Source organism: Solea senegalensis, linkage group LG5 (genome assembly GCF_019176455.1).
Source record: "Solea senegalensis isolate Sse05_10M linkage group LG5, IFAPA_SoseM_1, whole genome shotgun sequence".
NCBI lineage: Eukaryota > Metazoa > Chordata > Actinopteri > Pleuronectiformes > Soleidae > Solea > Solea senegalensis.
This window is the reverse complement of record NC_058025.1, coordinates 8,923,073-9,474,467: the sequence shown is the minus strand read 5'-3', so window position 1 is coordinate 9,474,467 and position 551,395 is coordinate 8,923,073. Positions and strand designations below refer to the sequence as shown.

Here is a 551,395-nt window from a genome sequence, read left to right as displayed (position 1 = left end):
ATGTACTCATGACAAAGGTTTTTCTTAGTTTGTTCCACATGGGGTAAAGAGCACATGTTACATGTAGTTACAGAACACATTTAGAGGCTTGTAATCTCAACTGCTTTTCATCAGTCATAGATTTCCAATCAACTATTTTGCAGGCTTGCCGACAAACTAAATCCAAGCTAGCACTTTTAAAAATCTGTAGCATGTCAGCAACTATGTGGCTCTGCGCGTGTCTATAGTAAATGTGTGTGTGTGCAATATTATCAAAGAGGCTGTAGAAACAGAGGAAAACGGTGTAGACAGGCATTTGCCTGCCAAAACTATTTGCACTGATAATCGTTTGTGGTTTTCAATTAGACTTTTAAACACTACTTGATTTGTCTTCCTTTGTTCTCAGTAACGGTAGATTATTATTTTTTTTTCCAGAGCTTTAAATTAGTGCATTTTGTCTAATCTATGTCAGTTTTCGTTCTCTCCTGATTGATTGGATGTGGTGTGTAAATGGTAGACTTCTGTGCGTGTAGTATGTAAAGATGGAAATGCTCTAGTTTGCTCCGATTACTGGAAATGCTGTACTAATTTTTCTGTGTGGGAATGTCCTCAAATAAAACTGGCGTGTTTTTAAAACTCTCACGTCTCTTTAATATTATTCATTTGTGGTTTTAACACAGCTGCGTTACGGACAAACAGACTGTTAATGGTGTTGAGACAGTGTAGGCAAAGTGGGCACTTACCCAGGGCCCAATTCTGGGTAACGCACTGCTAAAAGCTTCTTAAAACTGACAAAATTAGAGACTACTTGGTGTAAGATGGGGTGTAAATGTAACACCACAAAAAACATGCAGAGTGTCAGTTCAGTGCTTACAGGTAGTTCTGTCAAAACGATTATATCTGCATGAAAAGCAGATATAATGGCCACTGCTTTGGTATTATGAGCTTGTGGGGCCCCCAAGTCCATTTTAACCACAATATAGACAGAAAATGATTAAAAGGGATCATTTTGTGTCTGTATTTTTTGAAGTAGAGGTTTATGTGGTTCTTACAGCTCTTGTTTGGAGAGGAGTGAGAAAATAAGAATATGATTTACTACAGTTGAAATTAAATCTTGTTTGCCATATTCTGAATATTTTCAGAGGTTATATGATATATATGTTATATGATATATAAGCACAACAATGCTGAAGCTGTGCTATGATATGGCATATCAACTTTTATTGACTGTAACTGTATTTACTTTAATACAGATGCCTGACAGTATTTCACATTCAACCAACTGGTATTGATTTTTTCATTTGGACTTTTATTTATGGGACAACAAAATGTTTACTCTACTATCTCCAGTCACAACCAAACAATGTGTAAATTGTTCTCTGGTCTCTGGTTTCTGTTGGCATGTATTTATGCACATTTTCAATTTGAACATAAAAAAAACTTAATGGAAAAAGAAAAAATCTTTTAATATTACATAAAGGTTTTACACACTTGAGGGAGATGGAAAAGCTGGTGTGTCAATAAAAGTTAAATGGGAAAAAGTGCAATGGAAAAAGTTTTTGCAAATAGCGAACGACATTTTGAAATCACAAATGAAATGTCACACCAGCTTCTGTATTTCATAGAAAACATTCAGAAATGGCAGACGAGAAGTGTATGTATCTTGTATCTGCCCTTCTTCTGTGGTGAGCCGAGTGATCTCGATATCTTGGTAAACTCATTTCCAATGTTTGCTGAAAGGTCCAGTGTCTTAGGAATTGGTGTATCTTATGGTGAGACTGCAGAAGTCTAGAAATGAAGGACTCCTTCACTCAATCCTTCCTTTCTCAATTGCGTCAGGTGACTACAGTGGCCTTCACATACCAGAAAGGGTGTTGTTGGTTGTGAGCTCCTGTGTTCTTCCCCCTATGTCATGTCTGGGGCTCCATACATTCTTCAGACACTGGTATAATGATGATTATTTCATTTATTATTATTATTTAGGTATTTGTTTAATTTTCTATGCACTCCGATCAAAATCCCTGTTATAGTAGAGTAGAACAGTATTTCTGATTTTCCTCACAGAGGAAGGTGGTGGTACACACACCACAGTTTGAGAACCCTGGCACTAGACCTTTAAATTGAAATGTATTAAACACATGTGAGTGAGAGGATGGTGAAAGCTATGCACCTGCTGAGGGATGCTGAGCTGTGAGAGGAGGAGGCGGAGGAGGAGGAGGAGAAGTCGCAGCGACGTCACGGCGCGGCCTGTCGATGCAACGCGGAAGAGACGAAGGAGGAAAAGAGTCTCCACGTCACTGAGGTGTAATATTACCGTCAGTGCCACAGAAGAGGTGCTACCTCAGCCACAGAAACCCTCGTGTGGGTGATAACAGCACGTATGACCACACACACCGGACATATTCAGCTGTCTCTGCCCTGAGCGGCGGCCTCGCTGCTGCTGGACGCGCTGGGATTCGTTGAAGGTAACGTGAACGTTGTTGTCGGACGGCGGTGTTCGTTAGCCTGCTCCCGGCTGGAGCTCAACCTCAGGTCTGCGGTGACCTCTGAGGCTCTCTCTCTCTCTCATAGCGATACATCGCATTGTAGAACCGGGAAAAATGTCGCAGTGGCCGCTGTAGCGCCGGGGTTTCCACGCAGTGTGAGAGTGTCAGTGTACGGATCAACAGCTAGCTAGGCTGCGTTCAGCTTCGCCGGGCTTCGAGGCTCTGCTCCTGTGTTTGACAGTTGTTGGTGTTCGTGTCCCGCTGCCGCCGCTGCTGCTGCTGCTGCTGCAGGCATTCACACCTCTTGCATTTCATCTCATTCAAACGTTATAACCTGACAACAAACTGTGGTTTACTTGTGCACACAATTGAACGCAGTCAGGCCGAGTGTTAACACTGCTGTTTGTACTATAACCACACAGTAACGTCACGCTAAGGCCCATTGTTTGTTGTGATTTTGATCGGTGATGATAGACAGGCAGACAGACAGGCAGACACTTTATTGATCCCCCATGGGTGAAATTCACATTGTCCAATTGCTCTTGACACCCAGACTGGTATAAAACAAAAAAAAAAAACCCAGATAAATATTTAGATGTTTAAGATTTCACCTTTTCATGTCTGACCATTCCATTCACTTATGCCAACAATTCAAAACTGTAGTGCAACTTCGATATAAATGAATGCAGGGCTGGGCAGTGATATAGTCATAATAGATATTGCACAATATAATGTCTTCAATATCAAGTACAACTCACTCACTCTTCTTCTACCGCTTTATCCTCCACATGAGGGTTGCGGGGGCCAGTTCATCAGAGGACCACATAGAGACAAACAACCACTCATGCTTACCTACAGTCAATTCAGAGTGTCCAATTTAGCAAATCTGCAAGTTTTTGGATTGTGAAAACCCACGCACACATGGGGAGAACATGCAAACTCCATGCAGAAAGGCCCTTGTCCCTTGGTCTTCTTGCTGCAAAGGCAAAAAGTGATAACCACTACTCCAACCCTGTGGCCCAGCAACATATTCATCAGTGCAAAAAATATGATCTTAAAACTGTAATGTGGGCTGTCCACGAGAAAACGAGTCTAGGTGAATCTGCCAAAGTTTTTTTGTATTCTCATATCAGCGTTTCATCCACACAGAAACTTTATTTTTTGTAATCTCAAAATGTCACCCTTGCATTTTGTGTAGACAACCAATAATACTTTAGGCAAACAATGTCACTGCTGCTGTCTTTATTGTTTATTGTTGCAGTCGTCACCCTCCTCTTTGGAGATTGGTCTGTTCGTTTTATGATCACTTTTATTCACTGTCCTTTATTTCCTTCTTTTTCCCTGGCTTGGTTCATTAACTCTTATGCTTCTGTGACTGTATACACTGCAATGTATACACGTTGGAATAAAGCTTTATTTAACAAAAAAAAGTGTGCACACAGCACACGTGTGGACATTCCCTGAAATCATGCTGTGTTTACGGAGAAGTTTTTGAAACAAAGAAAAAGATTGTTTACGTTTCGGCCCTAGTCTTAGGCATTTGTAATGCAAAGGTGCCGGCAGTGTAATTACTCAGTAAACTAATTACTTATTTTTTGTAGGGCAGCAACAGAAGGTCCAGATTGGAGCTGTAAATATGAATTTAAAAATGTCTTTAATAAACACACCCCTGCAAACCCAGACAGAAGGAGCGTCCTTTAGTGCAGGATTGTGGCTAGTGCTGTTAACAGCACTAGTAGCAGGTGTTTCTATTGGCACAGTTGTTTTCATTCCAGAAGTTGTTATTGATTGTTTGTCTCTATGTGGCTCTGTGATGGAATGGCGACCTGTCCAGGGTGTACCCCGCCTTTAGCTCTACGTCAGTTGGTATTGGCTCCAGCGCCCCCAGCGACCCATATGTGGAGGATAAAGCGGTAGAAGATGGATAGATGGATGGAAGTTGTATATGTCTGTATTTTAGACTCTCCTAAAGTTTGCATAAGTAGATGAAACTTGATGCAACTGGCCTTGTCCATAGATGATGGCTCCTATAAATAACTGTTGTATACAAAACAGGAAACACACAGGGCCCTTAGTTGACTGACAGCCCTCTATCCTCACTAAACATCAAGATGTGTTCAATGACCTTCAGGAAATGTCATTATAAGTGGAAACAAAAATAATACAGATTTAACACACTTGTGTATGTGCGCATGTGTACACTTGTATTTATATCTTTGTAAAAACCTATTTTCATTGGGACATTTTGTCTGTGCCCCACAACTTTAAAGTGCTTTTTCAGGGTTAAGACCTTTTTAGGTTTGGATTAGACTTGGGTTGAGGTTAGGGTAAGGGTTAAGGTTAGGCACTTAGTTGTGATGGTTTAGGTTAGGGTAAGGAGCTACATTATGTCAATGATGTGTGTACCCGTATTAACAAATGGCATAATTTTTTAAGTCTGTATTGTAACATGCTGTTTATGTTTGTTTTTCCTGAACTGGAAAACATTTCCCTTGATTTCTAAATGTTACAGGAGCAGTTTTGTTTTGGAATAATATCCACATTACCATTGTTTGTGCATACATTTCTAATTAAGTATTTTGACTAACAGTACATCTATGTCTCACTACAGAGGACACGTTGTTTTGATGACATTAGATCAGCGTTTCTCTGTGAAAATGCTCACCGTCTCAAAAGTCTTTTGATATATTGACAGTTCCTGGTTTTTAATGTAATCTCAAGAAACTGAATTTGCAACCAGGCGACTGTGGAAGCTTCAGTAAAGAAATCTGTTTTTATTATTTTAGTTTTCAGTTAGCAGTACAGTGTTGTTTTGTGGTTTGCTTCTTCTTCTTAAAAACGATTATGCTTTGTTTGCTTGTAATGAGTGGTTAATTTGGTAATAAATGCATGTCATAAGAACCAGTTTTATAGGAAACACCCAGTTATGCACACCGCACACACACCCTTTATCTTTTATCCTATCAAACTGACAGATTATCATGTATCAGTGTGAAGTTGCTCTGAGGCTGGACTCACACACTGACCCACTGGTATATTACTCTGTATAAATATTTTAGAATGCAGCTGTAGGGTGTGTGTATATGATAACAGAAACTACACAGCACTGCAGCAATAAAGGAACCCAAGCTATGCTGGTTTATTTGGCATATGGTGTGATCATTAGGAGCATGGCAGGGGGCTGCCTCTGAACTCCATAGAGCTATTGATTTCAAAACACAGCATTACCAGCATATTTTATGTTTTGTTTGTTTCGGGAATATCCATTACTTTCCTATTTTTAAACTAAAAAGTGGGGGTAGACAAATAGAATGGCACAGCACTATTTTGTGTTTCTGAAGGAAAGTCCTTTGTGTTATTTCTCAGACCATAAACCGCTGGTCTGCAAAGATGGATAAGCAGCTGAATTCTTTTAACGTGTCTTCATGACGGTTAAAATATTGCTGTACTGTAATTTTGCTGTACCCAGAAATACGATTTTACATATCCAATTGCAATTATTTTGACAGGCATCGCGACTGCGATATGATTCGCGATATCATAGGGAATTGTGATTTTTACATCATTATTCTCAATTATGTTTTTCATTCGAAAAACATATTTAAAATAATTACTGCAAGAAACAAAGATGTTCCATTGAGTCTGTAAGAAAAGAAATCCTGCAGTTTCCAAAAATAAAGCTAAACATCTTTATATGGTCCAATGTTTTATTTATTTATTCATTTATATGTTTATTTCTGTCATGTCAGTTAGATCACTTATTATCACACATCATCTTAGTGTAGTTCACACAATACACATAACCGAAAGGGAAAGCGGGAGAAGCAAAAGCTTATCTAGTCCCGCCCCCATTATCCACAGAATACATATTTTCATCATACAGTACATCATTGAGACTCGGTGAGAGAATGTGATGTTCACTAGAGGAACATAATCAACTTCAGTATGGATCAAATGGAAGAGGAACTGAGGTGAGGGTGAGCTTCTCTTGCAAATGCAGTTTTGCTTCATGTTCAGATAATGAGCTGAGAGCATGCAAACAACAGCTTTAGTGTTGCTCTTGTTTTAAGCTTTAGTCTGGACTGAGTACATGGGGAAGTAGCCTGTACTTTATACCTTAATGGATGTAGGATGGCATGTTTGCATTTGGCTGTTTGTACAGTTATTCACAAGATAATAATTGCTCAGTTAGAAAAATAAGAGTGTATAATGTTCTTGCATTTGCAGAACTCAGGACAGTCTGACACTGTTATGCTTTTGAAAGCGTTTCACTGGCCCAGGTTTATCAGGTTAGATAAATAGCAGTGGTGTTCTCAATCGGTTTTAATCTCTATTGAATTAGTTGGCTGATGATTGTACCGTCTGCATGAGCCAGATCAGAGAACCTTGACCTGGTGGAATGGCTGTGTTGTAGTGTGAAAAGTAAACAGCATTACTGCAGCTGGCTTGTCTTAAAAGCAAGTCTCACATGTGTTTTGCAAGGTTGTTCATGTGTACGTCATCGGGCTGTGCAGTGAATCGAAACTTGTGGGCTTTTATTCTGAAAATATTAATTATTTATGAGATTATTATTTTCAGCCCTAGTACGTCATTTTACGCAGTGATCCCGAAGAAACAGAGAATATTATAGCTGCACTCTGCATTGTGTGTTTTCTATGATACTACCATGAATGCTACTACCTTGCCCTGTCTTCGACTGAGGTAACTCGATATGAAAACAGGAAGTACATCACTGTGTATTGAGGACTTGATCAAATTTACTCTCAAGGAGGTGACACGCTCATAATCCACTTCAGTAAAGAGTGTTAATGTAAGCTTATTAGACAGAGATCAAAAGGCAGACTCTTCAGAAAGCCTCACAGAGGCGGCTTCGTCAGTATTACAAGGACCACACAGTCGCTCTAAGGCCTATTAATCTCAGAAAACAATGAAAACGTGAGTATTCATCAAAATGAATGTCTCCCTATGACCTGTGACTCAATGTGTGGAACTTTGGTCAACTCTGTGAGGCATTAACTCTGCAGTGCACTTACTGAGAAGCTTGCTTACTGTCAGAGTTTTGCTTCTGTGGCTTTGTTTATTTGATGTTTAGTAAAATTACTGAAGACACAAACCTGCTGCCTGTCAACGTAGACCATTCTCAAAGACGGACAGTGCAGGTTAGAGGGCAGCTTGTTAATATTGCTAATGCGGCTCAGCCACACCAGGAAATTAAGGCTCGACATGCCTCAGTGACTCTTGGACATCAGTGGTTCCCCTTAATTTTTCATTTTCATTCCATTGTAGTCTTTTAAAATGTGCGCCACTTGTGCATTCTTTTTCATTCAAAAAACCTATTTCACTAATAAACAGACACATGTTTAGGGCTGCAAGGATTATTCGATTCATCCGATTACTCAGTTAATCGTCAACTATTTTGATAATTGGTTATTTGGTTTAAGAGGTTTTGTTTAATAATTAGAACAAGCTTTCTGATTTCTCAGCTTCTTAAATTGGAATGTTTTCTACTTCCATTGCTCTATTTGACAGAGAGACATTAAAATGGAAACAATTTTGTTTGTGGGCAAACCGACATTGTTTTTCCACATTTTCTGGACCAATCAAACACTCGATTAATTGAGAAAATAATCGACAGATTTATCGATTCTGAAAAAAGAATCCCTAGTTGCAGCTCTCTGTTTTTCACAACATAGAGTAGAACTCTATCAGAGGCTGTCCTTCCTTACTGCACACTGTAACTCTGTTGCGGTGAGTCTGATTGACATTTCACTCTCTGTAACTCACTTTCATTTGCTCTCTCTGTTAGTCTCTCCCTGTGGGTCAGTTCTGTCTTCTTATGATTTAGCTGTCAGACAAAGGTGTAATTGTACAATGTGGCATGTGAAAGGGAAGTCTACCCTCCAGGCTTTAGAACTGCATTAATCACAGGTATGCACAATCTTCCTTTACATTAGAAATTGACTGAATTATGTATATGGTCATTATATATTAACTGTGTGTCATTGACAATGTTTTAGTCAAATATTAGCCAAGTGAACACATTCAGCTTGTTTCTCTCTCTCTCTGTCCACACATCTTATCATTCTTTCTTATCATGTATGGCTGGACCAGAACTGCACATCATCTTGGCTTCTTTATTATAAGAATTAATATAGGTTTTGGCTTTTTGTATATAAATATATATATTTTTAGGAGGTTGTTTTCTGAAAATCTTTGATCATGCAGACCTCACAGGGAGTCTCTCAGCAGCAGGGTGAACTGTTTTTGTTTACATGTGCATTAAAAGCATGCCATTGAAAGAGCTGCAGGCTTAAGATCCAGTTGTTGCTGCAGCTTTTGAAAACAAGTGAATAATTTAATTTGTTTATTTCAACAAAACGGTAACTTCTCTGTGGTTCCAGCCTCTTTAGTGTGATGATTGGCTAATTTTCACAATCCTTTCACTCTATAGGTCATATTTTTCAAAAAGCTTAATGGAAAAATAACTCAGATTATAATTGTGTGCCACACTCTTGCATGGCCAAAAACATGAATATCACAGTTATTAGATTACTACATGAAGCTACAATTTAATACTAATAAAGTTTTGTTTGTCTGTTTTAATTTCCATTTAAATAATATGTATGTCTGTTTTCCCTCAGAGTTCCCCACTGCCTGAAGCTTCTCAATGGGTGAATCCGGCTCCCGTCGCTCCACACTTGTGTCCCGCCTGCCAATCTTCCGCCGCAGCAGCAGCAAGAGGCAGGACTCTCTCCCCTCCTCTCCGTCTTCAGGCGGAGTAGGGAATGGCGTCCACACTTCTTCGCCCTCCAGCACAAACTCCAGTTCCGGCAGCACCGGGAAACGCCGGAGTCTGTTCCGCACTCCATCTCTCAGTTTCACAACTAAGCGAAACAGCGATCCGCGTGTCCAGCCAGTCAACTTAAACCTCACACCTTCCGTGACACAGGACACTGACGCTAATGGAAATAACCAGCAGACCATACCAGCGTCGGGGTCAACAGGGTTCAGTGACGGTGGCGGACGCTCCAAGTCTCGCCACTCGTTTGGGTTTGGCAGCCACAGGCAAAAGAAAATCTCTCGTTCCCAGACTGAGGATTTTGATAAAACTTCCTCTTCCACCTCCACAACCAATCGCAATGTGTTCATAAATTGCATCACTGGCTCGGGGGCAAATGAGGGTGATGACTCTGGGTTCCTTGATGACTACAGTGCTGGTACTAACAACAAGAAGTCCTCACGCCAAAAGAAGCAGCTGCTGCCGAAATCCTTCTCGGCTCACCACCGCTTCTCCCGCACTTCGGATCACCACAGACCTCCAGAGGTGAATCTGGAACCTCCGAGCTCCACCACCATCACACCGGGGGCTGGAGAGCTCACTCCCGGGTCATGGCCAGGTGAGCTGATAGGTGGTGGTGGTGAGAGCTCTCTCCAGTCCCCTTTGATATCAGAGGACCGAACTACGGCCATCACACCTTCAGAGTTCATACCCATCACGGAGGATTCTGTATCTGAGGCGGACGCTCTGCCAGCACCCAGCCCCAGATCTCCTGCTGCTCCTGAGTGTGAGTCTCAGCCTCTGCCAGGACCAACTACTGACATGGCTCCACCTGACCTTCCACCTGCTCCAGAGAACTGCAGCACAGTCATCTCTACCTCTCAGGTAGTGTTCCTATCTTTTTTACCCTTTTAGTTCGGTATGCTGAGTCAGCATTTTCAAAATGTTGTCTATGTGAATAATAAGGTGCTTTGAGGTTGCATAGGCCAGTCAGTGTAGATACATATACATTATATTTCAGACTAGAATACTTGATTTTATTCAGATTTTGATATATTTGTATAGTTCACAACCAAAAACGTTCTATATTATGTTGAATATACAAACTGAAAATTGTAATACTTGCCTTTCAGGGATAGACAAAATCACCTTTTAGATGTCAAGAACAAAAACCATAAAAAAAGAATATTTGTGACTGCTGTGGGGAATCTGTGAAATGTAGCATAAAAATTGAGTACTGAGCATGGAAGATCCTTTTATTGAAAAGACTTTACACGTGTCTGCACACTGCCCTCCATATTCTCCACCTTTGAGCTCAACTTTTCTACCGTCAAAGAATTGATTCTGTTTTATTTCCTAGTAGAGGAGGGAACTCTAGAAAGGAAAAATGGACTCAGTTTAACAGTTGCAAACAAACCTAGACTATTGAAGATTAAATGCAAAACTGTGCTGTTTAAACACAAATATACACCTATTTAATGAAATGAGCTGTCTTCCCTATTTGGCCCAAAAGAGGCTTTTTTTTCCAACTACTTAATAACTTGTTTTTGTTTCCTCAGATTTTTGTCGATCCAGCACAGTCTAGCAGTGAAAAACCCTTACTTCTCGACACCAGCACAGCCAACAACACAGATTATGAGACTGCCATTTCCCTCTCAGAGCCAGAGACAGCTGTAACCTGCCTACCTCTGCTGGAACAATCACTGGAAGAGAGGAAGGAGAGGGAGGAGGAGCGAAAGGAAGCAAAGGAAGAGGTGTCAGTAGCAGATGAGCGGAAGGAGGTGGTGAAGGAGAGCCTCGCAGAGACCACAAGTGAGAGCGAGGCATGTGTGGTACGCAGTGAGGGTTGTCACTCCAACCCAGAGCAACCGGACAGAAGGGCAAGAAAAACACTCTCCATGCAAGAAAGAGGAAGCTTCTGCGGCTGCCATGAACCCAGATCATCTCACTTAAGGAAACCACATGCAGGTATGACACTGAATGTAAACAAGTCTCAGACACTTGTGCCGAATTTATGCTGAATGGGTGTGCAGTGTGTTTCTGCTGCTGTGCTGCTTCTGCTATGTCTGACATGGAACATACTTGAAAATATTCTAAATACTCCTCTGTACTCAACTAAATACAGTACATAGTATGGCATGGCTCAACTCTACACGGGTTGGGTAATTTTCCATTACTACTGTACCTCCTCAATGCAAAGCTGCATGAAAATGATGTGACGTTGTTTTATATGCGACACAAACACAAACTAGTGACAAGCATTTCATTTCAGTGTACTGCATCATTAGAATCAGTTAATTAAAAAGATTAGTTCAGTACTTCCTGCATGACCGGAGCACAGACTCTTGTCTGACACGGCCACTGAATTAAAACACGGCAGAAGGGGTTGTGATGCGGCTCACGGTCGCCGGCTTTCGGCAGTGCTGTCGCTAAATACACCAGACTCCTCTGTTAAATATTAATATTTTAGAAATTTCCTTGCTAAATGTTTGGGATCTTTACCGATCTACAATTCGGCATTGTTTGGATCCTGTGATTCCTGTGTCGGGTGTCGTGCTCATCACTCTTCCTGTGGCCGGCAGTCTGTCAACATCACATTTAGTATCGGCTCAGCTTGCTTAGAACCTCACCAGAGCAGGTACTAAAAAAGTACCAGGTACTATTGCTAATAGAGTCGAGCTGTACCGTGCAAGTCCGTGCTATATGCTAAAAGCTTTGTTAATTAAGAATGGACTTAAATGAACTTAAATGTTCTGCTAGGTTGTGCTTTCCAACAAAACGCGTTGTGTTTATGACATATGTGACAGATGGAGGAAACTGTGGTGAAAGATCACTTTCACTGTCTATTTTTGCTGTGGGCTACGTTCAACTCACACTTGAAATATAGGTGCGGGTTCTTTTTCTAAAAAGAGAAAATAATCTCTCAAGACCCAGTGTGAACCCGGCCTTATGCACGTGTGCAGCAGGAGCCGTGGAACAGAAGCAGGCAGATGCTGCTTGATCACTGATACGCAGGCGGACATAAACTTGGCTTTCATACATGTCTGACGTTCCTTTTGTGATGACGGCTCCTTGAAAATGGCTGACCAGGTATTTTATCTCATCGGCGACACGGACTTGTCTTGCTGTGCAGTGGTGATGATGTGTCTGTGTGAATGCTTTTTTTATTCCATTTGCTTTTATCTTTATTTGCTCACTTATAAGAAACCACATGAGCACATTTATTCACATTTTGTGAACCACAGGACACAATGTTTTCTTGAGGGGTAACATCCAAGATTATGTAGTGAGTCAGTCAGTTTGGCCAACCGTGTTGCTTGTAAAAGTGCTTTATAAATAAAATTGGACTGGATAAATAAAGTGATTAATGTAAAAACATTAATAATGCATACAGTACAATGTCTTACATTAGGCCTGTAAAAAAACAAATGCAGTTTTATAATTTTGTGAGTATATAGAGTAATTAAACAAGAATAAAGAAAAGACAGTAGACATTCACATACTCGCACATATTCTGTAGTCTTGTCCTTAAATGTTCAGAGTCCTCAGTTTTGTTTCATTGCAATCGTGGTTTACAAAAGCATTATGCTTGAAAGGCTTCATAAAAGGTAAAGTGAATATCCTCGCATATGTTGTTTGAATAACAGCTGCTTTGCAAATGTGTTTTGTGAAAATAAAAAAAGTATATTCCTTGCAGGAAATAGAACCTATTGTTAATGTAATTAAATATTTTCATGTGTAAAAACATAACCTAATCGTTTCTCTTTTTTTTTTCTTTTGCACTCCAGCCTCTGTGTGTAGCAGTGTCAGTCCCTACCATGAGGTGATGCGGATGGAAAGGCGTCTTCGCTCCTCGTCTGAGGGGGCAGGTGGGCCTCGTATCCATGGAAACCACAGAGATGCCCCGGGCGTGGAGGGATGCAGTCTGCTCAAACACAGACACAACTCTTCGTCGTCTAAGCTGGGGAGTCTGGTACGTCTTGAGGTTGAAATTTTTTTGTGACTTTCGTGATTTATACATCCATTATTTGTACAGAATCTTTTCACACGGGCAAGTCCTCTAGACAGGGCAAATACGAATATGTTTCTGGGCAGCTTTGATCACCTCGAAGAGTTTTTTTTCACATACCTTGGACACCATTAAAACTTTACACACATGGCAGTTTGTGCTTGTAGGTGAGATGTGGGGCAGAATATCACAGGAATAATGAATTTGGCTTCTTGAGAAAGAAATGTAGCCACTTCAGTATTCTCGTATCTCTTCCTCTGGTGCTTGTCATTCTCAAAGATTGGTTGGGCAAAGAAACTTAATATGTGCTGCATTTTCCCATACCACCCATTTATGAGTGTGCTCATAAAAACACCTCCAAAACAACTGTATTTGGCTGCAAGTGTAACCGGTGGTGAACACACTGCCTTATCATATACATGATGATTAAGTATCCTTCCCAAACTCACCCAGTACACAATGTACTACACATCTCTGGCCATAAAACTACAATGATGATAGTTCCAGCAGGCTCTGAGCATAGTACACTGGACTATGCATTGCAGCTATCGCAAAAGTAGTGTCTGTATATTTCACTCACTGTGAATTAAATTAGTTGGTGTAAATTTAGGGTTCTCTGGCATCTCTTTAACAAATGTTATTCATTTATGCATGTAAAAGAGAACCAAATGAAATATGATTTGTGATGATTTAGACTGGCATAACTCAAGTTCCTTAAGTTTAAATGTGTAATTTTGTATATATGCTGCTATAAAGCCATCAAGTACTCTGAAAAACAGCTCCAGGCATTTGCAGCATTTAAATTGTATCCTGGCTGTAAGCTTCTTCTGCCTCACAAACACTGCATGTGCTGATCCTCTGTTGTTTCTGGAGGTAGGCTGCTGTGTGTGAGCTGCTTTTCTTACAACACAGACCACAAAGCTCAAGGGGAGGTTTGAGTCGATACCATTTTTAAAAACAAAACAAAAGCCTTTGACTGAGCGATTGCACTGAGCAAAGACATACATGGCGCATTTCTACATACTAAGAAAGACTTTATGTGCATGTGACATATTGTAGAAAAATGTAGAAAATTCTTTTTCAGGATTATTGATCGAAAGGCGGCCACCTAGGGGCTGTTCACATGCGGTGACACAAGTAGATTCAAATGGACTCAAGCATCAGACTATTTCAACTTCTTTGGTTGTAGCCAAAGAAGAGCTGAAACAATTACTCGATTAATCGATTACTAAGTTAATCATAAACTATTTTGATAATCGATTAATCGGTTTGAAGCTTTTTTCATGATTAAAACAAGATTTTCTGATTGTTTTCAGCTTAAATGTGAATGTTTTCTTCATTTCTCTGACATTTCTTTTAACATTTTCTGACATTTTATGGACCAAACGATTACTCGATTAATGAAGAAAATAATCAACAGAAGTTGCAGCTCTAGTAGCCAGTGCTTTCAGAGCATCTTATGACTTCTGGGACAAAGAAGTTGGTCAACCTGGTCTTTGTCCTCTCTGACATAAACTCTGAAACTCTGTCATCAAGATAAAGCTCCTGAATCAGTTGGTGAAAGATTCACCAAGACGCATGGAGCAGAAAAGCTGCTGGGGTAGGAAATGCAGTGCTGATTATCATTTGTCCCCGTTTTGATTCTATTCATTGTTTAATGGTTTAATTAATTCAGCGGCTTCAGTCATCAGCAGCTCCCAAGTTTTGGTTGCCTTGTATCGTTGGACACGATGGAAGTGCATCCCTAAGTGCACCCTGGTTAAAGACAAATCTGGCTTCTTCCACGTGTTTTTCCACGCTTAAGATGTTGCACGTGAATGGCCTCCATACAGAGCATATGAATTTATGAAGCTCCAAACTTCATGCTTGATAAAAGTTGGTTGGTTTTCAGAAGCCACTTTTACTTTATGAAAAAAGCAGCGTGACACTAAAACATTTGCTGTGGGCCTTACAATCCAATGCATACATCATATCATTTATCATGTATATGGAAGCACAACTAAAGTTACTGTGGGTACAAAAATACTGAACAGAACTTCATTGTTTCTGTGTATACAATGCGGGTGACTCCTGTGTGACAGGGCACCTGCACACAGCGACAGACACACAAAAGAACTCCAATGACAAACATTGTGCCGTTTGAATATGCTTCATTGTTGCCGTGTCATCACATCTGAGACAGATTTATAATTATCACAAGGCAATTACAGATTTGCTTTGCAAATACAAATAACTCATTTGCGCAATATGGACGACGAGGAATCTCCGTGAAGCCGTGAAGGCTGCCTTTGCTTGGGCTGTTCAGCGCAATTGTAATTGTTCCGTTTTAGAATCTCTTTTGAAGCTGTGAGACTTTTATTTTACCAGCATATTCAGTGATGGAACTCACAAGTCTCTCAATGACAGCTGTGTGATAATCGCGTGGCAGAGTGACGGTGATTATGTTCAGTAGCAAATGACAGAAACACTTTTTTGACTGGCCTACACGGCTAGTTGGTTAAACTTCATTCCACTTTACTTTACTTATGCGTATCAACAATTGAAGCGGGCTTCTGAGACACTTGTAATGTACAGTGCTTCTTCTTTTCATATTTTCCCCTTGTATCAGTCTTACAGAAGGGAAAAACATGAGGATATGACTCCTGACTGCCCACAGTGGCTGTAAAATATCATAAAAAAAAGAAGTAACTGTTATTATATTTTCATGAAATCAAATTGAGTTTAAAATTTAATTTTCTCTGAGGCTATGTTTCCTAATACATGGTCCAATTAACAGTGAGGGTTATAGTTGATGAAATTCTCATTTTAGCTTATGACTTATCTATTACTATTACTGTTGGCAATTGTGGCAAAATGAGGCAAAAATGGTGTCGAATAAAGAGCACCAATATTATTAAAAACAAGAATATTAATTTGTTACCTAGAAAAAACTAAGTACATTTAAATATGGCAAATAGTTCAAGGGGATGAGGTTAAGACTTCCAACTTGTTTGTTTTCCAAAGCACTAAGCAGTCTAGCTACAAGTAAAATAGTAATTGTACCTGGGAAGAATTGAGTTGATAGTCAATTAGTGGCTCTTTAGCAATCAGAGAGGAAAGAGTGTCTGTTGAACTCGTACCCTCCAGGAGGGATTGACTGTGTCTGCTGTAGAAACAAGGTTTGGTTTAATTTACTGGAACTTCTAATCACCCACAGTCACAAGGCTAAAAGCCACAATGACTGTCCTTGGATGTCTTAGGCCATGTTGGTTCATTCATGGAGTTGGAGTTTGTTCCTTAGTCTTTTTTTGAAATAATTTCAAGAGGTGGGTTTAAAATTAGGTCGCCTGGTACAATCATGATTTAATCAAGTGCCTTTTTTCTGATGTAATGATTTTGTTATTTTTTTCCCTGTCAAGCAATTTTCCAGTTTTTCAGAGATTATTAAAAGTATTGCTCTTACTTTGTTCGAGGTGTCTCTCAAACACAAAGAAATCCTCATTTTTGAGGAAAAGTCAGGCATTCTTGCTCATTTATGCTTGTGCACAAAATATTTAACTGGACAGTGTTTGTTGTGTACTTGAAAGTGTGTGCACTCTGCTTCAGTGTTTTTAATATCTTGTGCTGTCGCAGTCATTTATCTGCTGCCTGTCAACAATGACACAGAACAGCTATGAGTGTTTTTCATTAATTCTGACATACACACAGCCAGAAAGGACCCCCCTGAAACAGGTGTTACTCTACTATTATATATTATTTTTTTGTATTAATGGATTGCAAATAGGGGTTGGGTCCCAGAAGCCGACATCTTAGATAGATCCCTTTCATGTCAAGTCTAGATATGTGACATGTTGGAAGTGCCGATATCTCACTCTAACATATGACTGTAGTCATATTTTATGCCTCGGCAGCCTTTGCCACCTTACAATACGTGATATGAATCCTGTGCTGGATTATGTATCTCCAATTTATGGCCTTGGTGAATATATGACAAGTGACGAGCATTGAGATTTAGTATTTTTCTATTTTTCAATTATAAATGACGTTGCTTGTTGAACATGAAAGGAATGTTTGCTCGAAGATGAATGATTATTCTTGACTGATAAGAATAATAAACATTATCTGATTTTAATTGACCCTTTGCAGGTAAAAAAAAAAAAACCTTGATTTTATACAACAAACATGCAATACTTTGATTATGACTGACTGTTCAATTCTTTATTCCCTCAGGCTACAAAGTAAACACAACTGTCCATGAAGTGTTTGCTCAGACCGAATGAAAGCCATTTGTTAGTCCATATATTTTCCATCGCTTGAAGCAATAACATCGAGCTGCAAAGCAAAATCTCTCTCGCTTGATCTTAATGCATTTACCACCCCTAAGCACTGAATAAATGTAATTTTCATAGACTGTATGTGCAATTTTCATGCGTATGAACAGGAACAAGTCGCTTTTCGATTGTCTGAAATGTTTTCTTGTGCTTTCTGTGTCTTTTTTGCCTGGCATTTAATCCTCTATATGGAGCTATCATTTAATGAGACTCAAACCTGATATTATCTCTATTAACTCAAGAATTATTCTGACCGAAAACACATAAACGAGGTAAAAAGGTGACATCTTTGCGTTGTAAAATCATATGAGCACATTTCTTTGGTTAGAGGGGCACATTAAGATGGGTAATGTAGCCTTAAATGAAGTCTGGCTGCACTAGTATTATGAGTCTTCACTTCTTTTCCAAAGCCTTGTAGCTATTACCTTTTATACCTAAAAAAAAAAAAGGTCTTGTGTTCAGTTGCATTACCTTTAGAATCATCTCTGGTTTCTCTGTCTTATGTTTACTGCCCTGGGAACATTGTCATGGTGATAGTCATGTGATGCTACAGAATGCTTTATGTATTAAAATGCACCGTCTTCTGGCTTTTTTTGCAAAGTCAATGAGGAAGTAAAAATATACTGAATAGCCAGCAGGGGGCGACTCTGCTGGTTGCAAAAAGGGGCCTGACTTCTCACTTGATTTATAATGTGAGTAAACATATTCTTATCTCAATCGCTACTTTTGGTTCCTCTTGAATTTTACATGAGGACAATAGAACGGCACGTATGAGTGGACACCAGTGTGATTAACAGCTGGTATTGTCGATGCCTCTGAACTCCCTGTTCGTCAACACGGCACTGGCCAAATCCTACGGGTTGGCGTCACGACCAGTTGCCACTTGAATGTTATTTATCATGCAGTGGCTTCACAAAGACCATTAACCATTTGGAAACCATTCTCCCATTTCTCTAACACACCACTCTCGAACACACTCACTCAGGGACATGCATGAACTGAGATGTGGTTGAATAGTGAAACATTTCACTGAGAACCGAGGGAATCAATATGCGGTGGCCGTTAGGGTCTTCATGCTCTAACAACAGTGATGAGAACTGAATCGAGTTGGTGCCCAGATTTTTCCAGGCACCATTTTATACTTCACTTCAGATTTTTCATTTTCAGTGCACATTACATTCAGGATTCAAGTTCTTTAAATCAATGTTAAGAGCTGTAAAGGTAGCCCGTTGTCAGCACCACCCAGATTTTATTAAAGAAAAAGATTGTTTCATGTTAATTATTATTTTTTTCTTTCCTGAACTAGTTCTAAATACTTTCTGGAGTTTAAAATGACCTATTTGGACTTTTAGGGTGGGTTTAACAATTCAGTGTATTACAAAGAAACACTGTGGTGTTCATTTAATTTTTACCTTTTGTAATCACTTACCCATTGGTACACTGTGAAAATCGAATTCGCTAAGTTGTTAGCAAATATTATTTGCCACTTGCCTTGGGGATTAGAGTAATTGGAAAGCAACCTGCACAAAGCACTTTAACAGTAAAGCACATGTTGGCAATTGAGTTCTCAAACTTAACCTGTATTTGTGTACGTTGTGTGACATAGCAACAAAATTATTGATGGTCTTGCAAAGTATTTCTTACGTGTACTTTTGGCACAGCTGTATCATGTTTGTTTTTCTTTTTACAAATTAAGTTCAGTCATTTACACACACACAAACTTGTTTTTAATATCTTAGTGAGGACACATCATTGATGAAATGCATTCACTAGCTCCTTCCCCTAACCTTAACCATCACAATTAAATGCCTAACCTTAACCCTAACCTTTACCATGAACAGTTAAATGCCAAACCTTAACCAGAGCCTTATCCCTATCCTTTACCATAACCAGTCAATACCTTATCAACCTAACTACAGCTCAAATTTTAGCCCTAAACTTGACCAAATCCTCAGAAATTAGGTTCTGTCTCATTAGGAGCAGGTTTTGGGACTACTCTTCCTACCATGGTCAGTGTTAATACCAGAAAAGTCAAATAAATACCACACACACACCCACCCACACACACTCTAGCAGTAGTTAATCAACTGATTTGCAGATGTCTAGTTATTCCTGTGGAAACCCTTTTTTTTTCCTGCAGTGGTTTTTCCTCTTATCACCATCAGGTGGCAGCCATGACATTTGAAACACAGCTGAATTAAGAGGAGTCTCATCCTCCTGCATCATTACAATCTCATATTAATGAGAGAAAACACCAAAGCATTTATGGTTGCTTTCATTTCCTACCTCCACTGTGAATTCTCTGTTTGTTGCAGGTCGTGTTTAAAAGTCCGATGCAGTGATACACACAACGTTGTCTTTCAGGCCAGTTTGCAGGAAATCTTAATGCTTGATGACTCATTCAGGAAGTAATGGCCCACCCGAATTGCTTTGAAGTACATACTTTGATAATGTACTGTTATTGTCATATATTAACTATTATTTCAGATAGGACTGATTGGATCTTCAGAATAAAAAAAATCCCATGCATTAATTAAACAGAAATACACATTTTAAGCATATTGTGAGTTTATTAAAATTACTCCTTTTATTACATTTGTCTATGAATTATTCATTTTAATTATTCATTTTATTCATTTTCAGGATGTGTTAAACAACCTGGGATCCTCAGAGCTGGATGAAGATGATCTTATGCTAGACCTGGACCTCTCTGATGATCAGCATCAGCGACATCGACATGGTAACTCATACCGGTTAACACCTGCATCGCACTTATTACTTATTTTATTGTCTTTAATGTGTTTTATGTGGTTTATTTTTAAGATCAAATATCTTGTAGGTAAGTTTTTTTTTTGTTTGTAATGTGATTGTGCAGCACCTTGGCTGACAGTGCTGTTTTTAAAAATGCTTTATAAATCAAATTGGATTAGATCGGATCACTACACTGAGGTCTTTATGGCAAGTGTGTGGGTGAAGCATGCAGGAGGCTTTGAGAAACTACAGATGATGCACCAGCTCGCCCCTTTTAGCTGCATCCAGCCTGGCGATTTTTCTGTGTCTCCTTCAACATACTTACAGGACAATTCTGTGAACGGTTACCAACAATTTTCTTTAATTATCTTCTCAAAGTCTAAGATGTCTGCTCCTTAGGACCCATACAAACCTTCACCTTTATCTATCCCTCCCTCATTCAAGTGAATGTCTGCTCATATTTTGTGTCATTGTGACAGATTTTCTTTCTTCCTGGCTCTCCCCCTCATCCGGCCCCAGTCTTTCTCACCCTGCTTTTCTTCACACTCTCTTGTTTCCCCTTCTCCTCATTAGACCACCTCTATTCCATCACTTTAAATCATGAAACCAGTCCTCTCCCTGGTTCTTTCAACATGTGCCACGACTTTGATGTAGCTGCCTCATTTACAGCGATTTATCTCCTTTGTTATTTTGGCATTTCAGTCACACTCCTCCTGAAATGCCTCATGGTGGGAAAGTGACTGTCAGAGCAGAATTATTGCTCATGCTCTGCCACAGTGCAGCACAGAGTGCCAAAAACGGTAACCCCACATTCCTTTTATTTCACACATTAGAAAGCTGTGGGTGAGTGGCTGTTATCACGCGACATGTGTATGTGACAGAAGGGACTTAATAAACTCCTTCTGAAGACATGCCCATGTTAAATCTTGTAACATTTACTTTTTGGGAAAATAATTCACTGTTCCCCCCCACTGTGAAAAGATAAGTTTGTAAGTAAAGTAAAATTGAACTGATTTTAATTTTTAATTTTTTGTTAAATCATTGCTCACAGTAGCATTTCAACTATTAAGCAAACTATATGCTTTGCTAATAGTGTCAGTATTGATTATTTTGTTTCCTATGAATACATGTGTGTCTAACACGATGCACAATGCACACACTGACCTGGGCAGTTGGTGTTTTGCTGATGATGACACATGAATAAAATGATTAAGTGGGTGAACGTGACATTAAAGCTGAAATAGACAACTTTTCTGGCTTAATTTCACGGTGTAATGGTAATTGCAAAATGACACCATCTGTGTTCATTTTCCCACTCTATAATCGTGGGTTTCACTGTATTTAATTTGTGACTGGTTTTGGGTTTTCATGGAAAAATGACTGTATCCCAAAACAGTGACGAGAACATGTATTTCACCCACACTATGTTGTTTCACGACAGGGTTGCTTGACTCTGATGATGAAAAGTACCTTTACAGTCCTTGCAGAACTTACAGAAGTCATGTGATTGCTTCGTCTTTACGAAAGTGACCACACGGGAATCGCTAGGGACACAAAACATGTTTGGTTGCCCATTTTGTGGCCTTCCATTCTTGTGCTTTAGCCATCTACATAAAGGGAATGACAGAAAGGGCAGAAAACAAAAGATCAGTTGCTGAAATATCACGTTTACCCACTTAATCTTTTGAAGGAGAACACAACAGTGAGTTGTACAACAGATACAACAGAGCACAACAAGGAGTTCCAATAGTGTCGGAACAGAACACAACAATGAGTTCTGTCTATTAGAACAGAACACAATAATGAGTTTTAAAATCATTAGAATGCAACAGTGAGTTTTTATTGGTGTTGGTGGTCAATTATTGTTTAATAATCATTTGATTATTACTTACTTATGTAAGTTTACAAATGTTTGTTATCAGAAATGTAAATTGCTGTGAATATTTATAGTTTTTTTATTAAAAATATATGTCTACATTATTGCAGACACACAAAAAAGGCAGACTGGAGAGACAGACACCTGGCACCACCAGCTTTGATGGTTTTATGTCTGTCAAATTCTGTGATCGACTTAGATTTCGATTAGTATGACGTGACTGAAAGTTGGTCTTGAATCCAGTATTGGCAAGCTGTCAATGAGTTTAAACTCATACAACATGTGTATGTAATGCTCAAGCACGTCTCGAATAAACCTGGCGTAATAGACCTTTTTCCACAGCAGATATATCCGGATATGTAATAAGGCAAACCAGTAACATAAATTAGGTTAACGAGAAGCAGGGTTGTGTAGAGGTAGATCACACTAGATATTTGACAAGTTTGTTATTTTAAAACTGCATACATGTTTCCTGTATTTTCTGAATTGATGATGATGAGAAATAATGATACTGTATGGTCATCGCTGCTTATCATGCATGCCTCTTACTTATTAACACATTTGTAAATGTGAAGTTCATCTATATCTCTCAGTGACATCTAAATCCCAGATGGACTCGCAGAATATTACTGTTCCATCCAAATGAAGGCTAATGAAGGCAAATTAAGTCAAAGGGATGAAGGCTGCTACAGAAGCTTTAGCCCTAATAAACTGCAGTTCCTGTGCTCTCTCTCTCTCTCTCTCTCACACACACACACACACACCCCTAAAACCTCTCTCAGGGCACTGACTGATGCAGAGCTGAAGGAGGCACGTGCCCACTAAAACAGAAGCTCACATGCTTAGTCATTAGACCTAATGGTTTGCAGACAGTAGCATGAAATTAAAGGTTTGATAAATTGTTCCCATAAAGTCGAGGGACTGAGACTTTGTTCTGGCAATGAAAGAAAGAAGCTTCTCCACACACACTGAGATTAAAGGGGCTTGCATGACCCGAAAAAAACTCACATCCCTGGCCTGCACACGCATGCACTTGGGCAATATGCACAAAACAAACATTCGGAAATGTAGAGTGGGGTCACCGTACAAAACTGGACTCACACCGATCCTAGTACCCCGCACACCCACCCACCCACACACTCATTGGCACTCGTGTGTTTACCTCTCTCTCAGGTGGCTTGTTGAAGCCTTTATTAAAAAGCAAGCAATTTCACAGCAATTTATGGCCAACAGTGTTCGGCTGCAGGGCTCTGTGTTCCTACTACAATTGTGACTTGTGCCCTGTGGAATTGGACAGGGACAGAAACAGAGACATGGAGACCTTTCAGGAAAAAATGCCAAATCTTACCACCAACTTTTATTCCAGATTCTTCCACACTACCATGTCAGATGGGGGCCATTAAAAGTAGACATGTTTTTTTGTTTTGTTTTTTTAGACTGTGTCATCGTCGCTCAAGTCTATGACTGTATTTTGTGGTTTGACTATTTCCCTAATTCAGTTTGGGAGGAGAATTAATAAGAATATTAATTACTATTATAAAAAAGTGTGATAAACATATCGCAAACAATAGCAGTGTTCCTCCTTTCACTTTCACATGATCATTTAAAGGGCTGTCACCCATTTTTTTCCCACTTGGTCAAGTGAAGAATGAACTTAAAATCTTTATGAGGCTGCAGTGTTTGTTTAATTCACATTTTAATATAGAGTTGGATGATTAAATTTGACCAGTTTTTATTCAGTTTATTTGATATTTTCAGAACTTTTACTCATGGAATGTGTTATAATTGACCGAAACACGTGTAGAGCAGTGTAGGGCTTTTACTTTCTTTGAAGTAAGTGACTTTGGCATAGAAATTGTTGTCATGTTTTATTTCTTTCTTTCAATCCCCTCACCTTTCTCTGATGTTGTGGGAATGAGCCATATATCTCAGGTCCACTGTCTGATGATCAATTGACATTTATGTTTAGTTTAGTAAAAAATCACAGACACACACGTCACGGACAGACATGACAGGTAGAGTGAAAGTTACTAATTAAGTGGTGCATTAAATGCTTCTAAATGTAACCTTTGAAAAATTATAAGCATATTTTATACATTGTTGTTCATTTTCCAGGGTAGTGATAGGACAAACTTAAATCATTATAAATAAAACAATTCTTTTGATACTTGCTTGGCCAGGTCTTCAGCGGCTGCTCGTTTGCTGATCTCTCTGCCTTCAGTTTAGGCTTCAGTAACTGAAAAGCACGAGATCGGGTGACTGACTTGGTCACTGAAGAACATTCCCTTTCATTACCTTCCAGAATCTCTTGTGTTGCTTTTGCAGTATGTTATGGGTCATTATCCATCTGTAATGTGAACTGCAGTCCTATCAGTTCTGCAGAACGTGGCTGGATGTGAGCAGAGAGGATTATAATCCTGCACACTTCAGAAGTCACCCTGCTACTTCTATTATCAATAAACCACTCCGCCTCCTCCATATTTGACTGATGATGTGATACAGTTTGGATCATGAACGGTTCCTTTTCCCTCTCCACACTTTTCTCCTCCCATCATTCCGGTACAAGTTCATATTTGTTTCATCTGTCCAGAGAATCTTCTTTTCCAGAACTCTGCAGGCCTGTTTAGATATCTTCTAGCTTCCTGCTCTCTTGAGTGTTATCAGTGGTTTGCACCTTGTTGTAAACCCTCTGTATTTACATTCATGAAGCCGTCTCTTGATTGTAGACTTTGACAATGACACGCCTACCGCCTCAAGTGTGTTCTTGACCTGACTGGATGTTGTGAAGGGTTTTTTTTTTCACCATCAGAAGAACTCTGCGATCATCCACTTGACTTGTCTTCCGTGGTCTTCCAGGTTTTTGTTTTGCAGTTTTTGCCTCCACCGTTAATTTGGCCACTCCTGATGATTTTGCAATCTCTCTGATAGGTTTATCTTATTTTCTCAGCCCAATGAGGGCCTTCTTCACCTGCATTATTGCCGAGCCTCTGAAAATGAACGATAATGTATAAAATCCTTACAGTTTCTCAAAGGTTAAGGTTGTTCAAGCCCTCAAATTAAAGTTGAGACACTTTAATCACATCTTGATTGTTTCATTGTGATGGTGCAAAAATGACAACATGTGTGTTTTTTATTATTTTAGATTTGTTAATTTATCACAAATGATATCATTGCATTGTTGAACAATGCTATTGCATTTCGGACTGGCGAACTGTCCAGGGTGTACCCCGCCTATCGCCCGATGTAGCTGAGATTGGCACAGCACCCCCCGCGACCCTCTGGTGGAGGATAAAGCGGTAGATGATGACTGACTGACTGACCTAATATCATGCAGCCTTCGCTACTTTATGTTTGCTGGGTACAATTTGATGTGGTTTTGCTTGGACAAATTATCAGCTGAGATGAACTCACTAATTTGTGTGTGTGTGTGTGTGTGTGTGTGTGTGTGTGTACACAGTGTCCAGGGAAGACTCCAGCCAGTCTCTGGCCTCTTGTCTGAACCTGCTCCCCTCCCCCATGGACCAACCAGGAGATCGCATCCTGGGGAAAGAAAACAATCTGAGGTACATTTACATATTTTTGTACAAATGATATACTTTCTGTGCTCTCTCATGGAAAAAATATTGATAAACAAAGATATATATATATATACACATCTAGGCATTATAAAGCCTGGGTCATGGACTGAAAAGACAAATAAATGCATCTGGCTCTGGTTGAGTCGACTACAAATGGGAGCAGATGGATGGCTCATGGATCAGTTTTGGTTCACTTCCCCACTGGGGCATGTACAGAATATTCCCAGTACAAATTGTCTTCATTACATTATAGTAATGATTTAGTCTGTTATGCCACATGCCAAATTGCCACGTGATGCACAAAGAGATGAAGACAGAGGGAGGTTATTGCTGATCGTGAATGACGTGTTTTTATTGCGAACGCCCCCCTCCCCCCCCCAGAAGAGATGAAACAAGATTCTCGCCCAGAAAGATGGAGGGTACATCAATAAATGATGTCAGAATTAAATATGCAAGTTGTCTTTATCTTGTCCTTTCTGTAGGCGTTGGATGTCTCCACTTGATTTGGTCAATCCTTTTTCCTCTCTCCTCAGAAATCAGAGTAGACCTCCCAAGGCACACACACAGAAATGCATCCCCACACAGCAGCTCTCTGGTTAGGCCTTATTTGGTTTTATGGAGCCAGTGGGTAATAAAGGGGTTGTATTACCAGTGGTATCGTCTGGTGGTGTGTCTGACAAGCCAGCAGATGATCATTACTTTACCTTTCAGTGCTTTTTCTCTCCACTCCTTGGTTGAAGTAATTTTTTTTTCTGCTCACACCTATAAAGTATATCCGTCTATTCAAGTTTTCCCCTTGAACCAACTGCCGTTCTTCTCTGTTTCCTGAGACACTGCAGGTCAACTTGTGTGAGTAGGTTTGGAAGTAGAGGTGAAAGGATTCATACTACACTGTGAAGACAATGGACTTAGCCTTGGCTTTTTTTCCAACAATGTTTTTTTTTTACGCTTTTTCTTCTGACACTGTTTGAGTGTTTCATTGAATAGAGAAACATTTTCTATGTCTAGACAGTGGCGCTGGTGAATCATGCAAGTGTGGAGTCAACCTTTTCAGCCCTTTTTTAGACAGTTTTATTGGTTGTCTCATTTAAACTACTCCTACTTCTTCACTACACACGCACACACACACACACACCTAACTTATTTCTCTCCGTGTATAAGGTCAAGTCTAAAATCGTATTTATTTATTTTAATTGAGCTTTCCAGATCATATCTATCCATTCTACAACTTTAGCTCTGGCTAGTTTGTAGACACATTTTAAACAGGGTTAGTCTTCTGTCATGCCAGCAGCTGTAGGAGGGAGAGCATTAACCCTATTCCCATGTTAGTTGAGAATGAAAGCGTACCAATACAGCATTTGCTAATTTGTACTAAATGTAGTTGGAAGTGTCACGACTTTGCAGACGTTCAGTTTTAAACTACATCATTAGACAGATTATAACTTTGACCCTCAGTAATGAAGGCAGTAGATAAAATGTTATTTCTCACCGTGAGCAGGCGGGGCTGTGTAAACCAGCATCAAGGCAATCTCTTCAGTTCTTCTTGATAGATTTTTTTTGATAGTGCGGACAGAAATGATTTGTTGACTGGCATTTCTACCCCTACAGCAATGCTCTTTGCACAACCTAATCATGAACTTCACATTCATATCCTGGCATCCCCCTGTGATAACCTTATTAAGCCCCTCAACTGATTACATGCCCTCTTTAAACACAGCCCTGCAGTCTGCGGTAAAGTCTTAAAATAGGACTTAAGACTGATTTAAGCCTCCACAATTATAACACATTTAACTGTGTGTGTGCACTACTGACAGTTTGACAGTGACATGACAGAGTGGGCTTCAGGAGAAGTGCATGCATTTGTCCAGAGTGCAGAGCAGCAGAGTAACTCAGAGGCCTGGATCACACTCGAAGCACGTGCGTCGCTTCTGCGTCGCTTCTGCGTCGCTTCTGCGTCGCTTCTGCGTTGCTTCTTTCTGACTTTTTCTCTGACAGAAAACATAATGTGATTTTGTTTTGTTGACTCAGAAAGACAGAAAGTGAGCGATATAACGAGAGATGATCTGCCCATAACCTGATAAATAGATTCAGCCCAGACACTAAAACCAGGCCTAATTTACTTGGTTTCAAAGTGAACTTTGACTATATATATTATAATCTATAAGACATGCCCGTAAAACATGCTATACGATGGACCTGGGATTGACGTACATGCAGCTGCTGGCGGTGGCAGGTGTTCATTTCCTGTAATGACAGTCAAGGTTGTGATTTCCTCTTAAAGAACATTTTCACACTTATCGACAACAGACTGTCTAGTGTCTAAGTGAATGAACTCTGATTGGAGTGGGAAAAGGGAGCAAAGTGTGTTTGCCCAGGGCTTCCTCGCGGAATTTCCTCTCTCCCGTCGTCTTTCTTTTGCTTCATCTCGGGTGCCACGTTCCCTGGAGAGCGATATTGATTTGCTAGAGGCAAAGGAAGAGAACACAAACAAACAAACAAACAAACAAACAAACAATTATTTCTTATTTTCCTGGACTTACCCTAACTATTAACCGAAAATCTATCCGCTTTTTCTGTCACCAAAAGCAGCCCGTCACAAAAACACCCGGAGACAGATCAAACACGCGTACAAACACACCTACCTGTCAGTCATTCAGCCCACCCAGTGTCAGCAGGAAACTGGTGGTTATCTGACAGACTGCACAGAACATCTGCTCTTTACACACACACAGTAAACACAGCAGCACAGTCTTGTATGAATACCTCGTCTCTACTCTTTGGTGTTTGACACTTGGCTGATTTTGAAAGCAGGTTTTTAATTCTCTTTCTTTATGCCTTTTAAAAACATTGATGACACCGTAACAAATGAAGTCGTTAAACATGCATGTTGCATAGCTGCATTCATGTGTAGTGAAAGAGAATCTGAGATCTAAATAGATTCAGGAGAGAATGAAGGTGGGAATCGTAACAGTCCATTTTAAGTATTGTACATAATAAGGTGGCACACACTGTCCTCGTCTGCATTTACATGATGCACTGTGACTGTCAGACAAGGAAGTCAGATATAGACTCGGTAAATTGGGTGAGGTTTGAATGAAACTGGGCAGTATGAACTGCGTAGTAATAAGTTATTAGAAATAATGACGGGTACTATAATACTCACTCACTCACTCTACTGCTTCATCCACATATCATCCACATATACTATAATAATATTGGTAATAATAATAGTAATGATAATAATACATTTGCCAGAGTGTAAGTTGATATTTTTAACCAACAGTATAAGCTGAGAGTGGGAGAAATCACTCCAGTATCTAGAAAAAAAATCTTTTTTGCTTAGAATTGTCAAAATTGTTAAAAAGACAACTAATAAAATAGCTGACAGTTTCAGACATTTGAATATTGATTCATTTTCAGTGCTCAGTGCTTACACTACAGTGACTTTGCAGAGGTTTGAGAATAAATCAGACTTGCTTCTCATCATGTTTGGTGTTCTTCCACTAGATACCGAAAACACCAAATTACTGAATTACCACTTCCAATGCTGCTTATCCTTCAGGGGTAGCAGGTGAACTGGAGCCAGTCCCAGCTCTCAGCAGGTGAGATGCTGAGTAAATGATGGATAAGTCATAGTCTGATCACAGGGCCGACATCCAGTCATACTAAACTTCAGTGTGCCTGTGTTTTGGACTGTGGGAGGAAGAGCAAGCCATGCAGATACAATAACAAGCAGAAAAGCTGTGATTGCTCCAGTGCACCACCCTAATGACTGTAAATTCACCAAACCAAAAGACTTTTTTTAACTTCCGTGTCATGAGGACCATTTCGTTTTTTGTGCTTTGTTACATGAAGCCCTCTTCAGAGGCTTATCCACTTTTTCCCATTTTAATATAGCCTTCCTGCATATTAATAATGACTGCACCTTAGTGCCTTAGAGTTACGCATGTTAGACCAGTGACTACTCATTACTCGTTTGTGATGCATCTGTAATATTGTTTTTTTTATGAAGACTCCTCTGCCTCATCACTCCTATAGGAGCAGCCACAGAGGACATTACATTTTGACAGTAGAGATATGGCTTGCCTGTTGCTATGGTAACGGCAGTCTACATGTTGAGTGCCGCCCCTCCCTGCCTTCCTTTCCTCTTTTCTGTTCCTTTCTCGCCTTTCATTGCTGTTTATTACTATGCAGGAGACAGGTAGTCTGAGAGGAGGACATGCAAACACTCAGGGGTGTCCTTGTCGGCCAATCTGCCTTTCTCAATTCCCATATCTCCAGGATTACTTTGCAGCTAAAACATTCACATGCTCTTGGCACGATAAACCTTGTCAGAAAAATACAACATTTGTGGACAAGTACCAATTCTCCTCCTTGACAACTTCATTAAAATGACTTCGGAGTCAGTATTTCTTTTCCCGAAATGCACAAGGTTTGCTTTATGCCTACACAGTATCGGAACTCTCATTTACCAGCCCGCCAAGTCTATACTTGGGGAAAAAGAGAGCTCCCATCACATGCCTCTAGCTACACCGTAGCTGTCAGTCCGCCCTGATCCATCCTTGTTACCTTCATTTCCAGTTTGTGTTTTTCATGTGTTACTGTTTCTGTGTTTACTTTTCTTTTTGCCTGAATGTGTACTGTATATGAAAAGAGGAGCAAGTGGAACATATCCAGTGAAGTGCAGGTCCATTAAACCTGTCATACACAGCAAAATGTTGGAAACTGATCCTGAGATGAAATAAGGTATTCCTTTATTAGTCCCACTATGGAGGGCAATTTACAGCACTGCAGCAGTAAAGAGAACAGCAACAGAATCATCAGTTAAAAAGTGCTAAATAAGTAAACATGCAATATAAACATAGGTAAATGTAAAAAAAAAAATTCACGGGCAATATAAACACAGGGACGCATAAAAAGTAGGGTCGTTATAAACACTAGGGAGTATAAAAGTATTAATAATGTATACGGTGTAACACTTTGAATACAAGGTAGATTGTATACTTGAGTTAGTTTGGTACTAACACGGCACTGAGCAACAAATAAAAGAACATCCTCTCACATTTAAGTAGATATGATGCAGAGTCATAAACTCTCAGAAACACGTGATCCATGATTCTACAAAATATTTTACACACACACGAAACACAGGATAAACTTTGTGTCCATGTCCATAAACATCATTTCTAATCCCACTGGATTGCATATAGTCTGCATCTCCTTCAGCAGTAAATCATATGTTTACAGACATTCACTCAAATACACCCATGCACATTTATAAAAATAGACAACCATAAAAAAAATAAAAAAATCCAGCTGAACCTTACATTGGAACTGGGGACAGATGAAATGCACTGTGGCGTGACACACACACAGCATACAGTGGGATTTGACAGAAATGGTGTCGTTATTGGTCTAATTCAGACATTCCTGACACCTTCCTTTGCAAGGGATATTTATTTTTTTTAGTCACAGTCTGTGCTTAATGAAGCATCCGGTTCTTTCGAGGCCTCAGAACAAAAGTGGCATTTACATTTTCATACTAATGCATTAAATGTTAAAATGTCTAAGTGTTCGTTTGGCTTTCAGTAACATGTATTCTGTGCTTTGCTGTTGTAGTCTGCTAGGTTTACTACAGAGTCGATAGAGGAAGACTATTTGCTGTTGGATTTAGTTTTGTTTTTTGTTTTTTTCCCCTCGCTTTGAGTGGAAATGTGTGGTCCTGGTTTGTAAGGCAGACAAAAAACATTTGGGGTTAAATGGCTCAAGTAATGTTACTGTTTAAACAGCAGACACAGCAGACCTGGCCGTGTTTGCCAGTTTGTGTTGTTGTGTTGTGTTTTTTTTGTTTTTTAACCCACACTTACATCATTCAGGTGATGTTGTGGTCAGACTCCACTCTGAGCTGCACAGTGCCTTTATCTTATCCCCACTTAATTTAATGTCTTCCCACACTGCTGAGATCTGTGAACTAAAGCCAGGCGTTTACTGTAGGGAGTGAGACGTCATGTTCTGACCACACTTCTGACAAAAAAAGAGAGGAAAAAATTAGGCAGATACAAGAAAAATAAAAGAACATTTCTGGTTGTTCACCTTTTGCATTTTCTTCATTTAGACTTGGATGATAAGATCCTTCTCTATCTTCTGTATGGCGTATGGAGAAAAGTGTGACTGTGCACAGCATCCTGATGTTTTGTCATGGAAATAATGTTGCCAGGTTTGGTAATATTGTGCCTTTTCAGAGAACAAAAACCTGTGCTCAACCCATGCAATAGCTGGAAATTCTGCATGGAAGGGCTGTTGCTTTTGGGTGCGGAATAAACAAAACAAATACAGTGTGTAAGTGTTAAGTGTGTAAAAAAGTGTCAGCAGGTGTGTTGCTGAACTTGCCTCTACTGCAATTGACCTTATTTTGCTGAAGTTTAGCATTTCTTCTTTTTCCTTTTTTACTTTAAGAAAACCAGGGTGACTTGCTTTATACACAAAGATCTCATATTTTCATTTCCCGTTGTTGACCTGAGAAAGGGCACAAGAAGGCGTACACAGTTGATGTAAGATGTCGTTGCTGCCTTCTTGATGTGCATTAACTGATTAGACAGCAGTTTGAATAAGCATCATTTTACATGTTTATGTCTTACTTACCTTATACGTCTGCTTATACAAGTCAAGTCAAGTGGATTTCTTGTCATTTCAGCCATATACGAACACACAGTTGAGATGAAATTAAGTTTCCCCAGGACCTATTTGGTGCTACATCAAGACTTTAACAAGACAGTGAGACGAGACAAATCTATACACAGATCTATAAACTAAATATATACATTTTAGACATTAATGGGACACGAGGACAGGACAAGACCGCTAACAGCACTAGTTATTGTAGCAATAGTTCACAGTTGTTGAGTATATACAGGTTGTGTAAGCTTATATCGACAGCAGTGGTGATAAGTATTATATGCGGAGAATATACAATATATATAGGGTGTTTGTGAATATAAACATAGCAGCAGGGATATAAAACATACATGCATATAAAGCATAATGCAGCAGTGCCATGGAAACATTTTATGAAGAAATGTGAAGGAGGTGCTCTTCTCGGATTATATTATTTACCAATTTTGATTTCCTGGATCAGAACTTGTGTTGGTGATTGTAAAATGTTATTTGGTGTACAGCAACTCAAGTAAATAAGATTTAAAGGGACATTGTTTTATAAATGAATAATATCTGCCGAAAAGAATACGAGATATGAAGATTGTACTGTTTATGAACTTTTGTGGACAGAATCTGTGAGAAATGACAGCCACATGAGAGTCGCGGGGCTGGAGCCAGTCCATCACAGGGCCAACTATTCACACTTTAAGTTAATTAGTTTAAGTGTTAATCTCTGCATGTTTTTGAATTGTGGGAGGAAGCTGGAGCACCACAGAAAGGCCCTCGTCGAACCGGGATTTGAACCACTGACCTTCTTGCTGTGAGGCAACAGTGCTAGCCACTCTAACATGACAGAATCCCTGTTATATAAATCATTGCTCCTTGATAAGACTCTTATTTGTTGATTCTGTCCATTTTTTTTGCTGTTATTTGAAAACATCACTACTATGAAATGAAAACAAAGCCGAATTATGACTCATCTTAGACGATGTGTTTGGCTGTGTGATAGGAAATTAGGCTGCTTGACAGAGAGAAGAGGAAATGAGATGAGAAGGACAGAGACAGCGTTTTAATATATTTTGGTGTTGTTGTTATTGTTATAGAACATCATTATCGAACATTAGCGACATGCTGTTTTTGTCCACTTACAGAAAACATTTCCTGGAATGAGAATATGCAGCTTAGCAGTGTACAAATCCACCCCAGTGTTTTCTCCTCGCTGTTTATTACGGTAAACATCTGTTTCTTTTAACACTGTCAGTTCTTTATCATGCTATGGTTGTAATACAATTTGACCTGATAACTATGGCTACTTAATTTCAACTAATCTCACAAAAATTCTATTATTTTTGCAACTCACAACAGTATTTAAGGCCATCTTAACCTTACCAGTGTATCTTGATTCTAGATCAAATGAATGCAAAGAAAGTCACTTTGTGTACCAGACTTTTAGATTTATTTGAATAATTCAAATGAAAAGAAGTGCGAAAGGCCTGAGAACACTATTTATATTGCAGAAATGTCAATGCAACAGCATTTGCACTTTAACAGGAGTTCCAGTTTTGTTGGCCTTTCTCTTTGACACAGGTGCTGTGTTGGGGTTGGGCAGATGAACGAACTGGGGCTGCGGTATTAACATATCCAAACGATCTAAAGCGATAGAGGCAGAGTGATTCTGTGACACAGAACCAGCAGAATTATTTCTCACCTGCTGTTTTACAGTCGATTTATTCATATCACTTCCTGAATGATAGATCCATAGTCTTTCGCCTTAAAGTTTTTTTTTGTTAGTTGCACAATCGGCTGGTTCAAAATCTCTCTCCATCGCAGAGCCGAAAAACAATGAGTTCTGCGCTTAATTAACGGCGATTAAGTGTTCACGCTGACAGCTCTACTAAGACCATATTACATTATCACAGACTTTTATGGTGTAACTCTAATGTTCCCTTCGCTTATCTCGTCTGAGCGTTTGCACTTGTTGCAGTTGAAAAGCTGAGATTTCTGGAACAAACCAAATCCAAACGGCACGAGGCAATTGAAATTCCTTCATTATCAGGGTTTTAGAATCAGTTAAGATTGAAGTAATTAATAGAATAGATACACATTAATGAGCCCCTCTAAATTTGCATTTTTAATGTGGATTTGTTGATTTGATTTAATTAAAAAACAAAATTCTGCCTCAGTCAACCGTTGGTTGCTTTTGTGATCTGTTGTCAGTTGTCATTATTGAAAATGCCAGAGGAACAATCCCTGGTTTCATAGAACAAATGAAAAAAACTGCGGATTAAATCCAGAAATGCTCAGAAAGGTAAGGCGTCACAGATCTCTTGGTGGTTGACTTTGAATCTATGGTAGTGTTTTGAAGTGAGAGTGTTCTATTTTAGTCAAACAGCACTTTAATATACAGTAGTTTTTCAATTTGCATCAGCTGTTTGCAACTCTAGAAACCAATATTAAATGGTTTTCTCCTAGCAACAAGACATTTTCATTGTAATTAGGGCGGGTGATTCTAGTTATTTCCTACAGTTGGCCATCCCCACCCACAAAAAAAAACAATAGAGTGCTTTGTGTTACGTTTTGAATCAACATGGATACTCACAGATACCAAGCTACTGGACAGAGCGAGAGTCTTGGAGGTTTGCTGATACTAAAACGAGGACAGAGTTATAGTGAGTGAGAGGTACATAATAAAGGTTAAAGGAAAAGTATAGATTTATTGTGAAACGTCTTCAATCTCAGAGTGCAGATAGCAAAGAAAAGCAGAAAGGACAATCAGGTTAATCAGAAAGTTACCCCTGCCGTATTACATTCATTTTATACTCTCCCTCTTTCTGTGTCTGATGACTTGAATTCACCATTAGATTCACTGCCTGGAGCTTGGCTCGGGCTTACTCTTTAGTCACAGATGCACTTTATGTCGGAGATGAGTTTAATGGCAGCATTAAACATCCGTAGCCGCAGGTGCTGAATGCAAATGAGTACACTGTGCCTGTCAGGTGAAAAGACGGAGTGACAAATGGGGACAATCATTGTCCCCTAGCTGTGGTACAGTATACTATAGCACTTTACCCACCAGGTACTCGCGTGATGCACAGATGTCAACGTTACAACGGTACATACGTGCACACTCTAATGGACTTTCCCCTCTCAATATGTTATTAGTATAAATGTAATCAGGGTGAAATCGGTGTAGGGGACTGACTGCCTTTTTTTTATTATCATGTCTGTGTCTGTTAATGTTTTTATTATTACTCTTGAGACAATGCTCTCTTTATATTGCTGATTGACAAGGGTGCAGCCCACGTCTTCCTTCTCAAGAAAAGAATCGTAAAGATGATGCACTTCAGTCTCACAAGATATGTCATGCAGCCATTATTTTATACATCGCACACTGGACTGAACATTATATAAACCCACACGTATACTGTATAGGTAGGTGCATATAGGAATGTACTGTTCGCTGTGTGTGCACATTGTTTATTGCCTGTGTGGACATGCATCGTGTGTGTCCGTGCTATTGTATATCAGTGCTGGGAGCCAATAGTCCAGTATAACAGGCATATGAGCAGTAAAAATAATGCATGTCATAAAAAGGCATATAATTGGCATTTTCAGGCTGGTGAAATGGATCGCCTCTAATGCTGCTGTTGAGAAATGGCTTCAGAGAGGAGGGCAGTGCGTCACAAGGATGGAGAGCAAAGTGCGCATGGGGGGAAAGACAAAAGGTAGAGACAGTATGTTGAAATTAGAGGAACAGACACATAAAAGGATAACAATTAAGCTGGGGTAAAAGAAAGAAAGGAAGGAAGGAGAAGAGAATAAATGGAGAAATGTAATATGTAAACAAGAAAAAGGAAATCAATGCAAAGGAAGTGAGCATTCCCCCCACACACCCACACACACACACACGGACACTTTTTTTTGTAGAAAGCGAGAGTTTGCAAGCTGTAAAAAAAAATGAACGAGTGTGACTGTTGGGCTATTGAGTCATGACAATTATAAGATGGATGACCCTAGGTGTTCGAAAGGTCTCCCTGCATGTACAACATCTATCATCACAGAACAGACTTGTCTTCATCTGTACTGTGTGTTTCCTGTGTGTGTTTGCTTTGAGTTCTTTCGAGCTGATAATGATGGTGAGAATCAGGATTAGAGGATGAATTAGTGTGCTTTGCTTTTTTTCATCTTTTAATGTAATAGTGTGTCTGTACTTGGCAACAATACTGGCTGGACCAGTAGTGGGGTTGAAATGGGGTAACGAAAACCTGGTCCTGATGAGGCAGATCCTAATATCTGAGGATATAATATTATATATAAATTAATATAATATAATATAATATTAAGTTAGGGGCTAAGATTTGAATTGTGGTCAGGTTAAGGTTAGTTTTAGGCATTAGTAGGTTTGGTTAGAAGGCTGGTGGGGCCATGGCTCTAAAAACTCACAGCTGTGTTGTCAGAACAGCGCATCACCTGCGCTCTCTCTCTATCTCTCTCTCTCTCTCGTCACCTCTGTAACTTGCAGCAATATTTCGGCACGGCTGTGATGCGTTCACTGATGCTTGTAAAATCCGCTCGCTCTCCCCTCACTGTATTCGCACACACGTACACATCACCCTGTCTCTAATGTTGGTAGGTACAATCTGTCTTTCCCCGCAAACCTACACCCTTATGGTTAAGTATAGGGACAACACTTTGTTTAGGCTTTACAAATGTCAGGAAGTGAACAAAGCATTCTACGGTGAATGGCTGTGCAAGCCTGTGTGTCTGTGTGAGTATGTGCTCTTGCAGTTATGTTTGGGGTTATTACTTTGTGCTTAGGTAGGAAACAACTCTGTCTGTCCTGTAACTGCTATTAGAATAAATGCTTTGACACCTTTTTGACACCAAAGCACATTTCGAGACCTCCGCTTCATGAACCTAGAAATATTTTACCACAAAATATTCCACTTCCATTCTCCTGTAACAGAAAATACTTCTCCATAAGGCGCCACTATTATTGTTTCAGAGGAGGTGAGTGATGTTGAGCCCTGCTCCCACTCATTTTCTTGTTGCTCTGTAGATTTGATGGAAAAAGTCAAATCCATACCTTAACCCTGTTGAAAGCTGTATAGAGTAAGGAAGGCTTTGGTGTCAGACTCTGGTAAACACACACATGTAGAAAAAAACCCAACAACAACTGTGTATGTGTGAGGTAGAAGAAAAACGTTCTTGTACTTGACATAAGCTGTCAAAGCGAAGAGTGAATGATTGATCATATGTCATGTATTTATGCTTAATTTATGCCATTGAGATAGCAGCATGCAACAGAAAGAGATAAGTGGGGAAAGTTCATTCTAACCTGAGACGCCAGGCAAGAAGACGGGGACGACAGTTGAGAGGTTAAAAAGAGCAGCTATTGTTGCTTGACAGACAGAGCTCACCTGTCCTCAAACGACAGCAGATTTCATTGACATCTGTCTGAGGTGCTCGGCAGAATCTCCGCGGGGACACCTCGGGCTTTGATACCGCTACGGTTAAGTGTTGTCAGGCTGATCCGCAGAGAAAAGAGATGAAGGGGGCAAACTTAAGAGATGCAAGACGAGGCTCAAGCTAAAGGATAGGGTGGGGGCAGATGAAGTAAGGGCAAGCGAACAAAGAAAAGTAAGAGAGCTAGGGGATGATAGCGAAAAGAAGAAAGAACCAGTCAAGAAGAAAGTATGAGGGCAAACGAGGGAGCAATTCAGTACAACCTCTCCTGTGAGAAATCTTGTGTTGATCGATAATTTAGTGCTGTGGTCTTGTTTTTCCCAATGAACATTTTTCCTTTAATTCACTTTTTGAGGTAATGCTCCCCACCACTATTTACGTGGTTATTTTTTTCTGGGGGCATGAGACTAAAGGCACCTAATTTCGTCTCACCTCACTTCTAAAAGGCTATCAGTCAAAGCGAACATCGTCTCTTGATGATGAAGCACTCCTCAATTCTGTGATTATGTCTGCTTGTCTTCACTGCCATTCCTCCCTCTTCAGTGTTTCCTAATACGCAGACTGAAAGCTTGCTGGTTCCCTTTCTGGGTTTCAAACAAGAGGCTGGTTATTTCTACGCTCACCTTTTGAAAATGTCATAAAGAAGGTGTTATGCACAGTCACATTTTTTACGCACGTCTGTCAGAAAAACAAGGCAGGGAAATGCTAATGCAGTCTTTAAAGGAATACTTCACCGATTTGCATTTAGCCTTGTATTACTAGAATAGTAATAGTATACTAGTAATACTAGTAATAGTAATAGTATTTTTGAAAACTTATACTTCCCAACCTCAGCTGAGAAATATCTTCATTCTTTTCTTTGTTACATGCCCACCAGTGACACTAGGTCATGTTAGCATAACTGTTAGCAAAGATGGCGGACACTGTTTTCTGCATTCTGGGAATGAGCCTCCGTCCCCCTACAAGTGGAATGTGGAATTAGCTTTTCAGTTTCAAGCCTCGGACCAAGTGGCTTGAAACTAGTAATACAAAGCTAAATGCTAATCTGTGAAGTATTCCTTTGCGTGATTGAAAATTCAATTGAAGAGTCAATTGAAGGGTGATTTATGTTGTTTTTATAAATATATTCCTTTCTCCTTCTTACTGTAAAATGCGCTTTAATAACAACAACAACATGCACTTGTTTGCATGGGTGTATATTTTGTACCATGTGCTTCAAAGGTGTTTGCAGGAATGCTGTGCAACCAGCTCACGTTGAACATGACAAAATGTGGTCAAAATGTTTTTTCCTTGCCTGCTTGTGAGAAAGAAAACATTCATTATTATTATTATTATTATTATTATTATTATTATTATTATTATTATTATTATTAATAAATCTTTGAGAACAACATGGCCTTGAAACTGAGAATTTAACAGTCCGCAGGCTTGATACTTGGGAAATCTTTGGCCAAAGTAAGAGTCGTCCTCCACATTGATTGAAAGAGATGACTGCAGTTTGATTAAATTCACTTCAATTCACAAAGGTCAAGGTTTAGATTGTTTTTCTTAAATTCTATTGATTAATGGCACATTTGTTAATTTTTGAATGGAGAAAAAAATGTCATTGTCCTGATGCCTTTTTTTTTTAATGCAAGTCCGATCATGCATCGCAATAATTATTGCTGTGTAAAAAAAGAAGTGTTTAATGGAATTTACCCTTGTACAACTATTAACCTATGACAAATCATGAAATGAGAATGTCGAAATTATAAATGATAAAGCTCCTGAGTTTGTTTTCCTGCTACATTTGTCATTTTGTGTGAAGGCAAGGCAAGTAAATTAAATACTTCTGAAATCAGCTGAAACTGCACGGGGGGGAGAGTTTGATCTTTGCTTTGAGTCTGTTTATGTGTCCAGTGGAATGTCAAGTAGTCCTAAATCATCACGAGCCGTTAAAAATATGCTTTTGGTGAAACTTAAAATCTCAAATTGACAGAACAAGTAATGTGGGCTTGCAGCGATGAATGACTATGAAGACGACATTTTTATAGGTAAGGTCAATGTTGGTAGTCAAGCTTCGATTAAGTTTTAGTGGGGGCTGGAAGGCAGAGAAAGATGAGGGATGCTGTGACACTGATCAACCCCAACTCCTGTTGAAAGTACCTCGCAGTATGTGTCCTCTGCTGTGTAGGTGTCGATGCTGAGACGAGAACAGGGGCCATGCACCAGAGACCAAAGACTCCACCGCTCCAGAGGCCTGTTAAATGTTTAATGAACTGGGACAGTTAATTAAAACGGTGCTCTCGGTTAGGCTCCCCCTGTTGTTTGCGTTCATGTGTGTCTAGGTCTACGTCTAATGCCTCACCACTGCGACAGAGTCACGTGGTGGAGAGAGAGGGAGAACAAAAATTTGCATTGGTTCTTCTCAGGCCTGTTCGTAATCGCGCCTAAACAGTGGCTTGTAAACTTCTGGAGAGATTTTCATCTCTTCTGTTTGTCAAGAAGCCAGGCAGTCTGCAGTGAAAGCTTTGTTAATAAATAAAAAGGTGTTTGATATGCAGCACCCCAACAACAGACACACACACACACACACACACTAGCAATCATAAAATCAGCAGCATACATTAGCTCATAGACGGGGCTGTTTTTTGCCGAGGGATAATTGTGGACAAGGAGTAATACAAAACACTAAATTAAGAAGCCTTAGACAAATATGCAAAGGACACAGACAGGATCACACAGCTGTGATGGCCTATAATGACTCGAAGCTCTTGACAATGAAGTGTCCTTTTGAGCTGATAATGATGATGAGACACAGGATTAGAGGATGAACTTGTGTGCTTTGGCTACTTTCATCTTTTTAATGTAATTGTGTGTGTACACACAGCATTTGAATATGCTTGCGTAGTGTGTTTTAAATAATCTTAAAATGATTTGGAAATGTTGGGATATGTTGTTACCCTCTGTATTCTCTCTCACGCGCACATACAGTTTCGCATATTTACCACAGCATTGACTTCCATTCATGAATACAGCCTCGACAAAGTATTAACTCTAACCCTAACATAACTAGATAATGCTTAACCCCAGCCTTTAACCTAACCACAATTTGAAAGTTTAGACCTACATTTCACCGTGTTTTCTCGGAAACTTGCTTCTTCCACATTAGGACCAGGTTTTGGTCTCTGTAGGGACTACTGATCATAAAGAGGTCAGTGTTTATGCCAGAAAAGATCCTAAAAATGAAATCAGAAACTTATATAGTATATATAAGTATATATAGATATAGTATAATATAGTATAGTATAGTATAGTACAGTATACACATACATATGGCTTTATATAGTAAACACAATGGGTTTGAATTGCAAAGACCATGTCGTCTGTGTATTTTCCTCATATGTCACACTGTCTTTTTGTTTTTAGCACGCTCAACTGTCTGACACTAACCTTCAGTCTATTTATTCTACCTTTTCTATTGGCACTTTCACCACTGTGGTGCACCAGAGCTCCAACAAAACTGGCCACAGAGTGAGTTCTAGTTTTGATTCCATGTTTGTTGCCTGTGTGTGTGTGTGTATGTAGTGTGTTGTGCAGTTTAGCTGTTGGAAATTTTTTCAGGGATTATGCCTATTGGCTACACTGTCATATCAGTATTTGCTGCATTGCCAGATGCTGATTAAAGCTGGACACGCTGAAAGAGGCTGGCTAAGCATACAATGAGACAATCACTGGTTTAATCCCTGATCCTAGATGTGTGATTGTGTAGTCAGTCGCACATTATTCTGGGAAGTACTGCTATACTTAGCAGCATCTGATATCACTGACGTTACTCTGTAATAGAACGGCAAGAAGGAGCTTCAGCTGTGAGGACAGGTCAATATTCAAGTCTTCACACTGATTTATAACAACATTAAATCTCTTTTTTTTTGCTTTTCTCTTCTATCTGCCTCTCCTCCAGGGAACCCAGTCGGCCGACCAGCCTACTGCCTGCTGATTGGAACATGGGGCTGGGCTTTGGGAGGGAAGAGGAGTCCTTAACTCCAGGGCTGGAGGCCCTTCCACTCAGACTGATGCAGCAGGACTGTACTGCTGTCAAAACCCTGCTTTTAAGACTAAGACGGACACTGCAGGAGGTGGGTAGCCCGCATATACATGCACATAATGCATAATTTCCATAACGGGGTTCTATACTCGGATAAAGGCAGCAACACAGAAGATAAAGATTACATCAAAAGAGCACTATTCAGTTAAGTGGCCCACACTGAATTTGATTATCACAAAGACAATGAATAAAACATTGAAAAGCTTAAATGCATTCCTTTTTCACTTGGACTAAACTGACAGGCCATCCTCTGATCTAATTATAAATTCTGCTGTAAACCTATAAGTGTAAATGGTTTTTAAATATAAAGGAATTTCATCAGCACAGTATTCCCCTGACAATCTCTTCACCCCCAGTCTTAATCAGCTCTATTTAAGCGCCATCAGATAATCTCCAAGAGGATGCGTTTCCGCCTTTTTGATGGTCTCTGTAATCACTTCTTTTTTTTTTTTTAATTTAATCAGATTCCATATTTTGGATGAGGGAGCTGGACAGCCACCGTATTCGTCATACACCAATACACGGTCTCCACATTAGTCCCCCTATTTCAGAGTATCACCCTGGTCTTCATGTGCTATTCTCTGTTCAAGGCTTTCACCTCAGGCTATGAAGCCATCTTAGGGTAAATGGTGAGAAACCAGTAATATTAAGTCCACCCTGTTAAAGACGTTATTATCTGTAATGGTCACTTAGTAAAGCAGTGACACGTGGCAATAGCTTATTTAACATGTTTTACTCGAAGAATCAGGGAACCATATTGATCTGGTCTTTTTAACCGTGGGACTGCCTTTACACTCTAAATAGAAAGTAAGTATTTTATAACTTGATCATTGAGATTTTTTCTCTTTACAGAACATGGAATTGTACATTTACTTGGTTTATTTGGTGTAATTGTGATTTGCAGAGAGGTTGATTTAGGGCAGTTTTTCTAGTCATGATGAGAAAACAAACAATCAACTGCTGATTATGAATTATGATTTCACAGTGGCAGGCCATAACGATAATTACACTCTTTTGGAAAATGGCTGACACATAAGCAAAGTTTTTGTAAGCAAGGGTTCAATATGGTAGTTATTTGGGAACTGTTTGTTGGTATTTAATATATTTTATTTTGCTTTGTTTTGAAAGGAACATTTTCATATTTCCACAAAGAGCCTTTTTCACTCTGTTCTGAAAGTATAATACATGTATGCGCCAAAGAGTAATGGTAGTATTATCCTTTTTATTAGATTGTTATATTCTTGTCGTCTACATGTGTAACTGACCCACCACATGCACTCGTGTCATACAGGCACCCACACACAAATATAAATACACAAAAAGATGTAAAAGGCTGACCAGACCTGCCCCATCATCCCACCATTATTCCCTCCACACTAAGATCAAAGCTAGCTGTGAGGAGCTATCTGTGAATTACAGACCACAGAGGAGCATGTATGGCTCTCTCCCTGTCTCTTAGCGGTTCATCTTTTTGTTTTCCTCCAAGAACCACACTAGGAGAGACACGATGCATTAAAAGAAAATACATATATAATAGTTGTAAACAAGAATAGGGAGTACAAGAAAGATATTTGACATTAGGTAGCAGAACATAAAAATGGAAGAGGATAAACTTTGCCCTCTTAACTCACTCTGTTGTGTCATTAACTTGCAGATTTTATTATTCTGTTCAGCAGTTATCTATTCTGCAGCTTCTCTTCTCTTCTCTTTCAGATCTTATCATTTCCACATCACATTTGCCAAATTAGCATATTTTAGCCAGCTGTGGGTACTCCACCTACTCATGATTTCAGTCTCCTTCAGCAGTTTATCCTGTTGGTTACACAGAGAAACGTTTCTAAAATGCCACTGACCATGTGCGCATTAACACAGTGACCCCCATTTGTCAGTGTCTGCAATAGATTCTGGCAAAGCTGTTCTTATTTATTACAGCTTTTAGTCACAGTCTTTATAAGCATGGTTGTGTTGTACCCACACGTGCACCAGGGGACCCCGTTTGCTTGGGCCTCTGCAACTGTGCTGTCTGTCGTGGTGACTCTTTGCCTTGAGGCAGCTGCCCGACATGTGGCTGCTGCTGCTGCTGCTGCTGATGTGTTGTTACAAACATAGCTCTGGATATGATGAAATGAATAGGAAAATGTGAATATTCATATTTAAAGAGGTAGTGTGCTATCATCAACATCTGTAACACCTGCTGTACATCTTGGTTAGTAAGTTGTGCAGCTATGTTAACCACAACAAAACTCTATTGCACATACCGTACATATACTGTATTGAACATACTATAAATAAGTATATCAGACGTTGAAGATGTTTACATTACATGTCTCTTCTTTGCTTCAGACAAGTGGAAAAGTAATTCCCATAGTCCACAATCAGTGTTGCCAACTCTTCAGTAAGGAAAGTAGCTATTGGCTGTCCTACAAGTCGCTAGAAGTCACTAAGTGACGTCATAATTGGCCATGTGTAATTGTAATGGACGCAGCAGGACAATGTCGTGGGAGAGACAAAAAGTGAGTAAAAAAAACCCCACCTAAATAAGTTTAGAACTACATTACAAATAAACTTAGAAAAAACTTAAAAAAGTCACTACATTTGTTGCTAGTCACTTTTTTGAAAAACAGTCGCTAATTTGGCAACACTGTCAGCTGACAGGGGCTTTTTTTGATGAATCTCTGGCGAAAATGTGTAAGGGGCAAGGGGAAGTGGTTAAAATGAAAAAAATATGTCTGCCAGAGAACTCCCTAAATGCTATGACAGTATATAAGTAATGCTTCTGCCTTCCAATAAAAACCCAAATGTCAATGAGAGACAGAGTAGGCATGCACCTTAAGTTATTTGAACATTTTTATACCTTAATTTAACTGATGTGTGAATGTGATTAAAGAGGTGTATCAAACTACAAAACCTGCTTTCCTTTCTTAGGCCATTCATCATCTTCGGGGCATTTAGCTTCTGGATAGTGCAAGTCATTAAATCCGCAGCTCTTAGGCAGTTTCCCCCATTCTTAAATCTTGAAGGTTTATCACTGAAGCACGTCTAATTGTGGGGACAGTTGTTTGTTGAAGCCTGTGGGACAGAGGAGACCTTAAAGATGTGTTGGAGAGAGTGAAAGTGGTGCAGAGAGTCTGTGGCTATATTTGATTGTGCGGCTGTCTCTCTAAATACTGAGAGGCATTGATCACTAATGGCACATTGTGGGCCTGACATCACAGTGCACCTATAATTCTGATCTGCAGGCATACGTCTTCAAAAGGTCAGCCAAACCGATAAGCCATCAAGTTAATGCTTTGCAAAAAGAAAGCAATATTTAAAGCTGTAATGTGTAACTTTTCATGATGAACAAACGACCGGGGGAAAGAAGGCGGAAGCTAACGAGTAAGGTGAGATGGCAGGTTATGGAATTATCCCTGACTTGACTGAAACACATTATTAAAAGAGAACTTTAGGATAAGAAATTAACTCCTTAAACATGAGTGAGTTCACCTCATTCAATCGCACGGGTTTGGCAACGGAAGTAACACACCGGAGCTTTAAGAAATCTCTCTTTCCCTTTACTGCATTACGCTCCAACACTAAAAAACAATGGGGATTATAGTCTTGCATAATATTTTCAGGCCATCTTGCTTGTTAGTCATCTCTCAAACATGCATATTTGTCGAGCATATTAATCTACACGCAAGCAACAGATGGCAATAAGCATGTGCAAGTGTGTTAAACATGTAGTTTGACGTTTGCTGCATCAGAACATTTGTTCCATGTCCAGTTTTGGTCACGTATCTCATCATATTCCCGTTGCTATCATGTCTTTTCCATGTATCAGCAGTCCTGGCTAAAGACATGACCTTCTCTTCTCCTTCTTTCCCTGCTATCCCTTGATAAGCCATCACAAGACCTTTCAATCTGCCGCTATGCTTGCCGCTAAGATGTCTTCACCCTGTGTCACAGGAACGTATGCACTCGACTGTATGCAGACAGCTCTGCTTGTGTGTGTGCACTCTATGGTCAAAGAAAAAAAACAAAAAAGAAATTAACATGAAATTGCATTTGTACAGTAATGCCAAAAAAAAAACAAGTTTTAATACATTTTTGTTACGATCTAATCTGCTCAACCCGGCTAGAGGCGCCAAAAAACATCACTTGCAGATCCCTAAGAGCATTACCTGAATCTGATCCTGTAAAAATCATTCTGTGCACATTGTTATCTTAACACTAGCACTTACGGTGGGTATCACAGACCTAACCTTGTTATGTTCATTTTGTGTCTTTGCAGAGTGCAGAGACGAGCCCTGCCAGCAGCCTCCAGTCTCTACCCATCAGCCCTTGCAGTGAAAAATCCCTTCCATTTAAGGTAAAGCATCACAGATCATGTATCTGCACAGCATGGCACGAGCTGCATGATTCAGACTCATTTTGGCACCGGATTAGTCACCTCCACCTAATTTTAGCATGGAGGCTTTTGCGTTTTTGTTTTTTTTCCAAGGTTAATCATCAACATCTAATCAATCAGAATGAGTGTTGTTGACAATGTGACATTTAAAATACTTAAATCAAGCGATGCCACTTGGCTGGTGCCATGTTGAAGTTTTGTTAATGTTAATTCACAGATGTCACCTCCAACCAGGCTCCTGTTAGATGATACCTGTCATTAATGGGAGCCGTCAATCACGCTGGTGTTCTCTCTTATGCGCTGTGCTTTATCAGCACAGAAGCGCTGAAAATAGCAATTGAGACCATTAACGCTTCAGGAAAATGTTCACTGACGTCAACAAAGTGAGAAGTAAGCTCATTTCCCCATACACTTTCATTCAAGTCACCTACTTTTTGCAACCAGTTGGAGACAGACTGTGTCCACTTTTATATACAGTCTATGATTCAATTTAGCAAACACACACAGACCTTTGTTATATCTTTAAACTATCTGACAGATATAATAAAGGGTGTCCTGAAGTGGTGAAGTGGCAGCTTCTGAACCAAGCAGCCTCTTCTTCAGCGTTGGCTCTACTCAGGAATTTGCTTCGCTGTTAATGTGCAAAGGCCTTGAGGCAAAATTTCTGCCAAATCAATTGTTGTCTGACATGCGGTTGAATGGAGTTATAAAACGTAGCGACAAGTCAGCTTGTTTTAATGTTATTGCAGTAGTATTTTACATGTTGTGCCTAAAACTGTAGTCGAGAGACTGTCTGTGATTCAGAAACGAAACTTTGAACTTTTTCCAGCCATCATTTATCCGTCGTACTTTTTTGTTCGTTGTGAATTTGCCCAAAGGAACGCAGTTCCTATGCTTCTTTCATGGTACTGTACGGTCTTTAGACAATGTTCAATATTTGATTTCCTTGTAGTGACAAGTAAACCAGCTTGGTTTAATATTGTTGCAGTGGTATTTTTCATATTGTGTCTAAAAACTGTAGTCGTGAGACTGCTATGACATAAAACTGCAACTTTTTCCAGCAATTTGTGGGGCCACAATTTTTCCTTCCTTCTCACTCTTGGTTCATACTTAACTTGCACAAAGGAACACAGCCTTTCTCTCTTTTTGTCAACCCTGCTGGTGACACCATTGGCTTCTTTCAATAAACGACCCTGGCATGGTCTTTGGACAACGTTCAATATTAAATTTTCCTGCCACAGGCACCATATGATTGCTCATGTTCTCCAATGGGTCTCTGGGTCTCTAGCCTTAGGGCTTTCTCTCACAATCCACAAACACCACCTAGTGCCATCCAGTTCCATTAAAGCAACACAGCAGTCAGTGGTGGTCAGAAATATAAAACTGTGTTTCCCTTTGATCTGCGCATCTTCGCGCCTTTTCTCCCACGTCGGAGTCTAATGAGTCATAAAGAGATGAAATTAGAGAAAAGGGGAAAGAGCAGGGCAGGTGGTGAGGTGGGAAAAAAGGGACATATAAAAGAGATTAATAATGTGAAGCAAAAGACATGGGGCATTGAATGGGGGTGGAGGGAGTTGTGTGTTTTGCTCATGACGGACTCCAGACTCCTTCTGTCAGCCTAGTCCATCACAGCAGTGTGATCTAGATGAGATTTATCACTCTCTGCAGGGAGTTTGTGTGTGTGTGTGTGTGTGTGTGTGAGCGCGTGTCTGTGTGTGTGTCTCTCTGTGCAGGGTTTAAGTTTACCAGGAGAGGGCTTTTGTCAAGCCTTTCCCTGGAAATCACAAGTTCTTGTTAGCCTGTTTGGGGGTAAGAGGGGCAGTGAGGACCAGACACTTCAACTCTGTGAAACTCTCAAGTTTTTTAATGAATTGAAGCTTGAGTCTAAAATTTAGTCTAAATACAAACACAACCACAAACCAAGGGCTTGGTATGTCACACAGATGTCAAGTCTGAGTGTGAATGTGTTTTTGCACTCAAAGCTGCACATCGTTGTGTGTTAGCATGTTTGCCCTCTTTATTGACCTACATGGAGCATCAGTGGCAGCTGGACGATAACGAAAAAGTAAAAGATGCAAGCTGGGACATAGCATGGACGAATGTCAGGGAAATAGCACCAAACAAAAACATAAACACCTGGTTTCTAACCAGTTTAATCCAATAATAACATTAATAATGATAATATTAATAGAAATGGAGGTTGGAACTGTATGTCTGTGTATAAAGAAACACTATAGGTCCATCTTTTTGCTGCAGGTTATTGCAGTCACACATCAACTGGTTAGAAATTCAAAAAGCAAGCTTCATTTCACTTACTAAGTAAGTGAGCTTGTGTGGGAAGAAAGTGTGTGTTAAAAATAGTTTTTGTCACATATGAAGTGACTCATGCACTGGGTTTATTACCGTTTGTATCCCACAAGCAACAGCTGTCATCAAAATAAAATTGGTTCTCATAAACAGGGATTAAAAGCAGATCTCAAGGTTTCTGTTTCAAATGTGGGAATACAACTTTTTTAATTTTCTTTTACAAGTTTCCTCCTCACCTAATCAGAGAGAGATTTAAGAATGGCACAGCTAAGTTTCTGCGGGACTTTCAGATCAAAGACAAAATGGTGGTGGCTAATCAACCAGACAAAGTGGTCGTCGATAAACAGCAGAGGAAGGTAGTGGCGATTGATTTGCAAACCGCAAGCGACAGCGACATCAAGAAGAAGGAACACGAGAAGCTTGAGAAATACCAAGGGCTGAGAGAGGAGCCAGAGAGGATGTGGGGAGTAAAGGAAACTGTGGTTCCAGTGGTGATAGGAACTCCCAAAAGTGGGCGAGTGAGTCCAGCAGATATTAAGAACAACATCTAAGATCTCTGTCCAGAAGAGCGCAGTCTTAGGAACCACTACGATACTGATTTTGCACCCGAGCTTGGAGGGGAGACAAAGAAATCCAGAGTAGGGAAAAAATAAATATAGAGAGAAGGAAAATAAGTAAGTAGGTGGGAGGCAAAGGCTAACCTTTAGACAGAGCTGGAGGCGCGGAAAAGAAACGGGTTGATGGAGAGGGCATATTGCCTGAGGAGAAGCTGAGGACTTGGAAATAGGTGCCATGCTGTGAAAAGGACATTGTTCTAACTCGACGATAGATTTCCCCCCTCAAAGGGTGTGGGGGAAAGTGTCGAGGTGGAAGCGCATACAGGAGGAATGCATTTATTTTGATGACGTTAAATCACATGAGTCTGTAAAATAGGGGGAAATTAATTCATGACAGGAATGCTGGAGACAGAGGTGACAGAGTAAAAAATGAGGGAAGAGTTTGAGGAGGAGGGTGGTAGAAAAAGCGGAAGGGAGGGAAAGAAGAAAATGAGACTCGGAGGGTGGGGCAAGGAGGAGATGAGAATTTGTCCTGGCATACCAGAAAACGACTCGGTGGGTATAAAAATAATCCACGGTAGCCACCTGAGAGGCTGCAGAGTCACAGTGCGACCTAGTTTTAATTTAGACCCTGCACATGTGACATGATTTTACCCATATTGTCCCAGTTAAAGTGGTCTACTGTGTTTTGGAAGAGTGAGATGTAGAAAAACCTCACACCGCAGTTGTTGCGCGACATTTGTGCCTTTTTTAATTGACATTGTTGCACTCACCTTTGTTTCCACTGACACAAGGGGCTTCTTTTTACAGTGAAACATCTATCACTGTGTCATGTGCTACCTAATTAGAAATTAATATTGTATAATGATAATGACTCCAAATTTTTTCAGCCTCCAAAGTCAGGCGGCAATGCACATGGGAAACATGTGGATGAAAACACATAAACATTCAAGTTGCGAGTAGCCACGCTGCATCTCGTTGTACATGAATCAATATAGACATAAACAAAATATGATTTACAATGAAGTAGGACATCTCGTCCCTGTTTCCCTTCTTTGGTACGTCTAAGTTTGATAAAGTTTGATTTTCTTTAAACACTATCTCTGTGTTGTCTCAGCCGCACACAAACAGCCAGGATTCCCAAAATTAAGTGTGTTCAAGCTCCAGTGCCTGCCTCTTTATCACCTCTGGAAATGTGTTGTCATGAGATTAGATCAAATTCTTGGACCTAAAGATTTAATCTCAACAGTGGTAGTGAGCCAATAAACACACTGCATGCTGTTTGACTGGGATTTAATAGTGTTCATGATTGGCTGTGTCGAGGCGTGCAGGAAGTTAAGACCACAGACGAAGCTCATTCCCCAAAGGAGAAGAGGAAGAAATGGCTCCACCTGTGTGTGTGTGTGTGTGTGTGTGTGTGTGTGTGTGTGTGTGTGTGTGTGTGTGTGTGTGTGTGTGTGTGTGTGTGTGTGTGTGTGTGTGTGTGTGTGTGTGTGTGTGTGTCTGTGAGGCTGCTGCAGACTGCAATTCTTTTTTGTCAAACACTGTTATGAAAAAGTGTAAGAAATTTAAATAGGTGTTGAAAATTTAATACCAACGCCCTGCCACTGTATAATTCTGAGTAATTACTAAAACATTGCTGGAACCTCCACATTATATACACCAAGGTGATCTCGCACCACCCCAAGCTCGTTGCATTTATCAAAACTGCTCAACATCAGCTGTGTTTTTTTTTATATTTAGCACACTGCTGAATGTTCATCAGTGCTTTTTGGCATTATCAGAACGGAGACTTGATTGTTGGTTAGATCTGAGCCATAGTTAATGCCTCTCTTTGTGCATCCTGGTCCCCTAATACTGTATTTCATCTCTGGTATTAGAAAATGAATGTCTGTGAAGTACAAACGGCTTTATAGTAAGTCTTATGTTTAAAACTACAGTGCACCATATTAAAAGATGCTCTATGATGACTGCGAGAACTCGGTGGCGCTTGTTTCGGGATGTCAAGGCAGGTGACATCTCGCCTCTGTTTCATACAGCGTAAATATTGCACGATGGGTTTGACAGCTTCCCCAACTGTCTCTGTGTGACCTGTCAGCTTTGCTGCCTGTTGAACTTTGAGCAAATAAAGAACCTATAGAGTTCGTGCTGCTGCTCTCCACCAGGCACACCATGTCCTTCAGTATAAATATAAGCATTACAGTGTCAGTTTGTCATGTACAGGATGTGTCCATCCAGCTTCTCAGACAGCTATATTTTCAAATCTGCTCAATCATATAATGGCAGCGTCTTTAGATTCTACCGACAGCGGAGTTGGCTCACAAAGACAGGTGACAGAGGCCCCGGCTTTGTGTTGGACAGACTTGATGTGCAAATGACATATTTTTCTTCATCTACTCTTTCTTTTTTAACATTTTACAAGCTGCTTTTCTTTGCCCCTCCTGTCAGCGCACATTAATAGTATGCTATTAATGTCAGTCCGTGTGAGCAGGTCTGGGCATGTGTCTATGAGCTTCCCTATGTTTTTTTTTTCATGGATATGATGAGTCAAATGCTTTATGAGTGGGTATCCAAGCACACATAATAGATAACAAGTAATCACACAAAAGGACCAGCTTGTGCGATGTTTTTATGCAGCAATTTTCTTTTATCCAGCGTTCATGAAGCTTACATTGTGTTACTTTCTGTGCTCAGTTGATCTGTTTCCATGCATGACCACTTTGTACTTTTGAATTGAAGTTGTATTGCATAACTTTTAAATAGAAATGAATGTCCGTTACGTTCAAACCATTGTCAGATGAGTTCACACAGTGCTGAATTTGTCAGTGTTTTATTTTTGTGTTGCCCCCCCATCTACATTCCTGCACCGCACACAGAGTGATGTGTTTTATGGACGCTAGTAAAGTGAGGCGGCAGAAAACGGTTGGAATATGGACTGGAAAATGGGGAAAGACTGATATCACTGCCCGCTTCCTTGGCTATTTATTTATTTTTTAGATCAAGCACATATTCATGGCTTTGTTTGATTTTATTAAATGGGTTTAATAGTTATTTGGAGCAGATGTGTGTTCACAAAGGGTTCGCTGGTATTGTGCAGTGACTTATCAGGACATATATCATATACAGTCACAGACACTTGTTTCAAAAGTGCAAGGTTATGGTTAGATGTTTTGGTACATTGCCAGGAGAATGTATTTAACGTTGCTGTTATTTCTCACAATCCCCTCGTCCATTTTCAAGTAATTGGTAATTTCTTAAGCGTATTGAATTAACGCACACAGTAAACAACCCTCACATATCATCAAATGTGTCTTTCCATAAAAAAGTAAACAAATTGAATAGTTTTCGGGCTAACAAAGGGAATCTAATTCATCTCCATATCCTCCACAGCTGGCTGCTGCTAGCGTAGAGTGACCTCAGCCGCCATACGAAATCACCTGAAGCGGATGCACTTAGATGATTTTGATCAAATTTATCTCCACCGGGGCCATTCCAATCACATTAGAAATAAATTCACATGCCCCACTCTTCTTTCTCGGCCCTTTCCATTCAATTCTGCTTTGAAAAATTGGTTGGAATGCCACCTGATGGGCAACTTAATGCGTATTCTTGGCGCTCCTTGTAGCAAACCAAATCGGTTTTTCAATTTAGTTTTAGGGAAGGTAATGTCCCCCTCATTTTAAATGATTTTTGTATGTAATGCAAGGTAGGGCTGCTCATATCCATCTTGACTACAAAGTTAGTCCAGAGATCTTTTTTTTTCCACTCTTGTGTCATCACATTGAGGTTATATGAGGATTTCTCAGCTGCTTGACATTTTACTCAACTGGGTGACATTGAACATGGCCTGGGTAAAGTGCAATACCTATTTTTTGACTCATACCCATTTCTTATTTTTTTCCTCACTCGTACTTGCACTCAAGCCAAAAACAAACCGCGCGAGTGAATAAAATCTGTCGGGATTTATTCATAAGCCTGTTCGGAACATTTGAATTACAACTGTGGTGTCACACATGCACGGACAGGGCACAGCGGTGTACATGCCTTGCTGTTTTAGTTTCTTTGAAACAGCCCCAATCTGGGGTGAGATTAATTTTTAGTGGTTGACTAATGGAGCAATTTTCACAGCATGTTAATTTTTCAACCTCATTCAAATCTCATGTCAGTAGTGCGGTGCTTTCCACGTCCACCTGTGTGTACTGGAAGTAGAAAAGAATATTATTTTCTATAAATACAGTTCCCCTCCCCTCTAAAGCCAGGTAACAGTCCATTCTGATTTTGCACCACTGGATTTCTTTGTGTATATTGCTTTCTAGTTCCCAACAGGGGAAGATATTGTTTTTCAACGTTTTATCACCATGGGTGCATTGGCAAAAAGCTTTTAGCTTTATTATGCTATCAAATTTTTTTTTTCAATTTTTTTTTTATATACACACACATTGCATGTCTTTGGTTGTATTGCCCCTCACAATTCATGGAGATTTTGGCGCATGGCCAGAATCTCTGTATGTTTGCTATCGTGGTGAGTAAAGTAGAGCATATTCTTGCAGCCACTTAAGTGTTTAAGTCATTCCCCAATCAAATTTACTGTCAGGTGGTCAAAAAGGATCTGAACACCTTACCTACACACACACGCTTCTCACTTTTGATGTGAGTGAAGAAAGAATGATGGCTTACCTGTCTCCTTTTGCATCAGCTAGGTCATTTAAAGGACAGTGTTGTAAGTTTATGGTTCCCTGTGGTCTGTGGTCTCCTTCTGACTCTGTTTGCTTTTTAGCCAGATGGCTCCCCACAGTTTCAGACCATGACACTAAGCCTCAGGCTCTCTCTGTCCTTCTCCCACTCTCTATCACTGTCTCCCCTTTTCTCACGTTTCCCCCTCACTCTCTGTCAATTCATTAGCTCCCTCCTAGCCTCCCCCGTCTTCAACTCTCTCTAGTCTTTTTTTGTTTGTTTCCACTCTCTCCTTCTCCTTGAGTCTCGCCCTTGACTATATTAATTAAAACTGCCAAGTCTGTAGCCCAGATATTTTGGTGTAGCCCGAGATCCTGTGGCAACTGTGATGTTCCACAGTTCAGACAAAGTTATTTTAAACATGTGTGCAGTTTTTAAATAACTTCCATAGCTTTCACTAGTTAAAGTATCAACTCTTTAGTGTCAGCTTCCCTTACACTTGAAGAATAGCACAATCTCTCTCCAATACTCTGCAAAAGTCTCAGCTTTGTTGTACATAATGTCTGTCAGATTCTCGGTCTTATATATGAACAAGCTGTCAGAGTTCAACTCATATATGAGCATGTAACGCTCACGCTTGTCTTGAATAAACCTGCCGTAATAGACTTTTTTCACAGCAGAAATGTTTTGACGTGAAGTAATGGGACAAACGCAATCAATTAGGGGTTCTAGTCCAGGTTTAAGAGAGCCAGTGTCTTCAGTGTATGTCTAAGGGCACACTTAATATGACATGTTTCCCATATTTTCTGTATGTGGACCAATAAAGTGATGGAGAAATAACTGTTCTGCATCACTATACTTCACTGTATAATTGGTCATAATAGCATAGCTAAAACAACAAAAAACAACACTAAAGTACTGTATAAGACCAACTTTCAGTCCCATCATTCCAGTGCCCTGAGACTTTTGAAAATACTGTATTTTCTAATCATGATGATTTTTCTTTTTATTGTTATTTTTTTTAGCAACTGTGACACATAACGTTTTAATTCTCCTCTGAATAGCAACATTTTGGAGCCAGTGAATTCCTGCGGCTCTGCAGAAATTCCCCATAATGTGTTGGTTTTATCGTAATGAAATAATTGCAGTGCCCTTTGATTTGGACATTGCACTTCGTGATATTGCACTTTCTGTGTTGCCCGAGTTTGTGCAGTGGACACAAAATCAAAATGTCGACAAAGTTGTTAAGCACAAACCTAAATACACGTTTGCTGCTTCTGTTATTTTTAAAAGGTGCAATAACAATTGACTTACTTTTATGTGGATTATCATATTTCTCTCTCTTGTGTCTCCGCCACTTCTCTCCTTCTTGGCTACGTTAATGTCCCCTGACAACACAAGGTCATATGTAAGTGCTGTGTGCTCTGGGGTCCAGTCCTGCTGCTTACATCACATGATATAACTTCATTACATGATACACACACACACACACACACACACACACAGGTACATGTTGTTGTATGTTGGCATACCTCTTTTTTGTGGTAGTGTTGTTGTACCTCAGATAAATCACTACTGAAACGTATGACACATGCATGTCTTGTTTGTGTTTAGGATCCCAGCAGAGAGGAGGCCTTGTTGCAACAGCTGAGGGAGAAAGATGAGCTGATTCTCAGACTCCAGAATGAACTGGTAAGATCCCCTCGATCCCCACACATTTGGTTTCCAATGAAACTTAAGAGAACAAAGCAAATTTTACTTTGGTGAATTGTGGTATTCTGAGCTCTAAAATGGTGTTAAATTGTAAAATGAAATTGTTAAATCGTCGGTAATCACCTCATGAACATCTCCCATTAGAAAGCAAAATAGAAAAGACAGAAAAACAGATTTGAAGGATCAGTAAGATTGGAAGAACTAGACTATGATATATAATAATGACGTAAAAAGAAATGATTGACTGATGACATGGCGGTACAGGATTTGCAGTAATGGGAAATTTTAAGAAGCCCAATTAAGCAAAACGATTTCCAAAATTCTGCGATTTATAGTGCCAGACATTGAGAAATGGAGGCTCTGCTCATCTAATTTTATATCTCTCCAAGTTTTCCTCTCTTGGTCTTTGTTCTTCTACATGTTGAAATGAATAATTAAAGCAGCTTGAATATTCTTGAATTATTTGTTTTATGGATATAAATTAAAGTACTCAAAGTAAGGATCTTTTCTGAAAGGTTAAACATATACCAAAAACAAAGGTTTTACTTGTAATACTTTGAAGAAATGGTTTTAATTAGTTTTTATTCTTTCTTATGGCCCTCTGCTATAAGAGACTACATACAGGAAAGAGAGCGAAAATAAACGTTAGGATTGTTTTTTAGTTGGCTTGAAATCTCATTAGCATCACATGGCGTGGCACAAGCAAGATCAATGTAAATTACTTGTACCTGCTCATTTAATGTGATAGCAAAATGATAGGGAATCCAGTTAACGATTACTACTTCTCCTCCTCCTCCTCCTCCTCCTCCTCCTTCTTCCTAACATATATAGACAGACAGTATATGTGTTTAGATTGTATTGCCAGCGTTTGTTCCCATATTCCAGTTTTAGATACAAATTTGCAGGATCGTTTGCATAAAGGCTCCGTACAGCAACAATTTGCTTCGTTTGAAATCACATCACATCTTTAATGTGTCACCTGTTCTATCAAATTGATGAAATGCAGACATTATGCTCGGCCTTCGTGGGATAATGTGCCAGTGTTATGGAAGTATTTTGGGAGATGCCAATCTAATCCAATGACTTGAGTCTCATTTGGCATCTGTTCCTTTGATCACTTTCTGGCACTCCCATCTCATCTGTCTCAGTCTTCTCCTTTCTCTCCTTTCTTATTTTCCTCTCTCCCCTCCTCTTCGGCTGTATTCAGCACCCAATCTGCACGCGCTACCATAGTTGAGCACATTTGCATTCAGACCCCAGACTTATCTATGGACTCAGATGGCCACTTAGACTGCTACAGGTACATCGCCACCCCCAAATTACAGGCAAGTCTGGAATGACTCAATATTCAGACCTGGAGCTTTTTTTCCTCACTATAGCCTCTCAAGAAAGCAGCTGTTGTCAGTCGACTGCCACTGTTTAACAGTTCATGTAACAAAGCATTATCTTTCTCTGAAATTCATTTTCCAAAGTTAGTGCTGTACTTAACACTGAAACACCTTTTTATTCACAGTGAACGATTTCTTCCTGTTATTTCTATTGTCATCAAATACACACAGCCAGCAGTGTTTCCTGATATATTATAGGATTTGGCGATAATAAGGTAATACAGTATAGTGTTTCCCCCGGAATTAATTGTCTTTAGCAGCAGTGCCAGTGTCGAGTCAGAAAAGCTTTAAATTCAATGACCGTAGAATCATAGTAGATATATACTATTCTTCATATTGTTATGTTTCTAACTTTGAATTTAAGTTGATTAACATCAAAATAACCATATAAAATAACCACAACCCCCTGGAAATGACCCCACTCTGTATGGACATTGTTGCATTGTTTCCAAAAGAAACCTCTCATTACGCATTTGCATCACTTATTTGCTCATGCATGGTCACATGCTCCTTTCTCTTTCTAACAACCAAATCAGTGGACTCTTGTGAAAACTGAAATTTAACTTAATGATCAAGATGAACAGAACAAAATGTGAGTTTAGTCTAATCGTATGTACTAGCTCAGGGGGTCACCGACATTTTTGAGGCTGAGAGTGACCTCATTTCAATGATGAATATTATGCATTCAATTGCATACACAGTAATTCCAGTGCTTACTCATACAGACAACATACAGTTAACTATGAAAACAAAACATGCACAATTTTTGTCTTTCACACACACACAAACACACACCTACTCTGTCTCACTCAGGTCAAATCTTCATCTTAATGGCTTCATTCAGCCATTAAAACTGTGCAGGCACCACATTGGTGGCCTGTGGGCACCATGTTGGTGACCACTAGTGTAGCTGATGTGTTGTAATTTGGTACCCGAGGAGTTAAGCATACAGCATGCTATTTGACCATGATCTAACAGTGCTCATGGTTGACTGTCTTAAAGGACTACTTCACCAATTTGCATTTAGCTTTGTATTTCTAGAATAGGGGTAGTATTTTTGAAAAATGGTGCTTCCCAACCTCAGTTTCCCCTGATTCGAGGAATATCTTCATTCTTTTATTTTTGTTACGTGCCCACTTCGGGCTTCCATATGTCCGAAAGTGACTGACCGTAACGGAAAATAAGTCAGAACAGCCAATCAAAAGCCGGTCACACTCAAAGCTGGTGTCATGTTTGAGGCAACAACAGGAGAGGGTGGGAAGAGTGGAGGCAGCCGCAGCGAGCGCGGACACAGAGTGGCCAGAGAAACGGCGTGACTGTCATAAGGCGTATGTGCAAAACTGCAGTAAAAGTGTGGGTGTTAAAACACTGGGTGCGGCGCCCCCCGCAAGAAGTGCTAAAATGTGCAGAAAAATTGCATTTACTGTACATTTACAACCATATTGACAGTTTACTGTGAACTCTCTCCTGTGCTCCGCTTTCTCTCACCACTTCAGTAATACAACAGCTGGCGAGCACAAGCTTTATACATGCTGTTAATAGAAGTTGTTAATGTTAACACAAGAGAATAAAACTGGAACATGTATTGCACTTTGTCATTGTGTGAATAAAACAATAATGATGTATTTTGTTTAAACGGCTCAAAAGGCAAAAAAAAGAAAAAAAAAGAATGTAGCTTAAGGTGGAAAATCAGCAGGTATGCATCATTGGGATTGTTAAATCATCTGATAATAACCATATACTGTGAGAAATTAGGGGAAAGTTTTAGCATTATCAAAACTTGGCTATAGCCCAGTTCTAATATATAATGAATTTTACATTTAATTATCATTTCATTTCCCAAGGAGCTGGATTTTATTAAATAAAACACTTGATATGAAGTACTCCAGATGAGCAGATGAGAGTTTGGGTGCATATTTTCTTAAAGATGATAGTGCTTCATTGTGGCAGTCTGTGGCTAAGGATGATTGATTTGTCTGGAGGCTGCTCGAACTTATATTTTTAGCTGTACCAAAGGCTCAAGAGATTGTCAAAAGATTTTAGTGTCGTGATAAAGTACATTTCTAACCAGAAGTGATTTCACCTTACTGTCATTCAGAATGATGCATGCATGGCGCTCTAAATTACTGATGGAAAACACAAACAGCACTATAGCAAAATAAACGTGACATTTCTCAGTTTATTTGAGGGTTGTGAAAAATATCTCAAAACGTGTGCGTATACTTACTGGCTGAATAGAAAAAGGTGTCTTGGCTCTAGGGAGGAGTGTCGTCCGGTATAACACCACTGCTAACCCATCGCCTTCCTGACAGCGTCACAGAAGTCTAAATATTATTCATTTTCTTAGGTAAAGCTAAACTTTATGTCTGAACTACGCAGCCCCAAAGGTTCCCAAGGGTGATGTATTTCTGCCTTCGCACTGTCGTGTTGTTTTCTAGTGTCTTCTGTTCATCCCGCTCCAGTGAACACACAGTGAGGTGTTTTTTAAATATGGCACAAAGTCCAAGATCAAGGTCAATACAGTGGCCTCTGAAAACGATGTGACGAGATTGTTACAAAGCAGTTTCTTCAAACTGCAAAAATGTTGACTTAGGACTCTTAGGATTTTTTTCAGTTCATGGGATTCAGATTTTTTTCATGTTGTCCTTGATCAGATAATATATCTGATATGTAGCCATGCTACACAAATAAGAATGGTCATGTTGTTCTCTTCAAGCACCATTGGAGTGGAGAGTGTCATTCTCTACAGCTAAATCTCACCCACCAATTTTTCGATGAATTTCTTAACTTCGCCTGTTGGGGATCAATAGGGTTGCTAATACCGATTAGGCTCACATCTCAAATGTTTCTGTTGTTAAAACATGCAAAATTGTAGTAGTGTGCATGTGTGCTGTTGACTTGTCATGAACCTTCAAATCTAATCTAGAATGAATTAGGATTTCACCAGTATGACTGGTAATCTGAACACAGTGACGGACTAATTAGATTAGTTGATCAGAGGGCAAGGTCAGTGTGACCTCGATAATTGTATTTTTAGTCAAGAAATGATTTGGAAATAATGATTATGAAGTGCCTCATAAGATGAAACAATGGGAAGTGAAGACATAATATTGCAGTCATTTGCTGTGACAGAATAATGAACTGCAAAAATACTTTTCTGGTCAATAATTTCGACCGTAACAGAATGGCTGACAGATAATAGTGATGGCGGCCTAACTAGCTGGTGGAGGAATATGGCTGCAAGTAGATAACTCTAGTTTTTCTTTTGTGCACAGATGAAAGACATTACCTTTCAGCATTTACTGTAAAGTGACTCCTTGCTGAGCAGTAATATTAGGTTGCACTAAATCTACCAGGTGTACCTGGAAGTGTCCATTTAATGTACATCAACAGTACAAACATCACGTTGCAATGTTAAGTATAGCCATTGTAAGAAGAACCCTGCAGCTGTAGCATTGTGGGCGACGTGAGTGATGGCAGTAATTGCAACATTCTGCACAGACATTAGCTAAATTATGCTGTTTGCATTGCACAACATAATGGACACTGCGTACCTTACCTCATACAGCTTTTATTTCAACACTTGATCTCAGGCAGCAAATTTAAAATTATAATGTTCACATTCCATTTGTTTATTTTTTTCTAATACCAATCCCAAAGAAAACAACATCTGTCTGTGTGTCACGTAATAGTTTAAAAAGTTAGGAAAAGATTCAATTTGATTCAAAAAAAAAAAAAAAAAGAGCATTGGCCCAAAAAGGAACATGAATATGATACACATGATGACACTCATAAGACAGTGTGGCTCACTGGTGCGTTTTGTCTCATCAGATTTATCAGATATTGCATATCCTTGTAGGTGTGGTGGTCTCATCATGGGATTTGTTGATAAAATTGTGAATTTTATCTTTGAAGTTCAGTATACATTGTGGATTGATAGCCAACAGAATAGCCCTCTGTTGTTGGACAAGCTGTAGTGGCTTTTGAGTAATATAGGAATGTGAAAAAACTATTCTATTTGCCAATATTTGTTTTTTCTATTCTGGTCTACTGTTGACACAACATGGCAGATATTTTGTTTTAAGGAGATGAAAACACATCACTGCAGGTAATTACTAGGGATGCACCGAAATTAAAAATGTTGGCCCGCAACTGAAAATCACCGAAAGAAATTGTTATGCCAATTCTTTTTTTTTTTTTTCTTTTAATTTTGTTGTTATGGCTGGGAATGTCGCTGTGTGCTTCTCCGTCTCCTAGCGGGCTCTCCGTATCCAGCGCAGCCCGGTTGATTTCTCTACGCGCAGCTTTATCCCCACATCCAAGTATTGATCTTTATGTCGAGGATCGAGTACAGTCGCGAAAGAAGTGCAGGGGATCCGAACAGATCTTAGTAAAACGCGTCGAAGGACCATTAAGAGCGTACTTTTCATTGTTTTCACTCCATGATGCTGCAATTAATGGAATAACGTTTGCCACAGATGCATCAGATGAGCTGATCTCTTTAGTGAACTGCTCAAAGGGGGCGAGAAGAGAGAATGTTCTCCATTAAGATGTGTGACATTCACTGGTGTGAAGTGAATGTCACGGGGGGGGTTCATAATCTGCGGTGTACGCAGCCAAGTTTCGCTTTTGCGCAAAGAGACTTTCCAGAATTTAATACGTGCTGTTCCACCGTGTACCCACATCTCGTTGGAACCGCTTTATTGGTGTTCCAAACTAATCTTGGACAGACTCTAAGCAGGTATAGACAGGCCATGTTTCAGTGCATCTCTTGTAATTACAAAGCCATGTAAATTCTCCACACTGTACCTTTAAGTTTTCAGGTCTGGATGCAGCACAATATCCGAATCTGTTTATTTTATTGTGTGCATCTCTCCACTTTTCTTTCTTTTCGTCTAATTGCCTATCCCTGTCTCCAATCCAATGAAATAGTGAAGCCACACATTGATCCATCAAAAAGTCGTTAGGGCATTCAGTTGCTTGTGTGTGTGTGTGTGTGTGAGAGTGTGTCTGTCTGTCTGTCCATCTGTTTGTCACTTCTCTCTGACAGTGATGTTCTGGTTCCTCCTGCCAGCTGGATCACATTTTGTAGACATTTTTTTTAAAGCAGCACATGTCAGCATACATATATCTGCTTGTGTGTATATGAATAGATTGTCTATTACAGGGCTTAATCCTTTCTGCAGCCACAGCCAAACCTTCTTTTTATCTGCACCGTATGTCCTTGAAACAAAGGTCACTGTCAAAGATATGAAGTTGTTTTTTTTTTGGGTAGGGGGGGGACATGTTCTGCTTCAATGCATTGGCGAGGTTGTGCACAGTCTCTGTTCAAGTCTAAGAGGGAAAAACTTGCTTCCCACAGCGATGTTGAAGTGCAGCATTTTGAAGGAAAGGGCAGCTCATAGCCAGCGCTCTCGAGCTCTGCCTCCGTCTGTAAATCTGCCAGTGAAAACCTATTAATTATCTACTAGAAGGACCTGCTTTCTGGCTGGCCATCACTAGCTGTCACTTTTTATGAGATTTCTTTTCTCCCGGCTGGTGCATTTTGTGCGTGTGTGCTCCAACTGCAACATTTAACTGCGGAAAGCCGATCTTGCTTTTTGTGTAGTCATGGGCATGACTAATGAAAACAGATTTTTATCTCAATCTGTCACCTCATATGTGCCTGGATCTGAACAGGACAGTATATATTTGAGTTCCAAGCTGTATCATAAATTAACTTTCATTTCTTCCTAATTTGGATGATTAATTTTAATCAAGGTTAATGAATTTCTCAATATTTCATGGCCTCTGCAACTTTCAATCCGTTCTGTTCCTCATCCTGTGAGCAGCAGCGTAGGGTGAGTGTGTCAGAATGATTAGTGGCATCATCATAAAATGCTCCTCGTGGAAATAGTGCTGGGTTCTTCTTATTCAGGGGACTTGCAACCTGCTGCTTCAAAAATAATCACACAGGTAACACAGCAATTGGCACTTCCTTGGTCAAGGTAAAAGTGCTGTATTTTGAAGGGAAGGGCCAATGCTTTTCTCTCTCTACACCCCGGTGTGTAAATCTGCCAGAAGAACGCAATTAATTATCTCCTAGAAGGACCTTTCTAGGAGGCTGGCCAGCACTAGCTGTCACTTTTTATGAATTCTTCTCTACTAGTGCACTTTGAGGATGGCCCCTGCTCTTGTATTTGGCTGTAGAAAAGTTCTCCTGCAATTCGGCCCAGTTTATGACCTCTTGAATTTCCAGGAGGAAACGGATAAGGGGAAATTTTTATTTTTTTTTTCTTCTGATTTTCGAAGCATGGGAGGCACCTGTGCCTGGTGTTCCAAGAAGAGGCAAAGCATACATCTGCTGGGGGAGAATTCTGGGTTTTCTCATTTATTTTGCACTTGATGTTCTTTATAGTTGTGTTGAGTTTCCAGACAAAGTTGATGAGTGTGTGTTTGTTTTGTGTGCAGGAAAATGCCAAAGCTGCCCTCAAGATGAAAGACTGCCAAATGACTGACCGCGTAACACAGACAGAACACATGGGGCCAGAGGTGAGATACACACAGGCCGATCACACGCTCCTCCTTTTGCTTTCTTCCAAACTCAGCCTCACTGATGAAAGTGTGCACTGAATGTCTTTAGCATTAAATAAGACTTGTGATGATCCATAAATATCAATAGATGAGGTTCACTTGGAGCTCCGTCCTTCTCTTTTCTCCTGTTTTGTCTCAATATATTTTGCTCTTCTTTTCAATGTTTTGAAGAGTATAATTTCTCCATTAGCTAAAACTCTAATCAATCATGCTTTCTCTATAGTTTCATACTGCAGTAACTTTCATGTTTTCGACCACGTCTTGCTCCTCCGTCCCATTCACACGGCGCTTGGAGAGAATGCTGTGCTGCTTCCTACCTGCACCTATTCCTAACACCCTCAGTTGACATGTCCTCGTTGGGTTTACTCTGGGCTGTGACAGTATGGGAACACAGCAGACTTAATGGATGACTGTCTAAAAATGGCTCCTGTTGCAGGAACAGGAGCAGTTTTGTGGTCTGTTTCTTTTGACTAACTTCTCTCTCTCTCTCTTTTAAAACACTTTCCTCCATCTCCTGCACCAGGGGTTCTTTCATACCTCTATTCCTGTTGTATACACAGTTGGCACGAATCATCGTCGAAGGTGGAAAAGTTGTGTTTCACACAGTATCTGTGTGTGCCCACACGCAACACACAGATATTGTGTTGGCTACATAATTAACTTGCGCATCACAGAAATAGAACTTACTCTTGATTTCCACGCGTGTGCTGCGGAATGTAAACAAACTTTTTCACGACCGTCTACTTAACTTTCAGGTGTTAAATTCTATCCCATTTAAAGTCATTGAGTATGATTTAAGAACAAACCACCAGAGAGAGAGTGACAGATCTGAAGATCAAAGAACAAAGAGCAGTGGATTGCTCCACTTTTGGTCCTGTGTCTGTAGGAGTACATTAAATGATGGGTACACGTATTATTAGGGGATATATTGGTACCTATTACACTTACGGCCAGTCGCACACCTTCAATTTCTTTCCGACAGTGCTCTCTCCCAGTAATGGTTGTGCAATTGAATAGAACCCCCCCCACGGAGGAGTCGCACATACTGTAAGAGAAACTATACAGTCATTCATAATCCAGTGTTCCTCATTAAAGCCACAGGTACTGTGGAAGAAAACAAGGAGAATGTGTTCTCTCTGACATAAAGAGAACAAAATAGGCTTTGACTCTATGTATCTATGTAGGCTATGTATCACTACATAATCTTGCAGTCTGTAGAGATTTTGTGGTTATTTTGCAACGAGTGGTGGTGGGACAAGATCAGATGAATCAGCAGTGCAATTGCAGGGCCTTACCCGATTGTTCTTCCTTCATCGTTTTCTTCTTGCTGATCGTTGTTTTTTTTTTTTTTTACCTCTCCCACTCTTTGTTTCTTGCTTTTCTCTTGTACATGCACCCTCAAATGCAACCTTAGATATGACTGTGCTCCATTTGCCATCATTGACTAATGCATTGCTCTAAATGTGGCCTAATGGCCTCACACAGTTGTGTTGGTCCTGCAGGCTAAAAGAAACAAAGCTGTGGGTTTGGTTGTGTAGTATCATTTAGTTTAAATTTGTATTTGTTTCCTCTTTTTTGTTTTTTCCGTCTGAATGTCAAGTGCGTTTGTGCCTGTTTGTGTCTGTTTTGTGAACCAGCCGTTAGCTCTGGCCTTGCACAGTAAAGTCAATATAAATGCTCCTCAAAGTGTCAAAGTAACGTCATTCCTACAGCATTCATACCTCAAAGACCTCTCTAATTCTCTTATTACTGTGATTATGTGTTTTTCATTGTCATTTTCATGCACATAATTTCCACTTTTGTGTGATGATGTCCTCAACAGACCGTGTCCACTCACACTACTGTACTTTGTTTGCATAGTTGGTTACTCTATGGTTACTTTTTTTTCCCCCAGACAACCAAATTATGTAATGACAGATGACTTATTTTCTTAGTTTTTTGTTTACCTTAGTTCAATTTATTCTGAGTGATGTCAGTTCATTTAAAATGATTTGCCTCTCCAGGCGTGTGTGAGTAAGATTATTTCTTCATTCTTATGGTACATTGTGATGTTTGCTTTCATCTTTGAAGATTCACTCCGTTATATAACCCCTGAGGTGAAGTGGGTTGATAAACTGGCAGGTAATTACTTGAAGGAAAGTAGTGCCACTAAGTTAGTGGCATTAGCATTCCATAAATGTATTATGGCTGTGTGATGATAAGAAAAAAAAAGCATCCTATGATCATCTGTTTTCGTGTGTCACAAACCACTATGACAATATTTTTAATTATATGGATTCTTTTTCCACTCAGGGACTTTGCATGAAGGTGACACATACATGCGTGAACGTGACAGAGAGCGGGGTCATTTAAAGGACTCCCATTAGCAAAGCACAATGAGGAGAGGGGCTACATTTGTCACATCAGATGTGGTTTTGGTTGTGGATCTGACACATGACAGAAAACTGCACTTACCATCTATGTAACAGTCACGTTAAATAGTACAGAACGTTTCAATGGATTAGAGAAACAAAGTCCAAACTTTTTCTTCTGTCTTTTTTTTTTGCCAACGGCACACCATATGGCCAAAAAAAAAAATAATCATGACGATAAAAGGAGATAACAGCTGCCATCGCAACTTACATCTGCACAAGACTTGGCCCCAATTTAAAAAAGTTGAGGGAAGGTCCTGATTAGCAATATTTGTCATTAGCTGGATGTGATGTGACCTCTGGCTGCGTGTGGGATTTATCACATTCAGAAGGAGTAGTACAGTCAGCAGAAACCGCCCTCATCCCTGGCTTACTTTTTTAATACAGTAGGTTCAGCATTTGGAAATGTGGTCAGTACTCCACCGTCTGGCATTGCTATCTTGTTATAAGACCAGTACCTAGCAATCGAGTCCTCCATATGCTCAGGCCCCGTAAGTAGATGGGCTCTTAATGAGAGGAGCAGCTGGCTGCCCGCTAGCAAGCTAGGCTAGCAGCACAGGTGACTTAACTCAGCAGCAGCTCAAGGCACGTGCGCTCTGATTTTAGCCCCTGAACTCTGTGTGCATGCCTGTGTAAGTATGAAAGAGAGAGAGAGAGGCTGAGTGTGTTTTGGAGTGATTGGGAGACGCTGCAGCATGAAACTGGCCTATATAGGTTAGCTACCCCAGTGCATTGAGGACAGTCGGCGAGCAACAGAAAGTGTGTCTACAAGTGGGGCAGCTATTTCTACCGCTTCTGCCACTTGATTAGGTCGACCATCTTATTCATCCTCTCTCCTTTTCTGGAGCGCCTTCCTACTTTTCCTCACTCCCTTGTCCTCCTCCTTCACTTTCATATGCTCTCTTTTTGATGAAAGTGCAGAAAGTTAGCCCTCTCCCCTCCTCTCCTCTCCTCTCCCTCCCTCCTCTCCTCCCTCCTCTCCTCTCCCTCTCCTCTCCTCCTCTCCTCTCCCTCTCTCCCTCTCCTCCCTCCCTCCCCTCTCCTCTCCTCTCCTCTCCTCTCCTCTCTTCTCAGGTTTTCAGGGCTTCAGGAATCCATCAGGGATTCTCCTGCCCTGGTTTCCCCCACCATCGTACACTCTGTCCTATACGGACAGCTCATGGCCCTCACGCTCTGTTCCACGGGAATAAAACCTGAGGCCAACTTGCCTCAAAGTTACATCTTTTATCCTGTTGTAATAGGGCTACCTTCCGACTTCCTTGACTTTTAGGAAGGTCAAGAGAAGTAAAACTTATTTCGATTGGTGTGGTACACGTCTTGGCAAGTCAGGTGCTCCAACGTTTGTCTTTTTCACTGAGTGTTTTCTTAGTTTTCACAGCTGGGGAAGTTTACCATGTTGTTGAATCATACATACCTTTATTATCCCTTTCTATGACAGTTGATTTTGCACATCAACCAGATCAAATTCAGGAATGTGAAAAAAAAAAGTTACCATTTACTACCATTTCAACAATAATTTAAATTTTTAGTAGTAATTTGGTATGAAAGCTGAAAGTAGACCTCTTTAATGACTAATTTAAGACTGTAAATTTGATTTAGCTAAGATCCTGGTGTACAAATAAAAAAGACCTACACAGTAATATGTGCAACACTAAAGAGCCCTCTAAAGAGGATAATGTGCCCCAGTTTGTCGCGCTCTCTCTAGAGTCATATGTGTATGATAAGTCCAAAGCGGGAGTGACTGTCCATGTTGCAGTGGGCATATTGGTGTCCTGTCACTGGGCACGTTATGCCTTACTCTTAGAGACTGCTAAATATACAAGCATTGCACACTGCAGCCTTGGTCTTTGTGGTAACTTTTCCAGACACGTTAACTAAGGGAGGCTGAAGACCAGGAGCCTCATTTATGAAGCTTAACAAATCTCTTTCACACATAAACGGGATGAATAGCCAGAAACTGTCACCACTGTATAAAACAAGCTCAACTGTAACTGCTCACAACAAGATTTTGTTAGCATAACATGACATTATTTTTAATGGGGTAAACAAATACCCCCTGAAATCTACATTCACACCTAAAAATGTTCAAAATAAACACATGGTATTTCTGTTATTGCAAGATGACATTTGAAAGAAATTCAGTAATTATGAAACAAAACTTTTTTTGTTGTATGAAGCGCGTTCTCAGGGATAATAAGGTAAACAGGAGGAGAGATCACGTTTCCACAGATCCAGATTGTTGTGCTTACCGTATTGTTTTTCGAATGATGTTTTAATGTTTTGGTGTTTTGACTTAATCTTAAAGCATCATAAAAAATCATGATGAAGAATGTTACAACAGTGTTCAGATAAAGCGCTATGCAAATTAAATGTATAATTATTGTTATTATTGTCATCATTATGCGGAACATTGTGTCATTTACAATCAGTTTAAGTGCCACACCTGAAGCTGTTCAGATTCAATCAAATGGGGGAGGGTATAAAAAGAAATGTAATCACAATGTGCAAATGGCTCATTTGCCACTGCTAGAGGATGTGGCAAATGGAAGCCCGGAGAGGAAGAGGATTTTTCAGGAACCAGCAAGCTCTCCTGGCCAGTGATGTTAAATGGTTAGTTGGTTCCGACTTCCACCTGCCACACTGAGCCCAGCGCTGGAGAGAAGCACAGAAACAGAAATCAGACTTCTAGGTATGGTGAATACCATACGTACAAATCCAGTTTGACTAAAAACCCCCCTTACAATGTCTACACCCCATGGTTCTCTCACTGTGATATGGGTACTTCAGAAATACTGTTCTGCTGTACATATATATACCAGGGTATATGTGATCAGAGTGGAGCTGAGGAATTTTGACCTCAATAATAATAAGAAATTAAATAACAATAATGATAATTAGAGTCACCTTATCCTCCCGCTGCATCTTAATGTAATTTCTCTATACCAGTGTGTGAAGTATATGAGTGGCAGAGGAGGAGGAGGATGAGAGAGCAAATTATCTTACTGGGAATAAATCTGCCTCCTGTGAAAAGTCTGTAGCACGACCTATTTACGCCACGGTATTTTATCGTTGGCGATAATGGTGTTACTTCTGAGCTCAGTATTTCCTCAAGTGGTACTTGGCATAAAAAGTTTGAGAACCACTGGTCTAACCCATACCCTAACCTTGTAGGTGGAACTTAAATGTGCACCACAGCCACGTACGTGCTTTTGTGAAGCACACCTTTTTGGCGTTAGTGATGACGACACCACTGTGTCCAGCAAATTAAACTGTTTCCGCGTGCATCCATTTCCCCAACAAGTAGACTTCACATTGTGTGTCATTTTTCTACTTTCCTCCTCTCTCTCTGTCTCTGTGTTTGGCATGACTTTCCAGTCACTCCACATGAATGAATATTAATTGGTTTTATTTTTGGGCAACCATGGGCATTACCCGAAGCTGGCAAAAAAGCTCCGGGTGTGGGATTGTGATTTGTAAAGACAAACTGGCTTTCATGCGTACACCAACCTCTCAGATGGATCCTGTGCTCAGGTTTATAAATGAGGCCCCAGGTATCTTCCTGAAGCTGACCAGTGGCAGTGTAGCAGTAGAGCGAAACACTAATTGAAACATATGGACCGGCCCCCATTTTTCAATACTGCGCTTGAAGACCTATCCTTCTTTCTGTCACCACACAAATATAGCGATAGTGGGAAAGGTAAAATGGAAAACCGAGAGAGCAAGATAGAGAGGAATAAAGAAGAGGGTTAGAGAGAAAAGGCATGAAGCCGTTTTATATCCCGCAGAGACTCTTAAGAGCTGGAGGTATGAGAGCTGTTTTTTAGAGGGGATTTAATCGATTGAGACTGCTTTCTTTCAGCAAGCTAATTTCATGGCCATTCTCAAAAGGAACATTTATGGGGAGAATCAAAAGCTCCTGATGGTTCCCTCACTCTGGTTCCCTCTCTCTCTTGCTCTCGCTCTCTCCTCTGTCATTTTTTATTCTCTTCAGATTTGTGCAACTTTACTTTTTTTGCCTTATGTTTCTCTCTCTTTGTGTCCCTCAGCTTCAGATCCACCCCTCCCATTCAGTCTCCCCCAAGCAGCTTCTGAAAGGAATAAGATGAGTGGAGGGATAGAAGTGAATCATTTGTCTGTTTGTGAGCTATTATATTTGAATAGAGAAGCGTCTGAGCCAGTTGATCATTCAGCTTCTTCCCTCTTTTTTTTTTCTCTCACACCGTCTTCATCCCCTTCGTCTCCAAAGAAATAAACTGAAGTATTGTATGTAATGTATGAAGTATGTCATTTCATATGACTTAGAACAAAATGAGTCCATGTCTTTTTGTCTGCTCATGGAAAATCTCTGCCTCAGATCGTCCCTGACAAACCACTGATGTAAAATATAACATTACATTACATTACATGTCATTTATCCAAAGCGACTTACAATAAGTGCAAACACATAAAATGTGTTAAGATATTTGGGCCACATGGTGGTGTGGTGGTTAGCAATGTCACCTCAGCGAAAGAAGACCCCCGGTTAGAATTATGGTTGGATCGAGACCCTCTCTCTGTGGCGTGTGGGTTTCATCCTCCTACTATCCAAACACATGCAAATTGGGAATTGGTTAAACGGAGACTTCCATTTGACCATGGGTGTGAATGTGAGTGTGTTGCTGGTTGTTTGTCTCTCTATAATGGCCCTGCCATGGAAACCTGCCTCGAATCCCCTTTGCCAGCTGGGCTTGGCTTCACCTGCTTTTAACAGCGTGAATAAATGTGCAAATATAAGAAACTAGTAAAGTATAAGGTTGTAACAAGTTGTATTTATAGACACTGTTGGTGGGGGAAATAAAAGAGCAATATGACACATTATATTTACTCCTGTTTGAAAGAAGAAGAAAATTCAGCATTTGTTAAATATAGATTAAAAATGTAATCATATACAACGCGGATTTGTTCTAATATAATTAGGTTTGTTCTATAACTAAATGCAGCTTACACTGGTGATACAAGACGGTATAAATAGAAGAGTAATGATATGTGTGAGCTTACAACAGCATGAGGTTAAGATGTTAATCTTTTCATCTATATGTGCCAACAGTTATGTTGGGGGCCGCTCTTTATAGAGTTATCTCATAGGAAAAAAGAAGTTCTAGAGAAAACCAGCACATAGAGATGTTCCTGCAGTTTAAAATGGACTGTACCCAACATCAGTTAAAATCCCGACTTATCATTTTGTTTCATCTGAGGCAGCTGGCTCTGTACCACAGATGGGCTGTGTTTCCTTGCCTGTATCTTTCCAGTCAGTTTGCATGGTTAGTTTCCTCATCTGATATGTCCTCACCTGGAAAATAGACTCTTGGTTCTTCAACCATGTAGACCTGCTACATCTCAATTGATGCTCCCTAAATGCCGATGAAAGCTTTCCTAGTCGGTTTGAAGCGGTGTCACTTTCTAACTAATGTCACCTTTCAAGCCCTGTTAAAAACTATTCTCTCTGCGCTTGTACATGGAAAATCAGAACTGCCACAGCTTATTTTGCTGTGCTTTTCTCCCTTTTGAGGAGGTTTTTGTCTGAAATTATCGATCCACCACAGTCGAGGGAAAAAGAAGACTTTGGTTTACCAAACATGACAGATCATGGTCCACAGACCCCCTGTTGAGAGAGTGCTGCTCGTAAATGCCACCAGTTGGTGTCGAAGTGTCTTTCTGGAGCTGGGGATCCCTGAATCAATATGAGTGATGTCACAGATCATATGAATCTGCGTCATCCGCGCTTTGCATGTCTTTGCTAACGGGAGGATGAAGGGTCCAGTGCCGATTGTGACTATGTAGGTCTCCAGTGCCTATTCCTGTAAACTGGATCACTTTGTACAGTCATAGTCCTAACTAAGTAATGCTGCTGCTGGGGACAGAAATAACAAAGATGGAGGGAAGGGGAGGAGATATAGGGCACCAGAGAGGCCGTTTCTGCCCTACTTAGAGGTTTTATACGCTTTTTTTTTTTTAAAGTCCATCATTTGTGTCCTTCCATCTTTCTTCCTCGTCTCTTAATTCCATTTCTCTTCTCCACTGTGTCCTTCCATAAAAACGCCCTTGGTTTTTCTTCCCCCCACTGCATGCTCTGAACTCTCTCCATCTCCATATTGCTTCTCCTTTCTTTGTCCCTGCCCCTTACCACCTTGTCCCCCACTGTCCTCCCATCTTCATCTGCTACTTTCCCCATCATCTCTTATGCTTTTGTGTTGTGTTTCTTAAACATTTACCCTTTTTTTTTTGATTTCCTTTTTCCACATTTGTCCTCTCTCTTTTCTGTATATGTCCCTTCCGCATGTTTCTCATCCATTCCTTGATAACCCCTCACTCTGCCGTCCTGCACTCTCATCTTTGCGGTCTGCCATTACCTGTACGCATCACCGTTCACATTTCCTCCCTTCTCCCTCATCTCCTTTATCACTGTTACTCTTTCACCTTACCTTGCACCTCCCTGTCACCACTCATTTTCTATTACGTTGTCTCTCTCTTGTTCCAGTTTCTCTGAAGTGATGAAAGTTTACAATTTGAACATGGCATTTTGAACTAGAGAAAGTACGGTAGCTGTTTTTAGGGTTAATTAACCTAATATGATTCATAGTGTGTGTATAAACACTTTTATTTTTATTCCCCAAACACTCATGTACAGACATTTCATCTTAGCTTTAAATATGTTGTTACTTAAGTACCATTAACATTGAACTGAACTGTTTTTGTTCATGTGTAACAGATCAAAATATAGATCAGATCTGGATTACAATGATGTGAGGTCATAAAAGTGTGGCACTAATCCTACACACACACATACACACACACATGCTGAATAAAAAAGCTAATCATCCAGACCACTGGTATAAAAGAGCCGAATAGTTGTCACGACAACTGTATGATTATAGCTAAGCATTTCCGTCTGTGTAGTGTCTATTCTGAGTTGCCACCACACATGCAGAGGTTGTTCAGAAAAAAATAAATGGATTTCTGGTGTAAACGGCATCACAGAAATCAACTCTGAGAGCCATGCAGCGAAAAATTGTGCCACCTTTCACCCGATGAGCTGAATTTATTCTAGTAGAGGGAATTATCACAGAAAGAGGCTTCAGCTTCGACTACCCTGAATATCAGAGCAGAATCATAGTGATCCAGAATACCAAGCCTTTCTTTCATGACACTGTTTTTTAGCATGTATATGTAGATTCAATATTCATTTAGAAATGCAACTTTTCTTCTTAGTAATGAGCTTTTGAAATAAAATCATGGTCTTTCTCTTATTGTGTTAATATTGAAGGTCCACCATGTAATATTTAAAAGCACTATCCATACATTTGTTGGTATAGGGGTATATTCTTAAGGCTGCGCCACAAAGAACCAGCAAATGATTTGATGACATCTGTGAATTTTGATTTTCAGTGGTCGGTGGTCGGGCCGAAATACTGATTTATACTTCACTTCCCACTTAGCGGCTCTTTAGCAGACCATATAAATAAAGGCTACAGCTGGCGTATTTATCAGGAGTTGGCAAAATTCAGACCGCATTGAGTTCTTCAAAATGCAAAAGCACATTGTTGCAGAGTAGGTATAAAAAAATGTAGGTTTTGGCATGCAAATCATTGTGTGGACTGTGCATTTATATGTATGAGGATCAGATCGCCTGCTTTTAAAGACCTTGTATGTTGCTGTGGTGTCACCCTACAGCTCTGATTTCCTTTCCCTTTGTTCATTACAACTAGTGCCACTTATAGAAAGCACCTAAAGCGGTTCATTAGTATTACAGAAAAGAAAAGAGGGCAGTATGTTGTCTCTACAAATCCCCAGGGCTTTCAATAGGCGCAGGCAGACATATAGTGCAACATTTAATGAATTATTGAAATAATGAATGTATAAACTAACCCATTTGAATGAATTAGAATGCAAATTGCATTTGTAACATCATCGCTGAATGGACCACCTTGGATAAACTTTACACTTGTATTTGTTCAGTTTACAAACACCTGTTTACAATCATTCGCAAGTAATGACATGACATGTAAAGTAATGTAAAGAGGCAGTCGGCTACTGATGTAAACAGTTGCAGGGATTGCCAGAGGTTGGTTAATGACTGTGAAATCTACCAGAATTAAGCATCACTTCTCTCTTTAGCTTTAACACCAATTTATCCCTGTCTCTGCCACACTCTCCTTTTTTATTGGTTGCTTGTTGTGTCAACCTGTCTTCTGTTTCCAGGGCATCAAGGCGCATGGGAGCGCCACTTTGTCATCAAGGAGACCACTGAGTGAGTGTCTCTGTGATATCACCTTAGACGTGACTGTGTCTTGTAGTGGTCTACCTTAATTTACTGTGTTAGTTGGGAGAACAGGGGGTCTTGGTACTGAGGCTTGATTAATGTACATGGCTCCACAGGTTGATTAATCACTGATCCGCAGTCATGCTACTTCACAAATCAGCTTTTATAGTACCTCCACCATTTCTTTTCCACATCTTTTGACATTTTAAAGACCCTCAAGGTACGTGTCCACCGGTTCAGTGATTTCCATGCTTTCCATTCAATGTCCACGTATACAGCTGTGCAGTGTATTCTGCGTTGGCCATCACGTTGGCCGCTGCTCATTTGCATGACGTTGAAGCCCAGGCTACTTAATGCAAATCAGAGGCGTCAGGTGCAACTCGCTGCCTTGCAAAAACAATGGACGTTTGTTTTTACTCACTTCAGTCTTAATTAATTCATAGTTTAAGTGGGAATATACATTATATATTAAAATTAGCCCTATGTCAGCTGGGCGCCATTGCCCCCCACCCCCGCGACCCTCATGTGGAGGATAAAGCGGTAGAAGATGGATGGATGGATGGATGGAAGTCGCTATTTTAAAATGTGCTGATGAAATCAAATGGATGGAGTCCACTGCTGGTTATGTGAAGTAAAATGATGGTCGATAATATGTTAAATAAGCAAGTACTAAATATAAATCAAGTCCTCGTATGGAGACCTTCTGTGTAAGGAATGCCACCTGCACTGCCATTGTCCTGCAACATAGACAGGAATGCTGCCTTTTGTACTTGTCAGAACTACTGCTGTACCTAAAATGATGGTGACCCTAAAGGATCTCTGTTCAGGTTTCAGTCAGTCACAGCAGATCTGTCTGATGAAAGCTGATGTAGGGTGGAAAAAAAAACACGTACGACATTTCAGCTCAGACAGTGATACAAATCTGATACTGCAAGTCATTTTTTGTTGTAAGCTACCAAGTGGTTTCAGCTACTACACAATGTGAAATTCACTCCAGTCTACATATTCTAGAAGTTCAGAGCATTTAAGCATTTGAAATGCTAGTTGAAGCTTTTTATAATAGTTTTTAACCCAGTGTAGTACTTAAGTACTTTACTTTCAATGCGCTATTTATATTCTATAGTAAAAAGGGCATTTGAGATCCTAATAAGCCAGATTTATATGGTCACCATATAAGATGCACTTTATTTCATCCTTCTTAAGATGTTTTCACTTATGGAAATTGATTAACTACCCGCCAAGATTTTCCAAAAGCAGCAAAATTAACTGTTATTAACAAATGAGAGCTTTGAAATTAAGGGATGGCTTGTGATACTGTATCAGATGTTTGCATTTTTAAATACTGTATTGTGGAACACAGTGCAGCAAATATTATGATACAGTGGGGTCAATAATTTCCCAAAGTGAAAACACGTGGGAGAAAAACCAAACATAGTGTACGTGTTTTCATGTCTTTTCCCTGCTTTCCTACCTGCCCTTTATCGGATTGTGCTGCAGTGGAGCATGCTTTAAGATTCAGAGCACCTTTGTGCGAATGCTGTATTAAAGCCCCTTCTCTGTTCATGTGTAAACTTTGTACCTGCCTGTCATTACACAATGAATTTTAACCCCACCTGTCACAGGGTCACGAAACCTCTTTCTCACCTGTTTGCCCATGACCAAATCCAGACTGGCTTGACCCCCCTTTCCTCCCTCCACTCAACCACATATGCATACCAAACACAATACAAGCATAGCGCTCACACACACACAAAGACCAAAGTCCACTTTAACCACAAAGCATAAAGGACTGATGATTATTTTGTGCTCAGATTTGTGAGTATATGAGAGTGTGTGTATGCAGTAGAGTTCTCGGGTTCCTTTTTTTTCTGCTCATTAAACACGTTTCTTGCAGGTTGTAAACTATATGTTGTTTGTTGTGAATCATCTCTGTTCACGTGTGGTGAAGAGTAAGTCTGGCTGCCTGCTTGGTGTGAGGGGCAGACCTGACTCCGTTGCGACACTTTGTGCATGTTAGAGTCATTTTTGGAGCCCTTTTATGATGCTCAGTGTGAACTGAACTTGGGCCGGGTCGGGTTTGGGCGGACAATTCAGGCTGGTGTGTCGGGCCAGGTCGGGTTTGGTCTTAAAGACCCGCGGACGGGGTCGGGTCAGGTCAGGTCGAGTCGGGTTGTAATGTTCAGGCCCGTTGAGAACTCTAGTGTGCAGATATGTGCAGGTAATAATCCCAGTGTATGAAATTTACAGCGTAAGGAGACAATAAGAGCCATTAGAGCTTCATACGCTCCATTTGAGCAAGGGCACCTGTGCACTCTGGTGCATGTCTATGGCGCTGGTCTTTCATGTTATTTTTATAAAACATCCTCATATGCTGCTCGTGTGTGCACTTGTATTTGTTACCTCTTTAGGACCTTGTCTGGCGTACACACTGATTCTGTCAGGGCCAGTAGTCCACATATGCCGTGTTTCCATCTTGGTACGGTTCAGTTTGGTATAGATAAGGCTTTTATTTAGGCTGCGAATCAATGCACTGTCCCTAAAAACACAGCTGCACAAACCTGTGTGTGATAGTGTGTAAGTACTCAAAGACTGGCAGTAGTTCTGTGCTACGGTGTTATTAACTCTTAACTGACCCAAGTGAAACCAAGATGACGGATGAATGAATTATACTTTTTGAACATCAATTTGAAATAAGCTGAATAAGTTGCTTTGATGTTTACACTAGCACCCTCTAGAGTTATTGTTTTTTGATGCTTATTTATATATCATCGATCCCCAACTTTATGAGGGTTGAACACACAGAATGTAATTTGTCTCACTCGAAAATAATCATTTCATAATGTCAGGAGGCAGCGTGTGTGATCACAGAAATTGTTGTCTGGTCTCGTTTGGTTCCTGTGTGCATTTGCACTTTAAGGGGAAAGCTTCTCCGGTAGAAAGTGCAGGAAATGGCAGTGGAGAGTTGCAATCCATTAGTGATATAATCCACACACTGACTAACTTGTAGCACCGTATATATATTTTTCCTTTCACACTCTGACATTTCATAGGGAGTTTGCTGTATAAGTGAAGGTGAGGTAAAGTGGATGCTGTCATTAAAAGGCCACCAAAATGAAAAGGTCAGATTCCTTGATTAGAAGTATTTATATGTGTGTGTGTGTAGAAAACATTTTGGTTAATGTAAGTCATTGGTGGTCGCTAGTCTTTGAAACAGGCCAAGGTATTTATACATAAATGCTGCCCTCTGCTCTGCCCTCTGCTCCTCAATTGAAGCTGAGCCTCCATTGGTTTTGATGTGCTGTGCTGCCACAAGAATGTATGAGAAGAACATTTGTGTCAGGCGATCTGTGATTAATTTAGCAATGAAACGTAAACACAACAGTGCATATAACCATTTAATTTTTATGACCTTTTAGAGGAGCCTGTAGGAACCCACCTGTCAGAACAATCGCCTCTGATGTAAGTACTCCACTCACTATGCTGTTTAACATTAGTCTCATCGTTTTGAGGTGTTTTTATTGCATAAAAGGTCTTGTGGCAGTTTCAGTTAGTTCACCAAAGATTAGCTCCATTACGGCTCCACCACAGGTTTTTGTTCTCAAACAACAATGTGGTATACCACGGTAACTCCACAGACGAGGCATCCTAAAGAAGGAGGTTGCGTCACATACGCACCTGTTGTAAACAGTTACATTAAGGGTGAAGTGTTTCGCGTTGCCCTATAAAGGCCCGCCAGAAGAGGGTCCAGGTGGACCAGAGCTTTCTCAAGTTTTATGAGTTCATTTGAATTGTAAATACATCGACTCTTTGTGATTTAGACCCTTGTAAACATACATCTGCATTTGTTCGTTGACAAGCAATGCCGGTGCTTGTGTTTGTTTATGTGTGTGGTGCAGGTCTCCTGATATCGACATATTAGACAGAGGGAGCAGGTGGGGGAGAGGCAGAGTGTGTGTGAGTGTGTATGAAAGCTGCCCAATGGCAGTTGCGCTAAGATGAAAGATTCCCTTACCCAGGTGGAGGCTGCATGGCCAGGGAACGCACTCTGTGTGCGTGTGTTTTGCAAATGTTTTGTCCCTTTTTGGGATGAATGAGGACAAAAACAATATCCCTATTTCGAGTGTTGCAGTATGTGCATGCATGTATGGCTGTGTCACATCTTTGATCTCCTATTTTGGGTGCCAATTGTAGCTCCTCTTTTGCCAGCTCAGACAAGCAGACAAGAAAGTACAGGTGTGTGGGTTTGAGTGTGTGTGGTTTTAAGCTGGAGACAGATACTGCCAAGGTAAAACTGGATATATGCAACTAGCCCCTTGCCATCTGCTGGAACCACAGCGGTAGGAGCTGTCTGCGTGTACATGCATGAGACTAGCTCCAATGCTGGTTAGCTGCCAGAACACTTATCTAACTCTGATCCAAAGAGCTACTTGCTGTGACTCCTAATTATAGATGGAGCCACTCAAACAGACACATACACACATATTCTCTACATGCTCACTTGTGTACCTTTCACACTAATGAGGCACTCTTCCCAAGGAAGTGCCCAGACTCTCCTCCACTTCTTGATAGAGGCCACCAGGGCCACACAAACTGCCAGCCAGTGCGAAAGTAACACTCGAGATGAAGGCAGCACATTGGAATGTTAGGTTTACCTTAGTTTCAGACCTCAGGACACGGGAAGAGAGACAATATGCAGTTGAAGTTGTTTCATTAGAATTCAAGGTAAAGGCAAGGGCTCTTGCTGCTGAGGGATGTCGATGGTGTTGAATGACTGACAAGAGAGGATGGAGGTGGCTGGGCTGGGCCCGATTGGAGACATGAACTGGGATCATCACTGAAATGATGAGTTGCAGTCATTCAGGACACACATACAACCAGAGAGAGAGAGAGAGAGAAACTTAGGACAAACACACACAGGGAAGGGAGGTGGAAGCTGCCTAACCATAACAAAGAAGGGATTAAAGAAAGCTGCTGTGGAGAGTGGAGAAGATGAGTGAAACAAACTGCCAAGAAGTGAAGAAGTCAACAGATAAAGATCATGATGAAGGAATGGACGGCTGGGGGATTGTAATGATTTGAAGAGCTAAAAACAGAGGAGAAGAAATGGCGAATATTTTGCTCTGTTTACTTTGAGATCCCGGATGCCTGATCACAACCTCCCGCTGTTTTCTCTGCCTTCCTCTCTACCTTTCTTTCCTCCTTTATCTCTGCATTTCTTTTGCTCTCCCTCCTCCTTCCATCCCGTCCTCCTCTCACATATTACAACATGGTGAAATCCATCGGGTTTAGGGTAATTTCTTATAAGCATGTTTAACATTAAAGTGTAAAATCAAGAAAAACAAAACAAAATTTTTTAATTTTCTTTTTTAAAGACCGAGAACAAACTTTCTATAATTGTGTTCTTGTATGTTTTTGACTGACAAACCAGCGAGAATGAATGTTTTGTGTTTTAAAGCAAAAGATTTCTGGGATGCAAAGGCCCACATATTCCTAGTTCCTTTTGAGAGAAAGAGAGTGGTGAGAAGAGGATTGTTTTTTTTTTGAACAGTCTGCAGCCTCAATATTTGATGTCACTAAATCTCACCACTGGACCTTTAAGTGAAGGCGACGATTGTATTATTTTTTAATGTTCTGAAAAAGTAAAGGAAACTGCAGAGCATTTAACTTTTTGTACACATCCCTTACCATTTCACAAAACACTCCCATGCCTCATCTCATGTGCCTTCACTATGCTTTCTTCCTTTGTCCTCTAAATAACTTCTACTACTATCAAGGTAACACCACTCCTGTTAGCACTACCTTTCCCCTGTACGTGATGCTGACACAAGAGAACAAAGCAAACAGAACAGGACAGGACAGAAGGGACTGTGGTGGCTACTGCTGTGAGCCTCTCATCCCAGCTAACCCCACCTAGCCCCAGGGGCAGCACAGGGGAGAGAAGGGGACTGTCAACAGAAGGTGTGTGTGCGTATGTGGCTTTATGTGTCCAAGAAAGAAGAACAGAAAAAGAGAGTGTATAATATCTTTGTGTGGGAGTCTCTGATCTGTGCCCACATGTATGGCTCTGTCCCCTACGGGCAGGGCAGAACCTCACAGGGAGGCAGGCACCTAACTGGGCACAGATGGCAGCGACAGACAGACAGAGACATTGGCGACATAAACACATTAATAAATAATTATCCGAACAATGTCCCTGGTCACTCCAGAGTGGGGGGGGAGGTATGGGGAGGACGAGACTGGAAGGGAGGACAACAGGAAACCTGAAGGATGAGAAGAGGGTTTGAGAAGGATAAAGAGTGACATAGAGGGTAAAGGAACAAGGCAGGACAGGATGGATGTTTAAAGGGAGGTGTGTTGAGAAAGAGGAAGTTTAAAAAAAATGACAATAAACAGTCAAGGGCGAGGAAAATGAAGGACAAAATAAAAATAAAAGATTCTAAAGAAGACTCTAGGAATATAAACAAACAATAAACAACAGCTGTTAAAGTAACAGACACTTGAGAAAGTAAACAAAGACTCATAACCCATTCCCTGTGGTCAAAAAAACTGTTTAATCCTTGGTTTGTACATTTAATTTTTTATTTTTTTTATTTTTGGTACCAGTGGGGTTGTGTTTAATCGACATTCACTCCCAAGTGAAATGACTCGGGTGATCACGCTCAAGTTCCTTTTTCATTTCATGTTTGGCAGTATTACAAATTCCAGTCATTGGGAATAGGAACTGTGTTGGTCGCCTTCTTCGCAGGTTCATTCAGGGTCAAAAACTCTGGCTATACCCGCTGATTTTAGTGTGAAAGAGACTGATTTGTAAGAGTTCAGTGTCAGAAGTGTTTTTGTACCAGAGTTCAGGATCTACACCCTCAAACATTTGAGATCTTTTAGGCTTTTGAGTTAAAAAAGACTTGGCAGTGTTGTGGTGGTGAGCGGACTGTAGAGATCAAAAGGAAAGTAGGAAGGTAAAACGGGCGACGGCTGGGGAGGGAATTAAGTTCAGAATAAAAGAGGCGAGGCAAAAGACACATATTCAAAGAGACAGGGGAGGGGGAGAGTGTAAAGATGGGGTGTGGTGAAAATTCAGGAAAGCACAGTGAAGTGAGGGGAGCAAGTCAGTTACAGTCAGTGGTACGGAGAGGTGAAAGGCAGATGAAAGCAGTGCTCTGGTCATTCGAAAAGTTGTGGAGGGGTGTGTGTATGTGTGTGCACAACCACACTCATGTTCCCTCACAAGTGTGCTTCATGTTGCTGACCTATAACTGCTCTTATCAGTAATAAATGAAGAAAGGTCCTCTCTGTCTCTTGGCTCCCTTTCCTGTCCTTCTTAAATGCTCCATCTTTGCCCTCTGTCCATCTATTTTTAATCCGCCACCTGTTTCCTGTTTCCTTCTTTTTCTTTTTTTTTTCTATCGACACTGTAAGACTGTCTTTATCCCTCATCCTCCCCCAGCAGTTTTAGGACCGAGTTCCATGTCTGTGGTCACATATTAATTTATTTGAGTACCGGGTCAATTTAATTAGGGGCCCACAGTTTGACTGCGACAGGCGTGTGTGCGTGCGTGTGTGTGTGTGTGTGTGTGCGCGCCTGCTGGCACTCAGCCTCTTCACAGACAGTATGCGGTAAAAGGTCGAGACCGGATTAACATTTTAACTCGGTCATGAAGAAGCATGTCTTCTTTTCCATCTTACACTTTCTCACTCCTTTGTAAAAAAAAAAAAAAAGATTTTACCCACTGTGTCTCACTGGCACAAGAAGTCTCACTTAGCTCCTCAATAGTGTTTTTCTTAGCTAAACTCACACTGTTGCTCACTGTGTTGCAATTAATGGTATGCCATACATACATTAGTGCAAGTAAAATGAATTGGACATAGGTGTGAACGAATCCCCATAGTCACAGTGTGAGTCATTAGTCTGTATTCAGTGTGATTGTCATCTAAGTAATATTTCTTCTCAAAGAGGTAAAATATCTTTATGAGACAGAAGGCTAAAAAAAAAAGCACTATCACAACATATGCTGTGATAATGACTGTGATTAGAAGACCAACAAAATAAGCCACTTGAGTCATTGTGCATCTTTCTCACATGATGCTGGTTTTCACTGGATTAATCCAGCATAACTTTCCATATGACTCATTTTATCCCTGATATTTAATTGGTATAACGTTGCAAGTTACTTTGAGATTCCTTCCTTTTGGTACCTGCTCTGGTGAGGTTCCTCTAGTGAGCTGAGCCGTTACCAAAATGCTACGTCAATAGACTGCTGGCCACTGCATTGGTCAGAGAGTGCCGTCACTGGAAGAGCCATGAGCATGATGTCCGACACGAGAATCTAGATAGCTCCTGCCCACACTGAGGAATGAAGGAAAGGAAAATAACGTGCCTGATACCCAAACTGAGTAGAATCAAGTTGAGTCAAGGCGAGTAGTGCTAGAACTGTATGATGGAAAAGTGTCATTATCCATTTCTTTGAAGATTCTTTATCATCATAATAAAATGGCCAATTCATCCAGCCATAGCCTGTTTGAACAGCACTGTCAGTGATTTACAAGCTCTTTTATTTGTCTAGTTCAGAGATGCACATATTTTTTTTAAATATGTATTGAACTCAAGTTGTGATATACCACAAAACTTACTGTTATTAAAATCAAAAAAATCAGATCACACACCCAGTTTTCAGCCTTTAAAATGAGATCTGTTTGGTTATAATTCTTTGTGATTGTTGTTCAATGATAACTCCTTGTTTCAATAAACTCAATAATTGGCCTGATCTCTTGTTAAAGTGGGTATTAACATTAACTGGATATGTTTTGGGATTAATCCCAGCCTAGTGGTACATCAAATAATTCGATGTAATTAGCATATAGTGCCCATAGCTCTGATGGCACCAAAGCTAATATTGAAGTGGGCTTTAATTAGACTTCAGTGACTGTATCTGTATAAATTTGTGGCTTTACATCATTCTTTAAGTCTTTAATAAAGAAATGTCTTGGCTCATTTCCATATGACCAAACGATTATGCTGCTCGTACATTAAGTTGTTGGTAAGAGTACTCTAATAAGACATTAATGCTTCTGTTGTCAGTGTGTGCACAGAAAAGTCATTTTTTTCATAAAAGTTGTGGTCCAGGAGGCGATACGCATCAACTTTTGTCTGTTTTTAACAGTAGGCCTCTCTTAAAGTGATGCATCCACAAACGTTAAAACAATATGCATTTAACAGAGTTGTGTTTTTACATTGTTAGGTTGCAGGAGGATATGGAGCTAGTCGTGGCTAGTCGTAGGTTTTATCTCTCACTGTTAGAACGCTCTAAGGTGGTTTCATTTAAAAGCAGTATCACTCAAAGCCCTGTAGGGAGGACTCCATATTTGTGAGGTGGATTTATTCTGAAATTTTTTTTGGTTTTGTAAAAAGTCCAAGAGCAGGGCCACCAGGTTCAGAAAGTTTCACTTGAACAAATAAAAGCATCTGTTTCATAAGTAGCATTTTTCTTTGATTCCATGAGTTATTTTCAGTCGGACCAGCAGGTTTACATGTATTTTCAGAGTCTGGTTTTAGCGTAACTCAATAATCCTTTTTTTTTCCATGTTATGTAGTCACACTGACTGTTGCCCTACTTTTAAAATTGAAGCTCTGGTGTAAAAATGATCCATACATGGCACAGCAGCCCTATGTCAGCTAATTTAGGTTCTTTAATATGCTTGCTTCTTAATCCGCTGCTGGTTTGGTCTGTGATTCCCAATCAAAAGGGAGAATTCTTTGATGGAGAGGAGGGATAAGAATCTTGACATTAAGAATGACGAGGAACATTAATAACAGCTGCTACTGAGTCAGTGGTTGCACTGCACATGTGGGCAGTGTGTATCACCTTTGATGGAATCTGAAACCGCATGCAAATATTGATCATCCAAACCAATTATTTCCTTCAATTTAGCGACACGCACCAGCACTGATATTCCACAATGCCTCTACCAGTGTATTAGTTGTCAGAACTAATTAACAGCTACCTCATAAATTACGGTGTTATCTCACTCGCCTGCAAGCCACCTGCTTTAATATGAAATATTAATTTTTATGACTCCACCCCGCCCACTCTGCGGGTTAAGCCTGTGACATTGGGTAAAACTGCAGCCAACATTCAGTATGTCCCCTGAAGATACAGCACAGGCTGTGATCTGTGGTCTCTGCGTCTGTGCAACTTTCTTCATGTTCAACCTTGAATGATTAAGTCATGCTTGGTTAAAGGTCGAGTGTAACGTTAAGAGGCCTTATTGGCAGTCATCTTGTGCCAACGTGGGTTTTTGTTTTTTATTAAGAGCACCCCGAAAAGTGTTATGCATTTTGAAGCAGGAGCATAACATGCACACAATGGTGAATGGCTTCACTGGCCATGACCCTCAATGAATAACCAGAATAGATGAAGAATGGATGGGGAGAAGAGGTGTCAATAGGTGGACACCCTTTAATGCTTTTGACCACATGCTAAAAAAAAGTTTAATTTAATATAGACATCTTATCTTTGAAGTTGAATGCTTGAGTCTTCTTGGGGGACAGTAGCATTAGTCTGGTTGGCTTTACAGAAGTTGCTTCAAAATGTCCATAGTAGGGCTGAACGAGTTTGAATAAATATCTAATTGCGATTATTTTGACAGGATTTGCGATATCAGAGGGAATGGTCATTTTTGTGTCGTTATTCTAATTTTCATTCAAAAATGTTTTATTTAAAATCATTGTTGTGTGATATTTGTGCAGATCTGTGAGAAACAAAGATGTTCCCTTCACTCTGTAGAATATGATGTTTATGGGCCAAGACAATAATGAATCTAAAATTATATTTTGACACACATTTAGGCTGTAACGAATTAGTGCGCCTCCTTTCGATTAATTGTTCAGCCCTAGTCCTTAGATACCACTGCTGCCGTATAATCACACAATAGTCCAAACACTCAAAAACATACAACTGTATTCAATGTTTTTGACAGTGCTACCAACAGCAGATATACAGTTATTTGTGTGCTTGTCAAAATAATTTAATGTGTGAGGTTTTTATCTTAATTGGCATTAGGTTTTGATGTGAGTTTTGACAACTGAACATTTCTCACTAGTATTGGGCCATTTTCAAAAAATCCTGAAATGAACCGGCACCCCCACTGTTTATCCTGTCATCTTGGTCTTTGATCCTCCTCGCATCTGCCTCCATTTTTTTCCTCTATCCCCTTTCCAGACAAAGAAGTGTTGCCGTATATTATACGAGTGAACTAAATAGTAAACTAAGTTTGCACCAATCTGCCATTGATATGGGATAAAGATCTCACCTGCACCAACTGCAATCATGCTTTCAAGGTCTCCGTTTCTGCTAAAATTAAGCCTGCACATTTTTAGATGCAAATGGAGCCACCAGTGTTTTCAAAATTGAGTCTTGAAACCAGGGTAATGTGGATACGTAGCAGAATGTATGTGTTTTTTTTAACAAAAATGAAGTAATGTGGATGTAGCAGTGGGTTTGCACAATTGTTAATACTTGATGCAGCTGCATTTTCATTAAATTTTAAGATTTTATCACCAAATGCCAGTGCACACTCAAAAAATATTTTACTGACACATTGGAATTAAGCAAATGTGTCAACTTTTTGTTGCATTTTGTTCAACCCAATTAAACCTGACACGTGTGTTCATAATGGCTGCGCGTCTGCCGTGTTTCACTCGCGCTGCACCCCATCGTCTCCCCACATCGCCAATATAACTATGACTTAATTTTCCAATTTATCTCTGACAGAAAAGGTCACTTTATTTGTTTACTCATACTGAAAGAAAAAGAAGAACAAGTGAGGGAGAGAGAAGCTGCACAGCTGTTTAAATAGTTTTATATATTATTAGTTTTATGTAATCATGCTGGTACAATGTCAATATCATTATCAACAGACATTTTTCTCTGTCTATTTTTGTTGGGAATCGCCCGCGGCATGAGACGAAAAACAGGTGAGACGCTGAAACTCAGCAGTAGATTCAGAGTGAACACTCTAATGTGTTAACACAGGCACTGACATGGCAGCAGTGATGCATCAGTGTGAACCAGTGACCGGTCTGTACACATAGAAAAGAAAGATCCTACTTTACCCCACACACTGAGGCCCACAGCTTATGAATTATACACTGGTATCTGTGCTCAGTATGTGTCTCTGTGCATATAGGACACATGAACATATGGACACAAACATGAAACTGCATACTTTCACTAATGGCTCTCTCACCATCGCATGTAATATTGACTCTTCATATCGTGAACAAGTAGACAGGCACTTGGTCTCTTTCTCACTGGTGCGAATTAGAGCTGAAACAATTACTTGATTCATCGATTATTAATCAGTTACTAACTTGATCGTCAGCTATTTTGATAATCAAAGATTTCTGATCACTGATCAACATTTTCTAATGTTTTCTGACATGTTTTCAGATTTGTGATTCAAGGGAAATTGCTGTGCATCCATTTTATGGACCAAACTCGATTAGTCATGAAAATAATTGACAAATTAATCGCTTATGAAAATAATCGTCAGTTGCAGCTCCAGTGCGAATTAATAAATAATAAAATAATAATAACTTGGGTTATTCCCACAAACAAGACAAACAAAGAACAATACAGACAGAACCCTTAGTGATAATGTTACAGTGTTTAGAAAAAAAAGTCTTTTTACCTCAGTCAGTTGTCGAGATGATGGGATTGATGAAATGAATGATGTTGAGTGCTGTCTCAAGTTTAAAAAGTAAGCTACAAGATGAAAGTGTGTTGTAGCCCATCTCTGGCATAAATAGATTATGCGAAGAAGAAATCTTGTGCATTGCAAAGTCATGTGACCTGGGAGTGGTTGCCGACCAAAATGAAGCAGATTTTTTGACCACCTTAAGACGCATTAAACTTAAAAAATACTTACGTAGTACCAATTTCAAAAAAATGCTAAACTTTTCATCAATACTATTTGATGTCATTGTCAAATCCAATCTTCTCACTCCTGTTTTATTTAAGTTATATTCATGTGATGCGCTGGTCCGTGTATTTTTGTGACAGTAACCCGTATTGTCTCTCTCTTCCACTCTACAGCATATTTCCATGCTTTTGTGTACCTCCCTGTCTATGTTCATCCATGTCACTGTATTCATTAGTATGTAGTCCATGCTCATGTTCCATCTCACTCATCTCATTACACTGTCTTCTTTTTTTTTTTGTGTGTCTTCTCTTATGTTGTTTCCATCCATACATGTCTACCTCCATTTGTCCGGAAGCCGTAAGCAGCATGGTATGACGGAGGAATGAAGCAGGTACGGTTGTCTTGGTTGGGTCATATTACAAACCTGGGCCTAAAATTGCCTTCTCCCAATGGTATTTGATGTTATTGCAAATCTTATATCATACATCAAAGAAACAAGATACTTATTGAAAACCACATCAATGTCATTCACGTTATTTTGTAATTGGTTGATTGATTCTGGCAGGCCGTAGCTCAGGGGTGGGCATATGTACAGAATTGTTGAACTCATATCACGCACGATTCTCCTAAAGCGACGTCTGGAAACAAGGTCATGGCACCATGTTTTAAATGGATGTCTCTTATTTTTTGGTTTGGATGTTACAACCACAATAGTGGATTTTCGATAAGATAAAGAAATCTGCTCATGCCTGAAGTGAAAGCATGGGAGAAATCCATCGATTTCTTGCACTTGCCTATGTAGGCATTTATTGTTATTCTTGAAAATGTTATGCAATAATAAACAATATTTTTTGTTGCCATATTGCTTTTTAAACAATCCCTGCACTGGATAAGAAAATGCAACAATTGCTCTTGTCTTATCGTGCTATTTTTCGAGAGGCGATGACACCCAAGATTGGCCTTTTTCATCACTCTGAGCTCCTCGTGAAATAGCACACCAACGTGTCTTTTGCTTGATAAAAATAATAGTTTGCCAGTTGCTCTTGGAAAGCTTGACATCTACTACATCAGCTTCTCTTTAACAGTTGCCAAGATGTTTATTTGCACTGACACAGTTCCGTTCATGTTCAGCCTGACCTGAAAGTCGAACAGCTGAAAAAGACCACCCACCATGTTGTTTATTTTTTTTTATCTCGGAAAAAAAGAATGATTAAGTCATATTTCACAAATTTCCTCGCGGGCCTAGATCGCACTGTCTTGCGGGGCTGTGTATGTCCCAGACGCGGGACATTCCCCACCTCTGCCATTGCCAATGTAATATCCTTTTTGCCCTCTAGCAGGGATAAACTTGCAAGTGGCCCAGGTTTGTATGTGCCATCTGCCATCTATCCATCATTTATCTAAATGGTCCTTGCTAAGCCTGTTTCACTCTCCAATCAAGACAGCTGAACATTTGATTTACCTTCATTATGGTAAATGTGACCTCATGGGTGCATTCCAAAGCAATCTCCTCCTATGTAGGTCTCAGTGCTCTCAAGTGGCTCTCTCATCCCTGCCAACCCTCTCCTCTCCTCTCCTCTCCTCTTTCCTCCTCTCCACTCCTCTCCGAGATGAATATCAAACCCTATTTTAAACTATAACAACATGAAGGAGAAAAGAAAGAAGACAGTGATGCTACTTTATACTATTTAGACAATTTTCAGTATTCATTGGCTTGATCAATGATTTAAGCACGTATAGTTTCTATACGGCACAAAACAAGTCACTGATTTCATTTTATTCAGATTTTTAGTATGGAAAAAAAAATGGAAAATATTCCTTTCTGGCTTGAGGTTCAGTAACTTTGACACTAGCTTTCGTAGCTGGTGTCTCGTAATGGCATTTGACAATAGCGTGTTGATAATCCTAATATATTTAGTAAAAATGACCTCACAACAACCAAAATAGTCATCATTCATCATTACCTGCCCTTCTTCAATCATTATTCATTAGTTGTCCGTTGTACACAATTCACTTATGATTTATAGAACTCTTTTTTTTATTTTTACTCAGCGGTGATTTGCATGCTCTAACTTCCTGTCTGCAGGTAATTCATCCTGAGTGAAGCCACAGGTTGGCCATTTTGAATGATGGCAGCTTATTTGCATAGCTGTGATTACATTGCCCCGTTGGCAGAGTTAGGTGTCATATCTCATTTCAAGCCAAATTTGTCAGTGTATCTAAATCCAAATCTGTTGTTGAACTGCACTTAACACGTCACGCAGCTTTAATGTGTTTATCAGATGCACCCAAAGACGAGAATTAATGAAAAGAGTTATGTTTTGCTCCTCCAGGAGTGGACATAGACGTCTTCATTTTTCCTCCCAGTGTGACTCAGCTGTTGCATATTCTACTGTATTTATTGTCACTTGGGCCGCAGACGGAATAATGTAATTAAACAGCTTAACACGAATACATAGTCGTTGTCTGACTCGTTTAAGGCAACAGTTTGAGCTCACTTCACGGTGATATACTGTGTGTACAATATGTACAACGGCGACCTTTAGTGTCTCTGCTCTGACTCTGCTTTAGAGCAACACCAGAGAGTTACCACATGACAAGAGGGGAGACAACGAGACTAAAAAAAATATGATATATGTTAATTGTACACTAACAAACTACCAGAAAGAGGGAGCCAACATTGGCGTACCTTGGCTAAAATTCCCTGTGTTGCTTGAGAGTAAAATATCCCCAACAACAAGTCTGACACGTGCTGTTATCAACTTCCTGTCTGCTCCGATCAGCGACCTATATTTTAATCCATCTCCATTGTAGACCCTCGTTTTTCTCCTCCTCTGGTCGAGCCATTGAAAGGGGCATTGAGGCTTTTAAGGTCTGGTATCATTCAGTATTTCCAACACTAAACCACTAGCTGCTCTCTGCTGGCTCTCTTGTCATCCTGTGTGTTGGAGTGCAATGAGCTGCATTATTGGGTGGGTGGCAGAACACAACAGAACAGACCAAAACATAAACACAGTTTGCATCCGACAAAGTGAAAATGTATTTTGTGAATATGCTGGTGGTGCCATTTGTGATCAGGGAAATCATTATTTAAATTGAACACGTTTCCTTAATCTCTGGTGGTGACACGTCATGGCCATTGTGTGTCTTAATATAACAAAATATCACGTTTAATGCTCGCCGTCATCAGTAATTTGTCATATAGTACATATAGTAATGTTTTTTTATCAGCTCAGTCAGTAAGACAGATAACGTTGCCCACTCTGTACATCGGCTGATATTGGAGGAAATTGTCTGATTCTGTTTTCAAATTTGCCAGTAAAGACACAGAACAATGCTTGTCAAAGGATCTAATGAAGAGAAAGTGTGGGGGGATTGTTAGTAATAATCTATCTGGGGCTCCATGAAAAAAAAAAAGTATTTTACCATTAAGAGGAAGGCCATTTCACCCAGTTTGTCTTCACTGATCTGGACAGGATTGATGCTAACATAGAATAAAACCGATTTGCCTTCAGCTAATGATGTGGCATGTTTTTGCACTGCTGGTGATTAGATAAAAGATGTGCTGCTGAATAAATGTAATACATAACAAATAACAACAGAGCAGTGTGAGGCAGCAAACACGCACGCAGACAATGGCAGTCTGCTTTCAGACAACAACAAAGCCAGTAAGTGGGAGCATTTTGTTCTCTCCTTTTTAAAAAAATTAAAAAAATAATAATAATTCTGCCTCTGTTATTATTTATTGGAAGAGAATGTTTAGACTGGAATCACAGGACAGAGAGCGCAGTTGAGTTGAGGTGCAGCAAAGGGCATGGGCTGATTCCCACCTGCTGCAGTCAGGACTCAGTATTGATGTTTGGTACATGCTCCACTCCAGATGAGCGACCATCCAGAGGCATTAAGTCGACAGCACCATGACCTTCAAAGTCCTTTGTTTCCCCTGACTTTCCACCTCCATCTGACCCTGATGCTTTTGTTCACAGGGTGATTTATCTGCTCCGGCCACAAAAGACATACATCATTTACTGTAAAGCGTTAAAGAAATATTGATCGATCATACAAGTGGAGCACGGGGCCTCGAAATTCAAGGGCTGTTGTTGCAATCTGTGCACCGTTGTGTGCCGGTTTGTATTGGTGGCCACTTGAGAAGAATTTATGTTGGTTAGTGAGCAGTCAGCTATGTCTCAGCATGTTCTCCAGGGGGATGACATGAGATTATTGTTATAGCACATCAGGAAGCTACTTAAACTCTCCTTGAAACTAACCAAGAACCTCCTTTTATTTGAAATGCACTTTACTGGGCATGAGGGATTCATGCTGCACTTAAGCCTCAGCAGGTGCATGATGATGTATTTATTTATTTTTGTTTCGGTCTTACTCACTTTTGACATTCTCGTGAAGCTGTGCAGTAAGCATGGTATAGCACAACATCCCTACTTAGTCTTTTACTATCCCCTTTATGTTTAATTCACATTCGTCTACAGTAAATTACTTATCCTTTTAGAGTCTCACGGGTTAAGGTCGGCTGATATTTAGTTGGAAGACATGCTACGGCACGGACAGATCACCAGTTTATCTCAAAGCGACAGCATACTGTAAAGGCAAACAATCGTTGCTCCCGTTTAAACTTACGGGCAATTTAGTTTTGTAAACGGAAGTAAACCTGCGTGTCTTTATAGAGACACACAGATAACACCCTGCCGTGAGACAACAGAGTTAACCACTCTGCCACCACGCAGACCAGTTTAATTTAGAGGGTCTTGTAAATGCCTTGGCAGCGTTTATTAACAGCCAGTTCATACAAAAGAGGATGGGATAGAGTTCGAAACGCTCAGGTAATAGAGTGATTTGTTGCTGTTTCATTCGTCATGTGTCTGCATGTGCATTAGCGATATTGTGCAGTGTGTTCTGGTTGGTTGGTCGGTTCCATACCCCCACACACATGCTGCATATGTCAAATTATATCTTTTTGTAATCTTCATTTCCTCCGCTCTTGTACCTCTCTCTCTCTCTCTCTCTCTCTCCCTACCGTGGAAGAGCAGGTCTTTATTAATAAAAGGACATCCGTTTCATTAAAGCAGAAAGATGCCTGCAAGACGGAGGCACACGTGAAGAGCAGGAAGGATGAGTGGGTGTCTGCAAGGGGTTTGAGGCTGAGTGAAAGATAATAAAAGGTAAAATAAAAGAGAACAGACAGGCAAGTAAGACATGCTCGACCTTTGCTCATGAAGACTGATAAAGCGTAGAAATGGGCCCAGGTCTCTAACAGTTCTCTCACACACGTATATATCATCATAAAAATGCTCGCACAGAATGAATATTCTAACTAACACACAAAAGCGAGCTACTGAAGTAGTTAAAACATTTCATCAATCATCATTATGGCGAGGAGCACAAAGGATTAGTGAGACAACTGCCAACAAAATGGCCATTTTTAACGCACGCGAAGCATAGAATAGACAGTGCTGCAAAAGTGAATTAAAAATAAACGCCTGTGAGTATAAGAGATGTGGATGTAAAACCCTGTATGCTGTAAGTGTTATATTTGGCGCTCTCAAACAAACAACAGCCAAAACACTTTGTCCTGTGCCCAAGGACAACAGGCATGCATCTAGATTCAAGATTCAAGATTTCTTTTTTGTCACACCAACACACATTAGACATGAGGTCAGAATGAAAATCAGTCTCTCCAGAACCCGGTCGGCCCAGCAATAAAGAAGAATAATAAAAAGAAGAAAGAAGAACCAACAGTTTAACTTAACAAAATATAAATTAAAAGATTAAAACTTTAAAACCTCTGGAGGTAAGGTGCTGTGCAAAAAAAGAATTTGGTGCATGTGCAAAGTACAGTCCGTGGGGCGTGGGGGCAGCAGGGCTATGGGGGCTACAGAGAGTTCAGGAGTCTGACAGCTCCAGGGGGAGGGTAGAAGCTGTTTCTCAGTCTCGTAGTCCTGCTCTTGATGCTCCGTAGCCTCCTGCCTGAGGGGAGGGGGGTGAACAGTGTGTGTGCTGGGTGAGTGGGATCTCTCATGATGCAGGTGGCCCTTTTCCTGCATCTGGAGGTGAAGATGTCCGTGATGGTGGGGAGGCTGCTGCCCACGATTCTCTGTGCAGCTTTCACCACTCTCTGCAGAGCCTTCTTCTCTGCTGCAGAGTAGCTGCCGTGCCACACAGTGATGCAGGAGCACATGACACTCTCCACTACACATCTTTAGAAGGTGATAAGGGCTGACCTTCCTAGTCTAGTGCGTCTCAGCCTCCTGAGGAAGTAGAGGCGCCGGTGTGCCTTCCGGACCAGGCTGGAAGTGTTGCTGCTCCAGGTGAGGTCGTCCTTGAGATGCACGCCCAGGTACCTGAAGCTGGAGACCACTTCCACCGCTGTTCCTCCGATGTGCAGGGGAGAATGGGGGGGGATGTCTGCTCCTCCTGAAGTCCACGATCATCTCCTTTGTTTTCTTTGTGTTGATGCAGAGGTTGTTTACCCTGCACCAACCCTCCAGGTGTTCCACTTTCCGCCTGTTGCTGTGTCATCAGCAAACTTCACAATGTGACAGCTCGGATGTTTAGGTGAGCAGTCATGAGTGAGCAGGGTGAACAGAAGAGGGCTCAGCACGCAGCCCTGGGGTGAGCCAGTGCTGAGGGTTATGGAGGTGGAGGAGATGTCGTGGATCCTCACTGACTGCGGCCTAAGTGTGTATGGAGATGCAGTATTCCTGTGCTTTGTGCATCCAGTAGAATTTTATTTATAAGTATTGAAAAATGTGGAGTGGGATGATTGGTTAATATCCTCTCAGCCAGTCGCATTACTCTCGTACCGGTTCAATAGCTGCACTGAAAAAAGTGGCGAATGGGTAACACAGCTCACCAAATGAGTATGAAATACACATATTTCTCAATCAAATGTAGCGTTGTGGCCACTGATTTGCAGCCACAGGCCAAACTCTAAAGTTATAAATGGTTGTAAGACTAAAAATTAAAAAAAAAAACTAAAGCCCAGTTAGCAGCATCTCACCTTGTGCTTTCTCAATTTTTAAAGAAAGATTTCTTACCACTGGTCAGACACATATTATGGCTTACAAGAACAGAACAGTATTACGCACATGTCCACTGAATCAGGTATCCAGCAATTTCTTAACTAAAGAAAAAGCTATATTTACTGGAGATTTAAAGTCAGAGACGTAGAAATGAACTCTTAAGACTAACCTCATACTGAGTCTGTGAATGCATTTCAGCGTTGAGGTCACCCGTGGGCTCAGATATCGTGAACATGTGCACACTCTGTGGCCAAGGTCAGATAGTGTCACAGTAGGATCACAAGGTCCCTGCAGAGGAGCAGGTTATAACTGGCAGCTATAATTAGGCTAATTAGTGTAACAAAACCATCATCACAGTGGGTAATGACCTGGGCAGGCCTGCAAGGGTGATGGATGGATGGGTGGATGAAAGAGAGAGTGTGAAACAAACCAGGTAGACAAAGGGTATTAAGTAGGGTGAGGCTAAAGGGAATGATGGATGGATTAGTGTGAGAGGAAAAGGGGGAATGATGGGACAGGAGAGCATTTATGAGCAGGGTCATGGGGAGCAGAGCGATAGAGACACAGACAGGTCAGCTGACAGACATCTTTGCACTGTCAGTCGTTTAAATGCTTATAGGGCTGATACTAATCTGGGTTTATTTTTATTTGGCCCCTTGCTTTTTTCTGAACCCCTTATTCAAGCTTCTTAAATAGTAGTTTTCTTCATTTGTGTTTCCTTTATTTGAGGCACATGTTACTTGATTATATATATTATTCTACTGGTAGAATTTTGTGTCTTAACACCGTGTCTGAACCCACCTAAACTCCACAAGTTCATCATCTCATGTGAGCGCCAGTCACTCATGTCATATGAAATGAAATGAAATGTCTTGGAGTGACTGACAAGTGAAAGAATCACACACACAGACATGGACAAAAGGAACGAGTGAATAGAAATAATTATGAAATAGAGTGCAAGAGAAAGAGAGAGTGAAGAGATGATTACATACACTGGATTATGTACAGTACATCACTTACACTGTCGGGTGCCCCAGCAGACTTTTTTATTTATTTATTTTATTTATTGTTACTGTAAGGTCTTTTGTGGAGACTCCGTTTAAAGTAGGATTGACGTGAATTTGAAGTGGCTCCAAAGCAGATGGGATGTCAAAACCGATGAAATGATGGTGGAACAAAGTTGATGCAAATTTATTTTTTTTGTTTTTCATGTTGACAGCATTCTCTTTTTTTTATTCTCCTTAATGGTTTATTTTATCATTTACTCCCAGGCCAAATCTAAAGTGAGGGTAAAAAAGCACAGCTGTAAAGCGATCATCGAACAGGCTGTTGCTTTTGTTTAAAGAGCTGATGTCACACTGCTGTTTATCATCTCTGAAGATGAAACACAAGACTTGTAATGATTTTAATATTTGTATCTTACCCTTTCTTTCCGTCTGTTGGAGGTGGGGGCTTTTGGCGGGTCTAGATCAACCATGGCAAATTGGTCCAGCTCATGACAATTTCTTTTTCAGATATTACATGGCAATAGACCTAGGTGCAACATGTAGTGACATCGCAAGACAAAAACAGGTGTCGTTCACATAATGCTGGATTCTCTACAGATTTAGGCTGAAGGTATGAGACAGTTTTTAAACCGTGGTTGTTGTATCTAACAATATCTGTATCTGTGTCCAGAGGGCAGTAATGTAAAGTACTAGTGTGGGAGGGATGAGTGTGGTGTTGTATTATTGTGTTTGCGATGCGTGTAATGGCTTTGTGTAGACGTGGCGGTAGCGAAATAACATTTGGAGGAATCATCAGGAACGTATTGATTGTTTCATTACCCGGAAATCTCTCCACAGTCAAACTTCTGGTTTCAAGCAGAAGGAAGCCTCTCGTTTTGATGTCTTATTTGATGCAGAGTTGATTAACGGCAATTGGACAAGCTTGAGGTGAGTAGCACCCTGCTTTAAAATGTACAGTATCACCTCTTGGAGCATTTGAGAATATTTTAATTGCAAATTCAATCTTTTTTTTATGTATTTAATATTTACACATGGGCAAATGAGCAAATCCATAATCAACCATGCTACTGTAGTAGGTGTAAATGAGCCGATCGGCCTCGCACATTTTGATCTGCACCATTCCTGAAAATTTTATTCAGGTTTGAAATTGGCAACAGCTCTGTTTTTGTCGCGTGCAAATTGCACTGGACATACGCACACATTCTTTTGTTCATTTTTCAAGTAACTCTTTCAGTTGGCAGCAAAACAACAGACAAATCATCCAAGTATAAAATGATTGGATTCTGGTGGTCAAAGTCACTGTGACCTTCTAAAACTGGTTTTTGCCTCAAAGCTGAAGAAATACTGCACAATTTTCACACAACATTATGAAGTGGTCACATTCTTTATCCAGAGGCTTAAGTCCATTTGGATCATGGCATCATAATGTTCTGTAAAATACACTCAAGACTTTACGCCACACAGAGCGTGACTCCCAATTGCAACGTGAGAGGTTGGCACAGGCATAGAGCAGTAAGATGATAGTTCATGTTAGAACTATCATAAGAGCTGTGTAAGGTAATTTAGGACACAGGAAGGAAGGAAGAGAATTTAGGGCACGTATTTAGAAAGAACAGGAGAATTGGGACAGGGACTTAGAATCTCAGTGTTGCCATGGGCACCAATGGAAAGAGAACTCAAATCTCTTTAGTGTAAGCATACAACACTGCTGTTAAAATTCTCCAAGGCATTTAACCTGGAGGCCCAGGGAAACATTTTCTCTTGCAGGCACTGGAAGGTGCTATTTTATTGCAGGGAAGACAGTACTACAAATAATGGCATAATGTGTGATATTACTTTGCAGATCTCAAGCATTTGTTGTTGATTGGATGTGTTTTTATCACTTGAAACGTTGGCTTTTGTGCCTTCTAAATGGTCAGGAAATGTGTTTCCCTTTGTGTTATGATTATGAAATGACTTGTCCTCTGAAAGTCTTTTCCAACCTGTGTCACAGCGTTGAGCGGTAACAATGGTGAGGTCACACAGAAGCAGGGGCTTTAATTCCTCAGTGGCTTAAAGAGATTGAGTCTTTGTCGTGCCTCTGATAGAGCGCTGTCATCTTAAAGCTCCTTTTGTATGACATTAGTTTATGCTGGGGCTAGTGAGTGGCTAAGTAGTGCACATTTCCCAACAGCAGCAGGTCTAAAACTGAAACTTTTCTCAGCAGGGGCACTGTACAGAACACTGCAGGAAACTTAACGCTGCCAGAAACCATTAAGAGCAAAGCTGTGATCTAGCTTTCATTTTCACTCAGTTGACAAATTTCTGCATTGACTTTCTCTTTTTATAGTTGATTCTGTGCCGGCTTTTCTATAGGCACAAACTAAAGCCACGTTTTCAACACATTGTTCCAGGATCTTAAAGTACCGGGGTTTCTTGGAAGTAAATGGTTCCTGCAATACCACTGATGTCTGCATTTCAACCACAGCGAAAGACCAACAAGCATTATGCAAATTAGCTCGATAATGTGCAAACAAACCAGAGCTACAATTGGCTGTTCCACTCAGGTCCACGAGGTGGCAATAATTTAAAAGACTAAACAATATCAAAGACAGAGTGTTGACTTCTGTTCATTTGGACAGCCTAAACAAAGTGTTGTCCCATAATCAGTTCATCCCTAACCTTAACCTTACCACAATATATCAGCCCTATACTTAACCAGTTTCTCAGTGTTTTTGCCAGAAAAGGCTCTAAAGAGGTAACAAATACAAGTACACGTACACAGTCATGTGCACCCGACATACAGTAAAGCCGGGTGTGTCTGCCTGCTGATATACTGCAGCCACGTAACACTGACAGCAATAAATATAGAATTTATGTCAAGTTCTGTTTGTTTGAGGATGTTAAACCAATTGATGGATGTATTGAAGAGTCACAGACACACAGAGCGGGAGAGAGAGAGAGAGAGAGAGAGAGAGAGAGAGTATTGGAACTATCGTTAAGTTTGGGAACTGATCAGAACATGATTCATCTCTGTCGGGACACATGTACAATGCCAGGCTGCCACAGTCGTCATTCTAATTGCAAACAACAACAACACAATAACAACACAACAAAACAACACCAACAGTAATCATGTGGGCGATCCGAGTTGTGAGAAGATGCTGTGGCGATTGATCAGCCGAAGCACCAGGTATTTTCAGCACTGTAAAATTGCAACGGTTTGGTTTGCCGCTTCAGGTTTTGATGGAAATTGTGAGTAGAATAAAATGCATTTGCTCCATCTAATTAGATATCCACCTCGTGAACTATGAAAGAAAACGGCCCAAGACTGTTGTTTGTAGTTAGGCGCGATAGATCATTAGAGGTTAGAAACATCCCTATAGCAAAATCAGAACATGTGAAGTGTTGGATTTTTATTGAGACTAGATTTTACAAGCAGTTGTAGAGATTGCACACAGTTCCTGGTGAAGTCCCTAGTTCCTGGTACTAATCCCTACGGCGGAAACTCACCTTAAGTGTCAAATTCATGTTCAGTATTAAATCACTTGGATTGTGATTGGAGCAGGACTTCCCTGCACTTTAAATGAGCTGCGTGTTTTATTTGAATCTTTGTTTACCACGACAGTTGGAACAGCCAGTCTGTTTATTGAGCTGCTATGTTGAAAATGTCAGTGTGAACTGATATATTGGGAGAAAATACTGGTAGCGAGTTTTCTTGTGATTTGCATTTGTCATGTTACCTCTGTAAATTTTGGAAACAATAACAGAGAAAGAAGTTCAAAGGAGACGATTGATTACTTTTTATAGGCTCTGTTGTATGTGTACATGTACGAGAGTGCTTGTGGAGAACCTGAGATGAAAGGTAATTTGAAGACAGGCCTGTATCAGAGATCGACATTGCTCCACATACTGCTTGAAACCATGTTCCCTTTTTGTCATTTTTAATTTCTTTTTCTCTTCTTTTCTTCACCCTGACCTGATCTCACTTTCATATCTTCTGTCTTTGACATTTTTTTTTTACAGAATTCTTTTTCCACATCAATACTTTATGTCTTAGTCTGAAATGTCTACTACGCCTGTGCTAATGTTTTTGAGTTTGCTTTTTATTCCAGTTTCTGTAGGTCCATTAAGATCAGTAATGGGTTTTATTTTATTGCCCTAATGAGGTGCAACAACCCGAAAAACTATTCATATCATTATCCTCTTCATTCCACTCTACTACACAGACAATCCCAAGAGTTATATTCAATAATTTAGAAGAAATTAGAAGTGGGAAACCAAAATGATTCTTCCTCACTTCACTTTGTGGCAAGCAATTAAATAAATCAAGCAAATATCACAATGAGGCTTTACAGCAGCACTAATTATCATGTTGACTTAGAATAAACAAAATGAGAAAAACCACCAACTCCAGCAGCCTTTAACACAAGTTACTATAATCAAATAATTCATCAGCTTCACATTTCCCCACACATACAATCCAATACACACAGGGACACGCACTGGCGCACAATAAACCATGTTCTAAGCTATTAAAAAAGCAATTAGCTTGAGCTTCAGCTACAAGAATTGGAGAAAGGGCCATGGGAGTTACATATCAGTATTGGAAAGAGATGTATAGAGAAGCACAATAAAAAGGGAGAGGAGAGGAAAATAGCTTCCATACATTTGAATTGCTGTTACCGCATCAGTGTATGTGGAAAACAGAGGGTGATGATCAAAACAGGTGTTCTTGAGTTAGTGTATACAGCTGCTGGAGAGATGCAAGACATATATTTGTCCCACATCAAAAAACACAAATAAGACAAATTGCCAAAACCAGCTAAAGTCTGTTTCCATCCAGGGATAAAGTTAAACAAAGGTTGTTTTGTTCTTGTTTAATCCAATGTTAAGACACAGCAATTTAAATCCTATTTCTTCCTGTTACTAAACATTATCCCCCAAAGTACAGCATGGAGGTGTTATAAGGTTAATTCTGTGTCTGATGAAAGGTTGAGATGTTGATTAACCTCAGAGACTCACCACCCAGCATGCAGCATTCAAATCATTTAAAATGTAGTCATTCAAATAGTGAATTAAGATAACATTATTCATTTATGTCTCCTGATCTAACCCTCCCTGCGTACTGGGCCTTAACTAAAAGCGCGGTGGTTTAAAAATTCAATCCATCACTGAGTCATTTTTAAGGTTGGTATGCACCGAAGTTGCGCAGTTATGATTTTGTCTTTATCAAAAACATAAATACTTTTTACCTCCAAACACATAGATGATTAAACCAACAAATAACCAGAGTTAATGGAACAGTGGATATCTCTAGTTAGGCATAAACCGTCTCAGTAATTGTTGTTTTCTTTCTGTATTTTTTTCCTTTTTAATTAAAAAAACAAAACAAAAAAAACCAGACCATGAACAAAATATATAGAAGTCTTGTCAAAGTGAATTAAATGTTGACTTTGTTTATCAAATAACGTTGTAAACCAGGCCACTACCGCTCATTTCTCCCACTGCTCTTTACTTGCCATCTTGTTTCAATCGTGAGATTCAAACGTTCATTCTTCTCTCTGAGCTACGCGTCGCCATCTCCAACATAGAAGCCAATTACGTGAGTCTCATTAAGTCATAGTCATCGCCTTTGAACATGGTAAATCACGCTTGCAGCACCAAGAGGATAGAGATCAGGAAAGCGTGAACACTCGCATGTAGAAGCATGTCAAGGCGCTAGGGATTGTTTATTTTAAGGGATATGGAGCATGGCCTCATAAATGCTGACGGGAGATGGAACTTGGAAGCTGGTAGCTGTGGATGTATTATCACTTATATGCAGCAAAACCCTTCTCTCCTCATGAGTGTTGTTAGTTAGTGTTAGTGTACTGTCTGTGTGCATTTTTTTTGTTAGCGTTTTTATTTCCCTGGACATTTGATGAGTCTTCTCTTTTGGTTGGTGGGTGTGTACTTTTATATATGTCTTGAGACACATAGGAACTACATAGGAGGTGAGGACGTTTTGGCGTGGTCCTCGCAACCTTAGAGGAATACTTCACCAATTTGCATTTAGCTTTGTATTACTAGAATAGGGGTAGTATTTTTGAAAAATGATGTTTCCCAACCTCAATTTCCCCTGAGTCGAGAAATATCTTCATTGTTTTTTTTTTGTTACGTGCCCACCAGTGACACTTGGTCTGAGTCTTGAAACTGCAACGCTAATTAGAGATGTTCCAATACCAATTTTCCCTCCCGATACTGATTCCGATACTCATGCTGTTGGTATCGGCCGATACTCATGCTGTTGGTATCGGCCGATAGCAAGTACAGATACCGATACCGATACCAGTGTGTTAAAAAAAAGTTCATACTATGCCTGCGTGTGATACTGTGATATGATTATCATTGTGGTAAGGCCTTGCTCAGGTTAAACACTTTGTAAAACATGAATGAATACAGCAAATGGAAGCCATTTATTTTTATATTAGTTTTAAATAGAACAGTATAAAAAACAGTAGTGCAACAGCAACTTAAATACATATAGGAATAATTATAAAAAACAAATTAAAGTGCAGCCATTATGTACAAAAATAAAAAGGCATTTAAATCTTTAAATAGTGTAGTATTGTGGTATCGGATCGGTGCCGGGACTCCAGTACTCACCGATACTAGCATTTTCTGCAGTATCGGAGGCTTTTCCGATACTGGTATCGGAATTGGAACAACTCTAACGCTAATTCCGCACTTTTTAGACTCACAAGCTGGGGGATACGCTAACAGGAGTAAGTGTCACTGAAGGGCACGTAACAAAGAAAGCAATGACAATATTTCTCAACTCAGGGGAAACTGAGGTGAAGTTTTGTTAGGGTAAGGACTTGGTTCTGATTCAGGTTTAGGGTAAGCATTTAGTTTAGATGTATAAGGATAATAATGGAAAATGTAGGCTACTACATTCTCCCATAGTCCACGAATTTTCCATTAACGATAGTACCTGGTACCTGGTACTGTCCTGGTTCCAAGCGAGCTGAGTCGATACTATACGTGACGTCGTCAGACTGCCGGCCACGGATTGGTCAGATTGTCATCACTGGAAGAGGCATGAGCAAGACGTCAGACACAAGAGTCAAACCGAACAATGCTGAACTGTTCAGTTAAGTATTTAGCAAGGAGATGTCTAAAATCCCAACACTGACAAGAGGAGAATGGTGTTTTTAGCCACAGCACTGCCGAAAGTGGCGATCGTGAGCGGCAAGCCGCATCACAGCCCCGGCCACTGGGTTTCAGTTCAGTGACTGTGTCAGAGGGAGTCTGTTCTCCGGTCATGCTGGAAGTACAAATCTTTGTAATTAACTGATTCTAATGATCCAGTTACACCGAAAGCAACTGCTTTACAAGTCACATGTAAAACAGAGTCACGGCAGTTTAATGCTGCCGTGCTATGATGACTCCGCCCACATTGAGGAGGTACTGTAGTAATGGAAAACGAACCAAACCATGCATGGTTGAGCCGTGCCGTGCCAAGGCGAGGTGTACCGGGACTATGTAGTGGAAAAAACACACCATATGTTTGTGTGTGTTTTGGTCTCTAATTCAAAGGACAGTGTTGCAGGCAGGGCACGAGATCACTCACACGCAACTTCAACACACAGCAGAGTGCATATTTAATCAGTCACACTTCCAAAACACTCACCCAGACACCGATGACTACATCACACACACACACACACACACACACACACAGAGAGAACGAGCGTACATGGTGGTCTAACTGGGCCTCCGGTGTTACAGATTCAGGACATTTTGGGTTCATTAGTCAAGCCAAAGTAGGACAGATACCTTTAGAACTAAACTCTCCTCTCCTCTCATGTCCTCTCTTCTCCTCTCTTTATTCTCAAGACCTCCTCTTTTATTTGTCTAGCCTCTTCATCTTTATGATATGTTCCCTTCTTTTTTTTTCAGTCTCCTTTTCATCTGCTGGGGACATGAAGCCATCTGTAGCAGTTGTAGCCCTCTCCTCGTTCTCTCCATCTCCGTCTGATAATTCGCCCTCCCTCTCCCTCTCTCCCTGTCTCTCATTCTCACTAGCTTCCCCTCCCTCTCTCTGTGGAAGTGATACACAAGTGTGGACGCAGAAACAAGCTGTGATCTCAGATAATTTGCTGCAACATTAATGAAAGCATAAACCCACATGAATATGGATGAGCTATTGTTTTGGAATGCGCACATTCCGGATGGCCAAGAGGCAAAATAGTAGACCCATGTATGCGCTCAAGCACACACACACACACACACACACACACACACACACACACACACACACACCTAACATGAAGACGTGATATCTCGATGACAAATTTTGCAATTGAATATTCAGTGACTATATAAAATCAGATTTTTGATAAAGGTTTCTCATGTCTTCCTCCTCCTCAGCAAGAGGAAGATACACACACACACACTGGTTGTAGTGTTTGTCTTGATGTAGGCGCGCGTTTAGGTGTGCATTTTGTTAAAAAGGTAATAAAGCCTTAATTCATACTTTGATTGTCCACAGGGATGGTTTGATGATTTACTTAGTGGGTTTGTTTTGCTTGTAGTTAGATGTAAAGATCTAAACCACCTTCTTATCTGTCTGCTAAATATAGTGTATTTACTCTCAACAGCTGTTTGGAAGTGCAAGAAAATAGCTCTGTGCCAATGTAACGTACAGTAAATCTGCTAGTTAGAAACACTGAGGTGTGAAAATGGCCTTTTTTTTGTCTTTAGTTCTAAGTCTTGTACCATCCTCTTACACTTGTCTCACATGTCTCTGTACATGTGACCGTGTGAAAATACTCCCAGGAATAATCGGGCAAAAATGGCACTTGGATAATTTATTTGGGAAGTTTGCATGTGTGTGTGTCTTGAGTGTTTTCTGCCTTTGTGGGCATTTGTTTGCGCAGGGTTGTCAGTATAGGAAATTGTTTTTCTGTGCCAGGGGCTATTTTCCCCTCACATACCAAATGTGTGGAGTTGTATTTTATAGTCCAGGGCAGTCTCATCAAAAATCAAATGTGGCCCTAATTTGTTTTCACGAAAGATAACAAACCTCACACTGTGCCGTGCGTGGCGTTCCCTCACACAGAGTGTGCATTGAATAACCTCATAACCTGAGAGGTGGCCTACCTCGGCGGAATCACAGGCTGTGATTTGTCCGTTATTCTGGTCCCGTCCTCGACACTTAGATGAAATTTAATGAGCGTTCGTATTTCATATTAATGGTTTCTCATACAGCCTTTCTGCCTTTGTTTGATTGTGTAGTATGTACAGTTTGTGTATGTGAAAAGGTGTCTTATTCTTTTCCTCCATCCTCTTCTTGTTACGTCACTACTTTTGTATGACTCCCTTTTATATATTTCCTTGTCTTCTCTTTGTGTTCCCCCTTGTCTCTTTTGTCATTCTGTCTTATTTTTGCTGTTTGTCTTCCTGTTTTATGAATAAGGAGATACAGAAACAGACAGACAGGGAATTGCCAGATTCTGTGAGACACGGGTTGTGATATTTTCCCATATGTGCACCTACACTCACTGATGAGACACTCAAACCCACGTGTGCATGCATGTACAATACTGCACGGACGTGTCGTATGCACCAGGTGCATCCTGAACTCCAGGAGTGGCGGTAGACGGCACCAGCATCACAAATATTTTCTCCAACTGCTGATCTTTGCTTGATTAAGGTCTCGTTTGAGTCATTTTGACACAGCAATTAACTAGTCTAGGTCATTATTCCAAAACAAAGTGAAACAAAGGAAAATGATCGAAGGTCCCAGCACAAAGTAACCAAAGGTGGGTGGCGCCTGGACCCAGCACATCCACAGAGCCTAAACAAAAATAAATGAACCAACTTAATTGCTAAATTAAGAAAACCTTGACTTGTGCTCTTGCTGCCTCCTTTAATTTCACTTTCACAGCCTACTTTTAAACTTCCCTCCCCATGATGATGCCTCTCCTTCTCCACTCACAGCAGCAGGGATGAAGCGCAGATGAGTGGAGAGGAAGGAGAAAGGTGGAGAGAGACAGAAAAGGAGAGCCATATGTAACACGCACCATCTTCCTAACTTGGAGAAGGAGAGGACAAATAATGATTAATTATTAATTAATTAATTTCCAGAAATTAAATAATTTGTCCCTTGTTTTGCTGAGATGTTTTATTTGCAGCTGCTGTGCTTTGGCTCTCTGTAGATAGTCATCGCAGTGAGGTTGGCCAATCTGTGGCCACCGTACCTGCTACCCAACGGGCGACGATGTAAGTGCTGCCTTTTAATGTACGTGCCGATAACGAGGCTAAAAATGGGACGCGGTGCAGAAACAATGACAATGCCAATGGAGAATGTAGGCTAATGATCTCCATGGCTTTTATACGAGAAAAGAGATTCAATTATTCGGAAGAAAAATAGTCCATTAGAACATAATTGGAGCAAAATAACTTTTGCAAACTCATTTTCCATGTCCAACCTAATTTGGAAAAAATGATGTCTTTCTGGATTTTTTCCAGTATCTGTGTAACAGTATTTCTGCTCAGCTTAGTGTTTGTGGGAACACAAAATTCTAAATAAAAAAAAAAAACAGCAAACAAAATATGCTCTAATAATCTATTCTTTAATGGTGTGGTAGCTCTCATTGTCTTTTATAAATTGATTTTTATTGTGTACCAGTACTGAGCTTCTCTGAACTGCATTATGCCAATCTGTAACATCTCCTTATGCTTACTATAAACTTATACTACACTTACATACTTACATACACTTATACTATACTCTACTATAAAAATGCAAAAAGGGAGAATACTGTGCAAACTCATACTTTGCAAATTGAGATATCCGTCACAGCCAAGCATCATCTAAACCAAACAAAAAGTCAGCCGCACAGCTGGGTCACCTGTCAGTCGCTGACAGGTAATGAACTGCTCAGGCGTTTGTGTTTACACATGAGTATAGTGTGATAGACTGCTTATATAATGAAGGCGCACTCTTCATACTGCATGTGTTTGTTTGTGTGCACTGCAGCCACACAAAAAAAACATCTTTCAAGGATGAAAAAGACAGACTTATGGCACGTGTGTAAACTGTGTCCGGGTCAATCGCTACTTAAATCTCTAACACTGTGCTCTTATTGCATTATAATGGGTTTCACATTTGCCGCACATCAATAACTGTTTACAATGGACATGTTCGCTTAATTGCTCTCACGGTAAAAGAGTCACTCTCTCCAGTGGGAGAGATATGTCAAAATCAGGCTTTTATGTCAAAAACATAAATGGCAAGAAATTCAAGATTGAAGGCACATATTCAAGCCTTTTCTCTTGATGATAACAACACAATGCCTTCTTTTAAGTGCTTTGCACGTTAATGTGTCATTTATGTCCCTGTCGAAACTACTTACTATGGGTTTTATTAGCAAACGATTTTGTGACATGTCTACCAATCACTGATAAATGAGGTAAATTGAATTTCATTGTTGGTACTCGCAGCATGGAAGACAATATTATTTCCCAAAAAAATTCAAAGGCTGCATATGTTACCAGAGTGTCCCAGTAACTGGATTTCTACAGAGAGCTGCTCTCTTAAACTACTCTCTGTGGGGTGAAATGGTCTCCATGAAACTGTTGACATCGCCTTCTGTCTTTATTGTCTTTTCAAATAGTCACTTGTCTGGAGCTAACTGACCAAACAGGGCTCCTTTTTTTTTCCGTCTGAATCGAGGTGCAGGGCCCTGCTGTTGCACAAGCCCAATAAATGAGCTCGGAGGACAGACTCACTTTGCTGTGTCCATGACCTGAGGCCCAGTGCAAAGATGTGAAATGGGTAGAAATAGGAAAGAAGGCAGAAGGAGTTTTTTCAGCAACCTCACCACGTTTATTTGTTACCGCCACTGGTGTTTGATAGTGATCTGCACCTACACTGGTTACACCCGGGGGGACGTCCTGCAGGGTGGGCTTGGCTACTGTAATGGAAGGCCAAAATGGGAGTGCAATCGCATGAGCTCTTTTCCTCCATTGCACCGGTCAAAAGAGAGTCACATGATTGTGGATTATGTCCATGTGCGTTCACGTCATTTGCCACCGTCGAATTAAGAATGAATACAGATTGCATTGACGGGAATATCTCATCAGGCTTGAAACCGATCTGACGATCTGTCTGAATCCATGTGCCTTTTCCCTGCTTTTACACCTTCATGTCTGATTTGGAAGGAAAGGATCAGAATTGTGCCACTTGCATCATGCAGTGTAAAAGCAACTACTGTGTTCTTGTGAGGAGTGTAAGTGCACCGGGGCAGTCGGTTGATATCAGTGTGATGACACAGGTGGCAACTGCAACATTACCATCAGGCCTCCCAGACATCTGATGGGATGGGATATTTTTTCCTCTTCTCTTCTCCTCTCTTCCCTTCTCTTCTCCTTCACAGCACCTATTAGATTTCATGTAATGTCTCAGCTCTCCTGGGCTGTCACACAGAACAAGATGAGAAACCAGGGAAGCAGCTTATCAGTTGTGCCGACTGACAGAGGGGTAGTTTTGTGTGTGTGTGTGTGTGTTACTGAAACTTGGGTGAAGCTTGGTGTTGTGTGTGTATATATGTGTGTGTATGTACTTGCCGCAGTATGAGCTAATAACTGAGTAGCTGTGTACTCTCTGTAATAACTATAACTGTGTAGAGAAAAGGTAATCAGTCTGTGCACTGATGGTGGTGGAGTACATTTTTGTATACACAGTCGACTCGCTCACATCCCTCCCAAACAGTCTGGGGGCAAGGGATAGAAAGGTGACAAGAATTTAAACTAAACTTCAATATCTTTCAATCAGAAACCCCTAATCAGAGAGAAAGCGATTATTATTATTATTATTATTATTACCATCATTATTATTATTGAGGAGGATGGGCAGCGCAGCCATCGCGCACTATGGAAGCCAGGGTCCACTCATGCTGATGGGATTTAAAATACCTTATCAGAGCCAATTAATTGGTTGATGCAGACATAGAGACTGCTAAAAAGTTTTGGCTCACATTAGCATAATGCTCCAAAGCCCCATCCCTCTGTTTCTCTCTCCCTCATTCCATCCTTCTCAGCCCCGTATATTTAAATATGCATGTCTGCGTAAAGATGTTCACACTCACACACACACACACACACACACACACACAGGCACCACTGCTCCCGGAGCCCTCCTACACGATGTGACTCTCTGACAGTCTTTACCACACTGTCATAATGACAATCCTCATTGTTTTGCTAACTGTCACTCTGTCAGTCGATCTCCGTTGAACTCCGCTAATCAAGTCCTTTGGCTTTGCTGTTGTCTTTTTGGCATTTACACTAACACAACACTGATTATAACACAAAACCAGAAAGTAAACTCTAAAAGTAAAAAAAACAACAACAAAAAAAACAACAACAACAACAACAATTTTGCTCACACAAACATTTCACACAGTTGACTGGTCAGTTTTCCAATCTGCTTTGCATTCCAAAGAGGCTGTGGTTGCATTAATAGCAAATTTGACACAGCACCAAGTCTCAACACGTATACACAAAGAATATTGCATTTGGGAATTTGAGTGTTTTCATCATGCTTCAGTTCATCAAATCTAAATCTTCTAAGTCCTCATTACCTTGTAACACTTTTTTAATATCGAAGGACGACATGGTTTAGGTCGTCAGTGTAGAGTCTTCCCTTCAAAACCAGAAATAGTTTTCCAGACTGTCGTACAGTATGTGTGTGAGACAGAGAATGATAATGTTTTTGGGCTTTTGAACCAGTGTCAGGTGTAACTGAGAGCCGTGTGCTGTGTCCATGGGAAATAGTGTAAGTGGAAATTCAGGCAGGAGAGCTTTGGATGTGTTACACACTTCTTTGTAAGTTTTGCCAAAGGTCCAGGGAGGATTCTTGCCAGAAGAGAGAATAAACGTGCGGTCTTTGAGATGTTTTTTTCATGTGCAACTGGAAGGATAGTGCACTGTTGGATGGTCACAGTGAGTCTAAATAAAACACTAGGTCTAAATTTCTCCATCATAGCGTCTGCTGTATGACCACAGATGTGTAACCGATGGGCGTTGTATAATTCAATACTATACTACGTGATAGAAGATGGCAACAGCCAGTTTGAATAAATGAGTTCTCAGCTTTTTAAAGACTTCAACAGAGATAGCAGATCTCATGTCTGCAGGAAGGTTGCTCCTCAGTGTCAGCGTTCCTCAATCCTTAAGTTTTTAGTTGTGTGCAGAACAATCCCGGTAAACCCCGGTCTGAGGACCTAGATGATCCACTAGGGACAGCAGGTACAATTCATGTTCAGAAATGTACTCAGAACTCATAAGCCAGCGGTCGTCAAACCTAGTCTTTTGGTTTCCACCAGAATAAGCCTTTGGTAAAAAAACAATCCTGTCAACTGAGACAAGAAAGAAGATGACGTGCCACTTTTTACACTGGTGACATTTCTAAAACGTACATTGAGAATGGCAGCATAACTTAACATTGACGGAGCAGCATTTTGTGATCCAGACGAGTAGTTGTATGCACATGGTGAGCAATAGTGACAGTTTACAGCAACCCATTAGATAGAGAGTAATGCTGAGCATAGTTCACAGCTGCTGCAATAATGAAACAGCTCCTGTGTTGACACCTGGGGAAGCAGCCAGGTGCAACAATCAGTCCAGTTACACTTGAGCCGTGTTTCCATCGAGTGGAACGTTCGGTTTTGATACGGAGGAATAGCACCAGCCCCAGCCACTCCAGAGTAAAACGCTACAGTACAGTCAGCTGATTGGGCGACAGAAAAATGTCACTCCCTTGTGACCGGGGTTTCTTCAACGCCCGCAGTCTCTTCTCATACAAAAGCTTGACGTCTTGTTGAGACAAACAGCCACAAACCAAGCTGCTGGATGTCCTCAGTTGTGTTGTTGTCTGTGGCTGTGTCGAGTTCGTTGTTGTCTCACCGGTACAACGTCATGCTACGTATCTCGCTGACACAGCCACACCCAGCCTTTCCGAGTAAGAGTACTGTTCTCAGGGACTTACCGTTCCAAACTGTACCGGGATTGACGGGATTTTATTGTCAGGATGTCGTTACTGGCAGTTTTAGCTTGTATGAGCCTTGGGGGGAAACCCTTATCCAGCCCTACAGACATAATGAAAGTGTGTGACACTGTTCAGTGGTATGTTAACTGAAGGTAGACGGAAACATATCCTTTAAGTCCAACTGGTCGAGGCAGATGGTCGCCCACCATGACTCTGTTTCTTCTGGAGGTTTCTTCCTGTTAGAATAAGTTGGGGCGTTTTCTTGTCACCAAATGTGGAAGTATCCGATTTAACATTAATATTGTATTAAAATTGTATTATTGGTGATATACAAATACATATAAGACAAATAATATTTACAAATTATTGCACATTAGTTGTTCCTGCAGTATCTAACATGACCCCGACTCTCCACCATGTAGCTTCTGAAGCCACTGAAGTGTCTTCCTCTCCTGCCTTTTAGTGATGCTACCTCTTTTTTTTGTTTTTCTATATCCCACCTCTGGCTTTCTAATTATCTCTCTCTTTCATCTGCTGTGACTTGGGGTCCGTGCTGTGACCTTTTACCCTAACTTTGTCTGCTGTTGTTCCTGCCGCTATCTCTCTGCCCTCTTGTTCCCCTCTCCTGTCTCTTCCTTTGTTGTTTTACCTCATTGTGACCTGTGTGTCACCCTCTTCTCCTTATTTCTTTGACTCAATGTCACTTGTTTGGTAATTTGTCTCTTTCTTTCAGTCTATCGTCCCACTTTCTTTCACTCTTTTAATTTTTATTTTTACTTCTCCACCCTCTTTTTTGTGCTTATTTTAACCATAAAAGCACCAGAGAATGTCCTGTAACTAAGTGCTTTTGCCCATCTGGCAGTTATTTACAATTTCCTGCATGTTAAGATACTGATTTATCCGATTTTGCATATTAAATTTGAAAGGTGAACAGTGTAAAAGGTATTTACAATAACATTTGTTGAGTCTCTCTCACTGTACAAAACACAGGCCACAATGGTGACAAAGACGCTGATTCCCTGGTGTCCTGAAACAGTGCGGGTGAAATTACCGTAATAACCACATGTTCGCCTTCAGAAACCGTTTTTTCGATCACGTAACTACTGTAATGCCGAGTGCGCTTGTGCAAACATGTCGTCAGCGATGCGCTCGGTTTTAAAGGGTTTTAATTTACTTCATCCCTCTTCCTCCCTTCCTTCACCCTCTCTCATTTCTTTCCCCACATTTTTTCACTTTGCTTCTTTCCTCCCACTCACTTTTTGCTTGTGGTTTTGGGCAATACTTATCGAGCATATTGGCACAGGTTGGTGGTCGATGAGTTTCACCATGATTACACACACGCACACATGCCTACGTGCATGCACGCACAAACGTGGTCGATGAGTAATGCAGGCTCTCGGCATACATGGCCGTCAGAGCTGCTCAAGATTCCTCATTAGGCCTCCTGGCCACAGCACGGCACTGGCTCCAATACTTGCCAGCCTGCCATTTTCTCTCTGGAAAGATTTTTGAAGTCTTGGGGCAAAGTACTTCTCAACATCACCTACCAAGTATGTGACTTAAGTTCTCCTGCTCTGCTCTCAGAAGGTGATCATGCTGGATGCAATGAACGATGATGCTCTGGGTTCCTGCAGCTGTGAGCCCCATCTCACCGACATGTTTTATTTGTGACAGACGTGGCGCTATTGCTAGGCAGCGTGCGTTCACCTTTCAATTAGTTGTGTGTCAGCAGGAGACACACTAATGATCAACAAAAGCTTCAATCAGGCAGTCGACAATGAGAAAAACAAACAAATCTCAAATGGAGCTGCTTTTCGGAGTCTCTCTCGATGACGTTGATTTTGAGTAACAGCAAAATAACACAATAAGTAACATAATAACGTGTTCTTAGTAATCTTGTGGAAAACAGGAAACACTTGCGACTCTGAAAGTTAGTGGAGGTTAACTTGTTTTTTTCTCCACCCCAGAGTTGTGACATTCCTACAAGCTTGATGAAGAGAAACAGCTCAAAGTAGCAGTTGTAGATTTACCTCACAAAGTATTTGGAGGACCGTTAGTGTTATCTGCAATCCAGGATTTTGAATGTTCATCCGAAGGCTCACATCTGTGCTGTGTCCTGTTTTGAGAGGCTCTTCTTGGCCTGATTGTATTTATTTTTATTATTATTAGCAGGGGCTGTGAATGGCACGTACACGTTACATAGCATTGTCCTGTTTCATTTAGATAAATGTCAGACTTGGAGATAATTTATGACGTGTGTCATTCAGTTTTGGCTTAAGGAAGAAAAGAAAATCGCAAATATTGGGACTATCCAATTACAATACTTGTAGAATTGTAGAATGACATTAGAGAGGATTGTAGAGGGCATTAGACTTCATAGAATTTGTATTGTGAGTGTTTGCCACACTTGTCCTGCTCTCCCCAGGTGCTTGGCAAAGGTTTGGGCTACGTCCTGTGTATGAAATGTATGAATTCCTTATGTAAACTAAGAAACACAAAATACAAGCATGTTATTTTGTGTGGGGATTATCTGTTACTCGACAGAGCGTCGTGTTCTGATCAACTCAACAGGTTAAAAACAGTGTATGGGTGAAGTGCATGCGATGGCATATTTTTGTCAAAGTTTTTGCTTGAAATAAGTTTGTTTTGTTTGTTGTGAAAAAGGCAAAGAGATGATCCAGGCTCAGACACTGTAATGTATTCATGCCTTTAGCCACATTGATATGCGGTGGAGATGTCCTGACTGAGATATTGTAAGTCCAAATATTTATAGCGTTAGAGGCACAAACACAAACCTGTTATACTTGTGGGCTGCAGCAGGTGACTGTGCTTGGCTGTTGTTACTCAATTCAACATCAGCCTAATTTAGATTTCTTTTGTTTCCAGGAGTGAGTTCAGTGACAGAATTGAGGTTTGCTGGCACTGTGAGCCGATTAGCTGTGCGCTGCATCACATTAGTGTCCCGCCTCACAGTTCTTGCCTTCAGCGTGAAGGTCCAGGATGTGACATCCGAGCAGACAGTTTGCAGTTTGCTGCAGTGTGGGTCCGATTGACAGCTTTAGCAGCATAAGCTCAACTGTGGTCTTATCTTATTCTCTCGCTCCATCCTTCTTCATCAACTCAAGACCAACCCCACCCTATCCGTCTCAGCTGGAAAAAAGGGAAAAAAAAAAAACCTCCTCCCCCTCTTTTTCCCCTCTCTCCCTCTGTGTGGTCTGCAGTAGTGGTGTACCATCAATCCTCAGGCTGTCAGGGTCTATTCAGGCCTGCTTGCTGCCGGCATTCTTAAGCACCGAGTTACATAACTAAGAAAGAGCGATAACGGGAGGGTAGCAAGGACGTAATGGAGGAAAGGTACGAGATAAGAGGTCAAAAGGGAAGGAAGAGGGTAAGAGACAGAGAAGGGAACATGCTCATGCTTTCCGGACTTTTCAATATTTATCCTCCGGGGTCTTGAGCCAGGCGTTCAGAATCGACCTGCTGGCGGTCCATTCAAAAAAAAAACCTTACAGCATTTATCGTAGTACCATTAGCATTAATTAAAAGAATAAAATACTTCAGTGTATAAGGACCAAACACACAGTGGAACATTGACGTAACCTACTGAATCAGAACTAAATGAAAAGTCACAACTAATCCCTGTCCAGTTTTTGCCATTTTGCATGTCATCCATCGTTCAATCAACTGTAATTTAATACGTAGTAATTCGCTATAATTATCGTAAACATGGTGTCATTTACAATACTATTTTATGTCTCGTAATTTATGTCTTGTGTAGTATTTGAATATGAAATGTGTTCTCTAAAGTTGTTTACTTTTTTTTTAACTCTCCCTGTCCTCTGCTGTTCTTACCATGGCAGAATTACTCCTCTGATTTAAAGAAGATTTACTGCCAGTACTGTATTTTATTTAATTTTTTTGCATCGTAATGCGCTCCCTGTGCCATACATTGTAAGTTAAATTTCACATAAAAAAACCCAAAAGAAAAAGGTGAGGCGCAGAGTGAGGGTATAGCGGGAAGAAATTGGAAGAGTTGTGCAGGGCGGCAGGGAAGAGAGGGCAGATGAAGATGGAAGACTACAATAAAGAGTGATGAAGAGAGGAGGGGAGTAAGGATGTTGCTACAGGCTTTACAAGAGTCTCACTTCCGAAGGGAATTGTGTGCTGATGAAAACGAGTTTCAAGAAAAGATATGCTATGGCTTTGAGACACCAGACCCAGGCTGCAGTTTCACTCCTTGTTTGATTGTTTGCTGCCAATTTATCCAGCAAAGTATCTTCTGTTGATGTGGGAGACTGCGGTGCACACCTTGTCTGTAAATATTCAACGGTGCTCTCTGGGGGAAGAGCATAGGAAATGATAGATATTGCTTTGTGTGATGTAAGTGTCTTGTCTCAAATGCCAACGCGAACCAGAGTACAGTATAGCAACTGTGATGTATCGCGTACTGCCTCAGAGCTAAAACATCTGTCTTTTGACCGAACAATAAACAAGTTGTCAATTATTGTTGGAGAGATTAGATCAAGTTTTCGGCTCCGCTGTTGATGCACCTTTGCAACTCTCTATATATAGTATACAGGATAATGTAGAAGGATTTAGGCTTAGGCACACAGAAGGAAAAATGTGTAATTTAAATAGGATTTGGAGAACCACTTGTGTCAGTGTACTGTACTACTGTTATTCTAACTGTATTAAATACCCCAGCGTTTCAAACTTGATAATAATCACAGATTCTAAATAATTCACATTACAAACTTTAATTTTCTAATTTCACTGTTAAGACCAATGCATTGAGCCCCATAGGCGTCTGTAGAATTAGTAATGCAGGCTCAAGGAACGTAGAAGACTGCGTGTGTGATTGATGGCGGTCACAGTTGTAGGTGTTTGCTTACATTATAGGCTGCTGGTGAATTGAGCCACACGCTGTTTTGTTTTCCATAATTACTTACTTAGTGGTTTGTGTGAGGGAGAACAAAAAGTTGCCACATAAATATCCCTCCCTCGCTTTCCCCAGTGTAAAAAATGATTGTGACAGGTAAACAGCAAATGTACGGCTGCATGCTTTGGGGTTTTTAAGAAGCTGTTTTATGCAAACTTGCTGCATTCTTCACTGCCCAATAAAAACTAAGACTGCGGGAAAAAAAAATATCCCCCTTTTAAATCACTCTGACTTAGCTAGGTGTGTGTGTGTGTGTGTGTGTGTGTGTGTGTGTGTGTGTGCGTGTGGGTATTTATAGGACCATGTGTGTAAGAGACTCTCCAGAGTGTTTGCATACACTCTGGCTGTTCTGTCAGTGGTGATGAGGCAGCCTGCCTGCTGCAGAGTGTGTACTTGAGAAAGGACGCCTGAGTTTGTAAATCAGTCCTGCTCGCTTTTTCCTTTTTTTTTGTCTGTGGCCACCTGTCTGTTCCTCTGTTGTTGTCATTTTTCTTTATCTCTCTTTTCCAATCTCATTTTCACGAGTCTCCCATTCATTTACTCCCATCCTGTCGCCCTTTTTTTCCCCCCGTTACTCATCACTGTGCTTGACCTGATCCGTGTGTCTGCCTTTGTTGTGTACTCGCACATATGTCGCCCCAGTTTAACCCATTTTAGTTGCCTCCCTCTGTATTTGATTCTTTTTAATTCCACATTTTGTTTCTTCAAATTCTTGGCTCAGAAATGTCCCTTTGATATGGAGCATATGTCTCCACAAGCAACTCATTGTACTGTGCCGGGTAATTATTTCTTTCACCCTTGCCTGCCAAATTGTATGTTGTTGTTCCACCTTACCTTCTGTTGTTTTTTTTCAAGTGTCTGAGGGTGGAAAAGCACTACAGATTTTTTTTATGTAAGATTAACACTTTAGCCCTAATTAAGTCGTCCCACATAAACCTGCATGGCGAAACTGGATATTTACCACAGTAGTAATTCTCTCATCATTTTTCACAGTGCCCCATTTAGAAAATTTGGCTTCAGTGGAAATTCTGACTCTTCTTAATTAGATCAAGGAAACTGCAAGAAGTTTTGTAGTGTTTATCCAACCATTAGAGCCCATTAGAAAGCAGAGACACATTCCCTTAGCTCTTTAACTAAGCTGTATAGACAGCACACTGTTTGGCAGAACGCTGTTTGTGGGTTTTTGCTTTGTTTGTTTTTATAGTCGGTCATGAAATGAACACCCATTTTAATGTGTAAATGCTTCAGCTGCAATTCAGATTTTCTCAAAGCCATGACGAATGAGCACGTGGGAAGAGACTGTTTCCGTGTTTCTGTATGTTGTAGTTGTAGGTGTGCGATTACACGCGTCACAGACATGCAGCTTGTACAGATTCAGATACAGATATTTCTTAATTACCGGAAGTAAGTCTGTAAATGCTAGTCATGAAGATCAGTATCAAGAAAGGAAAAGTTGGCACCTTTTCTTAAAAATATTTGCTAAATAAATTACACTTTGGGTATCTGTTTGTAGTCGTGTGGCAGAATGAAGTATGATCCACATACTAAGATACTAAGTTGAACCACCTCTCCCTGCATTGGCACTTGTCCACTATACCAGTGTTTCCCAAACCCTGGTGCTCAGGGAACACTGCCCTGCTCCAACACACCTGATTCAAATGGCCAGCTCGTTATGGAGCTCTGCAGAAGCCTGCTAACGAGCTGTTCATCTAAATCAGGTGTGTTGGAGCCGTTTTCCGTTACTATAGCACCTCGTCAACGTCGGCCGAGTCATCGTGGCAGGGCTGCATGAAGCTGCCGTGACGTTCTTGGAGTCAAGCTGTGCCGAGCCAAGTCGTGCTGAAACTGTGTAGTGGAATGAGGTCTGGCAGGTTTGGCCTCTCTTTGTCTTGCATTAGTAATTTATCCCTTAGCCTCGGGTTTCACAGCATGCCCTGTGTTTGGATGCTGAATTTTGCTTTTTACCAACCTCCACTACATGTCTGCTCTCCCAGACTTGCTATCACAAATGGTGACGTTTACATACAGAAAATAACATCAAGGTTCAAACCTTCACATGTCCTTTTTTTTCTCCCCACTGCTCTCAGAATCTCGTTTACTAACATGTAGTCCATACTGCATTAGACTAAATTGGAGCTCAGCACAGTAAAAGCCAAATCCTCATAGAATCCTCTGCAAATGCATACTTTGAAATGCAAAAAAAGCGAGAAATAGCACCTCGCAGTCGGATATTAAAAGTCTGGTCGAGTTCAGGGCTTCGACATTTTCACAAACCGATGCACAGACAGAGTTTACAACCGCAGTATAATTAGCACTACATTCTTTAGTGCAGGGAAATTGCTACTTTATTAATATAATCTGTGCTGTAATCGGTTCTGTCTCGTTAGTCGTTAGTCATTAAACGTGTGCCTCATGTACAAAAAAAGTTTGAATACTTTTTCTTTTTTTATCTGCAGTCAATTTCTGTACCTAATATTCTTATATATGGAAAAAAAATAAACCCAAGAATGGGACACACAGATGATCAGGTGTACAACTCAGCCACGGCTCTTTGTCAGCACGGAGGCATAAAAAGCAACATCAAAAAGTGCCATGAATTGCAACACACACCGGCTGCGTTACATCATTTGATAAATGTAAATGGCCAGTCATAAAAAGAATTCAAATTGCAAGTGGCTAAGATGTTTCAGGAAGAGAATTCAATAACATTTCTGAAGCGTTGCACTTCAACACAGCTTTGTGTTCAGACAGTGACTAAGTATTTTAAAAGCTGTGTGTATGTGTGCTTGCAGAGAAGAAAACGATTGTCGTTTGCAGCCACAAAAAAACGAACTGGGAAACTGTTGGGGTGCAAATTGCTAACATTCCACATCACAACTTTTTTGTTGCTTTTTAAATCAGCATTGTCAACTATTGCGATGCAGAAAATGACCACATTTTGTTGTATATTCATAACTTTTTTAATTAGTTTTACCTTTATGCCTTTGACTGGATACATGGCTGTCAAATACACATTTGTAATACACCTCCTGTCTCATGGTAATCCTACACATTATGTCTGCCTTCCCTTCTTTAATTTGTCCCTTCTTTCATCTACTTTAAGACGGCAGTATTACAGTAGCTCTTCACTCTTACACTGTACTTTTTCATTGATTTTCATACACCGACATGTTGAAACGTGATCGTGTTTGTGCACGTGAAAGCACCTGCGTGCACAAATAATCACAATAACGGGCATGTTGGGCACACGGAGTATGTGTGCAGGCACATTTTTACTCAGACACATGCTCATCCGTATGCACGCCGCACACGGGGAAACACTCAGCCGTCGTCTCGAGCAAATGTCAATTCAGCTCATTCTCTCTTGAGTTTCAGTGTCAGAAGAGATTGTGTTACTGTCGTGAACAATACACACTCGGTCCCAGTGCAACTTCAGTGTTGCGCGCATGAGTGTGTGTGTGTGTCTGTGTGTGTGTGAGAGAAAGAGAGAGAGAGGGTGAGAAGTTTGGGAAGACCAAAGGGGGACAGCGATGAGATATGTTGCATAAGGCGGTGCAGTGGAGTGTGAAAGAGAACAGGTGGCTCTCATTTCTGCCATCCAGCTTCCTGCATCCTCACCAAAGTGTGTGTGTGTGTGTGAGTGTATGAGAGAGAGAGGGAGAGAGAGTGACAAACACACAGGCAGTAAGAGCCCATTGCTTGCTGAGTGGGATATTTTATACATCTTCAGTGGATATCTACATCCATGCAGATGTTACCTCCTGTTTGTCTCCTAATTTGTGTGCGTGTGCGTGTGTTGTCTTTAGTGTGCAGGGTTCCGGTTGGTTTAGAATCAATTAGAACAAGCTGCAGGAGCCCAGAGAGATCATTCTCCAAATGTCACCCAATTAACAATCTATACTGAACACACGACAGCCCTGATCCTGCCTGTCTTGCTATTCATTCATGTCTGTCTGTGTCCTCTTGTCTCGCTCCCTCTTGTTCCCTGGGATATGTTCAGTAATTTATTCTTGGGAAAGACAGCAGGTGCACTTCACACACTTGGACAGATAGAAATAAAGTAAATGACAAAGTCTCTGTAACATCTGTCTTTGTCTCTCTCTCTCTCTGTCTCTCTTAGACCACTCATCCAGGACGGTGGTCAGGACTAGGCAGCTGCAGCAGCCTGGCCCCAAGGGACCGAAGGGCAATGCGGGGTTTGGGGGCAGCACTCGGAGGGGACCTCTGTAACCAACACCTCCCCCATCACTATCCACCTCTGCACAGTCCATCCGAGATACTCACTGTCAGGGAGGAGCGCCACTGCCAGTGGGTCCTGGCACCGCTCTCAGCCCGAAACCCAGCTCCAAATCTGGCTCCAGGCTCCTCCACTCTGTCCTCTGCTATTTCTGCGGTGTCAGTCCAATCCTCACCTCACACTCCAGTCCAGCTTCAAGTGTCACACCCAGGCCTTAGTCCAAACCAATGCCCAAGCTCTGGTTCATCAGCTGCTAATCTCACTACAGGTCCATCTTTGTCCTCCCATCAGCCAGAGAAGGTGACTTCCTCTTCTGAGTCCTTAACTCCAGCAGGAGGAGGAGGAGGAGGAGGAGGTGGGGTGAGTTTATCATGCGGAGTAAGAAGAGGAGGTGGCGAGCACCATCCCCACAGCCATATTCCTCGTGCAATGGGGGCGAGCTCCTCGAGCCTCCATAGTCTCGCAAGCAGGGGAAGCCCCTCTCCGAGCATCTCACTGTCCGACCCAGCCTCCCCTTCACCTCCCTCGTCCTCCTCCGCCATATTCACAGGTCGTCTAGGACAGCCGCCTCGAGGCCCTCTGTCTCTGCACAGCTACAGTCGTAAAAATGTCTTCCTCCAACATTCCCTGCACAGTGCTGAATTGCAAGCTCTGACGCAGCGAGACAGTTGAAGGCCCACGGACATTTTTGCAACGTTTACCCCAAACATAAGCAGCCATATCACTGACTACGGTGTCAAAATGTGTGACTATATGTATATAAAAAATACTGCTGTTTGTGTTTTTACTGTCTCAGTCCCCATCATGAACCACACACGCTTACCGCCCTTGTTTCTCCTCACAATGCAAACCAACCCTTTGCTCACAGATTTGCTCGCTGCAACACACACACACACACACACACACAGGCTGTGAGTTTGTAAAAGGCACGTCTATCAGAACTCCTACGATGTGTCATGCTGACAATTTAGATGTGCTTACGCCCACGGACACACAAAATGCACACCGACTCACAACCTCGTGTCAGAACACACACACACACACACACACACTGTTGCTCACCCTCAGACAGAAACATCTTTTGTGATGTCCCAAATGACGTCTCTGCCTCACAACACCTCAGGACTAAGTCATGAGGTGTCTGGAATGATGCGTGTGTGTGTGTGTGTATTTTTCATGTTTTTGTTGATTTTTACTCGATTAAAAACGACATGCTGCTTAAGGAGTTATCGGACTGACTGTCATTTGCGCTTGTCTATTGTTCGTACGTTGCCAAAAAAAAAAAAAAACTCGACACGACAAAGCTCCACAATCCTTCCTGTCCACTCACGGGTGGGTTACGCCCACGTTCCCTTTTTTCTGCATGCTTTGTAAAAAAAGAGAATACTGGTGGTTCATTTTGTACTGCATCAAAAGTGTATTTGGGGATCTTTTAATAATGTTTCAGTATCAACTCTCGCCTCAGTGTTTCAAGAAGGGAATCAAACAGATTCCGTGTTCCTTTGAAGACACGGACCTGTTTGAAAAGTATTTTGGGGGAGGGGTCTGACTGTCTCTCCTGCCCACATAATGAAGGGATTTATATGCACTCTGAGCAAAACACTGGACCACTCTTTTATAGGAATACAACGTCGCAATATTATCCACATTATATACAGGAATCAGTGTGCAATGTCTGCAATGTTAGATTAGTGTCGCTCAAATGAAGAGTTTCATTCCAAAGTCAGATACTCACACAAACAACACAAACACTAAATGCACCTGTGTGTGTGTGTGTGTGTGTGTGTGCGTATTATCAGATATTGGAGTGAAGCTCTTTAAAACTTCTTTAGGGCTGGGTATTGAACAGGTGCTTTTACCAAAATGTCAATATCCATTTTTAGAAATATTCAAGGGAAAAAACTTCAGATAAAATAAAAGCATTACGGCTGCCTCACACATTTTATACGATCATTTTACCATGGGTATCAACTCAGAGGTGTCTAATTTTGTTAAGTGAAGCAGCAAATGACGGATAATTGATCAAACAAAGGAGGAGGAGAAAAAAAAAAACATGATCAGCACTGAGTTTTTCCACTGATACCCAGTCCCTATATTATGTGAGCTTTCTTATATCTCCCACACATCTCAGATGTGTTGCTTATCTTTTTTTTTGTTTTTACTGACCTAATGAGATGGCATTTTGGTATAATAAGGCTTGCAATTATTTTGTTTTTGGACAGTAGGACACATTTCTTTGTGTGATATTTACATATGCTGTAACTGCCATGACCTGCTCTGTTGTACATTATTCACACGTCGGGTGCGAAATGTGTTAAAATTTAATAAGTGAGAAAGAAAACCCAACTACTTTTTAAACCTGCGAAATATTGGGTTGCATAAATACCTCGGTGAGTCTGCCACCGTTGAATATACACTCACTAATCACTCTGCTGGGAGCACCGCGCTTGCCTCAGTTCCTCGTGTCGTGGATTCTCCTCCACGTAGTGGAAACGCGATCCTCTCCGACACCACGTCGTTTCTGCATTTCTGTCACGTGCACGGTCACACACGGCCAGTCTCCTGTTAAACCGTGCCTCATAAATGTTCTGTCTAGTCCTGAGATGATGCCCAAACTCACTTTCTCCACTGAGGAAACTTTTTACTTTGGGTGGACATGGCTCATGATTACACCATAATTAGCCATTAGGAGATGGGGAAATTGTGGCCATAAAAGGATGCACATGGCCACCAATAATACTCAGATCTGCCGTGGATATTAAACCATGAATGATTAGTGGTAAGAGATCCAGACTGTGCCCACACCATTACATCATCACAATGACTGTTGACACAAGGCAGACTGGGTCCATGGATTCAGACTGTTGATGCCAAATACTGACCCTACCATCTGCGTGTGCTATCAGAAACTAAAGATTTATCAGTGCTGCTACATTAGTACCTTCCTTAACTGTCCAGTTTTGCCACTGCAGCCTTAGATTTCTTATTTGGGCTGACAGGAGTCAAACCAAAAGTGTAAAGAGTGCTTATGTGAGTTTGTGTCAGCTTCTACCAGTCTTGTCTTCCTCTGATCCCATTCATCATGTCCACATTATGTCCACAGAACTGACAGATGGATATTTTTTTGTTTTCTGCAGCATTTTGCTTAATGTTATTCTGATAGCTACAACAACAAAAAACAAAACAGAACACCAGCAATCATCTGCTATCACTTTCTTTTCTCCCTTATTCTGAGAGTTACATCAGAGTCATATTATAGCCAATCACATGGGAGTACAGCTGCATGAAAAGCTGCTGTGGGGAGGGGTGAGTGTTTCTCGCACAGTGGCCGGTGAGTGTATTTGCTCTGGTGAATTGACTGGACTGTCTGAACGAAGCTTTTGTTTCCCCATAAGCTTTGGAACAAATCTCATAATGTCATCTGCTCTGCCGCTCAGCTCAGGCCAGAAGTTCATGGCTGTCAGCCTCCGCTGAAAACTAGAGATTTGGGAGAAGCTGTTGACCTTGTCTGTCTCCAAGCCCTACCTTGTCCATCTTTAGGAGGTACCTGGCTTTAGGGAAGCTTCATTAATTGTGTGTGTGTGTGTGTGAATGTACTGTAGATGTGTGAGCAGGTGGTGTTGTACTGCACACCTCGTGAGACATGGACCTGGTGAAGGTGAAGAAAAGCCTGAAGGAATAGCCTCTGTTCCCACTTGTGAAAGCTAAATCACTCCATCTGGTCTTCTTCACTGTTCCTTCAATTTTTTATCATCATTGTCTCTTTTTGTCTTTTTTTTTCTTCCTTTTCACAGTGTATTCTTTCTCCTTGTCCTCCCTCAGTCTCTCCCAGGTCTCTTCCTCCCTTTATCTTTTTCCCCTCCACTCAGCCTATTTACCCAGAGCCTGTATTGTCATACAGTGTCTGCTCCCCGTCCTGGTCACTGTGACCTGCGCTGCTGCAGATTTCCATCCAGTTTTCTAAATTAGGGGACTCATTTTACACCTGGTGAATACAATTAACTCAATACCCGGTCAAATAGACAGACAACAATAACGTGGCTCCCGGGGGACCTGGACCAAGTATTCCCTGCTAGGCTTGTTTGCAGGTGGAGGTTAATAATGCTTCTTCAGCGGCTCTGACCTCTAAAGATAGCTAAGTGCATCCCTCATCAATGCCTGTATCGCTGCTCACTCAGAGTTTACCTGTGCGTGACACAGCTGTGTGTGTGTGTGCGCGCTTCACCTGTGGTTACGAGGCAGGCTGCTCGCCATGTCGGATGTCATAAAAGCAAAAGGCCACTTCGGAAAAACCGCAGCTCTAATGTGGCACTGACATCTCTCACAGAGACACTCTCCCCATCTGTTTGTATAATGTAAATTGAATTTCACTGTTGGTAAACAAGGGTCTACATCATTAAGAGGGCACACCTCGCAAACCTCTCTTCATCTGACTCCACGGCACCATGTAAATGTATTAGTACATGTCACTTAATGGGATGTTATTTATTGTTTCCGCCCTTTATTTATATGGTTGACTGTCCTTAATGCATCTTGGCACGAGTGAACATCGCCACGACAATAATAATTACGGCAGCGGAATTAATATCATGTTATGAATTTAATGAATCTCTTTTATTGTAATTTTTTTTTTTTTTTTTTACTGTGAATATGATTTCTTTTTAATTTCGTAAACAAATAAGTTGTATAGTTGTATATAAATTATTAAAATCATGTACATATGTTGCTTATTAGCACTGAAGAGATAACAAAAAGTGTAAGATTTTAGGTTTTATTGACTAATGTCAAATGCAGTCAGAGGTCTGAGCTGTTATCAAAACATACCAGGCTTTATATACCAGAAAATCAACCTGGAAAACCGAATAAATGCTCCCCCTGTGTCAAATTTGACATGCAAGATAAGATAAGGTGACTCTGGTTTTGTAATCGCTGAATCAAGACCCCCTCCTTGAAATCCACGCCTTGCACTATGAAATGAATTCTGGGAGACACGACTTTCCAATCTTTTGCCGAATTGTGCCAGAAAAGTGGATCTTAAAGGACGATAATCTATTTTATTATATCTCTATCTATTGGGGCGACTCCTCGCGTTGGCCTCTGACCAGTGAGCTCATTAAATCATTGAGGATAATCAGTAATGGCTTATTAATGGTCGAAAAAAAAAAAAAAGATATTCCCACGATGTTTCTCTTCAGTTTGTGTCACTCTCACAGTTCTTTGTTCCCATGAGAAATGTTTCATCTTCAGATTTTTGTCCACTGTCTGCTTATTGTCAATATTTAATACGAATAAATACAATCGATGAAAAACGTGGAGTGGACTTTGTTCTTCAATTTAAATGTCTGCGGTGCTGAATATATGGAACCAAAGCTCCTTCTCTCGGGCTGCGTAGATTTGTCTAAACAAATCTGCAAAAAAGCATAAACAGAATCAGAGAGTGAAAGAATCTTCAGGGCGCCATCACTTGAAAAGTTGATGGAAAACATTGTTCTACCTGGGGAACGTTTGAGTGGACTTGAAAAGGTTGCAATTATACCTCATTTGACATTATCCTCGAGTCTAAACTAGCGAGTATTTTGAGTGAGTTTTTTATTTGGCAGTGGCCATAAAGTAGAGGGAGTGTTTAGAAAATAGTAGAGTCTGTGTGTGTGTGTGTGTGTGTGTGAATGCGAGTGCAGAGGATGTAGACTGTTTATCCCTGAGGGTGCACCTGTGCAGTTGTGGAATCTTTCAATTAGTGTTGGTGATGTTATGACTGCTGGACACACACACACACACAAACTCACTCTCATGGATACAACAGTAGGTCTCTATTTCCCAAAGCTTTGAATTTTAAAAGATCAAGTACCAGACAAGATGAAGTAAAATTAGTTTTTTTTTTAATTATTATTATTATTGTTCACTATGTAGTTCAAAATGCCTGTGGCTATGTTTGAAAAATTAATTATGTATTTTGAAGAACAGAGGGTCTTGTGTTCATGTTTAGTTAACGCAAAAAAGGGACAAGTATTGTGTTCATCATATAAATGTGTGCTAAATATAGTCACACCGGTACATTTTCTTTCTTTTTTTTATTTGAGTTTTGAACTGAAGGTCAGGTCTGTTTGTTAGTATTTTGGACTAAAATAGAATAAAATAAAATAAATAACCTTGGTCTCTTTTGAAAGAAGCAACTCTTTCATATGATATCTGATTATCGCAACCCAAACAAGGTCATCTTCTGACTACTACACAGCAGCAGAATTGGACAAGGTTTATTTTGTACTTACATTTCTTCAATTCATCAGTTATAGCAGTTAGTTCTGAGTCTGACTCAAGTAGAGGCCACATAACTTGTTTTTTTCACCATAGCCTTGTGATACATTGACAAAATACTTTATTAATAAAAGCTACACCAGTTTAACTCTACAGTGTCTTAATAATGCCCTCATCAACTGTCCTTGCTGTCCTTCCCAGCTGGAAACTGGACACACTCTCCCTGCACCAAAGTCCATAGAGAAAAATCAACAGTTTAAAATCATGGTACACGGGAGTTGAGGAGTTGTTCATCGGATTTACTTAAACGTGCCAGATGAAGCAGCAGTAGGCCCTGTGTCCCTGTGAGCTAAAAATGCTAATTTTCTCTATGGACATTGGTGCGGGAGAGTGAGACATTTTTTGGTCTTTCAGTTTCAAGCTTGAAAAGGTTGTTACTGAGACATCATTGACTTAAGGAAGAGAACATTTCATGGGGCGAGTCTGTTGTTAAAGGACTAAAAGGCGCTGGCAATCATGTTATCAGTGAGAATGGGTGTCCAAATCAAAGCCTATAGTCCACACATAGGTGGGTATTTATAAAAACACAGAAGAATTCAACACACAACAAACATTAAACATGTTTTAATATGTTATCGCTCAAGCAAAGTATCACTCACGGTTAAAAAAACCATGACATTAATACAATTTCTGATTTAAAAAGAGGAGAAAAACGTTCCACCCCTTGTCAGTAGGGGGTGCTGCAGCATCCTCAGCGACCCACTTCCCGCGCCCCCGCGCCATCTTGGAGCCCAGGTGTTCACCAGCTGCACCTAATCAACTGTCCAGGAGGTGAAGTGAAGCTGCGGCTGTTGTTTTCCCATGGAACGTAAACCATAAAGAACAACGGAGAGACTAAATATGTTGTTATTATTAGTAGTATTTCACAGTTTTATTGATTTGTTTGTTTATTTTTACAACAACAGCGAGTAAATTGAGTGAACGTTTAACGTGTTGGGAGGAATTAGGACATGAGGACCTGCACGTCTGTGGACTCTTCTCTGCTGGGGGACATTAACGTGGACACCATGCATGTTCTTCAGACAGCAGGTAAATCAAACACTCTTATTCATGTGGTGACTTTTTTGTGAGTTTTAGTGATTTTTTTCTTCCAAATATGGCAATTAATTACAGATAATGAACACTCTCACGTTTACACGTTACAAGTGCGGACAATTAGTCTCAAATCACCTGCGGAAAAAGCGACGTTATGTGATCATTGGTAATTCATGTCTGACTGGTTTTCAATAATGTGTGAGCCATGCATGAAAAACAACAACAACACAAACAGTTACTGAGAAATTGTCATCTTACACCGTGATCTAAATTATGTGTAGCATTTCTGCTGTGACGTGTATTTCTGCTTGCTGTCCTGGAAATGGTTCCATCCTTGCCTAAGCAATAATCAATAACTTCATTAACATATTTCATGCATTTTATTTAGGAGATTGGAGTAAGTCATGTATTTGATTCCAGGCATTTGTTTTTTTTCTTTTTTCATAATTGATGTCTCACGATGAGAAATGGAGTAATGTCTATGGATCTCATCACTATTGATTTACTGTCAAAATGAGACCATTACTAAGTGTTTTGTGGAAGACATGTCTCATTTGGCGTCTTTGTTTTTCCCACACACTGCTCTCCAATGGTCTGAATGTTAATATGTGATTTTATGAAATTTTTACGTCTTCTACCTAAACTCTCTTTGTTAGGATTTAAATGATATTATTATTATTATCTGAGGGAGAACAATAAGGGGAGCCACCAGATCCTTAATCGTAATCAAATTGGTCGCCAAACTACAAATGCATGAATACACTTAGGTTTTTGTGAATGGGTCTCCACTTTGTAAATCATAAATGTTGAAAGGAGACAGTAGTGGAGCAGCAGTGAAAGAGGTTAACTAGTCAACTCTTGTACTTTTCTCACTACAACTTGACTTCTAGACAATCAATACGTTTTTGAAGCGCTGCCAGACCACTCAGTCAGACTGTCGCTTCCGGCTGTTGGTTTAGTGTGCTGTGACAGACAAGATTCCCTTATGCCTGCAAGCCTGGGAGAAAAGCCTGTGTGTGTGTGTGTGTCTATTAGACTGAGGAACATTTTAGATTTAAACCTATATTTATGAGGACATTTTTGGCTTGTAATCAATTTGCCTCCCAAATCAGACTTCATTGGGCTTTTTTTAGGGCAGGGGTCTCAAACTCAAATGACCCTGGGGCCACTGAGTGTCTAGTCTGGCTAGTAAGGGGCCAGTCCAGTGGAAAAAAAACAGTCCAACATTTTGGGAAGAAGCAACTGTTTAGTAGGGGTGGGCAATACAATTCAAAAAACAGTATTTGTGACAATATTTCACAGCAATTTTTATTGTTTCAAATTATTTTATTGTCTTTATATGTATGTGATTGCCTTGTGTGAGCATGTACGGCTTTAATTTATTTATTATTCTGGACACCACTTTTTCTCCACTGCTGTTGTTTTAAAGTGCTTTAAGAGCATTCAGTTGGATTGGAGAAGTGTTTGTTTTAATATGCAACAATATTTGAATCAAAATATATATATGTATAAATATATATGTGTGTGTGAGAGAGAGAAATGGCTCATATATTCCCTACTTTAATCTCTAATCTTAAATAAGAGACCTAAAGTCAGACTCAGGACAGGCTAATGTAGGTGTTGATATTTCCACTTTTTTACAATTTAAAGTACAAACAGCAAAAATGTATACGCTCTTGGAGTGGAGTCTTTTGACTGAGGCTGCACATGTTGCAGTCAATGAGAGAATCTGGAGCAGATTTAGTGGCATTCGACAACACTGCTAAAAGTTGTGTGTTGAAGGATGTCGTGGAACTACAAATGATGGTGGTATACTGCTGAGGTGGTGGATTATAGATGCCTCTGAAAAGTCGGTTCTCTCTTGGTGCGAGTAGGTAATCGCGCAGTATGCAGTCTGCCTTTGGAACGTCCTGTTTTAATGGAATATGTGACAAGTTTAAACTGGGTTACTGTGACCCAACAGTGTTGTCAGCATGAGGGACGATAACTGCAGAGCCCTCTGTCATACACTACTATGCTCATGTTGGAACAGCAAAACAAATTCCTTTGCACCTTTTATACACTGAAAGACATTGGAGTTAAAGATTAAACATTGATATGTAAAACATTATGATAAAACAAAACATTTTGTCTCGTTTGATAGGAAGTGATGCTCTGACCCTTGTCTGTTTGCTCTTGGCTAAGTTTCAAGATTTGAACAAGATTCTTGCAAGATGATTTTTTCCCTTTCTTTTCCTTTATTTTTTAAAAAACAACAACGACTGTCTGTGTTAGACTGGGACGTGATTGCAGACCACATGAGTTGTCTCGGCTGTTTTTACAGTCTAACCCAAATCAGTCAATCAATCTGGTGGCTCAATCTAGTGAGTCAATCAAGCGAGACAAATAGCTGAGCGACACTGAGCCAACATCTCACTTGTGTGCCTGGCATACAATTTAGCTAAATTGAGGTCTAAATATTTAAATATAAAGGTGATTACCGAAGCTGTTTCCCTTTATTTCAGTTCTAATGTGGTGATGTCCAAGAAATTACTAGACAGATTGGCTCTGCTAATTATCTTAATACCTATAAATAAGTTGTTCAAGCAGTGAAAGCACAGAAAAATCTTTTTCAGTCACTGAGGTATTCTGGTGTGATACCCATTCACTCTGTGGGGGTAGCCTGTCTGAACTGAATAAACAAAATCAATCAGAAAACACCACGAACGGATATTGAAAATCTGCCTCTTCTACATGTAATTTGTGCCTGTGACAATGGCGTAACTGTAGCAGCAGGTGGGGCTCCACGGGCCTGGAATTTATAATTTATGCTTTGTCTTCCATATTGGGGTCACCTGTCAATGAAAATTGAACTCCATGAGTCCTGAGTTACAAGGGGACAAGAGACCAGGAGAAGATATAAACATTTGTGAGTGAATGTGACACTAACACTGGCTAGTTGCAACCAAGGGAAATGATTATGGTGGTGGACTGCCGTGCCTTGTGTGACAGGTTACCTTTTCAAGTCTAATTTGCATTAATTCATTGTTAGGTGTTGTTGAAGCGAGTTGATTCTGTTTATGACCTATACTATTTTTGGCAAAAATGAGGCCGTTCTCTGCAGTAAAATCAGCCTTTGATGTGATTTATGCAGATTATCTATCAGCTCACTATCCGATTGTTTGTCTATTTATCGAGTGGGAGTGCTGTTGTGAAGTTTCTGCACAAAAGATGCCTTGTTGTCACAGTCAGTGTTCATTTCAGCACTACGTGACATTAAACAGCTCTTCTGCTCTGGCTGACACATTGTTTTCCACCTCTCAGCACCAAGCCTCCCCAAGCGCTGTCCATGGTGCTGATCGCTTCCCCTTTGTCTTCTCTTCTCTACTTTCCCAATACAACAAAATGAAATTCACATTGTTCTTTAATATACTGTACTATAATATGTGATATAGTAACTTGTGTACTATGTTACACCCATGGATCAAATTGTCAAAGCTCCAACAAGATGTACCAAACTAGTGAGAAGCTAAGTGAGATAGAGCTTTAGTCACAAGCTGCAATAATAATAAAAAACTGCAATAAGTGTTAGAGTAGCAAGCTAAATAAAGCTAATAACAAGCCTCCAATTTACCACCTGCAGCTTAGCAAGAACTAGGTTGGACAATGGTTGTCTTTGTAGTCCTGCATTTGGCACTGGTATGTGATATAACTCTCAGCAGGCCTCACACTGCGTTTTTCGCTCGGTACAAATTGCTGAACAACAATGACACATCACTGCTGGCTGGATGATGCAAGTGTTAGCTGTGGTGAGAAAGTAAACTCTTCATTCTCGATATTACGTTAGCACCCAGCCCTAAACGTGTGGGGTGAAACTTAAAGGAAGATTCAAAATCAATTTATTATCACTTCAGAATGCACAAAACAAAAGTTTACAAAACATGAACACTCACAATAGACTCTTTCAGTGCATTTAAGTGATACACATGATAAGGAAACTCTTTAAACATAAAACGAGTGAGGACGGTAACTAAACCTGCATCACGTCCAGTGACAAGTGTGTGCATTGATGGATTGATGGATCCTCTGCTGAAAAGTAAGTTAATTTAAACGTCAAGTGTGTAAGAAGTAGCAATGTTAAGTCGGGAAACTGCAAAGTGCAATGCTCACCATATCCTTTTAGAAGTGTGTCAGGGAACTACAGAGGCATTTGCATACCAGAATAGATCTCCTTCTTCTTTGCATGTGTAGGAAGCCTCTGCTTCAAAATTTACTCTCTGCCAATAAAAAAACTTTTACATGTTACACTATGTACTTTTTAACATGCCCTGAATATACTTGTACATATATAATATACAATGGACTGCTAGTGCCAAAGCTTAAGAATGTCTCTCTTCACTGTAGGTTCAATTAAAATGAGAGAGAGAGAGAGCGAGCGCCGGTATGACATTAGAAGATTGACCTTTGGAGACATTTGCCCTAGACTAGTGTTGAGTATGTAACTGTTCAAATAGTTCTAGTCTGAAATGTATTTCTGGCAAACGCATGTCTCAAATTAATAATGTCCTGAAGCCATTTGTTTCCTTGTCTCCATGACATGACATTATACATTCAAATTTGCAAGGATCTACTTCTACTTCTGATTTCCACCAGGGTTATCATCACTTCTGACTTTCCCCTCTTCAAGTTTGATTCATTCGGGTGCCACCTGTTTCTCGACTCAAATGCTGGAATGAGGTGAAATGTTGTGCATACTTAATCCAACAACTAGGAATGTAATATTTACTAAAGCAAACCATGGGAGCTTTTTTCAGTGCCCCTGCATTTCACCATGCAGTGGGGAACAATATACTGCATGACATGGTTCATGCTATCCTATTCCAGACACCCATTTGCAGAGCAGCCCCAGCAATCCAGGTGGAGTCAGTAGTGCAGTGATATGACATGGCCTGTTATTGGCTTTCCATCTTAAAATACTGTCAACTATAGTTTGTTGAAACATAAATCTAGTCTGGAGGTAAAACTGCTGGAAACTGATCTGTAGTGGCTGGAACTAGGAGGAGTTGATCCCGAGCATTTCCACAGACATACTTTATTGATTTTGGCAAGATATTCACGACTGCATAATATATGCTTTTGATTTTTACAAACTTAACAATAAAAATACATTAAAGGATTTAACTGCATCCACAAAAATGATATTGCTGGAGGCTATATGTCTTGCCCAGGAGTGCTCACCCGCAGTGTAGCTTCCTCACCAGTCCTCCATCACCCTCAGCAGTTCAGTGTGCTTGTTTGCATCATCCACTTAATGGTGATTCACATTTGTTGGCCCTGCATAGCAGCCTGCAGTGTAGCCTTTCTCCCTGCACTCTCTCCGCATATCCCCGTGTGTGATGCCAGAGATTTCTCTAATACGGGCTGGTTCTTAACACAGAGGCGTTGTGAGACACTCTGCTGCTCTGCTGTCCTCCCAAATACAGAGGAACACAAAACAGATTTGGCCTGACATTTTTAGAAGAGCTTTTCTGTGCTTGAACCCAGCAGTTGGCGTAACAGTTGGCATAGTTTTATGTGAACGTACTCTCCGGTGCTCATGTTGCCCACTCACTGTCTTTCTGCTCTTTGCTACTGGACTACCACATGCACAACACACAAGACACATTTAGCCCGGGCTGTTACAGAAAGCAGATGGTAGGGTATTATGTTGACGATACTGTAATCCACTGTTGACTCCTTTAGTCGGCCCACTCTGCATCTCAGCCTTTTCCCTCCTCCACTGAGACTCCAAATATTAAGCATAAAGGACCATTTTTAGCTTGCAGGAGGAAACAGGGACAATGTAGAGCTTAGTTTTTCTACCATTTGATTTTTCAATTCTTGCTCTGGTCCTCTCCCCACTTTTCCATTTAATAAGTATGCACCCATAGCGAAACGCCACATCGAGAACACGTTAGTTTAGTTGAACTTGAAGAAGGAATTTATAAAGGGATGATTGTAAAAAATGTTTTTCTCTGTAGATAACAGGAAAATAACTGAACGTATAATGACTTAGCATTGGAGGTTTGTCTTCAAACACAGGTTGCCTTGATAGTCCACTAACACGTCTGCCTGAACCACATGTGCTCATTCGGGTACATGTACTGCAGTGCAGCATCCTGCCAGTGGAAGAGGGAGAGAGTGTGTGTGTGTGTTGCAAGCTGTTTGTGTCGTGCGTGTTTGTCTCCTGTGTGTGCATGAGCGGGGTGCTCTGCGGCTGCAGCAGTTCAGACAAGGGACCGCGGCAGTGACAGCAGGCTCATTTGCTGCATGATTATCGACAGGGTTGTTGCAACTGAGAGGAAAGGCCGCCTACGTTCGGCGTCATACACTTTCATTCAGATTCAAACAGACACTACACACGCTGCTTTCTTGTTTAAGCCAATAATGCAGGCCAGAAATCTGCCATATGGCTTCTGCCAGATCAGAATCTGTACTAGTGTAGATTGTGTGTGTTTGTGTCTGGATGATGTCATTATAACAAGTCAGTTCAAGCCTGAGGCCACAGTATTAAACAGTCCAGCGCTGACGAGACCGCTGTCTTAACAACACATATTTTTTATGGTTTTCCGTGTTGGTCATGTTTGTCATACACCGGTTTGTCACTGCTAAAAACAAAAGACTACTGTTTAAACCACAAGTTTAAATGTTGTTTTTTTGGGGATGTTATTTGGCATTTGGCCCCAGGTTAAATGTATCTGCATGCAGGTTTTATACCAGTATTCGATCATTTAAAAAAATGTCATCATGAGGAAAAATGGGAAACGCTGTCTTTATTCTGTTCCACTGGTTTTGGAAAGATCGCCACTGTCCAAATTATGGATCTGGAAACCAAGAAGAAAAAATAAGCTTGACTCTCAACAAGGGAAATCAAGCTAGTGAATAGATGGAGATGAAGCAGTTGCTCACTTGTGAAATTGTAGCTCGTCACTGTGTGACATTGCTTCATTTGGATAATTATGATTTTTGTCAGGTTGTACATATCTATTCCCTGCAGACGTGGACATGCAGTCGAAAACACTTTGACAACAAATAAGTTTGTCCCAATTGACAAACTTAAGTACCCGATTGAGAGCAAAGTAGAGAGAAAGTAGCACAATACAACTGGTAATATGTTTAATACAAAGAAGAGGGTTTTGTTCTTGGTAAAAGAGTGGGGGTCCTCTCCTGCACGATGGCTGTCACAGCGTAAAAAATGGAGCGAGATAAAATTTCACCCAAAACCACCACAAAAAACAGGATACCTGTTCCATCTTCGCTGCTGTGGTCCTGGTAATGTTTGTGCTCTAGGCAAGATCATGCAACTAAGCTCCCCCTTCACCCTAGCGTGCACACACACTGTTCCACAACTGCACCAAAGTGTGTGCAGGAGCGCAGCACACACTTTGCTGCGCTCTTATAATTTATGACTATGAGAAGTGAAATGTTTGCATGCTAAGATGAAGTTAATAGAATATAACAGCGTATTCTGTGCTTGGCTGAAGCAGCTGAAAATAAATTCAAGTTGAGTAGTATGCAGGCTTGTGCAAATAGACTATGAGGTGCTTTTATGTTTGGCTTCCCACTCATCTTAATATTACAAGCCAAAATGTTATATAACTGAGTAAAAATAATCACGACTTTTGTCTTCATCATCAAGCTCCTGCACTGGTATAGGTCTACCTTGTCACCTAAAAATCATTTCAGGTTTATGCATGTGAAAATTCTCCAAATGTAAATCAGCAAGAAATCTGTTATGCTGCTCTGTGTCCTTATGCATACTTTATCTTATTTATTGTGGTGACTGCAAGGCTTATTTTTGGTTTACACCATGCCTCGACTAGCTAATCAATTTAGTTGTGAAAGCTACAGAGACGTGTTTTAGTCGTATAATAGCCAAGGAAGGAAACAAACTCAAGTCCCTCACCAGATGTTTAATTTTTCCAGATATGTCCTGCTTTTTTTGTTAATGATCTTTTCATTTACATGCATTCTGAAACACTCCACATCTGCTAGGAGCAGCAGACTGAACCAATCACTGTTGCTTTGTAATAATACTACAAATACACTCAAAGTCACTTTACATTACAGATACAAACAATCTTGAAAAGGTGAGTTTTGAGGAGTGATTTAAATGAGGAGAGGTCAGAATAGTCATGGATGGCTTTGGGTAGCGAGTTCCAGAGGGAGGGGGCTGCAGCAGAGAAGGCTTTGTCTCCCCAGGTTTTGTGCTTGGTCCTGGGTGGTGGCTGTAGCAGGTTGTAGCCGGAGTTTGAGGACCGCAGGCTGCTGGATGGTGTGGAGAGGTAGAGCAGTTGTGTGAGGTAGGAGGGGGGCCTAGTTATGGAGGGCTTTGAAGGTGAAGAGGAGGACTTTGAACTGGATGCGTTGTGATTTATATGTAGATGCTCATTTGCTTTGACAAGCCTCTGTGATAGAATGCAAATATTAACATCTTTAGGCAAAAAACGCCACAAAAGTCCTTCGATGCGTCTGTGCTACACAATCTTTAGCACACACTACCACCCTCCATTTGCTTCAACTACCTCTCTGGCACCGGCTGCAATCAGCAGTGTAATCTTAGGTAGCTCGGGTATGGACATGGACCTGCCACTTTTCTATTGACCTAAAATGTCTCTACCCCCAGTGAAGGCTCACTTGCTGCCAAATGATGAGAGTAAATGCTACTGTGCCTTTGCCTGTTGCAACCACTTTCCCTAAACAAACCAAAAACAAAACAATAATTACTTGATGATGGTTAATAAATCTGCTGCTTATTAGCGGTGTGACAATTATTATGTTCCATTTTTTGAGTTTAAAGAAATAACAAAGTTTCAACATAACAAGACTAATGTATTTTTTTGACGTTCAGTGTTTTATATATAATCTGAATTTTGAGTAATGCCCTAAATAATACACTTTTAAATGCTCTAAATTCCCCCCTGTACTCAACAAAATGCTACGTTTCTTTTATATGAAACTGTGCATCCACTGGTCCTGTGAATATTTCACAATAAAAGCCCAATAAAAATGAATGGCAACAGGGAACAGAAACACTAGAGTGCTTTTACTTTGAAACGGGTAAAGGACCTGTTGTGTTTGTGACATAATGCAACAGATAATCCACCTGTTGTTCAGAGTGAGGTGTCTAATCAAGCTCTTCAGTTGCAAGACTATGAAGAGAGCATGAGGGAGCAATGGAGAGTCAGTTGATTGATGTCACAGATTTAAAAAAATTAAGTGGATAGTTGTGTGATGGATGCAACCCAAAAATGATCATTAGTGACTTTGTCTGGTTGCTTTTTTGCCTTTTCCTCTCCCGGCCATGTGCATTTACTGTATTGTCAACAGAGCCAAGAAACACAAGCTGTGGAGCCATGTCCATGCCGGTCGGCCTCCGCTTTGCATGCTTCTCGCCGTTCAGAAAAAAAAATCTGGTCTGATGTTTTACTCGCGTGTGTTCTCCTTGCTCGTTCAGGCAGCCATTTCCTCTTACTTGCTTCCTCTGACAATGGTTTTCTCTGCTTCTTTTCCACCAGCTGTTCCAAGATGAATATCTAAAATAACTTGATCTTTTGGCACCTGGTACCTGGCTAGTAGATGTGTGTGTGTGTTGTGCGCCATGAAGCAATACATGTTTCTTGCGATTATTCCATTTCTGTAGCCCTGATCTTGCAAGGCTGGTTTTACTGTGAACAGACTTTGAAGACAGCCCCCAATCTCGCAAAAAGGAGTCATTTAACCATCACAATAACTCTGAAGCTGTGAAGTAAGGGTAAAAATCTTGCATATCTAGAACTGAGCAGACCCATTATGCTCTACGTTTGTTATTGTTTTGTGGGAGAGATAAAGATCCTCTAGTCCTCTAGTGGCAGAATTTACATGTTGTGCATTTAAGTTGCTACATTTTGAACAAACTAGACCTCCTTATTTTTTTTTAATGGGCAATCTAGAAATTAAATCTTTATACAACTCATCCAGATATAATTATATAAACTGTTTTTTTTTTTCCCCTTAAATTGCAGTTTATGTCATTATTTCCAGTCTCGTTAAAATAATTGTGCAGGGCCTTTCCTTGGCTTTCAATTGAGTCATTACCTGCCATGACAGTAAACTGTATTATTTGGGAAATTACCCCTGAGGGGAACCACAGAACTGGTAACCATATTATCAACTTCTCAATAGTCATCCACAGTAAACTGTTTTATTACTTAAGGTTGCAGGTTTTTTTGTTGTCTGCCTTTGAAAAGAGATGATGCAGGTCAGGTTCTGCCCCAATTTCCAACACACTGCACAATTGAATGACTGGTGTAAAATTCACCTGCTGGGGCACAGACTGATAAATTGACTGTAAATAAATATTTTAGCACAAATATACAGTAGCCTACCTCAGTCTCTTTGGGGATTGGGTCACTTCAGCACTGAAGCACTCTCTGCTTCTCATGGCTCTAGTTGTGTGACTTGTTAACATGCAATCTCCTCACACCAGCTGTGTTGTACATGCATGGCACATCAACAAATAGCTGCCAGTGAAAATTCTCCTCATTACTCCCAGTGTCTTTTAGTAGTGGACACAGCAAATCTTAATCGAAGTTTTTGTCTTGGAGGGGAACAGTGCCAACCCATCCTTGGCAGCTGGCCATTCTACTGCATTTCATTTAAAACTCAAATGTCAATATTATAGTCCGGACGACGGACACGTCAAAAACAAATTCCTAAGGACATCTGCCTACTCTGACTTTCGCTGCACCTCATATTTGTTTTAACAAATCTTTAAAACCTCAGTAGCCAAAGTCTGAAGACGTGGAGGGATGTGACAGCGTTAGCCAAACCCTGAACACTCTGCATCTTGTGTGATTTGTATGCACCCCGGCAGACTCGACTGTCACAGACAACTTTTCTGCTGCTGTCAGTGATTGGGAAGATGCATCTTTTTTCCCCCCACATGTCCACCCAAAAAAAAATATCCACTACTCAAACTTTCTCACTTGATCACTCGGCTGTCTGTCTCTTTGCTTCACCTTTCTCCCTTTAGACCATCAGACTCTCTACTATTCTGAATCTGGAGAATATTTACTCTGACCTATTGTATGGCTCCCTTGACGCACTGTGGCTCAGAGAAGACATGTGTCTCGCTGATAATGAAAGGAGGAGGAAACAAAGGGAGAGGAAGATCAACAAGGCTATGGAGAAAGAGCGTGAGTGACTGAGTCATCTGTCTATTTATTTAATAATGAAGAGCTATTGCAGGTGTGTGTGTGTTTGTGTGGCAGGGGGAAAACATTTGATACACTCAGGACATTTTTTTGGTTCCTGCCTGCCTCAATTAAGTTCCTGCTGTTTGTGGGTTTACAGCCTGTGGCTTCACTCCTCTGATGTGTGTGACGGTGTGAGTAAATTATAGTTGTGTGTATCTGCCTGTGCGTGTGTGTGCGCGTGCGTGCGTGCGTGTGTGTGTGTGTGTAATCACCATACACCTAATATGAAAGAATACACAATAAACATGGCTCTTTGAAACACTAGTATAAATTTAAGTGATAAATGACAACAAGCAAAAACCTGTACAAATCTTATTTGTATAGGGCAGTCATGTCCTACAACATTGTCTCCTTGTGCAGCTGCGCGGAAATCTCGCAGGAAATCCCATTCTTACAGCTCTCAAGCACACTCTGTGATGTACGCTGAATCTAATCCACTTGTCAAAATGGTGACCCTTCACCAACAAATTGAATTTCCACACTTTACATTGTTCGCTCCAAATGGCCTCACTCACAACGCCTCGTAATATAAGACAAGCCTGTGAATGTGGAAATAAATGATAGTTCTCCATGTTGCACTGCTGATCTGATGAACCTTTTGTGTCTCAAAAAGTGCAAAGACCAATGCTTGGCCTTAACTTTAAGATATGTAGTATCAGTAGTGGGCACAAAATCTGCTGCCTGGTTACTAGGATAAAGTTACTAACCCTATCTACAGTGTGAGATTTAGCAACATTTATTGGTGTGTAGGAGAGCCTTCAGTTCAGCATAAAACCTCTAAAGATGTTTAGGCCCAATGCTGTTCTCTCACTCCATCTTGTAGGGGTCAGCTGGCCACACCAACAATCAGACCACTCCAGCCCTGTGTACATCAGTGGTGGATGCTTGTCTGACACTGATGAAATTGACAATTGAAACAAGTAAAAGGCAATAACACTGTGTTTATTTACAGAATGTAAAGGGAATATTTTAATCGCATCGAATCAAGGATTTGGGTGAATCGTGACACCCCTATCCAATTATCGTGCATCTGATACAGCTTTTCTGTGCCGTCTCATAGAGATCAGTTGATGCTGAGCCTCCACTGGTTTTAATGTGCCATGTTGATGCAGGAATGTGTGAGACGAAAATCACGTCAGACGATCTGTGATAAACAGCTGATTCTGAACTAGTCATAGTTGTTTTGACATACTTATAGCAATGAAATGTAAATACAACGGGACAAATTTCCCCATGTATTTTGTGGCATTTTGGAGAAAACAGCTTTCCTTGTTGTCGTAGAGCAACCGCCTCTTGTATACATAATGTATAATAATCCATGTGATGGAGGCAGTATTGACAAGGGCAGGTTATTTTCAGCCTTCAGTCGTCTAGTAATAGAGCAGCTGTGTATCTGTAAGCACGTAGCTTTGGTAACAACATGTAAAGATGATAAAATGAGATGTGAAAGATGAAAAGGTTGATAGAAAACCTAATGTATATGCCACATGCCCTTCTCACACTGATGTTTGCTGTGTTTTATATACACATTCACACATCTAAGTAGCTGCAGTGACTTCCCCTCACGTCCAGCAATCGTATGTTTTTCCTCTTCACTCCTCAACCTTAAACTTTGAAGAGCAAAGCTTATCACATCTGTAAGTAAAGAGCAAGAACAATAGCAGACTCAGCAATGTGCACAGCACATGTTTACAGTAAAACCGAGATTTAAATATTGGGATCAGGTTGCTGCGCTCTCTGCCTCGTGTATTCAAATATTTAATAGCTTACTTTCCTTGCAATTCTTCTCAAAAATGGAGGGAGTCGAGAAGGAAGGCATCAAGGGGAGGAAGAGATTTGGCTGTGTATGTGTGTGAGAGGTGCAGAATAGAGCTAGGAGCAAATTCAGCCCTTGAATTGCAAAACATAAGCAAATTATGGGTGCACAATTTCTTCCCCAATGCCAGTAGCTGGTGATTTGGTTTTGTTTGGGCTGGCTTGAATTTCCTTCCCTGCAATTAGTAACAAATGCCGAATAGCCAAACCTCCTCTGGCCTGGGGCTAAAAGACATAAAGGATGCGAAAGAAGACGGAAACTCTATCAAAATGAACACAAGATAAACATGAAATCTTAGCTGATTGATATTAAAATGTAATCCCTCTTTCTGAATTCCAGTCTTTTCAGTCTAATTTACGTTGTGTTACAGACACACATTTAAATTCAACCACAGTCGTTCCACCGTCACCTGCACGATCGTGAGGTAAGGAAACCTCATTAATCATGTCAAGCCAATGAGGAGACAGAAAGCATAGGAACATATTAGATGGGAAGTAGGTCTCTTCCCCTGGCTTGGTCAGACAATTGCATTTGTGAGTATGATAGAGTGTGTTTGCCTGCATGCACACTGGTTGAAAATAAGAGGTAGTCCCTGGTGTATCAGCACTTACAAAGTAGTAGCTACCCCAAATGTGTATGCCCTTGAAATAATAGCACGCTGAACATTAGTTGAGTGAAATTTTAATCAGAGGAAACCAATTTAGGATGTGCTATTGACTTTTGATAATGTTGCTAGAGGCTGAATGACAGTCTTTTTTTCCTTGAAAGAAATGTTGCTTTCATGGATGTTGAAATGTCTAGAAACAGAAAAAATAGTAGGGGATAGAACAGTAGGAGGGCACTTAAGTTCCACTCACTGTTGGAGAGCTATCAGAATCTATTGTGACTAATCATTCATAGCACTTTGGGTGACCACTTAATGTATAAACCTAAAAATAATCAAGAGAGGGACGAAACAGAAATCACTAACAGAATTTGACTAGAGCTGAAACAATTAATCGATTACTAAGTTAATCGACAACTATTTTTATAATCGATGAATCGGTTCGAGCTTTTTTCATGATTAAAACGAGATTTCCGATTGTTTAAGCTTCTTAAATGTGAGTATTTTCTTAATTTCTTTGCTCTGGGTAACAAAGGAATCATTAAAAGTTAATCATTTTCAACACCGATCAACGTTTTTTATGGTTTTCTGATATTTTATGACCAAACAATTAATCGAGAAAATAGTCGACAGATTAATCGATTATGAAAATAATCGTTATTTGCAGTTCTAAATTTGACTGTGTTTTACTGAAACTTCTTCACATGAGCAGTTTAAAAGCTGCATAATAATTTATTTTTATATGGGAACAGGACATATTGACTTTATTAAGACTGGATGGAATTTGATACATCATTTACAAATGAAGTATCTTTGTGCTGTCTTTGTGAGGATTTGGTAAACCTATTAAGTAGAAATGTTCTTTTTTTATGCCACTACATGAATAGAATTAGACGTCGGCGTTTTAGTTGGATGTACACATGTCATGCAAATTGCTGTGAAAGCCCACTCTTCAGATTTTGTTTTTTTTCTCCATCTAAGAAGCTTTTACTAATGCACCTGAAATCGTCATCTCTTAATTTGTTTAAGCTCAACTCTCTCTGAAGTAATAGGAAAAATATATATATAATGCTGAATTATGTTGTTTGGTAAAAAGCAAGCAATTGTGATGTGCTAGAAATGATTTATACTCGCTGTTTGGATTTAGGTGATACTTAACCCTTTAACACCTAAGTGTCAAAATGTCTGTCTGGCCTTTTTTCCTTATTGTTCCCATAAAAAGGGTCAGAAAATGTCCTGTGAGTAAGTGCTTTTGCCAATTTTTCCAGAATAACTGTCACTATCTGGCAATTATTTACAATTTAATGCATGTTAAAATAGTGTATTAACAATTGAAAATTAAGAAAAACAAAAAGTTTTATTGAGGACAAAAACACTGTAGTTGTACATTAACAACACATTTTGCATGTTAAGTTTGACATTTGAACAGTATAACACATATTTAAAATAAAATGTTGTGCAAAAGCTATGTACAGGCGTTTGTCCAACTCTTGACAAAGACGCTGATTCTCTGGCTTCCTGAAACAGCGCGAGTCAAGGAATGAGTCAAATTCCCGCAATTACCATTATGCAAAGTGCACTTGCGTGACATGTCGCCTGCTATATGCTCGGTGTTAAAATGTGCTAAAAAATGTGTTGGATTTTACTTTGAAACATTGTTTTACCCTCCATGTACTATAAATGAGGACAAAACCATTTAACTATAAGCTACAGTGCATAACATTTGGTGTTTTGTCTTCACAAGCACCTACATCACATTCTATCATTTGACTCTCAGAGCTGAAGAGAACCAGGCTGGCTGATGGTTGATGTGTGATATCCAAATATATTCGCCGTCATGTTGGATAGGTTGTAAAATTTTAAAAGTAATCATCATCCCTTTAGTGCTCTTTTAATGTGCCTTTGATAATGCATCGATTGTGCTATGTTATCGCTTGCATACAATAATCTATGTCCTCACATGAACAAACAATGTCCATACCTACTCCATTACTTACACTATACCTGCTGCATGCCATTCCAAAAGCAGCCTTCCTTGCAGGTCTTACATAGTTATTTTCAAATTCATCATCGGTTTCTATGGCTGTAGGGTGGGACAGCTGAGCTTCCTGCCTTGAAATTGCTGCATTGGCCAGAGGAGTTTGGAGAGTGATGCACAGATGGTAGAACAACTTACACTGTTTGAGGGCAAATTGTTTTTTTAAGCATATTTATTTCTGTAAATAAAAACAAGACATTGATTTTTATGTGCTTCTCGTGAAGTACCATGTACTTGTGTCCCACACACACACACATGCATGTGCACAGAAACATACACAGTTGTAATTTACCCACTGCTTGCCCTTGTCATACAATAGAAGTCACCTCAAAATGCATGGACATTAAAACAAGGTGTCAGCAGTTTTCTAACACCGTGTTATTGCTGGCAAAGAATTCCAAAGATTAAAGATACATCACTGGGCTATGTTATATGTGCAATAAATTGTACTTTTACAGCTCGCTTTTTGATGAAAGTGAACAAAAGTAAACATACATGCCAGATTAAATGTGCTGCCTTCCTTCTTCTCTAAGCCTCTTTCACTTTAAAACTAGCAGGTGTACACAGACTTTTTAAATTCAGGTGAAGTGGCTAAAAAAAAAGATATTGCCATCTGCTACATTGCTACTATTGCCAGTTGTTTTTCTGGAATGGAGGAAGAAAAAACACCACCACCATAGCCCTCATAGCTCTTGTTTTCACCTCAGGGGTGCGCTACAGATCACATGGGGAGGTTGTGTGGTTATTAAAAATGATATTTTTGCATATTAAATTGAGAAAATCCCAATCACATAATAATAATCAGAACACCGTATCACCCAAAATTAAAACCCATTTTTTGGTCGACCTTTCAATTTTATGAAACTATTTATTACCAACACCTCTGTGACTTCTCATCAGAGACTTCAGGCTATACTTGATCGCGTTCATGTTGTCTGTACAACAAAATATCCTGTTTCTCTTGGACACAAGCATGGGTGGGCTTCAAGGAAAAAAGGTTGAGAACCACTGGTTTAGATGATCCAATTGATGAAATAAAGGATATTCAGTGATTTGGTAATGATATTGTCAGGTCCCACTGACGCTGATAAAAATCTGCTTCCACTGCAGTCGTTTGACTGCAGTGAATAAAGCTTACCCTGGTTTACAAAAGTTTGTTGACCACACTGTTGGTGTCTGTCACACCTGTTAGATAGCGAGGACATTCAGCTTTTGAATACAGGTCACAATGATGAGTGTTGTCACTGTCGCCTGTAATAAATATATACACCATATACCATTCAGCCCTGAGAATGGTATATGGTGTCAAGTGGGTTTAGAGTTGGAGCTGATGCATGCCTGTATAGAATGTCTCAATAATCTAAAACTGACATAAAAGTTGCCTTATAAGTTTCTTCCTGCAATAAAGAGGAAAGGGTGATTTGTTTCTGTTAGTTAGTTAGTTAGTTAGTTTAGTTACCAGATTAGACACATGATGTCTGAAAGTAAGTTTGTCATCGATCCAAATTCCAAGATATTTGTATTTGGAGACTCTTTCAATAGTTGTAATTAGGGATGCACCGATATGACTATTTCCGCCGATACTGATATCCGATATTAACATTGCTGCTATGGCCGATAACCGATATCTACCGATATCAATATATGTTTTAAAAAAAAAAGTTTCTGAGATGATAAAAGTTTGTACAGAATGAATTTTTGAATATCTTCCTTTATTTTCAAAACATGTTTTACCTCCAAATAACAAGGTCACATAAGACACAAGTAACCAACTACAAGTAAAGGTTTTTAGAAACCTTTACCACTTGTAGCAAGTGTGTAACTAAATTAAAGTACAGTTTAACTCCCTCAACTCACTAAAGTCCTGTGAGAAAGTTTGGATCATAAATTACAAACATAAATAAAAATAATACCCTGCCAAAGTTACTGTAACCGAGATAAGGGCGTCTATACTGGGTACGTAAATAAAGTCAACAACCCTTCCTCCCGGCAACAACAACCGTGCCACTTCCCTTAACATTAAAACTACACAACAGATATGAGAAACAATACCTGACAAGCTCTACTAAGATAATAAAAAAACATGTTAAAATACTTTATCAAACTTGCCAGTATTCATGGCAACCAGATATTTATCAAATTGCAAAACATCGGAAAAGTAGCGCCGACTTGGCAGGTTGTTGCGGGGTTCAATATGCTCTATCAACCGTCGGAACCCTCGGCTGGTCGTCAAGAGCAATCATTTCCATTACCTTGATCGTTATTGCCCTGGCCACTGTCTTCCTTTGGTCGAGTCCCAGCTGCGCTGCTTTCTTTTTTGTCTGCTGCCTAATGTTACTAGCGTTAGCTTCCTGCCGTTGTTTGTGTACTTCTGGGTGGCGGTTTTTCAAATGACATAATCAAATTTGTGGTATTAATTGACTTGACGCGGAACCCTCCTCGCATTACCTCGACTTTGCAAGTGTTGCATAATGCTTTTCGCGTATCTTCTATCGACACCCTGAAAAAACGTCCACACCACTGACATTCTCTCTCCTCAACACACACACACACAATACCAATATTAATGCCGATATATCGTACATCCCTAGTTGTAATATTATTAGTGGAGATAATTTGATTATTGTAATTGATATTTTTTTGATTTAGTGAAGAGCATATATTTGGTTTTACCTGCATTAAAAACCAGTTTGTGATTATTGAGAGCAACTTGTAAGTCGTTGAAACAGTGCTGAAGAGTCAATACAAAACAGTGTCATCCGTGTAATGATAAACGTTACAGCCAGTGACGGAAGTAATAGTGTCATTGATGTACAATTATATTTCGACTTCTTGAGCAAACACATTGACTGTGATTCTTACATGCATCCAAACAGTCCAGGGAGCCTCAAACACAGCGCATGATGGCACAATGTGGTTGCTGCCCTTGTATACACCATTTTCCATTCATCTTAACACTGTCATGGTTCACTGGACCAATCCATTTATAGTCTTTCATTATAGTCACAGTGTCGCTGTAACCACGCATCATGTATTCTTAGTCTCAGCTTCACACAACGCAATGTACAGTGTAGTATATTATGTCAAAGATAAATAAAAGTAACGTTCAACGCATTATATCTTAGCAAATTATTTAAATGAAACCATTACTTATTTAAAGAAATGTGTTTACAGGCTTGTACAAAAAGCATAAAACATTATGTGTTCCTTGGATATATATCCAATATTATCTGATATTATTTGACTAAAGTCAACTTGCACTGATGGCACATGCCTTCCTACTCTCTTTTATATCGGAGCACATAGTGTACGTGTCTACCCGCCAAGTGCTGCCACAGATTCCTTTGATACTTTTTGCAATCTTTTCGCACGTTGCAGCCCAAACGAAGGAAAATGGATGGAATACGGGGATGTTTTATATAAGAAACCTTACAATTTTCTATTTTCTTAATGTTTGTCCTGTTAGATGGAAGCTCTGTGTTACTGGATGTGATGCTGTATTTTCATGAATGGCTTTCATGGAACCCATTATTTTATATTTAAATGATTGCAAGCTCTTCATAAAGTATAGATATAAGATTTTGACCCCACAAAGGCATTGCTTTTTATGCTGCGGTGTACTGCAGCATTTTGTCATAAGATGTTGATTCTATCTCCTGGTGTTTACTATTCTTGTGTCATTACTCTCTGTATGCAAGTCTTGTGAACTGAATTGCAGGCCTTAAGAAAAAAAAAATCTTTAGATGTCTAATCCTCACAATCCCAAAGAATGAAGGGATGGGGGCACAATACTGTCATGTTGGCTTTATATTGGCTTTGAAGAAGCTTTGCACTTCCTGTTTTCCTTGGGGTGTACTGTTTTGCACCCTCTTTTGTCAGCAGTATTCACATGGAGTGCTTACAGTCAGGCTAAAGGATTAGATAATATCACAGTTCCTCGTTCTTTTCTACTCCGTGATTAGTGTTTATCTTTCACCCAATACTTGTTTACAGGTGTTAATATTAGTCTGGCAGATAGTTTTTCTCCTGATGTCTTTCAAGTCACACTGTGAAGAGGAAAATGTATAATTGACTTGTGTTGAGGTGAAAGCAATAAGGTTTGCCCTTCACAGACTGTGCAAAGCTGCACTCCTCTCTCTTCATCTCCATACATCAACACTAAAATGGGTGTTTATGACCATAACCAAGGATATAAGTCCGAGGCATTGCAGGAACAGAGTCCTCTGCTGTTGGCTGAATGTACTACAGGTTACTGCAGATGCTTCTGTATGCTGCTTGTGACAGGACAACAGGTAAAACTTTCTCTCACACAGATGGAACAAAAAGTCCACTTGCTTTGCTATAGACTGAGGTCTTTCTGGGCTAGAGATCATATGATACAAAACAAGAGTTCAGATTTTCTTCTGTCATTGGCCTGTGGAGATCTGTTAGACATCCAAGGACACATTAAATTTACCTTTTCTTGTTAAATGGAAGTCAAATTTCATCAAACTACATTTTTTGGGGTCACTGTCACACTGCATAGTGTTCTTCTTGAGTAGTTTGGGTGCGTTTCTCCACGTATTGATGGATAAAATGTTTCTGTAGGCATTTGGATTCATTCTACTGCTGCAATGAAGACTTAGACCACCAATAAAGATTAATGAGCCTGTTTTAGAAGCAGCGATAACACTACTTCCACTGTGCATCACAATGGCTTTACCGTTGATTCAGAATGTTGACTCATCATTGCCATTCAGTGAAGAGAAAGATTATTGTGATTGGCTGATCAGTTTGTATAGATGACTGCCACCTGCTGGTGCGAGTGCAGAAGGTACGTGCTGGTTGCTTGTCAACTGATGACGGTGCGATGTGTGCCGTGCTCAACTTCGTACCTCGACACGTGCCAATCTGAGGCAGTATGTTGGTTAGTCTGTTGTCAACCATTGACCTACCACTTGGGGCAGTGTTTCCCAGGCCAGGAGAGAGTTGGTGAATTTTCTCTTGACATTGGTCACAAAGTTGCTTCTCATAGACGACAGCTCTTGTTATTTCACGTGCAATCTTCACAAGTGAAAAAATATAAATGGATTCAGATCCATAGCAACCATTTGAAAAACAACACCTGGACCACAAACAGCTGTCAGGTCAAGGTGAAAAATGAGTTCTGATTGGTGCACGTCATAGAGAGAGCCTCACAATCGTAGAGAGCAGACGGCTGTGACACACGTTATTAGAAATCCTTGAAAGATGTAGCAGGGAGGAAAGTATGAATACATCCCTTTCACTTGTTTGCAGAAGTCATTAGCTTTGCTTCCAAGCGGCTTCCAAGAAGTCAACAATGAACAATTCTGTGACTTGAAGACGATTGTATGTTGTTAACTGCTCAGTCATTATTCAGTGTAATTAGCCATGACTACAAGGCCACGGAATTTTTGTAATTACCTAATGCCAAATAAGATTTTCAACAGCATCAGTATTCGCTTAAATCTCTAAATTTAAATACAAGTACAAAGATTTCTCATGACATTTATGTTGTGTTGTAAATTTTAACACCATCCCACTTCCCTCATCTAGTTAAAAGTGGACAAATTGTACACTAAATGCAGGTGAAAATACAGGGACACTGATTGTTTTATGTCCTCCTCCTACCTCGTTTCTTGGCAGCTCTGATGGAACACAGTGAGTCACTGAGCTGTTTGTGCTTGCTTCCTCTTCTATCCCCCCCTCAGTCCAAAAGGCTTGGAGCATGGTCCATTAAATTATGACTGATATTGATATTTTTCCCCCTGTCTTTAGGACCAGCCTTACTCAAACCTATCACGTCACATTTTTTATTTTTTATTTAAGTTTTTCTAATTTTAACATGTGCATGCAGTATATGTTATTGTACAAAAGCAGTGCACATTTCTTCATTGATATCCGTTTAATATCAGGTTGCTCGACCCTGACACTGTAATAATAGCAGGAGAATCATCTATCATCTCATATCATGTTCAGTTTTGTGTTGCTGCATGTTGTCATTTCAGGCATGATTTTCTTTTGTGTGGTCACTATCACATCAGTGAGTTCACTCCTCGCCATTTGTAATAAAGCAAACAGTAAAAGTCTATTTGTCACAGCCCATTGTTGCAACATAGTTCAAAATCTCTGTTTTTGTGTGTCTGTAGCATCATTATATCAGCTTGCTATATTAACTATTGTCTATACAGTAGCTCTTTTTTTATTTCTTCCATAGCCTCATCTGAGAAAGCTTGTCTCATGACTACAATGCCGTCATCTAACGGCCAATGGATGAAAAAATGAGGTGGGATGGAGGATAGAAAATGGATGTGTGACTGAAACATGAAGGTGTGCCGCAGCCGAGCTAAAGCCCGTGCAGCCTGCTATTAGCGGTGTGCAACACTGTGGAGCAGGAAATACAATGAGCTCTTAAACCTGTATTCACTATTTGCTCCTCACAGTATATCATGTTGTTATCTTTGCTAAAGCAACACATTTATAACACAGAAATTTAAATAGTTTTGAATACATTACATATTTAAAGGAAACTTTCCCCATTACCAAGTCAAAGCTGACAATTTAAATGTAAGCCTTCACACCATAATTTATATGTTTGACAAAATGTTTTACAGTAGCACTTTCTAAATGGGTTGAAATTGATGACAATTACAACATTTTACTTTTGTTTCTTCGCTTGGCTACAACCATTTGTTTGCTACATTTTCCACTTCAAAATTTACCTAATTTTTCAGGAACTTTAAAATTACTAAATATCATGATTCAAAGTTTTTCCTGATTCGATGCAATTTTAGGGATCATGGTGATTAATTTTTTTTTTTTCTTCAGTCGGTTGACATCCAGTTAAGCCTTGGGCATTTAATGGAAAGCACGACGAGAGGTGAGGTGAAAATAAGAAGGCATTGAAGTCGCATTTTTCATTCGACTGGTGCCATGACAGTTATTGCAAGTGGAAATTCAGGGAATCACCTGCAACCACCTATTTGATGATAACAGCTCTCAGTCCCACTGATGTCCACTCATATGTGCCATGAATTATCACCTCTTGTCCTCTAAATGGGAAGACAATTTACAAAATTGACATGTGTTTTTGAAGGAGACCTCCTCTGGAAAATGTTTACTGGTGTTATAAATCAAGTGAAACGTAGGTTCATTCTCCCATACAATTTAATTCAAGTATTGTATTTTGCAATAGAGTCGCCCCCTGTTGTCTATTATTTTTTTACTTCAACTGCATTCAATCAATTAATGTTTTGACGTGATCTTCATCGTTGCTCTTGTCTATTGACTTTAAAGCCCATATTTGGTCAGCAGGATGTTAAATTCAAGGTATTGGTTTAAGCTAAAGTTGTAATAATTTCAGTGTATTTGCAAAGCACTAACTTGGCTCCTAATAATAGAGTTTTAATGTTGTGGCTGATTTGTGTTTGTCAGAAAGAGAGAGAGAGAAAATTCCAGAGCAGTAACACAGCCTGTGGGTGAAATGTATTTTTGACCACAGTTGCAATGTCTATATTTGTGGAATATGTCACAAACATGGCATTGTCTGGAACAGTTTCAAGTCCCTATACAGCTCTATAGCATTTAGATTCTCCTAATATATCTCTTTTTTTCTTTTTAATCAACAAGGCTTTCACTGTGAAACAGTTGCACTACCAGCAGTAGTGTGGCCTCTCAGTTAAGAGGCTTGACATTTCATTGAGTACATGAAACATATTTAAAAATATGTACATGACAGAGGTGTGCGAGAGGCAGCAGATGAGCAATGCAGCCGTCACATACACCCAGTGTGGTCCTGGTGTCTCGGAGACAAGGAGGCTGTAAAAGACGGGAAAAGCAGTTGCATGTTCTTGTAGGTTTATTTAGTAAAAACTGATACTTGGACCATTTCCCAAGGTTATAAGTAATTATTCCACAGTTCACAAGCTTCTGAAGGTTTGCAGTCAAATAGATTTCAACCTTTACTTTCAAAGGACTTTTGACACAGACACAGTCTGTGTCTGTGTGGGGACTTTGACAAGCTTGTCAAAATCTTTTTGGGTTTTGTTTTTAGTGTGCAACCTGTGGTAAAATACATTTTAGTGAGATGATTAATATTACTGGAATTAATAACAAATGGGAATACAGAATGAGCTGAAATTGACAATAGAAATAAACTCCCTGAATGTAATTACGAACGTACATAAATTATTTTAGAAATGCCTCAGCAATGAGAACCGGGCACCCAAAATTGAGTCTTTAAAATTCTATTAATGATCAAATACACTATGCCACTCAATGCTGGGTCACCATTGATGACTTGTGGTGCAGTAATTCTAGGTCAGTGTCATTCCCTATGTTCACTGGTCATGAAATCAGCTTTGTGTTAGTAAAGTCTGCTTAACTGAGTTCCATGTTCATATTTCAACATCATTTACACTGACGGCATGATCCACCCAATACTGTGGTTTCAGCACCATGGAATATTGCACATTATTTAGAGGGTACAGTATTTTTGATCAAAATCACATAACACTCTCCAGCTGTGATTACATTAAACTGAGGAAGCAGTTATATTTTAGTAAGCAGGGAGTTAGTGGAGCAACAGAAAGGTGAAATAGCAGGGCGTCCCCATTAAATCAATAAATACTTATCAGTGTGCTGTGTAACTTCATTGAAATTTGGAGTCTGCAACCGGTAACTGGTTTTAATGTTGTTACTGATTAGAGTATGTTGGTGCTTCATTAATTTTGATGTCAAACTGTTAAGCTTTTAACACGGCAAAATGATGTGTTTAGTCCTGAGCTCTAAGCATGTTTATTCTACTTGTCCAGTCACCAATTTTGCATTTAAAACAGTGGAATACATCCAAAAATGTGTTGTAGTTCTTGAGTACTGGAAGTTAGGACTTGTAATTAAACTCAAAATCCACAAGGCCTGGGAAGGTGGAAACAAGGAAGATTTCTGTAGTAGAATAACTTAAATAATTTAAATGCCTTATACACAAGCAATTAATGCAGCTGACTTTTATTCATTCGGTCTGCTGACTGAAGTGCTGCTGTTTCCGCTTCCTGTGCCACAGAGAATTGTGAGCTGCTCTACTTTTAACCTCTGTGAGACGATGCAAACTGAGCCTCTGACAGTGCGTATTTCTTTTTTGTAACCAAACCAAAGCAGATCCTGACACAGGTAGTTAAAGGGGCACTGAGTTTCCCCTGATGTGCACTGAAAGTCACTGTGCATCAGGGAAGCTCGTTATGTGCAGTGTAAATGAGCCTTAACACTGACACGGATATAAAATAAAAAGTCCAAGCTACAGAGTCCGTATCACAACCACAACTGTCTATCATCTCAAGATGTGTCCTGTTCCGCGTCGTGCACACCTAAGCACAGGGAGAGCCGGGGAAAAAAATTCACAGAAGAAAGGAAACAGAGCAGAGCTTAAACATAAAGGTGAGAATCATAGAGAAGACAGTCAGTGCAGAGGAACATCTGACATCTCAGTTGATTTGTCTGGAGCTGCTCTGCACACTGGCTGACTGTGCGTCACCAACCTATCAGCCACTCAGACAGTGTGACTCACAGAACACACCCGGACACAGGGAGAAAGTTCAAAGTTTTTAATGTAAAAGACCCTGCTCAGTACACGGGAGATCAGTATGAGTCAGGCGGAGGTATCAAATAGTCTAGGCTGTACTCGGGGTTCAAAAACAGGCAAGGATCACAAAGTGGAGAATTGTTGGAATGCTCACAAGTTGATCTCACACTAGGGATAATGAAAGCTCATCATTATACAAACAGGAAGGAAAAGACATTTTTTCTTCAGCATTGTATTTGTATCTCAGTTATTTAGATGTGCCACTCAACCTTAATGCCTTGGACTTGGGCTTGACTCATTCTCAGGCACTGAGGACTCACATACAGCTCAAGATCCAGCTGATAACTATGGAAATCGCGCAACCTATTTGCAGTTGTTGTTTCTTATTGTTTCTGCTGTTGACAGATGCTGTCTCTGGGTTTTATGCTGCATGAATTAACAACAGCATCCTCAAACATAACTGTTCCAGAGAAAAACTACTCTGTGAAACAGATAAATAGACGTATAATAAACCATTTATGTCAGTACTTCTACTTTCAAAAGCATTAAACCCTCCCTTGTTGCTCTCTATCATAGCTCCATGGCATTCAGTGGATTGTTGTATAGCACTATCTGGTCTAAAGCCCATTATTAATTCAAAAGTGCTTACTGCATAGGCGGAACCTACAGCGATAAAATACACAGTTGATATTTAAAATCCTTTTGCCTGCTCAATCAGTACCAAAGACAGAAAGTCAACATGTTAGTATACTGTACCGTACATGCAAAACAAAATGGACACAGCCTTGTCCTATACCATTTATTTGTTGTGCTAACATCCTGCAGTTCGGTTTTTGTTTGTTTTTTCCACGGCCTGCCTTATTGAATATGGAAAGCACCACGTAGTATCCTGGCACCGTGACTGTTCAAATTCAATGGGCTGTGGAAGCCAAGAGATCAGCAGATTTTGCTAAATGTAGTGTGATATTCAAACAGCTGAGGGTCCTAATTAATTCAAGAAGTCCACTGCATATCAACAGTTGTTCCCCAATTGAGTACGATGGACAGATGTTGCAGGGCATGTACATGGCAACACAGCTTCTCTTGTGCGAGTGAAGAGCGTCAGGACTGCAAACTGTGGCTTGTGCAGAAGACTAGATTGCCAAGTTCTGTTCTACTTGATATACAGGAGGAAACGCAGGGCCGTCTGTCTGTCGTTAATTTTTGCCTCATTGTGTTTAGTTTTATTCAGTGGGTGTCCTGCATGAACCACTTGAGGCAAGGTTTCACATTCAGCAATCCTGTAATGCATTGCTATTATGATTTAATGACTGTCACAAAGGGGTGTACATGTTTTCACTTAGCTATGCTTTGTATATGTCTGTTATATACATTAAGTATCAAGCAAAGCAAGCTTAAACTGAGCAGAAATCTCTGGAAACCCCTCTGAGGCTCCAGGATATTTTATTGCAGCTCTGTCTGCCGTGAGCTGCTGAAAGGTGGATCTACTCTTTCCACAACTGTCACCTCAGCTCTCAAAACACTGTCTGCCAGACTCTCTTATGTGTTGTAATATCATTTTAGTTCAGAGCTGTTCACTGTAGGTGCAAATAGGGAAAATCATTTTATACGTGAACACTTATACCTTTGCGCTTTTTTTTTCACAGCGAGTCCCATCACTGCCACATTGTGCAAACATTGTGTCCTGTGCTGTGGTTAACAACATAAATGCAAACAATCATTTACATATAAAGCACATTTATCACCATAGGAGTTTTTCACAATCCTGTACCCTTTCATACCCCCACCACCAACTGGTGTTTTTAAAGAAATAAGAATGTATTTTTTTTTCCCGTCTTTGCGTACCCCTTCATCATCACTTTCACATTTGAAAGAATAAGAATGTACAGTAGGCGTTCAATTCGCCCATAAAATAACAAAAAACTGTAAATGTTTCTAGTTTGTTTGCCAGGTTCTAATTCATTGTTAGTGTTGGCAGGACGACAAAGGTTTAAACATCTAATCCAGTTTCAGAGGATCTACCTCTGCAGGGTCACTGATGCTTAAAAAGATTCACACTGTAAGCCATTTAGCATAAAAACATCCACCGCACAACACATGGTAATGGCCTATATTACCATATTTGTGCTCCACTGAGTAAGTACAGCTCCCTATGTGGTTTTAGGTCTCAGTGGATGCGTATATACTGTATATGTGTACTTTTTTGAACCTCTTTCTTGCCAAATTCTCCATTAAATGGCAACAGAGGCACAGGTGTTTATGAAATACTCCAGAGTTGAATGTTGGTAAGCAAACTTCTTTTACTTTCTGGACATACCGAATGGATTCCTGACAACATCTAATGGACAATTTGTCTGATAGATGGCGTGCAGACAGTCTTCAAGTAGCTGTAACCCCCCACAGGCAAAGCAAGTCACTGATGCTCTTCAGCCTATGTGCTCATTCTCACTGGACACCATTTATAAAAATCTATGCACTTATGGTGTTGTAGATCACATTAAATAGTTGAAATGTAGCACTCCTGACCAACGGGATCCATAGAGGAATGTTCCAGTGATGTGAGCTGTCAGAGTCTGATTTGAGAAAAGTTACTTTTCAACAATGCAGTTTGAACACTTCTCAGTTTTACCACTATTTTGGGATACATGCCTTGCTGTGCTGGAGCCTAATAATAGGTTTATAGAAGAGATGGTGGCATACAGAGAGACAGAGTACAGTACACTATGTATGTCAATTGAATATCCTAAAATTGAGAGTCAACCCAGTTCATCCACTTACACAATCTGTTGCTAACTTTTATGATTTTTCCATTTACTCGTGCAGAAGTGGAGTCAATACTAATTTCGTTTTTTTGATTAAATGATTATTGCCCTCATTCACCTGCTGCAGAGGAGCGTGCAACAACATTTGATGGTGCCTGATTTCCATTAACATCAAACTGTAGGCAGCACATGCTCCTGTTTTAGCTGTAATAAAATTGGACAAAGCCAAAATGATCCCATCTTTCCTTATTTACACAATCTTTGAGCAAAATGAATGTTTGCATGTTCTCAGATAGTGTAGGTATTGCTTACTCTTAACCTACCACAGAGTTAATACCCTTTTCAGAAGAGATTTTTCTTCTGGATTGATTTATTTTATAGTTTCTATTATTAATACTTTAATTTACTCTGTCTGTTTGTAAACAACAAATGTGGATAGAATTCCAGGAATTCAGGTTATGACCCAAGGAGGAAATTATTCCATATTGGTGGCTATATGGACTAGAATGTATTGACACATTGGGGAATTAGTGGCCTTGGAGGAAGTTACTGCCATCTTTGTGCTTTTTCTCGTTTTTTTATGTTGCTGGTTTCTGCCTCCTCTGCAGTACTTGGTAAAATCCCACATTGTCACTAGTTGCAGGTGAAAGTTGAAGGACTTGTTTTGAATTTACTATTGCAATATTGCTGTTACTTTCTGTCTGTCTTGACATAAAACAAATCACTTCCTGTGCGCAGTGCAGGAATGTCCCGGGCTACACAAGATCTAAACGCCAATAAACTGAGAAACATAGAGTTGTGTTGTTGTGTTTTGAGTTGTAATATACATATGTTTACATGTAAAAGTACAAGGGAAAAGTAAAAATATGAGGGAAAAAACAATCTGATCATGTGGAACTTTGCTTGTGTAACTTTCACCAGGTAGAAGCCACTTCCTAAAACTTTCCCTCCTCACATGCGCTTCTTTGTGGAATGTCACTTCATATGAAGTCACAAGACCTGAGCGGAGATTATAAACAACCAGATTAAAGTGGGGCAAGCTCACCGTTTCCTACCGTTAATTGAACACGGGCGTCACTGTGGATAGAGAAAGACACTGACTTGTCCTCTGCATGACTGATCAGTGGCTCGTGCAGTGCTTTGTGTGGTGGTGGTAGTCGAGTGAGGCTGAAACTGCAATGATGTGCTGTAATAATTTGAGAACTGGACCTATTAACGAGGTTTGAGCGACCCTGAATAGACCTTTTATATAATCCCTCCAAGAGAAAATGCATTTTTGAAGTAGAAGGGATCAGTGTAATGACCTGAATGGAACTGAAACCTTATCGCTGGTGTTATTAGTTTAATATTGCACATCGGCTATTATCGGTGCACTTCATTATTGAAGCACGAAAAAGGATGTTGATCTCCCTAAGTCTCCTTTCAGCACCATCTTACTGGACAGCTCCAGTGGTAAGCAAGAATCTAGTGGAGTGTTTCAGCACCATTGCAAGATGACAGCTCCCCAAAATGCATCTGTTCCTTTCTGGCAAAGCTTTCACAGCTGAAATGATTATTGTCAACTCGAGACAGAATAATGAATGTTTCCTACAAACCCTTGACCCCACTGATGGCTTACCATAACCCCTAATAATGTTGTGTTTTTTTTTCCCTCTCTTACTTCTTTTGACTGATTATTTTGACTTTGCAGTGTGGCTGCTGTGCGAAACCACCTTTCTTAGCTCTGCATCCGGTTATAGGAAATTCAGCAATGGATAATTCAATAACAGTTTAAGCCAGTGTACAGTGATTCTGAGCCATACAAGGTCTCGTATAATTGTACCGCCAATATCACTCGAGTGGAATGCACACCATTGCATTACTGCTGTGAGAAAATGTTTCTTTTCTCATTTGTGTTTGCATGTTTTAACTATTATATACAAGAAGACATGAAAAGGGAGTATAATAAAGGGAAGGAAAGGAGGGGGGGAAATGTGTGTTCTTGTATAATTACTCCCGAGAATGTCCGCTCAGCACCCTGAGTTAGTTTAATATCCAGGCCCCAGGCTAAGATCTACCTCTTCTCATTTGTTCTCATGTTTTCGCAGTCTTTCAATCTCTGCCTGCCAGTACTCAACTCTGACCCTAGAACCCCCACCTCTACTCACCCCAGCTTTTTTTCTCTATTCCCTGGGTAAATTATAATACAAGTGAAGTAGAAAAGAATTAGCTTTCATTGCTAAGTTCAAAAGACAAGATTTTTAGATGAATTAAAGGGACATCTGGGGAGTAATAAAATGCTAGCCAGATGCTCTTATATACATATTCTACGGCGCAGCACACACACAGGTTTACACAGCTTTTCTTCTATCCTGCATTGACTTCCATTCATTCAAGCTAAACAAAGCCTTATCCCTAACTTGAATGATGACCAGTTAATGCCCAACCCCAACCTTAACCTAACCACAATTCAGATCTTAGCCCTAAACTTAATCAGTTCCTCAGAAGTGAGGTTCTGCCTCATAAGGGCCAGGTTTCCATGAGGACTACTGGTCCTAACACAGTCAGTGTTAATGCCAGAAAATGCCACATATTTAAAAGAGGGTAAAGACCAACAACATTTTTCACACTTAGCTGTTTTTGTCATCTCCCTCTGTTCTTTTTTCTGGACTGTCTCAAATGGTCTATCCTCTCGTCTTACTACTCGATAAGTACAACTGTTTGAGTGTATCAATAATTCAATTTGGATTTAATTTGTATTTGGAAGTAAGCAGGGAGGAAGCATAATGGTGCGCTTGTGCGGTCGTACTACCAGGTAGATTTACTGTGGCTGGGAATAAGGTTCTCATGGAGAGATTTGTGCCATGTTGCTTGGGTGAGCTTGGAGGAAGTTCTAGTCCTGTGATGGCCCGATACACATCCCTCTCTGCCACATTAGGCAGCCATTAGTGTGGTAAGCCATGGGTAGGTGGACAGTTGAAGCACTTCTAATATATTGCTAGATAAACACAAAACATAAATAAATGATTAAGAATGAACATCCAGTTACTAAGCAGTGGTAATGTGTTGCATTCCTGGCAAGAGTTGTGATAGATATCCACGTGTTGCTGGCTATTGTGATGTTCTTTTTTGTTAGTTTTGCACTATGCAAACACCCAATATTATTCATCTACTGGGTTTGCAAGTGCCAAAGATGCATGTTGTCAAAATATTATTGTGAGGTGACCACAGGGATAATAATAATGAAAGTAATTCTATTGTTTGAAAACGCAAATGTTTGCCAATGTTGTGTTGATCTGTGTTTGGTTTTGGTTGTTACTCAAGCTTAAAAATGTTTCTCCAGTCTTGTCTGGAGGTGGGTTCTCACTCACACACTGCGCTTCCTGCACAGTAATGCTCGCTTTTACTGCTTTGACACTTAATGGCTTCAGTGGTGGTACAGAATGAGAGGCATGACTGCTTAATGCAAGGTTAAAAATGTCTGACTTTAACTCACACATCCACGTCTATATGCACCCCCCTCCCCCCCATCTACTTCAAGCTCCCAATGACAGACAATGTCATTGAGAAATAGTAATGGTCATACATACTAAAAGCCACCCGTCTTGCACCTAAATTACTGTTTGTCCTGTGGATATCCGTCTGCTCTCGCTCAGTGTGAATGTGTGTCTTCAGGTTACTAAGCTCATCAAAAGCACCTATAGCTATAGCACCCTCATAACCAGATAAAATCTCATCACACACTTGCAGTCACACGTCCAAAGTGACTTTTTCAGGGCAGCTAAGTAAAACACAAGCTTGCTGAATTCAAATAGGCCTGCAATTATATAATTTGAAGCACTATGTTAACTGCAGTTTTACATTAAGCTAAATATTGTCGAAGGAAGTGAAAGTATTCTGCAAGAGACAAAGCCTGTTAAAGTTTTTGGAAATTGAACTTGTATGGGTGTGGCATTGCATAAATGACTTAGCGGTCTCAACTGTTGCGCTGTTATTTGGATGATCAAACAGCGAATAATGTGCGAGTTGCTCAGTCGGTGAAAACAAGTCATACACCAGTGTTGTATTTGCAGATTTCTGGCATGATATAAAGGCTATTCTGATATGTTTGTTTATAAATTGTTTTCTCATGGTTTTACGACGTAGACTCTTGGAAGATTTTGTTTAAAAAACAATCTGTGTTTAGAGAGAGAATTATTGATATGGTTGTGGACTAGAATGTGGTGGAAGGCACTTTATCTTTTAGCATGGTAGCTTGGTATTGGACAGGCTCAAATTGTCCTGAGTGACAGACACACAGCAAATATCAAACAGAAAGCTCTTGACATAACAAGGGATCTCACCCAATTCACTCCAAATATGAACTGTGTCCCTCAGGAAGGCCTACAAGAACTTTTTGAACAAAATGGTGTCATGACCCCCGAGTTTCTCCAGGTGCTTTTTTTTCAGACAGCACTCTGTTTGGACTTATTGTGTTCTTTCTTTCTAACCTTGGGATTTTAGTTTTTTCATTTCTGGTTTTCTGTTTTCCTTGTTTCTTTGTTTTATTTGGTACTTTCTGGTGTGTGCACCTTGTTACTTTTAACTTCCTGCCCTGTTTTCTTCTCTACCGACTGTCTGCCCCGTGCTAATGTGTTTCACCTGTGTTAGATTATCACCTGCCTTCAGTTCACACTGTCAGAGTTCTGCTATGTTCTGTTCCAGTTTTTTTGGGTTTTATTTCATGCCATCCCCTCCTTTAGACAGTTGTTTTCCTTTGACTTGTCCTTTTGCTTTCCTTTAGCAAACATGAGAGCTGCAGTTGTTAAATGAGTGCTCGGTGCATGTAATTGTCAGTATTTGCCTTTTTTTCAATTGTCCGATATATTTGTAATTTAAGTGTGTTATGACGTTTATGTTGGTCTTAATGGATCTCTGTCCCATTTATTTTGTTTGACACAAGCCCTTATTTTTGGGGTTTCCTCGGTTTCCTTTGTGCACCTTTGTCTTTGTCGTTTTCTTCTTGCATGCTCACATTAATGACTGACTGGGTATTGTGGCTCTGGGACATATTCGTGCCTTTTCAATTTTTGCAGCCATTAATGTTTTGTAGTTGATTTCAAAACGTGCCAGTGAAAAAGTATCCGAAAAAGCTTTTGCAATTACATTCAAAATTTCTAATTCTAATTGGAGTGGTCTGTTTTTAGGTTAAAAATTAAACCCTTTGTGCAAAACTTTTGGCACTATTCTTCACCTAATTAATGGAATGAGATGTGGTGAAATATGGGGGGAGATTCTCAGCAGTTGTGAGTCTTCAGAGGATGTGAAATGGTGGACCAAATGGAAGTGAACAGAGATGTAAATAATCAGAGGTATTAGCTGATGTTGGTACGTACTGCATCAGCAGTAATGCATTGTACCAGACCGTTGTGGTGGAGAGGGAGTTGAGCAGGGAGACAAATGTTCACCAGTCAATGTAGCTCTGTCTCTATCCAAGGAGTTCACCTGGAGTGTGCATTTTTTTCGGCCGGATGTTGTCAACATGCATCACAGCGCCGCAATGTAGGCTGTCTCATTTAAGTTTAATTAGCCGACTCCTTCAAATGAGGCCATTTGCTCGACTGACCATATCCTGGAATTCTTTGCGCACCAGCTGCAGAGCTTTCCAGGTGGCGGTAATGCATCTTTCGGCTTGTTTGCCACCTGTCATGAAAACCTAAAGAAGAAGATTTTTTTGTTGTATGTTTCAGTGAATGCACTTGCAGCAGCATGACAACAGGCTTGGTTGAGCATGGAGAATTGTATTCCAAACACTACTACAATTTAAAGTGAATAAATAAATAAAATAATTAGTTCTGCCAACGGGACCACTCGACTCTTCTGCTGCACACTTGGAGGATAGGAGTCATTTGAGATGGTTCTCACTTCTGGTCAGAATTCCTCCTGTACAACTCCTGTTTTTGGTTGTCAGGCACAACCAGTACCAGAGGGAGGAGACTCAGAATTTGCTGGAGGAATTATATGTGTCATTTGGCCTGCCTAGCCTTGGAATCCCCTAGGGGGGGCTGGATAGGGTGACCAGGGATAGGAACATCTGGAAAACCCAGTTTAGCATGCTGGCACTGCGACCCAATCCCAAATTAATGAATGAATGGATAGATTCTCAGGTAGATTAATCAACTTTTTATGAATGACATAAACCTGCAAATCCACTTTGTCCTTCAGTGATGCTGTCGAACTATAGACTGATGGCATGAACATCCATAGTTACACAGTATAAGCCTACACTGCCAGACACTACATGTGACTGTGCATTAATTGCAAAGTCGGGTCATGGACACACACCCACTCAACAGTATACAGACTATTCTCAGCTCTCAGCAATTATATTAATAGCAATAATAATGATAATGATAATAATAATAATAATAATAATAATAATAATAATGATAACATAGCACCTAATAGTCAAAGTGCTTTGTAATGGATAAAAGCAAATTGAAAAAATAATACAAAAGCATGATTTAAGTGATGAGTAAAGAAGTGTGTTTTCCAAAGGGTTGCTGGTTGTACCACAGTAATTGGGATTATAGCGGGATCACAGTGAAGGATTAATCTTCAGCCAACACACATCATATGGATGTCTATGTGTCCACTAACCATCTGGCAAGATTTTTCTCTTTCAAATGCAGTAGGTGATGACCAGAGAAGCATGAACTGTGTTGTACCAGGATCCAGACGTGTGATTTGTTCAAGGCTCCACTTTTCTCAGTCCCTTTGCTAAATAGCAAATAATTTTTTGAACCCATTTTAAATTCAAACGCTAAAACAGAAGGTCTTACTTTAATGGAGGATTTCCAACAACACGGTAATCCAGTTTTTGTAACTGATCATTTAATGACATTAAACTCTAAATTTAACAGAAGGTCAAGTCCTCTCTGATGTGTTATTTATTTATTTTTATAAATTAGTCATATCAAATTATGCAAACATCTAAATGGTTTTTTTTATGAAGGTGTACTTCTGCCAGAAAATGAATTACTCCTCAATGATTTACATTCCGGTGTTTGGATATGGATGAGTTGGAGGGTCATAAATTCAATGAATGTGAGTACACGTTACCACATGAGTGAAAGGTTTACAACTCACCCATGTTAATCAAAGGTCTGGAACATAAACGAACTAGAACTAAGTCTTGCCACTTGTTAAAAATAAAGTTCTCTCAATTGTTTCCTACGTCTTTTTTTTGTTTTGATACAGAATAAAATGCCGGGTGTTGAATAAATGGAATATTCTATCTTGTCTTCAACTTTTGAAATATTTACCTCAGCTTTTTATCTCTTTATTTTCAGCGACAGCTCACTCTGAAACCATAGGGTCGATATGAGTGGTTATATAAACATTTAATAATAAATCAATGGCATCACAAAAAAAAGAGAGAGAGAAGGGAGAGCGGATTTCGCAGAATCACTATCACTGTCAGTTTAATCACCTGTTTCTTGAACACATACAAAACAGACTTCCAGGCCTTCTAATCCTTAATCCAGGGTTTGGGGCAGATTAAGAGAAACCCTGGGGAATCCAACCCTTCAGGGAGGCCGTGGGGGGGAAAAAAGTGATGATAGGATAAAGGATAGAGAGAGAAAGAGAGAGAGGGAGAGGGAGAGAGAGAGTAAATGTCAGTTAAGGATGGAGAGGAATCGGCATGTGATGAACAGATAAAGGACAAATTACAACAGATTATGAATAAAATGAACACTGCAGGGACGGTGTTATTGTGTGCGGCTAATTCAAATATAGGTAACAAGTCGGTAGATCAAATAAGAAAATAATCTAATATGTACCATCTGACTCACCCTGGACCTTAGGGACATGGAGATCAATTATATGAAAGGTTTCATAATAGCATGATGTGTTTTCTGTCTTTGCCTGGTGTGTGAAACATATTTGAAAATAAATATTTATTGTCATTATTTAGGCAAATTAGTCACAGTTTTGCGTTCTTTATCTACCCATTTCGACGTTGGTCCAAACACCACCAGTTTGAGTCTGCTCATGCTCCGTGTAGCACAAACACCGTCCTGTCCAGATGGTAGGACGCTCTCATTGTGGTCAAAAGACAACGAAGAAGACGGGAACCCACACATGATGCATGGAAATACAAATGAGGCCAGTTTCCTGGCGAGAAAGCACATTGGAAGTGGAATGTGAGATCGAGTGGGCATGCGCGGAAAGCCAGATTGACGTGGTCCCTCGTTAAGTAGGAGCAGAACTGTGAACACATGCGTTCACATAATGTAAATGCAAAGGCATATATGGAATGTGTTCGGTATGACCTGACCCTTACACCTGTTATTTTCAAACTGTCCAAATGGCTGCCGTGGACAGGGCCCATTAAAACATGTATAGTTCCTGCTCAGGGGGTTGACTTACATTTTGAGTGATCACCAAATGGCACATTGATCACCAGCTCTTGTTAAAATGAGTCTTAAGTGCCAAAGGCAGAGCTGAGGTGGGCAGAATACCTTTATCTCTCTTCCTGTTTGACAGTTAGAGATCCCTCAGTGTCCCCTGCCTGCCAAGAGAGCCTCATCTCATCTCTCCATGGTAAATCCAGACAGTAGATGCACGCCTTGGCTGGCAACTGCTGCTCCTGCTCATAGTTGCTGCCTCTTACTCTTTTTCTCTTTTCTCTCTCTCTTGGGTCTCTCTCTCTCTCTCTCACACACACACACACACCTCTCCCTCTCTCTCCCACATGAACGCATACCACCTCTTCACCAGTCATCCTGCGAGCGGAGGCTGATGCGAGGACCCGCATACGGAGTGCGGATCGCGGCGTGTCGTTGCGCGCATCCTTGAATTTTTTTTTTCTTCTTCCTCGAGACATTCTCGCCACCCCCCCAGCTTCCTGGCGCAGAAAAGAAGAGTGGCTGTAGAGCTCCGTTCCATTACACCGTGAAGGTCCCTCTCTGTCCTGGTCTTTCTCTCATCTCCACAGGAAACTAGAGACAATTTCGGAATATTGAGCCTCTCTGTGTCAGTGCCATGTGACGAGGCTTTTCATCATGTGGCATTTCTTTCCCTCCTAACAAAAAGTCGCTGGCTTTGCCTGTGCGTCCTGGGGGTTATTATAATCAAAGAGGAGCCAAGTGAAGGAAAAAAGGAAAAGAAAAGCCCTTTGGGAAAATGGAAGTTTTGGCGTTGGCTTGGTCCACTGATGCTGCTGCTGCTGCCGCCGCCGCTGCTGCTGATTTTGTGATTGGTGCAGGGGGGAAACTGCGTCGCCAGCTCTGAAAGGCTGGGATTCTCGGGTCATTACAACAGGACTTGCTTTTCGGGATAACTAGGTTCCCGCAGACGTTGTTGAACGCGTTACCAATGTGTTTCCTTTAAATGAGCGTCCACGTCCTCCTGCCCCACAGCTCGTCTTGACGCGTCGGCGTTTGGATGCGGTTTGTTTTCTCTGCGGCTCCAGTGTCTCTCGCTCTGCTCGCTCACAGTATGATTTAATGTTGGCACAATTTTCAACAGGGCACCAGTCTGTGCGGCCACCGGGGAATCTTTACTGAAATCCATCTGCAGACAAACGCCTCACTCCATACATCAGGGAATTTCCTTGACCGCCCTACAGCTGGACCAATACCACAAGCTTCGGGATTCCAGGGATTTTCACTCTGATCGCTGTCACTCACTAGAGCTGCGTTTTCTCTGATTTTTTTAAAAAAAAATTTTTAGGGGGAAATATATCTGGACAACATGAAAGTTATCTTGGCTGTGTTGCTCGTCGCCGTTTTTTGGAGCCAGGAGTGGAAGTCGGTGCTCTCGGATTCAATCATCCACATCGGTGAGTTACTGCGCTTTTTTCTCTGAGGCGATAACTCCCGGGCACAATAAGGCTCTGTGTGCGTGTCTCAGGAAACAGATTGGAGGTCTCAGTCGTGCTGCGCTGCTTATACCACAGCATTGCTGGTGGTTTCTGTGACACCCTGTTTAATGACATTAAGGATGTAGATGCTATGGTGTATGTTTACAAAAAAAAGAAAAGAAAATCCATTCCAATGTCTGTGTTGCAGGGGAAAAACCCCGCATTTCAGGTGAAGTTTGATTTTAAGTTTAGGGCATAACTCGGCGTCAGATGTATTATACATGTATTACATATCGCGTTTCGTGTATTACAGGTGTTGGTTGAGTCATTCAGTTTGATGACAAATGCAAAATAACGAGACTGCACTTTAAAATATGGAATGTCACATGGATGGATATATGCGCACAGGCTGCGGGAAAACAGGTGGTTTAGGATGGCGTGCTGTTGCCCTGGATGTCGGCAATGTTCCGCTTATAGATTTTTCTTAAGCATAATGGTATTACAGTGTTCCATCGTGAGCTGCTGCAGTGCCAGAGAGGGGGTAAAAAAAAAAGAAAAAAGGTTTTATGCCTTTCTGCCTTCTGCCACCACCGGCAAAGTGTGGCACTGTTGTGTTGAGTGTGATGTCGACATAAGGGAATAATGTAGGAGCGCCTCCGGCTCCAGCTATAGGTAAGAGGAGGAGAAGAGGTAGAGAGAGGGGGGAGAGAGAGACAGATGACGCTGGAGAGTGTGTCTTCCTGGATGAGGACGCGAGGTGGTGGTGGTGGGTACACATAATCACTGCTTTACCATAGGTTGCATGGGATGGATGATGGAAAATAGAGCTCTGTGTTGGTGCTTGAGTGAAGGTGAGGAGCAGACCTACACTTAAAGACACTTACACTGGCACAAGATGGAGCACTTAATGCATATGCATTTGAAGAAGTGAAGATCACAGAGCTCACCAGACAGATGGACACACTGAAACACACATTATATAATACCAATGCCACCGCAGTGCTATGCTGACCTGTTGGATATGTTTAGACTCTGCTCAGCTACAGAGCAAACCCCAAGACAATTTAGGGGCTCTACCGAAACCAATCCTCCAAGAGCTGGATCCACTCGGTGTCTCCTCGGCCTGTAGGCTAAGCCGATTCTTCCAGATGACCAGATGAATGAGATTAACACAGGTCAATCTGCCAGTGAACACATCTGTTTGCAAACAACTGGAGATGCATGTACTATGTCAATCAAACCACTTTAAGATCTCTTGGAGAAACTAAACATAACTGTTGGATTTCCTTAATGTTATGGATTCCTCTTTTAAGAAAATCTAATCAGGTTTTACAGAAAGTTGGAGTGTTCGTGAAGTCACACGTCATGACCCTATGGGTTGGCACTGTGTGATCCAGTGTTTAGACAGATCACCCTGTGGATGAATGGTTTGATCAGAGCAGCAGCCACATGTTCTGCAAAAGTCTCACAGCACGACACGTTTGCCTGCTCACTCCATTTAGACTTGTGGAAATGTAACTGAAAACTGCTGGATATAAGACCAAAGCGAGGAAAACAGTTCCACAACTATATAGGCCAACTGCACTTCTGCAGGTTCTTGTTGTTCCAGTTTCTGAAACTAGGTCAAGGTTCTCTGTGTGCACTAATTGATCTTTGTTCTGTACATCCAGGATTACTGAGGCTATATTGTAGTTGTCAGACATGCTTATCAAACGACTGTGATGTAGTGATATATTTAACCTAACAATAAAGACAAATATACAATTACAAAATGGTATTTAGGGTATGATATACAGTACAAGTCTGCAATGTTGGAACCATCCGTCAGTGCCATGAAACACTGCCTATATGCTCCGTAGCAAACACAAGTACTGAGATTCAGTGTTTTTTGTCTACGTATAGGCAGTAAGTGGGTAAAATTCAGCTCTACAGACTTGAGATTAGTAGTGCGTTATATGCTAGTTCCTGGTTAGTTACAGCTCCATTTAGGAGTGTGAGAGGCGTATCTTTTCCCCGGCATAAAAAAAGCAGCACACGTAAGTGTATGTTAGTTTTGGAGGACAAAGGATCATTGTGGGCGTTTTTGGTGTTTGGTGTGATTCCAGTCACTGTGTCTTCTTTCCCTTTCTCCCACTACACCTTATTTGTGATCAATAGTTCATTTCCTCGCGAGCCACGAGCACTGTGATTCACAACATAAGGTTATCACTCCCAAAACAATAGTTGTCCTTTCCTATACTGCTTCTTTCTCACTTTCCATCCCTCACTCATCAGTGCTTATCCTGGCTTCCTCAGCAGAACTTGGAAAGTAAAACAAAAAGTTTTTTGATACGCTCGCCCTTTCTCACATAAGTGGTAGTGTAGAAGCCACCCACTGGTTTCTTCATATCAAACATTTGCAAATGAACGTGGTCGATATCTCTGTCTTGTCTGGGAAATTTAGTGCGCTGACCTGTGTGCGTGCATCATATTTACTTAGGACGCAGCAGGCACGTCATATTGGCATGTCAGAAATAATCCTTCCTTAATCTCTAAATTACAGCTGAAGATGGAACAAGGGAAGTAGAAAGTGAGACGGACAGGCTAAGAGAGAGAGAGAGAGAGAGAGAGAGAGAGAGAGATCTCAAACGGGGGGATAGAAGCTGTTGGGGGAAAAAAGAGAAAGTACCTTTATCGTCATTTATCATATACAGCTGTCATTACTGAACACCTGTGGCTTCTATTGCCATTATTCTCATGATACTAACAGTAGAGACCAGCACTTGCTCTGTCCAGGCATTAAATGTGATTGAGCTGCTGGGGAGCTAGCACCAGTGCGTCACCACCCCCCCTTCTCATTTCTCTCTCTCTCTTCCCCCTCCCTTCCTCTGTCTCCATCCCTCTTTCTCTCCCTAATGATCAGCATGCAGAAGGAGGGAGGGAGGTTGGGGGGGAGAGATTGCTCGCCTGTTGGCTATCACTGCATCGTGTACTGCATGGCAATGGCTCTCTGCTTTATGAGGGTGGTTCGTATGGATTCTGCACATCCTACAGCGAGAGAACAACTATGCACGGTTTCGTGTGTCCTTGATTAGTTTCACTCGATAAATCGCTGTGATTCATACAGTCGGATTAAGTCCTCACTTGGTCATGCTGGGTTGTTTTTTTTTTTTTTATAAAAACCACGCCGTGTCAGAGTGCATCAGCTGGTCCCTATGTGCATGAGCCCGGTTCATCGTTGCTCAAATAATGTATTGTTCATTGGTCCAGCGCTTTATCTCGCTCTCTGTCTCTGTCCTTCTCTCTGATACACACACACACACAGGCACCATTTTGAGACCAATTGCTGAGACGCAGTATATTAAATCTGCACTAATGAGTTTTAGTGCTTGGTGTGAGACCACATTAATACCATTCATAGTTGTCTACAAATTCTAAATGTCAAGGGAGTAGTATATTAAAATGAGCGTAGGACAGTTGGTTACATATGCCACAATGTCTCGTTCACGACTGCCAATCACAGTAATTGTTTTTATCTCCTGACGATGCTGCTGGGTCAGATGACAACAAATCTGAGGTTGACTAAATGAACACATGGCCAAAGATAAAGGAGCAACAATGAATTCTTCTCCTGTGTTACCTGCAAACACCTTTTAATGCAGTTAATTTGTGCAGTTAATCATAGTGTAGTTCTCTGCTCATCATTGATCAATAAAATATCCATAATCACTGTTTGAAAAGGACTATGTCATGTAGAGTGATTCCCTTGTATTATAGCAAAAAAGTATTTTGTGTCCATAATCCCTACCTATAATAAGTAGTGAAGTCATAATAAAAGAGTCAGTGATTATGATTTGTGAGTAAATATAGGTAAATGTAAAAATACTATTTTTTTTATTATTTAACCAGGAAAAGAGTATTTAATTAACCATTTGGCAGTTATTTTTAAGAAAATATCTAGCCAAGAACATGATATGTAATACTTTTTCTTTTTTTTTAATGAATATCAACATTTTTTAAATGCCTATGGAACACTACTCAAGTACTTAATAATCCTTTGCAGTGACAGTGTGTTAAATACTGAGAGCCATATTGAGTGGAGAAGAGAGCACAGAAAGTCAGACTCAGGAGGGATTTGGTCCGACAGACCTTGTTGCTTTTGCCCTCTTTATTTTCAGATGTAGGCATTTCGTTCAAGGACTTAATGAAACATTAAAGGTTTGATACTGTGCCGGAAGGGGAACATTTTATATAGGTCTTTACAAGATAACTTATTTTGTGTTATTCAGAGTGTGGTTTTTCTGTGTGTGTGTGTGTGTTCTATGTGTTCAAAACTCATCATGTGTGGCCTCAAAAGTGGGTCAACAAGTGTGAAATTAAACTAAACGCTAAGATCCACATCTGTAGCTCTGGTTCTCACATCCCACATAGGAGCACACATGGCAGCTGATGTTATACGACACAGAAGGTAGTTTATAGAATAGTATATCAGTTCAAACTGCAGATTTATTTAGAATTGACTCGGGAGAAGCATTAAACAGAATAATACAATATTTGCATAGAGCACTAATGATGCACAATTTGAAGCAATGTATTCGTTAAATTAGAACAGTAATGAGTTTTATTTTGGAAACATTTCAATGAAGACTTAAATGCTCAAATGTGTGCACAGTTTTGTGCATCTCCCATGACACAAATTCACATGCATTGAACAGGGTTCCCACAGGTCCTTGAAATTCTTGAAAGTTTGTGAAGGCTCTTGAAAGTTTTGAAAATCACCCTACATGGACATGGGTCATTAAAAGAGAGAGAGTAATGTTAATAAACAAGAGAGAGCAAATTACGTGATGCCTGGGAAATGCAAATTCCAAGATCTCTGGCTCACCAAATGACTGGCTAAGATCCCAAGGACAATCACTTGGCCTGATGCAGAGCGTGCTGCAGATCAATAAAAGTGGACGCCATGGACGAATCGGCTCTTACAAGTTGTCCTCCCATCTTAAGCTGGTGTCACCACTTTCAGGTCCTGGAAAGTCCTTGAATTTGATGTGGGGGAACCCTGATTGAACTCTAATGCAAATGTCTTATTGACTGTCATCTTTCACTTATTTTGGACACTTTTTTAGTACATAGTGAAGTTCTTAATTGAACTCATTCATGCTATGTCATTATCTGTGTTGGGGGGGACTCAGGGAGATCTACCCTTGTATGGCATGGTTTGTCTTTTACTATACTGCAAGGTTTTCTGAGAATGTTTGTGTGTGAATGTTGTGACAGATTCCTTTTTAAAATCAACTTTAAACCTCTGTTTGTCAGTTTGTGTGTGTGTGTGTGTGTGTGTGTACATGTGTGTGTGTGTGTACATGTGTATTTCAATCTGCAGTTATGCACTGATTCAGTGTGGCGGAGGCTGGCCAGCATGTGCAGCTTCATATATTTTGAGTCATGTATTGATAAATGTTGACAGCTCTACTGGTCCATGTTATCTTTGACTTGACTTTGAAGATTTGGAAGATTTATATGTGTGTGTGTGTGTGTATATATATATGTAGACACTACACAGTACTTTATATATAAATACATACCTTGGTCGGTGGTTTGATCCAGCAGCATCTTCGGTTGCTAAATCTTCTCATGAGACCACAATCTGGCAAAACTTGCACTGCTGTGTGACTGTGAACCACCCACAGCCTTGTGTTCATGCTACCTTCGTTAATATTAATATTCATGCTAATTGATTTTACTGATTTTGTGACCATCTGCCTCTCCTCTGTTAGCGTCTGTTGCAATTCCCCCTATTTTCTACATTTTACATTTCCGTAATTCAGTTTTTTAGTTTCTGCTCTTTTCAAATGTGACGTGTTTTGTAATCAGCTGAAAGTGACACGTACCGCACATCTGTCTGTCCTGGGAGAGGGATCCCTCCTCTGTTGTGGTGCTTCCTGAGGTTTCTCTCAGACTTTGTCCTCATTTGATGTGAGGAATCTGAGCATAAGCTCTTTGAGGCAAATTGTGTTTGTGATGTTGGGCTATGTAGATAAAAACTGCTTCTGCGGGTTAATGTGTCAAGTATTTAATGTGATCTACACTTAAACAAGAGCATGTGTATATATACGTGTGTATATATACGCGTGTGTGTATATATACACACACGTAACCCTAACCCTATATATATATATGTGTATGTGTATATATATATATGTGTGTATATATATATGTGTATATATATGTGTATATATATATATATGTGTGTATATATACATATATATATATATACAGTATACACATATACATATATATGTATAAATATGTACATACATACAGTATACACATATATTGTATGTGTGTGTCTGTATTAGTCAACTGTGTTTGGTTTGTCTGTGTTCCTATGTTTGAGAGTGTGGCGCATCCCCTTTGTAAGGGAAAGAGACAGAAGTTTGTACCTGGTCACTGAGGCAGAACCCTTAACCAGGACACAGAGAGAGAGTATGTGTTTGTGTGTTTCTGAGGTCGGGGGTGGACTGACAGGCAGCTGTGAGAAAAGGCTTGATTGCTTGTCTGAACAGAGACCGTCTAGCCCCGCTGAAGGTGCTTCATCTCACTGTAGAAGTCAATTTTGCAGGTAGAACAGACCAGATGGCCTGGCAAGGACTTGTACAACACAGGCCCCTTGTTCCAGGATGATTGTATTGTGTGTTTATCCGACACACACAGTCACACAAGCTTAATGCCATCTGAGGACAAGAGCCTTTGTTGTTTGCTAAAACAAACGTCGGCCTGCTTTTTGTCGAGCATGATTTAAAGTGCTCCTGTGAGCACAGAGGCATGCATATAGTTGTACTAGCACACACACACATGCTCAGCTGCAAGCGTGCATGTATTATTAAATGAATTTTAACGTTTCAGCTAATGACAACATATGCAGTTCTGCTCTGTGCACTATACTTTTTTGTTTCTAATGAAGACTATACGTTACTGAGGTTGTATCCTGTGTGAGCCTTTTGCTCAGGTATGGTGATCAACAATAGCAATACATTAAAAACCAGAGAGGCAACAAATCACACTATTGCTGCTACAAATTCAAATCAATCGCACTATTTAGTTGTTATTATTTAGCGGTGATCAAAACACAAACATGTTGCCCAAACAGTGAAAATAAATATGACCCTTTTGGTCGAAGACTAGAGGAAGCATCACTGTCAGATACGTGTGATTATGTGCTTGGCTATTTTAATAACACACCCTACACGAATATAACTATATTGATATATTTTATCATTCCTGCATTCCTGCAGTATTCACTGCCATCTTGTAATTTCGTCTTTTTCAAACTGTGTATGCTGTATTTATGCGAGCCTGTCATGTTCATGCTTTTATTGTGTATGTGCATCTCTGGACCTTGTCCTGTGTGTATGGTCACATAGCAGCATGTGTGGATGCGTTTATTTTTGTCTGCGCATAGACGCGAGTGTTTGTGACTGCCAGTGTGTGATTTTCTGGCAGTACCTCTCTCACTCCTCTGAATCATTTCTTTTAACAACCAATCATGGCAGAGCTGCTTATCATTGCACTATGGAAAAAAAAAAAAAATAACAGACAGCAGGACATTGGCGAGTTTCCAATACAATCAGTGCAGGAGCAAAAACATGTTAACACACATGGAAAGGGCATGCAGGAAATACCCCCACACAGTCAAATAAAGTCTTACACTAGCATAGTTAAAACAGTTTTTTAATCTCAGGGACACTCCTTTTATAGTCCTGTATTGCTTCATGCAAATGTAAATGCTCCATAGACCAGTAAAGCATGGATTTACTGATGATGACTGTGTGATTGTCCTCTGCCCTTTCAAATTCAAATGCATACATTTGTTATGATGCACTGCTTTTGAATCCAGCGTCCTTGTTTCCTTTGACAATGCTCCCCCAACCACAGACACAGAAATGTCATCCTCTTTCATTTAATCTATAATCTAACTGCAACCTTATGTTTTAAAGAAAAAAATTAATTCCAAAGTCAAACAGTTCAATTTTCGAATTTCTTTCTTTCTTTTTTTTTTACTGATGAAAAAAAATCCACAAAACACAATATTTTTGCTCCTTTTTTCCATTTTTGTCAAAGCGATAAAATGTAGTCACATGCATTTTCGGCGTGATACAAACAAACAAACTGCTGTTATTATTTATTCATTTATACAAATACTTTCATGATCTGTTGTAACAAGTGACAACGTTGGTGAAATATTCAAAGAGGACAGCTCTGAATATATCAAATTGCTGCTGCTAATCTGTAATACTTGTGGGGGTTGAGTTCTACTTCCTCTGAGATCATGTTTGCTCTTGTTAATCCATGGTGTCAGCTTGTTTCATTTATATTCACCACCGAATGATTTTCTTCAGTGTTTGTCTTCTCTTTTCTGCCATGCTGTTTTCGCTCACCTCTCTGGCATTTTCTCTTCCACTGTTGATTTTATTCTCATCTCCACTTATTGTCCACTCGCTCTTTTCTCCATTATCTCGTATAGCCTGTCTGGACAAGTTTATTTCTGGCTACTTTCTCTTTACTTTCATTATCCATTTCATTACTGTATTCCCTGTGTTTCTGTACTCTTATCAGTCTTTGTTGTCGTGATCGTCATCTCTGTCTTCTCCCTCCCTCCTTCCCATTCCTTCTCCTTTCCCTCTTTTGTCATCATCTCCCTCTCGTTGTTTAATACGCTGTCAGTGATTACAGAAACAGGCATCACGACCGAGAGGTGTTGAAACACTTTGCTAATCGCTGTCGTGGAATGAATTGGTGCCGTTTGTTGTTTTGTCTGACACACTCCGCGACACGTCACAAAGATGCCCATCTGGATTGCAGCTTTCAATACTGTTTCCTGAAGGGTCTGAAGAAGAAGAAAACAAACAAACTGAGTGGGAGGGACAGAGCTGTAAGAGCATGTATTTGCTTTTGCGTTTTGAAAATCCTGCCCCTTTCAACAGATTAGGAGCAAGTGACCGCCTTCACTTTAATTGTGAGCTGGCACTTATCATGCCTATATTATTATTAACTTGCAAAAAATGTAATTAAGCCTTTAAAGCAGCCAGTGAGTTGATAGATGATTGATTATGCACAGCCTCTTCCTGTCACGTTAATATAATGTGTTATACCACACGTTGGATAGAAATAACCCAAAGCCTGACTCACAGATTGCAGTCAGTGTAATATATGAAGCACATTGTCAACTTTAATGTTTATCTATAGGTCTCGAATGAATGACTATGTATGTGTCCACCTGCTGTGTGCATTTTTTTTCTGCATCTGTCAGACAAATGTCCAGCAACTTATTGTGGCCATGTGACTTAATGTATTTGCAGGCTATAACAACGAAACCTTCTTTTCTATGTATTAATGTCGAGGCAACATGAGTGGACCACACTCCACTGAAAACCCATGCACACAGGGGGAGGGAAATAAATATACCACATTTTTTTTTATTATAATGGATAATTAAAAACACTGTTTTGGAAGAAAAATTATGATACATTAAGATGCATTAGATATATTGATTATGCCTCGTGAATAGTATTTAGTATAATGTAATCATGAGGCATCTAGAGATTCCCATCGCACCAAAAAGTGCAGTAAAGTGCACCCCTTTTTTTTCATTGATTTGTCTCACATAGGTTATAAAAAGTCCACTTACACACTCACAGAGAATGGACCATATATTGCCCCTCATGTTTCTGACAGTAAAAGTAAGCCTTGGTGCATCATACGTACAGATCAACACACCGTAGGCTGCAGAAATGCAGCTCCTGAAACTGAAAAACTGTCAATTGCACTGATTTATGCAGATACTGCTTGCAGTACAAAAACATTAGGGAATAATACGTGATTTGAACACACAATAACAGTAGGTGACATTTTAGAACTGTAAAAATCGCTCAGAGAGTGCAAACCTCCACCAAGGCAACTGAGTTCCCCACAGTGGCACAAGGTGCTTTATCTCGCAAGGCTACCAATTGTAAAAAAAAACCAGAAAAACAACTGAATCCGTGTCCAGACCGCCACCGAAATGTAATAATTTCTTCCTTGAGCCATAACAACAAACCCCAAAAAGTCATCTGAATCTGTCCTTTCGAGTTATGCCTCTAATAGACAATTCAGATGTTGCATTTTCCTGGAAATTTTTCCTATTTGAGAGTTGCTTGCTGATTCTCCAAAGTATCGGAAAACTACCTATGTCATGCATATTTTTTTTATCATGCAACACATAGTGAATTATTTAGTGCTTGTTGCATGTAGAAAAAAAAGACCCCGAAATGTCTGTTCCATACAGTCAGAAGAGTTTAAAAAGACAGGGACAAAACACTTCAGTTGCCGTCTGTAAACCTCCTCGATTATGTACGACAGTATCTCTTCCTGTAATATACGCTTCAATACACAATACATCAGAGCTCACATATTCATCCTCAAGGGACTCCTGGAGGCCCATTCAAAGACTCTGACTGTGGTTGGTTGGTCAATAGCAGTTAGCGGGATCTTTCCCTGGGGTCTGAAACAAGTGTTTCCTTCAGATGTCTTTTATCACAATTTGCCCACTTATGCCCCAGTTGATGTCATGGAGCTGGTAGGACAGATAGGGTCTTCGAAAATACTGGAATACAGAAATCACGTACTTAAAATAAAAAGAAGTTAATGAAGACAAAGTCACATAATACCGTCGCATCATTAAGTCATTACTTCCATCCATTAATGTGGGTAGCGTTTTCAGGTTTTTGTAAGCACAATGGCAAAATTACCTGCCTGTAACCTTTTGTTCCTTGTAAGTTATTTTTCTGGTCTCTGAGTGGGATGCATACATTGTGTGTAGCATAAACTACAAGTGCTCGTCTCTCAGCTTCTCATAATGTGACATAATTAACCGTGTTCTAATGGCTTTCAGGTTTGTATCATCAAACAAAAGGCCCCTTTTTCCTGATTTAATAGCCTTCGTAGATCCTAGGAAGTGTTTTACTGGGTCTTCACCCAGTTCAAATATGTAGGATATGAACAAGTCCCTTAAACAACTCCCTAAACCAGTGAAGAGAAATGAAATGAAGGCAAAATCTGTGTCAGCAAACTGTTGCTCCTTTTGATGCAGTTGTCATGGGACTTCCAGCAGTGTCCTTCAGACCTTGACCCCTGCCCAAACAGCCTGTGACATAGCTGTAACACACCACTGTGAGTCTCCACTGTCCACTGTCATTGACACTTAAAGATGTAGACATGTGTCCTAATCTGTCTTATGAATCATGATAATAATAATTTAGAATTAACTTTAAAACCAACCGACGTTAAATCTTAGTAGACACAGTTGCAAATTTTATGCGTCTCCCCTTAACAGATAATTGAATAGGTTAATAATAGTCTTTTAATTGTTCACAATAAATTACAGATAGGCAGACAAATGGTGGTGGTGCCCGAGAAATTCCCTGCGGTGCGGCACAATGTCCTGGCAGAGGTCCAGCTCAGAGGCCGCAACGTCTAGCTTCTCACTCGTTTCCATCCTCTTTGAATACTTCTGTTCTAAATCTTTCCCACACAATACATTGGATTTTTAGCGAAATTACACACCAAACCAAAGGGAACAGTTGTCAGTTCATTTGTGAATGAATTCATTCTTAATTGGTAAAATTCTTAATGGCAATTAATCGACGAACAGTTAATTATTAACCCCTATTAGTCATCCTATTACTGCTGTAATTAATATGATAATGTGCTTCCGTCAGGATTTCAGAGAACCCCCGAATGAAACGGCTCGTTTCAGAGTAGAGTTGAGCACAAACAGAACATCTTGCATGGTGGGATCTGTTATAGAGACAGCATCATTAGAACCTGTCTGGCTTTGGACAGCCCTCAGGGCTCCTTTTTCTCTCTCCCCCTGTGCTTTTTTTCTTGAGTTGGTTGTCTCATTTTTTCCCCCCCTTCACACTTCCCAACCCATGATTTATTTATATTTTTGTATGTCATATGTTTCAGTTCTTGTTGCCGCAAAGTTGGTTCCTTTACCCACATTAACGACCCCCCCCCTCCCACTACCACCCCAAATATTTCTCCCTTAGCTTAGCCAATATCATATAGCATAAATAAATGCAATTTGCAATTGTAAAAAAAAAAAAACTTATCCAGCATGCAGGGTGCATATGACTCCTTTTCCCTCCAAATGGTCCATATTTGTTCTCATATTCACAGTTTGCTGTGATTGTCTGAAGTGCGTTTGACCTGTTAACCGCTTCATAAATGCTTTACTTATTTAAACGGCAGGGGAAAGGTGGTGTCTGCGCTACAAATAGAGTTACTGCCTCTCTCTCTGTGTTTGGTGCAGAGGACAACAGCGTCACAAACCCAAGTACATCATTTTCATTCCGGAGTGCTGCCAAGGATAGTAGAAACAGACAATACCGCAGACAAAACAATAATGTGTAATTCAACGAGTAATATTCTTTGTTAGACATTTGCCACCCAAACTCTATGGCATACCCTGAAATGAGAGACTTCTGTGTTTACGTAATACTATAGACTTTTGTTTGCGGAAAAACCAAGACTGAATCAGGTTTATAGTTTTCTTCTTTCTGCTGGCAGAGTCACAGAAATACACTATATATGCTTCACCTGCTGTTTCGAGTCCATTCCCCCCATCTGTCTGTTCTTTCTGTCTGCAGTTAGCCAAACTACCTTCAATTCATGGTGTTTGGATGAAGTAAATATTGATGTTTTCTTCATTTCTTTTTGCTTCATCTCATTTCAAATCCTGAAACGCTACCATCTTTCTAAGCTTGCATTTCTTATTTGCATGCCGTCTGCAGACAAATGACTTTTAATGGCAGTAAAACCCCCCAGACAGATCTAACAATAAGCTTTTATTACATTTTCCAGGGAGCAAGCCACTCATGTACCTATATTTGTACCTAGGATTGGATGCTGCCACCAATAATGTTTTGTTTTCTAAAGCTGTAACGTAAAAAATGTCTTTCATGAAAAAGCGGAAGATTATTACAGAAAAACAATGAATAAACAGCTGAAATAATACCTCCAAACTCAGGCAACAATGTGATATATGACTTATAATTACCACAGAGTAATGCAAAATGGATCTCAAACAAAAAATAAGTAGTATAGTTGGCTTTTATAATAAATGCAAAAGTGGAATAGAGTACATAAGGTACATATTGTGCACATTTTCATAAGTCATTTTCATGTAACTGTATCACCAGATTTTTGTTAGGATTGTAGCTGTAAAATGTTTCTTTGAGTGCTATTAGGTCCATTCTGACTAATCTAATCAAAAATGGTTAACCACATCTGGCTGCATTCAGTAAGATTAATCTCCTTTCTTTTCGTGCCAGACTGGGGATGAATTTTGAGAAGTATTCTCTCTCTCTCTCTCTCTCTCTCTCTCTCCCTCTCTGTGTATGCAGGGTAGTGTGTCTTTCAGCTGAAATGTTAATGTGGACTGATAAGCCCCTCTATCTTTGGCTGCAGTGCCAGTCTGCTTTAATCAGTCCCTTAGTCAGCATCAGACTCGGAGAGCAGTTTAATGGGTATGGAAAATAAGAGGTCCTTTTGAAATTTAATGTATTGTAACGTTTATTAATTCACTTTGTTGATGGGATACTCCACATTGTTTCAGATTTACTAAGGGGGGAAAGTCAGTTGGTCTTTCCTCGAATCTACATTTACTTTGTCGAATGCGTTTTTAATTTCTCTTAGGTCTCTGCGTCCTTCCGGCTCATTCACATTCCTTCAGACAGTCAGACAGTGTGTGTGAAGTGTAGCCTTGCGTTTGTGAATGCAGCTTTGGGAAAAGTTTCAGGCGTTCAAGAGAAAAATATTCTACACTCCAGTCATGCATCATATATACTGTATATATGTGTATACATATGTATATCTATATAGATATACATATATATGTGTGTGTGTATGTATGTATATATATATATATATATATATATATGTATGTATGTATATGTACTGTATATGTATATATATACACACATACACTGTAATTTGAATGTCTTAATGTTGCTTACTTTCTTACTCCTACTTAATTTGTTAATAATTGCCATAACTCATTTGACTGGAATGCCGTAAAATAATTAGAATTCAGTACTGGTAATCCTTATGCAAATATATTATTCAATTACACTGCGGTCATGAGCGTAAGTCTTGTAGCTAAATCTTAAAAAGTTAAGCTGCAAATCCTCTTTAGTTTGAAGGTCCCAGCTCTAATCGTCAGGATATTGTTGTTTTAGGTTCTATTTATTCCAGTGAGTTCCGGTGACCTGTGTGTGTGTGTGGGTGGGGGTGGTTGCATGCGTGCATGTGTGCGCACATGCACGCATGAAGGAGCGTGTGTCAACATTTTTTAGTGTGAGTATGTGTATAAAGTAAAGGAATCTGGGCACTCTGATATGATTTCCATTTCCAAATAGCTCCAAATATCTAGATATATAGAAACTGTTGTGGACACTTTAACAGTCGTCAGGGAGAAATTCCCTCCCTCTCTCACACACACACACACACACACGGGAGTTAGCAGAGCTTAGAATAGGACATGTCCAATAGGACAATGGTGTAATTCAGGGAAGGTTAAGTGGTGAGAGAAAGAGTGGATTAGTATGTATTTGTTGCTACAGGGCAACAACAGTCCCAAGTCAACAGGGAGTTCTAAAGTGAAATTGACTGTATACAACAGAGTACAGCTGTGAAGTGAATGTACTGTATGTCCCATGTACACATACACATACAAGCTTCGTACCTGCACTTAGGAAAGGTATGAGACGTTATTTCTCATGTGTCCTTGTTGTGTTGATTTCTAGTCAGGCTTCTGTGGGCTTAGTCTAACGTAGTGTTGCTGTGGAAGAATGGAAACATGTTCTTCTGTGTTGAGCTCACATCATTTCTAATGTAATACTACAGGAATAATGGAGTGCCAGGCTAACGAGACCCCTGCTGGTAAATACATATATAGAGATGTGTCGGCAGTGTGACGCTGTGTGGGGCAGCTCTAAGATGCAAGTCTACCTCTGTGTCTTTGTCTAATTGACTTTTTGACACGCCACGCCACTGCTTGTGCTCTTTCTCCACATTTCTCTCTCTCTTTCACTTTTTTACCTGTCAGTGAGTCATGTTTTGTCTTAACAGTTCTCAAGGGGGCAACCGGACCCCGTCAGTTTCAGCACGGTCTACCAAGCGACATGTTCTGTCTTCCACTCTGTGCGCCTGTTACAAAGATCATATGGATCTTTACCCACCTTATACTCATGCTATAAAATGTTTCTGAAATTGTTTTCATATATATTTATATATCTCAGGTGTACACTTGACATTAGAATTTCTTTGGCACAGAGACTGATGTGTCTGACAAGGCTGCTCATTGCATGCAGTTCTGTGACCGACAACTGTACCCTAAGTAATGCTCAATGGCATGAAACCTTTGACTTACCAAACGCTTTACTGCACAACAACTTATCAATGCAATTATCCAATCGGTAATTACTCATACATCATTGGATTGCTGGTGCGAACTCAAACAACCACTATTCACTGTGCTGACCAGAACAAAACTCAACAGCAGTGTGCTCAGCATCAGGCTTGACAACAACAGAAATGTGAGGCTGCAGTGAGCACAGGTTCCCTCCTACACTCTCTACTTGAAGACCATAGTATTGGAGAAGTTCCAATAAATCACAATTTCTAATGACTCATATGGGACCGTCCGAATTCTAAATAAGTATCATGTACACATGAATCCGACCTGCTTTGTGTCAACTCTCCATGTTGGTGGTGGAGCAGTGTAGGCAATATTTACTTAGTAGACTTTGGGCCCTTGAAGTTACAGTTAATCATGGTTTAAATGCCACAACTGTGGCATCTGAGCATTGTTGCTGACCATGTGCATCTCTCTATTGCTACAATTTACCATCTTCTAATGGCTCTTTTCGTTCAGCATACTTTAATAACCTAATCCCTGCTCGCCACATCTGACTGCAGCATCTATGGGATGTGGTAAAATTGGACATTTGCAGCCTGAATGTGGAGCTCACAAATCTACTGCTGTAATGGGATCACATTAACATAAACGTATAATTTATGCCACGGCGCAAAGAACTGAGGTTGTTTTCAAATCAAATGGGAGGACAAAACCCATGCAGTTTGAGTACCATTCTAGTAAAAAATCTCATCATACCGCTCCTGTATTTATTGCATTTGGCAGTAAAGGGCTAGGTCCAGACACAAATGCATACATTGAGATGCCATTGTTTTTTAAGAGAAAAGAAATCAAAGAGTGTTCATGTTTTGTCAGTCGGAGCAACAGCAGCCGTAAGAAATGTGTTTGGATATTTCTGGTTTATGTGCAAGCTTTTTGTAGATTCTTATGCAATGGACAGTGTCTGCAGTCGAAAGGGAATGCCTTTGGCAGACTGAGACAGGAGCATTAGAGAGTACATGTTCTTTCAGCACTACGATCTGATATCGTTTGAGGGCCTCCTGCCTTTGCCAGCTGCCTTGGGTGAAAATAGTCAGCATGCCAATGATAAGCAGTCCCTCCACATAATTTCAACATTTGTGAGGCCCAGCAGTACACCGCGTTGTGTTAAATATTTTATCGGATGTTGATGATTCTTTCTGGTCGTCTTATGGCTCTGTTTTTTTTTTTTTTATCTGTCTGTACATTTCCCAGATCAACTCGATAAGTAGCTCAACTGTGGCATTAAGCTGGACTACTGCCCTTGTCCCTGTACACAAGCACTAGAGGGAAATAGATTTATTGAATGAAGTGCGTCCACCTCTGTGCTAGGGGGCGATACGGCCCATTTCAACTTGCTAGTAGTACAACATTTCAGATTTAACTCGCAGTTCTACCATTCATGAACCATGCATTTTTTTAATTCATGTAAATTATGCATCCTGTATAACTGCACTGTTTATAAATGTTGTGTCTTTTATGTCTTAATTTGCAGCTTTAAGTTATGAGTGATCCATTTGTGGCACATTGGTATTAATGATTGTGTTGCAAAGCATTGCTGCGGGTGGGGTCAATGGTGGACTGCCTTGCTGTTAGTGTATAACTGACATTATTGTCACTATTAGACAGACGGCAAACCAGTTTATAATAAGTGGATGATGATTTCTATGAATATTTTCTCCTATTTTATATTTGATTGACATGTTTAAAGTATGGCAACTAAAATGATTGGCGCATTTTTTGTAAAAATTCTGTCAGACATCTTTGGACGATGTGTATAAATGTAACTAGTATTAACTATTAACTCAGCATTAGTGTTGTCAGCTACCTGTTTGGCTAACATACAGGCTTGTTGCTGCTGGCTTTTGTTATTGGCATCAATGGTTACAAATTTACAGAGCTGCACTTCAGGTCGGACTAAAGCCAAAATTACTAACAAACCAAACCAAACTGAGAGGTAGCCTCCTCCCCTGAATGAAAATCAAACAAACAAAAATACAAACACTTACTAAATAAAGCAGGAAAACATGGGTCTGAATAAACACACAAACCCATACTTCTCTGAACAACTTAACTTTAAAATCAATACTAAATCAAACAAAAGACAAAAGGGAGTGGAGGGAGGTGACGAGTGTCCCTCCACCTGCTGCGGTGTTGCCATTGTGCCGCTTATAAAGCAGGTGCACTCCATCACAGTCAATCCCCCGCTGAAGCAGGAAAGCAATCCACCAATCGTCTAATACTGGAGCTGGAAACCAATCCGCCAAACCCTCCTCTCCCCGGTCTTTACACACACCTAAAAACCTGAACACACACACACACACACACACTCCTGTGGCACAGACATATAATTCCACAACACGCCAGCGCAGGATTCATGAATAATTTTCAGTCCTAAGTAGGTTCCATGTTTTTTTCACATCTCAGAAAGCAGCTGGCCAGAAACCAGAAAGTGTCGGTCACACTCATTACGATGATATTACTTGCATTGCTGGTTAGATCTTTGATCATAATATTTAACAAATCAGACAAGTTCATCAAATGTTCAAATTAAAGTCACTCATTCGCAGGCAATATTCAGACAGTTTCATCCTTCAATGTAAAATGGAGGCCAGCTATTTGATTGACCAATGCATTAAAGAGGTTGCAGTGGCCAAGGACGTGGTGCCATTCAAAGTTTTTTCTTTCTTTACAAGATCTACTGGTGTCTTTGATGCTGTTGTGTATAATATAAATAAGTAAGAATAGACGGTTGTTTTAAATCTTTCAGTCGCAATACAGCAAACAATGGCCTTGCTTGAGGGTGATATAGCGGACATCTGTTTTTATTTGTCACATTAACATTGGTATTAACACTGGCTGCCAGAGGAAGCTAACCCAATCAAAAAAGTCTTACAGCTTCTTTTGCAAAGTCACACTTAAAAGAACTCTGCTCCATTGCAATCCTTGTGGGAGACGTCTACTTACCTTGGCTGTTCTCCCCCTCAGCGTATCTGTCCAACACACAAAAAATTTAACTGAATAGAAAGTAAACAGCAAGCTCTGCGTTTTACTCTCCCTTCATGTCAGACTGTAGAAATTGAGAGGAAATGACACTTTCCATTACTGAAACTACAAAGCTGTCTTTTTCCTCTCTTGTGCATGACATAGATGGTACAAGACAGAGACAGAACAGGAGACACAATGAAAAGGAAGAAAAGGGGAGAGAAGGAAAATGGAGAAAATGAGTGCACTGTGAAACAAATGCCTCCTCTTGACTTTATTTCAGTTTTTTTTTCTGATGGCACCTTTAATTGGATCAATCCAATCAAAGGTCCTCAAAGGAAATGTGATATGATTTCAACCCATGTCTGTCCCTCTGTTTTTTTCAACGAGGCTGTGATGAAATGCATCTCTGTAAATTCTAATACACACGGAGAAAAAAGCATTTTTAGAGGAAAAACAAAAAATTGAGATAGCTATAGTATGCGCCTTATCAAAGAAATTGCATACAATGCAGAAGGAAGAAGGATAACATATGCAGATTTGTGTATTGGCTTGAACTCCATGTTCCATTTGTAAACAGAGCATTTGGGGTGAGAATGAATGGGTGAGGTGTTATACATACATGTAGCTCTGTGACAGGTTTGCAGGTTAGTATAGAATCCTTGAAAACTGTACTCTGTACTGCCTGACCATTACAGTTGCATGCAAAACGGCTCTGTTTCTGTCATGTAGTCCAGACTCAGTCTGCCTTGTTTGTACTGCACTTCAACAAAGTAAAACAAGGACACAAATTAGTCTGTTCTTAGTCTCCCAAATGTTACAGCATTGTTGCTTTTTTAGATTATCCCAACAACTACAGCCAGCACAAACATGCTGTTTTAGCATGGATGCCTCCATTTGATGACATTTATCACAGTGATTCATGATCAATGACTTGTGTTTAAGCTTCAGTTAAGATTTGGAGGGAAATCTGAAGTGAGAAGAGAGAAAATGAAAAAGGAGTGTTATTAAGAGTTGAGAACTAAGAACAATGAGAATGAATAAGTCATCAACAGATTAATATTAAAATGGATGAATTTCATTTTAAGAAAAATTCCTTTGCAGAAAGCTAATCAGAGATTTTTTTAATAAAAGCAGGCAGACTATACTGCTGTATAATGATTGTTATTTTATTTGGTACCTTTCTTGTTGCTGCGAGACATTCAGCATGTCATGTGCTAAACACTTATACCCTCTAATCAAATTGACAATTTGATAAAAGTCTCAAATTTGACTATTTTTATTTCAAACTATACATTTTAGATTTCTTAGATTCCACGTTGGTTCTTGATGTATAAATGCACCTTTATAGATGTTATGAATGGGTGGTGTTAGTCTTTCATGTGGTTTCCCAGTGATGCCCCGAGGTCTCACAACAATCCCACATGAAAAGGTGCCTGGGAGACATCAGATCACTACTCCAAACTCTCACCAGTTGTCAGAACTAGCTTCACTCCCTCTTCACCACAATGGTCCGGTACGACACGTGACATTGCACCAAACTGCCCGTCAATGTCACCCTCACTCCTAAACAACACCCTGAGACACTTAACCCTGCCTGCTTGACATGGTGGAGTAAATCTTTCCCAAGTTGAAGGGTAGAAATTGACTATTTTCCAGCAGAGAATCATAACCATAGATCTGTAGGTGCTGATTATCATCCCAGCCACATCACACTTGACTGCAAACTGCCTCAGCATCCCAGGGAATTTCATCAACACACTGAGGAGTTTCTATCCTACATTAGAGAGAAAGACAGAAAGGCAGTGACAGACAGTGACAACCCTCTGACTGCAACTCACGATAGCTGCCTTCACAGTGGTGACAGTTCACTCTCACTACACACTTGGTTTTTAACCAGGCCTCTCCAACAGCTTTCCTATACCATCTGCTTTAACAAAACAGGTGGTCATCAGTTGACAGCTCTGCTCCTGCAGAACCAGAGTGTCCTCAAACATATGGTCAGTGAGTCACTGAGATGTTCATGTAGCAGGTGTATACTTGTGAAGCACCCTGTACTTGAACATGCCTTTTTTTTCTTTTCTTGCTCAGTCTAATAAAAAAAGAACAACCTCCCTCTGGGTTTTTCCATCATGCTCACCTAACACTGATACCAACCCCTGCAGGTAATGGGCTCCATGATTTTGTTTTAGGCTGTGCCCAGCTGAGCCCAATAAACCAAGGCCCAGCCATCAAATGCTTCTTGGCAAACTCCACTCCCATTGCTGGTTGCTGGAGTCAACTGGTTTCTCTATTTTGGGTAAAACCTCCACTCCACTTGATTTGGGGCCTCTGTCATGTGGCGATAGTCTGCTGTGAGAGACTATGAGACACTTGATGTAGACGAAAACACAAGAGTCCGAGATTGTTCATGTTTTGAACTGTCACACACTTCAGCTGTCCCTTCTGCCTCAGAGTTACATGCATATAGGAAATGATGGCCTCTGTGAAGCAGGTATGACTTTTCACAATTTTGCATCAACAAAACAACTGATGCATGATTTAATTAAGGGAATTTACTTAAGTTGAATGTAATGTGCACATTCAATAACAGAAAGTAGTATAGCACATGTCTTTGCGTCAGTGGTGTGGACAATGGCAATCAAAAGTGTAAGAATAACCACAAGTTTCACTATTTATGAGCTAGTTGTACTGAAATCGACAACTGGTTCAAAGGTAGATGGGATGTTCAGCATGTTTAGTAGTGTTAGGTACTTTTTTGTTAGTATAGTTACATTGATTTTATGTCATCTTTCTTATTTTAAGTAACACAATAACAACCAGGTTTAAAACACAGAAAATGTTTTGCCTCAGTGTTTTGTTGTAGAGTTGTTCATCTTTCATGTTTGGATAAAACATTGGCATCACCAGGGAAAATCCTGTTGAATCATTTGGCTGGTGGACCAACGAGAATATACATAAAATCCCTACTGACCCTGGCAGGCAGGCAGAACTCGGCATAGTATTGTTAGTGTGCTTGCTGTTTTGATGGTCATGCAGCTCTCAGCAGGCAGGCACTAAGGCTGAACTCCTGCCATTTTTAATGTACCTTTCATTCCCATTCAACCCAAGTCAACACTTGTGTTTCCTTTCAGACATATCTACTATTATTATTAAATTCAACAAGTATGAACTCACTTTATTTTTGCTCTCTCATTCCCATTTCCCTTTCAGTGCTAGGAACAAAGCCACATATATCATAGATATTTCTCATTCCCAGCTGCTAATGAAAGTAAAGCTACTTACTGATGAGTCACACGTAAGTATGGTTTTTAAGGTAACCCGCGGTTATCCGAGAACATTTAAAAGCATTCTCAATTTCTCCTAATGACCCTTTCTTTTGTGCATGTACTTGTTAGTGCCCATCTCCCTCCTGTCTAAATTGCAATCCCTGCTCTGTACTCTACTTTCCTTTTTATCACTTGTTGTAAATGGCAATCCAGCGAGTAGCTACTGCAGTTCTCTGCTAATACATTCCTAATCAAAATTCAGCTCAATCTGCTGTGTTTATGCAGTGGTGCGAGCCAAAGTGTGTCTTGGTTGAGAATAGAGTGATTAATATGAATGACAGAAAGATACGTCTCGTGTCCTCAGTGACATGAACTAGTACATGTCTTTGGTCTGTTTAAAAAAGAATCTGCAGTTGGATTCAAGCAACCTATTGCAAATGTAAATACACGTTGAACTACTGTAATTACGCCGTATTCAACACATCAATTTTTTTTACTGAAGCAGAAATCAACACCTGTCATCTGCTAGCATTCGTTTTTTTTACGCCCTTCCTCTGTTGTTCTCATTTGTTTACTTTTCAGCTTAGATTTTGAGCTGCATAATTTTCTGAGCCAAGGTCATCAGCTTGGGGCAAACAACAAAGGAAAACCAACATCACAAATCAGCCTTTTTACCTGTTTTTTTTCCCCTTTTCCCTCTAAATGTTAAAAGGGAAATGCTTTGACACAAAGAACTACAAAGCATTAGATGGAAAAGAAACCCCTGAATCACCATGGGAGAATGCTAGGGGTTGATAAATGGAGGGAAGGAAATTTAAGCACAACATCAGCTATTTGTTTTCTGTTACTTTAGCCCTCATTGTTCTTTCTCTCTTTGTTATTTCCCTGCTTTCTCCATCATATCTATCACCACCTTACCTTTCCCCGCATCTCTCTTGCATACAGTCTTCATTTCTTTCATTTTCACATCTTTCCCACTTGTATTCTGCTTGGCTTCCACAGTGAAACAATCTTTTCGTAAGGTGTCAGACGTCCAAGCGAGCTAGGTGTGAGTTCAGAGAAAATGTTTGAAATATCACATCACAGAAAAGATTGATTTTAACATTTACTGCAACAGAGCTGTGGTGGTTGAGGGAATTGGTGTGGTACTGCTGAGTTGGATTGGCTGCACAGTGTCTAAAGTATCTATCGTTGTGTGGAGCCATGTCCATAAATGATTTCTAAATAATAAACAAGATCTGAGGGTCTCAACTGATGAGCATCATCTGCCTCCATCTCACCCTATCCCTTGTGTCCTCATCTGTTACACTACAGTACCTGTCCTTATGTCCTTAACATCCATGAACCTTCTCTGTGGTATTCTGCTTTTCCTCCTGCCTAGCAGCTCCATCCTCAGTATCCTTGGTCCAATATCTTCCCCATCCCTCCTCTGCACGTGACCAAACCATCTCAACCTTGCCTCTCTTGCTTTATTTCCAAACTCATTCACCCTGAGCTGTCTGTTGCCAACGAAAATGTCAGCATCTTCAGCTCCGCCACCTCCAGCTCTGCTTCCTGTCTTTTAGACAAATACATCTTCATAAGATGTACTGTATATGCTATGTCCTGCACATGTGCACAATAGATTGCAGTGTGTGAAAAGTGGCATAAACACAGAGCTTGTCAGGTCCACTCGTCATGGAGACCGAAACCTGGTCCTAATGAGGCAGAACGTCATTCCTGAGGAAGTGGCTAACCCTTCCTGTGACCATCCTGTCGTCGCCAACAGGATTTGGCATGCATACTTCTCATTATCTTAACTCCTAGACCCTCATGTGGAGGATAAATGGGTAGAAGATGGATGGGTGGATACCGGAAACAGAAATAGATCTTTGTACCCATATACTTGTCATTACGGTAGCCCTCAGGTCTTCCGTGGAACGACCGTCCAATCACACACAAGATTCACCAGTGCGTCACACGTTTGTGATGTCAGCTTCTCAGTGCCGAAAGTCAAAGTTATCGTGGACAAGGGAGCAGAAAGGGGCCATTGAACATTTTTTGACAATACTACAGCCGTAAAAATCGATATAAATCTAGGCAGCCTCATTATCTTGATGGTCATAAGAGGGTTAAGTTTAGGGCACAGTTTTAAGTTCTTGTTCGTGAAGGTTAGGTTTTAACTGGTTGTGGTTCAGATCAGGGATAATGCTTTGGCTTGGCTGTTAAAATGAAGAGAAGTCATTGTGGTGTCCTAAGAAGACTAGTCACACAAACCTGCGTATATGTGTGTATGTATGTGTTTGTGTGTTTGTGTGTGTGTGTGTGTGCGCGTGTGTGTGTGTGTGCCTATGTGAGGAGATGAAGTGCTTTATACGGTCTTCAGTGTCCGTAGAGAATTGCAGTGACAGCAGATAATTATTTTAAAAGCATTCATTTAAAACAGAGCACAGAGAGGAATCAAACCTCATCACAGGTCGCACCAAACCCTTGGTTGCCTGACTTGAACCTACGTAATATATAATCAGTATTCACACTCTCTCACACCTCTCTACATTTTTTAACACCGTCTCACAGTAACATTTTTTGTTGGATTCGTTAGATGTGATGATGACCCTTATTTTTAATTGCTATGCTGAGTTTTCACTATCAAAGAATCACAAGGTCGCTGTTTTATTGAACCGTTTATTGCATATTGATGGGAGTCTGGGGAATCTTGTATGGATTCAGAGAGAGCATTCACTTAGAGGAAGTTTCCCACCGTATTTTCAGTCCTGTAAAATATTGACAATAGATTTTTGTGAAATCTTCGTATCACCCGAGGTACGCGCAAACATATATTCTCTTTGTCACTCGATATTTTATATATTGTTGTTAAAAACCCAGCAATTTGGAGCTAAATGGATTCAGTTCTCGGGAGGGTGGGTGAGTTTTAGTAACTAATGGGTCTCCAGAATGACCTTTGCTGTCTGATGACTTTTTTATGGCAGCTTTCATATCAGATTTAATCTTGCGCCTCAGAAAGCAGCTCATCATTCACTGGCCATTATTGTAGCAATTTGAGAATAGGGAGCGACATATTCAGGTCACAGTTTTTAAGCAGTGAATTTGACATTGAGTGCTGGTTCTTCTCAGTGGAAATGGGCTGTTTGTGTAAAAAAAAAAATCAAATTTGAGTTTGTACATGTGTAAGAAAAAAGGAGGTTCATATCCACGAGGGGAGAATTTGATTCATCCATCAGTGACAACACTACTATTATTAACTTTTGTCTCTAGATAGTTATGATGAAGTTTTTGTCTCCAGCCATCCATCCACAAAACTGTCAGCACATTGTCTGACAAGTGCGAGTCTATCATTGTCATTCATTTGTGCTCATCAGGCACAACAGGAACACGATGGCATAGGAGACAGTGGAGACTGTAGCTGATGTTTTCTTTTCTTTAATTTATCTCCTGCATTTGTTGACTTGCCGTCTTTTTTTATTTTATTTTGATTTACTTTTTTAATGAAACCACTATTGCTGTCTTTCAATGGCAGCTTGTCCATCTGTTGGGACAGTTGGAGTGCACTGCTTTGAATTTGAAGTTGGCAATCTGTCAGTGTATCTGCTTTCACCGTCCCATTAGATTTCAACTCAAACTTGGAGGTATTTTGACAGTAAAAGAGATTTTGTACTTTTGTAACATCGTTTTGGGTAAAGACATCCGCACATATACATACTGCATGACGCCACAGTACAGTAAGAGCCACATAATATAAGACAGAAAAATGCAGAAAAGTGTCTTGCACACCAAATCACAGCCTTGAAATTATTCCAGAAAGGTATGTGGGTTTGTGTTGGTGAGGTTGCATTTTTTTTCCCCAGTACTGCGTTTGTTCTTTCTGAAGTCTTAGTCTAGTGTTAACCTGCTGATGAACTGAACTTCACTGTGGTTTGTATCACCCCAGATTTCCCCACAGTACTTAGTTTTTCCACTTCTCATTAGAGGAAAAAAGTGTTCCTCTGCTGGGCTATTGAACTGCCACTGTACGTGCAAATCTTTGTCTTCGTTCATGTTTTGGGCGTGTATTTCTGACTTTCTGAGCCATTTTATTAATCTTCTCTTTTGGTTATTGAGCAAAACAAAATTAAAACAACATCTGCTGTGTTGAGAAATGGATTATGGTTGGTATGACATATAGCTATTTTAGGTTGTGTGTCTTCGAATGGCGCATACGTTTGTGGGTGCATACCTGCCTGCCTTGCCGCTTGTCAGACTCAGAGGGAAGACTGGAATAGGCAGCATTTTCCTCTTATTAAAGGGTGTTTGATTTCAGTCCAGAAGCCAAATGGGACAGACGATGGAAGGAAGCATCCAAAGGTGATGAAACAGAGTGCTTGTAATGTGGATGTCGGCTCGCAACGTTTCAAATAACCACTTTAGTCTGTTTATGTTTTTTTAAGTCTAGCTGTTAAGCTTATTTGTTCTTGTGGGACATGAAAGGTCAGAGGAAAGGAAGGCCCTCCTCTGCAGGTCATACCCGATACAGATAACCCCATCCTTTGCCTGGTGCACCTCAGACACCCACACACTTGCTCTTGTGTGCCAGAAGATATTTGTTCTTGTGAATCGCAGCTTTAGATCTTCAGAAACAAAGATTGGCCCTTTTATTATTTAAATTGTTATGCTAATGTGTTGTTGGTGTAGAATCGTTTTCACAAAAGTGCCTTTTTTCATTTACAAAGAAACGCCGATCTGCCGTAGGTTTCATTTACATGTTCAGTTTGACCTTAATGAGCTAAGGGCTGTTGAAGTGAAACTTTCTTGTGTTCATTTCCATCATTTGCGATTCATCAAAGGAAGTTTTTTTATAGCTGCAACAAGTAATATCAGTAAGTAGTATATACTACAACTATACAGTATGTGTATATTTTAATTATAAATATATATATATTGTTTTCCCACTTGGTCAAACACAGTAAAGATCAGTGTAGGCTTTTTATTTTTTTTGAAGGAAGTGACTTTCACGTCGTCTTTTTTTTGGTCAATTTTATATACTTTTTTTAATCCCAACTTCTTCTGTTGTTGTGGGAATGAGACATGTATTTCAGCTCCACTTTCTGATGATCAAATAACACATTTGTCTCTGGAAATTAGTAATGGGTGAAGTGACCCTTCAAGTTATATAGCTAAATAATGGTAAACATTACAAACATAAACAATACAAATTCAGCCTATTAACATGTTTGATGGTGTATGCCACTTTATTTATTTATTTTATTTTAATGTAAGCTTTATTTAAAATGAATAAAATATGCTTTCATGTTTATAATATTGCTAGTTTGGAGAGATGTTTTTTTATGACCGTTTTTACTTTACCAGTACATCTCATTATCTGCAAAATTGTGTAATGTATGTTCAAGTAGTTATGACTTGTTTGATCGTTACTAAGCGATACAGTGTTAAATCTCAAACCAAAGAACCTTTAATTGTACCCAATCATCAATACAGTGTTCTTAGGATGAAAAGCATTTCTACGTGTTGCACAACCTCTCGCACGGTTGCAGCTGCCTTTAATTAGGCTCGCATTTCAGCACAGACAGGGAAATGAGTAGGCGGTCTATTCCCCGTGCAAAAATAGCACAGACACGCAATCAGCCAGAATGCAGGATCTCTGTAACTGTGTCAAGACTGCCATTTAGCATTAACGTTCCACCCTGAAGTAATATTGATTCATGATCAATGTTTGATGTTATTTCAATCAGTGTTATTCACTCATTGATTGAAGATCAAATTAACACTAACACAATATAAAATCAACTCTGCCTTACATCCAGCATTGTTCTGTGGTGACTTGCCAAGACTTGCTAAGTCAGCTAACAATTACCGAGTGTATAGAGGAAAATCAGAAGTCTACCAGCAGGCAGCCATTTTAGAATATTCTTGATTACAACACAGTCACACTTTATGAAGCACTTAAATCCTAAATAATAAATATTAAATAAAGGCTCTGATGTTGATTTTATGTTGGAAAAGGATGTGGACAGACTAATCACTCCTCAGTTCACCTTTGAGTCATTAGAGTTGTGTAAATATGGGCAAAGGGAAATTACATGCTTTTATTTGATTTTCCCATCGAGGCTTTGATTAATCGCAGATCTGGAATTGTAGCTAATTGAGTGACAATAAAGATAGACAAATCATGATTGCCTCACACACACTATTCACATCATTCGCGTCACATTTTTGTAATTGTAGACCAGAAGTTGAACACATACAGCTGCGAGTGAAACAGAATTATAAATGAGGAAAAACAGCTTCAGGAAAATAAGAAGAAATTATTCCACTTCACACTTTTAAGGCAACAATAATGCATTGTTACCTGAGACTTTCGACTGTAGCTACATTTAAGTGACAGGTAATCATTGCAGCCAGTGCAGAACGTTGCAGAGCAAGTTTTATAGCAACAATAGTGTCAGCAGCTTAATCACACATCCACAGGGAGAAACACGAGTGCTGCTTCCGAGCAACACATTTTGTGATAGCCCAAAGAGAGCTGGTGTACAGTGGAAAAAGCCCTTCATCTGACCATTCCTGCTCTGTTCAGGGCGACAAATTGAATCTAAGACAGATGGTCCAGGACTGTTATATGTGGCTAGCATACTAACATCAACAACATCATTTCTCCTGTTATCTCCTAAACCACATAAAAAACAAAAACACAACGTGTCAGTGTCATCCGTGGACCTAGTTTAAGTTATTTGTTAAGACTTAAGTGTGGTTATTATGATGAGAAAAGCCGGTTGAAAAACATTTCAAACTTTTGTTAAAACACAACAGTGACATTGTAGGTCTGCAAATTATAAGACAACTTATTTAGCCTCATTTTGGTAGTCTGGTTAAAATATGGTTTCCACGTGGATATGTGGATAAAAGAGAAGACAAATAAGTGTCAATGTTATTTTATATGTCAATTCGACAACCAAACCAAAACTGGTATTGTGTTCATTGCCTGAAAGGCAGGAGGGAGGCAGACGGAGCAGAGAGGGACAGAGAGAGAGAGGGCCGTCTTGCTGATTCTATGATTAAATAGACGTCCCACAGCTGACGCCAATCACTTGATGGAGTGGAGTGAGACAGGCTGCCAGCTAAACCTGGAATACATGGCACAAGCAGGTCAGAGGCAGACCAAACCACATATAGACAACCCAGGGCAATCACATTTACATTATTTTATATTATTATTATATTGTCATATTTTTACTTGGAGTCATCTTAACCCAAGATATTTAACAGAAGTGGGTTGTTGCATCATTTTTTTGGCAAATACAGAACCTTAACATTCCTTGCTATGCTAGAACCTTAGAGATAAATCAAGCAAATGAGACATGTGTAGAAGTTAATAGGAATCTGCTGGTGCATGTTGAATCAATTGGTCATCATTTATGAAGGCTCATGCCAACTCACACTGCACGTCAGGGCGTAAAAAAAAAAAAGAGTTATAAAATATAAGGAGGCCTCTGTAGACCTCTGCAATAAAGTAATGGCTAGGTATAGATCAGGGCGAAGGTATAAAACCAATTCTAAAGTTACGAGTGCTCCCAATAGCAGTGGCCTCAATAATGTGAAATGGAAGAATTTTGGAACCAATGGGAGTATCGATGGATGGGTGGATGGATGGATGGATGGCTCTCATCCTAGAGTTGGGTGTATGGGCACACTGAGAAACCAGCTAATGAGTGCCTTACTCAAAAAGGTGAACATAACGCCACGCTCCCTCTATTCACTTAGAGCCTGTCATCAGTCCATCAAACGGGACTTTGAGCTAGCGTGGCCACATACTTAAAATAAAAGACAAAGGGTTCTACAAAGTGAACTTTTTTGACGAAGGTCATTTAAAGGACTTGGAGTGCACGAGGAAAGCTATTTCCTGGTGTGATGAGACACAAATTGTATTTGGAAAATACCATGCCTGTTGTGACACCTGGTAGCGTTAGTGGCACGACCCTGTTGTGGTAAATTCTTAATGATTTAGCTTTTAGTGCATCACTTAATGAAAAAGAATTTACAAAGGACAATAATGGCTTTGGTTTGGGACATTTCCGTGCCTCAATTTGAATGAGTTACCCAGCCAAACCCCAGACTCAAAGCTGTAATTGCTGTCAAGGGGATCACTAGTTACTAAGTGCGTACTGTATATTGATTGTCATTTTTACACAATACAGTTGTTTGCACATTGTGTGTACAGTGGCAATTATCTATTTACTACTCGGTTAACATAAGTTGTGCAAACGGTGTAGGGTTTGGATGACATTTAGGCCCATGGATGCAGTCTCATGTTGGGGACACGCTACACAACTGTCGTTACCAATTTTGAAAAGACTTGGAGCACACACTAACCGATTTCAGCAGATTTGTTATGACGGCTGAAAGATGACTGCGCCTGAGGGATCCCAGATTACATGACTTGTCGAACCAACTGAACGTATCAAACCCTAGAATAACACGTTATAAAACTAAAGCTACGGGCTGTACAGAATCTGATAGAGGGCTGGACTTTGCACATGCCTGGTTTAAAGGGTAAACAAATATTACCATCATTGTTTTGATATTCCCGCTACTTCCTGTCGTCGGCATCTTCTGACACTATATCCCGTTTCCCACCTACTCTTTTTTCATTGGCTGTTGGCAACATGTGCTTGCAGTTCCTGCTCCCTTTAAGAATGAAGCCTAGAGCCTAGGTGAAAACTTTGCATTGAAATATTTAAATTATTGTATTATAGTGATGTGAGGAAAGTGCACTGCATATATTTTTATATATTTTTTATTTATTTATTAAATTGTATGGATTTAACTATCTGAGAGTCTTTTAATGAGTCATTGGCTGTTAGTACGTTGGGTTATACAGTAGGCTTAGTATATAGGTTGTGTAAATAAATTGTCGACGTCATGTGGCAGATTTAACAAACAAAGTCAGCTATGGTTACGATAAAATATCTGGGGTTTGCATCAGCTGTAAATATTGTCTCGAGGCAATCTGCTACCCACACAGATCTTCACAATGCCCTGTATAAAATGAGGCAAGGATATTGTACTGAAAAGCTGTATCAACAAGACCTATGAGGTAGATTGTGTTGGCTCCAGTTATCAGGGAAGCGTGCAGGCTCATAAACTCACCTCAGAACAGAACATGTCGACATCTTATTGAAATTCTAAATCTTGCGTTACTCATTTGAAATCAGACTGGGACTTTACACTACGTGTTAGTGCACCAAACTGAGCCATCAAAAGTATTCAAAGCAATCACTTCAAGTAAAGTTATTTTCTGTTTAGGCATTTAAAAAATGATGAGGCAATTTGCCACTTCTCCTTCTCAAACAGATGTGATAAATGATTTAACTGTCGAAAATCTGCCAGTCCCAAATTACACAGTTGGGGAGTCTAAAGAAGACCACTAAAAAGACAGCTGGTCAATCTTCTGTCCTTTGAAATGTATTTGGAGGATTCAGTGCAGAAATTTAGCTTGGTGAAATCACTTTAGCAGAATTATTCTTTTTATATTTTTGGTAGTGTACAATCACCTGATCATATGAATTGTTGTTTTTCCATTACCCCAGATTGAGCCTTAGGTCGGTTCTCCAACACACTTTTAAGGGAAGAGTGAGATGAGGGATATGTGGCCTCAACTTCACCAATAAATGTTGCTAAAATTTTACACACTGTTCCTTTTAAAATACAAGAGTAAAACCTCTTCACCTTTTTATTCATGTGTTTCTTTACATTTAAACCAGACTGGACCTGTGAACCTCAGTTATGTGCTTTTTATGCTTGTCATCCACACACAACCACCTCCTACTATTAATATGTTGCACTTCATTCATTCAAAAAAGAAATGCTGATTAATGTCTAACACTTTTGCACTTTAGCTATATAGACATGTAATGTCAAGGAGACAGTGTTGCTCAACACATTCTCTATAACGTGCGCTCTCTCTCTCTATAACGTCTGATTGCTGCATTCTTTTTTTGTCATGATCATGTGGTGTATGTTTTTTCTTTTGAATACTTCATATATGCGGCTTTCACTGTCCTTCAGGGGTTTTCCTTTACCCATGCAAACACAGACACATGGAATTAAGCTTTGATCTGTAAAGCATTAGAGGAATAATACACGACAGTAAATGTAAACGTCTATATGCAAAAAAAAAAAAAACATTCCATGGGACATCCCCACAAGTAGAAATAACTTTTATATCTGTGTTATAAAAGTGTGACATTCACTCTCTTTTTCTATCAACACAAAGGTCAGCCAGTAGGGTTTTTGAACACATAAACATTGTTTTTATTCAAACACAGCCCTTGGGTTCACTGAAATGTGACCTGACCACTGAAGAACTGTGTCTGGATGCTGCACATCATGCATCGCCTCAAATTATGTTTTCTTTGCTCTGTTTCTTTTATGTCTTTGGCTTGATTGGGGTTTTTATTGGTTTAGTAAGGATACTGTTGCTGCTGACACTCTTTAAGCTCGCACCACCCGCAAAGCCCACTGTAATTTTAATAGGTGGTTTTTCAGTTTTAATGCGGAGAAGTTGTAAAAGTGCAATCAGGTCTGCCTCTCTGTGTGACTGCATAAATCTAATATTAATAAAGCCATTCCCATCGTGGTATACGTTTAGTGTAGCACTGCCTGTCAACTTAACGACAGCAAAGTCTTCTTACTGGTTTGCAGTGCTGGCATTTTAATTTGCTCGGCATAAGTCCCTAATCACAGGACAACATTTCATTGTAATTGCTGTGAACAAGTGGGACTGAGGCAGAGAAGCAGTAATAAAGGCTTGTGTTCTCTGTATGTTATGCAATGAGGCAGAGGGGCGATGATTGTAGGAGCACACTGCAGTTAAATGAAAAGTAGAAACTGGCTTTCAGTAAATGGTGAAAAATGTGTATATTCCTTTTATTTTTTAATGAATACAAAAATAAGAAGGCTATTTTTAAGAACGCTATTGGTCTGACGTGCTGTTTTCTTCACCTGTCATCACCGATGCATGAACTGTGAGGTCAGAGACATGCGGGACACAAAACAAGTTAGAGGACGAATAAACAGCACCACCATGGACCTCAGTGACAGTGTTACAGTGATTGCTATTTTATATCTTTTACTTTAGCCCCTTTCTCAATCAATCATCATATCATCAGATTAATGAAAAATAATAAAAAAATAATTGAACGTGGTCCCAAGTTATAAAAAGTAAGGTTCTCTGCAAATATTCATGGCTAATGGGAAAGCTAATAGCCAGAAAATGATGTCCATCACAGCGTTTCATCAGAAATGCAGCAGGAATTTGAACCACAGCCAAAAATGAAACAGCAAAAGAAGAAATGAGCTTGTTTGCCCGGGTCTTGCATTCCCAGTAATGCCAATTTGGATCTGGAACTGATAAAAACCCATGTGCATCGCACAGCAATTTGATGTGGGAGTGAATGCCAATTAAACATATTCCCATTGGTAAATAACCTGTTCATACAAGGGTTTAAATGGGGTTTCTGAGCAGGGTATTTAAGAGCTCATGGTACCAGATAATCCCAATAGATCTCTTTGCTTCCAAAATGTGGACTTACTTGTGGTTTCCGAGTCTCTCAGAGTAGAAAAGGAGACATTGCCTTCATTTACCAGCTTCTTTTTCTGTGGAACCAACTCTCAGTTAATGTTTAGGATCTAATTTTCACTGATACAGCTGACACTGCCCGCGACATGTGTTTTTGTTGTTGTTTTTCCTACACACACCAACACTACTCATTGTTCAATTAACCTCTTAGCCAGGGCTAAGGTACCACCGTGCTTCCTGGTCCCGCAAATTTTTTCTTCCCTCCAAGGAACCCGAGCCCCATAGAACTGCATACTTTATTGCCTGATTGTGGTCGGGGAAAGTATTGTATTGTAATCGTCATTTAATGTCTGTGTTCACTGTGTTATTACATTATGTGCAGCGTTGGTTAGTTCCCCTGTCCCAGTGATGTGCATCCATTGAGTTAATTAGCGTGTTGACTTTATTTAAGGATGGAGTTGTTTTTTTGGCTTCTGGGTCGGAGTCTGGTGCACACTGTTGATGCGACAGCTTGCTGGGAGGCTGAGTAGTAGCTTTTTGTTTGTTTGTTTCTTTTTGTTGTTTTTGGCACTGTAAATAAACTCACACTACTGTTTTTTTCATTGGAGTTCACATTGTTTGCACATTGTTGTGTTCTTCACACCAACAGCAACCACCTCCACTTCAGGATGCTACCATCCTGAAGTGGAGACATCCTCTCTGCATTGTGAGGTTAGACTCGAAACCTTACTCCCTGATAACATTTATATTTCAAGGCTGACTCTGGTGAGCCCTGCACCTTTATGTTGCTATAGGCCAAGACTGCTGGAGGAACTCTCCTATTGCACTGAGCACCTCTCTCTTTCATATATTATATGAAAGAGAGAAGGGTGTAGTGAACTACTGCATATCCTTGTACCTTTGTATCTTCAGCGTCTGTGGTTTCCTTCTCTGCTGCTGTTCTGCACGTTTATATTACCAGCCTGTTCTATGAGCAATAAGATTACCTATTATTTGTTATTACCATCGTTGCTGCCACTAATAATTATTATCACTAATGACCATGTCTCACACCATAAATGTTTGTCATTGATGTCAAAAATACAACAAAAACGATGTTTAAAAAAAAAAGTGGTCACTTGGATGTGACTGAACATGCTGTTTTCATTTTACACGCCTGTGCATTTATCATAAGGTCACTTTTCACGTGTGAGGTCTTTCAATATCTATTCAGTGTGAAACAACAGCGTGGCCGATGAGGAGCTGGTGCAATAATAATAAGGAATCAGTATCAATAGTACGACAGTGATTCAGCCATTTACCAACGGATTATATCTGTTAAAAAAAGCTGACCTGTTGCTTTAACAATATTATTATAATATAATATTATGTTATCATCATATGTTATTATGTTGCATCTTCTTGGTGGTTCATAAGTCTGTAAAAACAAATTTGATTTTATATCTACATAACGGTACACATCTTCTGATTGTTGCACCAGCTAAACCAAAAAAATCTCCTGATGTCCTCCTGCTTCCCGCTTCCAGTCCATATCCATATGAACAGACTCCATATATACATATATATCTTAGACTTAGTTAAACACCATAGGCGGTGCCCATAAAGTTTAATGTTAGCTCTAACAAGATGTCAAGGTCATGCTGTTGTAATGTTATAGGAAGCCTGGCTCTCTCACCATGGCAAGTAATGAAGTTCTATTGGTCATAGTTGAGAAGGCCCATTGTTCGGCTCAGAGAGGGAACGTTAATGGAATGGATTATTCACGGCAGCCTGGTGAGAGGTTTATCACTCAGTCAAACTGAGATATATTGTCCGTACACGTCCCCTGTTGGTGTTCTACTATATAGTCTGAAATAAACACGGTCCCACACACAAAATGCTGTGGACTTTCACTTCAAAAAATCCATAGCAGCAACAGTGCTAATGTCTTTTTGTCTCAATTCAGTCATTTTACTGTTGATTACCGAAATCCGGTCTAGCATTTCTGTTTGCCTAGATAACAGAGCTGTACTGCACCGTCAGTAAAATTAATAATATTTTAATAAAAGTTTAGAGAGAATGCAACAGACTCCTCTGTCGTCTGTCAGTGCTGCTGCGAGGCTGCAGGTACGGCTGCTAGAGAAAGAGGCACAGAGAGGGCGAGGTGTCATCTGCTCCCTTTGCTGCATGTTTGTTCAACAGGTGGATTGTCCACAGTCCCCACTCAATCGTGTGTATGGCTGCGCACAGAGGACAGAACATGTCTTTCAAGGCATTGTGTTAAAATATGTCCAATCATAACAAACACGGGTAATATGAAATGGATGCCACTGACGTGAAATTTCCTGGAGACCGCGGTGATTTGCTCATCTCAGATCAGTGGGGAAAAAAAATCCCCAGATTGGCTCCAAGCTAACATCCTTAGTGTTCATTATCATTATCAATGTGTCTGGGAAAAAAATTAAATTCTGTACCAGATTGAGTCTGACAGGCACGTCGTAGAAAACATAGTGTGTGCATATCTTAAGCAGATTAGTAGGCTGTGGTAGCAAGCTTTAATTTTTTTCTCTCGTTTTCTCCCTGTTGCTCTGTGATTATGCTGATCAATATTAATGGATGAATCGCTAATGTGAAATAGGAATGTGTATATGAATGTGAAAGAGAAGCTGTGAGGTGCTTAAGAGTCCTGAGCATGTGCTTTTTTGGCACCAGAGGTTACGGAGCAAGTCCCATTTGAGTTTTGAGGTTGTTATGTTTCATTTCCTTTTTTGTTTTTCTCTTTTCACTTTCCTACGTCACGCTCCTCCCATCCGATTCTACATTCTTCACCATCAATGTCCTATTTTTACATTTACATATGTCATTCCCAGACATTTCTCCTTATAGAAAGAACATAAAAGAGATGTACAGCCCCGCTATAAATCACATCCACCCAATATTCTCTGAAATGAGATTAGACAAACAGGAGACGGGCAGAATTTAGTGATTCCCATCAGGAGGGGTACTCATAAGGGTACTGTGAGTACCATATTGTATTGTATCTAGTCCAATCCAACTTTATTTCTAAAGCACTTTCCAAACAACAACAGCTGTGTTGTACATCAAAGATAAATACAACACATAAAGTATAAAAACACAAGACCTAATAGAGCAGTAAAACCTACAATGAAACAATACAGATATATTAAATACAACACATGCAAAGTGAATGAAGAAATCTGTCCGTTTGGCGTTGATGTCATTTAAGCCCATTCAAGCTTGTTTGACACTCTTGTTCTTGTTGTGCGTGTTCATTAATGTTTGTGTCACCAAACGGTACTTCCTATTCATTCATTGCATATTATCATTTCCTATGATAAATAATTGTTTGAATAATTGTTAGAGCTCTATACCCTGCTGTGCCACAAAATAGTAGTGTGATAGAAACAATTTCTATCACAGATTGAATTGAGTTGTATTCAAATATTGTCGGATTTACTGTCACAGTCATTTTAAAATAATGTATCTATTTTCCCTAGGTATAAATTTAACACCTTAGGGCTTGAGACGTACAGTTAAACAGTTCAATTACCTGCCACAGAATATATACAGTAAGTCCAAATGACACCATATTTGCTCATCAAGTGTAGATGTTTTTTTTCCCATGACTGCCGAGCAGACAGCTAAAGATAAACTCAGTCTCTAATTTCATCCGAAAGATGATGATCTCTATTTTGGTTTGGCCTGATTAGCATTTCCTATTAGTCAGATATGAACGGGTGTTTGCCTGCACATGTGTGTGGGAATGTATGTGATTTCTAGCCTGTCCAAACTTGAATTCACTGTACTATATCCTTTTAAATACTCGAAATACTCCTGTACTACATAATATGCCAGGGCTCTTTAGTATGAACCCACACAGATTTCACAATATAGCTTTGTTTGTCAGGAAACTGAAATGACTTTGTAATCGGTGTATGATTATGTGATGGAAATAGACGCACTGGAACTGTGGTGGAATGTCATTTTTAATGTGAATTTTTTTTGGTTTGTGGCAAATAAAATAGACTTTGGTCGTGTAGCACACTGCACACACTGTGTGGATGCAGCCTGGAATTTGGATAGTGGGTAAGAGAGGGTGAGAGAAAAGACATAAGAAAGGGAATTGGGATCTAAGAGGCTGAGAAATAGAAAAGTAGAAGAGAGAAAACAGAATTGCAAATAAAGCTCAGAGGGTGGTCTAGCTCTGTGCTCGCAGTTTTTCAAGATGCAGCACTATCAAGAGTATCAAGTTTTAGGAAGAATAAAGGTATGCGGTAAGGAGAGGGTGGGGGCAAGTGGAGAGGGAACGAACACTGGTCAATGAGGGGGGGTTTAGTTTTCCATAGAGAAACTGTGAAAGAAGCTAAGGGCCAAAAAGAGATAGAAGCGGTAAAGGAGCTTCATGGATGAAAAGTGGAGAGCTACACTGCCAGCTGCACTGCATAATGCATGCGGTGTGATTTGGTGCATGTAAACGCTCCTTAAATCTTTCATAAGACCCGTTTGACCAAGTGATACTATGAGGGAGAAACAAAAACTGGCCAACGCAGACAGAGCAGAAAGCAGGGGGTGAGGAGGTAAAAGCCTGGGACAATGACATGTCCTAATAAATGTGTGAGTAGCTGCATGTGTTTGCGGTGGTGAAGTCTGGAATATTGTGGTCGAGCTCTCTGAGGGGATGGAGGGAAGGCGCTGACTGTCTCCAGCGAAAAACGGGTCTTTTCACAGTACAGCAAGCAAGTGAATTGGGGATTATACAAAAGTGCCTACAGGCCACGTTACCACTTCAAATAAATTACTGCTTTTAAAAGTTTTAAGGTGCTTCTGAAAATTGCATGAAGGAAAGAAGGGCACGTCGATAGCTCTTGGAGAGGCATCAATATATGTATCAGACCAAGCGAATAAGTCAACTGAAATTAAAATCATCAATAACCTGCATCTGGGTCTTGGTTCTTTCATGGCCTGACATTATCTCTGTCTTTACCCATCAGTCTTTGATCATCATGGCAAAGCTTTGAGACACTTTTAACTCTCTTATGACCATCATGATCGTCGTGGCGCCTGGATTTATTTAGATTTTATGGCTATAGAATGCTCAGTGAGTGAGTGTTTCAGCCTTAACTTTCACTTTTGATATCTGGCAGTTATTCAACCGGAATTACGTGACTGAGAAGCTGACGTCACAAACGTGTGACGCGCTGGTGAATCTTGAAGTCTCTTTTTCTCTGCTTTCCATCCGTCTTCTACCGCTTCACCCTTCCCATGAGGCTCGTGGGGGGAGTGCTATGCCAATCTCAGCTGGCATAGGGTGAAAGGCGGGGTCACTCTCTGGACAGTCCATAGTTTTTGAATATTGCTGATATCACAAACGGTCTAGGAGGTACGGTAATGAGAAGTATGCATCCCAAATGACGCCAGGATGGGAACAGAAGGGTTAAGGTATTAATGGAATTGAATTGAAACCTCATTCTTCCTCGATATGGACCTATTTATTAACACAGTGGTGCATTCCCTGCAGTGTTAGTAAGACCTTACTGGGCCTTGGCCTCCAAAAAAGGGGATGAAAGACCTTTGTTTATTTATGAGTAGAGGACAAAATGTCACCGGCACAGAGTATCCAGATCTGACCCATGAAGTTGTTGCAAGAGGAAGACGCTTTGTTCGTCTCCTCTTCATGAAAACTCATATATTTGTCATTACAACAGTGAGTTTAAGAAAATAGTTTAACTTTTGATTGCAGCATAGCCACTCATAAACTGCTACCAGGATGAAGATGTTAAGATTTTTGTCAAGTGAAGGCATCAGACTTGGTTTTCTTTCATCACAATTTCAAACCTCATTACTCATAAGTGGCCTATGTTGCAGAGAATGAGAGCTGGGAAGTGTTTTTTTGCAGACATTTTTGGTTCTGTGAATCCTCACAGAAATCCCCAATGAAATGGGGGGGAAAAAAGAAGACATTACCTGAATATATCTTTTTACCTTGTTGACTGAATCCTTACAACACAACCAGACCCTCTTGGAGTTGCGTCACAGAATTATAGTATGTGGACACAGGAACTAGAACCAAATAGCTCTGTAGTGTTAGTTTTAATGACTGTGTCTGTTTTAACCTTCAACGATCAGGCTTTAATACGAAAGCTTTAAAACTCCAATGTTAAATATCTTGGGTGGAGAAACTGAACAAATCACGCTCCCCTCTGCTGCTGCTTCCTTCCTGAGTAAGCAAGGCACTTAACTTTGTGCAGCTCCACTGGAGCATCTCAGTGGCACATGGCAGATGACTGGGATGATCCCGAATTTGAATGTGGGAAACAGTAACTAACCCTGAATGGGAGCAGAAGATTAGTTTCCTCGGCAGAACATTCAGAGATGAATTTCTGCTGCTGGGAAAAAAAGTATTTCCATCCATTGTATTCTCTCAGGGGCAGGTGCTAACAGTATACCTCTTTGTGGTGTTTTTACAAGTGTTTCTTCATTAAAAGTGCGCTGCAGTCACTCCAAGCGAGACTTTCAAAAATCCAACAGAGAATCTCCAAAAGAGAGGGAAAGTAGGAGGTGAACAAGAACTGTTTCACTGTATGGGTAATCACACTCTGTATGATTTTACTAGGAACTGGTCCAGTAGGAATAAAATAGTAGAAAAATTGTAATAATTTAACATTATGCCCCCTTTATTCACCACATTTACACACATTTATTTTTTTAATGTGTCTGCACATTTGCCAACAAAGAACCAGTGTTTACAAAGGTCTGCTGTTCAAGGTGAAGTCAACCTGTTTTTATAATTTATTCATTTTAACAGAAAATGCAGAGAGTCCAACGTCAAGTGGGTCCATCTTTATCTCTTTCTTCACTACTATCTGTCAATGTTACCGTGTAATTGATGAAAACGATCCGTGTTGCCCGCCTGATGAAGCTATGCTTTTACAGAACTGTTACAGAGATAATAACTGATTAAATTATATCATGTGCAGTTTATGTATATGTATATATATATATATATATATATATATACACATGTATACATATATATACATGTATATATATACATATGTATATATATATATATGTATATATACATATATGTATATATATATATGTATATATGTATATATATATATATATATATATATATGTATATATGTGTATATATATATATATATATATATATATATATATGTATACACACACACACATGGAGAGGCCTGCATTGGACCAACAGGAAATGATACTGCCCAACTTGTCATTTTGTATTTTGATAAATGCCAAGTTGGACATTAGGGAGGGATTACTGTCTTTGGAAATCATATATGGCACTAAGATTGGGATTTGTTTGAGCAAGTTGTTTTGTAAGAAACCAGCTGCCTGTTTTACAAACATGTCACTTTAGACATTTCATTAGAGAACCACCAGCACGTTTGCGAAGTTGGTGTGACGCGTGTTCAATACGCTTGCTATAGACTTTTGCAGAGATCCAAAGATTACAAATCCCTAAATGTGGAAAAAGCTTACCCCCAACCCTTACACTACAGCTACTGTGCAGACACACACACACATTTATCACAACTGTTCTGCATGAGTGTCACTCTAGAGTATTCAGTATTACTTATAAAAACTAAACATACAAATAATAAAATAATGAAAACTCACCAATTTGCATCTTGATGGCTTTAATTGGTGGATTTGGGATTGATTTATTTATCCTTTGTGTGTGTGTGTGCATGCTAGTGTTCTTTATTTGACATCAGAGATGGAGAGAGGCAAGAGGTGGGGGCTTCAGTGGAGAAGGAGGATAAAACTATAGGTTTACGTTGAAGAGAGAAGACAAAGAGAGAAAAAAAACATATAAAACACAGAGATAGAGACTATGGAAATAGACAAAATATGATGTTGCAAGATAAATAGTAAAACAGAGAGCAGGTGAGCGAGATATTTGAAAGTAAACATTTAAATCAAAGAAATGTGTGCAGCTGTCAAGGCACAGTATTCATATAATAACAAATAGTTTTTTCAGTATTTCCTTTTTGCAAAAAGTTGCCTTACATAAATACCTGAACAATGGTTCTAACTTGTTTACCTCTTTAATATTAATATTATTAAGTCAATTAGTAAGATTTATTATGGATGCTACAATACTTTATTTTTAAGGTGTTGCATATAGACGCGCCATGATTCATCTTTGTGAAGAAGAATTTGCAGTGCAGCATGTAATTCAAACAAGAAAACACTCACTGAGATGGATGGTAATATATCAAAGGCTACATTAGGCCTGTGGCTTATGTTGGATGGGCTTTATTTAATCCAAGGAATATTCTGTGTTTCTGGTGAATTTAGCTATAAAGGAAAATACAAAAAAGATAAATATGCTTTAGCTTTTTAGTTGTTTCGTTGTGACTATTTATACAGATCTCAAATAAAAAGATTTACCAATACAATCTGAAATCTCTGCACTATAAAGTCGGCTCCTAGTGTCAAGGGCTTCTAATACTAATACAGTACAACTTCTGTCTCCCTTCAAACGTCATTGCCTGGACAATGGCATGTGAATTTGACTAGTGAGGGACGGTGTTTGTGTTGCTCTGTGAAAATGTCAGGCCGTGTGTGCGTGCATGTGTGTGTGTCTGCAGCATTTATCGTCAAAGATACGCGATCCCGTGGCAAGCTGTAACTCATGTCCCGAATGTAACTGCCGCATCTCATGAAGTGTGCCTGCTGCTCGCGAGTAAGTAATGACAACGTAAAGCAAATTTACGGCCATGACAATCACATGTGGGAGGTGCAGCAAGTTAACACACACACACACACACACACAGACAGATGTGCTGAGAACATTGATGGTCGTCAACTGTTCGGGTTCCAAGAAAACCTGGGTGGGAGTGGGTTACAGAGAGAGAGGACGCGGATGGACGAAGACAGAGGAGAGGTTTCGGAAGGGCAGAGAGAGGACAGAACCAAAGTAGAATGTGAAACACAGTGAGACCTGCCATCTTTATGCTCCTGCTCGGTGAAGTTGATGAACTGCCCAAGAGCAAAGCATCATGTTTATCAGTCATTCCAGAATAGGTAGGGGAGTAGATTGGGACAGAGGGCAATAGGTCAAGGTCTAGGAGGAGGAGGAGGAGGGGGAGGAGGAGGGAGGAGGAGGAGGAGGAGGAGGAGGAGGAGGAGGAGGAGGAGGAGGAGGAGGAAATGGACAGTGGATGTTAAAGTAGAGGTAGTGAATGACCCAGATACGAGCAGACGGTGTCCTCATTCTCCACTGTGCTGGGAGAGGAAGTGAGGGAGAGACGGACAGACCTAAAAATGGCTCGGGCGGCACAGTTAGAATAAAAGTGTACTCGATTAAAAGTGTAGAGTAACAGACATTCCCTCTTTACCTGGACATTTGTTTCTCAGTCCCCAGATAAACGTGTCTTACATTTTCTCCTTGCGTGTGTGAAAAATGTGTCCTTCCGTCTCCCTCGCGCCCCCTTGTGGTCCGTGGATAGGTTGCGTACCCTGCGTCTGAGTGTTGCTCCACCTAATTTCCAGAGCAGCATTGCACAGATGATTCATCCCGTCCCAGAAATGTTCCCAATTTCTCTCTTGTTATAATAACAAAGGGCTCCTAACAACCTTGACTGAACTCCCTGTGATGTGTCGTTAGTAAGCAACACAATTTAGTCACTGACATTCTAGGCAAATATTGTTGCTGTCACATTGCATTTTTCTTCTTGCCTGATTTTAATACCATTCTACGCCAAGGACACACAGCTATGAACTCATATTTTTCATCATGGCATGTACACCTGTGTCAGCTTTTCCTCACTGACTTTATGTGGTTTGCTTCCCATTCAGTTCAGGTTCAACTCTGTCATGCCAATCCATCCTTCTATTTTCTACCTATTTATCTTCCACATTAGGGTCGTGGAGGGCTGGAGCCAATCCCAGCTGACATTTGGGTTTGGGTTTTGCAGTTTGCTCCTGCACATTCAAGTTAATAAAGCTAAGGAAGGGGTTTTTTTTTGTATTCAAGAAAACCTGAAATTAGTGTTGAGGCTGTAAACTCTCCAGTAAAAAGTGTAGTGATGTTATTAATGAAGTGAGTCATTTTCTCTTCTTTCTTCTTGAGTGGACTTGCCCTGTGATGGCTCCAGACACTGAACCCAGCACTACATCAGTTTGTCTTCTCTTTTTTAAATAAGGATTTATGGCTGTACTGTAGTTTTGTGAAAAGGGTGGGTGTCTGTCTCACAGCTATATTTGGTCTGACACATCATAAAGGAAATTATGCACATTTGGTCCTGAGATGCACTTGTTATTATGTTACTCTAGATGACGGGTTTAAAATGCATAAAAAGAGTGGGAAGCTTTCAGCAGCTTGTGGCCACTAGCTTTTGCCATGGAGACTATGAATGAATCAAAAAGGGACTTTTTTTTCTCCTCACCAGTCAGAGAAAAGTGCATTTCCTCATCATCTACATCTCAGATTTGAGCCTGTTTCTTTCTGAGTCTCTTTAGATTTTCCTTTTCTGTGGCAGGCACAAAGAGAAAGGTCATTAATAAATGCATGAAATGGCGTAGAATTATCTCCCACTGCATCTCTCCCTCGTTCTCTTTCAATGTCATTCTGTACAATGCTCTGTAAGGACTCTACTGTCCTCCCTGACGCTACTCTACTGAGACTAGCTTATTCCTGCTGCAAAGAAGCCATTATGGCTCAAACAGAGAGCGATGCATCCTGGGAAATGAGCCACTGGCTCAACAGGAGCTTATGTTAAATGTGTCTGTTCTGTCAGGAATACTTTTAGGGAAGTTTGTGAGCCACTTTTTCTGCATTCTAGGTTTTTGATGTTGATTGAGTGTCATGCACTCAATAGTCCCTGGCCCATAAAGGCTTACAAAGACACAGACAGTGTTTTACAGCTATTTGTATTTATATCTACCACCATTATCCATGACAAGATTCAATTTCCATTACCATTCCCTGTGATATGTGTATGTGCCGCCGCCTCTGTGCCTATGGCATGTGGCACACTGGTGTGTGAAACACCATGTATGTTTCTTGCCTCTGTCTGCAGATGCTGTATGCCATTGGACAAGCCCAGTAAAAGCCATGCGGGTTAAATTTAGCTCATGCTAACACCCTTGGAGGCCTCTTAATAATTGAGAAGGCATCTGCTCCAATTAATATGGCCGTCTAAATGGATTCCCTATTTAAATTTTCTGTAACTGGGTCACTCTCTTTCTCACTCTTCTTCCCCCTGTCTCTCTCCCTCCTCTCTCTGTGGTGCAGTAAGGAAGAAAATGAGCTGCCTTCTACTTTTAAATGGTTTTTAGGGTTTCTGAAACATCATCTGGGATGTTTTGCCTGAGGTCTCCCAAGCGTGCACACACACACACACACACACACACACACACACACACACACACACACACAATAAAATAAAGTTTTGACAGATTTTTCCTGTAGCTCCCTTTTGACTGAGAATGAAGTGGAATTGTGAGTTTCTTTGATCTTGATTTGGTCGACAGATTTATCCTAATATTTCAAAAACTGAACTGGAGCGAGTTGTGAGCATTTGGGAATGATATGACTGAGTAAGCAGTTGCATACTGCAGTGTGTCTCCTTAATTTTGATTAATTTTGAACTTGTCTGAGCTCAAATTGGATAAAAACATCTTCATTTCATAGAAATGACAACAATAATGTGAACACTTTTGTTGCTTATATAGGGTACAGCAGCACTATGGGCATTAGTCACCTGGTTGAGTGTCTTTGTGCTGATTTAAGAACTTTGAAATACAAATCACAGTCACTTAAGATTGTCATAGTGTTCCCTCGAGTATTCCTGGTGACATACTATGGATTCACGTTCAAATCTTAAGTTAAAGATTTGTTTAACGTATTGCAATGTACATATGTATTACCCATGCTTCCTTTGTCATTACTCGTGTTGGTTTCGTCCTCTCTTTGAACCATGTCTCTCTTTTCTTTCCAGTGTAGTTAAACCCACCGTGTAATTACAGCACCATGCGTCACTTTATCTTTCTTAGCCGCTGAAATCACAACTGTTGCGTAATCTCCAAAGGGTTTCTTGAATTTGGGCTATCCCCTCCTGAGTTACAGACACACTGTGTCTATGTCTATCTTTTGTCACATTTTCGCTTTTAATGTGCGCGTTTCGCCCCCTTTCTTTTTTTCCTTTCAATCTTCACATCTCTTTTCAGCCTGTGTATTTTTGTCCGATGATCTTTGACCTCATACTATTTCTTCTTTGACGGTGTACAAAACCAGGGTGCACACTTGCATGTGTGAATGTGCGTGTGTTTTGTTTGTTTGTTGAGGACAAAAGTGCACGTGTGTGTCTGTGTGCATGTGATGGTAAAACTAGCTCTGTCAGACATAGGGACAGGGAGATGCAGTGTGTAACTGGAAGTGGACTCTAAATGCTGGACACTTTACTAGAAGGATAACGCATCACTCCTTGATGCCCCCAACCCCCATCTCTCTCTCTCTCTCTCTCTCTCTCTCTCTCTCTCTCTCACTTTACTAGATACATTTTTACTGTTACTCCTCAAACATTTTGTTGTTGTTGTGGAAATCTATTTTATCTGTTATCTCCCTCAGCCCACTGTCTTGTGGTTCAGTCTCGAAGATGTACCTCTTTGCTCTCATTCCAGCCAGCCACAACTTCACATAAACAAAATGGAAAATGTTGTTATTAGGAGCATTTCCATTTAAATATGAGGGAAAACTACAGTGCATTGTAAAGTAGATGCAGTGTTGATATAAGAGATCAGGGGACGAAGCTCCACAATACACTGAGAAACATTTTACTCCACGTATTAGACAAATACAGCAGGAAACTGAGAGTAGCACACGTATAAAGTAAATGAAGTATAAACACTCTAAGGACGTTTGTGTGTAATGTCCTAGTTCATCAGAGCTACCCCAGTGTTTTATTCTTATTCTCCCAAGGGAATTATTATTGGAGCAGAATGAGGCTGCACTGCTTGCACAACAAGACAGTGATGGCACGATATCCACCCTATATTGAAAGGATTATGTATAGATTACATACAGTATGAATGTATTATTTTATGTAAATTCACTTGGAATCCGATTTAAAGAAAATGCATCACAACACATGGAGATTAGATTGTAGTGGGGAATAAGGTTCTGAATGGAGAGATGTTGACATATGAAAAAAAAAATGGATTGGGAGGAGAAATGCAGAGGAGGGCAGGGCGATAGTGTAGTGAATGAGAATTAGTGAGGATGAATGTCAGAGGTCAGACAGAAGAGAGTTAAGAGGAGAGTCTGACATGAATATTCCTTCTTATGTCATGCGGGGTGGGTTATCTTTTTTTTTTTATCTCTCCTGCGCCTTGGCGATACAAATCAAAAAAAAGCCCTAATCTTAATTTAGCATTCGCCAGGACCTGCGTCTAGGCAAAGACCTGTCTCATCCTTGTTAAAAATGAGATGGTGGAGCGCAGTGATAGAGGAGGGCAAACAAGTCACAGAGCGAGGAGATTGGGAGGAGGAAACTGGCAGAGAGTCTGTCAGCGTGAGTTAGAGGAGGGTACGATCAGACCTGAGGAGGTAAAAAACTTTGATAGAGGGGTAATTATTAAAGCTTATACAATATATACAATTATATATTTATACACTTTAACCTACACTACATCATTTCCTTCAATATGGTTACCTCATGCACTCTCATGCGTTCCACTCCCACCTCTTATTCCACACTTGAAACCCTTCCTTGAAAGCCCATTCTCAAGGCTCTCTCTCTTTCAAGCCCCATCTGTGGCACACGTCAATGCCTTAAAACATACAGTCTGACCCTGCAGGATAGAATCACAGGGCACAATTTAAATGTCAAAGCAACAAGCATTCTCTTAGTCACATTTCTGATCTGACTTTTGTTTTTTTTAAGCCATGTTCAAATCCGATTGAAACCACATTCACATTGATACCTTTTTGCATTTGTCATCACTAATCGCAGAAAAGGTCGTATTGATATTGTTGGTAAAAAAATAAATTGAAGCTTTGCTGGCAGATTTACCAGCGAGTGAGCTGTGGCTCCAGAGGACAGCACACTGGTGCTGGCTGAGGACAACACTCAAAGCATGTGTACTGTGTGGTTTGTGATCTGATGTGACACAAGTCTGATTTAAAATTGGAAACACAGTTGACAATCAGATTTCTGTCTCCACACTGCCCTGAAAAAAATAATCCATAGCCATAAACCTGATATTATCATGTGGACGCAGTGTGTTCTTTGGGTTCTTCAGGGGGATGTGTGTGTGTGCGTGTGCGTGCGTGTGCGTGTGTGACTCACGCATGCTTGTTTTACAAAGCTTGTACTCCTGCTGGACTTTGAATAAGCTGCATTGTAATGAGGACTCTACATTATTGAGCACACATGGCCACGTGCATGCACGTACATGGAGATCAACTAGGAATCTGCATAGCGTACGTGTAAGGTTGGCCTATCTCACACACACACTCTTGCTTTTCATGAGCACATCTCAAATGTTCTACACACAATCTCGCTCACACCTACACACACAGCTTCATCATTACAGCCTTGGCACCTCCTTTCCATATGATCACCTGCAGCCATTAAGACATAGTTAGTGGAACACCGAGGATGACTGAGAATCAATGTGGCTTATGTTTGTTGTAGCGATAATTACTTAAAAAACGTGCTTCACCTGATTCTGTTTACAGCAGATTGCACATTAAATGTTTTACATCTAACCAGTCCAGTGGTTGTAGTTCAATAGTAATAAAAAAGCAAGACTGTCTATGCAGCAGCAGTGTGTCATTCCAACATCATAATTCCCACTTTATATAATCTATATGTCCAGGTTTTTCCTGGTTTGTGCAGAGGACCTTTTGGGGATGTGATTATTACATCTTTTTTGTGAGAGACCTTTAAATTGCCTTGTTTGTGCGCTAAATGCTACGCGACCAAAGTTATATAATACCCAATTGGTCATTTTATGTCTCCCATTTAGGCCGTAACAACTAGGTAACTCATATTTCACCCACTAATAAATCAGAAAACAAGAGCGCACACATACTACAAATATCTTTAAATACTTTCACCATGGAGATGATTTTCAAAATATACACACTAATTGATGCATATTGGAATAATTAGTGTTCAGGAAATTATGGGTTTTCTCTGTGTTGACGTAGTTTGAAAAGAAAAAAATATTAGAATTGGATACAGATATTGATCATTGAGGCTCTGCATGCAATATAATTTGTTAACCGGGATTCTAATTTCTTCCCAGTGACATTTTCACTGTAGGAGGATCATTCAGGTTTAACAGCCCAGCCCCGAAGAGGGAATACATGGATCCATTTCCCATTCATATTACATCTAACAAGTGTTCCCTCAAGTGAGATTTTCCCTTGTTTAGTCTGGTCCCGATGCACCGAGCCTCCTCTCACTCTGCCTACTTAGATTTCACCTCCATATTTTTTTGGTTTTTCATATTATATCTTTTCCCCCAGTGTCTTTTCCATATTCACAAAGCTTCTTGTGTTTTTAATAATCTAGCTGCCTCTTCTTTAGCTCCTTCTCTGCTGTATACCTCTACTTCTGGGCTTTACTCCACTCGATCCTTGACAAAGGTTGTTGGAAGAAAAATGAAGAAAAGTAACTCTGTACAGTGACTGTCTTGTCTGTGTCGTATATGTTTCCTGGATTTTGGTTTGTCGCACTCCAAATAATTCTCTTCTAGGCACTTGCTTTGTCTTCCTTCTTCCTGGTCCCCATTTCTTCTTTTTATTATTTTATTTTTGCCCTTGCGTTTGATCTCCACCCTGCTCTCTTCTCCCCTGTGTATTCCCTCCATGTCAGCCAGTACTTGCTCACCATCATGCATGATGAAGCACTCTTATCTTAAAGTTACTGGCCCAGACTGTCAGTCTTTAAGAAAACAAACCAATTTCTTGGTTTTCTCCAGGTTTCCTCCCACAGTCCAAAAACATGCAATATGAGGATAAGACAAATTGGACACTCTAAACTGACCGTAGGTTTGTGTGTGATGAAGTGGCGATGTGTCCAGAGTTTACCCCGCCTTTCGCCCTATGTCAGCTGAGATTGGCACCAGCTTCACACACAATAACTAACTAATCTAAATCAATTTCATCATCACTACTAAGAGGTGTCACACATATTCATAAACGTCTATAGACGAGACCCAAAATAAGCCTCTGTGTTATGAGGGCAATGTGAAATGATTATCATTCCCCATCAGTCATCGCCGTCCTCTTTCTCCTGCTGCTCATGTGATCCATCACCTGCGGGTAATGCTGCCAAAAAGAGGGCAGTTGTTGACTCTTTCTGAAGTCGTATGTTTCCAAAACCTCGACCATTGTAGCTTCTTTGTTAGTGATTCCCCACTATAGCTTAAAAAGCATGGTGCGTGTAGCTCAAAGTTGCATGGTCGTCATACCTTGAGCTTGCTTCATAATGCATGATTGTACTGCTTGACATGGAGGAAACAGATAGGGAAGGAGAAATGGGGAGAGCAGTGGGTATAATGGGTCATCAGTTCAATCCCCAACTTCTATGCCTTTTTGTTTGCTCTGACTCTTTTGCATTTGCGCCCTCACTTTTTTTTTCTTTGCGTCTGCTGATTGGCAAACTGGGTCTTGGAGCGACAGAAATCTAATTCCATAGAATCCCTAGTCCACATGTGTGTCCAATGGCAAGACACTTAACCCCACGTCTCTCCTGGTGTTTGTGTAAATTCAGAATGGGAGCAGTTCACCTTAATTTTTACAGCTTGTTGAACAGGTGGAGTGATGAAGGACCTTACTTGTTTCAGGACTGGGAGGTAAAATAATAATACCCCATGCAGGGGAAATTGAATGTAAAAAAAACAAAAACACAAACAGAAAACAACTTGTTTACATATTATTTGCATAATGTACTGTATGTGCATCATAAAATGGTTCACAGAAGAGCAGTTACGTGAACACAGTGCTTGCATAAAAGTAGTTAGTTTTCGCAGTTGGTTGACTTATTTTGATTGTCTTGTGTAATTATCTTCAGATTAATCCCAAATCTATGGATGTAAAATAGTAAAAATGCTGGATGGTACTGAAACATAATAGCTTTTCTTTTTTCCTTTTTTAAAGGAAATGGCTCCAGGAAGCTGTGCTGTGTGACTTACTTTTGATGGAGAAAGGACTGGCCTCGTAGCCTTAGTATGATTGGTCACTTCAGGGCTCCCATGGATTAGAATGATGAGATATGGGCTGTCTTTTGCCTCAGAGTTAAATTGGATATGGTAAAACCAGACAGTTGATACCTAAAACTGGGAGCAGTATTACAAGACAGTTTTAAGACACTGAAGTTTCTTGCAAGAATGGATTTTATTCATTTAAAATGCAGTGCCTTTGTCAACAGGTGATATGCTCCTTTATAAAGGCATACATAAATGATAACGATAATCAAACAGACAAGAATGCCTGCATGTCTCACAGAGGCTTATCACCCTATACCGTCCTGCACGGAGTAGTGCATGTCAGACAAATATTCCAAAGCTTCCTATTAGCATGTCCAACTCTTCTAACCGTCTTTGCCAGGCTCAGATCTCCTTACACGATGTGTTCAAGTGGGGTATCATCTGCACCAAATTTGAATTTCCTCTGGGTAATATGTCAAGGAATTTATCAGAGCCCCTTGGTAAGACTAAATCTGAATGGGGTAGAAGATTTGGGTTTGGAGCAGATTGGTAAAGCAGATTGGACTTTCAAATGAAAACCTCCTGGACTAATTTGCATGCGGAGCACAGCAGATTGCTTTTGAAATCCAAAATCTCAAAATGAATATGCTTCCAACCCAATTCTGTCTGTTGATTGTTGCAGAAACTGGGTGCTTGTTTTTTTTGTCTTGAGGTAATGCTTCAGTATGCTATGCTATGCTATTTTAATTCAAAGTGTTATATTTCTGGGAGGAGCAATCTTTGTGTCACATGGTTAGAATAGATTATAAACATTGTACTCTATTCTATTGCTGTTATTATCTACTAAATTATGAAATAAAGAAATTTAGGATTTAGGCAAGGTTCCTCCTTTTCTCTCATTGAGCCTCTCTCCATGCCGTTTTTCAGTGGTTTCCCAATCACAGAACATAGTGTCTCTGTCCAACAGCCAAAGCCAGAACAGGCTTTTTTTCTGTTGTCTTTCAAGATTATTCCTGGGCAGCTGAATAAACATATTATAATTTATATGATAACACCAGGCATGTTAACATGAATTCCATCCTATGTGTGTAAACAACAATGGATTTGTGGATCAACTGGCTTTCTCCTGTTTTAAATGATAAATGATGCTTATATAAATATATACTGCATATATATTACATATGGGGTGATCTCAACGTGTAATGTGGATTCACTAGTTCTTTTCACAATATGATTACCTTACTTAAAGGTAGGGTTGGAGATCCTGGAAAAACAGTTCAATCAGAATTTCAAAGTCAAAGCCCCTTTCTTCAGACCTCCGAAGCCACACCTCCAGAGCACAGGAACGCGCAACAATCTCATATTCGCGAGCGCTACACAGCATCAATAACTTTCGGTACTTTCCGGTGACGCTAACTTTTTTGGATATTTGTTCAAATGACAACTCGATGCCAAAAAACGATTAGTGCACAACGAGGGGTATGCACATGGGGGGTTAATCAATTTGGACTGTTTATTGAATGGTGTTTTTACAGGCCTGTCTGCTCCACAGGTGATTGAATTTTTTATTTCTGTGACCATGCATTCATTAATTGGTTACAACCGGGGTGTGAAGAGGATTTGAAGCAATACACTAAAAAATGCTCCAGAAAATAATCTCTCAACAAGTTTTACCAACTCAAAGCAGGGAGGGGTTTGGAACATTTTGTTCAGTGACTCCCATGCACACACTGTAAATATATGGTAAGCACATCCAAACACAGAGGCATACACCTTGCCACCTATACCTCATGTACAGTGCTCTGTGGGCGTTGGAACCTCAGGGCCACCCACCCTGCTGCAGTGATGAATAAAACAACAGCCACTTGGAGCTGTGCGTGTGTGGAGAGCTTCTGCTGACTTGCAGGCTTTTAAATGAACTCCTCTGGGTGGCTGTTTGGCTCGCGGTGTGGCAGCTTTTGACCATGGCTGATATAAGCGCCTCTGTTTGCAATTGTGTCTGCGTGCATGCATATTAACTTGAAAGACCAAACCAAATGAAAGAAAAATTGGAGACGGCACTAATGGAGGAGATATATCACACTGTTTTGTGGACTATTGATAATTCATTTCGTTGCAATATTGACTGTATTTCCACTGTTTTGTTGTTGGAACGGCTTATCTGTGAATGGAAATATTTCACTGAACCCACTTTAATGGCACGTGTTTCTCTTGATGCAAATCGTATTTGTTGTAATAGTGCACAGTTAATCCAGGAAGGGAAGGTACTTTTCTTTGTAATCCTGGCCTTCAGCAGGGCAGTGCTTAACCAAGGACAGAAAAGAGGGTCGTGAAGCTACAGAATACTGCTTAATAATAATAATGATGAGGATCTGCAGAATTTGTACTGGGTGAAGAGTGCAAGGATGGGGAGATGCAAATTTAAAGGTAGTGGATGAAGAGGTAGAACAGAGAACATAAGAATACCAGTGGACAAGTGTTTGTGATTGTCTGAAGGCGGTGGAGGACAAGTCTGTGATGGAAGTAGATAAAAGTATGAAGGAGAGCACTTTGATGAAGTTTAAAGAGAATTAACGACAAAAGGAGAGAGAATCCAGATGCTATACGTGCAGACGTTCGAGAGAAAAAAAACAGCACAACAGCAAGTTGAAGAGAAGGCGAAGGACGGCAAGAGAGAGGAGATTCTACCAAATCCTTTCCTCTCTGAAATATAATATGACATTTATGATGTGTACAAATCTGAAGCCTCTTACCATTGCTTTGGGCAAAATCCTCCCAGATGTTTAGCATTAATCAAAACAGCAAGCTTAAAGACTCAAGGTACTTAAAACGCAGATTTGACAGTTCAGTTCCCCTGCAGTTATGCATGTTAACATACGTCAGTCTCATTTCCTTTACGCCAAGTTTTTGTCTTTTATTAGACAAAACATAACATTACAGCCTTTGATACATTCATCGCCACTAGTGTCCAACTTTTTGCAGATTTCCATTTTTCCCGCATTAATTGCTCCTTGAGTAACAAATAGGAATCAGGAAACTGATTTGAAAGGAGGAATTGATCACAATGTGGGGTTGTTCAAGTGATCACGGACTGGTGTTATTATTATTATTATTATTATTATTATTATTATTATTATATTACAATATTGATGTTTACGTCCATGTTTTGTGTTGTTTCCCTAAAAATATAATATGAATGTGACTCTATTGAAAAAGAGACCCTCAGCCAATGGAATTTCCCACCACCACTTAAGGCTTGCCAATATGTCTCGAACAAAAAAAGAAGAAGAAAAAGACTGAAAGAAAACACATAAATATTTTTGCTAGATTGTCTATCCCTGCAATGACATTTTCATTGTTGGCATATCTGCAAACTGCTGGAAACCAACAACATCTTTTGAAAAATGTTGGGAATTTACATGATTTATTTCATAGCTTTTAATATGCAAAAAGCATCTGTCTGGTTCCTAAAAAATAAATGTCAGCTTGTTCTTGATCAAATCATTATCTCATGTTTCCTCACTCTACCACACAATCATAAATATGTATATATATTAGTGCTGTCAAACGATTCAAATATTTTATCGCGATTAATCGCATTAATGTCATAGTTAACTCACGATTAATCACAATTAATCGCACATTTTTATCTATTCTAAATGTCCCTTGATTTCTTTTTGTCCCGTTAATGCTCTTATCAACATAGAAAAGTGGATAGGCTTGCGTTGTGCAAATTTTTTTTTTTATTGAGACAATATCTCTGTCACCCTACATATTTTGAGTTATTCTTCTTATTGTGAGAGCCGCACAATAAGAAGAGAGGCTGTGTATCACCCTGCAGTGCTGTGAATAAAGTGCCGTTCTTCAACACAGGCGGAGTCCCGCGGTTTAATGTGTTGTTACCGTAATGAGCTAATCGGAGCTAAAGGAGCTAGCAGTCTATGGAGGTCTCCTTACTACGGTTTGGGGGTCTGCCAGCTTGGTTGGTAACACTGCACACATCATTACTTGGATGTGGGGAGTGCGTCCGAGAAATGATCCAGGCTGTGTTGGATACGGAGAAGCGCTGAGTGATCGCCATCTACTCAAAGCGTAGCACTAGCCTACTACTCGCTTGCAAGCCCAAACAAGTGTGCGCAGCGTGCCTGTTGTTTTGTTTCTGGTCTAGCTAGATCCGGTTTGGTGTTGTAGTTTTTCTAATGTTACTAGTTGTTGCAACAGCATGTGACAAAAACTACAAAGTTTGCTAGGCCAAAAAGAACATTGATCTCGCGATAAAAAATTTAAGCCGTTAAATATCTAATATGTCACACAGGGTGCAAATAATGTCTTGGTGTGGAGACAATAAGCGGAAAACACTGGGATAGTACATAGTGTGATGATTAAGGGAATATGGTAGCATGGAAATACAGGTGCACAGAAGAGCAAGGGTCGCAGGGAAATAGGCAGAATTGAGATATAGAAATGGTTTGGAGGTGGAGATATATGAGGAGTGAAAGGGAAAATAGGTACCAGAGAATCATGGGTATGAATAAGAAGGCATGTACAGGAGGAGAGCAATGAATTGGTGGAACAAAACTATAAAGCAGAACAGCAGAAGAAAGAAAATGAGGTAAGAGGGGTGTATTAAAGGGAAAGGGAGAACAGGCAGGTGAAGAAATAAATCAAGAATAAAGGGATGGAGTTGAGAGGTAGGGTATATCGTAAAGGGAATGAGAATATGAAGGTAGGAAGCTGACAAAGACAGAGGTGGTATTTGAACATTTTATAGTTTTACAGCAAGAAGGTGTTTATTTTTAAGCAATGCGTTGACATCCTAGTAGTCATGGATGAGCAGGAAAAAGCTACAATCATTGTTCAGAAGCTGTCTCAGAGTACACAGTCATACTGAATGCAAACCTCTTTGATCAGTTAGAGGGTATATTGCTATCACCCTAATTATCATTTACTTATACGTTGGCTAAGACTCGGGTAGAGTCTAACATCTGGCTCAGAGCCACTGGTTTCACTGTTTTAAGATCAAGTCTGGCTGGACTGAAGCTGAGTCAGCTGTGGTTTGCAAATGAGCTGGACTTTGCCAAAAAAACAGCCGAGAGCTGACGTAAAGGAGCTGACGTGAAAAGAAATGGGAAGAAAAATGGTGCTGTCAATTGTCCACCTTTTAACTTTGCTGGATGCACACTCAGGGAGTGAACTGAAATGTGCCTTAGCTGAATGGCTATTTCAAAGTAGTGTTCGGCTTGCTGGCTAATGAATGGAGACACAAAGTAAATCCTCCACCTACTCAAAATAAATTGATTTGTGTTGGAGGAAAGCCCTGGATATCTCCAATGGGTCTCTCCAAAGAAGGAAAACAGGCTGAATCCCATCTACGTAAGGTGTGTGTCGAAATAGAAAGAATCCAGAGAGACGAGGCAGAGACGGCGACGACCTTAGCGAAGCATTGTGTAACGGCGTGACAAAGGACTGGCGTGCTGCAGAACTACAAATTCTCCTGGCTGCCCACCTCCTTAATGATGGAGCATAAAATTCATTTACACCTGAAATGCGTAATGAAAGGAGGTTGAAGGTGGGGGGAGATAGAGGATGACAGTGGGATTTTTTTATTTTTTTTGCACAAACCACGTTACCCTGAAGATTTCCTCATTAATAAACAGTGAGATACACTGGAATCACAGGCACCCCTCTGTCATGCTGCCTATCAAACAGACGCACACCTGCGTGTGCACAGTATGCTTAGACACATTGTGTACTTTACAGAAACCCTTAGAACACAGAGCATTTTAACTGCTTTTTTTCCATGACTATGTTTAAACATCCAGTTTATACAGAGGCTATAAGAAGGTGCAAGTGTGAGTGTCTTATATCCTCTTTTTCAGCACACTCTAGGCAATCTGATGGGGGAAAAAAATGTCAAAATGTTTATAATCGCATTGAATTTGTGAATTTGGAAAAGTTCAAAGGTCACTTGGCTTGTGTTTATGAGCTATTTTGCGCGACTAAAAATGCAATATAAAACGAATCATAACTTTGTCTCAAACACATAAGAAGACGAAAAAAAAACACATTTTGTAATGTCACTTATAAACACACACACACACACCCAGGACGTCCATATAAGGAGTTGTGTATTATTCCCACGGCAAATTACCATGGGTGCACCTGTGGCACAGATCCGTGTTGCGTGAGCACTAAGAGTTAGAACCTCTATGCTAACATTCGTCAACATTAGATATTCAAGTATACTGATCACAATACGGTGCTGCATATGGACACATTGTCAGGGACACTGAGTCAGTATCCTGGGCATATCTAGGCTCGTATAAACATTTGTGTTACACAATGTCTCTGCTGCAGTAAACGCACATTATTTTCCTGCTGACCCTGTAATCACACACATACATGAACAAATAATGGATTACTATTTCCTTTACGCTTTACCCCTGAACTTTGTGTGCGTGTGAGCCATAAGATGAATACAAGGGGTGTTTTTTTATTATGTCTGTTGCTATCATATGCCTCCGGCTCCCTCTGTTCTTGCCTGACCATTAATTCTTTGTTCTCTCCCTCTCTCGCGCACACACAGAGAGATGCACACATTAATTCTACGCTGTCCTCCCAAGTGTCAAAAAGCAGTCCTTTTCCAGCACTCACATCACTGCTGTAAATAACAGCCTGTTTCTGTGGTCTCGTGTGTGTGTGTGCGCACGCATGCATGTGTCAACATTTGACACTACAGGACGATAACCTCCCCCGCTCATCATCATCATTACTCAGTGCAGCCGCTACCGTGCTTTCATCATCACATTGAGACGGCAACACTTCGGTCCAGCCTCGTCACAAATCAACGCTATATTACCCCTCTGTGCGTGCGTGCGTGTGTGTGTGTATACGTGTGTATACGTGTGTGTGTGTGTGTGTGTGTGTGTATACGTGTGTGTGCTTCAGTAGTCATTATCTTTGTCTGTTTGTCAGGTTTCCTGTCACATTACTGTCACCAGCTGCAACCTCAACAATAGGTCTGTGAGTTTGTTTGAGAGACGGAAAAATGGATCGCCAAGTTTCCCATTTAGTGTCTCTGCGAGGGAGTGATGGTAACGGTGGTGGGTGGACTAACAAGGCTGATGAAGCCTATCGGCTCCACACAACTCTGTGTTTTCAGATCCTGTGTCACCCGATGACATTCTTGCATTGCACGCAGGAAGTGATTTGTTTTCATGTCCAGTCAGACAGAGGAAACGGCCACACGCACTGTGCAAGTAAAAGCGTGACAACTGCAAAACAGGTTGGAGTATGATTGAAAACACAAAGAAGTGCCCAAGTTTAAGTCTCCAAAATGACTTATGTTGCTTGAAAAACCTGGCTGTTGACGGCATAAATGCTTCTCGTCTCCACCCACCCCTGCGCTACTGCTGTGTACACACACACACTCAAACCCACCCAGTCAGATCCAATAGTATTGCTTGACAGAAGGCCGAGGTCTGGATGATATGGACAATTAATGTTCCATTGTTTCTGTTCACAAAGGCCAAACAGACGCAGAATAATAACGTCAACAACAACACAACTCACCAAAAGTTTGCCAGTTTAAAACAAAATCAACTCTCTCGTTGTGACCTTTCGCGTGACCCTGCCCGTCCTACTCTCTCTTTTCACATTAGTCATTCTCACCACATTCCTTCACTCGACGAGCTGAACAATTATCCCTTAGAAGAACCCGGCTTAATTATTGTTTTTATAGAACGCGGTTATGTAACAACTGCATCGGATGATGTACCACCCTAATTTGTTAATTCAATAAGGAAATTGAGCTGTTTATACTTTGGACAATGTGCCTTTGTCGGCATGGATGTCATTATCTCATTTTGTGTAGTCACTGGGATAATTTAAACAGTGCGAATTAATCCTCCGTCAAGAAAAATGTTAAAATAATATAACAATGTTTTCGTTTCCAGGCCAACTTGACTGAGGCCTTTGGAAACTGTCCAATATCCTCATATTAAAAAGCAGTCTTTTCCAATCTTTAACTCATTTAGTGATAAAAGGTATTGGAAAATATTGTTACTAATCCATTGGCAGGGTTCTATCTTACTGACAATATCCTTAACACCTCTATGATGGGTTGGTGTCTCTTCTGTTCTAAGTGCAGTCCCTCACCTCCCCACCAATACAGTTAACGCAATACTATTTAACGACCCTCTCTGTGTTTTGATTATTAATAAAGTGATTTACACATAAACTGCATGCCAATGTAGTGTATTAATAATTTAAAATGATGAAAAACCAAACGTTTTATTAAAGAAAAATAGTTGCACATGAACACCATATTTTAAATGTTTCATTTGAAACGTGAACAGTATAAAATATGTTAGAGTTTTTGTCTTATTGTCCAAAAACAGGACAAAACATGGAAACTATGCACAGGCGTTAAGTGTTAACCTCTTGTTAGACTCATGGAAGCACAAGCATAGGTAGCACAGTGTATGATGATACAAACAAAGCTGACATGTCTGCTGCAGGAAGACCTGCATGACCATGTAATGACTGAGCCTGTAATCATCCTTTCATCTTGGATCATTTTTGTCGTCCACATTGTTCCCTGTCTGGACAACTATTAAATTATATGTTAGATTTTTAGATTCTTTGATCCCTTGCATTACTATGATTAAATATCAAAGAGTCTGTAATAGAGAGATGGCTTTGAAATTGTAGGTCATTAGCTAATTTTAAAATCACAAAAAGGAAAGGCAAAAAAAGAAAAGGTCCATTCACTGATATTTGCAGCTCTTTGCTACAAACAGTTTGTTTTTCATTACTGTGGAAAATGTAGATGCTTATAGACTGCAGAAGACACACTGTCCTCCCCATTTTTCTTCCACCTGCAGCATTCTACCCCAAGTGGTTATTGGCAGTGACTACAGACAAACCAGTTATTTATTGCCTCTTTATCAATGTAAACAAACTAGGAAATGAATATCAAACACTTGGCGACATGTGATCAATATCTCTCGACCAAACAATTGTCTTCAGTTTTGGATGCTGCGGCCATTTTGTTACCACGTTAGGACTTTTTCTGGCATAAGCGCTGACCTTGTCGGGACCAGTTGTCCTCATGGGGAGCAAAGCGTGGTTCTATTGAGGCAGAACCTCATTTTCTGAGGTTAAGTTTGGGGCTAAAAATTGAATCGTGGTTAGGTTAAGCCAATTGGGTATGGTAAGGGGCGGGGCCAGTGCGCTGTTTAGGCTGTCCTAATGAATGGAAGTCAGTGCAGTGTTCGGGTGACTGTGCATGTGCTTTTGTGTGCTTGCCCTTGGGGCGTCTGTGTAAAACAAGATTCACTGCTTTTATTCCCTGGTTGATTTATGTCGTGACGTTTGCCTTTGCGCTCACAATCACATTACTGGAAAGGAGGCAAAGCCATGAGAGTGTGTGTGTGTGTGTGTGTATGAGTGTGTATTTACATCACCAGGCAATTATGTAACGGACAGGAAGCAGCAGACACATACCCATCATCACTTTGTTGTGCTCTTTTTCCTCGTACATTGTATTTGGATTTTTGCTCCATAATATGTGAATAACAAAAATATCCCAGTGAATCCTAGCTCAATTCTAAAACTGCCACAGTTTAGTGTTCCATAATTATTCAGCAGTGTTTATATTTTTGGACTATGTTTATTTTCAAAGCTTGAAGGGGGGAAAAAAGCAGAGTCTTAAACACTCACTGTCACCCACTGCTTTTCATATCTGTGTTTCTGTCTGTGTGCCCACTCACTGAGCCAAGAATAAAAAAAAGAAACATGTAGTAGGCAACTGATAAATTACTGCACTGGTAAAACGACTAACAAGCAAAGACGAAGTACAGAGTAGGTGGTTAAGTGATCAGGGATGGCAGGGGGGAAAATTACAAAAGGATATTACTCATTAAAAGCGGTGATTCAGAAAACATTCCAATTTAATTATTCTGCGGCGTTACTTTGCTGGTGGTTTCATTTCAAAGAGAGAAAAGTAAAAAAAAAAGAAAAAAGCAACAACATACTCAACTACAGAGATCTGTGTGCAGCACTGTGCGGCTTTTAACAACATATATCTGGAAGCATGAGGAAGATTACTATGACAACCCAATTGTGGAATTTAAAATGTGACATTGTAATGTTTTTGGTTTTTTCGCCACCATTATTTTTTAGAATAAATCATTTGTTTATCATGCCGTGTGTATGGTGCAGATCGGAAACAAAACAACACCACCGCTCTTTGTGGAAAATGTGTGTCCTTGTCTTTTCACCCTTTTTGTCTGAGTAGTTGCAGCTGACAAGTCTTTCATTTTTGTCCAGACGTGTTTGTCTAACCTCATCTATACTGCATGATCATTAAAAACAACCAAGAAACAATCAGTGGAATGGTATTTACAGTTGCCAAGTGCTGATGGATGAAATTATTGAAGGATACATAATTTATGAGGTCGTCTGATAAAGAGGCAGTTAGCATACTGTTTCTAACTGCTTTTGGATTTTGTGACGCAAATGTGTTTAAAGTCTGTGGGAAATTTATTTTCAGTTGGATGCTGAACTTTTTCAACTCTTACGTTGATCAGAGAACTTGAGATCTAGTCGTAAAATGTAAAAATACTCGATTAATCGGTTTGAAGCTCTTTTGCTTATTAGAACAATATTTCTGATTGTTTCAGCTTCTCAAATGTGAATGTTTTCTGCTTTCTTTGCTTCGCATAACAAAGAAATCATTCAAACGGAATCATTTTGGTTGGTGGACAAAGACAAGACATTTGAGAACATCATCATTTCCAGGTTGGGCAAGCACTGATTGACAATTTTCAAACATTTACTGACATTTTATGGACCGAATGATTACTCAATTTAGTTTAGTTTCTCTTTACACACGTTTTGCCGCTACACAAGCATAGTTTCTCAAGTAACTTTGGCTTCTGTGGGAATTCAAACCATAACCCCTTTTGGTATTAGCAGCAGACACTGCTTACTGAGCTATAAAAGACCAATTACAGCTAAATGTTGTAAAAAGCTGGCCATAGCTAATGTAGTCTGCCTGGTCATTAATGAAATTTGCAACCTGTCTGTCTCTCTCTCTCTATACACACACACCCACACACACACACACACAGACTCGTGCACACTTGACAATATGATGCTTATTTTCTGGTCAGTGAAATACAGTTAGTACTGCTTCATTGCGCTGGCTTACACAATTAGTGGACCAGTGGATTCAAGGGATGAGCTGTGTTGAAATGAGAGGATAACAAGGAAGAAAGAAAGCGGGAAAGATATAGCACATGGGAAATTGTGGGTAACTGACCAAAGCAAAGACCAGATCTTCACCAGCCATTCCCATGTCACCTCATTGTGCTTCCTTGCCAACGCAGACTAACATGTATCTTTTACGACTAATTAGGGACTTACAACCTACAACAGCACACACACATCAGTCTTTTCCTTTTTCTGTTTTCCCTTTGAGCAACAACCATTTTTGGCCAAGTCATTGGGCTTGTGGGAAGTATTTGACCTCAAAATAAACGCTGATGTCAACCCAGCAACCCGCTTTTTCCTTCAAAGGAGATTCCAGGCGCTCATTCTTAAGTTCATAATGTTTGTTTACCAGTTTAGGTGGACATTATTTGCTGGTAAACTATCACTGAAAGTAGACTGGTGAAAAAGTCTATATTAATAAGGTCCATTTAATAATAAATACATTCAAGTCAAATCATTTCATCAATCATATTTAGAACTCCAGGCTAGTCGGCTGTGTTAGATCTTAATTAAAATGACATGAAATGACATCGTGTGTCTCTTGGCTCTGAGAAGAACTCTAGTCTACTCGGCGACTGAGTAATAGCTTCATCTTGTCCTTTCTGCTTCCTTCCTTTTTTTTAACAGGTGCCATCTTTGATGACTCGGCACGAAAAGATGATGAGGTATTACGCCTTGCCGTGGCAGATCTCAATATGAACAATGAGATCTTGGAGACAGAGAAGGTCACCGTTTCTGTGGCGTTCGTTAACGCAAACAACCCCTTCCAGGCTGTGCAAGAAGGTAGGACACTGTCTTTATACACTTGTTCCTTGGAGCAAAAAGCCCCCCAGTTGATTGATCAATGATTATATGGCGACTTTTGTTAGCATATCGTAGTCTTCACATCCTTATATCTACTTCTTCAACTGTGCAACGAAAATAAAACAAGGAACAAATCCACAATTTGGCACAGGCATTGATATTAATGAAAATGATGTCCGTCCTTTTAATCGCGAGAGAAAATTCCAAAAGCGTTGAAAGTGTCTATTCACAAGAGAGGTATCCGAAAAAAAGAGAATAAATAAAAATACTTATCTCTAATGATTTCCCTTTATTTATCACGACCGTTTGCTCTGATTTCAATTTTTACCCCAATGGTTGGTCATGTGATCTAATCACTTGATTAGTCTATTTAGGCACCTGCTGTCTTTGCGTTTTTGTTCCCCACATCTGTCTTAATGAAAACGACTGATATGAAACATGCTGGTTTTCAAATCTCAAAGTATTCATGAGTTAATTAAAGCATGAATACATGTATACAACATTTTCTACATTTGAGTGTCACGGCTAAATCTGCATCCCCTTGAAATATTGAATTTGTTTCTAATTTATACAAGCATGAAGGCATCATTACACTGTACATAAAGTTGAGCCAATTCAATACTCATTATTGCATTGGTCCAGTATAGGTCAAAACCACTGGAACAGTAACAATGAAAAGTAAAAAGTGAAATCCGACACGCTCCGTAGACCTAAAATAACATCTTGGTATATCACAAAGCACTAGCTGTAAAGAGAACAGTGCACTGCTGTGAAAACGCCTGGAGTAATGTGGCAGTAATGGGAACAACATTTGCACGGGCTTTGTCTGCATGGCTAAATGTGCTAAAGCGCAGTGTCAACGTGTGAACAACTATTTGGTGCATCTGTGTTTGTGGTTGATAGTGATAAAGCAAAAACAAAAACCCAACAACAACAAGAAAATCACATTAGCATTGGCTTAGAGAAAGAAAGAGAAGAGTATCCTGCATAAGCCCGGTAGCCCGTGACCAAGTGGAAAGGGAACTTGGCTTGTAACCGGAGGGTCGCCGGTTCAATTTCAGGTACTTTCAGGTATTTCAGAATCAGAATCAGAATCACCTTTATTGTCATTATACAGTGTACAACGAGATTAAAGGACAGTTCTAGTAGTGCAAGTGAAGAGATAAGAGTAGAAGGAGAAAGAACGAAACAGTGCACCAACACCTTTGACAAAATTAGAAGGATATGTAAAAAAAAAAATAATAATAAAGTATTCAAGTATTTACAGTGGGAGCCAGTAAGGGAAATATGCAGTATATGATACAGTACATTGTATAGCAGAATTCTAAAACAATAGTCAAACGCTGAAATTAGCTCGAAGGACCTTGCCGATGTGGATGCAGTGTGTGCGTGTGTGTTTGTAAGAGCTTTGTTGTGGTTGTTGCTTTGACATAAGGGCTATGCAGTTACATCGTGTGTGTTTGTTTACGTCGAGGACAGGGAGCAGCCAACATCTCAAATGTCCTATTTAAACCCTGTGTGTGAAATAAAGACTGTGAATAAAAGTAATCAGACAGCACAGCATGGACGCAACACTTTTCACCAAGCAGACTGAGCCAACAACGGGTCGCTCATTGTTTCAGCGAGATCTTGTTTTTAAGATCAGTGAATGTTTATTTCTTTGCTGATTTGGTACATTCTTTTTTCAACAGTCCCAATATGGACACAGGCAACTTTGAATTGTCAGCTACTGTCGGGCAGTATTTATTGGCAGTACAGGATTTGTTAAAGACATGAAATTCCACTGATTAATCTGTTTATTTCAGTTTAGTTTGGGATTTCATTTAAATAATGTTGAATGACGATGCTTTTTCGTCTCCGAATGATTGAAGTCCCAGTTTCCTCAGTCAGTTGATTGGCCTGTCCAAATCTGTGGCTGGTACAATGAAGCCTTCAATGTCTTTCTGTCTGCCCTCCCTCTGAACAGACTGCCTTTCTCATTTCCCTGCCAGTCGGCTTGCTGGTCCTTCTGTTTGGCTGTCTGTCTGTCAGTTTAGGTAGCTGGCTGACTAATTGATTGACAGTCTCCCTATCTTCCTGTTCATCTGTGTATAACTAGTCAACTTTCAGTTGTTCTTGTCTGTATCTTTATCTCGTGTGTTATGATTTCAACGCCTTTGCTTTGTGCACTTGGAGTTGTCGCAGGAGATTTATTGAAAAGGATTTCATTCATTCTTTAACTTTTAATGCTATTGATCTGCACATTATCTGTATTAGGTCCAGAAGAGTAACACTGCATTAAAGCTGCAGTGCATAACGTTTGTTGTTGATATTCTGCCTCTGTTGTCTGCCTCTGGTTGCCGTGAACAGAAAATGATGTAACATTATTTATGTGCTGCATCCTTCATCTTAAAACGGGCTCCTCAAGCAACAACTGTCAGACCTGAGGGAATGTTTGTGTGAATACACAAGCAGCAAAAGGGTGGGCAGGGGCAAAAAGCATTCATCCCATCAAACTGCAGAATGACTGTTTTTTGAGCAGTGGAATTCACTTCTTAAAGTTTTTGTGGCCGTTGCTTTGTGTTTTTTAGTCTATACTCTTTCCTGTTTGTAGTCGTCTTGCTTTACAGAAGCAATGTTGCTATTGCCTCCCTCTGCCTCTGTTTATATTTAAATGTTACCGACTATGGATTTAAATCATACAAAAGTCGCTGACATTTTTTCAAAATATAAAAACATTTGTTGGTTTCCATCCCATGTGTGCAGGCATTTTAATTAGCACCAGATCTTTTTATAACTGTTGATGTGATTTATTTGTTAGATTAATAAGAAGTCAACATGGTTACAAGACATAAACAAAAAACCCAAAACAATGTTGCCTAGACAAATGAAGTATTATTTTTCTTAAAAGGCTTTTTCTGAATGACCAGCTCTGTACAAAAGAGAGAGAGTGGCAGGGCAGTAGACACTCAGATTGGTTTTAACATTAATTCAACATTAATCCATCAGGCTGGATTAATGTTGTCCCAGCAGAATATACAGGTAAATGTTGCCAAATCTATAATCTGCACTGCAACTGCTCGTGTGTACCTTGTAGTGTTAAATACATTAATTTGCTAACTTGTAATTCTGAATGTCTGAATGCAAACTTCCTTAGCTCTGAAGTGACTGAGCTACAGTATGTGTGCATTAGTATGCATGCATGCGTATGCCTGTACTTTCAGGTTTAGCATTGGTGGGAGGACATTTTGCTTCAAAGAGATGTCTGAGTGTCAGGTTTAAGGTCAGGTTCATTTGAAATGAAAGCACTCTATGACTCCATCTGACTTGCTTTTCCTAATTGACAGACAAAACAGGTGCGATGGGGAGTGCAGTATATCCACAAGTCAATGTTTGCATGCGTTCTTGTATTTTTGTTACCTCCTCAGGACTTTTTCTGGACTAAACCAAAACTGAACTGACAGGTTTAGGTGTGTGTTTACAGAGTAGTTTCAAGAGCATAAAAAGCTCCTTGGATGAAACCACTTCCCCTTTACCTCTTTCCCCGTCTTTCCCGTACATGCTGCTTAATTGTAGATCTGCTCTTGTCACTTATATTCACATTTCACTCCCACTATCCTGCTATATCCGTAGTAATCCGGCCTGACATTACTTAGGGAACGGAGTGTGTGTGTGTGTGTCCGTATGCATGCCTGCGTGTCTTTTCATGTCTCCATCAATTAAAGCAATGAGAATCCCCTAATTGGATAACAGACTATGGAAAGGTGGTGGTGGGAGGAATGAAGTGCATGGGGGTGGGGACCACAGGAGGGAGGCAGGAATTCAATAGTTGTCTCAGTTTATTTTTCATTCTAGTTTAGTCCTGACACGTAGGGCACACAGCGGCATTTATGCACATGTTACCACACAAGGAAACAAAAAAAAATTCACACCTTTTGTTAGAGTGTTTGCACACTGCAAACCTATACCTGAATTTTAACATTGTTACTCTGAAAGCAAATTGTCTCCATCAAAATAAAAAGTTGTTTGTATTGGCTGTTGCGCTAAACAAATAATCTGAATACAAACGTATACAAACGGAATTATCTTAATTATTATACGCACTTACAGTATGTTGTGTTGACAACTGCAAAACAGAGGTCTGTAATGAATTGAGTGAAGAGGGGGTGTTTAGTCGATTAACAGTTTAGAAAATGAATCTGTTCCTATTCATAATTGAAATCAACCTGATTCATCAGTAATGGAAATATGTGGTCGTTGCAGCCTCACTGTAAGACTGTGCTGATTTATTCATACACGTTTTATTATTTCAACGTAGCCGGCTGCAGTTTGCATTTTGTTCACAATTGCTGTGTGAGGCTCTATACATTTCAGCACCATGGACAGCACCAAGCATCGCGCGCACAGTCAGACAAGCTGAACTCAGACAAACATGTATCGCGAGCATTAAATGATTACAGACAATAACTCGTAATATTAGTGGAAGAAGTCTCAGAAGACGCTCATAAGATTTCTGTGACACTGGGGAACGATGAGAGTTAAGAAGACACATATGAGATACTTTAATGCGAAATGTTTCCTTTTAATCAGTAAAGCAATTACAGATAAGAACAATTGTGGCTTAAAGAGGGGGTGGGTTGGGGGTGAGGGGTCATTATGTATGCATTATGCAGTCCCAATGTTGCCAAATGAAGCTAGTGTATAAATGTAGTCTTTTGAAATGAATTTTTTTTTTTATACTCCCTTAAATCTTTGCCTGTATTGCTATGGCACAAAGGACTGAGGTGAAAATGTTTCAGTCGCGATGGAGATTAATTATAAGCCCTGCAAATATGAAATGGGATGTGAAAAAGATGATAATAAAATGTTAAATCTTTGTAAGTTCTTAATTAAAGTTTCACTGGATGAGAGTGACTTCATTTTATATTTAGGAGATTTGTCATCTCCTCTTATTATCTATTCTGACACAGTGGAACTCGATGTGATTCGCAGGAACAATGTGGTGTGGTGCTAAACCCAGCATGAAGCGAAATGCCTCAAGGGTGCTTGAACGTGACCAGAATAACTAAAGCAGATTTTGTCGTGTTCGCCAGTGCACTGTGGTAAAAACACATTAAAAGAAAATCACACTTCATCCTGGAAGGTCAGCATTTTCTCTTAAAATTCAACATTTTCTTCTGGTCTTATATATTTTTGCTATCAGGAATATAAATGATTCTTTCTCACTCCCTGTACTCGCATCTATTTTTGTTCTTTTCATATTAGGGTGTTTTAAATTTTTTATTAAAAATAGTGCAACGTCTTTCCTGATCTTTTCCGTTTATAAAACATTCATGTGGAAAAATTAAGAAGTCTCCCTCCTCTGTTGGAGCCTCAGTCTGCAATCCAAACATAAATACCAGCAGTCAAAGCACTGTGCTGGAGACAGACATGACTCCACAAAGTATTCACACTATTTGCCAAAAGTACTTATACTCAGTACTCAGTATTCCACAATGACAACAACCACGTTGTAGGAATGTAAAATCTGAACTCTGAAAGTAAGTGTGTTTGCTTTAGTTGTCCTTGAGATGTGTGTAGAAGTCAAACAGTCTTTTACAGTGTATTTAGCACTTAACATGACAACATGGGAATTGATTGATTGATTGATTATTATTGATTCAAGTGCTTTCTCCTGTTCATTGATCACTAAAGCATGGGTGGATGGAGATAGATAGTTAGATCTGTCCAACCATCATCATCACGATAATGGCAAACAAGCTTGTCATCATGGAGAAGAAGAACATGTCACTGCAGCTTGTAAGATGCAGATCTACACTGTTCACTTCATCTTGTTGTAAAATGCCTGTATATAGTATAAGTTTACATTATTTGCCCTGTTTTTAACATTGAGACAAAAACTCTAACTTTAACAACATTACATCGTCAGGCAGGTCTTCCTTACAGCTGCCATGTACGCTTTATTTTTTATCATTGCATACTGTGCTACCTATGCTTGTGCTTCCATGAGTCTAACAAGCGGTTAACACCTGTGGATAGTTACCATGGTTGGGCCCTCTTTTTGGACATTGTAACAAAATGTTAAATGTTCAAATTTCAAATTTAACATGCAAGTTCTTCATTTTAAATTATTTTAACATGCTGCAAATTGTAAATAACTGCCAGATATTGAAAGTTATTCAGGAAAATGGTCAAAAGCACTTACTCACAGGACATTTTCTGGTCCTTTTATGGTTAAAATAAGCACAAAAACAAGTCCAGATGGACATTTTGAGGCTTGTGTGAGGTGTTAAAGGGTTAACCAAGAGCTTAATTATATATCATAATATGGCTGTATAAAGTCTTCCATTGTATGATGTTCTAATGTGAAAAAAATGCAATGTTTTTAACTGTCGCCTCTACTAATGGCTCTATTGTGAATGTTTCACCAGCATTATTTCATTTATTTATTAATTAACACAGCAATGATTCAGTGTCCTGCAGTGACATGGCTCAGAGGACACATTCAAACCTGTTAACTGTGGCCACATGCAGTTACTTGCTGTTATTATGCGAGCATGGAAGCGCAACATGGCATTTTGACCACAAAAAGAGCTCCTGTTCTCAAATATTCCCATGTAAGCTAGAAAATGTTATTCTCTAGCTTAGAATGCACAGAAAAGGCACCAAAGACATCTTATGCTCTCACGCTGTTACATCACACGGAGATGGTGAGTTCACCTCCTGCTGCCGCCCGCTCTTCATTTTCCAAATATCCAACATTTGTCCAAAAAAACCCAAACTGTATACTGTATACAAACACACAGTTGAGTGATGCTGTGCACACACTGGCTCCCTTGATCATCCTTGCTCATCGCTCGACACTGCATTCATCCTTTTCTGTAAAAGACGGTAACGTCTCTCCTCCATGCAGCTTCAAACATTACCATCCATTTTTTCCCTCATCTCTCGTTCTCTCTTTTCTCTTCCAATTTGACTTTTTTCTGTCATTCTTTGTCCTCATTCAGTAATGAATTGCAACAATTCAATTAACCTCGTCCACTAATAGGGGGGGTCAGGTAGCCATGACAACACCGGCTATGGGCTGATGCTGTTTTGTGTGTTAGCATGTGTATGTGGAGTTAAGTAGCTGACAGCTGGTAACAAACCAGATCCAACCAGACATTTGGGGTTTTGAATGGTGTGTGTGCACCCTTTCAATCAGTGGTAGGTCAGTTGATTGGTTGGTAGATAAAAAAAAAAGAGTTGTGTAAATATGTCAGGAGTGAATCTCTATTGAAAAGTTTGATTTCCTGCCCCCACTGAGCGTTGGCTGGCTCTCTCTCCCTCTCTCTTTTTCTGTCTGTGTGTCTCTCCGTCTTTGTTTCAGTCTGTATGGTGGTTTGACAGCAGCTTTCCGTCTCTTAATAAACAAAGACAGTCCTTCACTGCAGATTGGGGGGGGGGAGAAGTCGCCCACAAATCATTTTTGTCATGGCTTTTCCTTTTTACTGCAGTTCTGTCCCTCAACTGAAAACATTTAAAAACAAATTCCCACAAGACTAAATATTAAGCTTGAACTTGAATGACTCCACATTAGAGGGATCATTTTATGATAGTCTGTGAAAACACAGGCCGTGCCACTTGAATTGAATGCTTTTAGTTTATAGGTAAGTGTAGACAATTTGTTACAATAAGCTTCAACTGTTGTGACAAGAAATTGCTGTAACAACATTTCCCCCTGTTTACATGTTTACAGTTTGGTTTTTCCCTCTAATTGTTTTCACTGGTGTGATTATAGTGGCATAACAGGTCAGTGGTTTATTCCACACAGCAGTAAACCACATGACATCTGAGCACATTATTCTAAATGTGTCACTCTGATCAGTGATCCTCCGCAAAGCCAAAACACTGTGTCATAACAAACGCAAGTACACACCCATGGAGACATGCAATCAAACAACTTCATATAGTGGAGAACAGAAGATGAACAGTAACCTACCCTGACGATCATTTGGCTCAAAGGTGCCGTTGTACTCTAACACGTCTGCTTTAGTATAGTCATCAACCACACGGACAGGGAACAGCCAAAAATCTTCCAACTGATTCAGTCAGTTGGAAGTGGATTGACTTCTATTTATTTGGACAGATTGAAAAAAAAAAACACTCTACTTTACCTTCCTTACCTTAACCGAAACCACTTAATGCCTCCCCTTTACCATAACCTAAGCACAATTCAGATCTTAGCCCTAAACTTAAACCAGGTTCTCAGAAATGTTCTACCGTTAGCACCAGGTTTTGGTTCCCATGAGGACAACTGGTCCTAACAAGGTCAGTGTTTGTACCAGGAAACGTTCTGAAGAGGAAACAAATAGGAGTACACTCACTGACTCACAATTTTCGTTTTTTCTTTTACACTTGCCATTCCGTCTGTCACCAGGGCAATGATTTCAGCCCTTCCTTGAGCTAATGGTTGACGCCCAGTTGACAGGCTGTCACTCAGACCACTGCGTTGCCATAGTGATAGCGCAAACCTCTGTTTCTCTTTGACAATTGGGAGATGTCTGTGAATCACCTGGGTGAGACAGTTTGCGAGAGACTGATATGGGAGAGGAAAGGTGAAGGAAGGTGTTAGTTATCCAGGGGATTTCTTCTGGGTTTCTTTGGCCAATTATTGGAACTGTTAGTGGCAGCTCCGAAAGGCACAGTCTGGTTATTACATTGACATTCCTTTCCTTCTAAACTTAACCATAACTACTACTGGCCATAACCCCTACATTTAATCTAAGCCTAACCTCATGCTTCAAGTCCACCAAAAAGGAAGACACATCCCCATAATGGGATTGTTTAAACAGATGTATGTCCCCACAACATGAGTAATAGCAGGAACACACACACACACACACACACACACACAGTTTCAGGGTCAGGAAGGTGAGTGTAGAGAGGAGTGAGTTACAAGAAGAATAATGAAATGGTCCGAAGAGCCAACGCAGTAGCTCTCACCTTTGATAAGCACTGAAAGAGGTAGAGAAAGAGAGATGCAGAGGAGTGGAATGAGAGAATGAGAGAGGGGATGGCATTTTGGAAAAAAAAAAAGAAGAGCCTCACCATCTGTGGTTTGGGAAAGGGAAGGTCAAGAGGGATTGTGGCTGGGGGAATGAGCTGTGATTGTTCATTTGTTGCCATACCTGTAAAGGGGAAAATATGGAGGCATAGAGCTGCAGAGGAGAGAAAATAAGGCGCAGGAATGAACTGAGAAACGGAGGGACAAGAGTTCCTGTGGCATCTGTGAACCTCAGAGCAAACGGAGCCTCTCCACCTTTAAACTCATTGCTCCCTGATGTAAACATCATGCAATAATCAATAAATAAACTCGACTTAAAATGAGAAAACTGTGTTGTTAAAAGGAGAAACGGCTCTGATTTTTTTCCTCCTCTCTGGCAGGTCATCCTTTCACTTCCTCATTTAAAATCAAATTTTGTCTGGAATGTCCTTGATGAGCAAATTCAAAACTGGAGACACCACTGAAGAGCTGAGGAAACTCACGGCGCTGCATTAAAAAAAAATAGACCTGGAAGGAAATCCATTCACTATCACAGTTTTATCATTTATTTTATTGCTAATTGAGTTAAGCAAATGTGTTCTATGTTTCAGATCACTGGTCAAGGCTGCAAAGTCTTGTTTTACATTTAAAATTTCATGTAATACGTCAGATTTCTCTTAAAGTGCCCGCTCTTTCTGCTTCTCTCGCTTCATGCTTTTATTGCACTTCCACTCCTCCTCATTCATTTCCAGGTGTAAGCCTCTAGGATGCCTGAAGCTAACCTCAGGAGATCCCCTTACGTTGAAAAGAAGACCTTGAGATCTCTATCCTGTTTTTACTGCTACTGATAGCCCGACCCTGCAGCATAAACTTAAAGCCCTGAAGTCCAAAGGAAGTTGTTGAAATGTTCTTGTGGCGGACACATAACTCTTCACAGTAGTTGCTGTGCATTGTTTTACGTACATCTGGCCTCTAGTATTGCAGTATGACAACATGCATAAATGCTTCTCAGGTCATGAGAGGTCATAAAATTACTATTTCCATTAATTATAAAGACATTAACATCCTTAACTCGTGTTGCCCCTTCATCTCAAGACATCCCAACAGACTAACTGTACTGTCTTTAATGTTAATCTTCCATCTGCAGACATCTTCCCTTTTTTTCTTTTTCTCTCCCCCTCTGCCACAGACGGACAGGCCTGAAACCACACAGGCATAAAGGACGTTGTTCACAGACAGGAGAAAGCACTTAGTTCCTCCTTCACACCTTTTAGCTAGAAGGCCTTCTGAGAGAGAGAGAGAGAGAACACAAAACTGCAGAATGACTTGTGTTCATTTTCATCAGACAAGATACAAGAGCAGGCAGAGTTAAAACACATATTTACAATGATGCTGCACTATTGGGGAAAGTATGGATGTGGCAAACATGTTTTTAATTTAGCTTTGTTATTCGCTGCTATGCTTACTATCGCAAATTGTACAAAAAGTGTGCACAAAAAGCTATTTAGTTATTCAGTGGTCCACAAACCAAAATGATTCAGTTTTTAATGATTTCTTTGTTTTATGGGGCAAAAAAAACTGAAAATGTTCACAGTTAAGAAGCCGAAACAATCAGAAATCTTGTTTTAATCATGAAAAAAAGCTTCAAACCGATTCAACGATGAGCAAAATAGTTGGCTGTTCATTTAGTTATCATAGGTAAATACATTGTTTCGTAGGCATGAGAAGAAACTGTTGTACATTATTTAGATGCATCCACTTAAAAAAAAAAAATCAGTCAATCCTCCATCTTCTACCACTTTATCCTCCACATGAGGGTGGCGGCGGGTTGCTGGTGCCCATCCCAACTGACATAGGGTGGAATGTGGGATGGGAGGAAACCGGAGAACACGGAGAAAACCCATGCACACACGGGGGAGAACATGCATTCTCCATACAGAGAGGTCCTTGTTCCAACTGGGTCGTGAACCTGGGTCTTCTTGCTGCAAGTTTTCAGACAGCTGTGCATTGACCTGCAGGAGGGGTGATGAAGTCTGTGATGAAGACAACTGTGTTGTGTGTCTCAAAATATAAACTTGGTACGGATCGGCAGCGCATGAAGCACCAGTGTTTGCATTGTGATCTGGTCCAGTACCTACCGACCGTATAGGAACCGGCATCATTTCGTCACCAACTATTAGAGATCAACGCCACTGAAGTGCTACCTCATCAGTAATGGGAAAGGGGCATTTGATAATTTGAACTGTGAAGCAAGAAAGGAGAGCGAGTGGAGGACAAGGTTGACACAGAGAGGATAAAACGCAGATGCATTTCTTTGTTCATTCAAGGATTGGAAAAGAACAAAGATGAGTGCAGAGAGGGAAGGCAGTGAAAGATAGTATTTTGCTTTCTTGTCAAGAGATGACTTTGTATGTGACTTAGGTTCTTAGAGGCGCCTAACCCTCGCCCAGAAGAAATGACTGGGTGGAAGATAGAGCGGTGCGAGGAGTAAATGATGAGGATAGAAAGATTGAGGAAGGAGATGAGCGCTTCCTTCTGGAGAAGTGGGTACCGAAAAGTGTTCGATGTTATCACAAGTGTCATGACTGGTTGGTTGGAGTATCTCAGTGTATTGGCTGTTAAACATTAATGACTTTCTTGTTTCCCTGTGTTTGTGCATAGTGTTCGTGTCTATCAAGTTGTGATAATATCACAAATTTCCTGTTGAAGAATTGTGCCTGCTGTAGACCTTAGAAGACAACCACCCCTCTATTCTGTGTGGAATATTCCTCTGGCAAAAATTCAACATTTTTTTTATTGTTATTATTATTATTGTTGTCCGGAATGCCACATTCACTGAAGGGGAAAGGGATTTGCGTCACTGCATTATGTTCACAGACGTTGCCACTTTACTTTACCAGCTGTCTCAATTCATTGTGGACTTGAGCACTTGCAGATTTTACAACTGGTTGACACTCCAGGCTGTTTCCTCACAATTCCTCCCAGGCAGGGACACTGTTGACTTGTCCCAGGCCTTAAAAAAAATAAAATAAATATAAGCATTACTCAATTTAAATGTCCTTTTCCACATACTATTCAGGAGAGATGGAAAGTGAAATAGAATGTAAATGCATTAAACTGAGCGAATAAACCTCCGCTCCTCTATTTGAGTCAGTGTAATACCATCTATGCTGTGCTATGAAAGTAAGTTAGTAAGAGTTGTTGCACCGTGAAGTAAAGCAAATAAATGTATGGAACATGGTCCGGTCAAAAGGTTGCAAGAGGTGACTCGACAGTGTTTGGGTTGAAACTTGTGAATGCTGTGATCTCCTCAACACCTCTATTGTCATTGATTTTGATATGTGCTATGGACATCTGCAAAAGTAGAAATAGGTGCACATACTACACTTCGAGAATCAGCTGGCAAGATTCTGTCCCAGCTCTGTAATTTATGGGAGGATGTGTGATGTGTGTTTTCCTTCTGCAATGCTGTTGCATCTAGTTCAGCATGAACAGAATGCAAAACAGTTTACCAAGCCAAATATTAGAGCATTAACACACTAAAAGTAGCTTCGGCTTCATTTAGAAAATAAATTAATTTCTGCATTTGGGTGAAAGCTGATCCCCTAATCATGGGGAACATTGACAGGGTTCCTACTCTGGCAGGTGTCTTGAAGTAGGCAAAACTGTCAGTGTCTATTATGGAACTCGTGATCTGAGAGCAGCTAAACACAACGTGACACCTCGTTTTAATTGAGAAGGATGCAAAGGGAGTTGACGACAAGGTGAGGGATTAATTCGCAGTGCCAAAACTCCACTTTTTCTTTTAAATTTCACTGCGGTAAAGACACTTCCTGTTATTGTGAGAAGAATAAACTGTTTTCAGATTGATGTGAAAGTGTGGGAGGACAACTTAAACAATGGCAGTTGATTGCGACACCACACACTCATCCGAATGCACCGAAAAACCAGCGCTCTCGGCACGTCTTTCCCTCCGCGTGTGTCCAGTGTCATTGCTAAGACTTTTCTCAACATCCCTAACACTGATGTCACCGACTGAATTAAGGGAATAACATTTTTAAGATTGGGTTTGTTAAAGCCCGTTTTGCAGACTTTGCATAGCTTAATTGAATTACACTCTGCTGTGCACTGCTTTGTGCGCCGAGTGTATAAATTAATGGAGATTAAGACAGTTAGAGAGTCTAAGAGATGGGGAAGAGCATGTACGTGTGTATCCCAAAGGCAGTAATATACGCAGCATCTGTATACAGACTGTACTGAGAGTTTCATTAAGATCAGTGTGTTGGCCACCAGCTGGCTTGTGCAGCTATTGTAGTGAGGTTGTTGTGCGTGTGCCAGCTGTGCCTTAGTTATATAAATATACTTATACTGCAATGATAATAGCTGAAAGATTAACATAAATCTAGAAGACATCCAGATTTTGTAGAACTGTACTGTACAACCGAAAATTGCAAGTACGAGGTCAGATGAAGGGTGGATCAGAGCCACTGCGACTTAGTGTACCGCCACAACCTGACCCAATGTATATTAACATTAAATTACCTAATAAATTGGTTGATGTTATTTGTTAGAAAATATTGCTTGCGCGAGTTTCAGGGACAAATCACTTGTGTCCATGTTTCAGTTAATTTAGTGTTCAACAACAAACACACGCACAAAATAGGAGCTTTCTCTATCCGTGCCAAATAATTATTTTTATTTTCTCCTTTTCATTTCTAAATCTTGACTTTTTGTCACAGTGAAAACTCTTCTGGCTTTTCATACGTGACAAGCTCAAGGTAATATTATTCTTTTTCTACATTTTGACACACGTGGGAGGCCAAGCTCCCTGTCGGGAGAACCACTGCAAGCCATCACTTTAATTCCTCTTGAATACAAAGTTACTGTTTAATAGACAGATCCACTCGTGGTGGCTTTTCACGGAGCTAATCTTGCCTGGCAAACATGGTGATTTCCTAGAGAGAATGGATAGAATAATCCCCAAAGTGGAATTACAATCCACCTTAAAGTCACACGGCACTCACGTGACCTCGAGCAGTTCAACCTGTATAATATTTCCAAAAGCGAAGACTTGTTGCCACATACAGGGTATCTGGTGATTCCACCTTTTTTTCTGCAGTAACATGTAAGTTGATGGCCACCATTATTTATGTCAGAGAGATGCGTCGCTTTACGCGTCAGGAAAGACAACGACTTTGACAGATACAATTGCTCCAATCAAACGGGTGTCTTGTGTGCAGTCAGGGGTTGTTATAAGCGCAGGCTTTAATGGAACGGAAATGTTTTTCATCAGCCATAAATAAGATGGGAATGTGGATGCAAAGTGCTGTTCAGACCTTTTTTTTACCCCTCAGAGGAATAAAGAAACACACTGTGGCTAAAAGCCTTAAATTTGAAGAAGAAGCCACCGAAGCGTCCCAATGTCTGTTGATTTCGCTTTTTTTTTACTACTTCCAGTGCAGTAACTGTGCAAATGAAATGCCGGTAAGACCTCCAAGCCGACATCAGCAGCTGCCGGTAAAACCACAGCTAATTGTGATTAAGTGTGCGTTAGTGCTGTGAGTCGCTCTGTCTGTCTTTCCACATCTGGAGTCAAATAACATAATGTGAGATGAGTGCCATTAATAATACATTATAAAACCGAAGCTGCGGGGAACAGCACAACATCTCACCGAGGGCCGTGATGGGTCAGCGGGCCATAGTTTGGACACCCCTGGTCTGTCGTGAGTGTATGTTGCTTGACTGCTTTATTTCTGGTCAGATGATGATATATTATTTCTAGGTGGGTGGCATTTGTTTGAAAGTGGCGTCAAGAAATCACAAAAATCAGTTTCAGGATAGTTTAACAAGCTGTTAAACTAGTGGATACTCAAATACATGACAGTGAATACTATTTTAGACATTTCTACATTAAAGTGTCCAAAAATAATGAGCCTAGTGTTCCCAATACTCTATAGTTAAAAATCTGCATTTCTATTGAGGATATTTTAATGTTTCATTACGGTAGCCTTTTATTTATGCCATCCGCTTTACCCTGCTCTGCTATAACTTTCTGAGCAAACCCTCTAAATATTCGGCACTACTTCTTCGCCAGTGAGGTGTATTTTGTTGACAACTCATTGCCATATGCTGCATATTTCGCCTTCAAAGCTCTGCACATAAAACACAAATATATAAAGGTGGCATGCACAAGACGACAACAATATCCAGCATCCCATTCCGCTTCCTGAGCAGTCCTCATCAAACTAGGCCTGTGTTCTGATTGAGAGAATCTGAGCAGCAGCCAAGGCGTGCTCTTTGTAATAGCACAGGTTTTTTTTTTTTTTGGTTTTTTTTCCAGTCAGATCTATTATTGACACTTACAAATTCTGTCAGGAGACATGGGGATGTTTTAGTGAAACACACATTGCTGCTTGAGTACATACAGTGGCGCACAGAGGTGCTGAACACTGACATGGTGAGCAAAGTGGAAACTTTACCCAGCAACTGCTTCTAAGCTGATCCTTGGAGAGTGTTGACGGATGTGCCATGGGGAATCCTCATTGACTGGCTTCAAACCGTCCACGCTGAAGAGCTTGCAATGGAAGTGAACTAAGAGATAGGAAATCTCCCTTTGCTGCGCTGCTGTCCAGGCACTGAATTCCTGTGTTTGGTGTACAGAAACTGCTGAGTCTTACAACAAGAGTCTTGATCAATTATACCTTGAGCCACTGGCTGCTGATATGGAACACTGGTGTACATAATAAGAGGGCCAGGCATCCTGAGAAGTATCACCCTCTGACATCTGAGTACAACACCATGAGAGATGAGCAATCACAGAGATCACATAAGTGTTGACTCTTGAATGGATGGGAAAGCCGGGCCAGGCATGCAGGTTGGCTTCTTGTGCTGATAGTAACATGCTCAGTGCAGAAGCAGATAAGGCCTGGCTTGCAGTGATAATGCAGGGACAAAGGTGGGAAGAGGCGAGCAATTTCTTTTTTTGGCTTTCAATTTTGCAATACTGGTCACCAAGGAACAAGAGTAGCCAGATCATGTGGGCTCTACATGCCTCCAACACCCAGAGTCCACGTGATCAAAACGGTCGCTGCTGGATAGAAGTGCTGGAGCGGAATGGACTGCTTGTATCAGAGCGCTTATATCGGAGATTTTTGAGGCAGTCCGATATAATCCGATACTCGTTTTTTGGGCTGATATTGGACTAATATCCGATATCAATATCAGATCTGTACATCCCTATTCTGAAGGTGGCGCACGTCATTTGCGTGGAAGTATATCGGGGCCTTAAGTCTCTGTGTAATTATGCAACTTCAATGTAAAGACTATATAATGGTGTATCACTGTGGTAATGTAAAGTATACAACAACAAGCTCACACGATAAAAACATGCAAAGAATGAGTGAGAGAGACCGAATGAGATTGAGAAGACTGTGATTCAAGGGTGGGAGATAAACCCGATACATCATTACCCCCCGGCCCACCCCACCTCTCTGTCTCTATTGCACTTTTGCTCTTGCTGTCTTCCTCTCAATCCCTTGCCTTAGCTCTAAAAGATGGTGTGTATGGCATAGTAATGAATTCGTTGCGCTCCCCCAAGCCCGGAGAATGAGCCCCATTAAACTGCATTAAAACACAATAAGGCCTCTGTCTCTCTGTGTGCGTGTGTGTGTGTGTGTGTGTGTGTGTGTGTGTTTGTGACTAAAAGCCAATATTTCCCTTCCTCTTGCCCTGTATTTCCTTCTCACTCTTGATTCATCATTCATTCTCCGTTTGGCCCCATGGCTTTTTCCCCTCTCTGTGCCCTCACCACCCCCTGCCCCCTTTACCTCCTACTGCCATCCTTCCTCCATCTCTTTTCTTTTCATTTGTTTCATTCCGTGTCACCAGCTCACCCTTTTGCGTGTCACATTAATATTCAGTAAATGTCATTTTATTTCTGAATAACTGCTCTGTTTGCTTCACCCAAATCAAAAAATGGTGGAAGTGCTCTCTTTATTGCCAAACTGTGTGTATTAATATGTTTGTGGATGTTGTGTCTCTAATCTGTTTATTTAAATTGTCATCTGAATACGCCTGTGCATCTCAGTGTGTGCCCGTCCACGAGTATGCTTTGTTCAGGAGCTGTATTTTCATGCCACCTTATACCCTCTCCAGTGTATTCAAATTCTGGGGGATTAGCAGGCATGACTTCCAATTTCCAGACACTTCCTCTGTGCCTTTCAACCCTAAGACTTCTAAAACAGACAGAAAAAAGACTTAGTGTGACAGAACCCGGCACGCAGCACAACACAACAAACCAGACCGTAAAATGGAATTCACATCACCACAGGGAAGAAACAAACAAGTACCCAGAGAGTTGCAGAAAACGTATGAATTTAAAAAAGCTGATTTTTCTTTTTTTCTTCAGATCATTCATTTCCTCCACCTTGAAGAAAAAAAAGATAGTTTCCATTTACTGTTTTTACCAATGCTATGCATGAAAAATATGGACGCCAACCGCAGAATCAGATTGAATATTTTCAGTATGCCAGTCACATTACGGCTGCGTTTCCTGATGAAGACGGAGATGACCCGCCGAAGTTACCAACCAAGAAAATTGTGCAGTGAACGGGTGGTTACTGTGATAACGAAGACGCTTTGTTGCTTTGTTTTTGGCTTCAAACAAACCTCTTGAGTTGTCTTGACTTATATGGGTCACGGGTTTGCTGGAGGTCTCCTGTCGCTGCCGCATTGAAGAGATCTCACTCCTTTAGTTCCTGAATGGAGATCAGTGAAGCTGTCTGATACAGACAATGAAATACTTTCTTCCCAGCAGGTGTGGGGAAAAAAAAAATGTCTGCAATGTGATAGTTCTTTGATCTCAGGAAAGCAACATGCCAGTTGCAGTGCTGAGAAAGGAGGATGGGTGAAGATGCTCCCACAATTCAGCCGGAAGCAGAATAGTACCTGAATTGAGGACAGTAGGTTAAACAGTTAAGTTACTCAAGCTTATTTCAAGCTCATTCGTTGCTAAATGGAACTGTTGTGTAACACGCTTCCTGAACCTTCTGGTCAAATTACCTGGTGCTAGTTCTTTTATGTCTTTTAGATGCAGTTGGACAAATTAATACTAGGTTTGTTTTAGCGTGTTTTGCAAATATTCTCACACCAAGACGAATTGGTGTGTTTAGATATTCACCAAGTTCTTAACTTATTAAAAATATAGTTATTCCAACTAGTTCTTTTGATCTCGGTATCAATGTGCTGTCCTCAGAAGAACAAATTACATATGTGTTTGACATGTACGCTTTTGTGTTGGCCCTGCCTTTTGATTTGAAACTGAAGACACAAATTAACGATAAACGGAACCGAATGCAGAAGGTTATGGGCAGAAAAGCAGCATTTCTTGCAGAACAGCCTGCTTCAAGAGACCTCTGTCTCTGTGGAAATTCATGTTCACAGTAATGACAAGGTTAAGACTGTGCTTTTGTGTTTTGCAAAAATGTCGTCTCTTTTAAAGCCTGTTTTGTGAAGCAGCTAAATTCCACTGCTAATTGTTGCCAGTGTTCAACTCAACTGTATTTAAATTAGGGCTGAACGATTTAGAAAACATATGTAATTGCAATTTTCATTGACAGGAATTGCTGGGAATGGCAATCTTTCCGTCATGATTCTCATTTTCATCGGAAAAACACATTCCAAGTGATTACTGTGTGATATTTGTGCAGATCTGTGAGAAACAAAGATATTCTCTTCAGTCTGAAGAGTAAGATGTGTACAGATCAAAACAGCAATTAATCTAAAATGATATTATAGGCCAGTTTTTATCATTTCAATCAATTGTTTAGCCTTAATTTGTATAGTAACGGAGAGAGTAGAGAAAGGAGGGGGGAAGTGAAGGAGAGGTTGGTGAAAAGAAGAACCGAAAGGATAGAAGGAATTAGAGGAGAGATAGAGACCGGGAGCAGTTGTGTAACCGGTGTATTTGAAGAAGGAATAGGATTATTAACAATTATCATTATCACCACTATCGTCTCGTCCAGGGTGTGATCTGGGATTGGTTTCGGCTCCTCGTGTCACCCTCAGAAAAAGGACAAGCCGTAGATGAAGTATGGATGAGGATAATGATAACATTAGCAGTAATGAGTATAGCTATAGTAATAGTAATAGTAATGGTAATTGAGCTGTGGTGTCAAGTCTGGATGCTGAAGCTCTGGGATCAGAGATATCTGTAAAATAAGAATAGAGAGAGCGCGATGGGGACAAAGAGGAAAAGCACAGACTATGAGTGCTGAGAAGGGAGAAGGGGAGAGAGAGAAAGTGCATAATGGCCGTTCCCCCAGCACTGTTGGCCTATGACACCATATCAAAGCGACGGTTCAGAGTTCACTTGATCTTGTCCTTACTATAAGCTTGATTAAAGAGGAAAGTTTGAAGTTTAACTTAAAATATAAGGGAGAGTGAGAGCTGGTTCCTCCTATTCTACTCTCAGAGACTCTAGAAAACACAGGCCTCCATTTGCGGAGCGTCATGGTCTATTTGGGTTGTAAGGAATAATCATCTCCTCAAGATATTACGTGGCCTGATGACTGAGTGCTTTAAATGTGAGGAGGAGGATTTTAAATTCTATTCTGCATTGTTGCAGGGAGCCAGTGTAAAGAGCTCAGCAGCGACTATTTATCAACTTCTTAGCATCGTTTTCTTGATAATAATGAGTTCGAGTAGGCTAGTCTCAAAAATAACATTATGACAGGCTGTACCGCATGACTGTGAATTCACATGACATCATATCCACTTGAATGCCTCGTCCTTGTCTGTGTGCCTCTGCAGAGATGAGGCTTTGTGGCTTTGATCACGGATCGAAGCAGAATGTGTTACTGTGTGACAGTCATTCGCATCAGCAATATTAATATATCTTTTTTACCTAAACTCAACCAAAGTGTCACGAAAAAAAACAACCGACTTTAAACCACATCGCCATAGTAACGTTTTTTCCTCCAGGCGATATCCTCTCTGAGAGATTGAGAAGTATAAAACACTTGTTTATCCGTCCATATCTTATTGATTAATTAGTCTATTAGTCTCTCTGTATTACAGATGGTCAAATGATTCAGTAAAATAATTTTAACCCTGATTTGGCCCAAATTGGAATTTCCCAGTATCCTTTATTGGCAATTATAATGTAATAAACTGTTTAAAAAGATCATCATCTATTATAATATCAGCATGAACTTCCATTTCTGGAAACCTGGGGGTTTATTAAATTCACATGTCATAGAAGAAGTAATCATATCTGTGCTCCATAACTGTGATGACCTGCAAAAGTTGCCGTTCCTTAACAACCAGCATTGTAGTACGGAATGCACAGATGGCCTATATCACAATGTGCTGAATCCGCCTGATGATACGTGAGTGAAATCCACACGGTGCAGTTTGACATAGCATTTATTTAGCTCACAACACGTCCTCGGGGCAGTGTGGTAAATCAACACCTCTCAGGTGCTTATTTAGATCCACAGTGTAATATTTGATATTCAGGAGAGCATGGCAACTGACTGGACTGTCATTCCTCTTTTCATGGAGACATTACAAAGAGCAGGATCATAAGCTGCTTCATTTCTGCTTCCCTCTCATGTGTCCTTTCACTCGCTCTCTTTTGTCTTAAAACTAATAATGATGCCCTTTTTGTCTATAATTAGACAGAAAAGGCCAGTAAGTATGTGGCTTTTGCAATACATGCAGCTGCTCTCTCACTCTCGCTCTCTCTCCCTGTCTCTCGCTTGTATTCCTCTATTTTTTGGTGTCGAAAGAAGTCAGAAGATGACAACTCCTCCAATAAAAGTGCCTGTCAGACATGCCCACACCTCACTTACGTATCGTGAGTTGTCAATCACGGTGGAAAGATGACAGTTGGACAATGTAGCTGTATGGGTGGTGCAATATTTCGCTTGAGTATTCCCATGAATCATTCGGGACAAAGACGTATTTGTTGTCGCCCCCCCCCCACACACACACACTCCCCTCTTGTGAAAGTAGGGACATAGTCAGGAGGATTGAGGTCCTGCTGGCAGTCCTGGCAAACTCTGGGTGGTCCATGTCGGTTTTTTGTTTTTGAAATCTTTTTTTAACATCATTCCATTTCCTCATCTCTTTACATCACTCAGCCATTACCGTCCTCTGTCAGCCTGTGATAAATGGCCCCAAAGAGTCCATCACATGGCGAGACTGTCTGTCTGTGTCAGTGTGTTTGTGTACTCGTATTCGCTGGCATATAAAAGCTGGCGCTTATTGAAGCTGCCTTAGAAAGGGCTTTGACTCCATATGAAAAATCCAGTCTTTATTTAGTAGAGAGGTTGCTGATTTATGTGCTGAGCCCTCAGGTTATGACCTGCATGAGCACCTGTGTAGTGTATACAGTATGTTCATGTGTGGCGCCTTTTCAAATGTGCAATACACAGTGTACCGTTTGTAAAAGACACCTTTAACTTGACCTCTTTAATGTTAGTATTGCCCATGAGATGCATCGTCTCACTCCCTTCTTTTTTTTCCCATGAAAGTGCATCAAACCTGTGTGTTTGTTTTTCCACAGTGGAAGTGTGGATCACTGCAACACAGAGCAGGCTTACATGGTGACACAAATCAATTCAAAAACATTCACGTGTGTTCACTGATAACAGCTATTTTGAATAAACTTAAGACCCTGGTATACTAGCGCGTCAGGGTCCTGTAGTTTCCCATTTCACCATCTGGTGGCGGTACAAGCCTGGACGCAGGGAATAGCGCGCATTGCTACCAAAGAAGAAGAGAACGATGCTAAAGCTCCCTTGGACGTGTCTGGTTCGAAGGCTCACAGCTGAAAGGCCAGTCGGGGTGTCACCAGGTCGAGGCTCGGATTGTTATCTTTGCCGACTACTTCTTCTGTTGTTGAAATGTTTTTTTCTGCTTGTTGAGCGGGGCTTATGCTCCGCCTACCGGTGGGGTGGACCTTTTATAAGGTGTACCTGTTTAACTTCCTCTCAATTCAGAAAATAAAACGTGGCATGGTTGTTGGTGTCGGATGAGTATTTCGTAAACTGCTGATCCACTGGTATTTTCACTCACCACCATCTCGACATTTTGCAGAAAATGGTGTTAACATCGTCAGCTGTAGGGATTTGGAAAAGTGTTGACAGTGAGACAGCAACCTCCATTAACCCCAAAGTATATAACCACCCCACACCCTGCACTACCTGTCCTGTAACTTTGAAGTGCAATTTTTTTTTTTTTTTTTCTATCCTCTTCATGTCTGCTTTGCTGTCTGTTGCATGCACACACACACACACACACACACACACACACACACACACACACACACACACACTTGTACACAGTACACACATTAGTAAAACCCTCACTCACTAATGATGACAATGAGGCAACGAGAGTGTACACAAATCAAAGTCCTATGAAAAAGATACAACTCCTGAAAAAAATATAACCTTGCCTTTTTGACAGACATCATTTATTTCCTTGTAGAAGACTACCAGATGTTAATAAAGATGCCTCGAGACAAAAAAAGTCATATTTTCATAATAATAATACAGAAACCTTCCGGCGGATGTATCCTAAGTTAATTTAATGAAGTGTATCTTTGCTTTGTTGAAATTGGAATGTGAGTGATAGACATCCTGGCATTAAAGTTCTGTATAACCTGACAGAAGGAGGAAAATATGACTCAAAATAACACTAAACAGTATTTTTCACTCCTCTGTGTGTATGTGTGTGTGTGTGTGTCTGTTAGCAGGAATCTGAATTGATCACTTTAGTTTGCGACTGTGGAAATATTCAATGACATCTGAGTGGACTCTCACACAAACAGCCAGAAAGACAAATGTGCAGATGGACAGTCATAAAGGTGATAAAGGTGATTAGCTCAGTAGACCACAACCCTCATGGGGAATCACACTAAAGTGTGCATACAGTACACACATAAACAATCCTTTGTGTGTTTCAGAACATCGCATACTCTGGCACAACACATGGATGCAGGCTCACACGATCCCGCTCCATTTCCCCTTATAAACTCTCCATTTTTCAATCAACTGATCGCTAATTCACAAATCTATATCAGTGATCCATTTCAGTTATACTATGCCCCCTTTTGTTTCCATTAGGGCTGGAAATCTTTAGGTGCCTCGTGATTTGATTACGATTAAGGGGCCACTTTTTAGCTCTGAATCGGGGAGGGTCTTTTTGAGCAATGCACTAGTGCAGTCCATGGATCTGTACTGTTGTGGTGTTTCACTGTGTGAAATGACCATGCAGCCTCCGCTGCATTCACTGCATCCTCGTTCCCTGGTCTGAGAAAGTACTGTGTTGCTAGCACTACCCTCGCCTCGGACAGCTGTTTTGTGCTTCTCTGTGCAGGTGGTCAGATCTCTTGCACCTCCATTGGACACCGAGACATATGTGCCTGCTTTGCACACTGTCACATTTGTCTGTGACTCTTTAGCAATTCGTCGGTAAACGAGCACTTGCGCTTCGGCACGTATGACTGACAGTCACGTTGTCTACGTTCTGATTAATAGGGCTGACAGCATAGGGGCGGGGATTAGGCTACGTCGCACGCAGCGCCGTGGGCAGTGCCCTAGTGCATGTAAATGTAATGGTCCAAAGAAGGTTATTTTAAAAACCAGGACATTTCCTCACTTTCTAAAAATAACCCGGGACACCCGGGACAGGACGTGAAATACGGACATGTCCCGGGAAATACGGACATGTCCCGGGAAATACGGACATGTCCCGGGAAATACGGACGTATGGTCACCCTATGTAAACTGAATCCTGCTTTTTACGTGCAATAGCATCATTAGCACCCGTGTGGCTCTCATCCATTGCTCTTGTTTTGGAGCACATGTGACATTAGCCTCCAGCCATCGGTGATAAAGAGCTCAGTTTTAGTGACGTACGATTCGGTGGCAACAGATGTCCGAGCATCACTTGCCGTTTCTATCCCACTTCTATCCTTTCCAGGTGATGGCGCTCTGCACTTCGGAGTTCCGCCTTTTCGTACCGTCTATTTTACGTTATTCAACATTTAAATAATCGGAAATTGGGACATTTGCAAATCCATTCTGAATCGTCCATGTCTTTTGCCTTATGATTAAAAAAAAATTATGAATAATAATAAAAAATGAAATTGAAAAAAAAAATGCAATTATCCTATATCTACAGTATATATCTCTCTCTATCTTTTGCGTTTCCATATTTTCTTTGTCTGCATGTTTTGGACCAATTTAAATTTGTAAGAGCTGGCCAGTGGTGCATAGCAGAGATTAAAATAAAAAAAGATTTATACTCTAATGCAGTAATGGATATGCATAAAAAAAACCAGCAACAAGTCCATGTATTTTTCCTCATATTCTCTGACAAATACACATAGCAGGGATAACGTTCGCCTGACAAGCAAGCAGTCGGTGCTGATGTTAGGGCAGACGAATGTCATAGATACCCATGGTGATCAGAAGACCATATGTGTCTCATTAGCACAGATCACAGTTGCGCGCGCGCGCGAGAGAGAGAGTGAGTGTGTGTCAAAATGTATTGACTCAAAATTCAAGCAGGTTTTCAAGGCTGCAGTTTCAGCTGCCGCATTCAAATGCATTCAACGACATTATCACCTGTCAGCAACTGATTTTTCCTCCATCCACTTACACTGTATCACGGGAAAATTAAACCATACAAAGCGTCTGCTTTTGTTTACAGCTTGGTCCGTTAAAAAAAACAAAAAAAAAAAACAGTTCTATGTGAAATGGCTCAGTACGACCTCACAACCTGTTTTAAAACTTTGAGTCCGCACCGCCGTCTTTCTCTTGGGTCATTTTTGATCAAGCAAAAAATACAATCCATCGTGTTTCCATTCATTATTTCTACTCACCATTTCTGTGACGCTTCTTAATTGGCAGTGGCATTGGTTACTTTGTGAGGTGCACTCACTTTTTGTTGACTGTCAGAGATCTCTCCTGAAAACAGGCTCATTACATTTGCTCTTGCCCACTACTAATTTGTCTAGTAATGGCTCTGCACTTGTCTCACCTTTTCCTTTGAAGCAGTTTTAATGTGAAAATGAACCAAAAAAAGAAAATGAAAAAGTTCCACTCTGACAAAGCATGTACTCATCCACTCATCACGGCTTGTTCTGCTGTTTTCGACCCATTAATGCATTAAAACTTCAGACAAACCTGCTCTTTGAGACGAGTGCACCCGATTCATAAATACCATGTGCATCTATTTGACTCGGAGTTTATTCTGTTTATGTGAGACTGACAAAAGAGAATCCGGTGAATGGCATGAGTGGTGCAGGAAAACACTGAGCGTTCTCCAGCCCTGTCTGAGTGGAGCTGTCTGACCTTTCCTTACCACCTGGCCTCTCTCAGTAGCAGGCTGGCACTGATTTGGTTTGATCTCATGCTCGCTCTCTGTCTCTCTGCCATTATTTTGACTCCATCCGTCTCATACAGATGGGTCAATACATTTGCCCCGTCGTATTCATGCCAAGTAGTAGTCACAAGTGTCCTCTTCTCTTCTCCCATCTTTTATTGAAAAAAGTGTTGAAAATGGCCCTTTCCCTGTGGTATAGTAAGCATTTATTTATGACACTGTTACGTAATGCGTGAAAACACGGCGGTGATCATGCAATTTATGACCATGCATGGACAGGCCATAATACAAACAATATACACTGTATTACAACAGTTAAATCTCTTCCTTGTCCTGCTTCTGTCTTACAGTAATTTGTATTACAGCATGCATGCAGTATCTGTGGCCAACTCTAGGCCAATTTATTGAGTACAATTATTGTTCTCTGATGAGATTACAGCCCTGTTTCTCTACTTGATCCATTGCAAACATCACATAGTAATCTGTGCTATGTTCAGTTAGCTGAACCGTCACAGATACTTGTAAATCTAAAAAACAAAGACTGTTTGTTATTTTTTTTTTCCCCCCTTGGAAATTGTCAGGGATCCAACGTTTAAATGTCTTCTTAAGTCTTTTAAACAATCACTGCCATAAGTATTAGCTGAAGCGCTGTGACGAATTGTCTTTGTTGTTTTTTTTTATGTCACGGTGAAGTGCTTTGTGGATTTAAACTTGTTACAAACTGTACTTTCTTGTTGAAGTAGATTTTTACTCTAAACTTTTTGGACTGACACAAATTTGAAACTGAACTATCTCTATCTCTCTCTCCCTCTCTATAAAAACATTATATATACATAAAGCTTCACTCTGCTCCTGGGCAAAACAAAAGTACATAAAGAACAAAAAAACAATTAGGGATAGTATTTCATCTTTACTTTAAGTCCTGCTGGAATGACACAAGTGAAATAAGTTGTAACATTATTGGTCGTATAGTGTATTTATTTATTTTTTTAAAAAACAAATTCTACTTGGCTCTTCGTGTAAAGGCTCACAACAATAACGAGCCCTCTTGCTATTGTAATGCTAAATGCTCTCCCCCTTGCAGTTGGCAGTTATTCACAGCAGGAAAAGGCCAAATTGCAGAAGGTACCTTCTTTCTGCCCAGTTCAGTGTCTGTTCATTTGTGATACCGTAATGTTAGGACACTACAAATACAAATAATGTAGCCTACACTGGGGTGCTGTGGAACAAACCTAAACATTAACTCAGGTTGGGCTGATATTACTAGGATACTCGCTTATAATTTCTAAGAACTAAAATATTTAAACCAATGTGAACCGTTGTGATTTCTAGCAGACAAATGTCCAGATTGTGATTGCAGCTATAGCCATGCACCCTTATGTCCGCGGACTGGATTGGCTTGTACCTGCTGGTTATCAAAGTTGCCACCTCAGTGAGCACGCAGCGTTTCAGCTGTGTGTGTCCTGCCTGTGTCTGTCCTGTGGCATCGTTACAGTAGCCGCGGACAAATGCAGAGAAGGTGTTCACCTCCCTGGCATGAGGTTCTCTGTGCTTGCTTGGCACACGGTGGCACCACTCTGGCAGAGGTTAAGCTGTTAATACCATGTTGAGATACAGCTTTCCTGTCTCCTCGCGGAACTGCTCTAACCCTGAGCAAGGCTGGCACGTTGTGGTCTCCTTTCTGGCAGAGGGCTGAGGATAACCTTTGCCCACTGGGGCTCTGGTTCAGCTCAAAGTTGGAGCAGGCTCCACCAAAAGATCTGTTTTGCTACCTCTCTGGCAGCCTCTCAAATCCTACATTCTGTCCGAGGCAGGTGTCTCTGTGGTCCTGCAGATGCCAAGCACAATGGTTATACGCTCGGAAATGACTGTGGCACAGGGGTGTGAAGTTGAAAAGAAGGTTGCAAGTTTGAATCGTTACCTTTCTTTTTGGACTTTGCATCATCTCTCAGAGCTGCTTTACACTCGAGTTCTGCCATTCACCCATTCCCTCACACTTTCATACAGCGCCTCTATGTGCAGCACATTTCCTGTCACTCATCTTTCATCCATCAGGAGCAATGTGGGGTTAACCCTACCTGCATCCCTGTAAGGTTAAGAGGTAGAGAATGAATGAATGAATTAATGAATGATTACACTGTAACCTGCCTGGGTATTGCTTTTTCCTGCTTTTCATATCAATGAGAAACAGAAAGTTTTGGATTTGACAGCCTTGTTTGCATTTTCTTCATGTTTCATCCTCACCTTTAACTCTTGCTGTGCCACATTGATCTCTGTACACGATAATGCCCTGCAGGTCGCTCGGTTTGGCAGCTGCCTTTTCTGTGATTCAGTGGTTTAGCACTGTTTTGTCTAAGGCTGTGTGAGAACGAGAGTCAGTAGTTAGAGAGCTGTAACCTTCAGCTTTTTTCCTGTCTTTTATGCTTCATATTCCTGGCTCAGCCTCATTGTACTTTCCTCTTCACTTGTGGGCTCTTTCACCTTTTTTTTTTTTATTTTGTTTCACCAGTCTTTTTTCCCTGTTTTACTTTTCTCCTTTTCTCTGCTCGTCCCCCTTAATTTCCCGCTGCTACTCCTCCATTCTTCATCTGTCGCCCTGTTTATTCACTCCCACTCTCTTCCTTGCTGTCATTTTTGCCTTTCTGTCTTTTGTTCTTTCTGATCTCCTTTTATCTGAGCTGTCTACATGGTGGGCTGAAAGAGACATAGAAACACATGGGACACACACACATACTGCATGTACACATACACACAGGTTTGTTCAGCTATTCTTGTTGGGACTTTCATTCATTGGGTAGCCAAACCCAAACCTTAACCATAAACACTTAATGCCTAACCAGATTTCAAATCTTAGCCCTAAACTTAACCTGTACCTCATAAATACGGTTCTGCCTCTTTAAGACCAGGTTTAGGACCCCTATGAGGAGCACTGGTCCTGACAAGGTTAGTGTTTATGCCAAAAGGATGTTCTGCACTTTGTGAGGACACATAATCCATTCTCTATCTTTATTTTCCCAACTTTAAGTCTTACACCAACCTGCAGTTTAAATGTTTTCTCATTAAGAATACACAGTCCACAGACGCTGCCATACTGTTAGGCTTTAAAAGGAAGAGGTTTTGGTTTTTTTTTCAGGATGACTCACTCCATACAGTGTTCACTTCCCTCCCTCTGTTGTGAAACAACAGCCTTCAGAAGCTAAAACCATGGCAACAGCCTCTGCAGCCCTGACTATGGGATCTCTCATGACATCACTTTAGAAACCACAAATAAGCAGAGCGACGGACATGAGACCGTCTCTCTTTCTCCCTCCCTCTCTCTCTCTTACACTTACACTTAAATTACTCTGAACCTCTCTCAGAATGTCATTTACTATTGATGAAAGACTGGATAAACCTTTTAAAGTATTTGGCTGTAACCTATAGGAGATGGGGTCCCCATGAATTAATTTATTCTGCACTGCTGCAGTGTTTAATGTCTTGTTTCTTGTTAATATTATATATCACAGATTTGTTTAGATGAAATTATACACTGATTGATTAGTCAACAGACGATGAATCCCCAGCCGTGGTTCTGTGTCTTTTCCAAGTGCAAGTGAACAGAGGATGAGGGGAGACGGCCCTATTATTAACCAGCCCACGCTGCCACCTGATCTGCAGCTACTCCATTATGTGTTATCATTATATCTCTGTTAGAGTGCTGTGCAACGAAATGCAGAAAAGTGTTTGTCTTTCTGTTGAATCTCTACATCAGGGCACGGCTATACTTTCCTGGCCATACAGCTCAAAGCCTTACTGATTATAGCCAGTCGGTGTCATATAGCAAGTCATAACAATTATTATGGTATTTATGACATAATATGTTTCTGTCTGTTAAAGAAAGGGTTAAAGCCATGTTAAGGAGTGAGTGCTATTGTTATAATCAGGTTATCGTAACCTGTACACAGGGAACACTATTTGAGATAATGACACATGACAATAGATAAATAAACTTTTATTTTACTGGTAAAAACAAGTGGCCTTGACATGGAAGATTATGGAATAAAGTGGAAAGCGTATTTTCCCTCCAATTGAGTGTTCATTATCAAGGTCTTTGTGAGAGGTTTCCTCCGATTCGAAAGGTGCACGCTTCAATCTGAATTGAGAGAGAGAAAAAAGGGGGGGGGGTGAATAAAGCAGAGATGGTGGTACTTTAAAGTAAGGAGCCTGATGATTGCTTTCACTGGGTTCTGACCCCATGCATTGGTAAACAGGTGTAGTGCTGGCTCTATTGAACACGCACAGACAAACTGGTGCACTCTCTCATTTTGTTCCTTTTCACTCGGAAAATGCGCACACTCTTTGAGCCATTTAAGTGTGTTTGCATCTTATTTCATGCTCGGACCATTTAGAAATGAGTGTTATCTTGTCGATGGGTGAACTGGTCTACGAAGGAATGTGTTGACATCATTTTTAGCCCAGCCATCCACAAAGTTAAGAATAATGCAGCCGGAATAAATTCGGCAAGTATTCTGCTGCCCCCCGAAGCTTAATCATAACTCTAATCTCACCGTCTTTTGTTCCAGCTGAATGCCACAGCTCCCTAATGCAACGACCTATCACATAATGAAGTGTTCTGTCACCTGCAATACCCCATCAATTACCAGTGATATGTGTCCCACTGTGAATGCGAGAGGGTCAGTAAATCCAGTAACACCTACTATGTGCCCTGACTGTACATCCAAAAAAACCACTATTGCCATAGGTGTGAGTGTGAGAGTGGATGGCTGTCTCTGTGATGGACTGGTGACCTGTCCAGGGTGTCCTCCGCATTTCCCCGATTTCAGCTGGGATCGGCACCAGTGACCCCCCGTGACCTTCATGTGTAGGATAAAGCAGTAGAAGATGGATGGATAATGACCTCCCATAGCCCACCTGCGGTACATTCATAAACCACCAGGGGGCATGGCCTACATACCTAGGATTTAAAAGCATTATTCAGTAAGGAATGGAGAGCGTAAGAAAGAAAGAAAACAGATATTTAGTATTCTGGGATTATTTCTTGCTTGGATGTCCACTCCACTATTCAGAATGCCGATGCTTATATTTTTATTTGAATTATCATCGTATTATTCATAGTGTGTGCTTAATTTAAAAGCATCCTGTGGTTCTTGATCATGATTTAACTTTTCTGATTGATTTCCTCTCAGGAGTCTTCCTCAGACTCACTTTACTCTGGTTGTTCCTGCCCGGGTGTAGTAAATTGCACTGTCAATATTCTTAAAAGTGCATGGAATCCATGTGAGCCCATGCATGGCCAGTGCAGCGCTCCCTACCATCAAAGTGAGCAGTGATATAATCATCCAGGCCTAAGTGGAAACCAAGTGCTGTGCTGCGACACAACTCCACTACTTACTGCAATTAGATTGTGTGATTAAAGACTCATAAAGCACAATAAGAGTCGCCTGGATAATGGCAGGCTGCTTCTCAATTTGCTATCAATCTCAATTTGGATGCAACTGGATGGACCTTTGGCCAATCAGAACAATGAGCTGGGTGACACATGCAGAGCGACAGAGAAAAGTGTCTAGTACCTAACCCGTGCTTGGTGTGGTTTTCTAGCGGCGACAACTGTCTCGTAATGGCCTCGAACGACTTTTGCACCTCGGCTTAAGATGGAAGCAACAGCTGCGAGACGTTGCTTCTCTGTCATCATATGGGGAATCCCATTTGTGATTGGTTCCCAGACGTATCTGCAAAGAAAAATCTGCTGAGCTGGCTTCACCGAGGCTACAACAGTCAAAACACTACTACACAGTATCCGGCGTAAAGCAACGACTTAACGTGTTAATTAATACATTGCTGAACACGATTTACCATTAAATTGAAACACATTTCATGTTGTAAAGACTAACTTTGCTTTTGAAATGCTGTTACACACCACGGGCACTCAATAGGACATAAAGTTCATATTTTTAATTATAAACAAAATCAAAACATTATTAAGAACATTAAGGACTCATATAAGATGTGTTTCCTCCTTGTGACGTGAAGCTGCTGCACATTACATTTTCTTCAACACATGGCCGTGGTTTTGCAGGGAAGAGTTCCACTTTTGATGAGAGCTTTTAATGGGAGCTGGGTTTTCATTGTTGCAGTTTAAGATACTATTAACTTAATGTAACAAGTAAACTATCGCCACCTAAATTGATGTACACACAGTAAGAAATGTGTTTACTTTAATGACTATGCTGAGCAATGAGTGTGGGGGCAGTGACAACAAGCATGTGTTGATGAGATTATTAAAATTCTCAATTACCCAAACATCGCCCATGCTCTCTCAGGTGTCTCGATAATTACAAGCCACCGAGTGGAACTATCACAATCTCCTCACTGAAGTGTCCTCGAGCAAGGCACTTAATGTTTCCTAATCATCTCAGGTCCTGCTCTGTGTTTTAACCTTCGTTGTGCTCAGGCACGTTTAACCAAGATCTCTCTGACCGTGAGTCCTCCTCAAACTGCCGCTCTTTATGTGACTACCAGTGTGTTTTAAAGAGACTGGGACCTATGGTGAGACTACAGTTGCCCCCTGCACTGAAAACACTGCAAAAATCCCTATTTAAGAGAATTACCCAGCTTTTTTAGCAGGAATTTTATACAAACAGCATTTGCCTTGCTTCTTTAGTGTTCATTAAAACAGTACATTAACCTGCTGTAAGAACCTTTTTGGAGCTGGTGCTTTGCTTTCAGTGCTATGGTCCTGACTTGTAATTACCAAAAGGTGTCCACATTCACATTGTGAAAAAGGTGCAGGCTGAATGACAGATACTGTACCAAAGTATTATATGGCTGAGCAATTAGGTGCACCGCTGTGTGTGTTGCTCAACTGAAACATAATGAACTTGTCTCTAATTTGCATAGCATGTCCAATAAATGTTGTCAAGACAGCCTTTGACACAACTCCATAAAAGGAGAGGGACTCAAGTATGTGAAGTATGTTGTCTTAGGTCGTTTTCCCACCTAATAGTCGGGTAAGACACCGTTAACATTAGCGCTATTGTTCTACATCCTGCATTTGGTTCACTTGCGAACAGCGGTCAGAGGCTTTTGTTTTTAAGCGGACCAGAGTTTGCGTCTTTGATGCGCATCAGAGGTTGCACACTCACACCTCCCCAAATGAACCGGACTTTCCGAGTAAATTAACTGAGGTTCGATTAAGAAAGGGCTGGATGTGAATGCACCCTTAAGCGTCTTGCTCACATAATGGAGCCGCTAAATAAACATTTTTCTCCTCAAGACGGTGGTGGTTGCTGGTCTTTGAAACAGGGGAAGTTAATTTCAGGCCCAGTTAATTATACATAAATAATGCTCTCTGAACTTGGGCAGTCTAAATTGAGCATAGGTGTGAGAGTGAGAAGTTGTTTGTCTCTATGTGGCCCTGTGATAGATTGGCGACCTGTCCATCACTGGTGTACCCCGCTTTTCGCCCCAAGGGAGGATAAAGCAGTAGAAGATGAGTGAGTGAGTGAGTGAGTGAGGGAGTGATGCTCTTTGCTCTGCACGGGATAGGACAAGACAAACCAGGACAGCTGATTCTGAACAAACTATTCATGTAGTGATAGTAATAAAATGTGAATCCAACCGTACATGCATGACCATTTAGATTATGACATTTTAGAGGAGCTTCCATTGTTGTCTTAGAGCAATCACCTTTGCTTCAATATACAGTATATGTATAGAAAAAAGGGATTCTAATGTTACCTCTGACCTTAAACCTTCAACTCCCTTCTTTCATATCAAATGCCCAGCTTGGATCTTTTTTTATGCAGAGGTTGAGATCTTGATCACAAGATCAAGTGTTCATCATTTTGATTTGGGGATTGTACTTTAACAGATCTGACTGCTGTAATGTTTTTGTCTGATAACACAGCTTAATTGCTGTGGTGGGTTTTCCCACTCTTTCTGTTTTTTTAAAAAAATAGATAAGATAAGACGAGATAGTCTTTTATTAGTCTCACAGAGAGCACGGAGTTGTCGGAGCAAAGACAATGAAAATTAAAGGCAAAAAAAATTTGCATTTTAACAGAAAAATATTGGATCTTAAGATAATGAAAAAAATAGAAACACATGCATTATAGACAGTGAGTAACCAGATGTGATGAGGTCTACTGAGAGCAAAGGAGTATGAACAAAAAGGTACATCATCATTCCCTCCCACACCAATGTTTGTTTTCTCCTTTTTTTTTTTTAATATCCATTAACATTCACTCTCAGTAACATTAACTCATTAACTGTTGCATCTCTTTGCTGTTCATTGTTTTTCAGATCATGGACTCTGCCCATGTCTGCCATTTGCACAGATTGTTTATTCATAACGGCAGTGAATGAGCATAGATGGATCCCAGCCAACTTAGCTAACACGTGTTAGCGTTGTAGAGTAATGCAAAAGTAAAGCACATAACAGTGAGAGTGATAATCAACGCTGTGAATACACACCACACATTTGTCATTTTTTTCTGCCTCCGTTTAGTGATGTGAACAGAAACAGTGTAGTGTTATTTGTGTGCGCCATCCTTCATTTGAGAATAGGCTCTGTCAAGCAATACTATCAGACTGGACTGAGCGAGTGTGCGTGCGTACAGCGGCAGCACAGGGTGTTTTCTGTTTGCATCCGTCTTAAATGAGTTTTATTTGTACACACACCAAGTTAGTGGTAGTGAATTTGACCTCTGCACTTAAACCATCCTTATTACACACCAGTATTTGGTGTGTAGGAGCAGTGCTCAGCATTTATCTGCGCCTGGACAGCAAAAGGGGAGTGGATGCCTTGCTAAGGGGCACCCCAGCCCTTGACCCGTCCTCAGATTTGAACCAGCAGCCATCCGGTTAAAAGCCTTTCCTCTTGGCCATGAGCTGGTATGAGAAACACAGAGTGTTGTGTGATGCTAATAGGCTTATGCCGCATTGTGTTTAACTCACTCAACAATGGTTTGGATGTAAGAGAATTATGATTAGAGAAAAGGCAAATGACCAAAAAGCCCATTGTTTAATCTGACTCCTCTTGTTTATTATATATAGAGTTATATACTGTATATTGGGTCATATAACATTTCTTTTTTTTAATTTCATGGCTCTCTTCTCCTTCTCCAACTTCTCTTCTGGTCTTTTGAATACACTACAAAAGGTCAGCGATCAGAGACAATGGAGTGCTGCAATGCCTGAACAAAACCTTTTGACATTGCTCTGAAAAGTACCGTAGGGTCCAGCCTTAAGCACACCAGCTCCCTTGTCTTTTTTTCCCCATCAAAAGCCTTTTTAAACCATTCTCCCACTATCTGATGCTACATACAAATATGAGGCTTCCATATAGGCACATAACTCAAATGAAAGAGTTAATAAAGAGGTAATATTAATATAAAAAACAAAAACCTTAGTCTTTATTTAACAAATCCTCATAGATAATATGGACATTACTGAATTTTCAACAGTTTTTTTTTTAGACTGTCCTCAAATTTAGTGTGACCTTCAGTCCACCATGTAAGTTATTCATTTGTATTTAATTATACATTATACATCTATAACCTGATTTAAATTCACTTGCCCACATACAGGTAAACTAATATCCCAATGAATAGTTAGTTTCATCAGTCCTTTACTATGTAGTATACACACGTAGTCCAGTAGTACATGTGGGAATCAAACATTTCCACACTGCTGTTTTTATGTCAAAGACTGTGTAACAAATAAAAACCATGTTAGATGACAAGAGATGCGATTTTCTGAAAAATGGGAAAAGTGGACTGATTATAGAAGCCAAGAAGACGACATCACCATTACCACTGAGAACATGATTATTTTCTTATGTTGCCTCTTGACACTGTAATTGTTTAATGAAAAACAGAAAGAAAGAAAGAAAAACATGTTTTAGCAATGTGATATTGTGTCTTTTAAATCTTTTTTTTTTTTACAAATATTTATAAGAAATATAATATGAAAAGTTATTCTTAGTAAGTAAAGACTCGCAAGCTTTTTTTGTGCACATTCTGACCAGGGGGGCAAACATCTGTTAAATATAGCATTAAAAGAAGCTATAAATGATTGATCATCATAAACCAGTGTGAAGGGGGCACCATGTTAGGAGCGTCCTGATTCAGATGCAAAGGCTTTTCTCACCCTCCACATGTCGATGGGCCGTACAAATCTCTGAACATGTCTCAGACCTCTTAAAGATCCACCTGTGACAAAGTGTGAATGTTGTGCAGCACAGTGAGAGACATTCCCAGGACGCACTGAGAAACTACGAGGCTTTTGAAAGTTAAAAAAGAAAAGGCATTTTCTCCTCTGGCTACTCTGAATGCTCACGTAGAGCCAAATTAGATTGAAAGACAGATGTTGGCCTGTTGTTGATCACTCTCTCCTCTCATCCCAGTTTTTCTCACTCCATTTTTTGTGTCAGGTCCCACGTAGTGTCCGTCATGATTTATGGTTAAAAGGCAATTACCCAGTTAAACTAAAGGGGTCTTAATTAATGCACATACACACGCACCCATGCCCAGACTTGAAACATGTCTTGGAGGCACAGGAAAACAATATTAAACAGCTACCTCGTTCTTTGGTCGGTGGGAAATTGTGCAGACTTGAATGCTCGAGAAGGGAGAAAATGCTGAAAGACTTTTATGGAGTTGTCAACGGTCGTCTTTCAGTGTACCAGGATCAGTGTCTCTCTACTCCTGAAATGCTGTGATCCTTCCTGTGGTTTTCTTTTCACCTCTCTTGCGCTCTCTTTCTTTCTCTCTCTCACACACACACGGCACAGTTGATGTTGTGACTGTGGTTTTCCCTCCTTTGTTTCACATCTGTGGGAGCTCCTGAGTGAATGGTCCGTGTGTATCCACTGCAAACTGACAGAACCGCCACAGAGGCCTTCATAAGCATTCTACAATGTATGTTAGGAAGGTGTAATTAAATATGAATTGTTTTCCTGGTTTTCATACCGCGTAGTGGTAGTATTAACGTTTAGTAAATAGATTCTTCTGATGGCTACAATTAAATGAATTGGCTTCATTTACGGTGAAACTGTCATTGTTGAAGGCCCTTTTCATGTTAAAGTGCAGCATAGATACCGTTTCCTTTTGTCTCTGCGTGAGTGACGATGTTTCCAACAGTGTTCCCATGGAAATGTAGCTCATTGTGTGTGGTGCAGAAGAGTGAAAGTGGATTCTTTCCTGTCTATCAAATCCTTATTATTATTTGTAATGTACCGTAATACTTTTTTTTTAAGAAGTCCAAAAAGTGCACAATTGTTAACACCATTTTTTTATATCTGCACTTTAACTTGCTATTGCTTCTGGACGTAATACCCTGCTTTGTTAGTCTGATCACTTTTAGACTCATTACTTTAATGAAGTAACATTTTAGTTCGAGTCAGAAGTGGAAATCACTGTGTTGTGATTCTTGCTTTTTCTTTACCATTATACATAGGTTGAATATTTTTTTCATATTTACATATCTCTCTCTTACGTGCACGTACACACTGGAACTAACCTTGTTGCCGTGGAGACATGTGGCATCTCACGTGCATGAACTAACGATTAAAATAGCTTGATTAGTGATCTGAGACTAAATTACTGAGGAAGAAGAAAATATCTTAAAAAATGCATGCATGCGTGCACACAAAGCACAGTCTACTCCCCCTCATTATTCAAGAGAGTTTATTAAGAGAGAATTATTGTGGTGCGCAGTAACCATAAGAATTTAGATTGGGGTCATTTGGTCAGTCTATAGGAAGAGCAGATTTACCACATAAGACAATGTCCCACTGCCGGGTTTGTGTCAAATTATGATTTGTCCTTTGTATGGATACAGTTTTTTAACTATATACCACTGTATTCTTCACAACTTCATCTTGATTTATGTACCTGAGGCATCAACTCTGCATTAAGTGACGCATAGTTTCTTACCATAAGGCTTGTTATGCTGATTTAGAGAAAATATTTTATTGTCATTTTTCTGACATAAATTGCGATTGAAATTTGTGTTGGGAGCGACAGTTTACTGACTTGTTTCACAGTCTCCTCCTTTTCCATCATAGTGGAAACTCTTGTGTCATTCAAGTTTCGCACGAGTACTATGCCTCTGTTTCCACGGTTTCCATGTTCCAAAAAAATCCACACAAGCATCATCACAGTGACGTAAACTGCAGTGGAGTCAAGTGAAGCGAATTAATAAACGACACGACGGCTGAAAACATCTCAACAATGGCAAGAACGCAGCGGGAGAAACTGGCTATAACATTAGCTACTCTATTACCGGCACATATGCATGTTTGAGTGGTTAAAGTCAATATAAATCTGTATTGAAATGCATCAAATATCAATATCATATCCGCCTTCTATTGTCAAATACATTATAGACTGCTGTGTGTCTATTTGGTGGTAATTTCATGTCACACAGATTCAGACCTGCTGCTGTGGTTGTGTTGTATAGTGTTGATTTCTAAATTAGGTCTGTCATTCGTGAAGTTGAAACACTAATGACAATGTCTGCAGTTCTGTGTTGTTTTTTTAGCGCATAGACAACTGCCATGGATAGATAGATAGATGGATAGATAGATACTTTAATAATCCTTTACAGGAAATGTAAAGGATTATGCCAACATTGCTGCAACAGCTCGATCTCGCAGATACATATTGCACAACATCAGAAGGATACGACCTCTTCTTACCCAGAAGGCGGCACAGGTTCTGGTCCAGGCGCTTGTCATCTCACGCTTGGACTACTGCAACTCCCTCCTGGCTGGTCTCGCTGCATGTGCCATACGACCTCTGCAGCTGGTCCAGAATGCAGCAGCTCGACTGGTCTTTATAGTTTGGCTTACTTGAAGCACTTACTTACTTGTAGCTCTTGTTTGTATCCAGATGTTGAAATGATAAAAGCACCTGCCAAATGACATGTAATGTAATGAAAAGACAGTGCCACAACAGCTTCAAGACAAGTTAAAAAGTGTAATATATACATATATATATATATATATATATATATATATATATATATATATATATATATATATATATATACTTATATATATACTTATATATATACATATATGTATATATATATATATATATATATATATATATATATATATATATATATAGAATATAAAATACAAATGAATACTAAAAAAAGAGGTTTTTTTGGAAACACTTGCAACGTAAACATTACGTGACAGTTAACATGAACTCTGACGTGTAACGCGGCTTTTTTCAGTTTTCTCATCCACCCACCGCATTAGACTAAGGGTTTAGTTGAGCGCATCTGCACCTCTACTATACATCATACGCTGACAGGTTTTTTAAAAAAGACGGTTGTTGATACTGACTTTCATTAGTGAGTATGTGTATGTGAGTCCTTTTGGCATGTGCTGCAGTGTTGTGATTGATTAGGTTCTGATGGATACTGGGATTTTATCAACGTCTGTGCTGTATGATTTTTAAGTCGACATTTATTATTTATATGGAAAGGACCTAAACACAGTTATCATTTGCGAGTTGTGAAAGGTCTCAATGGCAATCCCAGCCCTTGACCTGTCCAGTGATTTGAACCAGCAACCCTTCGGTTACAAGATCAAGATCAACTCTTTTCTCTTGGCGTACGCTTAAAGGAATACTTCACAGATTTGCATTTAGCTTTGTATTACTAGAATAGGGTTAGTATTTTTGAAAAAAATGTGCTTCCCAATCTCAGTTTCCCCTGAGTTGAGAAATATCTTCATTCTTTTCTTTGTTACGTGCCCATCAGTGACACTTGGTCCTGTTAGCGTAGCTGTTAGCAAAGATGGCGGACACTGTTTACATTCTGGGAATGAGGTCCCGTCCCCCGACGAGTGGGTCTAAAAAGTGCTCTCGACTCAGGGGAAAGTTGAAGTTGAGAAGCAAATACTACCCCTATTCTCGTAATACAAAGCTAAATGCAAATCGGTGAGGTATTCCTTTAACCTTCAAAGTCCTCTAACAATCTAAAATGATATCTACCTCATTGGAAAGTGGCTACACTTATCAGCCAACTCATTTTGACATTTACACAAACACATTATTTGGATACAGGACGGTGTCTGATAGACATTCTGTCAGTCATTCAGACAGTTATTTCAACCTTTGGTCTGAAAGTCAAACGTTTAGGTTGGGCCGGCCGACCAAACAGACTCACTCATTCATGCTTTGAGAGACTGTCAGTCAGAAAGCTTGCCGCCGTGCAGTCAGTGAATGTAGCACATCAAAAGGTTGGAGCCTCACACTGAGTGCCTAGTGTGAACACTTTCTGAGCAGAGTAATGCGATTAGAGGAGACTGTGGGATATTTTAATCAGTTAGCACCCTGCAGCCAGATGGGAAACATGTTATAAACATGAAACAGCTGCCCAGGAGTGCATTCTGCTGGATTTACTAGCTTCACATACAGTAGGAACAGCACATTCATGCCTCACCAATTGACTTAACCCCAAACCAGAACTCACTGCCTCAAGATGGCTGTCCAATTTTTATTTTTGGAAGACTTAGTTAGGGGTAAAATATGTGAAAGCACCCACAGGACAAAATGTAGAAGTCTGAACAATGTCTTTATTGGCCCCAAGTTTGGCGTCTGATTAACATGTCAGTCAGGCAGTACAGCAGTACTCGGAGATGAAGAGACAGCAAGAGGAAAATGCACAAAAAAAAGAGCAAAGTGTGAAAGAAATGCATTGATTTTAGTGATGAGACATTAGAGCTGCGTTCCATGTCTTGCCCCTCTGGGTGCACGTCTTGTCTCCTCACAGGTCGGTGTCAGGGAGGTAAAGCCATGTTTAGGTTTAAATGGTTCTCACAGACATCACTGATATTGAGAGCTAAATTATTTATGACTATGGTTGTGGCAGCCGCTGACTCTTTCCCCATTGCAATGAATCGTGTGTGTGTGTGTGTGACAGTGAGAGAGTGAAAGAGTGCAAATTTATTCTGCAGGCGAGATGTCAAGATTGCTCCAAGGCTTGACAGCTGAGACGGGGAGGGAGAGAAGACAGAAGCAGACAACAAACGTCTGAAAAAAGTTTGACATATTGTGACATTTTTATATTTGGCCCCATAGTGTAATAGGTGATATAATCATCTGTAGTAGAAAAGTGACCAAAAAAGTTTTTTTTTTGTTTTTTTTTTATTCAGATCCCAGCAAATTTCTCTGATACTCGTATATCATGAACTTTGATCTGGGTTGGATGAAAATGATTTGTTTGAATGATTTTAGGGGTATTGAAGAGTATTAAAGTATGAGTATGAGAGTATGGAAACAAAAAAGAATGAATTCCGAGATTAAAGTCAGAATTCTGAGATTAAAGAAAAAAATAGAATTCTGAGATTAAAATCAGAATTCTGAGATTAAAGAAAAAAGTAGAATTCTGAGATTAAAGTCAGAATTCTGAGATTAAAGGAAAAGATAGAATTCTGAGAAATGTCAGCTTTCTGAAATTAAAGGAAAAGATAGAATTCTGAGAAAAGTCAGTTTTCTGAGATTAAAGAAAAAGATAGAATTCTGAGATTAAAGTCAGAATTCTGAGAAAAAAGTAAAAATCCTGAGATTAAAGAAAAAGATAGAATTCTGAGATTAAAGAAAAGGTCAGGATTCTGAGATTAAAATCAGAACTGTAAGAAAAAAATCAGAATTATGCGATTAAAGCCGTCATTCTGAGATTAAAGTCAGAATTCTGGATCTTAAAGAAAAGGTCAGGATTCTGAGATTAAAGTCAGAATTCTGGAGATTAAAGAAAAGGTCAGGATGATTCTGAGATTAAAGTCAGAATTCTGGGGGCCCTATATTGACACAGATAATAAATGGAAAACTGAAAAGAATCATCTTGTGTATATTACATGAAAGTTAGCACTTTATGTAAACATAAGAAATAAATCCTCCTCCACCACTTTGTACTGCCACATTTCTACAAAATCTATTGAGGGTCTTTTACATGTTCACCTGAAGAACACATAGTGTGTGTTCCATGCATACATGTTCAATATTAGGTAGGTGAAGTGACAAATATTCAGCAGGTTTATTCATTGCCAGATACGTTTACTTCAAACCCAGGTTGTGGTTTATTTGTCCACAAAATGCAATTAATCATGTTTTTACTTGTAAACCAGTAGGAAATGGAAAAAATACAAAGTCACATAGATGTTTTATTTATCCTTGATGAAATAGCACAGAAAATCATCACAAGCTCTTTGACCTGCATTTTCCACAGTCTCTCCTAGAATATGTTGTTTTTTTGTCTTTTTTCAAACTCACTATTTTCTTTCTAGTTCAGTCCAGTGAATAAAAATGAGCCCGGAAATGGAACAGGAATAAACAAGATTATTGAGTTTGCTGAACATGCCGAGATTAATTTGAAATGCTGGTGAATAACCAGCGCTGTTAATTGAGTTATATTTACTATGATAATAATGTGAGTAGAATAACGAATGATGTTGTCAGTAATTACCTTGCACTGGTTGTAATGAATAAATTAATGAATAAACAGTCCGTTACAATCAACGAAACTCCAGAGTGTGATGACAACATGATAGAGTGACACCGCTTTCCATCTAGTAACAGGACTATATAATTATTGCAACAGTGATTTTGCAGTTGTGTGTCTATAACGTGCTTTTAAACTTTCCGTCCAAATTTGTTTTGAATGAAAACTTGTGAAAAAGGCAGTTGATAATTTAAATAAATGGGACCTCAGACTCTTATGAATATTCACTGTGGCTCGGGCTCTCATGCAGACAAATGACAGCAGCAATTACTGCTGTGGCTCATAAATTGTTCCCGGCGTTGCACAACATGAGGTCCAAATTCAAATGTTGTCATTTTTGTCCTGAGAATTAACAGACTGAAGAATAAGATTAGAAGTCTGGAGGCTCAAGCAATTCAAAAATACAAAACTTAAAGGGCACATGTTTAGTTGTTGTTGTTTTTTACAACTGTTATTTAATTCACAGTTTACTAGTAAGTTTGTTAACTGCTGTAGGTATATAGTAGTAGGGTTACACGATCTCCATTCATAACTCCACGATTCTTCGGCATTCTCTTCTCTTCTCTTACACATTCTCCAGGTGGTAGTGACGAGAATCACACAACCGCCCGACCCGAGTGTGTGCCGAAAAAGGTTCACGTTCGGCTCACTGCTCACGATCGCAGGCTTTCATCAGTTCTGTTAAGTTATGAGATTTTAGACATTTCCTTGCTAATCGTTGGAGATTAACCCATTTTTTTGGGTGTTTGTTAAGTTTTTTTAACTGATCTAAAACAAATGAAAAACAAAATCTTGATGGATTACAATCTACATTCTCTAATGACGACTCATTGAACCGCTAAAACCAGCAGGCACCTCCTCTTGCCCTTCTCTCTGCCTCACTCCCCTCTTGTCCCATATAATCTGGACTGACAAATAGTAGTTTGGACCAACCGAGGCTTTTCATGACCCCCCTCATAAATGTTTCAGAGCTTGGTGGCTGGGCACTCGATTCTCAGGGGATTAAAACAAGTACGAAATGTGCAATTGATATGTTGCAGTGATTTAATGGGATGGCAATCTGGCTAGAGACTCAGAGGAGATGGGGCCGGAGACGATGGGATAGGTGGGTGTTATTAGATCTTTGCAACTTCAGGCACTGCAAAGTGATCACATGATGAACAGTTAACACGGTCGTAAGTCACTTGTCTAACACTTTCATTATTCATTCATTTCACTCAGAGCACAAATTACTACCTGGTAGTCTCATAGTCATCCTTGGTGCAAGCCCACATGGCTGGAAAAGGAAAAAGGAAAATGGCACAGTGGATAAAGGGAGTGTGTGTGTGGTATTTCTGAGCTACACGTCTGCCACTGTGACCCTTTTTTCTCAGCCCTAAACGAAGCAAATGTGGATTTGACAACTTCATAAATGGACTATGCTCTCATTTTGTTTGTGTTAAAGTGAGAGAGGGATGGATTGAGAGTGAGAGAGCGAGCAAGCGAGAGAGAGAGAGATGTCCTCCTGAATACATTCATTTCAGTGTTTTTCTCAACTCTCCCTCTGGACATCACCTCTCCTCCCCTTTCAATGATCCTCCCTCCATTTTCCATTATATATGGGGCACAAAGTCGTCACTTACACACACACTTATCCCATCTGTGCGCTCACACCTACAGCTGCGAGCTTCCCACGGTGACCATTAGAAGAAGCCAGAGATGTTCCAAGTGCTGCAGTACGCAGATATATATTATCTGCCATCTTTATTGACGTTCCCTTAATACTGCTGTCAATACCTGTTGTAAAATAGTGATTAAAAACCACAAGGCGCACATGACGGGGCGGCCTCTGAATCGTTTTCTTTGAGGAGTAGTGGACCACTGGAATTGCTTCAAGTGTAGGGCGAGTGTAGTGTGGGTCAGAGAGTGGGGGCAGTGTGGTGGGGAAAAATGATCTCTAAATACTGTGAATGATGCATTAATAGCTTATCATAATCTAATCTTTCAAAATGGAGAGCCGTGATTGTAGACGTAATGTTGATGCGAACGCTCAGTGGAATTCGATAGCTCTGTTTAAATGGAATAAAAACCAGATCAAAATGAAAATGCTTCATGTAAACACGACAAGCTAAATCCTCTTGTCCACTAAGGCTCAGAGTATTTTCATAATCGATTTATCTGATTATTGGATTATTTGTTTGGTTTGTAAAATGTCAGAAAATGTTGACAAATGTTGATCGGGGGGTTTACCAAACATGGACATGAGGGCGATCTTGAATGTCTTGTTTTGTCCTCAAACCAAAACAATTCAGTTTGAATGATTTATTTATTATGTTGAGCAAAGAAACCAGAACATATTTACAATTAGGAAGCTGAACAATCTGGAAAGTTTTTTGTATTATCAAAATAGTTGACAATTAATGTAGTAATCAACATATTTACACTTGGATATACAGCTAGAGCGAAACACTTCGGATTGCAGAATGTCTGGATAGTTGAAGGAGAACAGCAAGTGGCTCCTTGCCTAATGGAACAACGCTGCACATGTCAGAATGGTTTATTCTGATTGAACAATTATGTCATATATGTACGTCATAATCACATTACTTATTTGTACGTTCCATGTAAACGGGGCAGTTGTCATTTCTCATCAGAATGACCTTGTTTGGACTGAAGAACATTTGCACATGTGAACATTTATGAACTGATTCAATTGTGCTGGTCAAGGTCATTGTGCCTTTACATGTGTCCCATTCTGGAAAGGGAACTTGACTTGTCACCGGTTCAAATCCCCACCCGGCCAAAAAGGGCTGGGGTACCCCTGAGCAAGGTACCCAACCCCCAATGCTCCCTGGGCGCTACTCAGTGTGGCAGCCCACTGCTCCTAATTCAAGGATGGGTCAAATGCAGAGGAATACCCCTTTACCAAGGGGATTAATAAAATTAAATTCTAAATTCTAATTCTTATGAATGTGACACATGAGGGAATGCCCGGATGACTTGTAATGCCATCTCCTTGCATTCAGGGATGAAATACACTAACAATGACAAGATTCTATGCAAACATCTACACAAGGGCTCCAAGGTCAGCTTCAATGTGTACAGTATATCATATATTATTTTGCAAAAAGTACTTTTCTGCCTTTTATTAATCACAGTAATGCCATTGCAGGAGCAATTTACCCATAGCATATTTTTGCTATGCTTACTCCAGAATATTTCTTCTCAATTTCATGACTAAAAACACAATACTTAGTGTGCAGTCAAACCAGAATGTTAAGGATAATCTCTGAGCTGTGTGTTGCTTTTGATTTCTGTTGTAATTCCTGCTGTGAGGAGGGAGTGTGGGGTCAAAGAATGGTGTGTGTGTGTGTGTGCTGCATTTATCTCATCAACTCACTGTCCTGATACAAGCTCAATATTTCCACTCCATTAAAAACAACTTGGCAAAAAGTGGAGCAGTAAAGCAGCAGACGCAGCTACTGGTCCTTCCATAGGAGACAGCAACTTTTGCAGTTTATAGGATGAGTGTAGCAGCTAATGTTCTCGCTGCTTGTGGAACTTGACCGTGACCTTTAATCAGTATGCATTCACACTTTGTTCCTTAAACCCACAACACATCACTGATTGTGTTTAATCCCCCTCCAATCTGCTGATGCGGCATGATATTTATTAGCATTTGCATAAAAAAGGTTAACATTTGCGTGCAGTCCGTTTGATGTATAGTGTTTTCAAATGATATGTACAATGCTCTGCGGACCATACATACAGGAGATGTTTGTATTCTTGTGTTTTCATTCATACCTCTGGGCAAATCGCTTCAACTTGTATTAACTCATAGAGTGGAATCCCCTTTAATGAATAATCGTGTGTGATTTAGCTTTCAGACTGTACAGAATCTAATTATTCGTCCTCATAGCTTCTTCATTACCATGTCTACGTGTCAAACTGCGTCATCGTCACGCTGCGTGCTGTGTGTTTTATAACTGACCCGCTGTAACACCCGCGCATTATACGTCCCCTAAGCTACTTAGTCGTGCAATCAGACCGATTGATTACAGTTACATCCGGCTGATCAATCACTTCCTGGTGGCCATTTTTCAAAGACACTGGCACAGGTCGATACGGGCTTGATAGATGAGAGTGCTTGTCCTCAATTTCAAACAGGGCTCAGACCATGATTTGCCCTCTTCCGTCTCGCGGTTGAATGAATAGCAATGTTTGTTATTGTTGCGAGCTGGGATCAGCCTTCCTACTTGGTCAATATTTCATGTTTGTCATGCATATAAAACTTGTTATTGCAAAGAAATCTTCTGATTAGTGAATTTATCCTGAACAACATGATGTCTATCATGTGCTTACTACTTGCGTGTTAAAGTCTCTCACACCGGCTGCACTAATATATTGGTATTACTGACAGGTTTGCAAAGAAAAATAAAAAATCTGCATTGATTTCTGTGCAAAATCTGGGACTCTATGATTCTTTGTTGTTGTTTTTTTGTTCAATTTTTCATTACAGACGATGTGAGTGGCTAGAGACCACTCGGAGTGTGTTAGTGTGACGTATTGATTGTAATAGCCATGCCACTCAGGAACTAATGAGGTCCACTATAATGGAAATTAGCAGTTTGGTTTTATAATATAAACATGTTAGTATGTTCCCGCCCTCTGTAGAAGTGGCTGACGGAGAAACAACAGGACAAAAGAGATTAAGGGACTACGCAGTATTAAGATGGACAGCTGGGTGAATTAGGCACCTAAAAATGCTGAAAATCAGTGAGCTGACGATCACTTTCACAGCGGGGCGGACAATTGATTGAGCTCATGAGGAGAAGAAACAACAAGGAGCGAGGGATGAGAGAGATTGATGTAAGCCAATCTATAGGTGGCAAGTGTACAGATTCCCAGCAAGCAATTGATTGCAGGCAAACATTGATGTTGATACCGTAAATAAACACCTCCACATTTTATTCAAGCAGCGTCAGCTAATAAGTAAAGGATGAAGATGAAATGCCCTTGGAAGTATCACGGCCGCTGGGGTTTCCAATCCCACATCTCTTGATTCTTAAACATATTGCCTAATGATGTGTTAGACATGAAGTAAGAAGTTTACTAAGAAATGTCTGGAATCTGTGAATTTGTGTATTAAACTGTTTTTTTATTTTTGATTGTGGAACACTCCCATGAGCAGCAGCACACTTGCATTACTTTATCAAATAATGACTTGGATAACTGGGTATCCATGGGTAACGTTCTGTCTACAGAGCACTTAGAGCCCTTGTTGGCGACATGTCTAATGGAATTCCAATAGTAACGCTATACATTTCTGGCTTCCTGATTTAATTAAGTGCTTATACTTTGAATACATTTTCAGTGAGGCTTAAAATGGGTCAAATTGGCAGTCAATGGCTATGTAATGTCATTAAGAAGCGTTATTTATCGTGATTGCTGGACAGGACAGCTTTGGGAAATATGTAAATCAATTGCTCTGCCCCTTTGTATTATGTCTTTGTTAAATTTGCACAAAAAGTGAAAAAAATAACAACCAAACAAAAAAAAAAAAACACTTATTCCAATTCCGTCAGCACATAGTGTGTGACTTTCAGTGAAGTTGCTAAAGGGCTCATGAATCTTGTTTCTTTCAAAGGGTTTACTCGGACCGTGTATGGACCCCATGGGTTCTGAGGAGGAACTCAGTCGAACCATTAATCCAAGAAAGAAAGAACTGTTTCATATGGTTTCATCATCTCAAGGCAATCCCAGCATGTGGCACCATATGCAGCACTTTGTAACTGCACCCTTATGACTATTAAAATTTGGAGATAAGAGAAAATGCACTGTATGGCTGCGGCACTTTTACATGTTTGTGTGTGTGTGTATACTGTGTACTTTACAGATATTGAACACATGCTCACACACACACACTGCAACACATAAAACAGAGCTTTGTTAGCTGATGCTGTTGGTTTGGCAACTTTATTTCTAGAGCACATTTATAAACAACCAAGGTTGACCAAAGTGCTTTAATGTAATGTAATGTAATAAAAGTGCTTTACAGATTTAAAGGTAGAAAACCAGAAAATCAATAAAAATAAAAGTAAAACTATAAAAAAGTGACATAATAGAATAGTAAAATGGTAAAAACTACATAGAAATGTCCTGGCTGACTTTAATCTGAGGTGAAGGCCAAGGAGAAATAATGTAAAATGTTGAATGGTGAAGGCAGATTTAGTTTCCATTGGGTTCCAAAGTTTAGGGGCAGCTACAGAAAAGGCCTGATCGCACCGGGTTTTTAGTCAGGATTTTGGCACATCTAAACTTCAGACACTTTCCCACAACACAAAATGACCACCCATCAATGTCGTGGGATATACAGTATGGATACATTTGCAAAAATCCGTTCCAAGCTTCTTGATGACACAACGATACTCTCGATGACATAATATCCAAGTTAAAATGAAGAAAAGATTTTCTCTCAACCAAAGCACAGAAGAGTTTTCCTTCTGTGTACACTTTTTAGACGGCAAAGCAACACATCATCAGTGTCCACTCTCTGGTCAGACCTTCACTCTTGGACGATGGTTACAGTTTCGGGTCACCGGGTCACTGTGTGCTAGATGATGCCGCGCTCAAGCAAGACATTCTCACCGTCTTTACTAACGCGCAAGCTTTCACACACACTCCTACATTTTGGAAGTGCAAGGTCTCTTTTATCCACACACTTAATGACCACTCCACACACTGTAGGAGACACTGTGGCTTCTTCAGTTCCACCAAACAAACCACAACACTCACAGGAGTTGTAAATCTGTGTGTGTGTGTGTGCATCGCGGCAACATTGAGGCTGGTACTTTGAGAGGAGGAAAGGGAAAAGAGAAATAAAGACCATTGCAGTAATGCAGTCATGCTTGTCATGCTTGATGAGCTTGGTAATTGTTTATGGAGGATTTTAATTTTCACTGAGTATTATGGCATCATTTGAAGTAAGATAAATATATGTTTTGGGCAAGAGGAAAAATGAATAAATCATTCCTCCCCTAACGAGCGCATAACACTAAACACACACTGTATATGGTTCTGAGAGATTCCCATGTCTGGTGTTCTGAGAAAACCTTGTGTGTGTGTTGGTGTTTCACGGCCGCTGGCGTCTCTTGTCGGGCCTTGCTTCCTCTTCTCTTACCTTTGCCTCATCTGTTCCATCTCCAGGTGAATCAGTCTCCAACAAAGTCAGACACTTTGCGAGATCAGTTAGAGACGGAGGGAAATAGAGGAGGAAAAAGAAAGAAAGAAAGTCCTCCCTCTTTATACACTTTGTGTGATGGAACAGCGGTAACAGCCAAAGTATGCATTGTATATTAAAGAGAGGAATTACCTTTTCCATCATCTATAGCTCCAAACATGCACCCGAGGCATAGATATTTACTTTCATGCAGTATTGAAGCGGATGAATGGGAGGAAAAACAGAGCAACAAACAGGATGCACAAGCTGTCTTTGCCCTGCGGACACGTGGTTCAGCCTTTAGCACCGCTCTTGTATATTCAAAACTCACTTTCATTATCGATAACCTTGTTTTCAGCAAAACGTCAGTTATATTTATCGGACTTGTGAATTGAGATGAGTTGAAGGAAAAAAAAAGGTGGTGTTAGTGGGAGTGTGTGAGTGTGTGTGTGTAACACAATGTCTGTCGTGACCATGGCAGGAAATGAACAATCACCATTCTTGTCTGAATGCCTGTCTGTCCGTTTGTTTCTGTCTGCTGGATTTCCTCAGTGATGAGTGAACCACAGAGCAAAACAGGAAATGAACAGTTATTCTCTTCATTCTCACCCTTGGACTGATTGACTACGAGCTGCGGGGATGAAATCAATGGCTCCAAATGAAACCAATCTCTCAAATACCTCAATGGTTTTGTGTCTCATGAGCATCTAGTCGCCAGTCAACTGTAAAGTTTTCTTAGACGTGACAACAGTCATTCGTCACCATGTCACCCAAGTTGTATTTCTTTCTTGTGATGAGATTGGTTTGATCAATATCCGCCATTGTCGATGAAAACGGAGCGGCATAATCAAACGTTGTCTTTCTCCCTCTTTCTTTCATGTCGTCTTTCACCGATGACGTCAATCAACAAAGGTAAGAGAACCGAAAGTGTGCATTGTTGTGTGTGTGTGTGTGTGTGTGTGTGTGTGTGTGTGTGTGTGTGTGTGTGTGTGTGTGTGTGTGTGTGTGTGTGTGTGTGTGTGTGTGTGTGTGTGTGTGTGTGTGTGTGTGTGTGTGTGTGTGTGTGTGTGTGTAGTCAGGGCCGGCTCTACCTAATTTTGTGCCCTAGGCGAGATTGTGTGTGTGTGTGTCCACGAGCGTGTGTGTCGAGCTCAAAAGTGACTGTATACTAGTCACTAGTCGTCTCGCGGCGCCCCTCCAGCAGATGGCGCTCTAGGCGACCGCCTATATCGCCTATGCCAAGAGCCGGCCCTGTGTGTAGTATGAGTTGAGTCACTTTAGCTGCAGTTTCCATTGATGCATGCCTCAAGCAGCTGGTCCAAGTTGAAGTGTTGATCGATATGTGATCAGTAAAACTTGTCTTGTGAGTGTGGATTATGCCTTTTGGCATTAGCCTGCTCTGTTATGCAAAATCTTGTCTGTCTCTGTCCCCTTTCTTTTTCTTTGTTTATTCGTATGTTCCCTCTATATCTTAAAATATCAATCCTAAACCCATATACTGTATGTTCTTTCTCGTTTGTTGCATTTTTTATGCCCAGGAACGCCAATAACAAGCTTAGGAAAGACAGGTACCTGAGGTCATATCCCTCATGGTCGGTTCATTTGTTTTTGGAAAGACATTATCTGTTGTCTTAGTAGGGAGATTAGAAATAAGGAATAAGAAATGAGTTCCCTACTGTAGCAAATAAAAGCTATACAGTGGCAAGAGTGAGTTTTTATTACAGGAGATTAGCTACTGGCAGATTTACATCTCACATAACATAATGAGGTGTATGTACACAGCGGCTTGTTGATGTTGATGAACATGAAACACCACGGGAGCCCAAGTCCCATACCACAACACTGAAACAACCACTTAAAAACATGACACAGCCAAAAGCAAACATGACTCGGCCAAAATGGAAACATGCCATGGCAAAATCACTACTATCTAAACAAGGCGCTTGTACACTCTTTGGTTTGCAGGTTATTTAAAACAGATTTACTGCAGTGGCATCACCCACAATAATCTGAACTGCCATTTTGAGGCCTCAGGATGTACAATTTGGAAAGGAAAGGAAACTGACAAAAAAAACATTAATAACAACAACAACAACAAAAGAAATGTAATTACTTTTGACAGTTATCTTGCTTTTTTGAGTATGTGTGTGTACCTGAGCTGCTGGAGCTAAATGGACATACTGTATATTAATGCCCACTGCTTGAGTCAGAAATAGCTGTAGAAGTTGAGCTGTGGTTGAGAAAAACTGTTAAATCTACTTTCTGACATATCGCTTCCTCAACTCAAACTACAGAGCATACATCCACACACACACACACAGTACTGTACATCCTATTAAAGTCATAGGAGACCCATCATCGCACATCATCATACACACATTTTACACTTTTTGCACTCAGGCAACATGGCAGACAATGAGGCCCAAAGTCAGTGACACTTTGACTTTTAGTGACATTTGTATCACCATTAAGCAGATGAACAGCCAGCCTTTCAGTCAGTCAGCCCGTGAAGTGTATAAAATCTGATTATTCAGCTCATTCATTATTTCCAGCGGTGCCGCGGACATGGCTGTCTGACTGAGGGGCTCAGCGGTGAGATGTGTGTGGTCTATTCAGAGGTATTGTCATTATGACCATTAAGAAAATGGTAGTAATGGAAGAAACAGCATGTCAGTTGAGAAAGAAGAGGAAAGGGAGTAATGAGATAAGAAGGATCGATGGGAAAAAAAAAACAGAAGTTGAGGGACTGGAAGGAGGGAAGATGAAGATGCCCTGAGGTCAGCGGAGTGTATTGTCTGAGCATTATTGTATGAATTGTAAAACACACATATTCACACACACACACACACACATATACACACTCGCGCAGAGCGGCAGAATTCCAGTGCCATGAACAATAATCTCTTCATCCATCTTCTGTATTATAACAGATCCATCACAGTCCACACGTGTCAGTTACTATCTGCACAGCTTAATCATTTTCTTAGATGGGAGATTATGATTTCTTGGCAACAACCTGTATCATCTCACAAACCAAGAGGAAATTGCTATTCTACCAGTCCCACTCACACACACACACACACACACACACCCGTATCAAGCTGTGACATTTACACGTTGATACTGGTGTAATTAGAGAAAGTCACTCATGTTGTCTTTCAATGTCAGCCTGCAGTTTAACATTTGACCCATTGAAAATGTATATAAGTATATATGCATATTTATATACATATACGTGTATAGTGTGATTTCATCGAATAATTTCACACACCCTGTTTCAAACACTTCTTTATGTGAGAAACTGTTTGAAATGGAACACTGCATTAATGTCCCTGTGAAGATTTAGAAGTAAAATGACCTTGAATCTGTTTAAAAGTACTCCAGATTGACCCCCCCAACGATCGCGTGTAACTATTTTCTTCTAAATTCGGAAACAGCTTGTGTGTGTGTGTGTGTGTGTGTGTGTGTGTGTGAGCACACGTGTGTCTTTGTCTGCCTGTGTCCCTGCGCGGCTGGCAACATCATAATTTGCCAATTTGTTTTGATTAGAGTGGTGGTGCAAAAAAAAGAGAAAGAAACAAAAACATTGCATGCATATTACTCTTGGACAGCTTTTATTTAGTTGTACTCAGTCAACAAACACACACACACACACATAAATATGTAAATATAGAGATTCTTTCGTTTGTCAAAAGCACTTACTCATGCACAACAGTTAGGAAAGAATGCAAAGAAGGAGCAGAACTATGTTTTTTCTGGATTCAGAGGCGAGCTGAGACGAGTAAGGAAAGGTTTGTAGGTCAGAGCAGCGTCACTTCCTTGAGTGACAAACGGGATAGCTCCAAAAGTTTAGAATTCTATTCTATTACTGCCTGAAAAGTGGCTACGATCAGGCAGAATAGAAATGGCAGGGCTGGCCATTTGAATGCAGGCTGATTGCAGGATTTCAAGCAGCTGATGAAGGCGCACCTGCAACAACCAAGTAATCATAAACGCATATGGGATGGCGGAAATGAGACACTGGGGGACGACGTAATGTTAAATACAGGCCTGGACGTTAGTTAATCTTATTTAAGCTTGGTAAAGAGTTTTTGCTTAAGTGTTTCCTCCTGTCCCAAATAATAAAGTTAATCTCGTGTCTCATCATGAAGTCTGATTGCAGCACGCAGCTGTTATTATCAGGGAAAGGGGTTTGTAGGTTGCATGTGTGGAAGACCATGCATGTGTTTGTGTCTACTGTTCATTTTGACATTCTCAGCTGAGTGCTCTTGTCATCTTTCTTCTTTCTTCACTGTGGAAGTTCCAAAGAGACAAAGCATTTACAATAACTGTCATACATCAGTTCCCCCCTCTGGTATTTGGGAATCCATGCATATAATACCATTGCTTAATAAATAAGATGTGCAAGATTTAATGAAATGGTGGTAGTGTGTATTGTGCTGTTGCACTGTGGCAGACTGTAATGTATAACCCTTGTTTCACGGAAAGAACAACCTCAGTCGTCGGTTCAGCTTTCAGAATTTAGATTCCCCTGTTTCGTCACTCCTGGCCATGAATTCATCTCAGCTGGACTCTGGTGTCATAACACACACAAACAAGCAGGGAGTGAAAGTCTGACTTTCAGATTTAGAGAGTTAAATTCCTGCGTGTAGCACGGTCCCAGATATGACATTCTTTCCTCAGCGGGATGTTCTGCATCAACTAACGGGGAACTGAATAAAATCATTAAGTCATTGATATCAGTGAGAAACACACACAAAATGTCCACCTTTATTCTTCATTTTTCTTTGTGGATTTGGTTCTTCACAACATACCACACGCACAAATCCACTATGTTCTTATCAGGATCTGAGTGGCTATGCGTAAAACCTCTGTTGTGCTGAAAGACCCGGATTCGTATCACATTTGTATCATGGTCAGCAGATCATTTCTCCGGCCTGTGTGCATGCATTTGTACATGTGCACTTGTGTGTCTGTGTGCGCAAGGAAAGACTTAAGCCATGAGCAGCCATCCACAATGCTTATCTAGTAAATCCAACAGCTTGACCACTTTTTGCTGTGGCAGCAACACGCAGACACACTCTCTGTCACGCAGACTGCTCGCCAGCACCGACACAATCACACCACACATGCACGGACGCGCAGAAATGTTCATGCTGTGCTGTGCTGCTCTGCCAGTATATCGACTGTGACATCAGCTGAGATCAGATCTGGCCATTCTAAAAGCTTTGAAGTCGCACACACAATTCTCTCTCTCTCTCTCTCTCTCTCTCTCTCTCTCTCTCTCTCTCTCCCCCTCTGATGGACAGGGAAAAGGAGGAGCGAAGGACTTTGTCTCGGCACACACACAAATCATTTTCTGTTTTCCAATGTGAGCGTTTTTTGACACATATATATATATATATATATGTATATGTATATATATATATATATATATATATATGTATATGTATATATATAGAGAGAGAGAGATAGATAGATCTATATATGTTACATCTCACTTATATATAGTGAACCTGAAAAAGAATAATAGGCATTTAATACAACTAAGCAAGGCAAAAAAAATATGAATTATTGAATACTCAAGTCTATGAACAATAATTATGAAACAATTAACAATCCTATTAATTATTATTTGTATGTGTTTTATGTCACAAGCAGGCTATTGTGTCAGATCTTCTTCCAGTTGGAGAGGAGCAGACTTAATCCTCGTTAATCCGCCGTTTAACATAGATGCATACAGACCTTAATTAGCATGTTATTCATGAAGGCATGTGAATAATACATGTCTGCGCAACAAAACTCATGTTTGTGTGTCTGTGCATTGAACATCATGGATTATTTTTTAGTCTTGACCTGGTGTATAATTCTGTATTATTTGAAAATTTTAACATTTTCATCTCTTTAAGATTTTCCGTAATTCTTCATGTATCAGTCACTTTTTAAACCTTAAACACATTCATTATATCGTCCAACCTAAGAGAATAGTAGTATTTTCAGCCAAATCCAGCTACAATCCACCCAAAATGCAGTAGTTATTTGTCCCACGACACAATGTTGCACGCTTGGTACTTTTGACACTGAACTGGCACTGAAATCAAACCTCTGGAGGACAAAAAAAAGAGAGGCTATTAGTGAATGTTACCTCACCCGTACCGCAGGTGTCAGTTAGTATCAGTCGTCCGTGGCTGACCTCACACACCTGACTGCTACCACCCCGAAAGCTGTGCACTGATCTTGGAGCTGCTGACAGAAAATGAAAGGATCTCAAGGATGACCAGTTGCTCTTCCTTGTTATCGTCGGGACTCAAAAACGGCATTTGACCAACTGCCACCTCCTTTCCTCGTCCCTCCAGCCTCTCCAATCTCATCGGGTGCTCTTTCAATCCGTTGTGGCACGGATATAAAAAGAAAAAACAAAATCAAAGTCAATACCATGTCAAAGCTTCCACACGGATTAACTTCTGGGTCTACATTTACCCCCTTGAATTCAATCATGTAGGCTTTTTTTTGCTTCTTTGCAATGGGCTATCATTGCCTGTCAAAGCAATGATATTACTCATTGTCTACACGGCATCTTCTCACACCTCCCTTCCCCTGGATGCCCTAATTATTACTATTCAGTCTCCTACACAGTGAAATACTGAACAGATTCAGCCTCTTACACTGTACTTCACTGTCCACATCTGTGGCCCACTCATTCAATACCAAGGTTGAAATCTGTACTGAAGATTTAGTGTCCTCCCTCAAGTGCAAGTCACTTTAATATGTGTCTATCAAATGAGGAATTTTAATGTTAGATTATTCATTAAAGGAATAATTTACTAAAGGGAAAACGCTACCGGGGTTGTGCTGGAAAAGTGTGATAGTATGAGGTACAGCAAGATAAAAAAGGGTCACCACTAGCATGTAGTGTGATGCTACTTTTTCTTTGTTCCTCCGTTCTTTCTCTTTGTGTCATTTCCTTTCAATTCCCCCAATGCATTCTACCTGACTGCAATTACAGAGACAAATTGCTAGCCAACAAAGAATTTAGACATGTTTTTGGAGCACTGCATGCAGTGATATATCACAAATCACCATAACTGTTTGAACAACAGTACTGGGAATATCAAGAAAAAAAGGGTTCCCTCCTCTGTTCGTTTTTTAAAAGCACAATGAAGGGTGAGGCAGAAGTGCTGAAAGAGAATGTAAGCACTTCCAAAAACACTTGGGTACTCGTTAAAACTCTGGATCGGCTGCTCAAGTTATTAGCTGCTGAACTGGCTTTTTAACAGGGGAAGAGATGTCAGCGCTCCACTGTTTTTGTGTGTGTGTGTGTGTGTGTGTGTGTGTGTGTGTGTGTGCACGTGTATAGTTGTTACCTCTTTAGGACACTTTCTGACATAAACACTGACCTCATGGGGGACCAAAAACTGGTCCTAATAAGGCAGAACCACATGTTCTGACTTAAAACGACAGTGCTTGAGGACGACTGGTCCCGACGAGGTCAGTGTTAATGCCAGAGAAAAGGTCAGAAGGAGGTAACAAATACCAGTACTTATAAAGTACTACACAGTACTTTATATTTCATAGCATTGCACCAACAACCTTCAAAATAAAGTGTGCAATTGCACAGGAATGCACACGAGCACACTTTCTTATTTCTGCTATGATCAGACTTGTCTTTTCTTTTCTTTTTTTTCCTTTTTAAAACTTTTAAAAGAAGACTGCAGTTATTACAATGGAAACTGACATGAGGCAAGGGAAACATACAGACACACAGACACACACAGAGAGAGAGAGAGACAGAGATTTGTCATTCATTGGGGGGATACAGAGGTGTATCAGTACAGAGGGAAGGTAAGTGTGCTGTTGATGGCCTAAGGGCATTTACTTGATCCTGTTAACTCCACCTCCCCACACTCGTATGTACAGTACATGTGTATGTATAAAACACTCACAAAAAACCCCACTAAACGCAGCATGTCAAGTTCTTTTTGAGCACTACTGTCACTGCTTATACCTCAGAGTAAGCTACTTTAAGAGCATTAGCTGTGTGTGTGTGTGTGTGTGTGTGTGTGTGTGTGTGTGTGTGTGTGTGTGTGTGTGTGTGCGTGTGCGTGTGCGCGTGTGCGCGACATGCGGCTAAATGAATCACCATGGCAAAGCCACTCCCCTGCCCTTTACACATAGACCTCTTTTAAAAACATCAGAAACCGCCCCACAGAAACCTAAATATCTATAATTTAACTCACGTACACCCACAGACACACAAAAACACACATACCAGGAGAGAGAGATTTAATGTAGACTTTCTCTTCACACACTGGTGTGAAATAAGAAAGAGATAAAGGGCATGTGGGCGGGTGGAGGCAGAGACAACAGTGGCAGATTACATTTACGGAGACATTTCACTCTGAATCTACTCTCAGATGAATCACTGTTCTGACAAGATTTTAGGCATCGTAAATAAATGACAGTGAGATTGGACCAATCGAGGCTTGAATGTTGAGAAGCACTAGAGCACACGTTAAGTCTTTTCACATCACTTTCCTCCTGGATTTACCTTGAATATTCATAGGTTTTTAGGGATCTAAACTCGAATAGTTTGACACAAGTTAAATCCTGTGATGGTGTGTGTTGATGACTGTAGACCAGAACCATACCAGTTACAAACTCAGTTGGGCCACATTTTTTCAAACCAATAAATTTGGCCGGGCCAAACATTTTCTGCAGAATTATTTTGGTCGTACAATCAACGAACACTACTATCAAACCTATCCGACTGTTGTGGGAATTGATGTAGGAATCTTTAGGGACGGAGAAAAGTGTTCCTCCAGTTCACATGTGTCACACTGGTGGCCCGGGGGCCACATGTGGCCCTCCAATCCATTTCATGCGGCCCGCCCACCACTGTGCGAGGTGATGGAATAGAGACAGAACATAAGACTAAATGTATTTTCTGGCAATATTTTTATAGTAGTAATAAGACATTCGGTTGTAATCATTGCTTTATTAAATGTATTACACTCAACATGAAATTACATATATTTAAGCTGTTTTAATCACAATTATCCTCGTCATTATTTGCTAAATTTTCAATTTAATGCTCCGTTTTTGTGCATCATAAATATGTTTTTATTGCGAATCATTTTATATCAAAAAAAGCAATTTGCTATTTTGTTTAATATCATAATGAAAATCTTATATTGCCCACCGGCTATAAATAGTTGTTTTTTCCACTTTTTCTCCTCTATGTCGCCCCCCGCTTGACCAGACTAGATGCTCATTGGCCCCCAGGTCATTTGAGTTTGACACCCCTGCTCTAGTTATTTCTGGTGAAACCACAGGCTGGGCCACTATGAAAGTTGATTATGGGCCACCATTTGAATAGAGGGTGTGTAGACAATAATGTCATTTCCACCACTGTTTTCACGGATCACAGCATCTTTGATGTTTGTCAGGAAATACACTTCTTTCTTTTTTTTTTATCGAGAATGGTTCAATTCATGTGCTCAAGGTTGTTCCCTCGTCTCTCAGCAGAACAGTGTATCAACATTAGGGGGAATCCAAAGTTGTGTCGATCACATTCGCACAGTCAAGGACTACACCATATAAACAGAATTTTTTGTAGTACCCACCCTAGAGACAGGATACTAAATAAATCCAAAGTTAACACACATTCTTATTGAAATTCAGAATACAGTATATTACTTATTCTGAATTTGTTGTTGTTACAGTGTTACAATGCTGTTGTTACTGTGCAGTTTTAGGCTGACATTCAGGTTAAAAAATGTCACCAAAAGTACCTCACTCCTCTTCCCTTAATTACTTTTTTCTTCAAATATACTGAATTATATAGAAAAAAAAATTCTGACAAGGCCCGCACATAGTTGTACATGAACAATTATTCAGATTGGGAGATTGCCACAGGGATACTGGCATCATCTGTTCACAGCTCATGAGATGCACCTTCCTCTTTAGAGCTATACTGAGCCAGTGGCTGGTGCTGTAGTGGAGGGAAGCAACATTAGTCAGCAGGCACAACACAGCTGGGAGCTTCAATGTCTCTTGCTCATTACACTGTGCTCTCCTGTATACCATTAGTGCTCCCATTTTGGCCATGATTACTGTGCATAAAGAGTTGCACAAATGTGTGTACCACATTACTAAAGCTTATTCATTCATTACCTGCACATATCCCACAAGCAGACAAACAGAGGCCTTTAGCCTTTTACTTGATTTACAAAGGCCAATCAACCCACAATACAATTAACAGCCAGGCTAACCTTCACATCATTGCACTGACTGTGCTAAGATGCTGTTGACAACAGGTTCAAAAGTCGTGTTGTCGTGCATTAATTGTTCACACTTCATTTTCAAATTAAATTAATGTGCAAAGAGCTGACTAATTGTTTTTATTTTGATTAATTGTTAAACTTGGATGTTTGGCAGTACCACGGGTGTGTCGTTATTACCGTGGGAGTACCACAGTAATAACGACACACATTTGCAATGACAAATTTATGTTGTGAACTCTAGGCTGAAATGAATCTACCAAACAGACACATGCATAAATCTGAATTACTTTTTTTTTGTTTTAACAATTTAAGGCTTTAATGCTTTCACTGAATTATTTCCACCTGCACAGAGTTTAAAGGAATAATCTTACTTCTGCGTTCATAAAGCAGAAGTAAAATTAAATTGCCTTGAAATTGTCGTGCGTCAAATGAACTAATACAGCACTGACATTCTCAGTTTGATGTCATTTGGCAACAAATTGGTATCATGGGAGAGGGAAAAAAACCCTCTCTTTTAACAGAAGAAGAAATCACTGACAGAACCAGACTCGGAGATGTGTGGCCATCTGCCTCAACCGGTTGGCGTAGAAGGAAAAATGAGGCACAGAAAAGACAAGAGGGAGGTGAGGTAGCGATAGAAGCCAGGAGAAGATATACAACAGTATCACATTATAAGTTTAGACAAGACAAGTTGATATAAATGACATTGTAGTTCTATAAACTACAATGTCATTTATATCAACTTGAGTTATAGCATAAAAATAATTATGATATGAATGATAGTGATAAAAATAGTCTCAAAACTGGATCTGGATCCTGCAGCATGTAAGTTGAGGACAGAAGCGAAAAAAACATGATGTAGTTTAATTGAAAAATAATTTTTGTCTTTTTGCCAATTCCCTGTTGCTAGGAGTGACAACAATTTAATTCATTCATCTTTGCTGTCACTGATGAAGACAGACCTTGACTGGCTAAGACCACTGCTAGCATGAATAAACACATTTTATCAGTGGAACAACAATGCCTTCAGTTGAATGTCAAAGAGATCTAGGGCAATTCTCTCTCTCTCACTCTCTCCGCTTTGCCTTGATTTCAGTCTCTTGTGGAAGGTACAAAGCAGGCTATTATCTGTCAGGAGCTCATTTTCCTGTTCCCACACTCTGCACTGGATGATCAGCATCTGATGGGATAGACATTGTCAGAACCGTAATCCTAATGATCTGTCTGTTGAGAGAGCGATTGAGTGACAAGTGGAATTAAGGAAAGATATAAACACGCACAATCTATTAAAGGGGCTTTTCTAAGAGGGGAGGGATAGAAAAGGGGAAGAGCACATTTGACTGCAAAAAGGAAGCGCATCGCAGACGACATGTTTCCAGGAAGCCAGCAAATCAGCATTTTTTAAGTTGAAAAAAACCCGCTAATCTTAAATATGTTTCATACTGTTCAAATTTAACATGCAAAATATGGCGTTCATGTACACCTATAGTGTTTTTTCTCAAAACACGCACTGTTTTTCATCATTTTAAATTGGTAATACACTATTTTAACATGCAGAAAATTGTAAATAACTGCCATATATTGAAAGTTATTCTGGAAAAATGGGTAAAAGCACTTACTTACAGGATATTTTCTTATGAAAAATGAGCAAAAAAAAAGAAAAATCCTGACAGACATTTTGAGGCTCAGGTGTTAAAGCGTAAAACTGTTGAGTTTGCCTCTCCTAGTTGTTCACCCTGCCCTCACCTGTTTGCAAAGCTTTGCTTGATGCTCCCCATTTCCCCCGCCGTGTAGAACATATCGCTCCCCTGCGTCTCATTTGTAGTTTAAACAAAGAAAAGTGTGCTGTGTTGTGATATATGCATTTAACAAGATCGTCACAGGGAGAGAGCCCGGAACAGTTTTGTTTAAGCCTGTTCCATCAATCTCTGTGTGACAAAATGGTGATGGGAGGTTAATGAAAGGACATTAAATATGTAAGGCTACACAATTGCATGGGCATTTATGTACATGCATATTTATGTGCTCAGAAATGGTGCACACACACTTGGAATTATTGCCCCTTGCTATGTTCCATACATAATAGTCTTTAATGTGTTCTTTCAGCTTGTTAATCAGGTATTTTTGACTAGTATGACAGTCAATCTGTATCACTCTGTAAATTTGTTAATCTCTTTTTTTTCCTCTTCTCTCTTTCCAACTTTTGTCTCCATTTTGCCAATCCTAGCTTTTTCTTGCTTGTTGTCGCCATGTCTCTTTTACTTTTCTTCCTGCATAGGCTATTCGCTTTCTGGCTCAGCCTCCCCCAACCCTATCCTCTTTTTTCATCACCTTGTCCATCCTATCAGTTATGTTGTCAAGGCTTCATTGATAGACGGATTGTGAGAAGTGAGTTGGACCTCAGGTCAGAAATTGTTTACTGAGAACATCACTGTGGGTATTAGAGGAGGGCTGTCAATCATACAGGATCCAAGGTTGTTTTACAAAGTTCTTCTCATCATGATTGCCCCATGTCAGTTACAATGGTCAGCCAGACCATTAGAGCTGATATTTAAACGTGCAATTACTGTGGGTTAAAATTGCCAAATGGCATAGAATGGTTGTTTGTGTCCATATTTTGAGCCAGTAATAGGCTGGTGTCCCCTCTCAGTATCAGCTAGGATTGCCATCTTGTCCCCATGAGACCCTCAGAGGACATGCTGCACAGATGATGGACGTTCCTCACTCATAGGACAAAATGAACGTTCAAGTTCAAGAGTCTTATTTGTCGCATACAAGAATATAAAAAATATAAAGGAAAAAGGAAATATAAGTGAATCCATCTTCATTGCTCTCGTTGGTTGTTTTCTCTTTGATACTTCCAAATATGTGTCAAACAAAAGAAAATGTTGATTCAGAATTATTAACAACTATCAACTGCTGAATGAAATGGCAACTGTGACTGAACGTGTCTGTGAAGGATTTGTGGATATGGCCACAGTCTGCTGTTGTGTGAATGTTGGAGGTCAGTTGTAGGTGCCTGACAGTTGCTTTTAGGACACCTCCTCTGTTAAGCGATGGTTTCTCCAGGTCGATGTAGACGTCTTCTTTCAATGACTGTCTTCCCAGAATCTGAAATTTCTCATCATCAAATCAAAAGAGTGTCTTGTGCCCTTCAGGTGTAAGTGAACAGCTGAGCCCCTGGCCAGATGAGCTGGCTCTTCTGTGCTGTGAAATACATTTATGCAGTGGTTGTTAAGTTCAGCACAGTCCTCATTACATTGCACTGCATAAACCACATTGTTCTGGTCATGCCTTGAAGTTTTGTCCTCTGGATGACCACGTTTCTGTCTTCTGTCTTGGAATATACAGGGATGGTGGTGTTTGTTGCAAAATTCCTCCTCAGTGTCTCAGAGACTCCAGCAATAAACGGAACAACAATATTGCTGTTTTCATCCTCTCATCCCCGTCTGGTGTTCTTCCTCTGGAAGTTTTGATGAAGGTCCACTTTGGGTAGCCACAGGTTTTAAGTGCTTCCCTGATGTGTTTCTGTACCTTCACATTTCCCCTCCTTTGTTGTGGGTAGGTTAGTGGCCCAGTGATGTAGGGCTCTCCAAGGTTGTGCTCCAGTGGGTGGTGGGAGTCAAATAGCAAATACTGGTCTGAGTGTCAGTTTCCTGTATAGTTCAATTTTGGTGCTTCTGTCTTCTCCACTCAGTGACTCATCTTCTACCGCTTTATCTTCCAAATGATGGTCGTGGGGCACTAAAGACAAACAACCATCCACTCTCACACAATTTAGAGTGCCTAATCCCCAAAGCTTGATGTTTGTGAACTGTGGGAGGAAACTGGAGAACATGCAAACTCCATGCAGAACGACCCTTGGTCTGTGCTCTCCTCAGGATTAGTAGGAGTAGAATTACTCAGATTTCCAGTTCCCAAACACACCAGAAACATAGCTTCATAGACATTTCTGTTTCAACTGCAATGTTAATTATCTCCCTGGACCCAAATATATCTGGGGTCTCTTCGTCTTGCTTGCTATTCAGTTAATTCTTGGAGGAACCCACTCTCAAGTTCCCAGATCAGATGGGAAATGTAATCCTTTCAGAATGTCCCCTACCTCACCTCCTTAAATTTCTATTCTAAACTACTGTAGATGGAAACAGTGACTACATTTAGCAGAGAATGTAACTGCAGCAAGGGTACATGATGTGAGGTATTTACATGAATGTATATTAATTTTTACCTTTTTATATTCCGTTGTACTGTATATACAATAAACTATATTTAATCAACATCAGCAGTGGCATTTGTTGGAATATGGTGATTTCGGATTTTCTTAATTTTTCTCTTAGTTTTGGAAAAATGTGTCCTGTTTAGAAACGAAGACATTTTTGACATTATCAACTTGGAGAGTAAGCTATTGCATCGCTTCAGTTAAGCCATGGCTCTTGTTGTTTATCCAAATGTTACAGGACGGGAAGCCTTCTGGCTTGCTAATAGCTTGGCTTGACTGTGTTGACTGGCTGATTTGAAAAATCCAGCTAACAGTGTTAGAGGCATGCACTCAGTCTGTTATTTGGTTGTGTTTCCTTCTGTAACTAATCTAATCTACGGTGGGTGGTGGTTGGACTGAGGGCAGATCGTTTTGCAGTTGCATTTGCAAGATCATTTGGCAGATGAGCATACTCTATCAACTCTTTATGAGAGAGAGTGGTATGAGGGAAACACGCAGGGAATGAGTGCAGAACAGGGGAAAATGAATCCTCTCAATGAGAGCACTAACTTTTCTTTCACAAACCGACACTGCAAAGCGTCTGCCAGCTCTAGTCTTACTTTTTGACATGTTGAGTATACTACCAAACATAGCCCTGTGAGAGTAAAGTAGTGAAACCTTGCATCCAGCTTAGAAAAGAAGGATATACCATGTAAGCACATATTGTACTTTGTTCCACGTGTTTTGCAGCAGTGTCATAGTGAATAATTGGCTTCCACATTGCAGCAGAACGTGACAACCTACAGTCACATTCATCACAGAGGAGTGCGTGAGAATGAGGCCTGTGAGAAATGACAGGGCTGGTACCAAAAGAGGACAACGTGATCACTTCATTTTGAGAGGGATTCCCAATTGTAATTACCGGAAGAAGGCTGAATTACATCCAACCAATACGTACATTTGCATATATATATAACAATAATAACTAAACATTTGAGATTAAGAAGACTTCAATCTGAAAGGAAAGAAGGAACAGTTGATATTACCAAAGTAATTTTCCCTCTCTCCTCTGTGTCGCTCCCAGCTTCAAGGGTCTGACAGTAAATCTGTGAGATACTTTCCAAGTATTCCACTACACTTTAGCCAATCTGGAGCCAGAAAGGTGTTTATGAGGTGATGTAGAGAGGGCAATGCGACCTGAAGCACACGGGTAGTCATCAAAAGACATCATCAGCTTAAATGCTTCTTTTTACAATCTTTAGTAATGAACCAGTTGTAGAAATGGACAAGCGGTGCTGTCTTCCTTGTGCCTAAGAGACTACAAATAAAACACAGGCGAACAGCAGAGTCGATCTCAGATTGGCTTGTTTTCTCATTTACCGTGTTTGTCCATCATGACTCACCACCACTGTCATCTCCCCACTGACATGTAAGAAACAGTCCTTTCTTAAGCAAGATATACAATATGTTCTGTCCGGAGGATCTCAATTCAGATGGTGGATGTGTATTTCCTCACCAGTGGCAAATGATTCATGATTCATCAGCATGTGGAAAAAAAAACGACAACGTTTGCTAGGCCAAAAAGAACGTTAATCTTGCGATAAAAAAAATGACGCCGTTAAAATGGGTTTGCACTAACGCCGTTAATAGCGTGTTTAAATGACAGCAATAGTATTTTATATATTTTTTTAAATGCTAAAGGTTATAGTGAATTTAATGTTGGAAAAAAAGTGCAATTTATTACTGCCTTTAGAATAATAAATGCCTCACAATGATTCTGAAGCTGATGAATCATTTGCCACTGGTGAGGAAATATGCATCGCGCTGGGGTTAGAGGTTCCTAGTGTGGCAGCGGGCGAGTCCGGATGGATGCGACGCCATCGAGTCCATCGCCCTGGGAGTGGGTACCACAGGAACGCTGAGCTTTGGTGGGGGGTTTCGGACGAGCGGATTGGGAGGGAAACTAACCTCCAGGTGTAGACATAGCCCAGACTAGAGCCTGGTGGGAGAAATCTTAATCACTTTTTGTTGTGCACTTAAAATGACCTAAATATTCAAGGTATTAGCCTGTGTTTTGTTTAAATGTCTTTGAGAATGCATGTTGATTCCTAGCTTAATTGGATGGTTGCTTGTCTATATGTGGCCCTGTGATGAACTGGATGCCTGTCCAGGGTGTACCGCGCCTATCGCCCTATGTCAGCCCCGTGACTCTCATGTGGCGGATAAAGTGGTTCTAATTCACGTTAATGTATATCCATATTTTGTTGGTTTTTTTTTCAAATGCATTGTGATGTTTATTCATTTTTTGGAAAATGGACTAAGCTAATTGTCAGCGTGTGCAATGCAAATGTACGTTGAGCTGCCACAACATATGCCCTTCAACTCAAACACACTCACTCAACAACACCCACACAGGCATTAAACTTCCCATGTGTGAGCAAGACTGTATGTGTGTAGACCGTATAATGTAATCTGTTTCCTGCCCTGCAGAGCAATTTTTATGGTGACTAATTGGCGCTGCATTATTTTATCTTATTTGATGGCATGAGAACTGTGAATGTTCATTTATGTGACGTGTGTCACTGCAACGTTTTCACCACTGCCGTAGCATCTGTCTGAACAGCATACAAGCAAGGATGTGAGACTGTTTATGCAGAGGCCGGTGTGTGTGCGCACATGTCTCTAGTAGGCTGTGTGGATAATTGATATCTTTGTGAGGACAACTTTTACAGGCTTTTTGAGGATTAAGACCTAGTTTTAGGGTTAATTTTATGTTAGGGTAAGGGTTAGGCATTTAGTTGTGATGCTTCATGTTAGGGTAAGGGGTTAGCGAATGCATGATATATGAATGTCCTCACAAAGAATGCAACACCAGCATGTGTCACTCTGTGTGTGTCTGTGTGCATGTGGGTGTGTGTGGGCGCATGTGTGGAAAATAACAAGCCCCTTCTTGCTTGTCGTCTCCATATTAATTAACCTTTATGGACTGACTTCCAGCTCTTCACTTCATTCTCCATCTTCCAACACACAAAACAGTTGCACACACACGCAGACACACACTCATACGCTGCTCTCTATCTGTGACATTTACCACCCTGATAGAGAGGTATACTCAAGTGGTAAGGACCTTGAATGATAATGTGAGAGTGTGTGGTCAGATTTCACTGTACTGGCAAGGACAAAGTTAACTGCCCTAAAATGATTAAGGTATTGATGACGTGTCCGTCCGTGTGTGTGCGCACGTGTGTGTGTGCGCACACGCCTGTGAATAACTGTATTTTTGATTGTCTATTCAAGTAAGTGAGTTGCATAAGGCAGCGGATTGCTCCCGGGAGACATGAACCTATATGTGGTAAGATTGCATGGAATGAAATTGATGGAACATTATTAAAGGTGGAAAGGCAAAGAGAGATGGTGCTTGTGTAAAAGACAGAGTAATAATAGAGTGAAAAGAATTGGAGGAAGGGCGATAGAGGCCACAGGCTGTGAATGAAGCAGCAAGTGTTTGAGAAAACAAGTGAGAGGCAGGTAGTAGAACAAGATTATATACAGTAACGGCAGGGGATTGAACAATTACACACTAAAATAGAGATGAGGGACAATAGATGAGTTAGTTCACATGAGGAGCTGGGTTTTTTTGAGGTACATGTGTAGTTTAAACTGAGTAAATGATATGTGATCTTGCAAGTCTACATGGAGACATAGCTCATTCTAATGTTGAATGAGCTATGTCTCCATGGAAAGACGTGTGTCTTTGGTCTTGTGTCGTATTGCGTTTGATTTAGACATTTTCATATTTCTATTTCCACAACTTTGATTGTCTGATGTGAAGACATTTCATTCAAGTGACTTGTGTTGCCAAAATTCTATTTAAATTCCTTCCAGAACAAAAAGGTTTGTATTATCTGCAAACAATTTGACTTTTTAAAACTAAGAACTGTTTATTCCTTTTTACTGGGAGGAGAATATTTGTTACACAGTTGAGGAAATACCGTATGACATTGCAATAGCTTGAAATGGCTTTCACAAATGTGTTGTTAACAGTGCCATAGTTAAGATGGCTTATCCATTTTTTTGGATACAAGTGTCTGCTAAATGACATGTAATACCGATATTGGACTAATGTTTGCGTCATTCAACTTTGTTCACATTGGCAATGAACACTAATTGAGTTGAGTCACAGCTAATTCAACAGGCTCCTGAATCCAACAATTGTCAGAGCAGAGTAGAGTTTGGCATCATCATCATCATCATCATCATCATCTTCTTCTTCTTCATCATCATCATCATCATCATCATCATCATCATCATCCCCCCTGCTTTCTTCTGTTCTGCTCACAATCTCAGAGAGCCAGCAGTTTGTAGATGGAAACTCTCCTCCGTCTGTCTTGGTTGAGACAATTGTTAACTGGCAGACTCTCGGCATCCAATGCCCACAGCTCTTGTCTCTCGCTTCCAGATGCAGCGTATATTTGGCATCATCTTCCACGCTGCCGTCCGCTCTCCTCGGGGGGCAGGAAACCATACTCGCACCCCTCATTTCTGAAGGTCTTTACAGGCTATTAATACGCCCTTCCACCACCCTCACTGAGCAAATGATTGGTTTACAAGCCATAACAGGTGTAGCCACCAGTTCCTGCCAAACTGAAAGAGACACAGCTGCACATGCTTGCCCCGACTACTCCACTGCAAATTTGAATCACATTTTTATTTGGGATCCTTTCCAGTATTACTACAAGAGGCAGGACAGTGGATTAGGAAATGACATCGCTATTTCTGTAGCATTCTCTGAAGGCCTCTCATACCTTCTGCATCCTGTGCACACATTCCGCTCATGTGTACACACCTGTGTTTTACTTAAATACCAACATAACGAGCTATGTTGGTCTGGCTTGCCACTTGTGCATACCTGATGATACATATTGTCTTACCCGGAGCATGTGAAGTCGATGTGAAGCAGACTTGCTGTCAGTGTAAACTAACATTTAACCAAGTCACCCAAATATCCACTAAATAGTCTGACACCTGCCTGGACTCTGATGTAGTTGGCATACAGGTTCATTCCACAGACATTAAATTATCCAAATAATAAAGAGTTTCCTTCAGTTTTCTTAGTTTTACGGCAAATTCTGGTTCAGAATTCATTGCATCATTATTGCAGGGCGTAATTTTTTTTTTTTATCCAAAAAAATTATGCCCTGCAATAATTGGCAAACAATAACCATGCGAGTCATAATCTGGCCCCTTCGGCCCGTCTGCATTTGATTGACTAAATGCACAGTGCTTCACATGGGTTAATGATCCCTATTAATTTGTCTCTTTGTATCATGCAATTTTTTTTTTCTCTGTTTCTGTCTATATCTGTGAGGCAATGTAATGCTCTCACCGCTCCCTGTCCCTTCTTCTCTTTGAATTAGGCAGCCAATAGGGCATGACATGAGGCCAGAGTGGATTTTGGGTAATGGAGTTGATTTTATTTTCACATTATCAAATCATTTCTGCACTTAAGTGACACAATTTGGTCACAGAGCAAACAGCGTGGATCTCTTTGTACTTAGCATTAAGTATCGCTGATTATTTTATTCAGCTGACACTTGACTGTAATTGCAATAACTAATGACAATGAAAATAATCGCTCTCTGATAAGAAGGCAAGAAAAGTGGCTGTTAAGGGTATTTAACTTTCAAAAGTGTGTGCGATTGCAGCTTAGTTCAATACAATTCAAATGATGTATCTGTTTATTTAGAAGGAAATTGGCCAGTTTAAGATGCAGTGACGTTTTGACAACGACACAGGGACAAGGCCAGTGTTCTATTAAAGTGGCAGAGCACACAACACTAATGTTAGTATGTGGAAGACGGACAGGTTTTAGAAAGTCACTAAAGGAAGACCGATTGACAGAGAGAAGGGAAGAAAAGGAGAGAGAATTACTTGGATGCTCCCTTGGGTCTTCAATGACATTTTCTCTTTTGCCTCCTCTGTTTACTCACTCTTCAGCAGCACTCTGCTCTCTCTCACACACGCTCACACTGCAGATTGTCTCAGCCCATCTTCATCCTGTTCCACAATTATTTCAGATAGTGCTCTCACCCTTACTCTTATGTCTCACCTCCCCCCACACTCATCTTTGTTACTTTCGTCTTCTGATAAAACCTTTTATTATTCTGTTTGACGATTCTTTTTCACTCTGTGGTCCCAATTTATTTTCTCTCAAAACCTGTCCTTACTTGGCCATGGGAAAAAAATGCCAATAAATAAGTTCTGAGATGGGTATTGTTCATGTTTTGTCTATTATGGATAGGGTGCATGTGTTGAGCAGTAAACAATAATGAAGAGGAGAGGATTAAGTGCACTATTATTCAGTCTAAATAGGACTGGAAATATTTATATGCCGGTGTTTGCTCAAAGTAGTGAAAGTGACTGGCCATGATTTTCACAACCTGTAATTCAATTGTATAATTGCTGCAGTGGATTATTCTTAGCATGTCAGCAGTCTTTACAATTGTTAACAGTTCCACTCTTGAAAAGCTTTTATATCTGTTTCTACATCCTTGGCTGGACGGATTGACCTAGATCAAGGCAGCTTTTAAGCCAGTGAGGCTATTTTTCATGTTTTGCTCTAACTCCGTACACATGCAGCCACAACGTTTCCAAAATCGCCTTGGTTCCTTCCATTCTGGTGAGCTTTGAAGGCCCGAGATCATTAGAAATGAGAAATGCATAGCAATTATTTGAGCATGGAAACATTAAAGAAAGTAGAGCGTGGACAGGCTAAAAGGCAACATTTGGAATTTAGGGAGTGAGCCATTACTGAAGACAGACAAATACACACAATCTATGCTTCAAATGACTTTAGTCACAATTGTTACACAGTCGTCTTGTTATAGTTACACCCACTCAATGTGCCAGTTTAAATAAATGAAATCCTTTTTTTTTATTGTATAGCCTCAAATCACAACATAGATTATCTCAAGGCACTTTACATATAGGTCAAGACATTTACAGCTAACAATAATAGTGTCCCGTCTGAATCTGGATGTGGATCCTGCAGCCCTGGGGTCACAGGAACTTGGAGAGGGAGGACAGAAACTAGGGGAGAGAGAGAGAGAACATAAAAAACAGCAGAAAGATGTCACTTTTCTCATTTTGATGAACACTTACTGTACGTGTGCTTTCCAGTAGTTTTGCCATTCATCCATTCACACATTCATATGACATACCTACATGCAGTACTTCATTTTGTCAGACATCTATCATATCTACCCCTTCATATGCTGTCAGCACAGCAATTAGGGGCAACTTTGGGTTAAGTGTCTTTTTCCCAGGGAAACATTGGCATAAGCATAGATAACAGCAAAACCAGGGATCCAACCTACTATGTTCCAGTTGATAGAAAACACACTTTATTAATGATCCACTGCTGCCTTATAAGATTCAGTAGTGTGATAATTGTATTTAATAATACTGGCAGAAAATAAACATTTTAATCACAATTGTTGATGTGAATATATGGAGTATATAAGTATGGTTCTTTAAGAGGATATACACATTGCACATTGTTGTCACAAAACATGTTTTTGTCCGCTTGAACACTATATTTGTTGAAATTTTCGAAGAATGACTTAACTGATTTGGCCAGTGGAGGCGTAAAACTGCAGCAAGGCTTTTCTGCTTCAGTTTACTTGGCTCATATCCCAGATTTTTTTTTTTTTTTTAACTACAATCTTTTCTGTATTGCTGTAATATGTATTCATTTGTAATTATGAAAACAAGACAATTCGGAGAAAATCAAATGATGTTAATCATCAGAATGTGTGATTATTAAACTACGTTCTTTGATCGAAAATATAAAGAGGAAATGCCAACTGTTGTGGAGGAGCTGCAAGGAAACAGCCGGTAATGCAGCAATAGTTGTTCATTTAAAACCAATGATAAGAAATCAATACTGAACCTGCAGCTCGAAAACAATCAACACAGGGCTTTGAGAGGAGAATGAGGCTTGTGTGTTTGTGTGTGGATGAGAGACAGATTGTCTGTGTGAGTCTCTGTACGTGTGTTTTTATATCCCATGCTTTACGTGTGCGCATTTTAAACTGGGATTGCAGTTTTGTCCCTCAAGGCTAGAGACTTCCATTTTCACCGCTGTGATTCAGAACAGTGTTATTGTACTGAGAATACATAACCTGCTGAGCTTCACCTCCCAGTCTGTCAACCTTAATTCTTGTTTTAGGTCTTACTGTGTCACCACAGTAAGACTTAAAACAATAAGACTTCTACCCAAAGTTGTCTTTATTCACACTGCACAAAAACCTTCGCATCATATTCATGATGAACTCAGACACCGCAGACTTTCACATGAATCACATGAAGCATAAGATCAAAGCTGTTCACCTTTGACCTCCCTGGGTGCCCTCTCTCTGTCATACACACACAGACGATCACATGCAGAGAAATTGCAGTTTCCATAGATTATCAAAACAAACATGTGCTGAATGGGCAGTGTGCAGTCCATGTTAATCGCCTGCTGATCAAGCATTCGTGACTTTGTGTGTTCCTGTAGACCTTCTTTTCATATTGTTCTACCGCACAAAGACCATTGATCAAAGAAAATGTACAAGTGGACCATTGCGTTATTCAATTAGCTTTGCAATGGTCGGGGAAACAGTAACACACCTTTGCCATTGTCTCCTGTTTTATAACAAAGACCCATAACCACAATGTGATTAGCATTTATTCACTTTTGTTTGTATAAACGTGCATTTTCCTGTGTATATTTGTGTATTTGTGGGTTCATTTATATTTAAATGAGTTGGATGCCTTGTGGGTGAGACACAGCCATGGAGAGACTGCAGGTGCTCTTGTGTGCGGCTGATTGTACATAAATAATGAGAAATGAATACATTATTACTTAAATAATGCATGTGCATGTATATTTTTGCACTGCTATTCTGTAGAAGGTCATGTAAGTGGACACAGTTGTAATGTAGTTTTTGTTTTCTCCACCAAGATGGTTATGTTTTTGGCTGCATCTGTCTGTCTGTAGTGTTACTCTAAAATTAAGTTCTGGGGATGTAAGTCATAGCCCAAGGAGGAAATGATGAGATTTTGGTGCTGATCTGGATACCTATACACTTGAGTGTATTGACACTGAGCAAAAAAAATGAGCAGCCTTGAAAGCTTAAACAAAGGAGAAACAGATCAAGTGCTCAAAAACTCCGAAATAAGGGAAAATCATGGGGGAGAAAAACTATCTGCTCGAAGAGTTTTGCCTGACAGATAAGTCAGTTGAGACTTATTGTAAGGTAAAAAGTTTGACAGTCTGTTGTCACTGCTACAGTTTATTCAGATGACTTGCAGCTTGTTTAGTGAAACTATATAGTAGCTAATGTAAGACAATCATAGGATATTTCAAAGTCCTGTGTAATCGCAAGTAATCTTGTGATTCGCTTCACTCAGAAACAGAAGCGACAGAAATTGCCCAAAAATGATCTTTTGTTGCGTTGCACCCGATAGAGGTGATGTCACATCATCTCTGGTGAGAACACACAATAACAGGGACACAACAAAAACACCCATCCATCTCCAGAGATTTGCTTTAGGTGACAGTGGAAGATTGCTACATGTTTTTACATGTCAGTAAGAAGAGGGCAACATTTAGATCAAGTGGCAATGTAATCTAAAGTAGAAATGTGTAATGCGCTTTGTTACGACATACATAAGTGTCACTGATCCTTATTCATGACATAGAACAGGGATTATAATGTTATGTGGTTTTCAGTGCAAGCTCACAGTCACTATCTGACGGTTTAAAGTCTTGAATTATTTGGCAGCTTGGGCTCAATTGATGTCAGCGTGCTATTTGTGTAAATAACGGATCACTCACAGAATCAGTTCCTCTGAAAAAAAGAAAAATAATAATAATAAAATGTGGACACATTCCAGTGACTTAAATACCAGCTAATGAGAACAAGCTAGAATGGTTGAATTTCATCTTGTATAAGTCATTTCCTGAGAAGATATATGGCTTTGAAAATGAAACTTTAATCATCACAATGCTGAACTTTGACTCGTATTAAATGTTTTGCGGTGTCTGGCTTCTCCATAATCGTATAAGTGTTAGGAGTTATTTTATGTAGATGTTCTAACATCAGAATGAAGTATGCAGCAAAAATTTCTCTGTTTTTTCTCTTTCTGAACTGGTTTTTTTCACCGTTTCTGAACCTCAACACTGGTGTATACGTTATTTTCCATCACACTTCACGCTATCTCCTTATCGTTTTTCTCTCTCCCTTCACTCCCCCATTACTCTGTGCTCCATATGCCTCTTATGAAAGGTCTGACTTGTATTTAATTGGTTTTTAACTGACGGGATTCAATATTCTCCACCATCGCTGTATCGCAACACTTAAATCGCCGCTTATCAGTCAGTGGGCCACACCATCCTATAAAGCGTTTAACGCACTTATAAAAGGCGAGGGGTAGGACGGCAGTGGGAGAGTATAAGTACAAATATGTATAAGAGGGGTTGGATTATAGAAATCAGTGAATAGATGGACAGGCGGTGACTGAAAGAGAAACTAGATAAGACGTACAAATGTGCCAACAGTGGAAATGGAGCAAGAGGATGAGGGAGAACTAATGTAGGTGTGAGAAAATAATAGAGACGGCAAGATCAGGAGAAAGGTGGGGGTAAAAGAGTCATTTTAGTGGCAGTGTGTAAATCTGTTTACCTGAAAAGACATAAAGCCTGTGGGTCTTTTGAAAGGCCAACATACAGTACTTTTTTTTCCAACAGATATATTTCTCCATCACCTCTCTGCTCCCTGCAAGAATCAGCCTCACACTAAAAAAGTGTTGTGACATTAAATGGAATACACGCTGTATACATATATATGAATATATATATATATATATATATATTTACATATATATATATATATATATATATATATATATATATATGGACATATTTTTTTTAAAGAATGAAACAGAAAAGAGAGATTCGTGAACGGTTTGCTAATGGTCAGCGATTCTACCTCTCTTGTCAACTGCGCCAATAATCATGTGGTCGATTTCACAAGAGATGGCAGAGTCTTCCAAAACTAGATATGTCATATATGCCACTGGTCTCATTTCCACAGCACTGGAGAAGGTGTGTCACTGTGTCCGTCGTCATTCTATTATAGGGAAGATTGTGATGCTTTAAACCAATCATTGTGTCCCAGCTGCTGAAGCCACGATGAAGCGACAGGTCCCTTACAAAATTGTTTCAGGGGTTGGGGTCACCTATACGTCCTCATCCTTACCTTTGGATAATGCCGTCTTCCAATGTCATGCATTTTGCATGCGTTGCCAGGAAATCAGTTGCTTTACAAATATGTAAATAAAAGTTCAGATGCATTTACATTTTTAAACATGTCTGTTTTCACACTGCATTCAGCATTTAATATCAGACATGTGTAGTTTAAGCGATATGAAAATCTATACAGTATATGACATCTAAGGTAACTCACTAACAGTATTATAATACTGTATTATAATACTGTTAGTGAAGGAGAAGGAAGTAGAAACAAATTCAGGCAGATCCTTTGTTCCCACTGCTGCAGATTATAATTTTGTACAACTGTGATTTAACATTATTTGCCATCAGTTGTGTTTAATGTAATTACATTAAATTGCTTGTAAAGGATATTTACTTTTGGGGACAAAGTTTTACCTTACCCTAGCTGACCTTAACAACTATGTCCCTGAATTTCTGTTGCTTTTATTGTACATGCATTTAATCTTCATAGATGGCACAATTTCAATAAGCATATCTACCAAAGATGCTCTCTATCCCCACTGCAAAAAGAAAGTGGCTCTGAAATCAAGTTATGTTCTTTTTATTGTGGCCAGAGTTGATGTATGAAATTGCATGGTAATTACTTGGTTGCCAAGCGCAAGACCTGGGACTTTCCTCTGAGGACAGAAATGAAAATAGAGCAGCATGTATGAGGGAGAATGCCATTTCACATTTCTGTCACACTGAATATCATCTATAGCACACTATTACTGCAGGGTTATACGGTCTTATTGTAAAGATATTGTACTCTGATGAAATGGATCCGTTGTCTCCCACCATCGCATGGGCTCTGGTGAGCTATGTTTATATCCGGGTGTAAAGATGTGAATGTTATTTCCAGCTTTATTTTTTCTTTTTCTGAAGGAAACCAGATCAACCAGATAAATTCTAATCACAGTGTAAACACAATGGAGAGAAAATAGTTTTAATAATGCAATTATGTACGACAGCTTCTGTATCTACAGCTTCTAATGTGTTAGAAGTTGGCTAATCGGCTAATCACATTTCCTGAATTAGCTAACAAACAAAAAGCACGCGTAAACACTGTCGTCACTTTCAATGCTTTATACAATGTGTTTTAGTCAGATGGCCTCCCTCAGGAAGTGTTTATGGATGCTGTGTGGACTCGTCCTATGACACTGTTCAGTGAGCCACTCATTACTTTCTTGTTGGATGGAATTGAGTCTTTTATTTTGAAGAGCAACATTATTTATCTTTGTCGACAGAAAATATCTTCTGTTTTGTCACGGCAGGGATACATCTACGACAGTATATACATCCACTGACTGCCACAAAGCCCGAATTCAGCTCAGCCAGTATTAGTTTCTGTTTTATATCTGCCATGTACTGTGGCCATGATTTTGTCATCTTTGTGAAACCCTGACTATGCTCAGTACTGAAGATTTTAGTCCAGGCTGATTAGGCGTCATGCATACAGTCCCGGTGGTAACAGCAAATTAGATTTTATGCGCATGCCATAGAATTCTGGGGACCAGAATACACATTAATTACGTTGTTATGAAGAAGCCAGGCAATATTGTCTAATTTCCGTCATTCTGTGAGCAACCTTGATCAAATTTCATGCTGCAAGACTGTGATCGAAATGTCACACTAAAAGGATTCATCTTACTTCTCACCTCTACCTTATGTGGCCTGTTGCCTGCAGTTCTCCGTCCAACGTCTTTTTCCTCCTATTTGGGAAGATGACCCTTGTTTTAATAGACACATTTTAAATGAATGGTAGCAGTATGTGCTGCTGAGAACACCGACAAATGTGTTGCATTACTATGACTACCTCAGAATAAGTCCAAAGACCCCCCCCCTTTAATCTGAGTTCACGGACAAAATACTCTAATCTGCTCATAAATAAATTACACTGTAATTAGTCGACACGATTTGCAAACACCAGAACATATTCATTTGCATTAGCAGTACAGTTTTAGTGACCGGACCAATTAAAAGCAGCCCATGCTTGTTGTAAATAAATAAATAAACATTAAAAATGGTGTGTGTCAAAACTAGGCTCTTTGAAAATAATGAGATTTGGGAACGCATTGTACGAGATAGGCGGCTGAATTACTTCACTGCAATACCTTTTAGATCGAGAGCACCTCGATACGAACCACTCGCGGGTTTGGACCCAGAATCACACCGCACACATGCAGTCAGGAAAAAGAACCTGCCCACTGGGTCAAGTGGGATGTGGCTGCTAATGAGAGCCACCCAATAGCTGTTAGCTATGATCACAGAGGCTGGTTTTGAGCCTTGACAGGGCCAATGAGGGCACACGGCTAGCTGTGACCTCATGAATATGAATGAGCATGCAATGGTAAGACCTCTTTGATAGGCTGTATGCAAATGTGATCTGACTGAGCTGTCTGAAGTGATTTCCACTGTGTGGTGTTAGGATCTGAGAAGACGTGCGCTTGTGTGTGTGTGTGTGTATGTGTTTGTGCGAGAGAGACTGAGATGATGCACACCATTGGAATATTGATGTCTTCGCATTATCAGGAAAGGTCCTTGACCATGAGATCCTTAATGTACATCAACTGCTCTGAGAACTAATGAATATACTAATGCAGGCACCGATAATTACATCCATTCACCCAATACTCAACAATGAAATCCACCAACAGTCTAAAATATACCCTCGATTAGTGTTCATCCCCGTTGAGTAGTAAAATCCTACGGACCAATATCTGGATTAACTGTTGAATAGAAAGCAATATTTGTCCCTGTCTGCTTCGTATATTAACTCCCATCATTCAGCACTTCTGAGCTCTTGAAAGGTTCCTCTGGTTCTGTCTGTCAACTTTATTAACAGCGTCGTGCCATGGTAGCGCCATTTCCTATGGAGTTTTATCACACCTGATGTTGGAAAACAGACTGCAGGTTGCTGTGTGAGTAAACGACTCACTGAATAAAAAGGTCAGATTTACTTTCCGTGACAGCCGTGTGTTGTTATTGTTCTTTTTTTCCAGCTTTGATTGTCTTAAAATACTGCTGGTGTGAGATTTCCGGACATGTGTGCAGGCAGGCGTGTGTGTGTGTGTGTGTGTGTGTGTGTGTGTGTGAGAAAGAGAGAGAGAGGCAGACGAGGATACACCATATCCTTTCCTCTCCTTATCTTGCCACCCGGGTCTTCTGTCAGATAATTGGCGACTCTGAACAGATTGTAATCAGCTGAGGGAGCATTCTGAGAAATCATCTGCATGAGGAGGCTTTTAAAACTATATCACGTTGGCAACATCATAGGCATTTTTAAAAGGCAGACATGGTCATGCGGCAGTGGCGACAGGTGATAAAAAATGTTGCATTTTATACAAAAACAAGCCAGACTTTAACATAAATTTGATGATGGCGAATGGAAAGAAAACTTCAGTGTGTCATAAAGATCTTTCCTCTACTCATGTGGCGTAATGAAGCCTTATTGCGATCCTCCACACTTTGATCTGCGGCTGAAAAAGTTGTTTATGAATCAACAGAAAAGAAGAAACATGCAGTACATGCTCTGTAGAGACATGATCGACTCACTCATCACACGCTTCGCCCCTTCGCTGTAGGGAAGCCGCGTGCCATCGCTGCCAGATTTGCAGCTGCACACACACAAGAGCATATTATGCCCCAGTAGTAACCGGAGTAAGATGTTTACATGTCTCAACATCCCAGTTAATGACATACTGACATAACCCAGGTATCTTATTCGGGTTATTCATTGCCGGAATAAGGGAGTCACAGGTTAGTACTTGGTGTGCTTGTAAACTGGAGTACATCTGCTCGTTTCGGGATTGCACACAAGAACAGTCATTTCAAATGACAGCCTCGACAGTGAGAGCAGCCCCACATCACCTGCTCACCAAAAGTCAAAGGACGTACGTACACACTCATTTCAACCGAGGTCCATGTCCATGAAACAATACAGAAAGTAATTCACTAAATACAACCAACACACCCCACAGAGTGTGAGTAATCTTTCATTTTCATAATTATTTTTGAATTATTGCACAAATGATGGGGCCACAGTGCCCCCTATCGAGTAGCTGCCCCTGATCTGTGGCATGTTTTCCCCGCGTGTGCATGGGTTCTCTCTGGGTGCAGATCAGGCTAACTGGCCGCTCTGAATTGGCCGTAAGTGTGAGCGAGAGCGAGTGGTTGTTTGTCTTTATATGTTGGCACTTTGATGGACTGGTGACCTGTCCAGGGTGTCCCCCAGGACCCTTATGTGGAGGATAATGCAGTAGATTGTAGCTGTATGTATGATAAATTGTATTCTTATCATTGATATTATTATTTTTCACCCCTCACAATCTCTTGGACTACAAGTTGAAATGGTATGCAGCCTATGGTGGTTTAGAAGGGTAAAGCAATCCGTACAGAACCAATAATATTTGAATTGAAGTGTACTCCCTGTACTAAAATGATGGCAACTGAAAGTGAAACATTAACATATAGTTTCTGGTCAAACCTAAGCAGACAAAAACACAGTGAGCATCATCATGTTAAATCAACTCCGACTAGCTTGCCCAGTGTCCTTTTCCTGCTGCATGGTGCAAAACTAATAATGCGAAGCGAGTCAGCAACAGTCCAGTGCTGGCTGTCTCAGCCTTTAAACAATGATTAAGATACAAGCACACTAACACTAAGTGGATGGGCAGAGCAATGGGACTGGGATAATATAGTTAGCTATAGGAAGGCTTGAGAGAAGGCCACACACAACCATTGTGGTCCATGCGGCTTGTGTGACTGGGCTGATCACGGCGATATATCTGTTTAATTATTGCCGTCCATGGCCCTGCCAATGTTCACCCCGTCACTGGTTATGGGTGCAGTTATAAAAGAGCACATACATTTTTCCCCCTCTTTTTCATTTAGTGTCACCCTTTAGCACATACATCACAGCAATATCTTTTTAAATCTTTTACTTTATTCTTATACTACCAAGGAGAAGGTGGTGAAGTGATCGTATGAGAGAGTGAGTCACCGTCAGTGTCCTTCTGTCGTGAAAAAACAAAGGTGCCACCAATCATCTGATGTTGGTTCATTTTTGAAAAGTGAGGTAAGGGACACCTGCGATTCCACCGAGAATCAAGTCTCTTGTTGAGCACAGAAAAAAAAGACGCTTTAAATTCCCACTGTCGCACCCACTTTCGACTGCCTGTGCTCGCTCCTCCTCCTTTGCAATGCTCTTGGCTCCTCACTGATAATGGATGCAATGATAAAGCTACTTGTCATTGCATGATTAGGCTGGTGAAAACTGTACTGTAAGTGAGACACGTTCGCAGCCAAACTGGTATTGAATGTTGGAAGGGTCTGTCGTTGAGGATCCCACGTTAATAACCCCCACTAAAGAACAGATTAACACCCAGTCAGAGACGGCCGCAGCTGCAAAGTCCACTGTGTCATGATATACACACTTAAATTCATTTGACACATATACATTACAGACACATATACATATACTTTATCAAGAAACTATTAATTCATGTCAATTATAAGGTGTCCAAAAAAGCAAAACTATAATCTTGCGACACATAGATCATATATCTTGTACCTTGTTCTTGTTGTGACACAAGTGAATTGTACAGCAATATAAAATGCTGTGTTATTCAGTATGAATTATACCTGTTTCTCACAACAGTGCTATTTTCAATAGGCTGTACAAGTGCTTTCTTTGATGACTCTGCTTCTGTTGGGCAGCAGCTCCTGTGATGATAATCACACCTAATCCACACTGTGATTGACCTTGACGTATGGTTAGTCCACCAGTGAGTCATTGAGTGTTGTCCTTACTGTGTTAGATGCTTCAGTTCAAGTTTGTGCACTAGTTCAGACACTTGGTGGCATTGTTTTTGTAGCTAAAAGGAAGTCCCTGCAATATAAATAACATTAAGTGATACAAATGGCTTAATATACTTGCTCACACTGTGGTTAATTTGCACCCCTCTATTTTATTATGAATCGAGGGTTTCTCTACTAATACCTTAATCCTCCTGTAATGTTGTGGATTATTTATTTGAGTTCTTGTATTCAGTCAAATTTAATTTAATTGAATTACTTGAAATATTAAATGTCAAGTTACACACTTTTCACTAACGTGGTGGTGCACTTAGACACTAGAGAGCCAACATTTAAATAATATACAAGAGTTAAATTAATTAACTGTAAATTGTTATACTTTGTGGCAGCCTGTGGATGAGCGGAGGGGAATTGGACTTGAAGATACCCAAACCCCATTGTTCATTGTTAACTGGACACTCTAAATTGGCCCCAGCCACACGGGGGAGCCACATGCAGTGTACCCTCACTGTGGTGACCCTTCGAGAGAGAGAGAGAGAGAGTTCTAAAAGTTATACTTTAACACGATGCAGAAGTTAAAAAAGAAATACTGGGAACACGATTGCACACTTTGTCATTTGACTGTACATATATAGTTCTTTTCAAATATCGCTAAACCATCTCTCGCTCTGTGTGCAAACATAATTTGTGTGATGGACAATCTGCCCGGCTTTAACTTAGAACTGGCATCAAACACAATTTAAGTCTCTCTCACACAATGTAAGATTTAGTGAGATTAATTTTACGATACGTTCTTTGACGAAGCTCCCAGTTAGACATTTATGGCTCATTGTAAATAGAAAAAAAAGCTTCGTCAGCTCAACGTGTATTTAATGGGGGATTTGTTGGACCGTGTGTGTGTGTGTGTGTGTGTGTGTGTGTGTGTGTGTGTGTTTGGGCTCTTTTTTGCCTTTTGGCCTTTTCAGCCTTTTTTTGGCTGTGAGCAGGAATGGACTGCATTTGTTTCTGTCTGGACTGATAAGAGGAAGCCGCTTACATTCCTCCCTTATCACTCTGCTCAGGGCCATTATCCCTTTTTTCCCCCTCTTTTTCATTTAGTGTCACCCTTTGTTGATAGTCGAGCGGGAAGAGCTTCCCAAACTTGCAAACTGCCTCTTGATTTCTTGTCTTTTCGCTTTCTTGTATTGTTTTTTTTCCCCCTAATTTTAATGGACTGGATGGGTTTATATGTGAAAACTTGCAGACATGTTAGTTGTTAGAACCACGGAACATCCATCCATCTTCTGCTGTATCCTCCACATGGGGCTTACGGCAGACACTGGTGCCAATCCCAGTTGATTTAGACAGAGATTAATCTTGTTTTTTACATACTGATGTTGAAAGTGCCAGTATTTCACTTCACCAACACACACAGTTGTAAAGTGCTTTCCAGTAACTTGTCTCACTTTTGTCCACTTTTGGGCTCGGATTAAAGTCCCGGATGTATTTTCTGGAGAGAGAAACATCAATTTCCGTTGAGACTTGTCAGATGCAGATTTGAAGCTTGCAAGACCCAGCATGTATGACCAACGGCCATTTCCAGTTGCTTTATTCGGCCGTGATAAATACCAACGATAGTATTGGCACTTTTGGCAGTATAAAATAAATACGACCACATGTGGATGCCAAAATACAAAGCTGCACCCATGTTTCACTTTTATGTTTGGCTATATCGGTCCTCTATGTTCCACTTTCCTAATACAAGGCCTAGCGCAAGACCCACTTGTGCTAAGAATGCACTTTAATGGCCCATAAACTGTCTGATTGATGAAGCAAACATGCACATGCACCCACCCTATCACGCACAGCAGGTAAGTATATACAGTGCATTCTGTCAGACGATCATGTTGCATTACGACCATTTTAAAATAGAAATAAATGGCCGTGCTGGTGGCGTGTGTTTCCTGTTGTTTTGCTTGGACTTACTTCAGGTCTTGTTGGATGCGCTGAACTTCTTAGCGCCTGCATCACTGCCGTTCAGTCTTCACAGCAATCTATACCCGTACGTGAGGAGGCCTATGATTATCCAAGTCACCCGCAATTTAATTTCATGGACCTTTCTTTTGGAGATTGACAATTATGAGGGGGGGGGAATGGTTGTGAGTTTATAAATGAGGAAACCAGTGGAGTGGAATGTTTCCTAAATTGATTGCTTAAGAAATATAAAACTAATATAATAATTCTACTGATGTTTTCAGTGGGCGTGAAAAGTAGGTTTGGGAAATAGACACGGGGGCAAACACGGGGCAGTTATGTGAGAAATACAGAGAGCTTTAGCTTTAGAGATTTAGCTTTAGAGATTTGTTGAATTCATTATGATGACGTTTCTAGCGGCTCACAACACGGCCGACATCATTATACCTGCTCTACACGGCCTTAACATGTACATATATAATAATAAACAATGGCCACTTTATCATGCCCACCCATGGAAGGTCATTTAATGTACGTCAAAGCCGTACACTCTACGTTTGCAAAGACTACAGTATGATAATGTTCAGTGGGTAGAGGATATTAGAAATACATATCAGCATAACAGGGTCTACAGTAGAACATTAGGAGCCCTGCAATAAGCATACAGTAAAGAAGATTTACAGTGTTACCTTTTTTTTACAGTGTTGCTGGGTTTTTTTTGTTCGCACGTTATGATCTTTGCAACAGAACTGTTTTATTGGATTTGTTTTTTAACATTCTACGAGTTTATATGTCACTGGAAAGGAAAGCATATTTGCAGTGCGGTATTTCTATTTTAAACAAGTACACAATGTTAAGTCAGTGCTATAACTGTTCATGTATTATGAGTCAGTGTATTAAACGTGGAAATCGATGTAGTTATTTGGCCGATACTTTATGAAAAGGAAACTCTGGTATACTTAATAAAAAATGTATTGAATGGAAGGAAACCTATATTAAAATTACATTTATTAATAATAATAATAATAATAATAATAATAATAATAATAATAATAACTGTAAATGTACTCTTGACCTTTGCAGTTATAGATGCTATTAATGAGATAATAAAACAATAAAAAAAAAATGCCTGTCTGTCACTATGTCCTTTAAAAAGGATTTATCTTTGAATTTGAATTTATCTTTACATTTAGCCCGAAAGAAGAAAGCTATACAACATGTAAACACCTGCTTTGCCTTATTGTAGGGCTGAACGATATGGACAAAATTTCATATCTCGATATTCATGCCAGATATCTCGATATCGATATGATACGATATGACTACGGGTTCGGTGAAAAGCAAGCATTTTTCAGAAAAATAAAAACATCATAATACAAAAGACTGTGGAAACTTTCCACATGGAAAGTGTTTTATTGATGAGAACTCACTGTGAGACTGTGTACACGGGTACCATGTCTTTTGCAATGTGGCATGTTATAGCGTCTGTAACGCCTTTATGTCTGGTGGACGTCGACTCATATGGTGTAACACTACTGAACGCATCAGTAAACACACTTAACTTGGGCTTCTTTTGGGATACCTGAGAAGTCCCCGGTGTTTCTCTCATTGTAATACACTCTTCGTGCAGCACGCGATGGTGTTGTTTCAGGTGGTGAAACATGTTTGTTGTGCTACCTTGGTTCGTTGCAATTTTCGCCAAGCACGACCTGCACAACACCTCGCTCGGGTTGACATCCTTTTTAAAATCCAAAATACCTCCAAATAATGGAGGATGATTTATGTTTTGGCACAAAATCGCCACCGGCCGCATTATCTTCTGTCACTTTTCTTTCCCGCTGTGTATGTCGTGTGTGTGTGTATGTGTGTGTGTATGTGCGTGTCTCAGTCTCCGTCTCCCTCCCGCCCTCCTATGTTTGTCATTGGTTGGCTTCAGCTGTCGTTCCACAGCAAGCATGAAATAAGGTTTGTGGTTGGCTGGCCGTAGTGGTGCATTCAAGGGCAATCGTAAAAATGAAGTTTATTGTGACTGCCAGAGCTGTACATGCAGGGCGAGCGCGGGGGAAAATCTATTTTGTTTATATCGTTGCTTTTTCGATATGAATATCTTGAATGTTCATATCTAGATATCGATACGATAACGATATATCGTTCAGCCCTACCTTATTGTGTGATATTCAAACAATTGCCATGCTTTGAGCTTAAAAAAAGTAATTAAAATGAGTTCATTGTGTTCACCAATCCATATTCATTATGAGATTGTTGTGTGGGGTAAGAGAAATTAATTCTTCCTTTTTTTGTCTCCCCTCCCCCTTTTCTTTTCTCTCCCTCCACGCCTGCTTTGTCTCCAACAAGGTAAGTCCCACACGTCCAAAACCCTCTCTACCCCAGTTAGCACGGGGTCATCACATTGTCAGCACCTTGCCAGATTTGCAGCATAACCACGGTATGCCCCTGCCCTTCCTGCACAGAGGCAAAGTAACCTTCCGTCGTGGGTCTGTTTCACTATAAGTCACAAACAGGCAAGAGTCACAGCGCTCACTTCCCTCCACATGCCCCCAGTGTGCAAACATTTAATAGTCTCTGAGGTAATCACCAAGCCATTACTGCCTCAGCTGAGAACTGAGACTTGTTTTTTTTTGTGTTGCTTTCCCTTGGAGAGGAAGACTTTTTGTGCCATGTGGCAGCCATTTTGTCCAGACAGGTTGATTCCAATTTTAGGTATAAATGTTCGTGTAAGGGTCGTTTTTTTTCCCCCTCTCCTTTTTGTTGTTAAAATCAGATAAGGAACTAATTAGAGGTAGAAATAGTGAATTCTAATGCCTTTTTGGTTGAGCTGATACTAATACCACTATTGTATTTATCTGCTTCTGATAAACTAATGTTGAAAACAAATTGCCTTTACTTTAATGTGACTAAAAACAAAGTGAATAGGCCTACTCAGTTCAGGCTGTTTTATTTCTGAAGTTAAATCACCTTGACGTCTGCCTGTTAACCAACAAAATGAAAAGCTCACTCTCTTCTCCGACAATCATGCTCGGAATGGAATGACTGCAACACTGCGCCGTTTCTGTCCTCAACTTTTTACGTAATCTGTTGTAGTTTTGGATTTGAAATCTCTGCAACCCACACTCATTATGTCAGAGCAAATACACCACATGGTGTTAGTATCCCGAAGTGTGAATGCCACCCTTATTCTACCCTCCAGTCAGATGGCCGTTACATTCAACCACTGAGACAGTGAATGTCACCAACCTACGATCCGCTTGTTGTACTCGTGTGCCCTCCACAAATGTGAACAAAATGAAGAGGATGAGTTTTGTTTTTTTTTTCTCTTTTTTTTTTTAAAACAAAAAAGTCTCACAATCGTACGACCCTGGTCTTCTGTATTTGCCGTTACCTCGATTACCGTTGGATAAGTTGCATGGTTGGAGGTAATATTTCATTTTAGAAGCTTCTCATCTTTGATTAAACCTTTGTGAATCTTGCCTGCCACTGACTGTTTCCTGCTGTGACAGGGCACCGCAGGTATGTTTAACATCAGTGAAGACATATGATTAGATACAGGTGAGCGTTAGCTGCACAATCTCACACAGGAGGAGGAGAACATTCTATAAACTCGTCCGCTTGGCAGCACAAACAAGATTATTTGTCCGGGGTGCAGTTAGGTATTCCACAACTAAATTACCCTTAACGGTAAAAAGCAGGTAAGCAGTGGACTTGAACTAGATGTCCTCTGTAATCAGCTCCTGGTTTTGGCTGCAACTACAGTAAAAACCCACTGCTTTGATTTATTTGCTTCTTCATTCATTACGTTGCAAAAAGTAAATGCCCTCTTTTTTTAACTTAATGTACTGTAAGGTGATCACATCATTCACACTCCACACATAATGATCGTTCTATCCCATTAGGTTATCCACCTGCTGTGCTACAACTGATGTTCTGGCACTTTCTTTTCTCCTCAGATTAGCTCGGAAGGAAGTGGCTGAAGGCCAGAGCCACTGTGTGTGTGTGTGTACACCTAAGTATTATCCATCTTCTCTCTGTTTTTTGTTCCCTGCTGTGAAGGTTGAAGGGGGATTTGTAAACGTCTCAGGAAACACACAAAAACACATGCTTGCACAAAGTGAAAATGAGATACATGTATAGTATAATAGAGAGATATTTAATTAATACATATATTAATACGTTTTTATTAAGATATTAATAAAAACTCCTCAAATTTAGTCGAGGAGCCTGTTAATTTAACAGTGTCTTGTTGTGACCATTACAGACAAACAGCCTTTAGTCGGTTACACTGTGTGACTTGCTTCATCGCATCTACTGTAAATGTGAAGCACACAAAAATATGTAAAGAAACAAACATTTGTGTGTTTGTTCTAGTTACCGTGAAGTCCTTGTTTGATTTACAGACGGGTATTTCACGCAAAAAAATACTGAATGACATGTATAGTTTTCTTTTCTTTCCAGATAGTTTAATATTAGAGGTTACTGTACATGATAATACTTTGTTTTATCCGTGATGGTTTGCTGGTGGCGTTTGGCTGTGACAGCTTGTTGGATCAGCTGGTTTCTTTGCACTGTAGTCTCAGTGACCGTATGCTTGCTGGTCTTGACCATACAGTTTTTTGAAGTAGGAGTACTGTTTACCGGCCTTACCACAACCGTTTACATTTGCAAACAGGTCTTCACTGTCATTTTCAAGGGGAATTGTTAAATATAACAAAATAAAACGTCTTTGAAGCCAAGTGGGTTGACTCACGATCAGCCACCAAAGAAACAAAAAAAAATTATGCAAACATTCCAATTCTGTTATTAGTAAAGTTAATAGATTTTTCTTTTCAACAAATGCTGTAAGGGGAGTTGGCTGTTCTTATCGTAAAGAAATTATACAGTTTAATTAATACTGCTGTGAAGCTACCCACATCACTGAAGTTTCTCTTTCATGTTGTGTCCTATTAAAAAGCACACACACACACAATTGTTTTAATATCATAGACATAATGCAGTCTGTAACTTCTTACCCTAACATTAACCATCACAACTGCCTGCCTAATCCTAACCTAAACCCTAATCTTAACACCAGATGTTAGCCCTAAATAAGCCCTTTATAGTCATGTCCCCACTAAGATTTCCTGGACACTTACTTTAACCATAACTACTGACTCCTTTTCTCTGTTTCACTGTAAAAGGCTCTGTGATTTATTTATATATGCTCCACCCTGTGTCACCTCTGACTTTTTCATTTCCTGTCCTCTCTGTCCCTCTCATATTCTTTATCTGTCTATTGTTCTTTTTTTTTTAATCTCTAGTCTTCTGGGTTTTTTCACTTTTTTTTCTACTGGGGTCAAAGGTGAATTTGTGTCCGTATGGCTGTAAACGGCACCGGGTATACAGACCAGCGTCCTCACCGCTGTCTCATAAACTGTCAGCGAATTGATTATTTTTTCTATTATTATTATCATTAAAGAAACATTTTCAGGGCACCAGGGTTTGATAACTGGTCAGGAAGACCCCCAGGCAAGAGCATGCTCAACATCCAAGCTCCAGTCTGGCGTCAAAGGGGCTAAGATGATATGGCACTTGAGTCGATATAAGCGAGACATTCACCAGCTACTGGTTGACAGGGCAGTTACTCGTGTTTGTAAGAGCAGGCATACCAACCTGTGCACTGCCTGGATTTTCAAAAAGCCCATGACTCAGTGCAAGGGACTGGAGCCACCCTCTCAGGTTGTGGGTCACAACTCCCCGTGCTACGATTACCACCGGCACCGCAGCTGCTCTTACTCTTTACATCTCTTCTAGCTCCTCTCTCAGCCCTTGGTATTTTCCCAGCTAATACTTGTGTTCTTCTACATCTATCGCCACTGCCCTCTTCTGTTATTTGCAGACAAGTACGATCTGGATCAGGAAGTCTCACTTGATCTTAGCTCAGTCGGGAGGTCGTCTTCCAGTTTGACCTTTGCCACACTGTGCACACGTCTGTCTCATCGTCTGTCTGCATGTTACACTCCTACAATGTCCTTGCTCCTGTAGTAGACCCAGATTCTGCTGATCCTGTACGGAGTGTCTGTTCTTGTGCAGCCATGATCAGTGTCTCTGTGTTGTCTTTCAGTCCAGACTTGGTGGGATTTCTTAATCAGACATTTGTGTATATATAGCTTGCCACCCTTTGGGTTCTCATTATGACTCAGCTCTAATTAAGGTGTGAAAAACATTAGACACCCACTGTGTAAATCAGGGCTATATCTGTTCCCCCCCGACTGTTTTGATTACCAGATCTTTAGTGAAGCAGTAGTCATATGTATAGATATATATATATATATATATATATATATATATATATATATATATATATATATATATATATTGTTTTTAACACTCGTATGAGCTCCTATTTGCTGTTTTATAAATGCGACATGAGGACATTTGCATTTCAAAAGCATGAATCACACTAAATGAGTGATGACAAGTCCTAAATGGTTTGAAATATGCGGCCAAGTTATGCGTGTCCTTAAAATATGAATGTATATGATAATAAATGTGGCTCAGAAGTTAAATGAGCACGTCTGTGCTAAATCTTTTTATATCACAAACTTAATGGGCTTGAACTTTTAGAATTCTTAAACACCCCAAAGGCAGACAATCATTATTTGTTTTCCTCGGTGAGTTATTGTTTCTCGAGATGCCGTCACAAAACACACTGGAAGAACAAGCGATCAAACTGTCCTCATTTGGACAACTTTAAAGCTTTGTAAGCTGAGGTTTAGAAAGCGCCATGGCCATGTTTGAAAGAAATTAGTGAGATTCGTTGAGGTGGGTGTTCTGGTGTTTGGTGTTAACCTTTGGGTTTGGGCATTATGGGCAGGACAAACTATTGATATTTGATTTGGTCATTTGATTATTAATAAATTGACACATTGGTGTAACATTAATAATTGACATTAACGGCATAGTGGAATAATGGCAGAATGTAAATGTGTTATTTTGCGTTTTACATGGTAGACGAATATCTTGTGTGATTCTCTTGCAACAAATTGATAATCGCTGTATCATGATATTGCTATTGTTTACGACTGGTCGATCAGTGAGTCGACTAAAATTCTGATTGGTTGATTTTTAATCAGCATTGTGTCAACTCATTTGGCAATGGTTTGAATGTATGTACGCATGACATTTGTTTAGAATTGAAAGTCACAAAGTGCAGCTTTAATATTTTGATTACCGAGTTTTTGTTCAACAAGTTCTCTGTCGCATGAAAATTAACCTCACTCAATCCAAAGCTTTATAAACAACAACAACAAAAAAAAAGGTTATTTGGCTAAATTGGAACAAAAAGTATTTCCAGTCGTTCTATTTTCCTCACATTTATTGTTATGTAAAAGGCCAAATTAATTTGGGAGTCATTTATTTGGGGGGTTTTGTTTTGATTTTGCTTAGTTAGTTAATCAATCACACCCAACAGCACATAAATCAAGCCCAGCAAATATCTGCAACATCCACAACAATCCTGGAGCAAGACAAAGTGCACGTCACAACATCAGCATGTGAGTAATAGTGTGCAATGATTATGTCACACGGGGCATCTGTGGGCCTTGTATTGCTCTTTGTTTATCGTGTCATATTAATATATCATATTCTATTATGAGTAAACTTGTGAATTCCACTGCTATTGGGCAACATGGATATATTGTCTCTGTGTTTGAATGTGTACAAATGATCATGGATTGTTGGCATGCTATTGGACAAATCACTCATGGTTCTGTCGTCTGTATGAGGACACAGCCCCGGGTCAGATATTAGTGTACAAAATACTGTAGAATAAGTGCTTATTTTTAAATTACATTACATGTCATTTAGCAGACGCTTGAATGTTCTCTTCCTCTTTAAGGGCCATTTATACTCCATTCAACAAACACGGAATGGAAGGCGTTCCATTACTGGGGAATATTACTCGTTGGTGTTGCCATCGATGATGAGCAGCATGTTGAATGTTTCCGTACAGTATGTCTGCCGCGACTTTTGACAACTTGCTTTGCCGGATAGCCTCTCAAGTTAAACATGCCGTGTCCCACAGTGTGCCAGTGAGTGATGCCAAGTGCCTGGCAGTCACTCACTGTTTTAAATGCAAGCATAGACTCTTCTTTGTCGACTATTGACTATAGTGACTTCCCCTGTGACGTGCACAGTGACATGAAATGAGCGACAAGTACAGACAAAAGGCTCCCCTCGTCTCCGTCTTTTGCTTGGAGCAGGGGTGTCAAACTCATTAGAATTCAGGGGCAACATACAGAGCAATTTGAGCTCCAGTGGGCCAGATCAGTAAAACAATATCATAATAACCTGTTAACAACAAGAATTCTTTTTTTTCGTTCAATTTAAATGAAGTATCTTTTTACAAAACATATTATTATAACAATTTCTTGATGAAAATAAGTGCAATTTCAGCAATATTATGCCTTTGTTCCACATGTGCAGATCACAGTGGATCCACAAAGACACAAAACATTCAGTCATTCAGTATCTGGAGCTGAAATATATGTAATTTCACATTATTATTATTATTAGAAATGTTCACAAATTCATCCTGCGGGCCAGATTGGACCCTCCAGTGGGCCGGTTCTGACCTGCAGGTCGTATGTTTGATGTTTGACACCCCTGGCGTAAGAGTATAAATGGGCCTTTATTCTCCTCCTTTTAACATCTAAAATCCATGGGCAAGCTCTCCATCATGTATGTATGTTAACAGTGTGTTTTTAAGTTGTTTTTCATTGTCATGTTTTCTTACTTTTAATTTGGTTTCAAAAAAAGAGGTGGATGTGAAATTATTGCTGGAAAAGACTAATCTCTGTGAGAAGTCTAACGGTTTAACATCGCATATGAGTGGGACCCCATGCTGATTGAGTGGGCTGAAGGCTGACTCACACTTATGCAAACATGGTATGAGATAGATGTGTGAGTGCGCTAGTACGATACTCCCAGACTTTAATTAATGAACACTTGGCAGAACAAAGCCAGGCTTGTACTGTCCTCACAGTCCTTGAATATTCTGTCCACAGATGACAAAGAACAGCATCAGTCATTTGTCAAAACCCCTTATTTGCATTTTCTTCACAAATGCCTCGTCTGCTTACACTAATGATGACTGTTCTTTTTCAGAAACAAAGACCGAGTGTCGCACAATGGTATTACAGTATAATGTTACAGAAGCTTATTAAAAGCTCAGGGTTTCCTGCTTCTACCAAAATTTGAATTAGAGTTCTTCCCCTCATTCCCTATTGAGTTCCCAAATATTTCACATTGCACATGTTGTCGCATGGCCCCAACACCTTGGTAAATGGTCTATAAACTTGTCTGGATTATGTGGATGCTCACTTGGCATCAGTAAGGCTTATTTGTTAGACTGCAGAAATGGATGAAATGTGATTTAACACCTTATGTCAATGACGCTAAAATGAAGAGGGAGCAGGAAACAGTGCTCGTGTTAACGTTATATAATGTTAATTAAAGTGAAGCATTTTTGAATGAATTTGGAATGCCTTTGATCATGTTTTATCTATTCATAACGCCAAGCTCATCGTGTATGTCGTGTTAAAATAGATGACTCCTGATTTAAAAGTGCTTCCATACCCTAATAGTTTTCACCAGCGCTCATCCACGTCATTAAAACAGGTAAGCGGCTTTCATACTGCGCCTGATCAGTTTGTTTGTGACTGTTTCAAATCGTCGCAGCCACAAAGAATAACTTAAAGTTCAAAACAAGTTCCAAGCCCAGTAAATTGTGCCACAGCATACAAGTAATTGTGTGTGTCCAGTACATGATCCACTTCAAGGGCAGCATTGATTCAGTGTAATGCAGATCACACTTGAGGTTCTTGTCGCCGGTCACGGCAATCCTTTTTCTGTTTTTCATTTCATGCCAATTAGAGTTTTATTTTTTGAGAAACTGTTGTTTTCCCTCATTGTTTTCAACCTGGTTTTTATTTCCTAGTCTATTGAAATGCATTTCTGGTTCTCAAAACGGACACAAAATGTGAATATTCTTCTTATTATGACAATATTTTCCTCTGAGCTAATTATTAATCTTGTTAAAGAAAATATTTACTAATTCATCTGTCATCCAAAGCACAATATATCAAGGCTCATACACTTACACATTAAAACATAGTCAGGTTGTGTTTGAATTTCTCCCAAGACTTTATTCATTTTATTGGACAAATATTTATAACATCAAACACTGACCTCTGAAAACACTGACATCTGAAATCTGCAAGCCGTATTTGGTTCCTGCTTTACCAACTGTTTTTCTCCTCTTCTTTGGACCATCACCTACTTTGTCAGAAAACCTATTTCCAAATTGGTGCTTTAATTTAAGACAGACAGACACAGATGAAAGCTGAAAACACAACTACCTTAGTGGAGGTGACTGGAAGCAATCACACAAGTTTGTGTGAAGCACAGCCTGGCCCTCACACCAGGCCTAATCGAGCGATATTGTGGCTCATTAGCCCTGAGGTAAAGGATATTGACCCATACAGGTCCGTATGTGATGGAAGAAAACGCATTTTCAAATGGGCACATTGCTTGTAGAAAGTAAGTGCTGGGAGTCGTTTCAGAAATAACTAACCATGCACAATTTGAAATTGCATGGTATGTTTGCACCACAATGAGAAAGTTAAAAAGTTATGGGAAAATGTGGGCAGAATTGCAGAATACAGCAAAAAAAAATTATAAAATGTGGAATTTGTCATGATTTGTCTGATTTTTTTTTTTTTCTTCTAAAAGGCCTGAACTAGAGCTTTCAAGTCTCACACATTCAGCATGAGACACACACATTTCAATAAGCTCACACGCCACATATGACATTTCTCACACTGGGGAGTGATAAAACTCACCGCACATAAATTAGTGAACGGATGATGCAAAGGCAGATTGCTCTGCGTAGTCCAATCACACAGCTGTCTTGCATTAGCAACCTATCAGCCAATCAGAAAACAAGTATTTCTTGTTGCCGGGTAAGATCTGAAAATAGTTTTCTGCTTAATTTATTATAATAGCTAAGTATTTGTCCTTTAATCCCCCTCACATATCGCTCCATCACTCGACCGTATTGCCGAGGTAGAGGTTCATACATTACCGATGTCTAAGCAGCCGTCTGGAACAAACACGGCGTCTAAAAAGAAGTGAAATTCTACACTAACTGCTAACTTATTTGCATTTCTCAGCATTTATTTGAGAAGTTTTCTCTGAAAAATCCAGATCACTCCCAGGTGTTTGGACTCGGTAAAGTAAATGTTCTGAATGTGCATGTACTGTAGGCAGTGTGGTGACTCGCGCATGGACACACACACAAACACACAGAGTATTACATTAACCTGACCCAAACTTTACCTTATCCTTAAAAACACATCTCTATAGTAAAATGTATTTGTGAAATATGGTATGAGGACTTTCCCCCATAGACTCAGCTGACCACTGCACTGTGCACTATAGAGCCAAGGGAAAGGGGAAAAGGAACCCAGAGAAATGAACCCCAACACCTGTTTGTGAATAATGTAGTAGAGTGAGAAGCACACACACACGTGTACCTGTCTACACCTGCTTTTTAGGGTCCAGGAGGCATGAAGCTGGCAGTGAGGCCTGCTCTGTGTGTCAGAATCAATCAAAGCATTCTGCTGAAGCCGAGCATTTAGAGCTGATTTGTCAGGATTGGCGGGGCCCACAGGGTTTGGCCAATAATAAGCTTCCACCTGTGGTGACGGATCACCTGTGACACAGTTGGCCACACAGGGAGAGACATGGCCACTGGCATGCTTTGAGACTAGACAGGACCGGACATGAAAGGAGGGCACAGCTAGGCTTTGCCCCTTTTTCACAGTAAATGTAAATTATATGTGCTCCTTCTTTCATGTAAGTGCGTTTTAGTCCGATTTAGTCGAAACAACTTGACAGATAATTTCATGTGCTGGAGAAATGTCGAAACAGTAAGTGTAAATTGTCACTGTAACCATAATCAATGTGTTCAGTAGAAGGCCAGCTGCATGTAAATAATAATGTTGCAGTAGGGCTGAACAATTGTGTGTCAAAATATCATTATTATTACACATCTTATTCTACAAACTGTAGAGAGTTTCTCACAGAGCTGCACAAATATCACACCTTAATCCTTTTAAATATGTTTTTCTGAATGAAAATGAGAATAATGACGTAAAAATGACCATTCCCTCTGATATCGTGAATCTTACCGCAATCGCAATTAGATAGTTATTCAAAGTTGCAATGCTGCAACCTAGGGCTGACCCTCATGTTAAGGATAAAGTGGTAGAAGATGGATGATTATGTGTGATATATATATTTTTTTTGATCTAATTAAGCATAATTGTTGAACAGGTGGTGAAGTGTTTTTCCACCAATCATTAAATGTAAAATGCTGAATATTGTACGCATGTTTAAGCTCAGACAGGCAGAAAAGACAGAGATGAATGAGATGTTTGCGAGAAGTTGAAAAACAGTGTAGTTGTACTTAGACAAAATATTCTTCTGGATAAAAGCAATGCGTGGTTTGAAATAGCCTCGTGTGATTATCTAAATACTGAAGAATCATACAAATGAAGGTGGGGAATTGTAAAGACAGTTATGAGAGTACATTCTAGTTTGGACAGACAATTAATGTTAAATACCTTTTAAAGGCGGGGCCACGCGGTGATGTAGTGGTTAGCACTCTCGCCTTTCAGCGAGAAGACCCGGGTTCGAGCCCCGGTTGGAACAAGGGCCTTTCTGCATGGAGTTTGCATGTTCTCCCCGTGTGTGCGTGGGTTCTCTCCGGGTTCTCCGGCTTCCTCCCACAGTCCAAAAACATGCAATTTGGGGTTTAGGTGAATTGGACACTCTAAATTGACCGTAGGAGTGAGTGTGAGAGTGAATGGTTGTTTGTCTCTAGTTGTGTGTGGCCCTGCGATGGACTGGCGAACTGTCCAGGGTGTACCCCGCCTATTGCCCAATGTAGCTGAGATTGGCACAGCACCCCCCGCGACCCTCTGGTGGAGGATAAAGCGGTCAGATGATGATGATGATGATGACCTTTTAAAGGCGGGGCCACGCGGTGATGTAGTGGTTACCACTCTCGCCTTGCAGCGAGAAGACCCGGGTTCGAGCCCCGGTTGGAACAAGGGCCTTTCTGCATGGAGTTTGCATGTTCTCCCTGTGTGTGCGTGGGTTCTCTCCGGGTTCTCCGGCTTCCTCCCACAGTCCAAAAACATGCAATGTTGGGAATAGGTGAATTGGACACTCTAAATTGACCATAGGAGTGAGTGTGAGAGCGAATGGTTGTTTGTCTCTATCTGTGTGGCCCTGCGATGGACTGGCGAACTGTCCAGGGTGTACCCCGCCTATCGCCCGATGTAGCTGAGATTGGCACAGCACCCTCCGTGACCCTCTGGTGGAGTATAAAGCGGTTAGATGATGACTGACTGACCTTTTAAAGGAATGTTTACCACATTTCAGATTCAGGTTGAATGTAGAGAAATGGAATGGGTTAATAAATGTGTTACTACAAAAAAAAAAAAAGGAACTGCAAGTTTACCAACACTGATTTAAACCTTTATTTGCTGTGTAAACTGATTACGCTCATCTGCCCAGTGGCAAGAAATGCAAGATTAAAATGACACAGGAGCAGAAAATGAATAGCTCTTTCATATTGTTTTCATGTCTCCTATCCAAAGGTTAGAAAATTACCCAATCATCTGTCAAAATCTGACATGAGCTGTCACTTACACAGAGTAAACAACAGATGCAGGCACACACACGAGCATATGCTATTATGAACAAAAATATCTCTGCACGCTGACAGTAAAAACCCACATACACCGCTAAACATTCAAAAGCCTAAGCCTTCACTTAGCTTATTGCCTGTCAGTCCTTCACTGTCTTATTTTAAGTAGCAGTCATCAATAATGGATGTGATGAGGGGCATAATTGATGGGACCCTCAGCTTCCTCTAATGCTGCTTAGTTTGACAGATGAAGGGACAGCAGAACTCTTTACTGAAATCATCCACCCACCCACACACACACTCATATGCACCCACAGTTAGTTTGATGGATGGATGAACAACGGGGGAGCTCTGTAGTTGGATCTTACGCAGCACTTATTGAGCTGTTATCACCTACGTAATTTGGGGCAATATTGATATTGCTGGCCAAAAAAAACAATTATTCCTCCTCTACTTATGTCAAGAGAGTGTTTTGAGACTGGATCAGCTGAATTTCTTGATGTTTGTCACTGTGTGTGTGTGGGTTTCCTCCTACATGTCGCACCCACCATGGCTAAATAATAATGTGAACATGAGTTAAACGTGGATCAATCACAGCAAATACTGTGGATAGTTTGTAAATTGACAGCCTTTATTCTTTGCATTTTGTCTTGAATTGTAGCCTAAAGATGTTTCACACTGATTTATTAGATCCCACGTAACTGGGTGTGGCTCGTCGTAAACTTATAGCAACGCTGAAAAATTCAGGTGCCTTTATGTTATTTAATTCATCAGGACAGTATTTGTGAATTATCGCTTTCATGTCATTAATTGTAACCTGCCATCTCACAGCTGTATTTGATCGCTTACGTGTGATAACTGATGTGTCGCGTCGGCCGTGATAAACTTGAGGTTTGTTCACTGTCAGGAGAGAGAGAGAGAGAGAGCCGTGAACCTGCTCAGGTTTCATTACATGTAGTTTTTTCTTCAATAGCTCCTCACCCACAGCTGCAGTGGGACATGGTACCATTTGCCCCCTGATTGCTACCTTGTGTAGATCCACACTCACATTCACACAACTGCACTCGTCGCAAGGGGTAACCATGGAAAAAGCAGAATAACATATGACCACCGGTACACTGTGGTCATGCCCTTTCAGAGACGGAGACAACAGACAGATGAAAGCTCAAGGTCAAACCTTTAAACTCCGTCTGTATGTGTCCACTCTATCACAGATATATCACTGTTATCCCTCCGAGGGACTCATGTCCTATTGAAACCCAAATGGACAGTGTGCCTTTTTCCTGCATGTGTGTGTGTGTGTGCTGAGGCCAGAGAAACTAAAACAGCTCTCTCAGCATGGATACGTCTGCTCTTGCCTTTGGAGATGTTGCTGTCATTTTATGTGCAGCGACATCTACTAGCGTCTGCAAGGCTATTTAAAAATTGTGGAGAGGGAACGGGTGGGGGTAGGGGTGTGAGAGAATGCAGGGTCACAGCATAAGTGTGTGTGCTGAAATGTCTGTGCGCACCTGCCCGTGCCTTCATGTGTGTTTACCTACGTAAGGGCCAATCTCAGCTGATATAGTATGAAAGGCGGGTCACACCCTGGATAGATGGCTAGTCCAGTGTTTCCCAACCCTGTTGCCCTGCTGCAACACACCTGATTCAGATGAATGGTTGTTTCCAGGCTTCTACAGAGCTTGAATCAGGTGTGTTGGAGCAGAGCAGCATCTAAAACATGCAAAGCAGTGTTGAATTGTCTAGATATCACAAACAGCATAGGAGTTACAGTTTTTCCTCTAAATTCCAGCTCAGAAGAGTTAGTTTTCAGTCCAGCAACGTAATTAGTACTGTAGTGTTTTTCCTTGTTCAGACTCACAACAAATGGAAACAAATATCGGCGCCATCTGGGAAGTCGCATGCACGTCTTTGCAGCTGTGTAATATTTGTGGTGCGTGACTTGTAAACAGGTTTTGTACGTTCACGTAATGTGCAACACACGTATGCACTGTGAGCGGTCGAGTTTGTGCGAGGGGACAGTTCTAATACAAATGCTTTCTTTGAGTTCACTTGTGCATGACCGTGGCAGAGTGAAATATGTTGTCTTCACAGTTGGCTGCTATTCATTGGCATGCACATGGTTTGTGCATTTAGTGTCTATGTCCCTGTCAAGGACTTATCACAGGTAACTGGTGGAGTGTTTCTCACGTTTTTACCCACGCATGCTTCCTCTCAGTTGGAGAAAGTACTCTCTTGAGGGCTCTGCTTGACTTTTGTGAGAGTTTGATTATTTACTTGGAGCAACCAACCATAATCTTTGCACTGCCTAGCACAGTCCAGTGAATGTAACCACTTTCTTTTTTAGTATGCATGTGTGTACTTTCAAAACACCCTGACTCAAATAAGAAAATATTTTCAACTGTATCATACAAGCAGGGTTTATTTTAAAAGCACATTTCAAAGGTGGCCTAACTGGTCACAGGCTCTTTATTTAAACAACGCCCTGGCTGCACCTGTATAATAACCACTATTTTACCGTATATACTTTCCACTACTCTTATTTAAAGAAGGCTCACCCTAGTTGTTTCTTTAAATAGTCAGAGATGCTTCCTTGGAATAACATTGCTGGTGGATGTATTTATTTACAGATTACATTCTGTTCCCAGTTATTCTCTCTTGCTGCCATGTCTCCCTTTAAAAATAGACAGCTTTTGGTTAGGATTAGTTTAGATGAAGCCCCGGGGCTGCTGCTGCTGCTGCAGGTCCTGGGTAGGACTATATAGCCACATTCACTACCAGTTACTTGAAAGTTTGTCCAAATGTTTGACTGGAAGTGTACGTATATACACATTTTATTGCTTAGACATGCAGGACTATACCGTAGAATCTTACTCATATCTTTATCCATACATAGAGTATCACTAGCAGCGCAACGCAACAACAGTCTCAGTGTGAAGAAAAAAACAAACACCTTTTACTGGTCTCGAACAAAAATAAGGTTTCCAAAGGCACAAGGCAACATAAGATACAACATTACCAAAGAGGTCAAAAGGGCAAGGACACTAACTGGTCAACAGACACAGGAAACACGCAGGCTAAATACACAGGTGGAGGGATCACAGAGGAGGGAAACTTTACAGGAAGCAGACTAGCTATGGTAATTATTTCAAAATAAAACAGGAAGCAGAACACAAGACTACTCAGGATGTTACAATAAACCAACTGGCACACTCACACCAGAATGGTAAATGAGTCCCAGTGTCACTGTAAAGCTCTCTCGAGATTTGAGCATTTTGACATAACAATCCCACAAGTCAACGGTCCTATCTCAGGTCTTTGTGATGAAGTCTCTCTCACTCACATACTTGTTTCCATGCAGTTTAACCACTGTAGATTAGTAGATTAGATGAGTTGATGTGCTATTAGGGGTCAGATGTTTCATGAAGTCTTTTACATAATGAGGAATATATAAAGTAGAAGTTTGTGCAGCATGTGTGTGTGGGCTTGTGGGGGTGTACATGGTTGGCCACATGAATCATAAATAGTGCTTGCGCAGGCAACACGGGACACACTAATAGATAACTAAGATCATCCATTCATTCATCTTCAACGGCTTTATCCTCTCATGGGTTGTGGGGGGAGCTGGAGCTAATCTCAGCCAACATGGGGCAAAAGGTGGGGAACAGATCACCAGTCCATCGCAAGGGTCAACAAACGGCCGTTCGTGCTCACAATCACACCTATGATCAATTATCTTTTAGTCTTTTATTAACTTAATCACCAACGATTTGTTAAAACAACCCAGACAAAGTGGTATTTTGTTAACACACTTATTCAGGTAACGTTTGTAGGTCGTTCTCAAATAAAAATGAATGCTTCATTATTATTAGAAGATTATAAGATAGTGTGTAAGAAATACTGCACCTCTTTTCTAACCTGTTTAAAATGCATTATATTAAAATGTCTTTGTACGCACAAGTTTAAATGTTGCTTGCATAAATCAGACGTATCAAGCTGGGTACACCTTTGTAATGTTTCCTCACTTTTCTTTCATTTCACACAGTGCATTTATCTTCCGAGTTCAGATTAAACAATTGTGCCGTGTAACGGCAGCCGTTACGAAGACACCGCTTAAAACACTCCACTTCAAAGACACTAAAAGTTGAAAAGAAGAGCTAAGCCTGCAAACACTCTGTTAGTATAGAATGGTGTTTAGCTCCCCCAGAAGTGGCTTTTGTGTATCACACCACTTCAGGCGGTTGACCATGCAGATGTACTCATGGTGGAAGTGTTTCTCTTTAAACTCCAACAGCGACTTTCCATCCCCCCTGCGTTGCATGATCCATACAAAGGAGACGCTTAAAACATTTTTCTTTTATGTTTGTGTAACGAAAGAAAAAAAAAATGACCACATGCCAAAAGTAGTATTTCTTTCTTCTTTTTTTCATTACATATTAACAGAGTTAGGTGTAGTACATTAAGGAAAATGTGTGCATTTACAAAGTTATCTTGCCCTGTCAGTTAATGCCAGCCATGCACAGGCTAATTTCACACATGTCGTCATGCTTTATTTCTTGTGAAACTGCATCCTAATTTATTTTACACCAAGCACAATAAACCTATTAGCCAGATTAAAGGCATCAGTTGCTTCTTCTTCTTCTTCAAAAAAAACTCACCTTCAAGAAGCTATAGGAGAGATCTCAAAAAACTCAACGTAAACATTTCCTTCACACAACTCTATCAGTTATTTTCTGATTCTCCAGTAAGGGTTTACCTTTTAGTTTGTATTTAGGCCACTCATTGTGTACGGTATGCAGTTTACCATTCCAGTACACACTGCAGTAATGACAGCATGCACATGAAGCCATTAACCTGACACTGACTACATAAAAAAAAACCCAAAAAAAGCAACGTCACACTTATTATGCTTCATTAGTAAGTGTATTCCCTATTGTATGTCAGGAGAAAGTTATGATGTCCTAATTAAAAGATACGAGAGCTTCCCATGGTTGTGATCCCCAAGGCGCTATTTAACCAAACATGTTCCGGCTGACCCTGCTGTGTTTCCACAAAGAGACAGTTGGGGGAAGTAAGGGGACTTAGATTGGTCTACAGGCCCATTTTCAAGGGGTTGATGGTTACGGCTGCATGTCCTTTTCTCAGATGTCTTAAGCCAAGCCATTATATCAGCTGAGCATGTGAGACTGAAGGTTGCATGTTAACTCGGTCAATTTCCTCAGACAGGCAGTGCCACTTTCCTTCGCTTTAAGTTGTAATTTCCCGCCAAGGCACTCTTTACTATTCTACAGTATTTATTTATAGATTTATTTATTTTAGTGCAGCACAACATAAAAGCAGTGAAACAAAAACATACACACATTATACATGGAGAGATTTGGAAAACCCTGTTGGGGCTTATGAGGGGGAATCTTTCCTCAATATGAAATACACCAAAACGCAGTGATTCGTACAACAGCAATGTCATCTTTTGAAAATCTATCGACATAAATGAATAAATTAACAGCCAATAATAATAACATAATGAAATAGCTTATATAAACAAAGTTGAGTTTGTGGAGTGTTGGAAGACAGACGAGGGAAACACACTGGTCGTCCGTGGTTGGTCGGGATGAAAAAACTTCTTATAAATATTGTATCAAACCTTGAATAATAGATGAGAAACAGGAGCAACACACACGTCTACAGAGAAACACACACACACACGCATATATAACTTTGTAGATGGACATACACGTCATCACATTATTGTCTCATCGTCATAGATGAGGTAACGTGATGTTGCATGTTAATCTGGTGAGAATGGGATTATTAAATCACTTCACACACACACTACCATATTCAAATCTTGTGAAGTGTGTTCTGATTGCGGTATTAAAGTTTATACAAGTTCCAGAGTTTGAATTATACAATGAGTAATACAGAAACTCCTCTTGCAATAAAGGAAAAACTGGACCTTTTTGCCCTTACATGTATAAAATAAGATAAGCTTCCAATGGAATTAAAGCCTATAGCATAGACAAAATCAGATTCGTTTAAATGTTTTCAGTATGTATTATCCATTGCTTGCTTTTTTCCTGGCTGTTTTTCTTTTTTTTTCGTCCTGTAAGCAGCACCTCTCCGCCTTAACTCTTCTTGTCCTAGAACGAGCGGAGGGGTTTTCTGTCCGTGTTTCTATCCGTGTACCAAATGGAATTGTTTAGCATAGAGCCAGTGTCACTCAGGGGAAAGGCACAATAGACTGCATCATTACTGTGCCGCAGCTGGTAAAATGCACAGTGGTATTTGCAGCAGCTTAAACCCACACTCCGCAGAGAGGGATATGGCAGTCGCACAAAAATGCGGAGAAATAGTAAAAAAAAAAATTTGTGACCTTTCAGTGTTTTGTCACCCGTGGTGTGACATTGAGCTTTAGCAGGTAACATTGCCAACATGTACACTCAGGAATTCAGTCCAGTTGATGCAAAAACATTTGGAGACATTGTGGTGATCAAATTTTAAACCATTAGATCAAGTATATGAAGTATGAAGATGTTATTTTTATATGGCATGGCGCATGTGGGGAGTAAGCACAAATGATCTGAATGGATAACTTTTATAGATTAACCAAAGTAGTTTGCTTTTATGAACAGACTTGGCACCATTTGGTGAATATCCTTGGTGCTGGGCTGAGTCTGACGCTGGAGGCATCCATTTGTTTACACTCTTACAAAATTGCGGCACTAAAAATTTGGCTATTGGCAAAAATCTTTTCCCATTTACAGATTTTACTTGTTGTTATTTCTACACGGACAAGTAGTTTTGATGTCTTAAACGGCTTTAGCTCATAATAGTACAAGAGTAAAAAGGCTGTCTGTTGTGCATGCAATTCTTTTTTTTTAATATCTTGACGATTCTATGAGTCGTGCATGTTTTATAAGCCATAAAAAGCACAGATTCATTAGTTTTTGAGTCATGCTGCTCACAAACAAAAGGCTGAGGACTATAATAATAATAACCACAAAGCCTCCTAGTGTGTGTGTGTGTAAATATTAACCTGTGCTGGCTGCTAATAAAATTCTTCCATGGTTGACTGGGCTGTACAGTATCAGTCTGGGACATGCTGTTTCAGGAGGGGCTTGGGTATTGTCCGTCTGAGCTAATTCATCTTCATTTTTTGTTACACTTTAGTTTATATGTGTACGACAGGACGTGCATAAGAGTTGCCGCACTCGGGCGCATTAGTTGAAATTGGATTACAGACAGCAGCAAACATTAAACACTTGGATAGACATGTACTGCAGTGGCACACGGGTTATGAACTGATTGTAGGAGATCCACATCTCGGGCCAGAGAACTAAATAACTTTTGAGATTTGACAGTTTAAATATCCCCACAGTTGATTAACAGCATTGTTTGTTACAACTGTCGTATAAATATGAAAGAAAGAGAAGAGAAGAGTTCATTAACATGGACTGGGACACAGACGTATGCCATAAAGTAGAATAAAGCCAAAACCACAAGTCCGATAGTGCCGATACAGGCGATGCAGTCTTAGAACATCAACTTAGAACATCACCCTGTTCTAAGTTGACGTGCCATCTTAATCATCCTGGAGACATTATTTGACGGTTGAAGTCCTCCGTTGTGTCACTTTAAGAGTCATATAAATGAAAAACAGAAGTTGAGAAAGTGTGTTAACTCACTACTGATTCACCGTCTCAAACAAACACATCCGTCAAGCAGACATTGTTTAATCCAAACACCTGGCAACTGTGATCATTAATCTGGCAACCGTCTCACTAAAGCTGTCTAAGCAATCAGATTCCCAAACCAGATGAGATTTGGTTTCATGCATTATTTAAACGAAATTTTACCAGAAACGTTTTGGCACAGCGGTAAATAGTGGGAGGAATCGAGACGAAAAGTGGGAGTAAATTCTGAAATATTCAATTTGTCTCCTTACTGGTTCCAAGACACAGCTTAAATGTCTGCAGTGTACTATGTATGGTGTCGAGAACAGAGTGCAAATGTAACCACAGGGAATACGATTGAGCTCCGTGGGGGCAAATTCACATATGGGTGCAGAGATTTGTGGATTTGTGAGAGCATAGTTTCCACATTCTTGCTTTTCATGCGTCTTCTTTTACTTTACCACTGTGAATGCAGGCTTACACAAAGCTACTTCGACCTCAGTGTACCCCGTACCTGCTTAAGCTTTCAGTGGCTTCTCCGTTTTACAGTAAATAACAATAAATATGGAGCACCTCCAGGTGAATTTTCAAAGCTTAAAAGTCAGTGCTTGCCATCCCTCTGCTTCACAGTTGGGCGGTGTGTGTCTGTGGAAGGATTTTAGCTGTGCCAATAGTGTATCAACAACTATTTTCAGCAACTCAACCACAAGACGCTGAGGTGAGGTCATAGTGATTGTCACCTGGCTTCTTCCAAAGTTTTTTTTTTTTAATAAACATAGCACCGGGCAGGAGGCCTGCAGTGGCTTTTGGCAGAAAACATAAGTCTATTGGAGCCTAAAAAGCAAAACGTCAGGAGTTCTACTTTGGTGTGCTCAATAATGTCCCTCTGGTGATCTTGAGTTAGGGATCCACAAAAAATCCAAGAGGACTTGATAAATCTGAGGCACTAAGAAGGGCGATAGTTAAAGAAGCTTTTAATGTCTCATGGCAATCGAATCATATCAACAGTAAAATGTACAACAGGGAAATCAGACTCACTAAAATCATAAATCTATAAATGACTCATCATACCATCAACAATAAAAATGTTTTAAATTCATTCAGATACTTTGAAACGGTGAAGCGATGTGTTTTCAGTCTATCGCCTTCTACAGGCTCAGTGCCAACTCTTTTTTAGTGAATTGCAGTTATCCTGATTAGCATCTTTGTAATGATGAGTGCCTTTTTGGAATCCCAGTGAAAAGGAGAGCCAAGTTACTGAGAAGCTGACACAAAAGGATTTGGCCGTTGCCCTTGTGCGGGACAGTATGTTTGTGTCCATGCGAGTTGTCATTGAAGTGGGCAGATAAAATTATACAGCACGCAATAAAAGAGCGCTAATAATAGTGCAACACTGAACGTAGCACGAATCAATCCAGCCGTGTTAAGGTTGCTGTGATAACCTAAAGGTTATTTATGAAGAAAAATGTTCCTTTTACTCTTCAATATAAAAGATTACATACTTTTAATTTTTAATCCTCTTTTGTTTGACATCTTTGCTATTCTCCTCCAGGCAGAGAAAAAAAGAGAGAAAAACATTGGTGATTAAACTTTATTTTTCTTCTCAATCTTCTCTTCTCCCTTGTTCACTACCTCCAGCCAGATTCTCCAGACTCCACCAAAGACAGATACATAAATCATTTTAGGAGGCTTGTTGCCCAGAGAAAGGATCACAGGAAGGATTATATACAACTCTGTGGTTTAGCCTTGGGCCTTCTGATAGACTGGTGCTATGGCAACTACAAGTAAGATGTAATAAGTAGTCCCATTGGTGAAAAAAAATATTTTAATCACTGTGTCATGAATGGCTGGTTAAAATGACATTAAGATGCATTTGTCTTGTCAAATAACTGTTCTCTATATTCCGTATGGAACTGCAATTTGCAAATAGTTAGACTAAAAGAAACTGACAATTTGTTGAACTTCTGTGGGAGAGCAAGTCATTTGTCGCATGTACGATGACAATTAATCACAAGTGCGACCCAAAAGAACTCCAAATCTACATATAAATGAACCAAAAACAATCAATCACAAGCAATACAGTAGGACGTATTGAAACCGGCATAAATCATACTGTGTGCTTTGCATGCCGTCATATGAGAGGCTGAGAGTCAATTGTGAATGAATTATTAAAAGAAATATAATAACAATACTGTTGCTTTTAGGTTTGTCATTTCAAGGCAACATTGTACTCTTTTCCCTTACATTAGTCAATGAAATATGTTGTTGAGTTTGAATCATTTTTTTTATTGGTTTATACCAGTTTTACCTACATTTTTGTAAACTAAATGCACCCAAAACTCATCCTTCTCATTCTCAAGCACCGCACTAGTAAATAACTGCACAGCAAAATGTTTTCTAACAGTGCAAACTTTGCGTTCTTTGCAGCATCGGATGTTTACAGTAAGTGCTGCAGCAACAGAAACGCAGCCCGAAATAGCACTCGCTGAGGAGGTTTATTGTTCATAAGAGCAAATGTACACGTTATAGCAGCTGTCAACACGACAGCTGCTATGCTGTTGCACATTAAGGCGAACCCATAAAAGCATCATGTTCCCCTTAAAACAGCTTATCCTGCTCACTCTATAATTCTCATCTCTCCATCACCTTATCCATTTGTGCTTCCTCTTATCCCTGTTGTAACTGTGTCTCTTTTACTTCGTTTTCCACAAACAAAATCACACATGCGCCCACATAATAATGGATTAATCAATGGCGGAACGAAAAGCTTGCAGAGATATGAGAGAGAGAGAGAGAGAGCTGGGAAGAGACGGATAGAGAGATGGGTGGGGCAGTGATGTTAAAAGGAAATCATAAATGCGGACGAACATCAATCTTCCCATCCCTCAGCTCATTCAGAGAGAGAAGTAAATGAAAAAAGTGGCAAAGAGATGGATGGATGGATGGAGAGATTAATGTGTAAATGGGTGCATGGATGGATATAGGAGTCGGTAGATGGATAGATAAGTGAAAAGATAAATGGGTGGATGATTTGGATATTTAGGATTCACAAGTCATTAGAGCTACATATACACCTTTAGAGTGCGGTGGTTAATGTCTCAATCAGACAAGACAACTGAACTGTGGATATGAAAAGAGCAACTCTCTGAGGAATGGCTGTAGGAGTCATGGAGGAAGGGCAGGGAGGTGAAGAGCTTCCACACAGTAGAGATAAAAACTCTCCTTATTAACATACAAGTAGATAAATGCATGCATATAATGTGGTTGAATACATTACTGTACTATGATAGCTATATAATTTTTCATAGGACTTTGAAAGTATGAGCTGTGCAATGTAAACATCTTTTAGCCATATTTTGTTTCCATATTCTTTCTTTTATACATTGCCTGTTGCAGAGGGATTGGCCCGCAGTGGTAGCCCCTCTGTGAAAGAATTACTGACCCACGAAAACCTACAAACACTCTTCCCTCCTTTCAACTCCATTTCAATCACCATTACCCTTTCTTTATTAAGCTTGTGCAGTTAATGAAACAACTGCATTGGCTTCATGCAATACCCATCGCTCACTGACTCGTGAAATTCTTGATAAAAAAAAACAACACAACCCGCATAGTGGCAGAGTGAATCAATTATCACTGCGTTAGTCTGTCCGTCCTGTGAAAAGTGTAACTCAGAAAGTAAAAGTAAAACATTTTCTGGGGATTTAGATGTGTGGCCCAAGGAAGAAGGGATTTTGCTGATCTTGATACAAACACAGATTGGGGATTTCTAACCCTAACCCAGAACAATTGTTAAAGGGTAACTAAACCCCCCCCTTCTGCAGCTAACTTTGCCCACTGCCTCATCTTGAAAAATGCCACGAGGTGGGCTGGGAGCAGTGGAAAGGGGCATGGTATGGTAGTGAAGTCTGCAGCTGTGTGAGACAAGCCTCTCACTAGATTGTGAAGATTTGCACCTGGATCAGCAAATCACACCAGAAAAAGGTTCATTAGGGGTTTAGTTACCGTCGGATTCCACTGAATGCGTTGCATTGCGTCTCCTACAACGTTAAAGCATCCGGTTGATTTTCAGAATAAAAGCCCCCGTGTTGTTGACACCATAATATGGTATTTCACTTAACTACATCAACGAACCCGGCGCTCCCTTCTCGTTGGCCGGGGTAACATTTCAAACGTGCAAGATAGGAAAATATTGTCACTATGGGAAACTGAGCAGCTGATTCTTGGTGGTGAGGTTTCCATCAAGGTTACATCCTCACGACTACATCTTCATTTAAAAACCTCTTTACCTTTTTAGAGAAGAATTATCTGCGTTCATTCAGCATGCACATGCCAGTGTAAACAGATTCTTAAGCTGATTCTTTCCTCTGCAGTTGTTTGCTTAGTTTCAAAGGCTATTGCAAATGTGTAACAATGGTTAAAAGTACAAACCAGCCTTTATTTGTATTGTTTTATCAAGAGTTTATACTAAAACACAGCTCCAGAGTTCTGAAGTGAAAATGGAACCACCAAATTCATGTTTTTCTACATAAAGTGTCGTGCCGTGTGTTGACATGCGTTATAGTTAAACTACTGCTTTCAGTCACAGTTTTGTAAAGTGTGCAATGCATAGGTTTGTCAGTGAGTGGGAAAACGGTGGAGGCATAATGGCACCAATTATATCCTTTTTTTAATCCACTATATAACTTGGACTACATGACCTATTAAAAGCAAATCGATTGTAATAAAAGGACATGTGTTCTCAATCTAATCCCCTGTCACCTGTTACCATAGCAATCTGCAGTGAGAGAGAAAGAGATCCAGAGAAACAGTCTGACGGACTGAAATGGGACAAATAGACTGATAGGGTCGGCTGGAAAAACTGAGATTATGCTTCTGTGGGGGAGGCAACACTGAGACAGTGACAGACAGGGACAGAATAAATAAATGTTTATGGGCGCACTCATCAAGGATTCAGCCCTGAACCTCACACAGTGATAAAGTTTAGATAGCAATATTGGATCCATCAGATACACACCGTGCCATATTCTTTGCGCCCCTCAGCATTATAAGCACATTGGTTCCCATTTTAGAATAGAATGTGGGTCATCTGTTGGGTGAAGTGTGTGTCTAAATCACAGTAATAGAGTGAGTCTGTCAATATTCCATTACATTTTGTAATGTTAGGGCTCCAGAGGCGTCAGAGAGGCTCAAGTACAGAGCAAAATCAAAAAGAACAAGAATACCTCATGTAATCCTGGGGGTACTCCTCTCACTGAGCAGTGTTACGCAGTACAAAATCAGTAAATGAGATTTTATAGGCATATTATGGACAATTTGCTCTGCTAATATTCACTCCGGAATAGAATGATCCCTGATTGTTTAAAATTTGAAATGTGCGTGACTGTATTCGGGAATATCCCTCCTATACTTCTCTCCATTCAGCCCTCTTTCGCTAAAATCATCCTCTGTCGTCTCCTTTTCCGTCCAGCTCTCTGCATTCATGAAATGTCCACAGCTCTGTCTCTGTGTAGTGATTTGAGGAAAACTCATCTGTTTCACGTTATGGTTTCATACCCTTCTCTCCCCCCCGTCGTACACTTACCTCCTTGATTCAACGGCTGGAATCAAGCCATTTCCAGCCGTTTCTCTGGTACTTCATTTTGTTTTTCCTTCCATGGCGAAGGAAAGCCCAAATAACATGACCGTGTGCATGTGTGGGTGCGTGCGGTCTTCATTGTGATTGCCTGATTCAACGGATTGCTCCGGTGGGTTCTTTTAGAGGAGAAAGAGAGAGGAGGCGGACGAGAGCGACAGAGGAAGGTCGACAATCAGAGAAGTAAAAGAGAACTCTCAAAAGAGACAAGAAGAGGGATTGTTGGAGCAGAATACACCTTTGACGGCAACGCACTGCTGGACTCCAAGGCCGCCTGTGTGGAATTGAATTTAGAATTAAAAAGAGACACAATCTGGAAAGCTTAGTTAATAACTCATCGTATTTCATGGCACACATCGTGGCCTATCAGCGAAAATAGCACATAAACACAATTATGCCAAAGGCAAATTCCGACGTTTCTGTCTTTCTTCCTGCTACTGTATGTGCACTTTGCGCCCTCCTGTGCTCTCCTCCTCCCACACCATCAGGTTGTTTATCATTTTCTACATGGTAAGCAGTGGGCACATTAGCATGAAATTGACTTGTATACTTAAATACTCATAAAGCATTACTGTGACATGCTTTCCCCATTTATTATTAAAGAAAACACAACATGTCATCATTTATGCTGAGTGTACAAATGTGTACACCAGTGTAGATTGTGTGTTTTGTTTTTCGGGGGACTTTGTTTGTGTCTTTGTGCAGATTGTGTCTCCGGAAGCCTACTGTATATTTATGTGCACACAGTTCAGTGATCGTAGTCACTCAGACAACCTGATCTCCTTACTCTCTGAATGTGTGCATCAATCTACGTGTTATAGACAAGTGTGTTAACCGGTGCTGCTTGTGGGAGCGAGTGGACCAGAGAGAAACGTGGAGAAGGAAACGTAGATGGATCTGTAATAATAATAATAATGATCTGCCAGAGTAGACCAGAGAGAGAGATGATCCCTTAAGGATGAGGACAGTGAGGTACTGTGCAGGCTTTCAAGCCTTTTCACTCAGACCTATTCTTTAAAGACCAAGAATTGACCATTAATCTTGTTTCATTGACTGACCCGGGTGCAGAGACATGGTAAAATTCCCCCGCACCCGTCTTGTACTCGCCGACACGAGGACACTCAGAAGTACCACTGGTTCAGTCGGGCCGTTTTATAACTGAATTTTTTCTGAGCTGTAACGGCGCACAGATACAGAAGACACTCCTTCCTCTGTAAACTGGGGGCCTGATTCCATGAGAACTCTGATCCCATTAAAGTTGGCCATTAACATTATCGATGCCCTGCCATTGCAGTTACTTTACAGACATTAGTCATATTCACACTCGAGCCACGGTTCTCGAACTATGGAACTCCATGTGGAGGCAGTTGGAGCGATATCAGAAATACTTTCTATGCCAGGGCATGTGAGTGGAGCGGAACATGGTGTGGCGTATGAAAAGGTAACTTCAGCGTGATGAAGAGGAGGATGAGGGAGCACCTGCACTCAGTAGGCTGCATTAGGAACCAGCTCCACATGTGACGTCCTCTACTACAGTTGATTTCACAATATTTTTACACCTCACAGTGCCCATGATGTATCTGTAGTCATTGCCTTAATATCAATCATTGGATTTCTTATTTCTTGTTAAACATCCCCCTCTGTCTCTCATGCAGATGCACACACACACACACACACACACACACACACACACACACACACACACACACACACACACACGCACACACAAACACTTAAAGAGCAGACACAGCTGTGCAGTCCGACTATATTATTAAATATTATTTTTTTGTCCTCATGAACAGTCACGGTGTCAGAGTGTATTTGTGTTTTTCCCATAATATGAGTTGCCAGGTTCACATGTTGGTGTGATGACCAGCGTTGTTGCCTCACAGGCAAAAGGTCACCGGTTTAGATGCCGGTTCAACCGAGGGTCTCTCTCTCTCTCTGTGTGGAGTCTGCATCTTCTCCTCTGGAGTCTGCATCTTCTCCTCTTACTGTACTCTGGTCATATTTTTGTCTAGCATTCACGTCCCCAGTATACTGTGGACCTTTCACTGCCTCATTGGTAACAGTGGAGCCCATCAATCACATATTATATTTATCAAATATGACACGTCTTAACCACATATCATATATATATAGAGAGATCAAATTTATGATAAATTCAAAATTGAAGGTTAGAAATTAGAATTTTCCCTTTTTATATATATATATATATATATATATATATATATATATATATATATATACATAAAGTGGGCAATGGCTGTTTCCTACAGGGCCAAAATGACAGATGAACTCCATGATGAAAATAACAGGAGGAATCAGGACCAGCGCATAGGGAGCTACACATCCACACAGTCACCTGGAGGCTACCCAGTGCAACCATTAGCAGCTTAATCGGAGCAATTTGTGGAAAATGACTTTGCTCAAGGGCATATTGGCAGTCATTTGTGTAAGGATGGTGGGCACAGCTTGCTCCTAAAAAAAAATGAATCAAAAGGTTGCCATTAGGGAGAGAGGAGGAAAGGATGGACATCCTGTTGTAGAACATGCAGGGTGACAGGCCACTTAATCAGGCCACACACTATAAAAAAACAAAACATAGAGAAACTATCAGTATGTTTCCATGCACAGTTAGTTCTAGCTACGGTTGTGGCAATTGGACTACTGCCCTCATCCCAGTGTACAAGCGGGCGAAACGCCCACTTTCTACTTGTTAGTATTGGGTGGTTTTTGGTTTAGTTTGTGGCTGTTTGACAGAGCGCCACGTGTCAATTGTGGATCTCCCTGCTGTCCATGAACTTTAAAACTTCCTGTTTTTTAAGCTGACAGAGTATAACGTCTGCCTCCTTGTTAGTCCAATGATATGGGCCTAAATATTGCCTCGTTGTGTTGCTGTTGTCGTGTTCCTCTGTGAATTTGAGAACATCTACTTAGTACAATTTAGTTGGACTATAGCATGTTTATGTGTATTTTAAGTCTGGTATTAGTTCAACTATAACATTTTTATTTTTTTTATAATGTCATGTAAGCATACTGACTTAGTGCAGAGGAGAATGATGAAACTGATTCAGTGGGAAACGACAAAGCTTTGCTGTTGCTGTGTATGGTTAAATTGAGTGAGTTGTTTTCTTTTCTTTTACAAAAGGCTCCAGTACACTAGACTTCTTCTCTGACCACCTATAATGGGGTGACTGAGGGAAGGAGTGAGAGAAGAATGGACCCGAAGTGAGGCTGGAAAGCAGCTCAGCTTCAAGTGTCCTCACTGGTGAGGAAAAGAGAGGTACAGCAGAGGGAAGCAAAAAAAAGGCAAGAAGGCGAGGTGGGAAGTAAAGAGGTATGGCAAGAAAGATGGACTGATAAAAGAGGACACAGCAAGCGGAGACACAGTGGTGGAGAGGGAGAGACCAGCAGAGTGTGAACATGAACAAAGGGCAGGAGATGGAGGGGATGAGAGTGGGTGGTGATGAAAGTGGTGGCTCATGCTAGGCACGGAAAGTCAGGTGAATTTATACCCAGCATGAATGAACTTTAAAGCATGAGAGCATATAGAACATTACTGAGAGGAGGGCTAAGATGAGTGAGGAGAAAACTGCAGAATGGGTTAAAAGTGAGCCAATGGGCCGGGTTTGGAATGCGGAGAAGGCGGCACCACGGCTCGCCACGTGGAGGTTTGCGCGAGAGGCCTTGTGAGAAGACATAAGGGAAGGAAGTCTTTCTGTAGAAGTCAAGGTGTCTGCCTGTTATGTACCCTTTGTGTATTTTTAAAAGAATTTCCGCCTCTACCAGGAACTAATGCTCCACCTCATTTCAGTAGTAATCAGGTGGAAATTCCAGGTGGTGAGGCCGCTCTGTCACAGATGTAACTGAAGCAGCTAATGTGACATTTTCTGATGGAGAGCTGGAGATGGCAACAAAGGGAAGGGAATGGGGAAAAGTGTAGTTTGCTGAGCTGAAGAGAAGGAGAAGCCTAAAGCGAAATAAGCCACGAGGAGGAATAGTAGCAGGACAGGAGTTACCCCCCTGTGAGATGAAAGTGAGAGAGAAGGAGAGTGAGCTGGCATTGTATGTCGGCCTGGAGGGATTTGGGGAACCCAAAGAGAGGGGTAGACAAGTGGGATGCAGGGATGTGGATGTGAATGTGAGTTATCACAGCTATATTGTTTATGTATCAATGTGACAGTTTCTTATCACATAAAATGCCTTATGTCCTGAACTATTAGCCTCTAACAATGCTCTGTCTTAGACTTGTTTCAGATCTTACACACATCGTCTCACTCATTCAGCTGCTGCTGCTGTGTGTCTGCAGCATGAGTCAGGGTTACACTGCGCATGTGTGAAGCCACTACAGCTTGACTAGCAGACTCTCTGTAGCTTAATAAATCCAATGTTCATATTTTTATGCATGCGCATGGCCACACGGTTGGTGCAGTGGTTAGTGCACTGTTGCCTTTGCATCAAGAAGACGCAGGTTCACGACCATTGCATGGAGATTGCGTGTTCTCCCCGCGTGTGTAGGTAACAGTCCGAAACATGCAGATTTGGGGATGAGGCAAATTGGACACTAAATTGACTGTAACCTGTAGGTGTGAGAGTGGGTGGATGTTTGTCTCTATGTGTTCCTGTGATGGACCGGCGTCGTGTCCAGGGTGTGCCTATGTTCGCCCTGTGTCAGCTGGGATCAACAGACAACACGTGCATTTACAGTGAAATCAGGTTACCCACATCACCAGCACTGAAGGAAGAACAGAAATTAAAATCACGCTCTCGTCAAAGTTGTTGACATGACAAAACGGTGTCCCAAAGCTAATATCGAGCGCCTCTGCTTTGTAAAGAAATGTGTTGTGTAATATTTCTCTGGATTGAGTCCGATAAGACTGTGTTTACAAGACCCAAACCACAGAATGATCACTAATGACCTGGAAATTATGCAGAAGAACTTTGGTAACATGCATTCCTGGTAAAAAGAACCCAATTAAGCCAGCAAAATGTTCGGATGTCTTCAGAAATCTGGGGAAAAACGTTAGTTAAAATGCACACGACACATGCAAGTATATAGGAGTTTAGTATGTACTAATTATTTAAGGAGATTTATGGAAGTGCATTGTGGTTGACTTGTTTTTTGGTAATGGTTTATTCAGTCTTCTCATTCTGACCTCAGCCTTCCTGATATGCTTGAGGCTTTAGAAGCAGACAGAATCACTTTGGCACACAGGGTGTTTTTTCTTTGTCAGTACTTAATGTCAGTGTTAATGTGCCATGCTAAAAGTTTTTTGTGTAGGATGAGGATTGATTATCTGAGTCCTGTGTGGCAAGAACATAGAGTGCATACAGTATAGTAAATGTTGTTCTTTTGCTTTAGATTTGTGTGTTATGAGGACGTTTTAAGTGCTTGAATATTTTGGTGACACCGCCAAATATTGCTTACTCTGTGTGGGTTTGGATATGGCAACATGAACATGTTTCTGAATAAAAGAGCCATGCAAAAGTAAGAAAAGTCACATTTCTCTGCCTTTAATGTGTTTTTCTTTCAGTGTAAAGACAATAACTGTGTCTAACTTCCTCTATGTGAGAGATATACATAAAGATAGCATATGAATGTCCATAAATATTTTACAAAATTTAAATTAAAAAATGTTTGGAGAGATCAGATGTCAGTGACAGTGTCTTTGCTTGTTCAGAAGGTTATTAGGAGGCTAGCTGGATTCATTAAAAATGAATGAAGCAGCTTTGTTGGGTCCTATCTCCTCTCTCGGCTCCTCATTGTGACTGTAATGGCCTTGTCGCCCTCTCATTTATTTCTGCTTATTCTTCTTAATTATTACTTTCCATCACTTGTTCTTTCCCGGTGTTTTCTTCTGGGCTGGTTCTTTAGAAATGAAGACCACGATGATGCGTCCAAAACCACAATTTCCTCTTGATCATGCTCATCGTACATTGAATGTACTTCCTTTGAAAAAAAGTGTCATGTGTACGTTATTATTACCTGGATGCTGTGATGAATGCATACATAACAACTAACAGAATGATAATGATGCTCATAATCATATCAAGGCAGGGCTCCAGACTAACTTTATGCATTGGTTGCACTGGTGCACGTAACTTCATTTCATTTCATTTAGGTGGACTCAACTCACCTTCACCTTCAGCACCACAATTGCAAGGGTTTCCTTTTTTGTCATTCCCCATATACATTCATACTTATGTAAGTGACTGTAGACAAGAATAAGTTGTAGTGACACAACAATAGTGTAGTGTGGTCTACTGTAGTGAGTATACTGTCTTTTGTCACTTGCTTCTGTCTCACCTTGATACTATGCTTATAAGTGTGTAACTTGGCAACAAGGCCAGCCCACTCTACCCCCATCAAATAAATAGATACATCCACTCGTATAGGGCTGAACAATTCATGGAGATTTTATCGAAATCACAATATGGCCCACTGCAATTTTCAAATAAAAACATCATTTTAGATTAATAAATGTCTTGATCTATCACATCGTATACCACAGACTGAAGGTAACATCTTTGTGTCTCACACGGTACTCATTTTAAATGTTTTTTTAGAATGAAAAGGAGAATAAGGATGTTAAAATGACCATTCTGTCTACTGTATACTGCGAGTCATATCCCAATCGCAATCCCTGTCAAAATAATCTCAATTAGTTGTTTTTTCAAAATCGTTCAGCCCTACGCTCGGACATGGATTGCCAGACCAATAACTCCCAACAAAAACATGATGAATTGTATTATATTTAACTTGTTTTCCAATAACATTGAATGCTTTAGTGCAAGTTCTATCAAACAAAAAAAAAATGTATTCACGCTGGCCCTTTTGTAGTGAGGATAGAGCATACATACACCTGTGTGTCACTTAGACTACACGACAGTGGCATGGGCCTACATCTGTTCATCTTATATTACCATCTCTTGCATGTCGTTCGTCTCTGTTTTCATGACTGCTGCACACACACAGCAGTGGAACATCTGCATTAGAGCCAATCAGAGGTGCAGATCCACCCCTTCTATGCCTATGATTGATTATGACCACAGTGTCATCCTTCCTCGAGTGTGAGTTCAGGCGAGAGCACACAGGGAACACAGGCTTTGTAGATAAACATTAGGGAGAGATTAAAGTTCAATGTGTGACCTTAGGAAAAAATGGAGTCACTCTCGAGTGATTTTTTGTTCACATTGTGCAACCAAATTGGTCACACTGTAGAGCCCTGCGGGGTAATTATAATTTGGTGTTATCATAATTACACTTATACTGATGAAAGTGATGCATGGACTCATCTATACACAAGTAAATAACACTCACATGCACACACTCACACACACACACACACAGTTGCCATCCAATCTCACTTGCCCATCTCTGTGCAGTAATGTGTGGCAACGGTTTTGTTTTTTAATTAATGCTCTTGTGTTTTCACTGATAAGACATCCAATCAAGTGAAGAGTTTCCGCATTGTTAAGATTCAGCCCATGTACTCAGCACAAACGGTGGAGAAAGCGGCTGTTGCACCATATGGAGCGGCATAGAGGGAGAAGGATGGATGGATGGATGGCGGTTTTGGACACAAGAGAAAAGGAGAGAATGGAAGCAGAGAGAGGAAAATTGTAGGGATGGAAAAACCAAACACCGATTAGAAAACACAAGATGTAATGGGATCTGAGCAAATGTTGAGAAATGCACACAGCACGCATTACTGGGAAGTGGGAAATTATTACAGAACCCCAAATTAGACCATTTTCTTTGGTTAATTGTGTCAAATTGTTGTTAACAATAACAATACAGTTTATATTTTTGGAACAATAATGGTTTCATACAGAAATGCCGTATAGTAGAACTCTTCATATGACTCATATGGAAATGTGGATGTTTCTTACAGTATTAGCGTCAAAAAAATGTATCTTTCGAGAATTAAGTCACAATATTATGAGAATAAAGTTGTCATTTTACGAGAATAAAGTTTATTTTTCATCGTTATCTAGTTAGTAGTATTATTAAATAGCAGCGGAACACGGATGTAACCAGCGATAGCTCGCTGTCGACCACGACCAGCCATTTTCTCCTCCACAAAAGAGATGATGTATGGCTCCTTCTTCCAAACAAACTCAGTTTCTTTCACAATCTTTTCAAAGTCCTGATGCTAAAGACTATATTCTCATAATATTACGACTTTATTCTTGAAAGATTACGACTTTATTCGCATAATATTATGACTTTATTCTTGAAAGATTACGACTTTATTCGCATAATATTATGACTTTATTCTCTAAAGAGTAATTATTCTCTTCAATTTGGCCCGAATACTCTGTCGCAGTTTCTTCATCTGTGAAGTTGAACCAAACCAAAGATACCATAAGTGGCCTTAATTTACCTTTCATGTAAATATCAAGAGCACACTGGCATGTAATTAAGACAGGACATGGACATGAGAAACTAATTGAGAATAATTATGGCGGCCCTTAAAATCCTGCCTACCGTTACTGATTGTGATCGGAATTGTCATTGCATCCGTTATTGCACCACTTCTGTTCTCTTTGTGGTGCATGGGAACCTGTGTGTGTGTGTGTGTGTGTGTGTGTGTGTGTGTGTGTGTGTGTGTGTTTGGACGGACTATTAAAGAGACCCCTGTCTTAAATATGGACGGTTGAAAGGTCTCATTGACCTTTCACATAGCAACATGAAAAGATTGGGGTGACTGCAACAATTATGCACATGCTCACCAACAAATGCAGGCAAATATACCTGTTATGTGGTCTATTAACATCAACTTCTCTTCTCGTCTCTTCTTTAGTACTCAGCATTTTCTCTTTTTGTCACTTCAAAGCAGACAAAGAAAACAAGTCTGGATTATCTGTGACTTGTTCCAGTGGAGTAGGGGGTAAAAAAAAAGCATAAAACCATGTAGTGTGCAGAGTGCAGTTTCCAAAGGTCTGTTTTTGAGTGTGTGTGTGTGTGTGTGGGGGTAAATCACATTACAGCATTCTGAAAAGCATCAAAGGAAGAAAGAAGTTTGAACAAGAGGTGGGAGGTGAGGAAATCATTTTTCAGAAAAAGAAAGTGAGACAATGAGGAAAAAGGTACAAAATAAAGAACCTCACTGAGAGGGAAAGAGAGGGATATGTGAAGATGTCCCTGTTGTCCAACATCAGAAGCAAGGGGCGACACAACATCTGTTCTCGTCTTCCCACTGTTTTGATTTGCATAGGTGATTGTCTAAACAGATTTCCAGCGCTTCTGTGTGCACTATACACAGTGTACAGTGTCCAAACTCATACGGCAGGCATTACATTATTATTAAGTTTAATTGATTTTCATAATTTAAGCGCGCTGACGAAAACACAAGGTTGGAGTGCGTCCAAATCCACTTTTGCCTGTTTGGGTTTAATGAATTGGTACACACGGTTTAAAGGCATCATAATTCATTATGGGTGTGTTTTGGTTGTAATGTGCAACAAACAGATCAGAGCGGCATCTTCCATTTTCTTTAAGAGCTAGTTTTTTTTTTTGCTGCATACAGTATGAGGGAGACGAACACTGCCTCAGTCTGAAGCTGAGGATGCAGAGTGAAGCTACATTTGTAAATACAAAAGCCTTTCACTCATACACACACACACACCACATGCACTTGTCTGTGAAAAGTATTACTATGGATACCAGCAGAGAGGTGGGATGAAATGACTTAGACACATTCGTTAACACAAGGTGATTATGTGAAGAGGTTTGAGGGATTGTTCCCAATTTAAGTGACAGGGAAATTGACCGGCCCTGATGTCTTACAATCAAAGACGCCTCGTCATGGAAACATGGCTTTTACCTCATGCCTTTTAATCCACTTGTTCCGTCTCCATTTTTACTCATCGTTGTCACAACTGTCATCTCAGCAGCGCTCCATCAAACCGGGCTCTGTGATAGAGTTGCTCAACGGAGGCCATGTGGAGTTAAAGGCATATAACAGCACAATTAGAGTTTCCTATACAGCTTAGAAAGGACACTGAGAGCATGAGGAAAATCCCCCTGATCTGATCAGACACAAAACTGAACGCTTTGGGGCAAACACATATTTGTACCTGGCATTAAAAAAAAGCACTGCGGGCAATACGATTGCAATCGGCTGGATGGAAGCTACTCTTTCACTGACAGATTTAATTATATGTGGTCTGATACAGACAGAAATACTCAAAGCCATATTTTCAGTTAAATTGGAGTAATTCTATAGGAGTAGGAAGTACTCTGCCACAGATGTATGCTATTCTGTCGGTTCACAAAACAGACACATGTTTGCATTTATGCATCTTGCCCCATTTACAAATCATTATGTGAGTTAAATTGCTTTTTATAGCAATTATTTTGTGATATAAAAATGCAATCATTGTGCAGAAGTCACAACATAGACCAAGTGAACATGTGACATATTTCCAAATTTCACAAATTCAATCTGAAAACATTTTCAGCACTTTTTTTGCTCAGGTGTGTTTATGTAGTTGGTGAAAATGATTTTTTTCTTTCATCAGATTGTTGTGCTGGAAAAAGGGATATAAGACACTCTGTATTGCTATATTCTTAAAGCCTCTGTACTGTATGTTTTAACATAGTGATGGAAAAAAAACTGCAGGGCTAAAAGTGTAGAATGTAACTTTTAAATATAAACAAATGTCTGTTCCTTCAAATCACTGTCAAATGAGTTCACACAATGCTAATTAAGCCCATTAGCTTCACATGACTCTGTATGTATTACTCCGTAGAATGGTGTTTAGATCTGTTGCCTGCAGTCGTCCATGTGCCGCACAGAGAAAGTCATTTGTTTTATGTCCAGACTGAAAACACTCAAAAGGGGCTGATAGTGTTGCTTGACAGAGCTCCTTTTTTAAGATTAAGGACATCGCGTAAAGATAATGATCATGAAAACTAAAATGAGGCAGAATTATAACACAGACAACAACAAAATCCACCTTAAGTTACACACTATTCAACGTTTTGCTTGTTTACACACTCGTTTTGACTGCTTTGGTCTGCACATCACGCTTCGCACGTCTCCCCACGTTTTGCAAATAATCTGTCGCAGAACCGCAGTTGACGTGACGAGGTGACCTTGTTCCCGTGTCTGCAAATTTGTCACACTTAAAGGATAATGCAACTGTCAATAGAAATTGAATTTGACAATAGAGGGAGGAAAGATGAAAACATGATGAAGACATTACAGGCTGACGTTGAGCCGCTGCTGCACTCTTTTTGGGAGCTGTGTTATTTGCCAGGTTCCTCTAATCGCTGTGAATTTATGAGTCTGTTTTAGTTTGCTAATTTGTTAGTCAGTGACTGACCCTAGGTGTCTGTCAGCCTGCCCAAACTTAATCGCAGGTTTTTCCAGTGGTTGATGATTTAGTCCGTGCATAAAGTTACTGCGAAGCTCATGTTTAAGCCAAAAGCATTTTTCTGCTTGTCATGTTTTTTGACAAGCAATGTCCTATTGGTTTGAATTCATTGCCTTGATGTCTACAGCTAAAAAAGAAAGTTGTTTTCTTGCTGTCATATTAAAAAGAAACAACACAGGGTTGTAAAATGTGCGTCAGCCATTAGAGGCTTAACTCTGTCCAGAAATGGAAAGAGAAACATTCAAACACAGGTTAAGTAAAATGGAGGGGAATATAAATCTGTAAACTTCCAGTGCTGCCCGAGGACACGGATGTAATACATACACATAGGGCCCGTTACTCTTTTGTTACTTTGTGGTTGCTAGTATTTTCAGACCATAAGAAGTGGTGTGTGGATTGTTGACAGTTTTTTTTTTGAGAATTTGTATTTATCGAGGGCCGCACGGTTGGTGTAGTGGTTAGCACTCGTGGTTGTCACCCAGGAAGACCAGGGTTCGCGACCCGGTCGGAACAAGCATCTTTCTGTGTGGAGTTTGCACGTTCTCCTCGTGTGTGTGGGTGTGGGTGTTCTCCAGCTTCCCCCCCACACTCTAAAAACATGTAATATGAGAATTAGGTAAATTGGACACTCTAAATTGATCACAGGTGAGAGCGGATGGTTGTTTGTCTCTATGTGTCCCTTTGATGGACTGGCAAACTGTCCAGGGTGTCTGTCAGCTGAGATAGGCACAGCTCCCCTGTGACCCTCATGTGGAGGATAAAGTGGAATTTAGAATCTAGAAACTAAGACACCTTTAAATCTTTGTTCAATTAAAAAAAAAGAAAATAATAAAACTTAGACTCTCTGATCAGCATTTAAGTGCAAAAACAGTTGCATTGATCAATTGTTATCACATTCAGGACAGATTCAGACTGACAAAAGCCCTGCGTATTTGTTTTTTATTTTTTCTTCCATATAAATAAAAATATATGATATATATGAAAGGTTATAATCTTGGTATGGAAAAAAAACACATGTTACTGGCCCTTCTGTGTCATATTGACATAGTTATTGTCTAATTTAATTGTTCCATCAATTATAATATCTGCCGGACAAGTGCTTTAATTGCCCAATGGAGTGCCCAAAAAGAGTCTTGTTCAAATAAGAATATGGTCCGTATGTCATGGTGGGGAGTCTTAAACTAGACTAGACTAAATCCCGATGTCATTGATTTGGTCTTTGTTGTAATGTATTCCAGCCGCTTAAATAATTCATCCTATTCACAGTATTTGCTCTGCTCCCATCTTTTTTTTTTTTTGATCCCCCTCACGCTTGAGGGTTGTGCTTCTAGAGGAACAACTCAAACACTGCACTCGCTTAATTGGGAGCCTTAATTGCTTTAAAAGTGTATTTGTAGTGTCTGTGTTTGTATGAACACCAGACATGTCTGCTTCATGACAAACGGCAAATCTACCCACTTCTCTGTTTGTGTCTCTGCCAACACTACTGTCCACACACACACACACACACACACACACACACTGAAAAAAATAACAAGTATCCTTGCAAACATGCCAAAAAATGCACAGAGGAAGAACTGTGTCATCTCACAAACCGCTGTCTGTCTGAGTGGATGCCAGCTTGCCCAAATTGGATCACAGTGTCTTCAGTGCCACAATATGTACAAGTATCAAAGAGATTGAAAGGCTGACAGCCAGCCAAATTAAAGCATTAAACCTTAGCATCTGTCTGGTTCCTGCACAGAGCAAGGCAGGAGGGAAGAGGAGAGTCAGTGGGGGAGAGATTACAGAGGAGAGATTTTAGGGAGGTAGAGGGAGTGAAGAGAGAGAGAGAGACTGACGGAGAGGGAAAGGAAAATGAAAACAGTTGCAGAAACCAGTGAGTGGCAGTGCGAGGAAGGAAGGGATGGGAAATAAGTGATGGAGGAATAATTAAAGGTCAAAGCGGTGTTACAAACACCGAGGGTAAATGGACCTGTTCTATAAAATGTTGATGTGGAAGACCCTCTGTCATTAAATCATAATGTCTGCTAACATGTGCACGCACGCATGCACGCACGCTGGGTTTGTACAGCGCGGTTCGTCAACTGAGAAGCACTCGAGGCAAAGACGGAAGGATACACCACATGTAAGAGCGAAGCCTAAAAGTTTAAAGTCAACAGTTCATGTCTTGACTCTTTTAAACGGACGATTGACATTGCTCTTGTGTTCTAATAAAGTTCTTCTTAATTGAGTTAATTGAAACCTGCAGGAATCACCCTCTGCTTTTACTTTATTGCATCCCTTAATAGATGAATATCTTATCACCTTTTTTTAAACTAATGGGATTTTTACCGGAGCTCATTCAGTACACGGAAAAGAAGAGCGTCGCAGATTAGTAATTAAAATCCCCTTTGCGGAAGACAGAAATATATAGAATCCCTTATGGCTTTGATGCTTTTTTTGGAGAATTGCATCAGCCTCGTACAGAGTTACTCTTTATTCCAATATAAATCATAAAATCAAATTGATGATTGCAGTTATGAGTGAATGCCCGAGTGTGTTAGGGAAACTACAGTCAATTTCCCCCTGTAGAAATAGAAAAAGAAAAAAAGAAAAATGGAAAAACAAATTACCTGACTGTTGTGGCTGCAGCTGAAAATTCCTCAAGCATGACACTGTATAATAAATGCAGCATCTATATATATTCAAATCCTGCTCTCCATTTCCACACAGTGCATTTTAGATTTTTGTCAGACAGACCGATGGCGTTGATGTTTAAAAGAAATATTTACCATTGGTGCTGCTTGTGTTTTAATGACACCATATCGTTTCCATCCGAACGCTGTGTTACAGCGATGCAGCGTATGCAGTCTGCTTGCACAAGACGCCACCGTGACAAATTAAGACGTCTCCCTAAACGCACACCCTCTGTGCTGCCAGTGTGTACCTTCCAGGCCTCCGCCCCTCGTGTGGCAGAGCGCATACAGATTGGCTCTGAATCACAGACAGTCGCGTGTGTGTGCATACGAGCGAGCGGAGTTAATCTGCATCAGATAAATTAACATGTCATCTTAACTGAGGCAACGCGAGACAAACAGAGCCTCGGCAACACTCTGGAAACATCCTCTTTACTGTGCAGATTGATAATCTCTGTCTGCCATGAACATTTTTGGGGTTATGAGTTTGTACAGTAGCTGTTATTTACTTTTTTCCTCTCGTAAGCACCGCTCATACTAAAAGGCTTATGCTGTGGTTTTCCTCTGCGTGTTTCTCCTGTGCCGCTGATCGCTGTGTTCTTGGTTGATCATGTGCAAACTCCTCAGACAGCTGTCACATTTCTCTGCAGTGTGGCTTCGATGAGCCCCGTTTACTTATTTTATATACGTGAACATACAAACTGTGGCGGGAGAAAATAAGGAAAAGAGTTGTTTCTTATTTTGCCCACCACCTGCCTTTCTGCTTTGACGTTTTCACTTTCAAACTAGTGCACCCGTATCAGTATTCAGTTTGCCATTCTTTTATTTAGAGCATAATTACACTATTCTATAAAGTTTACCAGATCTTCTCCTTTGTGTAAACGTTTCCTTAAGCATCGTTTAGCTCCCATCCTATCTTCCTCAAGGCCACAAAGACTTGTTAAAAACATGAAATATTATTTCAAATTGTGGGCATAGTCCTAGTAAAAAATATATGAATATCCACCAGATGTTCCCATTCAGAGAAGACAGTAAAGTATGGCACATTATATGAGTGCACCCTAGTGTGATCGGCCGCTATTATTGTTCCATTTATTTATCATCCAATTGGGTCAAACATTTAAAGTGATTATACTGTTACGCACTGAACAAACACTCTAAAACATGTGTAATCACTTTAAATGTTTTGACCCATTTGGACAATAATTGGGTTATTCCAAAAAGTGGCTGCTTAAAAGCCCCACCGTGAGCCATCGACTTAGACAATAAAGTATGTTTCTTGTGTTTTAATAATATTTATCAAACAAAGATGCCAATACATATTAAACCTTATTATGTTATTGCGATTGAATAAAGTCAATTGTGTTGTTAAAGCTATCACTCCTGAACTTAAGGAGAACAAAATTATAGATCTCTGACACGGTTCCAAAAAGTGGAATGAAAGTTGTTCTGAAAAGAGTTTTGAACTTAAGTATGTTTGTGTCTTTTAAGTTTATTTATTAAAGTTGCAATGCCATACCCACACAATGTGAACATGAGTAGGAAAGATAAAACTGCCGGAAAAACAATGACCACGTTCAATGCTTTCTGTTCCGTGACACATTCGTGATTGAGTTTATTTTTGTTTTGACACTGCAGTTTTTACATAAGACCTCAGGGAATTCACCTCATAGATATAAAAAAAATTTATATTATAATAAAGTATACAAATACTAAACTCACACTTACATACTTTCCAACTCAGTTCTGCCAGAGAAATGTTCCTGCAGCATTTCCAATCATTGTTTTCGCCTCTGAATCAATTAGTTCCTGTAAGCTGCTCAGACAAATAAGTCGTCAACAATGTGCCGCTCATTAAAGTCATTAGTGTTGTGGTGAACACATCAATTAAGTAATTTTTTTTTTTACCAAAAATAAAAGAGAAAACAGGGGACATGTGTTTGTCTGTCTCTCTTAAAATCATTATGATGCTGCCGTTTTGTTTTTCTGATCTTTTCAGATTATCATCAAATAACACATTTATCTCTGGAAATGATAAGAAAAAAAAAACAAAAAAAAAACTGTATATTTGAACTGTGGTTAGGTTAAGGCATGAACTAGTTATGGTTAAGGTTAGGGTTCATGCTTTCTGTCAATGTGAGTCCTTTAAAGGATAGCACAGCGTGTGTGGGTGGGTGTGTTTGGCTCCTCCAGCGGACACTCCCCCGGCGTCTTAGAGCCGGGAATGTCCCTGAATTTTACATAAATTGAAAGCTGAATTGTAAACACTTGGCCACTTCTTCAATCTACAAGGTGGTAACTAACACATTTTCCTGGTGTGGTGACAAAGTCCGAAGAGATATTTTTAATCTCTTTACTTACATTTTCAAGACTTCTCTTTAAATGAGCACGTTCTCACGGCATTGCAATTGAGAGCATACACTGAAATAATTGTCTTGCTGCCAGACTCCTGCAGTGAAGATTGGCTTCTTCTTATTTTTTTCTTTTTTCTTTTTTTTTACCGTCGCACACACACACACAGAGACACCCAGACACACACATAAACACCTTTATAGGACTCATCTGACTCTGACACTCAGGGTCAGTTTCTGTTGTTAGAGTGAGAGATGGGGGTGCCATTGAACTGTTCACTATTCAGTGTTCTTGCGGCAGACAGACAGTGACGGCGGAGATCGAGTGGGAAGAAAACAGACAAGGCTAAAGGCCTTGACAGACGCGGCGTGCGCAGGCTTTTCAAGCAGGCGACGGCAATCACAGTGATAACGGCGTGTTTAAATTGCAATAATTAAAGCAAAAAGCTGACAGCTACTTTAATGAAAATGGATATTTATCAAACTCAACCACAGTCAAGCGCCCCAAAAAAAAAAAACCCACAAAGCATGCCTGTTTGTTAATGTTTTCATGCTGTGTGATTGGCTATAAACACTTGCTCATTCAATTATGGATCAACAGAGTGACAGCACAGGGGCTTTACTGAGCATTTTGAACAGATTCTGCTGTCGCGTCTCAACTTGAAACACATCAGTCCCTTGCTCCTCTTTTCTCTCTTGGTCCTCACAGGGGGTCCGCCATCTGTCACGGCGCGCACACACGCAGAGCTACACTATGAACACACTGAACGAAGTCGACGAACGTGGAGGAAAAACACACCCACCGTTCAGGAGATCGGGAAAAACAAGCGTGCTGCGGCACAAACAGCCAGTCGCCGCAGAAATGCACAAACATGCAGCCACGTGCGCACGCTTTCTCTGCCCTCTGAGCTCATTCATTCTTGTTACGGAAACATGAAAGTTATCAAAGCGTGCTGTCACAGAAGACTGTGGGAGAGAGGACTACAGAGCGAGAAAGAGGGAAGCACAAAGTGACGGCGTGGGTTTGGTTGCAGTTCAACTCTTGTATTTTTGCTCAATTTAGTTTTCTGGGACATTAGGTGTGTGTGTGTGTGTGTATACAGCGGTGTGTGTATTCTCTCTGTACTGACTTTGTGATGCATTGATGAGGGCCTGCAGATAGTTAGTATTTTTGATTCTCCTTTTCTCTGAAAGAGTCGTACATGCAGTGAATACACGCGCTCTCTCACAGCTACAGCAGTGGTCCATTTCTCTGCTGATGCTTCGCAGAGATCAAATCAAATGCATACAGCACGTGTATGAAATGTGATCTGAATTCAGAACTGCAACGCAAATGAGGCGACGTGGATGAACCGCAGAGTTGTGGAAACAGCTCACCAAATACCGTCGTGCCGTAACCTTACGTGTCACGCTGTATCGCTGCCTTCCTTATATTCCTTTCTTCCACGTGCAGTTTTCTGTCAGTTTTTCCTCAAACCCACTCTCATCTCTCTCTGTCCACCTGGCTCGCGGGTAAAATAAAAGGTGAATGTAGCCTTTAGCGAAACCGCGGCACTTTCAAGCCCTATAATTTTATCTTTCTTTTCATCATGGGCAGTTGACTACGAGCATCATAGCATCAAATAACTTTTTCTCTGCATCGTCTCCCTGTATGATCTGTCATAGTTGCCATCTGGGGAGGATTTTATTTTATTTCAGGTGTCACACAGTTTGGTCCAGATTCAATGTATATACTTCTCTGCTAAATGAAATCTCCAATAGTGGCTGGGATGGACTGGTGTCCTGTCCTGGTTGTATCCCACCTTTAGCCCTATGTCAGCTGGGATTAGTAGAGTAGACAATGAATGGATGAAGGTGCAGAATGTGTGTGTATACTTGTATTTATTGCCTCTTCAGGACCATTTCTGGCTTAAACACTTTAACCATTAACCGAATGTATATAATAGCGTGTTCCCCTCCTCACCTGAGGCGGCGCTGCATTAAGAATTACTGAAGGAGAAGACAAGGCAAACAATGAACAAGTAAACTATTGGTTAATGCAGGGCAACTCCTGTTTCCTGTAACTGCATCAAATCGGTCTACATACAACACACACATATACAGTATGCTACAACAATGGGCTCAGCCATTTCTCCCCGCTATCGCTCTACACGTGCGTACGTCTTGGTTGTGTTTACCCACAATGCCCCGCGTTGTAGTCCGCTTCTTACATTTGGTTCACTTGAACGGGACTTTCCGAGGAAACAAAGTAGGATTCGAGTAAGAGGGGCTGGTGTTAAGACTGGTCTGGTCTGATAGTATTGCTGGACAGATCCAGCATTTCAATGTTACAGGCTTTTCTCCTTATGTCTTAAATGTCCTGCCAACAAAACAGATTTTTCGGCGATCAACTATTAGTTGGCATTTGACATATTATCAGATTTAGTTCCTATGAAGGCGACAAGCAATTCATTCTCTTTTTTCCGTGGTACTTTACATAATCACTTTGCTCCAATCAAGTTAACTGTCTGTGCACACTGGCTGGTAATGAAGTCAATTTCACTTACTAAACATTTGCTTCCCACACACTTATGCGCGGGTGTTCATTTGGATAGGCGTGCGAGGTGGCATTCCTACACACGTGCACGAGGGTAAACACATACTTAGCCACATTTCCAGAGGCCCGAGGTGTCTGTGTACCTGAACGTAGGAGCAGTCGCGCTGTACACAGTCAAATCATTTCATCTGTTTTCAGATTGAACGCCCCCGGATGTAATTTTCGCAGTTAATTATAAACTTTCAACCTCATTATTCAAACGTGTATCCCCTTTCTTTTGCCTCGTAATGGCCAAGTATCGTTGTCACCCTCTTATATCACACCCTCACTTAAATCCAAAGGATGTCGCTGTTGCCCTAAGTGTTAATTCTCTTATTCTGTACCAGTACACAGTACATTAGTTCTGAAAGACCTGAAAAACCTCTCTGTTTCTGAAGTTAAAGACTACAGACCTGCCTGCTTTCTTGGTGTTTTACCCTCTCACAGCGCACCGTTCTTGACACCTTAATATATAATTTAATAGCAATGTAGGTGATACTACTATGTTGGAAAGCCGTGTGTGCACATATTTGCATTAAAATTTTATGAATGTCTCCCATACTGTCTTACATAAGTGCAATCACGTATCACAGTAAGATATACGACAAGGGGAGAGAGCGGGGAGACTATGATTTCCAGTGATGTACTGTATATGTGTATCATATAATCGATCACTAATCCTGGGAACATAAACACGACGATCGTTAGAGCACACCAATAATGTCAATGAAAGAGGTTGAAAGAGGTTAAAAGAGAAGTTTAATTGTTGCCGTGCCAACAGAGAGAGAAGCTGACCCGCTCACTTTAAGGACAACAGAGCAAAGATGTCTCTTGTGGCGGAACACAATGCACGAGTTGGCACACTGTGCTGGATTGGTGCCTGGAGTTAAGGGTCACACGGTCACAGTCCTGCATGTGAACAGCAGGATTTGGAATTGGATACGCGCAGCCAGATGCATCTGGATGCATACATTATCTTTGTCAGTGCGTGTTCTTGTGGCAATCGGTTTTAGATCCAGATTCTAAGAACGTGCACTATTTAAATACTGACACCCTTTTCCAAGGATGTCAGGGAAACTACGGTGGCGTTATCATAATAATGTTATTCCTCTTAAGCTTCTGCTCCGCTGGGTCTGATTTGTCCGCTGTAGAAATATGGCGCCCACAAAATGGTGGCTTCCTTAAAGCAACGTCCTTGCATAAATTGCATATTAAAGGCGTGTTCTCAGGCAACTAAAACCAATTTATTTCTCTGAAAGTGATTATACACGTACACAAATATACTTATGGGTAGTATATTGAATTACGGCCACTTAACATTCCTAAATTTTACACCCTTGACTTTTAATTTACTCTTGTGATTTACTGCTGGCTTTATGTCATTTCAAATCAGCCTGGCTTTTCTCCTCTGGCATCACCAAGGCATTTCTTCTTTTTTTTTTCCCAGAGAACCACCGCTCACAGGGCATTTTCTCCTTCTCAGAGCATTCTCTGTAAACCCTCTGTAAAATGATTGTGTGTGAAAACAGCGGAAATGCACCAGCATTCAAAGTTACTGAACGTCACCTTTCTGTCCTGGTTCTGATACTCGGGTTGAACTTCAGTAAGTGGGCTTGACCGTGTTTGCACGCCTAAATGACTTGACATGTAGTTACTGCCATGTGATTGGCTTGATTTGATTTTGCGTTAATGAGCAGCGGTGTAATGACATTAATCTTCCATCGCACCACATGCTTTTCATTATTTTCCACTCTCTTCCCACCTTTGCCACTCAGGGAACCAGCAGTTTCTGATTGAAGTAAATCTTAAAGAGTCATGTATCATTACGAAATTCTTCCCACGGTCTGTCTGTAATTCATCCATCTTAGTCTCCCGCCCTCCCCTGTGTGCCTCCACCCTCTCCGTCTCACCCTGCCTGCTGATTTGCATTTGTCTGCAAATGTCTGTTGAGCCTTTTCATACTTCCATCCTCCCTTTCAGAGCAATTTACAGCAACACATTGATAAGAAAATCCCTATTCTCTTTCTGAAATCTCTGTCAAAAATAATCCCCTTTTATCTCCTCTTATTCTTTGCCATCGCTCAATCATTTATCTCCTCTTTCTTCCAAATGTCTGTATGCAGCTACAACTAATGGAGTCGTTTCAACTTGGGGGGTCTCAGGTGTGGGGCGATGTATCACAACAGTGGGGGATAACATTTACTGGTAAAAAAAAAGTGGGACAAAAGTATGTTTGATGTTAAATTACCAGAGTGAACACACAAACAAACAAATAAACACACAAACTTGTTTTTATATATTAGTGAGGGCACAGCATAGACATAATGCATTCCTTCTAACCCTACCCTTAACCATCAAAACTAACCCTACCATAACCTAAACCCAATTAACCCTGACCCTAAAACCAGATCTTAACCCTGAAAAAAACACTTTAAAGTTGTGGGGCCAAATCAAAGTGTCCCCACAATGTCAAAATGTCTCAAAAAGATAGGTTTCTATGTTTTTTCGGACCTGACAAAGCTATAAATACAAGCACACACACACACACTGAGTAATATGCTGATCTGATGGTGTTTTCTGTACAGTCCATCACTTGGTCAGTCAATTTCAAGTGAATGTTCTTAATTCTCCATGTCAGGCTCATCAATGGAGTGATTGTCGTGATAGAGATCCATCGTCCTCAGGCCTGGTTCACAACAGACGAGAGGCACGTGCGTCACTGCTGCGTTCTGTCAGGGTTTTTGTTTTTATTTAAACGCCCTATGTTAACAGATCACAGTGCCCATGTTCCATGTGTGAGGATAGAACTGTTTTCGTAGCTGTATGTGGAGAAAGTAAAGGCTGCAATTACAGGAAAACCCCTGTGTGGGTTGTAATTATATCAGGTGAAGGGCAGCATGAGACACAGCACACATGGAGCAGGTGTGAACACACCTGTGAATGAGACGCCGCAGAACCTTGCCAAAATGTGATCAGTGGGAGACCAGGCACTCACGCCTTGTGGTGAGTGAAAACATTTGAGAACCAATTAAATGTTTGCTGGTATGTTCCCCAAAATTCACGTGACTCTTGTGGCAACAAATATGACGGCACAAGAGAACAACCAGTCCACGCCACATGCACACACACTCCTGTATGCAATAGAATATTAAGATACCACATGGGGGATATATGACAACTGCTGTGTACACAGGCAATGAAAACAGAGACACACCGAGCCATTAGTGGTGAACAACAACCAATCCATTCTCTAAATATGATTAAAGCATTGACAAATGGGTCATTACGGTAGCTGACAAAGAGAATGTGAAAGAGGGAGAGAGAGAGAGAGCAAGAGAGGTAAGCAACCATATATTTGTGTTGCTATTCGAATGACTTGAGGTGAGGAATCCAAGGCTGGAGAAAGTAGAAGTGGAGAATATAAGTGTAGAGAAGTGAATGAGGAGGAGAAAGGCGGAGATAATAGCAGTACAGCCCAAGAGAAACAGAAGAGCTGTAGATTTCCTCCCAAGTGACACATTCATCCTCTTGACCTTACAGTGGATTGAGCTTAGACACAGAGATATACTGTGCATGCCAGGCCTTTCCGATAGAGGGATAGAGGGAGGAATAAACAAAGGAGTCCTGAGACAGCGGATCAACTTTTGCACAGTGAACACCAGCAGATGCAACGTCTTTCGCTCTGATCATAGGATGCATTCTTTGTTTGTTTGTGTGCCATCTTTTGTTTGATAAAAATCAGCATGACCCCCCCAAAAACATCATTTCAGCTACCGCTAACAAGAACCGAAGCCACTGATAAATTTAGTACGACAAGGAAGGTAGCTGGAGAACTGAGAGGGAAAGCATTTGCCGGCAAAACTGCTGGCAACCTGGAGAATATTATGGGCTGTGTGTTCTTGTAATCAATATTAGAGGAGGAGAGCTGCAGTTTATGACACTCAGAGTGGGCATGCATCAAGGAAAAAGAGAGAAGGCAATAGCGATTGTTTTGCAAATCATTCAGCCCACGAGGAGTCTATATATTCTTCTTAATAATGCACAATTCACAGCAGACCGGCGGCAAGGCAAGCAGTGTTTGACCTTTTACGGCTAAAAACACAGACATTTAAAATGATACTGATGTGGACACAATATCTCAGAGGAGCATTCTGTACCATAAAGAACATGATAGTTGGTAATGTACTGCCTTCTTTTGACTATGCAAGGTTGACATTCATTGTCTCTGCTATTTTCATATGTGTTGTCTCTGTCAGCATTTCTGGAAGTCCTGCGAACACACACACATATGAGATTCTCCTGATATCTGTGATGGTGACAACATTATATACATATATATGTATTTATGTATGTATAGATAGATAGATAGATAGATTTTAGAGTGTTAGTATCTTCTTGTTTCTGTTACACCAACTTCACAACATCTTTGAACCATCTCTGTGCTCTTCCTGCTTTTCTTCCTGCCCAGCAGCTCCATCTTCAACATAGTGTAACATACTTCTTTTTTTTTTTCGTTCTGCAGCTCTATTTGACTTTGCTGTGTAAAACATTAACGTAAATGCCCCCTTAAGTATAGACGCAAAGTGTCTAACATTTAGGAAGGTTTACTGAAAGAAATCGAATATTAAACCTATAATAGATGTCTCTGTAGGGTTCTCTGTCGTCCAGGTGATCATCAGTTAGACAAGACTAAAGGACAAAATTACAGTCTTTTGATAATGAGAATGTGCACATGGCCAGGAAAGACAGATGATTTGAAAGAGTGAAAGCAGACATCCACATTAACCTGGAGAAACCAGAGGAGATGGCAGAGGACATTACCAGACGCCTACATTGCTGTTCTGACCTCTCTTCCTTCACATAGAAAACAACATCACAGACACTCACACAAAAGCAGAAATGCCATAAATGAAGAAACATTTTCAAGCCGGTCATGTTCCCTACAGCTAACAGGTACAAAAGAGGACAAGGTATGAGTCTGGTAAAAGAAAGGATTATTAAAAGTAGAGAGAGAAAGTAGAGGGATAGCGGGGAGTGGACTTTTAAATTAAGAGAGAAAATATAGACTGAGCTCGAGAGAGATTGAAAAAAGGGGAGAGGGGGGCATTCATCTGGTGAGTGTGATAACAGTGAGTGCAGTAACTGGATAAATATAGTGGTAAAGGGCACTGAATTGAGGGGCAGTTGAAGGTAATAAGGAGAAGAGGCACAGATGGAGTTACAGAGAATACAAAAAAAACGAGAGAGACAGAGAGAGAGAGGATGTATACATCTCCAGGGCACAAAGACTCAAGCCAGCTAGGAATGGATGTTAAATGTGACAAGATGAAGGGACCAGAGGGCGTCCATTAAATTGTAATGGAAACTGGGTGTGAGTGGGGAGGCATAGTGGGGACAGGAATAAGTACAGATTGTGTTTTTTGAGAAATCATTGGTCTAGTTCTTTCAACGACAGGAAGTGCCGTCAGTCAGAGAACGCAGAGTGATACATTTCTGGAGAGACAAAGTCAAAAAGGGCACGTTATCTTTCCCCTGACCACATTAATTGGTGAGCGAATTCCCTCAGGAGCGCATACCGCTCGTACACACACACACACACACACACACACACACACACATGCACACATGCACACGCGGCGCATACTGTATGAAGTGCAGAGCACATTTTCAGCCTGCCAGCTGTGTGAGTAAGCATCGCTCTGCATGTCTGGCACAAATCATGGGAGTAGTTTGAAGCCGCGAACAAAACAAACAGCACACACATATACAAGTAGGTCATATGCACAGACACACACGCTCTTGATATGACGATACACTCTGTGCTATGATAGTGGTGTGGATGCTGGCTCTCTCTCTCTCTCTCTCTGTTTTAGTGAATCTCCGATGAAGCCAAACACTTGATGATGATTATGTTCTCATTTTACAGCCAAAAGATAGTCTTTTCATTCATTAATTGCATTCGATAAGACAGTATGTCTGTCGATTTAAAAAAAAAAGAAACTCAGCCGCCTCTGTAGCTATCAGCTAAAATATGATGTTTTCAGACATTCTAGTTCATTATACAAGGACACACTTTTAGCTGTTTTAAAATACCTTGATTTAGCTGATCCTATCGATGTTGTCCTTTTCTAAACTGATGGGTTATTTTATAATGTAGTGTCAATACATATGTGTTTTTTTGTTTTTTTTTCGTCTCGTATTTACCAAGTACCAAGTAAATTTACTGAATCAGACACAACTCATGTTTTACTCAATTTGAAGTGGCGTAAAAGTGTTTTGTTTCTAACTCACACAGGAGATGTTATATGGCTACAGACGTAGAGACACTGTTTGGTTTTCTTCAAATATCGATTAACTGGCTCGCCAAACCTCTCTCTTTGCTCTCGTTTTCCGTCCGCGGTCACTGGGCCGTAGAAACTGGACAACTCTGTATCAAAGTGATCAAAATGTGTGTGTAGAGATATTGTGGATTTGGTGGTGGTGGGAGGAGAGAGCTGCTCGGGAAAGACTGCAGACAGAAAGAAGAATCGGTTACACCTAGGTGCAGGTTAACGTCTCACAGTCCATTTATTCCAACACGTCGAGAAGCTGCAGAGAGAGAGAGAGCGCTCGATAACATTCTTTGTCGCGGGCAACACAGTTTTAGTACGCACAGAACATGCATCAAAAATATATGGGCTGCATGGGAAAAAATCTCATGGATCAAGCTTTCAAATTTGGAAAACATAAATCATGAATGAAGTCTGATGAAGACATGTATCCCACACAGGTTCCCGTATGAATAAATGCATGTACACAGTGATGAATTAGCCGAATCCCGCCAGCGTTAATCCCTGCGGCTGACAGTGTGAACTCTTGGATGTGCACATGGCTCCGTTTAAGACTGACATGTACATCACTCACATAAACAACTCTGCATGACTGCTTGACAGGTCTTAGCTGCTTTACTGAGATTGATCCCGGGATGATTTATCATGCGTCACTTTCCGGCTCATGTACAGAAGAGCTCTGCGTGTTCTTTTTGTGTGGGCTGGCCATGACGGTGATGGTGGTGTGTGAGCGGAGTGTAGTGGGCGGTTATGGTTCACGATGATCGGTGCAAGATTCCACAGGCCTACATTTTGTATTTGGTTGCACTCCTTTGCACGTCTCCCTCTCTCTCTGTTGCTGTCTGTGTCTGAAAATCAAAGCGCAATCATTGTCCACAGCGTGTTACTCTTTTAAACATTATCCATCAATGTTTGCATTCAGCTCGTCCTGAGTCACCGAGACACGACTTAAGAATTGTTCATTAACTGCTGAACCTTTTTCAAAGTGACACGCACACCAAATGTATCTTATTGTTTTCAAATGTGATGTAAAATTAGACAGGGTTACCACAACGGACCCCTCTCATGTCATTAGCAGGGTATTAATGAGTTTAGTCCTCAGAAATCCACTGCAGACGCCAGAGTGTGTGATGTAGAGGGGATGAGGGCCCTAATTCTCCAAAGTGCCTGAATAAGTAAAGTATTACCAAAGCCTTGCATTAGTCAAAGTCCCGATGATGCTAAGCCAATGTGCAAAAGCTAGACAAGAGCAATCTGGAACTTGTAGTTTATGATACATGGCTGGATTATTCAGATTCAAATTTTCAGAGAAATTCAGGCTCACAAACACACATTCACACGAAATATATGCATACATCAATCTACACGCACACATGTGCTTAAATATTAGGGTGGTAGACACAGAAGATGAAACCTGGGGGCTGTTGTGCAAAAGTAGGATCAAGAAATCCAGGATATCAGAGAAAGTACGCCTTAACCTATGTTACCGAGTTCATCCTGTCTTAGCCCGTCACACGAACGTCAAACCAGGATGAGACGATGTAACTTATCCTGGTAAATGTCCATTCACAGCTCTTTGAAGTAGACCCTGAGGTCAGTCACAGATTTACTGATGCAGAAATGGAGAGGATGTACGTCGCCGGCGAGCCACAGCTTATAATTGGAATTTATGAAGAGGTGAAACACTTGATGTGTAAAAAAGGCGATACGGCCACTTTTACTGAGATCAGAGAAACCGACTGTATACTTAAGTAGCCCAATATTAATACTCACAGGGCTCATTTGAGCCAAATAACAGTTTTTATACTGTTCTATTCTTATTTAAACTGTAAACTGGGATTGGTGCCTTTGACTACATTAGAACTTCATGTAACAAATCCAAGGTGACCTAAAAATGAAAATGAAAAAAGAAAAACACTCATTTGTTTTTGCAAATCAGCGCCTCACTGACTCACTTAATCATCATAATATTTACAATTTAAAGAGTTAACTGGTGACTGTGCATCGATTCGAGGCTAAGTTCAGCCAGGATAGCTGACATATCCCGGCTTAATCCCTGATCCCAGTTTAATGCAACAGGCCCCCCCGGGCTCATTGGTTTAAGAATAATAACCATAACTAAGCTGAGTGCTGACACCGGGAAAGGTTTAATCATATATTATTGCACTTTAATTAATTCCTCAAATATGGACTTCAACAATGAGTTGTGAGAATGGAGCTGCTTTACAATAGCCTGAAATAACCTTTCAGCTATTGCGAAAATGAAAAGGAAAGGCTTGTGTGTGTGTGTGTGTGTGTGTGTGTGTGTGTGTGTGCAATGGCATTTGACTTTGTTCTGTTCTGTGTTTGTGTCTTTGAAGTGTTTTGTTTCACCAGTTTTGGTGTAACAGGGTTTTTCTGTGCTGGGAAACAAAGACCTCAAACACTTACTGTTGGACTACTAAGCATAGTGAGCAAAAGGATGTAAATCATATTTTATAGATACCGATTCCGATACTGCTTAACGGTACCGATACTTATCGATACGCTTATTGATATTACATGTAATTTTCTATAAAAACTAAACATGTTACAAGATGTTAAAAGATTCAACCAAAAGCCCGGGCTGCTAACTTTGTTATAGCAATCAAACACGGTGCACAGATTGAATGTAAGCTACACGTTTTGACATACATTTCTGATATCTCTAAAAATAGAACAATGTTATCATGTTTGTCAATTAATACACAAGTTGACGCAACAGACAATCCCGTTTCCCAACTGTAGGGGGACCCTGATAGGAAGTCCTACACAAGTCCTACACGCGTTACTTTAATAAAGGGGATACAATCAAAAAATAGCTTGAGTAAGGGAAAGATCGAATATAGACGGATGTTTGTGTTGCCATGAGGGTAAACAAGAGAAGAGGGAGAAGGCGTCTGGTGACTAAAGATGTGGGTGGGTGGAATGGGAAAAGTGCTGATGAGTGGATGTTATATCGTTGGTGGAGAAGTAAATGAGTCGAAGGTGAGGCCAGTGCACAACATTCTGTGGCGCTGTTAGGCGACGGAAATGAACATCACTGCAAGAAAGTGGCTCTGAAATGATTGCCGCTGAAAGGTAAGCACTCAGGGTGGTTGTTTTGGACAAGAGGGGAAATAACAGGGCAATGGCGGAGAGGGTAGGAGGTAGAGGTGTTTTTGACACCACTACAGGCCTGAAGGATGAGAGGTGGAAAAGAGGAAAAAGGGGTGAAATTAGAACAGCTCGTGTCTGAGAGCTAAGCAGCATTCGGGTACCAGAGGTACAATAAAGTCGAAAAGTAGAGAATTATGTAGGTCATTTTACATGTATTTATACTGCAACATCAGTATAAATACTGCAACGTGTTTTTTTTATGCATGTCTACTTGAACAACATTCTATAAAATACTGCTTTATAATGTGTAACGGTTCTGGAAGTGGCCTGATGGTCAGAGTTGATTTAACTTCGATTATACCGCTAGATAGTATTTGCAGTCACAATATAATCACTTTTGTCACCATGGTGAATTGGAAATGGAGTTTGATGGAAATCTGAAATGAGATGAAAGCAGAAACATCCGTTATTTTGCTCTTTGGACTAAAATGTGATATTGAATAGAAGGAATAAATGAAAAGGTCGGCAGAAAGTGTTTAAGAAATTCTGGCATTCATGTTGTGTCGATCCTGTGCCTGTCAATGTCTCCTTTTGTGCGACAGTTGTAGTTTTGTGGTACACCGTGTTCCCGCTCTGCCATATTTCTTCACCATTTACCTTTACCTACAGAATATACGGTGGGTGTCTATGTTTACACTTTTATTCCTCTCAGTGCAGCTTTGTTTCTCAAAATAACTATAAAAACAAACTAATAGTATTTGTTGGTGCTACAATGTGGTGACCTCTAATAAGGAATAAGAATAATTTACCCTGTTGCACTTTCGGTAATTACCCTGATTCAAATATGGTATTGCTTACATGTTTTGCCTCCTTGACATGAATACGTCATAACAATCAAATGTATCCCTCTGTGTTTCTTCTCCCCTTTTCCTTCTTGCTCCCCTGTTGCCTCCTCCTCTCCCCTCTCCAGCTTGTGAGCTGATGAACCGCGGTATCCTGGCCCTGGTCAGTTCAATTGGCTGCATGTCAGCGGGCAGCCTTCAGACTCTGGCCGATGCCATGCACATCCCCCACCTCTTTATCCAGCGCTCCCCAGCGGGAACGCCCCGCTCTGCCTGCCCGCCCACCAGCCGCATCACTGGAACAGATGACTACACCCTAATGGTCCGCCCACCTGTCTATCTCAATGAGGTCATCATGCAAGTGGTGTCTGAGTACAGCTGGCAGAAGTTTGTCCTCTTCTATGATTCAGATTTTGGTAAGGAAATACTTTCTTATCAATGTCAGTGTTCATTCAAATGTGGACTTTATGTGGCACCAGTGTCGTGAACATGGTAGGACGGGAGTGATCGTTAAATCAAGAACCTTATTCTTTCTCACTCTCGGTTTCTGGGAAAGACATGGGCATGCATAGTCATTCATATGAAGGGCAAACAGACGCACACATGCATATGCAGGCGGCACATTAGTCTGCCTGTGCATGTGCGAGTGTGATTCTACCTTTTCCTCTGCTGTGTGTCTCACTCTGGTCTCCTCGCCCTCTCTCTCTTTCCAGTCCATTAACTCCAATATTACAAGAGAAAAATGCTGTCGTTTTTATTTAGTGCAAGCCTGGTTCTGTAGGCTCTCATGCTCTTATAGCTTCATTCTACTGAAATATTGTTTTGCCGTGTATTTTTAATGTGCGGGTATGTTTTTTTGTGTCCTCTACCATTTATTTCTTCCATTTGCAACATCTTGAAATCACTGTACCTTGTGTAGGGTTGGGTACCTTTCACATTTGAATTTGAGTTTGGTGCAGTTCACCTTGAATTTGGTACCAGTACCAAACCGTACCTGTTTTTTTGGTACTGTAGTCTCTCTGTAAAAAAAGGTATTTAAAGTTGTGGAAAATAACTCTAATCTCACCTGAAACACTGACCACATTAATTTAGACCCACCAGAGTAAAAGGCTGCTGCATACGAGTGGATACAGAAACAGAACAACTGTCAGGGGCTGAGTTTGTTCTTTGTGTCACATGGAGTTACACTCTCTTCAAAGAAATGCACCTTTTGAGTACCAACATTAGGCAACACTTGATTTAAAAGGAATGTGCTACCTCTTAAAGTACCACATTCTATACTAAACCCATCTGTTGTCACATACTTTGAGTCTGGTGTGGTCTATACTTCACATTCATACATTGACATTCTCTAAAGTTTCACTGGTAAACTCTCATTTAGAGTTCTCATAGAGTTCAAGAGAACAGTGCCAGAGCACTGCCAGTAATGAGTTGAAACTTTAAAGGCGTGTTGTATTTCTGGCGTACACCCCAATGTGAGATGACAAAACAGGTACATTGTAAATTAAAAACGGAAAAAAACAACCCACTATCTCAGACGTTGTCCGTTGCTGGGTGCACATAAATATAACTCATCCAAGAGTTTAAGCAAATAGACAGCAGCGTAATAGTATTCTGCCTTGGGTAATTCCGTGTTGAATTACCTCATATCACTGTAATGGCGTTCCATTTCACTCATTGTGGTCAATTAACACAATGAATGTGTTGTATGCATTGATCTCCAAAGAGATCTCTGCAGTGGGGTTGTTTCCAGATGCATCCTGCAGGCCCGGACTCAATCTTCCAAGGCATTATGGCTTTTTATCACTGTATTGAATATGTCACAGGAATGCACTAAGTAGTGAGCTCTATACCACGCCGTTTATATTGGATGAACATTGAACACTGGCTAATGTGGCCCTTCTGGGAGAGGTAGTCCCACACAGCACACGTCAGTGCAGTAAATACTATAATCAAATCAATGCTGAGCAACATTTGGGGAGAGAATTTTCATTTAGTCTGCACAATATCTGGCAGAGGAGAGTTGAAATGGGCCAAAACGGCAGTCGCACACAGTGTTGTCTATTACACAAAAAGTACTTGTCCCTAACACAGGCTCAGTTGTGTTGAATTACACTTCATGGCCAGGGCAACAAAGTAGTCTTAATTTATGCTTCAGACTTCTTAAGGTTGCATTACAGCTATCAAGAACATGTTTTTTTTAATCTTAACTTTAACCTAACCCAAACTGAGACTGAAGACCACAGGGTTTGTCTTGGACTGACAATCTTCAATCGACTGGTATGAATTCAGAATTTGTCCTTAAGTGTCGGGCACTCTCCTCTCGCGTTACACCCCACATGCACATACTGTTTGACACACACACAAAATCCCTCTATCCCCTCTGTGACCACTGTTTCCGCACATGGATTCTTTTGGCAAAGCTGTTCTCTCAGCCACAGAAGGCTCTTTAAAGATATCACTATTGTTCCCTAATGGCCTCACCCCTGTTCAAGGAGAGAAGGGGGATGCTAGTGTGTAAAAGAGGAAGAGAGAGAGAGAGAGAGAGATTGCCTTTTAAGATGATAGCAATGCTCCCAAAAGACGTCAACTCTTTACAAGGAGAGTTCTTCAGAGAACAGACAGCCGAGTGTGTCCTCTCAAATTAAGCCATGGTGCAACTGTTCCAATCCCTATTTTCAGCTCTACTGGTGCGTCCCAGACACTGAGAACACATGCTTTCTCTCTGTTACCTTACTCTCTCTCTGATCATATATCTCTCCATGGCCTGTGCCATACTTTTTTTTTGTTGTTGTTGTTGCTTGTTTTCAGTTTGGTTTGTCGTCTTGAGCTGCAATACCTGATTTAGACTGACATTTGTGTGACCTTTCAATTTGACCAGTCCAAGGCCCGACGGTCATGCTCTTTAAGCAAAAAGAGAAGTGGTGCTTTTATATATTTTGAGTATATTAAAAAAAATCATGATTGACATGATGCTGTTGTTGAGCAAATGTTAGAAGTACCACTTAGTGGTAATAACTCTCTTGGCATTAAGATAGGTTTTGTTTTGCTGTTAACGCCAATGTCAACGAGACACTAAGACGCAATATCATTTCTTTTATCGCTGAAGTAAAGAGCCTCTTCATAGGTGTGGAGCGTTGTAGGACGCCAGTCTTTTTCATTAGAGATGCATGGCTTCTTAATGTGGAAGTGAACGAAAGCGATAAGAGGCTTTAAATGTCAACATGGCATTAGAAGTCAAAGTTGTACACGTAATGGCAAGGTATTGTACAAGAAGTTGTCGGCTCTGCTGCAGGAGCGGTTGTGTGTCTTCAGATCAGGGATTTAAAATACAAGTCAGTTAAGTTGATCTTAATGGAATGTAGCAGCTGAGCTCACAGAGACGTCGCTTGACATTTTGAATATGGTGGTTAAAGTGGCAACTGTATGAAATGTCAGTTAATATGCCTGTTTCCCATTCCCGGTCCTTAGGTGTACATAGGATGTTTACCGAAGGATAAATATGAAATCAGTTAGATCTGTGTCTCCCATGAAAGGGTATGTCACTCATGGTAAGTTAAGTATGTCATAATGCAGACCATAAATGCTGCAGTGTCTTGGCTCCGTGCCATGTGCTTAAAATGTTGGGTGGGTGGGATCAGTTTGTAATGGATGTTTTAAACACATCTCTCACACCTTGCACAGAGCTGACAGATGATTCATACTGTTCATACTTAATTTGTCCAGTTGTGAGTGAGAAGGTTTATTTTTCAATTTATTTTACAAACACCGTGGAAAAAGTCAAAGTGTGCATCCATCCGTTCATTGTCAGCTGCTTATCATTTGAGTGTCAAAGTGGAGCTCGAACCATTTCCCTGCTGACGTAGCGTGAGAGGGGAGGGTTGCCAATCCATCACAGAGCCAACGTGCATACAGACAACAATCTACATTCACACCTGTAGTCAGTGTAGAGCAGGGTTATTCAATGACCAACTCATTTGGGACGCATTTTCAAACCGAGACTTTTAGCTGGGCCACACGTTTTCCGCAGCCCATAAGAAGGTGAACATTTTAAACCAGCACGAATATATCTATCAAAATTTATCAAAAAGCAAATGCATTAAAAAAAATTGAAAAAAAAGAATCTGAGGCACAATATTTTGGTCATACCTGTCTGCACACCGACAAGTACACAGTATTAGCTGTATCTTTTTTAAATTAAAAAAGAAATGTGTTGATCATATTTGATGTAACTCAAAGGGCATAAAATCAAAAGGGTGCACAACATTAGCAACCGCATTTGTTTCTCTTTGAAATAAGATAACTATGTCACATGATATGACCAATGAACTGTTCAAAGTGCATTTAACAGAATACAAAATAAATAACAGCGCTATCAAAACTGTCAAAGGCCACACTTATTGCTTTGTGTATGCTCAATGCTACTGCAGGAATTTATGTAAGTGACAAGCGTTTTTAGTGATATCTCAGTGTTTCTGGCGGGGCCACTAACAGGTTGCTTTTGAGCCACATGTGGCCCACGGGCCACCATTTGAGTAGGTTGGACGTAGAGTCTCCAAAAAACCTATGACTACCTCTGGATGTCTTTGGACTGTGGATTATAATATTATTATTATTATATTATTAAAGTAGTCTCTAAATACAGCACAGGGTCCAGCTCTATGAGAAGATTCATGATGTAGTTGGTAAAATCTGGTTGTCAATTTCATCTCTCTTTGAGGTTCTTAAAGAAACACATCAAGAGGAAGGAGGAACAGGGACTTGTGGTAGATAAACTACTGTGGATTTTTTGTTTGAAATACTCTGAAACTGACTGAAATGGGTTAGAAAATCCATGATGGTTCACACCATCACAGTTTCCTCTGTAAAAGACATATACCCTTAATACTTTTTGTTTAATCAATGTGCACATTTAGTTGTTTAAGTGTTTTTTTTCCCCATTATTAGCGTTGTTTTTTTTGTTGATATATTCCTTTTAAGATTCTAGGCAGAGACATTATTACGACACAGTCCCTTGTGGGAGGACATGACTTGGAGAACTAGTGACGCAAATAGCACAGATGACTTGTGTTGGCAGCGTGAAGAGGAAAAAGTAAAGAGGATGAATGAGTCAAACCTCTGCAAATTCATCAGCTTCCCCTGGATGTTTCGACCTAACGGGTTAGTGATGGGCTGCTACAGTTGAATTACACCTCAGTTCAGTGGCACAATTCAGTGAGAGGATGAAGAAGGCGAGCGAGAGTGGAGAGTGTGACAAAACTGACCAGAAATGTTGTTTTGTAGAGACAAAGGCGAGAGAACAAGGAATGATGAGAGATCAGTGAGTAGATGGACAGACGTTTGTATTTTTAACGGTAGTGGAGCTGCATCGTGGGGGAAGACCGTGGGTGGAGGAGGAGGAGGAGGAGATGGTGAAAAGAATTGAAAAGCTATGTCGACAGAGACACAGGAAAGAAGGTGATAAAAGCCGATTAAGAGAAATGGAGGCAGGTATGAACCAAACACCAAATATCGGAGACATATACATATGTATATAGACATGGCTTCATTATGTCGCGCATCACTCTGTGGAGTGGTGGATCTCGTAGCTCTGCAGACAGAAAGCCACAGCTCAATTTTTCTTTTTGAGACTGAGGAGGAGGTGACAAGCAAACACGAATGCAGCCAATACATTTAAACTGACAAATCAGTCCCTCTAGGATGCCGAATTGTCACGGTGGCAACAATCAACATCAATTTAATCAATCCCCATGAATTCTGCTTGGGCGTGCAGTTCTGGTCACTGTAATTTTCTCTCTCCTCTAACTGGAGTCTCCCCCTCAGAATGTTGAGCCGTGCATCGCCGCGCTCTGCTAAAAATCTTGCTCGGCAGTTCCCTGGTGTTCTGCATGAAAGTAGGATGCATTTCTTTGCACTCAATTCAACATTGCGGTGAAACACGTACACCCAAATGAAAGTCACCAGCCGGCAAATGCTGCATAACAGGCAGTATCGCTGAAATGCATGGGCAGCGGATAAGACATGATCGTGACCACGGCTGCTATGCTAAAAGAATTAACATTGTCGTAAATATACAAGGTTACTGGTTACATTATTGTACCATAAAGGGAAGATGGAAAGGTGCTGCACACATAAAAAGTGCCAAGTTTTTTTTTTTATAAAATGTGTGTGTTTTTTTTATGCGTTTGTTAAACTCTCCGTGGGGACTTAAAAAATCCAAAGCCTGGGGGCTTTGTGGAAAAAACAGTAACAGGAAAGAATAAAGGTGGACAGAGAGAGCCTCTCAGATCTAATGGAATAAATGATCTAAAAGGAAAAAAAAAGAAAAATAGGCAGCTGCAAGAGGGATACTGATGCTTTAGGGCCTAGAGCATTTTATATCCTATGTGGAGCTAAACTTCCCATAGGTTCAGATCCAGTTGAACATTTCCAGGCACAATTCACCTACTCTATCAATGCTTTAGGACGAGACTTACAGGGAACTGGCATGGTTTCCATTTTCAGTCTCACTCCATATTTCAAAAACCACTGCCTTTGAGCCATGCAACGGCAAAACGCCTGGAGCAGGGTTAAGGATAGCCAGAGGTAAAGACAGAGTGGAAAGACAAAGCACACATAAGGATGTTGGAATAACAGCAGAATAGGGTGGAGATAACATGAGAAAAATAACCTATGCTAGGTTGTAACACACATTTTTTTTATTGAAAAACACAATCATTTAACTGACAAACTGATGGAAACAATGGATATGAGCTAAGAAAAGATAATTGGCAAAAGTTTAAAAAAGCTACTTGGTTATGGTAAGAGAAATATCATGTTCAGGTTAAAAGAGAGAAAAAAAAAAACACTGAGTGACTGAGTGTAAAAACAAGTCTCCAGTGTGGAAATTGCACCTTTTGACCTCATGCGTGGCACGAAGAATACCTCTCCAATGCACTCTCCAAATGAGATTATCCTGATGATATAGATAGAAAACTGGGGAAGGTTTCAGATGGATAGCCAAGGGGAGAGTGAAGGATGAGGGGATGGCAAGTCGGAGTGGGAGAAGTAACTGGTACATGCAGGTGAAATCCCTGTGTTCTATTGGCTGCTACACTACATTAACTCTCGCTTTCACTTTGAGCCAGGGACTTGGAGGATAGATGGGATAGAGGGGAAAGAAGCAAAGCCTGACGAATGGGGAAAGTACTCAAAGAGACCTTTCCAATCAAAACAAAGTTTTATAAGGAATTATGGAAATGATTCTTTCTTTTTTTCCCTTTTAGAAAATGTCATATTTAGTTGTATAACATTTGAAAAGCAATAATGCCATATTGCAAGGTGAGCGAAGGTATTCTAAGAAGGCAATCAGTCCTCTCATCCCCAGTGGGGGTTTGGATGGAGCTCAGTTGTGTCAACTACCATTAATTCTCTATGATGAAATGCAGCAGTAACACAATTGCAGCAAAGCAGTCGTCAGTGGGGCATGGATGCAGTGTAAGAAAGCACAGTGTCTTGTTTAATGGCTCAAACAGGTTGAAATAAGTTTCAGTCGATGCAGTGTACAAAACCAGAAGTGACTCCAGGTCATATAGATAGTTAATGTTTAAAAAATATTGCAAAAACCACTTAGTTGAAGGGGAATAACACGGCGGCAGCAGCGGCACTACACTCATCTATATTAAATGAGGATGACGAGGCCTGGGACTGCAGGGATACTGTGCCTTTGCATCAGAGACTCAGAGAAATGCTGGAGTTAGTTGACAGTGCTTGGGGAGCCGTTGAGGTGATGGGTGATCATCGTGTTAATGGACCAACACTGTCTCCCAGGGGAATGCTTCTTAAACAGATGGTTGCAGAGCCGGGCGAGCTCGGTGGCAATTTAGCCGTCTTTTTATCCACTTCAGTGTCCCGAAGCTTCATGATGGAGAGCGGCTGACATTCAACGATCAGCTCAGGAGTGGGGACAACATGCTCCAGCCATGTCCTTTGAACAGCGGGGGAGGGGGGGGGGGACTCATCTCAGCTTTGATGGAGGGGATGTGGGTGTTAATTAACCTGTTAAACTGAATAACGGTGTGTCCATATTTGAAAATCAGAGACTCACACTCTGCCACAAATTTCCATATTTCTTTCATGTCTCTGACGACAGTGCAAAAGGATGCCCTGATTTTTTTATTTCTTTATGTGTAAATTATACTTCATTTTCACACCTTCTGACAGGAGTGTTATGTCATAATCCTCGTCCTAAATGTCACCGATTCATTTGCATATCTTGATCATAGGCCACTAATAAAAAATGGATTTAGTCTCTCGGCTTTCTCCCTGAATTGTGAGTCTGGAGGCTTCAAAATGGGAGCTCAGATTGCTATGGCTTACAATGCCGTTTGCAGCTTGATCTGAATTTCAGAACTCCCTCATAGCAGTTTGAGTGAGCTGTACAGACCGAGGCAGTTGTTTTTTTTTTTTTTAACGTGCTCACACAGCGAGGAGCGAGGTGAACGCATTGGACACACAACCTGTACTATGAGCTGGGGTAGAGAAAGGATTGATAATGGCAAATAAAGCCCGACTGACCCTCCAGTCAGTCACCAAGGCAAGCAGAGAGAAACACTGAAAGGTGGATTAAAAGGTACAAGGTAAGAAAGAGGCGAACAATGCGGGAAATCAAGCACAGAGCTCTGGTCGCTGATGTCACGCAAACCAACCATGCAACATTAGGGACCAAAACAACACCATTTTGGCAGGAAGCTGCACTGTTCAGTGCATAAACATAATGTAACCAGCAGCAGGTAATACAGCCATTTGCTGGCTGTATTCTTGAAAAGTGAAGATGCTAGGCTGTTGTGCCCTGGGATACCAAAAACAGGTCGGCGACAAGCGAAAATGGGAGAGCGTTTTATCGGCTCACTAAAGATCCCGGGAGACGGCCGCGTCGGTCCACCGCCATATAAATGCACTCAAAGCAGGCATAGAGGGCAGAGCAATGAGAACCCACAGGCAACCGATTCCGCTTGTGTGTCGTGATCACCTTTCAGAAAACAACCCAACACGAATACGCTTGAATGTCTTGTTTTATTTTACATTCTTTTATCCTGATGTGCGAGAGTTCAGCAGAGTAGGATGATAGAAGGCTCGTCAGTAAGTGGAACAGCCACGTATTGCTCACACTTGAAGTGCAGTGAACTCCTGCACTGTTTTTTCCTTCCACAATAGCGGCGCAAAGAAACGTGTTTCACAAGTCGAGTTACGTCCAGAACTCTACTGAGAGATGTTGGATAAAGCTCAGAGTTTGCACACTCACAGGGGCCTGTGATGCAGCTGATTTACATGGACAGCATTCTTCACAGTAAAGTATATAAATCAGAGAGTATAAAATGTGTGTGCGTTCCAATTGTTATTTGTAGTATAATAACACCAATTGCATTATCGTGGCTTGTTACTACCTCTGTGCTCCTGGACAGATCTTCTGCCTCTTATCTGCCATTCTCATCGTCACACACGAGCACAGGTGGACAAAGGTGTGCAGCGGCATCACAATCGCCAGTCAAATTATGAGCGTAGGTCCGTGAACCATGACAGAAATGAGCACAAAAGTATGGTGGGCTAACACAACAAGACAACGCAAGCCTATAAACAAACTCTGTGTTTATTCTGTGTATGCCTCTATATAGAAGGGAAATAAAGGTAAAAGAACAAAGCACTTTGCTTTAATGTTCATCCTCACCACATTGCATTGTTTCTCCAATTAAGACTGACAACATGTCCTCTTAATCTCATCAGGGGAGAACGAGTTTTCTGTGACATTTACAGTATCTGAAGTATCTCCCAATAACGCCCTTGCTTCACCTTCTCAAGTCACAGTCTGTCTGATAGTGTTACTATCAGTGTCAAGTGTGCGTGCGTGCGTGCGTGCGCCCGGTTGCATTTTCACCTCCTTTCTAAATGAATTTCTTAATCATTCAATGCCATTGCGTGGTGTCTGTCCTCTCTTAACATGCTGTTAAACCTCAGGATTTTTGCCACTGATGCAGTCACACCATTGCCTCAATCCTCTGGCCCATAACACGTCTAATCAATCCACTTAATTGCTTTGCCATGACACTGGAAATGACGCAGTGTCATCTGTTTACCATGTCAAATACATAATTAGGGAGGTTTCTCTTTTCTCTTCTTCTTTTTTTTTTTTATTTCTTTTTTTACACACACACACAAGACAGCAACATTATCATCATCATTGTCTTTGTCTTAGTCATTAGCAGCAGTCTCAACCAAAGTGCCTTAATTGGGGTTACTTTGACCTGCAATGTAGCTCATTAAGTATCGAGGAGTCCAGGCAGCCACCAACATCTAATTATACAACCAAGTAACTCTGGATATAGATATTCACAGTGGTTTAGTCAGCCTGTTCTCCCACGGTTGGAAAACTTACTTGAGTATATATTTGAAGAAAGAACAGCACTTTTACGCCGTTCCATTTAGCTAAGTGTCGTTACTTTATGTTGTAATATCTTTTTTTTGTTATTACATGCATGATCTATTTCTCTCCCTGTTGGCTATGGCTGACAAAATCTTGCCAATCAAGTGCAGCCAGTTGAGTCCGTGCCGCGGGTAACACAAGGATCAGTCACACGTGATGCTTTTTGTTCTGCTTAACTGTCTATCTTTGTAGTTGTGGGTCTAAATTGATCCATATTTGTTAAACCCTTATCGCTGACGCCACGTTTGTCGCAAGCACAATTTGCATTGCCGTAATTACACAATGGTTTGTGCTATCGGACAAATTCCAACAGAAGAAGTTCACTCGAGCCGGCGAATCAGAATCTTTGTCATCAGAGAGGTTGGAAAAAACGCCTGTCTCTGGCGTTTTTAGGGTTAAAATAAGGAAGAAAGTCCAGACGGACATTTTGAGGCACAGGTGTTTAAGGGTTATGCTTACTTGAACCGCTGTGTCATCTCCAAAGCGGTGATGGCAGTTCTATGTTTTATAGTGGTCTAAAAAACACAAAATGGCAGGTCTGTGACAAAAAGACTGATATTTTCTTGGCAACATCAATATTTCAAACATGCCTCCCAAATTCAATGAGTCACCCACAGATGCTTTTTGCTTCATTTCTGTTTGTGTGTCAGAGAGGGCATGTTCACAAAATGCCTTTTGTCTTCAAGTTTTCTTGAAGGGAAAACATTTGGTACTGACAGATGTTATGCGCCGTCAACAAAGGCCTGAGCTCTGCCAAATACAAGAAAGGATATAATGCAAGTTATCCAAATTCAGCATAAGCAAGGGATCGTTTCCAGTAAAAGCTCACAAAATGAGAAATTTACTGAACCTATTCATAAAGAGAAGATAACAAGGCAGCCAAAAAAGCGATGACAGTGTAAAGTCTGGCGGTTCTATCTGTGTGAATGAGCCGTCTCTTTTCCTGTCCTTTGAAATGTCTTTTTTGGATAATAATATCAGACGAGTGCATTTTTGTCCCACTGGAGACTCATATATCGCCTCTTCTTCTTCTTCTTCACCAGATATCCGCGGTATTGAGGATTTCCTGGACCGAACCTCTCAGCAGGGAATGGACGTATCCCTGCAGAAGGTGGAATCCAACATCAACATGATGATCACAAGTCTGTTCAGAACGATGCGCGTGGAGGAGCTGCATCGATACAGGGATACTCTGCGCAGAGCCGTGCTGTTCATGAGCCCCGCCACTGCCAAGGCTTTCATCACTGAGGTAAGCAAAAGTCCTTTGTCCAACATTTTCCAGTCAATAATGAAAAGGGTAAACGCCGGTAAACAGCAATTCAAGCTTCCCTCGCAGGTCTTTGTGTCGAGATGTTCTGTGGCTCATCGATGCTGACGATCTCGCACAACAATTGTGTATTTTGTCAGTGATATGAAGGGACAGCCATACGTTCACTAATGAGCTCAATTCACAATTGCAGCAATAGTTATTTTATAGTACACGCAATGCTTTCACCCTGTCCCTGCAGAGGAAGACAATTAGAGAAATTCCTTTTGCTCTTAAACATAAATGATATGAAGGTCACGGCTGACAGCAATAGACTTTAGCATTAGTTAGGAATTCATAATTTGAAGTGGTAGGAGGGGCTTAATCCCATGTGTCATGTCCTCATCTCAGTTTAATTAAAAGTGACCTCGGAAAGAGCAGTCACAGTCTAATTTGGTCGTCGGCGTAGCCGGGAGGCGGTGATAGATGGGGTGTAACCGTGTGCCCGTGAGTGTGGTTGCGTCAGTATTTGTGTGTGTTTCTTAGGCTGTCCGTGTGCGTATGTTTGTAAAGTAAAGCATTAAACACTCTGCAGTGTGTTTTTACTGCGCTGGACAGAGAACTCTAACAGTACATCATCTCAAGGTTTCACACTCCCGGATCACACGAGAGACTTCTTTCAGTTCGAAAGTGTTTTTTTGTTTTTTTACAGAGCGAAAAAAGACACACAAAAAAAACCTCAGCAGCAGTGAACATTCGAAAAATGTTTGAACACCATATTTATTCTACGGTCTTGTTATAATACTTAATTAGTTAAGTTGTTGGCCTCTTAACTAATTAAGTTGGCAAGTATTATAATAAACTATAGCACATTAAAATAACATTATATATGATAGCATGAAGTCGGAAATGAATTTCATGCATAATGGAAAGAATCCTATTGACTGCGCACACGACCAAATGCTGTCTACTACATTGATTAGATTGAAATAAACCAAACATTGTGTCGTGATATGCTGTATAAAGAGCACATTCTTATTTGTTCTAACGATCCTCCAACACTTAATTTTCATATTTGGTGCATGTTTGTCACATATTTTTTTCCTTTAATCATAATGTTTTATGAGTTTGGATCTACAGTAGATGCGGAAACAAGTGGCAAAAAAGGTTGAAAATTAAGTCATTTAAACTAATTAAGTCAAGCTTCAACGGGCATAACAAGGGCAGGTGTGTTCTCCGGTTTCCTCCCACAGTCCAAACACATGCAGATTGGGGATCAGGTTAATCGGACACTCTAAAGTGACCATTGCTGTGTAAGTGAATGGTTGTTGTGCGATAGACTGGCGACCCGTCCAGAGTGTACACCACCCTTCACCCTATGTCAGCCGGGATTTGCTTCAGCTCCCATGAGACCCTCATGTGGAGGATAAACCGGTAGAAAATGGACGGATGGATGGAAGACATCAAGTGGAAAAGGGGTTTCAGAGATGAAGTGTCGGGAGATGCTAAAGACTGGGAGATAAGATTTATGATCGCACACCACTTTCTCCCTCTCCCTCTCTCTCTCCCTCTCTCTCTCTCTCTCTCTCCCTCTCTCTTTCTCTCCCTGGCAAAAACATGAAGAGGATAGGGGAAGGAGAGATGGATACAAGGACTTGACAAAGAGAGAGTGACACAGGAGAGAGAATAGTGGGACCTTGTTTTTTGTTTCCTCTATCAACATTATTTGTTAGGTTGTTTGTCACAGAGAGCACCTTCCGTCCAGATGCATTAGGCCCTGATGGTCGATGCAAACTAAGAGCTGTTGTGAAATGATGGAACCTGGCAGAGGGAGTGAGACAGGGTGATGAGAGATTTGTGGGAGTGAGAAGAGGACGCTAGGTTTTTGTATTTAAAGCTTGCAGATCCTGAAGGGATAAGCTCATTTTGTCACGATTGTCCTCACACAGTACAAATGTACCCACAGGCGTTCTGAAACTGTTTTTGGTCTGTTGCAGCTATCCATACTGTGTGTGTGTGTGTGTGTGTGTGTGTGTGTGTGTGTGTGTGTGTGTGTGGGTGGCATGGCCAGTGTACAAATGGTTAACTTATATGTTTATTTAAATGGTTTGTATACATTTAAGACAGAAAACAAAGGTTATGGTTATTATTGTTGTGAATCATTATGTTGTGACATTTTCCTTAAGAACATCATGTGACCAGAGATAGACAAACTAGTAACACAGACCATAATTAAATAATACATATGAATACAAAATGTGCATGATCTTGCTATGATGACAATGTATGGTTACTTTGGCAGCAATAAGTTTTAATTACTTTATAAACAGTCCGGTCCTATTCTGTCATTTCTATCTAAAGAATGAAAGAAAAACAACACCACAATGAGCAGATGTGGCATGAAATAATGAGCAGATTAATTTGATCACATGAACATAAGTAGTATTAGTATTTAGAAAATGACCCTGAGTCAAAATTCACTGCGACACAATTAGTATTCACTGTCACACACATTGTGTATGCAAATTAGTGGGAGAAACATACATTTTGATCTCAAAGTGTTGACATTTAAAAAAAAAAACATTTTCATTTCAGGACATTTATTTTCCCCTCTGACATTTCTCACTTGAAGGACCATCAAACAGGTTGGTGAATATTCCATAGACGAGAAATGAAGGGAAATACTCTGTATAAGACGTGCTGAATAATGTATTTGCTAAAAATAACAGTAAAACCAGCTAAAAGACAGAAATACTCTACTAGAATAGAGGTAGTATTTTTGAAAAATGGTGCTTCCCAACCACAGTTTCCCTTGAGTTGGGAAGCACAGTTTTTCAAAAACACCACCCCTATTTTAGTAATACAAAGCTAAATGCTAAATAGTGAAGTATTCCTTTAAGTACTTGTAAACAAGACAAAGAAGACATACTTCATTATGTATATGGTGTATATAGTGTGTACTTGTACATACATATTTGTGAGGGCCAAAAAACTTATGTCACTCCTTAGAAGGGCTTTACCTTTAGAAACAAGAAATGACATGAAGATCAGGTGGTATTGTAGGGGAGGAAATATCTACCAGCAAGTAACAATCTCTCCCCAAGAAGTCTTCTGTCTTTCCGGTGTTAGCAAGAGGTTTTCCAAAGTAAAGTAAAGTATAGTAAATATTTCTTCAATCTGACTCCATTTAAACAACAATTAACTTTACTTTTAAATATTGTTGGGAATTAAAGTTAACCAATCATTTAAAATGTAAACCTTTTAAGAATTCAATTCTATTGTCAAAAAATCTGACATCGGTCTAGTTCAGGGATGGTTTATATTATAAAAACCACTCCTTTTTCCACATAGAAGATTAGCCCTAATGCCTAGGTTGAAGTATTCAGAGGTCAGAAATGTAACTCAACAGTTTACAGGACATAATACTCAATCTTTTCTATTCAACTCAGAGGTGAAGGGTATAGCCCTTGTTGAACATAGAAGAATAGCCGAGACACCTGGGTTGAAGTATTCAGAGGTCAGAAATGTAACACAACAGTTTACAGGACATGATACTCAATCTTTTCTATTCAACTCAGAGGTGGAGGGTATGAGTGTTAAATCTCACCATATAACTACACTAAATAAATCTTCAATAACAGATTCTTAACTATTTAGAACAAAAAGTCTCAACAAGGCAACATTAGAAATGAAGGGTTAACATACCAGTTTATTGAAATGTCCAGTAGTAGAAAATACAGCCAGTAAGTTCTGTGACACACAGTTGATGTGTGGGAGCTTCTGTTAAGCAGACCAAACTCAACGGTGAATGGGAGCTCTGTCCCTTATATCCAAGATATCCCACCAGAATACAGACACTTTACATTTACATATCCATTGTGATTTACTCAGGAATGCTATTTCCATCTGAGGACCTTTTAATCACCATGGGGTATTTTCACATGACAGTTGAGCCACCTTGACTTGTCTACTTCCTGCACTGAGAACATCAGACCTACACACTTCAAATGACACAGTGTTTACACTTCAGAGTGGTGGGACTGTCCCCAACTGATGAGGTTTGAACCTAGTTGATTAATTCATTTACCGATAATCAAAGAGCAGAATATACAGAGTGATGACGTTTTGTCTATTGTCTCCAGGGTGTGGTCTCACTGTCTTACAGTATTGTTGTGTCAGTGGCTACAAATAAAACAATATAGGTGCTGATTTGTCGAAAAATGCGTAATGTGGCCACATGAATCCTTTAAACCCCCTCCGAATATGGTTTCTGTGATCAGATCTGAGGGGAGCGTTTAGGACAGATGGGAGCATTCAGACATGTACTTGGATGGATGGATGGATGGATGGATGGATGGATGGATGGATGGATGTGAACAGGGTCTTAAATGTCAGTCTTGCTGCAGGTCTCTGCTGGAAATTGTGTTAGGAAAAAGTGGTTGAGCTGTTTCAGTGGCTTCAAGATTGTTCTTTTCTTCTACTGTTTCATTTTTGCTGTTTTCATTTCTTTTTCTCTTTGACAACTTCTCATTTCACATAATAGCACACTGTCTCTGAACCCTTGAACACCTAAGCCTCAAAATGTTAAACTGGACTTTTTTTGTTGTTGTTGTTGCTTATTTTAACCATAAAAGGGCCAGAAAATGGGCTGTGAGTAAGTGCTTTTGCCAATTTTTACAGAATACCTGTCAATATGTGGCGGATATTTACAATTGTTAAAAATAAAATGAAGAAAACGAGAAAGTTTTCTTTAAAAACAAAAACAAAAAAAAAAACACTGTAGTTGCACATGAACACCACATTTTGTGTGTTCTATTTGTAATTTGAACAGCATAAAACACATTTTAAAGTAACATTTTTTGGGGTTTTTGATGGAAACAATGTACAGGCATTTTTCCGACTCTTTCCTCTCTGGTGACAAAGACACCGATTCGCCAGCTTCAGCGAGTGAAATTCTGTCGGATTTGACCTGCAACTTCTCAGCTTTCAGAAACATTTTTTTTTATTGAATTTTGTGAAACCTGTCTTAAACTTCACAGGACTGGAAAAAACTTAAATAAATTTCAATACTGAAGTGAGGACTTTAGAGCTGCACATGTAGCTGGCAGAATGTGCTGACTTTGAAAGAGGTCTGCCGCTCAAATATTTGATCTTCGAATGTTCAGAACTACAAAAATTGCTGTGATGTTTAATGCAAGACTTACATATGCTTTGGTCACATGCGGAAATTTAGTTGAGCGACGTGGGTGAAATCGTCGTTTTTTTACTCATCAGGTGCAAACAAAGACTGTGCGCTCAATGCAATACAAAGGAGAGATGTTTTATCTACATTATTTAATGAGGTGAGTGACACCTTGACGTCTGCAGAACTTCACAGTTATTTTTAAACAAGAGAGCAGTTTAATGTATTGTTATCATTAGGGATTACATTAATCCCGTGTGCAGGCCACACAGAAAGGAATTGAAAAGTAGAAAAAGAAGGCCTGAATTCTACTGCTAACGGAGCTTTAAAGCAGGTGTTGTAAGGCTGCTCCATTGCTGTTGTGTTGCGTGTAATTTCCCATTAATACCCTGTACATGAATGAATATCCCATAATTTATAAAGAATTGCCTTTGATTCATTCATTTTGGTCCCTAGAGCCATAAATATGCTTGTGAGAAACAATTTTGTGCTGTCAGTTACAGTCAGAAAGGGATTTGTGCAGGACACTTATATTATATTATATTATATTATATTATATTATATTATATTATATTATATTATATTATATTATATTATATTATATGTCCTGGGAAGCTGGACTTATAATAGAGAGAACCATGTGCACACACATGGAGAACATGCATACTCGACAAAGAATGCTACACCGGGACAAACCGGGATCTGATAGGTGACCTTGCTGTGAGGCAACAGTGCTAGCCACTTTCAGTTTGCCGTGTTACATTTGTAAGGAAAACACTGACAACATTTACTTAAGTCTCAGAGGCTTTTATTTTGTGTTTGATTTAACCGTTGCTCAACAGTGGTCAACATGCAATGTTATTGTGACGCTCGGAGTTGTGCATGGCTCCCACGCTTAAATATCAACATTTATGAGACAGTGTACGTGCTGCAGAGGCAGTAAACGGGATGGGAGGATTAATAAGATGGGTGACAAAGGATTTTTGAGAGATAACATGTACACATTCGGTCAGGTTGGTCCCTTCTGGCACGGAGCTTAGTCGCAGCGGCTCTGACCAACCCTCCGTCTGACCTCGCAATTTTATTGTTCAGTTCCCGTTGCATAATGACAGTAAAAATCCTTTCCTTCCTCCTTCCTTTCCTTTCCTTTAGTTTTTGGGGGACCAAATATGGTGTTGCGGCATACAGATCCCATGCAGGTGTAGTGGAGCCCACTGCCCTTATTCCAGCTCTTTTTCCTCAACTGCTAGACTTTCTGGGTTTTTTCTGCCTGTGTCACAATCTACGGTCATCGGGGACGTTAGGGATGTGCATGAGCGCCTGTGTGAAGGTTTGAATGTGACTGATTCACTGCAGACGAGAGAACATCCTTGGCCTGATGGCAGAGGTTTTTTGGAGGAATAACAGTATGGCAAAATAATGTTTTGCCAGAGCAGTAGTTACAGAGACAAAGACATCAAGCAAGTTATCCTTTTTTTTAAAAAACCTCTGACTTCGGGTGGTGGATTTAATCCCTTCATATTATGTGATTAAACAAGGTTGTCGTCCACACCGTTGATTTTTGATTTTAAGCCACCATTTTTTAAATACATGCTGCATGTAGTTCTCCATGTTTTATAATCAAAAGGACATGGACATCTCACTTTCTTCTTTTTCCAGATCTTTATGACGATTAACATTTTACACCTAAACCACAAAATGTCCATCTGGACTGTTTCCCATTGTTTTACCCATTTTTCCAGAATAACTTCCAATATTTGGCAGTTATTTCCAATTTATTGCATGTTAAAATACAATTTTAACAATTTAAACACTGCAGTTGTACACAGCAGTTGAACAACAGATTTCACATTTTGCATGTGAAATTTGAAATTTGAACAGTATTAAACATCATTCTTTGAGTCTCTCAATGTATAAAAATAGGCCAAAAAAATGAAAACTATGTACAGGTATGACTGTAATAACCACATGTTTGCTTTGATGTGCAGCTTCTCAGCTTTCAGAAAGCGATCACACAAACTGCCGTGTAACTGCAGTAATGCAAAGTGCGCTTCTGCACACGTGTCGTCAGCATTACGCTCGGTGTTGAAGGGTTAATGTGAAATGTCATAAATGGATTAAGCAGTATAAAGATGAGCAAACAAACAAAAAAATAAGATAAAGAAAGGCAGATTACGATCCGGCAGCATGTTTATCAAGTGTAATAAAAATATGTCCATGGATTTTCTGCAGTGAAGGAGAGCTCTCTCTTCCCAGAGGAAGAGTATGAGCGTAGGTGTATGAGCATAATACCAAAATCATAAAAGATAATTACACTAAAATGATCTAATCTAATTCAAATGTGCATCACATTGCTAAACTTTAGATGGTGAGATATATGAGGTATACACAAAGCCAAAGTCTGGCATAATGCAGACACACACACAGGCTTGTATCATTTAAAGGTCTCACATTGACTTCCATTACACTTGAAAGCCTAACCAAAACATTATCCCCAATCTTAACCTAACCACAATTCAAACCTCAGCCCTGAACTTAACCAGAAATGCCTCAGAAATGAGGATCTGCCTCATTAGGGCCAAGTTTGGGTCTTCATGAGGACCGCTAGTCCTGACAAGGTCAGCGTTTATGCCAGAAAAGACTCTGAATAGGTAACACATATAAGTACACACACACACACACACACACACACACACACACACACACACACACACACACACGTTATTCTCCAATGTGGTGAAAGGGCATTCGAGGCTTGGCTCTTGTTGTCTCCTTGAACTTTATCACCAAACAGAGATGCCATTACGGTGTTATCTTGACATACTGTGTGTGTGTGTGTGTATGTGATGCACAATGACATTAAGGCTTTATCTGAGCACATGGTGGTGGAATCACAATGATTATGGAGCATTACAGCTAAAGGACTGAAAGGTTTGTCATTTGTGTGCCTGTATGCGTTTGTCTGCAGCAGCAGAGGTTAGCAGTATTGACTGCCACTAGCAGAGCCACTAATGGGTATGCCAGTAAGTACTTTAGAGATGATACAGATATGTGTCTGCCTGTGTGTGTGCGTTTGTTTGTGAGTCCATGCAAGCTTGTCATTGCATTTCTCTCTCTCTCTCTCTCTCTCGTCTCTTGTTCTCCCTGAACCACACATGCAGCATTCATAGTGAGGACATTCATACACATAATGCATCTCCTACTAGACCCTTACCCCAAATGTAAGCATCACAGCTAAATGACCAATACTTATCCTGACACTGACCTAAACCCAAACATAAAACCAAGCCTTAACCCTCAAAAAGCTCTTTTAAGGTGCGACAGAATGTGAGGACCAGCCACAATGTCATATATATGTGTCCTTTTAATGACTCTCATTGAATCCCATTCCTTTCTAACCTCACTTCAGCCTGAAACTCATCCAGTTTCAGGCCTCCGAACCAGGTTTTGGTCCCTTTGGTTTGTAAAGAACTCACACCCAGGAAGTGGTGTAGTGCATGCACTCAGGGTATACCAACAAACCCACCTTTAAATCTCCACTGATGTGTGCTACAGCCCTTCTTTTCCAAGGCAAAAACATGACCCGCCCTTCCCGGCTTTGGTTTTTGCTGCTGCCTTTGGTGGTCATTTTTTGGTTAGGCTTGATTAATTAGCTTGGTTAATTATCCTTATTATAATTCTCTTTGTGTCTGGCACAGTTATGAAATTATGAGACAATTATAACCACAACAGAAATGTCATTGCAATTACAGATAAAGTTTTATGCACAAGGAACGAGGGGTTAACTCATCACATGCAGAGTGGCGCGGGTTGTGCTTTTGTGTTGACATCCTGGGAAATGAATTACCTGCCGCTAACCTTTCCTCAATACCTCAATAATAATACAAAGAGCAAGGCCTGTGCAATCAATAGGGAATAAGAAGCGACAACTGGGACAATAATTGCTTTTAAGAATTCTAAACAACCTCGTGTGGTGAATCACTACTGGTTGCCACATACGCACGAGATCCCACACAACTGCTGTACATGTGTCTCACGACACGCAGACAGACAAAATCAAATGACGACACAGACTCACAGACACAAAACTGTACATTATGCATGACATGGGCGACTGAAGTGAATGGTTTGAAGAGTGACACAGCGGAGTAATTATGGAAAGAATTCCCTCCACCCATCCATCCATTCCTCCCTTTACCTCAGCTGCTCGTACTGTGGAACATGTTTTGGGCTGTTGCGTCCACCGGTAATTCCTGTGCTCCTTTTCCTAATGGGATTGATGCTTTTGCAGATGTATTAGATGTGAAATTGGAATTGTCTTGGATGGGTAATAAAGGAGGATTGAAAGAAGGAGAAAAATAAAGGAGAGACAGAAAAACGCAATAAAATCAGAACTGAAGAAGCGCAGGCCTTGTGAGAGAAGAATGCAGGCGGACGATACAGTATGTGCATCGATGAAGGACAAATGGGAAACGGTTGTGGATGGGCAACCTGGAAACCGATAAAAGCATGTGATGATTGAACTGAATCCACAGAGTTTCTGTAAGTACAGTATTTTGCCAACAGCTGACAATAAATCACCTCTCCTCCCTTCCATTTGTTTCTCTTTTTTAAGTTCTTGCAGAGTTCTGTCGTCATCCCTGCAGATACAAATAGCAGAACTGGGGAATCAGTTGAACTCTTCATTCCGTGTTCAGTTAATATGCTATTATGCAAGTCCTGCTATGCTTTCTCTCAGCAAGGTAATATTCTCACTTCAAATGTAAAGGTTTTAGAGGTTGTTCCCCCCAATGCTGCTCAGTCCATTCAGTTATGAACACTTAAGAACAGATCAAGAGCTCTTTTGTATTCTAAGTGCACTGTTAATGCTATCATCACCATATTAAAGAAAGCGTTAGTTGTTCGTTCATCTGGAAAGATGACGTCATGAAGTGACTCCTTTGTGTGAATGACCTCTCGTGGTAACGGGGATGAAAGTAGCACGGGAGAGTTATGCCACTTCTGAAATGTCTGTACCTCTCAGTCAATTTCCAGTTCTTTATGAAAAGGGGATTTTTCCTGTTCCATTTGACTTTTGCATTATGTTCTTTTGATGGTTCAACCCCAACGTTACACTGAATACAATTACAATGGTGTGCATAATCTTGCTGACCGCAGCTAGAAAGTGACCATTTTACTGTGATGAAAATTGACAACTTTCTGCTGTAACAAACTACTACACACACACACACACACACACACACACACACACATTGTGCGATGATACTGCCACTTGCTTCCCCTGGAAGGTGTAAATATTTGAGGCTAAAATTCTCCCTAAACTAGCATGAGGAGTGTCTACATTCAAATCTTCTTCAAATATCTCCATGTGTTAGACATTGATGGAAAGCTTAAAGACCACACTTTCAGAATCTGTAAATAACTCAAAATGCGAGATTTGAAGACATTTGTGTGACATAATGCATTCCCTAGCCCTTTCCCCTAACGTTAACCATCACAACTAAATGCCTAACCCTAACCCAAAACCTAATTCTAACCATAATACCAGGTCTTAATCCTTAAAAAGCCTGTTAAAGCTGTGCTCTCAAGGTCAAAATGTCCTCACAAAGATAGGTTTTCTTGGCAAGTGGTCCACACAGCCTACTTAAGACATGTACACACGCACACACACACACACACACACACACACACACACACACACTAACACACACACCACAAAAAAAATCCACCTTCATAAGTAGAACTCACCCATTCAGTCTATTTGATATTGATTCTTTGTTGCCTGTCATGTCAGAGAGAGCTGGGCCAGCCTTTTTGAAATTAAATAACTATTCGAGAACTTTCCTGTCACCAGACCATTTCAGCATTTTTAAAATTACAGATTGACTCAAGAGGATGGCAGTAATTGCATGTCAAAAGCTGGTGCCATGTTTATTAGTGATTAGCCCAGAGCGGGGATATAATTCTGGGACAGATGGTCCATTTACTGCAGAATTTTGGTTTCATTTTTCATCTCACTTCTTTTTTTTTTCATTGTTTACGCCACATTCACCATGTTCACCTCACTTTGCTCTCAATTAGTTATTTTTCCCTCCTTTTACTCACGGAAACAAAAAAGTAGCACACTCGAACACATGCCTGCCAACTTGTCATTTTAGCTCCTTCTCTCAGAAAAAGGGTCAAGCTCAGGGTCAAACAGCCTCTTTACTGCAGGACCCATCAGGAAATAGAGGTGGAAAATAATTTTATGAGAGTCCAAAGACTGTTATCTGTCTCTAAAGTAACTTAATCTGTTGTCTTACATGTCGCTTTGATTTGATTTGGAGCTGCAGGACCCCATGGCCTTTCATTTTTCACACAGCATTTATGAAGCATCATGCTTAAATGATTAAATTTACTGATGGCTCTTTTAGTTTCCAGTAGGTGCACTGTGAATTTAATGTAATTCCAACCACATTGTATTTGTTTTTGTGTGGTGCTAATTATTCCATGTATGTGCTGTTTATCCAGATATACTGTTTTTTTTTTTTTTTTATAATACGACCATGTATGTGCACTCTGCATGTGCATCATTAGCCTCTTACTTGACAAAATATTAATGCAGCTATGCACTTCTCCTGAAAGAAAGGCATTTGATTAAAAACAAAAACATAAGAAAAAACGTTTTGGGCATTTTGGGACAGATAAAATACAAATCATCATCTGACATACTTTTGAACACAATTGATCAGTAAAGCAAACAAGAATAAATGGTATGAAATTATAATAGTGCCATAGGTTTTAATTGTATGGTCCTTTTTATCCAATTCTTCATCTAAGAGAAGAAGTCACATTCTACAGCTTTAAATATAAAATGATTCAATTCTTAATTATTGTCTGGCTGAGGGCACATCATGCTTTAAAGAACTTTTGAGAATAGTCTTGTAATAGAATAATGGGGAATCTAGTGACGCTAACGTAAGGAAATAATTATTCCTTTGTTAAAAGGTTTCATGTTAAGCTGCAGGCAGCCCACGCTTAACCTGTAAAACACGAGTGCAAAGTCGGGTCAGCAGCGCCGGCTCAGAACCATAGCATACACTTCAGCCCCTAGAGGCCAGAGCAAATGTGTAATGGAGGACCGTAACATCTGCTGCTCCTCATCACATACAGCTGGTTATTCCCTTCATTGCTCATTCATTCAAACACCAGCCCTCCCTGCTGTGACACTAACATGACCTCTCCTTTTCCTCTTATCATTGGTTTGTGCTTAATCTTGCCATGTAAAGTTCCTACACCAACACTTGCTGCCTAAGAGTGTGACTCACAGTGATCTGGTGTGCAAAAAAAAAAAATGACATACATCCTCTACTGCTGCTGCTACGAACGCTCTAACCTGGGTTTTATTTGGCTGAATTTTCTCAACTAACCCTCAGGCATAATTCCTGTGAAATGGAACCTGATTTCAGCAAGGATTAGAAAAGTGAAAGGCACTGTTAAATAGCAGTTGACATTTATGAAGGCAAGACACTGTTTTTGACCTCTTCCTTGCAACACAAATGATCGCTTTAAAGTTGGCAAGTAGATCTTCAATTATTTATAGTTTCAACATACATGTAGGGAAAAGATTGTCTTAAGTTGTTGTGTGATGCTGAAACAAGGTGCGGTACATCAGGGTTACGCACACAAACGCACACGCTCGTCTTCCCTCCTCCATCAGGCACGCGCGAGCGTTCTTCCTCCCCATCTGTCCATCCATCGATCTCCATCTATTTCACTCTCATACTCTCACGCAAACAAACATGCACGCGGCCAACCTCTCAGTCCCCTCCTTGCCAAAGGTAATTACAGTTAGTGTGGGTTCTGACGTTTTAGGGCACGGGTTAATCTTTTAATTCACCTGTGTTCTGCTCCTTGCTGGCCTGTTGTTCTCTGCACTGACATGACCCCCATCAGTTGGGCCACTGAACTAATGCTGGGCATTTTTTGTTGTGGCAGCAGCTGTTGTAAAAAAATGTTTTACAGAGGCCAGTAAAAGGACGTAATCGAAAGATGATTGTCTTTTCTTTTGGCTCGTGTTCTGCTTTACTGATATTGTATCAACAAGAGTAAATAACATTAAACATTTAATACTGTAACCTCAGTGGGTTTTTTGCAAATCCCATCACCGCTCAAATTATCTTCTAAGGAAAAGTTGTATGTGTGTATGTTTCGTAACAATGCAATTTATCTTTATTTAATTTACAGTCAAGTCCCATTAATGTAAGGTTATTAAGCAATAGCCTATGTATGCAGAATGTAAGCTTTTTGAGCTGAAAATAGATTCTCGTATTAGTCATATTAATACTTAATGGGTAGATGGATATTTAACAGGACTCATAGTTCATGCATACTGAATGTGTTAAAAAGGAAAACAACATTCAGCCAGTCCCATTAAGTGCTGATAAAGTGGCTAGTCAATCAAAATACACAAACATGTACACACAAGTGCACACAATTGTTTACCTTAGACCTATCAAGATAACTTATTCTATTTGTTCCAGCCATTGATCTGCTCATATCTAAATGTCAGGTTGCATATCTTCATATTTACTCAAACTGGCTGTGGAGGTACATTTGCAACTGTGTGTGTGTGTGTGTGTGTGTGTGTGTGTGTGTGTGTGTGTGTGTGTGTGTGTGTGTGTGTGTGTGTGTGTGTGTGTGTGTGTGTGTGTGTGTGTGTGTGTGTGTGTGTGTGTGTGTGTGTGTGTGTGTGTGTGTGTGTGTGTGTGTGTGTGTGTGTGTGTGTGTGTGTGTGTGCGTGCGTGCGAGAGAGAGAGAGAGCTAGTGCATGAGGGTATGGCAGCGCTTACAGTGATTTGATCAATAAAATGAAAGGCCAATGTGTCCACAAACTTCTTGTGTGCTGCTGCTGCTGCCACACACACACACACACTATAAAGATGATACATGTGTTTCATGTTGACCTTCTTACCCTTTACCATCGCAGCACATACTATTAAAGACCTTTGCTGTCCTAGTATTATATTATATGTCAGAAAGGACAAAAAAAAAAACAGACTCCGCCGTTTTTGTTTTTCCCCCCTTATTTTCATCAGAAAGTGAATGATGGATCAATATGTGTGTGTTGGGTTGAAGCAGGCCAAGACCTTGTCAAGATGAGGTTTGGTGCCTTATGTTGAGTGTGACAGCTCGTAGCTGGTGCCCGTGCCCGTGCATGTGTATGCATGTGCGAGCGTGACATAGAGTAAGTGACCTTGTCACACGGGGGGTTTGCAGAAACTGTTCTGAAGCGATCACTAAAAGAATGTACGCACATAAATGAATACAGACACACACATACACGCACGCACGCACACACTCACGTGGCCACAATCTACATCCCTCAATATCTCTTTTTCTCTTTCCTCGTCCAGCACACAAGCCCAACCTGTATAGACTTTGCTGATCATTGGAGTGTGACCACAGCTAGATCAGGCTAATTAAACAAACAGTAATGGAAGTGATTTAGACTTATTAGGTTGGGAATGAATTACATAAGCCGTTGACACCCCCTTTGCCTCATGTCATGGTATGGTCCAGTGCACCCAAGACCAAGAATTCAATACTCTCAAGACAAACCTCTTTTTACCCTGTAATGCCATATGAAGTTACATGTTCAGCCTTCTTATATATTAACTGTGATATCTATCCACACACGGTGGTGTAGTGGTTAGTACTCTCACCTTGCAGCGAGAAGACCCGGGTTCGAGCCCCGGTTGGAACAAGGGCCTTTCTGCATGGAGTTTGCATGTTCTCCCCGTGTGTGCGTGGGTTCTCTCCGGGTTCTCCGGCTTCCTCCCACAGTCCAAAAACATGCAATGTGGGGATTAGGTAAATTGGATTCTCGAAATTGACCATAGGAGTGAGTGTGAGAGTGAATGGTTGTTTGTCTCTAGTTGTGTGTGGCCCTGCGATGGACTGGCGAACTGTCCAGGGTGTACCCCGCCTATCGCCCGATGTAGCTGAGATTGGCACAGCACCCCCCGCGACCCTCTGGTGGAGGATAAAGCGGTTAGATTATGACTGACTGACTGATCTATCCAATAAATTTACTGTACATTTACATTTATTATTTCAACGTGAGCTATAGTGCAGTATAATGTCAAACAAACACCTATCGTGCTGCCCTTTACGCATGTATTGCCCCTTTTTGTATTTTTATTTTGGCAGATATTTTTGGCATTTTCATTAGTGTAAACTAAGCATTTTTACCGTCACTTCCTGTTAAAACCTATTTATAGTGCTGCCACTTCCTGTTTGGCCTCTTCCTGTTGGGCAGCAAACAAAGCAGCCATGAGACATGCGGTCCAGAAATGTTTGTTCTGGTAAAACATCGTAGAAGCAGTAATGTGAGTTGATGAATTCAGTGTTAGATATGTTAAAAGTGACATATTAATTCTGCTCTTTATTTGAAATGTAATGCTAATGCTAATAATCATTACCAACCACTTAGATGAGCATTGATTATTATTATTATTATTATTAGTAGTAGTAGTAGTAGTAGTAGTAGTAGTATTATAAATTGCAATTAAGAAATGTGACATTGGTCTTTCATAAGTGGTCAAACTTACTTACACTCTGTCTTCATTGTTGAAGGCCAAGGTTTAACTTGGTGTTTAGTTAGAGTTCATACACCCTGCATGAGAACACTATATACCTGTGAATTATTCCTTTATAGTAGAAACCTGCAGAGGATTGGCATTGTATCAGGGAAAAATAGTTTGTCTCTATTCATTTATTTCGTCATTTACAGAATGGTAATCTGAAAATTGATTGGATGTTACAAAACACACCAGCTTGTCGAAATACTCGAAAATCATGGTCCTCTACAAATGGTGTAAATCTGTCTCGACATTATGTGGGAGTCAGACTTTCATCAAGTGAACTTTTCTTTCGTTAATTAAAATCCTCATGAGTAGGTATGCTATTAGTCCAATTCAGTGTATGCCCACTTTCAACTGAATATATTCCATCACTTCTCCATTAGTGCAACTTATGTCTGAGTGGACACATCGGCTTTTTCAGTCATTTTCTCATCCACCATTGTTTTCCCCCTGATTTATAGTGGTTTTTAAGACATGATGTCAATTTTAAAATAAGATGATTTCTGAAAAAAATATAAAAGTAACCCACAGAGACAACTTCCATATATGATAAGATGATCGTTTTATTAGCGGTCGACTTGGGGCAGAGTCTTAGTGGCTGTTCTTATGTAGTGTCTATGTTACAGAAATGCTCGTCATTACTAAGCAGCAGAACCTGGGAGGTTCCGTTCCTGTGTTAGTGTGACCACAAACTAGCTGGACCGATGTCTTTGCTCTGTGTATTGGAAGACGTGCTGAAAACGCTTGCTGCATTCCAAAACGTTGAGATATTTTCATTTCACTGTGACGCAGTGACACTCAACCAGGAAAGCTGACACATTGCAATGGATGTGCATTATGACCTTTTCACTCTCTTGTTGTGCACCTGTCTGATACATGTCCATATTGACAACAATGTATTGTGTGCAGACAAAAGACGCTGGTAAACCCGCAGCAGCAGCAGCAGCAGCAGTGAGAAACAACCTGTGACACCTCTCAGATTTTCATGGACGAGCTGCCCAGTGTTGTGATGGTTTTCTGCAGGGACCAGGACTTACTTGCAGTCAAAGATTACAGCTTGGCTATCACTCCCTTCTCCCCCACTACCTCTTCTTGGTCTGGGGGCTATCCCTAACCCCTAATTAGTCTGTGCAAGCTCTTGTCTACTGGCAAGATGCTACTACGACCCAAGTCAAACACTTCAAAGAAGATGGCGGATTCCACCGCAAAGGTCTGGGAGCAACCCTGTACTCAAAGAGACATAGATAGATAGAGCCTTCAGCTTGTTTACAGGACATTAGCATTATATGTTTGTTTTGGTGAACCTAATAGATTTAAGGCCTCATTGTGATTTATGTGGTGACTCTTGGAAAAATTCACCACAATTTTCATAGTTTCCCCTACATTGATGTGGAGGGGGCTTCCTCCACAAATTCCTGGATCAGTACCAGTACTGTATTCCCCGTCAACTTCATCTGCGATGAACCTTACAGTTGCAGAGTCATCAAAGGATTTCTGCAGGTGACGGAAGGGTGAATAGTAACAGAAGTCTGTAGTGTAGAGGGTGAAGAGGAACAGAGCCAGAACTGTTCCCTGTGGGGCTCCCTGCAGCGATGATGTGTTGAAAAGCACACATTTTCTGTTTATTCTTGGCTGTCTGTATTTGCTGTGTGTCAGCCAGTCTGCCAGCAGAGACGGCCGTGCTGTACACTTCACAGCTGAGTGAATTATTGTTTATATAGGACAAGCAGGTATCATTGAAACTACTTTTATGGTGGTGTTTGAGGTGTAGCACATGCATTTCTGTGCCAACATTGTCTGTAGATTTATTTTCTATAAAGAGTGACATAGGGGCACAGTCACTGGCAGACACTCGCGGTGCTCTGAGTGAAACACTGCAAATGAGAGAGTCTCCAAAGCAACACTCTCAAACACGCTGGCAGTTATTATCATCACATTTCCATATAGTTTATGCTAGAATAAATCACCTTTAAACACACAGAGCATCACAGCACATCTTACCAGCACCAAAACTTCCCAAATTGTGTTGGACGTTTGCAGCTACATCTCTAAACCACCAGAACAGCGACTGTAACCAGGAACCTTTAACAAAATGCAAAAAAACAAAAACAAAATGTGAAACACACTGACATGCAGCAGTTACGGTGTATCATGGAGAAAACGTCTCAGTTAGCATGCACTACATGCTCGGTTCATAAACGGCGATTGGGAGAGACGGGGAAATATAGGAGAGAAATGGTCTGAATGAAAATGAAGTGGGGTGACGAAAAAAATAAACACCTCTCCTTGTTTCAAATAGGAGTGGTAATGTTTTAATGTTTGTTTGTTTTTACCAGATTTCTCAGTCATGCAAATGAAATTCAGGAAAGGAGCCTGTGATTAGGTAAGCGAGAGAGGGGGCATGTAAGAGAGCGGGTGTTAAGGCGAAACACGGCTCGCTAATTGAAGAAAGGGACTTCTTACCAGGGAATAAGTGAAACTGAGTGGCGCTAAGTTTTTAAAAGCCTTTGAAGACGGCAAGAAGAAAATGTCATTAGCACCAGCATACAGATAAAAGCAAGGGAAGACTGTTAGATTTCTGCTGATAAATAAGTATGAAAAGCTTCACACAGAAACCGTGTAATTAGCAGGTTGTTCTTAGATTCAATTAAGTCCAATTGTGATTGTGCTTTGTTTAGTATATCATCTGTGAGGTTGTCAAAAGTAATTAAAGTCATTTTAAATCTATATAGAAAAATATCCATCCATCCATCTTCTACCGCTTTATCCTCTACATGAGGGTCGCAGGTGGCACTGGTAGAAAAATGTCAAAAGTAAATCCCATCACCGCTCAACATGTCAACATATCAACAATATGAAGCATCAGCTCTGAATCCAGAGACAAGCTGTGCACATTGTGTAGAGGCGTGTAGAAAATACACTTCATTTTATTAAAGCAGCTCATTTGACTCAGTGGCAGCAAAGGCTAGAAAGGCTGTAAACTTCAACAACTGGAGATCCAGTAAAGACACGATAACACGGGTTTCAATTACAGTAAACAAAACACCTTCATTTTTAACAGCATCTTTTTCTTTATATATAAAAAGGGACCTTTTTTTTTTCTTTCTAATCAAAATTGTGAGGAGCCTTTTGGCTTTTTGGTCGTATTTTCTTTTAAAATAAGAAACCAGGTTTATTTTACAGTGGGGACAAGGGTGTGGGGTTAAGCCAGGTCTTGGTATGAGCAGCAGTCCTTGACTGTCATGTAAGCCAACACCAGCCATTTTGCCAGAATCAATCATTTTCTCATGGACTCCTTTGAGGAGTGACAGGGGACAGAGATTATTACAGCATCAAAACAGTGTTTGTGTGATGACCAGGGAGTTTGCACTGAGGTATGATGTCGCAGATCGATCTCAGTTTTCTCTGTGCACTCTCAAACTCTTTTCTTTTCTGTTTTGATATAAACAGAGTGATTGGATTTGTCTCTGATACACATACCTGGTGTTCGTGTGATCCTCTGGCGTCAAAGAGTGACAAGTGTGCAGAGATAAAAGTGTGGCGTCGGTCAGTGAGGGCAGAAAGATCTCTGTGGTACCACTGGAGAAACGACGCCCATGGTGACTCCTACACTCCTGCAATGTTGGCGGTGGCTTTTTAACCAGGCTGTTGTTTCTCACACAGGCGCACAAACAAAACAATTTCTGCTGTGAGAGAGAGGGAGGGAACGAGAGAGCATTAAAAAAGTGAACGTGTTGAGTAGTTCTGACCCCCAAGGAGTCATGTCCAGTGTTAGGAGTCTGCCCTTTCCCTAATTAGCTTGAAACATCTGTCCGGGCGGCTGCCAGAGGGTGGTCATAATGGGGGAAGAGAACACAGACTCACATCCACTGGCATTTGCCCACCATCAAACACACATCAACGTACTATTATTATTATTATTATTATTATTATTATTATTATTATTATTATCATTAATATTATTATCTTCACCAGTGTTTGAGAACATTCTCTAGGAATGTAGGTTATGGCCTGGGGAAGATGTGGTCAGATTTTGGTGTTGCATTGATGTGGAGAGGGTTCATCTCTCCAGTGGTTTTAGCTCTCTGAGTGCTTTCTCTAATGTACATTGTTTTATACATCAAAGTGCACTCATTATTCTTTTTTTGCATTTGAATATTTGGAAAAAAAAACATTTACCCAGAATTCCATGTGCATATTTACGAACCTCTTTATGAGTACTAAGGGATGGGAAGATGGAAGCCAGGCTAATTCTCTGTTCTCTCTTGTTCTTCTCACTCTCTCTCTCTTTCACGGCTTGTTGTTTCTGTTTTTGCAGTGGCAAAAAAAACGAGGGTGCAAGAAAGATGAATAGCCTCTCATATCTTCAAAATCCTAACTGTTTATTTTTCAGCTGCGTAACATGAAAGCAGAGTGAGTGTCGGCAAACGCGGAGAGGCTGCTGAGAGACGAGGAGAAATAAGATTAGCGTGTTCTGCGCTGTCCTTAGCGTTTAACTCTGTCAGTGCTTCAGCCATGTTTCCCGTTGACTGAATATTTTATGGAGGCCGTCAGTGTTGCAATGATGAAGTTTTATGGCGACTGTGGAGCAGATTAAACCACTATTAGCCATGCTCCGTCACCCTCTCCAGCTGTTGCCTTTTGTTTACGGCCGAAAAGTGTTTTACGGCATGCTGCGCTATAGTCACCTAGACAATTACTGTACAGCTAATGATATACGAGCACTGTATATTTTACACCAGGAGTGCATTGGGACGTGGGGGTGGGAGACGGAAGGTGGGCAGTCATTGTGAGAAGTGAGCATGAAGTACAGGAGGGCAGAGTTATGGGATAAGACGTGAGGCCGGAGCAATGAAACGAGACTAATGCCTGTATCATAAGTAACTTATACAAATGCAGAGTTATGTTGGGGCCCTGCAGTTGGTTGTAGTGGTTAGCACTCTTGCCTTTGCAGCAAGAAGGGCCTTTCAGCATGGAGTTTGCATGTTCTCCCCATGTGTGCGTGGGTTTTCTCCTCCCACAGTCCAAAAACATGCAATATGGGGATTAGGCCAAATGGACACTCTAAATTGAGTGTGTGTGTGAGCGGTTGTTTGTCTGTGTATGTGGCCCTGTGACGGACAGGCGAACTATCCAGGGTGTACCTCACCTATCGCCCCCAAGAGTTGTTGGTGAAAGGGTTAGGTTAATGAATAGGAACCCGATCGAGATGATGAGATCATAAATGTCATAAGATCTATTTATCTGTGCCACACCATATCTTTTTTGTTAACTGAATGTATTTTGTCCTCATCCTTCCTTCCATCCATCCAAGTCGTGTTTCATCTGCACTCTGACCCTTACATGACACATAGTGGGCTATCACTTCCCATGTGTGTTAGAGACAGCTCTCTATAGTTCAAGTAGCTGTTCTCGTAATGCAAATAATCTCAAAGGAAACCACGTGGAGAAGATGTAAGCAACATGAACAAACAGATGTCAACATCATGTCCATCACACAATAACGGCTCTTGGACACTGACAGAGTTCAGTGATCACAGGAGAAAAGAGCCACTTGAGAGTGTGAGTTAAGACACGGCATCTGTTGCCACACAAAGGGACATGATCACATAAATCCACTGTACTATATGTGCAGAGGCACTGTGGTGCTGCCCAAAGTTCTAAATGTGTTTGCCCTGTGTGTACAATTGCTCTTTCAGTGCAGCCCCCCTTTCTAAGTGCCCTTACTCTGATGTTTAACAACTGTGTGGTTAGTGGGTTAGAGTTGACACATAAATACTTAAAATGACTCGTTAAAAATGAATGAAGGGGGATTCTCTCTCCTTTTCCTGTGCTGCAAAAAATGTCCTGATGCTGTGTGTGTGTGTTTGAGAGGCTGAGCTTAACAGACAGAGGGACCTGTTTCGAACCATGTGCAAATCTTTGTTAGGTTCACACTGACCCACTTGTCATCTCTTGTCCACTGTGTGCATTGCAAGTGAACTTGTGCCCGTCAAAACACCACTGGTCTTGTTGATGTTAAGGCGACACCGTGTAGCGTTTTGCCGGATGTGCCGTCGCTGCAGTAAATGTGTGAAACTGTGTCTGTTCTGACGCTGCTGTCTTGGCCATGTCTCCCTTGGAAAAGAGAATTTACCTTACCTTTTCTTACCTAGTTAAATTAAGGATATATTATATCCACATCAGTACATCAGTGGGACAAGTCGAGTTGGGTACCCGTTTGGCGCTGGGGTTAGAGGTTCCGAGTGTAACAGTGGGCGACTGAGGCAGGGGTATGGACCTGAGGGTGGAGGCGACGCTGTCAAGTCCATTGGCCCTGGGAGCGGGTATGCTAAGCTTTGGTGGACAGCTTTCGGCCGAGGGGATGGGGCTTTCTGTTGTGCACTTAAAATTACCTGAAAATTCAAGGTATTAGCCTTTGTTTTGTTTTGTTTAAATGTCTTTGAGAAGGCATGTTGATTCTTTTTTTTTGAAAGTGCACTTTACTATACATATTGACTGTTAATGTTACTTTGATAAAAGTTGCTAATGCTCTGACGTCGTCAAACAACTTTATTGACAGATAAATCGATCTGAAAAAAAGTCATAAATGCCCTAATGTATATAGATATATCTAATCTTTATAAACTGATCTCTGTTGCTCTCAAATGTGCAGGGTCTGACTTTCTGAGTTTCTGACTATGTTCCGATGCAGAGGTTCATGGTGAAAAAGGCAGATCTGTTCTTTTCAACCTCTTGTATTGAGGTAGAAAATGTTGCATAGTGGTGCTTTAAAGCTGCGTTATTGGTGTCTGGACGAAGTTTAAAGCAAGTGACCAAAAATCTGGTCAGCATTCAGTGGTGTACAAAAGTAATTGTGGCATATGATAGGTGCACATGTGTTTGCTTTGCGCACACTCAGAGTAGATGGCCTTCTCAAATGAACTTCTTGATATAAATATTTTTTTCTTAATACCAGGCTATCTGCTGTTATAATAATTTAAAAGGTGAGATGGCTCGCTGACTGACCCGAAACAGGTTCTTGATTAATAAATTAGACAAATTGCTACCTTTTGGAAAGTTGTGTCTGCCGCAGCGACGTGTATTTTTATTTCTTTTTTTCGGTGCATTTGGACACACTCGATGTATACACTTCAGCATTTGATCAGGTGCTTACATCATTAAAATGGAGCCTAAAGGCAGAGAGCAAAATTCTACTCAAGCCTGTCTAAGGAGAAAACCGATGTTGACTTTCAAGTTTGTGTTTAGGCGGAAGTCTGCGGCTATTTCGTCACAGACATGCAAGTTAAGCCATTGCTGCATGTGTTTGATAAGTGTTTTGGCAGTTACCTTAAGCACCTTTTGATACAAGTTTTCTCACTCAACTCGCTCATGCCAAGCTGCACACTTTGCACATTACCATAATGTTCTTTTCCATAATATTCACACTTTAGAACCCATGAACCACATTATCCAAGACAGAAAATGTATAATAACATTTTTTTTTATTCTTTAAAAACGTTGAAAATAAACAACTTGTCTCCCAAATACTTTTTAATCTTTCTTCCTGTCATTTATTGAAAGCTTACGATATTTCTACCAAATTAATTGCATTTTTTTTTTCTTAAATAAATAAATTGAATTATTCTAATCCTGTTTTGTTTGTGTGTTGCAGGTGGTGGAGACCAACCTGGTGGCCTTCGATTGTCACTGGATCCTGATTAATGAGGTGAGGGAGTGGAAATGATTTATGGATTCTGTACTGGGTGTTCCTTCAGTTCACCTTATTGTTTCAATTATCCTGGAGATATTTATGGTTTTAGATATGGAAGAACCTCTAATCTCTTCACTGTCCAGGATGTTCGAAGGACATGGAAGAGCTTAGAATTTGTTTGACTCCCGTCTAATAACACACACACAACTCAATGATAGAGGACAATTTTTACGTTCCGCAGAGGAAAAAAACAAAACCTTACAGTAAAGGTCTCCACATTCTGAATGCACTTCATACTAACGATGTGTTTTCAGAAATGACAAAGGTGAACTTGAAATGAGCATAAACACACAAACGATCAGCCACAACATTAAAGGAGGTCACAGATTTTAATGGTATGACAGAATCACTTAATGTTGATCCACCAGCAATAGGATTTAAACGTTGTTTGGAGTTTCACTTATTTTTTAAGCGGTGCCGTGGCTTCACCGACTCAGAGAATAAACAGAATAGTCATGTGACCACTGTCGTCCCTTCTCCTCAGAGTGTAATGTTTGTCCTGTGTCCTCCATGCTCACAGTCCCCGATCACAATCACTGTAACTAGAAGAGCAACGTCATTAAACTTCAATTCCGTATCGATTTCAAATAGGACAACAACTTTGAGCTCTATGAAAAGTGTCCTTTTTTTTTTTTTAGATCTGCTGCATATGTGTGTGTGTGTGTGTGTGTGTGTGTGTGTGTGTGTGTGTGTGTGTGTGTGTGTGTGTGTGTGTGTGTGTGTGTGTGTGTGTGTGTACAGTGACGGCTAATGCAGTGTGTCTTTGTAGCCCAGGGGATTGCACTCAGCTGGGAGGGCACAGCAGGGGTTTCCAGCCGCCACACACACATATACTAACTAGTGTGTAAACACAACCATGTATACAAGCAGAGGTTTTGTGGAGGCAGCAAAAAAAACAACCAAAAAAAAACATTTATTTGAGAAACAATTGGGAACAGAATATGGTAAACAATAGCAACGAGTGAAGTTGCCTTTGTTTTTCCTCTTTCAGTTTCATTTCCAAGCCATACCCTTTTATTATAATAGTGTAGATACTGTAAATGCTGCTCAGTAACCAAAGCATTTCAGTGTGAAACAAACATCTGTGGCCTGCTGTGACATTTACAGATATACAAAAAAGTGTTCTCTCTCTAAAATAAAAATGTACAGGATAGAGGACTTGTGAGATACCATATCCATAAAATCCATAAAATCCATAAAAACATTCATAGATTTTTTTGAACTTGAGCCTTTGCAGTCGTGAGTTCGCCCTCCCCCTGTCCAGAAAAACACACGAGAGGTGAAATGAAGTGCGAAACAGTTTCATGTCTACAGGTCGTCTGCTGAACTTTTATAGTAGCAATCATTTTTGATTGCTATTTTTGATCCGCCCCCCTTTTTTGATTGGCTCCGGTGACTGTAGCTGCTGGAAATGAGATCAAGGTCTGTGATGTTTTTTGAATACACTTAAGGGGTGCGCTGATAAAGGATGTTGTCATGCATTTAGATAAAAAGCACTCACATGAAACCGTGGAAATTTGCCGCTATAGAATTATTGTAATGAATGGGGGCAATAGCTGTTGAGGTATATGTGCGACTTAAAGCTGTCTAGTCCCACAGATGCAGTTGTTTGTTTTTTTTAAAGACCCACAAGGGAGAGTCTGCATTAGAGCTGAAACAATAAATTAATCGGCAACTATTTTGTTAATTGTTTAATCGGTTTGAAGCTTCTTTCATGATTAAACCAAGATGTCTGAATTTTCAGCTGGTTTCTTTGCTCCATATAACAAAGAAATCTTGTGAAAACTGATTCATTTTGGTTTGTGGACAAAACAAGACATTCGAGAACATTATCATTTCCATCATTTGACACCGTCTTCCAGTGTTTTTGTTTGATTGTAGTCTGTGAAGACTGAACAAATTCATATTGCTGTGACGGCAGCAACAAAAAATAGTTTATCACTGGACTTGTCATTTATGCTTTCTGTACTTTAAATAGTTTCAGTGTTACCCACAAATATGCAATACAAGAGAACGTATTTGTCCCTCACCAAAATGTGAAGTGATTTCAGTGTGTTTTACGACATTAACCAAACCAGTTTAAAGCTGATTTTTTGGGCGATAATCGTGACATAATCGCCCCCGCAGCTGCCTGATTGGCCACGAGTTGCAAAATTGCAACCTGATTAATTAGACAAACAATTATGTAGTATATAGTGTGCAACTCAACAATAATAAGTTCCCAACCACAAATTGCTTTTGATTTCCTTTGTCAGAGTTTTAAAAGTGTTTGATAATGTGCACATCAGTCAGGGGCATTTTGACTTGCACACTTGGTTCTGAAGTCTGTCTCAATATATCAAGGTAGAGGTTTTTTTTTCATATTTGATCAAAAATATCTGCCTCTGTTATGAAAACTTCTGAGTTTTTCGTTGTTTTTTTTTTTTGTCTCAGTGAGTGAAGTGAGTGGTTTATCCCCCCTGCACTTTGATGAAGATCTGTACTCTTTATGAAATATACAAAGGTAAAGGACGTGCTGAAAACAGCCACTCACGTGTTCGACCTTGACTTTAAAGAGAAGCGGCATGTGAGGCCACTGGTGTGAAACAGATGTGCTTTCACAATATAACATTTGAGACTTTACCACTCAGTGGACAAACATTTTCTTTCTCCCAGACTTTGTTGATACACTTTGCTCTGCAGATGGCATTTTCAGGGAGCCTACAGAGCAGCTAAAGTCGCCTCTAACTGTCTATTAGTGTGTCATCACGTTCATTGAGTTCTGTCAGGCATCTGGTGTTGTTTAAACGCTCTTTAGGGTTCCTGACAGCGACCTGCTCTTTGCTCAGCTTCCCGAGAGGCTGAAGATGTCGTTCAGCGGCCTGAGTGCACGTCTAGCAGCGTGTAGCTTGTAATTGTTCCTGCTTGTACCTGCTACCCCTTTAAAAGCATCACAATGCTGTCTCAACTGTTAATGTTTTAGTGGTAGTTTAGTTTAGTTTATTTAATTTCATTCACAAAATGAAAAGAAAGAAGAATAATCTTAATTAATCCATTTGCATAGCATATAATACAAAATAACAATATACACCAAATAAAACAAGTCATAGTCATAAAATAGTCATAGTCCAAAACGGCACATTCATTTGTGATAATGCAAATGATCACATTTCATTGAAGTTCCTTCACATACTGGTTTTAATTGAATTAATTGAAAGTTTTTCCATTGACTGTTTCCTTTCACAGAAATGCAATGTTCCGTCAGTTTTTTGTGCTGTAAATCATAAGTAATGGTAAAACAGTCAATAATTAAAGCTACAATACAGTAAGAGAACATACCAGTGTAGTAAATTAAGGTAGATTTATACTAGAAAATGTAGAACGTAAAAGGTACATAGGATAAAATCTTCTTAAAAATCTTCATACACAAATTGCGAATTATGGGACGTCCTCATTTTGCTGATCAAGTATGAAATGTAGTCACCTGTTCTATTACGGATGGAATATTTTTTTTCCCCCATATGTCGAGTACTGTAGCAGAGTTTTCAAAATGGATGAGCAGCTGCAATATTTTTGTCACATGGGATGTCTTCTAGTACTGGTTCTTTGGAGGATGAATATTCCTATGTGTGAAAGTGCTTTTTCCCTCCCTGTAGTTTATTATGGATGAGGGGGCACTGTATGGTTGTCATAACTCTGCTTTATCTGCAGCCTGCAGTCAGACAGCCCCACTGAGGGGGAGTTCACAGTTCATAATTGATCATCCTTCCTCTCCCTATCTCCTCCGTTCTGCTCAGGATAAGAAGAAGACGATTAGGAAGAGAAATAATAGGGTGCACACATGGCCACTCATTTGCTCTGTTTCCAATAAGTTTGGAGAAACTCCACGGCTGACCGTAGCCGTTCTGTTTCTCATAGTCTTAAACCCTCAGTGATGCTATCTTTCCTGATCTCCACTGTTGCTCTTCTCACTCTTTTCCTCATCATGTTTCCCCTCTTCCCTCATGTCTTCCTCTGCTTCTTCTTTTTTTGTCTCCTGAGGGTACAAGTGCATGGTAGTGAGATAAGACGAGATTAGGCTTTTCTGTCAATTTGGCATTCGACTGCGTGATATCCCATGAAAGCCACATCGCTGAATTTAGGGGGATTTTCATGCTATGACAGCCCTGACTATACTTATACAACTTAACTGCAACAACACATTTGTTTTGCATGAACAGATGAGATCACGAATAACAACCTCTCTGCAAGACGCACAAATATCGATACTATTGAACATCGTTTGTTTCTCAACATTTAACCAGGCCTCTAGATGTGAACCGAGCAAACAAACTAGGATTTGAGTAAAAAATCACCCAGCCAGCACTTCACCTTTTATCCATGTTTGATTTTGCATTTTAGGTGTGTTGAAGTTTAATATCCGGGTTTAATAGTTGTTTTTTTAGGACGATGATCTATCAGCAGAAAATATTGGCATATTCTTGGAAAGTTTGAAGATATAAAATCACATAAATCTTGAGCCGTAAACGTTATACATATCTTATTTACAGTTAGGTTGGAGTTTGTAGAGGGAAAACAAAATAACAACTCTGTGCACAGCTGGAGATTATCCAGTCTGACAACAGCCATACAAGAATACTGGTGTTGATTTGGTGCGTTGTTCAAGGTAAATGTGAACAACAATCTCCTATGCAGCATCCTTGATGGGATCTGAATCAGATTTCTCTTTTGTTTATCATAATTCTGTCCTTAAGCTCATGAAATAGCATTTTTATCAAGAATGATGTAGTATGATATTGCTTTTTTTCCACTGCCATCTCATTCAATTTGACTATTTACTGCCCTTATCCCAGTAAACACTAGCAGGAAATGTATTTATTGAAGTAAGTGTGTCAGTCTGGCAATATGCCCTCTTTCAGCTTGTTAGTGGGTGGATTCTGGTTGAGCTGGTGGCTCACTGTTAGCATGTTGAGGGCCATTTCAAGTTTTCCTCCCATCCATGAACACATTTTCAATTATTTGAGCTGGCAGAGCGTAAACTTGCAGAAATGTTACTGGACTCGACCTTGTCATGTTTTTCTTTCTTGACGTGGCCTCCTCCTCTGTGTGTACAGGCTTCTTCTGTTACTTCTGGGTCAAAGCTGAGGTTGTGGGGACTTTGCAACTTCCTCTTTCTAATTTTTGTTGTAAGGTCATTCATAAATGCCCTAAAACGGGTAGAATGATAGGCTGATGCAGAGGAGTGAATAAAGGGCTGTCAAGGAAAATTGCCTTTGGTAAAAAGTGAACAGAGGTCAAAGGAAATGAGATGTGCTTGTTTTGTTTTTTTGTTTTAAACCTTGGGGTTGCTAATTAGTGAAAAACAGAGGGATTTGGCATTGATGGGGTGTGGAATGATGAGGAACTGAGGGGTTGGTCAGAGGAGAACGAGGAGCAGAAAGGGTCAAACAATGAATAAAAAAAACCCTCCTTTTTTCACTCTGCAGCAGATGAGAGAGAATGGGGATTTGGTGTCTTGAGGGATTGAGCACAAAACATGGAGGACAAAGCAGAGGGGTCAGGGGAAAAATGCCAAGATGAATAGAGGATGAGGGATGTGTTATTGCTTTTGACTCCCGTCCTTCCTCACATAAAGCACTGGAAATGAGGATCTGGCGCTCTGGGGGGGATTGTGAGAAACAGCGTGAGGTGATAGGTTGAGGTTGCTGGGATGGTTACAGACCAAAACTTGAAGTTTATGTAGTAAACAACAAATGATTCACTGCCGCAGGGCGGTCTGAGGGTTACAACTTACTCACTGCTTCTGGTTCCAAGTGGTTGGAGTTGGTGTGCAGAGTGTGGCCTCCACAAGTCCTCAGTACTTGTGGATAAGTGTTTCAGCTTGAAGGATCATTTTGTTAATGATGTCCTTAATAAGCCAATCTACATTATGTATTTTTTTTCAAGGTAAACCTTCTGGAAGACTGTGTTAAAATTGTTGATCTTACTGTTAGAACGAGAGAATCTATTAGAGAAGCTGATTGTATTTAGTAGGGCTGAATAATTCAATTCACTGATTACTACTTTAATTGTCCATTAACTAGTTTTGGTACTATATGTCGATATGTTCTAGTTTCTTTGCTCTTTTTTTCTCTCTCAAATCATTCTGTTTTTTTTGTTCATTTCTTTATTCATTTTCATCTATTTTTAAATCGTTCCAAATGAAGATATCAATCAATTTTGATTGATATCGTCATTTTCAGGTTCGGTAAAAAGGGTGATTATTTTTCTTCATTCTTTGACATTTTATGATCAAACAACAAATGAATGAAGCAATTCTTCATTAAGATAACTGGTAGTTGCGGCCATACGTCCATGTGTAAGCATTGGAAGTCGTACTCGGTCGTCTTTCCCCAGAGAGACAAAGACAAAAAAAAGGACATCGGAGCATAACAAAGGAAGAAAGCTGCTGATTTGTCCTCAACAGGTGTCAAGAGGACGGATCTTAAAATGATTCCTTTCCTTAAGCATGTGTGCTTGTAGACTGGTGCGTGTGTATTTAGTTGAGTGTCCTGGTTTGAGTTGGACTCTCTGGATATTCCTTACAGTAGATGTTGCTCTGCCTGCCCTTGACTGTGTATGTTGTGAATCTTAATTTTCTTTTGCTCCAAAGATCTGCCTTCTCTCTCTCTCTTTCTCTCTCTCTCTCCCTCTCCCTCCCCCTCCCTCCTCCCTCTCTCTCTCTCTTAACCAGTTTTCAGCTTTTCTCTCTGCCCTGCATCTTTCCCTTTTCTTTTGCCTTGTAGTTCAGTGTCCTTCAGGGTTGTTATGCAGTTGTTTGGGATTTACCCCGACACACACACACACACACGCACACACATTTTTGCCTCCAAAGCCAGCAAATGTATTCCTAGCTTAGCCTGTTTAGAAAGTAGATACCTCCCTTCACAGGATATCATCCAAGGTTAAAGAACCTGTGAAATCCTTTGAGGGTTTTTTTATTTTTATTTTTGACGGTATCAATATCCCTTTATCCCCCTTTCATTATATTTACATCTATAGTGAATTCACTAATACAATTTCAACTCTTTTTCAAGAACGCCAAATTAAACTTCACAGCAGAGATCAGATGTATAGATGTTTGAAATGGATCGCTGTGTGTGTGTCATTGAATCTTAGAGGTGACTGAATTTAATGAATCCAGAGCATCATCTCGATGTCGGAGCCTACTGTATGTGTGTGCACGCTCCGAGCTATGGCCATTTATCAACCTAATTAATGCAGATGATTACCACTATACCTATAATGCCTGTATAATACTCTTTTTAATCACTATTGATCACATCGTGCGAGTACTCGCAGGCCGTAATGAAAGTTAATTGCATTTAAATAAAATCCAGTGAGAGTCGTCAATGAACTGTTAATATCTGTAATATTAACTTTCCCTATATTCATTATGTGTTATGGCTTGTATATGTATGTATGTGTGTGTGTGTATGTGCTCAGCCCTCAGTCTTAACCATCATCGCCACTGAACCAGAAATTAAAAAGTTTATTTGTTTCATTAAAAAAAAACACCTTAAAATGAACACACACACTTTTAGAGAGGAAGAGAGAGATTTAGGCTCGACCTGGCATATGGACACACACACACACACAGATGGCTGCTGTGCAGACATACAGAGAAAGTAAAAACCGTCTTGGCTGGTGGCGGTGTTACCTCCACCGGGGACAGTAAACGTCAGCTCTCATCTCGTCACCACATGACCCTCAGCACTGGCAGAGGATGGATAGAGATCCATTGGATAGAGTGAAGGAGAGAAAGATTAGGTCCTAGGGCTAAAATTAGCAGTGATTACTTCCCCCAAGGTTTTGCAAGGACATGCAGTGACATGTTCAAACACACATGTACACAGCAGGCTAACACAAATATAGACACTTTTTTAACCCTTTTCCTACCTTTTGGCTACTGGTCTGTACTGATATAAAACACTATACATTAACCTAAGTTCTGCTCTTTTCAAAATGGGATGTTCACTGCCTGGTGTGGTGATAATAAAAAAATGAAACCCTTATAAAACAAAGCCTAATTAATTTAACCCGTTAACACAGAGAGTACCGGGGACAACACGTTTGCACAAGCGCACTCAACATTACCAGAATTGCGCGGCTGTTTCTCAAATGCTGAGAAGTTGGAGGAATCGGCGTCTTTGTCACCAGACAGGAGAGAGATGTTTGAGACAAAAACTCAAACAAATGTTGTTTTAAATATGTTTTATACTGTTCAAATTTCAAATTTACCTTGCAAAATCTGGTGTTTGTGTACAACTTTTTGTTTTTCTTTATTTTAAACTGTTAATACACGATTTCAACATGCAGTAAATTGTAAATAACTGCCAGATATTGAGAGATATTCTGGAAAAGTGGTCAAAAGCACTTAGTTACAGGACATTTTCTAGCCCTTTATGGTTAAAATAAGCCAAACAGTCCAGACAGACATTTTGAGGCTTAGGTGTTAAAGGGCTAACATACAGTGTATTGCTTTGGATATGACTTACTGGGACTTTAATGGACAGGCACGTTTTTATTTCATTTTTGATATGGTTGTTTTTTTTTGTTTTTTTTTTACAATACATATTCTACAGTAAAAGAAGACCCGATGGGTTTGTTGCTACTGTTTCTCTCACATTATTTATTCCCCCTCATCCTACCCCCACCACTCTCCCCTCCCTCTCTCATCCTTCATCTTCTCAGGAGATCTCCGACTATGACCTGCAGGAGTTGGTCATGAAGTCGATCGGCCGGCTGACTGTGGTGCGACAGACATTCCCGATGCCCCAGAACACAACGCAGCGCTGTGTCAAACACAACCACAGGATAAACACGTCCATCTGTGACCCCAAAAACCCTAAGGCCCAGCAGCTAGAGGTGAGTGGATTGTCTCATACAGCCAGTATGTGAGCCGGTCAGTGAGCTCATGAGGAGTACTACTCTCATATTCACGGCAGGTTTCGTATTGAAAGTAACTGCTGCAACAAGTGTGTGTCATGTGTATATTTGGCTCGTAAAGAAAACTGAAGTTTAATGTTAAATATCAAAATAAGAGTTGAATAGAATGCAGGAGTCTCTCTCAGATTCTGTTTGTTCACGTCAATATTTTCTATTGACACATCATACAAAAAACGTGTGTGATCTATTAATTGTAGGTTTACAATGCAAAGCTTGACCTTTTTAAATTTAACTGGACTGATTAAAAACTGCAGGAAGAAGGTTTCTCACTGTAAAATATTACTGTGGGGAGTTGTTGTCTTACTGGCACTTTGCCCTATTGCAGTTTAATTACCTGGAGCAATGGCCGCTGAAAGAAAACTAACTTAATCTGAATTAAGACTGGTAAAGAGCAGGAGTCATTTCAATTATGATCAAATGTATTACTGCCTACAAATTGTATCCGTGTAAATGACTTAAAAAGTGCATTTAAAAAGTAGAATTTTGGTGATGCCACACACTTGCACACAGACATAAACTCAATTGCCAACTTCAAGCAAACAATGTACATTTAACATAATGTGGAGAGTGAACGACACTAGAGAGAAGAGAAAACCCAACAGTTCACACAATGAGCAGGTACTAGTCATCATCGTGGAGGGAGAAAAAAACCTCGGGAGAAAATCTCCGACCAAACCAGACTCAAAGATGTGCAGCCGCCTGCCTCGGCCGGTTGGGGGTGAAAGGACAAATGGGGGCCAGGCAAGGTCGAGACAGAAGAACGTGACCAGGAGCAGATGCATATCAGTTGCATTATGTTATGAGACGGTTCTGAAAGAGTTGTGACATGTTTACAGTACTGCAATGTCATTTATACAAGCAGTAGCATAGTAATATCAAATTTAATCATAGCATAATAATAACCTCACAACTGGTGTCAAGATGAGGAGAGAGAGGGGAGAGGCACAAACGAGGGGGGAGAGACAACAAGGTTAATGTCATGTAATGATATCATATTCATACCCTGAGTGTGAGGGGGTGAGTGTGTGTGAGTGTGACTTCCACAAGCAGGGGTGGGTGGTTCAGGTTTCCCTGAGCCAGCTCTAACTATAAGCGCTATCATAAGGGAGGTTTAAGTCTAACTTTTAATACAGAGAGAGCGTTCCACCACCCAGACTGACACTGGGAGCTGGTTTTACTGGAGAGGAGCCTGGTAACAGAAGGCTTTGCCTCCCGTTTACCTCTTATACTGTAGACTCTCGGAATCACAAATACGCCTGCATTCACAGAGCAGTTCAGAGAGAGAGAGACAACATAGTCGGTAACAGCAGACAGATTACATATTTTGGAGTTGGCAGGATTGCCTCAGGTCATTCATTATTCATTTGGAACAAGTGTGTCTGTCCGTGCTAATCTGATGTAAAAAGAGCACAGAATTCAGTGCTGTAATGAATAGCAAAGATTTTAACAACCTGCAAGAATTGTGCCACACAGACGAAGTGTAGCAATCCACTGCCCCAAAAAATCATACGTACAAAAGACTTTTAAGATAATATGTCACTATTTTCGCTCTTCCGGAAATTTTCCTCCGCAGGCTCACCTGAGATGTGGGTCAAGTCTGGAGGGGCAGAGACAACTAGCACTAGACACTAAGTGGAGCTTTAATGTCTCATTCCCTCTGCTTTATTGGCCTTTGCTATGCAGCAATGTGTACATCTTGACTTAAATTGAACTTCTAAACAAAAGTCTTAACACTGAAACACACCATAGAATCAGCAGATCCCAGTCGCATTGTGCAGTGAGGTTGTTATTTAAATCCCAAATAAATTACTGCATGTATTAAAAGGTGCCCTGATGCTCCAGTTCTTTCTATTTAAACAGCTCCCAGTGCTTTAGTACAACCTTTGTTTTACCATGACTCCTGATTCCATAGATTCCAGTAAAGTGTCAGTGATAATGATTGGATGTAACATGAGCTGCTTATGTGACCACACAATTCAATTCACAGAGAACAGTGACAGCTTTTTTCTTTGTCCTCATACATTTGCTTTCCTTAGTAGTTTTCTTTGTGTGTGTGTGTGTGTGTTTGTGTCTCCGCGGGAGCATGGCAATGTGTATGCAATTATCATTCCCTCTCTGTGTTTATGTGAGTCATCAAGCTGCCATCAAACAGCGCGTGGGTAAAGGAACACACTCTTATTTAGTTGTCACGACAAAAAAAAATAAAAAATAGAAAACAAATGAATGTGCCGTTGATTTATGTGGATGCACAAGACGCCCGAGGAACACATTTTGATGAAAGTTAAAGAAGTACGTTGAAAACAGACACTTGTTCCTCATGTTTATGGCGATATCTTCCGGTCAAATCCTAAGGCAGTTCCCCACGACATGTTCACTATGGGTGTAAGAGAGTGTGGTATTTTTAATGTTGTTTGTTGTTGTGTGTGTGTGTGTGTACCTGGTATTGCTTATGTTGTGGGGACCTAAATTGTATTTCTTAAGGGGGACAAAAAGAAAGTCTCCATAACATTTTAAGGTGTTTTAAAGTTAGGCTGAGGTTAGTGTGAGGGTCAGGGTACTAGTAATTCTGGTTAAAGTTAGACTAAGTCTCCAGTAAATGAATGTAAGTCAATGTAATGTCGTCATGGAAACCAGTGTGCGTGTGCTATTCATTACAGTCATGGGCAATGTTTTTATTTGGCAAAAATGGTGAGAGTAATTATTGTGTTTGCACAGTTGAGAAACACTTTACACACATTCATTTTGACATTGTGTGAGTGTGCGTGTGTGTGTGTGTGTGTGTGTGTGTGTGTTGGTGAGAGGTTGAATTAAAGAGAAAAAGGAAACAATGGATCACAGAGAGAGATAAACATAGAAAAAGAGGAGGCAGATCAGCTCAGCGGTCAGAGAGTGGCCCAAAAGCCCAATTTCACACTGCACTGAAGCACATCTGCTCAAGCCGACCACACAAACATGCACACACACGCACACACACACACACACACACACACACACACACACACACACGCCTCGGCTTGCCTGAAGTGCAGAGAGCCCACTGATCATTGAAGTTCCCCAAAGAGCTGTGGTAGAATCACTTCAATTTCCAGAGAAAAAAGGATGAGGCAGATGGAAGGAATGATAGTCAGACAGAGACAACTAATGAAACACTAAGACGAAACGGTGGAAGTGTTTTTCCTTTCTTTCTGCTGTTGTCAGCATTTCAATGAACACATAGATCACTGGAATTCTTTTTTGATTGCTTTTTTTTTTTTCCCCCATTTAATATTTCTAATCTAACGGCGCAGTAATTTGGTGCTATTCATTTCAAAGCATTGACACACACGTCATTCAGTAACAGCACATGATTTGTGATGCATTTAAATATTTTCCTCTTTTCATCCGACTGTTTTGAATTTAAATGACTGAAAAAAAGATTATTGAGTTTCTCAAAAACTTGAGTTTCTACATCCATGTATGAAAGCTGTCAACAACACATTTGTGCCGAGTCATTTCAAAGACATCATTCTCCAACTGTGTCATAAAAAGGAGAAATAAACAGTCCAAACATGACTCAGCTAAAATGTTTTGCTGATTTATTTATTTATTTTTGATTGACATTTTTACAGTGAGTGAAGCATTTGACCTGTAGGATTTTTTGGATTATATTGGATTCTAAATTTGCATAGGTCCAATATTCGATCCAGTGATTTTGACCAGTATCGGACCGATACCGATACGTATCGATATCGATTCCCAAATTCCATGTGTGAATCTCTCTATCTGTTTTTTCATGTTTAAGGAGCAAAAAAAAAATAAGAGAAACAAAACAAGAAAGTCGCACATCCTCAGTCAAGCAACTTCTTTATACTTAATAATGCATAATGTGTATTTTCCCCATGTCTCTCTCTCGGCTTTTCCTTTTCTGTAGATTACCAACCGCTACATCTACGACACTGTGTTGCTGCTGGCCAATACCTTTCACAGGAAACTGGAGGACAGGAAGTGGCACAGCATGGCCAGTCTGAGCTGCATCAGAAAGAGCTCCAAACCATGGCAAGGAGGCAAGAGTATGCTGGATACTGTTAAAAAGGTATGGGTATGAAAAATAAATAAAATAAAGCACAAATGAAGTCTGAAAGGAGGGTATAAATTGTGTATGTCGGCGTTCACACTTGAATACCACTGCGTGAATGCTTCTTTCAAACCAGAGCGTGTGCATGATATAACGTCCTCTTGTGTTTACAGTCTCATACTCCCGAAGAGTTCATGAGCTGTGACATCATTTTCAGAAATGGCAGAGCCCATGGAGGCTTTTTTTTGTTGTGCGTTAAATGCACAGTTCTGATGCTGCAGTTTGTCTTTTATACGTCGTAGGACAGTGTTTTTACGTCATGGTGCCTTTGCATTTTTTGTTTTCTCTTCTCTTTCGTCCTGCTCTCGTTGTCATGATATCTCAGGAATGCTCTCGGGGGGATTTCTTTCATTTTTGGTACAATGATTCACTTCTACTCAAAAATGAAGTCTTTTGAATTTGAAGGTTCAAAGGTCAAAGGAACGTAGACACAGTAAAACGCCTTTGGAACAACCTACCTGCCTTGTTCCGTCAAATACACCAAATATTGAGTCGAGTTAGATTTTACAGCATGTTTGTGCAACTGCCTAAAACCTATAATGTAGGTATAATTATAGAGTGTACTTTAACACAGTATAATTAAGTATAATTAAACAAATCAGGAACTTATCAACAAACAAAGGTTGTTTTTTTTTCATAGGGTTATGGTCTGTTAAATGTATACTCGGCAGTTGGTCAAAGTCTTTAAACATTTCTTTTTTGAAGTGTTGTTGATCCTAGTGACCCAAAGTCACCTACATCTATTCTCAGTTTGAGGACCAACCATCTGTTTCATCAGACTCCTGCCGTGCGCTACCGCTGCGCGATGTTGTAGCCGTGTCCGAGCCTGTTAAAAATAGCTCAACAGTTTATTCTAAAAGGCAATCTAAACATATTTGAGGGGAAAAAGTATCACCTAACAGTAGAAAACAACTTTGCACGGCTGAAGCTGAACCTTATTTCCTCTGTTGAAAGCAAAAGCATTTGCTCACTCTCTTTTCCCAACTACAATATACACTCTAACCATTTTTGTCCTATTTATAGATGAGTCCCATGTGTGCTTTTTAGCAGTGGGTAAAATGCTTTTCTCCCACTTCATTTAGAGAGCACATATTTGCATGTCAAGACAGTGTGCTCATTACATAACATTTTTGAGAACAAGCACTATTGTTACTTGGCAGGAGCAGTACTAGTTAAAACAGGCGAGATACAATCATGGCTGCCAAATTAATTTATACTTTGGCTTCTCTGGGGTTTAATTAAAATCCTCCATGGATGAGGAATGACATGGTGGTGGCTCTAAATGAGGCAACCATTCTTTGTAAGGTTGCAGGACACCATGTGGTATAGAATAAAGCAATAAACACAACACAAAAGGCAAAACTAAACTAAAGCAGCAGATGATGGCAAAGGCAAAAACGGAGAAACCTAAACAAAAGAAAAATAAACAAACCCAATAACTAATTAAAACTAAACTGTGTGTTTATAAAACTAACTCAAACTAACTCAAACTGTAGAATAATTCTAATCCTTTTGGGTTCATATGAAGTGTATTTATTTTTTCTCTGCCGACAATTTCCAAAGGTTTTATTTTCATTCATAATGAAATGTTTTCAATTTGTTTTTGTTTACTATGTGGGACATAAGGCTATAGCAAGTTAAACATAACATTTGTTATGTAGTTGGTAGACGTGTCTCATGAGGGTTATTTATTATTTAAGTTATATTCATGTGTTTTTAGTCTCTTTGCTATTTGATTTTTACCTTTCACTCTAACTGCATTCAACCTCAGCAGTATAATGCACTTTTTGCACTTCAGGCTAATTTCTAATTTCTTCTTTATCTTTTGCAGGACACAATACTTAATATGACCATTTTTGCATCTTGCACCTGGCAAATACTTCATATTACAAAAAACTAACACTAAAACTAATCAAAGGAACTCGAAAAGCGGAATCCAGCAAGAACTAGAACAAAAACTCCAAACTGAATCAATGTCATCCAGGACCTGGAGTTAGAGTTTGATAATTATTTCAAGTGAAAGTCTGAGACATTCTTCCCTCCTCAGCAGATTCATGACCTTAGTGCTTATCAGTTTGAATGACTCCATACCTTCCTTTTTTTTTTTTTTTTTTTTATAAAAAAAAAAGAACACATTCTTCAATCAGCAAGTTATCCTCTGTTTCTGAACACTTGACTTTTTGGAGATAGAGGTTTTTCATCCTGCTGCCGGGATTTTGTGAATCTCTGCATTTCACCTTGTGTTTAGACCGGGGTTTGGCAACACTTTGATCACCGTTTAAATCAAATGGATCAACACCCTCTGTTTTGGTGTCAATAAAAAAAAAAAAAAAAAAAAAAAATACTCCAGGGATGGCAGTTTGACTGAATGATGAGGCCAAGTGAAATGCTAATTAAGGATTAGTGTCAGACAATAATAAATACAGCGTAATGGCTTTCATATCTATCTTTGTAATTCACCTTGAAATCAGTCTGGGGTTTTCATCAGCCAATCCAGGCTGTTAAACCAACCCTGATGTCTCAACAGAGCAGTGTTGAAGAGCCCTGAGCAGTAATATAGTTCACTTCAACAGCTTGGCATCAGACTCAATCGTTTCATTTTCCGTTGCATCAACAAGAGTGAGCTTTACTTACTGTCTGTTTCTGTGTGTTTAATCAGTGTTTTGGTACCTGGTGCCATTCTAAATACTAATTTGCAGCTATTGATGTTGTTATCTGGTGTTCAGTGACTTCATAGATGGTAATAAGTTGCAGCAGTTGAAACTGCTGTTATAGAGAAGCGTGTGTTTCATCTCTTTATAGACTGTCTCGACCCTCACAGTGGCTGCTATGCAAAGTGTCCATATTTCAGAGTTCATTTTAAAATTTACTGGGACAGTAAGTCAGGCCTGCGATGCAACCCGAAGAAATTCATACAATAGAATAGAAAAGAAAGCCTTTCTTGTCATTATATAGGAACAATGAACGCTTCAGGTACAGGACAGTGGGAAGTAGTCACGCAAACACAAAAAAACACAAAAATAGCACCAAAAACTAAGAGTTTTAGTGCTTCACTGCGTGCCACTATTTTGAGCGAAAAAGCTTTCAGCGTCCGCGCTCAACTCTTCAAGATTAATAATGCCTTTACTGAAAGACAGGGACATTAACTTTATTTTTATTTTGAGAAGCTTTCAAACACAGAAGAGTTCCATTCGAGTCTTTTTCTGTCCTTTTGCTCAGTCTTCTACACTAATTATTTCAGGCAATGCTCACGAGTAAAGTAAAGTAAATGTAATAGTGATGAATATGTTGTTGCCAATACTGAGGGACCACAATAATTAACTGAATAATTATAAAAGGTTTAAATAAACATGAACTGTATTGTGTGCATGCATGCGTGTGCATGTCATCCTTGGGGGGGAAGAAGCAATTAAATATGGAAACGTTATACTTGTATGTTGACGCAGATGAATTACCAAATGGCATATTAATGCTCTTAATGGATCATATTATATATACTATATGTCCTTGTTGGGCATGTACACTTACACACTCAGAGCCAGACATGATTATGAGTTAAGATAAAGTCAATTTTGCTCATCCATTGCCTGAATTTGCTGGAGAGATTGCATCATTTTATAAAAGCGATTAGATGATTCAGAATTCAGTTTCATTTTGAACAGAAGGCCATCATTTTTTTTTTTTTAAATAGACTTTTCAAGTTGTTACAAACTATTGCAACCACATTTATTGTGATGCAGATCACGGCAACAGTACAACTAAGCATCGCTTTTACCAAACGAAAATGCGCTCAACTCCATCTTGTCCTTGCAGTTTGGAGTGAGCGGCCTCACGAGTTTCCTGGAGTTCACCGACAACGGCTCCAACCCCAACATCTTCTTTGAAATCCTGGGAACAAATTATGGAGAAGACCGAGGAAGAGGAGTCAGTAGGGTAAGTACTTGAAACAGCATCCCTGTGTGGTGTATTGTGGAGGAGGGGGACAGGCGACTCATAGAGTGGATTTACATAATTCTTACATTTACCAGGGAACGTCACTGCACCTGCTCTCTACATTATTTGCATCTCATTCAAATTCAGGTATTTTTTGTAGCTTGTGGCTGTAACTAACATGCAACGAGGCTTCCCTTTTGTATTCACATCTTCTTCTTCTTTTATTAAGTCCCCCCCAACCTATAACTTCACAGTTTGCCAGCATATTCTTTGTTTTCCATGTCTGGTTGCTTGTTTATTTTTTTTAATATAGCCCAACGACCCAACAACTTACCTTTTTGCCACAGTCAAATTCACCAAGAATGGTGAACTTGTCGACATGGTATCATGATATTTGTATTATTATTATATTATATTATTTATATTGTTTTAGTCTTTTTGCAGTTCACAGATAAAACATAATCAAGACAGAAAAATTACTTTGGTTGCCCTTACAAACTTCAGTACAATGGTTTGTGTGTGTGTGTGTGTGTGTGTGTGTGTGCGCGCGCGCGCGCGTGTGTGTCAATTCTGCATCCTGACATAATTGCTTCAGTTGCCCCCTAGACACATGCATGATGAACTTTAATAGGTCTCCTGAATGATACTCCTCCCCCTGACAAACATTTGCAAACCTATCAGTCATCTGCACATGTGCAGGCGTAGTTGTGTTGTTCCTTTAAAAATAAATACAAGGGACTCCAAGCTCATGTCTTAAAAATGGTGAATGTACAAATACACATTTGCATTTCACAAATACCACACACACACTGTCCCTGTCCTCCATACAAGGGGGAACTCTTCACAGATAACAGTTGAGATAGTGAAATGTGATTATGCATAATGTGGTGAGACAGCAACATAACACGGCACGGCCGTCATAGACAAGAATTAATCTTTAAAGCGCAGCGTAATTACATTAAGGCCCAATTACCTCTAATTACTTCTGAGGGAATTAAGGCACTTGTGATACAGTATTCCCGACCACAGTCGCCCGCAACACACAGCATTTTGTTGCGCCGTCGTCGGGATTCAATTAAATCTATACATGGCATCAAATGACTAAAGAGCGGCTTATTATTCTCTCAGACAGCCAGTATATTAACTTTCCTTTGTAGCCTTTCAAAATGATGAGGAGCCCTCTAAAATGGTGTTCATGCAGAACATCTAACCTGCAATAAAAGCACAGCAGATATAGAGAATGTCAAGCTAGAGAAAAGGTTAATATAAAATAACTGCTCTGACCGCCCCAACCCAGAAGAAATAAAAGAGACAGAGGAATGTCCTTTGTTGACCCACAGTCTGCGTGTAAATGAGCGCAGAGGAAATGCTCAAAGAACATTAAATCCCTAGAATGCGATGAGAATATAAATCCATCTCGGGCTGTTCCTGCTCATGTTCACATGTTGCAGAAAAGTCGGCCGTGTATAATTGATGATTATGAAAGATTACCTGTCTCTCTCACCCCAGGTTAACATCTTCCTTTGTGTACTGACGTTTCATCTCAATCAGACCAATGTAAACTCCTCATAAATAACGCTCTCGAACAGTGTTGTGGACACACACCTGTCGGCATAACTAAGCCCATTTGAAAATTGTGTTCAAGCTCGGTTTATTATGGAGCAGTAATAATGTTTAATACGATTAACTTATACGTCATGAATCTGCTTGCAATAAGGCAACATGAAGCAATTAGCAGCAGCAATAACTTGGATTTAATAACATGAGTGTAACTTGGCGGGTGAAGCAATGTGCAATCATTTATTTTATTTTTAAATCAATATTATTTATATAATTAATACAGCGTTTCACAGTTTGATATATGTAAATCTTACCACCAAGTGGCTCAATTAAAATTGAATATACATACTGTATAAGTGCAAAGGTACAGTGCAGCAGGTCTGTCCCTGATGGAGCCACAACTCAGCCTATGAGGGAGTTGGCAATATGTCCCACCTTGAATAACCTCCAAACCATCAGTTGAAGGTGTGTTCACTGCAGAGTTTGGGGCTTATATCCTTATATGTATAGGATTTAGTGTGTCGTCATTTGCATATTTTCCATATGTTTGCCATGTGAACTATTGCTTCTGTCTGAAGTCTGTGCTACAACATTTTAAAACTAGCCTGCGTATAATAATTCCCCTCGGTCAGTTGAAACAGTAAAATACTTATCAAGTAAATATTTGATCCCTGACGATTGCAAACCTTTCGTAAAGCGACCGTTTGTTCTATTATTTACTCGGTGGTGATTTTGTGTTCTAACGGTTTGCGGACACAGAGGTTTCACCAGACGGTGACCTTTCCTTGAATAGATTTCCAACGCTTCTCCAAGAAATTCAATTAACGTTGGTTGTTTTTGCTAAATAAGTTATAGACCATATCTCTCTCTGTCTCTCTTCCCCTCATGCATTCCCTATGAAATGTATTTCTCTTGTACCAGACTACTCTCACGACATGGACAAATTATGGATAATGGGTGTGTCCCCCATGTATTTCATATACAGTAGGATAGCCATCCAATGTCTCAGGGTTTCTGAATTATAAACAAATATGGTTTTTTTTCTTACCTTGTTATCCTTCTGAGGAACACTCTTCATCTCCAACACCCTTCTCTTTCTACCCTCCCTTGATCCCTCTTCCTATCTCCTAGCTCTCAACCAGTTTCACCAACACACTGTCATGTCATTTATCCCATCATACTTAACACATATGCATACAGTTGTCTACTGATAATGGTAATAGCAGACACCTGAGATCAGTCATAATTATTACAGTTGCACTATAGTAGAATTGGCTCTCTGCTCCATTACCCTCTTATATAGGAGCCTATCTCTCGCTCTCCATGTATCTACAGGCGTAGGAGGCTCCACTGCTTTCTTATATAGACGTGACATGGCTGCCATGTGTAATTGCTTCGTTAGCTATCTGCAACATCTGTAATGACTTCAAATAGGTAGAATGCCATTGGATTTATATTTTAGAGCCTGCACACTGAAAGCGGGTAGCTGAGCAGGAAATAAAAAGCATGGGGCAGTGGGAGGAAGACGGATGCAGTGTTAAATTCAGGAAAGGGGTTCAAGTGAAGAGGAGAAAGGTAAAATGAAACAGGCATAAGAGCAAGAGAGAGGCAGCTAACGATAGCGATGGATGACCCAATCTTTCCAGACCCTCTACAATAGATAAGAATGACGGCCCAGGTCATAATTGAGTCACACCATTACGTTGCCTTTCCCCTCACATCTGCTCGCGCTCTCCTTTCTGTCACGTCAGCGTTCTCCATCTTTTAGTTGAGAAACAGAAATATTCCTATTCTCTGTAAGGATCAATGGCCTGCAAATGGCAGCGTTTCTTAAATTGAGGTCATCTTCAATTATCATTTTCGGTCTCGCCTGACACATGTGGTAAATTATGTTAAGTGACTGCAGAGAGTCAGAGGAACGCCCCCCACACACACACACACACACACAGTGCTGTCACCGTGCAAGAAGCCTTTCCTTCCAATGCACGTTTGCAACGATTGGAAGACATTTTGGTCATCATGATGGCTTAATGTGTCCGCCGGCTTAAACACACGTAATCGCTGCAGTTCACTTGGGAGCACATGCAAGCCCCCCTCGTGCACGCGCACGCATGCACACGGACACACACACACTCTCATTAATCTTCTGTCATGTTTGCTTTGTCTTTGCATGGCAATTAAAGTCGGTGTACTTCACCATCAGAACAGAGCACTGAAAACTCTCTACTTGGCTCTCACATCAGGTTAGGCAAAACAATACAAACTTCATTTCATATGGGCTAAACCATAGTGACACACAAATTCATTATATTAGATTTAATTCAGCAAAACCAGGAAATGCATATTATCCACAGGCAAACATAGTTTATAAAGTAATCTATGCAGTCTTCCGCTATGTGGAAGGAATAGCAGTGAGTGTTTGTGAGTGCTCGTCCTAAAAAAACCCCAGAGATTAATCTTTTATTTATTCACAGCACATACAGTTGAGGTCAAAATTATTAGCCCCCCAGGAATTATGGAACATTTTCCTAAAATTCTTCCCAATGTTTGCAGCATTGATAAAACGTGATATAATTAAACATTCACCAGTGCCATTTAGTAGCTTTTGGTACATTTTGGATATAAAATAAATTTTTTGGCTTGCTTTATATCAAATATAGTGAAAAATGGGGTGGTCAAAAATATTAGCCCCCATATGAATTTTTATTTTCAAAACAAACCTAATTAAACAATCAGGTTTCAAACCACACCTGTGCAGTCAATTGGCTTCCTGACAACACCTGAGCATTCAATCAGCATAAAAGGAATCCAAGGAACAGGGCACGTGTGCACATTGAGAGGGATTACTTTTACTCATCATGCCAAAGACAAAGGAAATCAGTTTTGAGGTCAGAAAGAAGATAGTGGAGGCTCAGGAGAAGGGGGAAGGTTATACTGCCATTTCCAAGCGTTTCACAGTGTCTAGAACCGCTGTACATTGCATCATTGCCAAGTACAAGGAGACAAATTCAGTAAGAAACAAACCTGGGCGTGGTCGTAAGCACAAGATTTCAAGAACTCAGGAGAGAAAAACTCTGGAAAATCGTCAGAGATGTCAGCAAGAACCCCCGGACATCTGCCAAGATGATTGTTGCTGACCTGGCATCTTCTGGAGTTGATGTTTCAAGGAACACAGTTGTGAGGGCTCTTCATCGTGGCGGGCTTCACGGCCATCGTCTGAGAAGAACCCCTTTACTCAAAGAGCGGCACATCAAAGCAAGACTGAAGTTTGCCCGTGAACATTTGAAAGGTAAAGATGAGTTTTGGAAGTCTGTGCTTTGGTCTGATGAGACTAAACTGGAACTGTTTGGGCACATGGATGTGGCGCATGTTTGGCGAAGAAAGGGAGAGACCTTCAACCCAAAGAACACAGTTCCCACAGTTAAACATGGTGGTGGGAGCATCATGCTGTGGGGCTGTTTTGCATCCTTGGGCACAGGGAGCCTTGTTCGGGTGCATGACATCAGGAAAAAAGAAAATTATGTTGAAATTTTGAGGAATAATATGCAGAAATCTGCTCGTAGTCTATCCATAGGTGGTCACTGGGTCTTCCAACAAGACAATGACCCGAAGCACACATCGAAATTGGTTCAACAGTTCATTAAGGATACCAAAACCAAGGTCCTGGAATGACCTGCACAGAGCCCAGACCTCAATCCTATTGAGAATCTGTAGCGGGTACTCAAGGTGAATGTCCATGCTCGGAAACCACGCAATTTGGACCAGCTGGAACAATTTGCAATGGAAGAATAGGCCAAAATCCCCCAGAAGACCTGTGCCAACCTAGTGAAGATCTACTTTAAGAGGTTGTTGTCAGCTGTGGCTCAGAAATGGTACACTATTGACTATTAATGGCCAGGGGGCTAATAATTTTGGATGTCTCATTTTTGCCTTTTCTTGTTTCAATTCAGTGTATCAATAAAATATTCTAATCAAACTTAGTGGACATTTTGTCTTTGTTATTTTGGAAACAAATGCAATACAAGCACTTGTTGTTAATGGTCATTTCCAGAGAGAAATAAAGGGTTTTGTCTAATTTCACAAGGGGGGCTAATAATTTTGGCCTCAACTGTAAGTGTTTGTTTAATGCATTTTCATTTTTTCTTATAGTCAGTGTCAGATAGGATGAAATAAAACGCACAGTACATTTTATTTCATCATTTTCCTTTGACATTGTGTTTATGTGTGACTTCAGACACTTTGGATTGGAAATTAAGGAATGAAATGAGGAGCATTTTCTTGTGGCATTTTGGGGATAATGTCTATTGTAAAGACATAGACAGCCACCTGCAGCTTTGTTTCTTGTTTCTCTTAAAAACACGTCCATGTTATTGGCCGACAGATTAATATCCCGGTGCAGGTGTTTCAGATGTTGCGTTCATCTGCTCACAGTGCATTAAAACAGCAGGACACATCCAGATGTTGGCTCTTATAATCAAACATAATAATAGTGTTGACTATAGGACCCACGGCAACCATGTTCCCTAGAAATTACATATCTATACAACTACAATGCAGCAGCAAAAATAAATATTGTAGGACTCATAGTGGCTTATTTTCAGAGGCAAAATATCATTTTAATTACTTAAACATTACAACATCTATAATTTATTACATTGCCATTAACTATTTAGACATTTGAGTGTCGACTGACTGATCATCCCCACATCACCAGCTAAAATTCACTGATACAATCCAAGTCTAACCTCGAATTCCAATTACATTTCACCCTTTAACACAGAGGGTATCGCAGACGACAAGTTTGCGTTGCCGGAATTACACGACGGTTTGTGCGATTGGAAAAATATCAACTGTTTCTGAAAGCTGTTAAGTTAGACGTCATTTTGGTTATTGCGGTAATTTCACTTGCACTGTTGCAGGAAGCCGGCGAGTCAGCGTCTTTGTCACCAGAGAGGAGAGAGTTGGAAACACGCCTGTACATAGTTTCCTTTTTTTGACCTGTTTTTGGACATTTAAACAAAGACTCATACAGATGTTATTTGAATGATGTTTTATACATCATTTAAGGACTGTGTTTTGTTGTGTGTTGTTTTGTTTTTTTTTTTAAATAAAACTTAGTTTTTTTCTTCATTTTAAATTGTTAATACACTGCTTTAACATAATAACTGCCAGATATTGAAAGTTATTCTGGTAAAAATGGAATTAGGTCTTAGGTCTGCTTAGGTCTTAAAGGGTTAAAGCCTGTTTTACAATGAAATATGAAATTGAACTTTTTCAAAATAAGTACAATCCAGTTCTGCTTTTAGAGCTAAAACACTAAAGATTGAAATGAAAGATCTAGTTATGATGACGTCTAACATGTTTTGTATTGGTAAGATAAGGTGTATGGTCTCAGATTCCTCCCACACATCGTGCAGATAGCGTACAACAGCTTATTATGTGCTCCCTGATTGTGGAGCAAAAGAGCAAAGATGCAGCTCTGAACCACATGTTAGCAAGCACTATTTTAAGGACATGAGATGAGAGGCAACATCACTGGAACCGATTATTACCGTGATGTAAAAACATACAGCTTGGGATAGAGAGGGTTGATAAGAAAAGAGAGGGAGGTCGCAGAGGATGTACCACAACGGAGAGCGGCAGAAAGAGTTGCAGTGGATTTAGACTTTGAGAAGTAGATAAGTAAAGTAAATATGTCAGAGAGAGAAAGAAGGCAAATCTTAGTAAAAACATGCAATTGTAAATGGTGGGTATATAGTGACAGAGGAAAAACATATCCAATTTTCCATCCCATTAGGTAGATATGCATGTACATTTTTATTGAGCATGTCTCCTCCACCTTCAGGCCAGCTAAGAGATTATGGAAAGGATACGGAAAGCTGAAGAAGAGGAGATACAGTAGGAAGCGCATGGATTAAAGGATAAGCGTGATGGGTGACAAAAATGCAAATGCGTTAGACAAAGTGCTGACATGCTCAGTCATCATCTTCATGTATGTAAATCCAGTATTTGATGAGAATTATGAATTATTCTGACCTCACAACCTCTCCGTCTTCCACACACACACACACACACAGTGGTTCACAGGTACTAATTTAGAAACTGTAGAGACTCTTCATTTTTACTGTTCACTATTAGTGCAAAATGCTGCTCAGCGTGCTGTTTGATTCGTGGCAAAAAGAAAAACAAAATTTATTTTGGAAACCGTTTCCATTTCAAAGATAATGTCACAGTGGCCTGATGCGGTGGCTGCGTGCGTCACTGTTATTGTGTCTGTTAAAAAGGCTCTGAAGTTTTTGGAATATTCTTTATGGCGTTGTATGAAAACCTTGATATGTATTCAGGACATGTGCAGCCTTATCTGTCACAAACGGTGAGAACAGGCAACAGAGGAATAACTCGTTTCCTTCAAAGGTCCTGCTGATGAATTATGCAGTAATATATGTAGGCAAATATAATATTAAAAAAGTGCTTTAACAAGCAGTTATTTTTATTATTCTTGCTCTCATACTAAAATGATTGGCTTTTTTTTATGATGGAAAAATCCAAACAAATCATGCGGATGTGTGGATGTTTTTGGCAGCAAAAGATACTGAATTGTTTCGGTTTTGTCATGACCCTTAGAACGCGGAGCATTCCGGCTGCTGCCTTTTGCCATTACTATATTTAAACATAATATACAGAGGTTTTAAGAATGTGCAATATAGAGTTGCTTACATCCTTTTCTCCAGCACAACCTAAAGGCAATCTGATGAAACATGTCTTTCATCACATTTTCACCAACTATATAAACACACCTGAGCAAAAAGTACTATTTTAACATGTTTCAAATCAGAGTTCACTTGGCTCGTTTTTGTAAACAAAAAGAAAAGAAAAACACTCTATTTTGTGACTTTATATCACTACTAAAAATGCGATATGAAATGAATCATGACTTTGACTCATTCGGGCCACGTGAGCACTAAGTGTTAAGCGGTTTCTTATCTTGTAACTCATAGGTATGTCAAGCAGGTGCTGAGGAAGTACTCCTTTTAGACCTCTGTCTTAACGCTTGTCATGACCTGTTCCTCTCGGAAGTGCAAGACAAAAAAAGCTATTTTTTGTAACCTTTGTAATGGTGGCTTTTAACCTTGTGAACACTTGATTATTTGCGGGCTTCTTCTTTGTGCTTGATTGATGTTGGTGATTTGTTATGGCTGGAAGGCTGTGTCAATCACGAGGGAGCACACATGCACTGACCAGCAAGTCTGGGGGACCACAGCGCAGTGGACACTGAACACAAATTGAAGCTGACAAACTGCCTCTGGTGTCCTTGGATCCGTTTGAATGTGGCAGTGCATGTGAATTCTCGCCTCTGTGTGTCTGTCTGTGTGTGTGTGTGTGTGTGTGTGTGTGTGTGTGTGTGTGAGTTTTGTGAGGGAGAAGTTAAATATCAAAAATCTGAAGAGTCGGTAAAGCGGGGGGGACAAGGAAATGTAAACAAATAAGGAAACGCTGAGATATCGGAGATAGTATGTTTACCTCCTGTCACAAAAACTCAGTTGGGAATATCTGAAAAACCCATTGTGCAAACAGTATGGGTGACACCAAACACTAGCCCAGCAGCTACTCGTCTGCTGCGTCTTTTGTGACAAGCCAGGAACATTTTTATTCCCCAGATGCCCCGCTGTCAATCCCGTTTCACGTCGCTGAGACCATTTATGTGCAACGAAACCAAGCACAAGCATGCTGATTTTTAAGATAATGCTGCTAACGTGTCGATGAATAGACATGATAAGGCTCTGCTCTGAAGAAATCTGAAAGTTGACGTGCTGTAAGAGCTGCCAGGCTCCTGTTGAATGAGGGAAAAAAAAAAACGCAAGCACGTGAGAAAGGATGAAAGAATAGCCGCACTTAAGCGAAGTTTTCTTTCTGCTCCACACCTATTTTTTGGAGTGAATCCTCTGCTTGAAAAGGTAAAAACACACAAAGGAGTGCAGAGAAAGTCAGCGATTTCTCTCTCTCCATCATGCCTTACCTTTTTCATTTGCCTTATCACTCTGCGACAGGATCACTGGAATCAATGCAGTGAAATAGTCTGGTGTGCGTTATGTGCGTTCCCCCGCTAAAAGCTGTTTTGAGGGTAAAAACAGAGATGCGAAAATGCCGATTTACGCAACTGATGCTGATTTGTAAATGCTGTTAATCTCGACACTCGTTCATCGTGACTTTTTGACTTAGTCAGATCACAGCTTTGCAAATCGACACACATTATTCTCTAGCTCGGATGCGACATTAATAATACAGCGGTACTTGATGAATGCATCGGGAAACTGGGGCAGACGTGTCCTGCGTGGTGGAAGAATTATTTTCAGAGAAGTGAAAAGAAAGTGCAAGTGTGATGATAGAAAGCTATTTAAGTCCAGTCAAACGGACACGGACCACTGAGGACAACAGAAGATGTGAGTGATGGCAGGACTGGGGAGGACTAAGGAATAGGTAGATGAAGTTGGTCATTTGTCCTTGGCTTAATCTTCGCGACGCTGCGGGTGGATGAATGAATGGATTGACAGGATCAGAGATGTGAAGACGAGGCAAAGGGGAGGCCTAATTGCCTGTGACCTAGTTCTGGACATGGCCCTCTGAGCTGGCAGCAAAAGAATAAGAGAAGGATCAGCTGCAGAGAAATGAATTTGAGAGACTCCAAGGTTGTGTCCCGTAATCAACACACCATGGCTTTATGAACGGGAGCAGATCGCTGACTCAGAGCGGAGGGAGAAGGCAGTGGACTGAAATTTGGAGGGAGAAGAGGAACGTTTCAGGGGCACAGAGATTGGCCAAGGATTACAGAGCAAGGACAAGATTAAGTGAGATGAATATTAACACTGATTAAGGACAGTCTGAGTGAAAACAAATCTGCAGAGGCGCGCCAACACTGTTGCTCTTGAAATAATTAAAGTTATTGGGTGAATCGTTGTTTCATTAAGTTTATCATTTTTCACTAGGCACACACTACAACAGCTCAAACACACCCACCTTAATGTAGAAATCTGGGGAGCAATATGTAAAATAAGGGAGAGGGGGAACAGCCCATGGCCAAGTGGAAAGGAGACTCGGTTTGTGACTGAAAGGTTGCCAGTTTGAGTCCCTGCCAGGTCAAGGGTTGGGCTACCCCTGAGGAAAGTATCCAATCCCCATCCGTCATTGTTAATTGGACAGTCTAAATTGACCCAGTAGGATGGAAGGACATCCGGTGCCAAATCGTGTGTGCAGATCATCCGCTGTGGCGACCCCTAAGTGAACCGCTAGCATGCTATAACCACAGAGTCCAACGTGTGAGAGAACACGTAGCGAACTCGGTGAGTATCACGACCAGACATTTCTCACCTCCCGTTCATTTCCCACACTTTTCTTAAATCAGAATTATCTGAGCCAGATTTGTGACAAATATTCCCAGCAGCAGAAGCGGGGGCCGCTGCGGTGATGTAACTGATGACGGAGCCGTGCGAGTTGATGAAACCCATCAGCGCATCGGTCTCGCATGGTCCCCATTTCAACATCCTGTCGTTATCTCAATTATATTACTAGACTCGTAATCCTCCCGTCTAAAAGCAGCACCCCAAATAACTGGCTTTAGTCACATCTCAGCACACAAACGGCACTCACCCTCAATAGCTGACACAATTTCCTTCAAGTCTTCCCTGTTTATCCATACTCTAAAATGCCTCCTTTTCCATTATACTTACAGCATGTTCCAAACACAATTGCACTGACACTCACTGCTCTCTAAAGTGCGACCATACGTTCAGAGACACTCGCGCACAATAAAGAGAGGGTTTTAGAAACAAAGAGTCGCTGCACGACTTTGTTTCTTTGGTGTAATCCTGCCTCTCGAGGCCAGTCGTGGCTCCTTCACTCTTCTCCAGAACAATCAGTCAATATTGTCTCAAAGCTATTAAGAACACAAGCCAATTATTTCCCTTATAATTACGAACGTATCTTTTTTAGTATGAACCTTTTTCATGCCGCCGTACACTTACCACAATAAGTGTTCCCTTGGCAACAGTTATCCCTCTGGACCTACTTTACTCTTACTATCTAAGTAATGAAAAATATGTTGTTTTTTTTACTTATTATTATTATTTAAAATCAGGCTTTGGTTCAAACTATAGGGTGGAGCCTGTGCTTACACAAAGGTCCTGTTCACACCTGGCCATTAAAATGCATCTTTGGATGCGTCTCCTGTGACCTCATGAGAGCAGATGTCGCTTCTCTCGCGTTGTATGCAATTACACGACTCTCATTTGATTTCCTCTCTGCTCATCTCGTTTCCTGTCATCTCGTCCCGTACCTCACTCTCTCTCTTGTTCTGTCTTCTCTGAGAGAAGAGATTGGCCTTTTTTGGGTACTTGTATATTAGGTTTTTGAGTGACTATCCATCCTTTTCTTGTGAAGTATCGTTCTGTCTTAACTATGCAGTAGGAGTAGGGCCGAATGATTTTGAATAATTATCTACTTGCGATTATTTTTGACAGGAATTAGGATTTGCGATATCAGAGGGAATGGTAATTTCTACACTATGATTCTCATTTTCAATCGAAAAACACATTTAAAATGATGACTGTGTGATATTTGTGCAGCTCTGTGAGAAACAAAGATTGTTCTCTTCAGTCTGTAGAATAAGATGTGTTTAGATCAAGACAGCAATGAATTTAAAATTTTGACTTTAAGAAATATTGCAATTTTCGATTAATTGTTCTATGCAGCCACAAATCATGCTCAGTGAAAACCTAATACATTTTAAAAGCACTTCCCTATTTAATTTAGTCTCTATCCCTTTTCTATTTAGCCATTTAGCCAAAGTCAATCAGCATTTTCTAATCTTTAAATGTGACTTTTGGAAAAGGCTTAATTGTACATATATTTGGAAAAGCTAGTCTATAATTTAGTTACGAAGCCAAGGTCTTTGAAAATACAAATGTGCTGTATATATATCCCCTTGTAAGCTAGTATTAGCTCAGCAATAATAAAAAGCAGATTGATTTCTCACACCTCCACTTTTCTTTCTTTTTTTATTCATCCACACACTCGTGCTACATGATCTATTTATAAACTATTAGCTCACGGTTAACTCCGGTGCAGCCAAGAAGCTGTGCACTGTCAATGTTCATTAAAATGACGGGCAGTTTGTTTCATACAAAATCTATCCATAAGTATGATGCCGCTGTGGAGATAAATAACATTTGTATATCAATGTTATCAACTTCAATTGTGCAGGTGCTGATTTTAAAATAATAGGAGAAATTGCACCACCCTGTAATTAAGATGATCAACAGACAGGAGGCCTGAGTATCTAGTTAATTCGAGTGGAATAACTGTAATTAACAGATTTGATCACGCTCACTTTATTATAGTAAGTCAGTATTGTTAATTGTTCAAACAGAGCCCTTTTCCATTGGAACAGATTTCCCTGTCTAACCAGTGTTATCATATTTTGTGTTTGACCGCTTAGGAAACAAAGTCACCAACCAGTCTTAACTGTGCTTGATGGGGTGCGGGTAGAAGGTTTCTCGCATGTAAACTTGCTAAGTATTTCTTCTAACCCTAACCCTTTTAAAGCACGCAGATACAGACAAATTACTTTTCTTTATCTTTTTTTTGCTGTGAATAATCACCCTCACTTTCTTATATTCACACACACACGCACCTTTCTCCCCTTTTTCTTTAATTGCACTCAATCCCTATTTGTTCATCTTGAATATTCTACCTTCCATAATCAGCTTCTGCTCCTTGTGACGGTCTTTACTCTTCCTCGTCTCCTCTCTAATGTCCCTCCTCCTCCTTCTTTTCCTCTTGTGCTCTCCCCGTCTTCTTCTCTGCCAGCCAGGGCTGCAGGCTTTCAGCAGCATTACAGCATGTAAACCTCAGATTACAGCAGCCAAAGTCTGCCGAGCACCGCTTACCTCTATGGAGCACACACCCACGAGTGTGTAGCTGCACTGCCACCCACGTTCCTACATGCAGAGTATTCATTTATTGTTTTTATTTAACACTGTCGTACACCGTTTTAAATAAATTGTACCACACACAATTTTCAGTGACTTCAGAGGACATTACTTTGACTTCCATTAGTTTCCTGGAGATTTATTCTAATCTTTGCCACAACTACTACTGGTCTAACTCCAGAGGTGGAAAGTATTGAATTACATTTACTTGCGTTACTGTAATTGAGTAGGTTTTTGTGTAAGTTTATGTACTTTTTAAAAGTAATTTTAAAAATGTGTAATTTTACTTTTACCTAAGTATTTTTTGGAATGATGAGGACAGGTATATTGGCGTTAATTAAGGTCCGTGAGTGAGTGAGAAACAAAGCATTTGTGACATTCGACCCACTTTGACCCATATTTTATTTTGTCAGCACTTTAATTTGTAAAGGTTTGCCTTTAACTCCAGATGTATATCCCCTTATCCTAACTAAGTAACTTTTACTCTGAGTACTTTTTTAGACCAGTACTATTATTTTTACTTAACTTAAAATAGTGGTACTTTTACTGGAGTAGTATATTTCAGTACTCTCTCCATCTCTGCCTAACTCTTAACCTGAATCTTAACCTAACCTGAGCTTCATCCTGACCGTAATCATTGATGTTATGGGGACTTGGTTTTTGTCTGACAAGTCCCATAATGTGACTGTAAACAGATGTAGGTCCCCACAACATGAGTAATACCTGAAACACACACAAACAAATATTGACACTGTTCTCCTCCATCTCAAGTTGCTTAACTCCCTCTCTACTCCCAATGTCACACAGCTAACTCCTGGAGGATTAGCTTCCCTCGCCTTGTGTATGTTTTCCTAACTTCTTTTATTATTGCTTTGGTTTTCACCAACTGTCCTCCCTGCATGTGCTCTGTTGCAGGCTGCCTCCATCCAATTAGCTCAAGTTGTGAAAGATGCTTGTAAAGCTCACCCATTCATTTGAGATCTCTCATTTCTTGCCTGGATGCCTATGAGCAACTCTCTTAGGAATCATCCTGATTTTTCTTTTTTTCTTTTATGTTTACAACATCTGCCAAGCCACAAAGGCTCATAATAAATTGACTGTATCCACAAAGCACCAACTGTCAACACATTTACAGTCCATTATTTTTCATTACATTCTCTCTTGACATACTACTGACAGCAGTTAAAACAGGATAAAACATTATGAATGTGTTAGAGCTCGAGCACTTGTCAAGTGTCAGGGAAAAAAAACACACACTGTAGTCTTGGTTAAATATAGAACAAGTCAACAATTGTAAGAGAGTATCTTTCAAGCCGAGAGTTTCAGGTGCATGAACTGAACACTGTGAGTGAACTCTGTTCTTTACAGCTCTGCCACCTGAAAATCGCTCAACATCGTTGTAGAATATAATCCCACTTTGCAAAATACCCTTATAGTACCCTAATAGTTAATTAGGGTACTATACTAATAGTCAATTATCACACCTCTTCACCTAATCCCCAATCTTTGTCTTATTGAACATATTTAGCAATTAATAGTTATGTCATGATTTAGAGTTGTCCCTCACGTGTTGCTGTAGATACAAGTGCCAAATTCGTTGAGTAGAATATTTCAGTACTCTTACCACCTCTGCCTAACTCTATGCCCCTTAACCTTAACCTAAGTCAAGCTTTATCCTAACCATACAACATATAGGGACTCTGTTTTTGAACGTGTTTTACAATACTGTTTCAACACTTGATATTTTGAATGGGTAATTATTTCCTCTGCCAAAGGTAGGAACCTAATAAAATCCTTAGGGTTTTTTTGGGCAGGTAATCTAGGCAAGGAAGAAGAGAGAACAAAGAGCAGGGCATTACGTGTCCTGAATTTAATTATTATCTGGACTTAACTTGTAAAGGTTGATCTACTCCCTGATTTCACACCACACAATTTTCAAAATCTTAGGATAGCTGTAGTTCAGAATCCACAGTTTGTTGTCCTCAGGATTCTTGGAGCTGTATTTTGTCCTCAAACCATACTTGGCTGTGAAAGCACACATGAGGAGTGACAAACCAACTGAAGGGCAAAAGTAGGTTTAATTCTGCCTGTTTTTTTATGTCCCCGTGGTCGCTGTCAAAAAAAGTGTGCAGTGGTGACCACACAGATTTGGATTCAGAAATAAATAATAAAAAAGTTAACCATGCACGATATAGGGAGTGAATTGAAATTGAATTGTTTTTTGATGTCGTATTGCTTTTTCCCTCCCTTCTCATTGTCCCTCTCTGTGGTGAACAGATGTTGTATTCCTATTTCAGGTTCGGAGTGAGTGTGGTGTCTGGAAGAGTTGCATAATGATCTATCCATCTACTCGTTTGTTTCGCTGTTCCACCTCTCCGTCCCCCTTCTCTGTGTTGTCTGCGCCTCGCGTCTCTCGCTGCTAGGCGAGTGTCAGTTAACGGGAAAGGTCAAAAGAAGTGTTAATGCAGCAGATGCAGAATGTTTTTGTACATTCGAGACTCGGGGACAGGCTCTCAGTGAGCAACAAGTATCACAGTGATGGATGACACGACTGAGAGTGTGTGTGTGTGTGTGTGTGTGTACTTGTATTTTTTACCTTTTTGTGACTTTTTCTTGCAATAGTCCTCATGGGGACCACAGCCTGGTCTTAACAAGGCAGAACCTAATATCTGAGGAACTGGTTATATTTAGAGCCAAGATTTTAATTAGGTTAATGTTAAGATCAGGCATAATGCTCTATTTAAACCAGGGGTGTCAAAGTCATTAGTCAGGGGCCACACACAGAGCAGTCTGATCCCAAGTGGGCCGGGCGAGTTAAATAACAGCATAATAACCTATAAACAACAAGAACTCCAATGTGTTCCCTTTGTTTTACATTTAATGAATCTTTTCACAAAACATATTATGGAAAAACCTGAAAATGTTATGCTAAAGTTTACCATTTATACATGTGCATTGTAACTTACAGATCACAGTGGTTGACAAAGGTACAACACATTTAGTCACAGATTAGAAAATCTAGAAATTATTTTACTACACATCTATGTAGTATTCCTGAAACTAAAGTGGGAGCTATAAAAAATGTTAGGAATTACTGTATGTATAACTACATAATTGTAGTTGATTATCAACTTTCCTGCACTGCTTCTGGATATTGGTCAGGGAAGCACAGGGGAGATTTTACCTCCAGGTTAACACCTTCACTTCTACAGATGGGGGGTGAACAGGCGGATCTGGGAAGAGTCTGAGCATTTAGGCTTGGAACACAATATTTACCCCACTTCATAGTGAAGACACACACACACACACTTTCTTTCTCTCTCTCCCTGCACGTACACTTCCCCGGCTCTTAAAGGAGCCGCAGCATTCTTACAACAGCAGTTTACACAAAGTCTGATTTAAACTGTTTAAATTAATGGAAGTCAATGTAGTGTGAAAAGCAAAGAGAGCCAAATGTGTCCTCATTCCATGAGAACGACTCCTAACCGCCAACCTGTGCAACACACACAGACACACAGAATGACAGAGTATTTCAGTCTCCACTTCCTCAAAGCTACAGTACACGATGTGCAGCAGTCAGCTGTCCAGCAGACCTGCCAAGGTCTCTACAACCTGTACGCTTACAGAGCGACTGACCATCTCACTTAGTCAACTGACCGGCTGTCAGACTGACTGACACACTTGTAAATAGAGAATTCCATATACAGGCAGGTGGGCTAGCTGTTGATCATTTCAACGTAACCTGTTACCAGGCGCCCACCACTTTTGTGGAGCACTGTGAGAATAATCTGTTGTTTAGCCGCTCTCCCTTGAAATCTAACACTTTAAACCTTATAATCAAACAGCCGGAATGAATGTAATCAACATTAAGTCAAAGTGTCAGAGACACAAAAAGAGGCAGAAAAGTCATTTTTAATACCTTGTTCACCAGGAAATCAATAATGTATTTGCCTAATATCTGTTGCAAAAGCTTATTAATTATTTGTTTTAATTATTATTATTATTATTATTATTTCTTTTTGAAATGAAAGTGCATTCTTGTCTTTTCTTTGTCCCACGATGAGCAAATGAGGTAACCGAAACATTTGACCCTTGAATTTGTCAATAAGCAATATACGCCCATGTATGTATACAGTTTTCTTACCTGCATATTGTCATCCAGGAAAGGCTCTGGTGAAGTTTGTATATTTTTAGACCACCACTTTGGAGTTTTGCCCGTCTAATATTTACTCAACTAGTGATGAAAGAAGAAAAAGAAGTAGAACAAGACACAATAAAACTAGTGTGATGAAAAACTGAAAACAATCCTGCCAAAAAAGGTTTCAGCAGGATTATGGATTTCTGCTTCTCTAAATTAGCGATTATCTAAATGTTACTGTCGATCCCGATATGCTCTATTTTTTCTCTGATGACGTTATACAAGTCACTTATGAAAATCAAAGTTTTTAGTGTGTTTCACTGAGATAAATGCAGACAGATTAGACCAATCCAGGTTACAAACTATAATCATGTCGAACATGAACTGAAAACCCATAATCCAGAGGCAGATTTTCCATTTTCCTTCCATCGCGATTTCTCATCACTATGTGCATGCTTAATTTGTAACCACGTATGTATGGGCGTGCATTATTTATAAGTCGGTGGTATTTAATGACTTCAGATTATTCCTGCAGCGCTTAACTTCACTTAAGAATCCCTATGGATTTACCTCTTCATCTGTAAATTCATCTTCATATCTGTCTATGTGTGTGTGTGTGTGGTTGGGTGGGTTTTGCATGCATGTAAGAATTGCACAAGTACAAGTAGAACAAGTAGAAGAAAAGAGAAACAAAAGAGGGAACGAGCCCTGGGTTTAATTATTATTTACAGCACTACTGAGAAAAGTAGAATTAATGCCCCCTTTTTGTCCTAGTGAGCGAGAGATGAGGAGAGAAACTAATAAACAGACATCGTGCTGTTCAGGTTACACCATCTATGCAATTAGATTTGTGTCAATATTTTTAAACAACACTTTTCACGAATCAAGCAACACTTTTTTTTAAGAAGCGGAAAAAAATGTCATTCGCAAATATCGTATTTTATGATGATAAACATACTTAAAAGGCAATAAATCCACAAACAAACGATAAGCACCTAATCATTTGCATTTGCTTCTTCCGATGAAGTTGACCTTGAAATCGCACTTTTAATGTACCTTAGTATTTTTTTTCTTTCTCATAAATGGAGTCTAAAGAGAAACAAGTCAGTCATGATTTTTATTTATTCAGGCAGTAATTGTTTAAACAGTCAATTAAAATGGAGACGAAAATTAAATTAAATGATGATAATGTGTTATATAAAAGGTCACCCACTCATTTTAAGTTTTGGGTATAACGGTACATCAACGTACATGAAGTTTGTATGCACTAAAGCATTCTACCTCACACACACACACACACACACGTGCGTGCAGACACGCGCACGTCTTCCGAGCGATTCAAGCAAGCATTAAAACAGCTTGCAGCTCATCAGAGAATCCAGTACAGAGCTTGTTGTTGTTGTCGTCGTCGCTCCTCTAATGATCAGCTCGTGTAGACCGCTGTGTTTATGTGAGTGAGTGTTTGCTTTGCGATCTATGCGTCACTTATGTTGTGAGACCAGAAATCTGTGTACACAGTAACATTATCATTCCCACACGAAATAAAGCGTCATATTCTGAGGTTGGGGTGTTCAAAAGTGAGGTAAGTTGTTTTCGGTCAGTCAGTGTGTGTGTGTATGCATGTGTTTAAGAAGGAAAAACTGATAGAGTGAGTCATCTGGCAAAATTTTCTCTTTAGGTCTTAAATAAATCAACATACTTTAAATCTTTTACTCTAAAATCTGTTCAATCAAGTTTAATTTTTATCATTCCTATTTCGTTTTTTGGTAATGCTGTATGCTCATCACATATACATATATAAGTACTTTAGATTATCCCCCTATGGCCGAAATCAAACTTGTTGCCTGTGTATTCCACAATATCTCCAAATTCCTCTATGGTAATCTGGCTTAAACAATAACACACATCCACCAATAAACTGTGCCTTTGTCCACAGTATAGTTTGTATTGGGGACGTGTTAAATCCATACCACATACATTAGGAACGTTTTTTATTTACAATCAAATGAACTCATTGAATTGTCCGTCTTCATTTAGTAAGTTTTTTTATTTAGTAGAGTTGTCGTCTTGTGATAATTCTGAGCAGGCTGCCCTGTTTTTTTTTAATAGATCTGTTTTGGTAATAGTCGCTGTGTAAGCTAAACGTCCCGCGGTCCAGGCAAAACAGCTCAAGTCACTTCCCTTTTGTAGTCTGACACCTTTTTGTCAGAAATGATGCATACAGGCTGTCAAAACAATTACGCTGTGAGCATTGTGTCAACAAATGTGCCGACAGCTCATTTGTCACCATCTGGATGTCGAGCAACACCAATGTACATAAATATTCATGCTGTAAACTGCACATATATAATTGGGACTTTGCCGTTTTTTGTAATATCGAGACATTGCATGAGCTGATTTGTGTTTAAAAAGTATGCAAGTCATTTATTCATTTAGTTGTTAGTTTGAGTGAGAAACTATTAAATTGAGATTTGAGATCATCACAGAAGCAATTTTGTTCTCTACCTGGTGCTTGTCGAGTCGTTTAATACCAGCGTGTGACATGTCACAGATGTCGAGACTCTCATTTCGGCACAAATGCAGTCTTTAATTTTCCTAAAAGCCTGTCTAATCACAACTGGTGAACATGTGCATCCCTGTGAAGTCACGGGGCTCTTTGAGAGCAAAGTGACGTCCATTATTCCCCCTGATATTCCTTTGTGGAGCTCCTCCATATGCAGCCAAATGATTGAATGACAATAATTGCACCCAAAGAGAATTTCTGGATCTGAAACCTGTCCGACGCCATTTACCCGAAGATGTAGTCAAACAGCAGTTTGACTGTAATGATTGGATAAGCTCAAAGGACAATAGGCTCAGTCATTGGTCCAATGGAGGGGTTTTTTTTAAGCGTGGTTCTCTTTCTCTCATCATCTCAAAACCTACAGTAGATAATACTACACTCAGTATTGCATATGAATTCAATATGTAGTTGTGATCGGGGGACATTTTCCCTCATATTTGTTTCCATTTCATCTTATTTGAGTCTGTTTATAGACACTCAGTTGGATATAAAGTCCCTTTGCACAAATATGAGGCTGGAAATTGAACTGATAGTATGACAAGACAATTGGAAAAAAATCATAATAGACACCATCATAGTTTTGATCAGGCTGCTTTTTTGTTCACCGGCTTGTGTGTGTGTGTGTGTGTGTGTGTGTGTGTGTGTGTGTGTGTGTGTGTGTGTGTGTGTGTGTGTGTGTGTGTGTGTGTGTGTGTGTGTGTGTGTGTGTGTGTGTGTGTGTGTGTGTGTGTGTGTGTGTGTGTGTGTGTGTGTGTCCAGGTATTACTAATGTTGTGGGGACCTAAACCTGTTTACACAGTCACATTATGGGACTTGTCTTCCTTGTGGGGACAAAAAGCAAGTCCCCATAGCGTAAATTACTACATTTTAAGGTGAAGGTATGTTTTAAGGTTAGGCTGAGATTGAGATTAGGGGTTAGGATTAGGCCAGTAGTAATTGTGGTTATGGTTAGAGTAAGTCTCCAGGAAATGAATGTAAGTCAATGCAATGTCCCCTCATGTCATGAATGTCAAACGTGTGTGTGTGTGTGAGAGAGAGAGAGAGACAGACAGACAGACAGACAGACAGAGAGAGCTCTGATGTTTACTTTTAAAGTATTCACTCTAGTCAGTCACGTTGTCTGTAATCATGTTCCTCATGCGTTGAACAAGCAAACGGTGAAATCCTGTTAAAAAAAGAAGAAGTTCTAATTGGCCATGGTTTACTTGGATATTGCACGTTTATCAACAATATTCTCTTCACAATCCAATTAGCGGACAAAGAATTTGGGGCTTGTCTAATTAGTTTTTTTCCACTTGCTCCCCAGGTAGTCATTTAATCACAAACACTGTGATTTTAATCACAGGACAGCTTTTTTATTTATTTTTTTTATTTCATAATTTAGCATAGTAACAGCGTAAAAAAAAAAAAAAAAAATCCATAATTAATAGAGCAGCGTTAATCGCAGTTATCTGCGACTGAGAAGTGGATAAGAGACCGCGCAAGGGCTTAGAACACACTGACGCATGCATGTAAAACCTAATACCTACAGTGGTACATGGTCGGGAAGGAACTACTTTTTAAAGAGGGAGCAGAGTGGCCGTGCACACAGACTGTAAAGTGGAGATTAGGCAGCCATTGGTGCAGAGCACTGATGTTGGAGCACTGTGGACTGCTTGCTGCAACAAGCTGTCCCCTCTGTTACATGGCGAGAGGAGGGGGGGAGACACAGAGATGGTTTGTGGGCTGAGGAGAAATGGAAAATGGATTGAAGGGAAGAAGGAAAAAGGGAGAGGACAGAAGGGAGGCTTGGTGTGCAAGCTGTTTGGAGACTTCGCTGACACACATGTTGCTCCAGTGGAGGGAGGGAGGGAGGGGGTGGGTGAGGGAGGCAGGGAGGGGGTATGCTTTAGGAGGGAGCGGTTGACAGGACGAGTGGAACTGCTCAGCAGCTTGTCTGTGTTTGTGCCTGGCTACTGTCTCTCCACTGCAGCGGCAGACATGAGTGTTTGGCAAAGACAACAGAGGGAGCGTTACAGAGCCACACAGGCTGGAAGTGACACACCAGTGTTTGGCACATGAAACAAGGTTAGCACAGAGAAGAGAGAGATGCCTATAAATAGAGGGATGAAACAAGTATTTATAGTCAGTAAAGCGCAGACACATACGACTACTAAGAGATGAGCGTTCTGCGCAAACAATTAAATGTCATACTGCATTAGAAAGCCCCCCAAAATCAAATCTCTCCCTCCATTGATGGACCTCTTAATGTGGGGCAGAAAAATCGCAGCAGTTAATGCAGCAATTGCCCAAGTCCAATTTCATGGGGAGTTGCTTTTTTGTCTTCCAGCAGTAATTTAAAGCAGTGTACGACAGAATGTTGTTGTTGTTTTTTTTTTGACATTTATACATATTTTTCCTGATAGTTTTATTTTGTACAACTTCCTGTGCATATTGATTTGTCGCAGCTTCTAATCTCTGTCAGAACAGAATGCGCTGCAGCTCGGCTGCTTCCAAATGTCACCTGCCATCGATTTGTGTGTGTGTGTGTGTGTGTGTGTGTGATCACGGCAAATCGTGAAAGAATAACAGACAAAGCCACAGTTTGTTGCACAGTGAGTGTGCTTTTATGTGGTTGCCACGGGGAGAGAAAGTGAGAAATTCATGAACCCTCAGTGACTGTAAGTGCCTTTTAAGCTCGAGGATACCTGCATGCTGTTTGATTGTGTTTGTTTTGATACGTGTGGTTTGTGTTCATTTAGGTGCATGTGAATAGCGGGCAAGTGTTGTTGAGTAAAAAGATTTGTTTTTTCAGTATTAACTGGTAAAAGAAAAAAAATCAAAGTCTGCAAGTGTCGGACATCATCCTGTTCAACAACTAACGTTAAACACTCCACTGCTGCCTATTTAAGACTTCAAAGACCTGTCAGTATGTATTTGTCTTTTGTTTTTATTTTACAGAATAATAATTAAATAAGCCTTATTATTTCCACTGACATATCTTCCTTGAAGGAAGGTTGATGTTAATTAAAGGAGAAGCCGTTGATTTAATCCACTTTCAGCTAAATCTCTGGGTTTAGTCTGATGCAAGCGGGATAATACATCTCACTGCACTACAAGGTACAATTAATTTCTTTGAGTCGTTGGTAAGAGGTGAGGGTAAATTAATTCAAGAGATCCTATCAGCCTTTGCAGACCGTTAAATAAACTACTATAGATGTACTCCTTGATGTACGCTCTTGAAGTTTAGGCTTTAGGTGAAATGTCGACACGCCGTTAACAACTCGCTGTTTGGTAGCCAAAAGATGGTAATGCATGTAAATGCACATGTATATATTCTGTGTATAAGCGTTAAAGCCCAGCACAGATGCACATTATACTGGATTTAAGTGATTTATGGAGCCTATGTTTCGCCCCACTGCTAATACATGCGTGTGTCTGGTGAGCATATGGACTTTGAAGTTCACAAAAACTAAATCAAATAAAAAGTTGATTTTGAATAGATGTGCACTTCTCATTACCGTAACTCTTGGACTGTTTGTGATATCTAGAAAATTCAAAAACTATGGACTGGCGATCTGTCCAGCTATCTTGGGGTTAAGGCGCAGAAAGGGGCAGAAGCACTCACTCGTTGAACATGTTTTGACAATTCTACAGCCATGATGGTCATAAGAGGGTTAATATTGGGATGCACGATATTGGACTTTTTGCAGATATCCTATGTGCCGATATATCGGGAGTGCTTGGGCCGATAACTAATATATATACAGTATATTCACATTTTTCCCTGAGCTCATCTGCAAAGGTCATTCAGTCTCTTCTGGGGTGAAATTAACATAATATTTTGCCTAATAATGGCGCAGCAGGTGTAGCTATAAAGTGAGCAAAATAAATAAATAATTGTAGCATAGAAGTCAAGGAGGAAATAGCAGCCTATTTAGCCTAATGTTTTCTTAGTGTGTTTGCCGATATCCGATAATAGATTTTAAAGCCAATATCTGCCAGTACCAATATCATGTCGATAATAGCGTGCATCCCTGGTTTAATGGCATCATTCATTTTAAACATAGATCCTTTGCTGTGACCTACCGCTCGAACGTGTACACTGTGTGCACTTAAATGCAAGGAAACACCCAGGACAAACTTAAGAGCCGTCAAGGCCAATAAAAATATATAGAAGAAAATCATTTCTTATGTGTATTCATATATTTTTATGGTGTCTCTCTGTTTTAGCCACTTGGTGCACTGCAAGTGTCTGCAGTTTCCAGTCTTTATCAGGAAAGTGAAATTTGATGTCATTGCTCACTGAAGTCCCTCTCGTCTCCATATTTGTGACACAAGTTGGATGTGTAAGACGCGTCTTCTTGCTTCATCATCCACTCAAGTGCTTCATTTAACTGTCCAGTTATCCAAAGGGCCTCGTGTATTTGCGTTGGTGTTTGTATGTTTGTAATTATTGTTACTCGGGTTAGGCAGATGAAAGCGTGCCGTCTCACATACACCATGATGTGTGCTCTCACTCACAAGATCCTGTGTCATTATCATGTTAACTTTGACAGCCCTGGTACGAATACAGTTCAGGGAAATGAATAAGCTAATGCACATAAAGCAGTGGTGGTGAGATGACAGACAGTGTTACAGAAACAAGGAGACAGAATCCATATGGGGAGTATAAAGAAAAGAGAAGAGAGGGGAAAAATGGAACTTGTCAAAGTGGTAAACGAGTAGGGCAAAAAGCATTGTGGGATGCTAATGGCAGTATATCCAGACTTGCAACTTCATAGAAATGGTCTAGACACAGTGGGTCATTCACGTAGCATGCGCGCACACACACACACACACACACACACACACACACACACACACACACACAGGCACACTCACAAATGTACATTTATTTCATGCTGTTGGGGGAAATGAGCCTTTATCTGAAGCTGTGGAGATAAGCAGAGGCGATGGGCCACTCGAGCCAGCTTCTGATGCACATGTGCACATCCATTAATGCCCAGACAAAAGCTGCTTTCACACCTTCCTGGTAAATAAAAGTCAAAACTACTCAAATATAGAGCCAATAATTCTTTATCCCTTGCAATTAACACATACTATTTATAAATGAAGCTACTGTATATGTGATCAATATTTTATTGATTTAAAAAAAAATGTCTAGCATTTATTTACTGTTCTATGTGAAATAATTTGGGGGCTAGTCAAAGAAGAATCCAAAAGATACATTCAATGAAGAGGCAGTGAATAGATAACAGCTGCCAGTGTATGTAGCTGGCGTCTGAATATACAATGTACTTAGTGCAGCCTCTTCAAGTCATCGGGAGATGCACGTTATTCACCGCACTCTCTTCAGAAAATCAGCAGATGGCTCCAGATGGATTTCATGTTTAAAACTACAACCCCTGCTTTTTAACTAATAAATAATGAATCACTCAAGAACTGAGGGTGAAAATTAAAGGAAACTAAGAAAGATTTGCCTTTAATTCATAATGTGCATGCGTCTGTGAGTTTTGGTCGGCAAACAGAGTAAACTAATGAATAGATGAGGTCATGTGTTTGCTTCACAGTTGCTAAAAAAAAGCCCTGTTTGACCGTATTTAATTACTGAACCTCTCTGTTACTTTATTGGCTAATGTTTACACACCACAGAATGCAAACACTAACTACCGTCATTATACGGCATGAGTAGAGTCTCAAAGTGAATGTTTATCTAACTCTCTGGCTGAAGTATTTAGCACCTCAACAGAAGCTAAAACCGATGTATTGTTTTTAATATCATCTGTGCTAACAACATATGCACTGTATTGTTACTGTGTCTCGTGAGTTCATGCCACAGAGTCGTTATGAAAATCAATGCCATTCCAGTGTTAAGATTCACACATTTTACACTTATGGAATGTAAAGTGTCAGCTTTATGAGCATACCATTAAAACAGATTAGGGGAAAAAAACAACAACTACTAAAATGTATTTACATTGCAGTTTTTATTGCACCATTCTTATGGGCTGAATGTTTTGGAACCACTGTGTATGCACTGTTGTCTGGATTGGGATTACCTGGAGATGTGCTCAGGTGTGAAGGGGAAGTGGAAGCGTCCTTGTGTGTACAACCGTTTTACATATTTTTTTTTTATTGTGCTGTAAATGCACCTTTTCCTCTCATTATCTGTGTTCACAGTGCAACAGTGAACTTGTTAGTCTGCCATATGTTTCCATCTCTCCCACTTTCATAAAAGGTATCCCTTGCCCTCTCATGCATGCCCCCCTCCTTTTTTTTCCATTTTGACTTCACAAACACCCCATAATTCATGTTTGTTGACAACTGTTGGCACACATACATCCAATGCACTGTTATACAGTGAGATAACCAGGCTTACAGGCACCATGTGTGTGTACAGGCTGAGACACTGTGATCAAGGGCTGTATTGACACAGGGATTGTAGCAAGAAGAATAAATGTCAGTAGTTTTGTTGTGTTACAAAAAAAAGGTATTTGGCTGATCTTCAGAGAAATAGAAAATTGCAGACACATCCGGTTTCTTGCATGGAGAAGAAACAAAACTGACAGTTGTCAGAGTCATATTCTAGCGCCACATCTCCCCCTGCAGACTGCAAACCAGGATTTCTGCCTGAGTTACACAAATGCAGCCAGTCTGACTTATCAGTGGATTTCAATTTTAGAGACAATTTAATAAGATGATTATCTCTTCCTGTATTTTTTACATGTGTATATGTACATTTATCTTAAGTGGAGAGTGAGGCCACCGATGTCAGTGTACCAGAGTATGATGACAGTGAAGGTATTTTATGTCATATTTCCATATTTAAAAGCGGTCTAATGTGTTGCACACTACATGGACATTTCAGTTTGGACTGATAAGAAGTGATGGTGCTCAAAGGTGTCTAATGGAAGAGTTAGACACCTTTGAGCACACCCACCAAGGCCATAGGTGTATATTATGACTGTGTAAACACCATCATGTCTGTTGATATGTGTGTATTGCCAGTAACCACACCAGGACATAACTTAAATTTACGTAATACAAGCTGAATACAGAATATACGTTACTAATTCAAATATGAGCTATTTCAAGGTGTTGCTGTTGCCTTCTTTTCTGCCATATACTGCAGTTAGGAGTTAAAACTATCAATATTGATCGAAAACACTCACAAAGCAGTTGTTTTAGTAGAGATTCAACCTGGCCTAAAATCGAATAAGGTGTTTAAATGTCAGTATTGTGAGGGGACAACAGCAGGGCACTGCTGGGCGCAGCCTCCCCTAAGTTCTGTTATTCGTCACTAAATACTTTTGGTAACTTCGGCCCGAGAGCGATCGTGGAACATCTCTGCATCTTTACTTACAGGAAATAGTCGGGGCTGGCTTATTGAAAACCAGGAATGCCTGTGCATATAGTCAATCGCTCATTCAGTCGTAACTTGGGCTATACTAACATGGATTATCATATTTGCCCCTCTCTGCCTCTCTGGTTTGTTTGCGTTTTTCTTCCAAGCACAAACCATGCCATTTTGCAGTTTTGTGTGATTCGTGTTTGTTTGTCTCTGGATTTCAAACAGCCTAATCACTTCTTTTTTTTCCCCCTTACTGCCTCTCTCTCTCTCTCTCTCTCTCTCTCTCTCTCAAAAAAAACTATATTTTATTGAAAGCACAAGGCAGCACATAGATGAAGAAAAATTGGTCGGGGACTTCAATAATGTTGTCTGAGGGAATAGACTAAAGGTTATGATGCAAAGTGATCGACACAGCAGTCTGGGCTGGAATCATAAAGCACTTTTTAATTACAGGTTGTCCAATACGGCTTTTTCTATGGACAATGCTAATCCCTCTCTCAAGAAATCAGTGCAGCCATTGGCCGATATATGATGCCAATATTCTTTCCAACCTGTGTGTATTTTAGCACCTCTTTCTCAAATATACTGTTGCATCTTGTTGTTTTATGACAGTGTTCAATTAATATTTTTTGTTATCTTTTGTTCCATTTGCATTGATTGAATTTGCTTGGAGGTGTTTGCCAATTAGGCTTTTGTCTAACTTTTCTCTGTTGTTTTTTTTTCCTGCCTCTTTGTGTGCAGCTGGCAATGTGGGACCCCGTTCATGGCTTGAATGGCACACTGACAGACAGGAAGCTGGAGAATAACATGAGGGGAGTGGTGCTACGAGTTGTCACTGTTCTGGTGAGTATATATAGTTTTTATTTATTTAGTTTAATAAGGTTTCTTGTAAATAATCATTTCTCTGCAGGGAAGTAGGCAGAGACCGATTTACAGCAAACAGACATCTGTGAGACGGGTACTGAGAGAAGTCAAAACACAAATAATAAAAACAAAATGATCTTTGAAATAAATAAAAGGATCATTATTTCATTAGCTTCCATTTTGACACCTGACAGCTCAATGACAGAGGCCCATGTGATCATCGTAAGACTCCCAACACTGTCTGCCTCACCTGCAGCATGGATTTGAGTGCCTCCATGAGTGCTTTAATGATTCACTGCTGTAAATTCTTCATATCCCATCTTTGAAGTGAGGAGCAGAGAAGAAATAATGGTAGACATCTTTGAGGCTTTCCCTTTGTCTCTCCCAAGTCTTTGATTTTTTACCCCTCTTTAAAAGGAGGGGGGAAAAAAAGGAATATGAACAGTGTTTTTGAATAGTGGGCTTTCCCCATCACCAGTGTAGTTTGGCCCCTATAGGTGTACTCTAAATGCAAATGTTTTGGCCCTTGATGTTCTTTACCTCTGCTGTGTGTGTGTGTGTGTGTGTGTGTGTGTGTGTGTGTGTGTGTGTGTGTGTGTGTGTGTGTGTGTGTGTGTGTGTGTGTGTGTGTGTGTGTGTGTGTGTGTGTGTGTGTGTGTGTGTGTGTGTGTGTGTGTGTGTGTGTGTGTGTGTGTGTGTGTGTGTGTGTGTGTGATGGCTCTTGAGTGGTAAATGTCCAGGATACTGCCTGGATGCACTGTTTTTGCTTCATGTCAGAATGGTTAGAGGGCAAACCCTTATTGTGAGTGTCACTGTGTGTGTGTGTGTCTGAGATGTGAAGATTTCTAAAGAACAGATGTTTGTGTGTTGCCCTGGGTGTTTCCTACACTAAAATAAAAGTGCAGTTTCTCACTCCTCTTGACTAAAACACACGGACATGCACAGACATTAATCTGTAAGATGATGCGTTCATTGTATTCTATTCACCAGACTGCTGAATATGTAGTGATTAGTCAATTGATGACACTATATACCAATATCGGTGCCTATGACTCGATGTCATTCATTACCAGGGACTGTATTGACTATTGGATGGATGTTACTGAGGCATGCCCGCATCATTATGATTATGTGCTCATGGTCCTATACAGGTCACCAAATGATTAATTTGCAATGAGAATGAAATGGCATCTCTAAAGCTTTAGAGTTTCTACAGATGTAAAACTCAGAGTGTGGAAAATCAGACAGCCTTCAGATCTCCCCCTCACTAACTTGCTGATGTTCTTAATTTAGTTTGCTTCATCTCAGCAGCTGAGTTTTCCCCCGTTAATTAATTTCATTTGGTATTCTGAGTTCCTTCATTTTTGGAGGGTGCTGCCACGTATCACACGGTTCTTTTGTCGACAGCTGTGTTGTAGAGAAATCTCTCCGAGGTCGTTGTGAGTGCAGAAAGGAAGACTTGAAGAACAGCTGTCTTTGTATATTTTATTATTTCTTATCAGAAGGAAGTATTTACTCGCAGCAAACGGGCAGATTACGGGCACTTTTGATAAAGTGCGCCGAGGGTTTTTATATCATTACAGCAGGGGAGGAGTTATGCTAACTATGGCTCCTGTGTGTCATGGAGCCATAGGTTTAGACACGCCTTAAAAATCCTGAACAAAACACTGACGAGAAACAGTTTAGATTTTTTCTTTGCTCCATTTATTACACAGTTGTCACAGTTTTGTTCTTTAAGTTATATGTTTAGATAGCATTAAGGTACACAATTGGATTTACAAACTATCTAAGAGTGTAATTATAGTGTGGTGATGAATGATGAAGACTATATTATACTATAATAATAACAATAACTGAAAGTTTCACGCTTTCTTTAGACTTTATTCATATTACATTATAGTATGTGCATACAGTTTGCTAGATTTTAATTGCAGAAAATCGCTTGATTGGTTTTCTATCTTTTCGTCCATTCTGGGCCGATTTATTCCCAATAAGATAATTTGCTCTCTCGTCATCCTCCTCTTCCTCACATAATGTACTTCAGACACTGGTATAGTGAAACCAGATTAAGATGGAGCGAGAGATATCGTGACTCTAATTGGGGTTATTTAATTGCCATTTGTTCAACTTTCTTCGCACTCCTCAACGCCACTCCGATCACACACCCTGGTATATAAGGAAGCTGGCGTACCACAGTTTGAGAAACATGGCATTAAATGATATAGACGAAAATTGTTTGGGGAACATTTATTTTAATTTGGCAGAAATGTAATATAAAATATCATTTTTGACTTATTGTTTTTCATTAGCCCAGAATGAGGCTTTTATATAATATATATAAAATTCGGGTCAACTCTACAGAGGCCCCCTTTTTGGACCACCATGTTTTACAGTAGCTGACAAACATCTTTTGAGTTTTGACGCTAACTGAAGGCTACATAACCTCTTCAAAACACTTGGAAGGGAAAGGGAATTGTGAGGTGAGGGTTATTTGGCTGCAACATGCAATTTCACCAATTTGACACACTGTAAAGTCCAGGTCAAGATGAGCCGACAGAATACGACATGGACTTGTGTAGGCAGAGAATGTAGGCCTTGCAAAAGTAATGTTTTTAAGGGAAGTGGGACATTTATTGCCTTGGTTTGACTGAAACAGTTGCGATGACAAACTGTGAGACAGACGGGTGCATCAAAGAGCCTTAGCTGTGGACGTTATTGCTCATGGTGGCTTACGGTGTTGCAGTTTGTAGAAATGTGCGACCTGCTGAACAGTTCAGAAGGACTGATGTCGGCAAAAATCTGTGGTACGCCGTTATAAGTCATCGATTTTGCTACCGAGTTCCTAATCTTCAGCCTATTTGTTTAGTGATAAATATCCTCCATCTCAATCCAACTAATTATATGAGATCTCCACAAATGCACAAATCCATGGTGTGGTGTTCGAGGTGTTTTGAAAATGCTCAATATGCTGCAAATCACCACACGACTCTCCAGAATTTCCTCAGAGGGCTCTTCAGGTGGCCATTATTCTTTGTGGAAAATTGCTGTTCCTTCTCCAAGTCAGGTCTCTAAAACACCTGAGCCGCTATGAGACCACATGTGGTACCTTGCTCTGTAAGAGGGGGAGCGAGAGTCTACTAAAGAAAAAGAAAGAAAGAAAAGTGAGGGATCTGTTGGTAATAACAGAGGATGGTGACCTCAGACGAATAAAGAGGAAATGGAGGAAAAAGCACAGCTGAACACAATATGTGAAATAATATGACAAGAATGAGATTTGGAAATTCTAGTTTCTAAGCATGTATAGATGGTTGGCATATTCCAGTTTGTGAGTGGAGAGTACAAAATAACAGAGAGAGAGACGGATCACAAAGTGCCACAATCAGTCCGCGTCTCAAGAGGTTTTTCCGTCGCATGTTTTTTTTTTTTCAGAAAACCATCGATTGAGTATCGATTGTGCAGAGCAGCTCAAAGACGGACCAACCAATATGCGATGGGAAGTGTTTAGCCAACATGACTCTCAAAACATGAACAGATCTGGTTTTGATAGATTAGGGTTTCTTTGAAAAAGGCACTGGCTAATCTTTCACTTCAGCCTCATTGAAAACATCAGCACCCCAAGTGTTTAAAGTACGATTTCCATCGATATGTTGTTGTGCAAAGTCACAAAGTTCTTTTTTCTTACCCCCTAAAAACCCCAGACAACCATTGCTGCTGAATTATATTCTTTCATTATTGCCAAACATACCCTGTAACACCTGAATAACAGATCCATAGCTTATTATATTCTTCAAGACTCTTGTTGTCCCATCTTCAGAGAGAGAGAATGTGCTAATTGACGTTTCTGAGTACACTCGCATGACTTGTGCGTGTCATAATGTTTAGCTCCCTCATGTCTACGTGGGCAATTCCATCGATGAAACCCTGATAACTCAATTCTCTGCTGCATTTCCCATTACCAATTACAAGCCCAAAAATGTCGTTCTGACTTTGTAATGCATGATTTACCCAAGAAATGAGCTTTGGAGGTATTAGGGCCTGGTGGACTGTGTTATTGTTCCACTGTACAATAGTGTCAGCCATGTTTTCTCCACTATATTTTTGTTTGTTTATAGAGGTTTAAAGTTCCCCATAGGGAGGCAATAAGTGGCACTCACGGGGTTATTCAGTATGTACAGATGTGTTTGTTAGTGGGTGCTTCTGTCTTGATTGATGGATGCTTGTGGCGAGAGAGGGACTTGGCATGCATCTCCACTCTCTGCCTAATAGGTTATTGAACGACAGCGGCTGGCTAGGATTAGAAACCACCAAAGTTAATGCGAAGCTTACCCTGCATATGTGTGTACGGGCCTGTATATGTGTGTACTTAATGTGCAGCCAGTATCCAGTCAATATCACACAGGCCCTCATAAATCTGCAAGACATATTGGCCTAAAACATTTCTCTGATCAATAGGGATTTATTAAAGAGGAGAGAAAAGGAGGATTGAGGGAGAAAGAGGGCTAGCGTGGCTGACACAGACGAGAACTGAAAACTGCTGCATTAAATACTCCATCAGAGTACAATAAACAGAAGTATGAGTTTTCCATGTTTGTTTGTTTTGTTCTTGTTCCTTCCTGAGTGGTCAGTTAATCAACTTAAATGTCAGCATTGTCAAATGGGAAGTTACTTCCACAGGAAGCTGTGGTTTGAATGCCACAGTGACAATGAAGACGTCTGCTGGACGCAAAAATAAAACATTGTTCCTGTGGATGAAACAGCTTGAGTGGGAAAAGCTGTATGTGTTATCTGTACGCTTTCCTGGCATTGTATTGAGAACAGAGTAACATTTGAAAGTGTGTTAAACCCCTAAAAGATGACTTTCGTTGATGAAATAAATACGTATATCTATGGATTTAAAGAATGCTTGAAATATTTTAGGCTAACGTACGTTCACTCGTCAAAAATCGATGACATTAGTGAGTTTGTTTCTAGATATTTTGACGATTTAAATAAATGGGAAGACAGAGGAAACGCACATTAGCTGCTGATGGGATTTAGTTTGTTGAAGCATTGCTCATGTTCTTCAAACTGAGTAACCACAGAGCATTTCTTGGTAATGTTATTAAAAGCATTTAATAAGAGCATTTAAGAGATCGATACATGCCACAGGAAGAGAAACACAATTTCATGGACGGTAACGATGGGGGTGGTTAGGTTATGGTATGCGAGTCGTGTGCCTATAAAAAAAGATGAAAATCACAAATGATTGTAAAATGTGCAGTTCAAGTCTCCAGCTAACACTGCCTCAGCATTGATAGTAATCTACTATTACTCTCCAGGTGTTAAATGGCTGTTTGTATGTCTAACGTAAACTCTGTAGTCCCCCCGACTTTAAAGATGAGCGTTTGAAGTGGTATAATGGACACTTGAGTAATTGGGTGATTTAACGCTTGAATGATTGCTGTATTGATTGGACCTGAGGGGCCGACTGACACACGGATTGATTTTTGCCTTGTAGGAGGAGCCATTCGTAATGGTGTCAGAGAATGTTCTGGGAAAACCAAAGAAGTACCAGGGCTTCTCCATTGACGTCCTGGACGCCCTGTCCAACTACCTTGGCTTCAAGTATGAAATCTACGTCGCACCAGACCACAAATATGGAAGCTTGCAGCCTGATGGACAGTGGAATGGGCTGATTGGTGAACTGGTCTTTAAGGTGAGAAGAAGTTAATATAGTGCATGCACTAAAACAAAACACATCAGACCTCTAAATATGTCAACAACAACAGGGTTCTAGCTAGCGCATGGTAGCGTATCGGCCCGTTAGCCTGTGATTTGTGGGCGACGTCACGCTAATTTTCAATCAGGGTAGCGGAATTTTGACTGTATTTACTTGTGTAATAACGCCAGATGACAATGTGAAAAACATTGTTTTGGGATGGCCAAAACGAGTGAGCAGAACAAAGGCGCTCCGATGTCAATCCCTAGCATAGCAACTACCAAGCCCATGAAAATCATCCCCAGTGGTGTCGTGCTTTCCATTCGATTCCACTTACTAATCATGATGTTAACCATATTTGGAAGGCCGGACTACAGCCTGGACTGCTGCTTGCTGAAGTGTACCAATATCACTTACGTAAACAACTGTAGAAGCACGGTTCGCCACGTTCTCAACCTAAATGTGCCAACCGCTCCGCTGTAACTCCGCGCGTCACATTCCCCCTCTAGATCGTATTCTTTTTATCGAGGTAAAAGATTATTTGACACTTGCCGCGCGCCGCTCTTTGAAAGATGTCAAATTGACCTTTTGTGAAGGTTTCACACAGTCAAAATGCAAAAGGTATACAAATTACCCATCGAGAATATATGGCGTAAAAGGAACAATCTTCCCCTTTGAGTACCCTTAGAATGGCCAATTTTCACCTTTAAATTTTCAAAAGGTCCACACCAACTCCCCACTTTGTCGATGCACTCCATGAACATTGAACCTTGAACATTATATGTATGTGTGGATTTTACAAAGATGGAGAGGCTGCTTTTTTGTAAAGTGTCAGAATGTAATGCTTTAATCATTCTAACACAATTTTAGTGTCTTACCACACTTGTAGTTCATTAGCAAAATAAAATGCTACCACGAGACATACTACTTGGTCCAACTTTCTATTCCAATATATCCAATAAAAATGCAAATCATCCAGACGTTTTAGGATTAGTATGTTGATAAAAAGTTGAATAACTGCCTTCATCCACTGCCCTGTTGAAATGACAGAGCAGAAATAATAGCTAAGCAAACACATGCAGACAGTGCAAGAATAATAATCGATACACTGAGTCACTTGTGGTTTCTCTGATACTTTCCACCTCTGGGACTTTGGTACCCATAACATTTAGAGAGTTGTTTTAAAGGGACTTGTCAGCAATAATTCTCGAGCTCACCTCAGTTTCTTACAGTTTTGCCCTAAAAATAATTCCGCAAGACTGCAAAAAATGTAGAACACAAAAGGGCTGCAAAAAAAAAATGACAGTAATGACAAAAACAAATAATTGAATGGGAATTACATCCTAGTGGAAGGAGAGAGTGCTGGGAGGACATGTCTCAATCACCTATAGCAAAACACCCACTATTATAATAATGAATCATGCAGGTAGGCAGGTCAGGTAGTGGCAGGTACACCAGGGAATTTATTTGTCCAGTCTGAATAAAATGATGGTTTTGCCTCTTATTTGTGAGGGCAGACACTGGAGGTTTACTGTCTTGTTCCCCACAGATCATTTATATCTTTTGATGTAAAGACAGTAAATGTATTTACTGTTAACACGAAACCAATATTTGAGCCCAAAAGACCGCTGATATGATGTGTTTGTAAGTGGTGCAGCAGAATTAGAGGTCGTTGTTTCTTTGCCCTAATAAGCATCTGTGCTCTTTCATAAAATGCTCTTGGGAATAGATAACTGTTATATAGTTTTTGTGTGTGCCCTATTTCCTTCTTTATTTGCCATTTCTTACGTTGTGTACATTTGTGAACGTGTGCGCTTTATTGTCATGATTGTTATCCTTTGTGTGCTCTTTCTTTTATTATTTTTTCATGATTTTCCAAAGTTTTTCCACGCCTTTGACTTATTATTTGTATGTGACTGTGATACACAGGGTGTAAGACTAAAATGTTCATTCATGACAAGACTCTCCTTTGCTTGACCTTGTATACTTGCATGTGTGTGTGTGTGTGTTTGTATTCCCCCACAGTGCAAGCTCACAGAATGATAGAAAAATGCTCTGAGCACAATGCATATTTATGCGCACACAGAGACGAGCAGAAGCCGTAAATAAACCGCGACAAGCAAATCATTTTGTTTTCCCCATCAGTCAGCAACAGCGTTTATCTTTCCAAAAACCCAATTACTAGATAATTATTACCCAAAGTGCTCTGTGGAAGTTTCTATGTCGACAGACCACGACAGTCAGCATAGCAATTAATCTCACACACTTACACACACGTGCCGAGTTCCTCTTCATATTCCTCTTATGTAGTGTAAGTGACCTTGCATTTCTAAGTGCTTTGTTTCCTTGCTGGACTTTAAAATGAGAGGACTTTTCTTTCCCACAGTGGATACAGTATTTTTTTTGCATGTGCAGATAAAATTGCGGTTTTATCAAAGATGTTCATTATTTTTTGCCGCGTCTCGCACATGTATCGACTTCACACGCGACACGCAGCATCTTAAATCCATATGTGACGCGAAGACGACTACAGCTGCTGTCCAACAGGGGACTGCGAACAATTTAATTAGTCATCATTTGTCATATTATTTGAGGAAAGCCGAGCAGTTTTTGGCAGAACATCACTGACTACGTTTTTCTTTACTTAATCTTTCGATGTAAATAACTAAAGCAGTCATTTGTTGTCTCTTAAAATTCCAACAATTCAAAGTGAAAGCAGATCAATGGGATAACAAATGGAAGATTCAGAGGCCATGCATCAAAATATACCCAGCCCTTTGGGCTTACAGCGGGCTTACACTACAATAATCCTCCCGTACTTGTGTACAATGCAGAGACAGAGCAGAACATAATGAGTCTTCATACATTGCTTATTTTTGCTTGTCCTTTTCAGCCATTTTTTCACTATCTAGTACTTATTCACTACTAAATCAATCCATCAAGGCAAGAGAAATGTGTTGTCAGCAAACGTTTGTTGATCCTGGAACGTATATCGCAGATACAACCGAAAGTTTACCTCGTATCTACGACATATTCTTAGTTGCTACAGAACAGTGAAGATCAAGGTAACACAAAAACCCTTTTACCAAAAATCAAAAAGTGTCTCGGAACACAAAACAATCCACTCCACAACACAACCCACTGTTTCTAAATTCAGCACTGGTGTCTACACTGTACAGGGCCTGAGTTTTTATATATGTGTTTGTTTATTTATTGATCTATTTTTGAAGTTTTGCTTTTGTTGCTCACACACACACGCGCGTCTACAGGAGACCACTTTCTAGGAAAGTTACAAAATGAAATACACTAGTATTTTTGCGTTTACTTCAGCAGAAAATGAATAAACGCTGTCAACAGGTCGTTTTTACTCAGAAAACATGCTCTATGTGTCAGCGGGCAGGATATTTCCATGCTGTGACACTGTGTGTGGTAAGAATTTAATAGAAGAGAGGCAAGACTTCAAATTGCCATAAATACGAGTTTTCTTGTATTTATTGTGTGACTTATGTCATTTTTTTTAGATTTCTTTTAAGTGTTTAAGTGATTCTTTTGTGATCTGTGCTAGAATAGCAATCGAGCATCAGAAGGGACCTACGGAGTGGTTTTATCTCATTTTCACACTTAGTAGACCGCTTTGGGGGCGGTTCGAGTTTCTTTTCACACTTTTTGAGTAATGTATAAGAAAACTTGCACATCTATTGGTTAATGCAGGGCAACTTCTGTTAGCTGCATCAGATCCCATCAGTCTTGTTTTTTTGTTTATTTTGTTTTATGCTATGAACGTACTACACATGCGCTGCAACAATGGACTCGGCTATCGTTCTACACGCGCATATGTTTTGGTTGTGCTTTCCCTAAAATTTTATTATGGATCAGCAATGCCAAAAAAAAAAAAGCTTTCAAATGTTAAAGTTTTAAAGATTTAAAGATTTAAAAATGCCCTTCCTATTGTGCCTTAAACGTGATTTCCTCAGCTGAACATTTTCAACACTCTTCTCCTCTTCTTCATGCAGCGAGCTGATGTGGGACTTTCTGCCCTCACCATCACGCCCGAGCGAGAGAGTGTTGTGGACTTCACCACTCGCTACATGGATTACTCTGTGGGTGTTCTGCTGCGCAAGGCCGAGCGCACCGTGGACATGTTTGCCTGCCTGGCACCGTTTGATCTGTCACTGTGGGCATGCATCGCAGGCACCGTGCTCCTTGTTGGCATTCTGGTGTACTTGCTCAACTGGCTCAACCCACCCCGGTTACCCATGGGCTCTGTCTCCTCGACAACACTGTACAACTCCATGTGGTTTGTGTACGGCTCCTTTGTACAGCAAGGTAAGGACAGAATCTACATGACACAAGAATTACCAGGTGTGGCAAGCTCTTCAAATCTCAGGTTCCTTGAATTATTTGTATTTTTCCATTATTTGTACGTTACTAACCCCAGCTGGCAAAGCAAAGAAGGTACACAGTAGATTTATTTTTTAAAATGTTGGTATGTAGGGATATGGATTTTTACAACTAGATATTGGATTGGTAGGGTCTATTTACAACCTTTAGAAAAGAAAGGGGAGGGAGAGAGGGGAGCCATGAGTGAATGTGCTAAAGCAAGCCAAAGATTTGATAATAGCGGTCTCCTGTGTGTCATAAGTGCAGATTGACCTTTCATGTTCAAGCACAGTAGTCAAATGAGAACAAGGGGGAGGAGAGGTTTTGGTCCACCCGGACCAAGGCGAGGATAATGACCTCAACCTTGTTATCTACTCACAGATTTTCCAGAATCCCTTACTCCCTGCTCAGGTGGCATCTGACACTCGAGGGATGGATTTACATTTAAATCAGTGCAGGGATAGAGCGGCAGGGAAAGGAAGGGGCGGCGGAGACAATGAGGGAAAGTAAGATCAAATACAACAAATGTGTTTCTTAATTAGGTCTGTTTTCTGTTTTCTGTTTTCCGTTCTTGATAGATATGTAGTTTGGTCGTTGTCCATTTGTAGGTAGGTAGTTTGTTTGTTTTTGGTTTGTTTGTTTGTTCATTAGTTAGATAGTTGCCATACGCATTAGGGGCACATTTCTGGTAAATTTCCTTTCTTTCGTTCAGGAATTTTGGAAATCTGTCCATGTGATTTATGGGAATTAAAGGTCATTTACTGGAAAGTTTGGATACTTTAAAGGAACTGTCATATGCGAATATAAACCTTTTGTTTTGTCATAAACAGATATGCATGCAAAATGACATGATTACATAACATGAAGCAGATTAATTTGTATATATATAGAGAGAGATATATGACTAGCTAGCTAGTAGTATAGTATATCTATATATATATATATATATATATATATACGCATATATTTATGCGTATATATATATAGATATATGTGTATGTACATATATACACGATGTATGTTGTTTTAGCCACAATTATGCTACAATTTATTATTTACTAACTATATTTAAGTTCCCAACCTTCAATTTTCAAAATGTATTGACACCCGTTAATTCCAATGAATAGTTTCCACTTTTTAAAAAGCCTGGTAATTAACTTCTTCTTTCAGATATAATCATCCATTGCAGTACAGCCTGCTCTCAGACTTGTCTCTTCATTTTTTTCCTCCTTTCTGTCTCCTTCATTTTCATTGTCTTCATCTCCTTTGTCTTCCTCATATTTTTTTTTTTTTTTTGGTGTCTTCCGATTTATTTATTTATTTATTTATTAATCTGCCTGCGAAAGATTCTAAGCCCCGAACAAGCGTTCCACCATTTGGTAAATAATCCTCCATCTTGAGCTTCGGGTAATGGCTGTAATGATGATGATGATACATTCTAATTGCTGTTTGATATTCACAATCGTTTCTCTTTTTAACTGTAATTAACATTTTAGTCATGGCATCATTAGGGGGGAAAAAGAGCAAGAGAAATGATTTCATTCTTCAAGTGTGTGTGTGTATGTGTGTGTGTGTGTGTGTGTGTGTGTGTGTTTTGTGTTGCATACATAAAGAATGTATGAATCTGTTATATTGGGTGCTTCATGGCAGATGAGCTGGGCTGTATCTACAGGTAATTTAGTTTCTCTTTCTAAAAGTTGGAATAGTGGATCGTTGGAACTATCTGTCACAAAATTACCCGAGGCTGTAATTGCTATGTTAGTTAAACCTCACAAGCTTTAAAAGTCACCTGCAATGTTTTTGCTTTGATCCCCAGCAATTATTTAGAACAGCAGAGGTCTATTTTGCACTTTGCTCTGTTTGCTAATTACATCTTAACTGAGGAATTAGGCATAAACTATCAATATGTGCTCCAGAAAGGTTGACAAAAGTCATTTAAAATGGATAAACACTTCCACAGGATGTTCATTCACTTCTGTCACTTTCACAGACAGCAGCTACTGTACTGGTCCCGGGTCTTTTTTTATGCCTCACCCTGAAATGTTACCCTCAGGGAGAATTGTTTCAAATGCAAATAAACATGCAGACACAGTAGGGAAGCTACAGTTGAGTGATGAGAGTGAATCGTGATGCAAGAATTGTGTTTTTGCGTTTGTCAGGTTGGGTGTAGTTGAGAGGAGGTGCAGAAACACTAGAAAAATACCTCTTAATAAAGCCCTTTCAGCCCTTTCCCCTCTCTTTTCTTCCCTTTTCCTTTTTTGCAAACTGTTTTTTTTTTCTCTTTATTGTCTTTTCAGCCCCCGGCCTTCTCTCTCTTTTTTCTTTTTCCTTTACTCCATCTGGCCCACAAGCTACCTGCCAATTGAATGTGGTCTATGTTGATTCACCATTAGTATGCATGTTTGTGTGTCTGTGTGTAAGATCTATAATAACAATGGCTCCCTTAACTTAAGCGTGCTATTGGGGCTGTGGTGGGAAAATGTTTTTTTGCAATGTGTAATTGTTCAAGGAGAGTGAGGGAGAAGGAAGAGAGTAAGAACAAAAATATGCTGATTGATTTCTGACTTCAGCACAATTACAGTGTCTTCTCAACCAGAATAAAAAGAGTCTGAGAGCGACAGGAAAAACATGTTGATATTCCCATGAAATATCGGCACTAATGGAGAACAAAAATATAGCTGTGTGTATGTAATATTGCAGCTGGAGTAATTGTGATTAACGGTAAATATTGGCAAAAACAAAGGCTATGTGACTGAGGTACAGATGGAGACTGACCATAAATCCTGCAATGAGAACATTACAGGCAAACACTGGTGGTGGTTATAACAACGTGGATGTCACAGCAACCGCGATGATCGCTGCACGTACTTTAAAGAGCAATAAAGAGGAAGGGAACTGTGCGGATGTGTGTGTGGTACAAAAGATTAATAATGGAGCTATAGAGAAGACCATTTCCCACTTACAGGTGAGACGGGCAGCTGCTTTTCCTGCTTTGTGTGAAAAAGCGACTGTTTCGTCCTACAAGCGTACTGTGGAAAAGGCCAGTGGGAGAGATAATCCATCAGCAGACAGGATGTTGTACGGGACATTTTCATCACAGGCTGTCCTTTATAAGCAAACCGCAATTCATCTGCCACTACATAAATGTGACTTGGATATTTCGGCAGTGGCATCAGATGATGAGAAAAGCCTTTGTACGGGTAAATAATTTGCAATAATAAAAGTTCAATGAAAGCTCTAGGTATTGTTAAAAAAAAAAAAAAAAGACGTGAAATCTTTCCAGAGATTAATTTCAAGCTTTAGTCGGATTAGTCTGTGGCCCTGGCTTAGGTGGCAAGGTCATTCCAATATTTCTTAGAGCCAGGAGACGGGAGACTGGGAAGAGGGAGCACCAGGTCACGTTATTAGGAGACGTTGCAGACATTGATTGGCTGGTGTGACGCGCCTGGGCAGACGATGGCCCGGAGGATGGTGATGTCCACTAATTTGAAGACTTGCACACCAGGTTTTGGATTTTTGAAATAAGCCACCACAGGCAGTCAGTGGAAGGGGGAGGGAGACATGCAAGGATTCAGAAAGATGGAAAGCAAGACAGCCTGCAGCAAATTGGACGAGTTGAAGGGAGTGTTGTCAGTAGAAAGTTACAGTGCCGAGACAGAAGTTTTAAGAGCTGAGCTGAGAAGCGCTGATAAAGAGGTGCCGATCTTTACTTAGTGCTGTGGATTCAATAAATACTATTGGGAATATAATACTGTGGATGAATGTAGCCTTTGTGACATTGACATTTTCATACATGGTGTTGAATAGAAAAAAAAAATCTTTCTTCATCAAATAAGTTAATTATGTTTAAAGGTGGCAAATTAAACCATCTGTTTGAGTCGCCTGGAAGATCCTGTTCAATTATAATTGCAGTAATGATGCAATTAACCCAAACGTGTTGTTTTTTTAAAGGGGAGTCGCAATTGCTAAGGAAACCGAAAGAATGATAAAACACCTGGGAGCTAAGACATAATAAAAACAACAGAAATATAATTTTGTGCTTCCCAGAAAAAAACATCCAGAAGATCAGATGTGGCCTCAGGTGATTCTCAGACATCAGCAACCAAGTTGTGCATACTGTACTTTCAGGTGCCATAAACCACAATATCAAGTTGTCTAAATGAATAACGTGCACATTTAAACTTTGCATTTGCGGATAACTCGCAAGGGAGACATTTGTCTTTAGTGTTGTCACTCATAACGTGTTGCTGGTGGGAAAACAAGGGGATGGGAGTGGCCACAGCTGCGAAATGGATCGTTTACCCTGCTATAGATTAAATGTGCAAACGGGTGACAAAAGAGAGCAGTTAAAGAATATGTCTGTTCTGCAAGTCCGATGTGTTTGAGAGACGGATTGTGAATGCAGACACGTTTTCCTCCTTTTCTCTTCCATCTATTTTGCTCTATATCTCCTCACTTCCTATCTTGCCCCCGACTCTGAAGTTCTCCCAGTGAAAAGCAAAACATGTGGTGTGTCTTTCACACGTCTTTCCTCGTCGCTCACGTTGTCTCATGGTGTTTTCTCCTAATTAATGTCTTACCCAGTGTGGGGGAGCAGGACACCGCGGAGAAAAGGACTGTTTTTTTGAATCGTCTTCACAGTCCCACTGTCACCATGACTGTGGCGGAATGTGTCTCAATTAGAGCTAACTTTGTGGGAAATGCAAACACAGTTCCACTCATGAGCACACTGTTGTTTGTGTCGTATGGGAAAAAAAGGAAAAACTCGACAGATATTCCAGCACACACACACACACACACACACACACACACACACAGTGTGAGGGCCATAGGCCTCAATCAGAAGTTAAATCTTTCCATCTACTAACAATTCTTTTTCTCGCTCCTCTGACACACTTTGCACCGCCTCTTTTCACTGTCCCCTGATGTGCATCAATCTGTCTGTGTGTGTGTGTGTGTGAAAGAAATGGACTTGAAGTGAGTGTGTGTGCTCTTTTCTTTGCCTTATTAAAGAGACAAACATTTGTCTCTGTGTTTTCTTCCTGCCTCATTTTTTATTTCATCTCTCCATCAAGTGCTCTCTCCATTCTCGACTTCCCTCTACTCACTGCTGAGTTTTCTCAATGTGAGTTGTGCTCAAATGCCGCACTCCCCATTCCCTTATGCGCTTCCCTCGATGTGTCTCTCCCTCTGTCATTATATCTGATCCTGCTGCGCCAACACTGCTGGGAAGCCAACGCTATCATAATTTTCCTACTCTCTTCTATTTTCCTCCCCCGCTTCTTCCCCCTTATGTGTCCCTCTAATCCATTATCAGTCTCTAACAACTCTGTTGTGCTTCTGTGAATTGGACACCCATCCCGTCTGACTGTCCTCCCCGTGTCTCTGAATCTATCTGCCCTCTTTTCCTCTTTTTGTCCTGCTCGCTGTGTCTTTTCTTTTTTTTGGCTCCAAAGATGTGCTGCTGTAAGAAGACGGTCTCTCAGCAGTGCCAGAAAATGTGTGTCTTTCCACTGGCCTTTCTTCCACGCCGTGTCCTCTTATTTCTGTCACAGTTGCTTCCATTCCGTTCCCCCCCCCCAAAGCGCTGTGTGATTCTGCTTGGCCTCCCTCTGTCTCCGTCTCCATGTGACGAGGTGCAGTTGTGACTAGCTTCGCCACTTCCTATTTCAAGCTTAACTTAAACCCTCTTTCACCGGTGGACGACATTTGTGATATTATAGTATCACACTCTGGTGGGAGCCCCTGCAAAAATCATCATCCCTTGAGTTGATGTTGTGAACTGTTTGCAGAATGCTGCGTATGTACACAACCAGCAGCAACACAACAACATTCTCTGTAATTTGCTCTACAAGTTAACTAAGTAGCATATATTGGATTTTTAACCATTTTCTTGCTGTCTGTCAAAGCAAAAAAAAAAAAAGGGGGATGCTGTGTGGTAAACAAAAGTGGTTTCGTTTTAAGTTGTTAAAACAAACCAAAAAAAAGGCAGAGCTGAATGGAGAAGTCTCTGCACTACTGTGTAAAACCTTTAAGTCATGCATTGTCATTGTAGAGGTATTGATTATAGCATCTTTAAATAAGAATTGGATTACTGACTCAGGATTAGGATGACCTAAAAATGTGATTAGAAACTACAGGAAGTGTTCGGCACTCGGGAGATTGCCTTGCAGAGCTTTAGAACATCTCTATTCTTTCTAAAATAGCAGCAAACATGATCTTTTTTTCGCAAAGATAACACAAAATGATGATGTTCAACTCCTTTCGTTCCTTGTCGAGATAAAGAAGTAGAAAAATGAAAATGTGCCCCCCGTTTCTGTGTTTCGATTCCCATCACGGGGCAACAGATTTGGCCTTCAGATTTAATTAGCTTTTCCTGCCACTAGTGCAGACAGGAGCTGCAGCCACGAGATATCTTTTTCATGCTCATATTACACACTGCATAATAGGGTGCAATGTAAAGTACGTATTGGTTCTTCTTCTCTCTCTCTCTCACACACACACACACGCATTATTCCCTTGAATGTTTATGCATACATGCTGGTTAAATTGCTTGAAAACTATGTTTCCTGCTGTTCTTCTACAGCAAATGTCACATTCAGCTGGAAACTGCAGAGCACGAGATAACAGCAAACGTTTGCAGAATGAAATCATCTTTCATTTGCAATACTGTGGGGTTTTTTTGCCCTTACCTGTGTTTTACTGTGATTGTCATGACTAACGGTTTGTACCTCAGGCACAGCATTCTGAAATTGGTCCTCTTTAGCCGTGTTTCTTTCACCAGGGAGTCAGAGATGCTGCAGTTAACGAGGACTTTAATGACATTTGTTTTGGGCTTTCTGTTGTTAACTGTCTCCGATCAACAGACTAGGTGAGTTTCATTTATTTCCCTGTGACTGTAGTAAAGGTCAGATGTTGGTGCAGAACGCAGCTGGAATAAATAATACATTTAATTGCCTCTTGTGCTCACAGTAACCTTTCCTCTGATTGTTAATGAATGTTTCATTTGTTTATAGGCTTAGCTAAAAAAAATGAGATTCTTAGTACAGTTTCTCCTGCAGTTTTATTTACGTGTTATCAATAGGAATAATTGCGACCTCCATAGCAACCTCAGAAAAGACAACAGAGACAAAGTCCAGCTGGTTCCTCTTGTTCATCGGCAAGAGGCATGGCAACAAACGACGTCCCAATTACCCTCAATAACCTTCAGTGGATTGAGATATTTGCAATGCACTCTCGCCCCCCACCACCAAAACTCCAAAACACGTCAGTCAAATGGAAAAAGACAGAAGGACGGAATATGATGAGGGGAGGAGGGGGGGACTGGGCACTGCACACCTTGTTAGACCTTGTTAGTGCTCAGTCAGTCATTATAGTGTCTGCTGAGGCAGGACAACAGAGCAGACTGGAGAGTGAGAGTGGAAAAGTATAGTGAGAGGAACTGCAGTGACCGAAGCAACAAATGACTGATAGATAAACACAGTGGCATTGTGTTCTCATGTGCACGTGGATTATGATGAAATAGGTTGTATTTCATACACAGAACAGTTACTGTTAGTCTAAGCCTCCATAGTTGAATAATGCAAAAAAACTGTGGCCCTGAGTTTAATAATATTGCATTACTGAATAAAGAATTGTGTAAATAAATGAAGACTTGTGCAAGAACTGTGCAACACTGGCAAACAAACAAAGGCAGACAAAGCCATAGGGTACATCTAGACTGTGACTTGTGATGAATTCATCGGGAAACACGTGTGTGTACGCGTGTAAGTGAGTGTCGACATACAGTACTGCCCTTGAAAGAAGAAGAAGAAGAAGAAGGAGAAGAAGAAAGAGGAGAAACAGTGCAGGTCGTAGTGGTGGCGCGTGTTTCGTGGAAAGCTTTGAAATATTGAGACCGCCATTGTTAAAAGCAATTTGAACGATTCAAACACAATCGCCATGGAGTGAAAGAGCTTAGAAATATACCCACAGACTTTAGAATGTGTGCACAAAACACACACACACACACACACACACACACAAATGGCCCCAGTCGAGGGAAAAATTGCTGAGAGAGCCATCTGTCAGACGCTGCACTCAGGAAGCAGCGCGCGTTGGTCTCGTTGGTTTGATAGAACTAGATATTCTGCATGCAGTCACCTTTAATGAGGCCACAGCACTGAAGGCACGAGCTGAATTCACGCTGCATGCGCCTGTGTTGGACACTGTGTATTTTCAGGTTAGAAAAAAGGACAGAGTGTCTGCAGGGCCTTGGATTTAATCTGACTGGCTTTGTATTTTGTCAGATATTTAGTGTGCAGTCTGTGTTTTTGCAATCAAAAAAAAAATCTCCGTTACTCAGGGTTTCAGGCAACAACCACCCTGGGTTATGTCTAGCATTATTTTTTTATTCAAGACGTGCTTTGATGTTCAACATCAGTTTGAGCTCAGGTAGCATATTCATGAGCACACAGCCTGACAGAATTGGTACTGACAGAAAAAGTGTCTCCTTTTTTTGGTCTCCTATCTACCAGGATAAGATTTTAATCAATAGCTTCATCCACCGCCAATTTGTAAACATGTAAAATGTACAATTTCCAAAGAAAATCCATTATTTTCGCCACTCGGACGCGAGAAATCACGTCACGCGAACACCAACACACTCCCCCGTGTGCACACACAGCCTTCCTGTTGCCCGTTGTAACCTTTCTATTACACAACACAGATTGTATTGATCCATATATAGCGCCGGGGAAACACAGCCTGTAAATAAAGGCCAAAGGAATTTCTGCTGACGCCATCAATTTTTATGTTCCTTTCAACTGTGAAACTGAGGCAAAAGTGCTGATGATGCTTGGAGGGAAGAAGAGGAGAAATGAATGTTTCTGTAATAAGTTCAGTGTCAAGCGGTTTTTGCATATGGTGCACACGCGCGCACTTTTTCTCTCATCCTCACTGTCACACACAGACACGCGCGCACGTACAAATTCACTGCACTCCTACCCAAGCTATTTTAGGAGAGTATTAGGAAGCTGCCACACTAAGCCACACACACACACACACACACTTACTGATGTGTCACACACGTACACCTAAACAGAAAAAGCCCTGGGGTTTATCGCAAGTCTCCACACTTGGCCCAGTGCAACCTGGATCCACACAGGCAACGCTACCTCCATTTATTCCTAAATAGCACTCCAGAATTATAAGTATATACATATACACATATATATATAGATATATATATGTATATATCATAAAAAGCAGTCAACTTTAATTACATTTACAAGCAATAATGCTGCAAGTTGTCGGGACTCTGTGAATGGAACACACACACAAACTCATGTCCTCGTCTGGTTAAGGGTTAATTTTGCCAGAGAATGTATTTAATCGCTGTGACACAAAATGAAGTAAAGCTTTTGTATGTAGTTCTTCAACTCGTCAAAAGTCTCGTGTGCCGTGTCACAACACACTGAACGTGAAATATTATTAAAACCATCTGCTGCATTCATTTGTAATCCTTATGTATCTTATTTGTGTCTCTGCTAATTAAATAAACTCATGGAAGCACCCGTTTTTATGCAAGATTCTAATCAAATTTAGTAAAAAAAAAATTGTTTTTTTAATCATTTTTTAATCATAATTATTTAACCAAGTCTTTAAGACAGCTATATTTATAGTACTTTTCACTATACAGTTGTAGCACAGCTCGGCGTGGCACAACTGTTGCACCCTGGTGTTGGGTTGTTTTCCATTACTATAGCACCACCTCAACGTGGGCTGCATGAAAATGTAGTATTGTTTGATAGACAATACTACAAAGAAGAACGGGTTGTTATTCGGCTCACGGCAGCGCTGTCGCTAAATACACCAGACTCCTCTGTTAAATACTGAGATTTTAGACATTTATGGGCTTAATGTTGGAGATTAACGCATGTTTTCGGGGATTTTTATGCCTTTTTAACTGATCTACAGTTTGACATTGTTCAGTTTGACTCATGACTCTTTCAGTGACGACACTCTCTGACCAATCAGTGGCCGGCAGGCTGTTGATGTCACATTTAGTATCAGCTCACCTTGAACCTCACCAGAGCAAATGACCAAGCAGGTCAGGTACTATCGCTAATGGAAAAGCAAACAGTGTGGCGATACACTTCTTTTTGGTCTTTGACTGTTTTGCTCATGTGAGGAAAAACCCAAAGAAAAGTTCCATAAAATTATAAAAATCCACAAAGTTTCTTTTTTTCAATTAATTTCAGTCTCAGTAAAAGGCCATCAAATCCCACCTCCTCTTCTTTATCCAGATGTAAAGCACAAACTGTGCTATCTTCCACAGGGACAACGCAGGTGAAATTAAATAATTCAGTGTTATCAGTTTCCCGTCTCACACACACACACACACACACACACACACACACTGTGTAGGCATAAGCACAGAGTCCTGTTTTCCACACACCTCTTGCTCATACACAGACGTAGCCGATATCTATATAGCGAGCACACTTCAAAACACAGCTAAGTGGGGGAATCTTCTCCGTTTTAATCTTTTAATTTGCTCCCTTTATTGTTTTTGTGAAGCTGAACCGACCTCCAAAGGCTAACCACACTGAAAAGCTCAGGGTGAATCTGAATATTTTGTTTATCTGTTTTTTCCCAGTTGAAGTCAATTATTGCACACGCGTGAACTCTCTCGGTGTTTCAGCACAAATCAAGTTGTAGACATAACCTCTGCGTGATGATAGAGTTGAGACAATTGGCACCAGAGGTGCAAAAGAAATCTGCTCTCTGAGGTTGATGAGATAATGCAGTGCCGCACTTTGTTTACCAGTTTGCAGTGCGTCTTCGTTTAATCAAAACATCCTTCGACTACTTTTACTTTCCTAGCAGTACTACCTAAACAAGTTATTATAGATGCATGTTGATATTCATAGTTAATTGTGCCCCGACAAAGAAATAAATAACTACATGTTTGAGTCAGTTAATCAGCATTTCAGCAGCATTTTTTATTTTTGTTAAAATATAGTCCCTGAAATACCAGAGCGGGGAAACTATCTCGTATAGTTTAGTGAGAGTTATTGTGTTTTGTTAATAGTTTTGATTTAGTTATATTTGAATTTGGTGTTTGTTTGTTTTTTGCCTTTCAGTACAGAAAGTGATAATCAGGTCACGGTTTAAAAAAAAAGAAAAAATCTTCACGTGTCCAGGGAAACTGCTTCAGTTCAGTGAGGCTGATTAAAACTATAATCACTTGTAAAAGATGAGCCAGCAGAGACTTTATAAAATTCTCTGTTTGTGTTTTTTGATGCACAACATCTGTGACCTGCAATAATTGTGTATCATGTTTATCCAGCATACAACCCGATCAAACACACTGGCTTATTTAATCCACTTTCAGTCGTCTCCTCGGTGTGTGTCTTTCTGACCCTCCTCCACCTTCTCTTCACTTTGATCTCCCCATTTTCAATGTCCACAATGTGTAATGTGATATCAAAACACAATTATATTACGTTACTAACCTTTGCTCACGTGCTTTGTTGTGCCTCTATACTGGCAACAGCTGTGGATGCGGGCATCATGTGTGGATCATTGTTGTGAATGGGATGCCTGAAGAATGTCTTATAATAAGAATTCTCCCTAATTTGACCTAAATGTTCACTTGGAAAAAAGCGAAAAAATGGAAACAATGTACAGGCGTTTTTTTTTATTAGTCTTAAAAACAATTATAGTGACTGAACATGATGGTCAGAAGCAAACGACTGCTGGGAAGTAGTTTTGTTTTCATATAACGCCATTAATTTTAAAATTAGCACAAACATTATTTCATATAATTGTACTCAATATTTCCCTTGAAAACTGGAGTGAGAGTCGCTCCACCAACTGTATCTTGTGTATACATGTACGAGTGTACATGTTTATTCATTTATTGCATGATTTTGTGCAACTACACGCTACATAAGTCAAAGTCTATGTTTAATGCAAATCACCATCAATAGGCTCCACAACATATTACCTTATCATCCCATGAATATTAATAACTTTATTGAAACGATTACCATCATGAAAAAAAAACCCTCCACATGTGTGAGACAGAAATAAATGATACGCTAAATAATCTAGATTTATTACCTTTCTATGAGCTTCTCATGCCACACAGGGAAATTAAAGAAAGAATATGAACACTGAGGGAGCACACGTTACCTACAATATATCCTGCACAAATGACATTGTGTTTGTAGACAACAACAGACAACAACATAAAATAAATATGCTAAAGTATAGATTTTTTTTTAATCATAAAAGTGTTATGTGCCAAGTTAAGTCTCCAGTGTTGACAAATAACAACAAGAAAAAAACATTTTCTTTGTTCATATTGATTTAGTTGCCAAGGTGATTAAAAGTGGTGTTTGTAATCAAGACTTATGTCACTATCAAAGGACAAAAATACAATACATTTAAACTCTTAAACTCTCCTGAATAAAAATACAATAGGATTACAACATCGTTGTCGCCAATTCACTTGGGCTGTAAATTCGACTGGTCGATACGTTCTGGCTCGACCTAAATTCTGATTTTGCCACGTTAATTTCATACAGTCTATGGTTAATTTCATCAGAAGGAAAGTACCAAGTGCTAATGGGGGTGTCTTCAGAGAACACCCCCCTTGTTTTCACTTCAGTCGACCAAGAATTTCTTTGCTTGATTACAGCCCGACAATTCGGTTTGTTAGTGATCAGTTGTGTGATGTATGGATATCTGTATATCCTTTAATCAAGTCTCTCCATTGCCTTTAACTTTTTAACCATCACAACAATCTCCCCAAAACTGTTTTTAAATGTAAACATGCAGACAGACACCAGGACATGTCATTACCACTGTACTCCTCCGCCACGTTGTGATTTTTGGTCTGAGAATCTTTTTGAGCACCAGGCAGCATGCTGGAGAGGGAGATACCATTAGACACAGCTCTGAAATGCAAACTTCATGCGTCTTAGCTCCAAATCCACAACATTACCGGCCCCGCTGGATCCTCATAAAGGTGACACTTTATGGCTTGAGAAATTGCTAACCACATGTAAAAACCCTCTTTGCTTTGCTGATAACCAGGAGTATTAGAGGCAGCACATTCACAATGCAGAGATTGAGAAGGCAGGGGAGGCGCTAAACGAAGGAGGCATGCACTCTGCCATCCTCCTCCTCCTCCCTTTTTCCTTTCTTTCATATTTTTCATCTTCACCCTGTCCCCGGCATCAAAATATGTCTCTCCCAAGTTTTTTTCTTTACAATCACTTGGACACTCTTAGTCACGAGTGATTGCGGTGCTGGAGGAGAAGAAATTAAATAACGATTCCTGCAAGTCATCAGATGATAAAGAGATATCACCTGAGGCAGTGAGGGTGCATGCTCAGTGGTAAGATTTGAAGCTTTACACGAAAACCACACATAAATAAACCGCAACTCAACCGGCTTCAAAGCTGCTCTCATCTGGAACTACCTTTAACTGCAGCCCGTCAACAAAGATGGGCGGGGGAGGAGGGGAGGAGAGGAGAGCGGCAGAGGAAGGCAAGAAGTGAGACATGTTCTGAGGCAAGAACAAGAAGTGTGAGTCAGGCAGACAGGCAGGATAACACAGTGGGATGTGTTTGATGCAGATAAATTTGCTTCTTGAACAATGTTGTGTTCCAACCCTGAAGGACAAAATAGACACAATTCATTCCTCCATCCAACTAATACTTTTACTTGTTTATTTTACTAGACGTGTGTATCTTGTGTGTTTGTGAGGTCTCAAAAACATTAAAATCCTATCTTTGTTGGGACATTTTGACCTTGTGGGGACATTTTGTCTGGGCCCCACATCTTTAAAGAGCTTTTTTAAAGAGGGTTAGGGTTAAGGTTAAGGGTGGTTAGGTAGTCCTCATGGAGATGAAACTTGGTCCCAATGGTCCTATTTCTGAGGAAGTGGTTAAGCTACCAAATGATTTTTCACATGTGTGTTAGTTTTAGATGCCCTTGCACTAGACATCGTCCGGGCTGTGCAATTAAACCGTCCGAATTTGAGTTAGAGCAGTTACATCATTTTGTGGCAAGATTGCATTGAAGCCAGCTGGGAGGTGACATCATCTGAACAGCCAACTTTCCTTTCCTGGTTTACAAAGCCATAATTGACTGCTCTGCTCCACTTTCATCTAAGAAAAACTGCAGCGTGATGCCATCAGAAGAAGAGAAGCCTCGTGTTGGTCTGTGGTGGGAATGTAGGTTTAAAAAAATGATGGTATGGTTTAATAGAAGAAGCGCTGTGGACTTACACTCAGTACAACCCCATTGTCTGAAGTTGTGAAAAGAGAGAGAGAGAGAGGACATTAGACGGCACAAGTCTGTCCAACTGGACGCCTCGAGCACCTCTCATCACACTCGAGGACAATAAACTACTGGCTGATGGTGCTTGTTTATCTTGACTTCATTTGGTGACGATTATAGAGGTTGTATTGTTGTAACTCTTAGACCGTTTGTGGTATCTAGAAAATTCAAAAACTATGGACTGGCGATCGGTCCAGGTTGTGACCCCACCTTTCGCCCTATGACAGCTGAGATTGGCACAGCACCCCCCGCAACCCTCATGTGGAGGATAAAGTGGTAGACGAGGGATGGATACTGGAAAGCAGAGCTGTACGCACATATACTTCATTACATCATTACGGTAGCCCCTCAGGTCTACCACGGGACGACTTTCCAATTACAGACAAGATTCATCAGCGATTCACACGTTTGTGACGTCAGCTTCTCAGTACCGTAATTCCCTATACGGTTGAATAACAGCAGCCGTGAGTGAGGGCAGAAGCACTCACAATCCAGACGGCCCAATTGTCATGATGGTTTTAAGAGGGTTAGACCCATGTCAATGTCGGATTTCGACCTTCAAACAAGATTATTTTGACAGTACATGAACTTACAACAGGGTGAATGGCACCTCTGTCAAAGCCTGAGCAGGTCTGCATCGCCTGCATTGGCTCTATGTAACTTCTAGTTTTCAATAACCCGAACCAACTGCAGGTGAAAACTCTAAGGCCCTGTTTAGAAGACACTGGGGTGCAGTCATAGCTGTACTTAGCACTGTCACTTGTCATTTAATGACTCAGGAAGGAGATTAGTGCCAGGTCTAGACATGGAATCCACAAATGAATCTGTTATGAAGATATAATGACTCATCAGCAAATTGATAACAAACCACATTTTGTCTCTTTCTTCAACACGTCTCAACTTTCAGAAGGTTGCACATACTGCATGTACACGGGAGCTCAGTGACCTTTTTATACCAGTCATATTAATCTCTAATTATTTTGTCGTTTTTATTGAAGCTGTAGTACAACTTTACTACACCTTTATTACCCATTGCATCTGTATAGTGGATCAGTATATTTTTTATGAATTATTCTTGCTCCCCCTTTTCTTTTGGAGCCGTACAGTGGCAGTAAAATAGTGACATACCCGTCTGTTTTTTTGTGTTCCTCCAGCTACAGCAGCCAAAAGACAGGACAGCAGCAGTTGGAGATAAAATCAGAGATGGAGAAAATGTCTCAGAGAACCTTAAAAAGGACTAATGGCTTGCCAGCCAGCTTAGCAGCCAAGAATGTGAGACTGCAGCTTGTGCATTGGTGCTGCGAAGCCCTCACATTTAATGAAACTGTATTCATTTCACAGACGGCAGTAGTAAAAAAAAAGAAAAAGGGGGACAATAAAAGCTTAGTGATGCCCTTCCCAGGATGACATCATAAAAGGATTGACCAGTATTGGGAGAGACAAATGCAAATCACTATCAAATTGAAGTAAATAGGCATAGAAATACCACGGTTTATTTAGCAACACCAAAATGGCAAATATCAATTTATGAGACGGTCACACACTGAAGGGAGAAGACGGGCAGATTTCCAACTGCAGTATTAATTAATCAGTTATATAGACATCCAGGAATCCACAGACTCATTCAATCAGAAAAGACTGACGGTTAGTAAAGCAGCAGTTGAAGTCTTCTCACATATGTGAACTGAACAAATACCAAACGGTCAGCAAATCATTTCCGAACATTGAACTTGACAAGGTTGTTGGATTGGCAAAAATATCGCATGCAATTTAGAGCCGTTGGCTTCAAAACATGCAACATCCCTGAAACGTGGCTTTTTTTTAATCATAGCGGACGATTTTGACTCCCAAGTTTTGTAGAAGGAAATGTAGAAATGCTGTTTGCTTGCAGCTTCAGGGTAACGCAGTAGAGAACGAGAGAAGAGGCAGGAACAGTGCGATGGTAAAAATTGAGAGCTTCATTGAGGGAACACAATACGGTGCCTTTCAAGCTGCCGACTTGGCGTCCACCAAAGCTGCTTCATGCCTGTGCCAGAATTCATAAACATGCACATATGCAATCCAAGACACATCCGCTTCCTTTTCTGTTACAATAGCCTTTTTTTCGGGGTTGCTCCCATAAAGGGACACATAAAAAAAGTGCCTTGAATAATGCGTTGAAAAGAAGCACCTTTTATTCTGAGTTCTACAAAGAAGAGAGTCACTGTCTACCTTTGTTTCTTAGTCCTGGTTGTCTTTGTTCAGCGAAATCTAGGCAAACAGTGTTATATTGTTCTTTAGTTAATAAAACCAGCAGTTAAATACAAGTTTATCTTCTCTGAGTTCCACCGTTCACCTTTAGATTTGACTTTATGGATCCTGTCGCAAGGAAATTCACTAGTCTCAATAGTTGTGCATCCATACGAGGTTGACAAAGACTAGCGTGAAAGCAAACACGGTAAACTGAATGACGTTTGGTTAAAGTTGCACACTACAGTTGTACTACACTTGTACAAAGGAAATCAGCACTGCTGCAGCTAGCTGCCACTGGTGTGCCACCGTCTTGTGGCTTTCTGTTGTCATCACTCTATAACTGTGTTTTTGCTGTCAGATATTCAAGTGGAGCATCAATGACCGTACTGGAAGATATATAACGGATTATACATGTTTATGTAAGGTGGTATTGACTGTGCACAGTAGCAACGCTTCCACTGAGACAATACACTGCAGTAGAGATGGGCTAGAACCCATTTTACAGTATATGTTTTTTTTCAGATGAATAGAAAAAAAACTGTTAAATAATCTAATAGACTTTTTCAAAAAAGCCCGTCATCGTTGAGAGACACGGTTATAAAAGATCTTAAAGAACCAAAAAACTTAATCGGTCCTTCATGGACGTTGCCAAGAAGAAAAAAAGAAAATTCCAAAATACCTTCTATGGGTGAACTGATTCACAAAGGTCATGTGTTTGAAACCACTGAAGCTCGAGATACTGCAGTCACGGTCTGGCATTATATTTGGACATTTTTCACAGCCCACATTATGAGAGAACAGCATCTGTGCCTGCTGGTTGCATTCATCCCTGGAAAAGATTAATTTCCTCTTCCCACTGGCAAATCTGTAGTGATTTCTCATGAAGAGTTAACGACATGAACTTAAAAAAATGTTTATATGCTGTCGCTATTATATTTTAATTGACTTGGAACTTGATTTGTATATTTAAGTATTTTGTATTTTCCTCCCTTTAAAATACATATTTGAGTAGAAATCTAATTATTATGAGGCAAAAATGACGTTGTATTTTTATTATTCATTATAGGGACGTTTTCCCTATCATTTCCTTGTGTGAAAAAAGATTATTTGAAATGAATATACTGTGGTGTACTGCACTGCACGTTGCTCTACCTCCAGGCACATGTTAAGACCTGGTGTCAACAGCGAATGTATTGCTTCTCAAAGATTCAATAAACCTAGAGAGATAGCAGGAGAGAGATAACCCATTTGAATTAAATCAATTGATATCAGCAATGCAAAAAAAAAGAAGAAGAAGAAGATGGTAAACGCAAGACTATGGTGGGGAAAGAGGAGCGGGAGTGAGATAAAGGGAACTTGGGATTATGTGGGTGTCACATATATTATTGAGTCTGGGCAGCAGGAGAAAAGCAGGAGTGAACAGAGCAGCTTCGTCTGTGCTGATTTAACAGTGATCCCCCTGCTACATGGATAAATGGGGCTAATTTCTGCCAGGTTTCAATGAAAGGCAGCAAGGAATCGTTGCTCTGGGTGTTTGTGTGCGTCTGATTCACCGATGTATGCAAATACAAGATCGTATTACAGTACATTCTGTCTGTCTGTCTGTCTGTCTGTCGATCCATCCGGGGTTGGAGTGCCAACCATTTTTGAAACTTTTTACTGTAGCACGGCAAGATATTAGACGACACGCCAATAAAATAAAAGCAGTTTGTACCACAGGACAAGAATCAAGCTACTTTTCATTATAACAGGCACCAGACGACCGTGTTTATGTTGTCTGTTGATGTACGACGCGGTTGCACATTCATTTATTTATTTATTTTTAAACTTGTCTCCAGACAAGTAATGCCAGCTGGTATTTTGAGAGTCACTACTAAGACACATCCACAGTCTGCTCACCTTTAGCTGCACATGAAAATATCATCACATCACAAAGACTCTTGATGCATTTCTGCCGAGTCGCAGAGATCCAGTGTCATCTTTCAGGATGTGATTTGCTTTTTCTTCTGAAAATATTCTGATATGTCTGTAAACGGTTCTTTCTTTCTCTCTCCAGGTGGAGAGGTACCCTACACCACTCTGGCTACGAGAATGATGATGGGCTTTTGGTGGATGTTCGCTCTAATTGTCATCTCCTCGTACACGGCCAATCTTGCAGCCTTCCTCACCATCACACGTATAGAGAACTCCATACAGTAAGTATCCAACAGATTTTTGTTTGTTTTGAGTTGTCATTGATGGCCACCAGGCTTATATTCTGGGACTGTGGCTTTATGACCTCTGCCAAGCAAGGTTATGTTTTCTGTCTGACTGTTAGCGGCATGAGTCAAAAAGGACACTTTTTTATTCCATTTTCTGGATCTGGGATGAAGGTGGAACAAAGTAAAAAAGGATGTGACTTTGGTGGTGATTCACAGCTCCGGTTCCCGCAATCCAGAATTGTAACTTTTTCTGAGAAACTCAATGGTATTGTAATGCAAGTGCCTTATAGGTTACAGGTTTACAAACTCCATAATGTGAAGGAAAGTCAGTGTGTTTAACTAATGGAGATAGAATGGGAGAGAATGAGGTCAAAATAAAAGTACATATATAAATAACTGGTGAAATCCTCCTGCTTCCACTGCTGTGTTATCACACTCATGATAACTTGCCCACAAATATGCATTTCCCCCCCCTCAGCCCTGTGCCCTCTGTTTATTCTATCCTTCTGATAATGTGGTTGCCAGCTCCTCTCCTGGTGGCACGAGGAAACACTCATCCCTCACTGAACTAATCATCATGCCAGAGCATCCGCTATGCCCAGCAGTGCCACAGCTAATTGTGCTTAGCTCTGGAATAAACAACATTTATTTCTGTTATTATTCACTCAGTATCTGTCTATTAACTTGTCCCTGTCGGTTCATCTCTCTGTCATACTTTTCTTTCCTTTGGCTCACTTTCAGCTCTCCTCTTCGTGGCGTCTCTTCTGTCCACTCCCCGAGAAAACAAACAAACAAACAAAGAAAGAATCATTTGTTTTCTATTGTCTTTTTTTGGCTCATATTTGCTGTCATCCACAAGTGCCTCTCAGTTTGCCGCTTCATTCGGCATCCATTTAGCTAATTAAGGATTTCCATAAATTTTAATGCATTATCTGTAATGTGTTGACTCTTCTGGGGTCATTAGTGGCATAATTACACCTTAACAGCAGCACCCACATGGCCTGGGGCCTCCATAGATGGATGGAGGGATGAATGCATGAGGAGGGATAAACAAAATAACCTCACTTCCAAAGCATAACAGTGTCTTAATGTAAAGATGATGGGAGCCTCTGAGTGCAGTAAAATCAGTGTGTCATTGTGATTAGCGTGCGTTTTATGCGTTCACACTTTATTAACATATTACCCCAATGGAATTTCAGTGAGTCCACTCTTGTATGAGCGATATAAGGAGAGAGTAGTTTAGTATGGATAAGAAAAAGCAAGCAAATGCACCGACAGGAAAGGGAGAGGTCGGGGAATTCTCAGTGAGCCGTCAGGAAAGACAAGGAAAGGGTTTCTTAAGTATTAATGCCCCCGTTTCATCCTGGAAATGAAATAACGAGAGAGCATTCAGAAACCTCCCTGGACTATTTCACGCTTGGATGTTTTCCCTCAATTTCAGCGCGAATCCTTTAGGAAAAGAGGGAGGGATGGAGGGTGGAAAGTGACAAAGCCAGAGGAAAAGAGCGACATGCAAAGAATGAGAGAGAGAGAGATTTTATAAACATTATGGGAGGTGGGAATGAATGAATGAATAACCGTGAAAAGATGATACGGATTAAGAGGGGGAAGTGTAGAGGAAGAGATAAAGAAATGTGAAGAGAGGTGAAGGGTTTGGGTCAGAATCAGAAGTAGAGTTGGGCGGGGAAAAGAGGCAGCACCTGTGGAGAGAAGGATGAGATGGAAAAGCAAATTAGATTAGTGTTGCAGAATATAAGGCTTGCATTCTTGGTCCACATGACAGATGTCATATTGCATGGTGGCAAAAGATGCTCAAGGTCTCTGTGTGTGTGTGTGTGCTTTCATTTGTACCTTGCTTTGGGCAAAAAGACAAAACCAGGCTTCCTGCGCTGGATGTTAATTCATATGAACACATGAAAAAAAAAAAGTCACAACCTCTTCTCAAATTTAAATGCACAGCCACAATTATAAGCAGTTATAAACTCAGTGAGGTTACTCCATTATGTTTAGCTGCTGCATTGCCATTGTTATTCAAGTTGACATTGGCTCTCCGCAAAATACTTCAAAACACATTCATCAATGCATTTACACATCCGTGCAAATGTTATCTTTGTGCCTCCGCTGCTGGGAAGAGTAAAAACATCATGGTTTATCATTAACAAACAAACTAAACGCATATGCAGAGCAAGACCTTCCAGCAAATCCATAAATGGGGAAAAAAAAGAAAGGTTTTAGGAAATGTTTTATTTTTATTGCGCTGCCTTGAAATGTGAAACAGATTTGAGTTTAGAAAGTATACAGAATAATATGCAGTTACTTTAATCTCACCTCTCTCTTTATGTCTCATGTCACATACAGTGGACTGACATCATGTCAAGAGATACAGTTGGCTGCTGTTCACTCACATTTCAGCTTTTGTGTGCTTCTTGGTAGAATTACAGCTCATATGAAGCCATCTGTCATGTTCCATGATTGAAGAAACTTCATGTAAGCACTCAGGCCCGGTTCAGACCTGGTATTGACGTCAGTCCAGAGATCTGAGTAAAGAGCAAGTAGAGAACATTAAGTACATCATGCTGTGACCACATATGACCAATTCTGGCTTCACTGACACTGTGAAAGCTAGCAACTCAAGTATAACTCATGCTGTCATAACATGATAGAAGGTTTTAACAGAGGTGGAAAGAGTACTGAAATATTCTACTCATGTAAAAGTACCATGTTTTAATAACATTTTACTTAAAGGAGTATGTCACCGATTTGCATTTAGCTTTTGTATTACTAGAATAGGGGTAGTATTGCTCCGAGGCTTGAAACTGCAACACTAATTCCGCTCTTTTTAGACCCACTCATAGGGGAACGGGACCTCATTCCCAGAATGTAAACTGTGTCAGCCATCTTTGCTAACAGTTATGCTAACAGTAATCAGTACAAATGTCACTGGTGGGCATGTAAATTAAAAAAATCCTTAAAATGTACTTGGAGTAAAACAAGGTTGGGGTTCTTTCCTGTGTTCCAAAAGGACAAGGGGATACAAATCTCACATTAATTGTTTTTAATTAAAGGCAAACCTTAAAGTGTTGACAAATAGCATATGTAAACACACAATGTCCTCATCATTCACTGCCAAAGTTTCCAGTGCAGCCAATAAATCAACACATGTGCCTGGAGATTGGATCCATTCAGGACACCTCGAGTGTCCGTCTGCATGTAAGGACGGACGTGAACACCAGGTTAGGTAGGATATCTGAACAACAGGCAGTGGTAGCTGAATGGATGTTGAGGCAGGGGGCAAAAACAATAGGGGTGAAGTTGGATAACACAAATAAAAACAGAATATTTCAGAACAGAAGCTGGAACACTGTGCTCACTGGTAACAAGACAAAAGGGCAAAGAACAAAAGGAAACACAGTGACTGCATACTACAGTGAGGCGAGATAACGAGACGCAGGTAAAATCAATAATGAACAGGTACAGGTAATTACAGCAAACACAAGGGCAGGAGGTATAACACACACACACACACACACACACACACACACACACACACACTGAAAACACCAAAGCGATATTACATGAACTTAAATATAAATTCAAAAAGGAAATAATCTCCCCCGCAATCTGTAATTCCAAATACTCATTGTGTCTCATAGGAGCAAATCCTGACATAATTATCACAAAGTGTCCGTGAGCATTGGCAGTTCTTACAAGCCCACAGACCAACTGTTGTAATCCCCTAAAGAAGATCTAGATTACTAAAGGACAGTGTTTTGTTCTGAGTCACACCAATAGCTTCAGTATTTTTCCTATAGAAGATATCCCTAACGTGGCATCAGTCAAAAGAACAGTGATTTAAAAATGTGAGTTGTTGTTTAATCACAATATATATCGTCATTTTTTAAAATATTTTTTTAATATCAGTACAACAAATTTTCAATATACAGCCTATTGATTTGTTTACCCACTGTACAAATCCCACTCCTTCACCATCCCTTATTAATTAACATATTTAATCAGCTTCATAATATCACAACATTTGAAACCTTTGAATTGTATTAATGTTTCTGCTCCACCATGCAACCATTACCACATCACTCATTTCATCATTATTGGTTTAGATGAATCACTTATTCCACTGTGCATATTAGATCACTTTTCAGTCATTGCATTAATGCCCCTGCTTGTGGAGAATCTTTAATAAAAGATCCAGTGTAGTTCCTTTGATGTAGTCAAACATGAGCCGGGGCCTGCTTTAAACGAGTCCACATTAAGTTCTGCTCTCATGCTCTAGGTGACACACTGGACTTTTGACCGGTACCTGTGTGCAAATGCTCTGTATATCATCTACTTTTCGTCGCTCCCTCTCTTGCATGCACATGCCAGTAAACAATAACAAGCCGTTACCGCACAGTAAAACCTTCTCACAAAGAGAAAAGCCTGGTCAAAGACGGCATGTGCTGACGGGCATACATGTTCACGGGGGAGTGGCAGAGTGAGGAGATGATTAGGGCCAAAGTTTAACGGACAGCAATAAAAGATTCATGTTAATGGCAAAGTTCATTAAAATCTTCAAAGGTTTTTCTCTCTTTTTTTTTTCTCTCCGAGTGGAGAGGAGAGGCAGTCGAGAACAGGAACTGCGAGAGCTGTGATCTTATACGAAAAGCATGAATGTGCCATTTTATATACATTTTCAATCCGAGTGAGCAGCCTTGTAATAATTGAACCACTAATTATATCTGTGTCTGTTGCTAAATCTGTTTGTCGGGTTTATTACAGCTGAATGAATGAAGTGAGATGCTGAACACTTGTTCTCGACACGTTGAGAGTTTTTTGGGGGAGCGTGTTTTGTGTTTTCTCACAAATTCATGGGTTGTGCGTTGCAGCCATTTCACAAACAAACAGTAATTAGTTCCTGTAATGTTTTTTTTTTTGTTATAAACTCTTTGAGAGGCAACCTCAGCACTGTTGTGTTATAATTAACAGAAGCTTGTGTATTCTCACAGTGTTGGCCAATTATGGAAAGGTTAATGCAATAAAGCAAGAGAAAGAGACGCAAATAAAACGTCTTTAAAGGACAGACTGACTTGTAGTTTTTGTCCTGTCCAATACTCTATTGGTGCTGGCACTTTTTCTTGATATATATTTATAGATATTATTGCCACAGCTCCCCCCATGTCATCTCATGTCACCTCATGTCGAGGACAAAGTGGTAGAAAATGGATGGATGGATATTACAGCTCGTTATTGCAGCCAAAGTGATTTCATTTCAATGTCTGACATACTTATTTTTCTGTTCCACTTATAATGCCAATTTTGTTTGGAGATGAGAAAATACTTCTCAGAAAATCAATGTAAGGCTGTTTTGCGGAAATGGTTGGTGTATGGTGTATTTCCACCGGCTCTACTCGCCTCACCTCACCTCACCTCGGCATGGCACGGTGTAAGTAGTGTTTCCACTCCCATAGTACGGTGGAAATACGCCATTATATTCTGTCAATATAATGAAGTCAAGTAAACGTCCCTGAATAGGTACAAATGTAATCAGGTCGATGGATACATAAACAAGACATTGGGATGTGCTTAAAGGTAACAACATGCGGCTGTGGCTCTAAGTTACCATGGTTTCACATTGTTGCCCCAAAACTGTCGTCGTCTGCATTGTTACACTCACCCTTGTGAAGACTACTTGTTTTCAGAGACGCTCGATACCAACACTTTTGTGTCTGATACCAACATATCACAACCTTGAAGTCCTATTCATACTGATAATAGTCCAATACAGTCTTTGCTGTCTTCTAAACAACTTAGCTGTAAGTAGGACGTCATTATTTGCTGATGAGTGCATCCCATAATAACCAGCCTTTTCATAAACATAGTCCTCCACTATATGTGAATATGTCACACATATGTGAACTATCCACACAGCGAGAAAGCCACACTGGCTGCTGGGATGCAATCCAGGTCAAGATCAAAACCTTGGTGGTGCGGGGGGGGGGTCTGATGTTGAAAGACCCCGAAACGCCCGAGGATCCCAAGGACATCACTGAAGATGCATCCTAGACATGTATCATGAAACCATTTTGCTATCTTTTTCTCAAAAAGTTGGAATTTTCTTTCACTTGACCCCCATACTGACCAAACTAGACACCATTTGAGTTTGAGACCCCTGCTATAGTGTCTTGCCTCTGCTTAGTGAAGCATTTACATGGGGTTATATTTAGGGTGTGGGGCATATTAGTTTCTCCTTTTCCCCAATATGTGATCCAGTGAGTCTCACCAGTATCATACGACACCAACACGGAGTATCGTATGAGCTCATCCCTACAAATTTTTATTTAGAAGGGACAACAGCATGATGTATTTCCCAGGTCTTCAAGTGCTGCAGAAATAATGGATCGCTGAAAACATGTATGCTCACTCTTTTCACCTCTTGTGTCTCTCTTCAGGTCTCTACAGGATTTGTCTAAGCAGACAGATTTGCCCTATGGCACAGTGATGGATTCTGCAGTTTATGACCAGGTCCGCTCTAAAGCCATGAACCCCTTCGAGAGAGATCCCATGTACTCCCAGATGTGGCGGATGATTAACCGCACCGGAGGAGGAGATAATAATGTTGAGGAGTCAAAAGAAGGCATTCGCAAGGTAGGTTCTTTGCTTCTGTAATTAGTCGTCAGTTTTAAACACAAGAACGACGATACGGGTGAAACCATTTTGGTTAGTAAAGCATTTATTTCAGTGAGATGACTCCTGTGATGTTTTTTTGAAAAGCATGGTATCAGGTGCAGAACAGCAGCAATGTCAAAGCTATTATTCTGTACTTAGTGCATTCAGGCCATGATTTGCCAACATCTGACCTTGTCATCTTTGAGAACATAATTCAGTTGTGTTGTGAAATCAAGCTGAAGCACAGATTGCTTCAGTGTGTGAGGTTGTCACATGCATGACAAAGTTTTAATCTAACATAAATGGAGTTTACTTTCAAAATGGACTTCTTCTAGTTTGGTTTCACGGGCTCACATTTGAATTCATAGCTTGCAGTTAGTGCAGTAGCCTGCAGTGAAGGGGGGGGGGCTTATCAAACAAGTCACATGACTAACATAAAGAAAGACTGAGTGCTGCTAGGAGATGCTGCCCATATTGTTTTGGGGTTTTTGTTGCACATAGGGATAATTTATCTCTAGAGTGAATGATGACATGGTGTAATTATACTAATAAGTTGAAAAGCACCAGGCTCCACCAATTATTTTGATTATTCTTTTTAAATTTTACACATATTTTCCGGATAAATCACTGGAACGAATGCTACACGCTGCTCACATGAAAACAATTAGCATCATTGAAATCATTTCACAGGAATTTGTTTTGTAGCACTTGATCTCTTATACATATTCAATTACATTTTATTTGCATAGTGCCAAATCACAACAGACATTATCTCAAGGCTCTGTACATAGTAAGGCAGAAACCTTAACAGTATTATAGAGAGAAGAGAAACTCAACAGTTCACACAATGAGCAAACACTAGGCATCAGTGCAGTGAAGAAATCTCTGACAGAACCAGACTCTAAAATGTGCCTTGACCGGTTGGGGTGAATGGAAGAATTAAGGACAGAGGGATGCGAGGTAGAGACCGAAGAGAGAGACCAGGGACAGATATATAACAGTTGTCATTATTTATTATTTATTTCATTTATACAGGCAGCAGCAGAGATTGTGGATTAATATAATATAAATTAAGAAAGTGGATCTGGATCCTGCAGCCTGCAAGATGAGGACAGAAAGAGAGGACAGCAAGGAAAGACACAAACTAGGGAGAGAAAGAACAAGGTTAATGACATGTGCAGAATTAAACATTTAGATTGATAACACTCATTCTTGCTTACACATACATCTCAGATTACAGGTCCGTCCGTGCTGAAAGGGGATAAAGCTATCCGAATGATGTTAATGACACACTGGAAACATACACATGGTTAAATACTTCAATTCTCTTGGCGATTACCCTGGCTTTATAAATATCTGAGTTCTGCATCTCATTTGCATGCATCTCTGTTTGCATCGCTTTCCTCTCGCTCAGACACGGTTACAGTTTATTCCCCGGCCCTCTAGAAAACATTAGACTTGAACTGTAGCCAGCGCTGGAATCTTTGGAAGTGTTGGGAGGAGTGATTAAAGCGGCAGGAGGTGTTTTTAAAAAAACGATTTGATGAATGCGGTACATAGCAGCATAGCACACACATGATAACACACACATTATGAATTATCCAATGTGTTGTGTTTTGAAATGGGTGATTTGTTTTACATGAAGACAGACAGAGGCTACAACAACACTGCCCTCGTAAGGCAAGACGGTGGCAGAGTAGAACACAAAGAAGCAGCCACGAAAAGTTTCTGAAGTGAATGCTACTGTTAAAAGAAACCAGATAAATGCTTCTCCTCCCCGCCTACCCCTGAGCTGCTGCTGTATACAGTTATGTTGCATAGTTTCTGTTCAGGACGACAAACAAAGTTATGCACTGCACTTTAAATACATAATTATACATCACATTGTGTCCACGTTGAAGAGCTATCTTTTATCTCCGGGGGGCAATTTGGTTTGAAGCCAGCAGTCGCACATAAACAACATCAAGCAGTACAACACAACAGATAAACAAATAACACAATAAAATAAATACAGAATCACATTTGAAAGCCATTTAAAAGGCTGATAGCAGCAGGAATGGATGACTTTTTGAACCCGTTTGTTGTACATCAGAGCAGATTATATCTGCACCCCGACGGTAGCAGCATGAAGTCATCCCTCAGGGGAGGGTTTAGGTCGGCCAAGACAGATTGGGCTTTTTATAAACACCTGACCTACTACAGGTTGCGGAGGTCGTTTAGAGCTGTTCGTGAAATTTTGCTGCCCACCATAACGATACCCTGTAGGCAGTTTGTTTTCTTATTTAAAAGAAAAGTGAGCCATGCTGGCAAAAAAAAGACAACGTAAGAACAGACTTGATAAAACTCGGAATAAAAAAGTTTCCCAAAAATGGTGTCGACAATAAAGGAAGACAGTCTCCTGTAGTTCTTTATTTCTATTTTTCTTTATTTCATTTTCTTCTTTCCTCCCTCTTAATCTCCTCCCTCTTTTCACTGCATCACCAAATCTTCCAAAACTTTACCCCCCTGTATAAAACTCTTTCTGTATGCATCTATACTTCCTGCATCATCTTCTTTCTTTGACAGACTGTGATGAAGGCAACTGGGAGCACTCACACTAGTGGTTCATTTATGTCTGCCCTCATTTTAGTTGCCTTCACAAAGTGGATGTGTTATTCTGCATGCACTGGAGCCGTGTTTTATCGTGTGTTACGTCGCAAAATAATGAATTACTATAAATGTGAAATAAACTTACTGGTGATGAGTAGTATTCTGCACACGTTAGGCCTAAAATCAAAACCTACTCTTATATTTTTACCTTGAAGTCAAAGGCTTAATAATAAAATGGAGACATATAAACAAAGAGCAGGTTCGCTGTAAAATGCCTCGGAAAACTGAAACAATCCGACTGTGAGCTTGTCATTACTTTGTCTCATTCTGACAAATATATACATGGAGCCAGTGAACAGTACCTGGAATAGTATTTAGAGCTTGAGGCTGTATAGAAAGCCATGGTATTAATAACGGGCCCTGTTAGAGGAGTTCAGACATCTTTTGTTATTTTTCCTCTGGTATTTGATTTATTTGAATTTGTTTGTCTCCTTTAATCCCGTCCCTTTCATTTATTTTATTCTTGTGAGGTTAGGAGCTTGATATACTATTGTCATGCTGTCTCTCCTCCTCTTCCCTTCCTTACTTCCCTCAAGCTGCTCTCTCCCTCTCTACCCTTTTAAAATAAACCTCTTAGTCCTATCTGTCACTACTGTCTCCTGTGTGCCATGGATTTTCTCCCTTTTTAGTTTTGATCCCCTGCAGCAGAATATTATTATATGTCAGAATGGGTCAGTCATCTGACTGGTCTCTGATGTCACTCATGCAAATAAATACAGTACATGCACCGTGCACGGGTGACTCAATCAGGTAATAGTCGTTGTATCTCAGACATGATTTGTCATTGACTTGATGTCACATATGATATCAAAGACAAACATGTCCACTCTGGTCTTTTTCTTGGCAGAAGCTTTTCCCAGAATCCGCCTTTGGTTTGCGACCAGCTCCCTGTTGTTGGCACCTTTTCTGCCATAACGTTTGCTGCAACTTCGATATGATTGCATGGTGTTATTACAGGCCTGTCCGTTCCACAGCTGACTGACATTTTTCATTTTTGTGACAATGCATTACTCAGTTGGTTACAATCGGGGTGTGGAGAGGATTTTTAAGCAATACAGTAAAGCAGCAACCCCGAGATTGCAATTTCATCTAAATTACTGACATGGAAATGTAATAAGGCATCTTATAGGTTTTATATCAAAGACATATATTCCTTATCCTCTTTATTGATCCATAGATTGTGGAATCATTAGATCTAAGCGTATGTTCATGTGTTTTTAACGGTTGGAAGTGCCTCTTATCCTGACACTCAGAGTAAGTGCATGCACATGTGGTGGATATAGTCAGATTTGAGTAAAAAAAACAAACAGAAACCTTGAAACCACTTCACATTTGCATGTTTATTCACCTTTATGCCAACATATACACATGCACACCTGTAAGTGTCCCTGTGTGAATAGCACCTCTCCGTCAGGCCTCAAGTGTCCCTGATGGATGCCGAGTGATTCCGGAATCGAGTGCATTGCCAATTTAAGTGATTTTTCTGTCTGTGTGGCTTTCTGCATTCTGTATTAAGAGAAGGCTCCAATTTAGAGAAATATTCCATTTCCCATATGTCCTTGTACATTTTATTCTCATTATTCCCAAGTCTCAAATTGGTAGTGTTTTTAAAACCAAAAAAAAACTGTATTCAAACCTTTTCTGTGACATTTACTGAAATCAAGTTAGAAGTGCCATTCTTCGACAAATATGCACAGCACTTGGAAAATATCAGCAACGGAACAACTTTCCTGCAAACCTAGCCCCAGGCTGAATAGCTTTAAATAAGTAAATATTGCATTTTGAAAACATTTGGATCATTTTGAGTTTTGTTTATGCATGTGCGGTATCTAATGGCAAAAAAGGGCTGAGGTTCACGGAGGAGGAAAGGCATGGCATGTTTATTAGAGTGTGGTATTCATACATCATACTTATGTAGATTATTTTCGATCATATGGAGGGCATTTACCTCAGACAAAAGCACACTCTGCTGTTATTTGTTAACCACCCAGAAAATGAAAAATCATTGCATTTAATTATTCAAATCTGCGTTGACGTATTGAAATGTGTGGGATCCATTCAGCTAATAAGGTCACGCCACTCAAGAGAAGCACCAAGTGTTCATTTCATAACACTTTTGGCACTTTTATATGATGATGATGATGATGATGATGATGATGATGGCCGTACACTTGTCCTACATATGCTTCACTCCAGTCTGTAACATAATGACTCTCTGTTACCATCATTTCTTAACCTCAGGCAAATATATTTTGAGTTTGGAAGTAAGGAACTTACCATAATGACTACATTGATGATGATGATGATGATTAAGAAAAAAACGAAGCAAAAAAACGAAGCAAAACTAAAAAGTTAAAAAAAAAAAAAAGATGAGCTGAAAAGAAAAAAAAAGAAGGGAAAAGATAGAGACGGGATTGAGAAGATATAGAGAGATGATTTATAAAGCCAGACAGGCAGAGTCTGAATTTGTCTCACTACAAATGAGGCCTATCCTTCAGTGACAATGATGCATGAAAGGGTTGGGTCATATTTCGTTTTCATTGTAAACCTTCATTATTTAAACTTTATGTATGAACACAGAGGCATCTATTGGGTACAAAACACTGGACGAGTGGAAAAGGTACCAGGAGGAAGAGAAGAATGTCTAATTGGTGAGAGTGAGGGAGAGTGCAACAGAAAGAATGGGGAAAGAGGAGAGAAAAACAGGAAAGGTCGGTGAAGGTAGTGTGGTGAGAGGGAGAGATCATTGGAACGAGGATGTAAGAAAAATAAACAGAGTAGATAACTCACAAACAAAAAAAACCCTCCAGGGTTACTGGGGAGCAACCTTGTCTACTATAGCTAATGACTAGGTTAGTGTGTGTATTTATAGCAGATAATGGAGAAAGAAGATACATATGATCTCCACGCTTTGACTCTAAAAGCCTCTTAAAGATAATAATTAAACAGAGCATTTCAATGTATCTCGCCCCCTGTGTGTGTGTGTGTGTGTGTGTGTGTGCACGTTCCTGTATTTGTTACCTCTTCAGGAGCTTTTTCTGGCATAAACACTAACCTTGTCCAGGACCACACATGGAGCAGAACCTGGTTCGGTTTAGTGTCGAGGGGTGTATGTGTGTGTGTGTGTGTGCACGTGCATGCAGGTCAGTGTGCTCTTCACTTAGAGAAGCCTTACAAATACTTGTTTAGCCAGTGGTCCTGTGTGTGTGTGATCATGATTGAGTCAGTCTCACAGTTCTTGAAGGACCAACCAGCCAGTGATCAGGGAGTTGCCAAGGTTACCAAGCAGCTGTGTTCAGGTGACAGAGCTCTCTCTCTCTCTCTCTCTCTCTCTCTCTCTCTCTCTCTCTCTCTCTCTCTCCCTCTCCCTCTCCCTCTCAAAGAGACATTTCACATTTCAAGGTTACCCACAGCTATATGACTTGTGTCTTTAAACTAACGCCAACATCCTTCCGGTACCTCCTCTTGTGCTCTCTTTTTTAAAGTCATCCTGTGGTATTTAGCGTGTGAATCAGTCATTGGATCCTAATGGCTCACAATGATGTCACTTTCATATGTCTTGTTGTGTATTTTATTCGATTTCAACAAAATCTGTGGCAAGCCTGAGCTGGGTTGATCTATGTGTGTCACTGGGTGTGAGTGTGACTGTTGCAATATCCTCTGTAATGACCCAGCCTCTGCTAAGAGCAGAGAATGTTGTTGTGGCTGCTGGGCCGCTGTCTTATTTTCTATTTTCTTGTACCACAAATCATTCTGACTGTAGGAAGCTCTTTCTCTTTTTCCTGCAAACTCTGGTAACTCATTAGAATTCAACTCGACAAGTCCAACCGGCAAACATATTTCCCCGCTGTTATAATTCTCTGCCTGTGTGATGACAGTGTTTCTGTGTTGTGATTCAGATTCAAGGAGCGCAGATAAAAAGGAATGGGCTACGGGAGAAAGAACAGAGTAGTATTTACCCTGGAAAGGAAATTAAATAGATTACGATAGACATTTGGAATAAGGGAATGATATATGTCATATTAAAAAAAAAGTGACTGATGAAAAATGTGTGAAAGATCTGGCTGGAGTGGAGGTATAGCAGGAGAGAAAACAAGTCATGGGGGTTAATAAGTGTTTGCTTTACAGAAAGAGACAGGAAATGGAAAGAAAATATTCTCTTTTTTTATCTGACTATTTTCATAATGTCCTACATTTGTCAACTTCATACAGCCCTTCTTCCTGTTTCTTTTTGTTCTACCTTGCAATATTCTATTCATTTGACCACCGTGAGATTCTATTTTTGTGATTTCATCTCATAACTTCTTTAACTCCTGGCCCTCACTCTCCCCATATTTGTTTAATCTCTCATTCCTTCTGCTCTGTGCTACACCTCGTGTTTTTTTCTCCCCTGTAATCATTTCAGCAGTGAAATGATGAAGATGAGTTTGCATTGTTAGGTCTGAAAAAGCAAAGTGAGTATAATCTTCTAAATGGCAAATTAGGAAAAAAAAAAAGCTGTAACAGTGTGATACTTTTGTGGTTAGCCCAAAAGTAATGATGTGCTTTAAAATTGTATTCCAATCACTTCATTTTTTTGTGTGCATCCTGTATGATATCAATTATTTGTTTGACTCTGATTACATACTTTGCTAATAAAACACCTTTCAGTAATGAGCTCCATGGCCTTAATGATATCCCTTTCACCCATAATGAGACAACTCACCTTAATGAGCCAGAGAAGGAGGTAGATTGCAATGTATCACTTTGATTAAGTTGGGTCGGGGAACCTAATTCAAAACCAGCTGTTGGCCGTGTAATGGATGTAAGCTTGGGCGATGGAATTAAAGAGAATTTAAATCTATTACTGAAGTACCAGATACAAAGATACACATCATTGATACATGCGCGGGCCTGCGGGAGATTAAAAACGCGCTCGTACATTGGCTCAGAGAAATATGGAGGAGTTCAAAAGCAATTAGGGCATCAGGAAACACAAAGAGCAAAGTTGCTAAAGTTAGACAACAACATTCATCAAACGGCCAAATGGCTCTGCTGAGGGGCAAAAAAACAGAAAGGAGAAAAGGAGCTTTTAAAGCACTTTTTTTTTCATCTGTCTGGTCTGTGTGATGTCTAGTCAGCTCTGTGACCTAAAGCCAACCATGAGATAATATCTTCATTTTCAAGATAAAAAGAGGATTAAAAGGAGAAAAAGAGAGAGTGAGAACAGAGTATAAAGTGTTATTTAGTGTTAACTGCTGTTGTTTACCGGTGGATACACCAATTTAATTTACTGGATTATAGGGATTGGAAAAGAAAACATGGTTTTGATTGTGGGATACGTATATATAACTGACCCCCTGTCTTGTTCTCAAGTCACCCTCAGCTCTTCCCATTTCTCATTCTGCCTCCTTTCCTCCTCTGTGGCACAATTTAACTACACTCCTCTAATTTCCATTGTTTCTCCTCTTCTTTCTTGTAGCGCCTTTCATACAAAGCAATGCAACTCAAAGGGCTTCACAGGATAAAAAAACACTTAACAGGGAACACATCAGCCCACTCCTCTACCACCAACCATCCCAATCAGCACACACGATTAACAAACATATATATATATATATATAGATAGATATATAGATATATGTGTGTGTGTTATCGAGTGTGAATTTGTCCACCCTCACTTTTGCCACTGGTATCGCCTTTCATACTCCCTTTCATTCACATCTCTACGTCTGTCTTTGGGCTTCTGGACAGTATCACTATAACTCTCTCGCTCTCCCTCTCCCTGTTCTCTCATTTTCATGTGGCTTGCTGGGCATCCATGCTCTGCTTCTTTATCTCTGTCTGTAAGACTGGAGGCGGCCCAGTGCCAGCAACTAATGGACTTTTGGAAAACAACAGACAGCCATGCATCACACTCAGGACAAGTAGGGAGACAGTGAGAAAGGATTTGGAGTGGAGCCGTGGGGAGAGTGGTTGGGAGTGAGACTTACAAGGGGAAGAGTCATATTGGAAGCAAAATACCAGACAGAGGTAGTTCCTTTAAAGCAACTCGGGAGAAAGAAAGTGTGTGAGGGGGAAAAGGTCCTGATGCCTGTGGGAGCGACAATCAATCATGACCTCTAAAATTCATTCTCACTTATTTAAAGATGTGACCTGCCATGATTTGCCTCAGTAGAGGAGTCTGCACGTGAGAGGAAGCTCTTAAGGCGCTGGTATACTTCCACGCTATGTGCTATCAACGCGCTGGGTGCACATTGACAGCGCGTGCTCAAACTAAAATTACGGCCCACCTGTGGAGTATAAGCCCCGCTCACCAAGCAGAAAAAAACATTTTGGCAACAGAAGAAGTAGTCGCCAAGGATAGTCAGCCTCGACCTGGCGACCCACGAACCGTCTGACACCCCGACTCCCCAACCAGACGTGTGTGAGGGAGCTGTAGCATTGTTCTCTTCTTCTTTGGTTCAAAGCCAAACGTTTACCACAAGTAGTCATGAGACGAAGAAAGAAGACACCTGTAAATGAAAGAAAGTCACTTCATACATTATTAATTATACATATTCATTACAATATAAGAAAAAAAAAATGTTCCAATCAAATATGCATGCATTTTCTGGTGTTTATTCTGCTATTTTCATACGAGAGATGCAATGTCATCAATATTGAACTGAAACTCCTAATAACTTCTGACACCACCCACCAGTTTTCAGGACTCAAAAATCATTGGTTGGACATAATTCAACCTGATGGAAATGAGATGCAGGAGGGACGGTCGAGACAAAACATATGGAAATGCGTTGGTGCCGAGTTGACACCACGGCTCCAGTGTGGTAGCAACGGAAGAGGATAGCGTATAGTCATTACACACATTATCTCAAGCCACTTTATTTAGAAAAGGACCTTTAGAATACGGCAGAGAGAAAGAGAAACCCAACAGTTTACACAATGAGCAAGTATGTGGTGTCCATGGAGACAGAGAGACAAAAAACAACTCACCTTTGAAACAGGAAAAGAAATCTCAGCAGTTTGGAAATACTTTAAGACATACAATGATGACAAAAGAGGAGGGGGGGAATTGCACAAGCACTTTAAAAAAACATCAAAAGAACCAACATGACACACAGCAAAGGACGAAATATTATTTAAATCTAATTCAAGTCTATCTGTACCAACATATCTTAATGTAAATACTGTAAATGCTGATCTCTTGACTTATATTCATCTCTTAATGTCAACCCATAGTGGTGTCTCTTTATGTTATGCTCTGTAAACTTTGCTCCTCCATTGCATCAACACTGCGTCGCCAAATTCCCCCAAAAACTTTAGAACGGCTCACAAAAGGATGTGCGTGATTCATGAGATTGGTAAGAGCATTAACTGAAACACACTAAGAAATTAACCATCTGCAAAAAAAAAAAGAAAAGCTTTTTCAAATGAGACCATTCAGCAGAAGTCGCGCTCACGCTGTTCCACGTCTACTAAGCTTTTCCTTTAAGCCCATGAGACATGATTTTCCCGCCAACACGAAATATGAAGACAACAGTAAAATCTGCTTTTGAAGCGTTTACGATGAACATTAACAAAACTGTGTTGTGGTCCTTTGTGGCAAAACAGTTAAAGATAAAGACATGAGTAACAAGCAAGATTATTCCAAATTACAGACATAATGTTCTGAGTAACTACTCGTTCGTTATGATGTGGTTAAATTAAATTATGGCATTATAACAATGCAATATTGCAACAGTATGCATCACCACTCTGATGCCTTTCATTTCTATTTGAAATGAATTACCCTCCAGAGAAAGGAAAGGCGAGGCAATATTGTCTGAAGCTTAGGCTTAACTGAAGGAATAAACTCTGGTGTCTAGGTCACATCTCAGCTTGAAGTGGGTTCAAAGCATGCTAGCACACACACACACACACACACACAGAGAGAGAGACAGATCATTGCACACTACACTCTGCGGGCTGCATGTGGTCTGCCGAACATTGAAATGCGCTGTATCTGTAAAAACCAGTAGCATAGCTTCAGTGTCAAAGTCATTTCCCAGGCTCAAAGCAGACCATCAAAACCGCATTGCATGCATCCCCAAGTGCTCCTTCTGCCTGTGAGAAGCAGAATTTACAGTGATGATGTCAACATTCAACTCATGTCTGGAGTTGAACTCCGGGCCAGGTTTCTGTGAGCAGTGACGATAATTAGTGTTTGTTCGTCTCTGTCGGACTGGTTTTGTATTGACCAAATTAGCCAAGACACACAAAATATTTTCACGTGCAACAGCGATTGGAAGCCTTTTGGCGCACGAGTTGGGTCCACAAGTGTTGAGTAGCAGATGCTGCAAAGTATAGTTGTTCTTTTTAGCACCAATATGATCTTCAAGAATCATTTGAGTTAACACCAGCTGTTGTGTGAGCGCAGCTGAAGAACCGCTCATATTAAGAGACCTGTTTTGAAATATTGGCACCATATACGAGGGAGCCTGCTAACTGATAGTAATGATCATGTTCTGTAATGTCAGGTCTTCCATTTCAGGCGTACTGACAGTCGCGTAGGTGTGCGGCGTATTTTTAGCTCTCATACAGGGGAACTTTCTACTGAATAAAGAGCAGTTACAAAAGAAAAAGTCACTCCGTTTAATTACCCCGATGGGGCTGATGAAGCTGCAGTGACAGCATTGATGAACCTACATCTGTGGCTGGAGAGGCATCTGAGTGTGTCAGTCATCGTTTCCCCTTCCATTTCTTTCCCTCTGTTCCAATTAAATCTCAAAATTTCACTGTACTGCACCCATGTCATCAAGTGTTTTTTATCTATTTTTTTATCTAAAACGTGCCTTTTTTTAGTGCACACACACAGAGTTTGTCTGCAGTGTGTTGTACGTGCCAGTGTTGCATGGACAGCTTTGGCATGAAAACGCTCCACTGAAACCGATGCTAATGAACCTAATTTAGGAGAACTGGCAGCGTCTGAATGGTGGCTTGAAGACTGCAGCCTGCATTTAATCAGCTTTTTATATTCTTTGAACTGTTTTGGCGCTGAAGATGTTAAATTGGCAGAGGATCCCTGAGGAGCATGTCTTGAAACTGGGTCTGCAGACTGTTGACCATGATGACATACAGTGGTAGGAAAGAGCTTTTACCTGTTTTGGATCGTATTCACTGAGCCACTTTGGGGAGTGTGTCCTCCTGTAAAAACCAAGCCCATACATCTTTTATTTAATAGCTTTTTACAACTCCACAATAATGCTGAGCGACCTTGTAGGAAGAGCAAAAAAAACTGCTGCTTATTTCCTATCCTGTGTCCTTCCTCAAATTCATTAAGATGTCTTTGTGCCTAAACCTAAACTAATTATAACCAGTGCCATACATAAAGTACAATTTGCACTGCTGTTGGTAACCATGTAACCATGGTCACTGGACTGAAATACAGCGGCAGGGCTTGAGATGCAGCTCGCCGATCGCGATCGCCACTTTCAGCAGTCCTGCCGCTAAATACACCAGACTCCTCTGTTAAATGATGAGATTTGAGACATTTTCCTGGTAATTGTTGGCGAGTTTTTAGGATGGTTAAGTCTTTTGAACTGATCTACAGTTCGGCTTGATCCTTGTGTCGGACGTCTTGCTCATGCCTCTTCCAGTGACAGCACTCTGACCAATCACTGGCTCGCTTGGCGCCTCGCAAGAGCAGGTATTAAAAAAGTACCAGGTACTAGGTACTTTCATATCAGCCAAGATCCATAATTATCATGTTAAATATCAGACAAAACATTCGATTCTCAATCCTGAAACCAGTCACTTGTGCTTTTTAACGTATTTATCGGCAGAAAAACCCTCACTTGTTAAACAGAAAACCATTTTTAACATCTGTGGTTAGACTTTCATTCAAAGTGCACTTGTACAAAGCTTATTATACCAATATGGCTTTTTTATACTGAAGAAAATTATGCAGTGTATATATATATTGATATTAAATCATTGCCCAACCTTAAATTCAAGTGTGTGGCTCATGGCATAAAGAGAAAAAGGTTGAAGTCAAGTGTTGTGACTTCATATTTGACTATGGCGGTTAAAGTTAAATGCCAGGAAGTATTTTCTTTTTGACCCTTAATAATATAAATGTATGCAGTGACCACAGTGCAAGCGATTGAGTAAAGTAGGGTGTCTGCTCTCATCGGCTTTAACAGGATGAGCAGCTCAGTAAACCAAGATGACAGTTGCTGAACCTTCACATTGGGAGAAGCAAGGTTGCAGACACGGTTCACACGCTCACTGTGTCCACTGAGCATGATTGAGTGAACGGCAACAAAGGGGCAGAGCCACTGGGACAGCCAGGACGTGCTCACTGATGGGAAATAAGTCGATGGACAGACTTACATCAGAGTTGATTTCAAGGATCATGAAATCAAACAAATACCCGCATGGATTTTTACATAAAGTAGTTTAATGGGATTCCACTCCACACGGAGAAGAGGAGAGAGAAAAATGAAGCACATTCTTATTCTGTGAACTCGTATTACACGGAGAAATCTAATTAGAGCATTTTCATTTCTTAATTTCAACCTGAAATCAAATGTTTTATGTGGTGAGCTCATTTTGAAGGTCATTTTCCTTTAGAGTGGTGAAGCTGAATTATCCAGCAGTCACAGAGCTCATTGATAAGTTAGCTGAAGCCATGCAGAGACATCCATGTTCACTTTCCTTCCTTCTCTCCCCAGCAATATCATTGTGCATGTTTCAGTGACTTTTTCCCCCATGCTTAACTGCCCTGTTGTGTGGTGACTTTTACACATGGGCCTTTAACCCTATGTGTGCAAAGGTGTCAGTAGTAAGTAAGTGAGCGCATTACACTCCACTATATCGTGCATTAATGCAGGAGCACAGCTGGATAGCTCACAGATCCCACACAGTGGACTAAAAGGATTACGAATTAAGAGAGACACACTTGCATCTTCATCCCTCCCCATAATTATACTGCTTGGTTTGTTGTTTTCAGTATCTGTTGTCGTCCAGTGGTCAGATCAACAGTGATGCTGAGGCGTCAGTTATTTCACACTGTCTGTAATATCCGCAGTTATTAAATGTATGATTTATTTGTACTCATCTTTGACTGTTTTATGACTTTATGACATTTTGGAACTTTTTAGTTTTTTTATTATCCTTGTGCTGCTGCTGTTAAAGAATAGCTGTTAAAGCAGGACAAATAGACTACTTTGAACTTTTGATCAGTTTTAGGTCTGGTTCTGACACATTGCCTCATATATTTTTATTTTATTTTACATCTATATATGTCATTAACGTACAGTAGAACATGTACAGTCAGGCTTTTAGCTAGCTTTTTTAGAGGTTTTTAAAAGTTGTGGCTTCCTATTATTAATTTTCTTCATTATCCATCTTCAGACACCTGCTCTGATTCTTGTTGGGTTTGAGCTGGAATAGGTTTTCTTGAGAAATGGTCTTTCTACAGCATTCTCTCTGGCTGCTTAGGTACAGGGCTGAAGTTTACTGCCAATTTGACTTTTGTAAAATCATTCAAAATAACATTAATTCTAACTTCTGTGTGTATGTGTGCACTCAGCCAGGACGGATTTTTCTTTTTTCTTTTTAATGTTACTTTTGTAGCCCACTTTGATGATCTCCTACAAATTACTTCTCCATTCAGTTTTTTTTTTTGAACAGTGCTACATCAGGTACTTAGAGAGAATAGTGGGTGTACAAAGTGCACAGCAGTCACTCTAAGCTGGAGTTTGCTTCAATCGTCCCATCTCGTCTTTGGTTTTGTGTAGACAGTAAAAGCACGTTGGTGAAGGTTTGGTAAAGATCATGCTTGACACGGTGTGTATTTTCTGCTTCAGATGTTTTCTGAACAACAGCTGGCTGCACGTCACAGAGGTTGCAGTTGAGGTTCACGTCTGAGCACTACATTAAATAGCTTATGTGATTTCTCCTGTTTCATCTACTATTAATGTTTAATCTACTTAGTTAGGGGGAAAAAACTATTTTAGTTCAGAACATCTTGTACATGATGAAACAGTCCATTGATCATGTACTAAAGAAACATGTAGAACCCTGATTCATGTCACTAGACGCCTTGCAAACTTAAAAATCCCCACTGTCTGTCTGTGTTGCTGGGAAACCGTACAAGTGGGCCTGACACTTAAGTGGTTGATCCTTTTATGGCGTTAGTCACACATTACACTCATCATTTGTGAGAAAAAGTCAGTGCATTCAAATGATTCATAACAATAATTATAATAATAGATTTTATTTGAATTACACTTTACATTTGAACAACAAACCTCAAAGTGCTACATTTTAAAAACAAGATAATAAAAGAAATAAAAGCAATAAATTAGCTGTATGCTTTTCTAAAAAGGTAGGTTTTGAGTTCTTTTTTAAAAGCATCCTCTATCTGTGGAGCTCTGAGGTGGTCAGGAAGGGCATTCCACAGACGGGGAGCGGCAGCTTTGAAAGCTCTGTCCCCCATGGTCTTTAGCTGTGTCCTGGGTGCGAGCAGACGGTGCTGTTGGCCTGACCGGGTCATGGCTGACAAGTGTGGTGTGAGGAGGTCAGTGAGATAAGTGGGGGCATCACCGTGCAGACAGTGGTGGGTGTGCAGGAGGACCTTGTACTCAATGCGGGCGGAGATAGGGAGCCAGTGAAGTGAGTGGAGGATCGGGGTGATGTGCTCGTATTTCCGCATCCTCATCAGGACCCTGGCAGCACTGTTCTGAACATACTGGAGCTTTTTGAGGCTCCTGCCAGGGATCCAGATGAGGAGTGCGTTACAGTAGTCCAACCTGGAGGAGACAAAGGCATGGACGAGTTTCCCTGCAGCTGGAAGGGAGAGGAAGGGGCGAAGTTTGGAGATGTTACGGGGGTGAAAAAAGGAGGTTTTGCAGATGTGGGTGACATGATCGTCAAAGGAGAGGTGGGAGTTAAACTTGACCCCTAGGTTGGTAACGGAGGGAGAGAGGGGAATGTTGTGGCCAAAAAGTGAAACTGAGGTTATGGGGGAAGAACGGAGTTGTTGAGGAGTACCGGTTTGGATGGCTTCTGTTTTTGAGCCGTTCAGCTGCAGGAAGTAGGCCAACTTATGCACCGTCAGGCCAGATGCTACGCTGGCTCGCTCCAGGACACAGCCTGACCTTTTCATCTGCCTCAGCTCCTTTGTGTACCATGGGGCAGGCCGGGAGAATGAGACGTGAGCGAGAATGAGCGTTTTTTCGATGTTATGGGGAATCGATGTTATTCAGGTTCCTGAAAGTTATTGTACGTTTTGGTTTTGTGTAGGGAGATGGCAGGAGGAGTTTCATGATCACTGCCTGATGGTCAGACACACCAGTGTCATATACATGGAGCTCAGTGACTGTGAGGGAGTCAGTGATGACTAGGTCCAGGGTATGGCCTTTATTTTGGGTGGAGACATTGACATGTTGGGTGAGGTTGAGGCAGTCCAGTACTTCTTTGAATTCTGCGGCTAGTCGATTGGAGGGAGAGTCCATATGAATATTAAAATCACCAATAACCAAAATGTTTTTGTAGGATGTGCAGAGTGAAATTAAGAAATTGTGTATATCTGTAATAAATGTTGTTTGGGGTTTTGGAGGACGATAAATAAGAACTATTGTTACATTAAGAGGGTGTTTCCATTTGAGTACCATATTTTCAAACAAACAGAAATTTGGGGCAGACAAAAGGCTCACTTCAAAGTCACTGTGGTGTAAAACAGCAAGGCCACCACCACGGCCAGTTGTACGGGCTTTTCTCAGGTAGTTATACCCAGGGGGGCAAGCCTCATTTAAAGCTGAATAAACTTCAGGCTGCTGCCATGTTTCTGTGAGGCAGAGAATGCCCAGCCCCTTGTCCTTAATGTGTTTGTGAATAAATCCAGATTTATTTGATAAAGACTGTACATTTAATTGTTCAAAGAGGATATGATTTGTGGAATCCTGTTTGTTCAGAGACCGGAGAACACTGTGATCCACTCCAGGTTTTGCAGTGCGCTGGCTCATATCTGTGCTTGTAGTTGTCACGCTCTGATGACGTGCACCATGATGCTGGTGTTGCGCGACGGGACGTTCAGCTGACCACAGGGATGTTATGGAGCTGTGGTCACCAGGTGAGGACAGATTGAACCTGCGTCCAGACCCCCGGTGGATGTAACGGGGCCGACGAGGGAGGTCGAGGTGTCCGTGCGGATCGCTGCTGGTATGGTGACGCTGGAGTTCCATTGAGCTGCCGAGCATGCCGGTGCTCGAGTTGCTGGTGTTAGCTGATGCTAACGTTTGCCAGGATCCTTGCCACCAACAGCGATGGATGACGGTCAGACCAGTCAAGATAATCCACAACAGGAGAGGAGATGGTAGTCCATATGCGAGCCTTCGTTTGATGGCTGTATACATCCAAGAGCTGAATGGCTTTTGCTTCGTCTGGGCCCCGGCTAATGCCAGAGCTGCTGTTAGCACGTTCGCGGGGGGCGCTGGGCTTGAAAACCCCCCGTGCGGAGACAGTCGCCCAAGGACACACAGTTCAAAGAAACAGCTCTACCATTGTGGAGACCGTCTGCACCGGGACACGGCGGGGACGATCCTGTCCCTTCTCTCCAACATCTGTCTCCAATTACTCTTCTCTTTGCTATCACATCTCTCATCGACTTAACGGGGTCTGAGCAAAGATTTGCATACAGCATGGCAATAGGCGATTAATTTCTTTCTTTTTTTCTTTCTTCCTGAAGAAACAAAGAGAACTAATGACAGCTGATGGTAATTAAACAACAGAGAAAACAAAGAGAGGAGAGGAAGTGAAGAAGTTGTCAAATCATGTCTCAGGGGATGGAGGCGACTGTTGCTGCGAGAGCAGGCAGTCGGAAAGAGTGCCTCACGAGGGATTGATGCCACCTGCGTGCCAGGCTTTCATCATCCGAGATTTGGCCATGAGCATCTTTAGAGAAGTGAAATGATTGTTCACTGATTACAAGACTATGACAAGTAAAGTAATTTTGGCTGATGTATGAAAAGATAGTACTTGTGTACTAAACACCAAAATAAAGGATGCATCTACAGGCTTGGACTTCTATTTCCAAATTGAAAAGCATTAAAACTAGTCGAATTGAAATGGTTACATCACTATACTCTGCACTACACATTCCCCTCACATAGTTTCTGAGAAGAACTGTCCTGAAACAACCTTCCTCATGTATATTGATGCAGTAAAGGAAGGTACTCTTCTGTGCTTTGATTGATTTGCTTGCACCTAATCTTATCTTCATTCAGATCTTGACATATCTGCAGGAAGCCAACTCGTGCACACTGGAGGGAATATTTGGCGGGGGAGCACAGCGTTTCATTGAAATGCTCTCTGATTTGTCAAATGAGGTCCACACAAAGGTAGAGCAAGTAAAAAAAAAAGAGAGGGAACACGCCATGGCTTAAAACTGCAGTGCATGACTTTTAAGTGTTGGGTTGATGAGGCCTTGCATTAGTTCGTGCAGGACATGGTATAGTAATACGCCACAGCTGTTTTTAGTTGACAGCCAGCTGGCCGCAAACTAATAGCCTCACTCCAATCACAGCCACTCTCATACTAAGCGGTGCCATTTAAATAACACTTATCCCTCACTCATTCCCTGCTACATCATCGCTGCCTCACACTGCTGCCACTAGCAAAGCTTTGCCACTGTCAACCCAGTTTAATTGGCACAAAAGTATAATTACGACAACAACATAGCGGACAGCGACGAAGGGGACAACGACATAGCGGACAACGGCGTAGTGGACAACGGCGTAGTGGACAACGACGTAGTAGTCGACGTGTGGAGCGACGACAATCAATAGCGCGTTAGCAGCGGACATCGGCAGTAGCGGACATCGATGAAGGGGCTAGTGAAGAAGCGGACAACGACGAAGCGGACATCGACGAAGCGGACAATGGCGTAGGGGACAACAGCGTAGCGGACAACAGCGTAGCAGACAACGACGTAGCGGTAGCGAACAACTTGTGTTTTTTTCTGCTAAGTTTGGGACAGTTTCAAAATAAGCGCGGGTTGCGGGGGAGTGGTGCTTTTCTGTCGTTCTGTCCTAGCTCCACCCATACAGTACCATTACTCTGGTACCCCAAGGGAAGGGCACGGGAAAAATGGGCCGGTTATTTTTGTATTATTCCTAATGGAAACACAAAAAAATACATACAAACTGAACCAAATTGTTTCACTCAGTGGAAACAAAATAAAAAGCAGAATATGTGTCGTCTTCCTCTATTAGGGCAGGTTTTCGCTATTGCAACAATACTTCATCAGTGTATTCCCATTTGTAAGACAAAAGACAGTCCCTCGTATGAGACATATTCCACATCCTTTCCTTTAAGGCTAAATCCTGAACATTTAACAAACAACTTCACATCAGGGGACAATTTGTAATATGCCACTTTAAAGCTGTTTGTAATCTAAGATGTAATTTATGGTTGAGGATGAAGATGGATTTAAAACATGATTCGGTTTAAACTTGGAGCAACATGAAGAATATACTTTTTGCATGTTTGGTTTCTTTCCAAGCAAGAGGAGAGAAAGAGAGAGAGAGAGCGAGCGAGGGGGGAAAGAGAGAGAGAGCAAGGACCCTGGAGTAGCCATTTTGAAGTTTCAGCATCGGCTCTGATGTCAAACTGTTTGAACCATGGATATGAGAGAAGGACCTCTTGAAACCTGCCTAGACCAGTGCTCAGTAATGTAATTGGAGAGTGTTTTCTGGAGAGGCCGTCAGAAAGTGTATGAGCTGTTGAGTATGTTCAACCGTGGACGTGCAGTCCTCAAAGTCTGCACTTCACCTTTTAATGCTTTCTTTCATCCGGCTGATCATGAAGGAAGTGGACTGACCTGATTCTGCTTTTCTTAAATTGAGGATTTAGAAACTGATAGTAGCTATCAGCTAAAATAGTTGCTATTGTATACTAGGGTTTAGGTAAAAACTATTTGGTTCCTGTTATGGAACACCTGTCAGGAGCAATGTGGGATTAAGTGTCTTGCCTAAGGACACATCTGCATGTAGACTAGCAGAGCCAGGAATCCAACCCTCATCCTTCCAGTTGATTGATTGTTGAAGGACGACTTGCTCTACCACCGAGTGAGTGAGACATGAGAGGGGAGTTGTCTGCCAAGCAACAGACCACAGTTTGAGACTGGGTCCCGACCAAATGTGTGTGTTTTCATAGAGGGCTAATAGGTTGTAACGCTGCGACATTGTGTGCTTTCAGATGTGTCTGTGTTTAATGCCACAATATGAGGACATCCAATGTTTTTTAAAGCTACACTTCTGTGTATTTTCTAAAGAAAACAATGTTGCAATGATGTGTGGAGAAAATACAGTATAATATCCATATAACCACATGCATTTTGTGCCTACTTAACCACATTTATAACCAAGAAATCATGTTATCTCCCTCATTTCCTCACATCTGTTAGAAGCAGTATAAGCAAGACAAAAACACTCATTTTGTTTCAGAAAATGCATACCTTGCAAAACCTAGAAAATGAATTTTAGTTGTATGGTAACCGTAATTTCTAGGAGACTGTTGATCACATAAGTCAGTGTTTTCTGGAATATTTAAACCAGCAAAACGCAATTAAGCGAGGATGGAGGAACAATTAGCAGCTTAGCTCTTGTTTGAATGGTGGCTGTGAAAAAAAAGAAAACACCACCACAAAAATCGGAGCAGCTGTAAAAATAACTCAGGCTAGTGGTCCTGTGTTGTTGTGGCTCCATTAACTGAGCTCCACCACCATCACAAAAAAAAATGCTTTAAAACTGAACAACAGGACACACAGAAGCTAAGCAATAAAACAGCAACGCAGATTAGTTTCATTTCGTCTTCTCACTGAAAAAGTTGAAAATGAAAAGGTGTTTGATGAAAAAAAGAGATGTTGACTATGTATGTGATCATAATCACAGTCAGAAATATATGTGAGTCAACATTTACTGCACACACTGCTTTTGCATGTTAAGGGAATATCTTAGTAAAATGCCATGTCAACAATCAACAACCACAGTCAGGCAGTTTAACAGTTTAAGTTTTTTTTTTAATCAAATTTATCGTTTTTTTCTTTTTCTTTCATTTGTGATACACATAATGTACTCCCAGTGTTTTGTACTGAATGAATGAATCAATGTACTGAATAACTGACTGAGCCATCCATCCATCTTCTGCCGCTTTATCCTCCACATGAGGGTCATGGGAGGAAACCAGAGAACCTGGAGAAAACCCACCCAATAATGTGTACACAGTGTTATTATAGGGACCAGTCAGGTTGCTTCAGTCCATCGAGTTCTTCTCCTCATTCAAACCACCTTTAACACAGAAAACAATGGCATCCCTTAAAGTGACACAGTGTAGGATTTCAACCTCCAAATAATGTCTCAGGGATTATTTTGATAGTACATGAATTTACAACAAGGTGAATGTCACCCCCGTCTGCATCGCCTGTATTGGCTCTATGGAACTTCCGGTTTTGGGTCCGTGCCACAGAAAGAACTATAACATTCTATTAAAGTTCTTAATAACATAACAAGTCCCAAAAGGCAAGAGTTCTATACCTGAGTATTGCTGATGTGAACATATGAACGCAGGACACCACGGCCGTACATGAATATTATTTGAAGTCTAAATAGATTAACCCAAATAGCACTTCACTTGGAGTATGGCCCTTTGCCAAGTTACTCTATCGTGTGACTGTGGTTCTTGCCAAGATAATCCACTGAAATCCCACTTAACTTCAGCACTCATTGATCTTGTTTGCCAGTGACATTACATTTCTGACAGCTAGGGACGGGCAGAAATTCAAACTATTTTGGTCGTAGGTGTTCTAACATCTAATGCTTGGCAAGTCATCTGTTATGGAAACAATTAACTGACTAATTGGAGAACCTTGGAGAACGTCAGGCTATTGGATTTGGGATCTCACCGAAACTCGTGACTTCAGAATATAAATGGACATCGTCGTCAGTTAAGAGCAGTTGTTGGCGTGCGATGTTTTGGGGTTAGAAACGCAAAAAAACTGTGGATGAAGGCGTGGCAACTTGGCTTGTACAAGTAGCGGTTCTAAACAAAAGTATGCAACATTATCACTCACTCTCATTATTCGTGAGGTTCGATGTTAAAATTTCGTCTGTTAATCCCTCACACCAGATAATCTGTTCAAATAATCCTAAAATTGGAAGGCCATTTATCCTCTCGTGTGGGGCAGTCTTTATCATTGATAGTTCATGAAAGAAAAAACCTGAGCAAAACAAAGTACTAATACATTTATCTACCACATTGGTAGATAAAGGTCATAATCCATGTTTGCACTAAACTCTCTGGCCCACACACAGTTATGAGCAGAAAGTTACAAACCTTTTCATGAGCTGCTTAAATGATTACAAGTAAATTAGAGAGCTGGCCTTCAACACATTTCCCCTCTGATCATGATTTTTGTATTCCGTAAACAAGTAAACTTCATCCAGTTAATAAACAGATGCTCTGCATTTAGAGTACTTAAGTGGTACATCACATCAATTCCTCCCTATTCACTGGTACATTGTCGCTGTTTATGAAACACAGCTGCTGCTGCAGGCACCAGCAACTTATCATCACAGGCTCCAGCATCCTTTTTCATTGTGGGGGATAATTCCTTTTATGTGATTCTATGCTATGTAGCAGTTGCTAAAATTAGTTTGTTTCAATGGAATCAGAACCCAGTCAGAGAGAACACCCTGCACTTGAAGATGGTTTTTGTTGATTAAATGACGGCGCGTTTGAATTGAGCGTCAAGACCCATTTGTAAAACATTTCCATGATTTTCCTTTGAAAAGTAAAAGATCTATTAATCCTGCTCGACTGCAAGAATAACACACTTCCAGTCCACAATATTAGAGACTGAAATCAATGTTTGGCTTTCTTGAAAAAGGTTTGCCTACATGTGATTTTTGGTCCGAGGCTTGAAACTGAAATGCTAATTCCGCACTTTTTATACCCACTCGTAGGGGGCGGGACCTCATTCCCAGAATGTAAACAGTGTCCGCCATCTTTGCTAATAGTTACACTAACAGGACCAAGTGTCACTGATGGGCACGTAACAAAGAAAAGAATGAAGATATTTCTAAACTCAGGGGAAACTGAGGTTGGGAAGCACAATTTTTCAAAAATACTACCCCTATACTAGTAATACAAAGCTAAATGCAAATCGGTGAAGTACTCCTTTAATGAAGAGTTGTGTCATCTGGTTGTATCTCAAGAGCAAATTATTGCAATGGGTAAAAAGGATAAACGTGCTTAATGGATAATGACGATGTTCACAAGGCTTTAGAGGTCACTGCATACATATTATGCATCACTGATCATTCCTTTCAGGGTTTTTTGGATGTGTAGTGGAAAAAAAAGGAGGTATCTTTATTGTTCAGTTGTAAGTCGAAAGTGATTTTTCATAATTCCGTTGCCACAAAGCCAATATTCTGTTCAATTGAAAAGCAATAATGAAAAGCCATAAAATGATTCTTCAAAGTAATAAAACGCCCCTTCCCCTCTTTTTAAACTTTGTAAAGAGCAGAATCTGCCATTCTGATGCCCTGCAGTGAGTTATTGCACTCTCACACACGAACAGAAAGCCACTCACACACATGCACAGAATAAAACTCTATTAAAGTTAATGGTACACCAAGTGCAAAATAATGTGTGAGAAGAAAGTGTGTGTGTGTGTGTTATTCATATCCTGAGGCGACTGTGGGTGAATTGTCAGCAGAGGTGTCAGGATGTGAATATCACATACAGGCTGTTTATTTCCACTTTTCTTTTTTTCTCTCTCTCTCATTTGAAATGACACCACAAAGCCATGCTAACAACAGGCCCTTACACCTTTCACTCAAGCAAACTGTGATTGTCACTTACATTTGCACTGACCTTTTAGTTTCTTCTTAACTGCAAGCGACACGACCACACTTTGATCACTCATGCAAAACAAAGACGGACACATCAGACATTTACAACATGGATGCACAGGATGCGATAAACGATAACACGGCAACGAGCCATTTAGGCTCGTGCGTCAAGAGGGAGAAGACAAATTGAGACAGTCGAGTGTAATCTCGACTGTGGTTGTGTAATATAAACATAAGTGGCTTTATAATTGATCAAAAATGAGCTGAACACATGATAAATTTCATTGCTTTTCTTTTCGTTTCATGTCTGCAAAGTAGAGCTACCCACCTCCATATTCTTATTATTAGTTTAAAAAATGATTTTTGACAGACTTTCAATTTTATTTCTGAGGGGAAAATATTCATTTTGTCACTGAATGTTTGAGTATGTATGTATTCAAAAATTCCAATTCTTTTTGTTTGTGTTTCTCTTTCAGGTGAAGTTTGGCCGCTTTGGCTTCGTCTGGGATGCCGCCGTGCTCGAATACGTTGCTAACAATGACGAGGACTGCTCCTTTTACACCGTCAGCAGCAGGGCGCCAGACCGTGGATATGGTATCGCCATGCAACATGGCAGCCCCTACAGGGACATTTTCTCTCAGAGGTAAGAGTCGCAGCAGAAGGTAACACACTTTGTTTTGTTATTTAAAACGTGTTGCAGATGCACAAGGATTTATGGCAGCTTCGAATTGATTTTAGTTACATAAAAATGGCCATCTCCATAAGGTTTGCCCCTCTGCAGTGCTTTAAAAATCATGTAAATAGTAGATGAAAGTGTAATATCTCCTTTTCCAGAGGAAACCACTGGTGTGACAACTCAGCCTCACCAATAAGAGTTAAAAAAGGGAGAATTAATATCCAAAGTGATCCAAGCTGTTTATGTCGTTGCTCTGGCACACCATGGGCCTTTTGTTGCTTCAAATTGTCTTGTGTATCAAGACAATAACCAAACGTTTTCATTCAAACAGTCATTTATTCATTCACTCACTGTTTTTATGGTGACTTATTAGATTACATTACACGTTATTGATACCACACAGGGGGGAATCGACTTGTTACAGCAGCATAAAAGAGTCAGATGTAGACAAGTGGCAAAATAAAGCTAAATAAAAAAATACTAGTTTATTTGTGAAGCCCAAACCAAAATATTAAAATAACTTCACAAAATGTTCTGCGTTCCTTATCTTGACACAGGCTGCAGCTGGTCATCTGACATTTTGCTTGAATTATAATATTAAGGACTCTATTCTCATAATATTATGACTTTATTCGTTTGGCCCTAATACAAATCCTAAATATAATAAATATTCAAATAAAATATAACCAGGAATCTTAAACATTAGAGAAGATATATATGTATATTTAAAAAATCAAGATATGTACGTAATATATAATATACAACCGTTCACCTGAAAAAGTGCAGTGGCATAGGACTATGGTTTGTACTGACGCAGTGAGGCAAAAAGACGTATGTCTTTTATAAGATATATATTTATATAGATGAAGAGGAGTGCAGGTGAGTCACAGTGTTGTTCCAGCATATATGGCATTGGGGATGAAGGACCTGCAGAAGTGCACCGTCCTACACTGAGAGCTGCTTAAGCTCCCACAGTGGCGACATGACGGCCACTTCAAAGCTTAGTAACGTCTGGTGAATAATCTCCCGGCTGCAGAGCTGGCATCTGTGCTGTGTTGGCATGTGTCATTATTATTTTAATGTCATATTGTGCTGTAAAGCACATCAAGAGATTATATGTAGATTAGGTAGCTCAGTGTACCACCACCCGATGAGGAAGTGAGATATTACAGGACCCGGACGCGCGAGTATAGCAGGTTCTGCGGTTTGTGACACACACTTGGGCACGTTTTTCCGGCAGCGTGTGAATGGGTACGAAAAATGAGTGATAGAAATAAATGCACCGCACATGGAGGCGCTGTATGAAAGTGTGAGTGGTCATCAAGACTAGAAAAGCGCTATATAAATACAGACCATTTGCTAGATGGCGAAGCGTTTAGGTAACACTTATTAGTTAGTAAATCATTTATTAATTATTAACATTATGTAAACATTAACTAATGACCTAATTATCAACTAATCATTTGTTAGTCATCACATAATGTTGCTTCTTCTTATACAGTAACTCCTCTAATACAAGGATAATAATGACGGCACAGTCGTCCGACTTGAATTAAGGCTTTTTAATGTCCCAACTTCCCAAGGTGAACTCAGTGGGAAAAAAATGGATATTTACAAAAATAAAAGAAAGTCATGAAGAGTTCTCCAATAACTCTTAACGTAAGCAACACACACAAATCCACAGATGAGCTTGATTTGATGTTTCTATATGTGGACTGTATGAAATTCATGTTGGGTGTTTTCAAGCATAAGATCGCTTGAGGTTGAGGGTAAACAAAAATGTGTAATGGCTTCATTAAGCGGTCACACTTTATATCAAGTTAAAGAGCTGGTGCTTGTGCGTGGTCAGAGATGAAGACACATTTTTAATGCGCATTGGCCAAAATCCATTAGCAAACTGCGTGTGTGAGTGACGGGGCTTGTTTACTGCTCCGTATCCAGTGAAGCGTTTGCTCGAAAATACTACCTATCATTGCTGTTATTAAAATAAACAAGCAAATCATTGACGGGTCATGTTTTCAATTTTTCATCATCGGGAAGTCAGTTTCAAACATTTAACTTAGATGAAGTCCCTGTGCTTCTTACAAAGAATAGACAAGGAAATGTTAAGAGAATACAATCAGAGGTAAAATTGTTTTTCTTTGCCTTGATTTTTTTATAGTTTTCATTTTAACATTATTAAACAAATAAATGGAAAAGATGTCAAGGCACGAACGGGTTCTCCTTAATTTTGTTTGGCGAGTTGATCGTGATAGGCCTTGTAACTTGTTGATGCATCTTCAGTTTGGTTAATCTTCTTCTAGCTTCATTTGAACAAAATAAAAAAAACAAATCTTACACTAATAAATTACAGGGTTCGATTTTTTTTTGTCTGTAACTTGACAAATCACCACTGTATCTGAGCAGAACTTTATCAACTTCAAGTCATTCACTTGTAGTTTTGAAGTCTCTCTTGTATATACAGAAGAGTATATACAAAAAAAAAAACAGCATGAATTGTGAGACTAAATTCCGACATTAATCTGAGAACAATGACTTTAATCTCAGAATTATCAATCTAATCTCAGAATTATGACTTTAATCTCAGAATGATGATTTTTTTTCTCAGAATTTATGCTTTCTTTCTTTCTTTCTTTCTTTCTTTCTTTCTTTCTTTCTTTCTTTCTTTCTTTCTTTCTGTCTTTCTTTCTTTCTTTCTTTTTACATGTGGCCTTAATACACTTCTGTACATATAGACCAGTGGTAGAGCACTTTTTTTTACTTTGACAGCAGCAACAAAGGTTGCTAATGTAAATATCCAGCAGCAAGTCTACATTATGTGCAGAAATGAGTTCAGAATGTTGTGACGGCACCTTTTCAATATACTGAGGGGAAATCTTGTTGGAACTGAGCTGGAGTGTTTTGATGTCTACAGATTACAAAGGCCACTGTGTCTCCAGAAATGATGTGAGAACACCTTTGTCTTCGTCAGTGCTCTACTTTACTGTAGGAATCGTGTCCACTGAAGAGGGATTTTTAAATCTGCAGGGAGAACTGGGCAAAAGCACAGGCAAAAACAACTCCAGCCTGAGGGGAATTCAATAAGCAGTCATCTACTGAGGCTGTCTGAGACCACGGTCTCATTGTAAAGATACTGTAGCCCATATAAGAGACACGTCTTGATATGACATGACATGAAACACAACATGACAGAAAGAATGATTCACCCTCAGGCTTTGTCTTTGTTTCAGAGGAGCGTGCTCTTTATCGTCTCTGTAAGGTTTTTGATTCTGGTTTACATAACATTTGTCATGGATTTGCTTTCTATCTACCTTATTCCTGGAGGCACTACTGGAGAAATGATTTTATTTTGTGTGAAACTTCTGGAGCAGAAGTGGAAGAAGCCGTAAACTATAGTTGTTTCAGTGGCAGCAGCTGCGTGTGAAAATCACCTGACGTTGAAACTTGAACACATGCTTGGTTAAGGCTCTGACTTTGTCTGCAGATTGAATTAGTGAAATTTGGAAAGGCATCACATTTTTTTAACTCCTGCTTGGTGTAAAAAAAAGGGCTGAAGGGACCATTGTTCACAGCTCCACCTTCTGTAGCAACGGAATAATGAATTGAATTCTCTACATTTATTATTATTTGGAAATTACAGACACTGTTGCATCACATTATTCTAGAAGAATCAATATAAGCTCCCAGTCTAATTCAGTGTCAATATTAAGAATATTAATTCTCCAGCTCAGTTTACCATACATACTAAAGCCTAGTCAGTGAAATACTTTTAAATCTCTCAACTATATGCAAATAACATATAAAGATATGGGTTCTTGGCGTTGGTGATGAAGTGTACACTTAAGTTCAGAAGAGTGGATAGAGTAATGCAGTATAGCCGTATATAAGAAGGATTTCATTTGTGGTGCCACCGAAGAGAAACAAATTTCATTGTATCTGAACCGCTTTGTTCTGTGAGGATGTGCAGCACCACTGTGCGATGGTGAAGCCAGGGTTATATTCGTTGGCACGATAACACAAATTGTGACCGTGTACATGCTTGCTGCTGTTCTGTGATTGATAGAGACAGCCCGTAGATTTACCAGAGTCAAAAAAGCAAAACACACAGTGGTATAAAGGATTTGTCCGCTAATAATAACTGACAGATGCTGACAAGTTGTTTTGAAGTGCTGAAGGGGCAAGGTGGTAAGAAAAAATAAAAATAAAAATAAACCCGTTCTCACAGGCTCATGTTGTGTTTTTTTCTCCGTGTGTCTGCGGGCATTGATGTGAAAGTATTAAGCTGAATATTTAATCCATGGCATATGGACATCTTGAGGTTGCTGCAGTCTGAGAACATAAGCTGTGGGCCAGACGCTGTATTGTGAATATTGAACATGATTACAGTTTATTTTATTTTTTTATGTCAAGATAAATGAAGTTTTGTGCAGCGAGTGCAACAAATGAAGGAAGAAGCTTATCAAAAATGATGTTTGCAAATGTCCTGTTTGTCTGCAGACTAAAATGATTCTTTCTTCTTTTTTTTCATATGGAGTAAAGAAACCAGAAATTATTCACAGTCAAGGAGCTGAAAAATTAATCAGAATAGTTGTTGATTAATTTAGTTCTCGACTCCAAAGCAACAATACAATAACAAAAATACAGATTTGACTGTGGCCCTTATGTTAAATTCATCTGTCGGCTTCTAAACCTCAGCCAAGACACAGCACCGTAGTTTCTGTGGAGACTCATTCCAGCGGATGCTGCCTGGAACACTGGCGGTGATGTTCACAGCAGTTGCAGTTGATTACCGCAGTCATGGATGCATCACACCTCTCGAGAACATGGGTTTAATTTGCAGCGGTGAGTGTTCGCCACATACAGACTTTGAGAAGTTCATTTAGACTTTTTTTTTTGTTTGTTTTTTTAACCTTCCGCCCAACAATCCCTCACCTCTCTCCATCTTCAGCTACTACCTGTCTGTCTCTCCTGTCTGACTCACTGCTGGCAAGTGACTGAACACCAGAAGTAAACAGGCTTGCGTTAGCTGCGTTAAATAATTTTTACTCGGCTGTACTAATCGCAATGATTGACGCGTTCGCTTTGACAGCTCTATTTATCACACAACAACAGACAAACATGTACGTGTATACACACATATGGCTGCACTCGTATCCTTTAAATATATGATGCAGCATTTAACAGTGATCCTGAGGAAAAATAATAATAACAATAATAATCAGGACTTTTTTCCGCTTATAGGACCAGAAAATATTTTAATAGATATTTATGCAGATATTTTGCCATTAGCTGCATGTTAAAATGGTGTATGCAGTTGTACACAAACACCAGATTTTGTGTGTTAACTTGAAATTTGAACAATATAACAATAAAACATATTCAAAATAACAGTTCAACAGTTTTTGTCTCAATGTCCAGAAACGGGCCAAGAAATAGAAATTATGCACAGGCGTTTTTCCAACTCCTCTCCTCTCCGTTTCGCCGGCTTCCTGCAACAGTGCGAATGAAATTACCGCAATATCACACGTTGGCTTTGACGTGTAACTTCTCAGCTTTAAGAAACCACTGGAATTTTTCTGACAGCACAAACCGACGCGTAATTGCAGTGATCGTGTCGCCTGCGATACGCACGGTGTTAAACTAATGAATGACTAAAAAAAAAAAACAGGCGGCTACAAGGCTGTAAAATCTTCTCCCTCCTGAAATCCCATTAATGAATTTCCCCTTAACTACAGAGCAAGGCAGTGCAGTAATCCCTCAACCCAACTTTGCTTCCTCAGTCCATGAGCAGATTTCCATGACAGTGCAATTTTATGTTTAGCTTGGAGGAGACAAAAATATGACCGTCCATCATCTTCTTAAACTTCTTTTGAAGTTCTGATAAAGTTATTAGGGTTTGATGTGACGAATGTAAGAATTAGTCATGTCCTGTTGAACCCAGATAGGGTGTTTCCCTTGTTCAAATCCATATTTAAAAAAAAGTGTGGAACAAAAAGTATGTGTAAGTATGTATTAATATCTTCCTCCAGACGCGCATTTTGTCTTAAACGCAGCATTCCACATGTGCATTTTTCATCCTTCCTTCACGCCACACAGTACAGTCTTGTTTATAGTTGCCCGAGGCGTGCCGGCGCAGACCTCTGCAGACGGCGTGCACCCTAGAATCAGGCACGCAGGCGTTTAAGGTCAGCAGCATGAATCAATATGCTATGGGAACCGCTGGGCTGCATACAGATGAACCAGTCTCTGTGGATAAGCAGGAAGTCGACGAGTGGCAAATACCATAACACTGTGATTTACACGCCAATATCATTACTGCAGACGGAGCAAATGAATACATGTCTATCTGCAGCTTTCATCTATTCTAATGTAAGCACTATATGCATATGAAGCCGAAGTAATATAATCCTAGCTATTGTCACAGTGCAGCTGAGGGAAACATGTTTAAGGAATTTTATGTCAAGATTCTTCACAGATATGATGATCTTGTTTTATATTTATAGTAAAAAAAAATTAAAAGAGATTTCCCACAGGAGTTGATGCAGCTTAAGTGGCATTAAAGCGCTCTGAGTCACAGTGAACACGGCGTATATCAGTACAGTACGCGGCTCGTAAAAGTGTTTGTGTTTGATTCATCCCGTATCTTGGTAAGCGTCCATATCAGCAGCTCTCATGACAATAAAAAACGGCAATAGTTACAAAAAAAAAAAACCAAAAAAACTGTTGATTAATGTGACTTGAGAAAGTTTGATGATTGTGAACCTTGAAAGTGAAAGCCAGTGAGTTGTGTCGCAGTGGAGTTATTCCTTGGAAATGTGTGCGAGGGAGATAAACTAAACTGCGCCCACTGAAGGACACATATAAGTGGCTTTTTAAAATGTCTTTGTAAATCATACGTTTTAGTCGCGGCAGAAGGCTTGTAAACAGAGGCGCAGACGCTCGGAATAAAACACCCGATTTTGCACTGTGAGCTCTCTGTCACAGCTGCCAGAACTGGAAAGTGGCTCCCATTAAATAGGTCTTTTTTTTAACAAGTTTCTCAGATTGTGCCTGTAATCAGCCAATATAAATGATCATTACACAAGAACCTTCAAATATAATCAGTTCAACCCTCTTAAAGGAGGCCTGTAAGCTAACCTTTACATTAATGTGATCATCTGTTTCAAATATCAAGAATCAGATTTTTCCCTAACTTTTCTAAACACAAGACATTTTGTAGTTCAGCACGTGTAAAAGTTACTGCACAACCAGAAGCTTTCACTTTCTTATAAATACAATATATTACAGCTCACTTCTTGGAGCTGAGGGAGCTTTTTTTTTTTTAGCAAAACTGACTTAGCTTCAGATATTTTTCTTTTCCTTTCGGGGGCCCTGTGGAGCCAGGGACATATTGAGTTGGGTATTGCTATTTTTTTATTTTCTGTCTCTTTCTGTTTCTCACTCTGTTTCGATTTATTTATCATTTTGACCTTTTCTATTTCACCATATAACTTCAAGTTCAGATTCTGACTCTGATCCCATGGGAGGGGAATAAAGAACACATGGCAGAGTGGGGGAGAAGAAACACTCTGATACAAAAATGGGATTTGCACTAAAGGTTAAAATGTATTTCTTATTTTGCAAGTATAGTCCCATTTTACTTTGCACTATATACAGTGTGTGATCAAAGCTCCTGCTGAAGAAGCCAAAAGCTAAGAAGCTAAATTTGTGATACATTGCCTCTCCTTCAAGATACATGAGATAAATCTGAAATGTAGGTTCTTAAGTCCTGAAAATCATCTCCCATCCCGAAGCTCAAATAATTTGAGCTTCGAATGAAGAATTCTTATATAACCGCAAGATTTTTAATAAATCCGTGCAGAATCCTGAACTACAAAAGAGTCCATGTCAGTACTGTATGTGTGCAGGTTTTCTCCCGCTCATCTGATTTGACAACAGTGACATTGTTCCACGTGCCAATCAGTTGATTGTGTGTGACTTACTTGATGCTCTATGTGACTTTTTCCCTCTCGTCCTCTGAAACCGCGTCAGTCTTCTGCTGACGACGGTCCATCAAAGTCGAAGCCCACACACTCGGTGTGTTTTCTCTTTGAATCTTTATCAATCGTAACTCGTGATGTGGACGTGACTCAGTCTCTCTCCCCCTCTTTTTCCTCTTTAACTCTCTCGATGACTTAATGATGGGCTAATCATTTCGTGACTTCTTTGTGTTGTTGTTGTTGTGTCGTAGTTCAGCTTAATAATCTGTCCCCACTTCACCCACACGCCGTGGTTTAATGACGCCTAATTGAAAACTTTGTCAACAAAGTGGATGACATTGGACCCTGAAGGCACTAATTGGAATAATTGAGCTTTGCAAACTTGTCAGAACAAAAAACTCATGGGAATATGAACTTAATCATCCAGTGTCTTGGGTTTTAAGTGCAGTGAGAGACACTGTTTACTGATGAGCACTGGTGCCTTATGTTGGGACACTGGTCCTGGTTTTCCAAGCTCACGTGTGTCAGCTTTGCATTTAGCGTTCTTTGTTTTACCGAAAGCGTCAGTGCATGCAGTGCAGACTCAGACAATTTCTGAGATTCCTGACATGCGTTCACTTTTTCACTTGACATCACCGTGCTCCATGTAGCATGGAACACAGGGGTTTTCTGTGTCGAATGTCGGGCTCTGAAGTTAACAACAATTACAGATTTTGTGTTTGTCAGAGGGAAATGGGGTGAGTTGGAAAGTTCACTCGGCTCAGACATTGTAATCTGCACACGTCGCACAAAGGAACTAATTGGGTTTAGACTCACGATTTATAATTGTCCCGTGACGTGAGGCTGATGTGTCATTTAGCTGTGCTATACCCATTTGTTTGTGCAATTAATCTATCCTCTCTTTTTATGTCCTTTTTAAATTTCCTCATGTTTATGATACTCGTTTAGCTTTCTGCTAATGCTTCTGTGGGTTTTTTTCTGGAAAACCCATTTGCTGCTGTAATATGGATAATAACAGCCTCACTGTGGGACTAAGAAAGGAATATCTCATTTGATCTTATATTAACATGTAGCTGATAATAGCCACATGTGTTTCAAAGTGTGTTCTGAGAAATCACCCGGTTGTCTGATAGTGTTCAACCTTGTTAAATTATGAATGATCTGCGTTACTAAAAACACTGCAAAGATTTCTCTTTCGCTCGTGGCACAAACTCAAACGTTCACCACCAGTGCTGGAATCTTACTTTTGATGTGAAACGAATGACTACAGCCGTGTGTGTTCCAATGAGGACACTGTGCAGGCGTCAGGCTATTATTGATGTGTGGCTGTGGGTCAGTGGGATTCAGTCTCCTATCAGTTGTTAATAATCAGGAGCAGGTGCCGTTCGGTCACTGGGTCGATGATGCTGTGTCTCTGTTCCTCACCAAGAATCACTCAATGCCTTGGAAAGAGTGATAAACTGACTTGGATGAGAAAAGTAAGTGGCTGCATTCCAGGTCAGTTTGTAGTTGTTCTTCTGTGTGTGTGTGTATTTGTGGCTTTGTGAGGACCAAAAAACATTTTGTATTCTTTGTATTTAGAGATCAAGGTGATGGATAAGTCTTTTTAATACGTTGTGTGTCACATTCAATGTCTACGTCAAAATGCAATATTAAAAAAAGCCTTGACACACTTGTGTGTGAAATATGGGAAGCCACGAGGACACATTTAGAGTCCTGTCCATCTTTGGATCCACATATTTCTGCCATGCAGGTTTTTCAAGCATGAACTACTACTTTTATTTACTTTAGTTTGCCACAAACAATGGAAAGACTAGGTCTACATAATTCTTATTTTTTGCTGGGTCTAAATTGCAATAGCATGTCAACAGTTTTCTTTTTGTACTTCTTAAATTTCGTAAATGCAACAATCTATCATTCTTTTATATAGAGAGTAAACACTTTTATATGTTGTCTTTTATTTTATGGGTCAAATAAGGCAAAAATAGCTATTTTCATCCTAAAGGTTGCAAACCTCTGGGTTAGGCACTTAGTTGTTGATGGTTGAGTAAAGGGTAAGGGGCTAGGGAAAGCATTATTATGTCTATGAGGGTGCTCACTGTGACACATCTTTGTCTGTGTGGGTTCAGTTTTGTTTTGTTTTTAATCACAAGACGGCAGCTTGTGATTAGTCACAAATAGGAAAACACAACATGATGAAGAGATAATAAGCGGTTGATTCACTGGTCCAGCCTTATCCTTACTGGCAGATTAACATTAGGTTGAGCAGAGCTTTTACTTGTAGTGATTTGAAATCTAAGGACACTTCAGTGGCTTGTTTGCCTCTCTAATCTCTGTGGCCTTGTTCAGACCTGGCATTAACATCCATCCTGAGAGATTTGATCTCAAGTGGACACCTATAACGACAGCCACTCACACCCTGCATCAGAATGCGTACCGTGTGACCGGGTGTTTGCCGATCGCTTCCCTGCTCGGTATGCAAATAAGCACTTTCATCATTTCTTTTCAAAAAGACCAAATGACCTTCTTTTTTCTTTTTTTTTAGCCAGTATAATTCTATAGCTGTTTCATTGTGTGTGTGTGTGTGAGAGAGAGAGAGAGAGAGAGAGAGAGAGAGAGAGAGAGAGAGAGAGAGAGAGAGAGAGCTGAGGGAATCAATGTGCTGTCAACTTTACAATGAAATAAGATTTTTACTCCTTTAAAGGAAAAAATAGAAAATCGATATGTGGCGGTCAGTGTTGGCATAGGCCACATGCAGGACAAGTCAGTTTATGGGAAACACGGAGGAATAAATAAAAAAAATACTGTAGATTCTTTATGTGTTCATTATAGTTGGTCAGTGGACATCAGGTCACGAAAATGAATGAATGAAAATGTATTTATTACAGAATATTAAACGAATATTAAAAGTGTTAAATGCTTTCTTTGGTTGGTTGCTTGGATGCAATAGGCTCTCTCTCACACACACACACACACACACACACACACACACACACAGAGGGACCATATTTTAAAAAATACAGCAACGATGTGATTGGTACATGAGTTAGGACTAATGTAGCTTTATTGAGGTCACGCGACTGACTAGAGATGAGGCAGAATGCTGCCTCTTGCTGTGGCAGTATGATGTTTCAAACTAGTTTGACGTTCACAAAACTTTATAAAGACACGATTGACTCAGTCATCACGTGTCTCACCTGCTGTGGAGAAGACGTGTGTCCACACTGACGCTGACAGATCTGCAGCTGCACACCAGAGCCGCGGTAGTTACCGGAGTGACATGTTTATATCCGGTTATCTGGGCCGGTCCACTTGGCTGTGGGTGCTAAATTTTGCGCCCCAGAGTTTTCCCATCTTTTGCATTGCAAGGGCGTTCCTGTGTGCAGGCGTCAGAGTCTATGGTTAAGATTTGTGCGCCCCAAAGGAACCGGAAATATGTCACCTGACCGGCACTCACTGTAAATTAGTGAGAGAATGTTTTGAATGTCACAGACTGTATAATGTGTAGCTCTTATTTAAATGTTCCATCTTTTTATTAATTATTTTAGATGATTTCTTTTTTTCTTCTTCATGTGAGACTGGTGGGGCGACGCCCTAGCGCCCTCTATCAACGTGCCACCGCTGGGTTAGATAGAGCAGCAGATGAACAACTGACACCCATTAAGAACAAGTCATTGGCGGCACATGCTTAAGAGGAGAGGAAAGCAGGAAGTATGAGAATGAAACGAAAAGCAAGCAACACAGTAGTCTACTTGTGATTGAATTACTCAGGATGGATGTTAAGACCGGGACTGAACAGGGTCTGTGTCAGTCTCACCGACACAGAGAACAGTGAATCAAAGCGGCAACAGTCGCATGGATGACGACACAGACTGCCGGCGTCACCTGCTCAACTTCCATCTCTACCCTCACTCCACCTCTCACCTTGCTGTCACGTCCTCTTTTCTCTGCATTCAACTGAAAAGTGTGCTTGCTTCAGACGTGACAAGAGGGAAAATTGAGCCCCAAGCACAACTCTTGTTTCAGATTGATGCGGTCGTCAGGTTAAAATGAGGTGTACGTTGCTATGATCCGGCCACAGCATGATGCTGCACTGCTGACCGACAAAAATCCAGTTTGAAGCCAGAGGTGCTATTTAAATTATTTCAAAGTGAACATGAAGGCACACTAATTAGCTTTTTGCATGTTGTGCCCAAAATATGCCTTTGATTACTTTAGATTTAAGAAATGAAAACCCTTTTTGAACAATGCATCACATGGATTTGGGCACATCCTAAAAGAACCTCCACGTTCAAAGCCCCAGGACTGTAGTACCTGCGGACATGTTTTACTGCTGCTCATACTCAACATTTTAACTGCTGAAAACACTTAAAGTGTCTGTTTAGCTTGTTCTGAAAATTATTGAATAGTTTCACATTATGCTTGATAATCTAACCCCCTCCCCCTCTGCATATTTATTGCAACCGCAGTAAAAACCTGCTCCTGGAAAAAGAACTGCATGGGACATAACTTTTATATTTATTTATATATATGCATTTATAGGGGCCTTATGGAGGGGCCTTGTGAGGATTGCAGAATCAACACAATATATGGAGTTAACGTGCATTTAAAGAGTCAATGAGTGAGATTTTTTTACTTTCCCATAGCAGGAAGCAGCCATAATACATGTAGAGAGGGTTGAGAGTTAATCAATACCAATGACTCAGTCATCAGTTTGCCAGGTGCTGAGATAACAGGCTTTCAAACTTCACTTGATACTTATTTTAACAGTCTCACTGTCTGTGTGAGTTGGAAAGACGTTCCCAGCAGTGAGGCAGCGACACAGTGTGAAATCTCTTTTCACTCCAGTAGGGATAACATTTATAACATTAGGAGGTGCTCATTGAAACTGTTACAAATACATAAGGCTGTCACATGAATTCAAATGAGCTTCCGAAAGGATAGGTGTGACTTGCTCGATAAAGGGTCATGCAAAACTTAATGAAATCATTACAAAGCATCAGCTTCATTTAAAGTGTCCCTGGCGATGACGCCGGGCTATCTGTGACCATCTGTCACCCAGCACCAGGGCGTGTGTGGCACCAGTGGCTCCTATCGGCGCCCTGCTGATGTCTGTGCAGCCGATTGAGCATGATGAATGGGTGTCGCGGTTCGTTGATAAGAGAGATCGCTTTGATTAGCTGTTTAGCTCCAGCCAATCAGAAGAGACGAGAGAACGCTTAAATTATGAAGTGATTGGACGGCAAGAGGGTACGCCAAAGGTGAACCCTTAGTGCTCATGTGGCACAGATAATACACAACTCCTTATATGGACAATTTTTTTTTTGTCTTATGTGTTGAGTCAAATTTATGATTCATTTTCTTATTTTTAGCAGTGATATGAAGTAGCAATAGTTGTGCAGAAGTCACAAAATAGCCAAAAATGAGCAAAGTGAACTTTGAACCGTGACAAATTCAATCAGATTTTAAACATTTTGAGTACTTTTCACTCAGGTGTGTTTATATAGTTGGTGAAAATTACATGTTTTTTTATTTAGCCTAGGTTGTGCTGGAAAAAAGGATATAAGACACTCTATTCTTATGCCCTCTGTATATAATGTGTGTTTAAACATAGTAATGGAAAAAAGCAGGCGAAATTCGTTGTGTTCTAAGGGTTAATATTCTGTATATGAACCTTCTTCCATACCATTGTTATTTAATTTGGATATTTGGACACAAATACAGCTACGACACTACACTCTGCAGCAAAGCTAACAAGGCTGTATGAAGTAAAAAGGCTAACCTATAGATATATAGGTTACCATATAGACACGAAACTTATGTACTGTTATCTCGCGGGCTGTTGTCAATGCACCGTTTGAAAGTGCAGCTTTCGTTTCCTTGACACATGCAAATCTAAAGCAGCGTCACCGTTGGTCGCCGTTCTTTGATGATGGTCAGTGTGTGTGTGTGTGTGTGTGTATGTGTGTGTGTGTGTCAGGCTCCACACTGTGTTCTTGCATTTGCTCGCACATCTGTACGTGTCTAAATTTGTAAGGACTGTCTCCTCTGCTCCATGTCACTATGCTCCTCTTTGTTTCAGCTTGAATCAACTAATAATGTGTGATCATCCCACCATCAAGGCTGCTGCCATAGAGTTGCCATGGCAACATCTAGTCTATGCAGTACCAGCCACTGCAGTGAGACCAGGCAACCAGAGACAGCACACACACACAGAGTCACTCACAACAGTTACCCCTCGCCATTCTGGCAGCCCTTGCTCATTTGCTTTAACAGCCAGTGGGAGTGTTAGAGCCATTATGGAGCTCCCCAGTCAAAGTCAACGATCTTAAAGCAAGGTGATAACTCATTACACACGCTGTGTTAATGCATCGTTCATAGATCCTCTCAAAGATGCAGACAATGCACACATCAATGCACACACACACTATAAATTAAATCACTTGTACAAAGAGAAGCACACAGCCATGCCGTAAATGCACACACAGGACAGCTGTTTCACTCCAAACGGTAATAAAAGGCTCATAGACGCACTCAAATTAACCCTTCTTCTGTGATTACATTTAACCTAAACAAAATGTGCTCGCCTCGTGCCTGAAGCTGACACTGAAAATGGAATTATATTACAGATGTATATATAGTCCACAGGATTCTGGGGAAGGTTACAAACGCATTCTGCTGCACTGAAGCTTCCCCAGACCACAGTGGCCTAGCTTGGCACAACCAGGACTCTTCCAAGAGCCGGACGGCATGGCCCATCCAGGGAGACGGGTCATAGTCAGAGAGATGACCAAAAACCTGAAGGTCTCTCTGACTGAGCTCCACAGATCCTGTATGGAGATGAAGGAGTGTGAATGTCCTACAGTGGCCCAGCCAGATCCCGGACTTGAACCATATCAAACATCTCTAAAGAGACCTGAAAATGGCTGTCCACCAACGGTCCCCATTCAACCTGACCCAGCTTGAGAGGATTTGCAAATAAGAATGGCAGAAAATCCCCCAATCTAAGTGTGCAAAGCTTGTTGCATCACACACAAAAAGACTGGAGGCTGTAATTGCTGTCAAAGGTGCTTCACTGAGTGAAGGGTCTGAACACTTATGTAACTGAGATATTTGCGCTTTTTCCTTTTTTAATACATTTGCCAACCTTTCTAAAAAAGATGTTTGCACTTTGTCAGGACGTCATTGACGACACCGGGCTTAGATCTTGATCTCAACCATGTAAACGAATTCACAGTCGATGCTGGTCCTCTCGGAGTGCTCAGAAATGCACCTGGCAAGGTTGAAGTTGATCAGATAAGTGGTCGTGGAGGAAATCAAACCTTAGACCGCCAGGGACAGATTTCTGGATTGATTAGTTGGATACAGCAACCCCCGTTTTATATAGTGCAGGACATTATTATAGACTAATACCCATGTTTTGGACTGCATTGATATAAAGTGTGTTAACTGCTATATTTAGTGATTCAATTGATCTGATTTCCTGACGAGGTAGCAACTGAAAAACCCTTATTTCTGAGCGACTGTTGCGTTAGAGATGTGCACGTGACTTCTGTCTGTGTTGACGCGCGTTTTAATTTTTCATACTTGTGTGCACATGTGGGGCCTGCGTGTTTTGTCGCGGGAAGACATGTTTCGTTTTTCTTGGGTGAAGACAGCCGCAGCCAAATTAGAGACCGAGACAGACCGAGACAGACGGAGCACCGCGGCGAACCTTTGACTCAACCTGTGTTTTGCTGTCAGGCGGCTAACGGTTACCTTTCATTCTGCCTGTCAGCCATGGGATAGAGATAAATGGCGCACAGTGGTAACTGCCTTTGTGTGCTCAAAAATGAACATCACTATGCTCCATTATTTTTATGCCAAGCCTTATCGGGTAGCCCCACGAGTTGAAGGTCCGGTGTGTAAGATTAGTGTTGTCTAATGGTTAGACAGCAGATTGTGACAAATAGAGGGCTCACAAGCGCCGGGTGGTTTGTCCATTCAGGTTGCCATAAGAAAATAAAGGCTTTTTCTTAAGATAAGAAAAAACTAGTTCTTCTTTGAAGTGATACACTTATTGAAATATGTCGTATGTTAAATTTTTTAAAGGACCTACTGGGATTGTAATTTTCTTTTTACCTCACTGTGGCCTGGAAACCTTTAACCTGAAATAAATGTAAGGTTATGTATGTGTGCATACTGAAAGGGCATATCGGTGTAAGGCCTTGATTCAATGCCCTGCCAGGAAGCAGCCTTTACATTACTCTGATCGGGCCAATTATTGCAGAATGATAGATGTTGAGCTCCACAGGCAGACAGGGTTGTAATAGAGGGAAGACAGAAAGCTCTTGGTCCTGAATCACAAATCTGTTCCACTCGGTTCTCGCTCAAAGTCGTATCCAGTATATTCACATCCTAATCATTTGCACAATGAAAGTCTATTTTTAACATTAGTTTATGTTTTGATCTCAGTGTTTTACCTAGAACTGTAAAAGATGTTTAATTTCTCATATACATCACATCAGAACATCGATTATATTTAAAAGCAAAAGCAAATTGTCATGGCTTTTTTTATTATTATAATTGTTCAGTTTCATTCTGATATGCCCATATCTCTCTTTGAGAGTCGTCGTCTCATATATTTGCGTAGATGAAACCGCTGCTTATTTTCACTCTTCGAGTATCACACAAAACCTGTCTGACGTGAGATTTGGTTCCACGTAAGACAGTTGTCTCTCGAGCAGAGACGGGGCGAGTCCAAAAATAAAGTGTACCTCTGCTTTTGACGGACATGAAACAACAGCAGCTCTGATTTCCAAGCAAGAAATGATGAAACATTTTTGAAGAAACTTTGCCTGGCGTTCTTTGAGTGGTGGGATGGCTCTTGTTCCATTTCATTAGCCCGTCTTTTTCTCAGGGGTTTGCACATGTGAGAAGCATCTGTTGTCAAACTCAAACATAAAAGGTCAGATTCTTACTGTATGAAAAGCAACGACACTTCTTTAGGGAAAAAAACAAAACAAATGAACTTTCATTTACAATTCTTCGTCTGTGATACCGTTGTGGTTGAGATTGTGACAAATGCGTTGTTCAGAAACCTATTCTCTGCCCTGAATTTCAGCTCGTGTATCAACAGCGTGTCCTGCATACAACAGTGATTTTTATTATTTTTTTAACTTTACACCAATGCTCCTACAGCAATCACCATTTCAGCTCTTAGAGGATGGAAGTGGAAGGAGTGGTCAAGCATGAATCACTGTCAGTGCCAACATTAGAGCCCAAAAGTACTCTGTAGCAATTTTGAAAGAAAATGGCGCAGCGCCTACTGCAGAACTAAAAAAGAACAGAGGCAGGTCTCATGTGTGAGGAGGGACAGACTGTCTGTCTCGTGTTCACACCAGACGTATAATAAGCCGGGAATTCAGCTAGACCAGGCTTGCCACCATACCACCAACACCACTACTGTATACCGTAACCTTGGTAATCAATCATTCCCTCTCAGTTTGATTTCGTTTGTTTTAAACCAATATTGCACAGCCTTTCACAAAGTTTTATCTCATCTTGGTGTTAATCTCTGTCGATCTGAGCCAAACAATCCCACAATCTAGCCAGCAGCTGGTGGATATGATCTGTTATTAGAATGACTGTTAGTGGATTTGCTGTTCAAATTGTTTTTTTCTCTTCTCTTCTCGTCTCCTCTCGTCTGCTGTTTTTTTCCTTTCGCTCACAAGCGCGGAGGGCATTTTTTACCGTCGGCTTCCCCTGGTGTTCCCTCTTCCCACCAACTCAGTCAAGCTCAGGACGTGATCAGAGAATGTCCCTAAATGACTGTGACATGGATATAGAATGACGTGTTGAGCCTGTTTCGCTGATTTACATTGAAGTAATGTTTTTTTGTTTTGTTTTTTTAGCTGCTGTGGATGAAATTAATTATGTAAACTGTCTGCCGGACTCATTTGCATTTGTTGATTGATTTCTGTGTTGTGTGTTATTGTGTGAGGGGAAAATAAGTGATGGGCTCTGTCTTTCACGTCATCTTGTTGTCAATGAAATTGCAGGAGACATTTGCCCGAGGAAGTTCTGCACAATTGCAAACATCTGTCTCTTTACGAACCCGTGTTGGAATCATGGTAAAGTTTGCTTTGGAATAGAATTCTGTTTTTCAACTGTGTGCATTATCCTGTGTCCTGTTGATGTCAGTCAGTGTGACGTCTTAGCTCATTACTTACACACCAGATTGCCTTTTCCCCCCCCCTTTGTCCCTGCCTTTCCCCGTGCCTCGCTTCCCTCCATGGCAGATCGCCTCGTAAATATCCAGCTGAATGCTAGCAGAACCTCCTGTTTTGCTTGTCTGCGTGAGTCTTTTTCGGCAGTTCCCCCTCCAAACCGAAATGAACGTCTCAGTCAAACGGTAATCTGAAGGCTAGCAGAGGGACCTCATCAACCTCTGAGCTGTATCCTCTCTAAAGCCATCAATTGAGGGACTAAAGCTTGGCTGCATAATGACATTGTGGCAGTGTAGTTGTGCTGTGCTGCAAAACATATTAATGTCACCCATAATAAGTGTGTGGTTCTCAGGCATCAGGGGGATTTTCACTGGCTAACACTGCCCTCCAATGGAAGAGAGACGTTACAGCACCTGCAGTCAAACGTGCAGTGTTGTCAGGGTTTGGTACAAATGACTTACTTTGTGCAACTGTCTTATCCAGTATGGTCATTTATATATCCCTGCCTCTTTATTCATGTTTACTTCCGTTTCAGGAAGCCTGAATTTTAAGTCATGGATGGTTACATTTATCTCAAAACCTATAAACCCTAATGTTATTATGAATATTCCATTCATAGACTAGCAGTGAGTGTGTGTCTTATGCTCATGTGCCTCTTTCTTTCCCCCCCATATTTCATAGAATCTTGGAGCTGCAGCAAAATGGAGACATGGATATACTGAGACTGAAGTGGTGGCCCAAGGACAGCCCCTGTGACCTCTACAGCTCAGTCCGGACACGACAGCATGGCAACGCCCTAGACATCCACAGCTTTGCCGGTGTTTTCTGTGTCCTGGCAGCAGGTGTCGTCCTCTCCTGCCTCATTGCGATGGTGGAAAGTTGGTGGTCAAGGAGGAAGGGGTCCAGGGTTCCCTCCAAGGAGGTACGGGGATAGATGGGGGGGGAGTGGGAGTAGCTATGATTGTGTTGGGGCCTACAAGAGCCTCCATCTCATCTCTCTCAAAGTAATATTGGACAGATAATGATTGGATGGATGATGGGTTTAGTTTTGGGTCTAACTGAGGCACAGAGAGAAAGAGGTTGGGCGCTAAACTGTGGGGGAAAAAACACACACTCAGGCTACATGCAGGGTAAAATATGAACAGAGACTTTTTAGTGAGGGAGTTGTGATGCTGACAGAACGTTTGAAAAAAACAAAACAAAATAAACAACCCTCTGGTCACAGTGTCACCTCCCCTGAACTAAGCAACACTTGCACACACTGCAGCTTTAATTCGCTGGACGGCTTTTGCACACTGAGTCAGAAAGAATCTCCACTTATAACTGGTATCGATGTTTTTGCACAGTGTTGTGAATTTAAAGCAGAATTGGTCTCATGTGTAGATAAAGAGAGAAAGGTCAAACAGAGGCTGTTAGAAAGTTGTCATTTTATTTTTTTACCCCTTTTTCCACCATAATCGCGATCTTAATCAGACTTTCACCTTATAAAACCTCCTTTAATGTTATTTATTCTAATTGTTTGCCTAATTAAAGTTACCGTCAAATTAAAACGGAGCGATTACCCAACGAGACATGCTCAGCCAAAAAGAAATTGAACGTGAGTGTAAACTAAATTAAGCAGTCAGTTAGCTTAATTCAATTCAAGAGGGCTTTCACTCATGTTTTGTTCCCTTTCATTGTCCCCATTAGTTTTAATGCACTTCCAATTATGCTGAGATGACATATGGTGTTACCGTAGATGGCCTGGGCGACATATCCACAATATGATTAGTGATATTACGCTCTTACAAACTGAGAGGGCTTTTTTTCCCCCACAGTTACAGTCACAGCGCCGACCATAAGTGAACCTTAACCATAAACCATTTATAAAAATGGACACAGTCAATTGGAGGTTAAGGTCAAACATTGTCCGACATGGTTTCAATTGGTAGTTTTAAGTCTTCTTCAATACAAAGTCAATTTTTTAAACTGTGCTCCCATCTCGAGTAAAGTAGCGTCCAATAGCTGCCATCTCACCCACACCCACATTAAAAGGTAGATACTACTTTACAGCATAGATCTAAGGGGTTAAAGGTCAGTGTATAGAGTCAAACAAACTTTGCAGTCAAAGATCATCCCCTCGTAATTCAGCAGTAAACAATGTCCCTCCATCTACTTACACTTTGGCAATGCACAACCAGTCTAGAGCCTCTGTCAGTGTCTTTAATTTAGATTTAGTTGTTTAGAAGCAAGTAACTGTTTGCTCTATCAGCGTGTATCTTATCCAATACCCTACTATTTTGGATGTCTAACGAAATCCAATCACATCCTTGTGTTTATTTAATGTTAATTAATGTTTAATGCTTTGAGATAGTGTGGTTTAATCAGCTACTTATCTTTCTTAAAGCTTAATGTTTTAGGTAGAAAAGTGTACACTGGCAGATTTCAAACTAGCCTATAAGGGCTGGTTTGGAATTGCTGCAGCGCTTCCTGACCGAGGCAAAGTGTCTCATGGTATTAAATAGAGATATTTATACCGGTGTTTTGTCCGAAACAAGAGCGTCATGCACTCCACCTCATATATTAGCAGTAATATACAGTAATTACACAAGCACGGGCCCTTTCCACCGGCGCAAAGCGCTTATAGCATTACTGGAATGTCTATATCAATACCTATTCATATGTAATTAACAGTTTATTGATTTGACAAGGATTTGAACCGGCTTTCACATCACATCTGAAATGCTTGCCAATATACAGAGTGAGAAAGTTTGTAAAATAAATAGCTCCGGCAAAAAGTACCACAGACCTTTTGGTTAAATTTATTTTTTGGCTTTCACATAAACTACTTTAGCTTAAAATAAATCACTACTCCCTTTTTAGGAGACTATTTCATAAAGTCAGGTTGTGGTTTGCTTGTCAATAACCTAAAATTCAGTTTTCCGTCCTTAGCAATAAATAATATAAATTGTACTTTCGATCGCACTGTCGGTGAGGGGTTGGCCATAACATTAATTTACATTTTCAAAGTGAAAATCTGTGCAGGACTTCCAGAAAAAAAGTAGTAAGTTAGACCTCTCATCTCCATAATCGTAGGCGTTGTGCCTTTGTAAAGGTCCACCAAACATTAACTACACAAGTATGAGAATGGAAGAGTAATTTTGTGTCAAATCAGGTTACATTTGATGATAAAAGACTGATGACCAACCTCCTGGAAAGTCATTTAGGGGGAAGTTTCAATATGATAACGATGAACCTTTTGGTTCCAGATGATTAAATACATGGCACCTTGTCAAACGCTGGTGCATCACTTTACATCAGTACAATAGACGTTATTTTTATTCGTAATTAGTCATTCAACTCGTGTCACTAGAGTGCTGACAAAAGACAGCAGATATATGGCTGACGCCGCGGGTGTCCAAACCTTTTTTTAATAACGAGGGCCAGATTTGAAAATGAAGCTGTGGGCTGAACAAAAACTGACCGAGGGCTGTGATTGGCCCGTGGGCCGGACTGTGACCATGCTTGGTTTAGGCAAAAGTGAACTTGGCGTGTTATTTCAGGCCAATAGTTGGTTTAAATGATGTGTCTTATCAGCTGTGATCACAGCCCCGTACACAGGGTTGTTTGTCAAGCTACTTAAGTTTCAGACTGCTTTGCTTTCTGCAGTCCAGTGCACCACCTGCAATTACTTGCAAGTGATCAACACTGGCTTGTGATTAGTCGTGTTTATCACAAGTCCTCGGGGCTGTTTGTTCATTGATCTATTTTACTCTTTGATTCCAATTGCACTCGGTGTGCATTCATCTTTTCTCTTCAGAAAGTGAGTTTAAGGCCCGACTTACTAATCCTGTAGGATTTGTGCACCACTGTGAAGGGAGCTATTTAATCACACGTGGACTCCTCCTGTTTCTGTCACTTTGCCATGTTCGAGTTCCCAACGCTTCTGGCATGTTATGCCGTGAGGTCTGGGACACACTGACACGAAGGTCTGCCGACAGCAAAGCCCTACAGCCGACCGCAGCGCTGCCTTAGATTGTGAGCTGTGTCGGGAGGGAAAACTCACATTGATTTCAGCTGACAAGTTTAGTTGGTGGCGGTAGTCTGTGTTTGTCATGGAATAAGGGGAACTAGAATATTTATTTGGTAACGAGCTGTGCATATTCAGCGCTTGTTTGTCTTGATAGGTCGTCACACAGACTGTCCAAGTTGTGCTTGCATCCAAATGTCCAAAATTAAGGATGATATGGAAAAATAACGAGGGCTATTATCGACTGCCTGATGGCTGAGTGTTGGGGCAGTGCAATGTTGTCTCTTTATTCTTGTTTTATAATGGTCAATCAAGTTAGCGTATTTGTTACACATTTACCCAGCATGCAAAGCTCCTCCAGAGAGATATCTCCTAATTGATTCAATGTTTTCAGTGTTATCCTCTATGTTACACACACACACACACACAAACACACACACACACACCACATATACCCCCTGCGCTGTGACCAGCTTTAATCTGTCATTCAGACCACTAGTTCTGTCCACTACTGAGCGGCCACAAAGACAACAGGCCTTCAACTGAATCCAAAGTCATGTTAAGCACAGTGTGGTCCAGCTGCAACATGCCTGCCCCCTGCTATCTTCATTAGACACTAAGAGCAGCCAGTGGAATCAGCCCCTGACCGAGTGAGGGCAGAAGTGGAGTCGCAACACTGAATGTGAAGAACAGCAGGAATTTAAATTGTCTTTTAGTTCTCTTTATAGATCTTCTTCTGTGTGTTGCGTAATAAGGCGGCAGGCAGTTAGAGACATAACAGACTTAAGACAGTAAAGCAAAAAAATAATGTTCAACAATCAACAATCTTTCCCTAACTCTGAATAAATAGTTTTTTTTGCTTCAGAACAATTTATTTAGTTAGTATGGGAGCAAAGCAGCAGGAAACACTAGAGTACAAACTAAACGCTTTATTAGTCAAGCAGTTTTTAGTGCTTCCATGGTGAAAATGAAGTTGGCTCACTCAGCCATGGTTGTTTTGATGCTTGACCTCTGACATTTATCCTTCACCCTGTCTCAGCATTGACCCATTGATTGCTGTTGGGTTTTTGCTCAGAGTAACCCCCTGAACCCCTGAAGGGGTCTCAGTCCTTCAAAGCGCTTGTTGGCTCATTGAACAGAGTCTGAAACCCCCCACATCACACACACACACACACACACACAGGCTGTGTCAGAGAGGGTTTTGTTTGTCTTGAATCTAAACACCAATAAGCACCTCACTGTGTAACTGGGTAACTCTGTATCTATTATTTTAATTCTCCAGATAAATCCAGTCATCAGTGCTCATATACAAACAATCATGAATGCGTCTCAGGAGATATTTCCCTTCAGTGTCAACTGATGGGCTATTTGAACAAATATTGTTCCTCTCATATCTTTATGACATTCACATTTTCCCCCCTCACCAGACATATTGTTTCTGACTAAGCATTTGTCTGTAAGGGGCCACTGGAACTTAAAAATGGAATTCACCTTTTCTACTTTGGCTGAGATGTGCAATAATTTAGTATATATTCTTTAAAAAGTCATGCAAAACGGTGCAAATGCCGTTCTCCGCGGGTGGACAACAAGCTGCAAAGACGGTGCTGAGCACAGAGGAGCTGCGTCGAGCTGTGGGTGCAGAGCTGCGTCCACTGCAGTTTGTCTTGACTCGGTGGACGAGGAGAGACAAATTAAATTTAACTTCAAAGCAGCTAATAAGATAATTGCACATGTTGCATTTTATCGACGTGGGAAAACTATGTAACTCTCCATGCAATTTGGCCCCAGTCATGACCAATTTATTTAAGTCTGGTGTGTTTAATGTCATCTAACTTCCTAAAGTTAATAAAGTGAAGCAAACCTTAAAGCTTGCGATTAATTCCAGTAGACACGATGCTCTCTCAGTTAGTGTCAGTTTAAGCAAAGAACTCAGTTGCCTCCGTCTTACTGGGGCAACAACATCGAACCCCTCTGTTGGAAACTTTGTTTAGTATGGTGTGATTTAGGCTTTACAGACTTGGCAAGCAGGGTTTACGCATGTAGTAAGAGGCGTGCTATCCTGGCAAATCAGACTTATTAGTCACATGGTATTTTTGTGACTCCTCCTCTCAAACCTCCCTTTCACAAGCGTGTCAGTGAACTACGGTGACCTTTACTGACCTGAGAGGACGTTCTAAGCTTATCAAAAAGGTGAAAAAAGGGCACTCAAACATGGCAGTGCAAGATGACCCTTGTCCTAAGGTGCATATAAAAAGCTTATTTGCAGGCCACGGAAACCAAATGATTTTTCTTTTAAAGTGATTATGGATTTATACAAACATACTTGTGGGTAGTATATTATATTACTGCTAATAACCCCTCTGACATGTTACACTCAGGACCTTTAATACTAAATACAATACACACGGGGCGGCTGTGAGTCAGTAATAGTGGGTCATCTTCCAAATGGAAGGTTGGGATTCAATAATAACTGGATCCACTCGTGTAGATGCCAATGTTTTCCTCACCTGCGCAGGACAGATGTGCCAGCAGCATGTGAATGGGTATGACAGACTACATATAGATGTGCTGTATGTATGTACTGTATGCGTGAATGGCTTTGAGTGGTTATCATATGTACAAAAACCAGACTATTTACCATTATTTAAATCTTTTTTTCAGTTAAAAGAATCTGTGTATTACTCTGTGAGTATTACTTGAATTATTCTGGTAAATGTGACATTTCACATTAATGCTGATATATGGTAAATGGTAAAAGACCTGCCAATTATGCCTGAAATTAAAGCGACATGTACTGTATATCTCAGTATTAACACACACCAATGAGAATGCCTGCGTCTCACATCCATGGTTATATAAGCATCATCATAATTGAGCTTTCTTCCTCCGTCATGTCAGGCTTATGTCAGATGTGCCATATCATCGCCGCCACCCGTGCAAGACAGACATATTTGTTCAGTTTGTTTTAAAAGAAAAAATGCGTCATAATTCCTGGTGGTTTTCAGTTCATGTGTGTCCCTGCTCGCGCCAGCAGCCAAAAGGAATCAGATTATCCCGCCCACAATGACACACACACACAATTTAAGATGGATGTGATCCACTTAAAATTAGTAATAACTGGCATAGACTGTTACTCCGTTCATCCATCAAATGATATGCCCAAAACATCACTCCCTCACTTGCCACACACATGCACCCACATACCTGCTTTCTGTGTATTTGTTGTTTTTTTCTAAACTCCAACTCCAAGCTGTTTGTGTCCGTTTCTCATACATATTAATATATGCATAACTACATTCTGTACATACTGTGTTAACATGCCTCTGCATCCACGCTCTAATGCCGTGTTAACTGCTTTCCACAGTGGGCTTACCTGTGAGTGTCTGTGTTTGTGCTATAATACGGTTCTGTGTTGTGTAGTAAAAAAAATGGCCGACATTGTTATCCATGTTTTTTCCGGTCGTCAATAGCGCGCTCATTTCAAACCCAGCTGTTACAGTCGCCATCATGAGAATCATAACATCTATCACGACTGAGCATGTGTAACTAGGATAACAACATGAACTCAAAAGGGGCCAATCATCCCTTCCTACTTTTGGGGTTTTTGGGAGTCTTCTCCGAAAATGCTTCCATTTGGCAACGGAGACGATTGTGTGATTTAAAAAAATAATTGAAAAGTCATAACACTGCTCACGACGCTGTTTTAATAATCAGAATGTAGTATTCAAGGCTCATTTCATTCATAAAAGGGCAGGTGAATTACTCGTGTGACTTTGCCTAGTATATGTTCTTCCAGAGGTTTGTATGAAAGAGTTCTGTCACTGGACTTGACGACAATTCCATATGTAAAAAAAAAAACTGGGATTAACTTAATTTAGAGTCAAAGTAGAACTGTTTTTCATTGTCAGAACTCTTCCATAATGTTTATATGCATGGTTTTGACCATGTCTGATATTTCATATAATTCCATGTACATTTAGGACGAGGAGAGCAGGCACTTCCGTGTGCATCAGATTTCTCTGATACACTAAAAAAAAACAGCCAATCTCATATTTCCGTGGTTTGGTTTGGACGGGAATTGCCAGTCTCCTTGTTCTAACTCTACATAATGATCTCTGTCACTGTGGCTTTAAAGCTCTCATATATTTGTCTCATGTATTTGTTTTTGTAGATAAGTACACTGTGTTGAGGGGTGTAGCGGGAGCGAGGGGGAGAGAGAGCAATTTAAAATGCCATTTAAACGTCTCCCCTCTCCAGGTATATAAACGACTGTGTTCATGTCTCTCTCTGAAGACGCAACACAGAACGACCTGCTTAAACTGTGTGTGCTGACTGACTGCCATGTCTTTCTTCTTGCTCACCCCTCCCACTGCCCCCCACCACCCATCTGTCTCTCCTCCACCTGAACCATCCTTCCATCTGCCTGTTCTTGTCTGTCACTTTTCCCTCCTCTGTCTCTGACTGTTGGTCTGCCTGCGTGTCTATTTGGCTTCTTCTTCTTCTTCCTCTTCTTCTTCTTCTTCTTCCTCTTGGCTGGTTTTAATCTTCTCACACTCACACTGATGCAAACACACAAACACGTTTATCTGAATCACTCTACGTCTCTCTTTCATCATCCTCCCTCTCTCTTTTCCCTCGCGCACACGCACACACACCTACATTCACGCCGTACACCAGACACAGGCAGACGGCCCATCTGCCAGACAGGCCGCTGATCTGAGCCCTCACAGCCCCAACGAGCACCGCCTTGTCCTGGGCGGTCACGCCCAGAAGCAGGGGTCCAACACCACCAACACCACTGCCCCCTCTTCCACTCACTACCAGCCCCCGGCGTGCTGCGACATTCCCTGTGCCCTCATCGTGCAGCACTCCTACGAATCCAACAATCCCTCCGAGCTCACCCCCAAAATGAGAATGACCACCTTCACCACCTCACCTCCCACCCCAAGGTTATACATACAATAGAAGATAAAAACTAATTAAATTGGTTAGTAACGCTTGAAGACACGTATGATTTGCAAATGTCATTGTTTTACGGAAAATGACGATGGTATTGGAGAAAAAAAATAAGCACATCAGAGAGCACGAGGAAGCTCTGTCAGAACCCATGACATAACAAGTTGCCAGTTGTGCAATGATGCCTTTCTGCCATGAGAGGGTGCTGCCTCTCTATCTACAGGCGTGCAGAACATCCTCTTTGACCAGACTGAAGTCAAAGTTACAGTGCATGCTCTGTATGTGCAGGAAAACTATCTGCCATTCATTATTTATTTCATGTAATGAAGCTAATATTGCACATGATGCCAAAAAAAAACAAAAAACAGTCGATGTTCTAACCCTGGCTTTGTTCTCCGTGATTAGTGCCTTAGCAATAGACCATGCGTTAGATTTAAATACATTTCAGACGATCTAGTTCTGAAATAAGGAAACTTTTGGAAGGTTTGGTGTTGATTTGATGTTTAAACGCGCGAATGCACATGTGCGTCTCACTCATGTTCTATCACGGTTCCCACTTACATCACTCTCCATAGTTACCCACACAGAACATTTGTGATTGACCTGTCTTTATTATTATCCCTGATTTGTTTTATTTATTTTTTGATACCAACTGTGCTCCTTTGCCCCTTTGGAAATCCCCCTCACTTAAAACACTGAAGTATGTGTATGACAGTGTCGCGACAAAGGCCCCCCCACGTCCTCACCTTCCTTCCACTGCCCTTGCCTTAGCTGGACACCACCACTGGGCCCCCCCCCCCTCTTTACAGTAGGGCCAGAGCCCCCACCAGAATGCCCAGACCCAAAGGACACGGTCAGTAAATCTAATTTCACCCCAGAAATTTGACTCCGTTACTCACAAAACCCTGTTTGCCTTTCCCCTCTGGTCCAAGACATCAAAAATGAGACACCCACCCGCCTCACCCAAGACTTAACTTACCCACGCCTCACATAAATGAAGAATAAAAAGTAGATTATTAATCCTCTCTCTTGCATCTTCTACCGTTCACCTTCATTCATTGCAAAGTGAGCACACCTGCACTCCTGCATGAAACGCCAGTCACTGAGTGTCGCCATCTTTAGGTATAAGCTATTCATATATTAATATAATCGTATAATGTATGCTTATAAGTTTCATTTACCGTAGACTTTAAGTTAAGTTAAAGCATAAGTAAATGTATATCTATAGGTGTTAAGATTGTTAAGACTGTTATCCTCTGTTTAACTGAAGTTGTGTGTTTGTGCCCTGAAAAAGAAAATCACTTGAAAACGAGATGTCGATCTCAACGTGATTGTGTGTTTGTTTTTTTCTCACCTCGATGGTCAGAATGTGTTCCAGGTGACAAACCACAGGAAAAGAATGCCTTCTATAGTGTATAAGTTGTGTTAAGATTATGTTTGTTAACGTGTAGTAGGCGTGTAGCGCTCTGCAGAGGCGGAGCTCACATCCGCATGACAGTAGTGTGTTTTCTGTGTTGACCAGATTATCTGCACTCCCTTAAAGACCTTGTAGTAGTGTGTTTATGTCTCTCTCAATATTCTGATCACGGCTCAGAGTGTGCTTCTCTATCCTTCCTTCCATCTGTCCCCCCCTCCTCTCACTCTGTCACTCCCGTCACTTCCTGTCACATGGACGCTTCCCTTCCATTAAACATTGTTATTTTGTTTTATTCCGCATTGCCCTCGCTCCCACCCTTATCGCTGCATTTGACTGAATTTCTATTGTTTTAATTTTGTTTGGCCACATTTGTCTCTCCCACGTTATCCGACACCCTTTGCTTGTCCATTTTTCCTCTTTTTTTATCGATGGATGGCAACCCTACTGCTTGAATACAAATACACGCCATTCTTCTTTCTCTAAATATACTCTCTCTGCACACTACTCCTTTATCCTCATTTACTTATATTCCTTCTTTATTATTAAACCATCCCTCTCATCTTCTTTCCACCATTACCAACGGATCATTCTGGATCTTTCTCCTATATGCCACGTCTTCTCCTTCCTCTCCAATATCGTCCTTCCCCTTCCCTCCCTGACCATTAACACCTCCGCACACCTGTCATTCACCATCACTGCTTCTTTCCTGCCGCCCCCCACCTGTAGGACGATAAGGAGATCGACCTGGAGCACCTACACCGCCGGGTTAACAGCTTGTGCACCGAGGATGAGAGCCCCCACAAGCAATTCTCCACCTCTTCCGTCGATTTAACCCCGCTTGACATGGACGCGCTACCTGCCGCACGCCAGGCGCTGGAGCAGATCAGCGATTTCCGCAACACCCACATCACCACCACCACCTTCATCCCCGAGCAGATCCAAACCCTCAGCCGCAGCCTTTCCGCCAAAGCCGCCGCCGGATTTTCCTCTGGTTTTAATAGTGGTGGCGGCGTTCTCCAAGACCACCACCGGACTGGTGGGGTCGGCCCTTTCAGGCAGAGGGCCCCCAACGGTGGCTTTTTCCGCAGTCCCCTTAAAACAATGTCCTCCATCCCCTACCAGCCCACAGGTCCAGGACCCAACTTTGGATATGGCAATGATCCAGACAGGGGCACCTCCATATGAGGAGTTGCTATGGATGTGGTTGTGGCAGGAGGAGGAAGAAGAAGAAGAAGAGGAAGAGGAGGAGAAAGAGCAGGAGGAGGGTCAGTAATGGGGTGGTAGATCAAATACATAATAGCTCAGCTAACAAGGCCCAAGATAAAGATCTATGTACATAGGAATCGCTCTGTTTTATATGTGGAGAAGGAGATGGAGGTCTTTTGGGGCGTTCCTTATTCTCCCACAAACCATGCTGACGAGGCGCAAAAAGGGATGAGGGGGGGGTGTAATCTTTGCTTTATTGTTGTTCTTGTGATTGTTTGGGGGATTATTTTGGGGATATGTGTGAAAGGGGATCTTTTTTATTGGTTCAGTTTTATGACGTGAGGACTGCTTCATGTAAGGGAGAGTTGCTGAAATGACCCGACGCCCATTACTGTCCAAACGTCACCCTGGAGGGTTTGGTTTATACGACTCCAACCACGGGAAACTTTTCTATAGTCGTGTGCGCTCCAGGGCTGCTATTGTTAAGTGACTGGTGGTGTCTTCAGCCAAGAAGCAGCAACAACAACAACAACAACTAATAAGAAATGATGGGGGTGGTTGTTTTACGAGGGTATACAGTAAATAGCCCGTAGATTTGTCTGTAGCCCAGGGAATGCACACAGCAGCCCCTCGTAGTTTTGACAAGGCCCCATCTCAGTGAATATTGGACGATTTCACTTCTCCAGGTTTTTTCTGCCTTTTCATTATGTGGGAGTCCGTTCTCATTTTTCTCAGAACAACACGTCTGGTTTTAAACGCGTAATCATCTCCGAGATGGTGTCAACAAAGTGGCCTGACTAGACCCAAGACTTTGCAGCTGAACACACGCTGACAGTGATGGTGCGTGGCTCTGAGAACTGTTGAAATGCCATGACAGCGCAGCAGTCCGACACGGTCGCCGTCAACCTTAAACTCTTTCTGCCATTTGGTGCATCGCCCTGAAACGTCACCATTCTGATGCACATTAAAGACTCTTTGTCAATTCCACTGCACTGTACCAGTGCAAACAGACCTGTAAGTGATTGTATGTAGATCTGACCTTTTTTCTTTTCTCACTTGTATTGTGCTATCTGCTTTTCAATTCAAGGTGAGATCCTCAAATCTGACTCTCAGAGGGATGCTAAAAAGGGATGATACAAAAAAAACACCTTAGAGAGGAAAAAAAACGAGATAAAAGACAAACTGAAAGACTTCAAAAAGCTAATGCTTAATATATGTCTTATTGAATTTTGTTTAGTTTTTTCTTTTTCTTTTTTTTTAAATAATGCGTGGAATGTGTTTTGGTCAGGAAGTACAAAAAAAAAACATTGTTCTGAAAAGTCTGCTTGTTTTTTTTGTTTTGTTTTTTCCTCAGCAAACTTTGAAAAACTGCTAAATGTGTGATATAGTCTCTGGTTTTGCATAACTCGTCATTCAAACTTTTACATTTTTTTGGTTCTCGTCTTTGTTTTTTCACTTAATTTCAGCGCTGCCATGGCCCGGGGTATTTTAGAGATGAAAGCTGATTCTGTGAGGTCGCGTATAACGTTTGAGTTCAGCGGTCACTTCTTATCAGGTTTCAGTGGTGAAATGGAGCTGATACTGTGTTTAGGGAGAAGCCATCGCCACAGCATCTACAGTATAAGCCTTATACAGTGTGTCAACTCTAGCTATAGTTATACCCTCCCAAACCAAATTTATTTCCATGTACATTTAAGAGTAGCAAATCAGCGGTCGTGCTAAGGGGTCGCGGGAATGTCACGACGAGTCGACGGCCAGCAGAACCCAGTGGCTGCCTTTTTAAAAAGATGACTTCACAAATATACATTCTTCTATTTCATATTTGTAATGTTAAGAGTTCTGTTTATGTAACTTGTTTTTTAAGTGCCAATTGATTCAAATGAGACCATTAAGGTGCATTTTTGGGGGGGGGGCTAAAGGGAAGGGGAACGATACATTAAGATCATGAAACAATTCTTTTGTGGATTGGAATGGTAACATTGGAACCAAACCTTTTTTGTTTGTGTTTTTCCTCTTTTTTTTTTGTTCCACTAACACTGTATTAATAATTGATAATGTTAGTTGTTTAGAACAAGTTTGTTATCTTTAAGAACTAAAACCGCAAAAATCTTGCATAGAGAACTCAGAAGTCAAACCACGGTGTTTTGAAGCAAGCATTCTTAGGCGTTCTTTTCTTATATTAGGCTACAGTATGGCTATTGAATGACAAATAGGACACAGACGTTTTAAAAAATAAAAAGGTTTATTTAGTATAAATGAAAGAGACGTTATAAAAAAAGTGTATATTTTACATGTCGATGCTATTTTTGTTTAACGAAAAGAACAGAGTATATCATGACGCGTGAGCTGTAGTGTTGAGTTCAGCGGTCACACGACTGCACTTGGTTTTCCCTCGTCCTGCCCGACAGTCAACATGAACACAAACTCTTTTTACTTTTCCCTCATGCCGTCCTGACTTTTCATCCTATTATTTGCTGACTAAATAAACTGTGGCAAGTCGATGAAAAAGAAAGCATGCACAAACTTGCTGTTGCGCTATATCTGTTAACATTTTTAATTTCATACATAGAGCTACAGGATTTAATTGATAATTTAAAAAGAAAAGGAAAAAAAATGACGATGTACAGTATTTAATATAGGCCTATTTTGTTGTATGTGTTGCATATTATTCAAAAACTGAACAAACTGGGGCCTCTGTTACAAGTGGCAAAGCTTTCTGTGTATAATTTGTCTAATAAACAGGTTTTCTACAGCGGGATTGTAATTGTTGTCTTTGCCGGTCGAGACAAAAAAAAGCACTCAGCTCGTCGGTAAACTGTGAGTAATCACTGTTGTGTGTTGTCCTTTGTGATTTAGGGGCTCGGCTCTGACTTTGAACACATCAGTGACGCCTCAAGGTAAAGTTCATCTCATCACTCACTCTTTTGACTGAGCACCGAACGAAACCTTCCTTACACGGCTGTCACTCTCTCTTCTATCTGGTGGAGGATTCTGCTCAAATAGCTTTTCCTGCACACTTGGTATCTCACAAAGAATTGTCAATTTGTCTTCACTACACTGTGTTTTCAGTTGATGTAAATAGTCTTTTTTGCTTAGATTCTGTAGAAGTTTGACGCTGTACTGTAAGTTAGTAGGCCATTCTTGTATCAAGGAAAAAGTTGCTCCAAATTCAAGGTTTTTGTATGGATTCTTCTCCTCACTTTATCTTTAGATGATGAAGAATCTCTTATTTGTTAGGTTGACAGGCAAAAAATAGGCGGCTGTTCTGTTGTAAGAGTTAAACCTCGATACTCAAATGACCTGGGGGCCCCAGGGGAAAGAAAGTGGAGGGTAAAACAATATGAGCCTAGACGTATATCGCAATAAAGATATTCATGATCTAAATCCACAGAGTTTCAATTTAAAAGTGTTTGTTTTGGTATGGAACGATGCATATTCCACGGTAACAACATAGTCGTGATGCTAAATGAATCTAGTAATACCAAACACAGAGAAATAAATCTAAGTAAAAACAACTGTGGACAGCTGTAATTAAGACACCAAACAAGCTTTTATTTACATATATATATAATGTTAGTAATGTGGTAATTACAACCAAACTTATTACTATTGTAAAAACATTGCTGGCAATTATATTTAGTATTATATTCTGCCATGTTTTCATTATGATATGATATATGATACTGTATCAAGTGTAAGTGTAATCGATTGCGGGCGCATGTGGCCCACGAGCCACCAGTTGGACACCTCTGCTCGAAGCCTTTGATGGGGGTTTGTAAATGCACAGCTCACTGTGTTGTTTTGACCTTTTAAATGACAAAGAGCCAGCTGATCCAGAACAAGCGGCATTGATTGATGTCGGCATGGAGTCCGTTTAATTACGAGTATGATGTTTTACCGCCCAATAGATACAGGAGGGGGAATATAAATAATTTATAGATATGTTTGGTAATGTGAGGTGGCTTTATTGTGTGAAAATGGATTTTCGGTTCACGCATGAGTTCATCTTTTGTGTCTATCACATCAAAAAGGCTGCGACTTCAAAAGCCCCCAGTGCATGTTACTGTTAACAGTTGGATAGAAGAGCACTGCTGAGAGCGACTGCTGTCAAGTTCAATAGAGAACCAACGGTGTAGTAGCACGTTTTGCCCAGCTTGAGGCGCTGTTTAGTTCTCACATGTTTCAGAGAGTTGAATAGTTGATAGTTGACTCAGTTTAAGAGTGATGGCGGCCAATTACTGACAACATTGTTTAAAATAATGAGTTTTTTAGTGATCAGTGATCAAGTCAGTGGATTATTTATCTTGATCATTATCATGACTCCAACTAAGAATAACCAGATACCTAAAATAATTTGTTTTATAAGTGTGATTTAAATGAAAAGATGATTTTATTTTTATATATATATGATGTTTGGTTATAAAATATGGGTTTATATCAACTGTTTCTGGTAGAATTAATGCTTTAATGAAAAGAAAACTTCATTGTAAAGGTAAAAGTCTGCATTCATTATTAACTCAAAAACTTGTCCGAATTATAATTTAAGTGTTCATGTGATGCATTAACATGGAACTATATTCATTGACTGTATATTTGAATCGCTTTTATGCCATATTTACCATATTTACCTTCATATTTATATTATGTGATAACAAGTCACGTGAGAGTAAGTACGTTTAATTTTAAAGCGCAATGTAATTCATTCAAAAGAGAACAAAATCAAATCAGGATTAAGTTAGTTTAGATAACTTTTTAAAATCCCAGTCCAGATCCGCTCGCTCCAGTCTCGTGTCCGTCGAGCCTCGGTCTCCCGGGAGATGAGAATGAGAAGCGGCAGCACGCAGACTCCTCTCGTGCGCTGGAATGGGAGCCCCCCCTCCTCCTCACCCCCCTCACACTCTCCACCGAGGAGCCCCCCACGCGTGACCAATGGAACATAGAGTCTCCTTTGTGGCCGTGACACTTTAATAATCGCCAGATACAATATCCAACCTGTCGGTAGCTTCAGGAGCTCTGGACGGCGCTGTGGACGGGGGCTTGTAGGTGGGAATAGGGGGCGGACACTCGGCGCCAGACCTCTGGCCCTCAAGACGTCCCCGTGATGAATTCATGAATAAAAAATAGAAAAGACTGATGTCTGCTTATCTCTGAAATTATGGTATTTTTTTTAACCCCCTGTGCTTTCCCACAATTCCCAGCTCCTGTTTTAGTTTTAAATATTGGAGTGAAACCTGGATTTAGTTAATGAAAAAGTATCAATTAATAGACTAAATGTGTCCAATTAGTGATATATTCATAAAGCTTCTCTTTAATATGACTAAATCAGGATAATAGCAAATAATCCCTATACCCTTATTGATCATTGTGCTTCTATATCTACTTCTATCCTCCTCATCTACCGTGACAATTAGGTTTAATTGCCAATTTCCACCCAGCAATTAGTCCATTGTTCACTCGCCAGGTACAGGACCTAAAGTTTGCGTCTCAGTAGTCATGGCTGCTTTGATCAGTAGACTGCAGGTGGTTTTATCAATGGCTATAATTTGTTCTCCCAACATTTATTCCCCCCCTCTCTAAAGTGGCTACAGTCTGTCCTTTGATTTCCAACTGTCCTTCTTTGTCTCTTTCTTAAATTACAATAACAACACTTTTAAGAATTTTAAAATCAAATCAATCAAAGTATGAGTTGTACAACTCATACATAAAATATTATAAATGACTGTGTACAGTGTGTGTGCTGGTATTCCTCATGTTGTGGGGACCTGTTTACACAGTCACATTATGGGGAGTTGTCTTCCTTCCTGGGGACAAAAATCTAGTCCCCACAACAGAATTACTCCAGTTTAAGATGAAGATGTGTTTTGAAGATGGGCTTCAGATAGGTTTAGGGTCAGAGTTAGGATTAGGATTAGGCCAGTCAGTAAGGTTAAAGTAAGGAAATGAATGTAAGTAAATGCAATGTCCTCTGAAGTATGGAAACCAGTGGGTGTGTGTGTGAGAGAGAGCTTGTATGAGTATGCATCTTTGTGAGGACCAATAAACGAATAAAAATAGCTTTTTTCAGTGTTAAGACCTGGGTTTAGGGTTAGACTATTGTGTCTGTGTGTGTGCCGCCGCGCGCACCCCACAGACCCGCACCACCACCATCATCATCATCATCATCGCTACAGTACTTCAGCTCGTGTCAGTGTGGAAACAGTGTTGGGCGCGCGCGAGCCCTGCTCATGTTTCCGTTCCCTGTGAAGCCCTTTTTACCGACAGGGCGTTCCGAGAACTGGATCAAAAGGTTTGAAAGTCGCCACAAAAGAAAAATGGAAACTGGAGAGGATTTTAGAAAGAATGGAATGACAATGAGCGCGAGCTCCAGGAGCCGCAAATATTCGCTCACTTAAGCCTCAGTTTTGGTCTTTTATTTTTATCTTTTATGTTCATTTTCCTTTATTGTTCTTACTTTGAGGTCGATCAACTTAGTTTCTACAACTATTTATATATATACATATATATATATATATATATATATATATATATATATATATATATATATATATATATAAATCGATATAAAGTGTTATGATACATTTTGGTGTATGATATGAACATTATTTCCACAAAGATGTCGTTACTTAAACACTTTAGTGAAAGGTCAGACTGTCTTTACTGTTTGAGTGGGTTCTGGTTCTGGCTCTGGTGGAACATATTGAACTAACCAGGTTTAGTTGAATTGGGACTTAACTGTGAACATCACTTCGACAGTTAAGGTTCCACATTAACCCTTGCACCCCTCTCTCCATCTTCTTCCTCCCTCTGGCATGTCTGTGATGAGGCACGCGGGCAGGTGGAATTCTGTCCCAGCTTTGCGCACGCCTCGCGCTGCCCACGCTCCTTACCTACAACCGTGCACGTGCGTCCTGTGGGAGGTTCCCCTTTCCACCCGTTGCGTTAAACACTCCTTGAAATGTTACGTTATCATAAACAGTCCGGCTTCGGGGGGCCATAATCACGTCTCTCGGGTTTTGCCTCGGCTTCTCATTGGACGTAAACACGCGACCAGCGCGAGGAGGGGGGCTCCCAGGCGCGTGCCGCTTTTTAAACCGACGCCGCACCTTGAGACACCAGAGAAGGAGTCCCGCACGCGACCCGTGATAGTGCGACAGTGCAGCAGTGTGCCTCCTAAGAACTTTTTCTCGGTTGTGTATCTGTTGCGTCTGTTGGAAACATGGAAGTCCTGAGTGTGTGCGACTGGAGCAAAGACGCGCTGCAGGCGGTGGCGGCGCTCGGCGCGCGGCTGCAGCAGACTCCCAGAGTCGTGGAGAGAGGCTGCGACCTGGAGCTGGAGGAGTCCAGCTACGAACCTGGACTGATGCTCGTGGATAGCGCCAGTGACCCACGCGCCTGGCTGGCCTCGGTGCAGCCTTCTGGCACATGCGCGGCACACGCCTCTTCACCCGAATACCTGCGCCACTCGCCCTGCCCGAGCACCGGCTCCTACCAAGGTGAGAAACGCTGCTTATTCACTGCAGAAAACATTATTTCATAGAAACACATTCTGCACATGAAGCAGCATCTGTGCATTGATTATGTTGAAGTGCAAAGTTATTTTTGTTCAAATAAAATAACATAATGCTCTCGTTTAAAATTGTGTTGTTCTCAAAAACAGTTTGGTTAAATGTTCTCTCTTCATTTTTCAGAGAGCGGCTCTCCGGGGTCATCGGGACATCCCAGTCCTCACAGCCACAGAAAGTCTGCCAAGAGCCCCTCCTCTTCCTCGCTCAAAGTCAGGGACCTGTGCCGCCTCAAAGGCACCGTCACTGGGTCTGATGAAGAGAGACACAGAGCCCCGTCCACCAAATCTGTCAACGGGGTCCAGAAGCAGAGGCGCGTGGCCGCCAACGCGCGCGAGAGGAGGCGGATGCACGGGCTGAACCACGCGTTTGACGAGCTGCGCAGCGTCATCCCGGCGCTGGACAACGACAAGAAACTCTCCAAGTATGAAACTTTGCAGATGGCGCAGATTTACATCAACGCGCTGGCTGAGCTGCTCCAAGGCCCGGTCTCCTCCTCCTGCAGCAGCAGCAGCAGCAGCAGCAGCAACTCTGACATGTCCAACAGCAGCAGCAGCAGCAGCAGCAACAATTCGCCAAAGTGTGACATTTTGCTTTCTGCTGCTGTTGGCTTTGACGCAGCCACAGACAGAGCGTCTCCGTCCCCCGGCAGCTGCAGGACATCAGCGGCGGCGGTGTCCGTCTCAAACAGCAGTTTACCTGTGCACATGAGCGGCGCGAGCTTCCGCTCCTCCTTTGACAGTGGTTCGTTTTCTGCTTTGGTGGAAGAGGCGATGTGTTCGTCCGCCTCTTCGTCCTCCATCCGGCCTGGCAGCTCGATGATGGCTCCGGTCAGTGGCAGGAAAGAGTCTCCACGCAGCGACGGAGAGTTTTCCCCGCACTCTCACTTCAGTGACTCTGACGAAATCGCGATGGAGCTCCACTCGAGTGAAGAAGAAGATCTGTCCGAACTGAAGCTGCCCAGCCACCGTCCATCATACAGACTCATCGCAGATTAAAATCACATAAAATTAAAAATTCACTCCACTGACATGAAGAGAAGAGAACATTTATAGCTGCAAAAAGTCATTTTCAATTTTTAATAACAGCGATTCTATTTATCAACTTGTTGATGAGATTATTTTTTATGTGATATATATATATATATATATATATATATATATATATATATATATATATATAATCCAAATTCGGTTCTGCCAATCGACGTATAGCCTATAATTTCAAGTTACCATGGAGACGTGGATGGAAGACCCCTCTGCCATGTCGCGCGCATGATTGCATGCAGCACTGCCACGGGTATTTTCACGTCACTCCGACCAAAAAGAAAACAACAAATCTGTCTTCCACAGAAACCATTACAGCAATATAAGGCGTAATCGTTTATATTTGATAATGTGAGGAAAAATGCTCTAAAGTGATTTTTTGTTGTTGTTGCGATACAATGTTTTAATTCGTTTTGTATATTCGTGTTTTGTTTTTGTTTTTTTGCAACTTTAAAAGTTCCTGATGTGCACTTTAAACCTTGTCTCGAGCCAGAGGCTTGACACATTTGTTTTTTGTTTTCAAACCGTAAACAACATTGTTTTTTTGCTTTGTTTGATAGCCTAGAACTGCCAATAACTCTGTGTACAAATATTTAACGTAGCCATCATTGCTGCCTTCTTTTTATATTTGTTTTATTTTGTATCTTCAGATGAACTTGTGTCTTTTGCTTTCACTGGATGAGATGAATTGACATGTATTTATTGCTACTATGCTTCATTTGATTGTGCTTTTTTATGTATAACTCCATAGTTACATTTGCTGAAACGAGCTTTTGCCATTTATTATTATTATTATTTTAATTTGATTTGATTTTGGGAATAAAAAAGAAAAAGCAAACAAATACAATGTTTCTTATGTTTTTCACACGCACATTGTTTCCATCCAACTTGTCCCACTTATAATATAATATAATATAATAATAATAATAATAATTTGACACTTATTAGTTAGATATAAGGAGCGTGCACTGAAAACTAAAAACAAAGTAATGCAAAGATCTACAGAATTTACATTTCGTGCATCTTAACCAGTGATTTTCTTTTATAAAAGTACTAAATAATGAAAAAACTAAATTACTTTCCACTTACAAAAAGGATAATGACTAGAAATAGTCTGTTTTATATATCATATATATACAGTATATATATATACATACATATATGTATATACACACACACACACACACACATATTTACACAAACACATGTACACACACACACACACACACACACACACACACACACACACACACTAAACCCCATTATGTAATTTATTGTAAACAAACAACATGAAACGTGTCCAACACGCGCTCGCTCGCCATATGCTGCAGGTGCACGCGCCCCCTGGCCTGCAACAGTGTGCGTGTGAGAGAGAGTGAATGAGTGAAAAGTAGAGTAACGTGTAAGGCTGCACTAAATTATCACTTCTGTTTTTTTTACAACTAACTTCTCCACTTTCCACTTGTTTATGTTTTAGTTTTTTTTTTCTTCTCTCGTGTTGCCATGAGCGTCGCTAGTGTGATGCACACAGGACCTCGGTTCATAGGGAGCTCGTGCATTAATTTCAGGCCATTGTTGGCAGGCTCGTGGGCCGAGGTGTTGGATGGCCTCAATGAAGCACGCGCTGTCAGCTGGTGAGCGCTCGCGGGTCCCCACCGTGTCCCCCGAGGACGTGACTGACTCGAGAGGGAACACACACTTTCTCAGCTGAAGAAAGCGACACACACACACACACACACGTCGCTATACACCTCCTCCCTTTTGACTTGTTTCTTTCTCTTTTCTTTCTCTTTCTGCATGCACTCAAACAAACGCGCACGTGGACGCACGCACTGGCCTGCTGTCTCCCTCTGTCTCTCTCATTGACTTGTTTTACTTCATTAGTTTTTCTTCTTCTTTTTGTAAGTGTATGTTTTTGTTTGTTTTTGTGACTTAGTGAAAGAATATTCATTAAAATATAACTTTTAAACTCAAATATCTCTCTCACCCTCTCTCTCTCTTATTGACCTTTAAAACTTTGCCAATAGTTTTTTATGACTTACTCAAATAATAATATACTCTCTCCCTCTTTCTCTCTCTCTCTCCCTCCCAACAAATAAGTCTCTTTCTCTCTTTTTTCTGTGTGAATTTTTATGATTTCCTAATTCATTTTAATTTATTTATTTACATTCCCACTTTATACATACACTTGAAAAGTGTGTGTATAAAGTGATTGTATCGCTTTCTCTCTTGATCTTGAAAAAAAGAATATAATAGTAATAATAATAATAATTATATCTTTTTTTTAAAGCATTTAGCAGACACTTTTATCCAAGGGAGTATTGATGATGATGATGATAGCATAATAGTAATGATGATGATTATTATTAATAATAATAATAATAATAATAATAATAATAATAATAATAATAATAATGATTTTTTTTTAAAGCATTTAGCAGACACTTTTATCCAAGGGAGTATTGATGATGATGATGATAGCATAATAGTAATGATGATGATGATGATGATGATGATGATTATTATTAACAATAATAATAATAATAATAATAATAATGATGATAGTATAATAATGTTGATGAAATGACCTGAGCTGCGTGTTTTTCTGTTACCTGTCGGTTCACTTCTGTTCCCCCACCCACTGTTTGTGTCCACCAGTCACAATCTCGTGCCCCCTCGCTCGCCCCTCGGCTGCAGGCGCAGGAATAAAGGCGAATATAATGGTGATGGCGCGTTGAATTATTAACAGAATATATGCAGGTGGAACCGTATCTGAGTATGATGAGACATCTGCGGCGGAGTTCGTGTTGCGGTGAAAGGTGATCAAGTTTCCCAGGGATGACAACAATATTACGCTTCTCTGTCATAGCTACTGTAAAAGAAAGTGTCACATACAGTTGTTTTAAATCATTACATTTGATCATTTGACCTTTTGAACACTCGGGTTCAAAAGGTAAATGAAACCTCCCTATTCTCTTCTTCAGTATTTAAAAAAGTTTTGATATAATGACGTTTTAGATTACTGCAATAGCCTGAACATTATTTGAGACTAATTTGCATAACATATGCAGAAAATGGTTATATTCTTATTTGCTTTCATTTCATTAAAAGAGAAGTCTCTTTAAGATGCAAACATTTTGATTTGCTGTTAATTATTGTTATTTCTATTAACGATACAAACAATATGTATATATATATATATATTTAAATATATTTTTATATATATATATATATATATATATATATACATATTTATTTATTTTTAATGTAATGATATAAATGGCCCCTAAAAAGAAAAGCTGTGTTTCTTGTGGTGGTCAGTGTTTGCACAGTGGAAAGTGGGCGGTAAAAATAAACCCCTATCATCAACAGGTGGGATGCTGGGCAGGGTGAGGTTTCACAGTTACACGCTGCATGAATTATTTACTCGCAGACGTTATATGAAAAATAACAACAGTGGCAGAGCTGGAGGGAACCTGAGAGTTCAGAGATACTGCTGTGGATAAAGTAATACATCAAAAAAAGTGAAAAGTCATGTCATCGTGGAGCGCCTGTTGATTGTGATTCACTCCTTGTTGCTTCACAATCACAGTTGTTGTCTTTTATAAGTTGGTGAATCCACCTGCTCTCTCTCCTCACCCAACAAGACTTAAATCTTGTTCATCTCAACCTTTGTTTTGCTCTGTGAAGCTCAAACAGTTGCAAAGAGGCTCAAGTGCATCACACATGAGAACACACTGACACTAAAAAGTGTGCACACAGAGCAAAAACACTATCATGCGTGAGATTATGCACAAAAGTCAGAGGGTGATCCAGAAATCTTTAGTCCAGAGGTGCGTCCGGCATGTTTAAGGCCTCTTTAGTCATGCACATTTCAATAAATGTATTCAGAATATGTGCATTCCACAGCTTCCCTCTTTTTTTCTTTTTTTTTCACCTCTCTCTCTTTTTTTTTTTTATGAAAAGAAAAGCACTTGCATTTTGTATGAGATATGGGGAGCCGGGCTGTGTGCTGTCCAAAAAGCCACAGGTCTCTCTGGGGACCCAGAACAAAAGACAGAACTGGGCCATAGTCTCCATCTGCTGTCCCAGAGAGAGAGAGAGTGAGAGAGAGAGAGAGAGAGAGAGAGGGAGAGGGGGAGAGCATGGTAAGTGAGGAACAGTGGGCAGATAGAAGTGGAATAATAAGTGAGAGGGAGACAGAAAGTGTAGAGAAAACTGCAACAGAGGACATGATGGTTGTAAATGGTAACGAGATAGATAGATAGATAGATAGATAGATAGATAGATAGATAGATAGATAGATAGATAGATAGATAGACAGACCACCCTCCCTTTGTTTAAATGCATCCTGAAGCCTCCCACCCCCTCTAATTAGCCACTATTACCTGGTGCTGTAGTGTAGCCTATGGTGATCACACAAACACACACACACACACACATTGCAGCTGTGATGCAATGAGCACCTGTTGCTGCTGCTGCTGCTGCTGCTGCTGCTGCTGCTGCTGCTGCTGCTGCTGCTGCTGGTGGTGCACGTTCCAACTCAACTGACGCCATTAATTGTTAATGAGCTTCCCTGTTGGTGCCGTGACACACACTGTTAACACAAACTGTATTCACATCTGCAGCGTTACAGTATCTCCGGGGTCACGCGGCCGACCTAAATATAGCCACAGGCTGCACAAGCTTTGTCTTTTGTTCGTTGTCAGTTTTAAGTGAAAACAGAGATTTCAGTCAGTATGAAGTCATTTGAAGTGAACTTTATAACAACAAAAGTACAAAACAAAGTCGTGCATAAGAAGCCTCGTCATTTAGGTCATTCTCTGTGAACACTGCAGACTTTCAAAGTCAGTTTAAACTCAGTTTACACTTCAGCTGAGATGAAGACGATATTTAGAGCTGCTTTGAAAATGTTTGACCTCTAGAGTTCTTTGATTATGTGAGAATTCAGTAATAGAAATACTAAGAAGTCTTTGCAGTATCACAACAGCATCAACATGGTCGATATTATCACCGTTTCTGCAGCGCGAATGTGTAAAAACAAAGGTAGCTATACATCTATTGTCACACGTGGTATTGAATCGGAGCTATGATTTTGGGACACACTTCTGCAGCATACGTCTGCAGAGAAAAGGCTTCAGCACTGACACGTGATACAGTTACAGGGACAAAGTTATAGCAACAAAAGCTTTGGTTTTATTGCAAAACCTTGACAAAGCGGAGGTGTTAAACTATTTTGACAAAATACATCCTGTGGTTTTTATGATGACAAGGAGCCCATCCCTTAAAATCGACCCGGGCACAAGCACAAGCACACACACACACACGCACACACACACACACACACACAAACACACAAACACACAGAGAGGAGGAAGATCATTTATCTCTGTGGTTCTCTCCATGAAAACGTCTGTGGGTGAAGCGGGGTCTCTCAGGGCTTTGTTCTGGGCAGGGTTCGGCTCTTTGTGTCCACCACCTTCAAAGCAAATGTACATGAACACGAACATGAGGCTTCTTGGGTAACCGGCCCATTGAAGAGCTGCACAATGGTGCTACCAATTATCCACAGTACTCAATGCTCCTGTGGAATCAGTTACATGGCTTTGTGGCTTTGTGTGTGTGCATGTGTGTGTGTGCTGTGTGTGGATAAGCGTGTTAGAGAATGTATAGATTTGCACTCTTGTATCTTTCCGTGCACATTATCGCTTTCTCTTTATGTGTGTGTGTGTGCGCGTTTGTCACCTCCTTGTTGTGGCTCTAATTTTGATTTACTTATTTCTAAACACTTAAATGATCTTGTCATTACAATGAAATGCAAACACCTCGACTGGTGTCTGTGTGTGTGTGTGTGTGTAGTGTTGCTATAATTCCCAATAGGAAACACCACAACTGCAAGGCCATTAATTCCCTTTGACACTGTATGACTTGCACCAGGCTTGGGTTACAGAGAGAGCGTGCGGCCGCTCGTCCTCAGCGGTGGAGGAGACCTCCAATCTGACTGACTGTGCACACACATGAAAAGAAAAACCTCCGGACACTTCGGAAGTGATTTGGCTGCAGGTGATTTTCCGTCTTTTTCACACCTTGGAACATGAGAGGTGTGTGAGAGGGTAAGAGTGCATTGAGGTAGGTTGTCCTTACGTGTGTGTGTGTGTGTGTGTGTGTCCTCAAACACTTGATCCCTCACCAGTGTCCCTCTACCACCAACAACACACCCCTCAAGTCATTTTCACCATGCACTGTACAGACAAACATACGAGAGGATGGAGC

At 40.4% G+C, this 551,395-nt stretch overlaps 3 protein-coding genes across 7 annotated transcripts; all 3 read left to right on the top strand.

Moving 5' to 3' along the window:
• The first annotated feature begins 2,226 nt into the window (after positions 1-2,226).
• ccser1 (coiled-coil serine-rich protein 1) lies at positions 2,227-120,220 on the top strand. 3 transcript variants are annotated; one of them, XM_044025198.1, is made up of 12 exons: positions 2,227-2,444; positions 9,107-10,128; positions 10,803-11,211; positions 13,032-13,216; positions 20,206-20,302; positions 25,647-25,752; positions 41,377-41,400; positions 41,831-42,005; positions 46,248-46,325; positions 55,517-55,594; positions 63,454-63,534; positions 119,327-120,220. In XM_044025198.1, the coding sequence occupies exons 2-12, from the start codon at positions 9,133-9,135 to the stop codon at positions 120,113-120,115; spliced, it is 3,018 nt and encodes a 1,005-aa protein (XP_043881133.1). In that variant the 5' UTR covers positions 2,227-2,444; positions 9,107-9,132; the 3' UTR covers positions 120,116-120,220. The 3 variants fall into 3 exon arrangements, with proteins under 3 accessions (XP_043881133.1, XP_043881135.1, XP_043881134.1); XM_044025199.1 differs by lacking the exon at positions 2,227-2,444 and adding an exon at positions 7,335-7,400; XM_044025200.1 differs by lacking the exon at positions 41,377-41,400 and having other exon boundaries at positions 2,228-2,444.
• A 43,332-nt stretch (positions 120,221-163,552) lies between these two features.
• grid2 (glutamate receptor, ionotropic, delta 2) lies at positions 163,553-539,266 on the top strand. Of its 3 annotated transcripts, none has more exons than XM_044026432.1 (17): positions 163,553-164,650; positions 227,079-227,234; positions 366,432-366,719; positions 377,806-378,011; positions 401,470-401,523; positions 410,281-410,454; positions 414,446-414,607; positions 418,463-418,582; positions 446,902-447,003; positions 452,522-452,719; positions 456,736-457,048; positions 475,728-475,866; positions 482,319-482,514; positions 506,540-506,706; positions 525,608-525,848; positions 533,613-533,884; positions 536,035-536,216. In XM_044026432.1, exons 1-17 carry the CDS (start codon positions 164,563-164,565, stop codon positions 536,138-536,140), a joined length of 2,982 nt encoding a protein of 993 aa, XP_043882367.1. In that variant the 5' UTR covers positions 163,553-164,562; the 3' UTR covers positions 536,141-536,216. The 3 variants fall into 3 exon arrangements, with proteins under 3 accessions (XP_043882367.1, XP_043882368.1, XP_043882366.1); XM_044026433.1 differs by having other exon boundaries at positions 533,613-533,922; positions 536,035-536,092; XM_044026431.1 differs by lacking the exon at positions 533,613-533,884 and having other exon boundaries at positions 163,560-164,650; positions 536,035-539,266.
• Positions 539,267-543,659: 4,393 nt separating this feature from the next.
• On the top strand, positions 543,660-545,204 carry atoh1a (atonal bHLH transcription factor 1a). The gene is made up of 2 exons (XM_044026804.1): positions 543,660-544,007; positions 544,203-545,204. The coding sequence occupies exons 1-2, from the start codon at positions 543,731-543,733 to the stop codon at positions 545,072-545,074; spliced, it is 1,149 nt and encodes a 382-aa protein (XP_043882739.1). The 5' UTR covers positions 543,660-543,730; the 3' UTR covers positions 545,075-545,204.
• Positions 545,205-551,395: the final 6,191 nt, after the last annotated feature.

Excerpts from the sequence above, each read along its gene's own strand:
- grid2 (XM_044026431.1), top strand. The coding sequence starts at position 164,563 with ATGAAAGTTATCTTGGCTGTGTTGCTCGTCGCCGTTTTTTGGAGCCAG. Across the intron at positions 475,867-482,318 it reads CGTATAGAGAACTCCATACA|GTCTCTACAGGATTTGTCTA; the intron begins GTAAGTATCCAA and ends GTCTCTCTTCAG. Across the intron at positions 482,515-506,539 it reads CAAAAGAAGGCATTCGCAAG|GTGAAGTTTGGCCGCTTTGG; the intron begins GTAGGTTCTTTG and ends TTTCTCTTTCAG.
- atoh1a (XM_044026804.1), top strand. The coding sequence starts at position 543,731 with ATGGAAGTCCTGAGTGTGTGCGACTGGAGCAAAGACGCGCTGCAGGCG. Across the intron at positions 544,008-544,202 it reads GAGCACCGGCTCCTACCAAG|AGAGCGGCTCTCCGGGGTCA; the intron begins GTGAGAAACGCT and ends TTCATTTTTCAG.
- ccser1 (XM_044025198.1), top strand. The coding sequence starts at position 9,133 with ATGGGTGAATCCGGCTCCCGTCGCTCCACACTTGTGTCCCGCCTGCCA. Across the intron at positions 11,212-13,031 it reads CTTAAGGAAACCACATGCAG|CCTCTGTGTGTAGCAGTGTC; the intron begins GTATGACACTGA and ends TTTGCACTCCAG. Across the intron at positions 55,595-63,453 it reads TCAGACTCCAGAATGAACTG|GAAAATGCCAAAGCTGCCCT; the intron begins GTAAGATCCCCT and ends TTTTGTGTGCAG.